The sequence below is a fragment of the Pezoporus wallicus genome, unplaced genomic scaffold (genome assembly GCF_028554395.1).
Source record: "Pezoporus wallicus isolate ANWC-B61680 ecotype Strahan unplaced genomic scaffold, APGP_CSIRO_Pwel_v1 scaffold_11491, whole genome shotgun sequence".
NCBI lineage: Eukaryota > Metazoa > Chordata > Aves > Psittaciformes > Psittacidae > Pezoporus > Pezoporus wallicus.
Genome location: NW_026642649.1, coordinates 8,579,937 through 9,075,491, shown reverse-complemented (window position 1 = coordinate 9,075,491; position 495,555 = coordinate 8,579,937). Strand labels below are relative to the sequence as shown.

At 41.5% G+C, this 495,555-nt stretch overlaps 2 protein-coding genes and 1 long non-coding RNA gene across 10 annotated transcripts; 1 reads left to right on the top strand and 2 right to left on the bottom strand.

The window, feature by feature from the left end:
- The first annotated feature begins 132,295 nt into the window (after positions 1 to 132,295).
- On the top strand, positions 132,296 to 135,640 carry SEC61G (SEC61 translocon subunit gamma). The gene is made up of 4 exons (XM_057431252.1): positions 132,296 to 132,417; positions 133,054 to 133,153; positions 134,319 to 134,421; positions 135,533 to 135,640. The coding sequence occupies exons 2-4, from the start codon at positions 133,060 to 133,062 to the stop codon at positions 135,540 to 135,542; spliced, it is 207 nt and encodes a 68-aa protein (XP_057287235.1). The 5' UTR covers positions 132,296 to 132,417; positions 133,054 to 133,059; the 3' UTR covers positions 135,543 to 135,640.
- Positions 135,641 to 136,880: 1,240 nt separating this feature from the next.
- TPK1 (thiamin pyrophosphokinase 1) lies at positions 136,881 to 421,299 on the bottom strand. 8 transcript variants are annotated; one of them, XR_008975134.1, is made up of 9 exons: positions 420,511 to 420,613; positions 363,680 to 363,754; positions 307,041 to 307,110; positions 281,689 to 281,761; positions 251,486 to 251,581; positions 236,315 to 236,461; positions 196,722 to 196,833; positions 192,817 to 192,952; positions 137,073 to 137,197 (listed from the first exon to the last, which is right to left on the bottom strand). XR_008975134.1 is itself a non-coding variant. In XM_057431245.1 (8 exons), the coding sequence occupies exons 1-8, from the start codon at positions 420,551 to 420,553 to the stop codon at positions 137,067 to 137,069; spliced, it is 747 nt and encodes a 248-aa protein (XP_057287228.1). In that variant the 5' UTR covers positions 420,554 to 420,613; the 3' UTR covers positions 136,889 to 137,066. The 8 variants fall into 8 exon arrangements, 6 of the variants coding, with proteins under 6 accessions (XP_057287233.1, XP_057287230.1, XP_057287229.1 ...); XR_008975133.1 differs by lacking the exon at positions 137,073 to 137,197 and adding an exon at positions 189,011 to 189,147; XM_057431245.1 differs by lacking the exon at positions 192,817 to 192,952 and having other exon boundaries at positions 136,889 to 137,197.
- A 7,336-nt stretch (positions 421,300 to 428,635) lies between these two features.
- Positions 428,636 to 441,392, bottom strand: LOC130611135 (uncharacterized). Its single transcript, XR_008975169.1, has 3 exons — positions 440,758 to 441,392; positions 440,062 to 440,190; positions 428,636 to 429,672 (listed from the first exon to the last, which is right to left on the bottom strand). It is a non-coding gene; the product is annotated as an uncharacterized LOC130611135 (long non-coding RNA).
- Positions 441,393 to 495,555: the final 54,163 nt, after the last annotated feature.

Sequence of the window (495,555 nt, the reverse complement as noted above, 5' to 3'; positions counted from 1 at the left end):
TCTGCAATTCATAACGCTTCCTACACAGACAAGGAAAGAAAATGTAACATGGCTTAGTGGAGACTGCAGCCTTTGTGTCAGAAACCTGGTGTCCTGGTCATACCTCTGCCAATGACTTGCTCTGTATTCTTCAGCAAAGGGCACAACCTCTGACCCTGCACTTCATTTTCCTTTAGATAATGATATCTACCCTCACTTTATAAACTATCTTAAAATACAAATGCAAGATGGGATCATTACGGGGCAAGCACACAAACAAATACATACACACCCAGAGCCATAGCGATACATAAAATGCAGACGCTCCCATGCACAGAAATGTACTGGTAACCTTAGGCTACCAACTGAGTCTGGGTGGTACTGCTGGTATTCACAGAGTACACACTGGAATAGCTGTGCAGGTCTGCATAGGCAGCCAGGGAGCCCTCTTCACACCATGCTGGCTAGCATGGATGTTCCCGGGCATGCTGAGCCATTTGGGATAACTGGCAGCTGCCAGGATGCTGCCGAGTGAGCAATGCTGTGAGCTATTCCCTAGTGTCAGAGGAAAGGGTCTATAGCCACAGCAGGGAAAAAGGGAAAACTGTCCCACTTTCTAGAGAGATGGGATTTTTATTTACTTATTTATCATAGCTGCTATCTCCCCTTTCAAGCCCTTATGCAATTAGCAGGAGCCTTACTAGACTAAATGCGGTGCGGCTGGTGGCCAGGTTCCAGAAGTGTGTCTTGTTCCACACTCTGCAGCGGCGAGTGGCCACATTTCTTCCATGTAGTTTTAAATTGCTGTGTTTGGAAAAGCAGAAATGAAAAGTCCTGGGAGGAGAAAGGAAACAAAAGGAAAACCACTTATGGAGAATATCAATTTCCCTGAGTTTAAGTGCAATTTTAGAAGCAATCTGAAAATAGTTTGTTCCAGATGGGCCCACGCTTCGTAGTTTTTGCCGAGTCCTCCCACAGGATATCAGGTTATTAATATTGTTTTATCAGAAACAAATCTCACAGGCATATTGTATCCTGAGTACATGGCACTGCAGCTAGCTCTGATAGAGCTTTACCCAAGCAATAACCCCTTCACTGTCTGACAGACATCTCACAGCTTCAAGTCTTACAGCAGCTCACATGTGGTACACAACTGAGTCTTGTTTCATGTATTGCTTGCTGTATCGCCTGCACACTGAAGTTAAACTATTCTTCTTGAAAAGAAATAGCTCTAATGATACTCCTGCTCTCTGTGAACTGAGCCCTTCTTCCACACTTCATGCAGGGTTCCTCTCTAGTCTGATGCTGGTTGTTTCAAATCCTCCTTGCCAAGCCAGTTAGCACAGACTGAACAACATTCGTCAAATTACTTTCATCTGCAGTGTTCTGGTTAGAGTCATAAGCTGAATGTTACTGCATCCCAGAAGGAAGAGGTATACGATACTTTGCTCCTCAGTCTGCCTGGTCTTTGCCCAGATCTGAGTTCAGTCCCATGTGAACAGGGCTGTTTGTGAACAGAAGCAGTACCATGCAACTTTGGACCTATCCTACCTCATAAGCAAGCCTCAAGTTCAGAAGTTATTCAGAAGCTGTTTGTAGCAGTTCTGTAAAATCAAAACAACACCAAACGCACCCAAGCAACAATCGAGGCCTGAACTCAAGCACCTCAGCATGCTTTTGGCTGTTCCATAACCAGACAAATCAGTCTAATTTCTCATTGTGTATATTCAAACAGGAAGCTACCCTGCAAGCTACAGGATTGCATCTGACCCTGAATAAAACTGCTGCTTTATCACGTAATGCAATCCTAAGCAGACTTATAGGAGACGTAAAGTTTATTTCATATGCAGGCAAATAACTTTATCACTGTCTAACTTGCTTTATTGCTTTGTCTTTCAACACGTTAGACATCACGGGATCTTCCTAAGGTTCTCCTCCAGCAGCATCTCCTCCCTGCTGCTACTAACCCTTCAGGCACTGCTTCTCATTTGGTGACTCCCAGTTACCAAATATAAAAGGTCCTTCTGACCCGGTTTCTGAGAAGAATCAGTCTTGTTACATACTTGAAACTGCCCACAAAGAGATAGAAATGTTGTGCAGCGAAAAAGATTTCCACTGAACTCCTCCTCTTCAAATACCAAAGGCCAGAATAATTGACTAGATTTAACTCTTACAGGATTCCTACATATTTATTTAATGAAACAGAAATTTATAGGAAATCAGGTTTCATTCGTACATCTATCCTTGGAACTACTCCTTTTCCTAGCCTCAAGATAGTAATGAATTTTACAGATTTTTCAGAATTGCTCAACAAATGTTTGCAATGGTTGAGAAACGTTCCATTTCCAAAAGCTGTTTCAAGCAAAGGCTCCTCTGCATTTCTTGATGCCTCGTACTGTGTATTTGGTCAGTGTGACTCAGCGCGGGAACGTGGCTTCTGGTTCCCTGAATGGATGACTCAATCTGTACATACGAGAACAGTGCATGAAGAGAACACATCACGTCGCATGTAGGCAAAGATAAGGAGGGAAAGACCTCCAAGAGTTAAGTGTGCTTAGGAATATGAAAGATGCTCTGGAAATATTATTGACTTTTTCTCTACAGGAATATAAAGAGTCTGTGATTTTGAGGAAAAAAATAAGGTCGTGATCGAATTCACCAACAGTTTTGATACTTGCACCTTCTTGGCACAAAATAATTTCCTGGTTCGTTTTGGGTTTCTTTAAATGCATTTAATTAATGGATTAGTATTTGTACCTAGATAAATAAAGCTCAAAGATTCCTGTGCACAAATGTGGTAACTAGTTGAGTTGTTTAATGCACTGTAAGAAGAAACCATATGGTGAACATGGTACAAAGAAAACAAGTAGACAATCCACACGCAGCGATTCGTAAGAAGTCCGGTGAGATGGATTTAGCAAACACACTTGCCAAAATCCAAGCAAACATTCCAAACAACATCAGATTGAATACTAAGCCCACAGACTCCAAGAGATGGAATGACTGCAGGAGAGCACAGGCATCTGCAGCGGGCTGGTCCTTTGCATACAGAGGCTTTCCTCACTAAACATCTCAACAGAGAATACATCTCGCTCTTCAAACGGCTCACTTGAGGGTTTCTGCTTTTGTAAAACATGCAAGAAAGCTTTACCATTCCCCAGTCTGTCACTCCAGGAGGAACAGTTACGGAAGCATGGGTTTAAGTCTGTAGGAACACTAGACCAACATCTGCTGTATTTTAATACTTCAGCAGTAAGGTTTTATAGATGCTGGAAAATGAAGACACATACACACACACAAAGGATTAAAGCTAGTATTTTTCAGTCCAATGTGACTATAATTAGGAGTTCTACATCTTAACCTACTCACTGCCTAGGTGGTTGTAACCTCCTAGTTATTACCTAGAGACCAGGGGAAAAGGAATGTGAAGAAGGAATCCAATAAAAGCCGGGCTGCCTCCTCGCAGAGCCCATCTCTTACGCAAACATGGAGTAGCCTGGAGTACACCCTGACCACAGCGATCGTGTGCTCCAGGCAGAAGAGCCCAATGTCTAAAGAATATGGCTAGCAGGCAAAACAGGTGGACAACTAAGCACCAGTCACTCTGCTTGCAGCCACCCCTGCAAGCAAAACATTGTGGGCCACATTTGCTGAAGTGTACGGGTGCCATGGGGTTCTAATAGGCTATATGAAAGTGGCCTGTTGCCTTCCCAGGGCAGAAAGTACCCATCTGTAGAGGCAGTCATTTAAGTCTTACCTCACAAGTGTTTTGTGAAATCTTAAGGATGCTACTTGAGACCCTTACCTGAAAAGTGCTCCCAGGGAATCATTTTAGTTCATTACCAGGCCTGAATTTTTAAATAACACTTGATTAAAAGGTGATTGCATACCAGCACAGACCAATAATTCGCTTCCCACAAGCCAAGCCATATGAATTAAGAATAAAGAGCGCCTATGGCTCTTGTGCAAGACTTGCCAATAGCGCTGCTCACCCCATCAATGAAATACAGTCCTTACCTGGCGTCTTGCTGAACAGGTTGTGGTGAGGCAAACACATCTGTTGAGTGGTCTTGCCCTGAACTGCACAGCTCCAGGATGACAGAGATTGTTTCGTACCATGGCTTCTTCTGAAAGTCCAGGTTGAGGAAGGATAGCAGGCAAATGACGTGCCCAGTTGTACTGGGGCCTAAACCAGAGCTCATGAGACCCAAGAGAGTTTATCTTCTCCCCATCAGGATTTGAACCCTGCAAAAGCACTTGACAGTTGTATGAGTATTCAAAAAACTTCATTCAAATGGTAGAAACGGCTAAAACTTCCATGTTCAATCCAAAATTCTACTGAGATAAGTGACTCTAAGAGGGTACAAGTTATATCTCCATTTAAGATGGTCTGTAGCATATGAAGACAGAATTCCCCTAATCAAGCTTTTGCAGGTTGGCTATGGAGTTTTGACCTCCAGAGCATCAATACTTCCTTAAATTTCTTGTAACCTTGAAGTTTCTCAGAGTTCAGTACTCCAAGGTCCTGAAGCTCTTCCCTGTGGGCATTTTTATGATGCTCTCATTTGAAAGGGAACTACTCGATTCCCTATCAAATCTTGCTGTCCGGCATCATTTTATAAAGCCTGACTTATTCTGATGCATGTTATCAAGGTTGTGCTTTTGCTATTCACTGGACTCTTTATATTTCACTTAGTCCATGTTTATAAATAATAGTTTTGACAACAAAAGGAAGGAAGAGGGAGGGGAAGTAATGCCCTTTTCTCTTGGCATAAAAACCCTAAAAAGCCTGAAAAGGTGACCTGTAGACGCAACACTAAAAGGCAAAGAAGCAGAGCCAATACGCATAAGAAGACACGAATCCTAAAACCAATCACACTACTTCTGTGTAGGCTGCAACACCAGATACAGAATTATCTGTACAGATACAGGAAGAAGGGGGAGGAGGGAAAGAGGCTCACCCCTGGGGATGCTCCTTTTCATCTTCCACACAGAGGCTTCTTCACCTCCTACATAAAGTTCAGTTAAGTTGTAGGAGAACTCCTATGCTATTTCTTTCTCTACTTCCCTGTGAAGGCTGGGTTTGTAGAGGGCTCAGTCCAGGGCACGCCAAGAAAGGTTCCCTGAGGAATAGTGTTGGATCATCGCTCAGTTCCAGGAGTCCCAAGCAGGGAGTCAGGTTGCCATACACAGTTCAAAGCAGCTTTTATACAAGAACAATTGCAATCTGTGGCAGACAGCCTTTGAAACTTTCCTTCCACAGTATAGTCAAACTTATTCTATTAGCAATTAATTGAACTGAATTTACCTTTAAGAAAGGTAGTTCTCTTCTCTGTTAGGCATCTTTCTACTTACTGCATTAGAAAATGCCATGAGAATAACTACTGCTTATAAGCCTATGGAGTTTATGACATAGTTAAGAGCTGGGAAAAATGCTTTACCTATGTCTTACCAACTCTGTGAAAGCATAAACCTGAAGAGAGACGTCAAAACATTAACTGATAGAATGCAAAACAGACTCTTGCACAGTATTTTGCACTTAGCAGAGGCTTTCTCAGTTTTGGAGAGGTAAATATATTTATAGCTGCCTTCAGAAACGTCTACAGTGAACTCAGCAGGACACAAGTACTTAGTACTTCTGATACTTCAAAGAAAGGAAATAGCTCCATAGATGTAATTCAGAATTAAACACTGTCATTCTTGCTTTTATTAATTATTATTTTACTACCTACCGAGTGCTGTACAAGTCATGATGAATTTTAGTAGCTGATTTCTGCTGTCTGCATCTTAACCTCAGTCATTTACAATTTCACCAGATAGGACTGCAGACTTCAGCTGACACCTACCCTAATTCCTAGGGCATCGAAAGCCTATGGAATGCTGGGGAGGAATTCTCTGCAGAGCCAATTCACCCAAAAATAGCCTTGGCATGAGCCAAATCCTGAGCACTGGGAACAGCATCTTGCCCTAATCTGACATCCACGCAACAGCTCTGGAGCACTGGGAAATTCTGTAACCACATCATGACCACTATGACAGTGTATAGGTTAGAGGAGTAGCCGCAGTATCTTGTTCCATGTGAAACAAGGAGCAGAGCCAAACTTAACCTATAATCATCCATAAGGGGATGCTTTGGACAAGTCAACTTGGCCATTGCTAGATGGTTGTGTTTCGGACATTTGAAATTGAATTCTCTCTATTTTGAAAGAAAACATTGTGGATTGACTTGCTGTTCAGTATAGCCAGGACAGTACTTCACTAGGCAGGTTTAAAAACAGACTTCCATCACAAATCTTGAATATGCTGTTCTCTAATTCTGCAAAGAGAAGAAAAACCATTCTACTTGCTTTAAGTACCATCCCTTAAATAATACACACTGGACATACATCTGTGTGTGTATGTCGTATTAAAGCACACCCACGCTTTAAAAATATGGTAGTAACTTGTGTATATTTTCAAGGTGGGTTTCTTTCGTCCCCTTTTGTTCTGCATTAATTTTATCTCTCTATGTATATATATGTTCAGATGTCACTGAACTACCATCAGTTGTCCAAACTTAACTGACTATCCTGCTATGTGATAAAAATTACCATTTTTCATCTAATCCTACTACATCTCATGCTACTTGTAGATTAGTTTCCCAAGGCAATGAGGTTAATGTAATTGTATGCTGTGTGTGTATGTTTATGTGTATGCATAAACTTGAGTCAGTCTCCTTCCAGTAACCTTTGATCCTGCTGGCCAACCAGTCCAATGTATCAAAGACATGGCAGCCTCAGGTATTTGAAGTTCCTCCAGCTAGGCAAATAGGCAAGCAGACAGTGAGGGGAAAAACCCAACATAAACTCTTCCACCGAGAAGGCTACAGCGTGGACACTGTGGCCGAGTCCAGAGAGCGAAGTGCCCCACATTCTCTAGACCTGGGGAAACAACTGGAGTTTGCATCTAATCAGACAGCAAAGAACACCACTGCAAGACAAAACCACAGGAAACCAGACTCCACCACCTCCACAGCTCTTGAGTGAGTTGGGGATCACCTAGATCTGGGTTAAGGCTTAGGCTGCCTCTTATGACATGGTCCTTGCTCAGGGGACACCTAACCCAATTTTTATACCATTGAAGCCTACTGAATGTTCAAGGAAAATTCCTTGCAGAGCAACTCGCCCCAAAATAACCTGTATTAATGAAGTTGTGGAGTTCTTCTGTAGGCCAATGGGCCAACTATGCTTTACAAATTAACCTTTGATGGCACATGTACTTTTCTTTCCTCTCTAAGGTGCTCAGTAATTTGCTGCCTATACAATGACTGACTGCAACATGTTCCAAGCTGTGGCTGTGGATTCAGAGGAGAGGGGAGGAGAGCACAGCTCATTGACCCATGTCTGTTTTAGCTGCTGATGCCTACTATTAGCTTAAGCCTACAGACAGCACACACAGGGTACTCAACTCCTCCTGCAGTCCATGAAATTGGATATATTAGCAAGATTACAGAGGCCCTGTGTGTAAACCCATGTGTTGAAATGCCCTTTTCCCAATTCCCTCATCAGTAGGCAACAGTGTACCTTCTCTTGTGCTACTGGGCTGCCCTGCATGGTCAGAGGCCCTGTTAGGGGTTCAGCAGCGTAGCCAACTCACCTGCAGACAACCAAAGCTAGGAAAAGAGCATGCAAGATGTCCTGCCAACTCATCAGGACTGTGATAAGTGACGCTGAGGAAGCAGCATCACTTCCTCATACCCAACTCTTTCTAAAATGATGACTAGAGTTAGATCAGCAAATGTGGCCTTCCATACACTGTTCATTTTCCTCATGGAAATGCCTTATTCCTATAACACCATTGCCTCCATATAGCCAGTAGGAAGTGTCCTGGGCTTTGCAAAACGTAGAAGCGTAGAATATCTTGAGTTGGAAGAGCTCCAGAAAGATCATTAAGTCCAATTCCCTGCTCCTCACAGGACCACCAAACACTGAACCATATGACTAAGAGCATCATACAGATGCTCCTTGAACTCTTGACAGGCTTGGTGCTGTGACCACTTCCCTGGGAAGCTTGCTCCAGTGACCAACCACCCTCTCACTGAATAACCTTTTCCTAATGTCCAATCTGAACTTCCTGTTTCCTTGTGTCCTGTCTTTAGTCACCAGAAAGAAGGGATCAGCACCTCCCTCTCCACTGTCCCCCTTAAGGAAGTTGTAGACTGCAATGAGGTCACCCCTCAGCCTTCTCTTATCTAAGCTGAACAAGCCAAGTGACCTCATCTGCTCACTTAACTTTGGCAACACACCCAATCTAGGTGGACCATCATCTTCATCATTGTTTGCTTCCAATTTTAAAGCCTCATACCTATTGTACAAGGGAAGAATAGATATTAACTATTGCTTTATAGTAAGCACAACTTGCATATTTTTTAACAAGATACACTAAAATCAGATAACCAAACAACACACAAGATAATTCCTTACTGAAATTTCAAATGAGTATTCCTGCCAAGACGTATGAGATTGTCAGAGAACAGGAAGAGCAGGGTTGCTTCATGAGAGAGGATAAGTCAGAAGTCAAAGGTGACCTAAGTGCAAGCAGTGCCCTCACCACCTAGGGTGCCATTCCACAGGGCACAGGGCATGAACAGGGTAGGGATAACATGCTCCAGCAACAGGACAATAGCTTTCCTACAGGGCAAGCTGATGGATGAGGTCCAGGGCATGTTCCAAGGTCCAGCCTTGAGCAGGAGGTCCACCCAGGAGATGAGGTCAGAGACAAAAACTGAGTGCATGCAAGAACCACAACACAGTTCAGGCAAGAGCTAAACATAAGGGCAGTGTTTAAATAGGGCCCGAGGCCCATTGGCAGAAGAGGAGCCCAGGTGAGGCTGGTCTGGGCTATTAAGGTCTATTAGTGCTTTAAGAGCACTGAAAAGAGCTTGAGGAATGTGCCCCTGGTCAGGTATCAGGACAACATCTGTTGCTGCTCACAGTTACTTCTGTCTGTCTGTCCATTTTGCCCCCTAGAAGTAACTTCCACACAAAACTTTCCATGGTCCAAGACTAAGAATATGTGATGGAGGAACCAGGGTGTGCACCTGCACCAAGGGAAAGCACTACAATACAATGGGTGGAGTCACAGACAGTAACAGCAGTTAGGAAAGAATGATTCAAAGATGATAGATCACCACCCAGCACTAGAAACCAGCTGCAGGATAAAGGCAAAACCATAGCTGATAAACTAAACACTTCTTGGTTTCTGGGTCAGCAAAGCAGATTTGTTGCAAAGAGCACCTAAGAGACCAGCTTTTTAGTTCAAAGACAAGCCAGCCTGCATATCCAGGTTATATTTGCAGTGTGGAGATGGGAGGAAAGGGGGAGTGGGAGGAAGAACACATGGATGCTCGTGTCTTGCTGGGTGTCAGTGTCAGGAACTGTCCAGGGCTCTTGCAGGGAGACAGGCAGTGCTCCCAGGACCCACAGTCCACACAGAGCCAGCTTATTCCTTGACAGATATCTTAGCCAGCGTGCAGCAACCAGCAGGAAATAAACCTAATTTGATTGCCAGTACGGGCCTCCAAACTGTGAATGCCCAACCACAACGTGCCTCGCGCCTCCAATCTCCAAAGTCAACAAGAAAATTCTCATGAAGACAGGTTTATGTATTGCACTTTGATACCATATCAACAGAGAGTGATACCCACCCGCTGAATACCTCTGACATCCTGAAGCATCGCCACAAGAGTCTTCTCAGTGTTTGAACATTAAAGCTATCATAGGGTAAAGCAATACAGTTGTGAGGTTAAAAGGTAGAGCAGGAATTAACGTTTTGGTGATATCATGTTTGCTTGATGATAAAAGGTCTTTGTTATCTCAGACCTGTGTTTGGCAAAACCATACATATAAATAGACATCTTTTTTTCAGAATTACTATCTTTGTTGGAGCTTTGGTACCTTGTACCATAGCTAATGGTACAAAAATATTTGCACAAATGCAAGCACTGGAAGGCAGACAAAAACCTTTGCCATTTAATCTGTTAGGAAATGTCAACAAAGATGCTACATAGAGCAGCTGTAGAAGAAATCTACCTTTTCTTGTTATGGCGTGACACAGTGCTGTGTTGTGCTGGCTTTGCCTGTAACCTTATCAATGGTATCTCATCCTTTAGGAATCTCTGATACAATTTTGGTTAAGCACCTTTCTGGAAAAGAAAAGTCTTGAGAAAGACAAGCAGTTGTACAAGATGACCTAAGAGTTGAATGATCTTTTCCCTTTAGGCAAAGCATGAAAGAACATGAAACCTACCAAACAGGGTGATCAGAAATAACTGGAAATACGTGTCCTGAAGGATGGTACGTGATAGATCACAAGGGTCAGTCACTCAAAACCACCACATCAGTTATTTGCCCTTTCTAAACCTGGTAAACTTTGGAGATTCACACTCCCCCTTATTCTCTTTGACACACACAGATACTCATTTACACACATGTAGTACCAGGATCTCCATAGATATGTACCACTGATGGAAAATAAATGGCAGTATAGGAGCCCCAGAGATCCAAGAACTTTCCTGTTCTTATTTGAAGATATGTCACTGAAGGTAGAATCTCCTTTAAGGTACCTACCATACGTATGTTGCCCAAAGACGCACACATTATACTCCACTTCATTGAACATGCGTTTCTTCAAGTTATCTCTGCTGAGCTAATTCAGCATAATGACAGTGGACTGTAAAGACCATTACTTAGACAGGACAATATTAATATACATTTTGTTTAATGGAGCTTTGCTAGCTAGCTGCCAAGGAATACGTAAGCAAATCATCATTCATTAGGGAAGCTTGAGTAACATTCTAAGCTCTAGGACCCAATTTTGATTGAGAGTCTGAAGTTATCTATGGGCACATATCCAGTGTTTATCAACAGCATAGAAAGAGTAGTTTTTTACTGAAGTTACTTTTGTATTCTTCTGCTCTTTAGATGTATATTTAAATTAAAAAATTCAAATGAACCTAATACCCAAGTTACTTTCTTGCAAAGAAAAATAGTAAGAAACAGGTCAAATGCTGATCCCATTTACAACTTCGAGGGTTTAGAGATCTGCCAAGGACAAAAATTTGGCTCCATATTCCCAGAAAGGGTTATGGTTAGGAAATCTGAAACCATGTAACCTTTGTGCAATCATCAAGTGTGTAAGTAATAGAACTGCTGGTGTACAAACTGCTTTTGGACTGTGCCCATGGGATGGTCTGTCAGCTTTTCCAGAGAACAACGTTGCCTCTTTCCTCCCCTTGACTGGAATGTAGAAAAATACAAAACCCCCAGAACAGACTGCCTAGGATTAGGGTAAGGGGAATCAAACTCAGGCTTTCCTGCAACAGATTAGCAGCATCCTCCCCATACCCTTACAAGTGATCTCTGTAAGATTGGGGATCAGATGGCTTGTGCCAGTTATCAGACACAGTAGGGAGGGAGTCAAGAGTATTCTGCAGAGAAAAACGTATTGCAGGAGGGAAACTGGCTGGCCTTAATGGGAGCAACGGGTAGACAAACTGGAGATGGCTATAGCGGGAGATTTGTGCTGTAGGACCACTGCCCCACACCTGAGTTAGAGGGACTGCAACGAAATCCCCCTGAGAGAGACACGGAAAGAAGACATGCAAAGGTGCACGGAGGTAGTACAAGTCTCCAATGGTTCTGACTCCCTCTCCTCTCAGACGGAAGACACACTTCCTGCGAGTTTGGATTCCTCCCTTATGAAGAGACATCAGAGTTGGCAATTCAGCCCCATGCTTCCTAAAAATAATTTAAAGGAATTATTTCCCAAGTTCCCCTTTTCTACTTTCCTGGTGCCCCACATCAAGTACAAGACCTTTGGATAGCAACAAGTTTACAGGAGATACTGGCAATTTTCCCATTCTGAGAAATGGTTCTCTGAGAGAACCGTTTCTTTCATGACAAAAACAATGGGACCAGGACTAGGTGCATTTCTGTGACAGATATATCAACTCCCAGTCACGTGGCAAGAGCTCTGCAGAAAGATTGCAGTGTATGTGTTCTGAATTGCATTATTATTCACATACACACATAGATACATTGCATTGTTTTTGTGATCATAATCACGCTGTCTATGCAAAGCAGGCTCCAATCTCACATTCAGACACTGGGGGAGAACTTACATTGTAAAAACAGACCAGTCAGGTGTTGCACAGGGCTGCCAGGTTCCCAAAAGGCTGCAGCTGTAACAGCTGGAGTATCAAAAACACCCTCTACATGTGTTTGCTTCCAGGTTTCATGCACTGCTGCCTGTATATATGTTTATGTGCACAGAGCATGTCATGTGCGAGCAAGCACTGTGAAAGGGAACATAGCCATTACTGGAGTACATACATGTAAGTGCAGAGGAAATCTCTCTTCTCATTTATATAGAAAAGTAAGTATCATTAGGGCCACTTGTTGCCTTTGGACTCTAACTAGTAAAGTACGTTTATGAAGTAGCAAAGAGTAGAACAGGAGTCTCTACCCAGTGGGATGGGGAATAACACATTTTAAATCTCATTACTTATACAAAGAACACTGAAGACACCATCCTAAATGCATGAATTTAAACAATGTAAAGAATGTTTTATGGACCACTGATTTCTGTAAAGTTTAAATAAAGATACCTTTTTACCTGTTGAAGTCTTTTCTCCTCATATATAATTTATTGAGATTACCCAAATCTGTGCATAGTTTCCTGTAGTAGAAGCTGACTGATTTGGATATATCTGCTTCAAACCCTGAAGAGCTGAAAAGCCAGAAAAGCCAGTTATTTATTGATATTTATTTAATTATTAGACCTGACTGAATATATTCCATTGAGACTTGTTTTCCTCCCTTTTTCCTTTAGAGGAACACCTAAGAGCATGTAAACACACATGAATGTAACTATATGTTTAACCCTTTGCAAAAGAAGAGCCTTAAAATTCCACCTGTGAAAGCACGAGAATCCCTTATGTTTCATTTTTATATATATGCATATGTACCCACCAGAAACTTTGTCTCATCCTCTTTACAGGCAGTTAGTTATTTGAGCCCTTTGATTAAATGATCTGTGAAAGATCAGTGTTCCAGAGTCCCAGTGCTTTAATAGAGATTTAATTGTATCTTTTGGGTAAGTGCCAAAGTGATGGATGGAGTTATCAGACATGACATTCTCTCCAAGTGAAAATGCCATCTTTTGGTACACTAAGCAACACCAGATTGGCCAGGTAATAGTTAAGTGGTATGAAAATAAAGGAGCTGATACCAGCAAAACCCCCCCAAAAGTACTGAGCTTGCATTTGCCTTTTGGGAGGACAGTGCAGAGTCCAAATGCTCAAGGAATTGAGGTTTAAAATATAATCAGGTCAGAGATATTATATTGGGTATTTATGGTGCAGATCAAAGGGAATTCTAAAGAGCTCAATTAATCCTTCTGTCCCAGCATGATGCCTGCTCCTACATAAGCAAAATCCTGTGGGCTGGCATTCATATGAAGGTGGTATCTTTTCAATGACCAGCTCACAGTCATTGCTGAGGATGTGCAGGAAAGCCCATGAAACATTGATTATTTTGCATGAAATCGTAGTTAAACATTAGATATTCTCTCCAAACTATTCCATACTTTGACCAGTTCTTATTGACATACACACACGCAACTCTCTTTCATATCCATTTTCTCTCTTGGAATTCAATCCTCCACGGAGATGGTGCCCAGTTTGTAGGCAGGTAGGGCTAATGAAGATGATAGCCACTGCAAAGATATTCTTACTGACTTTCTGTTGTATAAAAGAATCTGTTTCTCTGTGTAAACTCCTGAAGATTTCCAAAGATGCCTCCTGTACTTGGGCACTTTCTTCCCTGGGAAGAGGCTGTCAGAGGTGCAGCGTACACATGTGAGCACAAGGCAGGGGAACACAGCAAAGCTGGCATTCAAACACCTGTGATAAGGTGCAATTTCCCTCCCAACCCTTCCCTCCCACACCACCAAGTGAAGCAGATTCCCCAGTTCTCCCTGCCCGCTGGCAGCACACACCAACCTAGTGGTGTGCCCTACACAGCTCCAGGTGCTGCTTTTGGCAGGGCCCCTCACCTCTGCTCTGAGCAAAGATAGCCTCAGGAGACAGCGGAGGAGGCTTGGCACAGCCTTGGGTGAGTTTTCTTTGTGTTTATACCCTGTCTTCCTCTGGAGTAGGCAGAGTGCTGCTCAGCTCAATCCCCCAAAAGGCATCCCACGCGTCGGTCCCTGGGCTCTGCCACACTGAGGACTACATGTTCTTGTTGCAGGAATCAACACATTTGAATACTGGCTAACTTAACACTTAAATAATACATACATACATGCATACATACTTTCCCTTCTTGCACTGTACTACAAATATCAGAACAGAGAAGAAAAGTGCCACTATCCCATAGGAACTATCAGCCAGAGTTTGGCAATTTCCAATACATAAATTACACTATTGCTTCCAAGCCTTAAAACTACATGAACAAACACACCCGGGTTTGCATACATTCATTTCCTGGACCCACAGATTTCAGTCTCTTGCAGAAGGTGTGTACTACCAGAGAGCTTGTCTTCTTGTGTTTGACAATGTGCTGCCACCACAGCTCTCCTTGGGCCTAGGGGAAGGGCTGCCCATTGCCGTATTTCAGGAAGGTTCGTTCTGTCTTAAAAAGATGCAAATTAGTTAATCAGCATTGGAAGTTGGACAGCCAGTTGTAAACTTCTTTACATATTCTCTGGCTGTCTTGCACTATCTGCATGAGGCAGACAGATCTAACTATGATAAAAAAATCTGACCTAAGGCATCAAAGACATCGTTGATTGAACTAGGACTGGAATGTCAGACTGGAACGTCAGAAGAAGTCTGGGGAGGGAGGAAGGCTACAAGAGCTGTGTCCTCAGCTGATGTCATGTCACTGTGCCCAAGAAGAAAGCCTAGTTCACATATAACCCTTTGTACAAAGCCTAGTTCACATACAACCCTTTGTATAAGCACACTCTAGCTGCCAACTTTAAACCCAAAGGATTTATTTTAACTGCCTCTCCGTTATTATAGGCTCTGCAAAAGCACACAGGCTGTAATGGAATCCCTGAAAAAAACTCCAAATGGAGAAAAATTCCAGCATATTTTTGCTTGCATTCGCAGACACAGGCAGAGACCAAGCAGGCCATATGGTCTAACTTTGACACTTCTCATCCATCAAAACAGTTAGGCCCTCTAGTACTTCACATACAAATCAGAAAAACCACAGGCTGGGCAGACATGAAGCTTCCTGCCCAGGAATGTTTGGGCTGCAGGAGCAAATCCTGCCATTGGGCAAGGAAAAGTGAGCACTTGAACAAAGTCTGAGATGTAGGGCTATTTGGAGAGTTTAGTGTTTTTAGGTATGTCTGAAAAGAAAGGGAGGTCAAACATCTTTCAGGTATACCAGTATAACTCCACTGACAGCCCTGGCTTGTGCCAGTGTAACCAAGAACAGCCTTCTAATTATACATGCTAAGTAGCGTAACAAAGGGCTTTGCTCATCCTTACTAGAACTTGGAGAATACCAACTAAAAAGTCTGCCTGTTTCCAAATAAGATGGGCTTTCTGTGTTATTTGTCATCACATGTGGGACGCAATAACAGAACTGCTACTAATTTCTGCAATTATAATATCATTTTACCTGGAATTTCGCAGAGGACCCCAACTCTCACCTTACTTTCCAGTTGGAGGGGGATTACAGTCAGTCCACTCAGGTCTATTTTGGTGCAGTTCAAGACAGAAACTGCTTTTTTTGTTTCAAAAACCTAAGGTTTCTCATAAGTGGGTTCTATTAATTATCAGCAATCACAGGTGGGAATAAGCTCTGATTAATCAGTTTCCATATGCCTTCATTTAACAGTTTGCATGCTATATCCCAACCACAGGACACCTGAGTTTTCCAAGGAATGTGAAGTCAAAGTTAAAGTTAAATAACAAAATGCTACCCAGTCTTTCCTTTTGGTCTAGATGACCTCTAGAGGTGTATTCCAATTTAAATCATTCTTTGCTAATGAATTCTTCCATGAGGTTTGGGTTCTGCTATACACATTCAAAACGCAGATGAAGAACCACTGTTTCAGCCTTACTCATATCCCTTTGCTCCTCACCCAAAAAGCTCTACCAAGGCTGGCAAGATTGTTGATGGAGTGAAATCCTACTCAAGGTGAGTAAGGGTGCCCACCGAATCCAAAATCTGCTGTTAAAATGCAGCTATGCATATTTGCACACCACTCCATGCTCTGTGTTTGGTAGATGGCAAGATGAAAGCGGGTGTGCTACCTTTGAGATACACTCTGTGACTAAACACATTTCCCCAAAGAAGCCAGCCCAGTTTGCCATGAGTTTGTTATGACTGTTAACCATGGCTGCAGCAGAGACACGTCTTTTGGGCTTGATCCAAAGCCTGTGGAAATGGATGGAAAAATTTACCCACTTACAAAGGTGTTTTGAGAGAATTTTCTGCTTTATGTAGTACGAATAATATTTTAAAGTATCACACTTAGGGCAGGTAATCATTAGGACATGCACTGCTTTGTGGGCTGTACAAGAAGAACACAATGCTTTGGCATTTACTTAATAAATCATAGCTAGGATGGGAGAGGTATGAAGGGAAGGATCTAAGTAAATACCTGATGGAAGAAGTGGTCAGAAATGAACTTCTTCAGAATTCCCATTGGAATGTCTTTTTGCGCATGAAGACAAATGGTCACACTGTTTTGGCCCCTGTGCTTCTGCTGAATTCTTTTTAAAGCACCACTTACTTCACAAGGGAGAGATGTTTCACAGGAAAAAGCCAGGACCAGCACAAACAGGAACAAGGTGAGAATGAGCAGGACCAGCTGTTCAGACTTGCAGAGCAAAAAAACCTAAACCAAAACCCAAATAAGACACATGATTAAATATGTGAGAACTGGCTCAGCTCTTTAATAGGTTGTTTGGATTAACATACCCACAAGGAAGAAAAAGACACCATTTGTGTTTGCAACCTTCCTTAGCCCTGCACAGCTTCCTGAGAAAGAAAGGTCTCCACAGCTACTGTTGGTGTGGCAATGAGCTCAATCTGAAGAACACTGAGGGACATTACTGAGATGGAAGGGACTGAAAAAACAAGAATGAGAGAATGACACAGGGGCCCTGGTCTGCTCTCACAGCCGCATGCCCCAAGTTGCCTCTGCCCATCAATAGAGCACTGGAGGTCAGCCTCTGAGTCAATCAGCCACCAAACCAACTCAAAACAGCAAGCAGGAAGTTGCCCATTTCAACAACCACTTTAAAAGGGGGCAGGCCATTAACCCCTTTACTTCAGAGGCATGCTTTCCTCTTGTGTAGCTTTGCCATCATTACAAACACTGCTGTGATCTGTTGCTCACCACAGTCAGAGCAAGGTTAAAGTTTTCATGTCATGCAAAAAGCCCTATCTCTGCTACCTGAGATGGTCCTCAACAGGCAGCAGTTGTGCAGTGCTGTGTTATGTGAAACTTGGCCATTGAGGCTTTACAAAGAGTCAATAGATAAATCAACAGCTGGACATGCCCTTGGATCTTGGATTCTAGTGTGAGGTGTCCCTGCCCCTGGCAGGGGGCTGGAGCTAGATGATCTTAAGGTCCTTTCCAACCCAAACCATTCTATGATTAACTCTGCCCCACAACTCCCATCATCCCTCCAGGGCAGATAAAACTGGCCAGAGGCTGCTAAGCAGCCCCAGAGAGCACTGACCACTCAGGTCCTTGTTGTACAGATCCTAGAACGCAAGTGAAGCTGTGGGTGGTATCTCTTTTTCTGCTTTCAGATCAATTGAAGAGCAGCATAAGCCTCTGGCTGAAAGTTAAGGCTGAGGGAACACAATCATAATTCACTGTCAGATCGGGAATGGTATCACAGACTGAAGCATTATTACCATGAATCTTCTAATTCTGCACTCGGAAATATCTTTTCCAGTACGTATAAGGTGTGCCATTTCTATTTCACAACTGCATGCGCAGGACTCCCACACAGGCTTCGTTCAGACCATGCAAAAATCAGAGATGCCAAAGAAAATGTATGTAAAACTCTGCCAGAATGCATTGCCTCTCTAGCATTTCTTCTCCACAGCTGTCAGCTGTGTTGGTGGGAGCCCAGCTCTACAACACTGGAGCATCCCCAGTTACCAGCTACAAGTGGCACTAAGTCACTTGTTCCTAGATGTCCTCTTCTCCACTTGGACCTTTTTAGTGGCTGAGCACAACCCTTTCTTCTGGCTCTCCTGCAGTAAGAGATAAGGCTCCTGAGCAGCGATCCAGAGAGGTTCTTCACAACAATTTCAACAGCATATTTTTAATCAGAGTGGTTTTTCCCCTGTGGAGCTGTTCATTTACCTCTTCCACTTGGGTTCTGTTTTTCTGGACTGTTGTACCTTTCCTGAGGTCAGAACCCACATGGAAATAATCACTGAGCTGTGCTAGCTCAGCACAAAAGATGACTTAACTCAGATCCAAACCAGTTTTGAGAAGGAAGTTTCTCTGTGTGCATGCTTACAATGCTTTCTGACAGCACCTACAGAGCCACTGTTTATGATCCTCCTTTGTATCAGCAGCCTGCAGAAACAACCTCTTTAGGCAGGGATGGTACTTCTCCCATGTTGCAGACATGAGTGTGATTCAATATGTTCCTGGAGCAGTGTGGTCTGACTTGTTTTCAGAAAAGCAGCCAATGATCTTGGATGTCCCATCTGAGACATCTGACTTCCAGAGGGGAACGTCAGGAATTTCCAAAGAGTCAAACCCCCATACCCAGCATATGTTTTGAACTGGGCACCCAAAACAAATGGTCGCTTGGAAGGAGGCTACTGTCTTCTGAACACTCCCAAATATCTCTGAGTACTCTGACGAGGCAGTGATGTGTCCACCAGAAAACTGCAAGCTATTTAGAGATGCTAGGCACCGGAAAAGAACACTAAGAAAAGCTCCTTTGATATTAAATAAATTAAATAATACGAAAGGAAGAAGAGAGGTGTGGCAAAGCCACGATTAGCTCTTAAAACAGGAAAAACTTCCAACTCACCCCATTCATTGGCATGTCCCTGGCAGACCTGGGGTTAAGAGTAGCCCAGCCAGCAGAACACCACCAGCTCCGAGCAACCAGCCAGTCACCATTTGCTGCCAAAGATCTCCTCTGGGATGACTATGCCTATATATTTGCTATTCTGCCTAGAAGGCCCCCAGTAAAGGACAGGGATAGAGCACTAGAGAAGAGAGGAAGAGGATGTATGGCACTGGCACCCTACAACAGGACATGATACCTGGGCTCCACCAGCTGGTTACGGGCTCTGAGAGTTTGATCTTTCATTTTAACTCTGACTCAGGCCTCATGCTCACAGTTCCACACCGGCTGAAAGCAGGCTCCAGACTGCATGAAAGCTAAAACCAGAGCAAGGGAATTCTTGCCCTTGGCATGAACAGCTACCACAGCAGCTGGCCGAAAATATTATAATACATGGGAATCTGGCAGGTGGCTGCATAGCTTTTGGGGAAATATTCTGTATTGCCCCAGAAAGTAGGAGCCATGGAAAAACACACTTTGCATGTGCTGCAAAGGGATAAATAAAAGATTTAAATAAATAAATAAAAGATGCCATCCGCGTTTAACGTTTAATATAAAGCTCATAAATTACCACAAAATCTTCGCATGTCCCAAGAGCAAAGCAAGATAAGTCTCAGTGAAGGGATACCACGTACATACCACAAGTTCTCCAGATGGCATAACAGTTCAGCAGGAGATCGTGCTGCTGCAAATACTAGAGGCCGCACTTAGTGGTCTGTAGGCTCTGAAGCCCTGCTAGCAAGTGCTATTTCCCATGCAGAAAATGAGCCAGGACCTCCTGCATGGGCAGGGTTACGCCATGACTTTGCAACATGGACAACACTGAAGCCTCATCTGACTTCTCAGGTAATCCTGCTTCTCCAGAACCATTTCGACACTTGCAGATGTTGATCTAATTGTAGATAATACAACAAGTTGCATTAAAATTCCCAAAGCTGAAGACAGGGATTCTGTCCATCATAGAAAGGATTCACCATTTTTTCCCATCCTGCTACATACTTGTTCCAGAGAACTGCAAATGCTTTTGGAAAAGAAGAGGAAAAACAGCGACAGAAGATTCTGAATATCTCTACAAGCCATCAATTTCTCAAGCATTCTCTCCAGAACAAGTTTTCATATGTTTTGGGTTGTTTTTCTGGCAGTGAAGAAGTGATGCTCACAATTTAATACAATGATACTCATGAAATCAGAATTACGCCATAATGTTTTGCACTGGTACCACCCCCAAGAAAAGCCAACTTTCTACAGTCCTCATTCTTCTTCAACAGAACTTTAAAAATACACTGATTTAATTCTGTGAGTTTGTCTTGGCTCAGCAATTGGAATATGTAAGTAGTTAGAAGCCAAATTTATCCTGGAGAAACGGATTTACCCCAAGGATGAAACCTTTAGTTTTTAATTGCATGTTTTCAAAGCTATCTAATTAGATTCAGATTAATACTAAATCAAATTCAGTAGTAGATCTGTGACCAATCAGTGAACACTTCCTATTCGTTGCATTTTTAGACATGTATTTTTGCAGCTAGTCAGTAGCTTCACAGCAGGCAACACCTGCAGAGCTTGGGTCCCAGAACACCATAAATGCTTCTGTATGTACAGTTATTGGTAAGTGAGGGTTAATCTTAAACACCTTTAGTGAGAGTTACAACTTTTTGACTTATTTTACCTCATTTCTTGTTTCTGAAAAAAAAAAGTAAAAAATGAAGTGGCCTTTACCCAAAAGGGAGGAAGAAAGGTCAGTTCCCAATGTAAAGGCCATCCTCCTTGGCCACGCTACCTGCAAGGTGGAGCACACTCAGTCCTGCTACAGGCTTTGTTTTTCAGTGGTATTTAGATGCCTCATGCTTTAGAGAGTGCTTGCCTGTTGTGAATGAGGCCTGAGGGGCTCACACACCATTTAATAGTTCATACAGGTACATAAAGGATACTGCACTGTGTTCCAGGCTCTCTAATTCTTCCTTCATTTTCTCCTCCTCTTTTCTTTTGGTAGAAAAGTTTCTGTAAAACCAATGCCTTTAACATCATCATGTGTTTGGCCACAGAAGTTGCAAACTCAGAACCAAGGAAACACTGCTCATGATTTGACTGTTTGCCAGTTATTTGCCTTAATGTTTTAATCTTATGCGGCTTCATAAAATAATTCTACGCAAGTTTGATTTTTGCAGACATTTGATCAGTCCAGCTTGCTTGCTAAAAATGCTGCTTGACTCACATCCTGGCAACCGTGTTTATTTGATGTGTGCTGGTGAAGCACTCTGAAAAACTGTGCTCAGGCTATTCCAAATTTAGCCTCCTACATCTGTGTGTATTAGCGTTTGGGTGAGTCTTGAATTATCAGTGTGTGTCAAGTGGGTGACACAGGCTGATCAGTGCACCTTTGCTGTGTAAGTTCAGTGCTGAAGAAGTCTTCAGACAGAAAATATCTGTGTTCCTCGTGGGCTTTTTTTAGATCTGTTTATATTGGGTAGCTTTGTGCTGCAAGAAAATCCAAGTTGCTTTAGACCGTGTTTATCCTCAGCCAAACTCCAACTACTTTTGTATTTCTCTCCAAATAAAACTACTTTTCCTAAATCCAAACCTATTAAAAATGTGCAGCTGTGAAGTTGAATCCATTCCTATGCTCAGAAATACTAAACCATGGGGTCAAAGATGTTTAAGGGGAGGCGTACCTGCAGACTAACCAGCGAGGGGAAGAGGCCGGTCACACACTGTTTCACGTCGGAATGCACCAGCAGGATGCAGTGAAGAAGGGAGTTTCTCATTAAAAGTAGCTGTGCTCAGTTGGCTGAATCGCTCTTCCAGCACACGATGGGCAATGTGCAACATGAGCACCTTGCCAAGGAGCATCCTCCAGGATCACGATAGCTTTGGTGGGAGCGGAGGCGTCAGGCCGAGGCTCCAGCCAAGTCCTGGGATGGGATTGCATATTGCTTACTGAAAGTTTCTTGCAGTTTCAGTTCAGTGACGTGTTCCCTGCTCCTGCTCCCAGAGGTGGAGAGATCCGGGGGCTGGTTCATCCTTCAGAAATGGGAATGAAATCCTCTGGTTCCTGTTTACAAGAAGCAAGCAAACACGTAGCTGCCTCAGCGAACAAGTGGCCAACTTTGTTTTACGGGCATTTCCGCAGCGGCTCTACCACTCCACACAGATTTAACTGCACGGTTTGTGGTGCTGCATGCCAGTGCTAATTGGTTTTGTTCATCAGTGGAAGCAGCCATCATGCTGGTGTGGGCAGTGGGAAAGGGCAAGTGTCTTCACCACCACCCTTTCACCATTACCATTGCCAAAGCATTTTCACTGAGCAGAGGCACTCCTGCCCTGTGTGTGCTCTGAGGACAAGGCAGCACCTCATCCCAAGGAGTGATCGCCTTTCTGATGGGCTCTCTCTTACAGTGGGACAATGCAGCTCCTTCAGGAGATGCGACTGTTCCTGCCTGTAACATATACGAAGCTGTGGAGGACGATGGGGCTGCCAAAATTCACTTCTCTAAGTCATTCCTACCTGAGATGATTTACCTTCACGGCCCAACATCAATCTGATTTTGGACCAGATCAGCTTGCACCAAAAAAAAGCAGAGGATGGAGAAACAGCAGGGAAACAGCACGAGGTTTTACACAGGCTACCTGCTGCCAGCCCTGGCTCTGCACACGCTCTCCATCTCACACCACACAAGCAGGGTGACACACAAAAGCCTTACTGCATTCAGAACATTTCTTTTCAGGATGGAAGTGTAAGTATTTCCACCCAGAACAGCAAACTCGGCTTTGCCTGCCAAGATTTGTTGCATTTTTCTTTAATTACAGCAGCAGCCAATAGGTTTAAATTTAAGAACCAATGAACAGACTCCCTGCCTCTCCTCCCTCATCGCTGATGGTTTGAATCTTCAAGAAACAGCTTCGTAGTCTTAGTCTGGGGAGCCTTTAAGCACATGCTTATCTTCGGCTAATGCACTGCAGTCTGGTGCATGTTTGCCAAGTTTGGTGTGCGCTTAAGTGCTGTCTGGGATGGAGGCTGGAATATATTCGGTTCACAACTCCAAAAGAATGTGATTGCCATGAATTAATCTTGCATCAGAGAGCAATTTTTTTTTTGGAAGGTCTCCTGTTTAAACAAGAATCCACTGGTGTTTTTGAGGCTTCTAGATCAAAGCTGTTATATAAAACAACCCCACAAGTATTTCAGTGCTGCACAGATACAACATTATGGGTTGTATATAGTTTGCAAAGTGTGGGAGCCTTTTGCATGAAAGGTACTCTGCGCATACATAGTATCACCATCATCATTACAAATGCATTGAAGGCACAGAAGCCTGAGCTGATTTATTATGGGCACCTGTCCCTGTATAATTTTCTAACACTGTCTGCCTGAGAGAACTGATGAGATCCCCACTAAATTGGGGTAGCCTGTCATTTTACTCAGATTGAAATGGATTTTCTTGCCTTGAATTCCTGGCAGAGAGAAAGCAATCAGAAAAAAATGGCTTGCAGATAATAAAGTTGCATGTCGAGCTAGACACAACAGATAAACGGCTTTCAATGCTTTTCCTGCACACATTTATATCGTTTCATTAGGAGATGAGCAAGGCCAGGATGAGAGACAGAACAGGGGCAGGGTGTTTGCCATTTGGCCCTGCAAAATACACTTGAGACCCTCCTAATAAAGGTGGCTCTCCTCATTCTTTACAACAGCCAGAGAGATGGACTCCCAGGCAGAAGGGCAGGCAAATAGTTTGCCTTCCTTCAGATAAGGAACACTGATTATGTTCCACTGAAATGGTATCTAATAGGGCTTTGTATGTTTTGGCCTCAGCATGGCACCACATCTCCTGCTCTCATCTCTGGAGAGTTCTTAATGGCCAAGTGACGCATTTTGTGGAGATTTCAAGAAAAATACAGGCATCCTAGCCAGCTTTCCCTCTCCCAGGCTACACGGGAAGCTGTAACTCCATACATAATGGCTTGCTTTGGTTGTCAACAGAGTCACACTGGCCCAGGACAAAGCCCTGCTTGAACCCTACAGCTCCATCATGCTGCTGTGGCCAAGGCACACCAGCTCCACAGCCAGCAGCACAGGACAGGGGTGGTGTTATCACAGTGGGCTGACTGCGATTCCTGAGCCTGAATGAGCAGGTATCCAGCGGGATGTGCCTACAGCATCTTGGCTCTCAGGCTCCAGAGACAACTACTTCCGTTGCTCCATCACTCTGTCCCTGTCATCACCTCCTTTCCCTTACCTGATTCAGCCTGATATAAAGCCCCTTAATAAATTCTTCTTGGAGTATGAAAAGATATCCAAGGTCTGCGCGTGATTCCTTCCTTCCTTGCCGCGTTTGAGTATGTACTGCAAAGCTGAAAGCAGTGGAGGTAGCAGCAGCTGCCTGCAGCTCATCTGTTGGCAAGGCTGGAGCTGAACTCACATTCTCCAAGTGCCAGAAAGACAGACCTTCTGGAAGGAAGTATGGGGTGAAAGAGCAGGAAAGCGAGTTTGCTTCCAAACAATAAACATGCAGATCGGAAATAATTGAGGCACTAGAACAAGGGGGAGGGAAAGCAAAACAAACTGTAACAACAGATCCTCAGATGAACTGGTTTTCCCTAGTAATAGGGAAGGGGGAGGAAGGGGAAGAGACAAAAAACAAACTACAACTTTAGGTAGCTCAGAACTGACCGGAAAACGATTTCTCACTTTGTGATAAACCCTGAGGAGTTGCTAACTCTTTATGTTGAGTGTCACGGTGACAAGCTGGCATCCTGGTGGTTCTGGCAAAACAAAGTCTTTCAGGGCCTGCCTGCCTCCTGGCTGACCCACCACTGAGCCAGGCAGCCAGTTGCTTTGCCTGGTTTCCTTTAAAAATCACCAACAAAATTGACCTATTTCAGCAGAGCATTCCAGTTCTACCAACTCACCGTCTTCCAGCAGACTCCTGTCTGATCAGGGGATGTCCGAACAGCTCCGTAAGGCCAGGTGATTCTAGCTATAAATATTTCCATTACAGGAAACCACGATACCTTTCTGTAGAAAGACATAAAGACAAGGAACCATAAAGGCCAACATCCTCTACTACTAGACATCACTTAAGCTGTGTGCGAATGACCTGCAGCCTCCTAAGCAGACAATTTGTGCATCTCTTGAGGTACAAGGGAAAGAGGGACAAAGAATTCTGGAAAGGTGGGAAGCATGCACACACACACACACACACACAAACTGAGGGCAAGTGGGAAAATGGACTTCTGCTTGCTACAGCACAAGAAGAGGTGTTTTCAGAGCACAGAATTCAGGCACCCAGCCTAGCTGGTTAAGTTACCTGGCTTGCCTCCTCAAACTCCCTTAATAGAGCAGCTCTCCTAGAGGCAATTCAGAATAGGAGCCTGACACGGGCTTACTGACTTGCTCCTGGAAGCAAGTCTCTCTCTCCCCTGCTCTGCTTTTCCATTGACTCCAGCAGGAACCTGGAGAGCCTAGCTGGCTAGCTTAAGCTGCCAAGTTGGGTGGCTAAATTTGGGTGGTCTGAACACCTCTGCTTCTTCATGGGCCCTGGATTAGGATCTGAGCTTTGCCTTTAACATCTGCATTTGCTGAAAAATTACATTATCCCTCTTCAGCCTTAATGTTGCTATGCTTTAGATGAAATACGTTAACGTGAGGCATACCTTATTTTTCGTTTGTACATAGCGTGTGGAAGTGTGGTGTGTCCAAGAGCAGAAGGACAAGGGGTAAGTCGATAAATAACCTGGAAGCAACCAAAAATTCACATTCACTTTGTGACACTGCCTCTACCAGAGACTGCATCTTCCTGCTTTCTGAGTCACAGGAGTGAATAATGAATATCAATGAAAGCCCTGAGTGATCGTATGAGCAACGTGGTATTGTTCACTCCTTGTTCACCAGCTTTATAATGAATTCTCTCTTAAGCACGTCTGCTCTCTGTCTGGTTTTCACAGCCTTCCAAATATGAACATGCCTCCCCAGCTTCAGCTTGCATTATTGCATTCCAGCATACTTGCTTTGCGTGACATACCAGTTACCTTCAAACGAACTGTGGGCTAAGTTTGCAAAGTCTAATTCAAAGGCTGTCATTTCAAGAGGCTAAATGTTTCACTGCTAGGTATACTGAACCTAAGCACTCACCAGACATTTAGTTGGATGGTACTTTCAAGCCAATGAAATAATACGCAGCCAGCTGCCTACTGCATTTCCAAAGCTGGCCTTCAACAGTGCAGGCACTGGATTAGGAAGCTGAATCATAAATGATTCCTTAAATAAATAAACCAAGTCACTTGTCTGTGGTCCCAAAAGACCAATCCTTATCACAGCAGGGTGAGCTACCTCTCCTGTGCCACAGTGACAGTCTGAACACAGGGGTACCTCCACACGCCTGGCATGCAAGAGAAAGAGCACTGTACAAACCAGGTCATATCGCCCCAAGCAGGCGCTTGGGAGAATGACATGGTCCTGCATCTGGAGCATCAATCCTTTCCCAGGTGATGCAGAATCACCAAAAGGGTCACATTTTTGTAGCCCAGACCTCTTGCCACTTCCTGGAGAGACAAGCCTGTTAAAGAGAAATACACATTTATCATCAGAGCAATCCAAAAATGAATCCAAAAGGTCAGAGTGTAGATCTGTAAATGAAGACGGAGTTACTGTTTACTAACTCATTTTTCAAAGCAGAATCACAAAGATTCTGTATCCTGCATCTAACCCTCCCATATCATGGGGCAGTGTGATTGTGTGATGGGAAGAGAGACAGAAATGCTTCTTATAGTTTCCCCCAGCTGAAGAGGCAAAAGAATCCACATACACTTGGATTTGTGCAGGCAGGCTGACAAAAATAAGTAATTTTTCTCAAGCTCCTGTTGCCTAATTTTTCACCATACAGAACACAGACCAGCAATATATTCCTCAAATAGGGGTAGGTCTGAAAACAACTGTCCTGATCACATCATGCTTGGCACAGATGAAAATTCATATATAAACTCTCATAACCAAGATCTACCAATACGCCAAAAATGCTGAGATTTTGTTGTGTATACTTTGGAAAAAGTGATTACATTTAGTTATATAATCAGCTATACAACACAGGTTCTCCTCAAAGTAAGTGGTAGCTCCGTGCATGAAGACTTTTGATGTGTGTTCCAAGAATTTATTATAAATCAAGGCATAAACGGGCTTTCCGGCAGTGCAGGTTGGAAATCTTACAGGGATACAAATCTTCCTTGAAAAAAAAGCCATTGCTTTTAAACAAACACTTCGTTTTCACTGAACTTTTACCAAATCGAAGATTCTGGGCCACACATGGGTTCTTGAAGGGTTTCTCTGAGGCCATAGGTCCTCAGACCCTGGAAGCCCTCAAAGCAGCTCACACATGTATCTACTCCCCAGCCCCAGAGCAGGCAGGCCTCAGGGTTACCATCCAGCTGCCAAGAGCTGCTAAAACGTGAGGGATCTTGGCTGCAGGGCTTACCTCCACCTTAGGAAAGGGGGCTCTGGAAGCTGCTTGCAACCACCCCAAGAAATTAATGTTTTGGAATACTGGCAGAGCCAGGAGAGCTTCCAACTTGATTGCAGAAAATTAAATAACAGCTGGGGTCTCATCAGAATCCAAACAAGCTGAATTAAAATAAGACATTATCCTACAAGCCTCTGCCTGGTGTGTGGTACTCTCAGTACCAAATGTCTCCGTTTCCTCCAAAACTGGAAGCGGTTTTGTCAGCACACAAGGCAGGACTATCTGCTGGTGCTTGCTCAAGGCAGAGTGGGCTATGTCTTATCAAATCTGTCAAGGGTATAATAAGAAAGCTCATTTTGGGTACAATTAGTGCAGTGTAGAAGTAACTTTCTCCTGTCACCCTTGAGAAGCTTTGATATATTTACCGTGGTCAGCTCAAGAGCTCGCATTCCATTGCTACAGTGCAAACAGGAGCAACGTAAGAAAAGAGGTTCCAAAGTCTCATGTTTCAATCCAAAATCTCGCATCTTTCCTAAAACAAAACAAAATTTCTAAATAATGAGGGACAAAAACTATTCAAAAGAGAATGTGAAGAAGAAAAAGGGTGGGACCTTGTCTAGAATAAGTAGCTTGAGTATCAACAGAAAGACTGTAAGGGATAACAAGCACGTAGACCCATTTTGTGCTATGTGTCTGTAGGAGCTGGCCTGCAATAGTCCTAATATTTGCTCCTGGAGGCTGACTGACAGTCAATAGCCAGAAGATTCAGGCTGAGGGACTGGTGGGGAGACTGACATCACCTGACATGACCCCTCAAATTCATGCACAAGATTTTAATTCATTTTATTGTGGCTATCCTGAAATCCTCTTTCTTCCACTACTACTGTCCTGAAGTCAGTAATACGCTTGAAAGCATACTTGTATTTTTGATATATCTTTGAACACTTGAGTAGCCCCATTATCTTCAATGAACTTGTGCAAGAACCTTTTTGGGGCCTGTGTACGCACTTCCTTAACAGCATTGGCCAGAAGAGCCTCACTTTCTCCTTTTTTTTGATTAAGTAGAGCATGACAATAAAGATTCTCTAAATCACATCCCTCATTAACCAATAGAAGCATTCATTTTGATGCAATCATTATTTCTACTTCACGGCTCCAAATTGAAGCAACAGCGTTCTTGCAACAAAGGTTTAAAAACACATTCAGTGTTTTACATAGCTCCCCATGGTGACCTAATGTATCCGGAGCTGTAATACAGAGATATATTAAAGGTATTACCTTGTTTTGGTTATTTAGATACATCAATGCACAAGAGCAGGTGGCCTTCTATCAGATCTTCCTTCATAGGCTTGGGTCCGTGGCAGTCTGTCAGGAGTTGGTAGGACTGAAGACTCATTGCATTTATCATATAAGTTTCTCACAGTACCTTCAACATTCCTCTCAGAGGCAATGTTCCATGAGCTCTCTCATGCACTTCGGCCATCTTCAGAGCAATCTATGAAAACCTTATTGTCAGTTTCAAGTTTGGAGCCTTATAAATTAATGCAGTGATGGCAAACAACGTGAAAAGATCTAATTCGGTAAACACATTTATAAACAGGACATTCTTCTTTCTTACTAAAGTAATAACAGATGCATTTTCTTGCTGAATGGCCTCTACAAAATGGGCTACATCTATTTATGCAAAGTTAATTGGGTCATAACATTTATTTTTCCTGTTCACAGATGAACAGCTTCTTATAAATCAAAATTGAAGCCTTGCCTCATTTCTAGCATGTTATTTTTCAAACACTTCTGGTGAATATCAGCCGTACTTCTTTTTATTCCAAAATTTAATGTTTATGACAATATTGTCAATGAGAAAATTAGTCAATTAAATCAGCTCATGGCTCTTCAGGCATCACACTTTCCCGCATGGCAGGTCTCCACTCTTTTTAACGCTGAAACGCAATCCGGATTATTTACCGAACTTACATTAGAGCTTTTCAAAAGACTAAACCCACCAATTAATAAATATGCATCATTCAGGTAATATCATCCTGTTGGTTTTCATTTGAATGTAAATATATTCAGTCATTCAGTGTTGATCTGAAGTCTACAATAAAAAATACTTCATGTGTCAGAGGTGAACTACCTGCTACTGTAAAAGCAGTATAGTATAATCTTATTTATAAAGTTACCTGGCCCTGTTATGAATGTGTTTATTCTAACTATTGGAAGCCTGTGCAAGAAAATACCTTCTCATTTACACACTAAATGCATTCACAGATATTGACATTTCTGTCTATATGCACAATATACACGTAGCACTGAATAACACTTGAAAAGTGCCCGTCAACATGGGGCTGCCCTTAGTCCCAAGAAATTAATTAATGGATAACTGCAATGATTTTCTAAATTACAGTTATAATACTACTATATTATTACAGGCTTGAAAAGGGGCCATGGTAATATTTTTGACACAGTGTGAAGCTATTCTTTTCTCTTTATAGCTATGTAACAAAGTTATTAAACACATGCATAAATCCCCAATAACCTGAACTGAACTGCAAAATGTGCTTCAGGGCTTTGCATAATGGGCCTGGGACTTGGGAGGTCCAAAACAGCACACTTTGACTTCCCAGAAACTCCCGATATTTTGACATTTTTCCAGTTTGAAGCGGGGCAAAAAGATGAAAACTTTTTTCAGACTGAACGCTGCAGAATTAATTCTTCGAGCCAAAGCTCGTCATTTCAAAGAGATTTGTCAGATAAACCATTATAAAATAGTTATATGTAAATTCAAATTCATCCCTGTGAGGTCAACAGAAATGGAAAAATCCAGAACACAAAATAGTGATGCCATCCAAGTAAAAGAATTCCCCATTTACACATTTTCCCTCTCAACAGTATAAGATCAAGATAATCCGCATAACTCTTTCAGTTTCAAAAAAGTACAGATTCCAATCTCATTTTTTATTGAGCTTTTTTTTTAAACCCACCAGCCAGTTCTATTTGTAGGTTTAATCATGCAACACAAATCTTGATATCCACCCTACCTTCAGCATTCCCGTTGAGTTTCCACAATGCTGCAGAAGCTGATCTGTGTGTTTCGCTACACAACAACTAGAGCTCGGAATGCATGTTTCATGGCTCCAGGTTACGAATCAGTGGCTGGGTATATCTTTCACAATGGAGTTCAGGTGAAACCATGCCTAGAAACACTGCACATCGTTTTGGAGTAACTCAATACTTGAAATATATCAACCCTTTGCAAAGGAAAGCAATGAAAAGATGCACTGTTAGAGCCGGGGAATCATACGCACTCAAAATTATGTATTAAGAAAGTATAATTCACCTAACTTCAATAAGAGGCCTAATTTAAAACAGGCTTGCTCACGGCAAGGTGCTTATCCTCCTGTTATTATTTATGCTGCAGTAGTCCCCGGAAGCCCCAGGTCCCCATTGTGCCACATGCTGCACAAATACAGCGATCATACATTTATTTATTTATAGGCCATTAGATTTCCCTGCTCCTGAGTTAACAGGTAAAGCAGTGATTACCGAGGACGCCACATATACCCAGGCAGTCAGCCACAGAAAGTAATCTCAGCCTCAGCCTTTGTTTTAAATAAACACCTGCATTTTCATATGGAGAAAAGCATTTGTTTCACAATGAGCTGTCACAGCATGTTTGTCTGCTAATGAACCGAAAGCTCTTTGAATTCTGTCTCCCATCCTTCCCGCATTGCAATTTTGCCAGCCCTGACTATCCTCTTCATTGATTTTTGTTGGTTTAGTTTCCTTCTTTTCTTTCTTTTTCCCTAAACAAAACATTCTTGCTTAGCCCTGCAGTAATTCCAGTATCATTCACTGCATCAGGAGTCCATGTCTCCATCCACAGGAGAAAGCAGATCACTATCACTGCTGTGTGACACAGGTAGCTCCTATCTGACAGTATTTCAGGGCAAAAATACATTCCGTGGCCAGGACAGGGACTTTGAGACAAGGCTGCTTGTCTCACCCAGGACTGTGGCATAGGATATTACGCACCCAAGAGTCTGCATACAACCCAATCTGGTCCTGCCAGTGGCTGTAAACTCCAGTCTATTAAATCCTCAAAGATCTCCATGGCTGAGGCCCTCCTCTGATGTCAGACTGTCTGGCACATCGCAAAGCACTCCCCACGCAAGCCAACCCTTGCTTTTAGCATCATAAAACATGGAGTCAGCCTTTGCCTTTCTGTATCCTTTTGAGATGTGCTCCAGAGGAGTTTTACACGAGAAAGTCTGTTTTCTTTGGGCTCCTCAATCAAGGCAAGTCCTTTGGCAATTGTGGCATTTAACCTTTCTGCTCCTCACGCTGAAGCACATATTGGAAAAGTGAAGTTATCCAAAGCATATAACCTAGGAAATTTCTCATGGGGCCCATTATATCATATGAGGAAGAACAACTGAGTCATTTTAAAGTATAGGAATTAAAACATAAAAATAGCCAAAAAATCCTTAACTCGAGTGCCTGCCCCAAACTCACCCCTCCTCCCATCCCTTCTGCCTTCCCATCATGCACGGGCTTTCCCCTGCACTCATAAAGATTGTTTTCCTTGCCTGCATTATACTATTGCACGTATCTCATCAAAACCTCACTTCACAGCAACGTGAAAGGGGGCTCTGAGGATGAAGAGGGTCCCTTGTGACCAGAGCTGGGGCTCATCCCAGGGTAGGGATGAGGAGGTGCTGTGGAAGCTCTCTGCTGCCCAGCAGTATGGGGACATGTGGGCACAGGGGTGTTGGTGCCACCATGGAGCATCTTCGCAGGATGTCCTGGTCATCTTCAGCACTTTTTGCAATAGGAAAAGTCTCTTTTAAGCTCCTCTTTTCCTCCCAAGTCCTCCTTCCTTGACCACCAAACTCCACAAACCACACTTCTTTTTGGAGCTACACACCTCAGAGGTACTGAGTGGGTAAGAGCAGGGGACAAGATAGCTCACCAGGCTCCCCCCTTTCCCTCCTCTCTGCAGCAGCCAGCTGGGCAATCATACAGGTCCTCATACATTAGCCCCCAGCAAAACTCCTCTGGAGAGAGGGCAGGATCACAGCCCTGCTCTACCCTGCAGAGCTACACCAGGCAGGCAAAGGGCATGCTGCCTGCTACCAAAATCCTCATGCTGGCACAGTGGTGCTTCCAGAGGCATCACGTCTACCTCTGGCATAGGGCCAGGAGCATATCCCCAAAGGGTCACTCCCCAAGCAGTCCTCCTGGGGCAAGCTCACAAACCCAAATGTGTTTAAGCTAAGACTCTAGTAAGCCTGGGCTTTACTCCTGTGGTAAAGTTCCCCTCTGTTTTGTCACCCACTCCTTGAAACTAAAAGCACCTCATAAAAATATAATACAGAAGAACATCGCAAGCATGAAATTCACATCATGTTCCCTCTGAGGCTAGACTGCTGTTCCACCGTGCTGACTGAGGGATCAGAAAAACCCTATTAATGTTAGGGAAAGGGGAAGGGAGGTGCTTTCAGCTCGGAGGCAGAGGACACAGGGCTGTGACTCAGTCCTCCCGCTGCCCTGCTGCCAGCCCAGCCACTGAGTTACTCCTGCCCCACGCTCCCTGGGGTCTGCTCTCTTCCCTCCCTTCCAAGTCCTTCAGACACACGGGGATGCCAAGCACAGCCGAGGCTTTGGAACTCCGCCTCTGCACAGGTAAGACACAAAAGTAGAGTATTTCCTTTAATCCTCGCAGTGACCAGTTTGCAACAGTGGAGTTCTAACATGGAAGAAAGAAAATTAAACAGAACACATAGGTATCTGACACAAGTTCTCAGCTAGAGGTCTTTTAGACATTTACTGCCATTCTTACTCTACCACACACCTGTTTTACACTTCCAGGGATACCAGGCAGCTAATACTAACAGAAAATAGCATATCATGCCCAGAGCACAGCTTAACCAAGAAATAAAATCAGAATCTGCCTTGCTTTGAATGGTGGCTGAATTTAACCCTTGGATGTTGATGTCAGATTAAGTTTAGAGCAAGAAAAAATCCTTTATTTGGAACTAGATGCTTACCACGATTGAAAGGACTGTAGTGGTTTTCTTGCTATTTGATTAAAGGGAGTGAGCAGGCCAAAACCACATTTTTAAGCAGTCTAGAAAGACAAACTTAAAAGAAATACCCCAATAACCAGAGGGGAAGGTGGTAGGGTGGGATAGGATTTTCTTCTCCTGTTTATTAAAAACACACCTTGGGCACCATTCTAATCTGATTTAGGCATCACGTGAGGTGTATTCATTACATGGGAAAATTGCCTCAGTGCTTTCACTGACACAGTTTGGACCCAGCCTGCAAAAGCTACTCTGCATGCAGAGGACTCTCCAGCATACAGGGATGGAGCACACGGGAGGGAAAAGCAGCCAGAAAGTAAAAAGGGAATAACTCATGGAAAGCTACCTGAAAAACAGCAGAAGGTGGCTTAAGGCTTAGTAAGCAAGGATGTCCTGCTCCCAAAAGCTCCAGGGCAGTGGCAACCTGGAAGCGTGGGCCCACTGGTAGAGGGGAAGGGAGAGGATGAGTTGAAACCAGTGATGTCTGAAAGGTCTTGGAGGCACACCATAAAACTGAGCAAAGTAGTCGGCAAAAGAATATGTGAAACAGCTAGCTCTTCCTGGATGTGCTGAATCCTGCTACTGCACTATTGCAACTCTTATAGCCTGGAGGGACAGAAACCCCAGAACGAGGCATAGGCAGCAAGACTCCCATCTTCCAGCCAGAGCAAGGAGCATCCGTGGGTCCCCAGCACTACGGGCCACTCGCTTCCATCATAAATGCAACTGGAAGACAACTCACAGTAGCAGGCAGATGACTGCAACAGGCAGCAGCTAACTGAAGCACCTTATCGAAGGTGCAGCAAAGCAGAGGTGAGCAGCCTCACGCTAATAGGGTTAACAACCACTTGGCAGGGGCTCCGTCCATGCAGCCAAATCCATGCTACACCTCGATGGAGCTATGGGACTTGACATCAACACACTGCGCATGGGATAGGGGAGGTAGTGCAAGAGAGCAGCCAAGGTTTCATGTAATCAGCAATCTCTGCTCCAAAAGGAGGACTTATTATTCAAAAATAGCCAGTTTTCCGGGCAACAGCCCAGGGTAGAGCTTTGCTAGAGGTCTGTAGAAACTCAATCCAGCCTTTTCCCTTTGATGCCAGCCAAAGGCATTGCAATAGGCTCCCTGTATCACACTTACTCCTCTCTCCAAGTAACATAGATTGTGAAATCATCCTGAATGTCTCCAGGGTTAAATCCCAGCCTCTCAGAGTACATCAGTCAGTTACCAAAAGGCCCCAGTGCAACCTTAGCAGCAAGTCTAGAATTACTGTCTTGAAACTGAAGTATACTCCAGGCCCTTACAAACAGAAACAGTTCCTCTGGAAAACTCTCCCTACAGACCTCTGTGCTGCATAGAAAGGCACGTTTAGCCCAGTCTCACCCTTACTCACAGCTGGAACAGGTCTGCAGTGTCAGGTACTGTCAGGTACACTGTTAATGTGGGATACTACAGCCCCCATGCCAGCTACTGAAGTCCTTGCCAGGGGTGTCCAGCCTGGAAAACAGCTGGCAGGAGCAATGACTTAGACTGCAACGTTGGGATTTTTCTCCAGTTTCAGCTCTTCTGCACAAGACTACAGCCCTGCAACGCAGCTGACAGAGGAGGAACCCCCTGGATAGCCTGAGCTATCGAATAAGGACACACATTCTGCTCCCAGATGTTATAATAAGCGACAGTATTAAGATCAGACTAGGCATGATGATGCCCTGTGCTGGTTTTGGCTGGGACAGAGTTAACTGTCTTCCTAGTAGCTGGTATGGGCTGTGTTTTGGATTTGTGCTGAAAACACTGATGACCCAGGGATGTTTTTGTTATTGCTGAGCAGTGCTTACACTCAGTCAAGGCCTTTTCTACTTCTTGCACTCTCTACCAGTGAGTGGGCTGGGAGTGTATAAGGAGTTGGGAGGTGACACAGCCAAGAAGGTGATTCCAGCTGACCAAAGGGATGTCCCATACCACAGGGCATCATGCTCAGCATGCAGAGCTGGGGAAGAAGGAGGAAGAGGTAAGTGTTTGGTGTGATGCTGTTTTGTCTTCCCAAGTAACTGTTACACACGATAGAGCCCTGCTCTCCTGGAGATGGCCAAGCACCTGCCCGACCACGGGAAGGGGTGAATGGACTTCTTGTTTGCTTTGCTTGTGTGCATGGCTTTTGCTCTTGACCCACAAGTTTTCTTGCTCTTAGGATTCCAATTCTCTCCCATCCCCCTGTGAGGGGAGTGAGTGAGTGAGCAGCTGTGTGGGGCTGAGCTCCTGGCTGGGGTTAAACCACCTTTTCACATGATGTCTATCAGAATTCATTCTAAAACTGGTAAAGTCATTCTGGAACTTAGTTATGAACTATAGACTGTGTGGCATTTATTAGTAGTAAGCTTCCTACACCATTATTATCCATTTCTTGGGATCAAAACTGATAATCTACATTATGGTATGGAGATCCCTCATCCCAGACCATGGAAAGCAATTTCAACAGGTAAAACTATAATGGCAGCAGCATTTTATGTGAGTCATTGGCATAAAAATACCCAACTCCTGCCTACTACCTCCTCAAAGCGATCCTGTGTTTTCCCTAAATGAGGTGTAAAATGTTTAGTCCATGCCACGTTAGAATATGGGATCCTACTTCAGGGATAGAAATCCACAGTCTAGTCTACAGGTGACCAAAGCACCACCTAAACGTTGGCAAGCAGATGCATACGCAGGAGATACTGATGACCATATCCGTTGCCAAATTCTAGTCCTGTAGATACAGTCTGAAGGTGAATTCAGGGCAGTTAGTTACACAAAAACATTGTTCTCACTTCAGAAGTCATATACAGACAGAGGAAATAATGGAGAAGTCAGTTAGGAAAGGGGCTCAAGATATCTGTGTTTCCTTCTATGCTGAGGAAGAATTGCATCCTGGTTGTTGGTTCTGTGACTGAGAGAAATGCATCTTAGTACGAAAGAAACCACATATTGGCTTTCTATGTTACCAGGTCACTTCCTATAAAGCTACATGGCCCAGAAAAGTAGATTGCGGTTGCAGCAGCTGGATTTATTATTAATTAGGTCTTTGGCTGCAGCTTAAAGGGTGCATTGTAACTTACAGGTCAGCCTTTCCTGCTGCCAGTGCCATCAAAGAGTTTGTAATTGAGTCCATAAAACACTTAAACTTTTCTGGCAAAACATTGCATTGAGAACTACCTGACACTCCTTCCTACATAAGTTCCTTACAGTGTACATGGTAATAATAATTTATTTAACCCTTGCATACATGTTAGTTGGGTTTTTTTTAATTTCTTTTTTCTTTTTCTATGCGTAGAACTTCCATTGAAACCCAGACTAGTCTTTTATCCACATAAAACAACTACCCTGTATGTCACGTGGACTTCATTGCGATTGCAAAGACATCCTGGAAGAAAGCAGCCATGCAGAGACACTTGCAACTAAACATTCCTTCTTTCTTGCAATATGAAATTAAGGACATTATGAAACTGGTTCTGGCTCAGCTAATCTGACTGCCAAGGGGAGAACCATGCCTTCCAGTCTGCCCTATCCCATCTCTATTAGATACTCCAAATGGCTCAATTACACAAGGGAAGACCTACGGTTACACAGTTACTGTAGAAAACTCACTCATGTGCTGTCTACTGCTCCCAAGACAGTTTGGTGCTATACATTGTCGTACAAATTCCATGAATTAGTGTCTACATACTTAATGGCAGAACTGCATGAAAAGGAAAAGGAAAGAAATGTAATAAAGACAAGAAATAATAATTAAAAAACCCAAATCCATACATGGTAGTCCAAATGCACATTACTGTTCTTTCCAACGAAAGCTAAATGGATCTTCTTCAGACTCTTTTCCTCACACACAAACAAGTATTTCCCTTCTGATCCGAATCAAGTAACACCATTGCAGGGTTTTACTTTGTTTCAGAGAAGGCTCCACAACACAGAAATAGAAATCATAGTTTCACTATGGAAGCGCTCATTCTCAAGGGTATTGCTGTCTCTCCAAAACATTGTGGGTAAGCGGTCATGCAATGGGAAGCTAAACTCGCAAACACTGTGCCAGATATGCCTTTGATAAAGCACTAATTCATTTTTGCTGACTTTTGGTTTGCTATCTTAGCCTCAGCTGCTATATCAGCTCCTGGAGCGACAATGTAGATCATGAAGAATTGCCAGTCACCATTATCTCTAATATAAGGGATATTTGTGAGAGAGACCTATGAACTCCTCTCACTCTCTGTGGGATAAGTGCTTCATAAGATTGGTTTCCTGAGCTGGAGGATTTAAGAAACCTGTTTTGAGGTGACCCTGCTCCACAATATCTCTGTATTCTGTTTTATAGGGAAGAAATCAAAGCTGGGTAAAAGAAGGTGACTTGCCTGAAATTACACAGTGCTAAAAATAAAACTCAAGTGTCCCAAATCCCGATACAACAGGAACCTCTGCATAGTGACAATCCATCTCACCTCCAGCTCAACAACTCCAGCAGCAAGATACTTGTACCTGGGCTTTCTGAGATACTGGCTCCTTACATAAACTGTAGATGAGTAAAAAAAGCCATAGTCTAGCCCTGAAAAAACTCAACCCTCCTCACTACCGCATACCCTCCTACAAATCTACACCAGCACAAAACACACGAGGTTAACTATTTTCAACTAAACTGATTTGCAGCATCTTAACATACTTTTAGTGGTTGTTTAGCCTTCTGATGAGTGTCAATTCACTTTATTGATAAAGTACCTTGCTTTCACATTTACTTGTCATCAATCCCTTTAGAAGTAACTTATGGGCCAGGAGGGCTCTGCCAAATGAAGACCGAAACCACCTCTCCAAAGAACTGCCTGTCAAGTGATTTTATGCCCCAGTCTCTTACACTACAACATAAACCCCACAATAAATCTAAACCAAACTTTATATACAAGCTGACCAGCTTCCAGAATTTATTACTTCCTATTTTATCGTCTCTTCACTACCTTTGATTTACATAGCACTTCTCATCCATTAGGGCTTTAGACTCTTATTCCAAAGTGTGTCTGAGTTTATTGCAGACCTGCGTGCTTGCCCAGGACAAAAAACAGAGCAACCCTCTCTCCTCAAACCCTGCCACAAAGAGGAAAAGAGTATTGCTCCCTACTGATGACAAAGCATTCTTCAAAATGGGAAATATAATAGACAGACTGTATCTGTTAAAGGCTCATACGAACTACAAAGTAGTAACCAGTAAGCAAGTTTTCTGTGCGGATAACTTGCACGTCTTGAGCAAACGCCTTTTTCTCCCTCTCAGACTGCTGCAGAAGGATGTCTCTGCAGGACTTTCCTCAGAGAGGCAGCAAATCTCCTTTGCTTTCACCCACTGCTGAAAAGCAGCGGCCACATTTGGGAAGGACTAAGCTCCTGGCCACGGTTTGCATGACCGTCATTCTCAGCCCTGCACCAACTCTTTGAGAAACCCCAAGCAAAAAACAACCAAAAAGAAGAAACAACAACAAAAAGACTCTTCTTCAGTCACTGTTGGCATTTCACCTGTAAGATGAAGAAAACAGTAAGTTCTTATCAATGTAAAATGTCTGAGGATCAACAAGGAGACCTGCAGCACTGCAGACGTTCCTGAACAGCCATCGCTGGCTACTGAGTACAAAGCAAAACTTCTCTGGGAGAAAAGCCAAGAATAATTGTAACAACTAGAAGTATACATGTCCATGTAAATATAGAAACACAGAATGGTTTGGGTTGGAAGGGACCTTAAAGCTCATCCAGTTCCAACCCCCTGCCATGGGCAGGGACACCTTTCACTAGAGCAGGTTGCCAGGGATGGGACATATTCTATGTAGGCATGGATTTTTTTTTTTAATTTAAATTTTTAAGGTTTTTACTTATTTCCTTATTTAAATAAAAGAAAATTGAAATTATTTGATGTTTGGATTTTGCTTAAGAAGGAGGAAAACTGCCTTTCATTGCTTTTCCCCTCTCTAAAGACATGCTCATTTTGGAAAATAACAGACAAAAATTACAATCTCCTGAATGCTGAGCAAGTGTCTCATCCCTGTGACATTCCATGTTCTTTTATTGCAGTGCTTCCTCTTGCGATACAATATCACAGTCTCTCTTCAGCATGGAGATCCCTTACATCAGGTCTGGCTGATGCCAGTCAACCAGACAGCCCTGGCATGTGATGACCTCCAGTAAGGGTATGAAACCACCCATAATGGAGCAGCATTTACCTTGGAGTGAGGCTTCTCCTAGGGCAAAGCACTGCTGGGAGGCACATGCTCCTAATGGCATGTCCAGTTGGTGGCCCTTCCACCACAGCAGAGCCTTATGAGCTCCCCCCATGGGAAGACAGTGAGAAAGGTGACTTCTAGGAGGGAGGGAAGGCACTGTCAACACCTGGCATGGAAGAGGTCTAAGAGGAAAGAAGTCTAAAAAACATAAGTCTGAAGTGCAGCTTTGCTTCAGTTAAGAGCCTAGATGTCTCTGCCTATCCAAGCTATCTGAGATCTCTTGGGTTTGTAGCAAATGGGCTGTGAAAACCCAACGCTGGTTTTCCTACCATTAAACATATAAATAAATTCTGCCTCTTCTTTTTTCCCCTCTCTTTCCACCTCCCCCCTGCCTCCCCAGTTTGGTGCCTTATGTTGACATCTGAACTCCTGTGCAGTGAACGTGAATGTGCCCCCACAATCTGGTAGCACTGAATATCCACTTTGCACCAGCATAAATTATTTAGCAGGGTTCCAGACAACAGCAATCAGGCCAACACTATCCACCCTCTCACAAAGATGTTGCTTTTTACTCTTGTCTTATTCGCTTAATCTGAAAGGTCACTGCACCTGGAAGCGTATGATTATTCTCTCATATGGAAAATATAATATTACTTATTTCTTTCTTGAGAAGCCAGAAATGCTGGAACAACCACATCTTCCACAGAATTACTGCAGTTCTGTTTCTTATCCTGTCTGGAACCAAGGATTTCAAAAGGGCATAAAATGATGGAAAAGTTAGGATAAACATTTCTGGAAAGTTAAATAGGAAAACACTGATTTGAGTTGCCTCTAACAGCAAAAATTATTGCACATTTAAAATCAGTTCATCCACTTTGCGAGCCCAAAGGCTGTCATTCAGAGCAATCACTAGGGCTTCACAATCAGCTCTCTTGAAAGGATGCATCTTTTGATCATCTTTGACTTATCACTGCAAAGTGATAAAGAAATAAATCTCTATTAACAGCATACACCGATACAGTCAGTCCGTCCTTTGCTTTTAATTTAAGCTGACAGAGTTTTGTGGCAGAGCTCTAAGCAGTTCTATAAACCCTGTAATTCTCCAGTTCTTCCCTGTGGATCTACCTAGTTCTGTTGCCAGAACTGAAACCAAGCTCAGTTGCTAAGCCAGCAATTGCATAGGTCCACAGAATATCATTTCCTGGTGTGTGGCAAGAAAATACTGTTCAATTCATTAGCGAGGTGAAAAAGCAGAAAAAAACCATCCTTTGTACCATAAATTTGCAGCTCTGCAAACCGTGATTTCAGTTTCTGAAATCTGTTCTGCATAGTTTGAGCTTTAACTTATTTTAGCTCTGAGTCTCCCATGGGGCACTTCTGGAGGATTCCTGATGGGTAGCAGCCTTGGCATTGCCCTGCTTTCTACATTACTCAGTGACCAGGAGCCTCAGTATTGAAAAACTTTTTGCTTCCACAAAAATAGAAGTAGTATTTGATGCATGTGATACATGGAGACCAAAGTTGAAACTCTGCACCCGTGGGTCCTCATGGAGTTTTGCCTTCAGTCTTATCCATGCGATCAACAACACTCCTACTAAGGAGTGATGGGTGACAGGAATGAAAGACATGCGGAAAAGTCTTTATAAAGAATAAAACAAACAGGACAACTTTTGCTTTTGCACATGATTTCTAGCATGCCAGGAAAAAAAAAGCTTCTCCAGACATACTCAGACTAGTGTAATGAACATAAATGAAAATATGTTTTATTCAGCCTTTCATCTTTGGTGTTTTGTGGGTTTTTTTTCCCAATTAATAGCTTAAAAAGCTAAATTCTTCCAGACAAAGAAACTGTTAGACATTAAATCGTGACAGATCTCTTGCAGTTGTACCTTGGGTATGCCTGTTGGATTCTTACAGAACAGATTCCTCTTATACAACATTTTACTCCACAGGCTATGCACTGGAAACAAGCATGAAATGAAGAGCTGGATGTTAGGTGGGTGAATCGCAATGCCAGAACTATAACAAGTAGATCAGGCAACTACATGTGCATTGTAAGCAGGTTTATTTTAACCTATGGCAAGAGCTTTGCAGAGCAAGTACCTGAATTATCTAAAGAGGAGTGCCAATGTACTTAACCAGCAAGGCAGAAACCACTAGACAGATCAGTACAGTACAGTGTAAAGATACTGTCAGTGGTGATTGAGACTTTGTCCTTTCTTTTTTTCTCTTAAGCTATTGAGGCCATAACGGGAGAAAGGGCTTTTTCCTTCACTGGAATTATAAAAATCAATCTATCTTTAGTCATTATTTTTACATTTTTCTTAATAAAGAGGTAATCGACAATTTCTCCTCTTACATTTTTCATCCAGACAAAAAAAATCACTTACAAGCCACAAAGAAATGACCTTCCAGTTCCATAAATCAATATGACAGGTGATTCAATCAGCCACATGCCTTCTCTGATTTAAGCAGCTGCTGACTCCCATGGAGCATGCTGAGTGCAGGTCCCAGCGGCCCCGCAAGTGATGAAGAAAGCAGCAGGTTTGCACTTTTAAAACCACTGAAGCCTGGCGGAGGAAATCACTGACACAAGTGAAATAAAAGGGACTGAATATTTAATCTGCATGAGCTGCTGGCACCGCACACACCTCCGCAGTGCGTGTTCTCACTCTGTGCGCTGTCAGTATCACTGGAGAAGCTGCTACCTCTGTGTGGATTCTGTTCCTACAAAACAATACTGGAGTCCAAGCCTGCGATTTGTGTGCTTCTCGGGCATGCACTCTGAGAACTTCAAAAGAAGGGGGTGATCCTGCCCCTCTACTCTGCTCCTGTGAGACCTCACCTGGAGTATTGTGCGCAGTTCTGGTGTCCTCAACATAAAAAGGACATGGAACTGTTCGAACAAGTCCAGAGGAGGCCACGAGGATGATCAGGGGACTGGAGCACCTCCCATATGAAGACGGGCTGAGGAAGTTGGGGCTGTTCAGCCTGGAGAAGAGAAGGCTGCATGGAGACCTCATAGCAGCCTTCCAGTATCTGAAGGGGGCCTATAGGGATGCTGGAGAGGGACTCTTCATCAGAGACTGTAGTGACAGGACAAGGGGTAACGGGTTAAAACTCAAACAGGGGAAGTTTAGATTGGATATAAGGAAGAAATTCTTTACTGTGAGGGTGGTGAGGCACTGGAATGGGTTGCCCAAGGAAGTTGTGAATGCTCCATTCCTGGCAGTGTTCAAGGCCAGGTTGGACGAGGCCTTGGGTGATATGGTTTAGTGTGAGGTGTCCCTGTCCATGGCAGGGGGTTTGGAACTTGATGATCTTAAGGTCCTTTCCAACCATAACTATTCTATGATTCTAACTACAAGGAGGGTCTGGGAAGTACTGCTGGATTTCAGATGGGAAATGCAGAACTGGACAAGTTGCTGAGTGCTGAAAGGAAACCCCCACCTCGTGGGCCAAATTCTCCCTAAATTCAGAGTGGCTCTTTATGTCAGAATGTCTCTCTGCTGAATTCTTATGGCATTACTTTGGATTTATTCAGATAGATATAATAAAAGGGTTAAACAGAGCATAGCAGGGTCTAAAACAAGATATAGTTTATGCCTGCAACCAAAAAGTTGGTACTTCATCTACTCTAGTCCATTGTTTTCTCCTCGCTTAAACTTTATTTGCCAGCTCAAAATAGCCTACAAATTCAACAGTCCACAATGATTTCCCAGGACCAAACCCCATCCTCAACTTCAATCCTTCAGGCCACCAAAAGGAAGATTCACGAAGCTTTCTTGTGAAAGCTGAAAAGTTGCATCTTTGAAAGCAAGTGGCCAGTGTGCTCCTGACTTGGCAAGATCTATTTTGAAGGAGTATTTAACAAGCCTTGGGGACTGGCAGGTTTTATGCAATGACTTAGAAACAAGTCCCTGAGCCTCAGCACTGTATGTTTTTAATAAAGGACATTGTACAGATTAATTAACTGAGAGGAAACAAAAATATGGAATAAAAAAACCCCCAGCAGATTGTCAGCCTCATCTTCATAAAACTGGTAAAATTCACCTCTTTCTTGGGGGGAAAGCAGTGGAAAGGCTCTGAAATACGTATGGATTAGTTCCTCTCTACCCTGGAACACAAGATCTGGCATACTGCCTCAGCTGAAAGATCCATCTATCTCAGTGTCTTGTTTTAAAGTACAAACAGTGGAAGTTCAGGGTAAAAGACCCATGAAACGTAACAGATGCCACAGAATCACTGAATTGTTTGGGTTGGAAGGGACCTTAAAACTCATCCAGTTCCAAACCCTTGCCATGGGCAGGGACACCTTCCACCATACCAGGTTGCTCCAAGCCCCATCCAACCTGGCCTTGAACACTGCCAGGGATGGGGCAGCCACAGCTTCTCTGGGCACCCTGTGCCAGCGCCTCAGCACCCTCACAGGGAAGAATTTCTTCCTAATGTCTAAACTAAGCATCACCGCTGTCAGGTTAAAGCCATTCCCCTTTTCCTGTCCCTACAGGCCCTTGTCCAAAGCCCCTCTCCAGGTTTCCTGTAGCCCCTTTAGGCACTGGAGCTGCTCTAAGGTCTCCCCTTAAGGAGCCTTCTCTTCTCCAGGCTGAACCAGCCCAGCTCTCTCAGCCTGGCTCCAGAGCAGAGCTGCTCCAGCCCTCGCTGCATCTCCGTGGCTTCCTCCACTCACCCCAGCAGCTCCACATCCCTCTTGTGCTGTTGCCCCAGAGCTGGATCAGGACTGCAGGGGGGGTCTCACCAGAGCAGAGCACAAGGGGAGAATCCCCTCCCTTGACCTGCTGCTTGTGCTCTTTTGATGCAGCCCAGAATCACACGCAACAGCCAAGACTCAGCACAGCATGGCTTTATCTATACGATGACATAATTGTACGTCTCCCTTTTGCTAACACAAAGTACACAGACCTACACATACGCACACACACATACAGAAGGCAGCACCCCAGCCATCCCTTACCTTGCTACCTCCTATCTCACAGCCTCAGCATGTGGCCACCATCCTGACCAAGTGGCAGCTCCCCTGCCAAGGCTCTGCAGTCACACTAAATTCAAGCACCAGGATGTGCCAACCACATGAAGCATGCACAGGGAACAGCTGATATTTCATGGCATGGCTCCTTTTGCCCCCTCCTCCACACATGGCTTTGATCAAGGCTTAATTTGGGGGCTTTTTGTGGCTAATGCTACAAGGAAATCAGACTGATTTACTGCAATGATCCCGTTTTGGCCTTCAGATGGAAAAAAACCTGTGATGCCCAGAAAATCTGAAGGACACATTCTCCCATCCTCAGGAGGGAAAAAGAGAAAAGAAAGGAAATGTCTCTAATCCCTTTATCTTACGAATTGCTTTCCTTCCACTCACCATGTTTTCCATCACCATTGTTATTGTTCCATGGATCTGCTCTCTCTGATACCTTATTGTCATCTTTACCCCACAAGTAAATCCATTAAGCATGTTTAACTTTAAAAGCTAACTGGCAAAGGTACAACAAACCACCCAAACAGACTAATAGTGAGCCATGGTTTCATGCTTTTCAGTGCAGCTAGTGCACTAGAATTAACGTATGTTGTCTAAACTCTATCCCACATAATGATCCAGACTTCAGAGCAACAGCAGCCCAGTCCTGATCATTTCAGGCATGCCTCTAGTCTCCTCCAAAGTCATGGCTTTCTACTGGATCCTGAGCCAGCAGTAGAGAACTTGGGAGTATGAAGAGCAAAACACGGAAATGAAGAGTTGGGATAAAAGATTGTCACTGGTAGTATAGATTTTGGGTGAAAAATCTTCAAAACTAAACTAACCTCAGACAGACTGCGTGACTACATTATTTCATGCTATTTTTACTTGGACAACATTAATATAAAGCACACACCAAAAACACGGAAAGTGTTTAGGAAGAGAACATGGAGCACGCCTCCCAGCTGGAAAGTTAACTTCCTTGTCAACCCTAATCTGTGACGACAAGATGAGTTTAAAGCTCGGGAGGACAGACACTGCCGGCTGGATTCAAGAAAACAACAAAATAAAAGAGGAAAAAAAGAGAGGAAGGATTTATGGTACATTTGCGCTTATGTTCCTCCAAACCTCAGGCAATAAATCATTCTTGATTATTCCATTTTAGTGGTTGGACAAAGGATTAAAGGCTACATTCTTAGTTGGAGCAAATTAGTTTAGTTCTGTGAATGTGGATAGAGGCTTGCGTAAGGCAAGGGCTGGAGCTGTATATTTTCCTAGGTGCGTAGTGGATTTGCTTGTTTTCATTTTCAGCCAGAGAGTGGAATAATCTGGGGGGGGGGAATCATGAATGGATTAAAGGAAAAACATAACATGGTAGCTTGTGCCAATGCTCCAGCTGCTCTGAAACAACAAGCTCTCCAGGCTGAAGCTACAGTGAAACATTTCTGCCTATCGCATCATGTGCTTCAAAGATTCCCAAAGAAATACATTGCTATGTACCAAAAACTCGGTCATTTGTCCCATATTACTTCATTTTTTGGAATATTTTCGAAAATACCCTCTCTTGCATAAAATAAGACTGAGGAAATGAACAGATGAAAAAGAAAAGCTATTTTCAAGGAGTTAAATCACCAAACTATTCTGAGAACCAGAGAGATGACAAAGACTTTCTTTTTTTCCATAAAAATCTGTAAAATGTTAGTCACAAAAAAAATCTAGTAACTTTAATGGCATAATGAACTGTCCAGGCATGGAACTTGCTCTATTTCTTGTTTTAAACTAGCAAGATCCCCAGTAAGGGAGAGGCAGATATACACACAAGGAGACACCTTGTGTCTCCAAGACCCTTTCTATGCATTGCATTCAGACGCCTCTTCCCTTTACAATAATTAGGCATCTCATAACTTATCACAGATCTGCAGTTCATTTGAGATAGGACTGCCTGTTGCAAATGGGAAGCTGAGTTGCGGCTAAAGCCTAGAAAAGGTACTTATGAGCTTAAATCTCTTGAAATGAGTTATTTCATTGCATAATCTTTCTGTTGATCTCTGACTGGCAGTAACAGGAGGTGAATTCAAATGTTAGGAGTCACTAATAACCACTGGCTGCAGCATCTTCTAACAAACCTGGGAAAAATAAACTGATCAGTGCTCAGATTGAGCTAACCTTTCTCACTTGCAAAGGGTATATCGGGCAGCTGTACAAGGGATGCTTCAGGAAACAACAGAAAAGGACAAGAGGAAGAGAAACAGGTAACATGCAATACCAGCTGCTTCTTTTCTGAAGCACAGCAATAAAATGCAAATATCCCTCTCTGAATTTTCTGCTGAGGACAGCTGGCTACTTCTCTCATGCAGGAACACCTCACTCACAGCTGGAGGGTGTTAAGCCGTGGGGCACTGTCATGTCACATCGTGGGATCTCAGCCCCAGCCCACTTGATAAAATTGTTCTACTTTGGGATGTGCTTACATTTTTAACAGAAATGCTCCCAAATACAGCAACACAAATACAAACCAGTAATACAAATCAGACATTTAAATCCTATCCATCGTTTTTATTCATGCCCACTCCTCTTTACAAGATAACTCTGCACTCCTTCCCCATTCCAGGCACTGGAAGACCAAACATTAGACTACTATTTCATCTGCAACATGCCTTTCCCCAAAGTAAAGGCAGCAGGTGGAAGTGCAAGATATAAGCTATGTATACCCTTCCTCTGCAAGTGTAAACAGCTTGTTCTGCTGCCTTGCAAGTCAGGTACATGATCTTTCTGCTAGGCAAAAAAGTAATTATCTCTTTCATTATCTGAAAGGGAAATATCTTTATCTCATTGTCAAAAGCAAATACTTCCAGACACTTGATCGTGAGCCTTATGGGAGGGGGTTGTGTAGAAGGATCTTCTAATCTTAAATTTCTTAGGCAACTTGAGGATTATGTTTTCCACTCTCAGTCTCTGCTCACAAGTACAAGCACAGCTCAATCAGCTGTAGTAAGGATGAAAAAGAGACAACAGTTTTACAAATTAATCCAACTGTGCATTGTTAAGAAACAACCGAGGTTTTAACTTTATTTGTGTTTAATCCTTGTTAGTATCTCTACTTGGTTTGGAGGCACCAAGAAGCAGGAGCATGGGAACAAGGAGAGTGCTGGAGGGATTCTGTTCACTGTTCTCTTTAGAGATGGAAAAGTTCACTTTTGAAGGTGGATATTTTGAGCATCAGTAGGCAGCATAAAACAAAGCATGCTTTTCAGAGTTGGATAAAATGCAGTTCCACTCCTTTGCGTGGCATGCCAAAATCTCTGTATTTCTCTGAAATTTTAAATACATTTTGCTAATGCAGTTTAAGGAGGTTTATATTTCTCTGTTTAAAAGCTAACGCAGGATACTTTTTCTACTTCTCTTTCATTCCTTCAAACAACTTGAGAATGAGGGGTGTCGTGGTTTAAACCCAGTCAGGTAATTCGTTCGCTCACTTCCCCCCCCTTTCTTGCCCTCCCCCTGCTCTCGGAGGGACGGAGAGGAGAATCGAAAAGAATGCAACTCCCACTGGTTGAGATAAGAACAGTTTAGTAACTAAGGTATAACACAAATCCCTACTGCTACCACCAATGATAATAATGATAAAGGAAATAACAAGGGAACAGAATACAACACCTCAGCACCAGCTGACTGATAACTCGCCCCCCAAGCCCGACCAAGCTCCGACCGATACCTCCTCCAACCCTGCAGTCTCCCAGCCCTTCCGGCTAACTCCCAGTTACATCCTGGGCATGACGTGCTGTGGTATGGAATACCTCTTTGGTCAGTTTGGGTCAGGTGTCCTGTCTCTGCTTCCTCCCAGCTTCCCCTCCTCCCTGGCAGAGCATGAGGCTCACAAAGTCCTTGGCCAAACCAAAACATCGCTATCAGCTCTGTTCCCGAGCTGAAAGTCAAAACACTGCACTACACCAGCCACCAAGAAGGAGAAAAATGACTGCTACTGCTGAACCCAGGACAAGGGGGCAAAACCTGACAGTAAATACCACCCATGAAAGCTCAAATGATAGGAAACGTAGAGTTTATCCAGGCTTCTGGAAGTGAACATAAGTCTATTTATTTCAATACAATCACTACTGATCATGCTACACTTCTAAAATTCAGAGTTTTATTTTGGGACTTTTTATGCTCAAGTAAATTTTAAAAGCCTAGTACCAGTTTGGGAAATCTCAGCCTGAAGCAGTGTTAGTTCCAAGCATCAATGAGTGATGGGTGGTCACATGTAAGGTCTTCTGGCTTTAGGGAGGGGAAAGGTAGGGACAAAACATAAACCAACATGCCCATGGATAGGTAGCAGTTCAGAGCACTGGTCCACAGGCCTCATCCATTGGATTTGGTGCCCGCTAATGGAGTTCCCAGCCTTGCTCGATACTGTCACTCTTCCCAGCTCAAGCATGCATATGGGTTGGGACCAGGAGCCACATCAATGAGCCATACTGCTGTTCTAGCTCCTCTATGAGTTGCAAGGGGTTTACACTGAAAAAACAAGTATGTGAATGAGGGGAGGAAGGACAATGTGGGAAGGAGGAGTTCGGATGAGGGATCCTGACAAGGGAACAGTTTAGACCAACATTACTTCCAAATAAAAGGTCTGAGCTGGCTACACCTGGAGGAGAACATGTAACTTCCTGACATTTAATCCCACAGGCTTGGGTGATACAGCTCATTTCTTGATTTCTTGTTTATCCCAATTCCCCACCTGAGCTTCCTACCCAGTTCTTCAGATCACCCTCAAACATTAAAATTTCTCTTCTAGCTTGCCTGACCACAGTTCTCTTTATTTTCACCAATGACATTCAGAGTAAGTGTAAAAAAGGTGCCACAGAGCTCAAGAAAGAACAGCTTCATGGAAGGAAGAGAAGAATTATCCCTTCATGTGGCAATTCATATGTAGGTAATGGCACAGTGTTTGTCCACCACAATTTGAACCAGGTCTCCAGAATCTGTGAACCAACCAAGTATGCTGAGGCCAGGACTTGACTGAATCTGGGCTGAATTTCCAGTGATCTCACTCCTTTTCCATGGGCTTCACAACAAGGTTGATGCATCATTTCAGCATGGTCTGGCTAGATACAGTGAAGTTAGAAGTGGTGTCCGCAGATGGGTTTTAATTGGGTTTGAAATTAGGAAATCATCTTACTGCATGAAAGTTATGAATGCTCCGAGATGCATGCCATCATGTGAGCCTCGAACTCTGTTTTTCACATGAGAAATGCTGCAACAGTAACTACTGTGAAATCTGGATGGTTTGCTTTCCTGTCCTGTAACACACAAAAGGCCTGCCCAAAATTATCAAATAGCTATGAAGTATTGCTTATAAGGTCGAAAAAATATGCATATAACTCAGCTAAATAAGGAGCAAAAGGGTAAGTGGACTATAGGAAGAGTCAGTAAACAAAACATAGGATATGGCTAACAGCAGCAGATAAACTAAAATGTTGCCTAAAAGGAAGAAGGAACATGCCCTCTCAGATCATAAGAGAGACTGGAAGATGACAGTGGATTGTCTTCCATACTAGTGTGGTGCTAATCACACTAAAAGGTCCATGTTTACTAATGGTTATGAGGGTAACCATGAGTCTTTTGTTCCTGAACAAATGCAAGATGATGACATGTAAGATGCACACACCTAGTAACCACCACAGGTAGACTGAACAGACTAGCACTGCTTGGGCAAGAACCTGGCTAGATGATACAGCAGGCAGGAAGGTGTGATAGTGTTTTCATTTTTCTAATAGTTTCAGAAGTAGAAACTGAAATAATCCATGAATTGTATTCCAAGGGAGGACACAGCACAGCCACCTTCAGATGGCACACCCATCTGCTGTAACCACAGTCTAACACAGCCTAGATACTGAGAATTAACACAGGGGGTCATCCCAGGACAGGGCCAACAATTGTTCGTCGGCAGGATATCACTCAGTGTCTTCTCAACTAATCCTATGACTGAATGCAAAGAGAATGGTGACTATTCTCATAATGTTTTGAATCCATCTATTTTTACCCTTAAGCTTAAAAAGCTCCCAAGCCAAGCCCTAATGCACTGCAAGACTGTCATCTGAAAGATGGCATGTCTATGCACTGGGGATTTTGGATGTCTAACACATCAGCAGTCCTACCACAGAACAACTTCACTGCATTCTTCTTTCTGTTTTTCTCCTTTCTCTTTGGTCCAATAAGCATCCAACCTTCTGGCAAGAGCAATTGCGGGATCCGAGAGAAATGAGGGGAGCGTTCAAGAGCAAGCGTAATGCCGTGCCTGGGATGTTTCAGGCTGAGCTATTTGGACACTGCAGAGATGAGGCCACTGACATGAGCAAGACAAACTACAAATCCTACCCATGCAAAAAAAGATTCATGGTGTGCTCTTGATTCTCCGGATAAACAAACGACACTGCTTCCCAGGACTACCAGGCTGCAGTTGCCAAGCCTGCTGTTTCTGCAAGGGCAGCCACGGTTTTGGGGACTCCCTCTGACCCTGTATGCTTTGGCAAATCTCCCAAGTTTTCTTGGAGGCCTTTGTGGGCTCAACAAGTGAGGCGGAGAAGATACTCCAAACCTCAAAACAGCCTTCAAGTAACAGCTGGGAAATTGGAGCAGCAACCCAAATCAAACACATCCAGAGATCTGGGAACGAGAACCACTCCTTCAACAGCTGACAAGGAGGAAGCAGAAAAGACTACAGCACTGAGAGGAAAGCAACCTGTAAGTTTCCCATTCAAAAAGTCCTCCAGAATTCATCTAAGCCCTTTCAATGCACCCCTTTGATGGTCACACACACACTGCTGCACCTCAGTTTTCTACCACATCCCACAAGGTTTTCAAAACTGATTCTATAGAAAGCTATTTATTTAATCCTTTTAATCTCTTCAAGCATATTTTCTGTGTTTGTTATATTCAGTTCTGATCTTTAGATCTATGGGATTACATTAGTATTGTAGAAGAGCCTGGAGTGTTGCTTTTCAATTGTATTTTACTTGGGGGCGAAGGGAGGGAGGGAAAAAACCCCAAGTTCAAATAACTAAAATAAATATCAAATGACCCAAGCAGCAAGTTCATCAAGTTCACACCACTACAAGTTCGAGCAAGCTATGGACTCACAAAGCATGAACCACGAGAACAATTGCAACATAGATCCAGCGAAAACTCCACCGAGTCCCTAAAGAATTGCACAGCTGTTTTAGGCCGTCTGCATCTATCTTCCCTGGGTGCATGCTTTGATCATCTTCCCACAATGACATTTTCATTTCAGATTTTGTGACCTCCTCCCTAATTCTTTGTTGCCTCGCTCCTTGAATGCCTCTGTGCAAAGTAAGTCTGGGGTGGCTGTAAGAAGTCACTGAACTGAAACAACTCCACCGCCCATGGGACATTCACTTTGTATAGGAGTATGCAATTCTCTCTGTTAGTTCCAGGAGGCCAAAAAATAGTGGGTCTTGCTGGGTGGTTTTCTGCTCTCCCCAACCCCACTCTCCTGCCCCTTTTTAAAATCAATTTACAATATGGTTCATGGCCCAGCCTCACAAATAGCTTTACTGCTGCAACCCAGGGAGCAGCATGAGGGAAGCAATGGCCTTAGTGGTTAAAGGACAGAGCAGAGGAAGCAGGGATCTGCTGAGTTACATGAAATTAACCTGTGGGGAATAAAAAGATAACTGTACTGACCTTAGCTTGAGTATATTCTGTAGGTTCAAATTCATAGACAGCATATATTCATTGGCAAGAATCTACCAAAAAAAATCCAAAAAGAAATTCCTCAACAGAAGAGAAGAGCAATTTCTCTTTACAAAAGGTCTTTTTTTGAGGCTACTCTCAAATAAGACTCATTTCAGTATTTATCTGTGAGTTTAGGATAACCATTGAAAGTGTGAGGGGAAAGGTGCTTGGTGAAGTTTATTCTCAGTTGTTCTGTCCTGGCAGTGGGCACTTGGCCTTTGGCAATGCAGAGATTCAAGGTCATACATTTAGTTTTGCAGGTAATCTGTTACCAGCCCAGCTGACAAAAGGTAACTCATTTAGACATGGAAAACACCTCAGCTGCCTCACCCCAGTGCCTGATGTCACCAACCAACACCTGGCTCACACATCTCACACCAAGACCTCACACCTACCACCCTCACGTCCCTCCCTCTTGTGGTTCATCCTGACTAAGCATAGCTAGATGGGAAAGAGGATGTGATCGAGTGGTGATGTTCCTAGTGCCTTTATAAGCAGCAATTCAATTTGGCTGCCATGGGAGAACCAGGTTCAGTTCCTTCTCCATCAGAGGAGTTGCAAGGCTGCACCTCCCCTATAGTAGTGAAATGTTTTAACCCAGACCAGAAAGTTAGGGGTTATGTTCCTCAATCCTCTTTGCTGGAGAAGGCTAGAAACAAACCAGACATATGAAATAAATCTTGCAATTATTAATAAAAATGGCCAAATACTTCTGAAACTACAATTACTGCAGTTCTTAGAAGCAAACACATGACTTTAAGCTTCACAATGACCCAACACAACAGAAGGATACCTGCTGTAATTAGAAGAGGGCTCCAGGACATGCACTGGTCCAGCAACCATGCTACTTTTAGCCAGAAGGGCTTAGCTATTTGCATTGAAGCTCAGCATGGAGCTGAAACGAGCAGTTATCACCAACCACTACATGGTCTTGTAGTCTTTTATCATTTTCTCTAGATCCCTTTTATAAAACATTCCATCCTCTTGTAAGCTGCTGCTGCAGTAAACTGCAGCAAGGCTTTGTGCGCATGTGTGCTGTGCTTTGAATACAGAGTAAGCAGCTCGGTTACTGTGTCCCTGTTTGCCTCATGTAAGCCAGCTCTTGCTGCATCTTCAGAGTTTGCTTCACTTATTTCCAAAAGCCTAATAACGATGCTAACAAGTCTGGGTTTGTTTTGCTTTTTAAAAAGATGCCACAAGCAATCAACAAAGCAGTAAGCAGTGTCCTGAATAGGGACCTCTGAACTACACAAAGTTGAGTTTAACTACAAAATTTAACTTGCTCTCCATCTCAGGCTCTGTGAGGGGCATTATTCATCAGCAGTATTTAACACTAGGACTCTGAATGTGTCTTGAAACTATCCTTGGCAGCTCGATCGGAGGAAGAGGTCTTTAAAAAACTGCACTAAAGACGTAAGATACTCAGTAAACACAGATGTGTGTTTTGACAAGCGCAGAGCTGCATGATTTAACTTCAAACACTGACAGTGCTTCAAGGAGTACCCCCCCCCCCCCTTGTTTTTTCTCAGAAGTACAAGGATGTTGGGCACAGAGCCTCGAGACACAGTAAAGCAGCCCTGTTCTTCCTAAAATAGAGCCATTCCAGACAATGCAGAACAAAACCCATCCTCATTGACAGTAAAGTAAGGTGAAGAACAGGGCAGAAGTAGGGGAGAGCAAGAACATCTTCTGGCTGAATTTAAACCTCACACTTCAAAGCCCGACCAGTGCTAACCGCCTCTCTGAGGACCAAGTGAGGCAGGTAGCAGAACAACAGAACACTTTGAGAATGTCCGAAATGGGCAGCTCCACTGCAGTGGCAAGCTGACTGCTGACAGCCTCTCAGATAGATCCCAGCTCACAGACACCCTGAAAGTCCTGAAACGACGCCTGCAGATACAGGTGGTGAGAAGAACAAGTATATTTGCCTCTGTGGAAGATACAGCCTGTTTCTTGGCCCATCTGCCATTTACAAAGATTCAGGGCAAGAAGGAGCAGGACACAGAGATTAGGAACCATCCTGGGAAATGGTAAAGAGCATATTTAACATCACGACAGCATGTCCTCATTGTGCGCAGCTAAGCTGGGCGATAACGCCTCTGCTGCACTCTGCACACCCCACACCCCCTAACATCTCTTGGCCTCGTAATGGCATACCTTTCAGAGCAGGATCTCCACTGTCTTCTGGCTCCTGTGTCCTCGATGGCACTATTTGCCCAGCTGGTGACAACTACATCTGGGCACATGCAGGGCCACTCCAGCTGGAAGGTTGCCTGCTGCCCTCCCTTAGTGCTGCACAAGCCTCTGAAGTAAAGCCAGTTATCATATTAACAGCAGTTCAAAAGAGATTGGGGAGAGGATGGGAAACCACCGCCTCCAACACTGACACTGCAAGAACATAGGAGGCCATCAGAGAACCTGCCCTTTTATGAAATGCATGGGGCTCCATAAGGAGGACAACAAGCCAAGACTTCTTGATGTGTCTGTCATAACAATCCCCTAAGCAGACTTAAGTGGATGTTCTCAGTCTTTGTGCATAGGGCAGGGAGCTGGAACAGGAATGGTGGAAGAGAAGCAAAACTCACAAGCCTGGAAGAACATGTAAGTGCTGTGAGTGCAGGGTGTTGATTGATCTTCAGATACCACTGACTTGCTCTACGCTACTTATCCTCTCTGGCAACCAGCAATGCTATGGCAAAATGAGATGCAGTAGAAAATGCTATGGTTTTGATTTTTTTTGTTCTGAGGAGGGATTGAAGAAGTTACTGCAGTCCCCAAACAGGTTCTTCAGTCTTTTTTTGGTCAGGATATGACATGGGGATGTTCAGCTGAATTAGGGCTGTGGGGTTTGCCCTTCAATACCATTGAAGAAATCTTATCAAGAACTGAACCTTACCATTTGTGCTGGCCCAGCTTCTCCTGCTTTTCAGAAAGCAGTAATTGCACACAGCTTGTTTTACTTAGCATCAGATCTCCCCCCTGGGAACCAGTACTTCTCATTTCAGTGAATGGAGCTGAAGCTGAGAAAACGAAGCCTATTGTTACTTGAGCTCAAGAGGCAAAAGATGTTTGGAAGCTTTATAAGTTTGGCTTACAAGACGAGAATCTTTCCTACCCTCACCATCCACTGAGACCAGCTGAGCTACAGGCTCATGCTTTGATAACATGGAAAAATACTTCTTTCACAACTTCAGGGGCACCACCCTTCTCCAAACACCTCCATCCATCGAGCAGCTCCTTGGAAGCTCCATTAGTGCAATTACAGTCTATCTCAAGCACTGCATATACCATGTGTCCTGGCTTTCCCCTAGATGTTCAACTCACACCGAGTATAAATGAGCCATAGCTACATCTCAGCGGGGAAATAAGGTTTCTAACCAGTCGAGCAGAGAGGATCTGAAAGAGTCAATGCAACTGGGAGGAGTGAATGCAAAAGGTTTAATTACTTTTGAGATAGAGCTTGATCTAGCATTCCTTAGGATTAGAAGGAATAACTGCCCACATAACCGTGAGGTTGCTGCTCACAACACTTCTAACCTTATGGAATACTAAAAGATTTGCACAAAGCTAGGGACAAAAGTAAGCCACAAGTCTAATTGTGCCGCACAGAGATAACCTGAGCTCACTACGGCTGTATTCCCAGCTCTTTACAACCAGCTTTGCACTTAATGGAGAGCTCAAATACATAAATCTTCTTAATCCAGTGGAAAGATCATGTGCAGCACAGGATTCCACAAGATATATTGCTTAAGGCCATCTTCTGTTTGCCAGGGAGGCGTCAGATAACTTTTGCTGCAGACCTTTATCTTTACATAAGCTAAGCTACCATGAAGCTGCAGGACACCCTCAGGAGCTCACAGAACATACTTAGAGGAAGTAGTGGTGGAGGAACAATGAGTGGGCAGTACTTTATCACCAGGTCTTCCTCCTGTTCCCATGTTATCACTCCTCTTCCCTTTCTCTTAAGAAGGCATCAATCAGCCTTTTCTCTTTGAGCTCCTTACTCCCCACATTTCTGGTTTGCATACAGCTTGTTGAGATCCAGTGAGACTTATGGCAGGCGAAGGGAAGCGTGGGTTAACCATCTTCAGAGACTAGGTCTGGCCACACTGCAGCTAGGTGCAAGTGTGGGGTGGGCTAGAACCTCTTATGCCCAGTCCCTCTATTCCTCAACCCTTCCCTACTTGGGAAACTGCCATAAGGAATTCAGAAATAGCACGATCAGACCAAAGGTGCTTGTCATTAATTTTCTGGATCCTGTTAAGCAATTCTCTAATCAGCAGCTGACAGGATTTGATTCAAAGTATTCTTAGCACTGATACTTACCTTCCTGGCTTGGTCTGAACCTACCATATAAATAAATAGTATTAGCAAAACCTTAAGGTGTCTTCAGTGCATTTGGACATTGAGCCTTAAAACCTGTAACTGTTTCCCACATTACTGTAAGTCAGTCCCTGCTCACAGTAGCTTGCTATAGTGAATAACTAGCACTGGTGATCCATCTCGCTAGCAGTGAATCTAGCGTAGTCTTCTACCAAAGGTTTCAGATGCTGTAGTCTACCTCCTAAATAGTCAGTAATTCTGACACACACATAAGATTATGAAGCCCAATATATGAGGAAAGGCTGAGAGAACTGGATTTGTTCACCCTAGAGATAAGGACCAGGGGACACCTTATCACCCTGTTCCACTACTTAAAGGGTGGCTACAAAGAAGATGGAGAGCAAACTGTTGAAAACAGGCCCTAACACGGCATTTCACCTTCTCCTGCAAAAAGGCACCATTTTGAAAGCTTTTTACAATTGTAAGCAATTAAATTTTTCAAGATGCTGCTTAGGAAACAGATCCTGCCAAGAAAGCCCTAACTTAGGGATTTTGCAAAACATTTCTCTGCACATGGTGAAGTTTGGATTTCTGACAGCTCATACATCAGGCAATTCAAAGCTTAGAGGTCCGCCTTGTAAGAATTGGGTTTGTTCCCTTTTTTGGCTTCATTATCTGGCTTCTTATATGAGATTTGTGATTTTAAACAAGACTTTCTTTCAAAACAAGACATTTTTCCTGCTGGAATTTAAACAACAGTCCCACAGCGCTACATGAATTATCCCCTTAGACAAATGTCAAAATTTATAGCAACTCAAAACAAAATAGTGTCTACTGTCTTCAGTTCAGGCTTACAAATAATGAAAACCATAGAGATTATGCAAAAGAACCTGACCATGTGTTTTATATGGGATAGCAGGAATACTTATGCAGCAGAGTGCTAGTGCACAGCATAAAAGTGTACTTCTGTTGTCTTTTACAGAGATCAGGAAAATCCATGAGAAAAGTCAAACATCAGTATTTGGTGCTTTGCATTGTTATTCCAGGTTTCCCTTAGCTTCAAGAGGGGTATGAGCTATAGGATTAGAATTGTAAGTGTCACTGAGCGAGCATGTTCTCCCAAACCCATTGAGATTTAGGTTGAAACTGAGGAAAATATCTTTCAACCTATAAATCAGAGGTGTGTACGTGAGGAAGCAAAAGCACTAAGTTTGCCCACTGACTTCAGCGAGCGTCTCTGCTTTTTTGAGTCTGGCTTGGTTTATGATTCCCATTTTAAACATCCAGCTTCAAATATCCAGGCTTTAATTTCCATGGCTATATAATGTAAGCTGCTACATCTGAATTTTGCTGTGAAGGTTTTATATAGCTTTATGAATGTGTACAGAAAAGGGTATGTTCAATGTGACCACAGAATACTGTGGAAATGGAACGTACTTGTACCTTTTTCAGACAGTGTAACCTCAGAGCATCATCACTTGAGATAAAACTCTTCACAGTTAAATTTCAGTGAGCTACAAGCACAGTTTAGTGCACTCTTTCTCTCTTAAGGGGTTCAAAAAATGGCCCTATGCTACATCTTCCCCATAACACACTTGTAATTACTTTCTGCCCCTGATTTGGTCCTTTGAAACCAAGCAGATGGTCCTGCCACCCCACTGTCCCCTTCTCCATGAAACCCTTGTGTTGGCAAATGAATCCTTTGTCAGTGGAGCCTAGGACAGGGAATTCACAGTGACAGCTGTGGGACCAGCTAACCCTTGACTAATGGGGCAACTGTGATGGCTCTGGTTTCTGAAGACATTGACAGGCTTGGAACCACACTGACAGCCTGGAGGGAGGTCTGGTATTTCATACACACTGTCCAGTACATCACTTTTACATTTGGGGGTTATGCGTGGCTGCACATGAGCTGGGCTCTCCCCAGCCGTATTTGAAGCTTTCCTCATGCTTGGCAGTGCAGGTGCATTCTCTCTACATGCCTTAAAAAGAAACAAACCCAGAACACCAGGCTTGATAATGGAGGCCAGAAGCAACAAAGCCACGGTGTTGACAAGCAACTGTTCAAATAATGTTCTGGGATACTGTAGTTCTGAGACAACAAAGTTGGTGAGCAGCACGCTTCCTTCTTGCTGCTGGGTGCCTGAACTGCCATCCAAGAGCCAGGTCCTTCTGTCTGGCTACCTGTCATGAGGTGCTGCAGACTGAGTGGTAGCATCAGAAGAACCTGCACTCCAGCACTGCTCTTGCACGGAGCTGGTCAGTTTGGAAGTCAGTGGTTTGCAAGAAAGCTGCTGACTGTGAGCAGCAGGAACAACACACCTCTCATGAGCAGAGGCATCAGACAAGACAGAAAGCAGCTCTGTCAGATTAGAAGATGCTATTTTAAAATAGGCAACACATTTGAGGAGGACCATAAGGTGGTGGAAAGACAACCTGGAGGTAAGTAACCTGTTCCAGCTGTTGCTGGGCCTCATTTGCTGATCTCCGGTATCTAACTTTTGACATCTACTAGATCATTTGTTTTCAGCACTGTACCAGGAATTGAGATAATGGCCTTGCTCTAATGGGGACCATGAACTCAGAATTCTGCCCATTTGAAACATCTTGACCACGTTTGTACAGATGACAAGGTACAGCTGTGCACAGCAGCCAAATAAACCTTCATACGTTTAAAACACTATTCCTATGTAGAGCCACTTTGTAGCCGAGGGCAGGCCTGTCTCATCTCTCTCACCTCCTCAGATGTTAGTCGAGTGAGCTCTCCTAATTCATCAGATGCCAAATCACCAACATAATCACTTCCTTCATGACAACTAAGCTTAAGCTAAACATACTTTGCAAGCTGTTCTTCAATGCTTTGTGTCAGTTGCTTATCAAATACTTCGCTGTTAGTTTTTTCCTCATGGTTTTCTGCTGCCCACCCATAAATCTTGGCACTTCTAAACTCAGCATCTCTTACACTTCTCTACAAAAATGAGTGTTTTCAGAACAAGAGTCCAGTCATTGCTTTTTATCCTTGCACACAGACTAGTATGAAGCCTATCCAACTACTATGTAACATTCAGGGGAATAAGGGTAGAGAACTGAAGGGTTTTACTCAGACTTAGTGGAAAATGAGCCAATTTTTTGGCTTATGTGATGCAATTTTCGTGCAACTAGAATAAAGTTCTAGTTTTGTGATATTCAGGAGTGCTTTTCTAACAGCTCTGAAAATTACAGTTATCCACACTGTTCTGAAACCTTCTTTAAGCTTCTAGGGAGATAGGGATGGGAGGTGTATGCCCAGTAATCTGTTTTTGTGGTATTTGAGCCACATATACATGCAGCTTCTCTCTCCCCAAAAGAGAGAAGAGCTTTCTTTGAGACAGTTAGATTTGAATAGATCTGTCTGAGATCAAACTGCAGTCCTAATGGCTCGACACCTCTTCCCAAGCCTGTCACATGCTCTCTTTTTGGTGAAGGAAAGTTGATGCAAGCAGTTAACTTCAAAGTTTATAACAGAATGTAGAGCAAAGCTCTCTAAACAGGCACCTTCTCAACACAAATCAGATTGATTACCCGATACACACATAAACTGCACTGCTAACATTTATCCTGCCAGTTTTGCGTGTGAGCTGGTACCTCAAAGGGACATGCAGAACCTCTTGTACCTGACCTGCACCCAACCTGTGTCACTCCAGATGTCACTCTTGGCAGGAAGTGGAACAAACAAACAAACAAAGCACAGTGCTTCATTTTACTTCAAAAACCATGATCTAAGCCTGACAAAACCCCCAGAAGTTGCTCAATCCATTAAAAAACAAATAAAGGAGATAAATGGATGTTTGCTCAAAGTGACAGGAGATCAAAGCACAAGAAAGGATTTGGGAGAGCAGATGAGTGAAGAAGAGGACAGAATGGATGAGATTATCAAGTCAGGGATACATATTATGAGAGATGAGGAATTTCCTGAACATTCACATCCTGGGTAGCAAGGCCATTGAGGCCCCCAGATGGACAAGGGCCACGGCTTAGTAGGTCAGAGCACAGCAGGGACCAGATGCCTAGGAAAACGGCTCATTTTGGGCTACCTACAAAAAAGATGAGCCATCACTTGGGCTTGCAGTAGAAGACATCAAGAAAACATCAGCAGCATCTCACCTGTGAATAGCGTAAATGAATGGCCTGGGTCAACAGGAGGGTAACTGGAAGCAGTAGCTGATGGAGGAGGGACACACCTCTCCCATGGTTTTGGTTTCTGTAGCCACATTGAAATAAAATGGCCAAGGCTTCAGGATATAGTGCAGGACTGTGATTCCTCTTGATTGGTGAGTTACAAGTGACACACACTGAATGCTTCACAAGACAACTATAATCCCCATTTGATGTCAAAGGAGAAGCAGGTAAAGCACTGCAATTCCTAACTGCAGTAGTATCCTAGCCACGTACACTCATTTCCCATTTTGCTGTGACCATTTCTCCGTGGCAAGAAGTCTGCTGAGAGCTGCCACCACCACCTCTCCTCTGCAGCAAGGAGGCATGTTGAGGCTCCTTCATAGGCACCCAGGGCTATTTGTTCATACGTGGCCAGGTGAGACAGCAGGGTTCTCCCATCTGGCACAGAAACATGGCCCAGCCACATCTTTTCCTATCATACCTGAACTGTGCTTCCTTATAAGCACAGCTCTCTTCTAACACAACAGCTACAAACTAGTCTAGTGAGTGCAGCCAGAAAGTATCACTGGCTAATGGTGGCTTCGAGGAAAGCGCAGCGGTAGACTGCAAAACACTGGATGTGCGCTACAAGTGTTTTACCTTTGCTTTTCCAGAGATCTCATTCTGGGACATCTAACTCTTCCACCCCTTCAGAGGCAAGATGTTTGCTGAATGGGATGTTTCGGAAGGTAATGAGACACTGGGGGATAATGTTAACTCACTGGTATCAAAGTTTACCGCTAAGGAGCAAACTCTGAGGCTGCAAGCCCAAGTTGCGATGTGCTCCTTGAGTCCCCAGAGGAGACAGTGCCTCTGCCAGCTCTTCCTTGGCTAATACTATTCCAGAAGCCTCACTTTTTTAGCAGCCAGTTTCCAGTGTCAGACTCAGCTGATTACTTTTCTCTACTGCACCCACCGTATCCTCCATGACCCAACAACACAAGTGAAAGTGAGCTTCTACCTTTCATGTCATTTATAGATTGTGTATAAACATGATGCAAAGATAAGCACTGTATATGGGAGTGTTGACTGAACCCCTCCACGGTGTCTTGTTTGCATGCACATGTGACTGCAGGTTGGCTCACGCTGAAGGCTGCCTGCAGTAATTCCTTCCCTGGTGTTGTTTACAGCTCTGCTTCTGCATTTTGCGTAACAGGCTGCGTGAGCAACTGCTGCTTGGGACTCTCAGCATGTGTCTGACTTAAGGAGACAGATACCAATGCAGAAGAAGCCAGAAGCAGCAACAGAGATTGTTGGCACTACTTCTACATATTGAGAGCGAGAACCGCTCTTGCTTCACATATGTAAACTTGAAGCACTAAGCAAAGAACAAGAAGAAGCTGTATTTTCTTCTGCACTGATCAGGAACTATGGGCCAAAATTAAACCTTCTTACTCCCTATTTCTCCCCCACCCCCAGCTATAATAGACCCATTAAAAACATTTTATGAGAACGCATAGAGCTTGGCCATGTTCAAGTGCTATGAAGTCTTACGGCTTAAACCAGCTTACCATTTGCCCATATGGTCTTTATTAGGGAGCTTGCACTGAAATGCTTGTGCTCCCTGGATTCTCATTTCTACTCCACTTCTTAATTACAGAATTCTCCTGGCCTGAAGATTTGAATTTTGCTGCATTTTAAAAGAATGGAAAATAATTATATATCAAGGAATGAAGGATTGCTCTGTAGACTCTTGGCCGCTGAGGAAACACACAGTGTTCATTCTGTCACTGAGCCTAGTGTCTTTTATATTGTTTTGAGCTTGGTATAAGCAGCTGTCTCAGAAATCCCAGTGGGAAGAACTAATAAGGGAGCCAGTCAGCACAAGATGCTGTTGATGAAACCAGTATTATCAGAGGAGTCCCTGAAGCTGAAGAGCAAGACTGTGCTCTGACAGCTTGGTCCTGCTGCCTTCTGGCCAGCTGATCCCAAACCCATAGGAGGTAAAAATGCCTGCAGATGTGTGCTTTTCTACTGCTCAGTGGACTTCTGCTCAGCTCCTGCTATGGACATGCCTCATAGCCATTTTCACCAGGCGTGGCTCCCATCTGCTGTCACTGCAAAGACACACACGTCTCCTGCAAAGATGGGGATTGCAGTTTCTTTCTTACACATCCACACATTTACAGTGACAAAGGCAGCGATGATCAGGAGAGCAAGGTTAATGGTCGTTATAATCACTGATGGTCAGTATAATAACAGACAGAACTAATTGTTTCTACTTTAGACGATGCTTTAGAAAAATCAGGCCCACTGAAGAATGCCTTCTTCCAGAGTGGAAGGCTGAGGAGACTCTTGGGTGACCCTTTTTTCCTCCTCAAACAAAAGTCAGAATTTAACAGCCAAAGCCACTATTTGCTTACATTTACTGTGAAGACCTGGGGAACTGGTTTACAATTCTTTCCTTCATAGAAAGAAATATAACAATTCCCAGGATTATGAAAACAGAAGGAATTTATCGAGTTCTACCGTATCCAAATGATAATAGTTCGAGGGAGTCAGATTTTCCATTTTAGCCCTCCTCCTCTTCACGACACCCCACCCTTTTCTCCAGACTTGCCAAAATCTCATTCCTTCCATCTGAGCTGCTCCAAGACAAAAATGGAAGAAACTATTTTCCTCTGCAAAAGCTGACTTGGGAGAAAACATTATCCTTTTGAACAGAGCACGCAGCACGATATCTTATCAGGAGCTGGATGAAAAACGTCTTGGAGACATTTCCTTTGTTCAGTACAGTCACAGGGAGCTTTAAGACAGTCCAAAAGCATTCACTGACAGGCTGTTTTTCCAGAGGGTATCGCTATTTGCCTTCCATATGATCCCACACTACTTCATACATAACTCTTTCTACAGGTCCATCTAACACACCTAGACACGGAAGGCCCCGTCTCCAGCAACAGCAGTGGTGGTGAGACAAAGAAAGATTAATAATTAATTTTATTACACTGTTGCAACCATGCATGCAATTCAATGCATAAAGCAAGCTTGACTATAAAAAGCACTCTTAAACCTGCCACTAGGTCTAGCACCTTCTTAAGAAATGCATCAGGCTACTAATCCCTAGGTCTCTTCCTTTCACAGAAGATGAGGTGGCCAATACATACTTTTGGAGGAAGCCATTTCCTTGTCAACCTGTATACCCAGATGGGTGAAAACAGATGTTAGATGTGGGGCTTTTTCCTCCCCTTCTCTCTTTTGCAGATCCTCTAGAATCAATACGGGCAGCACCTGGCTGTGAACACTTCAGGAGCCTGAGGCACTCCATTCCCATCTTCTCCAAGATGAAGGTCAAAACGTGGAGCCTGGCTGTGTGCAGTCATCTCACTTTCTCACATACTGCTATAGCAGCCTTTACTGCCTTTCCATGGATGAAGTAGATGGTAGCCAGACAGCTAGGTCACCAGCTACCTTGGGTTTCTAGAACACGTTAAACAAATTAGCTCATGCGTTATCTGCCACTGTAGAAATGGGTGCCTGAATAAATAACCTGCTTCTCAGAAGTACAAAGCAGTGCCCATCTGCTTTCAGCATTGGCTGGAGCCTTGGGGCACAAAGGACTCATAAAACTGGGGCATTTATGGGGACTTAGAGGGCAGCAATCAAATACATAACACTAGCCAAGACTCTAACACTTACCCAGTATGTGGGCAATGTTGAAGCCTGCTCAGCTTCCTATAAACGTTAACACTGCTACAAAACGTGTAGAAGAGCTTTTGGCTCGGTTTGGTTTCAGGAAGAAGGAGAAAGAGAGAAGGAGGAGGAATGAAGAGCATGAATACTCATTGGCACTTATTTTCAAAGCACTCGCATCCAAATTCAGTAAAATTCCTTTTATCTCACAACAAGTGAGGCTGGAGACACTGGCAACCCTTACAGTTTGTCAGGACCCAACTTACAAATGGATGGTGTTTGGCTAAGTGTCTTATTAAAGTGTGCCTTAAAACATGTATTCTGCTATTTGTGAATATTTGTTAACCTAAAAACACATAACATTCTGTAACAGACACTTGTCTATCCAAATTTCCTTGACAGCTAAAGACAGATTAATATTCCTATGCAAGACATTTGTACCCAGATATAGAAACATGTACACCTTGGATTGCCGCTCTGTCCCCTGCTGCAGCGTGCAGTCACAGCACTCACACATGAAATGTTTCCTGAGCCCTTACCCATACAAACACACAAACACTTTATAATGCTACAACTCCAAGACCCATCCTACATAAGAAGAACAGGTAATGGGTTAGTTGTGATATTATATTGGAATTTCCACTTCCATGAACCTCTGTAAAATAGACCTTAACTTTGCCAGGCTGTCTCTATGACCTTTAATCCACTCCTGCCTGCATTCCCTGTCCTCTGCTGCAGCTTGGCTGCCATTTCTGTCTCCTGGACAAAACTAGTAACATAGATTCCTTCTGGGAGTGATGGTCATCTGTTCTCCCAGCTACTGAAATCTCCTCCTGGCTCCAAAGCCACAACAAATCCCGGCTGCCCTACATGGTCTGTGATTTTGTGATTTACATATCATACGGATGCTCTTCACGCATGAATGTCTTTCATTTTCCACTGAGCAAAACTCATAGGCTAAAACTTTTCCCTTTTCTTCCACAAAAAAGGGAAAGCAGATCCAAGTACTCTGCAACTGGAGGGAGTGGGAGAAAGGGGGAAGAGGGAAGAGATGGGGAAACAGGAAAAGCTTTACCCTTCTTAGATCACACTGATGTATCTGTCTGATGTGGGGAAGCAAAAAGCCATGTGAAAAATGAAGAGGGACTGTTAATGAACGTTGGAAACTGTGGGTGCAATTTAATTAATGAGTAAAGCAAGGCCCACTGTGGAAAGCACTCTTAAATCTGCCACTAGGTCTAACATCTTCGTGAGAACTATATCTGGCTACTAAGTCTTGGGTCTTTTCCTGTCAAGGAAGCCGAAGTAATACAAGCAAGAATATATATTTTTGGAAAAAGGCATTTTCTTGGCCATAGCCTGATGACCACGGTTATGTGGTCTTGTCAGTTCACTGGGAACCAGAAGTCCTCAGAATAGGCGTTAAAAACCCCACTTTTTCCTTGTTTTTTAAGAAAGAAGATGACTGTTTTACAGCCATTAGCACAGCCTAAAGGCAGATCAGGATGTTTCACAGCCTGGTACCTCCTCTCAGTCAGTGGGGGTGGAAGCTGGGCATTGCTTTAGGATTTGCCTAGTTGAAGCTGTGCATGCTTAGAGAAGCCCTGCTCTGCCAGCTCGTCCCAACCACCTCCAGCTACCCTGCTCCCAGGCTTTTCCAAGCCTCAAGTGCCAATATAAACACCAAGATGTATGCTTGGTTTACTTCTGCTGGTGTTTAGAAGAGGAACAAAACGTCATGGCATGAACTAGCAACAAGCCAGAATTCATTCAGTTGTTTCAGCTATTTATTTGTTTTTAATCAAAGCTGGTGCTTTGCTTCAGGAAAGCATCTGGAAACATTTGTTTCCAAATAAATAGCTTTTAGACTAAATTTTGGGTGACAAGCTTCTGAATTAAGTGAGTTTTTCTTGCAATTTGTAAGAGAACTGCCAGCAAATGGTAAAATACAGTGCTTAGCTATAATTAGAGTAACATAGATGCATTAAACTTAGAGGCATTTGGGTTATGCCTGGTTTTAGTCTGGAAGGACCCGCCTTGTGTCTGAAAAAAACTGTTTCAGTGTGAGGCTGAGTGAGGGAGTACTGACAAACCCATGCTACCTTCAGAATCTACACAGCTTGGCTAAACAGAAAATGCAAGCCAAAATGGAAGTGTCCTAGGAGCTTGCAGTCACTAGGGACTGTGTTAGTGCTAGTGAGGTTAAGCCAGACAGGCAGATGCTGCATGTAACACCCCAAGGTACAGTTGGACAACAGCCACGAGTCCATCTGACCTGCCTAGCTATTTCTAAAATGCCATCAACTGAGTACTGGGATACCAATACCACTGGGCTGTTGAAGGGCAATCAATTCAGCTTTTGACAGTCAACAGAGAGAGACGTTACGCACAATTCACAGACCAAAGTGACATCTATAATGTATAACAGGAGGTTAGTTATTAACGTCGCTGTGGAGGTTAATATAAGCCTTGTGCATAGTAAGGTCCTGAATCTTTCCAAAGCAAAGCATTACTCATGACTGTTTTCTTTCCAAGTAGTTCATTTGTATGAGCCACCTCTGGTAAGTGTGCTTGGTTGCTCACTCATGCACTCTCTTCCCTCCAGTGACTTTCCCCAGCTGATTTTAAAAGGAGATGCTTTTCAGGGATGCAGAGTGCAGCATTTAGGCCGAGTGCAGAGCCTTGGTACCCCCTGCATGTTTCCTTGGCTGGAGGCAGATGGTGGCAGGGCTCTTGGGCAGCCGGTGAGCAGATGACATGCTCAGGGTGTGCTGTCTGCTCCAGCACACCATGCTGGAGCCAAACTGAGTTCCTTAGAACCAATCCTCCCGTGGCATGTTGAGGTTTGCTCTAAATCTGGGAAGGAGGGAATCAGGCCATAGCTGGCTGTAAAGTGTCTGCTGCCTTAGAAAGCTGATCAATATTTTCTTTGGAAGCAAGACCTTCATGTAATCACCCTCAGCAACCTACTGAGCATCCAACTCTTTTGTAAATGCTCCAGCATCAGATATCAACAGCATCTAATGTTATATTAACAAAATGATTTTATCAAGGTTTTTAATATTCACAGAAGCAATGAAATTCAAAGCTACCATCTGCACATCAAATTGTCACAGGCACCAAGCCACGAACTGTATTTTGTGCTGGTTTATATCCCAGTCAAATCACAAGACCTTTAGATATGCAAGAGCAGGGATGACCCCACTCCGGAGTGGCATGGGAGTTGGTTGCAACAGAGGGATTTTAAATTCAAGTTTCCCAGAAGTTTGAGGATTGTGAAGATTAAATGTTGCTTTGGAATCATCTTTCCCCTGTCTGAGGCATTTAGTCCAGCACCCTGACCAGACACGGCATGCTGCTCATTCCCTGTGGCAGATCTTTCACGCTCGACTAATTTGGAATAAAATCAGAATATATTTGCTGGAACTTTTCACCTACATCACTCCTTGGCCAGATTTAACACAGGACAAACCGTACAATCACAATGATTCTTTCAGGGAAACAAAAGGATCTTAAACCATTGAAAAGGTTTAAGAGGGACTTCTAATAAAACTGTTTAATCCATATCAGCAAGTTGCCTATAGTTGGACTGTAAAAGTGTCAGAGCACATAGTCCAGTGTGAGTATTTTAGTCTCTGAGGCAACAGCATGATTGTTTCACATCACCTTCAGGAATATAATGCATAGTTCAGTGTCCATGGGAAGAGAAGGATCACTCCCTTTCAGTTAAGGGTGTAAAGCATCCTCAGCCTGTCCTCCATAGTGGAAAGGGAGCCAGAGCACACTCAGACATGACTGCCAGTGAAGAATGTAGTCTACGATACCCTGCTGTGAAAGTGGTTTGTTTTGCACAATAGTCTTATGAAAGATGGCATACTATATAGCTGTTGGGATTTCACTCTTGGTCTTCTACAGCCAGTGGTTATTTAACCTTTAGGTCCTCAGCTGCTCCCTGGTGCAGCAAGCTCTGTCCTCAGTAACCTCACCATCCATCACTCTGCTTCCAACAAACATTTGGAAATTCCAGCCCGGTTTCTCAAGACCTCCTAAAAAGTGACTGAAGCAATATCCTCAAGTCAGAGATAATCACAGATGCCTTCCTGCCTGCAGAAAGGAGTTTTAAAACTTAGTCACACAATAGTTCGTGTAACTTGGCTACTGCTGCCAAGGAGCAACAGGAAGGGATAGTCAACCTGTGTCGCGGTTTATCACAGAAAGGAGGAGCAACTGTTGGAGTCTGTCCCAGAACAATTATGCTGCTTGAAAGGGGGCTGATGCACACACAAACACACACTCATTGGTAGGGTCTGGGACGACATGCACTTTACCCTCAGCAGGGAGGTGAAAAGTGCAAGACTGGACCTATCTGCCTGTTGGTCTGTGCAGTGAGACACTCTGCTAGCTGAGGAACGTGCTCAACTTGGCTCCCCTGGCTTCATCGAGCAGAGATGAATCCACACTGTAAATCTTGGTTCATGCCAACCAAGATGATGTAATGCCTTAGAGCTTGCTGATATTTCTGCTTTTTGTCTACCAGAGAGTGTCACCCTTCCAAGTCCCATCCAGAAGCTTCCCAGAACCTCAGCAACATTTCCTCCATCTCCCTGGTAAACTTAAAGAAAAATATCTTTCCAGATGCCTGGTGCAAGGAGAACCAAGTATTAGGTTGCTCATAGCTTCAGCTCTGCTCTTACACAGCTGAACATGTGCTGCCATTCCCGATCCAAACACCACTTCAACACATTCTTCTTCCCAGATTCAAAAGCCATTCATAGTGGGGCTCACGACAAGTCTGTGGAAGCTTGCCAATGCTCAGGTAAAAGTTAAATTAATTCAATAATGTTTATTTTGGGTACTTTGGATGGTTTTGATTAGAACTGCCTATGCTAAAAGGATCTTTCCTTTAACTTTTGGACACTGCTACTTCCTCAGCAGAGATTTAGAACATATTTTCCACACGTATATGTCTATGCTTATGTTGGAGCGCTACATATCTGCTACGTGGCTAAGGGAAGCAGATGTAACTGGCATTGTCTACATTCTCCAAGCTGTTAAATACATCAGGCTCTAGACAAAGATTGGTACTTCGGAACGTATGCATAAAATTAATCAGATGTCATACTCATGAGAAATAAGTCAAAACCACATCCAAGTCTGGATTCATGCTGCCAATTATACTTGAAACTTGATGGTGTTGGGACCCCTATGATGAGTTCATTCCCACTAGGCAGAGGCTGACTGCAAAGGTCATTTGTGCCAGGATTTGACAGAGCTCCCAAATGGCTTTGCTGGCCAGCTTGGAGAAACCAAATTGCACCAAGTGGAAAGTGGGGGAGACACAAAAGGATGGCTTTTGTGGGGGAGCAGTCAGGTAGGAAACCTCAAACCCATCAAATTCAGACAGCCAAAGCGTCAGAATCTGCAAAATGACCAATTTAAGACTGTGAAGGGAGCTGAGTACAGTATCATACCCCTCTTCACTCCTTGGGGGGCTTAATCCTGTGTGTTTCCTAGCCCTGTGCTTCACAACCTTTTGTTTTGGACACTTCCAAATGAAGATTACATTTTGCTGTAAGTAACAAACATGTAGGGCCCACAAACTTACGGGAAACCTTTATCCATGTATCCAGTCTAGGATTCAGCCCTCATTTCAAGATGTAAGAAGAGGCGTTTTCTCACCATCCAGAAATATTTTGCCCAGTCCAGAATTTACGAAATCCCATTATACAATACTTCAGAGATGGATGTCAGCCTGACCTTTAGGAGGCAGATTTAACAGAAGTCACATCAGTCAGAGGCATTTTAAAGCAAAATTAGCAGCATGGGATCCTGTGGAATGACCTGACGGGGCAGCGCATGTTTGTTTTAAAGCCAGACCTTCTGGCACTTAGAAGTTTAAAGAAGTTCAGACATTTTGACTGGCCTTGGTACTCAGCTCCTATTATCTTATGCCACTTCTCTACAAGCTGTGCAAAATAGTCCTACACACAATGGAAGACTGCAGTTTTTCTTCCCTGTGACTTTTTCCCATAATAAAACCCTGCTCTTTATCTAAAAACCAATAGGGAGCAAAAGTTATTTAAAGTGAGGTTCTAGGTTTTTTTTTCTTTGCAGAACAAATTAATCATCAATTAGAAACAAAAGCCTATTAAGTGAGCTTCTCCTGAACTCGTCATTACTGTAATCACGCATGGGATGGTAAAGAATTGCTGAAACTAGAGTGGTAAGTAAATGCACAGTTTTCAGAAGACAGGGCAAAGCTGAGTTGCAGAGGAAGATGATGACAGGGACACAGTACCCAGCTCTCCCAGGAAAAGGTTTAGTGATGAAGGTGATAGGATTAAAGAGGAAAGGAGTCTCTTGAGGCTTATTTTTCACCCTCCCTCTCCCCAGGGCGAAGTTTCTGAAAGTTTGAACACACTCAGATCTAAGAGGACAGGATCGGGAATCTGATCTGGCATCCTGTTCCAGGGACTATCTATGATCTATGGAGCTGACGTGAGTGGTCCCACACATTACATCTTGCAGTAATGTTATTGCAGCTGTGAAGAAATCCCAGTGTCTGTATTTCTATATTATTATAGATGGATACCATGCCCTACATATAACCTTTTGGTATGGTGTGTAGCAAACTGTAAATCTACCATGACACTCAGGAACAGAATTTCAAATCAAGAAGCCTTGGTTTTAACTGCTCAACACTCACTCACAGGAATGTAGCAGTTAAAGCAGAATATAACACAGTGAAAACACACCAGTCCTCAAGTCCTCACTATGTGAAAATCATCCCTCTAGACTGAATTCAGCATTGGTGTGGATGAACATTTGGGGACAAACATTTAACTGCCACTTAATCTGAGTGATGACTGCAGACTAACCCATAGGCTTTCCATTAAAGCATATTCAAAAGATAGCTCGTATCTCTTCCTCTGACATATGGAGCAGCAAAGCTAGACATGGCAGTTACAAAATATGCATTTGTCTCACTAAAATATTCCTAGATACACTTATAACCTAGTTTCCTACACTATGCAATTAGCTGGAATAAAATGGTCTTTACCATTATCTTTGGACCTTCTCTGGACACCCCATTTATCACAAAATCTACTCTGAATGAGGCAGACAGACTCTTAGCATACTTGCGATGAATAGTTAACAGCACACCAAGAACTAGCAATCACAGGTTCCCCCTCCTCCCCCCATTAGCTTTCAGATGGATTTCCTTCTTCTGCTCTGACTTTCTTCCCTTAACAAACATTAACAATTTTGAGCCACTGGGAAAGTTGATTGAAAAAAAACAAATAAATCAGTATCCCCTAATGACTGCTTTGTTAGAACTGATAACCTTCGATCAGGCAAGCTGCAGACATGTAATGAATAACCAGGGAAACTGAGATGATGTCCCGTCCCCCCCCAAGCATTCACACACAGAGTAGAAAGCTCATTGCTTGTCTCTGCTGCCTTTCTCAGAAACTAGTTAAATGTTTCCCTCATTTGTCCTTGAGAAAGATTACCTTCTCAGGCAACAGCAGCAAAGAAAAGCATGGCTGTGCTCTTATCTCTTTTAAATGCCTGTTGTGAAAGCAGCTTAGAAAGTACTATCTAGAAAGGGTTGGGTGGTTTTTTTTTCACTGTACTTCTGGCACTGTCACCCTGGTGCGTCATTTCCACTCGTGTGCTAAAACAGAAACACAATGTGCTAGCGCATCTCGTGTGTCTCAGATTAAAGGGTCCACTGGGCAACCAGGATGCAGGACAGTCATCACGTCTATCCCATGCTCTTCTCCAAGGAGAGGACAAATGGTACAACTGATTTTCTAGACCTGGAGATCTAATTTCACCACTCATAGTCAACAATGCAGACCTGCTTCCTACTGTGCCCAGCATCACTGAATTATAATAATAGTTCCTGATCCCACTGTCCACCCCTTTTCTTTCGTTCTTTTTTTACAGATAAGGAGTCCACCTATCAGCAATTTTAGGGGTCTGATATTATTCAAAGTGAATTTTGGCACATAAGATAGAAGGTTATTTTTCTTCTTGAATTAAACCTGGCTGACATTTGCTTAGCCATGGCTCAGCTTTACAAGTAAAACAAGAGAAGTAGCCTTGTTATTTCAGTCTGTTTTTATCGGTTTTTGAGGCCAGCTTGAATTAAAAAACAAACATGGAGCCCATATGCTGGGCTTTGAAAAATAAAGAAGCCCTTTGAGCAGCTAAAAACAGTAAGGCCAGGTTCAGAGGTTATATGACAAATGGTTCGAGGTTTTCATCAGAAATAGATGCAAGAGTCTGAAGATAAAGTCCCACCTCTTCTTAAATCAAAGACTCCCAATAACTTCAGCCCAAAATCACATAAACCACTCATCACAAAGGAGCAGCCAGCTGAAATTTAAGTCAGAAAGAATCATATTCAACATCCCTGCATGATCCTTCATTGTGAAAGACTGCTTCAGAAGGTGGCAAACAGCCCCAGATAGGGGCCCTATAGGGATGCTGGAGAGGGACTCTTCGTTAGAGACTGTAGTGACAGGACAAGGGGTAACGGGTTAAAACTTAAACAGGGGAAGTTTAGGTTGGATATAAGAAGGAAATTCTTTCCTGTTAGGGTGGTGAGGCACTGGAATGGGTTGCCCAGGGAGGTTGTGAATGCTCCATCCCTGGCAGTGTTCAAGGCCAGGTTCAATGAGGCCTTGGGTGATATGATTTAGCGTAAGGTGTCCCTGCCCACGGCAGGGGGTTGGAACTAGATGATCTTAAGGTCCTTTCCAACCCTAACGATTCTATGATTCTATGATTCTAAGTGAGGGGTTTAGAGAGATCAAAGTTCTATGGGACTTTATAGATAATAGTACTTTTTCTATAAAATCTTAAAGTAATTTCTACAGCACACTGACAATTGCACCCTGTTACAATAACATGCAGATGAAATTAAAAATAATGGAATTAGGGAGTTTCTATTACATGCCATAGCTCTTCCACAGCACTGTTATTGTTAACCATGTCTTTGGATTGGGCCGAGTGACTCATGAACACTGGAAGTGACTCATGCCTTCCACTGAGATCACCATTAGGCCAGGTAAGCCCTGAAGAAAGGTGCTTGTTGGCAGGTATGCAGACAGTGAGTCATGTGTAAAGCCAGACGTTTTCCCAGCTGAATGCTTCGGATCACTTTGGCCACATCAAAACAAGGGAATTGCAGTGATAGCAGTGCAGATACCAGCCAGGCAAGGCTCAAATCTGGTTGAGGAAGGCAGGGGAGAGGAAGGATTCCTCCTTTTTGCTGTTGTACGGTAGCATCCGACATCACTTGCACTGTTTTGTACCTTCACAGAATCCGTGCCCGCTAATGACCTTGCTGTAAGCATTAAAAGTTTTACTAGAGAAAAACGGTTGGGATTATGTCCTAAGGACAGTAGTAGCCACAACAGGGAGGAGACTTTCGACTGCCACGCTGCTAATAGCGAATTCACTAAGGCTATCACACAATGAGAAAGATGTTCTTTCCCCTTCTCCCAGTATTTAGTGCAGAAGAAGGAAAATCATGGCATGGATCATGATGAATCCCAATGTATTAAAGAACGGACTCTATGGAAAGTGGCGCAGTACAAACGATCTATAACTTGAGATGATTTTCATCCTGACAAGAAAAAAAATGTGCCATCCATGCTAGATTGCTAGATGACAAAAAAACAAACATGCAAAACTATGCTGGTTGCTGGAACATGTATCAGAAGTTAGGTACTTTCCTGTGGCATTAAAAAGGGTACTTCCAGCACCTATCTTGGATTCCCAAGTGGTAGCAACTCAAAGGAATTGCACAAGTGGTACACCACACACAGATTTGGCATGGAAAACCATACAGATTTCTTACTCTATCACTAGCTCCTGGGCAGTAAAATACAGCTAAAATATGATAAAAAATCCCCAGTGGAAATATGCTCACACAGCAACTGAGAAAAGGATTCAGGGGCGAAAGAGCAAGGCACATGGAGAACATATTTTCTGCATGAAGTAACTGTTCTTCCTGCTTAAAAAAAAGTCTTAGGGGTTCAATGAGGAATTCTAACAGAAATCCCAAATGTTTGATTTCCCTTGAGCATGTTCATTAAGCATGTACAGGCAGATTTTCAAAAATACTTGTTTCTCAAGAGCTCCCATTAAGAATAATGAGACTTGCTGTATGCTAAACAAATTAAAGATGTAGCAGGAACTGGATAAGGAAGCAAAGCCTTCACAAACACAGCAGTGCCAGGGACCTGCCAGTGAGCTCAGCACTGCTGATTCTCTACCTGTTCTCTACGTTGGTGCTACTGGAAACGTTTGCTAGATGAGGTAGTCACTGGATTCTCATCGCAGTCATGCAGCACCTAACCCTGAGAAACTACAGAAAACCATGTCGTTATTTGGCTTCATCATATTTACATTGATCCCACATATATACAGAGGAATGGGAACCTGGCCCTGAAATTCCACATGCTATGTGGAAGGAAAGTCACTCGTACAGCACCAACAGCATGGTCAGAAAGAGCCAAGAATCACAATATATTAATAATATTTTCTTTGTGGCGTTAAGAAGCTTGGAACTAGATCCAAAACAGCAAAGAAGTGGCTTGGAAAAAATGTCTTGCACTTTCACTGCCATCGTATGTCATCCTGCCAGCATGATTGATCCCACAGAAGATGAGCCAAAATAAACAGTGGGTGATTTCCTTTGCAGTAAAGACAATAAAATATATTTGCTATTAAAAGCAAGCAATACAGGTGGAAAAAATGGTCAAATTAAAAAAAAAAAAAGATAAAATATGTACATTTCTTGTAAAGATTTGAAAATGGAATTAAATAATTAATCTCTGTGATTAAAATTATCTCAGTAAATGCTAGGTAAGGTAATCTGCTTGACAGCAACTGTTGTTCTCAACTGATACAGCTAAATCAGTAGATACCTCATTTAAGCCAAGCTAGTGCCCACCAAAAATTTTGCATCATCATAATTAAGCCTGGTGTAAGAGGTAAAGGGAGGAAAAGAAAACAGACAATCATGGTTTAATTAAATTGACACAGCTATGCTTTTAGAATGGCCCCAAGATCCTGGATTTAATAATCATGCCTCTTGGGTCTGAGTTTAGAGCAACACCTCCCTTATACAAGGCAAAGGTGTTTCTGAAGCCCTGCAACAGGCAATCTCTCTGTTACTCAATGCATACTCCAAAGATTAGTTCAACTGAACCCAAGTTGAAACAGGGTAAGAAACCCTGGAAACTGGAAAAGGAGGAAGAGTGTAAACAATAGGAATATATGATTAAAGGCAACAACCAAGAAGATTTGAGATGAAATACAGATGCAAATAAATAACAGAGCAGCCAACAGTGACAGTGAACGGCAGCAATAAGATCTTCTCTGTGATCATAGTTAGTGTGTCATATCTCCTTATCCCTGGGGAGATGGGTATACAAACATGCCTTCCTATCACTATGTGGTTGTGAAGGTAAGACTATTGCAGACTGCAAGGCATTCAGGTACAAGGATAATGGAGACCAGATTAGCTTGTAGTACAGGTAGGGGTAGGACAAAAACCTCATACAAAGGTCAAAGTGTGGTAACCTAGAAAAAAACCCAAAACAATAAAAGACAACACATCTGTGGTTGCAGATGGTATGGGGTCCCCTCTATAGCTACAACTTCCCCTACAAATTATGAGTCTCCTACTGCCATCAGCTAATGCTTGCAGACATCTGTTCTATCTTTCATGTTATGGATACAGATCATTATGAGACAGCAAGTTACAGTCACATTCCCAGTTACTGTCCATTCTTAGCTAGGCTCTACAGCTAACATGAAACATGTTAGTTTAGGGCTGCTTCAACAGACAGTGATATGTGGAGCAGAAACCATTTTGCCCCCATTGTTACAGGTACTGCTGCCTTCCTGAAGGTTTTAAGTTCCCGGATCCTACTGCAGTGGTAAATTAGGAATGGTTTAATACAAGTGCTGAATTGCATTGACTGAGCTATTGAATGTGCAGCTCAGCACTGTAACTACCTATATCCCAGTGCACGAACTTCCTGTAAGGTTTCCCTTGAATCATGTAGGGTTATAAAGGCCAGTATATATGCCACATATATGTAAATATATATATGTACACATACACAGAAGAATCCATTTACAGGATTTGAACTTAACCTGTAGATCAAATCAACGGGGAGAGGTTCTTTGGTTTTGCCATTTTCCCTTTTTTATTGTTTGTTTGTGAGGGACACCCAGGGTTATATACTGGCTTCAGCCTTCCTCTATTAACTCTTACTTTTTATCCCAGTCCTCCTCCCTGCTGCATATTAAATCAAGGACAAACATGCTAATAGCATCAAGAGATACTGAACGGATATTTAAGATGATTAACAGGCATGCACACCTGGCCCTTCACATCAGCCTATGTCAGCGTGTTCCGTAACGTTCCATTCTACAACGTGCCATAAAATAAAGTTATGAGGCCAGAAACTAAATTACTCAATATTTAGATCAGATATGCAGCTGTAATTCATATCAGGTCAAAATTCAGTACAGTAAGCTGAAGCAGGGGAAGAAAAAAGGAAAGACAATTCAGAAGAGGCACTAATTACCTTTTGCAGTTCAAGCAGGGGAGACGCATAAGAAGGGAATTATCTCGGGTTACATTCAGAGAGAGTTTGGATTACAACCTTTTAATAAAAGGCCATAAGCTACTATGCAGAAAAATCAAGGAAAACAAAGCTCCGTAATGAAGCCTCAGTGATTTTCTGGTTTGACTTGGTGGGGAAGGGGGGAGAAGTTGCTCATGGGAAGTTTTGGCATGTGTCACAAAAATGTATTTAAAACCAAGATGAGTTTCAGCTGCAAAGCATGAACCTGGAGTTCCCCACAGCTCACAGATGTTTGATTGCAAGGTTTGGTTCAAGCTCATCTGTATGCAAAGAGTTGAATTAACCCATTAAGATTCACTCTAGCTGTTACTTTAAACCTGTTTGGGAAAGTACAAGAAAAAAACCTGAATGACCCAATACAAAGAAGAGAATTTGAGCATCTACAGTTTGAGACAACTGGCTGATCTCTAAATCCAACTGAGATGCATCCAGCCAGGTCTGAATATTCAGGAAAAATTCCACCCCTACCTCTTAACAGTAACTTTTAGTCTAACTTGGTAAGCAGTCACTGATTTAATGCTCACATTTAGGTTCTTGCAGTTGCTTTCCCGAGTGACAGTTCCTGTGGCATTTGATTCACACCATAACTCCACATGCTTTTTTCCCCTGTATTCAGTCTTAGTCTATTCAGCCCACTATCTGATTTGTCTTATTTGTACCTGCAAAGCAGGAGCAAAAAGCAAGCTACTGCAAACATGGTTGATGTACTGAACAACAGAAAGTTGCACCTAGAAGTAACTGGAGAGGAATGAGGAGAGGATGCAGCAGTAAATAACCACAGCAGTCTCGTAAGCCCAGGAGGTTGCAGGCAGCTGATGATGGCCAAAGCTGATACCACAGAGAATCTCATGTCCAGCTGCTGCCGAGGTGAGTGAGATTTTTCCTGCTGCCCTCAGCAAAACCATGGTGGTCTCTTTAGAGACAAGAAATCCAGCCTGTCAACGTGAAATACTTCAAATAAAGCAACTGCTGCTTGTTCAGCACTATGGCATTAAAACCCCTCTTCAGGTAACCATATGAACAGTCTAAGGTTTTTCCTTCAAGTAATAGAGCACAGATCCATTTATATTCCAACTGCACTGAGTCACAAAGGCCTAGAGCCAAGGATTTCTCTTTCATTAGCCATATCATAGACGCAGGTCAAAGCCCTGCTCCAAACATGAGGCACAGACATGAGTCAAGACATGCCTTCCACATCCTACCATGGAATGAGCAGAAGCCTTTCCTTTAGCTGTCATCAGCCAATAACCACCTGCAGTTTGCCATTCCTTTCTCATCTTGCCATCTTTTTCTCTCAATTTGACCCAGTTTTGACCTTAGATATTCTCAGGACTGTTATATGTAGCAAAGCGTTTGCCCTGACGGTCCTCCTGCTACCTACACACTGTGAAAGCTGTACGATGGCATTTTACTTCTTCACCTGGTGGCACACGTGTCTGTGAATTTCAGATCACCCCATTGAACACTCACCATCTGCTGGTGGCCGTTGACTCTGCAGATTTCTAAACCCACACAATATCACCTAAACAACCCATTACTTAGGAGTTATTAAGAAAACAGCATGGCCTTCATGGCCACACATGCTCCAGGTCAAGAGAGATCACAGGATCATTGCATAAATGACGTTAGGAGGAGTGTGGCAGCCTATCACTCAGTTTTCAGTGGAACAATCCCATCTCGGCACGAGAACACTCAACATCTCTTACCAGGAACTGGCTAAAAGTATTCAGGTAGCACACAAGTACATATATACCAGCTCCTGAAGACACAGCTTTTTGTTTGCAGTCAGGCTCTGGCAGAACCTCTATTCACAACCACTATTGCTAAGGAAAAAGAACACAAAAGTGCTATGTCTTGACTTGCTGTCACACACACGCAGAAAAACCCAGACACAGGCTGTACATCTAAAAGAAGATCATAGAGAAGAGGCACCACTTGGGCCTGAAAGCATTTGGTGGACTTTTTTGTGATTTACTACATACAAGGTTGATTAAATAGTCTCAAATTCAATTAAATATATCGATTTGCTATCCTACAAGTAGAAGTAGTCGTTATGCAAGGCTGCCGTATCAGCACGGTCTTTCTAACTTTGTCCAGTGTTGCTGTAGATTTCAGGGATGGCGCTTATTTGGTAAGATATCCCTGCCTTACATACCTATGTAAGCACAAATTCTGAAGAAAGTATATTACATCGGAAGTCATTTCATGTCTGTTTTGTAGTGGACTGGTTATTTCTGGGAGAAGAAACTAAAATAGAAAGAGTACAAAGCTGGCAGCATTGCCGACCTGTGAGAAATATGCTTACAATTCTTATACCTTCACATTACACATTATTTTAAGTGCTCCCATTGAAATCCTGTGGTTTGGAAACATCAGGAAAACTTCACATTTTGAGTGAAAACAGAATCCCACTTTTCATTTACTGAATGAGTAATGGAATTACAGGAAAGCAGTTCCTCCATATGTCTCCTCTAGCTTAATAAAGCATTGGCCTGTCACTTGCCAGACTTCCAACTTCTCCTGCTGACATGGATTACACTGGGAAGTATAATTAGGAATATGCTCCTTGGAATCATCCTGGGATACAGCAGCCTACTGAAAAGCACCCGAGTTCCTAAAATATCTGAACAAAATGGCACTTTTGAACACAAACAACATGGTGAAACAGGCTTTTAATAGCATTTCTTAGGCATTTTCCAGCCATGCTTTCCTCCTTCCCAACTGTCCCTGGCAAGACAGCACAGGTCATCCAGGCCTACAGCAAATCTTGAGAGCCTCAGACATCTTCCCAGAGGAACACCACCACAATATGGCTGAGGTACATAAAAGTTTGGGTACTTCTAGGGTCTCTGCATTCCAAGATAAATAAAGCAGCAAACTCTTACACACACCTGCTGCACTCAAGCGCTGGCAAATTATCAGGCCTCTCTTTCTGCAGGGAAACTTGGATAAATAGCAGTCTTCCTTGGTCTTTAGCTCTTCCGCAATGAGAGGGTAAAGACCTCTTCAACTGCCCTACCCAGCTTCCAGCCTAGCAGCTGTGCTCTCCAGCTCCATCCTAGAAGCCTGCACAGATAGGACTTGCTGCCTGGTGGAGGTTCAGTCAACACCTTAGTTAAACTGCTGATAAGTAAATGGGTTTTCTTTATATCAGAGGTATCTCCCTTGCTGTGGGCAGTAACAGTAAACACCTATTGGAAAATATGGGCATACATTTCCTCGGGAGGAAAAAACCCCAGCTTGCTGTTGACACCTCCTTATAATGTTGGTTACTTCATTGTAAATACCACACCCAATAATATTTGCAACAGATTTTGCCAGTTGCTGATCATGAAGTTCTTGTAGGACACAATCTCTATTCAGAGGTAACTCCTCTTAAAGGTATGTAAGTAAATGGAGTCTTCATTTTAATGCCTACTTTCTGTGCCTTGCCCCAAGTTAATAAAGATGAAAGAAATTCTTGCATTAGGATGTGAGTTCGAAGGAAATACTTTGTTTCTTTTCTGGGTAACTCAAATCTCCTTTCTGAAACCGCCAATTTTGAAACAAATGGTTCCACACTTCCATTCTGAAAATACTGAAAACACATTTTGATATTTGAGATTTTAATTTTCTTTTTTCGTAACAAAACCTATTTAATGAACAGTAAGAATCCTGTTTGAAACAGTAAATTTGTTCTGAAACACCATTCACCAGGGAACAGTTGCCTATGTGTAAACTTGCTCGGTGCAAGCTTTTAAGCAACAGCAGCCTCCCAGTGGACCATACTGATTGATTCTTCCTAGGTTGTATAGTTCCTGCAGCAGAGGCTCATCAATGGCTCAGGAGCCTTTGAATCTTTTTGTCCTCAAAGACTGTTTCGTTTCTTTGGTGATCATGTGGTTACTTTTGATGCATTCAGCAGCGTGCTGGCATTCTCTTCCTCTCAATGTTCTACATGTCACCAGACATCACCAAATAACTCACTGCAATACGCGATGTTCTTTCACCCTTCAGACAAGTCTCCTTGATAGAGAAGTTAAACTCCGTTTTCTCCCTTCCAGTAAGTACATTCACCTCTTGTAAACTACAGCTTTTATTTCTTTTCACCCTCATGGGCTTCTACACAATGTCAAAGAGGATCCTACTCTTTAGGGTATCCCACTAAGAGGGGCCTGCCTTCTGACCTGAAGTTAACTCATCGCTGGTAAAACCACACACAACAAAGTGTGCATTGATCATCCTTGAAGGCTAATTACACCAGAAAAAGTCAATTTCTGTAAAGGACAAGAACACTTGTGAAGTACTGTCACCAAGCTAGTATAGATGCTTTACCAGATTCTTTTCTTATGAAGAAATAGATATACCATAAAACCTTCTGCATGTTTCGCTGTCAACTTTCTTGGCAGAATAGGTAACAAACATGAGTTATGAGATTAAATTGAGACTGGCACCATCACCTACTTTCCTTTACAGCACAGCCAAATTAAATTTAGTGCTGTTGACCCTTGCAGCCAAAATAAATGTACAGCTGGGCCAAAGCTGGCTGGTGGCTCCAGTTTACTTAGCTCTGGAGCTGAGGATGCTTAGAGTATTGCAGAGGCGTTGCCTTCCAGTCTCCAGGGCAAATGCCTTTTGCAGGGGCATGCTTTAGTGACACACTACACTTAGCATCAAAGTAAACAATGTGAAATAACTATAAAAGACATATCTGGAAGGAGGAGAAACAGATTTGGACATGAGAAGAAACACCCGTTTCTCCTGTCCCCTTCCAGTTTCTGAAGTGTTCTCTCCCTCCAGTGACCCAAAGTTGAGCATAGTAAAGTTAAAACTACAGCTAGTACATGATAACCTTCTTGGTGAGCTTTTTGCTTTCCTTAGAGAGCACCTTTTACCGTTAAAGAAGCTACCTCACAGAACCTGATGCTCTCCTGATTTCAAATTTGCAACAGAAGTCATCGCCACAGCACTGGGTCTTACTTCCTAGGAATACATGCCCCACCTTGGTCCATGAAGCTTTCATGAATCATACTGCATCACTTTCATGTGCCTCTCCTCTGAAGGCAGATGGGCATGAGCCCCAAACCAAACTCAATTTTCAAGTAAGCCATTTAAATTCACGAGAAGCAGCTTGCTTAATTGTTCAGCCTCATGCATATTCCAACCAATTCTGGAGAGCATAAAAAACCGGAGCCACCTGTGGTTTAGGTAGCCAAATAATAGACTTTTTAGTACTTTCCAGGGTTGAAGTGAGTGCCAAGAAAGAGAATCAGAGAAAGACCAAGCAGTTCTCATGATGTTATGTCCCCCTGTGGTCTAATTTAATTCCTCACTTCCACTCCAGCCCACTAGCTAACCTATCCACACAGGTTATAATGCTCTGCCAGTCTGATACTGCAATCACAGATACAGCATTCTTTCTCCCGGCAATTTCACAATAGCAATTCCCCTTCAGCTGTATGGTGAGTACATGAAAAATACTTGACACTACAGGTTCTTTAGGGTGGATGATTAGAAATACAAGTGCTGCTATTGGGATGCCCTGAGAATCACTGACTTAGCTTGTTTGAAAAGGCAGTGCTTTCTTTAGGTTGCAATTACAAGGTAGTCAAAACACATAATGGGCAAGAGTACTGCATGCAGCTGTAACTCATTCAGAGAGCACTCTTCCTTTCCCTGGAGCTAATGCTGTGGAGAAGCTGTTCCATCACTCTTTTAGATTAGTTTAATGTAATGCCCTTTTCTACTTTGATCAAGTTTATTGCCACAGAGGTGAATTACTGTCTGAGTTATTTCACATGCCTAGTTTATAAAGCACATGTTGAACCGTGTCTTTGTTAGTGCTCCAGCATGCAGAAGCTTAGCTACAGCCCCAAGTGTTACAATAGTTGTACCTATGAGCTCTTTTGATGAAGCAGAGTTTGTGCCTTGTCTTATGCACGTATGCTTATCTTGAAGAACAACACCTTACCCTTATTTATTTAATTGCTCTTACTTCCTCTTTTCTCTACTCTTTTTTGGAGGGCTACATTTTTTCCTTTATGTGGTCCTGGGTAGAGACCAAAATGTGTCAGCATTCCACCATTCCTGATGGTAGAAATTGAACTCCCTAGACCCAACAAGCCCAGCAGAGAAGCAGAACTCTTAAGTATCTGCTTAATAGCACAGGGTACAGTGGGGCAGATTTGCACAGGCCAGTTAGTAACAATGGAATCATGTCCAGTGGCTGCATCCTTTCTCTCTTCCTATGATGCCTAGGAATCCACCTTCCACCTTCCATGCTCTAGCAGCGTGCATGGGAGAGGCAGCACACTCTTCCCTGAGCACCATTACTCTTGGCCTCCCTGCCATCAGTGGCAACAGCACAGCCAGATTTACTCCTAGTGAGCATCCAGCATAGGAGCCAAAGGATTTTTAGCCTTATAAAAGGAGCAATACTGCAAACTTCTTCATAAGGTCCATGTACTGTTAGTGAATATTCACCCCAGGTTTAAGCTGGTTACAGACTAAAGCCGATGTTCATGCATGCAGGTGCAAGAGTTCCTGGAGCCCTTGCAGTGAAGTACATGCATTTCCTTTTTGCAGCTGTAGTCACATTATTGCTATAGCTATTAACTGAGTTATTACAGCCACCGAGTTTAATAGTCACCTGCAAGGAAAGACAAGCTGTTAAGGCAAGGAGCTCAATATTAAATACCTTACAGCAATTCTTTGAAGGTTGTCATTGGACAAGGCAGAGCTTAAGGTCCTGCTGAACTGGTTTCAAGGAACAGGGCAAAAATCCAAGAAAAAAACAAAAACAAAGGACTCTATTGCTTTAATGAGGACATCAGACTTTGACCAAGCACAGAGACTGCATTCACGCTTTGTATTATGCTAACATAAACACAAGCCCTTGCCCCCATTTCTCTTGACTAGAAACACTGCAGCAAGATATCAGTAAGAGGTCCGAAACAAAAGGGGAAGGACATGCTCCAACATAAAATGCAAGAGCAGATGAGGGAGAAGGAGATTGATAAAGGGATTACTCAGCAGGATAAGGTTACAGCGTGGAGGACCTGGACTCAATTTGATGGTCCTCTTTTCAGTCCCTCTGTGACCTTGGACTAGTTGGACATTCCGCCTCCCTTCTGACAAAGGCAGCAGGCAGCGCTTTCCTAATGCTTAGGAGGATTCACTCAGGCACAAGGCCACATGGATGGGCTGCCAGTTTGTGGGGAAGGGGCACGAGTAGGCCAGTGGACCCAAGCATCATACAGCATCACCAAGCTGCAGCTCCAATACTCTCTTCCCTTCCTCAATTCCCCAAGGTACTTGTTAAACCAAAGACACAAACCCCTTCTCTTGTAGGTCAGATATACCTGATGGCTTTAGGAGCTTACAAAGGATTCAGCTAGCAGATCTTTAGAACATACAACTCTCATCTGTCATCCACTAAAAACCAACAAATGAAGTTTTAAGACCCATTTTTTTTTTTAGCTACCTAGAAACCTAAAGTTGTTTGCTCTCTATTTACAATATAGCTTATGGTAAACGAACATCTTTTAACAACCACTGTTCACATTCTCTACAGGAACTTGGTATATTAGGGGGACAATAATCCTGGAAATAGCCAAGAAATAGCCAGATAGAAGGTAATAATGAAAGGCCACCGTGACATACAAGATTTAAGTGAGTACCAGTAGTTGTACCTCACACCTGAATTGCATATGTGCTTTCTGGGTTCAGTAGCAAAAGTGTCACCAAGTGTAACGACAGCAGGTGTGAATCCCCATACAGGTCTGACAGGCACTCGCTGGTTGTTGTAAGCCAGTTCCCCGAGGGCCACAGCTACAAAAAGCCCAGTTTTCTACGGAATCTCTGTTCTTCATCCTGAACATGGAACAACAGGAATGGTGAGAAAACACACAGCCTCATCATGCTGCCGGAGATCACTGGTGGAGACTAACAGCACTGCACTCATCAAGCAATGAAAACAACATGCCAGTATGTTTGTCTAGGCAACACTTTTAATGCAAATTAAAATGGATACACATTACTTAGATCTGAAATTAAAAAGCAACACAGAAATCCAGTCTACTATTATATTGCTTTGCTACTTCTGAGACCATATTCCCATTCATTAAAAAGCCTTCAGCATGCATAATTATCATCTAACACCCTCAAGAGGAAGATCCTGTCCTCAGAAAGTTAAGTACTGAAGCACTTAAGGATGCAGAATGGGAGTAACTGGACAGAAATTCCCTTTCTGCAATTGTCTATGCATTAACCTGCAGTAAAGAAGCAGGCATTGGATATTTGGAGCAATTCATTGTGGTGAGGCAGAAAGAATTAACTCTTGGGGTTACGCATCAGTTACCTTCAGGAGTACATGATGGCCAACCCCCTCAGCAAGGGTTACATACAGTGAGGAGCTACAAATGCTAGGTGTGCAGATCAGCCAAGAGGGCCATTATAGTACCTGAGGAAGTCTTAAAAATAACCTTTTGCTCAGACTTTTTCTTTCCTGAATATTTTTGTTTCAACCACAGTTGGTCACTAGTGGGCCCATTTTGCCTGTATGTTATCTGGGCCCTCAAATTAAACTAATTGTGGTCCTTGGCAACACGACTGGATGGGAAATCAATTCACTAAAGGGAAGTATCTCATCTTTAGTGTCTTAGAAATACCCATATTTCAATGCTGGGGATGTCAGGACTGCAGGACATGGGCAGAGGCAGTGACAGACAGGACTCCATTGAGCACCTTGCTATGGAGCAGCCACGCCAGGTCACGGAGAAGAAACAGCAAGGCAATTTGCAGCCAAGGGTCTGATTTATTGGCGATACAAAAGCTTATGCCCCGTTTCCAAGTACAGCTTTCCGCTGCCCTTCTCCCTCAGCGACTCCTTGCACACATCTGCAGCTTGTGCATCGTCAGCCAGGCAGTGGGACTGCAGAAGGACAGGGACCCAGCTCTGACCTCTCAGCTTCAGCCCAGAGCTGCCAGCACGAGCTCCTAAATGGCTCAAGCTGCTCTCAGACTTTAAATAAAGACTTTAAATGCTTTTATACACAAAGCTCGGCGCTGGAAACTGGTTAGCCAGCTTTAATGATGAATCAGTTTGATGTTGCTGTATTTCCTCCAGACCTTTGGGGCAAGAATGCCATACAGGTGTTCTGGCTTTCAATCCATGCGTTTGATAAGAGATGGTGTATGAAAGCAGGCTTCCCTTGTGATAATAGCACCTTTTCACCCCTTCCCCAGGGCAGCTAAGCTCATGGCGAGAGCTAATGCTCATCCTGCAGGTACATCGGCATGTTGCAACGAAAGAGGAAACGTGAATATAGCTGTCTCATTTCATGAACACAGAAGCTGCCATGTGCACACACAAAAGGAAGACAAGAATAATTTTCTCCCAGCCTACACCACACAGGATTTGTTATCTCCTGACAAACACAGGCCTAAGCAATTGAACTAGCTACTTTCCAGGGCTGCAGGTGCAGCACCAGCCAGGCAGTACACCCAAAACAGAGCAGCAGAAGACTGTAAAATATATACATTTAATGTTGTTAAGCTCTTCCAAATAGCAACATGCTGCTTTAGTAATCTCTGTCTAAGCCCTTGGCTCCTATTTCCCATGAAACCTTAAACAAACCTTTTATTGAAGAAGAAAAAAATCTTTTTGTCTAAATTGCCTCTTCTCCCCAAGATGCTTCAGTTCATTGTGCCTGACCTTCTCTAGCTACTCAACAAATCCTTGTATTTTAACTTTCATAGTCCGACCTTTCTTACTGTCAGCTGCTTGCTTGTTAACGCTGACTGCACCACCCAAAGGCCTCTTGGGAAAAATAAATAGCAAATTAAACTTTGAAGGACTAACAGAGAAGAGATGCTTTGGCTTACATTGCGTGAATCTCTGTTGTACCCTCAAAGGATGCAATGCATTAGTTCCATCACCTCTCCTCTCTTTTTCAGTGCCAAAATCTATATGTAGAAACCACTTCTCACTGGCTACATCTGTCATATTGTTTCCTCATGTCAAAGCAGTTGTTGCATTAAATAAACTTGATGTGTCTTGTCGTTAAATTCTCTGATATTTATCCTGTGCAAGACGGAAGATGGGAAAGGCTGCTATTGATCATCGGGCTTTATAGGGACAGAATGATCTCCTGCCTGGGCCAGAACACTTGAGTTTTATATACTTATTCATCAATCTGTGTATTTATTTATGCAGGTTGCATTCCTATTATAGTAGTGATCCATGACTACACCAAAGTCTTATTTTGATACCATAACACAAAATAAGCAAAGCATTTGAAGAGCAAAAATTGATTGCAAATGGATGCAAGAAGACACAAATCAAGGGACATCCCTTAGATCCTTTCTAACAGTTTGTAGCAAACCTTTTTTCACACCCCTTTGGAGTTCAAGTGATGTCTGTACTATGGAGCTCTATGGCCTGGAGGGTAACTTGGATTTATGCAGTCTGCTAAAACCTTGCAGTGGGTGTCACTACTACATTTAACCTACATAAACACTCAACTGTTCTTAGCTCTTCAGGAAGGGCTGAGTCTGCTGGATTTGTTCACCTAATGCCTGCCCCGTCTGCAGCAAGAAACAAATCCTTGGTGGCTTTAGGGTAGATGCACACAGAGGCTTTGGTCTTTGAGAGCAACAGTTGGGAAAAGACAGTATCTGTTACCCAAGAAAATACAGCTATTTCAATATAATACTTACAGAATACAGTTATTTGCAATGCTGTTGGGACTTTGGAATTCATCACATGACAAGAAGAAAGAAGGTGCTTGCTGGTTAGGAGCAGTATCTGCATCATTTGAATTTCTGACATTCTTGTAGGTACAACTGAATTTTTTAGTGTAACTACACACGAGACTGTACAACTTAACACTGGTAGAATTCCTTCCTAAAATACTGCCTTACCCCACTGAAAAGAGATTGAGAGCAAAGAAATAGGAAATAATTTTCCAGCAAATTAAAGTGTAAGTAATATGAAATATTGATCTGAAATCATAAGCCCATGAGAATCTTACATCAAAAAGCTTCCTGAGCTGGACAGCACATCCTTTCACATAAAGCAGTACAATCTTCTCCATGATACCTGCTCCCATCAGCTCCAGTCTGCTTTATTATTAATTACTTCTTACAGATGCAGCAGTAGCTGGGAAAGCTAAACGGGGTGGTATATCTGGCAGATTTTTTTCCTTCATATTAATCCCTTTTATGTCTGAATTAAAGCCAGAGGCTATGGAAGTTAATTCTATGCTGGCCACACTAGAACTGTAATAACCTGTGAAAACTGCAACCTTGAAAAAGAGAATTAATCACTGCGTGCATGTATGGGCTTGTGAAACCGAGCAAAGGTTTACATCAGTAGGAAATGCATTTTTCTTACGCTGATTGAAGGACGTGAATGTACGTGCTCGCCCATCTTCTTGGCACTGTGAGACAGGGATTAAAAAAATAAACCTTTTTACCATCTTTCCAGACGGAATTGGACTTGCCAAGCCATTTGAAATACAAAGGTGAAAGATTTATTTGTGGAGGATTATATTAAGGGAGGGAATTTTATAAAGCCAGGCTGTTACTGAGCCAGTGCAGAGAAAGCAACGGCTGGCAACAAGGCTGGCAATGTAGTTACCCCCAGCATGCAGCTATGTTCCTGCCCCAATCAGTGCCATTAAATTCAATGCAGAGGCAGTACAGAGTCAGAGAAGACTGCTGGTGGTCCAGGAAGCTTACAGCATGTCCTGGGAATAGGTTACTGAAAAACCTCTGAAGCTAGGACAGGATTGTCATTTCTCTGGCATGCAGGAGCCTGCATACAATCCCTGATCCAAGAGCACAAACCCCATCTATCTGAGCAACGAAACACTCAGCATTACTTGTAAGACCCTTGTGGTTAAAGTACCCAACAGGGGACCCAGATTCAGCTTCTTCTGCTACAGATTCAAACTCTTCTCATGTCTCTCACGCATTCATCCACCTACCTACTGAGCAATCCCCATTTGGGCAGTGGGTTGTGTAGCTGGCAGGAGCCATGGGGGAAAGGAGGCTGAGCAAAAAGGGAGACTGATGCTATCCTGGCAGTGACAGCACTTAGCTGGGGCAAAATCATAGGCAGTCTGATCTGAAATAGCATTCCTCATACTGGTATATGTGTTTGACTTGTTTTATCCTAGACAGTCAAACACTGAAGGAGAACAGTTCCAGGCAGCACGCACTGCACTGCTTGACACCTATGGTCTTTGCTTATTTCCTTCTTCCAGACCCCTGTTTAGATCCCTCCCTGTAGTTGGCCAAAAGCAACCTGGAGGTTAGGGTGCTCTTTCAGGATCTGTGGGATGCAGGACTAAATTCCTTTGCCCTGGAATAGGAAGTGATGTGATAGCTCCATTCTTAGGTAAATGCTCAAACTATTAGACCATTACACAAAACAAAGGAAGCGGAGCTCCCAGCTCACTCTGTTGCCAAGCTTTGTTCTCAATTACTTTCCTCCTGCAAACACATTAATTGTAGTCAGAGACTTCAGCATTAGACCAGAACCTCTCTGTCTCATTTCTGAATTGCTGATGTGCTAGGTAAGGTGCTAAGTAGGCAGACCCTAAGTTCTCCAAAGTGAGGGCTGCTTCTTGCTCTGTATTTGGGCTGCATCCACACAGAGACATTCAAATACCCTTGAGGATCTGGATCTAATTACCTCTTCAATATCACAGAATTCTCCAGTGGAGCAAAGAACCAAGCAGAGGAATTTCCAGTCTTTAGTCAATTATTAATCTGTAAGAACATCAATTCCCAGGTTCCTATCTTTAATAATTTATTTTTGACTAAAAAGCCCTAAATTATTAAGATGAGACCCACTTTGAATTCTCTGTCTAGCTATTGAGAATTGCTTATTTTCATGATGTCTATTAATTATTTCCACTTGTTTTCCCTTGGCAATGCAATAAGTTAAATGGTTTATATAACTTTGACCTTTACCCCTACCATTTCCATTCAAATTCTGCCAAACATTTTCCATACTCAAAAATCAAGCATGTATGTGCTTTGAAAAACAAAACAGGAAAACAAAATCATATACAGTCGCCACAAGAAATTATGTTTCTGTAACAGCACTTCACAGATCTCCTTTATAGCTGCTTACAGGTGATGTAAAAATGATGTTGGTTATGCCTGCAGCCAGAGAGCATTCCTAGCTGTTTAGAAGATACAGACAATGTGACAGCTCAAATCCTCAGTGACAGGCCAGTAAACTGCCACGACCTACACCACGATCCATGAGTTGAGACCCTACTTATTGTAAAGGAACATGCCCTGACAGAGCAACTTTTCAGTGACAAAACTCTTCCAGAGTCTTTCAGGAAACATCTGTCAAGGCTCCCCTGCTGCCTTTGGGTTTTACTACCAGCAGGCTTTCCCTGCCCTGTTGCAGTACATTGGACCTCACATGAATTTGCCCATGACTCACGAGAGCACATGCCCTTCCTCAACACCACGATCCTTACACTCGGGTCTCAGTGCCATTAGCAGCACACAGAGGAGGACTGCAATTCCTCCCAGGTTAAAGTGGCAAACGTCTGTAAGTTCAGACTCAAGTAAAGCAGATCAGATGTCGGCAGCTTCAATTCATGGGCACTTTCATGAGCTTTTGTTTGTTACACCCGTGGCTTCTATAAGTACACATCACACCAGTCACAAGGGAGAAAGTTCAGCAGAGGGGGTTTGCTTATCCTCCCTGTGCTGTCTGCCCTCTCCATGGCCCCACGACAGGTTCATTTCTGGGGAAGAGACTGAGGTGTGAGTCACAGGTGAAGCAATGCCAGCTTGTGAGAGGTCACTAAGTGCTCAGGACGAGTAACGGTGTGGACCAGGAGATTAAAGGAAAGATGGAGAGGGGCTGAAATGAAGGGACCTGCCTCCCAGACTGAACTCAGTAGGCAAATACATGAGGCAACAAAAATTTCCCAAAATCTACACCACACTTTTCGCTAAATTAGCATGGAACTTGCTTTGCAACTCAGAGTAAGTCATAGAAAGTAAAGGAGAGCTGTAAAGCAGGACAGTCTTCTACTGCAGCCTCCTGCCACAAAGGGGCCAATGCCACATCACTCAGAGAAAGACACACCAAAACTTCTTTTCATTTTTGTACGGGAACACCCACATTCAGAAAAGTAAAAACCAAACCAAACCAAAGATCCCCAAACCAAAGCCAGTTTCTTGCTGAGGGTGCACTCAATCCCACTGTCCATGTAACCTACAAAGACATTAAACAGCACTGGTCCACAGCACTGGTCCCAAGACCAGCCCCTGAGGAACACTGCTCATCACTGGTCTCCACTTGGACATCAAGCCACAATGAGAGCTTACACTCTTTCTATAAATAAGGAACAAAACGATGGGTATTCTCATTATCCATAGAAACACCCAATTCTCTTCTAACTCTCACTGCAGTCTTTGCTTTGCTTCAGGCTCACTGTTTAGCTGAGCTCCATGTTGCACTTCACCTGTAGCACGCTCCTGCCCCACCAGGGAGATTTTATATGTGATGGGCATGTTGTGGCTATGTCGAGGCAACACCAAGCCTCTACATATGCTGAGTGATGATACCTGTCACACCTGCCAAAACACAGAGATGATGCTGCATGACCACATCTCCTACTGTAACTACATGTTCAGTTTTGCTGAGTGTTGAAAAGCTTCATTATGCTCTCCATGGCCTGTTTATCTGTAACTTAAGAAGAACCAGTCTCAGAATATGCCTCATAAAAGCAAGACCCTTGATGTGACAAGTCAATCAAATTTAAAAGGTTACCTGAGGGGATACTAAAGGAGGGCTCTTAAGGATCACAAAGCACTTATTAGATGCTCAGAATTTATTTGCAGAGGGTGACTTTCTGGAACTACTCTTTCTTTACCTTTCCCACAATGGAGCTACTGCTTCTCTAATTTAATAATTTATACATCTGGAAGTATTTCCTAATACTTATCCTTTAAAGGCTGATCTGGCAGAAAAGGATGAATCAGTGGTTAGGATACTGCCCCAGACTCAAGACTCATGAGGTACCCACTCGGAGATGGATTTTAAGCAAATCACTGAATCTCTCTATTTTCATTCAATGCATCATGGTGATAACAGGGCTAGCTCACAGGAGTGTTACAAAGATGTATTCTCTGGATCACTGTGGCAGCTGTAGTCACATAAACCTGCAAAATACATGGGGGGTAGAAGAGGGCAGAGAACCAGTAGTCAGTGTTGAAGAGAGACCCTTCAGCCTTTCACATGCTGTTAAGGTGCGCTGCTGGCTGGGTATTCAGAAGCAGCTGTGAGAAAAGTCCTGATCCAGCTGAAATACACAACATGACTGAGAGCCCTGGGATTAGGATTTAATTCTTTGTCTTTAAAGAAAGAACAACATGGGCTGAAGCAGATTTTGGGATCTTGTCCCAGGGACAGGGCTGTCAATCGACAGGTACAGAATAAATCTGTCCAACCCCAAATGATCTTACACCATCACGTAGCATTATAAAACATATTTGCCTTTCCACTCCATAGCATAGAGTTATACAAGAACCCTGCCCCCACTGCTAAGGCATTGCACAGCCCTGCCTGCAGTTATTAACTGGGATTGTCTTTCTGTTACATGTCCAGGCTTTTCCTTTCTGATGTGGACTGGTTTGATTCCCACAAACGAGCCTGCGAGCAAACGATTACGCTCTTTGCATTTTATGCAGAGGGATGGAAACCAGCCTGCTCTGTCCAAATGGCTGGATGCTGCCTGGAGAGAGTGTGGGAACTGCAAAAAGGGGACTTTTCTCGTCCTTTACTAAAGTTTGGTGCTGGGTATGATACGAAACTCCTCGAGGAAACATGCCAGTAGAAACCACGCAGGCCTGAGCTTGATTACAGTCTGATTCTTTAGCATCTCAATCATCTTTTAATTCAGAAAGGATGGGTTCACTTACCTTTTTAATTTTAAATAAACTAAGCTTTATGGCACTTGGGAGAAATCTTGAGCTTGAGTAACAGACACAGAAAATTACCTTTCAAAATGTCAGTATGCAGTGTGGAAGTGCAGTCACAGAATCACAGAATGGTTTGGGTTGGAAGGGACCTTAAAGCTCACCCGGTTCCAACCCCCTGCCACGGGCAGGGACACCTTCCACTAGACCAGGTCTTCCCAAGCCCCATCCAAAAAGGCCTAGAACACTGCCAGGGATGGAACAGCCACAGCTTCTCTGGGCACCCTGTGTCAGCCAAGGACACTCTCTACCCCAGTCTGTTAATCAGCTTTTTATCTAAGGACTACAGTGTCCAGCCTTTTCAGATTTCTGATTCATTTATCCATTTACATATACCTGGATCATCTTTATCCATGCATTACCTGCTTATATGCACTCTCTTTACCCTAAATATCCCACCTGCATAGCCTTATGATAACCCTTCAGATATCTAGGGAAGGCCTTGGAGTTATGAGGTAAGTGAGCTATATCACCATCAAAATGAGGAGCTGAGCACTGCTTAGGTAGGTGTAGCAGCACTAACTGCTTGGCTCTACCCTTGCAGAGCTAATTCATTTCCCAGATCCTGTTAATAGAACATGGAGTGAAAACTGTGGAGTGAGTTGGGTAATTTCCGTCCTACAGAAAGGTCAAAGCTGGGAAAACACTGGCTACAGTAATGGGCAAAGGTTATTGTTACAAATACTGCTTGTTAATTAAACGTGGAGCTTCCCATCACATCTACTGGAACAACTCCACTGATGCTGGGAGGAGTCGGGTTCATGAGACAATCACTGTGCTAATGAGCAAGCAGTCCCAGAAAGAAAATAAACAGTAAAGGGAAGCCTTACTGTACAGAAGATGGAAGTAACATCGAAAGCAGGATGTCTCCAGCCTCGAAGGTGAAAGTGGGTCACCTCTACCTTACCCCAAGGCAGTACTGATAGCTGTGACAGCCTTCTTGAGTTTAGTCTTTTGGATATGAGAATATTGGCATTTTTTGGAGGCTTTAAACATTTTTTCAGGAGTACGTGGAATTCCAATGTTTCTCTTAAAGCCTCAGCTCCAGGGAGCAAGCGAATGTGTGAGAGGTTCAGTCTTCATCTGAAATGAGAGAGTTTCTAGTCTCATAGCTCTGCAGAGGAAAATATGGGACAGGAAAAAAGAATCCCAGAAGAATCCTTAAGGTTCAAAATCAGTAGGGCAAAAAGGTCCAATCCTTGATGCATGAAATGATAGTAATGCCAGCTACAATCAAGAACCGTACAATACTTTTGTCGAGACAAAGGTATTAATGCAGCTGCCCTGGCACATTTTCCAGCTTTCACCCTCCCAGTTCTCAGCATTTAAATGCTTTCCATTAGCAACAGGCTTTGTCTTCCTTCTGCCAACAGAGACTGGAAGCTAACTTGGCAGAGCACAGCACCCACCACGCTCTTCATTTTGGCTATAGGTGAAGAGACCTCTACACACAGAGCCAAATTCTCCCTTCACTTGATTGTCCCGTCTAAGTCACCCTGTATTTTCCCCTGGTGAAAGAGCAAACATTGGCACGGGGCTTCGAAATACTCTGCAGCTCTTCAACATGAAAGATACTGTTAAAGAGGAGGGGTAATTATTAACCCGTGAGCTAGAGGAGACTGTCTAAGAACTTGGAAGCAAACCTAAAACTTGGGAGCAAGATCAAACTAGTCACCTGAGGGAGGGCGGAGGGGGACAATAAAATTGTATTTCACAGGGCAGGAAGGCAACAGCAGTCTTGTTAGTGCATGCTAGTGAACGTACCCATTTCTCTCATTTTCCATCTGAAAATTAAGGTTATTATAAGGCATATATTTCCTTTGTCTTACTTCACGAAAACATCTGGAGCCAGGCTCTGCTAAATGATACTTAGCATCTCACAGCTTGTGCCTCTAGGTATCCTATTAAAACTGGTCCCACGTTTATTGGTTTACGCTCACTGCGGTGTGGATGTCATGTTCGCACATATCTGAATAACAACTGATAAACAACGTGAACAGAGGGAGCCTTTGTGGATGAAGATGATTTGCTATTTATCAGGTACATTTATCTCCTGTGTTTGCTAGAGCTCAGTTGTTCTCCCCCAGGGCTCAGAAACAGTGGTTGGGTGCCCTGAGGCTGGACCCGTCCTTCTCCAAAGCCTCTGTCTTGTACTCTGTCTGCTTCTCACGTTTCAGCAACACCTCAAAGTCCCAAACAGGACCATAGAATGATTTCGGATGGAAAGGACCTTAATATCACCTAATTCCAATCCCCCTGCCAACATCAGCTTGCACTTTACACAAACTAAAAGACATTCTACGGCTTAAATAACCAAGAAGCAAGCAAACACTCTTCTCTTCCTCCGCCATCCTTTACCTGCCTTCCAGCTCTCTGCCCTCTCTGAAGCTCCAGGCAGCAGAGTGGTGGCCTTTCCTATGTCTACCCATCCTGGCTGCATTTGTACACCTCCTTCATCACGTTTCTGCTCCTCTACTGCACAGACCCCTGCTGCTTCTCTGTTGGACCACACTGCTAGAAAACCACAGCCTCTATGTGACTGACAACGGGTCCAGCCTCCTTGCTAATACCCATAGGGCAGGAGGCATGATCCCAGCAGGGCTGTGTGGGACAATGAATAAGGGACTTGTAAGCAACACTTCCTCTCTCTCTCTCTCCACTCCCCTGCCCCCCAAAAACCCAAACCCAACACTTTAATCTCTAGCATCCAAAAGGAATATTTCATTTCCCATCAGACCCATGCTCGCCTGTGCTGGTCATGGTGCCCCACAGGACATGCAGCAGGAATGCCACATCCGTTGATGCAGAGTAATGATTACCAGGACTTTACCTCCTAGGAGAGGCCATGGCCATTCAGGTAAATGGAGATGAACTTTGAGTTCAAGCATTTCAAAAACCAAACGAAAGGAGTGTGTACTTTGAATCAGAATATAAATAAATGTTGGGACAGGAAAACTTCCTGTTATTTAACCTGCTATAGTACCATGTCAGCCTGGTTGCATCATCTGAAGTAGCTGCATGGGTGAGTCAGAAGGGAAAAAGGAAAAAAAAAAAAAAGGAAAAGTAAAATACAAATCACATTGTTCAAATTTTACCTTTATGTTTCCCATAAAGTTATGGGAACCTGACCTGTTTCATCCCCTAGTGTTTATCCCGTGCTTCCTAAGAAATGGAAGCCAGACCTACTTCTTTTGCAACAAGGCTCTGATCTAGGATGAATTATACTTTCAGCTCTGTCACCAGCCCCATCTACTATGCTGGGTGGCAAATTATTCAACCACTCCGTGCTTCAGTTTCATGGTCTGCCCAGCGATGACAGTTTTGCCAACCTCCTTTGAAGCAGCTCCCCATGATATCTTTATGAGAAGGCTCATTTCAACACGAAGCAGAGCCTTCTCTCCTGATCACAAGAGGCATGCTAAGGCTTCCACACGCCAGTTGGGTGGCATCAATACAAAAGGACACTGCAGTTAACCTGGTTTAGACCCGCTGCTATAGGGAAAACAAGCAGTTGAGTGAAGCACAAGGAGCGCGTGTGAAACAAGAACAGGATCTCCCATTCCAGCAGCAGAGATCTGCCCTTTCTTCTGCACCCAGGAGCAGGAATGTCTCCTACAGTCACACTGACACAGACCTAATTAAATAGTAGCCCTCACTGTTCTCCATAATTAATATTCTTTCCTCACACTGCCTCTGCCTCCTTTGATGACTTAAACACCAGCTGTAATGAGCTTAATGTCCTCTAAGCTTAAGTCTCTTTCTTAGCCATAGCTTCAAAAACCCCCAAACCCTTTAGTTTGTTCCATGACTTTCAACCATGTTCTCCCCCTTCCACAGAGTACAAACAAATAAGTTGTCAAACATGATCTGCTCCCTTTTGGGCAGAAATCCCGCATCTTGACACAGTTACAACACACTTGAATGGCTCTTTTTTACTCACTCATTGGGTTCCAGTAACATTTAAACATGTCACGTAGGGGAGCAATCACCAAAGGTGATTCTTTAGCAGTGTTTTCAGTTACCATCCACCACAATGAAAGGATAGTCAACAGTGCACTGACAAGGGGTGGTGGGGAGGAGAGGTTAAACTTTTATCCCCAGCAGAAATGCTTCCTCCAGCAGGATGTTCTGGAATGAAGCCACTGTTGTGTCCCTATCACCGATGCAGCATTATTAAAAACAAATAAAGTACAAATCCCACCCACTGGATGAACTCCCTTAACGGGAACCTCTGTCCATCTGGACTGAGCTGCCTCCCAGCACAAGCGGCTTTTGTTTCATGGAGCCTGCCACGTATTGTAAAGCTGAAATTCCTGTTTGGACTTAGAGGACAAATCCCAGGACAGCAGAGCAAAGGAAAAAGTAGCAGCAAAAAGAAATACTCCAAGGGGAAAGCATCAGCTGCCTCATCATTACAACACAACCACGCATTTATTTTATTGCTGTTTATTAATAAACAAACAAATCACAAGAAATAAATTACTCTTTCAATCGTTTTTCTTCAGGAAAAGGAATTCCATTGCTCAAGGCAAAATCCGTTACGTCTTCTTCTATTTTAAGACACTGTTCACATATCTCTTATTTGTTCCTACACCTTCTGAAAGTTGTTTCATAATATTGTTTCAATCAGCATTCATAATAGCCATTAAGTGAAAGAAGAAACCAAGCAGGAAACATGTGCGTAAAAGGGTGTTTTGATAAATAGCAGTGATTTGCTAAGGAGTAAATGAGGGTGAGTAACAGCAATGTGCTACTCTGGGGCTTAGTCAAAAAGGTTGCAAATAGTTTGGCACAGGGAAAGGTTCACTTCCTAGGAGACATACAGGAAAGGGGGAAAGCATATAAAGAAATCCCAGGCCAAGAAGAAAACAATCTCACTTGCCCTTCCAGAAGCCTTCTGCTTTTTTTAATCCCTGTTTTCACTAATTTTATCTGGTTCCTTACTGTCCAGCACCTATGCTGCTACACTTCCATGCCTGATGAGTCTCCCTGCAAAGGTGTGGATTAACATGGAGTAGCTCCTGGTCAGGTGTCCCAGAACCAAGGAAAATATCATTAACCACCAGTGCAACCAAAAGGATGTGCTTGACACACTGCAGATTTGCAGTGAGCAAGAAAGCTGTTCTGTTTCTATGGACACCTCACCTGGCTTTCCCAGGCAAAGAGCTTTTCCTCATTCATGCCTGAAATATTTCTCTCCCTTCTCCTACAACACGAGTAGGTCCATCACACACAGCTGTCATGAAAAGATGGGTTTCCTCCTACCTCTTCTACAACTAGACATTTTCAGGTGCATTGCATCCACTAGCACCTAATAAAGCAGCAGCACCTCTTTTCTTTGGATTGCTGGTAAAAGCTACATAGCTACATTTTAGAAAGCATTCTAAGGAAGCCAAGTGTGTTTTTCATTAACAAATCAACGGAAAAGAAATTGGAATTGGACTTTTTCTACTTAAAACATGCAAATCCTCTCAGGATTGCATCTCTCATTTAGCAACTACAGGTATCTGTACATGCACTAATATTGGGGCAGGCAGTCTGTACATTTATCACATAAATCCTGACAAAACTACCTGTAATATTCCAAATGTCAAGGCTGCTGTTAAAAATTAACAAACCCCTCAACAGCGTTTAGGAAAAATAAACAGAGCCACAAGGGTCTTGCCTATTTTTCAGAGCTGGAATTTCTTCTCCCTAAACTATGCTTGTACAGCAAGAAAAAGTTTATCCCAGATCAGCACAGAGGTATCTACTACTCAGGGTCTTGCAAACCACACTCAGACCTATATATGCAACTCAAGGGGTGAGATGGCTTTCAAATGCCTACAAAACCAGGCTCTTCCCAAACAGTGATTGAGAACATCTTTCCAATGGTATTTTTTTAACAACAGATGCATTTCTCATAATCAAAATAGAATCATAGAATGGTTAGGGTTGGAAAGGACCTTAAGATCATCTGGTTCCAACCCCCCCTACCATGGGCAGGGACAATAGCTCTCTGGAAGAGTTTAGAGGAGCCTAACCACAGCCTACTTCTACCTCAAGGAAGGTAGGCACCTCCAGCTGTACATCTTCAACTGAGGAGATCTCCAAAGCTGCACTAGAGCAAAAATAGGCGAGGATTTGTCTCCGCTCAGACAGTGTGTTGAGGTGGCTATCCTCAGCTTGTTATATTGATACCAGCGTGGTCCCATAGCACTTACATGGCTGAGAAAGCCATGTCAGATCCTGCTAACATGGTGGCACTCAAGAATTTCAGTGTTACGAGACAATGAAAATGAAGCTTGTGCTGTGCCCGCATCCTTTATGGCGATGACAAAAGGATGTGCTGCCAACCATAGGACTGCTGCCCTGCCAGAGAAATCCACACACTGCAAAGAGCTGGACTTGAGGAAACTGTGCATCTAAATGGACACAAAACTGTGGAAACAGTGAAGAAAAAAGGAAGGGATGTTACCTGGAAACTTAATGCCGTTAGAAGTACAGGACACAATACATGCCAGCTGCCTGGGTAGGATCCGGCCATCAGGTATTTAAAATCACTGTTCTGTACATAAGAGCTATTCCTGGGATTCTGAAGACCTTCGAGTATACATTGCTGCTCACTTGTTCTTCCTTCAGGGTTCAGGTAATAGTCTCATCCTGGCAGCTCTCTGCAGTTCAACAAGACTAACTTAGTTTGTATTTGTTTGGAAAATGACCCTTAATAAAAGGGCTATAAACAAGATGAATGGGTACGGCTCAGGAAACTGCAAATCACATACAATACACTGTCAAACAAATGCACCATGACAGACTTCTCAAAGCAAAGCAAGCCTAGAACAGTCTGTATGTTTTGTGCAGGACCCTTAGCATGGGGTGCAGTGTATTGCACTAAAGAAGTGTGCTAAAGTAGCTTAATTTGTGAACTGCTCACTTGCCCAATGTGAGCATAGTAAAGAGCCATGGTTATCAAAAGGGACAAAGACACACAGGCTGGTTTTTATTAGCATTTCAAAAAGAAATGAAAATGTGCAGACTTTGGACGCTTACTGTCCTGCAGGCTGACATCAGATCTGTAGTCACAGCTCACAGAAATCGTTACAGGACTTGTCTGCCATCGTCTCCAGAGACAGCTCCTCTGCCACCATTACCCGGAAAGATGCAAACATGATACTGAACTCATGGAGAGTCCCTTATCTGGTGTCATGAGTAGTGCTCAAATAAATCCTTTTCATCTGGTCATTAGCAGAGGTTAGACATTCAACGGGGGCACGAATCAAAGTGAACATCCACAGTACAACAGTAAAACAGAGTTAGAAATCCTTTCCAGCCTCTGGGCAGAGTAAGGATTTGCTTTCATAACACCATCCGCAGGCAGCTAACGCGGAGCCGAGATCTGTTAGTGATGGCTGGGCTTGACTCTGCTCAGAGGCTCTCATTCAAGCTGGTATTTTAAACATCACACTTCCCCTTAACCCCCTGATGACTTTTGGGACATGTTTGTTGCAATGGTAGGTGTTCTGCTGCTGGGGTAATTACAGGCACTTGCCATCCTCTCAGAGGCAATCGGCTGAGCACTTAAGACTGCCTGAAGATCACTGCTTCAAGGGTATAAACAGAGGGTGACTGCTGAATCACTTCAAATGATGCTGCCCTGCAGATGGAGGTGACTGTGAACCTTTTTCTTGGCACCTGTGGCCCAACACATGGGAGATGTAGCAGCCAGATCTGCCCCAGTAGCAAAGAAAGTGAGGATTTGGTGTGCCAGCAGGATGGATCTCACAACCTGATGCAGAAAGCCACGTTATGATTTACGTTATCTTCTCAGGCGGAAAGGTATTTGTTGTATTAATCAGGGATTCCTGCATGGCTTTTTCCACTTTGTCAGTAAATATCAGTTAAGCTTCTTTACCAGAACACAGTCTCTTGATGTTTTATGTTGAGAATTAGTATCGCACGCTCTTGATACTGGGATGAAAAGACAGAAACCTAGTTTGACTCAAGGCTTGACCTCTAACATTGTTATAACTGTATCCAGCAGCATGAATCAGCACTGCTCAGTCACACTCTGAAGTGAAGGGAGAAAAAGACCCAACACACACTCACACCTCCCCATCTCCCTCCACCCGTCAAAACATTAACCTTCGATAGAACCCCAATCAAGGCACCAAAACAGCTCTTGGTTGTGGAAGCATTAGCACTGCTATTCTATATATAGAAAATACCTAATATGTACATATTAACATATGAATAATTCATCAAAACCATGAATATATTAATAGAATATATTAAATTATATTAAAGAATTAAATGTATATATAGCATTAGCACTGCAGTACCTTAAGGCCATGTATATAAAATAGAAATCACGTCTCTGTGTGTGTATGAGAAAAATACACACTTTTGCCTGGAATATTTCTCAGCTTGCAATTTGATCTGTAGGTCTTACACTGGACCGAACTTTCCTGAATGCCTGGGGCTATGCAGGGAGCCTGCAGTCATGTGTACAGCCTGGGTATCCACTCCAGTAACACCTAAAGGCAAATGGCTATGTCATCAGGAGCTGATGGATGTAGCCAGTTCCTGCTTCGCCTAAAGTTTGAGGTTGAATGCTGGAAAAGACACCTTTAGAAATGGCCTTTTTATTCACAGAATGGTTTGAGTGGAAGGGACCTTAAAGACCATCTAGTTCCACCCTCTGCCATGGGCAGGGACACTTTTCCCTAGACCAGGCTGCTCCAAGCCCCATCCAACTTGGACCATCCAAAGCTATGTGAAACCAGCAGTCCACATTTCCCAGGTTTGGACAGCACTTCTGGAATGGTTTTGTTAAACTGGTGATCCCAGGGTCCATTTTTTATTTCAGCATGTATTTTGTTGTAGTGTTCCCAGAAAGTTAGCGGCTTTCTTACTGATAGCTGGCTGATAGCAAACTACAGTACGAATGGGGAAAAAAGATATAAAATCATTAGGGAGACCTTTCTGGATCTATTCAAAATGGCTTCAGAAGGCACCAGAGATGTTTCTAGAAGGAAAAATCTAACATAAAATTTCAAAATCTGTTAAATGTTGAAAGGAAAATTAAACCTCCTGAACATTGGTTATTCTTTTCATTACATGCGGCTTTCCATTTGCAAGCTTTATTTTTACAGTCTTCACAAGGTCAATGGAAGGGGAAGGAGTTATGTTAAACCCCCAACTCTTTTGTTGTCATCCTAGGGGTATGACATTTTTATCTGTAAGGATCGGGAGGAAAGGGTTGTGTCCTCATGCTAAAGAGGCTAATGAGGCCCATGGGAACACAGCTCTGCTGACTTCCAGTGCTATTTACATTGGAGCCACTCTTCATTTCCTGGTCTTAGCAAGGTTTGAAAAGAAAAACATTGCTGATCAACAAAATATTATCTGCACTCCAAGATAATACAGGCGCTAGTACACGTTAGAATTTGACACAGGACATAGCAAAACCACACACATTCATCTCTCTCTATAAAGGTACTTTCTTGCAGCATCTGACAAATAACTTGTTTCAGCTACAGGAAACACAGGCTCTTGCTAAATGTCTGTAAATATCCTTAGATATTTGTCATTAACAATGAGATAAAACCAAGTTTAAAGAAAGAAGGAGTTTGCTGAGGGTTTGATTTGTTTCCCTTTTTAGAAGGCAACTGAGCAGGACTTCTGTCTTTTGAAGTACTAGCAGTAGGCTAGGCATGGATAAACTTTCCACTGAGATAAGAGGAGCCTGAAGTCCAATCTTACCAGGGCAGTGAAAGCAACCAGAAAAACTGATAAAACTCAGTAACTAATGACTGATGAAAATAACCCTGTTTGGGTAGGAGCAGCCAGTGGTAGTACTGGAATTGAGACTGGAATTGAGACCCCAAAAGTGACCAAAAGTAAGATATAACCGGCTTGAAGGGAATCCCGACTGCACAGACAGGACCACACGGCAAGGAGTGCTGGCTGGTTTAGAAGCTTTTCTAATAGCACTTCTAGGGAAGAACAATACAGCAATGCAACACTCACTGTAGCCAAGGACAGCCTTGTATTATACATGCACTTCACAACACAGACCCATAGTCTCTGAACCTGCTCTACCTGATCTTTATGACTCTGAACAGCCACCCGTGTTATCATAGCTTTTACTCTGCCAGACACGTATCTTCATTACACCTTTTTGGGGCAATTCATGCTAAGGCTAGGTACTGCAAACATAGGATTTCATGGTTTGGTGTAAAGATCTGCTTGTCTCATCCCGTCACCTGAAGGAAGATATAGAGCAGGTAAGTGTGGAAGAGCAGCAGCCTGAACACAAAGGTTGAGTGGCTTTGGCTTTAGGTGGAAAAGGGGACCAAAAATAAAGGCAAAATACACATCCTAAAAGTATGAGTGGGCATATTCTGGGCTCGAAACCCAAAGACAGATCCACATATCTGAATCTAGGTATGCACTGAGTTTGCAGAGGTTTAGAGTAACACAGGACATTGCTGAAATAGTTTAAAGAGCTCTGCAGTACATAACACAGCTGAGACCAGAGGGACTTGTCTGGATGCTAATATGAGATTCATATGCTCTCAGTACAAGAAGTATCTATCACCTGTGCACAGACCTTAGAAAGAGGTAAAAATTAAACTGAAATATATAATAATGTTTGTCATTTACAAAACAGTCTATTTAGATACTAGCATGAAAATACTATATATGTTATGAATGCTTTACTGTGAGCATACAGTTTGGACTGCAATATAATATCATGCCATGATTTACACTAGGAGACAAACAGCCAGGGAAATGGTTAAGCAAAACAGATCAATGCCTTTTATGAGGCCTGGGAATTTAATAAGCCACAGGATAAATATTGACAAGCTGCAGACAGGTGGAACAGGTTTGTAAAAAGACATAAAATGACTGTTCTAAGGTTCAAGAAACCTTGAAGCTTACCAACGGGTTGTACAAGATAAGTTCTTGGCACGTTCTCCTCTTTCTAAGGTGGGTCAATCAGGCTCAGTCTGTGCAGAACTGCGATGACTTTTAATGTTCTTCTGAAGTAATGCTGCCATCTAGATGTAACCTCCTTACCCATGCTTGCTGCTCACTTAAGAGCTGCTGCCGTCCCGATTAGAGCATAGCAAAACCAAAGCATGCTGAGTGTGTGAAATGGATCTGCAACCGAAGGTCTGAGCCTGCCCTCAGGCAGGTGCTACTTCAGAGGGAAACCAGGTCTACTTAAATGCCTCAGCCTGCTGGGGCAGGTGAAGGATGGGGTCCCAAACTGCAGTGGAGAACAGAAGGAAGCGTCACGGCAATTAGCATTGGTGGTCTGAATCTTGTTTCATCCCAACTATGCATGAGAAAAGACTAAGTACTACTTTAAGGCCACCATTAGTGGTTGCAGACCCCTCACCTTGGCATATATGCAGAGAGACTGTGAGGTCCTTTGAGCATCTGTGTCAGCAACCATTTTTGTGCAGGAGGCAAGTACTTCCATTCCTGCAGTCTAGCTGGGGAACTGAGGGCAAGGTGTTCTATGACCAAAACGCTGAGCCATAGACCACCACCATCTACAACTTCGTGAGAGTTAGACAGCAACACAGTTCTAAAGCTTTGGGGCCTGTTTTACTCACAGGTTTTGTACAACAACAGAGGTTAAAGATATATATATATATGTATACACACACACACACATATATATCCATTTGTGAGCTGAAACACCTGCCAATGGGATGCTTTCATGTTGACATAAGCTGCTGTGTTTCACTGGTGAGCTGCGAGTTTGGTGGATCTCGAGAAACTGCAGATTCGATCCAAGCCAGAGTTCTTAAGATTTCTTAGAGCCCCTCTAGCACCACAGTTTTAACAACATGCTCTTCCAGAAGTAAACTGTTTTCATTCCAGGCACATGCATGCTCCCTAAATAGGCACAGATCTAGATGGGAGGAGGAAAAGGTTATGTTGATTTTTATAGCCCTTACCCTTTATCTAAAGGGCACATGAGATGACTTCTATTATGAAGCTCTGACATTGAGCCTCTTTACGCATGTTTGCATTTCCTCACTTAAAATATGGAAATAGCATTTGATCTTCTAATGCCTACAGAAGCAGCTCTGATTTGCATTGCTAGCAGAGGGAATAGGGTGCTGCCCATCCACAGAGCCCCATGCTGCTTGCGTGCCTAAGACGGACTGGAAATGTGGCACACTTTCCATGTAACACTTCTAATTCATGTACACAAATAAGCAATGTAACTGGCTATTCTGTTTACTCACTGCTGATCCAATACAACTGTAAAATAGCCTGTCAGACTTTAGAAAACTAGCTGTTCAAGCTCCAAATGTATGACTTGCACTGCCATCAGCCAGAACCAAAGTGATCAGCAAGTCCCAGCCTCAGCTTGAGTGGGTAACAGTTAGGGAAACCATCCTGGTACAGGTTTGATGCAGAAATCAATTCAAAAGCATAACCAGGTAGGCAGACTCCCCACAGAAAGCAAGATCATTCTTACAATCTATATAAAGGCGTATCTCTTCGGATACACAGCAGAGTTTCAAGTAGGAAAAAGTCAGGAAACACAAGAGCAGAGTTTCACTAACACTGAAAAGGAAAAACCCCACCAAGAAAGGGACGATGGTCTTTTTGCAGAGTCTGGATCTTCTTCACAGCACTTGCAAAAGCGAATGCAAAAAGATTATAGGCACCACAAGCAAATTGCTCAGGATTAGCAGCATCCTACAGAACCTGCAAATAACACTGGTGCTGCTGGATGAGGCAGAACAAACACACAGACACCAGAAAAATCACAGAAATGGCTATTTTTCAGTGCCTGCAGCACTGTGCAGTTCCATAAATAAAGAATTCCCCCCTTCCTCCCCCCCAAAAAAGGCCAGTTTGCTACAACTCCTTTTGGCATTCAGCTGAAACAGCCCACAAAAGGGCACGATCCCTTCTGAAAGCCAAGGTGTGACGTTTGCCCCCTCTGCTGCAAACGGGGCCCTGCCTCCCTCCTTCTCCAGGTTTACTTTTACAGCAGGAGCAGCCTCGCAGGCAGATTTCCTGCCAGCGTGGTCACACTCGGTGTGGGAACGCCGGACGCAGACAATGAGTGTTTAATAAAAGCTTACAAGGTTGGGCTCTTTCTGTTTGGGTTTTGGTGGGGTTTTTTTGTCTTTCGTTGTTTTGAACTTGGGCTCGTTTCATCGCTAATGCAATAACCGATTGCAGTTGAAGTCAAATGTGGTCAGAATTCAAATAAACCTACAAAAGTCCTTTCTGGGAAGTTACAAGGCATCAGAGCAGCCAAAAATTTAAATACATAATCCCCCATGTTTCTCAAGACAAACAAATGGCTAGCCCAAGGGTTGCTAAAGAATTCAGGGCAAGGCAGAGCAGAGGCGGCTCAGAGCTGTTGTCTACTCCCAAAGAATGCTCAGCTCATTGCCTTTATCTCCCATCTCCTGTGACTACCTCTTGGTAGTCACCATCAAAAGGACCAGTCATCCTGTAAGCTGCCCATTTTCCAGAGAGAGAGAAAATGTGCATCTTCCATATTTCAGAATAAAGAGGTTAGAAAGAGAATCGATGGCAACTCCAGAGGAGCATCCATTATCTCTCAGCATTCACCAAAGCCACACAGAACATCCCAAGCATTCACTAAATCACGCGTTATGAACCTAGCATCACTGGAAACTACAGGGACAAAAGCAGATTTCATGGTTTATGGGGATATTTTCCTCCAACTCTCTGTATGGCTTCAGTGGATTAAGGATTCTTCTCTTTAAGTTTGTGAGTTTCTCTGGTCTGCTTTAAGTGCTTCCAACAAAGCTACTTAATCCTCTAGCTTCCTTCCTGCATGTGGAAATATGAAGTTATGCTGAACACAGCAAACAGGCATTTTTTCACAGGTTTTAAAACTAACCAGTTTTCCATAAAGAGCAAGAAAGTATCTGTAGAAATCTCACAATGCTTTTTCTTGTGGTTATTTGAATGGGTTCAGTTATTTAAAGAATGCGTCTTCAGAGAGGGCTCGCCTCTCAGGTTTTGCTGTCACCACCTCTTGTTTTGGCAGTTTCTACTCTTCAAGCAAGTAAATTGAGCGACCACTGTTAAATGAACTAAGGATTGCAATTCCCTGTGGGCAAACATCCACATCACTCATGCCACTGCTCTGACTGGTACTGACCCATCAGCTGGAAACTCTGTGCATACAACAGAGTAATGCATTACAGAAATAAAAACATAGTCTGTCCAGAAAATGGTTAAAAACCCTGAACAATGTTAGGGCAGTGAAGAGAAGTCTCTATTTTTATTGTCAAGATGCATCTCTTCTTTGGATAAATAGACAAAAACTCTAAGCCCAGCAGTCCCTAGAAAAAACTACTTCGATGGACAAAATTCATAGAATCATAGAATAGATAGGGTTGGAAAGGACCTCAAGATCATCTAGTTCCAACCCCCCTGCCATGAGCAGGGACACCAAAAATATGAGTGTGGAAGAACACTGTATGAAAGGGTATGTGTGTGGCAGGAAGATATTTGTTTCCATCAGATGATTTGCTAGATACGTTCTTCACCTTTACACTGAGGTAACTCCACTCAAGCTGGCAAGTTCCTACTAGTGGCTGATGCAAACCACCCAAGCCCTAGCAAAGGCATGCTTCCGTTGATGGCAAGGGGGTTATTTTCTCAACTGCCTATCTGCACGATGAGAGGTTTTCTTAATTTCCACCTCCCTTTTATTTCCTGCCAGTTCCTGTGGTGGTTAAAACCCTGTGACTTGTGACCGGTTCCCTGGGGGCTGGATTTGCAGACAGCAGTCCCACCAAACCTAACCTGGTGCTGAAGTCAGGGGGGCACACGTTTAATTCATATCCTTTTACCAAAGATTCAAATATTAGATAAAGGTGATCCAGAGAAGAACAAACACCCAAACCCAAAAATTTCTTTGTGTAGAACCAGAACTGAAGCCACTAATTTTATGCTCCTTTGATCATTTTCTCTTTCCAAAGACCATGTAGAAATAGTTTACTGGAATTCACCTACACGCTCTACACCACTGAAACTCCCTACTGCTGCCTCTCCTCAAGCAGGATTGTCCCATCTTCAGAGGATGTTCCTCTGTACCGTCACGTGAACATTTTCCATCAGGATTTTGTCATGGATGTGTGCATTTCCAACAAAATCATACTCGCGGTAGAAAGCTTAGCAAATACTCAGGATTAACCTTAACCTTCATTAATCTCCAACTAAAAGACTATCTCAAGCGCTGCTGTGGTACAACCAGCATTCTCTTTGAGGGGTTTGCAAGGTCATTGCTGGCTTCCTTGGAAGCCATTAGTGCCTCAAGAGCCTTCCCATACCACCAGCTGGTCATGCTGGCACAGGAGGTGCTGGGGTTTCTGCACCCCCAGCCATAGGAGGAAAGGCACCAGTGTAACCACACAGACTCTTGGCCCCAGGAGCAGGGCAGGACTCCTGGGGAACCCCTGCCACTTCCCTGTGGATCTCCCTCCCAGGTGATCCCTCCCTTTAGCTCACCAAGGGATGCTGCATACCAGGGCAACTTGTCTCTCCCCCCTGGAGGGCTGTAAAGGTTTGCTGCCGCAAGGACCACACAAGATGAAGCACGCACACTTTATACAACAGATTGTCCTTGCCCATGACATTTCTGCTACACCTAAACCACCAAATAACAGATGGTAATGACAAAACCTTGTGCAGAACGAAGAAATCAGCTGATGTGGTAAAAGCACTGGTCCATAACAGGGCCCCGGGTAAAGAGACCATGAAGAGAGTGCGCTTAGGTCACTCCATCAGATTATATCATACTCAGTGCATCATTACACCTGACATTTCATCTAACCTGCTTAATACCTCTACTGATAGTATGCTGGCCATGCTGCTCAGGATCAATTTCTCTTGTTATTAGGCATTTTTTCCCTTATTGTTTAATCCCAAGTCTGTCTCACTGTGGTCGCTCAATGATTAAAAACCCCACCTCTGTTGCAGGAGGAACACCAATTCCTTTGTTCTACTGCAGTTATAGCTTCGGGACTATGATGTCTTATCTACCTGACATCCCTTCTTTCAAGGACTGGGTGGCGGTTTGGTCCTAGGTTGTGACAGAGTTGCAGTGCCTTGCTTGATACAGAGATGCTGCCTTCTAAAGCTAAAGAGGGCTATGTAAATAGTTTATCATGAAGAGAAATCTATCATACGTTACAGTTATTGGTGCCTGGGAAATAGCTGACCAAATAAAATCTGAAGCGCATTGCTTTGGTAGCTGGAAAATACATGCCATGATCTGCCTACCTTAACACAGAAAATGCTAAACAATAACATGGTCTGCATTAAAAATAGATTAATTTTTCTGAGCATAAAAATCCTTTATATGTAAGTAAACTTTCCTGGTTTTGTTATCTAGAGGAACCCACAAGTTAGACAAGGGATCTACTCAATTCTCCTTTAATGTGGCACTACAGTCCTTCATCTTCCCTGGTACAAATGGATCGGGAGGGGCTGAAAGCCCAGGAAATGAGGAAGAGGAAAACAAGTTTTCCCATGAGGTGGAACCAAACTGCTGTCCAAGGACCCCACAAAAGAGCATGAAAGGTCTCTCCTTCTACTCAGTCTTTCGTAGATTCCCCACTTAGAACAATTTTCTTAACTTAAGGCACATGGAACAGGGAAGGACAAGCATTTGCCATGCAGAGTTCCTGAGTAAAATCCAACATCCCATGGGATAAAAGCCTATTTGGTGTGCTCTCACTCCCAGCCTCTCACCCTCGTGTAAGTAATTCTGAACGCAGCATGTCTGTGGCTGCACAGACTGTCTCAATAACTAATTCTTACCCAAGTCAATAAGGCAGAAGTATTCCAGATTTGTTCTGAGTAAAATTAAAATTCAGTATCATTTATATTTTAATCTACCCAAGTTTTCATGGCATTCAGTATCATTTATATTTTAATCTACCCAAGTTTTCATGGCCTTGGTACAGAAAGGAGATAGAAGACATCACATCACACAGGTAAGGAAATCAGAAGAAACAATACTACAGAATCCAAAAGCTATTTCTTCCATAGTAAGGAAAGACTATTTACATTCAGTATTTCAACTGCTGAGGGTGTTGACAGAGAGAGTCAATAATTCAGATCTACTTCAACAGTGTGCAGAAGTCTGACTTCTTGGCGATGTCCTACTTATATCGACAGTATTAGTTTGTATTTTCCAGTGGTCAGTTACTATTGGTTTCTGATGCAACTTTCTCGCTCATGATAGGAGCTATTATCCAGCAAGGCAGCCAAAACTGAACTGTTTCCATGATAAATCCCACCCACATCTGAGGTTACACATCGCAGCTGGTACTGTGATTTTACAACTACTAAACAGCAGAGTCAGCCAGAACAGTTTCAAGTTCAGCAGTGCGGTCTCTGTTCTCACAGCAGTATCTGCACCGAGCCCTGGGCTCTGTAGTGCCATGGGAGAGATGCTGGCCAGGCATCCTGCAGACCCTCTGGAGAAGTTGGCCCTGCCAAGGCACACAGCTGGTTTAAGGGAGTCCCTCCACCACCTTAGCGGGATTAGGGGATAATCCTTTCCCTCAGGGTTCACATCATTTTTCCATCACAGACTCATTACTGTCAGTCTAAGATGCTGAATTACTGACTGCCTGCATCATACAGAGCAAGAGACTGGACAAAGCATGGACCAGAAGTGATAACAACTCCCAAAGCAAAGCCATAACCTATAAAGGGTTATATCCAGCCAGATCACCTTCCTGGCAGCTCAGTTTAACAGCCCCCAGGCTTGCAAAACCTCTACTCCATCAGCAGGACTGGCTGCAGCTGTTTCAGTTGACCCTGAAAGGCTGAATAAATGAATCCCTGTTTCCTTCACTGGAAATCCACATGTGTGGAAAGGTGCAGCCCTTATCAGCAAGGGGTCTTCCACAGGATGAGCTGTTCACAACGGAAGGAGATAGAGCTCATTGATGGAAGTGGAAAGTGAGAGACTTTCTTAGTAAGCCTTGACTGCAAGCTGTACAAGAGTATGATCAATATTACCAGGTCTATGACAGCAACAGCAGCCTTTACAGTGTGCTCTGGACAACCTGTTCCTCAAATTAATTGTTCTAAATTACTGTTCTCTATGCAGCAGCTACTACTGCAGTATTACTCCTACAGCTATTTTGCTTTTTCTTTTCCTTCCACACTAGATGTCTTAGTACTGCTCCAGCCCTTTTCATTTCCTCTCCTGAGAGAGGCAGAGTACCAGAACCACCAAAAGCAAAATCAAAAGTGCTATGTTCAGAGGGATGATTTGGCAGGGAATATTACACACTCTTCCCTCTCCTTCTCAGTCAGACCACAAGTTTCATCACAGGATGTCAGTAATCCAAATTTTTACCCAACCCCAGAAAGGACTCGTGAATTTTTCCTCTCTGAAGGTGGGGCTAACCCCATCGGCATGTCCCACACAGCATCCTGACTAACAGTAAGCAACCTCCAGGCACTCACAGTGTGTTTTTAACAACCCTACGATACACTTTTCTCAGAGCCGTCTTGGGCAAGCACAGCAGCAGCACAGGGCTGTGACACCCCGCAGCACCGCTCCAAATGGGCACAACACATGCCCTGACCTGGCTTCTGCTGCCATTCACAGGCACATACATGGCCTTGCCCTGGCCACACACAAACCTGCTTCTGCAGCACTCCTTCATCCCATCAAGCAAGCACCTAATGGCAGGTAAGATGTAAACCCCCGCATAGAAAATAAGCGACAAGGAAGCTACCTGTCCTCCCTGATGCATAGGGGCAAGGAGAATCTGGGCCCGGTGTCCACTTTCTCTAGCCCTTTTTAAGTTATGAGGTCAATGTCAGTCTGCATTGATTACTAAATGCAAGGAAACAAATGGCTTTGCCTTCTAAACTAATTGTAGGCCACAGGCTGCTAGCAATAGCGATGCATTGCCTTGAAAGGATTGTCTAGGAAAGCCAAAACCAGCAGCTACCTCTGGCCCTGAGCACCAAACTTGCTTGTCTTCCTTCCCCCGGGAGTGCACAGGCCCAACTGAATACAGGATTTCCCAGGCTCCCCATCCTCAGCTAAGAGGCCCTTACAAGGTGCTAGCACATGTAATGAGGAATGCAGAGGACAGAGCACATCAGACGTCTTGGAGGTAGAATACGGCAAAGATGTCCTCTTCTGAAAGTAGGTACCAACACTCCTTGCAATTGTCACCAAAATCAAGTACTTCCAAAATGTTGTGAAGGATACCCTTTTGTTGTCTTATTCAAAAGAGTATCTAGAGAGTGGTACCCAAACTTTGGGATACCTTCTGTCACCCCACTCCCTTTCTCCCTCCTCTTTCTCTCACATATACATGCACAGATGAGTACCTAGCCCCTGTGCCAAGACAAACCTGACCTCCAAAGAAAGAAGAAGAGAGGCAAAACCACACTTATATAAATGGCCTAACATTAAGATTTCCCCAGGGACTGTATGCTACAAATCTATTCCCTGAAGGAATGCAGCTCTTCTCCCAGAAGTCCATTCCATGGACAAGCAGTCCAGCCAATGCCTATCCCAATTGCCACAGGTCTCCTGGGCTGACAGGAGCTCCTGCGGACAGAGTGGGCTCCCTGGAACAGGTCCTTCCTCGTTGTGAATAGCCCTGAGCTACTCTGTAAAAAGGGATCAACCCCTGTTTGGAAAAGGTGAGACCACAAAGGCAACAGAAGTTACAGCCAAGCCACATTAGAGTTGTTATTTCTTTTAAACCCCAGCCTTTCATCTAAATTGGCTTTTGCTTCTGCCCAGAAAGTACCAGATCTTCTCCCCACCTCTGAACAAGGCCCAGCCCTAACCTCTGCCACTATAATACACATGCATTGGGCATGGCAGAGGCAGTACCAACAACACTTATTTCCTAATGCTGTTTTCCTCAGTGCTCTTTTTGAGGCACCACTGTAACATTTAACAACTTCCACACTCAAACACAAAAGCAGACCACACTCTGGAATTCATAGGAGCCATCTATCAGGCACAAGGGTGATACAGAAACCAGCTTGCTTAGTATTACTCTTGTATGTCTCCATATATTTAGAAAGCCCTCGACCCCATTTCTGACCAAAACACGAAAAGATAGGAATAACTTCCGGCACCAACCCAAGAACCACACTAAATAAGCTCCTTACCGCCCGTAAATACAGAACAAAACAACTCAGATAAGCTTCCCTCCACCAGTGCCCCTGAATAAAACTGATAGAACTTTACCTGATTAATTCAGCAGCTCCTATCCGCTCCTCCAGCAAAGAATTCCAGAAACTTCAGTCCACCCAAAACACCTCTCAGTCCTCCCTCCACTTGAAAACAGCCTAACAGCCACTCTCTACTAACAAGCATCACCTGAGCGAGCCTCCTGCCACAAAAGCAGCACCTGCAGCAATCACACCAGGGCTTCTGCTCCCCCCCCACCCTGTGTTGATTTGTGGGTCTGAATAGTCCCTTGCTTTTGCTTTGGGCTGCTGCATATAAAAAGTACCCCCAACTACTTCCAGCCAACTTTTACAGTATCTGGAGTTTATCGTATACCTCAAATCACTTGGATAAGGGGATTAAAAAAATAACCCTCAAAATAAATTCAGATGCTCCCAGCACTCACAGTTGCAAAGTTTGAAAATAAGACCCATTTTGAGGAAAAGCTCAGAATTGAAGCAAATAAAGACAGCAGAAAAGTTGAGGACACTTTCATTTTTTAACAACTACCCTATGATTTTGCTTTATTTACCCCAAAGGCTCAAACCCTGGTGTTTATTTCTCTAATGTCTGCAGGCCTCAACGACTGATTACACAAGAGGCTTTTGAAGAAGCTAATCTAGAGTTTGAGTGGCGGGCCCCTGACACAGCACATGGACCCCTGGTGGCTGAAAGCCAGCGCTTGTAAGGACTTGCTGACATCAGGATGTCCCCCCTGCAGAGAGCAGCTTGGACAAGCAGGATTCCTTTCGAGACCTCAAGCAATTCAGATGTGATCCCATCAAGCTACCATATGTCACAAGCAATACACCATTTAATTTTGTCTCTGTGCCACGAATTCACTCTGCCATTTTTAACTCCCTGTTAAATGCCCGCTCTTTCCCTTCAGCAATGATTCCCACCATTTGTTTAACCCCTGAGTCCCTCATTCTCCTGGATAAAGAGACATTAAGAGTGTCAAATACAGATAAAGATAGAAAGAAATAGAACAGAAATATAGAATAGGATAGGATAGACTAGAATAGGATAGAAAGATAGAAAGAAATGGAATCAAACCTTAACAACTGGGATGCTTTGGAAGGTCACAGAATCATAGAATTGAATCACAGAGCACTCTGGGTTGGAAGGGACCTTCAAAGCTCATCTAGTCCAACCTCCCTGCAATGAGCAGGGACATCTTCAGCTAGATCAGGTTGCTCAGAACCAAATCCAACCTGGCCTTGAATGTCTCCACGGGATGGAGCATCAGCTACCTCTTTGGGCAACCTGTGCCAGTGTTTTACCACACTAATTGTATGGAATTCCTTCCTCACATCCAGCCTGAATCTCCCTGTGGGTCAAAACACGGTATGGGAAATGCTTCAAATATTTGCTTTAAAACATGTAATTCCAAAGCAGTGCTAATTCTGTATGTCTGCTTTTGAAATGTTACTTTAAAGGAAAGAGCACTTGAGATGACTCCAGACTGCGCTCGGCTTTCCAGTGTATATTTGTCCCTTGGTTTATCACCGGGTCAGACAACAAATCACACCTCTGAGAACCACTCAGAGTCCCACATGGGCTTTGCGGGTGGCCACAGTGAACTTTCTGGTTGGTCTGCACTTCCCCCAGGGCTTAGGCCTTCCTCCAGAACAGTTTTCAGACTGCCTCTGTCCTTCTGCTTCTTTCTTGCAGTCTCCCACACGTTGTAAAAACGCCGCTTGTTCTTCCTGGTCATTCTGTTTCAGCTCACTCTCAGTTATTTCCATTTCTCCACAGACTATTCTGCAGGCTGGCCCAGACCCTTCAGTGTTCTTCAGGAACTGCACCTCTTCTTCAGGACGCTTTTTTTTGGCTCTTTCCCACTGTACAAGGACTTCTTCCTGAAAGTCCCCTCGCTTTCCAACACACAGCTCCTGAGTGCTCTTCAGGGCTTTCTGAGCCCTCTCCTGTTGGATCCAGCTCGATGACACTGAATAGCATATCAACTGCTTTCTGGTTTTCACCTTTAGGAAATCAAAGGCCTCTCTTGTTTTTTTTTTCAAGTCTGCTTCATCACCTCCTCTGAGAGCCCTAAACTGCGTCCCTTTTGTCAGCGTTTTCCAAATCATGCTCACCCTCATCTTCTAGAAACATTCCTGCTGCTGTACCTAACTCTGCATCTGTTCTGCTTGAAGCAGCTGGTAAGTAATTTTCTGTCCTATGTATGCATTTCCAGACAAAGTGATGATCCTCAGAATTTAGAAAAGATGGGTCTGATTTTGCCAGTATTGTCCTTGAAGACATGATGCTCAGATCCCAGAAGGCTGGTATCACACAGAATTTGTTGTCACTGAAAGCAGAGGAAGAAAGACAAGATGAAAACCAGCTTAACTGGGAGCTCCGACTGTTAAGGTAGTGCCAGGTATACATGACAAGCTTTCCTGTTCTCTTGCTGCTGGGCTTCATTAAGGGGTTAAGGCCAGCTGCAGGGTCCCAGTGACTCCAGAAACTAGAACAGAATTTGTCACTTCATATACTGTGTCATCTTGGAATCCTGAGATGGCTTTTTAAAGTCAGAGCACACAGGAAGGTGTCTCTGTAATCTTTCCTCTTCAGTTTACTGCACGTTTTATGCATCACGGGTATATATGTGTGCCTCTCTGTGTGTGTATGCCCGTTACAAAGAGCAGACACAGCACTGGAGAGTCTGTTTTGTTTTCACATTGAAACAAAAATGTCCTTTATGAGCCTCAACAACATGAAGGCAATAACAGCTGGAGAAGAATTTTGTGTTTAGATACGCTTTGGTCAAGGATTTTCCCTTGCAAATGAAAAACTAAACAGCTTCTCCTGACAATAAGACATGCCTATAGGGAATACGAAGAGCAAAGAAACTGTGCAGCACAGTTGCATGGGGTATCCTTTGTGAGGACATTTTCCAACCTTTTGTCAAACTAACTTTTCCTGTTGTTGATGTATTTGTTTCTCAGGAATACCTTTATAGCTCCACAGGTTGTTAGAGAGACTGTTTAGCTGCATCCAGAAGAGCCAAGAAATCTTCTTGATACACAGAAAAATCTCAGACTTCTCAAAAACCTTCTCAAGCTGAGTCCTTGAACATCCTTCCTTAGCTTTCATGCTAGTTTGGGGCTGATGAGCCTTCTTTTCAGCTGGAGACCCTGGCTGATGTTTGTTCTTATTTCAGATTTGTCCTAGGTTCTAACAGGCTGGGCTGGCCCTGTTTGGTGCTAAAGGTAGGAAACTGCACTGCTCTCATATGGGTCACAAAGGTTTTTAATGCTTCTTTACAGATAAAAAGTTTGTTCTCCCCCCCCCCCCCCCCCCCCCATTGTTCCTAAACCCCAGCTGTTCACTCCTATCAATTTCCACAGCTTTCTATCTTGTCCATGCTATGAACCCCCAGGTCTCAGTCATCCTTTATTTCCTTTCACCCTGTTTCTGATCTTCTTCATGTGCTTCTTGCCTTTTCTGAAACACCAAGTTCTGGAATCCTGTTTCTTGACCCATGTTTTTCTTCACACACCACTGGCTCGTATATTAAGTCCTTACATCTTACAGACTTGAAAACCAAACAGGGACTTGGGGCTATGTTGCTTTTGCTTATATCACACCTTGAAGCACCCGTTCTAATTCTGACAACAAGTCACCTTAGAATTACATTTGCACAATCTCTGCAACATTGCTCTATGCGCGGATAGGAAAACCAAGCAAACCCAGAGCAAAAAAGAACAATCCAGATGTGCTTAAGAATTAACACCAATGCAACAGAAGTTTGTCCAAGCTGCCCCACCTGCAGAATCCGAGCAACACCCAGTTAACCTGCATAAACGAAACCTCTTCTGCGCAGCTCGAGAGGCTGTCACTGTTTTGAGGGCAATACCGCCATCTAGTGAGGAAAAGGGCTCACTGCACCAGATACATTCACAGGTACAACACAGAATATACAGATCCTCTTTTGAAATGGTTGCATGAGAAGTGCACTACAGGAAATAAAATCCCTTCTCAGGAGGCCACTGTGGTTTCTTAAACGCAATTAACAGATTTTTCATCAACACTCCAATATTTATTACTATGGGAAGGTTTTATTCTCTCTTCTGGACTTGCCTATTATAAAATATTCTATATATAGTGCCTATTATAAATATATATATTGCCTATTATACAATATACTATATTAAAACAATGACTGTAAAAATATTTCTTATGGAATATTTTTAAGGAACACTACATTCTTCACTGGTTTGCCTGTAAAAATCTATCTGACAACTGATTACAATGACAAATGCTCAGATAAAAACAAGTTTCAAAGCTGATTTTGTTCCTGTTTTGTTGACTCCAAGGATGGTTGACAGACACTCTGTCTTCCTGTTAAATACATTTTATTAATCCATGTGTTGTGATCATAGAATCATAGAATAGTTAGGGTTGGAAAGGACCTTAAGATCATCCAGTTCCAACCCCCCTGCCATGGGCAGGGAGACCTCACACTACACCATGTCACCCAAAGCTCTGTCCAACCTGGCCTTGAACACCGCCAGGGATGAAGCATTCACAACCTCCCTGGGCAACCCATTCCAGTGCCTCACCACCCTCACAGGAAAGAATTTCCTCCTTATATCCAATCTAAACTTCCCCTGTTTAAGTTTTAACCCGTTACCCCTTGTCCTGTCACTACAGTCTCTAATGAAGAGTCCCTCCCCAGCATCCCTATAGGCCCCTTTCAGATACTGGAAGGCTGCTCTGAGGTCTCCACGCAGCCTTCTCTTCTCCAGGCTGAACAGCTCCAACTTCCTCAGCCTGTCTTCATACAGGAGGTGCTCCAGTCCCCTGATCATCCTCGTAGCCCTTCTCTGGACTTGTTCCAACAGTTCCATGTCCTTTTTGTGTTGAGGACACCTTCAACTAAATCAGGCTCCCCAGAACCACATCCAACCTGGCCTTGAATGTCCCCATGAATGGCGCATTCACCACCTCTCTGTGCCACTGTTTTACCACCCTCATTGTAAATAATTCCTTCCTCACATATGATTATACACTGAGAAATCTAAGCAAATATGAAACACTTATTTACATATGCAGGCAAACATTCCTGGGCTAACACATCCAAAATCTTGGACAAGGCTGAAAGTCCCTAACTTCAACACAGACAAAAATGTCCAGGTAAAAGAAGAGAATACGTCTGCAAGAAGAAGGGGGGTAGAAATACCTTTATTATTCATAAAGACCTCGAATAAGCCAGACGCTTCTCTGGTCACCCCTTTGCACTGCTGCGCCTCATAGCACAAGAAACATCACAGACAGCGTAGCTAGCAAACGGAGGAGAGGAGCCAGCACCTTCCAAACACATAAGGCCAGTGTAATTACAGCACAAATGTGTTCCTTTGCTTTTTATACTGTTGAGACCCAGCCTGCTCCAAATGCTCAGCTAGGTGAGCATATACTTACATTAGGCTAACAATACTCATAATTGCAATAAGTGGCATACTTGCAGAGGAGGGATGCGAACATGAGATGTAAAGGTGTGCTGAGACTCTACATCTGACCCCAGCAGCAGAGAAACAGGGCTTAAGGCTCACCTCTCTCCTCAGCTCTCAGGAGCCTGCAACCATCCCTCCTGGCAACATGGCCTGGATAATAGCAGCGATAAGGCAGGAACGTGAACATAAGCCCAGGGGGGAAATAAAATGCCTGTATGTGGTTCTGGGAGAAAACGGGTACTGCTAAGAGCAAGTTAGCAGCGCCAAAACCTGACTGGGACAATCATCGGGCAGATTAAAGCAACCAGGGCACTTGTGAAAGAAAGACATCAGCTTGAAAAGGAGCATAGAGGAAGTCTTACTCTTTGCAGCTGTGAGAAGTAGGACTGGAGCCATGGATGGGGGGGGGGGGGGGGGGTGATAAAGCCAGACGCTGTTCCTAATGCTATGAACACCCCACCTCCCACAGCAGTGCAGGATGCTCAGAGTACTTCTGTAACCCACACCACCATGGAGGTGTATGTGACCATCAAGATGTGCTTATGCGTATGTGTTTGGGATGAGCTGCAGGAAAGTGCTTAGAATCCATGGGTGTTTATAAACCTCTTTGTCTGGTGTTGGGGTTTACCTGTTGGATTGGTTACACTGATCCTGAAGCTTAGTTCACCAATTGCTGGTTACTTGTTCTTAAGAAACCTATATTCTCCTTTGAGCCTGATTTAAACCATGTGAGCTGACCAGTTTTCTTCCTTAGATAGCAATACCCCATTCACCATGGTAAATCTGTGAAGCTCATTTGGGCACTTGGCTCTTCCCCTGCAGGAGATGATCCATCTTCTCAGATGTACGGGTTGCTCTGGCTGTTAGGACACCTTCAGGTTCATCACTGCAGCATCTATATCCCATGATATTTAGCTCCATGCATGCAGTGGGTACCCAGCAATGCCTGAAATAAACTTCTGGTAAATACATGTATTTGTCACTCAAGAATTGCTCTTTTGCTTGACAAGCTGTAAGAAGAATCCCCTGACAGAATGATGACTTCACAACTCACAGCTGTTACTTCGGCTCTCTAAAATGCCACCAACATCTGCTACCATTGCAAAATGCAGTGCTGCAATGCAATTTTAAGTTCAGATGTAAACAAACATGAATTGTTTTCAAACCGTGGCATAAAAGGCACTAAAGCTGAAATAACCCTGACTATTTTAAACCTAAAAGGGTATCAATTCACTGATTTTTTTATAGAATGAGCTGCATGAGAACAGAAAGCTTCAGTTTTCCAAATGCAGTTCTAATGTGTCTGAATAAATACGAGGTTTTCAAGTGCTGTTTGTGTTTTTCATCTCTTCTTTGCCATTGTGGCATTCTTGGCCCTTGTGTTTCATGTTCACAGAAAGACAGGGGACACTTCACACAGTGCCTCTGGATCTGTCACCCCTGGGCACTTCAGAACTGCCACAGGCACACTGACTGTCACATCCAGAAAGGAATGTCCTGGGACATGGAGCCAGACCTGCAGGCACCTCCTGCACTGGCTCATGTCCATAGCACTCAGGCTAGCAGCAGCCCTGAGATGGCTGGCGAGGGGAATATACACACTTGCCTTGGGGCAGCCAAATGACTAACTGGTTATTTCCAGCAGCTGGAAATGGCTTTATTCAGTGAAAAAGCATCAGTTCTTGCAATGCAAACAACTGAAACTTAGAAACACCTTGTGAAACACTATGAGAAAATGCCACCACTGCACCAGGGATGCTAACTTAAATGTGCATTTCTAAATACACACAGTATCATTCTTATAGTCTGCAATGGATGTCCACTCCTCACCTTTTGTTTCCTTTGGTACAAAGAAGTACCTCTTCTAACATGGCTCACCTAAAGCAAAAGAACCTGTCCTGGTCTCCTAAATTCCAGTAAGATCTTCATTTCCTGGGCCTTTCTGAAAGAAGTCCCTGGAAAAAATGATCAGCAAGGGACACAGGCCAAAGGCTGGACAGGCAAATCTTGGGCCACTCCGTCCATTTGTTGGCACTGACAGCCAGTCTCCTAGAAGTAAGCTTCACTGTGACAGGCAATGATGAGAACTTGTTCCAAATGTGCAGCTCTATCCATATACCCCAAAGGCATGGGCTGGTGCCAGAGAAGCCAGAGCCCAGCAGCTGTCAGAACAGCCCTGCTCTCCCTGGAGTCGTGTGAACACTAAGTTATAGTGATGGAGCTGGTGCCAAATGTCACTGAGAACCTGCTAGTGCTAAACAAGATTGATGAGAAGGCTTTTTCCACCTCTGGCATATGGAAAAACTCCCATGCAGAGGGTAGCCAGGCAGCCTTTCACAGAGTGTGAGCGCCAGTTAACTTTCTACTCTGAAACAGATGCTCCTCCGCCAATACGTGGACATGCCAAAGACTGAAATACAGATCTTCCCCAGCACCAGTTTTAGTTTGGCACAGGCCAAAACTATCAGCAGAATCATGGAAACCAGCACTGCTAGGTGACCTTTAAAAAGGAATGTCTCATGAACTCTACATTTTCAGAGAAAGATACCGAAAGAGAGCTACAGATGGCTTGCTACCTTGAGGACCCATTTGGTAAAGCACAACTTGAAAGTGCCCAGGCACTTAATAAATTAACCTCTAGATAGCCCATGTGTTCACAGACCTTGGAGCTGTCAGACACTCTGAGGTTGTCTGTCCTCTTCCAAGGCTCTAGCTCCAAAGGCTGGCTGGGACAATACTACCAAACAGCTCTTCCTGGAGACAGCCAGAAGTTAGATGCTGTCAAACAGCACCAGCTGTGGCTAGCAGGGGAGCATTTCTGTGTCATGTTAGGGATTATGGAATAGGATAAAACATCCTCTGTTTCATGGACTGTTTCAAGGACTTGAGGTAGGTATTTAATGAGGGTGCCAGCATTTCAAGCAGCTCCAAGAAAGTTCAGGAGTCTAAGGATGGACATGTAAAGATCACCCTCCTGAACAACCTGCAGGGGTAATAAAAGAGCTAGGGAAGACTGAAGAACCTCTGCCTTCAATGCCACATTCAAGGGATGGATGGCAGAGCTTGAAACGGATGCAGACAGTACTATAAGTGCTTTAACAAAAGATATCTAATAGGGAAAATCTACAGACACATGTCTGAGGACTTGAGGACTACTAGTAAGGCAGGACAAAGCTTGTGACTAATGAACTGCAGACAAGAGACTGAGCCAAGACCTAATGGCTAGGAATAATACGGAGTCCTGGGAGTTCTAGGAAAGCAGAAATGTTCCAAGAAACTAAGAGGAACTGACAGAGTAGTGCAATACCACCCCTCTCCGTTTCAGCTGCATGGGGGGTGGGTGCCCATGCCAGACCTAAAGGTCTGACCTCATTATTACAGCCCACAAAGACTATCTGGCTTCAGTGCCTGTACATTGGTATCCCTACAGTGCAACTGTACAGGTAGACAAAGCACTCAGAGCAGAACTGTGAGTCTCCTGACATATGCTGACATAAAGGAGACTCACTTCACAGAAAAGATGTCAGTTATGTACAAAACCATTAATTTTATACTGCTACAGTCTAAAAAGAAGCCCAGCCCAACTCATACGACAATTTACCAGCAACTGCTTCCTAACAGTTGTCAAACTGGAACAAACTGGGGTCTAACATTTATTTCCAGCCTACGCTTCCAGTCACATGAAATCTTCAAGTGACTCCAACTGCAGTTCCACATCCCCTCCCATAAGAGAGGACACAGAGCCTAAGACGGCTATCAAGGAGCCCGTATTAGTCAAGTCTTCTCATGCCTCCGGGAACTGTTTGAGTCTTGTCTATTGAACAGCTTCACAGAGATGATTTATTTGATAATTCAGATCCTTTGCCCTACTCTGAGGCTGCAACCCCTGAAAAGTGAGGCATTCACTGCTCTAGGGTAAAACAACAGAAAAAGGCATCTTGGATATTTCTGTGTACTGTATTTTGTAATTACTTTAAAATCAGAAGTCTATTAGCATCACTTCTCTCAATTCTCATCACTTCTCTGACTGCCAGGAAGTCAGTAGCTTATCATGGATTGAGAGTCAGTTTTAGAATGAAAAAGCTGCTGATGCAATAAAAGACTGTTATTTATGTAACTGAAGCTGTATATTTTAAAGGCCAAGGGTCTCAATAATGCTGAACTGATGATAACAAAGATTTGTCAGCCCTTAAAAACCTTAAATCTATACAGTAGGCAGAAGACATAGATTTCCCAGCATTTAATATCATTTTAGTAGTTTAATGATTAACTCACAATTAATTACATCATGTTCAGTGGCCAGTATGTTTGTCAGGTTCATGTCTATAAATGATTTGAAGGTGTCTAAATGATAATCTATCTACACTTCAGTTCCAGAGGGATAACAAGAACAGACCAGTACCATAGATACCAAAGTCACAGCTGGGACACTAAGCACTAGGCATCGTTATACTGCACTCGAGGTAGAATAAACTCCTGAAGATCCACTGCTGCCTTCAGGTGAGCTATCTAAATAACATAGGGAGAGAGCTTGATGCAGACAAATTACACTGCTGTACCCCGAGTCAAAGGATGTTTTGCTTTGCAATTTAATTGCCAAATGGGCTTAACACAGAAGTAAAGCAAGAAGAAGAAAATGAAACAAAAGGTTTGTACTTCGAGTATGTAACCAGTCCTTCACTGCTCTGCCTTGCATTTTCTCTGGTTCCTGAGCTTTTAACTTCCTTCAGCTCAGACCTCCTACACCACCATGCTACACGAAATGTGTTGTTTCTACTCACCATACCTGAATGTTCCTTAGCTTCATCGCTGTAAGGCAACAGAGACTCACACCTCCTTATCTCACTCCTACAGGTAGAATGTACTAAACAAGGGGTTTTCCTAAGCACCCAAAGCTAACTAACCTAACCTGAACCTAACCTTGGAAGACAATTAAGGGTAGCTAAGGGCAGGTCATTCTTTTACAGTGAAAATCAGCCCTGGGGGTGAGTGGGGACTGAGGAGGCTAAAGGAATGGTTGCAGAAAGGATGCTTGTAAGTGAGCTGCATTAAACAATTACAAGCACAGTGGTTTAGTGCCTCAGGTAGGTAAAAAAGTGAAGAGACTTCATACAGCCTCCTTAGGCAAGGAAAATTTCTCAGGCAATGTTTATCAGTGGCACTGTTTTCTTACATAAGGATTATTATTTTAGGTTCTTACATGTATATTTTAATGCAAGAAGAGTGAAACAAATTCAACAAACAAGGACAGTAACCCCCTGTAACGTCAATTTCATGTCTGATTCAGTATTAAGTTATAACCAGGATTACATCTCTTACAAGCCCAGAGCAGGTATCTTTACTCCAGCCACATACACCCAGAATAACAAAAATGAATGATTTATACTTATGAAAATACATATGAGATCAAGTTCTCTGATGCAGGTAATAAGGAAAAGTACGTTGACTACACTTGAAAACTGTAATGTGATAAATGCCAGTACCAAAGAGCTGCCAGGCACTTTTAAGATGGATTTTATACATATACACCAGATTTCATTCAGATTATGCACTACGAATTAGCTAGAAGCAAGATACACAAACGAGTTAATAGCATTATCAGGCCAGCAGTGTGTCCACAATTTAAAACAGATGCAAGATTCAAAGTGCAATCTGCAGATAATCATTTGGGGAAGATTATTTCATACTTGACTAATTTAGCTAACAATATCAAAAAGGTGCTAATTAAAAACTGCCGGAGGCTGTCACTTGCTGCCAAAATTGCAGAGATGCTGCCATTGAAATGTTTCCATCTAATTATTAAAGAAAGCATTTGGACTGGTTCAGGAGTTGGAGAACAGACACAAACTTACTGTTGTGTTAGCAAAACTCACTTCTGAAACTTCCTAAATCTGATTACTCGAACATTCTGGACAGTTTTACAACACTAACTCCGTGATTCACAGGAAGCAATTTCTGGGTAATAAAGGCATCAGGAAGTGCTAGATCCTCAGGTACTTATTTTTTAAACCAACACCATCTTTCAGACTTCTGTTCTCCACTGATGCAAGTAATTGATTTTTATCTTACTGGGAAAGGAAGTGAGAGAAATGAGATGCACAAATATGTCATTGCCTGCTCCAGTTGCAACTATTAGACAGGTATAGAAACTACCAGCAATTTTGTGTTGAAAAACTGCTGGATACATTTGTACCAGTTCAACAGAAGATTCCCCAAATACTTTTCACCAATAAAGACTTGGAGCATTACTGGTGAGATAAATAAGCAGAATAATCCACCAAAACTTATTATTCCCTGTGCAGGACCATATAAATCTCACCAAGACTGGCACAGACTTGGGACAACAGCAAGAAAGGTCTACAGCTGATTCATGCTGTGAAATGCAGCTTCACCCTCAGCATTCTCACTTGCATGTGAGGAGGACCATACACTCAATTATGACAAGCAAAACTACTTCTCTAATGACCAACATTTTCAGGTCGTTCTCAAGACATCTTTATTTAGAGGACCTACAGTTCAGAGGCACTACTTCTGCTCACTGAACAGAAGGTCCCATCAAGGTTCCTTACACTGAGCACCTAGAAACTGAAATAGTCAAAAACGACAGATCCGTTCCAATTTCTTTTTAGGTAAGACACAGAGAGAAGATTTGTGAAAGCAGAAAGGAGCTAGAAGGGGATTTAAAAATACCTTCAAAAGAGTAAGAATAAGGTACATTAAATAAAGAAAATTTGCAATTCTGATTTTTTGAAGTTCAAGAACAATCGCCATCCCTGTGAAACCTTCCAAAGCTGATTATCAGCTCTGACATACCCAGACTCCTCTGGATTCTTCTATGCCCAAGTTATTACATATTTAGAGCATGTTTCCAAGGCAGCATTTGTGAAAGCACATGCTGTTAGCATGCCTGAACCACACAGCTCCTGCGCAAATCAGTGACATGTCTGCTTTGGCACAGGCACTTGGCAGAATTCAGGAGAGCTCAACAGTATTATAAAAGCTTAATCTGAGCCAAAGGCAAATGTCCTACTTAATCTGAAAGCAGGAACAAAGACAGGCAGCCAAACAACTTTATATAGATCTGCAGGAAAAAAGCCCTTAGGGGAAAGTAAGTTATTGCTCTTCTCAGTGGTAAGAGGCTTTTTCTGCCTGTCCACCTCTATCTATCCTTTCAGCTGCTCACTCTGCCCTACCCCATCAGATGGTTCCCACCCTCATAGACTGATAGCTCCCAACTTATTTAATTTTTAGTTTTACAACAGGCAAAAGTGGAAGAAACAGCTCTTACCTGCACAGAAAAGAGAGGGCATTCTGGTGCACTCTCCTAGCCAAGTAGGATTTTGGGCCTCACCAGAGATGCTATGTAATGAAACAGTTTTACACCAAAACATTTATCATGATAGCAGGACTGGGGTGCAACTCGGCTGCCCCTGTCACCAGTATGCAACAGACATCCTGAGCAGTTACTCCAGAGCCACAAGCTGAGTAGATGGTCTATTGAATGACATGACAGAAAGACAAAATAGTTTTAGTTTACTACATGTATAAAAACCCCTAAAGGGGCACAGGGCTTTACAAACTGAAACAAACATAGGTTTTCCAAGGCAAAGTATAATGAGATCGCACCACGAAAGTGGGACTTGACATTAGTGTTTTGACACTACAGCCATGCAACAATGAACTGCTTGCTTATGGTTACTGAACACATTGGTTGCTCTGTCGAATTGAAGCAGATGGGGACTATGTTCAATATGCTTTAAAAGATGCTTAATGCTCACAGTTTTTGCTGCTATATCTGTATCCACTGTATGATTGTTATGAATGTTACATGCAATCACTGCACATTTTTGAAAGCTATTTTTAAATGTCTGAACACACACAAAACACCTGAAAACAGCTTCTGCTGACATAAAATACTCTTCTGCTACAAAAAGAAAACTATCACTTTAATTTTAATCAAACTTTGTTTTCAGGAGGAAAAAAGCCTCATCTTAACCTTAAGAGTACTTCTTAAGGTTAAGAGTATTTCTTAAGGTTATTTCCAAGTTTTATTTGGCTTTTTCTCTATCTGAAGTGGTAATTAGTACTTCCACAACTACTATCAAGTTGTTCTTATGAAGGATTGAGTAACTTGTTCCTTATCACACATAAAAATCTTCAGGTGGAAATTGCAAAGGCAGGAACAAGGCCAGTATCATCAGCTGCTATTTTACCAGAGAAAGGTTGGGAGGAAGCATTTTCTGGCCCATTGTTTATCAAAGTTACTTTTCTTTTTACCTTTATTTCTGTTGGATGAGCCCATAAATGATGGGAGAATGAGATTAAATGGCACAGAGAAAAAAAAACAGTGACCTGAAGAAGTGGTGCACCTCAAAGAATTGAGAAGTGGCTAAAAGCAAGAGAACTCAGAGCCATCAGTGGCAGCTCTGCTAAAGCAAAACAAACCATTACAAGCATTGTATCAAAAAGACTAGCAAGTGTGTGATTTTTCTTTACCCTCAGACCTGAACAGCTGATGGAGGCACACCTATTCCTCTGTTAACATCCCTGTATTCCTTTTGCCAACTAGAAACCTTATCTTCACACCTATATAGTCTGAAGTATCATCTAGTGATACTGTTCTAGTTTACTGCCCTTGTTTCTCTTATACTGTATCTATCATTATACCAACACAAATCTTCCAAGTGCTCTCACTCATAAGGTCTTTCAAATGAGATTGAACATAGACTTTGTTTAAAAGGTCATCTTTAAAATGATACACAATAAATCTAACCCTGTTAAAAATCTAATTTAACAGCACTCTTTGCTCATCCCCACATTTCATCTCCATTGAATATTAAGCAGCACAAATCAAAGGATGGGGCTTGCTGACTGCTTCAGACTAGCAACATTCCCTTTCACAACCATGGCATTAAAGCCTGATCTAGTGGCATTTCTATAATTAATGAGGCTAACCCAAAGACATGCTCCACGAGCACTTCATCATTTCCTTCTGAACCCCAAATCTGAGCTATCATTTCCTTCCTAACATTAATTCCTCATTTATGTTCTTCCCCTGCATTTGTACAGCTACTGAGGAGGGAAATAATCTTTCTTCCCATCGTAAATCATGCAGACGTGCTTATCAAGTCCAAACAGAGACTCAGGATCATTTAGGAGGATGAAAAGCTAAAAATAATGTTTAAATGTCAGAAGCCCATAGATATTGCAAAGGTTTCTCAATTTAAATTAATCACATATATTTACGATAATGTAAAATTTAGAAATAAAAGGTCCCATATATCTTAGCAATTTCTAAAGACTGAATTTTATAGTCATTTGGCCATCCAACACCACCAAATGTCAACCAATTGATCATTAGCATGACTCCAGTCAATGGGGCTACTGCCTTGGAAAATCTGAGGAGGCATCTGCCCGCAGTGCTGTTCAACCGGCTGCTCCGTCCAAGTCCCTTAACACCTTTCCCACACCACCACCTTGCTTTCTCCTCTCTCTCTTCCTCCTCTGCATCCTTTCCGCCTTTAGGCTGTAAACTTCATGCTGCTGTGTGGTTTTTGTTCTCTGCTAATGTCTGTTTTCTATCGCAAAGAATACTTGGATGCCCACTGTCCCCAGTGGCCTGTCTTCCTTGCACATCCAAGTCCACAAGCTGCCACCTTCCCAGTTTTCTTAGTCTCTCCCTTTGCCTCCTCTCAGGATAACCGTTTTCTCCTCAGATTCATGAAGGCAAGTCAGATACTGTCCCCAAAGGCTACCCTGCTCAACAGTCCATCCCTCCCTAAAACTCCCCTGGAAAAGCAAAGAGTCTTTTGCCTTGTCCCCCTCCAATTCAAATGCTGCCTCGTGCCCCGTCACAAGGATGGCATCTGGGGACCCTGGGCACAGCGTTGTCTGTTCCTGCTGCCCGCTCGATCACCCCTACCAGGGAGCAGCTTGATTCCTGTTGTCCACCCTGGGATGGGTTGGGATGGGAAGGACACAGCTGAGCAAGACCCCGTATCCCAAAGGTATCACATTTTGTGCAGTCACAGACCTGCCAGGATTACTGTCTCCAAGTAATTTCTTCTAGGACACTGGCAGTACTCCTTGAAACAAGGAAACCAGACTGCCAGGTTGCTCCCCTCTTGGCATGCAGCGAGAAGAGCATTTCCCCTACTATGGAGCTGCTGCTGAGCCCAGGCAGCTCCAGAATCACTGAAGCCTGAGCAGGAGCAGGCACCTAGCTCTTCTCATTTGCCTGGGGCTGGAAAACGGGCCAAGGCAGGGAAAATGGGGTTACCTCCCACAGGAACAAGGAAGCTTGGAGGCCCGTCCCTGCGCCACTCAGTGATTGCACATCTGCCATCCCAGCACACAGAAGTGAACTCCTCTCATGCTGAAGATTGTGTCTTTTCTCATCTCCAGCTGATGTGACAACCACATTTGCTGCAAGTACTGGCTCCTGTCACCCCACCATGCTTCGAAGGCTGCAGCAGGATCTGTGCTGGGGCAAGCAGCATGGAATGAGAGAGGCTGAAGCAGAGATTTACCTCACTCCCCCTTCTAAGCATGGGATCCAGGGGGATGGGTATCATACAGAAGTATAACGTGCTAATAGTTAGAAGCAGATGCTTATTTTTCACATCCTCCAAAGGACAAGAAACAAACTACAAAATGAAATGTGTAAATAAGCAAATAGCAAACTAAAAGATGTGGCTCCAGTTTATGCAAAACAAATATCCAGAAACAGCTCAGTACTAGCACACTACAGTATAGGACAACAGTCCTTTCTCTGTTGAGAGAATGGCTATTTACTGCTTAGATATTGTCATAGATGCAGACTTGTAAAACTGCCATGAAAATTTACATGCACAAGCACACCACATTCTTTCCCAACTTTGTAAGAACCATAAAGAAGTAGAAATCTAGTCTAACTTTCAATGAAAAAAAAACCCTACACATCCCTGGGAGATGTAAACTTTTTCTTATCTTCTGTAAATGCAGATAACTTTGTAAATACAGGGAAGAAGTAAATAACTTCGTAAAATAACACAGCTGCCCCAAAGGCCAAGTCTAAGGAACAATGTATTAGTTCAAGGACACTAAAACCGAAACAAAACCCACTGGAAAATACTTTTAGAAAGAACAGACAGCAAATGCTTTCTGTGCGCAAAACAGACCTCTCCCTCCCCCCCTAAACTGCTGAAGTCCACTCATAGCCTAGCAGGGAAGGAAGAGAACTCATCATAGGAAAGTAAGGGACTGCCAAGACTGAGGACTGATGACACCTTCTGCCCCATCCCAGAGAACCCATGACAAAACCATGCTGTTAATGCAGGCAGAATGCTCTGTGATTCTCCATACTGTTCCCCCAAGGAAAAACAACTTAATATAGAAAATTTGGCAGGGAACAAAGCTTTATTTTTTAAAAAATAAAAACTTAATCCAACCAGAAGTCATTGTCATGAATTTCCATACATGTGTGCCTTCTTGTTTCAGGTTATTTAGTTTTTTTTCCCTAATAATTGCCATTTTGTTTCAGGAACCTAGTGCTGTGGAAATCGCAGTGATGGTTCACAGCAAGGCTCGCTGTGCAGCACAGCTGGGAATGTGAGTTTCCTCTGTTGGTAAAGTCTTCAGCATTTATCTGTGACACTGAAGGGGTAAAATCAAATAAAACAGCATCATAGTCAACCTCCGCATACCGACTTCTCATGCAGACGATCAGCAAGCTGCTTTGCCTTACCCCATGCTGTGCACTATGGCTATCAGGACCTCAGCTGCTTTCCTCAAGGATCTTCTTCTCTCTGAGTGCTGAGACTGCCCATCCTTGCAAACTGCAGACCAGCCTCCAAAACAAGACACAAACGATACATGAATCTGTCATGGGAGGCTTAACTGACGCCAATGGAAAAGGTCCAGCAGAAACTGGCCACCAGTATTATGGTCCCATCTGAGGCAGACTGCTACATGAGGTCTGATTCAAAGCAAAACTCAATTCAAAGCCAGGCCTTTGCAGAAAACTTCTGGAGGAGCCTACACTAATAACCCTTCAAAGCCAGAGAGAAAGCTCTCAGTTGAAGGAGATCAATAATACTACAGGACCTGCCCTGTGGGCAAAGACAAGGAAAGCAGCTGCTAAAAACATCTGTGGAATACCCAACAACCCCCTGCTGTCATGCACTGGTACTTTATTTGTCATGCAGGCTGTCAGCAAAAAAGCTCAGAAAGTATTTTGTGCACACTTAAATCCAACAGTGAGCTGAGCTCAGCAAAGTATTTGCTTCATCTGGCAGCAGAAGCCTCACAGCCTGACTGAATAATTAGTAAGCTTTGGCTACTCAGTAGGCACTCAAAAGGCATCAGCCAACTAGGAACAGAATTCTACGCTGAAACGAATAATGTCAAAAGCAACTTAAACATCAATAAATGTCACCTTTTTTGTCCTTTACCTGTTAACATGATGTGATTTTCCTTTCAAAAACAGCAAGGAAAGAACCACTTCAGGCAGCAAGAGCCTCTTTTACCCCCTCACGCAAGGAAATGTTCTACATTACCCCTGTGCCGCTGGAGTGTTAAAAGCTTTCCCATTTGAAAGTGCTGCTCCGCACGCCGCTCTATACAGAACAGCCACAGGAGCCGATGCTTTCAAAGGCGATGAACTCCTGTAGTTCACACCGGCTTCAGCATTCCTATCGATCAACAGATGTCTGACTCGCGGGCAACCGCAGCCTGAACAAGCTTTTAATGGTGCTTTTCCCCCTTTAGAATCAACCAGGTAGGAAAAGACCTCTAAGCTCATCAAGTCCAACCCTTCCCCAGCACTGCCAAGGCCACCACTAACCCATGTCACTGAGGACCTCATCTACACGGTGCATAAACACTTTCCGGGACTGGGTAGCCTGCTCCTTTATCAACCAACACTTGTTACAGCTATACCGGTACCACCTCCTCTTTATTCCCCGCTACAAGGCTCCCGGACCGTACGGCTACAAGCGCTCTGAAAAGCGCATCCACCGCCAAACGTCCCCAGCCGCGCCGCCCAGACACGGGACAGCCGGCTCCAACAGCACAGCCCCACCGCACCCCCGCATGGCCTTAACCCCTCGGAGCCGGTGATGCGACCAAGGGCAGGAAAGCAATCCCGGGAACCGGAAAGAACAAAAAACCCCACAAACAAGCACCGCTTGATCAGAAATCCGCCTTTTTCTCCTCAAAACAGCCCCGACCCGCCTCCAGCAGCGCGGGCCGCCGGGAAGGGGCGCGCCTACGCGCACGTCGGGCGTCGTGGCGTCACGGCGCTCCGCCGTTCGTGCGACGTGGCCTTGGCCTGGCAGCGGTAAGGGCGGTGGGGATGGCACCGGGACGGGTTGTGAGGCCCCTGCTTCCATCCAGCCCTGTCCCGGGGGGCTGAGACTGTCACGGAGCGGGGGGACTGGTGTAGATGGCCCGGCCGCGGTGCTGAGGAGGGGAGACGTGAGAGGGCCCGATCGAAGGGACGCGGGGGCAGCCGGTCTGTCTGGTGTCCTGCTCGGGGTGGGCAAGGCCGGCAGATGCTCGCTTTAAGGATGGGGTTGGACCGCGGTACTGCCCTCGGTGCTCACCAGCCCGCCGGCAGCAGGTTTTGGCCTGGGGGAGTTCTTGAGGCGGGTGGCCGTTTTCCATTTAGACGCCTGCCGTATGTTCTCAGAGGCGCAGTGCAGGGCATAAGCTGAAAGCAAACTGGGATGGAGCTGTTGTTTGCCTCTTCGGTGCCGAAAAGCATCATTTTTCGTGATTTTTAAAGGCAATAGTAGGCCCTCGTGTTGATACAGTGTATTTTCGCAAAATGGAAGTACCTTTTAATGCCTGGTTAGGTTGCAGTATCACATTTTAAATTACCTTACAGATTTAATTGGTAACTGCTTTTTCTATTCCTGTAACTAAAAAATCCTCCTTTCATGGCTTCACCAATTAAATCCATTCATCTTGGCAGGTAATCATGGATCAGGTAATGCAATTCGTGGAACCCAGCCGTCAGTTTGTAAAAGACTCCATACGACTTGTTAAAAGATGCACCAAGCCTGACAGGAAAGGTAAAGCACACAATAAACCGGAACGCAATCCTTATTTCTCTTTAAATCTTATTATGTATCTTTCCAAATGTCACTTCTGTTGATTCATTTGTTGTGAATGTTTCTCAGGATGAGATTTAAACTTGAGCAGTTGTCCAAAAGTTAACAAGTTTGTGGTTCTGGATAGAATAAGCTTGATTGTGTTCTTTTCTGGTATGTACGAAGGTGCGTGAGCAGTACTAAATCTCATTGCATGAAATAGGCCAAGTAGCTGAAATAAGCCATTTTGAGACAGGCAAGTGGTAATTCTTATGTATTAGGTAAACTGATCTGGGAAGAAGGTGGTGTGCACTTAAACAAGTTTGACTGCATTCAACTTGGGGGAAATTGTGGAGAAAACTGCTTGTTAAATGAGCAAACACTTCATTTTAGGAGCCTGGAAAGGAACTAGGGTTACTTTCTGCAGTTGTCCATTCAGCCCTTCACAGTTGTCAGTGACTGCCTGACTGGGACAGGAAGAACTTTGTTGCTGGAAGTACAGCAGAGAAAGTTTTGGGACTTTCTCAAAGGCTTCAGAAGCTGTAACTAGAATTAGCTGTAGCAGGTTGTCCCTAGTGGTAGTAGTTAAGGTGCTTTATTCACATGACATCTTTTGAGATCAGTGAGGAACTTTGTTCACTGTCAGACTGGCAGGGTGGGTTGTGAGGGGCTGTTGACCTTAGTCCACTTCATGGCTGCTGCCTTAAAGTAACTGAGAATATCACTTAAGTACTCAGTTTTTGTGAGGACATAAGATGCATTCTTCCTGTGGCAGGCATAAATCAGCTTTTCCATGTTTGATACTGTATTGAGGATTATTTGCAGAGATACAAAGGGAAGATAATGGAATAAATGTGCCATGAATTGTTACAGACTGTGGGTATTCCTGATTTTGCATATTACTGAATGAATGCTGAGATTGGCCATGCTTTGTGGAAAGCAGCACCTTCCCCCTTAAAACTCCTCTATCTAATGAAAAAGTGGATTTGTTTCTCAGTGTCAGTACAGTTTGACCTGCTTCCTCTGTCACATTACTGTTTGATAAAGAGATCTCTCTCCTTTGGTCACTGTAGTGCACATCTCCTCCAGTGTGCCATACACAAGGTGTCCTATACTAAAGTTTTGGTTGTTTTTTTTTTTTTTGCAGAGTTCCAGAAGATTGCCATGGCAACAGCAATAGGCTTTGCGATAATGGGATTTATTGGTTTCTTTGTCAAACTGATCCACATCCCCATCAATAATATCATTGTGTAAGTAAATATGGTCGTACTTGCATATTTCAGTTTCACTACATTTTGCATTCATTTTTACCTGTTCAATTTTAAACAGAGGATGTTCGTGAGCCCTGCAGTATCCATGTTACTGTAGTATATGTGCATTTTACATGTTAGTGTAATATGATGGCTATTACTTGATTCCAAGGACTGGATCAGGAAGTCGGTTCTTAATGTAGGATGCTGCAAAATATTAATAGAATCATAGAATCCCAGGTTGGAGGGACCTGAAGGATCATCTGATCCAACCTTTCTTGTCAAAGCATGACCTAGACTAGATGTCCTGGCACCCTGTCCAGCCCAGTCTTAAGAGTGTCCAGCGTTGGGGAATCTACCAGTTCCCTGGAGAGATTATTCCAATGGCTGTTATCATAGTGAAAAATTTTCCTTTTGTATCCAGCCGAAATGTCTCCAGGAGTAACTTGTGCCCACCATTCCTCCTCTTTTCCACATGATTCCTTGTAAAAAGGGAGTCTCCATCTTCTTTTTAGCCACCTTTGAAATACTGGAACACGGTGGTAAGGTCTCCCCTGAGCCTTCTTTACTCAAGGCTGAACAAACCCAGTTCCCTCAGCCTTCCTCAGCTTCTGAGTCTTCTCATCACTGAGTGCTACATATGTTTAAAGCCTGGTTTTACATGTAACTGCATTTTGTGAAATACCTTTTGGAATGAACGTTGCAGCATGAAAAACTTAACCCTCAAGTTGACCAGAAGCTGTGGTACTGACATATTAACCCTGCCAATTATCATAGAATGGTTTGGGTTGGAAAGAACCTTAAGATCATCTAGTTCCACCCCGTGCCATGGGCAGGAATGCCTCACACTAAAATCTTCATTCTCCAGAGCTGATGTCATCCCATTTCTAGCACTGGAACAGGTTAAGTACTATTCTGTGACTTGTGGCTTGCTTTATACCTTTAAGAGTGGTCCTCTAGGCGAGAGGAAGTGTCTGAAAATAAGAGATAAGCTGTAACTGTAGTAATGTTTGTCCTAAACAGGGCAGTGGTGGGAGGATGAATCAGACTTCAGGTGGATTACTGGATCACACTTGATTAGTTGAAATTGATTACTTTGTTCTCTCAACAGAGGCGGCTGAATATTTACCATGAAGAACAAGATGTTGTGACACTTGCTGCAAAGATTTCACAGCTTTAACTTGTTTTCTATTAAACCAGTTCAGTTTGGGTTTTCAAACATTCTTGTCATGCCTCTTTTTGAAGTCTGTGGGATCATAACTGTATACATCACATGCTTTTTTTTGCAGTACTACTGTTTGTGTTTCTTTGGTTTGATGGTTTTACTTTTTTAAACTGTACTAGAATCACAGGGGTAGGAAGGAATCTTGGGACATCTCTAGTCCAACCGCCCCCTCAAATCTGGGTCAGCGTTGCATTGTGACAAGGTTGCTTAAGGTTTTGTCCAGTCAAGTACTGAAAACCTCCAAGGGTGACAAACTTTTATCAGAAGCTGTTCCAATGCTTAATTTACTGCTTACTAAACGGCATTGTTACAGCAAAAGTAGACAGGAAGAAAACAGTGTTACTGTAACCTCTCAAGTGGTGATTTATAAGTCTGTTAACTGGAATTCTAGTTTCTGGAATCACCATGATAACCCATAATAACTTTCTGCATTTGGAAGTCCTGTTAGGTTATGTTATATACTTGACACGGGGAAAATATTCCATCAAATAAAGAACTTGTGTAATTCAGACAGCTAAACTTAGGTGGTTACTAAGATGTACAGTTTGAGGTTAGGTTAGTTGCCAGAGATACTAAACAGTCCTTAAGCAAATGAACTTGCTTACAGTATTGGGTAGGCTGTACACGCCTTTTTGGATAATGGTTCTGTAAGACAACTGCACATAGAATTATAAAGAGATCTGCATTTGTTGACCTGGAAGTTTCTGTTATAAAATGATTGAATATTTTGATTTTGAAAACTTAAGTGTGCAAAACCTTTGGTAGATGCAATGCTCTTCCTCCTGAGATTGAAGAAAGCTTACTGTAAGCATTTGGTATTTGCAAAAGTTACAATGCTAGTTCTATTACAGACTTTAAACGCACTTAATACTTGGAAATCTGTTACTGGTATTACAGTAAAAGTGATTTCTTCAGTACACAAAGTTGCTTTGTCAGTAGAAAGTTCAGTTATTGATCTTAAAAAATCATCACCAGCACCTACGTATGTTACAAATCAGGACAGAGAAATGAGATTAACTAACTTTAGTGCTATCACCTTTTAATATAGTTATACTGTGTGCACTGTGTACTGTATTTCCTTTTGGCAGAAGGGGAAAAAGCCAGCAATGTAATAAAATACTTTGTAAAAGAGTCTGAACTAACCTGATAAGCAGCAGCAGTGCCTTTACATCCACTTCTGTTTGTGACTGTTTTTGAGTAGCAACTTGTGCCTTCTGATTAAGTAGTGTTAGGTACCAGAATGAAGTATTCAGTTGTTGCTACTAATGTTGATTGGATCTCAAATGACTTTTATTTTCAGATCTCTTTTTCATTCAGTACATAAAAATCAGTGCCTGCTTTTATCTTTTGGCACAGCTTTACTGTCTTAATTCTGTGAAATTCTGTAGTAATTTGAGCTGAATCAGATCAGAAAATGTAGCTATAGCTGATCCTGTATTTTGATAGACATTGTCCACAGCAAAGGCTTGTCCGTCTCAATGGTTACAGTCCCGGAGTTGTCATAGGTGTTGGAAGTACTGACGAGCGTTCCAAACTGCAGCATCTGGTTAGCTATGCAAAATAAGGGAGAGAGTGAGTGGTACTCTTGAAACAAATGCATTGATAGAGATTTATTGTTGTAAAGGCTGCTGCTCCTGCAAAGAAGGAAAAAGCAGCTGAGTAAATCTAACCCAGATAAACAACATCTAAAATAGCTATGTTAAATATTAATTAGCTTGTATGAGACTATCCAATGACCTGTAGAGGGAATAAATTAATACTTAATCCTCAAATTAGCATTTTGAGTTCACAGCAGATTATTTATTACAGGAGCAGATTGTTGAATGTCCCCCAAAATTTCACATCTGGAAATCTGTATTCCATTAGCATCAGCTGAAGTAACAGTGCTAGGTAAGGTATTTACAGTAAAACAAAACAGAAGATCTTACTGTAGTTCCAAACATGGAATTAATTTTAGCCCAGCAGCAAGCCTATAATCTCTTAAAATGAAAACAGTTTTAGAGCAGAGGCCAGTAGTTAATCATATAATCATGCAATGCTTTGGGCTGGAAGGGACCTTAAAGCTCATCCAGTTCTAATATCCCTGCCACGGGCAGGGACACCTTCCACTAGAGCAGGTTGCTCCAAGCCCCGTCCAACCTGGCCTTGAACACTGCCAGGGATGGGGCAGCTACAGCTTCTCTGGGCACCCTGTGTCTCACCACCCTCATAATGAAAAACTTCTTCCTAATGCCTACTGTGAATCTCCCCTCTGTCAGTTTAAACCCATTGCCCCTTGTTCTGTCACTACACGCCCTATGAAGAAGTCTCTCTGCAGCACTCTTGTAGGCCGTTTTTAGTTGGTAATTACTTAACAAGTAGTACTATTCAACAGCTTTTGCTTCAAAGTAAATGAGTTGCATCTTCTGCATACCTAGTGAGGTGGGTGTCCCTGTGCATTAGTTAGACCCAAACTTGGTCCTGGGTTTGCTCTGACAAATAGCTGATGTCAATTTTAGGAGAGTTTAACCCATGTAACAGTGCAGTTACAATGATAGTTTTGAAATGTCTGTGAAGTTCTAAACAACAATTCTGTCTCAGTTTAGCTGACATGTTTTAAGGGTTACACAGACTTCCTACAAGCTGAGACCAAAGATACAAGCTGCCCCCAAACTTAAAAACATATCAACTTCCCTAAAGGCACTTTTAAGACTAGTCAGTTCTGTATCAGTCCTTGCTCATACAGGGGTTCAGAGAAGGAGCCCAGAAACTATTCTTTGTTTTAGTTTGTAAAGCCAAATGATAGGTCTTACTCACTGGTGCCAGAGCTACATTTCCATGGAGGATACAGAGAGAGCTGTAACTGGGGAGAACTGTTCAGGCCCATCAGCAAGTCTGTGTGGTCTGTCAGAATTGCCAAATCATGCATTAATACTGAAGGAGGAATCTTCTGGCTTTGCTATCATGTTGCCCACTGCAAGTGAAGATCTCCCTGTGATCAAGAGGTGTGCAAAGCATCATACTAAGCTCTATTTTGTAATATGCAAAGGAGACAAAGAGGTGCTTATGAACATGGGCTATAGTAAACTTGTCTGCAAGTTTACAACAGCAGCTGTCTACCCATTGCTGGAAGCTGCACAGGAGGAATTGAACTTGCTAGGTTCTGTGGCTTGAAAATGAGAGCCTGACAAAAGGCAGGACACACAATGTGGTTCAGTGTCTCTTCTGCCACATCTCTGCCTGCTGCTGCTTCTTCCTGTCTCACTCTTGTTTTTAGCCTGAAAAGAACTGAAGACTGCAAGCTGTGTTTGGTTAGAATGAAAGATTAACACCTGAGTTCTACTGCTTTAAAATGAAGAGTCCTACCATTTGAATCTCTCGGGAGTTTGGAGCATTAACTGCAATGCAGGGCAGAGGTTCAGCAAAAAGGAGAGACACCCCCCCTCCCCGCCCAAAAAGCTAACAACAACAAAGTACTGCACTAACTAGATCGATGAAATAGACCTAAAATAAAGGTGCTAGCTTCTATCAGGATGATTCTGTACACGCAGGAATGCTGGGCAGGCCCTTAGACAAATGCTAGGGAGAAGTAAGTTATGTTTGCCTTTGTAAGAGACTGTAGAGGCCAGTGGGGTGATGCCTGGCCAGAAGCTGATGCATTGGACTGAGTTTCCAGAGAACCCAGATCTCACCCTTTGCCAGTAACTTAATAAAGGTGAGGTAACACATGGGCAGAGTTTCTAGTGTAAAAATAGTACCAAAATCCTGTGTTACAGCCAAGTTACGAATGTCTTACAAACTACTTAAAGTCAGTTTTAAGTTGGAAAGAAGCTTAAATAGTTTACAGTATTTGTTGACACACAAATTACCCATTTTTGGTTACTATATATTGAAATTTGAAAGTGGGAGCGGGGAGGAAGAGCTTTGTGGATACTCTTCTGTGTAAACCCACTCATTTAGTATCATTTATTGCTTCTTGCTCAAGACTGTCAGAATAATTCTTAATGTTTCATCTTTGCCTATGAAATAATGGCTCTGCAGAAGGCAAGAATTAAGAACAACATGGCAGCTTAATGAAACAAAACTCTAAAGCAGTATTTCTTCATGCATAAAATTAAGTGAAAATGAGAGGCCTGTTTGTTTTTTGCTTTAGATAAAAAGTCCTTGCCCACTAGATGGAGCCTTTTATCTTTTTCTGTCAGATTCTCTGTGCAAGAATCACCGTTTGAAATGCTGAAGTGAAAAAATGCAGGACCCATAAAACTACTGCTGATTCACGTGTCTCAAATGGAATAACTCCAAGCACTTGGTTTCACAACCAGCCAACACTTCATAGAATCATGGCATGGTTTGGGTTGGAAAGGACCTTAAGATCATCCAGTTCTAACCCCCCTGCCATGGGGAGGGAAGCCTCACACTAGACCATGTCAGCCTTTCAACTTTTAGTATCACTAAAAATGCAAACTTTCTATTTAATCCATGAACAGAAATTAATGTGAAAAAACAGGTTTAAGCCATTAAAGGAACTAAGAAAATGTACATATCTACTGCTTCTAGGAAAACTTGTATCATGCATTATCACATAAAGTTTACACGGTCAAAGCCTGGAAGTTTTATCAGTTCATAATTGATCCAGTCAAAGTGTATTTACTGATAATGGACTGTTGATGAAATACACAGCATCTTCCAGTGTAGCTATACTCACTCTTTACTCTCCATCCATAAAGTCAGCATGTCTTGGTGGCACTGAGGCCAGGAGGCCCTGCCCTCAAGGAAAGCCATGGGGGTCAAGAGTGGTTACAGGAGAAGGTAACTAAGTTGTAGTTCTATAGCGTGGTTTTGACGTCTGACAACTCTGAACTTGGGAACTAAAATCAAATGCTGTTCCTGCCTTCTGGAAAATAAAACACAACAACCAAACAACCACCACCATACAAACCAAATCAACCAACCAGAACTATTGTAAGACAGCTTTTTACGGCATGCCCTATGTTCTTATTAGTAATGAGTCTCATTTCTGTCTCATGGATTGCAACATACCACTCATTCAGAGGTGAACATGGTCTTGGGCAGGGCTTATTTTGATGTGGTACTGGAGCAGTGTTTTTCTAGCAGGTTTTGTTTTGTTTAGCAGGTGGTTGCATCTGTCAGGGTTTGAGATGCTGGAAATAACTTAGAGAGTTATCTGAGGGGAGGCTCCTAGGTGAGCTTCCCAAAGGAGCATAATCACAAACATTATTTCCTAGACATCCCTTTTGCTGACAATTTATATGACAAAGGATGTTTCATTAACCCTAAAACTGCCTATTTCCAGTATTTTATTGCTTGTCTTCTGATAGTTTTTTTAATACACAATTCTAAGGAAGCCTTGGGGAAAAATGTTAATCTTGGATATGAGATTCTGAAATTGATCAAGCTTATGGTTGCCAGAACATTTGGAAATGTTACCAAAGTGCACCCCATGAGTAATCGAGCTCTATAAGAAAAATCAAATCAAAAAGCCCAAACCTAAAAATGTTTTTTAGAAACTCTTACCATATTTATACCTCTACCACTGTTGGGAGTTTTTGTTTTCAGTTGACAGTACTAAAAAGGAGACCCAAGCCTTTCATGCAATGTGTTCACCACTGTGCTGCAGGCTTTCAGCCTGGAAACTAAGTGTGGACTAATTAGAACTAGATTGGGTCTCATCATGTTAGGTGCTGCAAAAACACCGTCTCTCAATATCAAGTTATTCCTCTTAATAACTGTATTCATGATGTAGTAGACTTATAAACACTATGACTTCATTGTACTATTTAGGATACTTGAAGTCCAGCAGAAGAGAGCTTATACCAAGACCTCATGTACATTTTATGCGCTGCACTTAAGCAGGACTTGAGGGAGGCACATGCAGAGGAAAATCTTCTTAAACATATCATATATGGCAAAAGCAAATGATGTCATTAATTTGAAAGGCTTAACTGAACAGGAGGCTCTCTGGTTATTTCTACATCTATACCAAACCACAGTAAAATTTGGACAGCTGAGAGGGAGGCTCTTAACTGCAGTATTTAATACTTGTGGTAGGTGCAAGTCCCTCCTTACCAAGGAGTATTGAAGGAAAGGATTTTGGTGTGAGAATGGCTGAACGGTCACACCTCATGTCTGTTATATGAAGACATGTAGGCAAACGGAAGCCTTTTGGAAAACCCTTGACTGTAAAGCATAGAAGTATCCCCACTTCATGGGATTTCACCAACAAGTCAGGGTCTTGCTACTGTTACCACAAATGACTGAGAACAAAACACTGTCACAATAAGCATGTTCCATACAGATACCGCCACAGCTGTCCGATGCTTCCTTTTCTCAACTGCCTTTCTTGATTGCTTTCTGAAATATGTAAATTCACACCTTGCTGAATCCCACCACTGAAAATAGAAATAGGTACAGGAATACAAGCAGACTGCCACTGGGGGCATGGATGTTTGCAATATTAATTAATTATTAATTAAGAGCCATATTATAGCAAATGTAATCCTCTCTCCCCCACCCCCCAAGGCAAATGCTGCATCAAAATGATAGAAAATTAAGATGAATAAGATGAAACACAAGTGCAAGTGAAATACTGAACTATCAGTCGGTACTCTGATACAGCTGATCTGGCGAGAATTTCCCTGATGCTCTATGTTGGGAGCAAAAATCTGCATTTCAATGGAGATGCATTAGTAATGTATGAGCTAGTACTCTGCAGGTCACCCTGTGTCTGCAGAACAGCAGCATTAATTCTGCTGTTTAAAAATAAAACCCAAACAGTTTATAGACTGATTTTCCTTTCCTTCCTCCTAGTTTTACACCTGCGGTTAGACTGACTTCACTGGAGTTAATCTTAATGTACGCTGAAGGATACAAAGGAAAAATTGGGTCCTTGATGTCTGTGTAGTGGGAGCTGCAAAACCTGAAGTTGCAAATAACAGTAATGTACAATAAAACACAAACTGTTTTCAATACTGATACAACAGAGAAGTACCATGAGGGCTTGCAGGGTCAGCTGGGAGGGGACAGATCCCCTCAGGGCCAGGGGGAGTTTTGGAGAAGCAGAGACTGCATTAGGCGATATTTATAACTACAGTAAGTTTTGGTACCTGGTGTTTTGTAGCACAGAACAACGTTGTGTAATCCCAATGGATTTGTATGAGTGGGCTCCTGAAAGCATCAAGAGCATCTGGGGTGAAGGGGGCCCAGCAGGCAGGCCCAGGGTGTTATTCCGCTGGTTCAGATAGTGGCAAAGATGCTGGGCAGGGGTTCTGCAGCACAGGGAATTCAGGAGGTGACAACAAAAGCACCGGCTGCCAATGCTTAACGATTTAATTTAGAAAGAGAGAAAAATATGTTAACAGAACTGTGTGTTCTCCCCTGGAGAGAAACCACCCATGTGGGTGAGCCTTCAGCAATGCAAATGGATGTCAGGAATCTGCACATTTATTTCCAGCACACATTTTTTTTCCCCAGCTTTATAATCACGGTGGTACTGTAAGAACAGCTCAAACTCCTCCTGCCACATCACCTGCTTGGCAGTAATATAAAAGGATAAGCTGATAAAAATGATGCTAAGAAATGGAGTGCTTCCTACGCAAATGTCTCTGCAGCTACTACTGCCTCACCAGAATCAACAACAGTCATTAACTGCAGGAAGTTTCCATGGCTATTAGCTGCATTTGAGCACTATTAGGAAGATGTGCTCCAGTGTTTGTTCAAAATCACTTTAGCCTCTCAACTTCAAGTGACCTAGAAAGTCTATCACAGAAACTATATGCATACTATTATATACTACATATTTTATATATATAACAATGTATAATATATGGTATAGATATAATAATCTGTTTTCAGTAGTGCCTTTCCAGCCTAGATATGATAAAGCTGTACCAATACTACAACAGTAAAGTGATTTACCAAAAATGTAAGTATAAAGTAAGTCAGGGAACTAGCTGGCCTAGGGCGATTGTTGTGCTAAGCTAAAGGCAAAGCCAGGCTATGTTAGTTTAGCCAGTAAGAAGCAGTGTTTGCTTAATTTTTGATGCTTTCCAATAAGTTTCTGTAATGTTCATCTAACTACCTACAACTCTAAGGGGCTGTATAAGTGACAGGTACTATGAATAACAGCGTTACAGCACTGAAGAAACAGCTCCTGAAATAACATATAGCTTCAGTTTGACAGTTACTACTGCAGAGATCTTGCATATTAGCCAGGCAAAATAACTCACTGCTATTTTGGTCTGCCTCCCCTTTGTGCAAGATGAAGAATGCTGTTCTCATGAGGAAACAGGGGCAAGAATAATGCTAAGATGCATCAGTTAATGAACTGTCTTAGTTCCAGGCTTATCCATCAGACACCTCATAGTGCACATCATCCTGTTACGCTGCCTTGTGTTAGAGACACTGCTTAGTCACACAAAGCTGAGAACGACACTCTGGTAGAACACTGGGACCCAAGAATAGCTGAAAAAAAAATGATGGCCTATCCTGGCATTTCATTTGTAAGCTCTGGTTTGACATGATGGCAAAGAACCTAAAAATATTTGCTATTTTGAAAACTTCCTCACTGCCAAGTTGACATGATATATCTAATGGTGAAATCTACCAAATTCCAAGTGATCCTAGCAAATGACCACACACAGTGCTGCAGAAAGGAGTGAAATTCCCCCTACATTCTTCATTGATTAACCTGTTGGAGATAGGGAAGACAAATGGGGGAAGAGGAAGGAGAGGTAATCTTTTCCTGACCCAAATCTGAGGGCTAGTAGACTACATCCATGTACTCAAGCTTCCAACAGCTTGGCACCAGAAAGCTTTCCAACACAACCAGATCCTGGATGGAACTTGATCAACATCTTGCCTCTAGCTACAGTCATTTCCCAGCACTTCGTGTAAAGACGAAAAAAGCACCCTCTCACAGAAACCTATCTGTCCTTCAGTGGGTTTTTAAGTGTGACATTAGTTAACCAGAACACATAGCTAATTATTTTTCTCTTCTATTCTTTGGCATCCTCATATATCCTGTCACATTATATTCATAAATTCACATGAGGAGGCAGGGAGATTTTTAAAACACATGCATAATACAAGTCTCCCAGCTTCAGTGTGGTGCCGTTCTTTCCCATCCTTTGCAAGAATGTGCAGATACAACAATTATTCCTGTAACATCCAAACCAGGCCCTTGCTGAAATATGCGTGTATGGATATTTTCTCAGGAAACATATGGATATTTTCTCAGTAAGTACGTACACAGCTTGGGTTAAATCACCCAGGGGATCTCGTTCATCCATAGCATGGAGAACAGCAGCACTACCATAAACACTGCACAATGGTTTCAGACAACCTCTTCTACTGCCTATCAGTGCATATGAAGAGTCCCCAGTGTCAAGTCTGCCATCAAATTCATCACTGCTCTGCTTCCTTTCTCTATGGTGAGGATATGATTATCCTAAGGGAGTTCATCTAAAGCCAGTCCCTAGCCAGCCCTGAAAACCAAATTTAAGCAGGCTTGTTTCTCCTCCTTATCACTGCTGCCAGCACTAGCTCAGCTCCATATCCAGAGGCCTGTTCTGCTGCACAAGTTGCTCTGTCACTGGGCTCCAATGCCAAAATTAAATTAAATATAATTTGACAAAGCTCTGTAAAGGCTCAGTCCTTAAGTCCAGCTCCTGCTGTGTTCTGTAGGGGCAGAAAGCAGAGCAGCTGAATGGTAGTGGGCTGGAATCAGTATCTGTGGCTGAAGAAAGATGGCTGTATGCAACATTCAAAGTTAGAATAGTGAAGGTCAAAGTAGATCTGGGAGGAGTTCAGCATCTTGTAGATCTAAACCCTTCCTCCCCAAGTGCAGCCCCAACCAAAGCTGACCCAGGCCATGGCTGCTCCATTCAGGCTGCCGGATGGCCCCAGGAGCCATGTACATGCCATGAATGCTCTGGATCACCAGTTGCAGGGTGTATTGCTCCCAGACCTCATGTGAATCAAGTTGCCAGACCAGAGAGATTATTAAACTGCCAGAATAGTGCACCTGGTGCTCAGTGAGTTCCTCTGAGCATAAGGAAGTGAACAGTTGCCTTCACCTCTCAGCACCGGTCAGGGTACCTTCTGTGTGCTGTGCCACACTGAACCCCAGGATAGCTGGCTGCACAGTGGCTTGCAGAGGGCAAAGGCATCGCCAGTCCTGAATGTAAGCAGCAGCCCCTCTTAGCTACTCGCACTTTATTACAACTAACCTACTTAGATCAAATTAAATCCCTAACAAATAATTCTCTTCTGAAAGCTTTAATAGTGAACGGCACCATTTCCTGAAAGAGTTTTATGGAAATATGATACTACATTTACACGGAAAAATGAAAAGAACAAACTCCAATATTCCTCTTTGTGCACAAAAGGCACCATCAATAAAGCAGCTGTGCTTTTGTCTAAAACATTTCTCTGGAAGCAGGTAATTATTATTTAAATACCCCACACTGATCCGCTCCTGACAGCTCACAAGGCACATGTTCATCTGCTTGCTCTCCCTGACAGCTGATCTATTCTCAGCACAGGTGACTAACTAATAAAGTCTATTATATTTCTAATATAAAAGTAGTTCCATTTCTCTTTACCCCTTCCCAGCAGCACTGCTTCCTTTCACTGTGCTGGGGTGGGATGCTGCGAGAGGTTTCTCAGCTGTGGTTATTTTCGCCTCTACAATTGCTGTGCATGACTTCGAATTTTAGACTACTCTGCTTTCTTTCAGGAAAAACAATTAGACACAGATAATATCACCCTGAGGATGAAGCAAAAGCAATTATTTCTGTTGCAAAACGTCCCCCTAGATCTTCATGTGAACAACTAAGCTTTTTGATTTTTAATTTTATTACTTTGTCTTTCTGTTAACAAATAATTAATATGATTACTAACACCCTGTGTACCTCTAATGTGTATACTATTTCAATTATAAAGCCATTACTGATGCTTATTAATTCTATTCCATTTATCTTCAAACTTGCACGTTTAACTTAAAACATTTGTTGACATTCATGCAGCTGTAGCTCCTCCAAACTCACTCGCAGGAATCCAGCCAAGTTTATCTACTGCAACCTGAGACAGAACATGTCTGAAGGGGGCCTACAAGGATGCTGGAGAGGGACTCTTCATCAGGGACCGTAGCACCCCTTGTAGGACAAGGGGTGATGGGTTTTAACAGGGGAAGTTCAGTTTAGATATAAGGAAGAAGTTCTTTACTGTGAGGGTGGTAAGGCACTGGCACAGTTTGCCCAGGGAAGTGGTAAATGTTCCACCATGGCAGTGTTCAAGGACAAAGACTTGAGCAACCTGGTCTAGTGGAAGGTGTACCTGGCTGTGGCAGGGGGTTGGAACTAGATGATCTTATTGGTCCTTCCCAACCCAAAACATTCTATGATTCTATGAAATGCAACAGGAGACTGCAAACCACACTGGCTTTAGTTCCGAGTCACTCAACTGGATTAGATGGCTTTCCATGACCTCTGAAAAAGAAAGGATTTTTTTCAAACAGTCCACTGTTTCCAACAAAAATGACACTCAGGACACAGCAAAGTCTACTTGAACTAGGAATACCCGCTTCTTCCACTTCACTCACCATGAGAGCACTTTCCTCAGGAAGAACACGGGAATGATGTCTGCCACGTACAGGAAAATCAGTGCATATGGCTCATTCAAAGTTCTTGTCTGTTTGCTTTTACAGTCTTTTTTTGGATACCAAACTCAGCACTGTCACTGCTGCTGAATACAAACAGCTTCCAAACATAATGTTTGTCCCCAAAATTAAAAAAAGGAAACTCATCATTAAAGAGAAGCCCTAAGTCTCACTGACTGTCAAAGACGTTACTGGAGTGGAAAACCAGCTACTGAGGATCCTTGTGCTACTTGTGCACTCTGTAGAAGTCCAATTGATTTTGGGTAATGATTTCCAATAGGAGCAATGCTCTGTGTTGGTGTGCTTCCTCCTCCTGACCTTTGAAGAGCCTTCTCACAGCCCCCTGCTCCCCTTTAGCTAACTGGCTAGTGATTCATCCTCTACATTCAGAAACATGTCATGCACTTCCAGGCCCTGTGATTGTTAAGGATTCAATGGTTTGGGAGATGTTTCCTCCTGCTTCTTCTCTGGGCAACACTGCTTTAGCAGGGCTATACCATGCTTTCTGGGCTGAGTGAAATTAAAGGCTTCTGCATTAATGATGGATGCAGTGCAACGTCAGGCACTGCCCAGGCCAGGTGATGTAAGCTCCTGACCCTCAAACACAGAGGCCGAAAACACTGCTAAATTAATGTAGTGCTACATGGCGCAGTCAGAGACATTAAAGTTTTAAGAGTGCAATTGATTATCTGTAGTTCAACTTTCAAACACATTGGTCAAGATGGATTGCAACAGTCATGCTGTGGCACAGTGATGCATGTCAGCAGGCTCTCAGTTTTACTGTGTGCAGGACTTGACATTGGCTTTTAACCTACCAATAAACCACCCCAACATGCTGCGAGAAGTGGGAAGGAAAAGGAATTACAAATCCAGTGGCCCCATGTAAAATCAAAGATTAAGCCAACTACATTGCAGCTTGTCTACTTCTGCCAACACCAGTGAATTTCTAGTACTTGGGGTTGAAAGGTCATGATGGCTGTAATTGCCAAGGAAGGAAATACATCCTCAAACAGCCTCTTTTTTTTATGCTATGGGGAGCTTTCATAAAGTAAATCTGATTTACAGCCTGGGATGTTCCTTATCTCACCTGAAATACATCTTCAGGTGAGATACATCTTCAAACATCTGTCATTCCTCACTAATTACCAGTGTCTGAGGGGTACTGCAGGAGAAATACTCCTATCAACAGCTGAGGAAGCTACCTTTCTGAAGTCTATGTTGAACTCAAAATCAGACTTATTAAATATGAATGGCTCTTATTTGACATTGCTTTTCCCATCCTGGCCATTTGGTGTACTGAACATTTTCCAATCTTGTTTTGTAGTCACTTCACAACATAGAACCATAGAATCAACTAGGTTAGGAACGACCTCTAAGATCATCGAGTCCAACCGTTACCCCAGGACTGCCAAGCCCACTATTAAACCATGTCACTAAGGGCAAACTGATCTCACTTCATGATCTCAACTCACAGTCTCCTACCCCACATAATGGCCTAGTCTGTACAGCCGCCCCTCAGTATCTCCCCTCAGTATCTCCCATCATGGCCACCCATCACAGCACATGGCCGCTCCTGCTCTCCTCTCATGATCCCCCTTCATGATTTCCCCTCACCCCTCATGGCCACCCTTTGTCTCCCCTCAACATCTTCCCTCAATCCTCTCTCCTCTCCCCTCATGAACTCCCCTCTCAACTGCTCCTCTTGACCTCCCCTCACAACTGCCCTTCTCCCATACCAAGCCATATCTCTTACCTGACTGCATCAGCAATTGTCTCCCAGTCCACATTGCACAGGAGAACCCCTCAGTTTGCCAAATGCCCTGCACACATTACAAGGAGTTCTAAGAAAACATAAAATGCTTGTGATCAGCACTTACAAAGGCCAAACCCTTTGCTCTTCTCCAAGACCTGCTTGCAGTGATCTACAAGCAGATGGATGTCATGCACGATACCTAGCAGAATTTCACAGACACTGTCTGACCCATGGTTTAAAATCACCAGATGTGAAATACTTTATTTCACAAATAGGAAAAATTGCACTGAAAGCAAAATTATCCCAGAGGAAAAGCAAACTTTACTAAATATTACTATTAAAACATGACTGGAGGGTTGGAATGGAGGAACACAGACTCTTTAGGAAGGACAGGAAGAGCAGATGAGAAGGGGGTATCACCCTCTATGTCAATGACCAGCTGGAGTGCTCAGATCTCTGCTTGGGGATGGATGTGAAGCTGACCAAGAGCTCATGGGTCAGGATTAAAGGTAGGGCAGGGACTGGGGACATTACACTGAAGGTTTGCTAGTTCTGGAAACAATGACAGCAGCTGAAGTGTCTCTTAAGTTCACATCTTTCTTCAAAGTGTAAAGATGAAAAAAATTTGCCCTGTAAAAGCTTTCTGCCATCTACAGCAGACCAGCAACTGTTACAACTATAAGCCTTTCATTTGAATTATTTGACGCTCTACTATCCTAAATGGTCTATAACACCCAAATAAAAGTCTCTGATGTCTGTGTGCTCACAAAGAAAGCAGAACTACCCAAGAATGTATCGAGACACCTGAAGATTAATCCTGGGATGTTCCAACAGAAGTAGACACTTTCCATAATTAACCAGACGCATAAGTCTCAAAGCAAGCAAGACCTACAACTCTATTTCACCTCTTGGAAGATGTGGATATAGACACATTTTCCTTCTAGTATCATAACTTTCAGGGTACATTGTTACATATCACTACAAAGACATCCAGTGATATGGAAGAGGCCAGTGCATCTCAGAGGTAATCCTTAAATCTAGAGACGTCTTATGCACGTTTTGGACCCAATATCAGGCATGGTGATCACTGTGATATCACCATGGTGATACCTGTTTCGTAACTTAAGGCATGGTCACCTATCAAAAAATGTATCTGTTATGGAAGAGACAGCACTGCTTTCTAGAAACAGGCAGGCTCGTTTTAAGCCCATCAAAACAGTACCATATGCATGTCCACTACAAGTTAGATATCGTAAGACCAAGGGAAGCACTTTGTACTGATCCTCAAAATCAGCCAGGAAGGAAGGAAGTCTGATAAGAGCTTAAACCTTACTTCAGGGTGGGTTTAGAACAGACCAAGTAAAACAACATTCCCAGGAAGAGCTGGACAGCCTTGCACTGATGACTGGTGTGGATGAGCCCTGCAGCAATGAGGTCAGTACATGGCAAGAGGTTCGTCATGTCATGTGCAAGAGTGAAAACTGGATGATAAAGATTTTGAAGTACAGAGCTCATTTACAGGTACGTTAAGCAGAAAAGAGAGCAATAAAGTGTCAAGCCTAAAAGCTGTGAGCAAAATGTAGTTATATGACTTATAATATCACTGGCAGCCAGGCAGATAAATCTCTGCACGCTGCTTTGAAAGGGTACCAGTAAATAGTCATAGGATTCTCTCCAGCAAAGCACAGGACCTTTAAGAAAGGCCAGAATACTGCAAGAAGCTCTTACTCAAATATACCTGAAGTCAGTCAGCCATAAAGGATGTCTTACAGATGTCACACAAACTATACTAGAAATGGATTGAGGGGCTTGAAAATAATGTTGCAGAACAGAAAAAGTCCCTTGAATCTATCATTGTGGGCAAGGGAAGGAAGACTAACAAAGATTTAACTGTAGAAAAAAACCATCCTTTGGAAAGCTTTACTTGCTGTAGCACTCTCAACTCACTAAATGCAGTTTGCTGGCTACCCTCTGTTGCCCCCAGGTAAACACTTCTGTTAGAAAGTTTTGTTCCCTCTCTTGGATCACGGACTTCAAAAAGTCACAGAATGCCGAATGCAACACCGAGACAACTCCCGTAATTTGTAGGAGACAGAATGGACAATATCATTGATGTAGCGTAATGAGCCGTTTCCCTCCTCCCTACTGTGATTAATGGTTTGGAGAGGAGGTCTGCTTGCTGAGCTGATAGAAACATTGCTAGCCCTGGAGGCATGCCCTATATATAGCGCTGTGTGAGTACATGCATGAGAGATTGGCAGGCAGAAGCAGCTCGGGGAGCCTTTGTTATTGTCCAGTTTGCTCTTTCCTGAGCTCCTCCAGCCTGCACAGTCTGTGTAGCCTCTGGGAAGGCAGCTTTGGAATTGGTTTACTTCTTGGAAAAAGCTGCTGCTCTTGATGCATGGGATACAAAGTAATGTGACAGTGGTTGACAGCTGGGGGGAAGAGGAGAGGAAAAATCAGTTAAGTCGGGGTTTCACAAAGGAGCAGAAGGGAGATGGGGAAAATTGGAAAATTTCCCATTACCACAGCACGTGTGTGGTGGCAGATAGGAGTTACTGGTTTTAATACTACTACTACTAATCATTACTAAAACCAACTAAGTGGACCGTGGCCCTGGCTCTCATGGGGAACTTCAACCACCCTGATACCTGCTGGAAAGACAACACAGCACACACAATCCAGGAGGTTCCCACAGAGTGCTGGTGATAACTTAACTAATGGTAACTGCTTGGAGGAGCCAATGAGGAGAGGTGTGCTGCTGGACCTTGTGCTGACAAAGAAAGAAGGACTGGTTGTGGATGTGAAGGTTTGGGGCAGCCTTGGCTGCAGTGACCATGAGATGTGGTGGAGTTCAGGATCTGGCATGGAGGAAACAGGGCAATAAGTAGGAGTACAACCCTGGACTTCAGGAGAGCTAACTTTGGTCTGCTCCAGGACCTACTTGGAGGAATCCAATGGGTTAGGGCTCTAGAAGGTACTGGGGTCCGAGACAGCTGGTTAATATTCAAGCACCACTTTTTCCAAACTCATTATCAATGCATCCCTATGAATAAGAAATCAAGTAAAGTGGTCAGGACACCTGCATGGGGAAATTATAGCAACTTGAAGAAACTCTGTAGCAAAACCAGAGACAGTAAAATATATATTAAGAAGGAAAGAGCTTATTTAAACAAATCTGATCTGGCTCTTATTCTTAGTGCTGAGTAAAATACCCATTTCCAGAGCTCCAGGAGACATGCTGGAAACCACTGCTCACTGCTGCTGTTTGGGAAGTTTTATAAGCATCTCGTAAGAACATGCCATGCTTGCATTCAGCCTAAAGGAACAACCATCATTAGTAAACAGGTTATGCTGCAGTTTTCCTTCTGTTTCTGTGCATGCAGCTCTGTATAACCAAGCTGTAGGAGACAAGGTTAGGAAATGACATGCACAGCAGTTGTCTGTCAACACAAAAACCCCTTCCTTAAAGAACAGGAGCCACATTTTTATTAAACTCTGATCTTCTACAAGTACTGCTATCAGACCACACAGCACAGCACACTCGGTTTGATGTAGCATTAACAGCAGTATTTTAACAAGGAATCATGATGGTCTAAAACACTAAACTGTCCCTCAAAACCCTTTTATTACTAATGAGATTAATTTTAGTGTATGCCCCTCTGAAAATCATGGAGCTCAAACCCTTCACACTTTATAGAAGGCTCTAATCCAGGGTCATCTCTGCAACAGCTCTGCAAATCAAGATGGGTCATGATGGGTCAAACTCTTGAGTATCTTTCCTGCTTTGAAAACACATGGGAGATCTGTTTTTCATTCCTTAGGGAGACTGGGTTCAAACAGTATCAATCTTCAAGCTGAGTATACTCACTTCAGGGACAACTGCAATTCCAAGACGTATGCACACTCATCTTTAGAGTAAATTCAGACCTGATTTGGACCTTACCTAGTTGCTCTAGTTTGCTGTTCTCTTCTGCAGGCTACAGTTTAGAGAGGTACTAAATCGCACGCTTAAACTATGTCCACACAATGTATCAATGATACCGTAGAAACCTCAGTACCCAACCTGTGTTATGCTGAAGTCCAAAGGATTCCTTTTAAAACCTCTGACCATGTAATACGATGGAAGCAGGACAAAGGAATTTGTAAGCTCTTACAATGACATCTAGACCCACCAGTGCCTTTAATTCTTGATTTAAAAAGCAAGCAAAACAAGACAAAACTTAGCTTAGCAAAGTCCTTCTCCTTTTAAAATAATCTTTCTTTATAACCTTAGAGATAGTAAGACATGTCAATGATAACATGGCATGAAAACTCCTCTCTTTTCTTCCCAAAGCAGTTTTTCTTACAATGATTATGGTAATTTTTCTTGTTTCTTGATTAAATGAAGGCAGCTTTTATATGCCTTGCCTGAGCCAAGCTGGCTTTACATTTTGGCATGCACACGGAACTCCAGAACCAAACCACCATTGCCAAGAAAGATCTAGCATTCAAAACCTACTCAGTCTTGACACTGTCTAATCTCCTCCATTTTCACTGCAGCTTGGTCATAGAATCATAAAATGGTTTGGGTTGGAAAGGACCTTAAGATCATCCAGTTCCAACCCCCCTGCCATGGGCAGGGACACCTCACACTGGACAATGTCGCCCAAGGCTCTGTCCAGCCTGGCCTTGAACACTGCCAGGGATGGAGCATTTACCACTTCCCTGGGCAACCTGCTCCAGTGCTTCACCACCCTCACAGTAAACAACTTCTTCCTTATATCTCACCTGAACTTCCTCTAAGTTCTTTAATTATTACACTAAATCAAAATTGGGTTGATCTGACCCCAGTGACAACGAGCCTATTACAGGAACATGCAAAAGTCCTGTGCTACTTTTCAAGAAGTGGTACATGCAGGAGTTACCTTTCCGCCTGTCTCTCAAACAAATACCCCTTTCCCACTAACTGGAGATGTATGTTTAGAAATTCACCCTATGGAGCAAACTAGACATTCTGACGGCCACAATTTATCTACATAAATTACTGCACTTCACAGCAAAGCCTCTGTCATAAGAAAACACAGTGTGCCCTAAATTACCTGCTGCCCTCTTCAATAATCAGCCTAGTTTTTAAGATCTAGAGACCTGCTGATAAAGGACACCTCGGTGCACAGAGCAACAAAAAAACCTGAGGTTCATACACATCACTGGAAACATCCACATGCTGCTCTATTACTCTTCAGACTGACGTAATTTTTCTCTTGAGATCTGATAATAGATTATTTCGAGAGAACATGGGGGAAGAGCATCCAGACAGGGGCCAGCTGCATACTAAGCAAGCTTGCCTCCTTCCTCCTTGATTTAATCCTAAGGAGTAATGTCCAAAGCTGCTGTTAACTCTGTACTGACCAACACCAATGCAAAAGGAGCATACACTGTGTTAGTAACATCAACCTGTCCCTACCTCCCCTTGAGCATCCTGTGCTGCAAGACCCACACTGGTGTTGCTGCTCTTCTATCCTCCATCACATTTCCCTGGTTCCAACATACTGAGTTTTTTGGGACAACACAGACTGGACCTGACTGAGAAAAAAGTTATTTATATGAGGAATAAACTGATGTATTACCAGTTAGTCCCATACATAACAGGACAGTATAATACTAACCAAAGAAGTGGTAAACACCCCATCCCTCGCAGTGTTCAAGGTCAGGTTGGACAGAGCCTTGAGTTACATGGTCTAGCGTAAGGTGTTTCTGCCCATGGCAGGGGGTTGGAATTGGATGATCTTAAGGTCCTTTCCAAACCAAATCAGTCCCCAATTCTATGATTTCTCATTTATTTCAGTCTTGAATCCCTAAATATCACTTGTCCTGTGGGAGACTTACAGACCCTCATTGATATTAACGACATCTGCTTCACAGAGCCAGCAATCCCTCAACAGCATCAGACATTTAGAGCTTTAGAAGGGAAGACTCTTCCATTATACCTTATCTTAGCCTATGTGAAATTCTGCCACTCCACACTCTGGGAACATCACCCCAGTTTCACAGCAGGGATGATTTGCTGCTTATGCTGTTTCTTGCCATTTAGATGCTACACACTTTATTTTACCGAACCCTCCCTCTCCCTTGCATGGCTTGTTCAAGTCTCACAACTTCATGGAGGAGAAAGAACTTCCTCTGGGAAAAGCTGCACAAATGAATGATAAAAGTCCATACTAAAGACACAGAGAAAGAGCTGCCACATATTGGTCCTACCTGGATGCTAAACCATAGACAAAACAGTTTTTGTCTGCCAGCAGTGGTGTTGAGTATCTGCACACAACATGTTGATCACCAAAGCTTTGGGATTTAACACTAAGTAGGTCATAATTTTTGTTAACAAGTCACTAAGCAGAGAAAGAGAAACAAAAAACTACTGGGGCACCCAGTGACATAATGTGGGATAGGGTGGGGATAACAGTGCTTTCTTCTTCAGTAAAACAAAGCATCTGCCGCCTTGTTAATACTCCAGCACGCTCTGCTCTCAGAGAACTGTGAAGGCACAAATGATTAAAACCAGTTCTGACCGGGGAAAGTGCATGTTACACTAACCTCAAGAGTGTAATTCAAAATGTACATGGCTACACCCACCAGACAAATGGTCCACACTCTAATCCAAGGAACCATCTGTGTAGAAGTAGGTACAGCACATGCAGTCTCCAGAGAAGCACCCTGAACTTCTCATCAGCGCAACAGGGAACAAACGATGCTCTACTGTCAATCCCTCCTGCCCACAAAAATGATTTAGAGTGAAGCTTATGGCTTAGAAGGTGAAAAGTTACTGAATCTAATCCTTAGAGAGGCCCCTGCAATGACCCCATCAGCTGTAATAGCTCAAAGAAGGTACCACAGGCTGCGCAGGGCAGTTTTCCTGTAAATAGACAGCTGTGAACATAGAAGGCTACAGTGGCTTCCTGCCAAAAATGTGCATTTTAATAACTGTAATTGCATAGTTTTGCAATCTGTTGACTCTGACTTATTTTAAGAACATCCAAGGAGTAAAACAGTATCACCACCAGATTTTCTGGTCCTTTAAATTTCACAATGAAGTCTGCAACAACTCAGTAATTACTGTGAATAATTCATAATATGGGTTATAATGATGTGACACGTTTTAGTGAGCCCCTGAAATTTAGGATGTTTAAGTGATAAAAAAACTCAAACAACCCCCAAATCAAAATTAAATTCAGTAGTAAATATTAGAAGAAAAATAATTAAAATTCATAATTAACACAACAGATCGCAAATGCAGTCTGGGAGGTGGTGTTTCTAGCAAGCTTTTATAATTATTAGAAGTGATTTGCTTTAAAGATGAAGCATGGAGAAGAGAAGGCCCAGGGGAGACCTTGTAATAGCCTCTTCCTTCTTCCACCCTAAAGGGGGCCTATAAGCAACCTGGAGAGGGACTTTTTGCAAGGGCCTGTAGCGACAGGACAAGGGGGAATGGCTTTAACCTGACAGAGAGGAGACTGAGATTAGACACTAAGCAGAAGTTCTTCCCTGTGAGAGTGGTGAGGCGCTGGCACAGGGTGCCCAGAGAAGCTGTGGCTGCCCCATCCCTGGCAGTGTTCAAGGCCAGGTTTGACAGGGCTTGGAGCAACCTGGTCTGGTGGAAGGTGTCCCTGCCTGTGGCAGGGGGTTGGAACTGGATGAGCTTTAAGGTCCCTTCCAACCCAAACCAGGCTGGGATTCTATAATTTTAGCAAAACTGGCTATGACCCTGCAAATACCAGCAGCTGTAGGCAAAGCCATGCATATGAGTGGTCCCACTGCCCAGAGGGACAGCTTGTTTGAAACTGTTTGCAAGACTGTAGCCCCAGTCACAACTTGCACAATGAATACTTGAAAAATAATTCATCATAATAAAATAATATGGAATTAAATCCACTTTTACTTGGTTTCATGTTTCAGATTAGTGATATGAATATATTGCGTAAGGGATACAGAACAAGTGATCCAAGTCCCTTTGCTTAAAGAAACGGAGTCAAGCATGCCTTGCTTTTCACCCTTTGCATCATCTGATATTCTTAAACTATGTTTCCTAAAGCCAGCTTCCAGGGACAGCCACAAGACACCTAACTGCAGTATTTCTTCCATGTACTTATATGGTTTGGGATATCCTGAAAATCTTGTTTGACTTGAAATCGAAAAAATAGGCTTTTTACACCTTCACTCTATACAGAGCACTGACTGACCATTCAAAGTCAACCCCTTGACCTCTAGTGCTTAAACAGAATAAGAACCTAAGTTCAGTTTTGTATTTACAATGACTATTTCCCAATTTAAAGTCATTTTTTTTACAATGGAAACGCTTGTTTTCCATTCATGAATGGAAAAACGAAAGCCCAGTTTTCTTTTTTTCAAGCAGCAGGCTGAAATTCCAGTCTCTAGCTTCCAAGACTGCCATCTAAGGAGCCTTCTTATAATAGAGCAGCCTACAACATACATCTCTAAAGGTTCATCAGGCTGAATGGGCAGTGACTGATTGCTGTTCTTTCTCTTTCCTGAAAAGCAGTGATACAAGGACTTCTGTGGGCAGGTGAGCTCACCAGCCCCAGTATACACTGGGAGGGACAGGGAAAGACTGCCAGAGGTACGCTTTAAGGTAGAGCTGAGCCAGCGTTCAGCCCAAGAGGAGGATGGCATTTTTGTTGCTACCCCCCACCCCGAGTTGTCACTCCTTGTCATTAAAGTTTATTTCCTCAGTAAGGTGGATGTGGTTTGCTAGGAAGAGAAGTGCTGTGTGACAGATCCTGGTGACAGATTTGCCACATATAATGATATATGGATGTGATTTTTGTCACGCTTTGCAAAGGAAACTGTTTTCACCTAATTCTGAAGAATTCTTGACAGCTTTTCCAGTTGTTTTTCTGTTATGTCATTAATCTCTTAATTATTCTCTTCCATAGCCACTACACATACCTTAGCCCTCCAGTTTGAAACAGTATCACTGAGCCCCAACAAAGCCTCGCGTGTACAAATTTTTACCAACAATGAATGAAATATTAAGAGAAAATAAACTAGAGTTGCACTTACTTAATACTGGTCACTGAATACAAGAGAAGAAATATAAGATCCTAAAAGAGTGGCAGCCATGATAGGTAAGACAGATTTGTGATGTACGTCGAACACAAACTCCCTCCACCTTCCTAATGTGACAGCTTTTCTAGTGGCAAGGAGTCTTTTCACCTCCCAGTCAGCTCCAAGAAGCAAACTGAAGAGCTTCATTCACTAACAAATGTAAAGTAGTATGACAGTGAAAGACCATTCATGAAAGGTTCTCCATCACTCACCCAGTAAGAAACCTTCATTGCTACAGCAGCAACACCAACACTTTCTACCAGCGGCTTCTGGTGGCTGCTTCAAAGCTCAGTGATGCCATAGGAGGAAAGTAACATTAAGTTTTACTTCTTTATTGGTGGGTGGGAGGGAGGGGGATTTAACAAATGACCCCTGACATAAAGCATTTAATGGAGAATTGACCATTTGGGATTAACGGCCCTTGGCTGCATTTGGACTATAAAAGTTTTCAGCCAGCCATTAATTTTGAGGAAATGCTCTGTGCCTCAGTCATTATTACTTAAATAAAAACATATATTGTATATATGGTTAAATCAAATTATGGCCAGAATTTTGTCAAGCACAGATAAGGCTGTAAATTTACTCTATTATTAAGGCTCTTCCTTTTATGTTCAGATCACTGTAGTTTGGTAGTAGGAATGGCTGTTATATACACCCAACACCCTTGCTTTCATCCTTGTGTACAGTGATCACAGGATTAGAAGCTAGGATAACTATTTAAAGACAAAAATCATCATCAATTACCTTATTTTTTCTGTTATGATCATGAAGTAGTGTACATATACATACAGATGTTCACTGTCATTACATCCATCAACATGTATCCTTATCACACAAACATATATACAGTATATTAAACACATAAGGAGAGGTATGACAGTTCTGCAGTGAATTTGGGCTGACTGCATTAATGATGTGTGCCAAAGCTCGAAGTGCAGCTCATCCTAAAGCAAGGCTAATAAAACTTCCCCATCACACTCCTGTTCCTTGCTTTTTGCAGAAGCACCAATTCATAAAAGGTGTTTAACAAAATTTTATGGAAGCTCTGGCTTGCAAGCCTGAGTCTGTAAAGCCAGGTACTTCAGCTGCCATCAGTGAGTCCATGCAGTGATTTGAGGAGGAGAAAGACTATAATCAATAAAATTATAGAAGTCTCTATAAATGACTTAAAATACATTTTCTATACAAGTGCCTTGACTGGAAAATCTAGCAGTAAGGTCTGGACCCATGACAGGTATATAGTCCAGTACACATAGTATAAGCTTTTTACCATTAGGGAAAGGGAATTTATAAGCTTAGCAGAGATTACAAAGCATCTATGCAGAACCAAGGCTGATCCAAAATATCTGACTTTAAAATCTTGAACGCTTTCTATGTACACAGAAGTGATGTTGGTTCATGTCTACCTTTATGAGATGCACTGGTTTTCTTCCACCCAGCCCAGGGCAGCACACTTGCTGAGGCAGGCTGTGTCCTCAGTTGCTGAGGTCCTCCACTGAGGATGCTGCCGAGCAAGGACCAACTTTGAGGTGACAAAGGTAAGAAAGAAGGTGATGCTTCACCTCACCCCTGCAGTAGCCTGGTCCCCAGCAGCTAGTGGGGAATAATGCCATTCCCTGAAGCCCTGAAGAGGGCAGGGCTGAACATCAAGCTCCATGTTGTCCCTCACCACCTGGTACTGACAGGACACCTGCAGTACATGCCAGGTCACCCCAGAACCCCTGAAGAGCAACTGGGCTTTACACTCTTCTTACAACACTGCTAGTAGAAAATGAAGCACATTCTAAATCTATGTCGACAACACCCACTTATTGAAGGGCAAATATCAATGTTATTTATGCTCAAATGCATACTACTTCATTTCAGCAGACACATCTGAAACAAAGGAAAATTAAGACAGCACATTCTGATCCACTACTGCCTTCTCCAGCCTTGTACTTAAGGTAGTCACTGATACGCAAACCAATTTTGTCAAGTCTCAAGAGGTTATTTCGGCTGGCACTAGTGAACGCACCAAAAATATCATGTTTGATCAGACTCTGATGCTGAATAGCTGCATATTCAGCTCTAAAGCAAACATTTCTGCCATAAAAGCAATGAGCAAATGTAGCAAGTATTCTATATTGTAATTTCTATAATCAGTCCGGTAGAAGTTGGTGAAAAATACACATCCACTTTAAAAAGCAGTGAAACCCTGTAATGAAGGCCAATAGTAATTATTACATTTAATTCACCAAACAGATGTAACATAAGGGATCATACAGTGTGAAAGGTACAATTCAAACAGTCTGGAAAAATAAGAAAACAATAGAGAAAAAAGATATATTTATATGCCCTGGATTGAAATTCTTTTTGTGCATAGAGAAAAGGCAGGAAGACACCATTAGGTGGTATTGCCATGTACGTGCACAAACATACCTGAGAAACAATGAGGTAAGAAGAGTCATGCTTTAGGTACAGAGATGCAGCTGACGGTGAAAAACAGCAATCACAAACCAGTCTTACCAGCACTTCAAAGCAATGCATCAGCTGGCAGACAGAAAAAGCAGAAGTACTGTTAAAAAATCAAATTAAAGGTTCTTATTAAAAAAAATGTTTTAAAATTTATTTTTTCCTTTTTTTGAAAGGAAAATTCTTTCCCTAACAGCATGGTTATAGGGAGATTAACAGCACTAGCTGTGACCACCGGTTAATGCCAATCCACTCGCCCCTATTGCTACACCCTCCTTGCTTTATTTCCTTCTGTTCATCAAAGTATTCCATTCTTTTTTTAAGTCTTTTTGCAAGATTGAGAGCTTTTTGAGGCAGGGATTGTACATAATCTGTACGTTCACATATCACTTCTTCAAGCCTTGGTTATAGCTTCTAGACATCACAGCAATCCCTGAAAAACTGAATTTCTTCAGCTTTAAAATACAACATGAGACATAACATGAACAGATATCTAGGTGTATAGTTTAATTTTGTAAGTATGAATGCAAATACTTGCAAGAATGTTAGCGGTAATCTGTGCTACCCCTAACAAAACTAAGGATGGATTAACAGGGTGAAAGAAGTCATCTTTATTTCCAAGACTTTTGGAGATTTTTACCTGTAATGGTTATTAAACATGGTTATTAGAGGGAATTTGTTTAGTATCTCTGAAAGTTCAGGCCACTTTATACAGGGCTTAATTTTGGAATGTGAATAGAAAACACATCGTTGGGATAAAATACGTAAAACCTTCTGCAATTTAAAACTGTATTGTACTATTATTTTCCACGTCGGCCCAACTCCTTCAACTTCCTTCCACAAATGTCTTATTCTACATGTATCTTCCCATAGGTTATAAAATAATTAAAGATGGTAAAGAATTTGCTGATGATGCTTTGAATGATGCCATGATATTGTCTAAGATGAGGAGCTACTCATTAATATAATGTGAAATTTTTTCCTACATGGCAGTCCTCATATACATGGATTTAGCAAACACACATATAATATATTCATGCATTTCACAAAATAAACCAAAAGCACTGTTAACAAGCACCACTTAGTCACTATCAAATGATGTTGACAATGAACACGAGAATTATTTGCCTCCTTTGTACTTATCCATTAAGATATGATTTTAAAGACTTGCTCAGCAGCTATTTTTTCTCCTGTTTCTTGCCTCTTTGATACTGAAGTGTTTTCAATCAGACCTTTGAATTACAATTCTGTGAGTGCTCTTTTTGCCTGTAGAATAGTCTGAACCTGACAGTACTGTGTTTATTCCAGCAGTGCTGAAAGGTTTCTGTCCAATGCACAGCTCAAGTTGTGGCGATGCTGAATTCAGCCCTGATGTCTGAAAAGCTTTGAAATCTCACAAGGTGAGAAACAGCATGAGCTTCCTTGATCTTGGTATTTAGGCCTTTTGTTCACTCCTGACTGAACAGGCACTGTGGGTGAGGACTTTGACTGGGAAAGAGAAATTTGAGGCCAAAACCCTACAGTGAGATGCAGTCTCCAGAAAGGTTAACATGTTCTTCAGAACAGCAAAGATAGATTGCTGCTCACAAGTGTGAGGCACACCAAAAAAATCTTGCTCCTTCTGCTTTCTCATGCCTTTCATCACTCTTTCTGTAGGGAAGTAAATAGTTGATGCTAGCCCTGCACCTGGCCAGACAATGCCCTCTTCATAAATCAGAATAAAGCAAACATCAGTTTCTCCACGATGTAATCAGGACACAAGTTCCCAGTTGATGGTGTTTTCAGCTGTCAGGTTTCCCTATTTACCTTGTCTTTTGAAAATCAATCCTATACAATGTGAACGTGGGGAGGTGGAAATGAAGAGGAGATAAATTTGCACAGTATCACTCCTCAAGTTTACTTATCTTTGTAAAGCCATAAAGTACCTCTCCACACTTGTGAAATGAGCATGTTATGAATAAAAAGAGAAAGAAATCATCTCTGCAAAGTAAAATCAACAACAATCTAACCCTTTTACCCAACTAAATGCTAGAAAATGTGTGGAAAAGAGATGCCCCCTCTTAAATAATTTAAGGCAATATATTTATGCTAGTGTAACACATTGGATGTGCTTCCAGTATCAAAGGGGGAAAAAAAGATTTCCTTCAGACTCAGGCTGTGTTGGAAAAGAAACAACAAAAAAGGCCATTTATAGTGGAACAAAAGCTTTCTCACATGGAATCAGACCTATATAGATAGAGTGTGTTTACAGACCTGTATAAATAAAGCCATTATATTGGGTCAGTAGTAACTCATTTGGAATTTCTGCTGTAATCAACATAAAATTGATAGAAGGAGAAGGATTTATTTTCAAAGATGGTTTGCATTGGTCATGACAGGCTATTTACTTCCAAACACTAGGACTTATGGTTCAGTTTCCTTTTAAGTGGCCCAAGGAAGATTTGGTGATGAACCAAGCGAGAGCCTCAGGACTTCAACCACTGTCAACAGACAAAGATGAATATGTATTTGTCAGGACTTTGATAAAATCTTCAATAGTGCTTTACCTTTGTCTTATTTGCATTACACACTGTCACCCCACAAACAGGCACACTGCAAACATTCAAATCATGAAACTTCCTCTAACAGTCCCAAGAGGAAGTATTCATAAAAGTTCCTTTAGACATCTAATTCAATGTCTAAACAAACCTCCAGAATTGTACAGAATAACCCCACCACTGCCTTCTACCACAGAGGAACTGAGTTGCCTGACTTCGAGCCTCTGAATCATAGAATCACAGAATGCTTTGGCTTGGAAGGAACCTTAAAGTTCATCCAGCTCCAACCCCCTGCCATGGGCAGGGACAACTTGCACTAGACCAGGTTGCTCCAAGCCCTGTCCAACCTGGCGTTGAACACTGCCAGCAATGGATCTGTCACAGCTTCTCTGGGCAGCCTGTGCCAGCTCCTAATCATACCTAAACTAGAAGCATAAAGCGATTACAACAGGGGGTGGAGATGCCCCTGAAAGAGGTTTCTATAGGACACTTCTAAGCCACTTCTGATACACTGCTCAGCACCTTCTTGTAGACTGTGGATCATGAGCCTATGGAAATGGAAGGCTGCGATGCAGAAAGGTCCTAAATAATTCTACAGTCTACCTTAAAAATGAAGTAATTATCTTCATATCCTGGGTGCACTGAATACTAGGCGGCCTTTTAAACAGCTGCAACCTGTCATCCCCAGAAGAAGCTAAGAGTGAAGATGGGGATATTTTCTTCTGTATTGCAGCTCACTCTTCTCAGACTGAAGAGAATTCAGTCTGGTGTCATCTACAGGCAAATTTCTAGGGAAGGCAGACCACTGCATAGCTTTCAGTAAGAAATGCCAGCTGATATTCATTCTTGCCACCTCACCTTCAGATGCCGTGGAGCGGGAAAATCAAAAGACAGCCAAAACACAAGTGAAGTTTAAATGAGACTGGTGTGCATCATGACTGTAATAACCAGCTCACCTGGGGCATGTCTCCTGTGTATAGACAGGAGCTCAATCAAAGCAGTCTGGTATAAAGGGTGTCATTTTATAGCAAATGAATTAAGCTAACTCAACCTAGTATGCGATTTTATGTTGATCAAAACCTGAAAAAAAAATCAATACAAAATGAAAATTCAACTGGTCAGACATTTATCTCAGGGGGAAACAAAAGGAAGACCTGGGGAACTACAGCCTATTCAGTCTCCCCTCTGCCTGACAAGATCATGGAGCACATCCTCCTGGAAACTATGCTACGGTACGTAGAAAAACAATGAGGTGGTTGGTGACAGCCAGCATGGCTTCACTAAGGGCAAGTCCCACCTGACCAATTTGGTGGCCTTCTATGATGGGGCTATAGCATTGGTGGATAAGGAAAGAGCAACTGACATCATCTACCTGGACTTGTGCAAAGCATTTGACTGTCCTGCATGAAATCCTTGTCTCTAAACTGGAGAGGCATGGATTTGATAGGTGGACCACTCAGCAGATAAGGAACTGGCTGGATGATCACACAGTGCTGCTGTCAACAGCTCGATGTCCAAGTGGAGATCAGTGACAAATGGTGTTCCTCAGGAGTCAGTATTGGGACTGATGCTGTTTGACATCCTTGTCACTGACGTGGACAGTGGGATTGAGCGCATCCTCAGCAAGTTTGTGGATGACACCAAGCTGTGTAGGGCAGTCAACATGCTGCAGGGAAGGGATGGGATCCAGAGGGACCTTGACAGGTTGGAAAGGTGGGTTAGTGTAGGAACCTCATGGAGCCGTAAGGCCAAGTGCAAACTCCTGCACCTGAGTCAGGGCAATCCCAAGCACAACTACAAGCTGGGCAGAGACTGGATTGAGAGCAGTATGTATGGTACGATAGTACTAAAGTACTATCTCTACTACAGTACAGATAATTTTAGGCAATAAAGCTCAAAAGACAGAAAAAGTCCTTCTTGGCAAAATGACTACAATATTCCCTACAGTAAAAGGGCCTTTCAAGGCTCTTCAGGTTCACATCGCACTATCCTAGCCACTCTTTCTGTCTGCTTTTCTCTCCTCCTCTCACCTACAAGCTCGCTGAGCACAGGCTCCATTTTCAGTCATCTTCTCACCTGCTGCACAGAACAGAGGTACATCTTTGTGAGAACTATACAAATGAGGTGACCAAAAACTAAACAGCTTTTGTTTGCTTGTAGAAGCTTACATAGGATACTACAACAGATATTATATTAAAACTATAAATAAAAACATATAAGCTGTTCCTAGCATAGCAAATGTAACACTACTCTCTGAGTATCCAAATTATCTGAAAGACAATGGAAAAACCCCAAACCTAAAAAAGGTAATGGAACAAAACGGACACTATGTCACAGTAAAAATGAAGCTCCTTTTACCTGCACTAAGACCCTAAAGCAACATTTGTGTCCTTTCGCATGGGTGATCAACAGGGAGTAATTATTTGTTCATTAGCTGCTCAGATCACCGTAAGTTGGTGACGGGTTCAGAAAGGGCTGGGGAGTAGACAAAGAAATATTTCTCCCAAGAAATCAATTCTGCTGCTTCAGGAGAACATGATTAATGTTTTCTTGGGATGCTGCCTGCACTGGAAAGGCAGCTGTGTCTTTAGACATTATTGAGTGTACTCCTGCAATAAACTTTACTCCTCTCAAGTAAAGCCACCTATGACAGAATTACTAACCTGTTAAACCTCATCAATTTACTTTCTCATACCAGCCCATCCAAACCATGTGTGTGTTTATCAAAGCTGCTGTTTTTCACTACTCCTGCCTTGCAGGGCCCCATTAGTAGGCATGGGGAGGTGGACAGGGCTTTTCTTCCTTCTGCATACATGCATAAACACATGTGGAAACTTGGAGAACCACCAATTACATGTAAACACACTCTTTATTAAACACATGAGCATCTCCCCCAGCCTGAAGCTGTTTCAGTTTTCCTCTTCAAGGTGAGAAATACAGATCACTGCTGCTTTTCATGCAAATTTACTGCCTTGGAAACAGGTTGTTGAATAATGTTCTCAGGTTTTTTCTTTGACATTACTACAGGTCTTATCTCATTGAAAGTCCACCTCATGGCATGGCGACCATGTATGTTTATACTTTCTTTGCCACCAAGATATAGATGTACACTATACTTACAGATGTTTATACCTGAATGTGCATTTGCAGCTATGTAAATCCGCTTATAGAATGTAAATGGTCCTAGAACATAGCATTGTGCAAGTGCTTTCTGTTGTTAAAACTTCCCCCCTGCCCCAAATAGAGACCTCATAGCTTTTAACTTCTTCCCCATGAGAAAAGATGTTGCAGATACATACGGAAAAGTTTCTTATTACTACAAAATAAGACAATTTATTCTCAAGATGTCAACTGAGCAATAAAACACAACTAACCATAAAGTATTTGGCAACTTTGCTGCAGTTTGCTGTATTTCGTTATCCAAGATATTTTTGTGTGTGTGCAAATGAGAACATATATTATCCACCTTATCATTAGCTTATATAAAATTTGACATGGAGTGTAAATTGTTAATGATGTGCTAATAACACTGCAAGCACTAAGAACTGTCAAAAGTATATAGTAGGACCAAAAGTCAGCACAAAAGGGAAACTTTCAGTGGCATCCTCTTTCCTGCTCTTACAAAAACACAGTTCACTTAAACACCAGTTAACCAGTCTTTACACAGCACTTAACAGGTAAAAGGGTAGAAAAATCCTTCTTTCACAACAGTACTGACAGGAAAAATAACTACAATTCCTTGAATGAATCCTGGAATAGTCAGTCCTAGTCCCTCTTTCATGACAAGAAAACTTCAGATTCTCCTATCTTTGTGCAGTTAACTGCATAAGAAAGGGTCTAATTCATAAGCACTGTTAAATATTTAGACACCAAAATATGCAGAACAGCTGTTAAAGGTCTAGAGTTTAGAGGTGTAATCCCTGTCAATGATGTAGTAAGCATAATGTACTCTGTAATGCAAATAGATATCCCAGGGAAGAAGGAGGGAGGGTGGGAAGTGCCAGTTTCTTTCTTGTAATCTGTTCAGATGCCACAGCTCCTGAGATAAACAGAAAGATGTTGGTTTCCACTTTACATAAAGATGTATAAGCAGGAGCATTCTTTCCAACTAAAGAAGGGAAGGGTCATCAAACATCTCCCCACATCAGACACACAAGTCAGCATGACTGCTCTTGAGATGTTGCAATTTAAACACTACTTCGTGCTCAAAAGTGCATAAAATCAAGTTCATCCTGGCTTCTAGTAGCTGCACAATAAATTGTAAGGTACTCTACTGAGGCTAATTGAGTCAGTTATGATTTATACCAGTTTAGAGCAAAGCAAAACAGAGTAACCTGCACAGCCCACAGCTTACGTACTCCTTGTAAGGATGTGCGACTATGAAAGTTTATCCAACCTTTGTCCGAGGATGTATTTACTTTGCAAACCACACGTTTCAAAGTCACATTCCACATCCAACACATGTTTACATGGAAGTACATGCTATTGGCAACTCTTGGCACACCAGTCTCCTTCTACATGCAGCATCGATTCTCCACCTAGCAAAGCTGCCCTACTTCCATGAGACTTTCAGGCTTTGCATCAGTTTTGTAGCTCAGTGCTCTCTGACTGAGGTTTAACATGTTCTAGAAGCTCATGCAGAACATCAGCTACTTTTCAACTGAGACAGACATCTATATTTCACATTAACAGTCTTTATTCAGTTTGCAGGAACACTGGTTTGTAAAGTGCACTGACAATTCAGTGTGGTCTCCTAAATCAAAGGGCCGTTATTATTACTACTGAACAAGCCACTTATTGACACTTCTTGGAGAAAACAAAACAAAACCAAATCCCTCAAATTCTTTTACTTCTATGTGGTTTCAGAGTGCTCCCATGCTCAACAGAGAAACACAGAAGTGAGAACACAAAACCAGGGGTGAACTGCCCAACTAGATGGCCTCAGACCATAAAAAGAATATGTGGAAAATGAAAATAGCAACAGAAACAGAGACTTCCAAGTGCCAATGTTTGACATTCGGAAGGTTAAATTAATTCATACCCCAGTTTCTGCATCAATGGAAAACAAGTCAACAAGACATCTGTCAAAAATGCTGTATTTCAGGTGAGATATAAGGAAGAAGTTCTTTACTGTGAGGGTGGTGAGGCACTGGCACAGGCTGCCCAAAGAAGTGGTGAATGCTCCATCCCTGGTTAGTGTTCAAGGCGAGGTTGGGCAGAGCCTTGGGCGACATGGTCTCGCATGAGGTGGGAACTAGATGGTCTTAAGGTCCTTTCCAACCCAAACAATTCTATGATATATATAATTTTTTTCAACATCTATCACAGATTTCAGGGTGTACAAATCTTCTGAATTCAGAACTGGATTTCACAAAGATTGACAGCTTTAGTAACTATTCAAAACCACAAACCACAGCACTGATTTTGGAACAGAGAGGAAGAAGTCCAAGCAGCGCTGCTATTAAGCTGGGACAATTAAAAAAAAATCAGAGGAATAAAGCCCACATTATCTTGTGGGATATGTTTTTGTTTCTGCAGAAGTGACCTTTACAATTTATTATAGAGGCCCTTGATTAACTGTTCTGATTTACAGCCAGTAACAAACAGAAAAGCAAGTGCAAGTGCTGTATCTTTGCTAGCATGAAAATGCCACAACTACCCTCATTTTTCAGTTCCGAGTTGCACCAATTATTAATAAAACACTTTGGGAAAAAGGGCTATTGCACTAAGAAAACATTAGGGAAGTATTTGTCAGCACACTAATGGTCATCTTAAGAGAGCACCAGAGGAATTGCATGGCAACCATTCCACATACCGCCAACTTCATATTCCGCAGAAGAGGCAAGGATGAAGCATTTTGATCTTGTATGTATGGACTTACACATGCTCACATTTGCACCCACAATGACAATCCTCTGAAATTACACAGAAATAAGAATGATGGTAATTCATGAAGTACTTTTCCTTTTAAAAAGTACTGCACTCAGGAGAGGAAATGGGGGTGAGATTCATCTGAGTAAATACAAACACCTACCCTGCCCAAAGGCTGTAGCCGTACAGGGGCGTGACTCATGGAAGGTAACCATCTGAAGTAAATCAAATAAATTATACTCTCAAACTTCCCACTCATCTGCTGAGCATAAAAGGAGCAACTGTGAATAGCTAGCTGCAGACCTCTAACATTTGGCAAGATGAATCACAGCACAGGCATCTACGGTTTCCTAACTGCACTACCATGGACAGGCAATTTAGCCCTTATTCCCTTGTCCTTTCTGCCCTTGTAAATGTTTTATTTCCTACGTATTTTCCTAGTTGTAATTTGAGAGAAACACAATAATTGTTATAAGCCTGAAGTTCCTACATCAAAACTGCCTGTAATGGATTATGTGTGCATGGATCCCTAGATCCTTTTCTGCCAAGGCAAGGACGCAATGGTATTCCATCTGACTACACACACATCATGAAAATGTCTAAAATGTTGTAAAAAGCAGCCTGCAATACTTTGAGTAGCATAAATTACAGCTGCTGATTTCACAGAATGGTTTAGGTTGGAAGGGACCAGATGCCCCCTGCCAAGGCAGGGCCACCCAGAGCAGGTCACACAGGAACACATCCAGGTGAGTTCTGAATGCCTCCCCAATGCCCATGTGCAGCTTGTCTTAGCTGCCACCCTCAATGTGAAGAAGTTCTTCCTCATGCTGAGGTGAGACTTCTTGTGTTTAGTTTATGGCTGTTGCTCCTTGTCCTCTCAGTGGGCACCACTGCAAAGAATCTGGTACCAATCCTCCTGACACCCACCTTTGAGATTGATCTCTGTTAATGAGAACTCCCTCTCAGTTACCTCTAGACTGAACAGGCCCAGCTTCTGCAATCCCTCCTTGTAAGAGAGGTGCTCCAGACCCCTCATCATCCTTGTGGCCTCTGCTGGACCCTCTCCTTGTCTTTCTTGTACTGAGGAGCACAGAACTAGTCACAATACTCCAGATGTGGCTTCACCAGGTTCGAGAAGAGGGGGAGGATCACCTCCCTTGACTGCTGGCCACACAAAATCCTTTTCCCAAAAGCTACTTGTGGTTTATGAGTTCTGTATTGATGGGCTCTTTATTAACAACCACCTCAGTTCCCAGAGCACCCTTTGGTTTCTCCTGCATTGGAAATTGTAGGCATCTCCAGTGGAACCTTCATTTCTGTTTGTTCACTCCATTGCCCACCTACATCAAGTCTACAAGAAGTGAAGTGGCGTGAGTCCTAGGCAAAGGAAGATGTAAATCAATCCCCCAACTCTGGTGTTGCACTGGGAGCTCATTTAAAGTACAACAGTAGGAGGAGTTAAAAGTCAGATTAACAACATACAAATGAAAGCAGTGTTATTGCACTAAATGTGACATTTGAGAAACTGTACTGCAAACAAATACAGAAGGAAACAGAAGGCAGCCCAAGCTGTTTTGCTGACTCTCACGTGCACATATATTAAACTCTCAACAAAACATTTTAATCATAATTCTGCAGGAAAGCTGGTAAGCAATGCTCAGCCAGGCTCCCTCTCAACCTTCTCTGGTCACACAAGCACTTCTGCAGCTGGCCAGCTGTTCACTGCTTCGTGTTGTCATGGGCAAAGAAATATAATGACATGCACAGATCACTAAAAGACAGTGTCAATGTTGCTGGACATGTTGGAAAAGGGCAAGTTCCCCTGCTTCCAACATAGAAGAATTTTACAGAGAATTAACCAACTGTCCCAGCGGGCAACAGCAATTACTTGGGAACATAATAGTATGGGTAGGAAAAGGACAGTGCAATGAGCATTGACTTGTCAAACTGCTGGCTGGCATTTCCCACAGTGATTTGGAGTCCCACACCTCTCAGTAAGCTGTGGCATTAGCTTCACAGAACACCACAGTACTACACAGGACAGTATGTACTTCTGTGGTCAAAACCCAGCTCAAGAACCTCTGGCAGAACAGATTATTAATACTAACTTTTCTATCATTTCACTAAGAAAATAAGAGTCTTTACTGTTTTGTCAGGGCTTCTTTAAGTACAAAATACCTTATTTCATAAGAAGCGTTGGAACAGTCTTGAGAAGTGTTCAATAGGAGGAAAACCAGTGCTGTGGTGTTTGTATCAGCAGCTGTAAATGGAGATCCACCTGTGACCTGAGGCAGCGAAGAGAATAAACAACTCCAAAAGTCAGGTTTCTTAACCTTGCAACCTTCATAGCTCTGTTAAAGCCCTTTATGTTTCTTTTTTAATGCCAGCTTTCCTATGTATTTTTTGACTTTCAAATGCAACAACACTCCCACCATGTTCAGAGTTGTCATTGAAAGATTGTGCTATAGCTGTTGCATCTCACTGAACTCAAAACAGTCTTGGTAGAAGCAGCGAGAAAGAAGTTCTTTTTTTAACGCTCTGATACAACCCACTGATTGTGCCATCTGTCCAACACATGAAGAGTCTCTAAACAGAGAATAGCTGTGGGGGACCTAGTACAGTATTTGTAGATCTATGCTTGGTAAGAGATAAGAGCCTGTATTAAAAAAGAGAATTTGGTTTCTTTGAGCACAGTATATGAGATATGCAGTATGTTTCTGGCATGAAGTGAGGGAAAAACCCAGCAGATCTGTCCAGAGGGAGGGGGGAAGTACCACCAAAGGCAGGAGAAGGAAAAAGGTTCTTGCTCCTGTGTGAAGGCCACGTCAAAGCAATCTGCCGATCATGAGCATAAAGGAAGACACTGGGAGTGTTAAGGATGTCTTTCTGCAATGCAGGAAGTCACACAAAGGATAAAAAATACACAGCTCAAATTACCATGGAAAGTGTGTGCAAAACTGTGCTAATAAAAGTGACAGAGCTAAGTGCTTCAGCTAAGTATTTAATAGGGTTGTAACAGCTCCCTCCATAAATCTGTCCATACCAAGTATCAATTACATAGGGATCTACCTACCTGCAATAATTTCTCTAAATTGGCTCCTCACTGGTGCCTCTCCAATTATTTTAGTAGGAAGGATAGTATGTCTTCATCCTTTTGACTGGCATGGGACAACATATCTTCAATGAGTCTGATATATTTATAGGTCATTTAACTTCAGGAAAACCTGTGGGTATTGCAGAAATCTTAAAAGGTGCAGGGCAAAGCAGCACTGAGGGATCAGGGACATGCAAATCTTCTACCTTTTCAGCATCTGTGCTTGGATCCCTCTGAAGTATCTCAGGTTGTCCTCAGCACTGACTGCTGTTGCAGTGACATGGCTGGGGCAATGCCCGGACACGGTGACTCTTTGGGTATGCAAGGACAGGGGAGGATGCCCTATAGGCACAGAGCTGAACAAAGGCCAGAGGAATAGCTTTATAAATTGTGGAGACTCATGGTCTGTTTTACTGCCTGCACATCTCATGGGCTTAATCTTCTCCCTTCCGAGGATGCATTGCTGAAATTCCAATTCTTAGGGCTGGCAAGAGCCTTTGAGCAGCACTACTGTTAAATCCGATGAGAACAGAGGTATTTTAAAGTCCTTATATGTTTAAGTACTTGCTTAAACAAAGTGAACAGAAACACTCTTCCCTGTACATCTAAAGCCAAACCCACAACCTAAAATATTCAATGCCATTTTTGTTTTCTCCCACAGAATTGAAATTATGCAGAATTGGAAGTATAGCCCATGCAAACACTGTAGTTTATATAAAGAACAAGTTAGCTGTGTCTGGCTTGATTACAAGATCTTAAAAGAGTTTCACTTGAAAAGGTAAAGGAGCTTGTAAATTTAGCAAGACAAACACATAGACAGATCATAGAATCACAGAACGGTTAGGGTTGGAAAGGACTTCAAGATCATGCATTCCCCCCCCCCCTTCAGAGCAGCTTTGTGAAACCAATGGAACCAACGTACTTCAAAAATTAACCAACAGCTACTGCTTTTTCTCTCAAAGCATCCCAACTTGCCTAAAAATCAACAGTTTGCATTTTACTCTGACTTCATTGTGCTGGGCACTGCACAGACAAAACCACGCGATTGCTCCAATCCTGAAAAAAACATCAAAGGAACCGTGACAGTGAGAGGACAGGAAGAAAAGCAAACCAACAGTGAGTCTTCCACCACAGTTACACACAGTGCATCCAGTGACCCAGTCAGAAGTAACACTGGTACCATTAGCTGCTCTACAGGGATTTCCATCAGTAGGTCTCACAGCAAATAAAGAATGACAGTGGCACTACTCCTGGTTTTGAAGTGGAGAAAATGAAGCACTCAGAAGATCTCTCAATCCCCAGATCTCTGTTCCTACTGAAAACTGAGGCTCTGCAGTGGTCTGTCTGCTTCTTATTCTGGAAAAACTTCCTGTTTTAAAAACAACATGCTGGTAGATTCATTTGCTGCTATAAGGAAATATAAACTACTGAGACCCACTACACATCTTTTAACAAGTCTTCCCCTAGTTAAGAAGTTGCCCTGAATACCACTACACTGCATAGTTGGGGTTATGTTAACGCTGTCACTGAGATTGGCTGTAACTTATTTAAGCACTTCTGATTTACGCCCCATGATTCTGAAGGCAATTAAACTGAAGAAAAAAAGGTATACGAAAGAAGTGCTATTTACCTCACATTAAAAGTTGCTTTAAATACATATTTTGGGTTTTAGGCAAACACCAGCCTTAAAGTGCTGATTCTAGCAGGAGGAAAATCCTAGGAAAACAATGAGAACCTAACTTTATGTGAATGTAAAATTATGATGGAACACTAAAATGCATTCTGGATCCCTGGAAGTACCAGGTTTTTCTCAAAATTGCTCATAAAACAACAGCAACAATACAACGTACTTGGAGTTTATTCTCATCTTAGGATTTCAGTGAGCTTTTATAAATGCTAAATAATTAAACTTCAAAAGGCTCCTGTGAGATATAGTAGGTAAGTATTATTATACCTATTAGATACATATAAACCAGAGTTACAACGTTTAATTATATTCAGAGCTGTTTCTTTTTAAATTGATTTTCCTCCATAAAAGAAGATGCTGATTGTCTATTACCTTTAGAACAGGTTTTTATGAATTCAGTTTTTAATAGGCAACATTTCACTGCACCCATGTTTGCACAGGCATTTAGTCATTTAGGGCTTAAAAATACAGAGCCAATCTGTGTGACATTCTACACAAAAGCCAGTAACATTCTATACAAACGGTCTGTGAGACAAGCCTTGAATCAGAACTGTGAGTAACTATGGGAAAGGGCACACTGGTGTGAAGAAGTCTCCTTTTTTCTGTTTTATAATTTCTGGTAACCTCCCAACCACACTCAAAGGTAAGAACAAACACCCCTAATCCAGGCAGTTCTGACACAGCTAGAATATTTCACCTAAAAGCTAAAGAATGACTATACATACATGGAAACACAAATGATGTTCCAAGAAGCATTTGTGTCTTTTCTCTTTTAATTATGCACAGTTCCATTAATCAAATAAATTATCCACTCTCTCAGATCTTCTACCATCCTCACATCAGGAGCATTTGTGACGGCTTGCATCTGTTGTGGATGTTGTGTGTCATTATGTTATATGAAGACAAGGACAAGGCAATCAGGCAGGATTACATGCTGCTGCCAGCACTCACTTTGAAGGAACACGGTGTACTCAGTCACAGACAACCAGCGTGTGAGTCTTGTGGTTTAAGCCCAGCCGGCAACACAGAACCACGCAGCTGCTCGCTCACTCCCCGTCCCCCTTCCTCCCCCCGCTCCCAGAGGGATGGGGAGGAGAATCAAAAGACTGTAACACCCACGGGTTGAGATAAGAGCAGTCCAGTAACTAAGGTATAACACAAATCACTGCTGCTGCCACCAATAATAATGATAAGGGAAATAACAAGGGAAGAGAATACAACCGCTCACCACCTGCCGACCGATACCCAGCCCAGCTGAGCAGTGATCTAACCCTTCTGGGTAACTGCCCCAGTTTATATACTGGGCATGATGTGCTGTGGTATGGAATACCTCTTTAGCTAGTTTGGGTCAGGTGTCCTGTCTCTGCTTCCTCCTGGCTTCCCCTCCTCCATGGCAGAGCATGAGACTCAGAAAGTCCTTGGTCAGAGTAAACATTACTGAGCAACAAAAACATTGGTGTTATCAGCGCTGTTCTCAGGCTGAAAGTCAAAAACACAGCACTGCATCAGCTACTAAGGAGAAAAATGACTGCTACTGCTGAGCCCATGACAGTGAGCCTGACACCATCTCAGCCCAATGTGGTTCAAAGTGAAATTGTGCAATGCAGAAAGCAGTACTTTCTCATCAGTTTTTGATTTAACACAGTTCAGTTTTGCTGAGTATTCCCCGTTGGCTCCCAAGTCTGTATTTCATCCAAGTTCCAGAAGAACAGGATGTGTTTAGTAACTATCTAACTGAAATAAGCAATTTCTAAATCTTTCAAGAGCAGACAGAACAATGAATAGGTATGTGTTCCAAAACTAAAAGATGTAAGGCAATACAATTCTACTAATAATTAGTTTTGCTTTGACACAAAATGTTATCCGATAACACCAACCAACCTGCATGAGCTGGACACAGGAGGATTTGATTTGTTGCTTTTGGCTATTTAAGAAGCAAATTCTCTACACAGAAGAATCTGTTGTGCTTTGCCTTTGAGACTCTGGGGTTCCCATATAATTATCACTGTGACTGTTATTCCCAGCCAGATTAGTGATAGTGGAGACTAAAGTGTCATCTATAGGCTATGTCAGAAACTATATATTTGAATCAGCCTCCACTAGCTTAAGCAAACCTTTGATCTGACAAGACAGAAGGTCTAAAATACTAAGTACTGTAATTTAATGCATTTTTCTTTCGAAGACAAAACACTGCACTTTCAAGCAATGGGATGATTTTTCTTCTGAAGCAATACAATCAGCACCTTGGAAATTTCCTACTAGCACCATACATTACCTGAACCACTGATGAGGAGGGAGGAGCTTCTGCATCATCTCTTTCCATCAATTTCTTTTCAATTTATCACATGGCAAAAATCACTTTTCACATCACTCATCACTTATCACTCTTTCAACAGGGCAACTTAATTCCTGAAACCCAAGACTTTTAACTACCCTGCTGAGCACAGCATTGCCACTGCTTGCCACAAAGGTCTTGCTGTTTCCCTGCCTCTCCTGTAAGGTCCAGGATGCGACACTGATAGCCACTCATGTTTGTAACTTTCAAGTCATGGGCTATTTCTCTTCTAATATATGATTATACCTAAGTGGTGGAGAGACAGAGGAATTTACGCTACAGAAGCACAAAGAATAGGCAAATATGGGATGTGGATGGTGCAACTCATGCAACATGAACTAACACTGCAGAAAGGCAAAGTTACATCTGAAGCACCACTTTTGGGCTAGAGATTATACCCGCTTGGGGTCAATCTCCACCCTTCTGGTCACCTGGGATGGTCAGGTATTCACCTTCAGGGGCTTAGTTTTGATGAGTAAGGCTTCTGTCAGAGTCAGGTGGAGAGAACAAATAAAAGGTATGAGCTACTTCAAAACCAAATATAACATTAATCCCTTGAAGGTGTGCTCTTCTGAATATTATCTAATGAAATGCCTCTGATAATCTGAATCCACTACCCTGTATATAACCCCCAATGCCCATAGTACTTCTCTTCTGCATATGGAAAAAACTCACAAGCCTTTGTTGGATATTACTTCAATTGCTTTCTACATTAGCTCTTCAGTCAAAACATCTGATTGAAAAATCAGATTGAAAAGAGAAAGGTTTCCTTTTGCATGGTGATGGCGGCACATATGAAGGATATCATCCACCTGATATTCCTTGGAAGCAAGGTGCTAAAATACCAGGATCTTTTAGAAAGAGGTGAAAAATAACACATTTTGCTTCCTAGAGCATAATTCAATTACCTCTCCAAAGTGGAAGTTGAATCATTTTACAGATATAGATGTAAACTCACAGCAAGGTAGTCCAAGAGAAACATGTTCTTGAAACCTGTGAAACTGGTTATTACACACCAGGCCAACAATCACAGGAACAACAAACTGAATGGCAAATTATGACATCAGATGAAACCCCAAGAGTGTCATTTCTTCCAGAATAAAATATAACACGTCCATATTGGATTTTGTTACTATAACATGCATATACATTTCACTCACCTTCCTTTCCCTTCACCCTGTATATAAATGTTATGTAGTAGCATAAAAGCCACAGAGTTGTAACGGCTGCGGTAAGAATTCTGCAACCTTATGCTCCTGCCAGCTGCTACTATATCTGCAGCAAAATAAAGAGGCATTACAGCCTTCAGAAAGCACCATCAAGTGGCTATTATGCTGTAGTTTTACCTTTCAAGTCAGTGATGCAACATGCCAAGAAGGTACCCATGGAACATCTAATTTGCAGTTTCAGTCCTAAAACTGATTTACATAAAAACTACAACTCTAAAAGCAACATGGGCTAGACAGAAGCCTTGTTCATGGCTATATCTGCCCAAAAGCATTCCCTCAGCCAGCACAGTTATAAACACCAGAGAAGATACAAACAGGATGAATCTGAAGAGAAATCAAGGTCAATTTAATTATTCCTTAAAGAGGGCTTATGGAAAGTAGTAAAGAGCTTCCACTTTTTAGGTGAGGCACTATGAATACACTTGTGGTCAGCAACCACAGCTTAACAAAAGTGTTTTATGAAAAATCCACTTCCTAAAGGATAATATGGCGATTGCTTTAAGTTACATATACCTCTACTCTGACAGCTCACGACTCCAGATGCATTTTCATGTAGCTGGATACCATGTTACACCCTGTGTATTTACTTCACAGCCCCTGGAAGGGAAGCTACAATCACACCATTAAAAAAACATCCTACCAACCAAACCCGAACAGTTTTCTCTGCTAGAAGTCCTGAAAGCTCAGGAGAGAGGAAGAAGAGAAGTCAGCTTGTTTTCTGCTTGACACTCCATGATTTGGGCCCAGAAACCCATTTCCATTGATGCCTGCAAAACTACAATGGCACCTTTGGAAGACCCAGCTAGAAAGCAGTTTTTCAAGTAAAGGAGCAAAAAGTCCTCTGAAACCTCTACAGCCAAAGCCCATAAATGCTGAGGTAGACTCGCTCAATTGCTAACAGACTTTGACAAGTTAGCAAGTAATTGAAGGCTGTATTTTGCAGCAGCCCAATACTGCACTAGCAGAAAGAGCATGGAGATGTAAAAAACAGATGTGGAAGCTTAGATGTTTTCAACAGAGAGCACCACATTATCACCACAGTACAGGCAATACACCATGCAGGGGAATACTTTCTGAGGCAGGGTGTGTAGTTCTAGTCTTCTATCAAAGAAAGGACAACTTAAATTTGAAAAGATGAGCTCCTAATCTCGGCAGAGGACAAAGCAGCTTGGAACAGACGTCCAAAAGGAAGATTTTAACACTCTTAGGAGGAAAAATTCCCACAGAGTCTAAGGGTCAAAAGAGCACAATAGCAGCCACTGCTATGGTTCCATGCATTATCTCAGTAGCACGCTGACTCAAGAGCCTCAGGCAATACTCCATAATGAAGATTTAGGAAAGAACTTTAAAGACAGGGCAATCTGGAGTGCTGTTTCCCCCAATACACCCTTCCTCAAATGACCCGTACCTTAGGGAATTCATGATGTGGAGACTGTATTACTGTGTTAACTGGATCATTCTTCCTTAATTTGTCAGTTTTTTTCCTGAATCGATTTATATCTGTGGTCCACACAGCTATTCTATGGCAATGAGCTCCACAGCCCAGTTCTGTCTTGCACAATGGAGTCTGGCTGGGCATTGCATGGTATATTTGCTTAGGGAGCAAAGACTAGATTCAAATGAGTCATATCCCTAAAATCCCCTGTAGAACCACAAATAATTTCAGTTCTTGGGCAATGAGTTATCTCAAAGGTTACATGCATAGATACAGGTGCTGTCACACTGACAGCTAGCGGTGAAAGGGGTGTGAAAGTGGAGATAAAATATTACTCTTGAGCTTTTAGGAAGCACAATTTCAACTCAATTTTCACACCTATACAGCCTCTTTATGTTGACGCACACACACAAAATGGATGGACACACACAAAACGACCAACAGTTGACCATATGTCCTAACAAAATGGCGGTATTTCTAAATATCATCTTACTAGATACACTTTGGTAATAGTAACAATGCATGATAATATTAAATACATCTTAAAAAATGCTAAATATCAAACAATGATTTTGTTTGTTCTGATTTACTTTATCAGGATAAAAAACAATCCCAAACCCCAGGATACTAGGATTCCTACCTTTTATTAGCTTCACTTACAATCTCAGACCAGATGTGACTCAGTTTCCTCAGTGAAAGGTTGGGTATTAAGCACTTTCTCACCACAAGAATGTTTTCCAGACAACGCGATGCACTTATTTTGGTAAAGCACCTATATCAATTGCTGATGGCAGATGCTATGTAAGTGCAATGAATTATTTCCTTATGTTTCTCCACTTCCTCCTTTGAGAAGGAGGGAACTTGTCATCTTTCCTTTTATTAGCAAATGCAGCTGGGAGCTAAATACACTGGTGACTCCGACTGACTGATTTGATAGTGTTTATGCAAGTAAGCAGCAAGAAACACTAAATCAGAGCATAAACAAATCTTAGGCTAAATGCGCAGATAAAAACCTCACACTAAAAACTGTCTGTTCCTGAAATTAGTATTCAGCTGGTAAAGGTCCAAATCTTATTTTCCGGTTTAATTTTCAAATAATTTCAGTCCTAAAGCAGAACTGCAAAGTGCACAGGAAAAAAAATACCACAAAGGTTATTTTCCCCAAATTTTGAAACCATCTGTTTTGAAGTTCTGTTTGGCTAAGCTAATTACAGGACTCGCAGACCAGCTAACCAGTTAAAACGCATACAGAAAAGCTTTTTTTCAGCGCAGGAGGAAATGTCTTTAGCTGAGCTGTTTTGCATGGCACCTCCAATTTATCCCTTCTCCACAGTCTCTGGCATCTGTGTTGCTGGTGAGGGTAACAATCACATCAGGGTGCTCCACAAAGGTTAACACAGACAATAGCCTGGCAGCATTTGATGTGTAAGGAAGCAGGACTACCATTTCCCTTGCATCTTAAAGGTCAACAAAACATAACCTAATTCACTTCTTTTATACAAGCCCAAGGGCAGGCACATGACAGAAAAGCCAGCAAGTTCATTGTCAGTTCTACAACACCATAGGAAAAATAACAGACAGATCTCAGCACTGCAGGTGAAGTGCACAGGGCAGAGAGCAGAAGCTATTAATGATATGGGCTTTTCTTTGATAATATCCTGCTTATTTTTTTTTCCTCAGTGTATAGACCAATTTATGCAGAATGAAGACTTAGTCTGTAATTTAATTACCACAGGTTACTTTTTGCATTGTATGATACACAAAGAGCTGATATTAAACTCAAGCTATTGCATTAAAAAGCCCTTTAAATTAATCTAACTACCAAATGTTGTTACTGTGATTAATAATTAGCAAATGGCACGTGACAAATCAAATAGAATTACAGCATGATTCATGCTACAGAAACTTCTTATCCTACCCTGCTCTTCTAGAGACATCCTTGGTTTTCACATTGTTTCCATCAACTTCCAATTACCCAAACCCACTTACTTGTTCTGTCCCAAATGGCTTTTACAATGAGGGTGTACTTCTGTGACTGTCAACTACTGCATTGCAAGTATCTCATAGACCGTAACAATCCACAGAGCAGAAGAAAGTCACAAATGTTGACTTTAACTTAAGGAGACAGTACACCAGAGAGCTGAGAAGAAATGCAGGAGTTGGGAAAAGTAATAGAAGATTGAAGAGAAACAGTGCCTCCTCTTCTTCATTTGAGCAAGTGGATCAGTGGGTCTTCCACATGCAAAGCCATTGTTCAGCAGTGCTGAGCTTCCCCATCTGTACTTTCAAGCTCTCTCCTATTTATCCACCTTCCCTGCTGCACTTGTATTCAGGCCTTGAACATCAGCTGGAACAAGCTTGGTGCTCAGTCCACTGGTATCAATGGCAAGGTTCACCAGTTACTCAGGTAACAGCTCTGTGGTTATCCCAGCCTACAACATTGGCCCTGTGTGTTCTTTCAAATATTACAGTTTGAATTCATATTCAGCATATCATCATTTTGCCTACAGGCTCTATCCTTGCTGAGGAAGAAAGTGTTTACAACAGTGTATAATGATAAACATGTAAAGCCATCATCAATCATTCATCAGTTACAATTACCATTTGCATCCATTTATCTAATCACAGTCTGCAGTAACCGCTGCACTTAAGCGGTTCAAAACCACTTTAAAGATGGAAATGTTGAGCATAACTACTACATAATTAACTCCACATTTTGTAGCACTCTGCTAACTCATATTTCTGTCCCTTTTCAGGTTTAACGTATATTAAATGAAAAGGGAATTACTATTTACATATACCCCCACACACCTATACATTCACATGTACTGACTGTGACAGTACAGGTGAGAAAAGGCAGACTATCCTCATAAACTCTATTTAACATGCAACTTCAACTGTCTCAGACACTCAGTCCCCCAGTCTATCTCTGCTGCTACTTTAGATACACTGAATTTCACATCTAGCTATAAAAATACCACAGATTCCTCTCTTTTTTTTTAATCTCCTCCTCCTCCTCTGCAAGATCACCTGCCACAAAAAGTACTTCTTATCTGCCCTGGATATCAGAATCTGGTTTTAGCCTTCCCTTCCTGTTCATCTTTTTCAACCCTGCTAATCTGAAGATGGCAAACAGTGGGTCCTGAGCTTGTAACAGCTTAAAGGTCAGATAACTTCCAACATTCAGAAGCTAGACAAAAAAGGACAGACATCAGTTTGTTCTGCAGCAACTACAATAACTTAATTTGCTATATTACATATTTAATGGGTTCCAGAGAGTGGAAAGAGTGGTATTTGCGTGTTCTTTCACCTTTTCTGGCTTAAAAAAAAACAAACTATATTCGTAGAATCATAGAATAGTTATGGTTGGAAAGGACCTTAAGATCATCAAGTTCCAACCCCCCTGCCATGGGCAGGGACACCTCACACTAAACCATCTCACCCAAGGCTCTGTCCAACCTGGCCTTGAACACCATCAGGGATGGAGCATTCACAACTTCCCTGGGCAACCCATTCCAGTGCCTCACCACCCTAACAGGAAAGAGTTTCCTCCTTATATCCAACCTAAACTTCCCCTGTTTAAGTTTTAACCCATTACCCCTTGTCCTGTCACTACAGTCCCTAATGAAGAGTCCCTCCCCAGCATCCCTATATAATATTTGAATACTATATATTCACACCACAATTAACATCTGTCTGAAGAGCACCCTGAAGATTTTGGGGATTAAATCCAACTCTCCCTGATATGCCAACTGTCATTTCAACTAGTGAACCATGCAACCACACAAGCACTCCTGAACAGACATCGCAGATGACAGCTCAAGTGGGTGAGCACATAAACAACCTCCCATGTGGGTATCCAGGGTGACAGAATCAACTTCCAAAGCAGCAACAGCTGAGAGAGCAGGAATTATACCCCAGCACTTCAGCAAGGGTTCAGCCAGGCCCCATTGCTCTTGAACTCCCATCCTCACCCTTCAAGTCTGCAGGCACCACCTAAAAACTTCTGAAACACTCTCTAGCCATGAATGTCAGCTGCACTGTGACAAAAGCCTTGGACAAAGCCTTGGGTGGCATGATTTAGTGTGAGGTGTCCCTGCCCGTGGCAGGGGTGTTGGAACTAGATGATCTTAAGGTCCTTTCCAACCCTAACTATTCTATGATTCTAAAAAATAAACCAACCAACAAAAAACCCCAACCAAAAAGCCCGTGTAATGTATGAGGTACAGGCTGCACAGCCTATTCTGTAGATGGCACTGTATGTTAAACAATGATTTTCTTCTCTTTCCACAGTACAATTTCTGAAGATAACAATCCAGATGCAGCCTCTAACACACATAAAGTAGGTATTTATTTTAAACCAAGAATCATTCCATGGTATTAACTTTCAACTGTAACCCCAAAAGTCACCTCCCAATTGCAATTAATTATGTTTATCCCTGTAGCGACTACCAGGCAGCACAGGATGCACTGTACAGACCCAGCATAGTACACAGTCCCTCTCCCAAAGAGTTAACCAGACAAACAGCAGGAGAAGAGAGGCAGTGTACTAATGAGAGCTAATGATGTATTGCAGCCTTGCTGCTGGATCCCCAGCCTGGCGTGCTACCTACCGAGTCAGCAAGCAGTGCTGCACCATGATGACGATTAGGCTTTTTTTTTGTTTGTGTGTTTGGTTTTGGGGTTTGTTTCTTTTAAAGACTGTGTTCTTTGTCAGTAACATCTGAAGGATGTGTTGGGAATGGCATCACAGGAGCTGGACCATAAAATTGCAAGGAAATATAGGTGCAAACCCACAAACAAAACGGGAATGGCTGAAGGGACTGGGGGGGTTTAGTCTGGAGAAAAGAAGGTTCAGGGGGACCTTATCACTCTCTACAGCTGCCTGACAGGAAGATGGAGCAAGGAGTAATAGGACCACAGGAAATGGCCTCAAACTGCACCAAGAGAAGTTTACACTGGATATTAGGAACAATTCCTTCCCCAAAGGGTGGTCAGGCATTGGAACAGGCTGTTCAGGGCAGTGGTGGAGTCACAGTCCCTGCAGGTGTTCACAAAGTGTGTAGATGAGGCCCTCAGTGACACAGGTTAGTGGTGGCCTTGTCAGTCCTGGGGTAAAGGTTAGACTTGATGCTCTTAAAGGTTTTTTCCCACCTGGTTGATTCTATGATTACCTCAGGAAGGTAGAGAATGACACAAACTGGAAAAAGTGAATTTCACAACAATGAGTAAAGTTCTTCGGAGGTGATTTCAGCTGAGACACTAAAGTAACTGTGGAGGCATTGAAAGGAACACAAGTTAATCTAAAGATTCACTGATGACAATGTTTGCTTGAGATATTTGGGATGTAAAATTAACTAACATCTGAGGAGCTCCCAGAAACCCATGACAACTATTAAATGGTCCAGGTCTGTTTCAGAACTACACCAGCACCAACACACAGGGTAAGAAAAGGCAGCAGCAAAGAGCAAATGGCATGCTGAAGCTCTGAAGAGCCAACCAACCTCGCTCCCAGATATTGCAAATGAGTAATGTATGTCTCTACATAAGCTCACAGCAGAAAACTGCCCTTCAGAGTATTGCCAGTATTGTTGATTTGCACTTGCCCAACAACAGTTTGCAGGTTGTTGGAATGTTAGAAGGTAAACACAGTAGCCCTTCATACTTTAAAATAAGGAAGGAGCAATACTTCATCATTCTAGCACAACTAAGATTTATGTCGATGTTAGCATTTTATACATTCCAGCCCATAACATGATACAGAGAATTTTCCCTGTTCCCTAGTGAGTGCCTTGCACTGGCTGCATATACAGTTTTAATGTGGATTGAAAACATTGCTTTATGTATGGCAGACAAAGCCACAAAAGTGTGGCAAATGTTTAGCATCATAAAAAAACAATGTAAAATAATTCAAATTCACTGTGGTCGATTCACCCTATCCAGAGTGGTTTTTCTCTTACAACTATGCAGACATGTACCATATTCTAAGGTTTTTGGCTATTTTAATGAAAACTTTATGATTGTTTTAGAATTCTGGTAGGGATCCAGAACCCTTTTTTCCAGAATTCTCATATGAGAAATCTACTTGATGCATGAACCTGACAGCTGAATTAGTAGGAAACTACATCTGTTGAACTGCAGGTAAAGCAGCCAGATGCAAGAAATACTTGAGAGTCATTTGTCTTACCATGTCTTCATACCTTACCTAGACATTCCATAGTAAAATTAGGAGGAATTCATGTAAATTACTACAGCCAGCCAGCAATACATAAAAAATGTTAAGAGCTGGAAAGGGAGCATTGGGGAGTGCAAAGAGATATTTGAATAGGAACCAGCACTGACAGCTAACCCCAGAGACTGAGATTAAAGTCACTGCCACCTCATTTTACATACAGAAAAGCCATTTTGGGCATTTTTTAAGGTTATATCTCCCAGTGCAGCATTTGATTGTAGTAACTATTTCTGCACATGTTTAACTTTACTTACTGAATAATCCCTTTATATGCCACAGAACTAGTCATATGTATGAAAATACTTGGATGCCTAAATCTTCTCATGAATCAGGGGCTTAAGTTACCCCTAGTTCAGTGAAGAAAGGGACAGAGGCACCTCCACATTAACATACTGATACCAAAGTCAACGTTCAATTCTCCTGTTAATTCCACAAGCTTGGTATTAAGCTCTAATGTTTTCTATAGGGCATGAATTCCTCAACATACATTGGATATACACACTACAAGATGGCAAGGTGCGTTTACAAGGGGTCTACAGTGCTTACTTGGAGCTAAATTTGGAAGAGGCACTTTATTTGTGTATACCAAAGCTATTGAAAAATTGTGCAGGTCAAGTTGTTAAAACCTCTTAAATCATATAATGAATTGTTTCCATGCTGGCCACACTTGACCCAGTTTACATGCGGTTTAGATAACATTTTTCTAAATTAAAGCTATTCTGTCTATTACAGAACAATAAAAAATGAAATAGGTAGAAGAAGGCAAGGAAAAATTAATTATTCTTTGAGCAGAGAGAGGGTTGGCTGATTTTAGTTGGATGAAAACTATAATCTGACATGTGAAATAAACGGAAAACTGACTGTGCTTCAGCTTCAACTTACTAGACCCAACAGACTATCTACAATGGCAAATCATAGCATTACTGTTAAATGATGATTGGAAATATAACACCTGTTAAACCCCAGAATGTTACTGTTTCAGCCATCATCATCCAGCTTCAAAATACACGAAGAAAACAGCCTGAGAAATACTGACTCATTCACACCACAGCGTTAAACTCTACACTGAGCATTTAAGTGCATAATCCAGATTCGTGATATCAAAGCTCTCTACAATTTTGTTTTGCCTTTGTTTTTACTGTATCAATGCTTCATAAAAGGGAAAAAAAACCTGGTATTTCTCTGTGGTGCTTTCTTCCCCAGTTTGTTTTTATAAGCAAAACAAACTATCTTTCTCTCCAACTCCTTTGCTTTGAATCAAGAAACAAGCTCCTGATGAGTGTTCATGCAGCTGATTAGAAAATTGTCTTATAAACAGCACCATTAAGTGGCATGCCAATCAGGGGTGATACAGTGGTACTGCTGGTGCCTGTGTAGATTAGAGTTATGCCCCACGCTTGGGAAACCTAAATGTACAATTCTGAAATTTCTTATTGGCAATTAGTTTATAAACACTGTGTTCTAATGCTTAACAGCAGGAAAATGTATTTATCACGTGCTGTATCTGCAGAATACAGAAGGGGAAAAAACTGGAGCAGACTTTCTGAAGCAGCTGTTATGAAGAAGACCCCAGTGATGAAAGCTTATAAAAGAGGGAATTTTTTTTAGGTTTTTCAGAAGTGATGCCATAGGAAGCCACATGGGTTGTAAGATCCCTTGACATCCATTCCACCCCCATTTATTTGCATTTACTATTTGGTTTCTGACATGCATCACCACCCACTTAATATATACTAAAAACAGCTGGACTTGTTTGAAAAGTTTAATTGGTTTTATCAGTAGTTTCTTATTAAAGACAAGGAAAAGCTTCAAAACATAGCTAACACAGGAAACTTGGCTATCACATTGTCCTGGGTTCAGCAGTAGCAGTCATTTTTCTCCTCCTTGGTAGCTGGTGCAGTGCTGTGTTTTTGACTTTCGGCCTGATGTTTTGGTTTGGCCAAGGGCTTTGGGAGCCTCATGCTCTGCCAGGGAGGAGGGGAAGCCAGGAGGAAGCAGAGACAGGACACCTGACCCAAACTGACCAAAGAGGTATTCCATACCACAGCACGTCATGGCCAGGATGTAACTGAGAGTTACCTGGAAGGGTGAGGACGGCAGGGTTGGAGGAGGTATTGGTTGGTGCTTGGTCGGGCTGGGGGGGGGCGAGTTATCTATTGGCTAGTGCTGAGGTGTTGTACTCTCTTCCCTTGTTATTTCCTTTATCATTATTATCATTGGTGGTAGCAGTAGTGATCTGTGTTATACCTTAGTTACTAAACTGTTCTTATCTCAACCCGTGGGAGTTGCATTCTTTTTGATTCTCCTTCCCATCCCTCCAGGAGCAGGGGGAGGAGAAAAAAGGGGGGGGAGTGAGAGAACGACTGCTTGATTTGTGGCTTTGTTTAAACCACGACACAAATACTGACCCAGACTTGCATGACTACAATGTGACATGCTAAATACAGCTACCTGTTAACAGCACTTGGGTCCACATTCACTTGGATGGATGGAGGATGACTCTTCACTATGGCTTCAAAGTCATGGACTCGAGAGCAATGTGATGCCAGAATTAAAGTTTGCCTCTGCAATTTTAATTCAGGTTCTTTAGCTTCCATCCTTTAATTATACAGTCACATGAACCAAACAGTATTTATTATTTATTTCAGTAAATAGTATTCTCTTAACTAATATACTCTGAGCCCCAATTCATCACAGTGCTTTATGCCTTATTTACTGCACAGATTAAAACCGTATTGAAAGCATGCATATTAAATTCCTCACAGGCTTCTCTATGTTACTCATTACAAGAGAATCGATAATGCCATTGCACCTGTTTAACTGTTCCAGACCAAAGGTACAGACACATTATCAAAAGCGGGTATCTTAAAGACAATACCACAGATTTCATTTTGGAGTGTCCTTGTGCTTTACAGCACCAAGGCAGACCTCTCAGAAATGCCAGGGTGCTGAGAATTCACCTCGAGAGCCAAGAGAAATGAATGGCTAACTAGCAAGTAGCTGAAGTACCTGCATAAAGTAAAAACTCCAGAGAGCCAACTGCCTGAACCACAAGAAAATCCCATTTTCCAGCAGTACTTTACCTTATTCCTCCCATGTAGCTCAGTTTCTGCAGTGGGAGGCTGACGTTGTACACATCTGCAACTTCAACCACAGCTCCAGAACATGTTTCTAACCCCAAAGAGGATCTACTCACATCCCAGTTTTGCTACAGTATCTCTCTTTTGTTTATCCCCCTTCCTGCTGTTGCCCTGACTCCCCCATGCCCCATGTTTTTGGGCATCTTTACTGCCCAAAAGAAGCTGCAGCTGCTTCTATAGCAAGACATGTATTCATCTATTTAGGTACCTTGTACTTTCCAACGCACGTGAAAACAACAGGTTTGCTTAGAGGTCTAACTGGTACGTACATCTAAAATGAGTAACTGAAGAGAACACCCACAACAGCCACCTGTTAACAGCTTATTAATTACACATCAGGATGCCATAAACATAACTTTTCAGAAGCATGTAACAGAAGTCAGTGACCACATCCACCAGACTTTTGTCCTCTCAGGAACTTCATATAACAGCAAGGAAACCCACCTTTTATATACAAACAAAAACCGGGAGAGAGCAGATACACCTGCAAAGTGTTTATACAAAGGGAGAGCAAATGAAGAATTGAGACAATGTACAGGTAATAGCCACCACTGTTTACCATTAAGGTACAGGAATCGATTGCTGCAGAGGAAATCATTTCCCTCAGTGCCATGTTTTTGGGGAGAAGAGATCAATTGCATATACTCCAGTATGTACTAAAAGATAAAGAGAACTAAAAGGTCCGTAAACAAATTGGGAAGGCGCAGTTAATTCTTAACAGTAGCACCCACCTACTTGAATAGCCTCCCCCCCACATCTAAACAGCACACCCGTTCATTAACTCAGTCACCACAACCATGTCATTCATTAACTCTGGAAGATTTGAGCCAGACTGGATTTGTCCTCCCACTGGTCTATGCCCTTTTGTGGTCCTGCAGACACTGGAGCTGGCAATAACTCACCACATGCTTCAGAGAGGTTTCTTGTTTTGGGAAATCTCTCAGCAGGGTGACATTTACATTTATTATGGCTGATTCTAGGCATTTAAATACTAAAACAAAGCATATTTAAAGTATATAAAGATATGACAAACTAGCACATGTACTATGGTCAGTTTTTCACTGACTTTCATTCAAGCACACCATTATGTTTCAGCTTTGCCTCTGCCACTGTCTATATTAGATGATTTCCCAGTATCCATATGGGCAGGCTGACTGGTGAGAATGCCTTTAGGGTTAAACGTCTTCAGTATAAACTCAAAGGTCTCTTTCTTGGTCAAGTTCTGCCCCCACATTCATCAGTGAGAATTCAGAGACAGCACTGAAATCCACAGAGTAACTTTGGACCCTGCCAATCCAAATGGATACCTCGCTGGCTCTCTCCAGACCTCTCTCTTCCCCAGCAAGGTGCTTCATCTATACAACTCATATCCTTCAGTAGTAGCAGGGTGCTTCTGATTTTTGAGTAACTTTGGTATTCTTACCAACCTACTGCCAGAGAGATGAGGATTATCTGCACCAAAGCTGGCTGAGGCAGAGCAACCTATTTCCTCATGCCTTCAGGTTACATTTCCATTAGGAAAAGCAGGGTCTGAAGAAATGTAAGGGATGCAGGGAAGAACAGCATTTTGCTCTCTTGACAATCCTCTCAGCTCCATAGTAAGAAATAAATCAGTTTCCATGGTTAGAATCATAGAATCGTTAGGGTTGGAAAGGACCTTAAGATCATCTAGTTCCAACCTCCCTGCTGTGGGCAGGGACACCTTACACTAAATCTTATCACCCAAGGCCTCGTCCAACCTGGTCTTGAACACTGCCAGGGATGGAGCATTCACAACCTTCCTGGGCAACCCATTCCAGTGCCTCACCACTCTCACAGGAAAGAATTTCCTCCTTATATCCAACCTAAACTTCCCCTGTTTAAGTTTTAAACCATTACCCCTTGTCTTATCACTACAGTCCCTAATGAAGAGTCCCTCTCCAGCATCCCTATAGGCCCCCTTCAGATACTGGAAGGCTGCTATGAGGTCTCCACGCAGCCTTCTCTTCTCCAGGCTGAACAGCCCCAACTTTCTCAGCCTGTCTTCATACGGGAGGTGCTCCAGTCCCCTGATCATCCTCGTGGCCCTTCTCTGGACTTGTTCAACAGTTCCATGTCCTTTTTATGTTGAGGACACCAGAACTGCACACAATACTCCAAGTGAGGTCTCACAAGAGCAGAGTAGAGGGGCAGGATCACCTCCTTCGACCTGCTGGTCACACTCCTTTTGATGCAGCCCAGGATACGGTTGGCTTTCTGGGCTGCAAGCGCACACTGAAGCCAGCTCATGTTCATTTTCTCATCGACCAGCACCCCGAAGTCCTTCTCTGCAGGGCTGCTCTGAATCTCTTCTCTGCCCAACCTGTAGCTGTGCCTGGGATTGCTCTGACCCAGGTGTAGGACCTTGCACTTGGCATGGTTAAAACTCATGAGGCTGGCATCAGCCCACCTCACAAGTGTGTCAAGGTCCCTCTGGATGGCATTCCTTCCCTCCAGGGTATCAACCGAACCACAAAGCTCGGTGTCATCGGCAAACTTGCTGAGGGCGCACTCAATCCCACTGTCCATGTCAGCGACGAAGATGTTAAACAAGACCGGTCCCAACACCGATCCCTGACAGATGCCACTTGTTACTGGTCTCCAGCCGGACATGGAGCCATTGACCACAACTCTTTGCATGCGGCCATCCAGCCAGTTCTTTATCCACCGAGTGGTCCATCCATCAAATTGATGTCGCTCCAATTTAGAGACAAGGATGTCGTGTGGGGCAGTGTCGAACGCTTTACACAAGTCCAGGTAGATGACATCAACTGCTCTACCCCTGTCCCTCAGTTCTGTAGCCCCATCATAGAAGGCCACCAAGTTGGTCAGGCAGGATTTCCCCTTAGTGAAGCCATGCTGGCTGTCACCAAGCACCTTGTTGATTTTCATGTGCCTTAGCATGCCTTCCAGGAGAATCTGCTCCAAGATTTTGCCAGGCACAGAGGTGAGACTGACTGGTCTGTAATTCCCCGGGTCATCCATTTTCCCCTTCTTGAAAATGGGGGTTATATTTCCCTTTTTCCAGTCATCGGGAACTTCACCTGACTGCCATGATTTCTCAAATATGATGGCCAGAGGCTTTGCAGCTTCATTTGCCAGCTCCTTCAGGACCCGCGGGTGGATCTCATCAGGACCCATGGACTTGTGCAACGTAGTTGCAATGTTCCATGGCAATGTAGCTAGACACAAGGAAGTGTCTCCAGTTTACTTCAGGATGGTATCACTTAGGTTCTGGAGAGCCACCTGCTCTGTGCACAGCTGTGCTGGGGAAGTCTCTGTGATGCTTTTATTCTACCCCTTCTTGGTAATTACTGCCTATTATTGCTGTATGAAAGGATCATATATACACTCCCCATGTCCCATTAAAGACAGCCATCCAGCTGGGCTAAACTTACCCCTGGAAGTGGTTTGAGCTAGCTCAGAACTAAGGTACTCACATGAATCTTTCTGTAAGTAGAGTCCTACAGCAGTAATGCTGCCCCAACAGTGCTACCTGGAAGAGCATTTCTGTTTATCACCTTAAAGCAGCCTTTCCAAACTGAATGCCAGGACCCTGCTACCTTGCTTTAGAGAGCAGGAAGCAAGTATCTTACAAATTCCAAACATCCACTGAAATACATGGAAATTGACTGAACATGTGACCTCAAATCCCCATTTCAAATCTCTGCATGAGATTTGAGAATCGGCTGACTGAGTTTTGAAGCTGCTGTTCAGGAAGAAATACAAATACAGGTTTAGGGGCCGAGCACAACTGAGCTCTGTGTTCAACAGTCCTTTAATGTATGCCAAATGGTCTTTCTGGTTCAAAATCATTTAATGCAATGCTAAGCAATGCCCTCACTGTTGCTTTTGCTGATTCGCAGTAAACCAGTGGGATGCCAGGCTGCCACCATCAGAACATATGCTTTATTGGAAAAGTATTTCAGCAGGCCTCACCTTGTAATACATTATGTGACCCTGGAAGGCAGGCAGCAAACACTCCTACGGGCAAATAGATCACTAAAAGTTAAAGCGACCTATCACTTTGGGAGCAGCAGCATCATTTCTGTCATCCTGCTCTACCCAGGGTCATAAAGCTGTAATGGATAAGGAAAAAAATACATCACTGAAGCTCTGAAGACTGATCCCAGCTGATGGACTGGGCGTCTTGTACCAGTGAAGAACAAGAGAAGGGAGGGAAGGAGAGGAAAGCAGAGGAAAGAGGAATCCAGCTGTGAAGCCCCGAAAACAGAACTACTCCTGGAAGTGCTGCTCAGTTTGCTTTGGTCAGAATAAACTTGGGCAGCAAAATGGGCCATGTAAGTTATTTCAGTTATGAAACAGGTTAGAGTGCTTATCTAAACAGCTTCACTAGCACATAGACAGCTGCCCATCTCCATTTACAGCCTTTCCCAGAACAGTCCCTTACCTCTGACTTTTACTTTAAAGAATTACTCTTTTCATCTTTTAGACTCTGAATTCTCCTAAGACATAAAACCCTACTGGTTTTGTAATCTTTTTTGTTCCATTCATAACATGTCAACAAAACCCCAATGAAGCAAAGCAGTGAAAAAAGCACAGCGCAAACATTTCAATTCTAACAATGTAAACAGCATCGAAAGGATTCTGAATCCTGTTTATCTACCTGTGAAGCTAGTAGTCAGTGGATGATCTGTTGCTAGAGAAAGGTCTTGCTCCCATTGTTATTGCTATTGCCTTTTGAAGGGATGACAGTGGCACTCTTTTGAATGGTAGCATTTTTCAGCAATTTAACTCCCTGCCTAAAGAAGCAAATTTGCATGAAAATTACCTGGAAAGCACAATCACATACCCACACAGTTTATACAAACACAATGGTATTTTCAGCACAGGTATGACAAACAGCATCTCAAAGGACCATAGGGATGAAGAGTAAATTAGTTGGCAAGAATATTTTCTCCAGTAATTTCTTAGAAAAGGAATAATTTCTTGGGGAAAACCTACAATTATCTTCCAACCTCTTTCTCCATGAGCACTGCAACTGATTTCTACCTTCATTCTTATTTACTTTCCATGAAAGCACCACTTAGGCCCTAATGAAGAATGCCGGGTAATTCTGGTGTTATTGGATTTTTCATTACTTATTTATTAGACATGAGGACTGTTACCAGTAAGCAGCCAGGTGAGTCAAATCAGATAAAGCATTATCTGATTTCTGTGCTGTAAATCAGATTTTAATAGAGAAAAGATCTGTATCCCTTTGGGAGTGCAAAGAATATGTTTATAATGTGCTCTGAATGTGTGCTACACAGTAGCAAGTATGGGTTAAAAAAAATTTCCTCTATTCAATTTTCCACCACCTCCTCCCAGGGTCTTCCATCCAGAAGATGAGAATGAATATAAATGTGCCAAGTGCTAGGAAATAACTAAGATAGGATAAGCATGCACACATGCTGCATTCTCACACAGACACACAAAAATACTGAATTCTGCAATATTAAAAATATAATCAAGACCTCACTGTTTCTCTGCTGCCAGGAGAATTCACAGATTTCAGGTTCACTTAATTCACCCATTGAAATAAGACCTTTGGTAGCCTACTCTCAACCCCAATACAGCTTCTGTCTCAGGTATTTTTCCTTGTCTCTATTCAGAAGCTATGAAATGTCACCACAGGAGCCGTGAATTAGACACAGATAACATTTGACTACCCCTTGAAGGTTTTACACATTTTCATCAGCAGAGTAATCTAGATACGTTCAGACAGATATCAGTATTAAACATTAAAAACCTCAATGCAAAGCCAGCTCTTTCCTGTACTGCAGTGTTATTTGAATTCTGACTTGTTGGAAATGACTGCAAAAATCGGAGCTCCCTTCTCACCTAAAAACACATCATGTTTGACTGTTCAGACAGAACTAAAGTTGTGGAATTAGTTTAGCGCCCCGATACTTAACACAAATATTCTGGGGACTCAAAACCTAACTTTTTAAAACCAAACTTGTTAGGTCATATTCAATTAATTCCATAACAACCTGGAGTGAAAGGCCTTTCAAGTCAAGTTTGGCTTAAGAATTCATTTTCTTTCATGATTTACACATGAAAATGAATTTATAAACCAAACCATTTTATTCATCGAGGTTTGTGAAGGCGTGTGGTCAGAGTGCCACTAACGAATGAACAGAGGAAGCTCTGCTACTGTCAGCCATCAGCACCAATGCTGACATCTATGCAGCACTTCAATATCTTCATTTTCCCACTTCTTCCCAGGTGAGCCTTTGCTTCTCCATCACAATTTACAGGAGGACTGACATTTTAGAAGCAACTGCAAAACTACAGGCAGCACAGAAGCCATCAACACAATCAAAAGTAATATTAAACTTAGATTACCTGAATGTAAGGCTTATTTATTCCAGTTAAAAATCCAAGCAAGTCACAACTAACCATATGCTGTATTTGAGATACTGGCTTCCTTTTTCAAGGATGCAGTTACACTTTAATTTGTTTTATCAATATCTGAAATATAACATGGTACCACAATTTGTATTTGGATGAGTAAAGGTTAGCTTTAGTCACTTGGGCAGGAGAGCAGTTTCAGGTTGTAATGACCTTAGTTTCTCATAAACATCTTCAAGGAAGACCAGAGCATTTTTGTTTTCATGTATCTTAAATGATAACACAGAGAAATAAATAAAGGAACTAGGACATGTGAGAAACATGAATACTGAAAGTGTAGCCTGAAATGGGGTGCAGCACATCACGAAGGCAAGCACTGTCAAGATCTGAGGTTTCCTCTTGGAAACAGACAGCAACAGGGACTGCGAGAAGCAGAGATGGTGTCATGTTCACATGAAACAAGTAGGAAACAGACACTTAAATACATCTTTTCCCCCAGAAAAAGCAAAAGAAATAAAATACCAAATTAAGTGTAATAAAAGTCCCTGTAGCTCCATATCCAACTACGCCTCTAAGTGACCTGACCAAGTTTTATTACAGCACAACTAGAACCACAAGCACGCAAGCAACTGATATATCAACCCAAACCGAGATCCAAACCATTGCACCCCCCACTGCTTTCCCCTATAGCTGGCACAACTAGGTAATAACCCTGTTCTTTCCTTTGCTTCAGCAGATTAGGCAGTCATAAACTAGTAGGAACAAAGCCATGTCATTTGTGGGAGTAGACCACCTTTAAAGCTACCATCTTTCTAATAAGTACCTTGTAAATTTGATGAGATTTATGTCATTAAACTCAAAAAAACCCTATGTCTGAAAAATAACTTAAACTAATAATCAAAACCACCAGAAAGGACTGCAACCTCACTGCATCTATCACATTTTGACCCATGCAGTAGCCTTCTGCAAAGCAACACAGGCTTCAGAGATACTCCCTTAGTTAACATGAGGCTACTCTGAGCTTCTTTGACCTCACTCTGGAGGGGAGAACATTTACTGAGAAATGAGAAGTCCCTCAGTGGAACAGGCCACAGGAGATAAACAGATGAAGATTTGGTACTTGTCAACTGTACCCATCAGTGCAAATGAAAATATTTAACTCATTATCAAATTAAGAGAACATCCCTTATACAATAGATTCAGCTCTTATAATCCAGATAGCAGTTACCTGGCAAGTCTCTCAAGTCCTGAGTTAATGCCATGTTTGTATCTTCTATCATCAGTGAGCCATTACTGCCTACAATCTCAATTGCACATGGTCAAACCCTCAGTGGAAGAAGACACTCCCTGGACTATCACACGTCCTACTGGCCAGCACAGTGGGTCAATATCCAATTACGTATTAACTAACCAAGGCACTGCACTACAAACTGTGAGAGCCATGTGCCCTTTCTTGCATGGGATGGCTCTGAAGTCTGGCCATGTAAATCACATTCCAAGACCAGAGCCTCCCAATTACTGCTTTGCTTCCCTTGTTAATCTGTATCTAAAATATCCCATTATTCTTCTTAGTAAATACATTCTGAATGACTCAGTGGGGGAGGAGGAGGCAGGAGGATGAAGATGGTTTTCATTTTGGTGGGGGTCAAGAAACCTCCTTTTTCTACAGATAAATGTCCCTGTTCCAGATCAGATGCACCTTTTCCCACTTGAAAAATAAGAGAGATATCTATTCATTCAGAGTTGACAAACAGACAATGTAAGTGAAGCAGTTCAGGGGAAGGGAGGTAGCTTTAATAATCTGTATCACATTATTATTTGTTGGTTATAACTTTATAGCTTATAACCAGGAGTTTAGACACTCGCAGCTTCCCCTCCCTGGAGGGCAATGTATCAAGGTGGTAATGTATCATGACCTCAACAAATGTTCTATTTAAACAGCACAACGACTCCCAAATGGAAAACATGTTTCTGCCTGTGACATCTCAGGTAAAAATGTATTTCTTTTCTATTTTTTCCAAACCCCCCTTCATTTCTAGATAAAAATTGGCCTGGCAGGGATACAATGCCATGTTCCACCTTCAAACACATCAGGCCCTTCAGCACTGGTGAGGCTCATGTAAACATGCCTTTAGGTTAACATCAAACCCCCCATCCCTGAGGTGTCTGACTTACTGAGGTTCCACTTGAGGCCTGTCGTGGTCACACTCTCGCAGGGGTTCCCAATGGGGATGAGGCCACACCAGTCGCCTTCCAGTCCCGTGTCCACATGCAGCTTGTGCTTGCCCTGAAAGACAGAAGGGCCTCTGGAGTCAGTGCTCATTAGGGACCCAAACTGCATTTGCCAACAGACCTTGCAAGCGAACTAGAAAACACTTGGATGGAGACAGGTCCAGAATATCCCACAAAGGTTCGGAAATACTTGGCTGCAGGAATACAGGTCACTGATGTTTACTGAGGGAGGAGACACGTGTGCTTAGGCTGCAGACCTCAGGGCTTTCAAAAAGTTTGTCTAGGCTTTTCTAATCAGAATCTGGCTTTGCTCATTCTTCCCTGGCTTTTTTGAAAGAGGCGCTTCTGTCAAAGCTAGGCTCTTTGTCCCTGTGAAATGAAGGCATCCTAACCCAGTCATTCATTTTTTCCCCTCATCTAAACAGCTGCTTCACTTCCTAAATAATGCTAGTCGAAGCACCACTGAAACTCCTTCATTGTTTTGACAGCATCTGTAAAAATTCATGTGTTTCTCCAGGCATATACTCTTCCCAGAAGGAAGAATACATGCAGAAACTTAACCAGGTGCTAGAAAAATTGACCTAAATATTTAAAGGAACATGATTACACTACGCAAGAACAATAAAGTAAAATTACAACACATTTTTTTGTACATGCAAGCTAAATTTATCTTCTAACTATCGAGTTCATGAGGTGGAGGAGAAGCTGCAGCTCTTCATGATGACGGATTTGTGACCAAGCTCTTAATCAGTACTTACAGACCCTGTGTGAACATCTTGCCAGGTACCAGCATAGGAACAATTGCAAGGAAGAACAGAGTGAAAATCTTTTACAGAATAAAAAGGGGGAAAAGAAGCTGAATGATATAGATCTGGCACAATTTGTGTTCTAAGAAAGTGTTTTATGAAAAGTAGCTACAGGAAAACAGCAAAGGCAAAACAGTGACAAGATCGGTGAAGAAATCATCCTCTGGTCTTTTCTACATGGGTAATTTCTTTCCAACAAACATGGGCTTCACCTGGAGGAATGTTTCTTTGAACGGAAGTTTTGTTGGGGTTTCATTTTATTCTCTTCTGAATTCACAGGCAAGTCAAACCCTTAAGCATGTCTTTTACACACAAATTCTGCACCACTATAAATAAAATCAGATGTACCCAGTTAATCATCTACCAAAATAAAAGACGTCTCTGAAACATAATGACTATTTCGTGAGTAGTTTGTTAAGCAGGATGCCTGGGTTTCATAGCAAAAGAATGAAGAACAGTTAAACTATATAACTCAGGTAAATGTCCCAAGCAGCAAAAATACTGCTTCACAGTTTTAGTCTGGAAAATGTATTTAAGCTTTTTTTATTCACCCTGTTCTCTCATACGTTCATTCCAAATGCCCTTGCAAATATGAAGTCACTAGTTAGAAAGTCAAAACTGGAGGCAAAATATTTTATTGCTGAGCTGTTGCTGTCTGAGGATTCGACAGCTTCTCCTGTTAATGCCAAATGCATTATGAAGAAACAACTTCAATACATGTCATGCTCTCAGTTAACAAATGAACCTTGGAAAAGCTGTAAATTAGGGAGTATCAGACTGCATAGCTTAAGCCTGTCTGTCTGCAGAGCAACAAGAAAACCAATCCAATATCAAGTACCTTCTCAGGATGTCCAGGTTCATGTGGAGATGAGCCATGTATTTCTAAAGTGGTTGTGAACACTTGCCTGCCAGATCCAGAGGTGTAACAAATTCAGGCTTGATAACCTTTCAGCTGTGCAATAAGGCATGCTACTTCTCTCTCGCAGTACAGAGGGAGGATGAAAGGAGAGGTAGAGGTGCAAGGTCTCTTGTTATGTGATTGCAGATATGGTCTATAATGAAGATGATGATGAAGAGAATGAAGGGGTGGGACTGCCTGTTCCCAATGGATATACACACTGCTGCTCAGAGCTGCTGGAGGAGAGAAACAAACTCACTACTTTTATCAATTAGTAAAGGAATCTGAAAAAGAAGTAACTGGCCAGAAAGAGAACCTGATTAAGACCTATATACACAAAACCTGTCCATTTTTGGACATATAAATTCAAAACCTACCACTGGGTTTGCATTTCCCATCTTATGACATTCCAGCCCAGTTTACAGATTGGAATTTAATTCAGCAGAAATTTATGCAGAAAGCTGTCTTTCTGTGCTCATGAAATAAACCTCTAAACCAAAAGATGCCATTACCAGATGCCTGCTAATATGGAGGATTTTATCACAACTTTTTCAATGTCTAATGCTTCCCTGTTCACACATGCCAGTAATTATGTGAGAATCCTGACCTTCTTCCCTAAAAAGATGTTTTCTAGCCCTCAGTTAAGAAATTTCAAACCAGAAGCCCAAAGGGCTAAACCCAAGGCAGTAAGTAAACAGGAATTTAAATATTAAAATGCCAATTATTTGTTAAAACCCACTCTCAACTGTTAAGCCAAGCTTGTGGTTTAGAGACTGGGTCACTGATAGTACACAAGGCACTTAAAGACTTTTCCTTAAATAAATCAATAACGGATCTTAATGTTATTAAGGATGGTGGGGGCAGAAAAGGGGAATGAACACTGGCAAAAAACCGCAACCAACCAACCAAAAACCCCAACTAACCCATTCTGGTTTTGCCAAAAAAGAGTAATCAGCCAACGCATTTGCTAAGTAAGGCTTTACTTTCAAAGCACTGTGAGTCTGCCATGGGGGAAATGAGGAGCCCAAGCTGATCTTCAAACTTTTGAGTACAGATCTTTCAACTGAGCAAGACGGAACTGCTATTTGCAGGAGGAAGGGAGGATCAGAGCTTGTAATTTGCAAATACAAGTAATAATTTGTTCCATTTAAGCCTCTGTGATTAAAGGAACAATTATATACTGGCACTTAAAATCTGAAACTGTTTTCAGTTTCTGCAGAACTCCAAGTTCCAAAATTAGGATTAAAACAAAAACCAAAGTTTAACTAAATAAATCCCTCCTTCTTAAGGTTTTTTCTGCCTCTGTAGGTGGTAACTGAAATATTTTCACATTTAACTTAGGAATCAAATATTATCATGTTTGAATGATACCAGTCCTAAAAAAATGGCAAATCATACAGATGCATTGATTTTTATCTTATTAAGTCTGTTTTGAAGAACATTGATTTCTTTCTCTTCATTTTGTCTCTGATGCTGGAAAATAAGATCAATTTCTAAGTTCAGCAATAAGAAGAAAATGTCAGAAGGTATTTTTAAGAACGCTTCATCCATATAGGTTAAACTTTTCCTTTTGATTCTAATACCTTGTGTTAGAAGAAAGTATTTAAGAAATAGTGGTTAAATATACACCCACTCCAACATTCCTTTTGCTGAGGAAGCACCTAAAGACATAGTTGTTCTGTGTCACACCTCCTAACTGAAAGGAAGTCTGATTCGAGGAATTAATACATTTAACCCTGTTCAAGGCTATAAGACACTAGAATCCTCAGTCAATTCTGCAAGCTGAAAAGCATATGAGCAGTATCAAGATAAAACCCGATAGCTTTTTGCATGCACAGATACCCCAGTACAGAGAAAATGACTTCTCCAAGTACTTTCCAGGCCCACTTGAATAAATGTATTACAATAAATGTATACTCAAAAATAGATACAAAGCTACCACATGTTATGAAAGACAGAGAGAATGATGACTGATCTTCAGAACTGCATTCTGAAGGGATGTGAAGGAGGGAAACCTGGAACCTGGCAGGCTGGAATTGACACAAAAGAGAAGCACAAAGCCAGTGGACAAGATGCTAGGAAAGAATAAGGAATTAAAATTAAGCCTTAAAAAACAAATGAAGAAAGATATAATAAGCATCTTGGAAACTGCTGAAGGACTGTAACTGAGGAGGAAAAGGAACGAGTTACAGGATTAAAAGACAAAGCAACCTTATTCTAATTTTCAGGCTGTCCTTGCAGTTTTTTTCCAGCATATACAGAATTACTGAAAACTTAACTCCCAGAAGCTGATTTTCACCTGTGCTTGCTGTGAGATCTGGGACTACAGAGGAACAGGGTTTTCTGCTCTATGAAACCTCCTCCGCTAGCTAGATCTTGTTTTCTGTAGTCTTTTGATAAAAAGCAATTTCAGATCAGCTTTATTTCAATGATTACTCCATAGATGGCAGCACACACTTAAAAACAAACAGCAGCAGCAAAAAACTAAATGCAGATGTCATAGTGTTACCCAAGGAAATGGTAAAACCCCACAATCTGTTTTAGCACATAAACATCTGGGTGCAGAAAATGGTATATTTATGAACAATTCAGGGAATAGGTGGAAACCAACACACTCACCAAAGACTGCAGCGGAGAGGATGAAAGGAACAAGGATGCAACTAAGCTGAGAACATTCATGTTTCAAATCAAGTATCATCACTGACAATAAGGTAAAAGCAAAGTTGCAGAAGTATTCCTACTAATCATTAGTTGTGTAAGAACTTAACAATAATAAAAGCTTTCAGGCTGAGGTTGTGAGCACAATACAGCCATTTTTCTAAAAGGATGTATTTAAGAAGAGCTATTTTGTTACAACCCTAAAATATCATCAACTGTCAAACAAATATGCATAAGCTGCTATTGCATGAATGCTATTCAAAGAATGTCATCTGAGCCAACCAGGCTTTTTGTTGCTCTTGAAAATAACATTATCCACAGTTCTAGTGAAAACTCAGAAGTCTAAAAGCTCTTGTATATCATACCAATGACTGCTCAAACTCCTATGGAATAAACAGCAAATTTACTTTACTTCAGTACTGAAAACTGTTGGACCCAATTCAGCTGATCCTTACTATCAGATGTTAGTGGTCCCGAACTGGAACTGACAGACTTCAGAATATCAGTTATTTGTAAGGCAGAGTACCATCAAGCCTACCCTTCAAGGGGAGCACTCCATAAAACAATGACTTTAGAGTGAATAAACTCAAAGGCAGTAGAGACACAATAAATTACAATCATTATTAGACCCAATTAATAAACACATCTGCTTCAAACCAATTTATGACAAGGGTATAGAAAGAAATTCCTGTGGAGGTAAGTGCCACTAAACTGAAAAGATTTACTGTACCCTGAGGTTATGCATTGAAGTTGTTGCTACTGTTCATCTGGCGCACAAATTATCCACAAAGAGGAAATGATCCCAGAGTTTCACACATCCACATGTGAACTTTTTCTACTGAAACCCTCCGGAGAGTACACTTCTGATGTAACATCCACAGCACGTTTTACTAATCACAGCAGGTGCATCCCTTGTTTGCCCATGACCTACTGCAGCATGAGCAAGTAAAAGTATTTTCTGCAGTCAGTTTTTCTAAAAGGATGTATTTTAGAAGAGCTATTTTGTTAAAACCCTACAATATCGCTGTCTTTTCAAACAATTATGCATTTGTTGAACTCAACATTTGACTGACGAGAAAAGAGCAGTCGTAGGTTCAAAAAATGCACAAGTGTTTCTCTTTGGAGGCTGCAAGCAGTTAAACCTGCCAGCAGTGTAGACATTGCTAAAGTGCACAAATGCAGTGATGAAAACACTCATTCCCACTTGCAAATGGAATTCCACAACATTTTCTTCAGTCTACCACAAATCAGTGCAAAACACCCCACAAACACAGTGTGAAACAATGACAATGAAGAACTCGCTGGTCCTTCTCTAAAGTCAAGCAAGCCGTCACCAGCCCAGTGTGACATTTTATCCTTGAGCTTGTGCATTTGATGCCCTATCCTCAGCAGCCCCATCATCCTAGGCTTAATTAGCATTTTTAGTGATGCCTTTAAAAAAAAGCATCAGAACCATTTTCTTTACACCCATTTATGAGACTACAGAGTGTAATAGATTACAGATAAGAGTGAAAAGTAGACAAGCTGCTGAAGATTTCATATTGCCTGTATAATTATTATGCAACATTGCAGTCAAATTGTCAATGTAGAGGGGCCTTCACTAAGGACACTAATATTCTGTAATTCCTAAGTGATAAAAATTACAGCATAATCTTTCTCATCATACACCAGTTCGTAATACATTTTGTGTAACTGCTCATTCTTTTCATGCACTTTTACAGGGGAAGAGTCCAGAGGATCTCTTCTACCTAGCCTACATTCTCTTCTTTTCCTTGGTATTAGAGAAGTGTGGGAGTTAATTTAAAAGACAGGATATTGTCCACCTAACTTGTGGCAAGAAAATGTCTTCACAGCACTGAATTACAAAGTGTTGCTGGAAGGCACCTTAATGCTATGTAAGAATACACACTTTTTTGTGTGAGTATATAGTGCTAGGGGGTTTGTGGTTTGTACTTTGAAAGTGCTTAGGCTCTGTTAAGAAAAAAAGTATGGTTACCAAGCCTAAAGCACATCAGTGTTTACTAATGTATGCTATACAACAATATTTGATGTATTTTTTGCTTGTCTGGGTTGCTGTCTACGCAACTTGCTTTTTCTTCCCTATTACAGCTAATCTGTCTTTCCTTTCACGTAGTTCTTCACAGTCCATCCTGTGATGGAGCCTGTCACATCCTATTTAGTGGGAAGAGATTAATATTTTCTTTCATCAACTACTGATCACCTGACTCTTCTTTGGCTGTTGTAGCAGGTGCCTTTGCAACTTCCCTAAGAATCAAATCTGTTTATCTGTTCTCAGAAGTCTTCCCAGACATACTGGCAAATCTCCTTGGGCTCTCCTCCTCCAAAATCTGACCTGGAAATCTTCTCTGCTGCATAACAAAGAATGAGCAGCAGGCTGCTGGTCAACATCATCTTACTGATTCTTGTACTCTTCATTCTACATCCATGTGATGCCATTGCTTTTTTATGTGTTATATGATGCAGCAAATCATGACCCCAAAACTCCTCTTATGTGCCACCATCCTTTTAGTAGAAGTGGCTTCAAATTCAGGGGCTTCATTTTATGATTAGGGGCTTCATAGAAGCCTGACCCCTATAACTTCTTTGGTACAATCAAACTGATGGACCGAGTTCTTCGCACTGAGTAGTGGAGTGTCATATATACTCTTCTCTCCCCTTCATTTCTGACTGTTACTTTCACATACCTCTAAGTAAGAAACAGGGAGGTTTGAAGTAATGAATAATGAACTCTGGGAATAATTTTCAGCACCCCTTCTTGATTTCTCTTACAGGAAAGAATAATTTGCTGCTATTACAAAGACATTCTTTGACCTGGGATAAGAAACTGTATCTATTTTCAGTAGACAAGGAAACAGATTCTGCATTATAACAGCAGGCTTTGAAGAAGTGTTACGCCCCAGCAATGACTGACTGCTTCTCTCTACACCCATGAAATTCAAAGACATGTTGATCAGGTCAGGAAGAACAAATATAATTAGAGAAACTTCAAACATATGTATTTTTCTCCTCTTTTTACCACCTGCCACCATTTTCTTGTATAGCTAAGCAGTCAGTTAGAGATTGTAGTCCATGCAGAACCCCATTCTTTTCTTGGAGCATGTGGTGGGGGAACAGAATACTGTAATACCCTCAGAAACAATTTGCCTCCTTCAGGAATCGCACTTGGATAAGGTTATGAAGTTTATTTGCAACAGCCTTTTTATAATGGTCACAGCGTCAGTTCCCTTGCACTTCAGTGGGAACTGCACCCACGTCATCACTGTCATCAAGTGACAGATTAGGTCCTCAGAATATAGATGAACATTCACAAGCACACTAAAAGCATTCAAAGTAGGCCAACCCAAGTCCTAAATATTTGACAGTGGTTTCTTATCATAAACAGTCAGCCTGGCATCTTTTCTCACAAGACTTTAAAGCCCTGAAAGCATTTTTGTAGCCCCCCATTTGACATCACAGTTATAATTCTGAGGGAGCATCCCAGAAGAATTATACTGGTATATTCAAAATACCACAAAGAATGGAAGAAATTACACTGTGTAGCAGACTATAAAAGAATAAAACCCCCACGTGGATTTTGTCTTCCTTAGACCTGTCCTGGGGTAAAGGTAGGACTTGATAATCTTAAGGGTCTTTTCCAAACTAGGCGATTCTATGTCATACGCTTGGAAAGAAGTCCTAAATGGTTTTGTGTTCTTTACCATATTTTCCCTTGCACTTCACTATCTATCGTCCTCCTTTGGCCTTTACCCTCAATATCTTTCTTGAAAGTGATGGAACTGATAGCAACCCTCTCAGTCTTGCTCCTTCTCATCATCATCATCAGCTGTAGGGCCTCCATGTCCTTAATCAACTGCTCAGTCTTTGTTTGCCTTGATCCCAGATGGAATTTGTCTTTCTTGAACCTGAGGAATGAGAAATGTCCCTAGTGGTACAGGTGAGTTCTCATCAGGGCTTTGCACAAAGGCTTTTCTTCGCTATGGAAATGCCTAACCCAAAATGCATTTGCCTGTACCATACCTATGCCTCACAGCCACACCCTGTGATCTATTCATGGCTCCAGAGTACACATATTCAGTTAAATAATCTCAACATTTTGATGCAAGCTCAGTGTGAAGAGACAGGCGTTTGATTGTGTCTTTAATTTGCTTTAACTTTTGGTCAGCTCTGAAGTGGTCAGGCAGCTGGAACAGGTGATTGTTGTAGTCCATCTGATCAATGCTATGCCATCTATATGCTATGCAATCCTTTCCATTTACTGTTTGGCAATAAAATAGCATTTGAACCATGAAGCAGGGGACCACTGTAGAATAAGTAATGCTGTATCAAATACAGAGTACTATAATACAAAAACACCAACATAAAAACATAAAATAAGGGTCAGAGTGACAGGTTGCTGTAAAAACAACACAGAGCTCACCCTGCTGAATGCAGAAAGACTGGAACAAGTAACACTGCTTATTTAGGCCCTTTGACATATATATTCCACTTTCTGTACATAAATATTTTCTGTCTGCTTCACACAATAGCAAGTCAGAACCCACGCTCTGGAAAAGGTGCTGAACCCTCCTATGAAACAGAAACTTGCTCTGTCAAATCTATTTGTAGCCTGTAGTCATGAGATAGTAAATCACCACAAAAGTATCAAAGAAGAAACATAAAGACAAGCTAGAAAGAAAACATATGGCCAAATCCTTAGAAAATCTAAGAGCTAAACAATTAATTACAAGCTAAAGTAGTAATAAACTTCAGGAGTCTGATGTCTCTCATTAAACAATACATAATCAAGGATTGCTTATGGAATTAGATGCATTACTCTTGGATACAATATTTTCTGCCATTCTAATGTTCTCTAGCTACATCTCCCTCTTGGAAAGCATTCATGTGATTTCATGGCTGCTTCTGCTCCATGAAGTGAGATGCCTTTGGGCTACAACTAGATTGAACTGCGTTCAAGCCATTTAAGCCTTCAGAATGAAAACCCTACTGCTTGCTGCAAAACACTACCAGCAACAAGGCTGTGGAAGTTTGCAGACCAGGAGAACTTTTCTGCTATCAGAAAATACATTCTCTTTCAACAAATCCCTAAGGCCTACACATGGTACCAAGAGGAATCTGAAGGTTCAATTCCGTCCAGCTTTAAAAAAACTAGTAGTGTTCCAGGAACTGGGTTGCGGGACACCGCAGACACTTAGAATCTTCTGAAAATTAGGTGTCTTTATTTCCTAATGTTATTTTTGGATCCTCAAATACTGTACATTCACCTCCTCAATTTCAATTATAAATTATGATGAATTAAATGCAATACATACAGGTAAATTCATTTTCTCAGCCTTACTGTATGCTTATGAACATTTCAGCCCAATTTCATAAGAGCATATACTGATTGAGAATTATTTATCTGAACAAAGTTGTCTTCATTATATAAAAACTACATGTGGCTGTTTGTGAATATATCTGTCAATTTCTCCATATCTCCATCTACTTTAAGGATCTTCTTATATCTAATGACAATTTTCCTCTTCCTAACATACGTGTACGTGCATACCTTTCCCAACCTTCACGAGTGAGCAGTGGAGTTCATTTATTTCCATGCCTTCTTGGCAAGCTGAGCTGGTCCAGCTATCTAATACCAAAGCCTTGTCTTTGTAGCTGCAGGTATTGCAGACATCCCTCCTGTAGCTGCTTGTTGGGCTGTGCCTCTGTTTCCCTTTGCTCATCACCTCTGAGTACTTTGTCTGTCCCCTACAGTCAGCAGCAGGCTTCTTCCCCATGATCCTCTCTCCTGCCAGTTTCCCAGTGGGAGTGGCAGTGAGCATAAACACCACAGAACATACTCCAGGTCAGATTCTGAAACACAGGAGAGGACTTCTTCAGCAGTGAAATAGGCTGCTACATGCTTTCATGGGAAACTTTTACCTCCACATATCACAGAATCAATGGTTTGTGTTGGAAGAGACCTTAAAGCTCATCCAGTTCCAACCCCCTGCCACAGGCAGGGACACCTTCTGCTAGACCAGGCTGCTTCAAGCCCTGTCCAGCCTGGCCTTGATGAAATATGTTACTATTAATTTCTGTCTGGACAATAAAATAGTATGTGCTTGTCTTAGCTGTCAGAGAGAATGAGGTTTGGAAAAGAATCATTTTTGACTATGTTCAAATGTGAACAACTCATAATAACGTAATGAGAATTCTTGGCCTCCATCTCCACTTTAGACCACAGGATTGCAACTTGTCTTTTGGTGATACAAGGAAGAAGAAAGAAATCGGGTCTGACTTCTGAATTTGTACATCCTGTTTCTCTTGATTTCTCCTCTCTTTTGCTTTTCATAGGATAGTTTCAGGGCAGCATCGTATCAGCCTCAAGGACCAATAAATTCTTGAGATTAGTGTTTTCTGTTAGCTTCAAAAAAACATTACTGCTGATGAAAGTGAGTCATCACCATTAGTTCTTGATGAGGAAACCATTCTATCTCATCGCCTGCTCTCAGCCACCAGCCTAGGATTCCCCACAGGTCCTGAGAATGCCAAGAGGGTGTCAAAAGCCACCAGGTTTTCATTTCCTGTCATTCAAATCCTTCCTTGTCTGCTGGTAAAGACACTGTAAGAGGCCATCAAAAGAAATGTTTAACTGCACCAAGATTTCTGTTGTCACACCTGGGCCTTAAATGTCATGCTAAAACTTAACCAAAATGTGCGAATCTTCCATTTTAGATAAATTATCTTTCAGTGGTCAAACTGTAGATGCAGTTGTTTCCCCCTTTGCTTCATGTCCATCCACCTGGGAGCTTGCACTTAAATTTCAAGCAGAAAAAAAATAATGAATTCAGATCTCTAAGATGCTTCCCATTGCAAGACATAACAAGACAGCAGAAATGTTACATCTGACTGTGTGAAGCAAGACTAGAGAATCAAACCCAAGGTTTTAAAGGGACATCAGAAGTTCTGGGGTAGCAGAACTTTTATCAAACTGGAGTGAAACTGTTGGCAAACAACACTGATAAAGCTTCTGAGAATTTAAATGAGAAGGAAATCTGGCAGGTGGTAAGGAGCACACAGGTCAGACAAAGACATCTGCCAGGGATATCAGCAATGTAAAGGTAACTTTGAATCCAGCAGTGGAGGACAAGATAAAAAATTGCAGCGTTGAAATGAAGGAGGTCCGAGCTGAAATCACAGAAGTAATTTCCATAAAGGGAAAAAAAATCCATCCAGGTGTGATAATGGATTTAAATACGCCTATGGATAAAATGAGGGAAAACTCAAGGCCAGGTTGCATGGGGAGCAACCTGGTCTACTGGAATGTGTCCCTGCCTGCGGCAGGAGGGTTGAAACTGGATGAGCTTTAAGGTGCCTTCCAACCCAAACCATTCCATGATTCTATACTAGGAGGCTTTTATAATTCATAGTGTGTTTATGGGGAAAATTTACTTCAGATCAGGAGGTTTGGATTGATTTTTTTAAAAGTACTGTGGACTGTGTCCACATCCTGTGCTTTGATTCACAGGGAGCCAGAGCACAGCGAATTCCTTCTGGACAAAGCTAAACTGAAAGATGCTCTTCAGAAGAGCACCTAAAGCACTCCACCCAGTAACAGGCATACACAGAATCACAGACCCAGATTAGGACCAGTGTGAAATAAAACACACTGAAACACATACAGTGGGGACATCAGTCACCATGAAGTGCTTCAGCCCTAAGAACCTCCTTCCCTGGTCTGTACTGCTGGCTGACACAGACACAGAGTCCGGAGATGAAGGAGATCTAAGACAGTTGTGATAATAGTTGGAGGACAACATCATCTGCCTCCACTGAAAGTGGCTAGCCATTACAGTCAGCGAGGTATTTGAGAAGCTAGGTCTGCCATCACCAGAGCAGATTAAGGCTAACCACTTGACAGAATCTGAAGCAGCAAACAACCTGCACAACAACTTCCTTAAGTGTTCTGGGTTTAATGTTGAAACACACGGGTTGATTCAAGGGGAGTGAGAGTCCGATCAGTATACTGACTGCTGCTCACAGGCTCCTGAAAGGAGGAATCACAGGAGCACACTGGCAGTGGATATGCTGATTCTACAGCACACAGGACAAGAAACTACTTCTGACTTATTTCCTGGATGCCTACACGTGGTTTAAGCAGTTACAACAACAAAGCTGCTACCAAACCCCCCAAATTCCCAAACTGAAATTTAACCTTCTCAACAATAAATTTGAATAAATTGCAACATTTTGTGACCTGCTTACAAGTTAATGACCACAATTCTCACACTGCATCCTAGCTCCATTTAATCTTTTCTTCATTCTGTCTAGATAAACCTCTTTCTTGCTATAAAGTAGGTAATAATATATTGACACAGGGAAAAACCTATGCGGCACACTGTTAGACCTGCAATCTCTCCACTGCACAAGTTAGTTCCTCTCAAAATTATTCCTGAAGCTGGGCATGACTACTAGGATATGTTGTAAGAAATAACCATTTTAGTCATACATACAACCGTGTATACAGATTTAAATATTAAAACTACTACTGTTTTACGCTCACCATACTTTGACATTAAGGAACTAAAAAATAATGAGATCAAAGAATAAATCAATACCTCCTTGTTTACTAAGTTTCTCCCCCTCCCTGCTGAATTATAACCACACATGTTCCTTCATTTCAAGCACGGTATACATGGTACTGACTTGCACTGGTTGAGAAAGAAACACATTTTTCTCTTAGGAAATGGTTACATCCATGAGCAAGGGGAGATAAATTCAGATACAGAACAATCAGAAAGTTCAGATCCAACCTTAAATCCAAGCTTGCCCCAGGCTTTCAATGCTAAGATATGACATTTTGGTTTGCTGCTGCTGCATTGTATTGCAAAATGTGACTCATCCCAGAAACCTGCTCTCAGACCAGCACAGGAGAAACACCTATGGAAGACAGGTACATCTATTATAGCTCTAGAATAAATGAATGTAACAGAAACAAAGCGGGGAAATGTCAGTGTTCCTGATCCTTGTGCACAAAAATAAAACAACTCTGTCTTACTGATTCTATGCAGCCTCTTTGCCTATCTGCTGGATGGAGGAATACTCCTTTCAGTTTTTAAACAGCTGCAGCTGCTGAAAATGAAACAACTATTACATAGACTGCTCTGCAATTTCCTGAGGTGCTGGACTGTCTTCAGTCTAGATGTCATTCATATCAGACAGCTCTGTCTCTGAGGGGCCCATTGGCATCTGGGAATTCCAGCTATAAACTCTGTGGTGGTTCTGTTTTGCAAAGGGGTTAATTTTCCATGTGTCTTGTCTTAATGTCAGAATTACTAGCTGCTTCGTTGCTTATGACCTTTTTCTTTTCCACCTGCTGTCTTTGCAGCTATCGACTGTATAATCCTTAAATTTGCTTCACAAGGTATAATCCGTAGGCAGTTTTCTTCAGAGCAGCTAATGATTTTCTCAAAAGAATTTAAAGAAAATCTGAACATTTTTCACATTTTAGCCTAGAAAATAAAGAAAGAGCAAGACCTAACAAAACTTAAACTTGAGTTATTACCCTTAACCTAGAGTTACCGCAGCTACATCCAAAAGAAATGTGTCAGTAGTTTAAGTTTCATGCTCAAAGTAGCAAGCTCACTTCCAGGATATTGCATCTTAAACCACTAACAGGTACAGCTAAAACCACCATAGTGTTTCCTGACATCTGCACCTGAGGTAGCCTTAAATCCACTCTAAGCTTGGAGGTTTTAAGAACCAAGCACTTTGGGGCACAGCTGTGATGTCTACTCTTCACCTTTTTTGAACTTGTGTACTCTTGTGTCAGCAGACATAATGTGTACAGGTAAGATTTTAAGTATTTTCAGACTTCATATGTCTCATTGGCTTGCTCAATTAAATGTCTAAGCAGTCAAAACTTATGATTGTCTTTAAAATCAGAAGAATCACAAAGAGCTCCAAGAAAACATTTGCCTATCATATATTCTTATGAGCTATTCCAACTATCACTAAAAGTAATGTGAGTTTATACATCAAACCTCTGGACAACTAGCAATGCGTTTTCTACTGAACAGGTTGTGTACACAAGCAGCCATGCACTGCACATATCTTTTGCCTCTGCTCAAAAGCAGAATGGTTTTGTGAATAATTACCCTCTTTCCCCATATTCCAAGATCAGAGGTAAATATGTCTAGAACAATGTACTACCTGCAATTACACTGCTTTTTTGCTGAATCACTTCTCTCTCCAGAGTGCATGCAGGTATGAACATACAGAACTGTTACCACACATGATGTTCATCTGCATTAATATTTATAACCTGCTGAGTAAGTTTTGGTTTTTTTTAATGAGATTCTAGAGTTTTCATCATTCAACAGCACATTCTAAAAATTGGGTGTAGTTAATCCTGAGAAGGACAATCTCTCTAAAACCAAAGGTGAACTTTTCTAGTGCAACTTTTCCACACCTCCAAGTCAGAGACTGCATTTTCACCTATTTTCAGAAAAGGACACAAGTAATAAATGGTACACTACACACACATATATATACATATAATACACATACACATACATATAATAAATGATACCTACACATACATTTTTAATTGAAAATACTGTTAACCTGGCATTTCAAACATTTAGTGATATCTAGAATATGATTTTAGATTCTTATGGACTATAAAGCCCTTAAGCCTCTGACTGTATGACAGTTCACTGCACATTTACACCATGCATATTTTTAAACACTATTTCCACGATGAAAAGGAAAAAATCCTGGCTTAGAAAGACAAATTCTAATGTGTTCCAAGTTAAAGATAAGCTGCTATGCTGTGTAAGAAAAGGAAATGCTGTTTACATCTTAAACTGGCTCACTGTATATCGAAGCTTATCCTGAACACAGATGTGGGCTGTACAGTAAACAGGATATATACTAGGGATATGACATTTGAAGGACTGAAGGATAATATTAGCCCTAAATCAGGCCACTAACTGATCACATACACACAGCTGAGATTAAAAACTATTTGATGTAGGCACCTATTCATTCAGCAAGAGAAAAATAAGGGTCCATTTCTTTTGCTGCCATAAGAAAGGCTTCTAACTTTTGTTAAAAAAGATTAGATGACTGTCACACTGAAAGGCTGAACAGCAGCCAAAGGTAGAGCTCACCACAGGGATTTATCAAAGATAAGCATGTCCAAAATTGTAAAGTACTTTCTGCTTCACAGTTAAACAGAATCCTCATGTTGCATCTCAAGAATTCCTTCTTCACTGCTGCCTTCATATCATCATACAGAAATATTTTAAGACATTTCCAAAAATGCATCGTTCAGGCCATCTGCAGAGCCTGAACAAAATTAACAAATCTGGTCTGACTTTGTGAATGAAAGAACCTATGTTTCAGTGACTAGACTGTATGCAGCAAATGCCCATTAACCAGCCAGCTGATCATGTTTCATTTCCACCATCTTCCCCAAAACCTCATTAATGCCTTCTGCAGATTACTGACACACAGTCAATCTTGGTTTGCGTTAACAGTACTGCATGTAATTACGTGGCACAACTAAAACCCAGCAGGCTACAGGCCAAATCTTAGTTTCAGCGCAAGGCAACGTTTTACCATAGATTTCAATGACTGGAAGATGGGATTTCTTCTTTCCTTCCACAGATTCATCTAATAATTATGAATTTGAATCACTACTGAAATACACTGCAGAGACTTCAGCAGACTTAAGACCTGAAAGGTGAATGATGAAATCAATGTATCCTAGCTCCTTAAAAAGCATTTACGTATCTACTTCCAGCAGTCCCTGCCTAGCCCAAAGGGCAGTTTGTTATTGTTTTTAATTTAAAACACAAATTTGCCCTTCCTGGAAAATTCTCACAGGGATCCCTGTGTAAATAAGAAAGTCAGCTGGCAAATGCAACAGGTACATGGGTAAGCTTTTGAATCTATTCCTGCTTTCAGATTAGCTATTATTAACCAGAGGCAGAGAAAGGCACCACAGGATGCCTTTTCTGTAGCTGTCTAAAGATCAGCTCCACAATACCTGCCTGATGGGGAAAGCTCCCTCACTTCCTGGAAAACAAGAAAGCAAAAACCCCAAACCTACCCTGAGCAACATGAAAGACTGTTCATTTTCATATTCAAACAAGATTATTGGTAATTGCCTCTGCATGCCATGAATACGCTGCTGCTGCTGCTAAACCTTATGCTTCCACACAGTGCACGGTCTGCACCATTTTTCTCCTTCGTGTAAATAACTCTTTTGACCTAGGGCTCACATTCCTGAGGAAATCTCTTTTCATTGTCTAAAAACCAGCAGGTTTCATAAAACTATAAGCACGGGAAGCAAGTAAAATGTTGATCAACAGACTTAAAATGTACTTGTTGCCAAGGCAATGCAACATCTCTCACCAGCAGCCATATAGCTTTTGTATATTATGCCCACCTCTTGTGCAACACTTCACTTGTCCTCCAGTGCCCAGAAGACTGAGTAAAGGAGCCTGCCACAATTTCACCAGTATACAACTAGAAAAAACAGACCACAGTGTGGGGGTCCTCATGGAAAAGCTGTGTATGCAGAGGGGAGGGCCTGACTCCTGCAGTAATGAGAACACCTGAACTCCCTCTCAGCTGAACTCACTGATAAACACATCACTGATTTTGAACACCAAATCCCCTTCCCAACACCCTCCTGGGGTCCTAGCACCCTACAAGCCCTCACTGTTCCTGCCCAGCCCCCTGGTGTTCCCTCACCCTGCCTGCTGCCGAGGACCCCATATCCTGCTGTTAGCCCCTGACCTCCTGGGTCCATGTCCTGTCCCATCTCCATCCCCAAGTTGGTGCCCAAGGCTCAGGGCTGGGGCTGTCACCTAGCTTGGGTGGTGGGATGGGCTGGGCTGGGCTGCCAGGTCTCCTTCACCCCCAGTCTCCCAGTGCCAGGGAAGCCCCAGTCCTCATCACCCCCCAGATGTCTCTGCTTTTATGTTACTCCAAAGTAAAAACAATGAAGGCTCATAAAATTGGGATGGAGGAGGGGGAAAGAAGGAAATTTGCAGTTGGAACTCTTACACCTTCCAGAGCAAGATCTGATATTTCTAAAGCAGAAGATAGAAATAACTATAAAAAAGAATCAGATTGTCTTTTAAGTTGAGCAGAAATAAAAGGTCACAAAGAATTACTTGCTTTTCTCACCAAAAATGAGACCAGCTATCAATGACTAATGGATCATCAAACAGAAAGTTGTTATTTTATTGAAAAAGGACATCTTCCAAACCATCTTTTATTCATTCTTTTGCAGAAGTTGTTTCATTTTGACTGATTTTGCAATATTAAAATGAAGGTCAAAAAGCACCATCTCTTGTCAGTTACAAAGTTATTCAACTGAGCCCACTGCATTAATTACAGGCTGTATACTGCTGTACCAATTACGCTTGAAATAAGAATGAATGAGAAAAGCCAAATTAATGTGTGCAATACTTATCTGAAACTAAGATTTCTGCACTCCTTTCTACGAAAATCAATTTCCAAAATCCAATTGTTTTTTCTTACAGTGACAAGTAACCAGCCAGCAGTATATTGGTATTTTATTGATGGGCACTGTAAAAGAACACATAAAAATATATTCTGTAGATTAATTTACAGGTTTTTTTCCATGTTTCTTCATGTGACATTTCTTCAGGTGATGGCTGTTCCACTTATACATGCTAAAAATAGTGTCGGGCTTGAAAGATCTGCCTTGATTGAGACATCTCCTTCCTCTACAGTGCACAAGTTGGGAAACCACTTCACCATGTCATGGGTGTTTTTTTGCTCCCAAGCACTAGAACCAAGTAAATTAAAAGACATGCTTTCCCCAAGCTCAGGTCCTTGGAAGTACATCTGCAGGTTCCTCAGTTTTATTAACTATTGCAGATGCACTGAAAAGTAGAAATTAGCTTTCAAGTCAACATATACATACTTTCTTCTTCATGCACCATGTTTCAAACATCTGATAACAGTTTTATTTCAGGATGGTTAATCAGCCATCAGTATTTACTTATAAAAGCCTGTTTTCAAGAGAACCTAACTAAATTGGAAAAATCTGCTTTAGGCAGAGCAAGCACAAAACAGAAGTTAATGCTTTTAGCTTGTTTCCAGAAGAGTAAAAATCCATTTAAGCACTCCTAAGTCACTGACACCAGCAGGTCCAGTAAAAAAGCCTTTAAGTTGTTTTTACTAACCAGAGTGTAAAGATGCTCAATGCTTCTGGTATTTTAGTCCAAGATGCTTCAGAGAACAGGCAATGTCTGACAGTACTTTTCTTGAGTAGGGATGCTCCCTTTCCCGTATCTCACAGAGGTGTCACTGGAAAGAGCCTGTTGTAGGTCATGCTCCTGTAGCATTTCTTCTGCACATCAGTGAAATTTCAGAGATGTTTTCAAGTGCACTCTGCACTCATCTGCCTCTCCTCTCACTAGTATCACCATCCCTGGCAGTGTTCAAGGCCAGGCTGGATAGGGCTTGGAGCAACCTGGTCTAGTGGAAGGTGTCCCTGCCCATGGCAGGGGGTTGGAACTGGATGAGTTTCAAGGTCCCTTCCTACCCAAACCACTCTATGATTCTATGATCAAGTTCCCCAGGGCCCAGTGGGAGCTCAGGTAAGTCAGACATGTCTTGTTAACAATGACAACTGCATGTGCAACATTGCTTAAAAACAGAAGCACTCATTTTTCTAATGCCACCATCCCTGCCTTTCCCCCATGTTTTTTTCTTTACTTCAGATATATTGCCTAGCTGCCTAAACCATTTGTTTCCGATTTGGTCCTATACAATTACTTGTAGTCAGCTTTAAGAACAGTAATCTTTAAAATAAAATAGATTTTTTTTTTTTTTGTATTGGAATATAATACATACAGGATATTTTCATACAGATATGATATACTATCCTGAGTGTAAACCCCTTTCCCTATCCATTTCTACCTGTCCTGGGTTCAGCTGTAAGTTATTTTTCTCCCTCTTAGTAGCTGGTGCACTGCTGTGTTTTCAACTTCAGTCTGAGAACAACGCTGATAACACACCAATGGTTTTAGTTGTCACTACGTAATGCTTGCCCTGACCAGGAACTTTTCAGTCTCATGCTCTGCCAATGAAGAGGGGCACAAGAAGATGGGAGGGAGCCAAACAGGACACCTGACCCAGACTAGCCAAAGGGATATTCCATACCACAGCACGCGATGCCCAGTACAGAAACTGGGGGGAGTTACCTGGAAATCCCAGACCACTGCTCGGGTAGGGCTGGTTACTGGTCAGCGGGTGGTGAGCAACTGCATTGTGCATCACTTGTGTTTACTGGTTTCTTTTCCTTTTCCCCTTTTATTTTTATATTCTCTCCACTTGTTATTTTCCCTTATCATTATTATCATTGGTGGCAGCAGCAGAGATTTGTGTTATAGCTTAGTTACTGGACTGTTCTTATCTCAACCCGTGGGATTTACATTTTTTCAAATCTCCTCCCTACCCCTCTTGGAGTGGGGAAAAAGAGAGGGGGTGTCCTGAGTTACAAGCTGGGCTTATAGCATGGCACTACCCCACACTCAAGGCTATCAAAATTCCTTTAGGAGTTCTTTTATGCTTTTTAGAAACAAAGAAACTGCCGCAATTGAACTGTTCATTTGCTAGACACAGGTGCATACAATGTACCACATGAGAAAGCATCCCAAGATCCTAAGCACTGCTGGCAACTCCTACTAGGCATATACTTTATACACAGAACAGTTTCCCACACCTTTATTCTCTCTTTCCTGTCTTCATTTCTTCTTCCTTTTTTTTTTGTTTTCCTGTTCACTCCATATTCTATTTTTACTTTATCTCTGAGTATTTTTCTATTTGTCCCAGAGAGCAACATGAGTTAAACTATGCCTGAATTTAGCTATTCAAACTGCAGTAAGCATATGTATTCAAGGCTACACAAAGCTCTCTTATTCATAAATAAAAGAACAGCAGAGACGGGCTTGGACTAAGCCTCCAATCTGACCTCCTCAGAACTTGTAGAAAGATCAGATCTAACTTGATCTAATCAGGCACATATATGTGTAAAACCCAACACATTTTAGACAACAGTTACATAAGAAAGGTATAAAATCCGAAAAGTACATCAAGACTGAAGTAAAACAAGCGCATATTGAGGACAAACATCCAAGTGACTTGAAAAATGTAGGTTTGTTGCTTGACTACTCAAGAGTCCCAGCAATGCCAGTAAGACTTGCTAAGCTAAGGCACATCAAGGCAATGTTTCTCAGCTTGGCATAACATTTTGACAAGTCTTTTAAGGCCTTAAACTTTAATGAATATGGAAGCAATAATAAGAATGCATGACATAGTGTGTGTTTGCTGCCTAATAGGATGTATTTCTCCCAGTATATGTTCTGCCTGTAACCTCCCCAAAAGTAGCTGGGTAATGTAATTAACTCACAAATGCTCTTAAACTTAATTCGTTATTATAAAAGTTCATGTGGTTTTATTACTTGTGTACACAAATATGCTCATATTTCCTACCCATTATAAATATCAATAAGGAAATAAGGAGTCAACCTTCATCCATTCTCAAGAAATGCAGTAATCTCATTTTCACCATTCACAACTCACACGTACAGAAATACAGGTATTTTTTTGCAGCATTCCTAATACAGTAAATTTAACTAAGGAATGGTCAGGAACCATGTGTGGCAGGAAGGTTGAGGTACCCTTTGTAAAAGTTAACTCCTACAAATTTGAGTCCTGTCCTCTGGAGAGAACTGCGTTGTTCTCAGCAGCACAGTTACACCAGTGTCTTAGGGAAGTGTAAGAACACATGAACACAAGAGTTCAGATAGTGCTAAATATTCACCTTCCTCTTTCCAAATAGCTTGTTCATAAACACATGTACCTTCATGCTGATGCATAAAACATGTCTGTTAGTCCGAGCGACGTCTTAAATGCACAACTAAATCTTTTTTATACTGAAGTAAATGGCTGCACACACAGCCCTGAAATTGTGTATGTATTTCTAGGACAGATGTCTTTGGGATATTCCCATTGTAAAGACAAAGTTATATTCATTTTTCCTTTTAAAAAACACATACAGGTAGACATTTGGAGAAGACTCTCAGAGTGTTTTAGCTCTGTTACCTTACAGATTACAAGAACAGACTCCTCTTTGCACTTCTGTCTAGAAGAAAGCTGCATTTTCAAACACTCAGTTTTTGTCTAATTTGTCTTAATATCATATAATGAAAACACCCTTTTTAATCAGCAGAAACATCAATCAGTTCAAATGCAGTAGCCTTCAAGTAATTTGCAACAGATATCATTATATTGCTTTTTCTCCCCTGTAACAATAAAAGACTGGCACAAAACACTGTCCCAAATGACTTACAAGCATATTCTTTCCATGCATCCATCATATTCCTGGGAGAATAAGTTATAACACCATGGTTAATAACTTCCTCTTAAAAAATCATGTTCCATTTTTGAGAACATATTATGAGTCTATAATGAAACTGAGCAAAATGATCTTTATTGGCTCAGACTTTCTAGAACTATGCAATTGTCTCCAGGTAGCTGAGAACACACCCACACAGCACAAACAAATCCGAAGAGTTTTGGAAGGAGAAAGGTCCTACAGTCAGAGAATGTTATTTTTTTATACATGATTCATTTTATCATTGTGATGTATTTATAGCTCCACACACTGACCTACAATCTTTAAAACAAACTATCCTCATTATGTATTACATGATATATCATGTTTAAGTGATACTTCTTCACAGAAATCACACCAGCGACTCAGAGATGAAATTACTTCAGAGAAGCTGTACCTTTTAGTCTGGCTTTGTACAACCCTCGCTTATTCTGACCAAGGCCATTCAATTGTAAGGAACAGACTGGAAGGAATCCTGTTCCTTCGAATATTTCTTAGGATGGAGAAAAGAAGTCAGACTTTTTGAGTGCCACTCAAAATGCTGTAATGAATATTAAGGCTCTGGCTGGTGCCAATTACAGCCCCTTTTGAACAGACTGGTGTAGCTTATATGACCTCTCTGTTCTTGAAAATGGAAGACTCTGCGTTTGATTTGGGAAACTCATTGGTTTGTTCTGCAGAAACAGGGCTGAGGTAGGAAAAATGCTCATCCTACCAGCATACCTCCCTCTGCTTCTGCTTCCCTTCCAAGTCTTTCTGTGGCTGTCTCCTCAGCTGGTTCTGTCTTCACCTACCACACCAGCTGTGTACTTCCCACAGTGCCTGGTCTCCAGAGAAACCTTTGTGCTAAGCTTATGTATGAGAAAGTCCTTCTCCTCTTATCCATAGTCTGCAATATGAAACACAGATTACTCTGTGTGACTCAAATGTATTTCCACTGATCTCACTGGGACTAGGGAGATGAACAGAGAAAAGCATGCATACAAGTGAAAGACTACACAATCAAACTTCAAGTACTTTATTTGACACATATTTCTGAAGTATCTTAATTTCAGGGGAAAAAGAAAAGAATTAACTGTATGCTGGTTCTATACAACCATGGTGAATAAGCATTCAAATTCTGTATTTTAAAACTAATTTCAAGAAATTTGGCCTCTCTAAAAATATAGGACAGCAGCATTTCTGAGGAAGGAAAGAAACAATTATTTGCTTAAGGATTTATACAACATCTAACGTTAGAGATTAGTTTGGAAAAGGAAGGGGGAAAACGTGATTGTCCATCCAACCACAAAGGTTTATCTGACTACATACTAAAGCAGCAGCAACACACTGCTATGCCTGAGTAGGCTGTGCTCATGAGAGCTCACTGGACTGGGATATGATACATGAATTTCCAAGGAACCCCACAGAATGAGAACAAATTTTGCTGTTAAGCCCTAGTATGTGATATCTTAGGATTTTCTTTTGCTCAGTTGTCTATGAAAGACTGTGATAGTTACCGTGTTTTTTTCCTTCTGCATTTCTAACCTAAACATCTCTCACACATTAAAAAAGGCAGGAGGGAACAAACACCCATCCGCTAACATCTCCTGTGAACTGCTTTTTGTTATGACTACCAAAATAGAACTTGTAATATTCTGATGAGATGAAAAGTGTTTTATTGGATGGCACCACTCACTGCTCATGCACAGGGGCAGGAAGCTAAAAGATGCAACAATGTAGAAATTATTAGTTCTAATAATTGTCTGCCACACTCTTCTTTTTGTTCCTACATATATTCATTAGAAATAATCAGCTGTCATGTAGATGTATATTTGGCCAATCTAACCTATGACATTCTCAGGCTTAAACCATGACAAGATGTGAGATTTTTTGTCTCATGCTTCTTAAGAACTGAGACTAATTAATTTCTACATATGCCATCTTCACAATTTTTCCTAAGGAAGTTAGGGTGATTTTTTTGACCACTATAGAAAAGTGAGCTTTTGTCATTTTTCTGAGAGGATTAAGAGATTTCAGTGAAAACCTCCAGCATCTCTAAAGGTCACTCCTAATCAAGTCACAAGCACCAAGAAGCGGGACAAAAGGTCCCACCTGACAGGTCCCTGGAGACAGAAAGCTAGAAAACTGGATTCAATTTCCAACAATGTATTGACTCCCTGGGTACCTGGACAAATAATTTCACTTCCTCATCCCTTTGTCTCTCTCACTGTCCTGGGTTTAGCAGTAGCGGTCAATTTTTCTCCTTCCTGGTAGCTGGTGCAGTGCTGTGTTTTGACTTTCAGCCTGGGAACAGTGCTGATAACACCGATGTTTTCAGTTGTTGCTAAGTGATGTTTACCCTGACCAAGGACTTTGAGAGTCTCATGCTCTGCCAGGGAGGAGGGGAAGCCGGGAGGAAGCAGAGACAGGACACCTGACCCAAACCAGCCAAAGAGGTATTCCATACCACAGCACGTCATGCCTGGGGGGGTAACTGGGAGTTACCCAGAAGGACACGGGGGCTTCTGGGTTGGACTCATTTTCAGCGGGTAGTATCATATTCTCTTCCCTTGCGGTTTTCTCTTATCGTTATTACCACTGGTGGTAGCAGTAGTGATTTGTGTTATACCTTAGTTACTGGACTGTTCTTATCTCAACCCGTGGGAGTTACATTTTTTCAATTCTCCTCCCCATCCCTCTGGAAGTGGGGAAGGGGTGTGGGGGAAGGAAAGAAAGAGGGAGAAAAAGCGGGGGAGTGAGTGAACGAGCTGTCTGGCTGGGTTTAAACCACGACACTCACTGTAAGAATAATATACCTTGAAATCTAGCTAAAGACTGTGACATAAGATGTAGCCTGAGATTCACTAAGACCAGAGTCTATATGAGAAGCTACGTTATGAAAAGCTAAGTTACTATTTCTTGTCCTATGGATTCTTCTAAAAATAACTATTTCTATCAAAGACTTTGTATGTCAGGCGTCCCTCATGATAAAAAATACTGAGAATACACACGGCCCTAACAATCTGATTTTAGGTATATAACTTGAAGGAAAGAAATCATGGCACCACAGCACCATATCCTAGTATAAAACTGCACAGACCAGTATCAAGCACGTCTAAATACTAGGCTTATTTTCAGATTTACTTCACCAACATTCCCCCTTCTTCAAGGTGACTAAGAAGCAGGAATTACCAAAACAATCAGTGAAGAGAAAGCACCATGAGGTAATCTCTAGCTGACTCGCCATTGGATTTTTATCCCTCAGATGGGGAAAAATAATCCAATTATAAAACAGTGGCCTTAAAATCACCCTGCATTTCCTGAGTCCCATAGAGAAACACTGACAGATTTCAAGGATAAAGTCTCATTCGCACTCTCCCAGCTGAAGGTGAAGTTTGCATAGGAGCAATGAGATGCAGGCTCTTGGCAGGAGATGCCTATGGGCTTCCAGGAAGAGATCCCAGCAGGGTGTAGGTTTCACTGAACCAACGGAGCTGTCTCAGCCTGTCTCACAAACGTGAGCTCTTACCATCTTTCAAGATGAGATCTGAACACAGTCATGCACGGCTTTCCAAGCGCGGCAGGAATGAGCAATACATTCACTTCATTATCTGAAGACCATGGCTTGGGCTGATGCTTGTGAATGTTGCTCTCCTTGCCACCAAAGAGCATAAATTAGGAGAACACCTCAGCTGCACATCTGAATTGCATAACCAATGTTAGGCAGCTCACCATAGTGCTAGCAGTTACTTTTGACCATTTAGCACCTTTTAACAGACCACACTAAATTGGTAAAATTGATTCATTTTCCCAGGTGACTTGGAATAATATGAAAAGAATGTTTAAGTACTTCACCTCCTTAAGAGTTTTCTAGGAGTATGTTTGACAGTACAATGTGCTTCCATACTGGAAGCACTTAAAAACTTCCTACACTATTGCTGGAAAAGGCACAGAATGCATTTAGTACAGTAAGATGGGACTAGGTTTAAGTACAGAAGAGAAACCAAAAAGACAGGTGCTACCAATCGTGCAACAGAGATTACACGTTGTCCTGTACTTCTGCAGTACCACTGATTGCTTGTGAAGAGGTAAGAAAGGAGATCTGTAAGTCAGGCACATGAAAGACCAAGAACTGACACAGGCTGAATGGCATTATTAATTCTGTTGGTATCATTGACCTTACAGAAGAGTGATAAAATATGTGTGATCAGAAAGATGAGCTACTTCCTTTAACTGCATAGGTCCTGCAGTGCACCTTCATTTGTGGCATACGTCATCTGACACAATGGAGTAGCTGGATTTATGATAACTCAGGCTGCTGCTCAAGAGATCTGGCCTGGGGCCACCAATTTCACACAACAGGAATATACCAGACTCTCCGCATTTCTCGTGGGATTTCAAGAACTAGTGAGCATGGTTGGGTTTAAAATGCATTCAGGAGCTTGCACACCGGCAACACATGGAAATAACTCCTAGTCCATCCTGAATGGACAAGAGTGTCTGGGACTGCACATGAGACATACTGGCCCCTCAGAGGCATACAGAATCCTCCTCCCTTAGTGCTCATTTAACTCCTTTAAAGTTTCAGCTGATCCCCAGGGTACAATGAATACCTTATCAATTTTATTCCCAGTACCCAGGTTCCCCTAACATAAATGAAACAGGCAGCTACTCCTTGAAGAAATTCACCAAGCTCACAGCTAATGAGACTCTCTGCCTGTGGCATCATTGCCACAGAAGACTAATTTCAGATATTCAGCTGCTCTCACTTCACTCTGGAGTACCTCCCCTAGTTGAGGAAAAACTGCTGCTGGTTACAAAGAGGAGAAAAATGTACCTTTTCTACCAGAGAGGCTTCCTCTTTTCCCTGTCCCAAAAAGAATGTGATAGCTGAGAAAGGACTGAACAAGGTGACCTCATTATTAAGAGCCTGAGGAGCTGCAATGCAGCTTTTAGATGCATATATCTAAAAACCTTTAAGTTGCTGTGAGGTAGGAAGACCTCAGACTCATAATGCAAGGGCACATTTCATTGCCAACACTGTGGTTACCAGCAGAGAATTCTGCCAGCTAATTATTATTCAGTCTGATAAATTATTCTTTCATCAGAATAAAAGGATTCCCCTCTGGGTGTAGCTTCTTCCTCTCCCTCAGGTACCTTACAATGCTGAAATTGAAGGCCATAATTCAATTAACAATGGATGGGAACTTTTTAATGAAAATTAACCATACAGAAACAGATGTTGGTGCCACAGAAACGCAGATACTCCCTATGAAGCATCACTGGCTGTCATGTGAATGGGAAAATGCAGACATCTTAACTTGGAGTTATACACCAGATGAGATACTATACTTACATCTGCAGACCCACAACTCAATGACGTGCTTAAGCACATGCTTGGATTTCATTAATCTGCTTTGCCATATGCTTGAATTTATTCTGTACTGGTAACATTACTAGCCAAAAGGGACACACTTCCACACTAGTAAAACTTCCCTGACTGCTAAACCACCTTTGGATAGCTGTGATTTCTTCTGGCATATACAAAAGTGATGCCCAGATTTCCAGATACAGTAAATAAAATGTGAAAGGGAACTGTATTTGTGAAACAGACTCCATGGCTGGGGCTGGAACTAACACCAACTGTTTGCAAACCATGGTTCAAAATGACTCATGCAACTGCCAGGCTTCAAGTTTAAAAAGCTGGAAATGAAGAAGAGCTGGAAACACAATGTCTACATAAGGTTGTACGTTGGCAATTTTTAAGAGTTTTATGTTTGCTTTTTTTTAGGAATACAGTTAGGAATATAAAATCAACATAGTAAGCTCTGTTTTAACTGTCTCCCTCCTCCCCATTATTCCTTTTCGAAAAGCCATTGCAGCATCTCATCAGACCAAGGATTAGAGACTTTTTTTTTCTGATTTCCAATAGAAATTTATCCATCTCTGGTTTAAAGCAATTTACTTGTGTTATAACATTGGCCTTGCACTTAACCAGCCTATTTATCTCCCTGGCATTTACTCAGTGCATTTAGAGACAGAAATCATTTCTCCTTTCAGCATGTCATCTGAGGTCACACAAGAGAATAAAACAAATGTCCCCTTGTAAGGTAACACAAACTGGAACAGACATCAGAGTGGACAGAACTATTTCTGAACATGGCCACATAGTCTCCTGTATCAGGAGATTCCAGACTCTTCTCAACAGATACTTGTACAATGTCTTTAACATACCTGTGTCTGCACAACTGTGCCAGAATCACTTAGGTAGGAAGGTGTCTCGGGAGGTCATTACTTGCAGCCTTCCAGTCGGGTTCTGAGCACTTCCATGGTTGGATATTCACTGGGCAACCTATTCTTGTACATAATTATCCTCATTGTAGAAATCTTCCTTTACATTTACTCAAAATCTCCCGTTTCAGTTTAGGACCACTCTCTCATTCTTCTGTTGTGCACCTCACAAATAAGTCTGACTTCATCTTCTTGATAACCTCCTCATAGATTCTGGAAGACTGCTATTAGGACTCTCCAAAACCTTCTGTTCTCCAGGCTGAAGAAGCCCAGTATGCTCAGCCTCTTTCACTGGGCATGTGCTCCAGTCCCCAGCCATCTTGATGTGCCTCTGCTGAACCTGCTGCCTTGACATTCAGAGCTGCCTCCCACAGGATCCCTTCCTCTGTGAACTGGTCATTTCCAGAAAGGGCCACCAACTCTCCTCTTCTTCCTTGTCTATGTTTCCCGAAGAGCTGTTATGTCCCTATCAGATCTCCAGCCATCTGAGCTACCCCACCACTTCCCAACTATTCCAATGATTTCACAGTTCTGTGTCCATACATGGAGACCTAGCTCCTCCTGTTTCTTTCCTAGGCTGCATGCATTTTGCATACAGGCACATGAGACAGGTTCTCTTTTGACTAGTTTTATCTTTCCTGAGTGCTCTCTCACTCCATACTTCTGTCCCTTGAACCTATCACCCCCCTAAGAACCACTCCCTGACTTAACTATAAGCTGTCATCACCATCCTCCAATCTCACCTAGTTTAAAACCCTTCTTGAAAGGCTGGCCAGACTGTCGGGAAAGATGTTTTGTCAAACAGATCATGTCTCTCACTAGCAATTCTCATTCCTCAGAGGAACCCACAGTGCTAAGAGCCAAAGCATTTCTTGTGACAACAGCTACGCAGCCCGCCATTAACTCACAGGTTGTGTCTGCATCTACCTTAGCACTTCCCTCTCATCTGCAGGATTGAGGAAAACACTACCTATGCTTGCACGTAGGCTCACCTTTGCCTAAAGAGCTCTGCAGACTGTCTCGATTTACTTCAGATTTCCCTTGGCAGCGTCACTGCTGTCCATCTAGATGAGCAGCAAGAGGTAACAGTCCAAGTGCCAGACAAGCCTCAGCAGCCTCTCCACACCATCCTGGATCCAGGTCTTGCCAAGCCATACAACTTGTGTGAAAGCATGTCTGGTCAGCAGATGAGCACCTTTATCTCCTGAAGTAGAACATCTCCAGTCACTGTTACCTGCTGCGTCCACCTGCTGCTAACGCTCAGATAGTTCTTCCAGAAGGAGCTTGTTCCCTGTCATTGGCTACTAGGGCATTGTACCAATCCTGTAAATTTAGATCTGAGTATGGAGAAGGAGCCTTTCTTCTGCTGCGAAGTCACAAACTTCCAGACTTTTCTTGCTTTTAACAGGAACGCATTCATCCCAAGTATCTTGATTATAGGACTAGGAGCAGGAAGCCTGCTCCCATGAGGGTCACTGGGCCCAACTGGCAAGTACTTTTAACTGCAGCTGACATAAGAGACACATTATAGTCTTTAAAGATGCTGCAAAACTCAATCCCTCATCACTGTCTCCTCTTGGGATGTTCTCCCACAGCAGACAAAGTGCTGAAGGCACATAACCAGCTTTTGCTAACATGAAGAAATTTCAGATTGCGAAGTAAATCACTTCCAATGGCAAAGCTGAATAGTTCTAGCTAAATTTTGTTTATCAGGGTAGTACAGCATTTTCCCTAGAACCTCAGATACTACTAAATATTATCATTCTTCTGCACTGATCCTTTTCTAACAGTAAGTGTATATGTAGAAAATCCATACGGTTGACACCACTGCCCTGGCAGACACAGAATTAACAGTGATCCTGTAAGGGATTGGAAAAGCCTGAGGGATTTCATAAAGGGATGGAGTTTAAGAGGCAACATTTTTTAAATATAACTGAGGCCAGGATATGGATGCTTACCTTCTGCAACTTTAACTAACGCCAGTACTCAGATCTGAGCAGAAAGCACCATTTTTAAGTTTTCCTCTAAAGGAATCTATAAACCCTTCAGGCTTGGTCAACCATTAAGTATTCAGCATTCTGATTTTGGGGTGGTTTGTATTAGATAAGAATTTCTCACCTCCTATCACTTCTATTTTTTGCTGTCACTTACATTCAGTCTAGGAAAGATAATATTAATTTTCCCTGCTACATTTTTAATTGTATGAAGTAACATACTTCGCATTAGTTTTCTTTCCAGAGGAGGCTCTGTCACATATTACAGACTTCTGATACCTGTTAGCTTCCCTACAGAACCTTCTGTAATACCAGGGAGGGAGTGAAAAAATCCTGTACCCCCAAACTATCACTGAAATCCATTTAACACTCAAAGAGAAAGTACTTACTACAAACCTTCGGTGAAATGCATTTCAAGCATGACTTCAGTGAGACAGTATCCCTTAGTGGGTAGCACAGAACCCTAGGACTTGTGGGCTAACATAATAAAGCTGAAGAAAGAACTCTAAGTCCGCACTAATTTAAGGGTGATGTATAGGCATGCTGCAGTAGACATCATCCCCATAGTTTCTAGCACTAATCAAATGAGACCACTTCATTTGTTGGTACTACGAAATCAAGAGGAAATACTGCAAGATCCAAGAAGAACTGATGAAGCCAGAATGACAAAAGAGCATTGATGAATTAGTGCTTCATAGCATAGAACTGTACCTGCTGGGAGGAGTGGAATCCTGGGGAAAATCTTCAGGGCAACAGTGGCTGCTGAAATTAAAACATGAGTGTTTTTTACAAAACTCAAATAAAAAAATAAGATATCATAATGTACTGAGAAAAGACAATTGATGGGATCCAAGAAAAATCCAGAGGGAAAAAGAAAAAAGGGAAGAGGAAACAAGATTAGAAAGAGAAGACAAGATCTTGCTGTATGGTGATTAAACTAGTAAGAGGAATGAGTTCTGATCAGGCAATTCACAGGAAGTGTTCATATATTATCCCTCTAAGCGTCTTTAGTCCTTTATGACGGTGGTGAGGCACTGGCACAGGTTGCCCAAAGAAGTGGTGAATGGTCCATCCCTGGCAGTGCTCAAGGCCAGGCTGGACAGGGTCTTAGGCAACATAGTCTACTGTGAGGTGTCCCTGCCCATGGCAGGGTGTTGGAGCTAGATGAACTTCAAGGTCCTTTCCAACCATAACTATTCTGTGATTCTATGTCTAATGGCTAACCTTGAAACTTCAAAACATTGTATTACTCTCTCTAGGTACCAGGTAGTACACAAATTATTTTAAACCACAGCAATATTCATAAAAATACTACAAAACCAGTCCGTAAAGTACCAGTCTATGAGATCTTCATAAAGACAAGCATATGAATAATTTTTAAAGTAGAAAAATATGGCACCTTACAGCAAGCTTATTAAATTATGCACCAAGTATTTCATCCTGACCAGATTTGGAACCCATATTAGCAGTCTTTTCAAATGCCTTTGTTTTAAAGCCATTCACAAAACAGTTGGGAATTCCTCTGCTTGCTACAAAGTCCCCATATAGGATCCAAGTCCTACCTGGAAAAACCCCCAAAACTAGAATGAACACACCCAGGCACACACACTCCAGTTTTGCCCTGTTTAGTTGCAGAAGAAAGAGCTAATAAATGCACACTATATTCAGTGTTGTGGTCTTCCTCAGCTCACCACTACCACCAAGGCAGAAGTTTTACCAGCTTCCTACTGTTCTCAGTTTAAACATCAGCTCATACCGATAAGCAAATGTCAAGGACAAATGTTACATGTTTTGCTGATCATTTAATGTGAAACAGGCAACTTGTGCAGCAGAAGAGTTGTTTTACAGTACAGAAAATTATTAATAACATATTGCACATACAACCATCAAGTATCAGAAAGAAGCTGCAGAAAGAAGCTTGTTAAGGGTGGGGATGAAAAGAAGGATTAAAGCTTCAAAGGAAACACAAATAATTGATAGGTTTGGGGGAAAAAACAGCTCTAAGAAGATTATCTTTGTAACAGAAAACTACTTGTGGTTTCCAAGAAGCAGAAAAATAGATATTACCATATTAACAAGATAATATTACAACAGCTAAGGGCAACAACAGAGAGTAGGAACCTCATTGGAAGAGCTTTATTTAGGGTCAAGATTCCCCTAGATGATATGCCATCAGCTGCTGTAGTAACTAAGTAAAAATCTGGACAAAGCCTGAAAAATTCTGAGAGCAGAACCATTGAAACTTACCAAACAACAGCTACTGGTTCAGAATCACACTGGATGACTCCAGAATACACAAATACATGAGTAATCCAATTAGACGCCCTACATTATCTTCTCTTGCAGACAATCATTAACATGTGCATTGAAAAACAGCTGTGTGATTAACATATCCTGCTATAGACTATTACTTGTTTCTTAAGAATTATGAGCAGACGAAAATCTCATTTAGTAAAGACTATTCTTTTTCACTTGGCAATGACGGTTTGGTGTTTTCTTTTCCTCTGAAAGGTAAGTTGTTTTGATTTTTTTTTAAAGCGGTTTACCTGCAAGCTAACTAATTGACTTCTGAATTTATTGTACCCTGTTTGTCTTAGCAAAGCTGTAGGATGAGACCTATAAAAAGGTATTTTGCTTTATCTTCATTATAAAAAAGTAATCCGTAACTATCAGATGTGATCCTCTGCAAAGGAGTTCATGAACAATCCACATAATTCCAAATATTTTATAAAGATGATGCAGGCTGCACTTTTAACTGATACTAAATGAACTGCTCAAAAGGATATAAGTGTCTCAAAAGCTAAATATTATTTCTAATATACCATATAATCTTTGGGTATTTCATACTTCACATTTGCTAATGCTGGAATAGAAGCAATGTATAAAGAACTTACTTGTTAAGAGAAAAAAAACATTAACATTTTCCTTTTGTAATAGTGAGAAGCAAGATAACCAGTAAATCTTCCCCAGACCAAGATATGATTAACAAAAATTCATTAAATTTGGATTACTGATATCCAGTAAAAAAAATCTTGTGGTAAACATGAAGCAACATTACTTTATAGCCACAGACCACTGGGAAACAAACCTGAGTCACTTGGACCTGAAGCTTCTTGAAGGTGACATTTAGAGTCCAGCACAACAACACATGATGAAAATGATCATTAGCCCAGCTGGATTTTCCCAGGAAAGAAGAAAAACACAGGCTGTAATTCTTAACAGTCTGATTTTATGAACAGAAGCTGAGCTGTAACCAAATCCTCAAGGTTTCTTACCAAAGAAGGAAACTAAAGCAGCTGAACTACCAACATAGCAACTTACTTTCTGAGAAGCTATTTAAATGTACTACTGAAGCCCCTTTTTGTAAGGGTTCTTATGAAGTAGTCAGGCTCCCAGAGAGGGGTGTGAATAAGTTCTTTCCACCACTCATATTTTTGACATGAGCAGTGTTCTGTCCAGCTGAAAAAGTCACCAAAAGATATATTTATCAAAGAATGAGAAGTTGTATATTTGTAAATTCCATAGACAATCATTCAAGTGACCTACAAAGAGGTCAAGGCACAGAGAGACTCACTTACTCTGACAACTAGATTAAGTTACAACAGCGCTCTTTGAGAGCAGATACCAAACAGGAACGACAGCCTTTTAGGACAATCAATATTTTAAGTACTAACTGTATGTTCATATATTTTGTTGAAATATTAAATACATGGTTAAACACCTTCCTTAGCAACTTGGACCTTTCTGCACATGAATCTACCCACAAAATATATTAATAATATAGGAAAAGGAGACATTAAAGATTATCCTCAAATTTCCAAATTGCAGAGTTATCTCATACAAGAGGCACACTCACTAAGGATTTTCTCCACTGAGTACCAGTGCAAGCCATATCTGCTTCTTACACATACGAGGTGGTATAGAACTGATTCGATAACTCATTCTCAAAGCCTCTGCAAAATTCAAGGAACTGGCTGCCAGAAGAAAACTCTGAAATTGCAGGGTTGGATTTGATCTTAAAAGTCTTTTTCAACCTAACTGATTCTATGGAACTCCCTATGATAGTATGAAATACTCATTAAATTTTACAGCCATGTACACAAAGCAAACCAAGTAAAATTGGCATAAGAGAACCGCAGCAACAGTAGAGCTTCCAGTCTTGTCCTTCCCTTTTTTATACCTGTTGCAGTGCCCCCACCTAGGAGCAGATCTCCATGCCTAGTCACTTTGCCTACATCTGTAATACAGTTCAGGTCATACTCTCTGGACCTCAAGCCAACCAGCACAGCAGTGCTCACATACATATGGATGTTCTCTCTTGCCCCCTGGACAAACCCTTCAAACTTCAGTAAGGGTTTGAAGTAAGGAGACCCTTCAAATTCCTGGCAAGCACTTACTGGCCTGTGCCCAGGCACTGTCTGTGAGAATGATAGCTGGCTCCCACTAAAACTGTTCTTTCGACCACACAAACTAATGAGCTGCACAGCCTACTGCATGGCAATATTTATGTTAATTAAGGGCCTTATTAATACTGTTACTATTACCTATGCGAGCCTGTGTTTCACCTCAGTGCAGAGCTAAGGATGTAATGGTGTTTTGTACAAAACTAAACGAGCCTCCCAGTACCCATTCAGAAAAGGACCTGAGTTTTATCCAATATACAAACCAGGAGACTGAGATCAAAAGACAATACAATTTACTTCAATGAAATGGTAGTAAAGAGCCAAGAATAAGGGACAGGACTCATTTAGCTGCTGGACTATCTATGATGTTAAATTATTTATTGCTTCTCACAGGGAAGGCAGACATGCACTCACAAGAAAAGCTGTGCGCAGGGAAGAGAGTTATGAAAGTATTCACACACTCTCTCAAAAGAGTTAGCTAACTGCCAAAATATGCTGCTGTAACATATTTTCATGTTTAGGTAGCAATTCTTTTCTACATCCCAGGGCTGGAATCCTGTGTGGGGAAAACTGAACTGCTCAGTACATGTAAAAGACAGGCCTCATTAAGTCTTGGACATCTTCTCATTTCTTGGTCATAAATCCTATTACCTTGTATTACAAACTGCCATAAAACTCACAGATAAAAGATAATTTATGCTCAGTGTACAGAAGCTAATGTTTCTGTACTCCTGAGAAGCACACAACCAGAAAATGAGAAAGTATGTATGTGAAACCTTAAGCCATTCATATTGAACATGACTAGAATGATAAACATGACTCTAAGGGCCTAATGCTCTTCAGCCAGGGTATATTCTAATGGTAATTGATATTACCAAAATTCCAAGCATAAAATGTACAGACTGTTGCATAAAATATCTTGCATATAAGGACTGATTACTCTTTATTTAGAATTCACGCTTTCTTCCCTCCCCCACTACAGAAAGAAGTATGATGGCTATTCAGAACAGAGAGACTTTTTTTTTTTTTCTTCTTTTTTTCCTTTTTTTCTTTTAATTCCAATCATCACATTAGAAAATGCTTCAGGCCAAGCATCACCTCCTGGAATTCTTACACAGTCTCCCTATTTCTGACTCTTGCTTTCGGACTTGGCACTGATTTTAACTGGGGTGGTGATCTGCTAAAGGAAATATTTTGCTGTAATGAAGACTGAGCAAAAGATGCATTTCATTTAGGTTGGTTGTCGTTAGTTTCCTTTCCCATCCAGATGACAGAAAATCTTTCACTGTCAACTTAAAACTTCCGTAGTTACAAACTATGCTCTCATTGCTTACACCCTTTGTAATGGATGGAAACCTAGCTGAGAGTTGATTACCTCTCATGACTGAGAGGCATAACAAAGTATGGTTTTTGTCACAGTGTATTCAGCATAGTATACATATTTATATTCATCGTGACTGTATGTCGGAAACAGACAGGAAAACAGAGGTGTGCAGTTGTTCTGTGACACTTGGCTTCACTGGGGCCCTGGACAATGCTCTCAGGGTGGACAATGGTGAGATCATGAGAAACTGCACAGCCCCATGAGTAAACAATCAGAGATCTGGCATAAAGCTGGTTGTGTTTCTAAGGGTATAAAAGCAGGACCCTCTTGCGGCCATGAGAAAAGCCTTACCTACAGGTGGATGCACCACATAGGGACTTTCCCAGTTACCTAAGACTCCTGGCACTGGATGCAACGGGGCTTCCCAGCTGCAAGTGTGGGCCTGGATGATGCTTCAGTGGTAATCAGTGATGTATTTCTTCTTAATCTCTGTTCTCTCTACACAGTAATGATTTAACGCATTCGTAACTTTCTTTGGTACTTCACTTACATACCTCTATCTCTGATTTGCTTTATTGTACTTATTCACTATATATAGGAGATGTTTACTTCATGCACATTAGTGTGCTTGCTTTAGTGTGCTTATTGGCTTTAGTGTGCTCATATAATAAACTGCGCATGTTACACAGCTAGTGTGTGGTCACTTTGTGGTGCACCCCGCCTGTCAGCAAAACACCCTTCCACAGGAGCAACCTGTTTCACACCTACTTTCTTTTTTTTAATACTTGTTAAGTAATTTGACCAATATTGGAATTCATTTATCTAAATTTAGATACCTACAATGTATTTCTATCGCAATCCCAGCCAAACACCCAGTCTCTCCACAGACACAAGTATTTAAGGGGTGTAATAATTCCCACCTTTTTTCTCTTCATCTCTCAGCATAGTTCATCCTTATAGGTCAGAAATGAATATAGAAATTTACTTCCTTCTAGTTTTCTTCACTTTCCATGCCAAAACATATTTCCCAATATCTTTCAAAAACTTGCACTGTCTGTGTCTATTTTCCAAGAAATGCCTTAGTACTCAACATGCCTTTCATTCAGTACTTGGATAACTGTAGTGACTGATGAAAAAAGGACTTGCTTTACCTGGTCCTCCTTGGTTGGTAGGCTGCAATGGATCCGAAATCAGGCACTGTCCTTACTGTCTTCCTCTATCATCCCAAATACTTTCAGCAAGTCTACAAGCCTGTTTCCTACAACAGTGTGGACCCTTTACAAGTGTGTTAAAACCGGATCTATTTCTTCTGCTGCATCCCTCTATATCAACATTGTAGTAATGTAAAATAGCTCTCTTTCAAAGCAACTGCTTATTAGATTTTCTGGTGTACTTAGAAACCCACTCAAACTGTCCCCATCTTAGTTTCTGCATTAGTACCAAAAACTTTAGCAGCTTGAGTTGCTATTCTCCTTTGTATCCTTCCTAGGGCTTTCATGGGATTAGCAGTTTATCTGCTCTGTGCAAATATTTTAGCCTCTGCCTAGGCACACATCATAGAGAACCAATAATACTCTTTCACTATAGAAAATGGAGGGCTAATGTTATTTTGAAGCAAAACTATGGTTATATTTTGCTCATATATTTTATGCAAAGAATAAAAAAATGATCGAATTCTTCTTTCCCCAAGTGAGAAAAGTTTCAGATCTACATTTTAGAGTAAAAGAAACATGCTCTTAACTTCATCATTTGTATTAGCATTTGAATCTCAAAACCTTGCTTCATTGGTTGCACAGTTTCCAGACTTGCATTTCAAAAAGTCAGTGGGTCTCTCACCGTGTTCAGCTCCCTCCTACCTTGATTTTAGATTACAAAGGGGAGAGAGGAAAAAGAGAGAATATTTTGTTTGTAGCTGTTTGTAAGAGAAAAACACCACACTGATGTCCACATAAAGAGTACTTTCAAGCTTAGGATCCTCAATTCTTTCTGTGTATGAAATACTCACTTGATTTTTACCTAAACTATGCAGGAACAATGTTATTATCTGGAGGTATCATGACAGTTGACTGAAGATGCTGACAGTGACAAGTTTAAACCAACAACAAAAAGCAATTTTGTGTCAAAGTTGGCATTAAGATTGTTGAAACAGTCTGCCCCCTTTATCTTCCCCTTATTTCCGTACACTAGAAAGAGCCTGAGGCTACAGAAGTTGGTTACTGGCAATGCAGAACACCAGCCAGGAACAGCAGGGAAAATTAATACTCTGGGGAACATTCCCCATCAACAATAAAGTATTAAATGCTTCTCATACAGCATTATTAAAACCAGAACATAAAGAAGTTTCCAGCAAGCCCAAACAATTAGCAACCTCCCATTCCTATTTCAATGCACAAATCATATCTTTTTTTTTTCCAAGTCACAAAGGATTGAATTATTCATTCAAGACTCTTCTGAAAGCAACTTTAGGCATGGCATTATAAAGCCTCTTATGGAAAAGATGAATGAAAAGAGTTAAGTCTTTCCAATTCAAGTGAATTGTAAGCTAAATTGGCGGATCACCATCTTGTTTTATTTTTTCAGTATCTTCTTAAAAACATTCTAAAATTATTTTACAGTCATCAGTGGAGTTCTGCACCCACAAATCAATCACAAGGGAGTTACTCTTCACTTTCAGATTTTAACCACAGTTATCCTTAAGTCTTCTTTCTCCCTCACTCTGCTGCCTCTATCCATTTTGTGCAAGTAATGATCAGAGCCACTCCTCGTCTTGCTGCTAAATGAGCTCCTGTATCTACCATCTTTCCTGCAGACGCAGTGCTTCAAAGCTGTTAATACACCATCTGCCCCCTTGGATTAATATCTATAATCTCACAGAACCTTATTAATGCTTTTCTCAAATTACAATGAGGTGTGGTGCAGGGTCTTGTCAAATTTATCAGTGAATATTATTTGTTTTAATGAAATAACCTTTCCAAGATAAAATGAGAAAGTTAGTTAAGCTTCCAGAAACCCTGACATCAGGAAAAGATGCTTACAAATAAGCAAATGAATCACTGTTAGAAAAGACTCTTTGATGCTTAGATTTGCCTCTAAATTAAATCTTAAAAGGAGAAGCCCAGCAAGATCTTTTGCGTGTGTTGTTTTATGAATCAATAAATGGAATAACAGACCTGAAAACCCACAAAAATAACACATCTTAAATGAATTCCCTTGTTGATGCTAGCTGGATTACCATCATAATGAACTGCACCACTCGGACCACATAAGATCTCTGCCTAAGTTTGTCAGGAATTCCCTCGTATCTTCCTCTTATATCTTTCTTTTGTTACTCTTACTTCAGACATCCCTACTGCTACTCAACATTGCTACTCAACATACAAAAGTACTGTGTGCTAAATTTAAACTTACTGGAATCTAATTTAAAAGTTTTGGGTTTTGTTTTTCATTTATAATCAAAATCCTGTATTTACCCAAACTGAGGTTTCATACTTTCTGGATTTCTTGTTCCTCCCGTTTTAAACAAATCTCTCTTGAACAAATTAAACACAATGCTTTTCAAGGCAAGAATGCAGAGCCCATCATTTGCTGTCCACTTCCCTGCAATATTTTCTGTATTTATGCTCTGACCCTAGAGAATACAATTAAGTAAATGAGCATTTAATGGCGTAAGACCTACAGGGTTAGCATAGGTGGAGGGTCAGTTTTATTATGAAGTAGCTTTTCATAACACTTACCGGTTGAAGCAGGTAAATCAGTGAGCACTCCTGGATAACTATCACTGGCAAAGGCGTGATTTTTGTTGCATGAAAAAGCGTTTCCACTGATGCCATTATTTGGTCAAAGCGTCCTCCAAGTCCACCCAAAGTCACAATCACATCGATCTAAAAGATAAAACAAGAACATTCACTGACAAAACTTTCAGGAGTGATCTCTAAACCCTGAAAATCAACAATAAAATCACTTTGGGGAAAAGAGTAAGAAAAAAATAACTACTGGCTTTACAAAAGCAGATGTCAAATACAGTTATTTACTCCCATTACTGATAAATACCATTATGTGAGTTCTGAGGCTGAGTATTAAAGCTCGGTAAATTCATGGCCAACATGTGGTGCTTTTATAAAGTACATAACTGTTCTCTCTAAAATAGAAGCCAGTCTTTGCATGCACTTAACTGTCTGCCCTGATTATGTAGAGCCTATGATACATTACTCCACACCTAAGCTCTCAAATACCTGTGGTGTATCTGAGCCTTAGTATCCCCAGATCTTAACATCACTTCTGTATTGTCACTGCTTACAAAGCGAACAAAGGAAATTTCAGATCAGGGCCATTATATGCCGTTCTCCTCACAGCATTTTAATGTGCAAGCACTTCCACTCACAGGCTGGCTCTACTCAAGACTAAAAGTACTACTGAAGTAGGAGGTTCCACTCCAAACAACTGGAACATCATCTCTACCTGACTACTTGCACTAGGCCAAGGGGTAGGACTGCTGCTGCTTCATTTCCCTTATCAAGACTCTGCACACTTTATTTCCTATAAGCAGAAAGGGAGTATTTAAAAGCCTTGATTAAGAGTTTTTGGGTCCTCAGATAAAAGGTCACTGAGGGCAAAGTATTATTATTATTACTACTTCCATAATGTGAATCAGTTATGTTCAGTAATTGTGTTTTAAAAAGCTACCACTGACTAAGCCATATCTAGAGCCCTAACACATTGCAGCTCTAAAGTCTTTAGAAGCTGCCTTGACAATGGCCATCTGGTGAAGTTTCCAACTTTATGGGGCTTAAGTCTATGGCTACTGTGATTACATGAAGTTTTACTCAACCCAGGAGCCACATAATGGTGCTCTGTGTATCTGCAATGATAAATTAATAGCATCAGCTTCTATTTTTATTACCAGGGCTAGAGCTTTATGATTCTGTTGAATATTGGTTTGCATGAAAATTAACCTCTCTTCCTTTTTGTGAAGAATTACACCATCTTTCTCAGTACCACCAGGAAAATACTTGAGAAGCCAGAACGGATCAACATAACACATTGTATTAGCAGCAAACACTAAAACAAAAAAAACCCTGTTCTTGTACTGCAAACAGCATGTATTTTCTGTGCAGCTTACAGATGACACAGACCTAACATGCAACCAACAGAATACAAATGGTAGGAATACATATCCTTAAACAGAAGACAAAACAGCAAAAGCAAAAAAGCATGTGTTCCCAGTTAAACCATAATACATTATCTGTTTTATTGATTCCAATGTAGAAACAAACTGCTTTTGTTTGACTGGTGATGATGGTGATTTAAAAGGATGAATAAATTCTTGAAAATACTATTAAAAAGTCCCACCAACACCAGTTCCCTACCAGACAATCAGCAGTAAAAATGCCCCCAACCCCAACAGAGGCCATGGGGAAAATCTGCTACGTTAATGTGGAACCACAGTGAAGTTTAAAGTAGCTTTGCAAAGGCTCAGAATCCACATGTATGTTGTTTTTCTTGTGAGCAATGAGACTTAAAGCTTAAATATTAACCTAGCCCAGTCTTCAAAAAGCTGAGCAACTACTGTATAATTTCCTAGTATGCATGTCTCACCACACATGAACTTGTTTGTTTTGGCTTTGACATTTTCTACAGTTTAAAAGGTAAGGATGAAGGAAACACAGAACTCTGCCTGATCTGTAATTAAAATGGTGCAATAACATTCTGAGTGTGTCTTATTTTCCTTATAAAACTGCCAGTATGTCAGAAAAATCCTGTTCTGTTATTCACACGGGTACTTATTGAGAAGTACAGGACCTATCTCAAACAATGAAGTGTTCAGTGACTGCAGTTTTTTCTGATAGATTGCCACAGAACTGCGTGTTGAAGAAAAGTCCTACTCCTTATTCAACAGCAACAGGGAAGTGAGTTGTTTTCCAAAAGTAAGAAAATAAAATCAACCTAGCACAGAGTAGATCTATTGAAAAGGTATTCATAGAGCAGAGGTTTGGGGTTGTGGTGTGTTGGAAGAAAACTAACAAAAGTATCTGAGGAGGGAATGTAGTATTATTTAGGGTTTGCATGGATTGTGAAAATGGAAAACATGACATGTCAGGTTCACAAACAAACCCAGCTGGAGTACAAGAGAAGCAGGCAGAGAGGAAAGCTAAAATTCGGCACGTCAGGTTGACAGTCCTGCCCTTCACTCAATAGTCTTGGCAGCAGTGACAGGAATCCCGACATTGTAAGATTTTCAGACCCCCTATTTGAAGGTCTAGGTATATACACGTTGTTTATTTAACAAAAAAAAAAACATAGAGAGGCTAAGGCTAACAAAAACCTTGACAACCTTTTCATCTGAAAGCTATCAGCTCCGTTAAAAAACAAACACAACACAAAACCGACAAACTAACAGAAAATCAGTTCCTTCCCTGCAATCACTGCTCCCCTCACTCTGCTATGCGCTTAAGAAAACAGAAGTGCCCTGAAAGCACATACACATCTTTTGGTCATTCCAGAACCTAAGACAGAGCAAATACCAAAGCAAAGGACATGTATATATTCCCACACTACAAAGCGCAAAACCCATTTGTTTTTCTACTATGATTTCCTGTATAACACAAACTACAGAACTATAGTGCTACAGCTAATCAGCCCAGCAGGTAGCATTTGACTAACACACTGTACTTCAATTGAAATGTCTATGCTAACTTAAATGTCCTGTCATCAGTGCCTTTACACAATTTGTTTTCATGCAGTGTCACTCATATCCTGAAAAAAAAGGTTATAAAATCCTAAATAACTACAAAGAATAGCTTGGATCATTGCAAGCACATGTAAAGGGCAACATATTCTCTTAGACTATCTATATATAACTTGACTTAAACATATTGCACAGCATCTTTAATAGCTATCAAGCTTTAATTTAGAAAGAGCTGAAGATTTAAGAGTGGAATTCAATCATCTTTAAATGATACACTTATGCATTACAATCTCCTGAAAGAGTTTTAGGAGTCACTACCGAACAGCAGGGCTGTTTGGAAGGAGAAGGGAAGCATAAAAAAAGACACTGTGATGGCAATTCAGTGATGTATTTTTTCCTTCTCCTCTAATCTATAATTTAGAGAGTGCAGTAACCAAGGGGAGCTGATGAGCATCACATCAGAATGAAGTTGTTTAGGTTCCTGCTTCTACTCTCACAGAGACTACTGAAATAGACAACTTGCTGTAAAATGTTCGCAGGCTTGCTAAATGCTATCCTTCTCCCAAAACTGGTCCATGTGGCACTCCTTCTTCTGGCATGCATGGCTTAAATACAAAGAAGATTTCCAGTATAGGAATGAGGAAGGTTTATTTAAGGAGAATGGTGAAAGGACACAGGAAGCTGGTAACTGCCTGGGATGAGTGAAAACACTGCAGGATCTAGCATTGTAATGTCAGCAACACGATGACATCTAAGAGCAAAGTCCAAGGCTGGAACTGACAGCAAAGTATGTCCATTCTTTTCAAACCTGGTAAGAAATCCTTTCCCCAGGGTGTGGGTAAGGCTCTGGACAGACAAGTTGAAGGACTTTCTTCCACATCAGCATGGTTTCAGCCAGAAAACTTGCAAACAAATATGCCTAAGTGGGTAGGTTAAAGGGAACGCATGTACTGACAACAACTAGCATTACTGGATGAATTGTGAAAAAGACCTTCCCTAAAGCAAAAAGGGAAGGCAACAGTAATCAAGGTGCTGTAAAAGCTCTGGAGCCATGAACAAACCTGCCCTCCCTGTCAGACCATCCGCTGCTAATACCTAAGATAATGCCAATTACAGATCAGATGTTGTATCTGCTTTGACCATAGCTTCCTTTCATCACTTTCTCACTTCACTGGTATCTTTTCACCTTTCACCGCCTTTCTGAATTTCCTACCATTCACAGGCCTATTCCTTTAATTTAAAGTTTTAGGGAAATACGATATAGAAAATACAATTACTGTAGTAACATGCACTGAAGTGTATTAGATGCTGAGACACATATATATTGAAGTATATGCTGAAAAACAATTAAGCAGTAGTGTGAATGCTATAATTATTACTGCTTTATCACTTTGACACTTCATAAATTTTGACTAGTTTACAAGAAAAGCATTTTTTCCTTCAGAAGGCAATTTCATCCACTCAAGATGTGGTTTGAAAATCTGGACATATCCTTTCTGGTCTCTGCCTTAGCTTCACTACTGAACACTTTAAAATACAGCAAGCACTTTCCTTGATAACAAATGAGCCAGATCAGATTTCAGCTCACTCTCTCATAGTTGTATTATGAGCTCTTGTGCTGGTCAGGTCACAGTCATTTTTTTGTATCATCCACAAAATAGCAGTGTAAATTTAATGAACTATTAAAATCCCACAACCCAACAATAAATATATAGCACGATATTGTCCATTTTAGTTGATTATACTGGTCTGCTAGCTCAGGGTTTTATGTAAAAGGTATGGCATTCACTTCCTACAGAAAGGATATGCCCAGCCACACAGCAGCATCTGAACTTTGCTCAGGTAGAACCCTCTTTAGCCAGAATTCACTCATGGCTTCAGTTTTCTATCTCTTCACAGGAACAAGAGCTCTCAGCTAAAGGCTGCCATTCTGTCCATGCACCTGAGCTGATAACCTTCAATCAGCTTCCTTGTCACTTCACTGATTCCACTAATCTTTACATTGTACCAGCTCTACAAAATCCACGTGAACTGCTCAACCCCAAGCAATCTGGATTTGACTGCCTGGTCTTGTGCTGAATATTCCTAGATGGCCTTGATCAAACAGGACTCCGTGGGCTTCAGAGTAGGGACAGCAATAACTCCCACTCTACTACAGCCAATCAGCTGGAGCACAGCTCTACAACTGATGCTGCATCTGAGATCAGGGTAATTAGAATTCCCTATTGACTCAAATTTTCTGGGTAAAGGGCTTGTCCCTACTCCAGACTGCTACCATGCTGTTGTGAGTAGGCAGAAGTGCACTAAAACAAGTCTCAAGAGCAATCCGTCCACTGAGGCTTTGGAGAAAAATACGTGCTGGTTTTGACCCAAACACATATATTTTGCACATGAACAAGGATTCCAGAGCAATCAATTGTGTCTTCTGAAAAATCATAAAATTTTTATGTCTTTTAAAACAATTTGAAAAGACACTGACAAGCATCAGGCTAACCTCTGTTCCCACAGCTGAACCACTGTAATCCACAGTATGTACTGCAGTATCACGCCTATGGAAATGTAAAACCGATTACTGTAAACTATCATACCCCTAAGAAAGCAAGCCCAGTATTTCTGTTAGCAGTAATGCAAGAGGCCCTCAAAAGATTATGCTAAAATGGTCTAGAGAATCTCTTTCATGGTCTCATATCCACTCACATCTAGTGCCAAAAGCTGTGTTTGGCTCATGCTGTGTTTTTAATTTCTTCACATACTGCCGCCAGCAGTTAAAAAAGGGGGAAAAACTAACTATAAAATCCTATCAATGAACAACTCGAAGGAGGGAAAAAAATGATCCTACATTCTTCAAGAGAATGTGTTCGTTGTGAGCTTTCCATTTCACATTTCACTGAACTCTGTCAGTCTTTACTGGAGTAGCTTCCTTCCCCTCCCTCCATCAGATTTCCATGTTGTCACAAAGTCAGCGGGACAACACAACTACAACCCTACCACATCCCTTCCAGCAGGACCCCAGTCATCCCACACTCCTCAACCACAGCTAACCTGCAGCCTGTGCTAAAGGTTAAATCAGTTCCGCAGGCGCAGCAGGTGGTAAGGGCACTGCACAGAGAAGCTTTTGGCTGTGAAGACTCTCCCTAAAAGTCTCTGTTATTCCCCCAAAGGGATACAGATCACGATCCAGATGAGGCAGCCTTACCCGGACCACAGCTCCTGCTGCAGCATGTCAGCAGAGGCGTTCTTGTACAAGAAACTCTCCATACCTGATGGATCAGTTTTGCCTGCTAGCCTGCAGTGAGGATACATATCCCACGACATGTATCAATGAGACCCTGCATGTCTGCATGGCTCCATGAGCCCTGACAACTCCTCTTTGGTTTCCTATACAGTCCTGTGGTGGGTTCACCTCAGCTGGCAGCCAGGCACCCACCCCAGCTCTTCCTTCCCTTTCCTCAACAGGACAGTGGAAGAAGAAAGATGAAAAAGCTCATGGGTCACAACAAGGCCAGGAAGATTGTCAATTACCAGGTACCATCAAAAGTAAAACAGGTTGAACTTGACAAAATTAATTTATCACCAATTAAAAATCAAGTTCGAGAGGGAAAAATAGAAGACAAAACTAAAGCCATCTTTCAACCACTCCTTTTTTTCCAGGCCCAACTTCATTCCTAGCTCCCGTATCTCGTCCCTCCATAAGCAGCATAAAGGAATGGGGGGCTGTGACCAGTTCGCACCCGCTCCTCTCTGCCTCTCCTTCCTTATCATGTTCTTCCCCTGCTACAGTGTGATGTGCTTCCCGCGGGGTACAATCCTTCAGGAGCAAACTGTTCCAACGTGGGTCTCCCACAGGCTGTAGCTCCTGCCACAAGCGTGGTCCTGCGGGGCCTCCTCTCCACAGGCTGCAGCTTCCTTCGAGGCACATCGACCTTTGGCTGCGTACCTGCTCCATCTCTGGCTCCGCGCAGGCCGCAGCTCCCTCAGGAGCTCTCCACTCGCGACCTCCGGAGGGGAGTCTCCGTGGAACCGCTGCGGGGGGCGGCGGGAGCCCCTTCTGCCGCTCTGCCCTCGGGGCTGGCCGGGCCGCTCCTCGCCCTTCTCCCCTCAGCGCTCCCCGCCGGGCAGCGCCCGCCCCTCCTCAGCCGAGGCCGCGGTGCACGAGGCGCCCGCCCGCGGCCCAGGGGCTGCGCTGTTTCCCGCCGTGGGGCCGCTGGAACCGGCTGGAACCGGACTGGACTCACCTCACCTCACCTCACCTCAGGGAGACCTCGCCCGCCCCCGGCAGCGTTCAGGCACAAAACCCGGTACAAGTCCGTGCTTCAGCCGAACTGAAGGCCCTCACCGCTTAACTCACGAGTATTTCCGCTTCTCCAGAGCCTGAGGAGAACGTGAGATGTGCCTATGAACTCACAGCTCCGTTTCCTACCGCACCTGTGTGAGGTTTTGTTCCAGCTCCTGCCCAGAGGCTGGTCTGGGAGCCCTGGAAGGCCTGCAGAGGAGGCCAAACGACCCTGTGGTGTTTCAAGGCAGTGGGGTACATTTTCCATAAATAAGGGTCACCGTATAAAACAGTCACCAGCCCACAAGTGTTTACACCCAGGTGAACACAGAAAGTCAGTTTCAGCCCTGTGAGAGGTGAGATCTTTTCCTGTGGCTTTCTAAACCAGATGTGTCTTTTCTTTGAAATTAACCTTCATCCTATTTTTATTACAATTTTGTCAATTCAGCTATCAGATTTTAAGGAAGGAATCACAGGGAAAACATTCTGCACAAAATGGTGTAGTGTGAGGCATCCCTGCCCATGGCAGGGGCTTGGAACTAGATGATCTTAAAGCCCTTTCCAGTGCAAACCATTCTGTGATTCTATGATAATACAGAAAATGGAAAAATCTCCATTTGCATTAAAGGGTGATGCTGGTTGTTTATTTACTTCATCTGGTAAGAATTAATGGCTCAGGCGCTTCCCCTGCATATCTTAACATTTAGCAATGAAGTCTGTATAACAGATGCCACAATTAACAGGGAGCTGCGGGGCATCCTCCTGCTCTGGCAGCAGCACTGCAGAGGACATAATGACAGGAGGCAGTTGTGCCTAACCAGGGCGAGATGTTAGCTCTGCTATTTAAAAAGTTTAAACTTGAGTTCACACAGGTCTGAAGATCTCCCAATAGGTCCCAACAGAACAGTAATATTTTCAGCTGGTCTGAACATTAATCTTCATGACGAACAAGGGGATAATAGCCTGTCCTATTATACTCAAGGGACAGATACAAGATCTGAAACTAAAGACAGAAAATATTTCCAGTGTCTCTCAGGCCCTATTCTGCACATAGCTCCTCTTACGAGTGATTTCACTGAATACCTGGGCAGTACAGAATGAATTTCGGTTTTATTTTTCCATGCAGATTTGCAGAAAGAAGTTTTGAATTTGTTTCTAAGAGGCTGGAGATATTCTCATGTTGAAGGAAGTGGGTTAGGATCTTAGAAGTCCATATTCCTTTTCAGAGTAGGTTCAGTATTTATAGCAGGTAAGCTAAACATAGCCTGAATAATGTCAGACTACACCCATTACAATATCTCTTTTATTTTTCTGCACTGCCCGCTAGACCCTATAAATTTAGCCATGCGCTTAAAAAGAAATGAAGCATGATTTCTTAAACTGGAGGCGCTTGTGAAGCTGTAAACATTTTATGCACACATTTAATCTGCACAAAATACTGAGCTTTAATTGTTCAGTGCTTAGTTATGTAGTTGTTTAAAAGGGAAGCTCAATGGGTTCTTTAGGCAAGCTGAAGAGACCATCCCCCTTGAGTCTCCTCCTTAGCAGTGTCAAAAAGTAGCTGATTAAAAAGAGTGTGAGCATCCGAACTGGCGAAGTCTAGCTGACAGTGCAGCTCTGCTATGAAGACCTTTCAGTCCCCACCTCTGCTGAGCTTGTGCTACTGCCTTTTCAACAGTGGGAATACTCTGAAAAGGAAAATTGACATCCAAGATCCCAACCAACTTCCAACAAACAGAAATCAATGCACTGTCCAGAAATCCCACTCTACTTCTGCTTTTTTCTTTAAATTATCTTCATAGACCCAATACAGGCCCCTGTAGGGCACAGAAGGATTACACAGGAAAATTACTCAGTATGTGACGTGCTGTGTTCTTGTAGACATCCCTTTTGCATGAAATTATTCTAACACAAAGATACTCAGTGTGTCTTGATGCCCACAACTCTACTGGAGCAGGTAGACAGCCTGCTTCCCTTTCATGAAATTAGGTTGTTTCTCTTTGGGAACTGACTAGTTCTGAAATCCTATATTAGAAGAAATGTACTTTGCCATACCTGTACAATGGGAAGCCTCAAAATAATTCAACAGTAGGATAGATGGGTTAGATACTACACTCCTGGAAGGTGCATTTGGACCTTAGAGTTGAAATAGTCATCACTCAAGGATACACCTGTACACCCTATAGGAGGGATTTATTCCTGTTGAAAGTTCTTATGAAATTCTACATTTTTTAAGTGAGAATTTTCAGGAAACGTTTTAGATCCATTTGTTTCTGACAAAGGTTTATGAAGAGGATTACTGTTAATAACTCATAAAAACCTTTTGATACAGCACTTGACAGTTTAGAAACCTTTTCATTACACATATTTAACTTCCCCTAAAATAAATCTCATTTGCATTTTCTATTCTCTTCCTGTGAGGCATTAAGAAGAAAAACTCAACAGTGCTACCAAAACAAAATAGGTTCATTCTTAGACCTGTGTCCTATATGGAATTTGGAGGTAGAGCCACAAACTTGAAGGTCCCTGTAAAAGCTGCACGCTCCAGTTCCATACCAGCTTTGGTATCTTCCAGACTGCCACTTCCCCTGTTTATGGTATTTAGTTACTTCCCTGTTCTGAAATCCTTGAAACAGCCTGTCCTCATTCCTAGGCTTTCTTTTAAAAGCCACTACTGCTACTGTTCCGGGTATCCAAAAGTTTTCAGAAATGAAAACAAGTAGTGATCTGGCATGAAATTTCCTGAGTTTCATTTTAGAGTTTTTTCTGTTTTCCTTCAGGGTCTTTTTCTTAGTGTAAAGACAACCTGGGGTGCTTAACCTGTCTGAACACTGCATAGCTGAAGGTGGTACATGAACATCACTGTCTTCCCTTCAGCACTTTAGAAACACAGGACTTCACTAGCATTATGCTTAGTTTAGCCTCCCTCAACTGAAAAGAAAGCAGACTGATTTGACTCTTTCTTTAAAAGAGCAAAGAGAAGAATGCTTGCATTCACTTAAAAGACTATCTTAGACTGCTAACAGATTGAACCTTTAAAGTGTAATTTTAAAATGGAAATGTTAGTATAGTATCCCTTTACTGCAAAGGGTTTCTAGGAAGAGTTGGTTTGGATTTCTTCACTTTTCATCTTGACATTGATGCTTTTATCAATTTAAACACACTAACATTAAACCACTAGGAGGCATGTAGGTTTCAATAAAATTCATTTTTTATATCTTCAGCCCATATAACCAAATGAGCTGCTTTAACTTTTTTTTTAAGCAGAAAAGATAATAAAGTTAAATGAAAAGTCCCAGAGTTTAGTTTTAAGACTAAATGGTATTTTAGATGAAATAGTTAAAAAAAGCTGAGTTTGTAACTGTGAGATAAAGATAATGGCTTAAATCTATCTTTACATTATGAGGATTCTCTTAGAACTCCATAATTGATATACACACTTCCACTTCTCGCTGCCGTGAGCTGCAATGAGCTGCCTGTGAGTCAAACCAGGGACACTGTTCTGAAAAAAGCACTTGATGAAGGCTGGGAGTAGGAGTATCCTCCCCAGCTGTGCCACTAGCATGCTGGGAGACTGTGGACAAGTTGTTTCTGTATTTCTGCTCTCCAGCCTGCAAATTGAAGACAGTAATGTTCACTTTTAATGCAAGACATGTTGATTTCTAAGTAAGAGATACTGTAAGTATGCCTACCACTTTGCCAGTTCAAATGTTTTCTTGAAATAGCTTGTGTTACATGAGAGAAAATTAAGAACAGAAAGTAGAACCAGACAGAAATTACTGTAAATAAGTTTACTTGAAGGTCTTGTAATGAAGAAAGGGAAGTACCCACATAACCGCAGAAGGGATAAAATAGTGATTAAAGCAGTAAAGCAAAATGTTGCACACCTAAGTGCTCAATAGACCATAAACACCAGAAAAGAAACATACAGCAGAAATAAAGACAGAGTGATGAAGACATTAAAAAAGCATCATATAAGGCCAGGAAGGTATAATGCAAGAAAATGTGTGCATTTATATACATGCATGTGCGTGCATGCATACTCACAGTCATGCAGAAAGAGAAAGAGAAGTATGTAACAGCCTCTAGGTTGGAAAGAAACTTCAGGAGTCACATTCTGTTGGTGGTATTTCACTGCTTCACCTATCCAATACAATGCGATTCACAAATGAATTAGGGCTTTGGAGAGGGAAAATTAAGACTGATTCTGGCTTCCACATATAAAGGGTACTGCTTGTTCTAACATTCACTGCAGTATGTAATTACTGCTTGTTCTAATATTCACAGCAATATGTAATTATAAATACATATAATTAGGTGACTTAGATTATCACAAAATGACTCCAGTGCTGCTCTCTGCATGACTTGGCTATTCAATGTAAACCAGAAGTGAGTGACCCTGAGGATTCAGAAACTATTGTAAGAAGTTATATTTGAGACAAGGAAAAAACAGTTATGAATTTGGCTAATTATTCTAGAAGACAGATATTCAAATAACAAGGTGGTTTTCTTCCAGATTTGTGTCTCAGTTGACTGTCAACTCCAGCTGCATGTTTTCTAGTGGTAAAGGCATCTCTAAGGCCTTTTCTCAAACTGAATTTTCCAACAACTAGCAAAATCTAAACTAAGTTTGCAGCCTTCTCTCCAGTGGTGGCACTGAGTGTCTATCTCGCCTTCGCTCTCACTCAGGTGACCTCTGAGAAAGCTGTTGAACATGATTATCTTTCACTACTTTATTCCAACATCAAATGCTATTTGGGTGAACAGGAAGGGAGAAGACGAGGAGGACAGAGGTGTAGAGCCATGGAAAGTAAATTACACAAACTTAAATTCCTTTGGAACAAAGTACTGCCTCCATGCATTCATGTGAGCTCAAAAAACTCCATGACATAGAGCTTCTGTAGAGGTGACCGATAGATCAGAGCAGAAATTTTATCCATTCAGTGTATCAGGTAAGTGATGACTTACTCTCTAGCCAACAGGGAAACATCTGTTTCATATACCTCACTCCTTACAGCTGAATTTAATCCAGATAAACTATGTCACAGGATTGTATATACATTGCATGTAATTCATTTCCTAGCTTAACATATTGCTACCCAGAAAGAGCAGCAAACACAGCATGATTGTAGTATCAATATATTTTTTTTTAAAGATACTAAAGAGAGATTTTCCTTGTTTAGTAACTTCAACTATAAATCATAGGAAAACAGATTTGTACTGTCTCTCATACTCCTCTTTGACAAGTGCTGTGGATAAACCAGACAAAGTGGGTAAAAATCAAAGCTGGAGACATAAATATTTTCCCTGGAACTAGGAAGACATATTCCAGCTAGTGAATACTCTCAGTTAAAAGGAAAGCTTTTATGATACTTCTTTCCAGAAGGGAAAACACCGTCATAGTGACATGCAAATTTGTACTTTTGGACAAAAATCCCAATGCAGATGAAAAACCCCTTCTCTAGTCACTTCTAGATTTCAGACCCTGGACCTTCCTTTCTTCTCAATTGTATGTACTTCCTGGGTGACCACAGAATTCAATGGTAGCTTTCTGCTCTGAAGAAATTTGCATTCTCCTCAAACATTTTAGATCTATGGCTTGAACAGTCTGTTTTCTCACCACTTGACATTTTGTATGCCAGCACATTACCTGTGCAATTGCAGGTATTTAAAGAGGCTGGAGTTTCAGAGGGGCCAAAAGGCTGCATCTATAAAATAAGGCCAGTATATGTTGTAAGCACTCAGAATCTGTGGTACCTGGAGACCAGCCATCAAGCTAAGTATTGCATTATAAAGACATCCAGAACAATTACCAAGCCTTCCACTAATGAATGATACCTAATACTTTGAAAATAGGGCAAACTGGAACCCAAACTAGTTATTTATACAATTGTGATACAGTTTTCAGCTCCATTTGCTTAAGTTTCTCATACTTGTCTATGTTGAATGAACAACTTCTTGGGAATTCCTTATGTCAGAAGACAAAGGATACCAAAGCCAGAAGTGCGTGCTTTGCCAGTGTGTGTGAATCAGCTCATAGCTTCTCACTAAGGTTTTATGAAAGAGACACTGCAAGTAAGAAGCAGCTGGGGCTGAACAAACACAGTACTTAACTTTAGAAAACATATCTGTACTATGTCTTGCACCTCTGAAAAACTCCTGATTGTATTTAAAGCACATCTTACATCTAACTGAACTGAAATCTTATGTTTAGTGCATTGGCATGAACTATGCAATTACTGCAATTACACTCTGGCTTGTACTTGACAAAATATCAAGGATTATAATGCAGTATCCTTTAGCCAACTTAACAGGGCTTTACCTAGGAGAGTGATCAAGGAATTCAAAATTTTACAAACAGGCTACTTATAGTTGAAACACATCTGTAGCTGTCATGTTCCCACTGCTCTTATTTTAATCACACATTGATTATTCATTATAAAACCTCTTGTGATACCTTAAAAAAAGAATCCCTCTGTAGCAATTGCTGGGATTTGATAATGAACCAAATCCAGGAAACACTCAGGTTCCCCTTCATTCTAAGGGTAATTCTGTTAAGAGGGAAGCACCTTACTCGCCAAAGTCAAAACAAATCCTAAGCATAGGTCACCTGTTCTAATGGCAACCATTATCCTTTGTGTCCCAGTTGGGAAGCTACCCCTCTGTGCTCATGAAATGATAAATTATAGGGGGCAAAAAACTACCATATAAAGGGGTTCCTGACTCACAGCCAGACAGATAAGAGAAGTATATAGAGAAACCCCTCTCTGTCTATACTGACTGGGGAAAAAAACCCTGATGAACAACAGCCTATATTGAGGGTGGCAAGAGGAGACACAGTTGCAGATGGGCATTGTGCAACAGCACTCTGAAATGTCCCATATTTGCTTCAGAAGATAATGATATTTCAAAATAGCTGAAGCAAAACCAGGTTAATTTTTTATGAGCCTGAAGTGAGGAGAGTAAAGAAAGAGGGAGTGGTATTTGCATTTCCATCTCTTGCTGCTTTGTTGGAGTACAGTGAGCTCAGGAAGTCAGGCAACTTTCCTATCCTGATACCATGAAAATGGAAAAGGAGGAGGTTTACACATCTCCTTCCATCATATGCTGCTGCTTTCATTTTCTTACATGTCTATTGCCCTCACTATTGGTAAGAGTATGTAGCAGCTGTTTCCTCTTAGTTCCTTTCACCTATAGGTACAGAGTGGAAGAGAGAACTCGGCCCTTATGAACGACTGCTTGATGGGGAGGAAAGGACATCAATCCCAAGAGCACATCTGCCACGAACTCATTCTGTTGGAAGTACCCAAGGAATTTTAACTTCATGTCTCAAAGAGACAAAAAAATAGTGGGCTTCCAAAACCAAATTATGGAATGGGAGGGGGAACATTGCCTCCATTGCCTTTCGAATGAAATGAGCAGCTGGCAACTCCATATGGCTCCTTTTAAGTTTAGTACATAGCTTGCTCTGCAAAGGTTCCTTTTGATTCCAGGGGAACTTTCTGCAGAAGGAGGTATGGCTTACCATATGTAATGTTGGCAGGATGATTGCCTCCCCCCTCAACTCACCTTTGGGAAGGGAGAGGAAGGAGATGAACATCAAGGCTCAGTGTGCCAAAACTTGAAATTATATTTCCATGCCAAAGTGGGACTCTTGCTTTGAACACCAGCCACAACAGCTCTTCTGCACTTTGGGTAGTTCATTAACAAAAATCAATACAAGCTGCCTTTTGAGAGAGCCAGCCCTTGTTCATTGACACACTGTGTAATTCCTCTTAGCAGAAGCATCAATGCTTACAAGGTGTGCAGTAAATTATGGCAAAACCACAGAATGGCAAGGCTACAGGAAAGAGTTTCATTTCAGTACAGACTTAAAAAATAAACCAAAATACGTGGAGAGGAAGAGTAATTACTAAGAACTAGAGACAAAAGATGTTTTGCCTTTACCTGGAGACCCTTGTTCTCTATCTTTTTTTGGAGTATCTGAAGGCACTTGGTGAAATCTGTGAGGTCCTGATCCATCGTCTCAATTAATTCACATCCCTGTGAAGAAGCAGAAAAATGGAGAGGAAAACCCCCAGTGTCAGTCATCTTTCAATTACAAGAACTAATATTGTCTTTGGTGACATTAACTGCTGTCAACGTGTCTTAAAGTCTCTGCATTGAGATAAAGAATTAAGTAAAAGAATATTACCCTTAGAGAGCCCAAAGACCTAAGTCCCAACTGAACACATTATTATGAAACAATGGTTTAATAGGCACAGAGGTAGATATTCAAAACCCATCGAGTATGTTTGTGAGTTTGGATGACCATGTTGTACAATGCTCTGCTGGATGGACATGTTTTGTTATAGTGAGCCCCAGGTGATCAGTAACTTCCAAGATCAGGAAAATAACTGTCCTCTGGTGCTGCAGTTACTACATTTCTGCTACATATATTCAAATGTATATAAACATAAGCATACCAAAGTGTTCAGGCATCCCAGAACCAGTGCAGTTCCACTAGTTAATCTGCAGTGATACAATTTCCTTACAGTGGGGTAACATGGATGAAAGCATGCTAAAGTGGAGAAAAGCAGGAGTTCAGTTTTCTTAATTGAGAGCTAAAGTAATTCCTAAGTCTCTGATAAAAAGCTGAATAAGGAAAAGTGGAGTATATCTGCCAGATAAAGTCACTATCCAAAGAGATTTCAAGGATATAAAATCCCCAATACAGCATCGTAAATTAAGAACCATACATGCTAGATTTAGAGGTTCCCCCTCCTACAACTTCAGGGTCCCCTTAAAAGCCTCCTAGCTTTGCCTTTATCTGACAGATTTTATGTTTCTGCTACACACAGTAACAACTGATAAGAGACAAGCATTCATACTACAGAATCTTTGTATGTGTGTATAAAGTACATTCTTCTGTTAGATCAGAAAAACATCCCAACATATTAAAGTTGCCTCTACCTTAGTGGTAAAAGTAAAGTACAGAAGACTGATTTCCCCAGCCAGTGCATGGATGGAGTTTAGTGGATTGCATACAACAAAATAATGAGCCTCCAATAGGAAGACACTATAATTGAAATGCTTCCCTGCACAGCCAGAATGAACATAAAACCAAGCAACACAGTAGGGGATTTGGATGAAGTGGAAGAGATAAGGGAGGAGATAACAAAAAGCTTTTTATTATACTACTTCTCCTCCCTCCTCAGAACCTTCAGAAAGGGAAACTGGTCAAAAGCAGTAGCCTTTCTGATACCTGATACTGCTCTAAATACCTTTTCAAGCAGTAATAACAGGCTGGCCAAGGTGAAGCATCATATAGCAGTAACAGCTTATATGATCAAAGACCTCCCTTGATGAAGTGAAGCTGCTGCCACCATGAAAAAGCTAGGGAAGATGCAGCTAGAGCCTAGACTCAGTGGTAAGCATCGAACAATTTGAAAAGCTGCCATGTCTCCTTTCACCAGGAAAGGCCAAAGCATAACACAGGTAGGGGGAGAAGGAACACAAGCCATCTGGAGTCAGTAATGAACAGTGAGTTGAACACCAGCCAGACACCAAAGGAGCCCAGGAAAGATATAGGGATGTTCGGGCCCACCCAGAAAGTTCACAGTTGGTTCTGAGAACTAGAGAAGGGAATTTGTTAATTAAAGCCACTCTAAATGAAAAGATGTCTCATTCGCTAAGAACAGGGTGCTCACACAGTCTTGTTATTGGCATTGACAGCGGTAAGAGAGACCAAGCTATGAGAAACTGTGGACAGACAGAACCTCCCCAGTCTTTCACAATCAGCCTTTGAACAGCATGAGAACGTGACAGACAAAGACTAAATCAATGGCAGGGACAGCTACTGCTGACCTTGGGAGAAAAGGCAGAACCTGCGCTCTTAAATTAGCAGGAGAGAAGGAAGATCTTTTATCTTTTGCCAGGGTCATAGCTTGGCTTCACAGCACTGGTAGAAGTGGTTTATAGATACCGATTTATAAATGAAAGATTTAACCCTCACTCTCCCCCAGCACTTTGAAATACTTCCTGCAGTCATTAACAAACTGGAACTCCTCCTTGGACAGTCAGGGTTTGGTAGCTACAGGTAGGCTGCAGTTCTTCCTTCCACCCAGGGAAGACCAAATTGGCTTTTTATATATGTATTTTTAAAGTGCTGACCTAGAACAACTTCAATTATTATTTATTATTTTATGCTTTCTACTGTTAAAAGCATTTCACTGGAAGTTAGTTCTTGACTAGCTTCTCAGGACATTCTTTTATAAGAAAAATGCTTCAGAGCAACTGCAAGGCAAGGTAATGTCAGCATGGTGGCTGCAGAGCACTGATTGTGACTAACTCCAGCTCCAGAAGAACTCCATGATGCAGCACACATGGACATCCTACTTTCAGACCTGGTACTGTATCCCGAAACTGTTCACTCACTGCACCTCTGATACTTTATACAAGTACTGCTGTAGATCACACTGAAAAACGTTGACCAAGTGTCACCACTTCCTTCAAATTAAACTAATTTCTTATTCTCGTTCCACATCAAGCAGATAACCAGCTCTGGAATTAGCAGAGACTCCTTTTGCCACAGTGGCAAAGAGACTAGCATGGTCAGGCTGTGCTGGGGAAGAAGACAGGCAGCAGCACTTGCATCTTCCTGCATCCTTTTTACAGCAAGCTGCAGTTAATGTCTGTGCACTTCATGTTCACTGATGGTAAGAGAGTTTATGATAAATCTGATGCTCCTGGCGTATCAAACATAATACTTTATACCACAGAACTGGACAACAGTTCAAATGCAGTTCTTGTCAACCTTCACCATATTACTCCTGAATGACAAAAACCTACAAGGCAGAGCTTTCCGATGCAGCTAGGGTTTAACAAAAGGACAGTACAACTACTGCAAGGTAGGCAGTAAGGCTTGTAGTTTTTACAGCTACCTGCTCAACTTAATAACATTAACCTTTGGTAAGAAAGTTAAAAAGCCAAACAAATTTAACTTTAAGAAAGGTTAGAAAACTCAATACCACACAGCAGGAAAGAAAACAATACAGTGCTTCTGATGACAGTATAACTTTTGCTGAGTGACAGGATGAGACACACAGATTTAGGCTTTGGCTGTTCTGTCTTATTATAGCAGTTATGGAAGGCACATCGCTAAAGGAGGAGTGTGCCAGACACACATAATAGGATTATTGAACCCTATATTTCAGACAGACACACAAATCAGACAGGCACTGAAATGTCAATCTGAACATCTCAGCATTTCTCCCATTTTTAGAAATATTAAGCATCACAGCATGTTGTGTATTTGAAGAAAGCAGTGTGTAGGTGTCCATTCCCCCATGTCCTTATTAATCTTTTTTTAAAAGAAAGTCATGTTTGTTCTTTCTCTATTCTTTCTGAGCATAAGAGTATAATTAGGACAGAATACATAAAATACTCTAATTTGTACCCTATCTCCAAAACTCTCTTAATGGCAAGCCATTCAAATCTATCTTTGGAAGCCTGTGTCTGGCTGTGCTCACTAAGTTGCACCAGTGATGTCCCGATCAGGCTTTTAACAATTCCTGTTGCACTGAGGCTCAATTTTGAGGTATCAGTCTCAACACATGCTCTTATGTATAGTGTTAATGACAGACACACGATAACCATATATCCTCAAGTTAGAAGAAGGGATACAGCTTAAAGAGCCTTTCAAAACACAGCATAAGTAGAATTTAAGGAACCTATATAAATTAAATGGTATTTCTACACATTCTCCTTCCCCTAGACCACACCTGCTCTCTCACCTGCCCAAACCTAGTCAGTCCAATACCCCACAGAGCAACTGAGTAAGAGCCATAGATTCACAGAACTATTTCAGTTGGAGGGGACTTTTCAAAGTCACCTGTTCCAACCCCTCATTCAAGAGCAGGTTAGATGTACATAGGTTGCTCAAGGCCCTTTTCAGTCTAGGTTGAGCATCTCCCAGAATGGAGATTCCACAACTTCTCTGGGCAACCACTTTCAGTGCCTCACCCCTCTGGTATCCTCTTTCACTTTTACCCACTCAGACAATGACAAACTTAAACACTCTTCATATACTAGCTGCATTCACCTGAATGTTTTGAACCCCCAAACCATTTTCATACCCAAATATGCAGGCAAATACATTCTGAGCTGGACTCGATGCAACTGATAATGAAAACCAGCTGTAGGAAAAAGCATACATGGATCCAAGCAAAGTGCTGCTCTAGACCAGGCACCAATGAGCAGAAAGGGACTACAGGGTCTGACTGCAGGTTTTGGACCAAGACTAGCGAAGAAGATGAACATGTGGATGCGCAATCAAGTTTAACAGAAGACAGACATCATGTTCTATTACTTCATCTATAATAGAAGAGTGATGTTATAAGACCAGACATTCAAGCAGTGTCAGAAACTAAAAAACCCAACTAGTTTGGGAAACATTTTCTGCAGAGATGGCAGTCACCCAGACAGTGGTTGTCTGTATTGCTGACCCAGTGTTTCACAGCTGACCTGAAACATTTCCCAGAATAGAAACCAGGACTAGCATGGGATAAAGATGAAGCAGGCAAGAATGTCACATGAAGTTTTTGAAAACATTTAACAGAGACAGGACTGGAGAAAGAATAAGAACATACAGCTTGAGCTATAGCTTGGGAGTGGGATGCAAGTATGGAAGGCAAAGCAGTTCACCGATTTCTTTTGGGAATTTCAGATACTGCTGAACAACAAGTATTGAACAGCTTCTCTTCTGATCAGCTTAATTGTATGAATTGCCTTTTGATTTCTGCAGTAGAGAACAAAACAAATATGTGTAATTGGTGAAAATGATTTTGGATATTTAAATAGCCAAAAATACATAATTAAGTGAAATGCATTTTCTTTCAGTATTTGGATTCAATTTTGGCTTGGCATCAGCACAAAGCTCATACTGTACAGATTGCTTGGCCTTCAGTTCTGGGTGGATGATGTTTTCACTTGTCCAATCGCACATTAAGTGGCACTGCCACTTAGATTAACTAAAATAATTTATTAGTATAGTTGAAGCATATGCACTGGAAGCCAAATGACTGAAATCCACTCTCAACTGAAAGCCCCATTACTGCAAAACAAACCAAGAATGCTTCAGTTTGACCATCACTTCTAACTTTATATAATACCACTTATTAAATAAGAACTATGTGGTGGCATGAAAATAAAACAGTAAATGTATGTAAACATATGCGCACCCCCACAAACCAACAGCTCCATGAACTTGTCAAATTTGACAAGTGTTAAAAAAAGATTAAAAAATAAGAGCTCTATAGTTGAAACTTCAGACTGCAGCAGCTGCAGCCTCTCCTCCCTTCCCCTATTTCTATTTTGATATGGTCTTTTTCAAAGTAAATAAAATGTTTCCTGTTTTTGTTTTTGATGAGGCAGCATGTGGCTTCTGGTGGAGTATAGCTTTGTTATACCATACATTTGATGTTGAGATAGCAGCCATGAGAGTTCCTCTGCATTAATGAGGTTGCTCCCTTTCAAAAGGAAAAGTCTATTATTCATTAAATCATGACAATTACTTAAAATGAACAAAATATGAGTCTGTTTAGTTGGTATTCGACCAATACCAAAGAAAGCCAACATGCCGCCTTTGCCAAAGAAACCAAACCCAAGCATAAAACAAAAGAAAAAACAACAAAAAACTGAACAGCACAGTTAATATTCCATCTGCTGGATAAATTCCCAGAGTTTATACACAAACACATATATGCACACTGGATGGAATAAATCTTCTGATTTATTGAGTTTGGCGAATGAAAGCAGACAGCTTAAATACTCACCAACAGGTCAGAAAGTGCACTAAAATATAAATCATTGCAACACCTTTATCAGAAGACCACTGACATCTTTTAAAACTTTTAAATAAAGCAGAAAAGTAAGCGTGTTGCATGAGAAAGCAGGTAGAAAGGTCTGTCAGGAGCTGCAGTCTCATCTGTACAATCCATATCTCTCCATACCCATTTCTGGCACTTAAAGACTGTAGACCTACATTTGTACATCCCTGTGCAACCCATACATGTTATTTCTCCAATCTCATGATTAAAACTGAGCACAATGCAGAAGTGACAGCCACCTGCTATTTTTGGATCTTCTCTGAAATATCCCTTATGTGCCCTTCCTTCTCTGAAAAGAGAAAGAGTTTTAATTGATGGTCAGGCTCCCTCTGTAATTAGCACTGGGAAAAGCTTTTGTCTACCAAGCTGACTGGGCCCTTTGGCTCCTAACCTAGTGATAGGATCGATTATGGTACCTTGCTTTTCTTGGAAAATAACTTGGAAATAGGAACTGCTCTCTACCTGTGTGCATTTATGTATGAAGAGATGAGGTAGCTTGTGTAAGGGGAATCAGAGTCCTGGAATAGCACCAGTCTCTGACAGAAGGGAAGCACACGCCACCCAGACATGTCAGTGAGAGTCTGTCTTGTTGACCTGGATGCACTTTGAACCAAGACTAAGAACTGCATCTGTCCTGGGTTGAGCAGTAGCCGTCATTTTTTCTCCTTCTTAGTAGCTGATGCAGTGCTGTGTTTTTGACTTTTGGCTTGGGAACAGCGCTGGTAACACCGATGTTTTTTGTTACTACATTACAGAGTAATGTTTACTCTGACCAAGGACTTTGTGAGCCTCATGCTCTGCCAGGGAGGAGGGGAAGCTGGGAGGAAGCAGAGACAGGACCTGACCCAAACTAACCAAAGAGGTATTCCATACCACAGCACGTCATGCCCAGGATGTAACTGAGAGTTAGTCAGAAGGGCTGGTTCACTGCGGGGTTGAAATAGGTATCAGCCAGTGCTCAGTTGGGCTGGGTATTATCGGTCAGCTGGTGCTGAGGTGTTGTATTCTCTTCCCTTGTTATTTCCTTTATTATTATCATTATTGGTGGTAGCAGCAGTGATTTGTGTTATACCTTAGTTACTAAATCTCAACCCATGAGAATTATATTCTTTTTGATTCTCCTCCCCATCCCTCCGGGAGCAGGGAGAGGGCAAGAAGGGGGCTGGGGAGTGAAGAGAGAAACTGCGTGGCTGCCTTGCCAACAGGGCTTAAAGCACGACAGCATCATATCTAAAATGCTGTAACTACACTTAAGGACATATTAAAACTAATACTGCCTTTGGCACTTGCACCAATGACAATGCAAGTAAGAGTCAAGCGCTCTCCTGAAATAAAACGGGAAATAGAAAAGCCGCACCAATCACAAATCCTATGCTTCACAAAGCTGAACAAATAGGGCATGCAGTACTCCTTGCAATTCAACCATCTGAGGTAGCTTTTATGAGGTGGTAGGAAGCAAGAGAGGTTATCTGCATTTCAAATCCCACACCACTTTATGCACAGTAAGGAAACTGGGGTTTGTTTGGGGTTTGGGGGTGGGGTGGGTGGTGTTTGGTTGGTTTCTTGTTCTGTTTTATTTTAAATTGAAAGGGCTTCAGGTTAACAGCTTTTGCTTTTTATCACCTAGGATGACAGACACTTTAAAGAACTAAAGTTAATAAGCAGACACTGTATTTGAATCGACTTCAGTTTCCAGACTGATTGCCAATTCTCAAGATCATCTCAAGGTAAGAAAAACAAGGAGAAAACAGCAAGGCTCATACTGTGATGTCTTCAAGGATTTGGGCTGGCAAATTTCAGCCATATCAACTACTATCTTAATATGATACTTTGCCAGCAACCTAAGGACCACAGAACACTGTGACTGAAAAATGCATCAAAAATAGCAAAAAGAGATGTTAACCTTGATGGCAGAATATTCCCTGCAGGGTGTTTCTAATCATTAAGCTTATTTACATATATACAGCCAGTACAGCTAGTCTCTCTCTCTTGCATTCAGACAGGCTTTATGTGACAGAATCCTTGTTCCAGTATTGTCCTAGTTGTAGAGATGTGTAATTGTTCTCAACAGAATTTGGATGGTGAGAGTGGAGCTACATCTCAGATATCAATCACTGGACAGAATTAATTGAGACCAGGCCTCAAATATGTGCTGTGCTTGCAAAAAAAAAAAACAGTACTTTCTTACACAACTGCCTACGTGTACAAAATGAGTACAAAGGGATTCAAAAATTTTGATTACCTGAAGACAGCAAATTGAAGATAAATCCTCCTATTGTGTATAAAACTCAAAAATTTGTGCTAACAATACAATTCGGTAGCTCATTTTTCTTGTTGGTAATGGGGTATTAATGAAAAAAGCAAGATCAGTCCCAGGACTGATCCTTCAGGTAAGTCACTGATAATTTCCCACTGCTTGTTAGTTTTCTTATGAACAGCTGGCTGCCTTTAATTTGTGCATTAAGTTCTAAAACTTGGCTGGGTATGTGACTAGATAATACTCTTTTTTTCCCCCTTGCTATTGTTCTGTCTGGCAGTTTCTAAAACTTCTCAGCCTCAGCACAAGAGCTGTATGTCACAAGGAACAGAAGAAACTTTCTGTAGAGGGAGTTTATTTATTGTCTAGAATACCCCATCATTTCAGGAGCATTTCATGTAGATCAAAAGAATAACGCTAGACTATACATATCCTTAGCACATTTCAGGTCAGCTGTGTTCAACATTTTAAACAATATGCCTTGCCCTTCTTCCTCTTTCAGTTTTGCAACCTTCTTTCCAGTCGTATGTCTCCTGCTCTATGAAGGGAATGGCTGACTTAAACTGATGGATGTCTCCTTTACTTTTCTAAGCAAATCACGCAACATTTCCAGCGGTTCAGGCACTGGAAATGCCAGCCTGGTCCAGTTTCAGGCACTCAGGCTGGTGCCTGAGAAAAGCAGCAGGTTTACATTGCCAAAACTTGGCATCTTCCAGCATTGCTACACCAGATCTACATCCTACTTGGATATTTATAAGATAGCAGAACAGTAATGCAGAGTTAAGTTAGCATTTGTTGTTAACCATACATACTCCACATTAACTACAGGCAGAAAATTAACACATAAAACAGCTGCTGCTTTTGGGAAGTAATTGGAGGAAAATTTTTATCTACTGCTCTAAGAGATTCTCATGTCAGAAGTACCAATGCTGTAAAGGGTGCCACAGTTGAAGGGCACATTGCTACTTATTTAGCTATAGTCTTGTGTACTGAGCTGAATTTTATGGGTCCAGGAATTATAAAGACTGAGTAGATTTTGCAAATGCCTAATATTCATGCAGACCAGTGGAAACAGGTTTTCCAAATTCAAAAGTAAATTGCTCTGTATTTCCACAAGTGGTATTGCAAAGCTAGCAGCAATGAAACAAATAATAACAACAACAACAACAGCAGCAACAACCACCACCTAGCTTTACAATCCTTTTCCATCAAAGATCACCAGACCATCTGGGAGCAATGAACACAAGTAATTGACATGCTGACATTTTGAAAGACATAAGGGAAGGCTCAGGAAAATAAAGCCACTGCCCAACAGAACAGTTCTGACTTCATCCCTAGCAAGTGTTCCACCAACTACAAATACATTTCTAAATGAAATTCAGGATATTGGCTACATTTCCATGTAACTGAGTAGACTCTTGAATAATAAAAGGTCACATATCATATTCACATAGTTGCTGTGGTTTTGATCTGTGGAAGGCTTCAGCTACTCTGAACTGAAATGTGATGTTGCTGAACAAACATTCAGTAGTCTTTAGGTCTGAGAGAGCTTGATTACTTGGAAAGCTGGAAACCAGTTTTATCTTCCAAGGCCTGGTTTTTCAATAAGCAGAGATTGCAGGTTTAGAAACAGAACACCTTGCAATTGGGCTGTAACCCTTCTCCCCATCTCTCTTTTCCACAAGATATATGAACAGCTCAGGGGGCTGTTCAATTAGGTATCAGACTATCCAGTTTACTGCACTGAAAATACTTCCATTGCACATGTGAAATGCTTCAAGCTTTTCACAGGTGACAGACATTCCATCAAACAGAATAATGTGTAGCCAACTAACAGCAATGACTTTGCAAGTAATATAGTGCTTTGCAATAAGAGATTTGGCAGTGGCATACCCTAGGACTCTCCTAGTAGGATATTCCTTTGTTTTGTATCATGACAGTGATTTTGAAAGTCTACCAGTGTTATTTCTAGCTCTCCTTTACAGACATCTGTGGTCCCTGGCAAAGGCAAGCTAGTACAGCATAACAGATATAACAAACGGCACTATACATTCATCATCTTTTTCTAGCAGGACTGTTTAGAACACACCTCATTAACTGTCCTGCAAGCTGTGATCAGTCATAATCCACTGAATAGGTTGTATTTTAAGGGATATACGTCCATCTCCAGAAAGCAGGGGCCCAGTCTACACTACTAATGCTGTAGTGTATGCCTTAAATGAATTACCCTGAACTGACATCTATGTGAAAGATCAGATCCCATGATCTTCCCCAACATGACTGAGAGCAGAATTTAGCCTCGTGCATCTGTTGTTAACAAAGGACACATTCATAATTCAAAATGCAAGCCACAGCCATTTGCACAAAGAGCCGTAAATGTTTTGCAGGAACTGAATGCACAAAAAAGCAGTTACATATTGCACTAAAATAAGAATGCAGGTGTCAAAAGGAGCCGGGTGGACGCATGAGGGCAGACTAACCTCATAGGCTATTTGGAACATGCAAGGATGCGAGACAAGACATTTCCTTGACTGCAGCCTAGACAAAGCATGAGGCTAAGGAACATTCTGCTGTGCTTTGAGTCTCCCGTCAGTTATACAGGCTAACATGATTGCCTGACCTAACATTCATGGATAGCAATACTGAGGACAGTGAGGCACAGTATGAAATTTTATACCCCTATTCTAACACAATCACATCTGGGAGCTTCTCCTTTTCTGCCTTCTTTCATTCTACTCATCCTCTATTTTGAACTACTGCTGTTAGAAAGAAAAGAAAGAAAAGGTATCGAGACCCACTTGTGCATTTTGATTAGGGATCTAAAAAAAGCTTACAGCTTCAAAAAGCTGTGAGAAGAGATATCAGAAGCTCAGCAGGGCTATATGTGCACATTTTGAAGGGACAATTCGATATTTTTTTGGTTCATGGAAGTCTTCCACACATGCTATTTTGACTGAATCTTGCCTGAGCTGTAAGTCTGAAGCAGGTCCACATGAAGATAGCAACATATGCAGATACATACTTCCCATGTTCTGAAGTTTTCAGAATATTCGGCTCTTTTCCAGTCAGTGCTGTGATTGCAAACTGAATGGATCTAACTGGGCTTTAGTTGGCAACAAAGCTCAGTCTAGGCTCTGCCTAAAAGCCTCTGTCTTCCTTGGGTACACAGGGAATAACAGTAGGTTGCGACAGTCTGAACAAACACTTTTAAATACTGCCACTGCTTCTGGGAGGCAAACTAGCTGGTTCAGAGCTAGGTAGGTTTTCCCAATGATGTAGTTCACAGCTAGGCAGGTTGTATGTCTGCACTGAGCAGGCACAGAACAGCCCTATGAGCAGGTCAATGGCAGACCTTCCTCTACCACTCAAATGCTTCTCCCTGCAAAGCAGTTTCAAGCAATGATAGTGACTGCCTTTTAACCCATCCTGTTAAATATTTGTCAGACATTTACATTTCTGAAGGTATAAGGACAGTTGCAAAGAAAACACTTTCTAAATGTTTTCCAGGGCTGGATTTGCTGTGAGAAGGCAATTAATACACTAATCAGATGATAAAACATGGAGATTAAACTAACCTTTTCGGTTATCCTGTCCGTCTTGCTAAGGAGAAAGTTACTCTCTGGTACTCTCTAACGTTGTGTTCAGTTTAATTAAAGGATTTCTTATGCCTCAGAGGTTTTGCTTCTCTCCATCAGAACTCTGCACCATGACACCACAACTGATCCCTGTAGGTGTTCCTCCTGATATTTACCGAAGTCTTTTATTTGGCCATATCCCTCACTGCATATAGGCATTACATATCTCCCCAGTCCAGGTGATGCCCAGTTATGCTCACTCTCTTCAAACTCAAGTTTCAAAATCCCTCGCATCCAAACAGAGAAAACGTAAAGGTAAAGCCAATACACAAGCAATACCTGTGGCGTATACAAAGCAGCCTTTCTCTACTGACAGAATGCATTAGAGCTGCTCTCCTTTCTGCCTGAATTCGTTGTGCTTTTCCTTACATATTGAGGTATCAGCCCTGTCCCTGAACCTGACCTCAGAAATTATTTGTTGAGAGGCTTTGCTTTTCAAACTGCAGATCATATTCTGAACATCAACAGATGCCAGTACAGTCAGACACTTACGAGTTTTCCCTTAAGCAAAAAAAAACTCCTGCAAGACCTTTCATTCAATGTCTTCCTAATCACTAGTTGTCCACCCATGGCATCTGGAGACAGTGCCCTAACTTTTCCTATTCACTGCAGCCTCCAGTTTCATAATCCACATCCAAGAGATTCAGAAGGAAATTGTGTTGCTCAGGGCACTGAGACAACATTAATCAGCAAAGGGTCCAGCCACTGATGCTGCCATGGGAATCTTGCATGATCTGGGCAAGCTGTCAGTGCACAGCACCACAGTCATACATGGGCACTAAATGGTTCCTAGCTTCTGTGGGTTTGATTCTGGCCACTCTCCATCTCAGTCCTGCAAGTTTTGGTCTCTCTCCTTCTCAGTTCTGCACATGTGCAATAAATTAATACTTCTAGCATGCACTGTGAAAACAAGTGAATACACATTCAAAAGGTAGTCCATACAGCAAGAACCACCATCATGAGACAGACATGTAAAGTAGCCATAATCCTAATCAGATAAACAACTGTTTAAGACAAACACCCGCATCTCCTCCACAGTTCTTGAAGACATAGCTATTATGCATGAACATCTGTGCTTTTCCTATAGTAAAATGTTTAAACACTCCATTTCTTCACCTTGACTTTTACAGGGAGAAAAAAAGCATAAAAAGGTAGCAACTGTCATCTGTTCTGCATCCCCATTTTAGCCATCACAGAAGCTTTTGCTTCCTTTGAAAATTCAAAACCTAAGCACTCTAGAATCACATGCTGCATCAAGTGAAAATAAAAATACCACAACAGAGGAAGGATGCAACTCGCTATTTTTTCATTTGAATGAATCACATTGGAGACCCACAGTGGAAAAGGTTTTGCAGCAGATTTAAAGCAAAAGCTGTTCTTCTGATCAAATTTTATTATACTAAGTGAAAGAAGACAGTTTTTCAGTACTGTCTTCATGTAAATTTGAAGAACCACTGTTACACTTCTAGGTATCTTATGTGAAGTCAGTACTTTTGTTCCCGACATACTTCAACTCTTTTCAGTTTTTGTTGTGCACGTAATGCAAACGAAACTCAAAACGGCAGCTTTCAATCAGGTAGTTTTTTAAATGTGACAGTCCAACACTAAAACTGGTATCAGGATGAAACAGAGTGGAGTGTAAAATACATTGTTTCTAATGGTTTCATTAGTGAAAAAAAAAAAACAAACCAACTAACCAAACCTAAAACCACCACTGTGATCGATTCATTCTAATTATGATTAAGCAAGTAAAGGATTTGGCTGGATTGTTGAATAGAAGAGAACTACTACAGACTTAGATAAGAACATATCATTAAGGAAAAACTTTGCATTCAGGATGTTTGGCAAAAGACCATAATAATAATGCCTCTCTTCTGACAGTAAGAGCATTTTCCTTCATCCCTAGCAAGCTCAGCCAAAATGTAGCTAATATTAAACTTCAGACAGTGCTATAGCACCAGACATTTTAATTAACTACTTGTTGTTCCATATAATTTGGCTGAGAGTGAACAGAGCTCATTTTAAAAGGAGCCAAGATTATCATGTGCAAGAAGAAATAAAGTCCCTCATTCAAGAAGAATTAGGAGGTCACTGTAAGTAACATCTGCACATTTATTGTAAATCATTTTGGTGACAGAAGGTACTGCCATGCAGTCTGATCAACATTACCAGTGAAGCACAGCCAATTATTTTGATATGTTTGTATGACAGATTGCTGTTATTAGTCAACATCAGGATGGCTGATGTAGTTGCACAGGGCTGCCATCCCCCAAACTTCCTGGTTTGTACTATCAAAAAATCTAAATTGAGGTGAGGAACAGGGATGAGGGGTTTCTTTCATTTGCATCATATAAAGTCCACTTCCATCTGCATCTTCTCTTAACTTCTAGCAATCTGTAACTCATCTTGAATTCTGTATAAGTTATCTTCAGTTATACCTTCAACACTTCCATCATCACCAGTGTTTGTGCTTGGAGGATGTCTCCAACCTCTGGACCAGCATAATCAGGAGAAACAACAGGATGGAGTAGACTGAGCCAGATGCCTATTAGTACAGTATTAAACCTGTACAGCACAGTACAAGGAGGGGGAACAGGAAGAACACAGACACCTATACCCTATCTAACCCCTGAGGATCTCCTTTACTCAGTTTTTCCTAGTGACTGAAAGGAGATAAATGCATTAATTGACTCTCAGATACTGAATCACAAAATCATAGAATAGGTAGGGCTGGAATGACGCAAGCCCAGAATACAAGCAATTCAGGGAAGGCAAAAGTCCTTGACCAGCCTTTGAAAACTTCCGACAAGGCATCTTGTGTTGGAAGGAAAACAGAGACTTCACCTAAATGGGAAGCACAGCCCCCTTCTGGAATTGCTCTTTTCAAAAGAGAGTGGGGGGCAGACGGAGAGGCAGGGAAGAAGATGACCTGAGCATACAGGGCTCACAGGTACTGTGACACCACAAAGAAAAACAAAAACATCATACATTTGACTTCCAGATTAAGCGCACGGATGTGCAATGAAATCAATAAAGCAAAAGGGATAAGGAAAACAAAGTATTCAGAAATACATGGGCATGGATCAACGAGTTAATAAATTGGCCCAGCAATGTTGGACAAAGGTTCCTTGCAAGGTATGCCCGCTAAACTCAAATTGCCAGTCATATTCTGTATTATCCCATGTATTATCCCATTACCCCATCCCTAAACTAATATCATCCCTTCCTCTATTACTGATTTATCTTGGGCCTTCCTTCTTCTGTTACAGAGATGCAAAATGACACTGACCGGATTAAATCAAGCACTTGGTTTTAAGTAAGTTGTTAGTAAAACTCCAGGGAGGCAGGGTGCAGGGAGAATAAACACTGTCTACTTGATGGAACCACAGCAGTAGCCTTTCTGGTCAGTAGTAAGCTTACACAGATGGCTTTCTTAGATGAAAAATGAGTCACAGCAGACTTTATTACTTCCTGTACAACAGAATGATAAAGACAACAGTAGTATGCTATGATTAAACATAGTAACCAATTATCAAGGGCATAGCAAAGCTCTGGAAGTATTCTGAATTCTAAACATCCTGTGTATTTCCCCAGGCAGTCGGTTAAGGACTTTCCTGTACTAATGATTCGCAGCCCATGACCCATAAGCAGAGGACAAGTAAATGCCAAGTGCACAAGCATCATGCCAGCTCTAAGGAGAGCTGCTGCAGACACCTTTGTGTCATGTTCTCAGGGTCTGGAGCACTGCAGACACAGCTCAGGTCAATCAGGATAAAGACATCCCAGGGGACACCTAATCAAGTTGGCCTCAAAAGTTGGAAACAAAGCCCATGCTGGCAGAGGTGGCTGGGAGGAGCAGGGGAAAGAAGAAAAGACAAGGAATCTTACTAGTGATTTTGAGGGAATTTAGCCAGAAGCACTAAGCCTGCAGTACAACCAAATCAGATAGACTGTTGGTTCTGAAACCAGCATGGCAAGGACACATACTTGATTGGGCAGGAAAAAAATAAATAATAATCATAAACATCAAGATTTCTTTCATTGTCTCTTTTATCCTCCCTATGGCACTATATCCATGTCCTGCCTTAGTCAAGGAAAATGCATTCTCTGTTTGCACTATAATTCTACAGTACCTGGCAAAAGGGTAACATAAATAATAAAAAGCAATAAAATGTCAATCACAACTACAGGCTTGTAACCCACTCCTTAACCACAAACTGGACATTTGATGTGGAACCTGCTTGATACAGAAGGGCATGACAGCAAATAAAAATCTGCATCTATCTACAGCAAAGATGCACCTCCACTTTATTTCGAGTACAGTCCTTCCAGGATACTCAGACAGTATCTGTACACTGTTCCGTATGATAGACTGTCTGAATTTCTTACCTAAAATTTGCATGAAATATGGTGGCTGGTTTGTCTGGAGGTCAAACAGGGGATGTGACCTGAGAATCTTGCTTGCATTTCTTGATCAAAGACACAAATCTTTGAAGCTCTACTGAAAAACACGTTCACTGTAGTAGTCACTCATCTGGATTAGTAAATTTGGTTAAGTGAAAAGGGAACTTCAGCTCTGTAAGTAGAAGGACTCTTATTTTCCATGAAAAATTCGGTGTTGCACCTTAAAATGCACATACCAGCAGTTAGCAAAATGCAGGTCGACTGCTTAAAATAATATGCATACACTTTAACACTTAGTTTATTTAATATTTAAATAAACAACACTTAAAAACTGAATCTATGAATCAGGTATATGTTGATGTCAAAAATTAGGACATATGCTTTGCTCTAATTCTAGCTTTTGCTGTATTCCTTAGAAATCACCAAGAAGTCTATCAGAAGTCCTGGAACAGTATTTGTGGCAATAATCAACTTAATTTTCCAATACAAAAAAGGGAATGTTGGTATCAACATTCAAATAAAGGCCATTCTTATCCTACATTATTTAACAAGATTTAATCTATCAATTGTCAAATTAACCAATATAGTCATTAAAATGAAATACACCTTCTCTCCACGACAGATGCAAATCACATCAGGTCACATTAAAGTGGCTATTAAAAACATGCAGAAGAAAAATAACCCAATGATTGTAAAATCCGGTTTTGCTTCAAGGGTATTTATTATTGCAGATTAAAAAGGTCTAACAAACAAACAAACCCATCACCTGCACTGTTTAATGATTAGAATTACAACTTGTAAACCATATGCCTGGCTTCTTTAGAGTCGAGCTGGTTTCACCAAGGTCACAGAAGCATCTAAACTGATGAGACAGTAAAGAAAACAAAAAGTTACCTCCCAAAAGAAAGGGTCTTTCTCAGTTGATCATCACCATCAACTCAACCCTGTTTGTCTGGTTTACTCTTAGAAGGAATTCCACACCCTCTGTCTAAACATGCTTTAAATCAGATTATTAATTTTATATATCTTTTTATTTGTCTAGGAAACGGTGACTGCTGCTTCTCATTCACCACAGGAACAGTTTTGTGTGTTTTTCCTCTTTAAATCAAGCAGCTTTCAGATGGAAATTGGAATTAAATTAAAATGCACATAACCGCCATTTCACATTTTGCAAAGCAATGAAAGACTTTCATTACAATCTAGGATAGGTAGGATTATCCTGTCTCATCAAATTCAATCCAGTGCTGCTACAGGAAACATGTCATGAAATACTTCTCATACACTTTCTAGCATCCATTTTAAAATCACTCAGGCTTCTTCTTCCCCAGCTACAATATCCTGGAAGGCTCATTCCTCCAATTGATAGCATCACAGTTCTAATTTGCAGCTTGATTTTATTTGAATGGATCTTAAATCAAGATTGAAGATCAAGTTATTTCACATTAAACTTTATTTTTATTCCAACTATTCATGATCACTGTATGCCTTACAATATTTCTGTTCAATCCTTGCCTGCAGCTTTGCCATGTTTCTGGTAAAGCTATAAAAATTTATTTGAATACCGGTAACAGTTGGCTTAGTTCTTCTGTTTTGCTGCCAAGATTCTTGTACATTAGAAAACAAAGCATTTCAGTTACTCCTTGCTGACCTTATCCAATATTCTAGCTGGGTTACATATGTTGACCAACTATTGCTCCAGTCCACATTAAATCATACTTCCCTCTGTTCCATACCCCAAACCCCCAGTTGTGTCTTTATTCTCTACTCAATAAAACAATCTTATATGCTACAGAGACATAAATAAGCTTATCTAACCTCATCTTGCATTTAAAAGTGAACTGATTTACTGGACATACGTGGTTGAATTCAGTAGCTGGGGATAATATTGATCGTTTCTCATCACCAAGCCCTTCCACACTTTATGAGTAGCACTTCTCATTATCTCATACCTCATTTTTATTCATACACTGAAACAGAAAATAAACCATTCTACTTTTTTTAAACCGAAGCATTGAACTGAAGTCAAATGACTACAATAAAATAATAATGATTAACAAAAAATACATCTCTGACTTTCCAGTAGACCCCTATAAAAAGCTTCTTTAGCTTACTTCAGCTACAAATGCTTAGCCGGTAATGTGGCCAGTTTTGCCTATCCCCCTTAAGCTTTCAGCAGCTCAGTTTAAAAAAACTATTTACTTTGAATGATTTTAAACTAAACTGAGGAATTTATAAACAAAGTGCCACATTTTTCATTTTAATCAGGTCTACTTTTCAAGAGAAACATACGAATTCAGTGAAATACAAATCCTGTGCTTTTATCTTTCCAATCAGTTTTCTATGTTTCATTTAAATTTGTGACAGTGATACACAGAATACTTAAATGCTGCTAAGTACTTATTAACTGCTGAAAGGTATGTAGAGGACACTGTATGTTTCTAAAGTGGTTACCAGGGAAGTCCCTGACAAGCAGACTTCAGAAACTGCATTATCTGCCAACACAACAACTGGAGACCTCCTCTCTCATCACAGTTGCTGCCGGCAGCCCTAGGTAACTACATCCTAAACACCCTTCCACTGAATCACCAAAGACTAAAGACAGGCTCTCTGTACTCAGGCACCTAATTTGGGGGTGAAATGTCTGTGATTGCATAGTCTCATCATTATCAATTCCAAGAAGAGCTGGTCATTTGGAAAGTGTGTCTGTGTACTGTACAAATCCTTACTACACAAATACATTCAATTAATGCACTTCTGAAGATGCAATTTCGAGGCCATGGTCTCCTGCCACGGTTTAGTTTAGGATTTTGAGTCCAACTGTAATGCTTTTGCTTCAGTCATAACTCAGACAAAACTCCCAGCAAGAAAAGCTTAGGTGCAATCATTTTAAACTAGTGAATCACTGGAAGTAGGGAGGAGAAAAAAAGAAAGGAAAGTGGAATGGCTTTTGATGGGAAGAAATAAATGATCTGTTGACAGGCAACAGGAGAGGAAGGCATTCTCCCTTGTATTACCTTCTGTGCACCTTCTTTGAAAGCTAATTCAACTAAAGGAGAGAGTGTAAACACTGTAGGGACAGTCCATCTTTACAAAATTTTCTGGTATTTATCAAACCATATCAGATTTATCCTAACCATTCAAAGCTTCCTGAGTTTGCCACAAACAGTACATCATAGAAGTGGTAACAGTACTCTCTAAGGACCCTTAAATTTGCGATAGTTTCCTTCACAAATCTAACCACTCACTGTACACTGGTACCTCTCTTCTGCTCCACTATACTTTCCTTCTGCCACAGGGAATTCTGAGCTATTCCACAGCATCTATAAGCTGTCAACCCATACCTGTATCTTTCACACTGTATAAAGCCAAGTTCAAGAAGAACTTGTCAAAAAACATCAAAGGCAATTATTGTCTTTCCCGTATCATTTTATTTCTCTGCCTACGCATCTGCTTGCACTTCAGGTCTGCAAGGAGCTGAGACATAGCCATAGCATTGACACAAAAAACATTACACGGGGCTGTCCTGTACTTGGTACAAAAGACTTTCCAGTGAAGCAAGAAGTTTGTTTTACATTTAAGGTACAGATTTGATTTGTACTTCATTTAAAGCACTGAAACACTGAAGGTTCACAGCTAGTAAGAGGCTTTTCTATGGAAGGAGAGGAAAGCAGAGAGAAGCTGAGACTGGCCACGGCGCACTTCCAGTCTGGGATGAGCTCAAGATATTGAGAACACAACCTTATAGAAGAAAAGATTTTTTAATCACTCTGAAGAGCTCCTGTGTAAGCGATGTGTTGATGCCACATCAGAAATGCACCCCTGTAGGTATGTTAGGTACTGACTAGTACATTTAGTTGCTCCAAAACCCCGCAATAAATATAAGATACAGAGCATGTTCTGGTGCCTGAATATGCTCCACTACTGTCCCTGTTATAATTTCCACTAGGAAATGTATCTTAAAGTCTGGAGAAATACACCCACGTTTGACTTGAAGACAGAAAGATACAGTCCCCCCCCACTGTGAGCTCTATTATCCCATCAGATTGTCTAGGCAAAGACTGACATTTTACCTCGCAGAAGTATTTTTGAAGCAGGATCCAAATACATCAACAGGGATGCAGGGAAAGGGAACAGGAACACAGAGACCATTACATGTCATTATTCCTTCCCTCTGTCCACAGCAAATTGCTTAGTACAAACCTAGTACTAGAAGTACAGAGTCTCAGCCAGGGCAGTAACACCCAGCACAGTTATTAGCCTGTTGCAAACTCCGAGATGCCTCTACAGGCAGGTCTCCAATTTTGACTTCTTCCTCCAAATACCCTTACCAAGGTGATCAAAATACAAAGAATCTAAACCACCAAAGTACAGCAGCTACATTTCACTGTATGCAGAAACAGCAGATGCTGAACAAAACAAATGAAGATTTTACCTGCATACTGATATGTGAAAAGAGTCTGGCTTTAAAAAGTCAGGAAAAAAAGGAGCTGGGTCACAATAAGCAGTTATAGCCCACGATTAATCCCTACTCTGTTCTCTAATGGTGTTCTCCTGCTGCTGAGCTTAAAAGGAGGAAAGTCTTTTCAGCCCTCAAAAGAAGGCTTTCTCTTGAAGGCTGCATTTTTATCAGATGGAAATCTGGCAACATCAACTCACTCATGGTATATTGCCAGTTCTTTACTCGATTATTATTATCAAACAAATGCAAAGTAAATTCTTAGTTGTTTCAGTTGGATTAACAGTTGCTTCAACACAATATACATTATCACAGCAGCTGCTGCAGAATTTGTACAAAACAGTCTCAACACCTGTAAATTTGCAGGCTGAAGGAGGTGATCCTGCCCCTCTGCTCTCTTGAGACCTCACCTGGAGTATTGTGTGCAGTTCTGGTGTCCTCAGCATACGAAGGACATGGAACTGTTGGAACAAGTCCAGAGGAGGCCATGAGGACGATCAGGGGACTGGAGCACCTCCCGTATGAAGACAGGCTGAGGAAGTTGGGGCTGTTCAGCCTGGAGAAGAGAAGGCTGCGTGGAGACCTCAGAGCAGCCTTCCAGGATCTGAAGGGGGCCTATAGGGATGCTGGGAGGGGACTCTTCATTAGGGACTGTAGTGATAGGACAAGGGGTAACGGGTTCAAACAAACAGGGGAAGCCTGATGTAAGGAAGAAGTTCACACACCCTGTGAGGATGGCGAGGCACTGGCGCAGGCTGCCCAAAGAAGTGGTAAATGCTCCATCCTTGGCAGTGTTCAAGGCCAGGTTGGATGGAGCTTGGAGCAACCTGCTCTAGTGGAAGATGTCCCTGCCCATGGCAGGGGTTTGGAACTGGATGAGCTTTAAGGTCCTTTCCAACCTAAACCATTCTATGAGTACTATAAATACATTCCAGCTTCCACTGTAGTTCTATATTTTAAGCTCCTTGTATGATTTTCTGTTCTTCACCTGATGAAACTCCCATCAAAGCTTGGTCAAGGATGGAATAAACACAGGTTTTCCTATTTTAACTTTGAACAAAATGATTTGGAAACAGTAAAAAAATCCAGCCAAACAAAACAACAAAATTAACACCCAGGCACTCATTCCTAGTAACTGAAAGTCTCACTTTTGGATTAGTAAAATACAGTTTCCATGTGTGTGTGTTCATCTTATCACACTCACTTCTTCACAGCTGCAAAAAATGACAGCAGAACTAATTTGCTGATGTGTCAAGGAGATTTTTCTGTTTCTGTCCCATTCTCTTTCCTACCCTCTGCTGATGTTACCTTTATTTTCCTCTCTTAAAATGCTTACCCTTATCTAACTTTGTAAAAAGCTTCTGCCTTTTTCTCAGTTTCCATTCCTCCTTTTCCTCTCCCCTGACATTCCATTTTTCTCGCTTAACTCATTTTACCACATAGGGCACCTCCACATCTATCTGACTTAAGAAGCTTTTATTATTTTTTAATCAAAGACTGTCACAGCTTCTTCAAATGAAGGAATCGCAATAGCACATCAGAACACAAACTAACCCACACTGGTCCTGAGACTCACTAGATTTCAGCTGAGCTTCCTGCACAGTCAGCTCATCAAACCTTCCTCCAACCCCTCTTTGCTGGGCTCTACCGAGCACTCAAAGCAAACAGCAGAATTGAAACAGAAAAAGAGCTTCAAATGCATACTGGTGACAGTGAAAACAGCAAGAGCCCAAAAGAATATTACAGTCAGGAATTACAGGACAGAAGAATAAAAGGAGAAGGCATCATGTATGAGAAATACTTCAATTTGCAGAGCTTTCCCTGGCCAGCTGTGGTTAAAGCTGCCGGAACTTGAGTCCCTTCATTCCTCCCCAACCCCATAATGATATTTCTCTGCCTCTAATGGTCTTCTTTGGAAAAAATACATCTTAAGTTCAATTTCCTCCTAGTAGTAGTGAATGCAACCTTTATTATCTTGTATTATTTCTGGGTGCAGCTATAAAACCAAATCTTGCATTTCACATGGTTTTGACCAAATGGTAATTCAGTAAGGTAAAATAACCATCTGTGCTCCAGACGCTGCACTTGAATTTTCCTCTTGGACTCCACATGTGTCTTGGTTTATATCAAAACTCCAAATAACACAACACTTCCATGATTAAGTTAATGAATACAGGCAAGTTCAGATTTGGCAACTAGCTTATTCTTCAGTTCACTGACAAGCTGCAAAAGCTTTTAACTTTTCTACCTGAACAATGGAAATCATTTTCTCTTTCTTTTCTATTTAGAGGCTTGCAGAGCATTCACCTATCTGCATGAACACAAACAGACTAAATCTAATCTTCGTGCATCCTTGAGGTTTTATAATAAAAAAGGTTTTGTAAGTACTCTTTGTAGTGCTGTAAGAGAAGCAAGCGGAAACACCATGAGGGTAATATGGTAAGTAAAGATACGGTAACCCTGGATCATGTAACCCAATTTCTTGTGCCTTTTTAAGGCCACAGTTGTGTCAAAGAAGTAAAGCTTACGGTTGCCTTGGCGAATCAGCCTCTGCAATTTGGAGATTAAGGAGAATGATCCTGAGCAATCCACATCCTCCTTGTAAAGCAAAAGAACGCACTCGCCAAACTGCTTGCTCCAGGTCTATGAAAGCATGTCAGAAGCATTCCTCCTCTCCAGCCCATCAGCAAACCTTCCTGCTTTGAAATGAGCAACAGACTGCATCTTTTCATTTTGCTTCTGAAATGAGAGCTGCCTGCCTGCTCTTTGACAAGATGCATAATAAAACCACTTGCAGAGGCTGCCAAGCTGCTTCTTTAAATACTTACAAATTGTAGCATCAGGATTTTGGGAACCTTTTCCTTGGTTAATGGCCAAGGGTTGTGTTCCTGTTGTTGGCCCAAGTCATGTTTTGGCTAGCTAATGGGCTTCCCCACAACACAATCATGCTTACACATTCCACAGGGCATTTGGGCTGAACTTGAATTTGAGCAGCATGAGCTGTGAGGATGTGGGTTCTGCAGCTTCATTGGAAACCATTCTGATGAGCAGTCCACAGGCACTGGGCCTTGTGTTCCAGGAACAATGTTATCTTAAAGTCTCCAAAAAGAAGAGATGGATGTATAAATTCTGCTTACACTTTAAAAGACCTATCATCTGAGTCTTCAACCACCAGTACCGTATGAAAGCTGCCTCTTCTGTGTGAAGAGGCTTAATCACAAAATAACTCAATAACACAATTTCCTCCTCCAGATAAAGCTGTTGCTTAAAACACCTTTTTTTTGTGTGGTGTTCCTTGCACTGGAAATGAAGTTAATTTGGTACATTTCCATTTTCCCAACTTTTCCCTTATCTCCTCCATCACGGGCTGACAGAGCAGAGCAATGACTTCTGTCAGAGATTAACACCACATTGCATTTTCTAAAACTCTGGAAGTAACTCAAATACTATTGCCATATAGATTCTACCCTTTACCCTCCTCGGGCCATAACCAGTGAAAGGGAGAAGTAGATCTTGTCCAGCAACATAACATTAAACTGAAATTGGATGCAAGACTAAAATACCACCAGCATCATTTTTGTTATATGGTGCGCTGTTTTTTTGCATATTCTACTGTCAGGCAGTTGAGCTTCAGCAAGTGGGAAAACAGCTCGTAACCTGCAAACTGTCATTTCGATCCAAAGCAAAAGAAAGACAAACCACCTCTAATAAAAGTTTGATCACTTAATTTCTATACACTAGCTCCCAAAGCTACATAACAAGTAGCAAAATACTGCAAAGGAAAATAGAGTAGCGCTTCTTTTAGGGAATGAGAACTTGGTCGAATTGCATTTTCTATGCTACCAGATAAATTAGGGCCTGACTCGGGTCCTAATAAACATACACAGTGACTCTCAATGACCGCAAAACTTGCTGAATCGCAGTGATATTATATTGATCTTACAGCACAAGTAGGATTTAGCTGTTTCTTCAGGTTAGAAAGGAGCAATGTGCAACTCCAGGAGGTAACACAAAGAGCACACATTACTTGAAAAGAAGCAGGACTGTATAACTGAATTTGTTACTTTGGGTTTTGGTTGGTTTTGTTTGGTTGTCGTGTCCATTTCCCCCCCCCCGCCAAACCTCATCTGCATTTCAACAGATATGCTGTTTTCTGGAAACTGCTTCCTCGGTGAAAACAGAAAGAATCATATCAAGAACTGCACAGAGATTTGTCTTGGTTTTGTTTGAAACCAGCACATAAGAACAGCACCACACAAGCCCAGAGTCCTGAAACCCTTGGCTTTACAGAAGACTCTCTTCAATGGGACTTCCTAGCCATTATACAGACACTAACTCAGCAGAACATGAACATTTGTACAGGCTGAACATACTTTTAGGCCATAAATTTAATCGCATATGCAATATTCCATTGGTTTACAAGTCCAAACGCCCCCTTCTTGTGTACATACAGAAATGGTAGGCACAATCATACTAATACTACCACAACAGGAGTGAAAAGGTGGTTAAAGTACGTTTTTCCACTCTTTATCACAAGATAAAAACCCAGGAGAATCCAACATGACTATCAAAAGTCAAGCTCAAAACCAAAATAACATCCAAAAGAGATCTGCTTTACTGTAATCACTTGAACTGGGGAACATATTGCCATTTCTTTCGTGGACACTTGCAGTCTCATCTGTGTAGTGCATAAACTAACTTGGGGAAAATCAAATCAATCCATGAAGTGATTAAACACAGAGATACCACCTGTGAGATAGGAAATCTTTAAGCCATATTATCTGTGGGAGATAAACAAGTATATCAAAGAAACATCACTGTGCATACTTATGCTTTCAAAGGTATTCTGTACCAGCCTAGCTGAGACGAGACTGGCTGAATGAGCCTCTGGTCTGACCTAGTGTGATTGTCTGTCATGTTTGTCCATAGAAAAGTGCCACTGAGCTCAGCATCTCTTACAAATCTATGACATTTCTGGAACATTATGATATTACTTTCATTTGGCATGAGTAAGAAATCCACATAACCCAAACCACCTACACAACTCACCTGGAAGCATAATCTTGACAAGCCCTCTGACATACTGTTCAAGAATGGAACCGTTTCATGAAAGCTCCCACTGAATAATTACATGACTAAGGCATACACGAAGCTTCCAGTCCAAAATCCTAAACTGCAATGCAATTTAGTCTGAGCTGTTAATAACAGGACCATCCCAGCCCTACATATCATTTTAACCTGATGAACTTCTATTTTATTAAGACAACGAGGCTCTTTCAATGAATTTACATCGGTAGAAAACGAAGAAAAATAAAAGGTATAACTTGGTCCAGGCAGCCCTGGGCACCCTCAACACATCAGAAGTTGGACTGAGGTAAGCACAGCATATTTTATAGTTGTCAGAGATGTCTTCAGCAGGACACATAAAACAAGGCATTGCTTGAAAGCTTAAGTGGGGTGGCCAAGTAGGAGTAGCCTGTTCAATGCCAAGACTGAAATGTTTCAGATCTACCTGCCAAACTTTTATAGATCCTTCTGAAACCTTAAAACCTCTCCAAAAGAAATGAGGCCCTAAAATGAGCCATGCTTTTCTTGGAAAACTGTTCAGTCTAACAAGAATGCTTTAAATGAGTCAAACTTCATATTTAAAGTCCCATCTGGTATTAAAAAAATATTTCTTTAAGAAATATTAATATTTAGGGGTAAAAAGTAAAGTAGTCATAGAAAAACTCAATGTGTTTGTATGTATTTAAATGATAATAACTGAGGGGAATCAATATTGTCATTTCCCAAAATGATTAAAAATGTTGGCCTCAGAAAACAAGCATGAACATGACACTGAAGGATGCACTTTAGCAAGAAAGTGTACAAGTTAGAGATGTACAAGCACTACTGCATTGCTACAAATACATTTTGTAAACCTAATTATAGGTGCATCATCGTGGAACAAAAAGGCAATAGCCACACCACACCTATTAAAGATTTCTACAGCCTGATAGCCATTAAAGCCCGGAAATGTACTAGGAAAAGGAAAGGAAAACTGCTACAGCTGCAGAAGTGCCTGCAAAAATAAGCAGCTCTATGGGGCTTAAAAAGAAAAGATAATAGGAAAAACACTGGACTTGTAAATAAGTTCACAGCATTTAGTGTGAAGTGTCCCTGCCCATGGCAGGGGGGTTGGAACTTGATGATCTTACGGTCCTTTCCAACCCTAACGATTCTATGATTCTATGATTTAATTACAGATCTGAAGCAGTCTAAGTCTACAGAAGCCTCTTAAAGCACATGAAGGTTGCTTAGCAGAAAAGCCAAAATAGGATTTTAATAAACAGCATAATCTGGATTTCAAAGGGCGCTGGATTTAACCTTCTGCTTCTAGGCACAAGCACAGATTTGGTATAATTTTAGATAATGGCTTTGGTCTCAAAGCTTCAGAAAATGAGCCTTGTTTGAGGCATAACAAGACAAATGGCTGCTTTAACTTCCAAGTAATGTTTAAAAGGTTTCAATAATGGAAGCATTTAGCTAAAGCAAGAAACAGATGAAACTGCAATGACAAAAATATCACCTCCCTTTGTGCCGTGTCATTTCCAATGCACTTCAGACTCTACAGAGAGAGATTGCCAGCACATCTATTACACCATCATATGAACATGCATATTTATCATGAAAGTACAAAACCTCAATATCTGTTTTAACAATGACAGAAAATATACAGAATAAAAAATAATATTGAATTGTTATTCTTTATTCTTCAGTTATAGTGCAATCTGATTTTAAAAGGAAAATTTACACATGATATTCCATTTCCAGTTGTGGTGAGATTTTATCCAGTTTTAATAATTTAATTCTAAGAAATGGGAGAAATCATCAGTAATTTCTTAATCTAAAAGACTAAAAGACTACAAGTACCTAACTGATGAGCCAATAAGGCAAAACCAACATTGCAGAAAGTAAGTAAAGCTGAATAATCTATGATGTATTCTTACTTATTCTCTCCCAAAAGCACCTCTTAGCCCATCACTTGCACATCCCACTCTTAAGTCTATTACCCAATTACTTTCCAACACAAGTGAAGAAATGGTACTTTTGCCTTTACATCTACTAACTATGGCAAGCCACACCTAAGAGATAAAATGGATTTATTTGCTTCATATATATGAGATTTATTTAAATAAGGTTCTCCAACACAATAACAATAATCCTTCTTAAGCAAAGACGGAAACACTTGTCATGTAATCCTTGCTCAACTGAAAACACCAGAGGAATTGGCTTGAAGATATCCCTTCCAGTAAAGCCCTCTGGCTTCAGAAATCTGTATGTCATGTTTCCTGCAGTGGCATATCTCCGCTATTGCTTTCACCACATGAATGAGACAGAAAACCTCCTGAGTCTAGCAGCAACTCCTGGCATGAATCTGGTGTGATGAAAGAGTCAGGCCTGTCCTCCTTTTGTGATGATGATTCACAACTTATAGACAGCGCTTTACAGAACCATAATTAGTTTCACACACAGAGTTTAATGCTCCCCCTTCTTACTCAGTGCTACCCTAGGCTGTCTTTGACACAAACACTTGTAAATGAGTATGTTTTATAACTCAATAACCAGTGTTCACAAGCTTTACTGTGCAAAAGCAACACCTCTTAACCAGTGGTGTGCTGTCTTCAGATAGAGTCATGTATTCATTTCTGTCAATATGGGTAGCATTTATTTGAAACAAAAAGGTCACTCTGGCACTCTGCTGTAATCATCATACTTAACAGAACTATAAAGCATGTTTATAAAACCCAGAGAAACTTACTTCAGCTTCACAAACACAAAGGAAAAAATAATAACTTTAATTCCTGGTATAGATTAAATCATGGCAATCAAAATATCAAAGGAACCTCCAGCTCCTTCCACACCACCTGCCATCCATCTGGCAGATGAATCTACAGCAGTCAAGTCAAACTTAAGTGATAGAAAAGTTGGTCTCACTTTCCTCTGTGCATCATATGTGAAGGCAGACAGGGGTGCAGAGGCTGAACACTTAGCACTTGTTGCTTGCTTCACTTTCCTTCATATTAACTCCAAGTATCTGATAGCTCCACGCTTCTGTTGGCCATAATAAATCTTCTCTTCCTTTTTAAATGAATGGCCCTGCTCTGGACTTGCTCCAATAGGTCCATGTCCTTCTTGTATTAGCTTAGTTTATCCCCTTCTATATCCTACTCCATTTTTCCCCCTCCTCCCTTTTCCATCTCCCCTGTCTCTTGGATAATCCTTAAACCACATTCTTTCTTAGGACTCACCTACCCACCAACATGCAGTTTATAGAAGTGTTAATACCAACATCCATGGCAAACCGAGCAGTGTGTTTTGTGATTTCACCATTTACTTACAGGTCATAAATTTCCAGTCTGTAATGAACAGCATTAATCCAAAGCTTTTTAGTTTATTTCCACTTCCCAAGCTGTAACCAAAGATCCTTGAGCTGTCCTTCCAAGTTGGACAGCCATCACACACTTTTCCTTCTAATTCAATGAGGCAGAACATGGGGAAAAATTACCTATGGAACGCTCAGAGAGGGACTCAAACCCAGTCCTACACACTCCCCCAGCCCTCCCCTCACTGTTGGAAATCTTTTGTTTTACGTGATTGATCCTGAGTCCATCATTGGGGATTTTAGGCAAATCTCAGCCTCACACGTTGAATTAGCAGCAGACATACCGCAGACCTTTAAAGTCCACTAGCTAATGAGGATCAAACACTTCCTGCTCCTGCAAGCACAGCTTGCTGCAAAGGTAAGCTGGCACACTGAGGCAAACTTTGATTTTGCAGAAACCTGTGGTCCAAGACGTGAGGTAAAGAACCGAGCTCAGCACATAAGCCCACAGAGGCAGGCAGCTGAAGTGTTAAATACCACACAAGTCATAATTAAGGCAGCATTTTGAGCCCTAACACCAAAGAAATGCAAGTGTATCTTTATGTTGCTCACTGGAAACACGGTGGCTACACTGGGAATAAGTTAATGCATGCAGCATTTGTCTGAAAACCTGTTAAGGAGGGCACTCCACTAGTGAAGCAAAAGTAGCTGGGGTGTAATTCAGTGCTTCAGTGGGTGAGGAACAGACTGATGTCTCCATCTGCAGCTAAGAAGGTCAAGTCATACAAGGAAAAAAGTCAGAGGGACTCTCTGTAGAAAGTCTGTGGGTGACAGTTGTATGGGAATCATGGGAGGTTAATCCTTATTGCTCTGTATCTCATGCAGTAAAAGAGGGCACAGAGTTTTCAGGAATTTTTACCCTAGTTTCCAGTTGCTCATAATCTCCAGCAAGGTTTGGGCAGGACTCAGGCAGAACCATACCTCCCACCTTTACTTTAAGCATCAGTACAGTGCCGAGCACAGCACGTCTGAGTTTGTAAGGTGCTTCACAACTGAAGCCTCAAAGAAACCAGCGGAATCAGAATCACTTAATGACCACCGAGGGCACTAATGGGTTGGATCCTACAATGCTCTAACACACAAACTCATCAGAGATTTGATTTACCTTGACCTTGTAGTACTCCTTGACTTCAGGCTGAATGGAATCAAAATCACCACTGATGTAGTCAGGCAAGAAGCTGAAAGGAAAGCAATGAGCAGTGAAATGAAAAAGTAATCCATCTTTCTACATTTACTATTTATCTTTTCAAGAGCATTAATCTCTGAAGGGAATAGGAGTTAGTTAAAAGTGTGTTAAAACAACAGCTGATAAGAGGTGATACAAAATAAGGTAACAGATGAACTGTAAAACTGGTAAACCCCTTCTTTGCTGACGGATCAACACATTGCCTCGATGCCTATACATCTCCTGGGTAAGGCAAGACTTGTATGTGCATGGTTCTGGAAAGACAACTCTCAAGTATCTTTCAAATGTATCATTTAGTCAGCAAAGTATCTCAAAAAAGCCTATCTGAGTGCTGTACATTAAGCCTTGGAGGATATCTTCTAATAGATGATGATGATGATGCTTCTTGGACAGCTGGTATGCCACAGATGTTCCAAAGACTTGTATTTTAGTTGTTACTGATGTCATCTCCTGTCTGCTCTTCTCCTTGGTTATTAACAATACTCACCCCAGAATATGAGAGCCAAATGCTCAGTGATTTTTAAATCGTATCTTGGATGTTCAAAACGTGTACGAACCCAATTTGAAATCCTAACCATCATTTGCGTGGTCACATTAAGGCAAAGCACATCGAAATAATGCTGGCATATTTATCTCAACTTGCTGTTATCACTTTTTAATTGCAGAATGCTTCAAAATATTTACCATATAAATCCTTACCAAATTCATACTGAAACTTCAACTGTGCTGCAGGAAGAACAGCTTAAAAATACAGGTTGGGAAAAAAAGAAAACTACACCAAAACCAACCGACCAACCCCACAGGAATACAGCTTTCCGTCTTGCATAATTCCTGGAGCCAGGACAACAGGTGAAAGTATTGCCACTGTTTCAATACATCAGACTGAACGGAGTTTTGAAATCAAGGCTGTGATTTCAGTGTTTTCTAACCATTTAAATACGTAGTTCCTCACCTCCGAGGTTACTATATGAGGTGTACGGGAGTTCCGCAGCAAACTCGTTTACAGCTCAAGCGGATTTACAAGGAATTGGGCAAAGCATTTTGGGGCATATTTTTCTTCCACATGATTTTAGAAGGACGTGGCAGGGTCTACAACACCCCCCACGTAAAAACTGGTACAAACCTCGTGTTTGGCTCTGCTCTGAGATTTCAAGAGACACGCAGTCACTGGCCACCATTTCCTTTGAAAACGGAGAGCTGCTTCAGCAGAAGCTGGTAAGTTCAACTGTTGTGAGTTAGCTCGTGCAGCTCTGGCATTTCTAATTCACTGCTCTCTGCTAGAACTAAGGCTTTATAAAAGGATATGTACTAAGTATAATCCCTCCAAAGGTGATGCTCCCACACTCACAGCAGGGACAAGGGCAGTCCCTTCTGCGTGAGGATTTATCGAGGACACACAGACCAGCTAGGAGAAATGCAAATGCTTCAGGGCTCTGTTTCATGTGCTTAAGTCTGTTTCACGCGCCCAAGTAGATCTGCTTCTTCAACGTGCAGCTGACCTTTTCAGCATACAAAAAACACCATGTTTTCAAAATCTAAATTTTAAATTGCTGCCTTTTTACCTTTCCACTATTTTCCCAATGAAATACTCACTGAATACAACAAGCCTAAAGAACTACAGGTATTCTCTTTCCATTTGTTATTTTCCTTTCACTTCTTCCTGATTGGAGCAAAGCCATTAATAGTAAATTCAGTCCAGGCCTTACAGGGGTGGCCCCAAATGTGAGCCCTGGAGGCATCCCAGCAGGTTGCCAGGAAGAACAACAGACAGTTGTCATGGAGAGCCAAGTTGGTATGACACACACATCCACTCTGGTGAAAAAGCAGATGTCTTTAGGTTCTTTATCTCACTGAAATGTGGTTCATAAATCCAAAAGTGTCTCTGCCATGTTTTTTTCTCTACAGTAACTACAGACTGCTGTGCTTTTAGATGATCAACCATTTCTCCTGAGTGCTTCAAGGGGCATAACTGGGAGCAGAATTAGCCAAATAAGTATCTTCTCAGCATCAAAAGCTCCTTCACAGCTTTAGCTCTCATCCAAAGTAAAGCCATTTTCATGACAAATGGTAGCTGAAGTTCTCTGCATTTTTTACAAGCAGAAATCTCCACTGCACGTCCCATGTGCTCTGCCATGGCTCCTGGCCATGCTGCCTGAACACATATCCTATGCCAGGAATTGCAACATCCATTTTCAAAACATCCTAAACAGCTCACTTGCAGCCACCACAAAGCCAGAAGCGACTGATAGAGGATAAGGAACTGTGGCTGGGAACTTCAGAATTTCTTTCTTCTCTTCTCCTTCCTTTTTAGAAATGCCAGAAACAAGGAAAATTCGGAAAGTCACTGCTGATGAATCCTGAGGAAATCTCAACTTGCACTGTCTGCCTCACAAACATCATAAAGTGTTTCAGCTTTGTTGTCAGATGGCAGCTCTTTGTAACTCATTGGCTATACAACCCAACAAAAGCAAGCCAGCCTTCACTCAGGAGTGAAAAGGTGTATTTGGCTTGGTCCTTTTGAGCTCTGTGGAACAAACTACCTGAGTCAGGTGAGCAGAATCAAATCAAAGCTTTTCTCTAATTAACATCAGTGAAGAACAGTCATTCTATCTTAGTCTAAAGTTGTCCCAGGCTGACTAACCTCAGTGAAGATTAGCACAACTGATAAAGGGGAAATAGTTCAGAGAGATATATATGGAAAAAAACCTCATAATGAAGTAGCTTAAGAATATAAATGTAATGATTGGTGTTCAGTTCTTTGCTATGCTATAGTTCTGTATTTACTCCAGAGTACAGCCTAGTCCAGGAGAACAGGCTCTGGAGAATCATGTATCAAAGCTTACTACTATGTGAGTGGAAGAAATATTGTCACAAAAAAAGCAACAAGAAAGGCCCCTCCTTTGAACTTAAATCAGCCACTCTGATTTAAAGTGTGGATTAAAATCAGGTGTTCTGTTAATCTAACCTATGTTTTTCTACCCTCTGACCTCAAATTTATGAATAATTCTTACTGGGTGCCATAACTATTGAAGAAGACATGTATTTCAGTGACATATATGGCACACATCATCCTTTTCTCTTTTTGCCCATGGTGGCAAAAGAGAGTTTTCATTCCATTTCCTAAGGGCAATTTACAATTGCAATTTCTAAGTGGTCCACATGATGCAGTCTCCCGCACTTCAGAACCACGTTTCACCAGTCTCATTAGCTGTTAATTATCGCTCTGCATATAAGGTCATGACCAGCTCAGCTGGCTTGGTTCTCTGCTGCTTTTACACTGACATTTATCAGGAGTGAGCCAACTCCATAATCCTCAAGGTGTAAGTATGGAATTCACGTGAGATCAGCTTCTTCTACCAAGCCTTTTCTAGAGCTGTCAAGCACCAAGCAATGAAAAAATCCTTAGAGACTTTGGGCCAACCGGAGTCTTTCTTCCTCTTCTAATTCTGTTTCCCTTTTTGGAGGTTAAGGGTTTTTGTTTGGCTTTAGGTAGTTCCTTTGCTGTTGCTGTTGTTTTGGGGTTTGTTCTCTTCAGGGTATTTTAGAGCCATACGGCATCCATCTAAACCGAGTTTGGAGTCAAGAGACCAGGACTGCTTTCAGATAAGGACCTGCAGGCACTTCCAGAGCAGGCAGTGTTTCCTGTATATAAATAGTGGGGTTTTAAACCCAGAGTTTAATATGAAACCTTTAAAAGTTTAACTAGTTTACCAAGAAAGCAACCAGCACTAATTTCTCACAAATTTTGAGATGGATCCCACCTAGGGGATTTATCCCAATTGGATAAAGGGTAAATGTTGTCTGAACAGTATTATAAGCTCCCAGGACGCCAGGCTGGACAGCAAGAGGAAAAGAATAAGATTCCAGTAGGTTTGCCATAGTTTTAAGATACACTAATGAAATCTCAGTCACCAGTACCATAAAACAGTCATTGACTCTTGCCATAGACACAGATTACAAAATAAATAGGAGCTATTCAGATTCTGAGGTTCTCATGCTAAGCAAACACAACTGTGCCTTTTGCCTTCAAGTAACCCATCTAATGGACACAGTTTAATTCATGAAGCTGTTTTACTTTTAAATATTCCCCCCTAATGAACAGCATTTATAATACCAGAATACTTGCTCCTTTATTCACTCACTTTCAGAATTCAGTAGGGGGTGGCAAATATGCCTTTTTATCAGGTTATAAAAAAGAAAACAGAAAACCCAAGAGATCACACTTTAGCGGTTATAGTAAAAAACTGTGCTGCCTCCTTAAATAAATTGCTCTGGCATAACTGTTCAGTTCTATCATTAATTCAAAGTTACAGTTTCCTAGTACTATTGACTTTTTGTGTGATGTAGCTCCTTTAGCACATAATTGCCTGCAATTAACCTTCTTTAAACAAATGTTAACATCAGAGACATGAGCATATAAAGGCAGTATCTGCGGTACCCTTTGCTGCCTTCAGTTAGAGCACAGCAAACGTTCCCACGCAGCCAAGTGGTATGCGTCCCAGCTGTACCATTCGGGAGCATGGAAAGGGTTCCCTACACTGTTTCTTCCACTGATAAAAAAAAGCCTCAAAACCAGTGCCTTTTACCCTGGACCAACAGAACGAGCTGCTTCTCAGTAGAAAGAAAGGCAGATAACAAGGTGCAGACTTAAGATGAAGCAGTCAGCTTTGACTTTCAGAAGCACCTCCTAATTGGGAGTACAGAAGGTAAAGCACTCTGGCATTACTTTGTGATAAATGTTAAAATCACAGTTGAACAAAAAAGCCCAGCAAACAAAAAATAATGCCCCCAAACCTACATTTGCTGACCATTAAAGTGCACTTTCACCTTGCCCTCCTCACTGTCAGTCTTGACTAGAAGGGTGAGTGAGGGCTGTTCTCATCAGAAAGCTGTTAAGTTGTTTAAGTCTGTCACAAGTATACTATTAACTGCTGTGAAGATGAAAGTGCCTTTTTAACTCCTGGAGACAAGTACAGCACAAGTAGATGCATTTCTGTTTTGTCTCAAAGCAGCATACTCAGGTGCCCCATCTAGCTGTACAGAGACGAGTTTCTCACGAAAGGAGGAATGTCAGACTGCAAGGTCTATTCAGAGTTGCTGGCTATTAAATCTATAAATACCTTCCCAGTATTACCTGCAAGGTGACCACAAGTACAGATCACACCTGAAGCTCAGAAGCCAAACACCAAATACCAACACAATTAATGAACCTCAAACTGACCATAAAAAAGCATTTTGGTTTGGTTCATCTCAAATCACATGAAGGATTCCACTACTTATTATCATCAGGCTTTTAAAAAACAGCTAAAGCACAGTCCTTTCCCTTCTCCACCCTCTACTTCCCAATCAAGACTCTCCTGAAGTCAGCTAGCTCACTTGTTCTGACTCCATGGTTCAACATCACTTATGTCAACCCACAAAGCCTCCTTTATCACTACAGAGTGTTTCTATGAGGGTGGCACTAACAACAATGTTGTGCTAGCTGCCGTATGAATTCAGAAAGAAATAACAAAAGAAACCCCAATTGCCTGTGCCTTCCTCTAAGACCTTAATAAACGCTACTGTTGGTTATGCAATTGCTTACACAGAACATCATTCCCAAACAACATTCTGTATATTGCAATAAGATTACAGTAAATCCAGAAGAGTTTTAACAAGATTAAAAACAAAACGGGGGGTGGTGGGGAGACAACAACAGTTGCAGATCCAATTTAACACAGGAAGCGAGTGTATGCGCACATCGGGCCATACACAGAGAGCAGACTGGTGTGACCCTGCCAGAATTCTCGGCACAGGCTGTTACTATGTCTGTGGATTGCAGACAGGTAGCTCCGTGGTTAAAAGTACTTGGTAATATTTGGCAACCTTGGAGAACAGCGTCTTTTCTCCTTACTTTTAAAGAGCTTAGTGCTAAAAGAGCATAAAAGTATTATTTCATTTGCAAACGCTATGATTTAAAGAAAAAGATAAAAGTGTGTGAAGATATGAGGGCAATAATGCAGTCATTTATGCTTGCCTAGTATGCAGTGTCACCTTGCAAATAGTAAAAAAATAGCTGAAAAAAATTGGAGAACATATTACCTTCAGCTCAAGCTGCTATGCAAAGCACACATCAGGGGGACATCTTCTGCAAGGGACAGCCCGCTCGCTCCCATTATCGTTAACAAAAATCAAGCAGCTAACACCCTGCCTCCAAACCTTATCCCTCAGTGTCAAAGAAAAGTGTTAATGATTGCTACAACTATTGCATTTTTCTTTTAAATTACCAATATTTGAAACTGTTCTCCAGCTACAATCAATACAGTGCAAAATAAAGGGATGCTCCAGGATTGAAGAACTGCTCACTTGTTTTCCACGGTGCTGAACAGCCTCCTATGCTCCGGTAAGTACAAGTACTTCAGGAAAAACCCAGTGTGCACAGGACAAGCAGCTCCCAGAGGCTGCTCCTAAGTACCCATGGCTTCTTTTTTATTGCTTACAGACTGATATGTTGCTTAAAATAAAGGCCTACATGACTGCAATGTCGCCATCACCTTAGAGCCAATTAAAGCTGAAACTATTCAGCAGCACCTCTCAGAAGACACTCAGCACCTCCCAGGCTGAAGCACCACACCTTGCTGTTGGCCCCTTGGCAAGAGCAGTGAATAAAATGGGGCTGAGCTGTGAGTTTCCATCCTTGCACAGGGCAGCACGGCTCAGGGCAGAGCAGTAATTCAGTGGCAGAATAAGCACCAGTGCCTCAGTGTGAGTTGCACAAAAACATGTGGTTTTGAAAGCTGGGGAAGCGTAAGTGCTTATCCAGAAGTGCCAGGCTCTAGTCTTCTAGGACACAAGGCCAGAGGAAAGGTGAGAGAAGATGAGCAACATAACCAGGACTCCCTCCAACAGCTGACTAACTGAGAAGATAGAGGCTGACAAGACACCCAAAATTGTTTTACCTCTTGTCATGTCAAAGCAACAGATGGCAGAAATTGCCCTAAAAATTGAGGAAAACCAGCCATTGCCTCAGAGAAGGCTAAACTGTTCATTATTAACAGTTTATACTGTACGTGAGGAATCAAAGAGATGGGATTTAAAACCTGGCAAACTTAGATCGAGGCTGTCACAAAGCACACTGAGATTTCAATACTAGTCTCAAAAAGGCAGCAGTGGAAGGAAGCCAAAGTCTCCTCAGGCTTCTTCATAGAGTGCCACCAAAGGTGGATTCTGCTGCTCTAAGAGGAGAACAAACTCATTTTCCCTTCTAATCAGATAGTTCCTAACAACACCTACAGTGTGGCTTGAAAGCTCATTATACAATTTCAAAAGTCAGCTTTGATGACAGGTATTTTAACCCTACATGTCCGTTCTGTGAACCCTCACACCAGTAAGAACACTTACAAGTCAAGCACAATCAAACAATAAGCAGCTACATGTGAAAGACCTTCACTGCGATTTCCTTGCTTTGATGATTTACTTATCTTGCCTGAGTACCTTAAGTACCTGCCTTGAGTTTAGCATCTCTTTACTTGTAGGGATGACCACTTATACAGGAGAGGTTGAGTTTGAAGAAGCCCCTTCGTGACTTGAAATTGCAGTCAGTAGCTTGCAGCAGAAATTCTTTAGAGCCCCTTCTACACAACTCACGAGAGCAATGAGAAGATTTGTTCCCTTCCTGAGCAACCTGTTCCAAACAGGCAAGGAGAAATCTGATGGTTTTTAAAAGTCCTACTTGTGCTTCTCCTGTTTGAGCCTGCATTTTCTCTTCCAATTTCCATGTATACATGATTTTATAGATTAACTTTTGTGGCTACAAAGAGACGTCTTGACACTTTTACCTATAAAGAGGAAGACCAGCCATAGAAGGTGAACTCCCCCACAAAAACGTATTAAAACACACCTACTGAGAAGACACGAAGTGTTCAGGAGGAATCCAGAACATCTGACAACACCACAGCTGCTGAAAGGCAAAGCTGACTTCTCTATGGTTAATGAAATGGCCTTCTCTCCTGGGCTCTAACTGCCTGTAGAGCAGCCACTGAGCAAACTTCTAACCCTTTTTGGTGCAGATGTGCGTAATGACCTCAGATACAACAATAAAACCTCTTCAGGTTTCGAGCCCTTTCACCAATAAAGTACATAACATTGTGCAGAGAAACAGTGCACTGAGGATCCCGAAAACCTTTGTGCTACACAGGAACAAAGCACGTTTGTTACTTAACCTTTTTAGGGGCTGTGAGCCCAGATGGCAAGGAATGGAGGAAGGACGTGTAACAACAAACAGCCCTTTGAAGTCTGTTGTCTCTATATGGCTGAAATTTGGTAACTCACTGGGAGGCAGAAGTTTTATGAAACCTTTCACTGCTGACCTCTGCGGCAGCATCTCCAGAACTGACAGAGAACCAGGATACTCCACTGGATCATTAGCATTTCAAAAGGTACCTGCATCTCTGCCCAGCACAGCACAGAAGCATTAATTAGAGAGACAGCAGAAGATAAGTGTGCATACAGAATGAGAGCTGGGCTCTATCTGATGCTGAGTAACCTTTACCAAACAGTATCCTCACTTCCATCAGAATAACTCAAGGGACTATTCTCCCATTTCTACACAATTCAGCTGTACAATGTATGACCCCATTTCATTTTCTGGAACTTGTCATTCAGAAAACAACATCATATTGCAAAGTTTGATAGAAATTCTTTAAGGTAAGTCCTAATCACAAAGGTGAAAGACCTTACAAACTCTGAAGGAAGTGTTTAATACACCAGTGTACCTGTATTTAGTGGGATGGAGCACCACAGCTAGGTATGGCTTCACAGCTGGCAGAGACATCCTACTCACTTTAATCCTTTCTTACCCTGCTCATAGTGTCACCACCTCTACAGAGTACCAGTATGGATGTTTTAGTTAGGCAACTCAGCAGGTTTAGAGTTATGAATACATAAAAGCAGTTCTCTCTCAAGTAAGACTGGAAGTATTTTAAGTAACAGTTTTTGTGAGCACAGCTGCAATTAAAGTGCCTCTGATAAAGCTCTAATTAAATAATAAAAACCTCTTTTATAGTTACCTGACATACGGATGAAATTAAGAATGCTGGGCTGCATCAAAAATAGCACAAGCAGCAGGTCAAGGGAGGCCATTCTCCTCCTCTGCTGTGCTCTCATGAGACCGCCCTTCAGTCCTGTGTCCAGCTCTGGGGCAACAGCACAAGAGGGACATGGTGCTGTTGCAGTGAGTCCAAAGGAGGCCATGGAGATGCTGCAACGGCTGAAGCAGCTCTGCTCTGGAGCCAGGCTGAGAGAGCTGGGCTGGTGTAGCCTGGAGAAGAGAAGGCTCCTTAAGGGGAGACCTCAGAGCAGCTCCAGTGCCTAAAGGGGCTACAAGAAACCTGGAGAGGAGCTTTGGACAATGTCCTATAGTGACAGGATGAGGGGAAATGGCTTTAAACTGATGGAGGGGAGACTGAGATTAGACATTAGGAAAAAATTCTTCACTACGAGGGTGCTGAGGCGCTGGCACAGGGTGCCCAGAGAAGCTGTGGCTGCTCCATCCCTGGCAGTGTTCAAGGCCAGGTCGAACGGGGCTTGGAGCAACCTGGTATGGTGGAAGGTGTCCCTGCCCGTGGCAGGAGGGTGGAGCTGGATGAGCTTTAAGGTCCCTTCTAACCCAAACCATTCATGATTCTATGAAACCTCCTTTGATCTGCTGCTCACGCTCCTTTTGATGCACCCCAGGATACAGTTCGTTTCTGGACTCAAGCACACACTGAAGCTGGCTCATGTAGAGATTCTCATCAACCAACCCCCCCAAGTTCTTCTCCTAAGGGCTGTTCTCAATCCAGTCTCTGCCTAGCCAGGCTAAAGTGCTATAGTGTGTTTTCAGCAAAGCAAGTAAGTATGTGCAACTACTGCCATTAAGCCTTTAATACCCAGACTGTTGCTGGGCTGTATCCACCAAACTCCTACTGTCTGAGGCTTCAGCTGGCTGTTGTCATTAATGTTTCATCACAAGCATTGAGTTTACTGTCACTTCCCAATATAATACTTAGAGCACAAATGACAGCATTTAGATAACTACCTACCTGACATATCAAATCCAAACAGGTCAGTGTATAGATTTAGTGCTTGCTCATAAATGGCAATCACAGAATAAATTGCACACGACTGAGGCATTATAAACATTACATACACACATGATATTAGAGATCTGTCTCTTCTCAATCTCTTCTCTCCAATCCTCCTCCTTTCCCTTTTTATGTCTATTTGGGCTAAAAATGCTCAGACAGAAAATACCTCATTCTCAATAAGTAGCACCAATAGCCCAAAGAGCCCCTGTCTTGGGCTCTGTACAAGTAATTTTACATCAAGTAGAGTAGTTGAAAAAAAACCCCAACTTTTAATATAAACTCTGCTGCTGTTGGTGCCCTGCATATTATAAGAAGGTTTTAACGATACTCCCTGTATCAACTTCACAATTAATTATGATTAAAAATATATTTATAAAACCCTTAACTGCTCTCCTACTAAGATCTATTACTGCACTACCACTTTCATTTAATCTTTTCAACATCCTAATTAACTTTTCTTATAGAATCAGAAAGAGATGTTAAGGACACAGGTCTACCTATAAGTAATACAAATGCCATAATGAGCTCTTATTAACAGCTATTCCCTTCATAAATAGTGATAGTAGTTGCTCCTCAGGGAAGACATTCGAGGTCTGATATCCCTGCTGCTGCCTGCAACCATTTATGCTACAAGAAAGGAAAGGAGAACTGACTGGATGCAGCACTGGAAGTGCTTTGGAAAAGCCAGGACACAGATGAGTTGAGTATCAGACACTTGGAATTAGTGTGCATTGAGATGCTCTAGGAGCAGCCCAAAGACCACCACAGGTGACATGATGTAATGTAACCATCATTAGAGATGTCATTTCATAGAAGAGTGAGGTTCTGGATGCCCATGTGGCCAAGTCCTTCTAATTCACTGCAAGATATTTTTTTCCATATGCTTTAATGCCAGCAGGTCATTAATTCACAGGTTAATGAAAGGCATGTAAAGTTGGGAGGAACAGACCCATCCGCCTGATAATGAAGTAAGAGACCCACATTTTATTGGAATGACAGAAAAACTTTCATTGAAGTTACTTTCATAACTGTCTTCAGAGAGAAACGGGAAGTCTGAAATCCTTCAGATTAACAGGGAGCTCCACTTCATTGTAAGCAAAACCATCCCCGAAATCCTAGGCTGTTAAATACCTGGTTAAGCTCAGATGCCAAACAAGCCTGGACCAGCCAGTTACAGCCAGCCAGCTAGTAACAAACAGGAACTGGGACTTACAGGGTGATAAAAAGGCATGGAGATTTGTGACCTTTCCCACCTTCAAACTGAGCTCAGTGCACTCAGCAGCACACCTACTCTAGGTAACAATGGCTGGTGCGAGCCACACTGCAGCAGTCTGGGAGGACCCCATCACCAGTGTCTCTGGCAATGTGGCATCCCAGTTTCTAAAGCAGCACCTCCCTTACCTAAGCCCATAGTAGAGAGGGAGGTGGTGGACACAAAATCCCCTTCTCCTAGCAGTGGAGGTTCCAAGGCCCAAGAAGGGCAGGCTGTGAGCCATCAATGAGCCCACGCAGCTTCCCCAAAGGCCAGGCTGTGGAATCAAAGAGTGATTTCAGTGAGAAGGATTCCTTCTCTTTTAGATGGAGTTTCAGCTTTTACAGGATTTTACAAAATGCAGGCTCCTAGGTGCTATGATGCCTGTGCTTTGTCTGGCCCAAGAACGAACACGTACAAGCAGTTTTCCTCATCCCTTTCTTCCACAAGGTGGGGAAAACAGTTTCTAAATGCAGCTTTTGGATGAAACAAAAATAATTACAATTACTTTAAAAACACAGAAGTAAGGAATCAAAGCTACAAACTACTGGCAACCCATGTGTTTGTCCTATATGTTCAGAGATCAAAATAATTCACTCTTCAGGCAAGAGTGGAGCAAGGCAGTGTATGAGCATTTGACTCAGCTCATTTACAACGATGGTTGTGGGGGGGATGAAGCAAAATCTACATGTGGATTGAAAACTTGCCTGTGGCCCTGTGCCAGGATCCTGCCTAATACACTTGAACATGCTGAAATATTAAACCCCAGAAGCACAAGAACGAAAAGGGAAATTTTGATGAGCTCTTAAACAGGGTCATGAACATGATTGTATTTCTGCTGGCACTACTGAAAGAAGTCAAAACTTGCCACGGCTGTTCCAGTGTGAGCATGGCAAAGAAAACACTTTCCAGTCTGATGAGAAATGAGATCCTGCAGAACGGGGAAGGCATCACTCTCCTGATGAAAGCCCTCTTCAGTGTGTCGGGAATGCTATTAACGTTCCCGAAGCCACTCCCGAGGCGTATTACCATCACATATATGCATGACAGCGCTGACCACTTAATCCCTCTTCTGTCACAGGCAAGTTAGAAACTAAAAATTACACTGACACCCAAGGGTATTTTATAATAGAATACGAAATAAAATGATAAATTTGCAGATGATTTTGGCTTTGCCTCATGGTACTCCATTATAGACCAAATATTCCCGGCCTCTCATTCATTACTATTTAATTACAACAGAATACCTTTCTTTCAGCCTTCATTAACCTCTGAAAGTAGTTTGTGACCTTGGGACCCTTCTTGCAACATGATGTTAGAATACTGCTTTGCCAGGAAACACTTCCTGAAATGCTGAATTTAATCAACTGCATAGGTTTCTATGGGAAACACACAAACCATGAGAACCCTGCATGTGGTCACTTAATGAGCAAGAGTTAGAGCGTATCAGACTCATAAATCGATACTAGATTAACGTTAAAAGGCGCCACAAGCGTTTCCCCAGGGGACAGGCGCATTACAGTAAACATGATCACGGATGCTCTTCCCTACTACTTTCACTGTGGGGCAGAGAAGATGGAGTAAGGAAACAAGAAGGGATTTGCCCATGTAACTCCTGTTTGTTTAAGCCAGCAGAAACATCAGTATCTCACCAAGCCCAGTGACAGCGCAGCACAGTTCCAGCTCCTGTCTTTGTCACAAACTGCTGTTCAATCTGAAACGCTTTGAGTCTAGAAGGAAATCTGAGAGCACAACCTCTTCACAAGAGGAGAGGCAGAACCACGGCCCGTGCAGTCGCTTTCATTGCTTTGCTGCAAAGCTTCGAATGATGGATCAGTGCTGGCCCCTCGGTGCCAATCAGAGTGGATGCTTGCAGACTGGGCGCGGGTTCAGCAACTTGCTTGCTAGCAATGTTAACGCCTCAAAACAGAGTCTTCATCATCCTGAGAATTCCCTCTGAGGGCTAACACCCAATCAATCCACGCACGCTCCTCACACGATTCCCTCCTGTACAAAACCGCCCCAACATCCCTTATGCACAGTTTTCTCCTAAAATTAAAAGCATCAGCCAGAAGAGATATTGACACCCACATCTGTCACTTCCTTAATTAAAAGTATTCGTTGTCAAAACTTGCAGATGAGGCTTTAACACAAAAAATGGCACTGAATCGTGTACTGCCTCTTTTTCAGTTGTATTTTTGGGACAGTCTGTCTTTCCCTCCCCACTCAAACTACCTTAATGCACACAAATCCAATCTGATCTGTCACTGGCATTTAACACGCCTGCCGCAGCTTGTAAAATCAGAAAACATCAATCCTCCCACAGATACTGCTGGAACTTGCCGAGGCAAATCACAGCTTTTGCCCTTACTACTACAGAGCCTTCCCTCCTTTTCTTTCATGTGACAGAACAGCAGTTGTTCTACTGGAGTTATTAGCTAGGTTTATTCCAGAGACTTTTTCTCCTTTTCAGCTTTAGCATCACAAATATTTTCACTCCCTCCCCACCCTTTTCCTTGTACTGTGTTTCTCCCTCCCGTCCAATTTTGCTTTCTTTAGATGATGCCTGTGCCAACTGTCACCTAACGTGTTCAACTCTCCTAAACACCGAGGAAAAAGCCCTGCTGACAAAGAAACAGAGATTTTCAGAGTGCTGTTGCTTCAGTGAATATATGTTTTCAATCTCTTGCAAAATGACTTCCCTTCTGCACAGAGGGGATGACAACCACAGGCCCCTCTCTCAATGCTCTGGTCCACAGCTGGATGTCCAGTGCTCTGAACGATGTCATTGGACTTGTTTTCCCTGCAATCAGTGTGTGTTACAACACCACCAAAAAAAAAGCCACCCTCAAAATCTCACTACCCTCACTAAATATTTTACCAAGTATTTTAAGCTACACCTGAATACCCATCTCCCTTTTATGCTAGAGAAAAAGACAGCCAGCTCCAAAGGCACAGCCTTTTATCCTCTGCCATCGGTACCCACTGTGTCATTGTGTCATGTATCAAGCACCCTAAAAATATACCTTTTCTAACCTGCTGATCTTTATCCATCTTCTTCACTGGCATCCTATTAGCTCCCTCCACACTAATAAGTTAATCCAGCCTCAAGCCGCAAATCCTTAACGCTGCCTTCAGTTAGTCACTCTTTATCCATAGCGCTTATAATGAATGAATTAAGGGGAACAGCTATATCATTATTTACTGCTTCTCTTTTTTTTTATATGCCAGGCAACTTTTATACAGAAATCAAAATACTTAATTAAAGCCACACTGAAAGAAACACGGAGCAAACTGCACACACACGTGTACTCTGTCTGATCCAAAGCATCTTATATACACATCAGCCACGTGATGTAGGTACCTGGAACAGGCTGCTCAGCTTCATTTTAACAGAAAGAAGAAACATATTTCAGCTGGAGTTTCTTAACAACCAGGGAGAGCCAGGCAGCTTGAGAATCAAGCAGCTTGTGTGGGTGGGATATCCCTCTAGAGTTACGAGTCCAAGAACAATGTATTCCTGTAGGATGAATTTCATTCCTGGTCTTACCACTTCCAAAATCTATTCTAAATATTTTTATCACTGTGTGGGCACCACAAAGTACTTCCAAATACAATAAGCAGTAACTATTTCCAACTATGGCCAATGCTGCCTCCAAATCTGAAATCAGAGCAATAGATGCTCAAACAATATTTACACAGCTAAAAATGGTTTGGTTATATTTCTTTTAAAGCACAAGGGATAAAAATGGATTGTGTCCCAGTCTCTGGAAGACACAGTAACTGACATAGCAGCAGTGAGAGTCTCATTCTTGCTCCATCCATTTCATAGGCTGTTGGAACAGTATCCGGCTGCTGTGGCAGTCTCCCTGCTTGCAATCACCATAGAGAAGGGATGCATCACATCAAGCATTAATTGCATTGCAAGAATCCAGGACAGTGTATGGAGAGGGTGTAATTGCTTAGACATTTATAGCTTAATCGCTTCTCTATTAAGTCAACAGAAGATCCTGAATCTGTACAAAAGGTAATCTAAGTCCCTGTTTGGCAAACACAGGCCATATCTATTCCTATGCTGTGACATTTAATGAGAAAAACTCAGTAACATTAAAAAAGATAGAAAACAAAAACCAAACCAAACCCAACACACAAAACCCTGTGTTAACAGCTCTGCTGAGCTTGCATCGAATCTTAGTTTCCCCTCATTCACCAAGTGCATTTAAAACCCCCAAACAAACCCCAAACCTGATTTCTAGCACGTATTTTGCAAAACTAAAGCCCCGACTGGTTCTTAATAAGGCAGGCAGCTTGTGGCTTGCAGAGGCACATGCATAGCCAGGAGTGTGACTTTTACATGAACTGTGAGTTGAAGGAGAAGACTGGAGTTTCCTGAACATAAACGTATCTAAGAGCAGCTCTGGAGGTACCACTGTAAACATTATCCACATGCTTGGGCAAGTTATTTCTGGTAGCAGAACACAACTGGCTCAATGATGTCCCAGGGCTCTAACTTTGTAGCAAAGGTTAACCCTCATGTCTTCAATTGGGGAATTTCAGAGATGCCCGACTACTTTACTTAGTCCAAATCAATGTTCAGCCCGTCACATGGATGGCTTTGCAACTGGTGCTGCAGTTTTGCTCCTTGCCTTGTCCTCGTCAGAAGAGGCCCGTAATGCTCATCGCTTGGCCCTAAACTATTCTTATTTATCAGTTGTAATAAGTAGGCTTGATCAGAGTTTGAGAACACGGCTCCTTGCTCTTGATAGCGTTTTCTGTGAAAACTGGGGCACAAAACATTTTAAAATGAAAAGCTGAAAGAGTCCATTTGTAAAACAGAGACATGCTTGGAATACAATTAGATTTAAACCCAAATCTTAGCAGAAGACCTAGGAAAAATAGTTTAAAGAAAAATGGATTTATATTTTTAAGTTTTACTTCTCATTATATTCTCTAATGCGTAAAGTCCCCCACTTGCAAGCTACTGGCTTCACTAACACTCAGTTTAAACAGATTTGAAGTATACAATCATGTATCCTCAAAATAAAGGTGTCCATTTGAATGCAAAGTGTTCAAAGTCAGGACTTCTGCCTTTTCCATGTTTATAAAAAGAGAACAGAGAGTCTACTGAAGAAAGAGACTAGGAAAGAAAACCAAGAAATAAACACCCAGGATATGTTTACGCTCCAACAATCACTAATAAGCTTACTGAAAGAGCATTTTAGACAGCAAAAAGCTAATCTGAGTAAGTTATCTATGGTTGTTATTTGTGCTCAGCCCCATTATGTAGCAGTCTGTAATATCAAGTCACCTGGAAGGGACTATACCTGCACTTTCCAGGAGTTCTCTAGACTACGAAGGAAAGGAACAGCTGAGAAAGTGAAGAGGTGCTATAGCACTAGTTAAGGGTAACACTGCAACTTCAAGGACATTTATTAACATACATTCATTTTAAGGCACTGCTGGCACATGTATTCCTATGCTCCCAGACTGAGTGCTGATCTTTGCAGTCTTAACAAGCTTCTTTCAAAGCTAAGATTGCTCTTGCCATGTTTGTTATAAAGTTTGTATTTCACATCTTAAATGACAAGCTCTATTGCAGCAAAACCCCAGCCTGGTTTGAGGAACTTCCTAGCTTCGCTTTGTTTCAAACACAGGAAAACTCCCACTCCCCAGCCTGCCCCAAACACTTGTATAAAAAGTATTGCTCCATAAAAGCAAGCACTGCCTGCCTAATCCCTAATTTCTAGTGATATTCAGAGATCCAAAAGAAGCAAAGGCATACATTTCATCCTAACACTACACACAGAGCCAGCTTTTCCTGGATCCTAGAATTACTCCTTAGGCACAACAAACCAAACCGCTATAAAGTGCGGAGTGCTCTTAGGCCAGCTCAGGACTCTCTTCCAAGCTGATGTGACTCAAAGCACGGGTATTTTATCACTACAAACTCCTAACTTCTAGCACTGGGGTGGCCATAAATGATTTTTACCATGTCATAAAGCCAGAAATCACCCAGATGGAGTGATTTCTCTACCCACAGTACACTTGGGGCACAGATACAGCTATGTGAAGAAGAAGCTGAAGCAATACAAGCCCTCTGATTGAGAGATCTGGGATTAACTGTAAGTGTCCCTATATTCTCCTTTCCTCAGCCACTTTTTTTCCTTCCCCACCCTGAATTACTGCTCTGGACAAATTGTGACCTCTTATGTCCCCGATTGGGAATTATAACTTGGCTTCTGGTGCTCTTCCTGGGACAGCACAGTATTATGGGCAGAGGCACCTCACTGGCAGCCAGGAGACCTGGTTTCTGTCTGAACAAGCTGTCCATCTCTTTTGTATTTGCCCATCACTCCATCTAGCCAGACTTTTGTCCTCATCCTTCCCATCTCCTTGAAGTGCTCATCAAGTCTGCCTCCACCTAGGACCTACTATTCCTTATTAAATACTGATTTTAGGAGAAATGATACCCAGCGCTTTTACAGGTTCATCTTTTTACAAGGAATTACCAGAAACTCTGATGAGACCAGATGAAAAAGGGCAGCATTTTACCCCTTCTTAAGGGTATTTACCCACATGTGGAAGGTGACTGAGAATCTGAGATGATTTGCTCAGTGAGCAAACTGGGAACAAAACAAAGGTTTTGATTCCCAGTTCTCCATTTTAACCAGTGGATAATACTCTCACTCGAGATGAAACCTGGTACCTCTACCTCTGCCACTTGTAAATCATTATCCAGAAGTTCTACCTAAGAGTGCTTTTCTTTCTTAACTCTTCTCTTGTGAAGAAAACATGGTCCTGTACTAAGGGAGTAACTTACTTGCAGCGTCTCCCAAAATAAAAGAAGCGAGGCATGTGTGCTTCCACATACACACAGTGGCTACCAAAAGCAACAAGAATTCAACATAAGTAATTCAAGAGTAATTTAATCTCAACTAAATTCAGCTGATATTTATAAGCCCATGTGTTTTAATTAGATGATAATCTGCTACTTGATTTTCAGATTGAGGAAACGATGGGAAAGCCCTTTCCCATTTCCTGTTACGGTTTATGGAATATAGTAGTAACTACAATTAGAAGCACCTCCAAGTAAACCGAGCTGAAACAACATTTACAGCTGGTTGCTGATGTCCCCCTCAAAATGTATGTCCACTTTGTGTGACCTGCAAAACCCAGTGCTTCTGCCCCTCCTAAAAGTCTGACTTAAATCCAAACCACGGCTATGTAACTCCGAGATGTTTCTTTTATAGCATCTGATGAGTAATTGAATAGATATAAAGCACTACAGTGATGTAGTCAACTCCAGGAAAAAACCATACTCCTGAATCTGGCTTTATGTGCTGTCTAATATCAAGAGGAACCCAGCAGTGTAAAAAAAGCCCCAATTTCACCTCTCATCAGTTCTGTGAGCATTTGATTCAGAGACCAAATAAGCCTGATATGCCTCGTGATGTTATTGCCCTTTCAGGAAACACCTCCCAGTACAGGAAGCTAATCTTGGGTTAAACTGAGGATTGAATCTATGAGTATCTCTTGGTATCTCAACACTTGATTGTTTCTGAAACAAGCTCTGAATTGTATTTACAGTGCACGGCCACTGGAATACAAATGTATTTGAAAACATAATCAAGTGAAAATCATTATATTGAAGACAGAAATGAAAAAAGCCAAAACCTAGATGATCAGAATGTATCTTGAGAGTTTCTCATCTGCACTACCTGAAATAAACACAGTAGGTAACTTCAAATGGATTCATCTTTCCAAACACTGAGAAATAGGTTGCTTTGGTTTTCTGAAATGTGTTGGTGCCTGGCTGCTTTCTCAAGTCAGCTAGGATTGAAAAACGGATCCCAAGTCAGGTATTCCCTAAAGGACCTGACTGTGGTTAGGGATGAGCTTCCTGAACACTCCTGCAGATTTGATTAGGATAAACTCAAGATCCCGATTTTGATCTTTGAACACTGCTACAGTTCTTAGGTCAAGCAAAAATGTCTGATGTAAAAGACCTCCTTAAGCCCTTTGACAAATGAAGCATGGTCTTAGCTTTCAACTTTCTTGGCTTTCAGAATGCAAACCCTCAATTCACAGAACTCCTCACCACCAGCAGCAATGGGAAAGCCATTTCAAATAGCTTTGACCTCACATTTGAGGCCAATATCATTTTTTGTAACGTTACTGAAACACATCCTTACATCAACATTTGTAAAGCAAAAACTTCACATGTATAGGGCTCTCGCATCCTCCCCCAAACATACAATGGATAGATTTCAAAGAGAAGGAAAACCCATTGCAGTCTTCCAGTACAACATTATACTCTGAAAAGCTCATTCAATAATTTCTGCATCAGTGCGCTAAATTTTGCCTGAACACAAAATAGCTCAAAAACAATATCCAGTTTAATCCGGAGAGTTCAAGCAAAGAATTCCTCTCAATCCTACATTAAGCTACATCAATGGCTAATTACTTTCATAAGTACCCTATTTCTAATCCAATATAGAACACAGTGAAGTATATATGAATTTCTCACTCTATAATCCTATTAGGGACCTACTTTTCCAGGAGGAGAAGGTTATTCAGGAGAGAATAACAAGACAAAAGATCTCATTTTACGTATGGGTATTGCTAGCTGTTGCCCAGCTGTTTCTTTTTGGATTATATTGACAATAGAGACAGTGATTGCTAAGATTAGGCAAGTTCAGTGTAAGTCACAATAGACAACTGAACTAGCCAACCAAAGGAAGAAAAGATGGCTGGTGAATTGGCACTACAAATCCTCAGTAATTGCCAAAATGCATGCATGAAGCCATAAAATAGACAGACAATTTCACTATGAGACATCTTTCCACCTTTCACACCAGCAAATATGCAACTTCTCCTCATGGAAGTTACACTAGCTCAGTCTTCCTATTCAGAGGTTAAGCCTATTGCTTCCTTTTCAAACTTCTAAGGCAAAATAAAGCCCTGGAGAACGCATTCAGCATGGCAGAAAATAACGATGAGTCAGAGATCTGTGTGCAGTTGCAGAGCTACAGTCTTGTTGGGATCAAGGAAACACGGATGGAGTGTTACCATGAGGGGATGCAGACTTTTTAGGAAGGACAGGATGAGAAGATGATGATGAGGAGTTGCCCTTCACAGGAGAGAGCAGCTACAGCGCACAGAGCTTTGCCTGGGTATGGATGAAGTTAGGCCAGGGATGCCAAAGACAACATGAAGGGCTTCTGTTAGTATATAGGTGATGAAAAGAAGACTAGTTAAAACGTGGGCCCATTGCTTAATATGACAGGGGACCTGGTTACACGGAACATGGAAAAGGCTGAGGTACTGAATGCCACCTTTGCCTCAGTCTTTATTAGGAAGACAAGCCTGCAGGAATCGAGGGCACCAGAGACAGGGGGAAAGACTAGAGAAAGGAAGATGTACTCTTGGTGCAAAAAGGATCAGGTCGGGGAATGCTTAAGTAAAATAGCACACATACGTCCATATGTGCAGATGGGATGCACATGAGTGTGGAAGGAGCTGGCAGATGCCACTGCAAGGCCATACTTGACAATCCTTTAGCAATCATGGCAACTGGCAGAAACACACGAAGACTGAAGGAGAGCAAACATCATTCCTGTCTCCAAGAGGGCAAGAAGGAGAACTCTGAGAACTACAGGCTGCTCAGCCCTATCTCAGTTCCAGGGAAGGTAATGGAGTAGCTAATCCTGAAAACCATTTCCAGGCATGCGGACAAGAAGAAACTCCTCAAGAGTAGTCACCATTGAAACATTTGTCATATGCCTACATTTATTCACTGATACAAAACTCAGTAAGTGTAAGCTGTGAAAGCTGTACAATTAAGACCTCTGTTTTCCACTTCAGCTTCTCAACACAAAGCTTAGGACACAGAATAGTCTGTTAAATCCAAGTTAAAGAAGTAGCATCACCTTGTATAACCAACACCCTTGATTAGTTTTGACTAAATACCTATGAGTTATTTAGAAGCTTGGGGGTGGAGGGGCATCATCAAAAGACAAACTTCATGCAGCAATCTGTACTCCTGAATGGAAGTTGCTTCCCAAATGATCTTTTTCAGGTCCATGTTAGAACTTTAGCAGCTGCATGAACTGGAAGCGTTTATGGAATTTGTTCCTAATTTCCAAACACACATGTAGAGCTTCTTGGAGCTGCCTCCCTGCATGCCCAGTATAGAGAATTATATAGTAATTGCATTTGCAATTGTAAATGCAGTATACTGCATTTTCATGCATCACTTAAGTTCACCTCATGTATGTTTTACATGCAGAAAACGCAATATCAAAATATACCACCACTTTTCAGTTTCACTGCTACTCTTTGCCTTTATACTGTTCACAGAAAGAAACTGGAAGGATAGCAAAAGTGATGTTCTCAGTGATTGTAAGCAATCCACCTCATGTAGCAAGTCTACCGCAGCGAAATACTAAAGAGAACCCCAGAAAGCCAGTATCTATGATAGAATTATCCTCCCTCTTATAGGGCTCACTGCACCCCTCTAACCTGAAGCTCTGCGTTGCAAAACCTAAGTACATGATGTATTTGATATCTCTCTAGAAAACAGCAGCTAAGACACAAGTTCTAATGATTGCTTTTACAGGTGCCAATACAATGATAGTTTTCAATGCATCTTCACCTTCATATACCCCAAAGCAAGTGACACACAGGTTAATCAATGCCTTAAGATTTAATCAGAAAGTGTTGAGAAAGAAGTCGCCCGTAGTGTGATACAGATAAGCAACAACCTAGCTGAAGTGGATAACTGCTTCACAGGGATTCAAGGAAATACACAATGGGGTAGGCAAGGCAGGCAGAATAAGGCAGAGCAAAACAAATCCTATAAAGATCAGTAACTCCCCCTTAGGTCTCATTAGCTGCAAATGTTTAGCAAACAAGAATGGTTTAGCAACAATCCTTATTTTTGAGTGGGAACTGACATTAATAAAGAAAAGACATAGTCTAAATAACCTTTCTGGGCTATAAAGCCAGCAAGAGAAATGCAGCAGAGCACAGGAGTCCATTCCTTCTTCCCTGCTGCCTTTCCTCTGTCCTCAACACTGACAGCTCCCAAGGATGGGCTTCTCTAAGGAAAATTATCCTGCCCTTTTGGTTACTCATCCTACTGCTCCTGCCCTAGAAGGCATTTGCTTTAACACATCATTGAAAAAAAACAGCACAATTTCTCCTCATCAGGAGTTACAAAACCAAAGGTTTTCTCGGGTTTGTTTGTTTGCTTTTAAGGAAGAATAATTGCAATTCAGGTTCGGTTTTAAGCTAGTTTTTACAGAGACTAATAGGAAAACCAACCAAACACATCACAAAAATGACACCACAAGAATAGAGGAAGATACATAACTACTACATAGATTAATGTAATGACTGGAAGTCATGCTGCTAAGCCAGCCTGCACAGTTCTAGAGAGGAAAGTGAGAGCTTCCTTTGCTTGATGGCAATAGATGAACCACTCCAGCACAGAAACAAGTCAAGATACGATGGAGAAAACAGGAAAATTACGGAGGCAGGAAATGAGGGGCCTTCAAATCTACTCTTGCTGCTCTTCATTCAACAGCACAGATGGTCGTAACATGAGAAGCAAGCTAAAGAATTGTTCAGTCCTGGGCAAGTCTTCTGTAGAGCATCTTGCCTAGCTTCAGCCATAGCGCTTTAAGATACAGTTCTGAAGTAACTGAAGAGAGGCCAATAAAAGCAAAGAGATGACCAATAAAGAAAGACCAAACAAGCTGGGCATATTTTAGCCTAAAGCAGAGAAAAGGGAGATGTGGGGGGGGGCTCCCACTTGAAGAATTTTAAGACCCAACTAACTAGGTATGCATCAGGAATATGTCTTCACCTTGAAGCAGAGGGAAAGAATGGACCTCTTGAGGTCATTTCCAGCCCTACATTTTTCTAGGATTTGGAAATGGATCAACTGTTCAAACCAGCAACAAATACTTATCTCCAGAGGAAGACACCCCTCTAACAGTGCCGTATTTCCAGCTGACCTTTCCCCAGAATGTTGTCATTTACTCCCATTCCAAAAGATTCTTCCCACACTTTGGTGTCGCTGAGCATCAAGTCCAAAATATCAATCAAGTTCTTTATACATCTCTCTCAGATATAGTAATCTCTCCAGAATTAAAGGACTATAGGTTTTAGGTTTTGATACAACACAATTAGACATCAGGGCTTCAAATGACAAATAGTTTTAAACAGAAGGTTAAGGAAGCATTAAAAAATTACCAGCATGTGAGTAGAGCCTGAGCAGAAAGCTCTTTAATGACAGGGAATTTAAGGGAAAATACTTGAGAGAAGTAAATGAATATTCTTTCCAACAGAATGATTTCTTTGAAGACAAAAATCAAAATTATGCAGGTCTTTTTTTTTGCTTCAAAAAAATCACTTTGAAGTAAAATATACCTACCCAAAGCAATTAGGATGAGAAGAAGAAAGACAGAGAAAAAGAATACTCCAAGGGACAAGTATGCAAAACTGAAAGAGCTAGTCAGTCAAGGTATAATCATCCATTTCCCCTGAATTATATTTATTTAATATGAACATAAAGGTGTGCAGAAGAGATGAATGAGTTACAGGAGGAGGTAAAATGAAAGCTCTAAAATGCCGCTCTTCGGAAAGCATCACCATTATCAGATATTAGAGAGAACTACTTGCTGTAAGTCAATCACATTTCTGTTTGAACTCAAGATTAAGCTGTGCATGGCTCCGTTAGCAAATACTAGGAGAAGAGAAATAGAAGATTACTGAAGGAATACTACTACAACAGTTAGTAGTGCCTGACAGACTCCAGTCTCGGTTTTAGCAGGAGGAGAACTCAGCCATCAAACTTCCCACAGGTGACAAAAGAAATGTTAACTTTTACTTTGAGACTACAGTCTTCCTCTCCAACTCTGCTCTTCACTCCGAAGAACAGGAAGAAACTGAGCTTTCCCTGGCCTCTGTCGTACACTTGCCATGAGATGAAACACAAAATACGTGTTAGAGTCTGCTGCATGAACAGAACTGCTCATACATTTGTAAGTTCTACCAGATACCTGTCTTGTGCCTTTGCCCTGAAAGTCAGCTTTACACATTATTTTCTTTTATTAAGCAATTTATTTATGAAGTCCTGCTCAAAACAACTGAAAATCCTAAAGACATGCAAAAAAGATCCTTAGTAACCTCAGATCACACTGCGTTCCATGGCTCCGCTACAAAAATGAGGAAGGACTTCAATGCCGTATTTAGCATCACAAGCCCAGCTCAACAGTTCTGGGGCAGAAACCTAGGATAATTTATAATTTAAAGGGCATTACAGAAAACAAGAACATATTCTCCTTTCAGTCATGCTTCCTCACCCAGCATATACATTTATAGATAACATCTGCACTTGCCTTTAGTCACGTACTATGCCCTGTGCTTATTTAGAAACAATTCAAAAAGAAAAGCAGACTTCCTAGTTTATTACCCATCTCACTTGACAAAGCAGAATTCCTCTAAGGCTTCACAAGAAGAATGAAGAGGATATACTTTGTTTCAGCTCTAGGTAAGAGGCATCACATGTTCCTCTAGTCAACCCTTGCTAAAGGCACAGCAAGTTTTTTCCGAGGCTGCATCAAAGGCCTAGCTCTGATGGATGTATAAAATAAGACATCCCTAGAGCAGAGGTCTCAAGCAGAAAAAAGACCAGTGGGCTTAGAGAAAAAAGGTATTTGAGGCTATCTGTGTGCTTTTAAAAAGTGTGGCTGGGAATAAAAGTTAATGTGGAGAAAATACTACACTGCCTGCCACAGTTTGTTAAAGTACCATGCACAGAGCAGGCAGCTGCTTCAGTAACTGCTCCTCCAGATGTTACTTTCATTGAGATGACTTCAACAGCTTCACGTTTACTATTAACGTACCTGTCCTGACTTCCTTCTGTGATGTGATAGAGACGATTGGCACCTCCATCAGCACAAGCTCTCAATGCAGCTGCAAGTGAAGAAATAGAGCATCAATGCATTGGCATTACAAACAAACACAACCAGTTACTCCATTACTGACATTTCTGTGTAATCTCAATTGTTCACTGCAGCATAGGGAAAAAAGTTGAAATCTCACATGGCTTTTATCTTCCTATACTTGACTGCTTCCCTTGTTTCTCTAAATAGACATTTGAAATGATTTTATCAGACTAGTCTAATCTTCATCTGTCTATGCCACTGTACTTCACAAATAGCTTATTTCTATCTACCCTAACCTACTGCCCATCAGCTTAACTGCATGGGGGCAAGCATTCAAAACCTGGATGGGTATGTACTTCTCTGAACAGGTAGGGATTTAAACCTGGCAATCTGCTCACCGATGACCTGCATAAAAACTGGGGCAAAAAAAAATTAATTAGGCATGACAATACCTGTTTTCTCTTTTTTCTTCCCCTCCTATGACACACAAATGAACACTCTACTGCATTCAAGGCCAGGATGGATGTGGTTCCGGACAACCTGATCTAGTTGAAGATGGACCTGCTCATTGCAGTCCAAAGTCATCTTGGACTAGATGACCTTTGCAGGCCCCTTCCAACGCAAACTATTCTACGATTCTATGACAACAGCTCCTATACTGTTCCACAGACTGTTTGAATCATCTGATAAAAAGCAGGTGGGTTAGGTCTTGGCTTTAAATCTTGACCTATGCTGGTACAAAAGGAACAAAACCACAATAATTTTCCATGCTTCCACATAACCTGCAGACCACAAAGGGTACCGTGCCAGTTGATTTTAAACAAGCACAAACATGCAGTTCTTCTGTGATCCCTTTGTTTACATAGACTTAAGTCAGAGAAAAGAGAGAAGCTGAAGAATATTACAAAATCAGGCATAACTTGGTATATTTTATTCATAAGCATCCTTATAAATCACCAGATAACTAAACACACAGTTCTTTCATGAGACTTTATTAAAGATGATAAGCTGTTAAAGATTGAAAATGACCATCTTGTCTTAGCAGTCTTTATCAGTTTTGCTCTGAGATGCACAAGTTAGGTAAGTGCAGCACACATGCTAAAAGAAGCTGTAGCATCTATACTACAGCAGTGTTCCTTCCAGGTCTGCAGGCAAAGAGAGACCAACTGGTAGACCCAAGAGGGCTGGAAATCAGAGGATCGGAGGGAAGGAGGGGAAAAGGAAAAAGAGGAGAGACAAAGAATGAAACAGCCTGCCCAAGTATTGGGAAAGAAATGTATAAAACCTCAGATCAGGCACTTCCTGCTGCTGAGAATCCAATTTTCAGCTAAAGCTGCTTTGCTTTGGTGTTAATTTCTCAGTTACAACGACCTCTCAGCAGTGATACAAACCTACAGTTTTCCTTTTGGCACTCATTAGGAGGACAATCACCTATGCCCCTAGCTTAGCCAGCCTATGCAAACTGGGAGAACAAAGTTCGTCTCTACACCTGCTCCCATCTTTAAGCTGTTCTTTCTTATTTGGCTGCTGAACTCCCACAACAGGGGAAGTTCTGTGTGCATATATCCACCATGCAGTACCATGCGACCTCGGATGAGGCTTTTGGGGCAAAAAGAAGCAAGTAGGACAGCACAAAAGATACCAGCTCATCACAGGTAGCTTTGGGCACAGCAGCTTTTTTCCTGCAGGCACCAAGCATGTGCAGGGCAGGAGAACAAGCACTGTGCTCCTCAGTATCTCTTCTAGCATTGCTCCTGTGACGCCTGCTCTCTTCATAGTATCACAACTACACACTATGGCAATCAGACTCCTGGGCAGACCATGTTCTCTGTCTCCTTGTCTTACTTCACCCAGTCTTTCAGCCACCATCCAAACCCATATTAACAACCCAAGGTCAAGCAGATTTGGTCCTGACAAATTCCACTAAGTGGGACCATTTCTAAATTATGGTAGCTGGCCAGCCACTTACAATGGGTAATCACTGCGTTAGGCTCTTGCCACGTTCCTCATCCATCCTGATGAATGTAAACATCACAAGACAAGAACAACAACCCTTTTTACCCACTCTGTCTGATTGGAAGCGTTTAACTTCTCCTCTCACTTGAGGTTACAGCTGAAACTGGATTAATATAATTTCTTTCACCTTAAACTGGATTAATGTAATTCCTTTCACCTTGGCGTATTTGTTAAGTTCTCTCAGGGAGTTCAGGTCACACAGACTTTAGTAATGGCTTACTGCAAGAAGAGTATGTAGTACCTGTCCTTAAATTAGTTGCCATGTCCATCAGTTTATTTAGCAGATATAAGGCATCTAAGTGAGGCCTAGGACCTAAGCAATTACAGAATCTCTTCTCTCTCCTTGAGCTACAAAAGCAGGTAACCAATGGAGGCACTCCTTATAGTCAAAACTAAGAAGGCCACAGAAAAACTATTTGCTAACACTGGGTACAGAACCTTCCTAAAGGATGCTTCCTAGGCAAAGACAGCCCTGTTTTTTTCCTTCCTGGAACAGTGCTTTTTTACATCTGTTCTCCCACATTTTAAGCAAGTGGCTTATAACTTCTGAGAAAACAAAAAGAAGGGACGAGATACAGAGAAAGAGAGACGAAAGAGGCTATTACCTGTCTTACTTTAAGACAGCCAGAGTTTTAACTACTGTATATTATCTCAATGGACTTACCACAAGCGAAGCCTGGCCTAAGATCTCTTCACCTGATCTTGTTTTAAAACAACATCACCAAAGCTCCCCAAGTATTATAGAAGAAGTCAGTCTTCCATTAGTCTGGTTCATGTAAAACTACTGAGATTCTCCCAAAGACCTGAAGGTGCCTAAGTAACAGGCCTGACACACTTGTATGCTGTACGCATGGATATGGGGCTGCTGTTTGGGATCTCAAATCACAATAGTTGCCTTAGATGACTTCAATTTAAAGCTGTCCCGCACACATTTATTATTATAGATAAGAATAAATAATAATAATAGAATAATTAAACTTCAGCAGCACTGGAAAGTTATTTAGAGAAAATATTTATGAGGTACTGATCCTTTACCAGCAAGTTAATAACTTACACCGGAATGAACCAAAGCCCCTGGTGCTTTAAGTAACTAGCAGGTAATTAACTGATTGGCTGGAGGCCAGTAAATCATATTATTTCTACAGCTATGAAGCAAGCCTTGCTTGATAAGAAGTAATGATATGTATTAGGTGGAAGAACATGTATCCTTATTACCTGGATGTGTTTAAGGAGACAGTCAGCAATTCCACCTGTACAATTCAGATAGAAAACTCTCTATGAAAAGATAATAGGAACTGATTTTATACAGTGCCTTTTATATTAGAGACAAAATTGCTTTACAAACAACAATTTGGCCAAGATGCACCATAGCAACTGTGTAGGCAAACCTGGAAGTCTCTAGGCACTTTGCAATGGCCCCCACAAAACCTCATTAATGATTTCAGCAGAAACTGAAGTCCTGAACAAGATGAGGGCTTTGTTTTGCTTGGCATTGTGAAAACAGAGACACTTTCTTCCAAGAAGTTTACAATTTAAACATATGTGAAAAAGAAAAACCGAATGAAAAGGTGGAAAGTGACACAGGAACAAAGTGCTTATGGTCACGCATGGGTCTAAGACAAGTTATCTTCCAAAGACAAGTTACCTGACCAAAATGGATGGTAGGGCTTGTAGAGGGAAGAATAAATAAGTGGTCAGCCAGAACACATTAGATCTTGCACACACCTTCTCTTCTGACCCAAAGCTTATCATCCCATTACTGGACACCCCTTGATTTTCCCACATGTGCTGCACATGGAAGTAATCTCTAGTTTAAGTATGTTAGGAACAGCTAAGTCAGTAAAGACATTCTCTAAAGGCCTTTAGTTAATCCTGCCTCTGTGAACTGAGCCAGACTAGGAAATGGTCACTCAGGTAGATTGCTGAGCTCTGATGGGTCAAGGAGGACCAACACCTCCAGCAAAGATGCTGTGATACGCAATAGGGAGCAGTAGCTTTTCCAGCCAGCACAACTGGAAGCAGAGGAGACTCGTGTTCGTGGCCATCCTGCTCAGCTGGAGAGCCCCAAGGTACCATGCCATGCTTTTGTTATTAGAAGACATGGCACTAAGAGCACTGGAGTGCAAGAGCACTGCAGCACCAGCTCAGTGTGTGAATCTGCTCTCTTTGGCATTACAAGAAATCAAAACCTTTCCAACCTGACTATTCTGCGTTAAACTCCACTCCTCAGAAATAGCCCGCTCTGTCAAATTACCGCCTTTTCTATCCGTCAGATTCCTTTCTGATACAACTCAATGTCATTCAGTGAACTAGAGAATGGAGATGTATCCAGAAAATCCACTGTTTCATTGTTATGCTTGCTGGAAGAGTACAGAAGGGGAACTCAATGCCACTGCCAATTGCTACCCAAGTTACAGGGAGCAGCGTATGTTCAGTCCAGTAGTGTCTGAGATTACAGCAAGAGTAAATACCCTTAAGCTCTAGCTATGCTGAGGAAGAGTTACATTGAGAGCATATTATCAGTCCATGATATCTCTGAAAAGAGTTTCTTACAGGCGATGTGAATGAAGCAACCAAAATCCTTCTGAGTAATGATGTCCTTCATTTTAAATGGTGTCTCTTCTGTTAGGAACCAGTGAACTATTTCCCCTTAGTGACTTGAGAGAGCAATTTTAGGCCTCATCATTAGTGATTATGGTTTTACAAAAATTATTCTAACAAAACAAAAATTATGGAAACAATTTGTATTATATTTGTACTTTCTTGTTTGGTAAACATAAATACTTCCTGTCACTGTGAGACAGCGCATAAAAGACGTATCAAACACAAAAAGGAAGGTCGTTGCTCTGAGATAACAAGACCTGAAGCTTTTTGCAGAAGAGAAGCACATATTTTGTCACACCATGAATAGTCCTGCAAACTCAGGTGGGGCAAAAGACTCTCAGAACAGATGCAATTCTTGCAGACTAAGATGAGAGCATACAAAGGAAATGCATTTATAGACAGTACCAATACCTGGGGATCAAAAGCACAACTTCATTATTCCTGTTCTATTATTTCTTGCAATTAGCATTTAATTTTTTTTCAAATGGATCTTGAAATGAATCCATGGTTTTGCCTAAATTCAAATTTATCACATCTACTCCTAAACTTCCTTACTATATCCCCTCTGTTCCTTTTCTAATTTTACACAAGTTCTTCTAGGTCTGCAATCTCTTTCTCTCACTCCTTTATTGATTCAGTAACCTGGTAACCATAATTAACCTGCCAGCATAATGTACACATAAGAGAACCCTACCTAATTAATGACTTGGAGAGCTGGTAGTAATGTATATGTGATAATATATGGCAGATCCGCAGAGAATTGCTTGGTTTGCTTGATACATCTGGCTAACATTTTTGTCTCAGCATTACTAAAACATACCAGTTGTCAGCATCAAAATGCAGAATCTGTATTTCACAGAATCACAGAAAATTTATGTGCTCTTTTCCTCCTTTGTCCTGCAAAAACTGCAGAAGCACATGTAACAAATCCATGGCTTTGTATGGCTGCAGGTTGCTAGCCAGGGGATCTCTTTGCTTCCCAGACTATTCCCTCCCACCCATGTGTTTGTACCTGTGTCATCAGGACTGTATGCAACTGCTCTTGTATACCACATACAGCACACTGCAGACATCTCTCTTCTGGTCATCTGCAGCTCTGTTTAGCAATTCACCTGTCAGTCCATCATAGTTTTCTGCTTTGGGGTTGGACACTGGTCTTGCTAAGGGGCTTCTGACCTATTTAAAATAGGCCTATCCTTAATTAACTATCAGTCTAAAACTGAAAGGCTTAGCTCCTGTCACTGGCATTTTAAATTTGCAGCAGTGCACAGGGCTTTTAAATCAGCACAGTGAAGAATGTCACCCGCTCTTAGGATATTCTGTGCTTCCAAGTGGAATGAGAGATCTGCAGGTACTTTCTATGCTGCTGCTACAGTTGCACATTCATGCTGCTATGAACATTAGCAAGAGCAGTCAGCCTTCTGTAGCAGTTCTCAGCGCTTTCTAGGATTGAGCCTATTCTTAGGAATTTCACCCAAAATTCCTCCTTTCTGGCTCTTTATTTCTGTCATTGGTGATTCACAATTTTTCATGCATACTTCCAGCCAAGGAACGAGTTTTAATTTTACAAATGCTGTGAAGAAAACAATAGTTGCTATTCTTCAATTGTCTGTGCACCCAAGAAAGGCTCATAAGCTACAATACCTCATACCTGAATTCTATGCTATCTGTATCACACAAAGGACATAGAAGCCTAGTAGTCCTCAAGTAAATGGTTCACCAATGCTGGAGCTGGCAACCTGCTTCAATACAGACTGCATTATGGATCTCAGATTAAAAATCAGTTTATATCTAGTAAGGTAATTATATGTTTCCTACAAAACCGCTGCGATTCTTTCATCACCCTGCTTTGAGCTGTAAGTATCACAGAGATCTCAGCTAAGCAGAGCAGGACTCATTAAGCAATTAAATACGAGAATACAACGAAGGACCCAATGTGCTGATGAATTAGGAAACGCTATTCTTTTCTCAGCGCATCGATTCAGTATTGAGCAAAAAGCCACACAGATAACAGAGTTCACACTGAAATGAAACACAGGGAAAATGAAACCATTTCTCCACAGACAGAAACCTCCCCTGAATTTTAGCCAAAAGCTAAGTTACAAAATCACCAAAACTCACTGAGCATTGGAACAGGCTGCCCAGAGAGACTGTGGGGTCTCCTTCCCTGATGATATTCAAGAGCTGTCTGGACACAATCCTGAGTAATGTGCTTTAGGTGACCCTCCTTAAACAGGGAGGTTGGACCAGATGATCTCTGGTAGTCTCTTCCAACCTCAACCATTCTGTGTTTCTGTGAAAACGAAAGCTCACTTTAAAAACCCAAACATTTTAAATCTCAATGTCCTTGGGGGGGGAGAGGAATAAAAGAAGAGATCAACCCTTTTAGAAACAAACTCTTAAGTTCCAAAAACCACGACCACAAGCAAAAAAACACCCCAGAGTATCAGTAAATACAGTAGGAGTAAAGTGCTATTAGAGAGTCAGAGACAGAGGTAGGAGGGCAACTGTGTTCTCACTAGACTGAGCTTCTAGACTGTCTTGAGGTACAGTTCCACGCAGAGCTCATTACAGTGATTCATATTCAAGGCTGCTTCGTTTGGAGTTATCTCTTGTCAGGTGTTAGATTTACTACTCCTACAACCCTCACTTAGGATATGGTTGTCTCTTCTCTTTCCTGTCATTCTTCTCCCATTCTGTCAAACCCAGGAGCTCTGGTACTCACTGTGATGCCTTATGACCAGGCTCCGCAAGCGGGAGCAGCACCATGCTGAGTGAAAACCTGGAGGAAAGAGCCCAAACATCAAAGAAAAAGTACTTGCTGCCATCATTTCGACTAAAATCTAGGTGACCTTTTCCTGACAAGGCTACGTGGCTTCACACCACCAGGGGAAGAATCAGGAAGAAGTTCATTCTTCTCATTTCCTGCTCTGTTTGGTTTTGTGCTCTCTGTTTGGGAAATGACAGCTAAAGCAATAATGTAACACTTAACCAGCTTTTCTTTTTGCTCTGGGAACACATTTACTACTACCAGGTAAGAGTAAAAACGTGGGATTAGGAGGCTCCTCCCACAAAAAGAAGAAAAAAAAGTGGGAAAAAGCACTGAAGTGCATAATGTTAATGCTGAATTTTTCCTGATAAACTGCTTGTTTTGAATGTCTTTAAAGAAGAATTGGTCAAAGATCCTCACAAATCAATTAAGCTGCTGAAACATAGGCAGCTACCTGTCTTAGCTGCCTGTGCCTTAAGTCTTGTCTTTTCCACAGTGAGAAGGAACCCAAGCTCTCTACACTCATATATTTGCACTGTATTGGCATCTGGTCTCTGACAACAGGAATTTCCTGGAGATCCACAAGCCCTTCCCATGGTGCTATGAGCCAGCCCTAGAGCCGGGTTGGATCCTGGTTTCCAGACTGCCAAACCCTGGAGCTTGCTCTGGACTGTGGCTCTTCCCCAGAGGATGCAATTAGTTACTAAAATCTCTCACTCAAACACTGCCTATGGAAACCCCAATTGTTGATGCTGAGCTGAGTCTCAAAGATCAAACCCCTACAGACACCATGCCAGGCTATTCTTCATCATATGTTGCATCAAGTTGCCTTTCAAATACCATCTTCTTTCATTGCTTTCTAAGTACAGTGTCTGCACCACTAACCAAACTTCACTACACCTTGTCTACCAGTGTCCTATACTTCAAACAAACACATACATCAAAATATAATTGAAGGTAAAGTAACTGAACGAGTGCAGCCAGCTTTTCTCTGCATCCATTACCTGATTATGTGAAATGGAGAGGCTTCACCATCAATTTTATTTCTGAAGTTTTAAAATTACATTGCTTAATAATTCAGTGTAACGTGCACTGAATTCAAGCTTTGAATGTAACTTCTCAGTTCTTCATTTCATACTTCCTATTGCTGCAACACTGAATTCTGACACAAGCAAGATAAAAAGGTACAAACATGATGGAATACCCCAACTGCCTGCGATTTCAATTGCCACTCAGCGTTGTCACTGGACAAACTTTAGTAGCACGCTGACTCTATTCCTACACAGAAAAAAAATGACAAAACCCACCCCAACACCCTTATTAGCATCAGAACACACACATTTGCACAAAGGCTCAGACTGTAAAGATTAAATAAAGCTCTTATTTTGACCTGGCATTGCTGATTCAATGCCAGCAGCAGCCTGCATGCCATCACCGCTCCCTACCCTACAGGGAGCAAGATGGGGGTCAGGCAAGGAAGCAACATTCAGAAAAGGGTGGTCTGCTGTGCCAAAATAGCAAATAAGGAGAAAGAGTCTCCTGCTGCTACTGGCCACGAGCAAGACTATACTCCCAATATTATACAGCCCAAGTCAGTGCTTTTGCCTCTTCTGCTTCCACTTAACAATATGCATTAATAATTCAAGCCGACCTGCAAGAGTAAAGCAATAAGCATGGTAAGTTCATATACATGTCTATGATTAAATATTTTCCGCTAACACATTTATGTTTCAGATTTTGTTTGCCTAAATTGGATTTGCAGTAGCCTTGCAACTCATCAAAAAATTAATCACACCCTTACTTTAAATAGCATCAAATAGATTAACTCCCATGCTACTAAAATACACACCGCTCCTTAGCTGCCTGGAATAGATTTCCACACAAGCATTTTATATCATAGTCTAACAAAAACTTTTATGCATCCAGGAAATTCCAGATCTCATAAAAGTCAGAAGCTCCAATTCCACTGAAAGACAACTAGAATAGCACAATGCACAAACTCCTGAACCAACCAAACTTGCACCACCACCTTCTTGAGAAATTATGTGAACTATTCAAGAGAATAATGTTGGTCTAAAAGTTGTTTGGGAATACCTACCAAAAAAAGGGACAAACAAGAACCCAGAGAAGAAAAGACTGAGCTGGTAAATACAATTTAATCATAGAATAGTTAGGGTTGGAAAGGACCTTAAGATCATCATGTTGCAACCCCCCTGCCATGGGCAGGGACACCTCCCACTAACCCATGTCACCCAATTTCCTAATGCATGTGGAACTGCTCTTTAATGTCCTGATAACATACAGATGCTCCAAAATTCATGCTACGAACTCTGTGTATATATCATTGCCTCTGCTGCGAACAGATAAACTATTCAATAGATTTTCAAGCAAACAATATTAATAGTAAACTGTTAAACACAGCATCAGGGGAAATGGTCCAAAGAAAGTATTTCGTATTTCATCTGAACATAAGAAAAAGGCTTGATGGGGCATTCTTTAAAGGCACCGTAAGGCAATTTGAGAAATGGGTGCATCTTCTGAAACTAGCCCAAGTTAAGTGAATACTTTAAAACACTGAAATTACACCAGTATCTTGGAATTGCTTGTCTAAAGCACTGGGAGCAGGGAAAATCCACACTTCATTAATGACCCTTTGTATCTGACTGACCACCATTATCTTTCCCACTCTTTTTACTCTCAGATTTGGGCAGTGGTGACTTACAGCGGGAGTTTCCTCAAGAAACTGGAAATGCAAAATTAGCTAGAAGCAGATGTGGCCTTACCTGCTTCATTTCATATTGCTAAGAATGAACCTGAAGGCAGTTTTGATAGCGCAAGTGTACTGCTCCTTTCGGAGAAGAGTTTTAGCTACTAATCTTGATCCCCAAAATCTTCCTACACAAAGTAAATCTGAAATTGAAATAATATTCTTGCTAGGCACCTTCCTTTTGCTGAATCTTCCAATGGTCAAGAAGGAAGGTCAGCTAGTATAAGCCATCATACAGACATAAAAGATCAGACATATGGTATAATTTTGTGAAACATGTTTCCTTTGTTATTCATATTGGAAAAAAGAGTAGGTAAAAAACCATGAGGAAGGACAAAAGACATTATTTGCATTCTTTAAATAACATACAAGGTATGAATTAGCGTTTTCAAAAGAATCACCAGAAACAATAGTTTTGGAAAGCTTTTACCCATCTTGATGAAATGGTACGTTAAACCATCCCAAGACACAGAGAAAGCTGATATGGCTGGCCAGCATCAGCACCAAACCAGACCAGAAATGTAATTCTGCACGCAAAATGGGATTTCTCATCGGAATTCTCTTACATAATACAAATGCAAAGCCAATACTATTCTCCCTGAAAAAAACATGTAAATCAGCATCAGTATGCAGAGAGTCTGGTTACGAATGAAGATGGCATAGCAGTAGTTTCCCAGTGCATAAAAGAGATGAAGAAACAAGTGCAGTGATTTCAAAACCTCTCTTTAATGAGGCTGTAAGAGAAACTCAAGATGAAATCTCCAAGTAAAAATATTTGTGGGAGGCAATCCAGAGTTTACTGAACAAAACCCTGTGTATGCTCTCAAGGGGAATGAACTTCAGTGTGACAACCCTCCTCACAGCAAGGCTGCACACTGAATCAGAGGCTTAGCTTAAAATACACAGCCTGTGTATCATCCATGACGTGCCCATGGGAAAGAAAACGCCAGGCTGTATCAGTGTTCAAGGTGTCCTCTATTCCTCTCTCTGAGATAAGAAAAAACCCACCACCATCTGCCTCTTACTGCAAATTTGCTCTGAAAATTTTATATTCTTAGGTTTTCCTGAGGATATACACTTATGCCACGGCTTTCCAGATGACAGTGCAGCTGAGGAATATAATGCCATTAGTTCACTGAAGTCCCGAGATGATCCCTATCTAAATCATCCCTATAATAGGAAAAGTAGATGCAAAAACCACAAGGTTTGTGTGCATGCTATGTGAGGACCCGATTCAAACCCTACATGAGTTGGCAGTTTTATGCGAAGCTAATGAGGACCTGAAAACCCAATGGATAGCAGCAAAACACAAGACTGAAACTGTAAAATGTCAGTTTACTGCAGGTAAATCTAAGCTTCCAGAAGATTTCTAATATAAGGAAGCCCATAATTTAATGCTATGCTTTGGGGAATATGAAGTTGGAGTATTAAATTATATAGAGACACCCAATTCCATGTAATATCAGCAGAACATCAGATCTCTCTCACCTGTTTGCTCTCCCCATGGAAGACATTTATGTACTAAACCCTTAGTTTTGATGTTCTTCCAAAAGAAGGTTTGATGGGAAAGGGAACTGAGAGAACGCCATTCACCTGCTGGCCACAGCTAACCCATCTGAAGGTAGTTCATTTACAGATCTTCACATTAAGCAGAAACAGTTCTTGTCCTCTGCCTCTGAAATAGCATCATGACAGTTCCCTAAGGTCTCCTAATAGGAGAATGGCTTAAAGTGAACAGGAAAGTAGAGTCTCAGTAGCAGGGACTTCAGCCCCCAGATTTGGGACTGCTTAGTGTTTTAGGAAAACCTGAAAGCTTCTGGGCTATTCAAAACTCCTTTTACTAGCACATTTTCCATATCTAATTTTCAGTTACAAAGATGACCATTTTTATCAAAATGTGACAAAATTACTGCTTTAGGCCTTAAATTTCAATGTGTTACAAAGATAAATAGCCCTGAAATGGCAAAATGAAAGAACTTTTTCCTCTCATTTTGGTACATATTTTTCATTTTGAAGAAGAGAAACAGGATTTGAAGTTTGCAGTTCAGAAGTGAAATCACAGAAATCAAGTAGGAATTGTTTTGTTTTAATTACCTCTTATCTAACTGTATTATTACCCCCTTCGTAGTAATGTTAATAAGGAAGCATTTTGCCATCCCCTGATCATAAGCCAAACCATTTAATCTGTATTGAATAAAAGTAATGACCTCTTCTTTGGGACCATTTTCTCTTGTTAAAACCTACGCACTGAACAAAGAGAACCTTAGATTTAGCACTCCTGAGCTTATTCTCAAAGTCTGCTTTAAGAAAACATTCTGTCCTGGGTTCAAACAAGAGACAAACCAGCAAAACCCCAAGACACAGTGTTGTTCATATGGTAATACATTACACATCCTAAAGACAGTGTTGTTCATATGGTAATACATTACACATCCTATCTGTTGCTCTTTGTTCTCAAAATGGTTCAATGGAAAAAACAAGCCCAAAGAACTATACCGCAGCTGTGAGTCTCACTATAGCAAGTGATCCTTTTCAATGCTGCTGCTTAATTGGAAATTATCACCCTTTGAAATTCTTCATAGAAACATGCCTTATGAGGGTGGGAGAAAAAAATTATCCTAAGTATTTCTAATGTATCTTTATCTAAATGAGCCAAGCGTTGGCCAAAAACACTATCAATATTCTATTTCATTTACAGGCTCTGTCCATAATAAACACTTCATTATCAGCAACAGAAAATATGAGAAGACAGGATGTTCAAATGTGGTCTGAGTCACTGTACCAATCCCATGCTACCCAATCTACCTGATGTACTGAAGATTCCAGATTAGTACACAACATTTTCATTTAAGGTAGTGTGTTCCTGCACCTGGCCTAGCTTAAATGAGTATTCACAGAACCATAGAATGCTTTGTGTTGGAAGGGACCTTAAAGCTCATTCAGTTCCAGTCCCCTGTCACAGGCAGGGACACTTTCCCCTAGAGCAGGTTGCTCCAAGCCCCTTCCAACCTGGTCTTGAACACTGCCAGGGATGGGGCAGCCACAGCTTCTCTGGGCACCCTGTGCCAGCACCTCAGCACCTTCATAGAGAAGAATTTCTTACTAATGTGTAATCTAAATCTACACTCTTTGTGCTTAAAGCCGTACCCCTTTTTCCGTCACTACCTGCCTTGTACCTGCTCTCTAAAACACGGTGAAATGTGAAAAAAAACCAACTCTTTTACTTCTTTAATCTGGATTCCACCTTCCTTGGAGCCTACATGGTATCACCTAGTAGGCTTTGAAGCACAAGAATTACACAGAAGTCAGCCTTTTCACTTGGCTCTTATCTTCCTGCTTTAAAAGGAGAGAAAACTCCTGTCTTTCTCAGATCCTCAGCTCTCTCTCCTTCTGTTCTGTTCATTTCTTCTTGACCAGGTCCTCTGCTACCTCCCCTTGTTCTGTGCAGCGGAATTCCCAGACCAGAGCCTTGCATGTTGAACATTAAAGAGAGTTAAAAAAAGAAAGAAAAAAAGAAAGAAAAACAATGTCCAAAAAAATCAAGCAACCTCACACACATACACAAGTACATATTAGTGCGTGTAAGGAAGGATTTTCCCCAGTTCACCTGAAATATGTATTTCTTCACTACTTTTTACTAGTTTATTTCCAAATGTCTGCGCTGGTCATGCACTGGCTGAGTTCACTGAGGTCCACTTCAACCAGACCCCTCCAGCAAGATGTATTTAAAGCAGGATCCTCCCTCTTAAGAGGTTTTAATAAAGGAAAACTAATTTCTCTTACTCTTGATTTGGTAACAGATGACTAAGCCTCTAAGGCAAGTAGCTGTCTTTCTGCAGTGTGAAACACCCAACACTGGAGGGCTGTTCTCCCTAGTAAAGAACAGGGATAGCAACGCCCTGATTTCACATATGACACCCACTGTCATGCCAACCTGGAAAGATCCCTGAATCTTTGCTTCGCAAGATGCTGCATAGTGCACCTGTACCGTAAAGGCAACAAGCAGAGTTTTGCCAACAAAGCCGTGCTGTTGCTGTGCTTGACCCACACGAGGCTTCACCATCTGCCTGAAGCAGTCGCAGAGCTTCTAATAGATTTTGCAATTTAGAGGGTGGTTTTTGCTTAAAGATGCAGTGATTTCTCTGTGAAGGATGGGCAGATGATCAAACTGCCATCTGTATAAATTCAACTAAGCTTAAACAAAACCAAGAAAGAACTAGAGACCCTGGCGCCTTCATTTATCTTGTCCACAGGTAAAACTGAGCATTATCAAGTCACAGTTCAACCTATCAATAGTCCCCCGGCAGAGAAAAAGGGTTTCAGAAATTTGGTTCAACAACTGGCTTTCCCATCTCAGAAACATTTGAAGTGGTTGCTCTTTTAGCAAACCAAAATCAATAGCTGTGAACAACACAAGCAGGTTAAAACTTTCCTTTATGTGATTAATTCTTCCCCACTCCTGCAGCTTTAAAAATCTTACCTGGAGGAGCATAAAATGGTATTTGCTTTAAGCTTTTATATCTTGAGAGGTTCCTGCATGCAGCTGGTTCTCACCCCTGAGCAGGTCTCCAGCTTCAGTGAAGCCACCTCTGCTGAGCAGAGCTTTACTCCTTGAGTATCAGGATTCAAACCATAGTTAACACTCTCTAAATACAAGGTGTCTCAAACAGTTTGAGCCCTAATGCTATTTATCTTTGCTCTCTCTTCACTGTCTGTCTTGATCCCTAATAGCTCGCTCTTTGCTATTTCATCTATTCCAGCGTCCATCTATTCCAGATGCACACATCACCTCATCAGCTCATGGCAACAGAGGTGCCTTCTGTCAGCCTTGCTCTTCCTCACACATGCACCAAAAAAAATCATCTCCTCTTCTTCACCTACTGTCTCTGTTCTCCCCCACTACTGCTCCCCAGCCCCGCTGGCTCCTATTTCAAGGTCTCTTTCATGAACTGCTCAATTACTTTACTTTGACTTCAGCAATTGTGAGAGCAAAGTAGAACATGTAACCAGAAGAGCATGGGCTTTCTGGGGTTTTGTACAAATGCATTTGGAAAACAAAGAGAAGAGGCCAGGTTCTCATAAAATAAGCAAGAATAAAAGGGGAGCAGTCATGCAACTTCTATTGATATGCAACAACCCCACTCTACCAAGGATGAGACTGCCGAGCCAAGCCGTTCCCATGGAGCAGTTCCCCAAAGCCCATGTACCATACTCCACGCAGGTTCAGGATGGAGGGAGCGTGGTCTCTGCCCAGGGAGCTGCAGAGACAGCACTACTATTGCCCTCTTAGTCTGAAGGGCTCTCAAGCTCCTGGAGAGCAAGTAATCACACACTGCCTTATGCCTGGTGAGGAGATGCTGCCTTCTTCCAGCAGCAGACAAGTGAGAAGTGACCCCCTGCCATCACAAACCAAAAGGAAAGCCTTTGCAGGAGGAGACACCCACCTGCCCCCAAAGAGGAATCCATCTGCCTTTGGGAGTAAAGGATGGGAAAAGGCAGGAAATTGAATTGTCTCTCTTTTCTTTCCAGGCATGAGTGGTGCATTCCCTTGCACACAGTGAAAACAACAAGCAGCGTTTAAAGGAACATTTACTTCCTGACACAGCTTAATTCACTGGGGTATTCCCAGTCCCTCTTCCTCTAAAGAGGAATGATACCACCCATTCAATAATAAAATGATGCAGTATGCATCTGGAAAAAATAAAACTAAAAAACCAAAACCAAACCAACCAAACCCCTACTCTGTTAAAAATAAGACTAAGAAAGACATTCTTGTGTAAGAAGAGATAATGCAAAGTGACTGTACGGAAACATAAACGAAATACAAATCATGAAAGCTAACCTTTAAATTATCATTGTAAGAGACCTTCTGCAAACTCAAATAATTCCAAAAGCTTACAGGGAGGGAGAAATAGGGAATCAGAGCTACGGTTATATTCAAACACATCTGCACTTCGCTGATATCATTTTCCAAAGCACTCAGCCTCATCCTAATTTTTGTTTTTCAGTTTAAGCAGTGGGATCACTGGTTTCCATTAGCCTTTGACACTGGTGAGTTACCCTGAACCTCCATCTGGCCCTAAGCCACCAATTTCTTGTCAGGCATGGGAAAAACAAGCTCTAACAGGGACTTAAAAGGGGAAGAGAGAGGAGTCACTTGATTCAATAAAATCTGCCTCTGGTACAAGCTGCAAACAGTTCCAGATTTGAATTAGGGATGTTATCAGAAACAGGCCCAGAATTCAGTCCCCAGTGATCCTCAATGGATCAAGCCCCCCACTAATGGATCAAGGCCATGGTGAGCAAACGTTGGTACTTGAGCAAGTCCAGGTTTTAACCACATAATTACCTCAACACAAAGCAAATCACACATTTCCAAACATGCATCCTAATTTGCCATTGCTGAACGATGTGTAATTTGCAGTGCATTTTGTATCAGTTCTGAAACTGAGCAATGCATTTCCTCACCCTGAAGCCAGATGTCACACTGCACCTGCACAGTAAAGGAGCTTTGATAAAAAGAGATTAAATTATCATATAGATGGTACAAAAAGTCTATCAAGTTTGGTACTGGCTCATTTACACCATGTGGGTTCCAGCTGCTGGCCTGAGGGGCATTTCTTTTTTGTCTTTAGCAATATATCCAGGTTCAGGAAGAAAATGGAGAAACTGGATATATTCTACGAAAGCTACTAACAGTCAAATGGAGTGAAGAAAATCATAGAATGGTTTGGGTTGGAAGACACCTTAAAGCTCATCCAGTTCCAACCCCCTGCCACGGGCAGGACCACCTTCCACTAGAACAGGTTGCTCATGGCAGTGGGTGTTGTTGTAAGTCAGAGGTACTGCAATCAGTAGATTACTGGGACACAGACAAGAACAGAAGCAAGCAAAGATGTTTTGTGGCATGTGGTAAGAACATGGAAATTCTTGACAGCTGGTAGCTACGCGCACTTTTTGTGCTAAGTGTTTTGGTTGCAAGCAGGATCAAACAGCAGATTGCCAGTACACACCTGCTTAAAAAAAACATGGAAACTCTTACTATTGAGGTAACAGCTTGCATAACAGCATTCATTATGTGTAGCTTTCCATTGACTTACTGAGGGCTCAGTCCTCTTCCGCACATTAAAGAGTTTACTGCTATTCAGTGCAAACAGAACTCCATGCAGCATCTAGTTAAGCACCGCTGGAGCAGGGCTCATTATTGGTTTACCTGAGAACAGCTGGGAATTACCCAAATGGTGCCTTTAAGTACTTGCAGTGAGTCTTTTAGGTCTAAATTCACACGCAAATTTCTATTACTCTAGTGCCCAGTCATCCTAGGTTATGGATATTGGATCTTCTAAGGAGCAATGTCAGCTGGGTTACACCCACCACAAAACAAGGGCCAGAAAGCCTCCTTGTGCTCTTCATTTTGCCATTGCAGCCACAGGCTGGTGGTACAGATCACAATAGTTTACCTTTCCTGGGTCCTTTAGGATTCTGTAATGTTTCCTTCCACAATGACTCGAAATTACAGAGGGTGATGTCTCCCTGAGAGGAGAAGGCTTTTTATCTGGAGGGTTTTCAGCCTGCTGTCCAAGAGTCTCTCCCTTCTATTCCTTCAAGCCTGAAACATTAAGTCTCCAGTTACCACTGACACAACAAAGCGCGCCATTTCCTGCCACAGCATTTAGCCATTTTACAAAGGGACTGCCAGAGAAATTAAGAATTAGTCTTCTACTGCAAAGGCTGACAAGCCAAGGGGAATAGTTTAAATAATGACAAGGCTAGAAAAATGGTAACTCACAGCCCAGACTGCTCAAACAACAGTGCCATGATCTACCTGGAAGGAAAACAGGGATGTTTCTGCTTTATAACAGATGCTATGAGGTCCTGACTTGCTCTGATGACCATATGCCAGGGATAGAGAATTCAGTGCTCTTACCACCACTACCAAAAACTACTACTAGAGGTGCTCGCTAAAAAAAAAGGAACACTTGGAAAGCAGATTTTACATCATGATACTAAGAAAAGGCTGTGCAGAAAAGGGCTCTGAGGCAGACCCTGAATGTGCTGAGTACCTGCAGTGCCTGCAGCCAAACATAAGATGCAGATCAGCAGAACTGCTGAGCAAACTCTGGACAAAGAGGGTTTCCCCTGGATCGTGTCCAGTCATTGCCTGGAAGGAACAAGGTAAAACAGCTTCTTATCAAGAACTCCTCTTAAAGCTGCAGGTAGAACATACCTGGGGTTTTTTGTTTCTTTAACCAACAGAAAGCATTTCTACAGCAAAGGTTTTATGCTGGCCTTTCTGAAGCATAATCCCGTGGGGAGAAGTATAAGCACCTGGAACATGAACACACAGAGTCCTTCCTTCTCCAGTGAGGTACTGAGCCCTTGTTTCCCAGTGCCACTGGAGCTGATATCACCATACCACGGTGGTAGTTAATGACAGTCAACTAAGTGTAGTCAGGTTTCCCTGCTCCTTCTCATTCTGCAAACATCTGAGCTGAACCTGCTTTCTTCCTCCAGTCTCAAAACTTCAAGCTCTCCTCACTGTGCTTGTAGCAGCCCATTTGTCCTTGCACAGGGATTCCCAGAAGCCACTTCCCTGAACAAACAGGGCAGTTAAACAAGCGCATGATGGCACTGAGGTGCATCAGGCAAATAAAGTACTTCATTACATCCTTTCCTCATCACCTCTCAGCCTGACTTCTTAAATCTAATTTTTGTTTTTGTTTAATATGAACAAGACTAGGCCTAAGAGTTTTTGTGCTTACAGTGACTGGCACATGGTAGGCTCTCTCCAGGCACTACCGTAATAAAACCAAGACAGACAAAGCAGAGAGAAAATGAGTAACATAATATCTACAAAATGCACAATACCCACTGGAAGCAACCTGTAGGTTGCTAATGCCAGTCCCTAATGCAACAGCTCTCTCTCACTTATGTCTGTACACTATCTAATAAAGTAGAACCTCTGGGGAAGAAACTCATCATCTGCTTCTGTTCCTCTGTGCACGCAAGACCTCTTCGTGTTTACCAGCTCAGCAAAGATCCCAGTTTGTGATCTGCTGAGACCAGAAACAAAGGTGCCAAGATCATGTACTCTGCTGTGGACTGCGACTGATGAGGTAGGCAGGAGGTGACAAGCTCGGCAGTCTACTCCTGAGGTAGTTTTCCCTGGGAGTACTTGGTCCATGAGCAGAGCCACGCAGGGATGGGCTCAGGCAAAGCAGGCACAGGCACAGCCCTGCAGCCAGCACTCAGGCTTGGGAAGCTTCACCACTCCATCCATCTTAGGAGGCAGAAGTCAAGCCCAAACTCTGGAAACACTGCCTGAACCAGGGGAGACACAACAGCAACTTATATACCTGCAGTGTGAAGCAGCTTCAGAGGAGGAAAGAAAATCCTGTAGACCACAGGCAGGGAACAGTAAGGTTGTAAAAGGTTTTACTTCACATAAACCATAACATCAAGTTAGTGATTATAGTCGAAACAGACACCAATTTAATGTAAAAACTGGATTTTCACTGTCTTCATAGTTTGTGGAAAAGATGATAGAATTGCATGGTCTGTTAAATTTGATTTCCCTTGGATTTAAGTAATAGGCTTTTGTATACATAACAGGAAGGTATTGCTTGCAATATCCTTTTGATGGACAAGTTTTGGGGAAATCTGTTTTGAAAACATATTTAATAGTACAATCAGAAACCACTTGGAAACTGAATGCTTCTGTTTTAAAAGGCATGACTTTCCTTATGAAAGAATGCTTGTGGTAATGCAGGGAAATGCAATCGTAATGTAAGAAAAAAAAGGAGAGTATAATGTGTGCAATGAGAGAGAAAGGATCACCGCTCAAAATGTTCAATATATTCAGTATACTTGAAATATCTCTGTTGCCTGGAGTATTAAAGCATGCTAAATTTCCACCTGGGGTTTTTGCCTGTATTTACTACTGTGTGGCAACATTAAACTGGTCTTTTTAGGAGGTTTGTCCTTTTTAAATATTTTTAATCTCCCCTTTTATCTACTTGCATGGACTGCTTTAAGAACCGTTCAAGTTCTAAGCCATCAAACAGCAAAGCAGCTCTAAAAGCAAAACTACATTTTGTTACTGCACTTGCCATACTATCAGAAGTGTGCCTTGTGGGTGACCGATGGACCTTTAACATTCCTGTGGCATGATTCATAGTGGCTTGACCCATGTCCTGACCTGCCTGGAGCTCCATAGGAAGGCGAGCAGTGCTGTGTTAAATGTAATGCCCCTATACATTAGTTGTGTTGCGTTTCCAAGGGATCCTACCATTAGAACAGAAAAGTTTCAGCTTCATCTGATATGAATTCATACAGCTACAGCTATTTAAAATCCCACAGCCAAGAGACAACACATCCACTGTTCACACTGTACATCATCAGCCCTCAATTTTGAGCCAGCTGTTATCGCACTGAAATCCAAGGACTTTTATCCAATATAGGAGGCTCAAACTATCAGTGAAAAGACAGTTGAAAAGTCCATAAGCACATACCTCCAAGGTACCTGCCAAGCCTGAAAAGCCATGGTAATAAAATTCAGAAGGGCAAGCAAGGTACAAAAGGCCACTGAACCATAATTTCTCTGTTTTCATTGAATCATCTTAAAATATATATTAAAAGAAAAAAAAAAAAACAAACTTCTAATCTCAATTCTGTTTGTGAGAGTACATCATCTGTGTTGAAAAGCTGTTATATCCTTGATGATATGAAGAATGGTCTTCAGTATCATCCATGATAACTTCCTTACTGAGGTTTTTCTTTTATTTCTATTCAGTTGGGATCAATTATTCCAGCTGCACCTTCTGCACACATTCACTCTTCTTCCCAGCAAGCATGTCCTCCGTTTACTCAATAGTAACTCAAATGCTTTTCTCACAGAACTGTCGAATTTGGTGTCACAACTGGACTACATAAATGGCCACGGAGTGTGAAGCTGAGAAGCACCAGAAATCACTGCTTCAGAACACGCATTTCTGATGTATTACAGGTCGAGCCATTTCTTTTTAGCCTTTAACCCACATTATAATGATACTGCACCTCAAGTTCAGAAGGGCTGGGGAAAGGAGCATAGTTTTAAAACAAGCAGGTTATTATAACATTGAAAGTGATTAGAAACTAAAAATACCTGTTTTTCTTCCAGAAACTTTGCCCTGAAAAACAGACTAAAGGATATGCTTAGTGTCTTTTCAGTGCAAAGCTAAACAGTAGTATCTGGGCAACAGCCAGAACTTTGAACAAAATTTCCAATCCCTTTGATAAGCTAAGCTAAGCTATAGAAGTTATTTGAAGCAAGGCACAGGACATGATTGGAAAAGGATAAATTGGATAAAGGAGGAACCAAATTCATCTATTCCCACCTTATCCCCATTCAAACACAAATATGCTGCAAGCCTAAAATTACCTATGTATATACTCTACTATACTCCTAGCTTTCACAGGGATGTCTCCAAATCTCCCTTTCTAGTCTCTAATATTCAGCTCACCTTGGATCTCTCTTGCCAAGCTACTGTTAAAGGCAAATATATTTCAACCCCTCTTCTAACTAATCAAATCTCAATAAATAAAAAGGCATCATTTAATCATTAGTTTGAGCCAAGAATGAAAGTAACACAGACAAAGGGAAGCCTGGGACCTGCACTGCAGAGAGCTGCTCTCCTGGGTGGACCCCTTAGACCTAGGGCATCACTTACCATAACCTATTCCATTTCTATTCTGCTCTAGCCTAGTGTGATCCATTGTGTTCCATTCCACTCTACTCCATGCTGCTCCATTCCATTCCATGCTACTCCATTTCATTCCACTCTTGCCCCAGATGGAGTGAGACTGATATTTCCCTGCAAGGCCAGGGGTTTTCAGCTCCAAAACCACTTTCAAGGGCACAAATCACAAAGCTTACAAATGGAAACAGGATTTCATAGCTGCTTTTTGCAAATTGATCAGATGGTCAAACCACCTTGAGACAATCCACAGCTCTTACCCACACTGGAAGGTACACACCTCTTTCCCACAGGATGACAGAGCCAGCGCCTCAGCTAGGACACGGTTAGGGGTATTCCATGCCTTCTGCTAATGCAAGGCTAGGAAGAAATGTCATCAGAGATTTCCCCACCATGTACTGCTAGGGAAAGGAGGAAGTATGAAGAAGAAAATGTTAGACGAGTTTGAAGGGACTTACAGGGATCATCTAGTGCAACTGCCTGACCAAAAGTTAAAGCATGGTATTAAGAGCATCATCCAAATAAATGCCTCTTAAAACACTGACAGCATGGGGCATCAAGCACCTCCCCAGGAAGCTGGTTCCAGGGTTTGACCACCCCCTCAGTAAAGGAATGTTTCCTCATGTCAAGTCCCTCATATCATCAATACATGTCATACATTGGGAAATACCCCACGATACTACACACCTTCTGCTCTGGGGCCTCTGGAGATTTAGATTAGACAGTAGGAAGAAGTGCTTTACTGTGAGGGTGCTGAGGTGCTGGCACAGGGTGCCCAGAGAAGCTGTGGCTGGCCCATCCCTGGCAGTGTTCAAGGCCAGGTTGGATGGGACTTGGAGCAAGCTGCTCTAGTGGAAGGTGTCCCTGCCCGTGGCAGGGAGTTGGATCTGGGTAAGCTTTAGGGTCCCTTGTAACCCAAACCATTCCGTGATTCTATGATTCTAAGTCTAAGTAAACAATTTATTTTTTCCTTGGGTTTTTTCCCCTCTAACTTAAGAGTGACCATTAAACTCCACTTTCCTCTGCCATTTGAAAGCTATGTGGTAATCCCAAACATGTGAAAATAAATAGTTCATTACTCCTCCTCCATCCTTTCTGTATTAATGGTGGTGACTTTGCTACCCAAAGAGTGATGGAGAATGCAGCTCGAAAGCAGCAAAGTCAGCATTAACTAATAAAAGGAAATCTCATCACAGAAGGGGAAAGTTATCAGCAAACTAAAACCTGTCAGAAATTAACACACAAATCCACTTCCCAGCAGCCCTGCAGCGCATTCAAAGCAAATTCCCTCAAGGAGTGCTTAACTTAGAAAAGGTGATGAGGGAAGAAGTATGGAGAAGTAAGAAAAGTGGGAGAATATCTGTGCTCATTTATATACATACATTTTTCTTATTAGCATAGTCACTGGGCAAGCCTATTTCCTATGGATTTAAATATATAGCTTTAACATGTGATTTGATGTGGTTTTTAAATGTACAATTTCTACCACAGCTTCCAAATCATTAAACTTGAAGACAAGTATCTGAGGGATGAAAAGAAAAACATGCATACATTAAGTAATTTTTGCCATAACTATATGAAGCAGAACCTTACTTAAGACGCTATCCAAAAGTAACAGGATAATCCAGACAAGTTTAGCAGTCACAAATTACTTCCACAGTGGAAGAAAATGGAAATTCTTCTTTCACAACTCACGTAGATCTATCAGCATATCCTATGCCGGGATCCTCAATTTTAATTCCAACATGGAATCTTAGAATAGTTCAGATTGGAAAGGACCTTACAATCATGTAGTTCCAACCCCGTGCCGTGGGCAGGTACGTCTCGCTCTAGACCATGTCGCTCAAGCCCCATCTAACCTGGCCTTGAACACAGGGATGGAGCATTCATAACTTCTCTGGGCAGCCTGTTCCAGGGCATCACCACCTTCACAGTAAAGAACTTCTTCCTTATTCTCCTCTGTTTAAATTTAATCCCATCACCACTTCTTTGGCAGAATAAGCCTTTTGAATCTACTACAATCTCTAGGGACTGCCTTAAAACAAATAAACCTACAATAAATCAAACAAAAACCCCACCAAAACAAGTTCTGCACTTTTAAACCCAGATTGGATTCTATTGTATATTAACGCTGTATATACACTAACAAGTTAAAGCAAAAGATTTTTAGCATTTTTTAATAACAAGAGAAAATAATTTTAATTCATGTAAACTACCATTGGAAGCAAAAAACCAGCATTTACTGTCAGTACAGTGTCTTTCCAGCAGCAAATGCTGTTTCAGAAATATTTTGGTTAATATTTTAGCTATTTGGAACTTCATAGTATCTGTGGTAAAAATCAAGGTACTAGGTTATCCTAAACTATTTGAATTGCAGCACTGCGATACTTATTTATGAGGCAATAAAGAGGAAAAACCTTTCAAATTAAAGTTCTGCTCTTTCAACAATTCTGACAAATACTTTTGAATCACATTTATTGAGTAGGGTGGTTAAACTCCTCGAGTTTCTTTTAATGCTCTTAAAAAGTACTTTAATGCATCGGTCCGAAGAGCATCCCACACAGAGCAGCCACAACCAGGGTGCTGTGGTTGCACTGAAACAAGACATTTCTCCACCATGCAAGGTAGCAGCACTGGGTTAAAGGTGCACAGCCCCAAAGGGGAGTGAAATGTAGGAAAGCATTAGCCATATGCTAGCACGGCGAAGTCAAATTCAGGTCAGATCTTGAAAATCATTCACACCAGTAATGCCTGCACATATGTAGAGCCTCATGGAAACCTGCTTGGCAGGACAAAGTACAGACCTGCTCTGTGGTCCACACACTGCCCAGAGGATGCAAGCACAGAGACCCAGTACAAGATACAGGTTCCTCTGCACAAAATACTCCAGTACCTAAGCAAACACAGCTAATATCATACTTCACCATACACAAACAACTGCCATCTGAAATTAACATCATGCCAAAGAAGCAACATAATGTAATTTTCATGCTCTCCAGCAAGCGCAGGTGAACTACGCTCCTCCCACCTGTGATTTGGAAATGGGGAAGTTTCCTGTTTAGGAAAACGGGGCTTTGTTTTTGTTGTTAACAAAACCCAGTAAACTGAAACCTCTGCCACTTATCACAACAGGCTAGGGACAAGGGAAGCAGGGAAAAGTCCTAAGCGTTTCACCCACCCTTTCCCAGTGCTGCTGCTGTAATTACAGTTGACATTTTGCTGCTGACACTCTGTGATGGAGAAGAGAAGCTGTGTGGAAACCTCAGAGCAGCCTTTCAATATCTAAAGGGGGCCTACAAGAATGCTGGAGAGGGACTCTTCATTAGGAACTATAGCAACAGGACAAGGGGTGATGGGTTTAAACTTAAACAGGGAAGTTCAGGTTAGATATAAGGAATACGTTCTTCCCTGTGAGAGTGGAACAGGGCTTGAACGGGCTGCCCAAAGAAGTGGTAAATGCTGCAACCACGGCAGTGTTCAAGGCCAGGTTGGACAGAGCCTTGGGTGACATGGTCTAGTGTGAGGCATCCCTGCCCGTGGTAGCGGGGATGAAACTGGATGATCTTAAGGTCCTTTCCAACTCTAACTATTCTATGATTATATGATGTACTTGCACATCCTCCCCATTCTTTGCCTTGCTTTCCCTCTTCCCCCTCCCGCTCATTCAATTTTGTGTCATGTGCCTTTTGTTTGTTTCTATGAGCACAAAGCAAGTGAACTGAGCCCACGTCATCAATTAAACCAAAGTCAATTTGGAGAGAAGTACAGAAGGTTAATTAACTGCTAATGATTTTGGCATTTGTTTAGGTTAGTCCCTTAACTTAATTTATTGATGTGACAGTATATCAATGTGCCATGATTTAGAAAAGACACTTGAAAAGCAAAAAGGTTGGTCATGCAACGTTCAGACTTGCACACCAAAATATACGTTCAGGGGTAATAAAAACAGGTTTAAAGGAATACTCTCGGATTATAAACATTAATTTCACACCTGAAACAACATATCAGAGGGGAACTGCTCTAAGAGCCAGCCAAGCCTAAAAGAGCCACAGAGTATTCTCTGCTGCTAGCAAAGTCCAAGTACTTACGTTCTTAAATACGGGGTTTGAAATTTAATGCCAGGCTGCCACCTCCAAAGCCCTCTCTGAGGTCATTTCATGCCATGCCCTGATGTACTGCTTTTTTGATAGCTGCAGAAAACACTGAAAATCAGGGACATGCAACACTGATGCAAATTTGAATGAAGGCTGCTCTTACGCCAAGTACAACATAAGCTATGGCACAGACATAGTTTATGTACACTGCACAACGCAGTGAATTTACTTCAAGCCAACTTTTGTACAAGAAATTAAAGCCAATAGCATGAGATGATAAACAAACACATGGTTCTCAACCACTTTAAGCCACAGTTCAATCTTTCAAGCTGAAGCACTCAAGCACAGTCAGGTCAGGCTCCTCAGAAGCGCAAGTACAAATCACAGCTTGGGTCAAGGAAGCCACTTCTTCCTGCTGAGGTGGGAAAGCAAAGCAGCATGACTGGGATAAAAACGTGGAAGATGGCCTTGCACAGCATTTAGGATTTTGAACACAAGCAAAAATTGTTTTTTTTTCCACAAAGGAACAGAGTTACTTTCTTGCCAGCTTTAGACTTCTGTCCACAGAGGTCAACACCATGGGGTGAGAAGAAATCACGCTGCCATTCATCTATGCACTGAAATCTTAATTAGGCTTCTAAACAAGAGTCTTCTGGGATCCCAAGACAAAATGACAGTACATGTGGAAGACTGCTATGCTAAGGGTTGTGCACAAGGAGTACAGGAGGTAGGGAACCTCAGCTAGAAACATCCATCTGACCACAGCCCTTTTCTTGCTCTACTGCTGACACTGCTACTCCACGTTGTAACTTCCAAAGGACTGACAGACGATCATGAATCCTGTACTCAAGATATTTAGAACAAACCAAAAAAACCTCGGCACATTTTAGCAGAAAATCTGCATGCAAATGCAGAACTGAGGGTAAGAAAGAGACTGAGATAGCAATCAGCATTTATTGCAGTAATCCAGTGGACCTGAATAAAAGATAATTAAGTTAACAGTGAACCTTCCCCCAGATCAGCTCTCTTCATCGTTAACAGGCTGTAACCAAGACAAAGATAAATGGAAGATGATGACAGGAAATCATTCAGGAAAGCTTTTCAAAAATAGCCCTGTTGGTACAGAACGTCATGTGGCTATGCTGCCATTATACACAGTACGTAAATTCCAAAGCAAATACATAAAGAAGTGTGGATGCTCAACTAATGCCCTGAACCAAGAGGTACAATAAATAAATGATTAATGACATTTGTTGTTGGAAGAGGACCCTCGGAGAAGATGGAGTTTTACCTTGTGGAAAATAATGAAGTGAGAACACAGACATTAACTTTCACTAGCTCCAGTGAACTTCTGTAGAATAAAAGCATTTGCAGACCTTGCTGGTCACGATAAATATAAGAGCAGCACCTAAGAAATAAGACTAATAAAAAAGTCAAGATGTAAATCTGTGACAGATGCACTTAACCCTTTAACCAAACAAGCAGTAGTTTGGTACAGACTCCAAAGGAGGTAAAGGCCTTAGCCATAGCCAGGCCAAGAGCTCCTCTAGAAAACAGACAAAGGGGCAGAGTGACGCAGTGAGCATCAATGCACATGAGCTTGGAACACATGCGATTGATGCCTGAATAGCGGGTGGCTTTTTCAAGACCCATTTATCAAGGACCATAGAAAGTTGTGGGTACAAGGAGTCTCCTGTGTACCTTTCCCACTATGTGCAATCTGACGACAAGCCAACCACTTTATTCCATAAATACAACAGCCTAAGTGAGCCTTCTTTGAGCTTTCTCTGCTAGGCAGCGTGGCTGCATAGTGCTGATCTCCTGTTGAGCTGGGATGCCTCATAAGGTTGATCCTCAGTGTTGGAGATTTCCTAGCAACACCAGATCTTTGGATGAGCCCAGTCTGAGCTCTCCCTGAATTGCACCTGGATTGCAAACCAGGTGACTCTCCCCTCGAGCAAAGACACCTCTCACAGGTTGAGATTCCTCACCTGGGACTATTAGATCCCTCCTTGCCCAAGGCAGAAACCCTTACAACAGGTCCTCAGTAAGTTTCCTATAGCACACCGAATCAATAGGAATGAAAAATTACCAATCCATGCAGTTACTCAGTTATTACACACTTTGCATTTATAATCCTTTAGACATAAACCCTTGACTGAGTCTGGATGCAACTGCATGTAGGTTCCTCTCTGAGAGGGAGTTTAGAAAGCAAAGGGGTCCTTTCTGAACCTCGTAACTCAGTGGGAGGGTCTTCCTTACTCTTTTGCGTCTCCACTTTCTATGCAGATCATTCTAACTCAATTTTCCTTTGCATGTTTCTTCCATGCAATAATAGAGGCAACTCTGCACTTCAACTTCATTAGGTCACATTTCTACAACATCATATTAAAACCACTTTTGCCAATACCCCTGACAGTGATTCTTTAAGCAACCCAAATCACTCATTCACTCCTAACTGACATAGTCAACAGGCTACTCAATCAGGCTTAACAACAAAACCAAAGCCACTATTTTCATTCTCACCGTTTCACCAAGGTCAGAATCAAAGGAAACCTAATGCATTACAGACAAGACAGGCTGTGTGCACAACTCATAAGAGGGAACATACAGAGTTCTCTCAAAGCACTACTACAGACCATACTTGTTAAGAAGTCAAAGCATGATGGCTTGCTTTTGCCACCTAAGAATGAAACCAAGAGTACTGAGGTAAAATTCTCTGTTCTTCTACAGCTGTGGGGCCTGCGTGACTCCAAAAGAGTCCTTTCACACCTTGACCTTTTCTTCTTCTCCCAATACTTAAGCTGTTACCCTAAACTGTAATAGCAAATGATTGTTATTTTCTATGCATCGTATATAGTAATATTATCCCGGGAATTATATGTACGCAAAGGACTTTAGTATATACCATGACATAAGTCCTTATTGGCCAGACACTCATAAAGGATTTAGCACTGCACCAAACACAGCACAGCAAAGGACTGAACAGATGCCAGTTCTCCTTTCATTCTGTTGTGTCCAAATGCAGCTGTCAGGAAGAGGACAAGATTCGGCTGCTTCTTTCACACTTCAGGTTTCTAGTTGTCAGCCACAGCAGCTTCAGTGTTGCTCCTGTGTTAGACTGGTATCATGCTACACATATGTTGACCGTGCTGCCATAGTCATACACTCCCCTCAGCTGCAAAAGCGAGCCATGGTGGCTGCTCAAAACAAATTGCTAGGTCACCATGAAAGCAAGCTGCCACCAGCTCAGTCCTCTCTTCAAAGTGAGGGGTAGAACCACTGAGGAACCACTACCATACTCAGTCTCATCATCCCGTAGCTCCCTCAGGTAAGCAAGATACACAGAATCATAGAATGGTTCGGGTTGGAAGGAGATCATCCAGCTTCAACCCCCTGAAATGGCCAGGGACACCTTCCAGTGGAGCTCCATCTGACCTGGCCTTGAACACTGCCAGGGATGGGGCAGCCACACTTTCTCTGGGCACCCTGTGCCAGCGCCTCAGCACTCTCACAGTGGAATTTCTCCCCAGTGTTTAACCTCAGTCTCCCCTCTGTCAGGTTAAACCCATTCCCCCTTGTCCTGTCACTACCTGCGCCCTTGTAATTAGTCCCCTTTCAGGCTTCTTGTAGGGGCCCTAATTTAGGATTCGGTACTGGAAGACTTGTAAGGTCTCCCAGAAGCCTTCTCCAGGCTGAACCAGCCCAGCTCTCACAGCCTGTCTCCACAGCAGAGCTGCTCCAGCCCTCTGATCATCTTCATGGCAGCCTCTGGACTTGCTTCAATAGCTCCACGTCCCTCTTGTGTTGGCTTGTATTTCCCCTTTTTCAGACATCCTTTTCTAGATGTTAATCCTAGACGATTTCACATTGGGCTTTTTCACGTAGTTATAACATGGTCTAACTTAGCCCCTCAACACACCCCTGTGTGCTCCCAAGTTTCATCACGTGCTGCAGCAGTAGACAATAACATGTCTGAAAAGAAAGCATGCTATACAAAACATGAAAGTGCTTCTCTTCAGACACTATTGGGTATGCCTTATTGATCTTTTTGCCATTTTGAAAATCCTTCAATTCAAAACTCTATCCTCCTATTTGCTACAAGCTTATTTTGAAACCCAACTCATTTTTCACTTGCTGCTTCTGCTGCTTTTGCCTCTCTCCCCCTTCTGATCATCACACAGCAATAGCACTTCAGATCCACTGCTCTCAAAGGAGCAAAGGTGGTGTTTCTTTTTGCTTAGACCTACAGAACAGAAAAGCTGCTTTCTAGCTTCACTTTAGAAACAAACCCCCAAACAATACCCCACAAATACTGGGGAGATAAAGTAAAAGCAGTCTGATTTATCTTCCTCAGTGAAATGCATACTACTTTGCCTACCATTAAAACTACCTCCTTGCAAAGTGATCAAAAGTATGGAAAGAATGCTGTGGGAGAAACGTGCAACCTCCTTTTCAAGTTTAGTAAATTGAGGAGAATGCGGCAGCCAAGCTTCAGAAGTAACCGATACGGCTTTTCTCCTCACACTCACCTTGCCTCCATGCATACTCACTTTTACCTGACAAACTTAAGTCTCAAATGTTCAAGAAATAAAAGCTCCACAAATTCCTCTTCAGCTACAAATGAAAGCAAAAGTGAGAACAAAACCTGAGGAAGTTCACAAAAGTGAAAGACATAGCCAGCTAGCTCCAAGCAGTATGAAGCTCTGCTAGAGGACAAAAACCAGACACTTAAGACTGCCTCAGCAATTAGTATCTTTACTTCACACAGTGATGAGAAGGAAAACACATCAGCCCTGAGCCATCTTCCTTGACAACATAAAGTGGACATATACCACTTACTACAAGTAAGTCATATTATATCGCTTCTGTGCTACCATGCCCTCAGGACTTCTGTTCCTGTGCCTTCACCAGATCCACAGAGATCCTGAGCAGATGGGAGTCATCAGACTCCCATCAGTGCTGCAGAACAGGCATAAAGAAGGAAAAGGAGAAACCTGCAAAGAGGTCTGTGAGACTGCAGCCCAAGAAGCTTTATTAATAGCCAAAGCTACGCTTGCTTTTCCTGCCACATCAAAAGATTTAATCAAATCAGCATTCAGCTCTGTCACTTGATATAAAAAAATAGTATTACCATACAGATAGCACCACAAATACCTTCTGATCTATTAGCAACATCTATGGATTGGGATTTATTAGGATTTCTGTGGGTCCTTGAGTAGTTTAAAACAGGGAAGAAAGTTTTAAAAGCATATATTCCTTTCTGATACCATGATAATAGCAATAACAGCATGCACAGAAAGTTTCAGGAAGGACTCGAGTTGATAAGGGAGCAGAAGTTAAGAAATCAAACATAGCTGGATTATAGAAGAGACTGAGGCACTGCTGTTAAACTAAGTTCTTCCCAAAACTGGCTGCTTATTACAATTTTTATTTCTAATGAAACCTTCCCTTTGCCCTATAGTATTTTTTTTAATGCCACTCAACCTAAAGCACACTCTTAATTCCTTGATAAGTACTAATTTTCCCTAATCAACGTTAGCAGAAACCTACAGTTTCTTAAGTGAAAGCCAATACATGGTGCTTAAAGCTGGGGCTCTTCTGTCCCAGTTGTCAAAGCACTATGAGTCCACTGATATTCTTCGAGATAGTAACCACCTAAATTACTGATCAAGACACTGGCATTTATTTTACTCTCTGCTCTTCATATCTGAAGTGAAGGTAGCCCATAGGTATGTTGCAGATTTTGTTTTCTTACTTGCAGTGAAATACAGGGTGGTCTTTTGTTTGAATGAGGTATTAGTCCAAGTTGCTGAATGACAAGGATTTTGAGCCAGGCTAAAGGGAGAGGGTAAGAGGTGGAAGAAAGACCTGAATCTGAAGTTGAATAAGCTCTTGCACAGAAAAAAGGTAGCCAGTTTCCTTATTGCTCAAAATTGAAGAACACAATATTGCACTATCAATTTTTATACTATATCCAGCTAGAAATATTGGTTTACATGGTAAGAGATGTCTAAAAACCATGAAGAAAACATTCTCTGCTGGACTTGCACCTTCAGCACATGCTTTACTGCTTTTGTTCTTTCTGCTGCAGAAATCCAGCAACAGCTACGCAGGCGAGTAGCTGTGGAAAAGTTACCACTCAAACCTCCATAGCAGGTACTGCCATTCAAGAATTCTTACTAGCAGTGGGGGAAAAGGAAAAGAAACAATTTAAGGAGAAAAAGCTTCTATCCAAAGGCAGTGGTCATGCTTGAAGTGTCTCCTGGCCCACCATGAGAAGTCAGCATGTTTGCACCCCAGACAGATTTTTCTTTTCAACAGGACTACATGACAGCCAGTAAGACAACTAATGCAGAGGTGGGTAGTTCAGGAACAATAAACATGTGAGGGGATAAAACATGACAAGATGTCAACTAATGATTCAGCTGTTCCAATGAACCAGTGGTGCAGCTACTGGTTATTACATACAGATTTAACTTCATGCTAACACTACAGCTCTTCAAGCTCTCAAGGTACCTCATGGTGGAAGGTCTGTGGGTGCTTAACAAGACAAATGCAGCTTTGCAGCCTTTTTGCTCCAGCTGCCTTTTAAACACAGTGAATTCCTCCAGGGTCCCATTTTAATCTCAGACCAGTTTCTTTTCTGCAGACAGCCTTTTCTCTGTATCCAAGCACCAGCAGCCTTCAAGATGCAAGCTTTCTCAGAAGAGTGTTCCTTCCATGCTCAGCCCTATTTTTGTCCTTGAGGACAGAAAGCACTGATGAGACCTGGGGAAGCTGTGTGTACTAGCAAGAATACACAAGTTCTGATTTTGTCCTTCGTACTGCAAGAAAAACATCCAAATCGTTAAAGACAGGCATTTTTGTGCACATGGAGCTACCTTAGAGACAGATGCTGCTTCAGTAAGTTTCTGTAACCTTCCTGCTGTCACTGCTGATGTTTTCTACCCTTTACTCCACTCCTTCTCTGGTAATTTGATATACCAATTTGATAGTCCCTTAAAAGACATTTAAAAAGAAACCAAGTTCTAGGTTCCCTCAGTATCATACGTCTGCTCGGATCCTAGAAATAGCCAGAGATGCTATGCATCCAATGCCAACATGTGTAACAACAGAGTCCTGCTTCTTGCCACCCAGCCTTTACATCCTGGCGACATCCATACCCATACTTGTCAAAGTCAACTCCAAGAACTGGCTCTCCCTTCCCATGTTCCTGACATTAGGCAGAAGGGCAGTTACTCCAATAATCTCCCACATTTCAACTCCATGTACAGTTTTGAGCAAGAAATTACCAGTTGTCTTCAGTGTGACAGAATAGTGGGTTTCTTTGGAATTAACTCTTCATTGAGAGCACCGGACAAGTTGGTTACTGTGCGTGTAGAACAGTGTTCCTAGATTGAACACTCTTTAGGAATACAGCTCGGCTAAAGCAAGGCCCCCCAAATGCTGTTCTCTGTATGCTCTGAAACATCTTCCTAGCACTACCAAATTAGGATCCTCCTTACACCAGGAATTCCTAGAACACTGCTATTTGGGGACAAGGAGAAATATGATGTTTGTTGCTTATTCTCCATATGTTTCCAATACTACAGAGTGCTTCTGATGAAACCTGTGTTTAAAATGTCATCATGCAATGACAAAAGACCCTAGAAGATTCCACTGTGAGAACTACAGAAAATATGAACAAATGGAAGATGGTTTACAATTAAAGCATTCAAAGCAATCTAGAATCTAGATCTAATCCTGGAAATAGACATTAAAAAAGAAATGCACTGTCCTAGACTGAGTGTAAATGTTTGCTTTAATTTTGCCATGCTATCTATTTACACTATGAATATTCATATGTTGTTATAATTACAATTTAGCACTTGGCACAAATTAGAAGGTTTGAATTGATTTGATTATTCCTTATATCACTGCAGTTATTATTTCATTACATAGCTGGGTACAATTTACTTCTTCAGTATCTAGCTGAAAACCTTAGGCACTAGCTCTAAAAGAGAAAGGCTCTCCTCTTTGCTGTTATAGGCTACATTGCATAGTTTCCCCATGGATGCTCGTATTTCCTTATGTTACTATTTTTATGCCATTCACAAACTGAGATCATATGGATGGTACCAGCGAAAAATGAGGTAACCAATTAGTCTGCCCATATACTTAAGTTGGAAATGAGATGAAGAGGTCTCTATTCTCTTTTTACTTCTATTACAACGAGAATCTGCATACTTGCCTTTTACCACAAAACATTAAAAACCATTCTCATTTCCTCTCTTCTATGTTACATTTGCTGCAGAAGGGATCATTTGAATGAATACCACATCTGGGAGCCAGAAATATTTTATCCCAGATCCATTAAATTTGCTTCCTACACAAATCGGATTGGCTGAGTCACTCATTAAATTCCTATTAAACCTACATACTCACTTACTAATCATTGGCTTTTCATATAGCTAGTTATGATTTAGTCCTTTTGTACCGCCATTAAGATGTTCCCATGAAGAGTAAAACATAAGCAGAGACAATAGGCTATTAGCACACTCTACAACTGGCTCCATCAATTTATGTCCCAAAGATGAGTTTGGAAACTCCCATGAACTTTAATAGGCACTACATGTACACAAATATGCACTGTTCTGCCAAGATATTAAACCACAAAGGCATAAATCACCTCCTTAAACCACGAAAACAACAGAGAACTCAGTACTACTGCAATTAGTGGAATGTGTATTTCCTACTCAACTTTGTGTAGATGGTCCACAGAAAGTGATAGTAGATAAAACCAGCTAGAAATGATGAGCTTTGCTGAGCAGACAAGTTATAATCCAGCTTTGGCACAAAATATGATTAATTTATGTATGTATGCAAATTTTCACATTCTGCTTATTAAACATCCATTTCTGAGGTCTGGTTTCTCTTCTTTTTTCAGGAACACTAAGAGCTCCCAACACTCAATAACAGCAGTGAAGAATTACTAGGATGTTCTGCACTACTACAGAAATTGTGTGGCAATGATGTGTGGCAGCTACCAAAAAACCAAATGAAACAACATCAGCAGCACAGAGATGATGTTCTGCTAACCACTTCAGTTGATAGAATAAGCAGGAAAAATTAGCATTAGTCATTTTGCACGACTACTCTTGGGCCTTTTTAGTAGACATACAGCTTCCCTCCCCATTTCTCTCCTTCAACACATGAATTTATTCCAAAAGACTTCATTCATTGCAGATTTATGTCTTGTCATTCTTGTGGGTCTCAGCCTATTCACTGATAAATCTTAACATACATTCACTATTCACTTATGTACATAAAATGCAGTTGCATTTACACAAACACCCTCCTCACTGCTCTGGCTAAGGTCTTTTCTACATTGCCAAAGGAAGGGGGCATTGACTGATTTATACCCCACTTTCAGATCCTCTTTTACTTTAGGCAAAATGCTGTCATTAAGTTTTAATGCAAAAAAAAAAAAACAATAGTTCTTAATGGAAAACTTACAGCGTTGCAGCAACTCCATTTATTCTCTATGGAGAAAGGTTAAGATCCAAACCAGTTTTCCCTAAACAAGTTCTCCTATGGTCTTGAATCTGGAAGCTGTGATAAAATACTGATAACCTTGATAAAATTACTATATTTCAAAGCTGCAACTTTGCAGACATTAAGTCAGTCAATCTAAAAAGACTTCCATGAATCCTACATCTACTACCATCTTTCTGTGCAGTTTCTGTATCACCATATATACAGCCACTATAAGCAGATAATTTATCCACTGCCTGCTTATCTACTATAAGCAGACCAGCAACTGTAGCAAAAGGACAAGGGGTGATGGGTTTAAACTTAAACAGGGGAAGTTAAGGTTGGATATAAGGAAGAAATCCTTCCCTGGGAGGGTGTTGCACTGGCACAGGGTGCCCAGAGAAGTTGCGGCTGCCCCATCCCTGGCAGTGTTCAAGGCCAGGTTGGACGGGGCTTGGAGCAACCTGCTCTAGTGGAAGGTGTCCCTGCCCATGGCCGGGGTTGGAACTGGATGAGCTTTAAGGTCCCTTCCAACCCAAACCAGTCTGGGATTCTGTGTTTTCCTCTAATGATTCAGTATCATGTCTAGTATTAGGTAGCACACTCCACCTTTTTGAGAACTCATAGGCTAGTATGATGCTCTTTCAGTCAAGGCATCAGCTACCTACTGATTAATTCTGGCCTCACTGCTGCCTAGCTTGCAGCACTCTGTCCGGAAAAGGGGAACCCATTAAAGGGATTATTCTCTTCTCAGTCTTCTTAAAGAAGAAAAACTCCCTTAGGAGCTACAGCCATATTACAGCACACATTGTGGTCTATGGCACCTGTTAGCAATGCACAGATTTGCCAACCCCATAGGAATCAAGACTTCTTCAGAGGTTGAATTACCAGCTGTAGCTGCCTTCAATTGATTCAATACCCCATCCTCAACAAGGAAGTGAGATCTATTGTAATTTTAAGTGGGGAAGACTCACAGTGGAGAGGAAACATAAGAGCTTTTTCTAGATGTGAGTAAAGAGAGGCAGACAGCATTAGCAATGCAAGACAACTCCAGAAGTCACTTCCCTCACTGATCTGCACTTGACAATCTTCAGAAATCATCCCAGGACGCATCTAGTCATTCAGCGCCTTGCCCGAGATCTACAGATTGAGGGGATGGCTTTTCATAAGCAGAAAGGAATGAATTAGTGAAGAGTGATCTTCTGCTGCCTCTTGGTTTTGTTATCTGAGGTTTTATATGAGAACTCACAAAACGTTTTTCATTCAGAGCAGGAACATCAGGAAACCCAGGCAGGGCCCCTTTTTTCTCTTGCTCAATAGCTCTGAGGGGTCCAAGCGAGCACAACCACTTGCTTTTGTGAGTGCAACATACTGTCTGATGGCACACACAGACACAGGTCCTGCCCAATTCAGCCACTGACAGGGAGTGCTAGAACACATTCAAAATAATAGAGGAAAGGAAAAGTGAGCCAAGACATGTTATAAAAAAATATCTCCTCTGTAACACTTCACTCGCAATAGCAAATTTTAAGGCCCTGCCCATCAGATGACCACCAAAGGAGCAATCTCCATTAGGCAGAGGGTCATATTTGGCAGGCTTGAATTTTATATAGACAGGTATTCAATAAATCTTTGAACACACTTTTTCCAGATATCACACAAGTGTTCTGTTCTTCCATGGCCAACCCCTTAATGATCCCTGGAATCTCAACTTTGCCCTCTAAATCAACACCAGTGCAAAACACGGGCAAAGAATAAGCACTTTCCATACTTTCTGCAAACTCACCTCCTAGGAAGGCATATTCAGTTTTAGTTAAACTACAGATGCACAACACAGCACATCATACCAGGTTATTTCCTATTCTAGGACTGGGTCCAGCCCTCCATTCTTTGTGCCCTAACTTTAATTTCTACCTTTGTTCATAAAATTAGAATGAAAAAGAGTAAGTCATCAAAGATATCATCACTTTCCCCTTTTTTTGCACTACATGGCTCAGCTTTTTTAAGGAAGCAGAGAAGAACAAGTCAGATAATGTACAATAATATGCAGCAATACCCAAAAGCCTACATTATTGTGGTCAATTATATTATTTTGTCCTACCTTCCATTATGATATTCTTTTATGCATTTTAATTATTTCCAACAACCACTAATGAGGTCAGAGACCATAAAAAGGAAAAAAATCAGTGTATACAAGGCTCACTAAAAGATAGGTCAGTCTTTTAGACTAGAATGGGTTTAAAAGGGAGCTTTCCACTCCATCTCTGGAACAGAAGCCTCTTCCTTTTTCTTCTAAAGAGCACATTCACATAATTGTTAGGGCTTTTTCTCACCATTACTCTGGCTACATGAAACTTCATTATGAAAAGAAAGATATTACGTTCTACCTTTGCAGTGAGAGCAATGCTTCTCGGAAGCTTAAAAACACCCAATTCCTTTCTTCTGCCATTCTCTCTGTCCACTTGCACTTCGCACACACTGCTTTTTATCCCACCTTTTTAAAGGAGTGTCAGCCATCACAGCTCTGTTCTGTTTACTTTTATCAATGCTGGTGTGAACATGTATCACATTTGAGGAAAAAACAGGAGAAAGAGGGGGACCTGGTAGTTAAGTGTTACAGAGGAGAGTGGGGAGGGAAAAAGGCAACCATGCAACTCTGAACTGAAGCAGCAAAACTTCCAAAATCTCTTTTCTGCGGCTGGCAAGCTTAGTATTTTGCACAAAGTTGGTTTCCTGGTATCTAGCAGGAAGCTTATGCTATAATTTCAGTGAGAAGCAAGGTCAGGAACTAGCGGGAACATCTGTCTCTTACAACTAGCTACCTATATTCACAAAGCTTACTGCACCTTATGATGTTTGGTACTTCTATCCCTCTCTGATTCTTACAAAGCAGTTGCCCAAGCTAAAGTTATTTTGGAAGAAAAAGAGACAGCACAATCACATATCCCTTACATGATATACCTTTATATGGATATGGAAGCAACAGACTGGCTATTCTATTAATTTCCACCAGGTAACACAAGCTAGCACGAAGAATTGCAAGACCCTTCCACATAGAGGTACACTACAGCTTCGCCTGGGTGAGTATACAACACCCTGACTAACCTCAGTGCACCAAGGTGTAGTTTATGCAAAAGCATGAACTGCGGGGTAATCAAGAGGAGGTTGTAATTAATACTTTACACCATGCTGCAATCAGAACAATCCAGCATCTTCCTGTTCACCATAACAGCAATGTTTCTGGACAGCCAGCTTTGTAAGGGTATCTTATTTTCTTTAACAGGCATATCATAGAGTGTTACCCACTAGCAAAAATATACCCACACTGCCAGGCTTAATTCTAATTTTGCACTGGCATCCACTGATAGTATGATCAACTAAGGAAAAGCCCTGTACCTATAAATAAGTCACCTATGTTCTTTAACAGCCTTCTCCTTTCTTGGTTTCAGTTATCTTTAGCCTGTCCCCAACTGCAACTTTTATTTGATGTTAAGGATCTTTTAATGTATGGCCTAGTGACTTTCAGTACTTCATTTCTGGCGTTAAGCAACCATGACTCAAAATACAACAAGTATCTAAGTTATTAGTATTTCCAGGTCAGAGTAGCTTAGCATCATTAAAAGGGGAGCATCTTGTAATTCTTGTAATATGAGTGAATTTTACCTGGTTTATTATTTGTTGATGGCTTAAATATATATATATATGTAGAAATATCCCATGGCTATAGGCTGATTAGTAATTGAAATTACTTGGACCCACGGCAGAAGCACTTTAGAAAGCTGCTCAACAAAAGAATATCCCATGCGTGTGGATATGATGAGGACTGCTAGTATAGAGTCTCACACTACCCTGCCACAGTGAGAGAAAACATAGATGGAAACTGTACATTTCTATCCACTGAAAGAGAATCATAGAATCGACAAGGTTGGAAAAGACCCTTAAGATTATCATATAGTTTCTTACTACTCAGAGCACCACTGACTTCGTAAGCAAACATGTATTTTGAGTTTGGAATTTTCTAGGGAATTACTCCACTCCTTATTCCGATATTAGGAAAAGCATCTGGGCTGCCCAGTGTATGCCCTTCACTGAGACATGTTACAATGCAATATGAGGTGCTATGCTAAATACCTGCACAGGCTTCAAACTGCCTGTGTTCCTGTCCAAGAGCTCCCACTCAGAAACTGCTGAAGCCACCCAAACAGCTGCCAAAAAAAAAGCTGCAACTGTTCTTTAATTGCAATACTGGTGCAACAGGGCACCGAAGTGTAAACTTGATCTGTTACCTCACAGGATCAGCCCTTAAACAGCCTTTTCTAATCGCCAGCACTGCCGTCCTGTGTAAAATGGACAGGCTCATTTAATGTTTTACTGAGTTAATTCAGGTGCTGAAATAACCTCCTACACACACTTCCTTCATCATGGAGGTAAGGTAAGGCAGACTCAAATCCATGAATAATTATTGTTGCCTAAATCATGGTTGCATATACTGCAACGAGATAACTATACAAGCCCAATTAGTCCACTCATGATTTTGCTGTGGGAAACCTGTTTATTTTTGAAAGCAAGGCTCTGCTTCCCAGAGTACATAAGCATTATCTTAAAGATAGAACTAAACCAAACACCCACTGCAATAAATACCTGTCATTGACATAGTGATTTAGAAGCTACTAGCTAATTGAAAAGCTGACTACATTCCTGATAAGTCCACTTGCATACGAATCACATCTTGTCCTCTAATTATCAACTAAGCTATGAAGTTCTGACCTCAGAAGTCACAGCCACCTCTGGTGTAAGCATCCCTGATTGCTCAAGCATGATGCCAATTTGTGAGTAAATTCTTGGTGAGAGAACACAAGGTTCTCAGGGGGGAGCCCGAAATATCTAGATATTAACTATTTATAAGCAGGATGTGAAGTAAAAAGGTGGCCCTGTGTGAGGAAGAGCTGCGTCTTCAGAAACCAAGCTGAGGGTAAGTAGGTGATGTCAGAAAATGGATGCTCAGGCAAACCTCTGCACCACGTGGAAGGCAAGCAGAAAAAAGCCTGGGATTGGAAGTATCAAGGGGTCTAAAGGTTCAAAGAGGCCTGCAGACCCTGCCTAACTGATCTTAAGGATCTCTGCCTAGCAATCAGAGGGACAAGATAGGAGATTACTGCACAGGTGAGTTGGGTCAGGACTCTAAAATAGGCACTCCCAGTCATTTGGAGATGCCTGTCCCATCACTGTGAAGGGCCCTCGTTAAGCTAATGCAGGTGCCTCAAATCAAATGGTCTCGAAGAGTGGTATTTTCAAGAACAGCTAGATCAGTGCTTCCATAGCAGTAATGTGTTTTGTGATCAGCACAAATGATCCTAGTGCAGCATAGAAGGGACAGCTCAGTAACCCCACATTATGGTAATTACAAGAGTAAATTGGAAAAGACAACGGGAATCACACTTGTGTTTAGTGTAGCCATGCTGTGAGAAGGCTGGAGCAGCAAGGAAAAAGGAGTTCATTTTAAAAAATGGAATTAGGTTTTTTTCACCCTTTTTTTTCATGCATAGCAGACCCATTTTATCCTGCGTGGTCTATGGCCCTGCTCTCCAGGGTTGTTTTCTTTTCCATACCACGTGCCCTTTCACCTCATACCATAAAGTCTGTTACACATGAAAACACTAAACTAGGTACTTAATGTACTACTTCCCCCACAATCCTACCTCAGAAGGAATGGGAAGAATAAGTGTAACATTACAGCCAGCACAAAAGATGATATAAAGCGTAACAGCATCCCTGTAAATCAGTCAGTTCAACTTACCCACCAATGAATCAAAAAGCTCCCACTTAAAAGACATTACGCTGTCAAACAGGGAAGGTTTTTCTTCCTCACGCAACAGGTGATACTGACATTGGATTATTTCTTCCCTCTATGGACATCTTGCTCCCTTGCTGTCAAGATTTCATCTTCCTGCAAAGGGCAACTTCTAGCATTTTCAGCACATTTTCTGCTAAACTGCATTTACTAAACCAGCTGCCTCAAGGATAAAGAAACCTCCCAGAGTCTCCTCCCTTTTCCCAGAAGGTGTGCCATCAGTTCCCACCACAGAACTAACCTGTTACCTGAGGAAATCAGCTAGCCCTAACCCTCTTAAAGAGGTAATTTACCTTACCACAGCCCCAATTCCCATTGACATTCCATGTCACAGACTTGTGCTGGTGGCAGAACAGGGTATCCGAGAGGCCCCATAAGCACACAGTATCCATTTGGTAGGACAGAGCAGATTTGAAAAGGTTTAAGCCAGACTGCCCAGGCTTATTTGTCTCAATAAAACTGCAGAGAGAAGCTCTAGCATCACCTCAGTCCTTTGTTCAAAGGAACTGATTTTTCCCTACTAGTTAAAAGTCTTAATCCAGCTGTCCTTTCATTACTACTTCTGGACTGTGTTCTGTAAATTCTATTAGGTGCTTGTTTATTCAAAACACCCACCATCTCTCTAAGCCTCCCTTTGTAACAAGCTGCCAGCTTGTCTCTCTGTTCAGCCGATTCCCATTATCTGGGCTCCCCGTCATCTGAATACATTTAGTCTCACCCAAGTAGTTTTGATTATCAAGGTTCTACTACAGTCTAATTAGTGACATTTTTGTTACTAATTTGTCACTCAGACGCTTTGAGTCACATTAAAAATCCCTGCCAGCTTCCCTGGAATTGCTGAGTGCTGGCAGCCTCCTGCTTTTCACACAAGATCAACTAAGCATTTTTAGTTTGCTGGATCCTTGGGAGACTTTTAAAGAAACATTAGGAAAATAGGCTCAAGTAGAAAGAACCAAAGAAGTCCTAAATGCTCCATCCCCGCCAGTGCTCAAGGCCAACTTGGACAGAGTCTTGGGCAACATGGTCTAATGTGAAGTGTCCCTATCTATGGCAGGAGCATGGAATTACATGATCTTTAGGCCCTTTCCAACCTTAACTATTCTCTGATTCTACAATCCAGCCTAAGTCACTGGTAAGTATAATTTCACCTCTTAGACATCGTTTGAATACCACTGAAAAAGACAAAAAAAACCCACCAACATTTAGAACCTTTATATCCTTTCTGGTTTGTCTCTAAAAGGTATGGAAGTAGTTAAATCAGGACACTCACACCTGTCAGTGAGCGGCGACTCTGTGGTGGATCCCCATAGTACTATATTTGCAGTTGGCTGTGCTGTACAAGTCTCTGAGGAGCTGTGAGAGTGCATCCAAAGAAGCAGGAGGGATGAGGCTGGACTTGGTGGAAGTCTGCCAGGCTCCACCTGAAACTCAGCCCCAGGCATTTGGAGTCAACACAGACATGGGAATAAAACACCCCTTGTTTGTATCCCTCTCAACCTTTTCATAGTACGTCCTTTCAACTGAATGGAAGATGAGGTTTACAGCCATATGTTACAGAAGGGAACACGTTGCTCCCACTGGCCAAACTCAGGCTGTATCACTGCACCTGCCTTCACCAACCTCTGAATTTAAGAGATAATCTCATACAACCATAGTATAGTTTGGGTTGGAAGGGACCTTCAAGGCTCATCTAGTCCAACCCCCCAGCAATGAGCCATGACATATTCAACTACATGAGGTTGCTCAGAACCGCATCCAGCCTGGCCTTGTGTGTCTCCATGGATGGTGCATCCACCATCTCTCTGGGCAACCTTTGCCAGCATTTTACCACCCTCATGATAAAACCTATGAGATTTAAAGTCAAGGTGTAAGCCTTCCAGGATACCACACACTGGTAAAGGGAGATGATTTCTGGAAACATGGTACAACTAAAAAATGGTATTTGAAGTTGCTAACTCAATATTACACTTGGTTCAAACACAGTCTCTCCTGGACTTTACAATGCAGCCATACATCTCTTACAAAGGGTTAAGAAACAATATGCATCTTATAGGCTCAAGCAATATGTTTTGTAACTGTTAATTACATAGATAGCTGATATTATAAATAGTTCTGAAGCAATCCATTAAGCAGATGGCTTTTAGCAAATCAGAATTTATTACTCTTTTATGAGCTACTTATGAAATTGTAGCTTTCAGATGAAGAATGTGAAACAGCTGAAGCAGTTGTCCGTATCTGTTTTCCATTACAGCATCTTTGAGGATAGGGAGAGAGAAGGAATAAACTGTCATATTAACTTTACAGGTAGCTCATCCTCCTGGGGAAGGGCAACTCTCACTTAGACTTCCACTGCAATGGAGTGCAATCAGGTCTGTTAGCAAGGACAATGAAGGCAGCAGAGGATGACACTTCTTTCTGAAACTGATGAAGTCAAGGAAACAATTGTTGTTGACATGAGTAGGATGAGGACATCTGTCTTAAGTGCCTATGGCTGCACATACAACACAATGACAAATATCATCTAAGTGTCTTGGTATTACACGAGTTTATTACTTCCTTGCTGATCTACTGAAAAGCATCAAGATTCAGAACATGACAAATGTAATTTATTTGTAGCCCAAGACATCAATACTTGTTCACACTGCTAAAGGTTCTACATTAGAGATTTTGACAAGATAAGCATGGCAGCCTGCACTTTCAGCACAGGAGCACAGGAGAGGGTTAACTTTCAAACGCATCAATAAAATCCATTTTGATAAGTCTTACAGCCTAAGTAATACCAGTGGGCAATGAACTGGAATTCATACTCATTTGGAACTTAGCTTAAACTCCAATAGAAAGTTGCCAGATTAAAAATCCCTCTGAGACTCAAAATGGCTCCTAATGTTTAGGATTCATTTTACTGCATTCTCCAAAGAATACTTACCCAAAGAAAGCATTACTTGGGAAGGTGTTGTTGTTTGGGCTTTGCCTGTGTGAGTTTGGTTAAAAACTAAGACTCTACCCCCTGGTAGGTTTGTGATTTATTCTCCTATACAAACTGACACCCAGAACGGCATGCCTGCTCATCACCCACACACAGTCCATCCTAATTTAAAGGAGATAGGACTAGATTTAATGAAGTCAAAGAAAAGCTAACCAATGGTTTCAACACTTCACAGTGTTTTGCCAACAAGTGTCCAAAGAAGATTTATCCACCTTTACTCTCTAAACATTCATAAATCATACCAAAAAAGAAAATGACAGCATTCAGTGTGCACTGCCAAGTAGCCATACACAACCTTCGCAGCTAGCGAAGGCTTTTGGCCTCTTGCCTTACCATACACAAAAGTCTCCATGTAAGTCTTAGAAGCATAAACTCTGATAACCGTTACTGCTTGAATAGTTTTCAAGAACCACTGTGCACAGAAAGACCGCTTGCCTGGTATGGATACACAACAGGATATTTTCCCAACTTCCATTTCTAAATGAGGAAAAGAAAGTCTGGGAATCTCAGCTAGATGAACATGTATTTTCACGTGATTTGGGTATGATTTTCCACAGGACTGAAGGTGATGAAACTTGCCAATTGTAAATGGCACAACTTTTACAAGCTACTTTGAAAAAGCATTAATTACACTTACTTATGTTTGGATATATTACTACCACAATGTTTCTCTCAGAATGCCCAAATATGCCATATATTCCCCCCCAAAATACAGTACGTCAGTCTTCTCACTCAGATTCTCTCTCAGCTGCTTCTAGCATGAATGCAGAATGCCTTTTCTAAACCAAATAAACCTGTGCTACAGCACTCCCAATAGACTGAAACAACATTCTGAAAACACAGTTGGTTTAATACAAGTAAATGAACGGCTGCTTCTCAGTTCCTGGTGGACCCAGGGAAAATTTGTTCATTTCAAATACTGAGTGAACTGGAAGATATCCCAGAAACAGTTTAACATTCATGTCATCACAGTACTGCTTGCTCAGAACACACATGTTTGGAACTTGGCTGTGGTGCTAGATGCTTCTTTCTACTGTTTCCCTCAGCATCTGGAAACATTTAGCACTTCAGAGAGATCACAGACAAGATATATACTTGCAGTATGATTTCAAACACAATTGTGATTCTGGCAGTGGTTTCCAAAGGGAAAATGATGTATGATGCAAGAACCAAAAACACCTCTAGACCTAGAAAAAGCTGTCTGTGGCTAGACAATCACTTAACCATGTTTGGAGAGAGGAAAAGCTCTTCCACAGAGATGTAAAGGAAGTACTCAATACCCTGATGCAAATCTATGCCCCACTTTCATATCCTACTTTTTCTAGATTCCCTGGGGAAAGGTCAACTGCTCCTAAGTGATTGTAGAAAAAGAAATCACTGCAGCTCCCAAAAGAGCAAAGACTGAACTTACATCTGACCTCTCCACACAGAAGAAAAGTGAAAATGGGAAATGCACTTGGCTTCCCCAACCAGAGCTCAAAAATCTTCAGCCTGTATCAGAGTGGGTTTGTCTCTAAACAGAGCATTGTTTCTTCGCTCTCTGTAATGCTGAAGACCTTGCCATGAAATCACCAAATCCACTGAAATCCACTATCTACTATTGTGTAACACACACTTCTACCTCCCACCTGAACATCTACGGCGGTCTTGCAGTCACAGTAAGAAAAGGAACATAAACACAGGTTCCTCTTTTTCAGGTCAGCAACTGTGTCTATGAATGAAGAAAAACACATCATTAAGCCTGAGCTGATCCAAACCATCACACTAATTCACAGGAAACAGTGATATCATCAATGCTAGCTAAAGTATCACAAATAAATTAGGAATAAGCCCAACAGGCTTAGAAACACCCCCAAACCATCCCAAACAAAACCTTTAGTAGTTTTTTTTTTAGAAATGCATTCAGTTGGCAGGCAATGACTGTGCCATTCTTCTGGAGCTGGGAATGAGATGCATACTTCTTTACTAAAGTCAAACACAACACAACATAAATCAAACTTGTTTCCCCAAAGAGTCTTCAAGATCCTTTTCGCCCAACCTTTTACAGCTAGTGAGAGGAGTTACAAACTACAGCCTCCTGCACCACCTTGATAAAGAAGTGGCCTAGACAATGTGATGCAGGAGCAGGAACAAAGGTTCAACATGCAGTTATTTATGTTATTTTAAGTAGTCCCAGGAGGGATAAGACAGCACTATACTATATAAAGACTATATAATAAAAAGAATATATAATAAAAAAAGAAATAATTGAAGTTTGCTGCTGTGACTTGCAGCAAACTTCAAGAAATTTTGCACACACCTTAACTTAGTATCTAAATGAGAACAGCAGTGCCATGAACTTGCAATATATGAGAAACCTCACTTAGTAAAGATTTATTATGCTAATAACATTAGAGCCTACCTATTGTCCTGCACACTTTGAAGGAGGACACTGCATATGTATATTTAAATTGCCAGAGATGAACAGTGGGTCACAAACACAACTTTAAACGTTGAACTGCATCAGCCAAATTGATAGTGCATTTATTATGTCTACCCTTTCTTATACATTTTTGCATAGTCAGTTCTGCTGCCAAAGCATTTCTAGAAGGTGAATGCAATGGATATGAAGCAGTATAATCACTGAAGGAAATACGACTGATGCATTAATGCTCACCTAAATCTATAGATCTAAGGAAAAAGCAAAGGAATTCAATGCATGATTTAGAAGTAAGCTTAAATACTAAACTGATCCTAAATTCAGTGAGGAAAGCAAACTTCACAAATCACTGCCACCAGCATTAGCAATCTCCCTCCCAGACAAAAGGTCAACTTCAGATGCCTTGTTAATATGTATCTGGGTTTTACAAAGTTCTTATGAGTGTTGCTCTATGACAAAGGTGCATAGGCCTACAAAAAACAGAGGTGCTCAAGGAAAATGACAACTAAGACAAGTTCAGAATTAGATGATAGCTTCACAGTTTCCAGCGCTTTATCCTCATTGTCCTTTCCCTGTTGCTAAATAAAAAAGCAAGATTTGAGATGGCTAATGGAAAAGACTTAAAGGAGACAGATCACACTAAATAAAGCAGATTGACTATAAGATGCCACAAAATTCACTTGCCTCTTGGGGTTTCTTTTCAGTAAACTGGCCAAGGAGAGACAAGAGAAAATGACCTCGCATCTGAGCTGCTATTTAGGAGGGTCACTGCCTCCTTACTGCCAGACCTCATCAATTTAGGCATCCAAACCCAAAAGATAAAGTCTTCCTTTATCTGGGCCATATATTGCACTTACAGCACTTTGATTTGTACCTCAAAAGACTTTGAAGCAGTTTTATCCACCTTAACCCTATATTAAACATGAGTTGTGTTGTTTTGTTGAACCATATCTTCTCAAAGGCTAAATATCTTACTCAGAACTCTAAAACTTTAAACTTCTAAGATTATCTTGAGTAGAGAATTGTCATAGTCCCAAGTTAATTTTAAGTCATTGTGACAGCCTGTTACAAGTTCATGCTTTTCTTAGGCCACTCATGTTGCCCAATACCACAATCTAAATGCCACTTGAGCTTCTACAATTCTTTTACTTCAAAACATTTGGGGGCCTCTGCAAAGACTTGCAAAGTCAAACTGGTCCCTCTCTGTCTGTTCCTCCTTGAATGAAACACATTTCAATAGTGATGTTCTAGACCTTACCATGCAGTCTAACCTGATTACCAATTCTTCATAGCTTATTACGCATTACGAACACCAAGATAACACTATGGACTACTGGAAGCTGGGAGCTAATGCCAAGTGTTTGATGCAGCCAACACTAGGAAGGTTGCAAGACAAGTGCATGTTTAGAAATAAGCAAAAACTTGTTACTTGCTGAACAACTCATAACTGCCAGAAAGAAGTGTCAAGGAACAAGACCCTGGGCTGGGTCTGAAGTTTGAAGGAGCTGAGAGTTTTCAAAAGAAATTCCAACAGATAATATCCACAGCCTACAGCACGGAATTAATTCGGTACTAACGCAGCTTACATTGAACCAGCATTCATTCTTGTGGTCACACCTTAGCCAGGACATCTGAGTTAAACTTCTTTGCTGCTATATCTGAGGTCAATGAAATTTTCCAGAATGAGAAACCTATGCCAACCTTTTCCTTTCTGCTCCAACGTGATTCACTGCCAATGAACAGGCTGCTGTATGTCACCCTTGGCTCCTCAGTGTTTTAGATAAAGAATTGTTAACTTGTGAGAAAAAGAAAACAAACCACAGTACTCATTCTGGGTTTATGCACTAAGTTTTTGGCTGGTGTAAATAGAGGCAACTGAATCAAAATCAACAGAGCTTCGCTCATTTACACAAGCAAGCCTTTAGTGCAGTCAGAAATCAACCAAAACCCCAACCAATACTCCAAAGTTCTAATACGGAGCTGTTCAGCGAATACGGGTGTTAAACAGCTGAACATTCAAGCTCGGTCCCATCTAATAACTGGTTTATGGCAGAGGAAACAAACAAAAATAAATTCAGAAAATCTTTGTCATTCTTGCATTTGTCATGCTCAGATAACAGAATCAATACCACACACAGCTCTTTTGGCTCATCCCAACCAGATACAGTTCACACAAAATCCAACAAACCACACCAAATTCCTGACCCCTTGCTTTTGGTATGTAAAGTGCAAGACTGACCCCAGTGAAGTCATCAGGCTTAACTGTTTATTTGGTATCTATAAGAACTACTTTCTTCTTACTCACTCTGTTAGTGGCTCCCACTAGGTACATAAAATAAGGAGCCCAGACCTTCATTAACTCCTGAAATACCTTGGTCTTTGCCTGGGAATAAACAACAGTCATGATCCTAAAGTCAAACAAAACACATCTGCATGTGTTTCTCATAGACAACATTTTGAATAACAAAGCCAAAATACATTAAAGCAGCTCAGAAGTACTGTTGCTATAGAAGGTAGTTATCAAAACCAGAAAGGATCCCAGAGAAGGCTGTCCTTGACACAAGTCCATCAGCCAATTTAGAACTTACGTGATGTTGTGTGGCAAGCTATCTAACTAATTACACATAAAAATCCCCATAATGTCACTATGCTGTTTTCAGAATGTAAATGCACATACTGTTTTAATAACACAAGTATGTCATACTAAAATCTAACAAATCAAACAACCTACCTTTACAAAGGGCAGAGAGAATGAGGAGAAAAAAAGTAAAACTATTTGGTGTCTCACAGGAATTTAAACTTCAATTTTTATACTGGATAATACGGTGAGCACAAGACAGTATGTAAACTGTTTAGATGAGAAAGCCAGCAATCCAACATCCATATTCTCAAACTACTGCTGTTCCTTCAGACGTTGCATAGAGCAAAGGATGCACACTTCATCAGTCACATAAGCAACAAATACAAGCATAGTCTCAACTTGTTACGGAGAGTTAAACTGTTCACTGGCTGGGTTACTCATTACTGCAATCATGGTAATAAAGTAATCAAAACTTCAAATCCAAAGGCTGGAAACATTACTACCTTCAGTAAAATCAAAAAGAAGAGATCCACTTTTAAAAAACAGTCACCACTTGAAATAACCACTGGACCAAGATTAATGGCAAGGTGTTTGTACCAGTACGGGCTTTCTTGTCTCCCCTGAGTAAGGGAAAAAGAAAGAGTGGCTATCACAGCCAGTGAGAAGACCCTGATGTCAGGAACCCTAGATAACATCCATCTTTTCATGACCTTACATCTTCATCATAGCAGTGGATTCGTGCTAAGCTTTAGCTATGAAAATAATACTTTGTTTGCCCTGTAGGAACTCCCAGAGAAACAATCTTTTTAAACACTTGCTTGAGGCAGTGAGAATCCAAGTGTTCCTTTTATAGGATTAAGAGCCTGATGTCACAGGTTTTACTTACACTAACCTCATGCATTCACCCCTGCTCCCTGGGTTCATTCCCCGGGCCATTTCTCTTGTTGGTTCACTAACAAAATGAGCCATTAATCACCTTTTTTTTTTTGTTCCTATTGCCTTACAGTTCCCTTTTTGCTTGGGATGCTCTAAAGTACCCTCCTGACAAGATTTTCCAAAGCTCCTTCTTTCAACTGTCCTCTGGGAAACATCACGGTAATCAGATATACAGTACGATGCTATCAAAGGCTTCTACATAGCAAATCTTGCGACAATAGAACTCCCCTAATGGGATCTGCATCCCGACTCAATGGAAAAAAAGCACTGAAATAACCTCTTTTTTTTCCTTGCGTTGTAATCACCTGTTAGGCTTTTCACTGTACTTCAAAGTAATCTTCTATTGTTCTGTTCCTCTGAACTTCAGCTAAGCAGGGTTCATCTTTTCAAAGCACCACAGAGGGGGATCTTAATTACTCATTTTCTCAATTTCTCAAACAAAAATCTCAAATGCACTAAACAACCAGAATTCCTTTTAGATCTCCGAGTTTCCTGTTGCTGGATTTGTAGAGAGTTAAAATCAACAACAACAAAATAAAATGCAGCCTACTATGCCTCAAACTCTGTCTGGAGACCCCATTCTATCAACAGCTTCTACTATGCTGAGGGAACCTGAACTGTGCAAAAGGCCTAAAAGATCAGCTCTGTTCTCAGCTTCGCCAATAACTGTCTAAAAGTCTGCAAAAATCAATGAGAGCTACTTTTCAGAAGGTCTACACACCTAGGTTGCTTCTCAAGAGCCCTGATTCTGAACCAAAAAGGCACTAACATGTCACACATGGGAGAAATTTACCGTCTCTCTGCCGTTTTAAGCTTAGGTTTATAAAGATGAGTGTAAACCTGCAATTCATCACTGAAAAGCTGGTAGAGGTCAAAATTATTCACCAAGTCATGGGCAAAGCTTGGTCTCGAAAACTCTCTCCCCAGAATCACTGCTAGTGCAAACTACTGTGCATCCTGAGATCCAGACACTACATTTCCAAGCTTAAAGCATGGTCTAGCCAGCATTAATCAGGGCCAAATTTTCTTGTTCCTAACATATATTATAGATTCCTTACCCTCAAGAACACTTGAAATAACTTCTCTCAGACTCCTGCAATTGAAGGATGTTAACTCACTGCATGCAGTCAAACAACAGGCACACCACCATAAGCAAATGTTTAAATCTAAACTGAGTGGCACAGAACAGCAAATTTCAGTTCCTAGATACAAGCTAGAAATTACATTCCTATTTTGATTCAAATGTGGAAAAATGAACTTCACTGTTGACTTATCAGGAGTCTAACATTACTTAGGGAAGAACAGAGAAGTTTAGCTGAGGCCAGCAGTAAGAGTTACTGCTAGTCTGGATGCCTACTGGGAAGTGCGATAAAGCATGCAAGTCCATGCGACATCCCAATCACCATTTTTATGAACATTTTCCTATTTATTAATAGTAGCTGCTCTAAATCCACTCAGGTTTTATGCCAGCTGCCAATTCTGGGTCTAGTACAAATTTGAGATATATTACAAGCAAGTTCAGCTAGAAATGAAAATAAAAGGTGAGAAAAAAAGCACATCATATGCCAACAAGGCAAGCTCATTGCTGATAGGTAAGAGTTGATAGGTAAGTGAATGACTGTACAAACAAATAACTCCAGAAGCATAGGTGAAGACAATGGAAGACAAGGTATCAATCACGGAATGGGAAAAAAAGCAACAGGGAAAGTGAGGTTATTCCCCTCCTGTTATTAAGCTACAATACCCTCTTCTCTGCTGAGACATTCAAACATTCAGTATATATACCTGAGCTTCACACCACCACTTCTATTTATAACTTATTTACCTTTACAAACAGCTCTTGGACCTCAGCAGAAGACATTCAACATATCAATTACCAGTTTTATTGCAGACAAAAGCATATGGAACATAAAATGCATGGGAGCACGTGGCATTCAAAGACAGGTAACTCTGAAATTCATGATACAAGTTAGCACCTTTGCTCACTTGATTACTCAGGAGGCACTTTGTAACTGGCAGTCACCTCCAAGTGCGAACAATCCATTCACTAGAGGCATTTTCACCAAAAATGTAGGCTGATCTTGAAAGTAAAGTTGCCTCCCATTTAAGATACTATTTAAAACCCAATAGGCACTTTGACTGCTGTAAAATGAGTATTGATAGAGATGGAAACTTGAAAGTATTCAATTTATGGATATGCAATCGCAGGAGATGCAGTGTAAGAAAATCCTGTTTACATGAAGACAATCTACCACAGTTTGGATTTGAGTTATTACACTGCTGTGGTAAAAGTATGCTTCCTGCTGTCTCAGTACACAGAACCCCCTAAAATACAGGCTGAAATCTCCAGGGTGAACAACTTCTTTCTTTCTGGAGGTCCCCCATGTTCATGATCTACAAAGCACCATAAAATACCTACATACTATGCGTGTCCAGAGAAGTGGCTGGTAGGGCAGCATAATGAGACATCTCTAGACCCCAAATTCCTTCATCGAAAAGAATGGTCCATGAAAGAAACCAGTTAGGGAGGTACTCCTGAAGGACAGACATTTTTGCAGCCTGGTCTCATAGACGATTCCTTCCCATCTGCTTGTCCAACATTAAAAACACATCCCACAAGTCAGATCCATTCCAAAAGAATACTGGTAGTTTATTTTGGTTCATAGCCAAGGACATTTGGTAGCACTAATGGCTAATATTTAAAGAAGTGTAATAGTTTTCTTCTAGTTTTCCAAGAAGAATTGCATTAACCAGTACATTAATTCTGCAACTGCATTAACCAGTAAACCCACAGATATAAGAAGACCCAGACAGATGTTTGGTGGAACCTAAAGGGGAAAAAAAAAGAACTATTGTAATGCCTTTCTCAACAAGCAACTTCAAAGACACTATTTAACAACAAACCTGCCATTCCAGAAACGCAGCATTGATGGGAACCCCATGACTGCTGTAGCATGTTGCTATTTTATTCTGATTCTTGAAATAGTCTTATTTTTCAGAGCATAACTTCTTGCTCTTCACAGCTGTCACTGTCAACATTTAAGAATGGAGAGTACTCTTCAATGCAGAGTTATTTAGCATGCTACAATCAAGCGAGGCCATGAAGACAATTCTGGATCACCTGAGTAATATAGCTTGTAGGTGCAATGTTTTCAGAAGCAAGACACAACATCAGATCCTGAACTTGAGACAATTTCACAGAGCAATTTCTTAGCACTGCAATAATTCTGCCCCTTTCCTGGTACTTCACTAGGGAGACATCAAATAAACAGAAGCACTTGTGATCGCTAGACACTGCTGAAATTCTTGGCATAAATAAGTAATTGAATTTCTGATTAAGGAGATTTTAACGAGCTGAATCAAAATCTCTGGAACTTGCATTTATTCTCCAGACAACCCCTTCTGTTTTCAGCCACTAAAACCTGGGCCTCTGTACTTTCCAAATGGAATGTCTGAGACAGCTTCAGACTTTCAACCCACAGTCCTTTCCGTTTAAAACACATTTACATTTGAAACCACTTGCGAAGTAGTCCTAAAGACTAATGTAAACTGGATTTTTTTCCCTACCCATTTTTCTGTTAAACAGGATTCAAAACAGTAGCTAGAAACAAGCAGGAGTTTAGGATGTGACACAGGGTTATTAAGGCAAGGCTCCCTTTGATCCAGTCTTCCTTACAGGAACCTCCTGGACACAGAAACATGCAGCTCTGAGAAAGGCTGAGTCCTGTCTCTTCAAAATATTTTCCACTGTTAAGATAAGCTGAAAGGGAAGCTGTACAGCTTTCACTGGTAAAAACAGCTGTATTAACAGCTACAGTCAAGCACTTTCGATGGATTTGACCACTGTTCCCAGCCTTGTGTTTATGCACAGTGTATTCCCAACCTTCTGTATCCACCTTACCTTCCCACATTCAGTCTCCTTATATCAGCTCCACTTACTGAGACCTTTTCCCCTTACCTGTTCTCTTTAATTTCTCGTCATTTGGTTTGTCCCCTCTTCACTATACCAAATAAATCCCTCAGTGATCTACCAGTGATTTCTGCCATAATATTCTTCATCCTGCTTCTGCAAACTATCCCTTCTTCAGCATTTCATCTATCCAGCCTTTAGGACAGCACTAATACTATATGAATCTACCTTACACAAAGGTAACATGTTCTAGATTGGTTCACTGCAGTAATGAATATAATAGACTAGAATCATGATAACGTTTAGCTTATACTAATTCACTATTGTCACTTATCCACCTTGTACGCCAGGAGTGGTAAAAGCTGTCCCTGGAAGAGAAGAAATCAGATTTCACTGTTCTTCACAAGGCACAGGAAGGAAGTTCATACAAACTTGTACAGACTGAAACAGTTGCTCTAAAAGTATGTCAGTAAAAATAGATTTCATATAAGTGTGTAATAAGACAAAGGCTAATTAACTGCAATTGCTTCTTCCTGAGGTCAAGAGCAGTTACACCTGGGATGATTTTAGCCTAGGATATCCACACTTATCAATATGATGGGGTTTTTTAAACTCGGGACATCACGTATCACACCTTCAGTTTTACTTGACACTAAATTGACAGGGCTAATGAAACAAGTTATTTTGACAGGACAAAACCTACTTGAAAAATAACACTTATGTCTCAGCATTCTGCACTCAGTAACGTCCAACACTGCTGTAACTTAGAGAAGTCAGTCAGTATTTTATCTTTCTTTTTTCCTCTGCATTTTCACTCCATTTTCCCCCCAGTTTGTGTAGCTGGCAATATTTTGTGATGATCAACAGCTCCACTGTTTTCTTCTCACACTCCTTTGTGAGATTTCAAGCATACACAGCTGGTCACCAAGTACTCTTTCTAAGTATGTTTCATTCTTTCAGAACTTCCTTCAGTTCACATACCGAAACTCCCAAGTTCTCTTAGTCCTGCAAGTCTCTGCTGCAACTCCTTCAGAAGTAGGAGCCAGGGGAAACAAGACTGCTGACACCTACAGTAGTCCACTAGCATTGTCTGTCAGGCATTGCCAAAACCATGTCCTAGATTTACACTCCATGCCCCAAAGGTCACCCTGCCCAGGTTTAATGCAAAAGGAAGACTTAAAATTCCACTGAATAGACAAAAAGGTATGATTAACATAACACAGCAAGTAACACACGCAGAGTAACACAAGACACTAAATACTGCCATTCAGTTAACTGTGCACATCTGATTTGCTGCCTCTTTTTTAACCTCAACCTTAGAAACACAGGAAAGGTGGGACAAAGAAATAAGACCAAAATAACTACCCTTCTCCTCTTCATTATTTAATACAAAAAGATACACTGAAAGACATACTGTAAATAAAAACAATATATAGAAGCATGTTTAGAAACTTGACAGCCCTTCCACTGAGCAGTTCTTGATGATATTGAAAGAGAGCCTATCTGGGGTACAGTACTTGTTCAGATGCATTGCTTCATCCCGCACAAGTGTCTCCTTTTCTCCTTGTCTGCCTATGTAGGCATGTAATTTAGGTTTACTGGAATTAGGTGCTATAACACATCCTGCCCACTTCATCCCTTGCTCCAATTGCTTTTCCCCATACAGATACCTCCTGCCAGCCCTTATGCTTATGGTGAAATCAAATAGCTCTATCTGCCCCAGTCAGTTAAGAGGAATCTCTCTTCTCCGCAAGGTTCCCTGCCTGATAACAAGTTAGTGATGGTTCCTGTGGTTTGTCAGAAAGCTTCTGAAGGACTACATTTCTGCACTGGAGGAATTAATAGCTCCAAGCTTATGAAGATTTACATATCTCTACAAAACATCAGTTAATGTACAGCTATCGTAGCAGAGACGATGATTAGCACTGTGCTTATTAAACAAAGGAGTAGTGAAATCTGATTTGCATATTTCTGACTCGCACACAAATTCCCACTGCTTTTACAACATAGTATCTACACGGTTCATTTTATTTTGATGAAAATGAACACATTTCACTGATGACCTTTAAAGGAACTTTTGCTTCCAGACTCTTTAAAGGCATCACTGATCTACTACACTTTGTCAGCAAAACAATGATCATTCCTAAGATGCCTCTGAAAAGCTACAGTCTTACCCAGCTCAGTTCATAAAGATCCTCCTGACGTAAGCAATGCAGAGATGCAGAATTTGCATAATCAGCTCATTTGCTGCATCCTGCAGCAAGGGACATATTCTGCCGATTCACACCTGCACCAGAAGGCTGCTCTAGTTTAGAGGAAATTGCCACATTGCAATTCAAGAGACATGAAGTACATTAGCTGGGTAGCAGCTAAGTAAATAAGCAAATGAAGATGTATGCAAGTTATTATTACCTCTGCTCCACAGACAATGAAAATGACCTTTGTTGAAAGGCTGGTTCAGAATCAGAAGGCAAAACTTCAGGTTTCCTGTAAAATAAATGTTGGTTCTTATTAGCAAGAATATTGATTTTTTTCCCCTTCATTTTGCTTTTGCCATATTAATTTTTAGTCCAACCACCTCAGAGCAACCCCACTAATTTCCTTGCTTCTTTTTCAGAGAGAAAACCTGCCAAACTTCATTAGAAACCTTTTACTTGGTAGAGTTTTGCTAAACTTTTAATTTCTAAGTGACTTTTACTCACAGAAGGCCATCCTCAACAGGACACCACATCCATCCAGCTCTCACATTTAATCTCCTGCTTGCTGCTGCCGCCTGGATGCAGCATTTACTGATACGAGCTTCCCCCAGCCTCTATTAACTGGAAAGGCTGTAGCTGACTCCGTATGAAGCTGTCTCTAATCTAAGTCCAATATTCCACTCTCCTGATTGATGCAGAACTCTTTCTGCCACCAGCAGCTTTCGTGCCTATGTTTTCGTATCATGTAGAAGCTCTGTGGTAGATACACTCTCATAGATACTTTCCACATACAGAATGAAAAGCCATGCCCAAGGAGCTTAAAATCAAAGCTAGTTAAAGCAAACTTAAGCCTGTGACACTGAGGACTAAAAACCTCAGTGGGTTTACCAGCCCAACTTAATTGGGCTCCTAAAGCCTCCTGCTCTAGCAATATGTTCATTGTGATGGTCAACAATAAACTTAAAAATATAAAAGCCCAAATACAAAAGGATTTATGACACAACCACTTTGGTTTCAGAATAAAAACTTAAATCTCAAGGCAGTTGCCTGGGGTGAGATTTGCATTATTCCACTTCCTAATTATCTTGCCAATGACAGAGGAATACAAGTTCCCCCTGGAGCTTTATATCCTTAGGCCATCAGGTTAATGAAGTATTATTTGGTCATGTGAAGCCACTGTAACTGAAAAAAAGAAAACCTCTATCACAAGAAAGTCTTTTGGACTTTAGAGCAGATCCAGTGCAGCAGAAGGTTAGAGGTAAAGCTGTGGTTTAAGCCATACAACATTACAGGAGGAACCAGGTGGCAGAAGTCCAGGAGGTGCAGGAACATCTTAGGGTGGGAGTAAGGAGGGTACAATATTTAAAATAACAAATGAAATTCAGAGTCAGCAGGCACTGTTCAGCATCCTGCCTTTTGAGTGATTTAAGGTTTCACCACTGACCCTGTTCCATGCCTCAGTTGTCTAAAGCAGAAATAAAGTCTTGTCCTTTTTAAGTATCAAGAGAAACACTACTGAAGACAGGTAATTTTTACTCCAGTAAAAAGCCTACATGCTCATCACAGCATGTATTCTGTGTGGCGCTTTCAAATACCTTTCCCCTCATGTCTTCCACCTGCATTTTTGCTGACACGGTCCACACTTCTATTTAATTTGTGTCTATACAGGGGAATAATTTTACTTAGGGAATAAATTTATTTAGAAAAGAACTAAGAGGTCAAAGGACCAAGAAAAGAAAGTGAGCAAAGCCTTACTCTTTGCATAGTCTGAACTGTTTTGCCTTGTCCTTGAACTTTAAGAGAAAGGTAGAAAACAATACATTCAAACTAAGTGCCAATTTCCAGCTGCCTCACAAAATGGGACCTCAGCAGCAGATCTCCTAATGATGGTTAAGCGAGAAAGGCTGCCAGCTCCTTACATTAAATATAATCATCCAGTGGTGCCCTCCACTGAAGAGAGCCAGGAAACATGTTTCTTTTACTGATACGATAATACAGACACAGGTGTTGAAAACCTATTCCTGCTGGTGAATCACAAATGGCATTTCAGTGTGTTTGAAACCCTTAAGCCATATCAGCATATGAAAACACAGTAGATTTTTAGGGGTCTTTTGCACACCAGGAGGATTAAGATACGTTTTTGAAGCCAAGGCCTGGCTGTATGTGTCCACACAGAGCCTTTAGAGACTGATTTTCAAAGACGACACTTCCAGCAGTTTCCAGTAAGGCCTGTAAGAGCTGCTGGTTCTTGTTTAGCTGTTGCAGAGAAGTAGAGGCAGATGCCCCCAGTACACACAATTAGGAGGGGGGGGGGGGGGGGGGGGGGGGTATGTTATGGGTTGGGTTTGGGATGGTTTTTTTAAGCACAGCTCCGGGTTGAAAAAGTAGAGAAATGGAAATTAGTCACTTCAAACCACTGCAATTAATGCATGATAACATGCTCTGGTTAATGCTACCAAAATGAGCCTAAATGTCAATATATTAATGATGTTCGCTGAGTTTATATAAAGCTGCACAAAGGGCTCAGTCCTCGGTAGATGTGAAACAGTAATAAAATTGGGCTGCAATAATTTACAACCACTGCCCTAAAAACTCTCAATAAATTGGGACTTCTGATGGCAAAGACCACGTCAATGGACGGAATATGCAACATCCATCACTCTGAGAAAAACTGATGAGAGCTCACTGTGCCACAGCTCCGAGCACTCTACTGGCTATTCGTTTGAAAACAAATCTACTTCAAGGCCATTTATCTTTAAAAGCCCTTAACAAATTAGGAAGCATCTATCTCCTGGACTGTCTGCCCATCCATTTTTCACACAGATAATTAGCACCCTGACCCAACCATTAACAAAATTGTGCTCTGGTTGGACTAATGGGAAAGAGAATTGTGAAAGCAAGAAATCAGGAGCAAAAATAACCTGTCCCCAGTTATGGGTATCTCCACTGAAGCAGCTTTTTTTGCTGTTATTAAAGGAGGAACAAGATGGTCTCTTGCATAGTTTCTTCCACTTTCAGTATAATTCTCTCTTTCCTTATGTACTTTTCTCACAGCTTTTGCAGACTGAGCAAATTCAGCCATCTGCAGCACAAGCAGAAAAGAATTAATTCCTCCAAATAAAACCTCCGGCTTATTCTTGATGTTTAAATCAACACAGAGAATGAAGGGAGCCAAATCCCTCAATACAAGTCCTCTCGCACAGGAATAAGTCGTGTGGTAAGGCCCAGTTTCTATAGGACAGGAGGACACAACAACTATAGGAAGTGTTTACTTGCATTTAGGGAACCAAATTTGTTCCCCAGCTTGTTTTGCTTATAAACCTTGCAGTCTTAGAGGCGTGACTTACAGACATTAGTATTTACATTTGCACAACTACAGCAACAGCCAGTTAGATGCAAAAATATAGTTAAACAAATAGAAAATTCCTAGTCTTTGAATAAAGCTGGATCCTTTTAATCCTGCTGGAAGCACAAAGAACAAATCCCTTACTTTCCTAGTTGTTAATCAATCCATCAACAATCCCTACAAGTCCCTACTGGGACCATCAGGGAACAACCTAACCCTTTCCGAAATCTTTTGCCCTTCTCTGCTTCCCAGCTTTTCTTTAGCTGCACTTCTTTGACAAAGTTTTTCCTGTGGTTGTTTAGAGAGGACTTGAATCAAAGGTGTTGTGAATGTCTCTGACAGCCTATGCAATGCCTTTTTACCCATTTTAACTCACTCAGAAGAATTCCAATATATTTTGGAGCACACATTTGCTATTCTAAAAGCCTCCTTGGCTTCTCCCTATCACATTATACTCAGCCAGCTATTCTATAAATATTTATAATATCATCATACATTTTTTATTGATTTCCCCTTGTCACATGCCAGTCTTTGAGCCGCATGGCTGCTGGAAAGCATGTGCAAAAGGCAGATATATTTTTAAAGACAACCTTTTCTCTGGTAGCCTATAAAATAATACAAGCCCCTTCTTTGTCTCCTTCCAGTGTTAGAATAATATAGCTAAAAAGTTATTTTCATGATGCAAGGTACATCATGTAAATAAATAAATAAATTCATACTGGATTTCCTGGGGAGAAAAAGCTTTCATTGCTTCAAACAAGAAGGCCTTGGGGAAAGATCACCCCTACTCCCAGTCTTTGTGAAATGATACAAGTGGCAACACACAATAGCGGATACAGTGTGTTAAGATACCAACATGCCTTAAGGTGCTAACCAAGAATGACTCCGAAGTCAGAGCTTCAACCTCAGCAACTCGTAGTTCAGTTCATTGTTTCGAATTTGTGCTTTCCTCCTTTTCTTTTCTCCTTTCCTTTCTTTTCCTGCAATCTAACCAAGAACATTCCACAAAGAAGCAGATTTAGTACAGAGGAGGAAGCAGGAAAGACACAGTTAGTACAGGGGACAGAGGGATTTTACCATTAAATTAATCTAGAAAGTTGAATGATCATAGATGTTCAGAAAATTTCTGTACTGGTAGAAATAAATCTAGATAGCCAAGATACTAACCAAGATCCCTTCAAAAGATGCTGCAAAAATTTGCACTACGCATATTCCTAATCATATCACAGATGAGAGTCCAAATACACAATGACATCAAATCTACTTTCTCGGATATAAAATAAAAAAGAAGTGATTTGGTTTCCAGTAGCATCATTCAGGAAATCCCTGCCTCACAGGTTTGTGTTTTAAATGAACAGACACTGCCTACCAAATGTTAGAGTAGCTGGGAAGGGACAAGGCATTACTTCACAATTCCAAAATAGTGACACTGATAAAAGACAGAGAGCAACAGGCTGAGACAGCTCTTCATACAGCAGCTGAAGTTTCTTCTGCTGCAAAAGAATTAGCATTGAAATTGTGATTCTAAGAATTCCACATCAATTACATTTAGTTGGAGTCTATCATAAACCCTAAAGACAGCAGATGATAAAACCAGCAAACATAAGATAATGCTCATGCAGAACTACACTGAAGATAAGGTTACAGCTCATAAAAGGAAAATTACTGAGGCAACTTGCTATGATGTTGTTGGTTTGGGGTGTGGTTTTGTATGTGTTTGTTTTTTAATTAATACATTAAACTCTCCTATTAAATTAAAATAGGATCTACCAAAAATGCACAAAATGTCACTTTTACATCAAAATCCTTCTTAACATGCTCTGTGTATCGAAAAACTTAGCTTCTGTGTAGTGATAGACATTACAACCTCAAAAAGCTTCATGGTGAAACTCTGTAAATTTTGCTGATTAGTTGTAGCAACACAGTTAGCTTTTTCTTTGACATTCAGCAGCATTTTAGTGCAGTCCTAATGGGCTATTTGTTCCATCCATCACTGGAAAAGAAAAATCCGGAACACTCGGAGTTTCCAGTAAAACAATGGCAATTTATTGCCTTTTTTTGTAACCCTGTCTTTATGAAAAAGCAAAGAGATGCTCAGCACATACTCAGATGTTATCTAAATGCAGAGAACGTGGGATTTTAAAACTAAAATAAAGGAGTTTGGGGGATCAGTACCAAATCTGCACAATTTTCTTCCAGGTAAGCATCCATTCCAAAGTGTTAAGTCCAAAACTGATGCTCTGGAAGGAACCACTTGCCAGCTTATTGAAATGCATCATTTCATTCAGGGCTTGTTTTAAGAGCATCCACTTCCCAAGCACACTCAACTGGAACAGCCTCCACATCAGAAACAGATTAAATGTTTAATTAGACAAAAACTAAAAAGAATGAGTCCATCACAGAAGGGAGCATCCCCCAGTCACCTTACACAAAACCACTTCTCACTCTGCTGTTCTCTTTCTTGAACAAAGTTTTCCCCTTCCCTTCACCAGGAAATCCAGTGTTCTGCTGCAAGACTGGGGCATCTAAAAAACATCATTTCAAATCAACACTGAATTGTAAATGCTTCACGTGTAAAAAGTTTCACAACCCCTGCAGAACTGCCACTTTGAAAACGGGAAAACTTCTTTCAAGGCAGTAAAATCCACTCCCTGCATCTGTGCTCTCGCTAATAAGGTAGTTGTCCGCTTTAATTCAGAGAAACAGTTCAGCTTGGGCTACTGTATTAATTATAGCCACTGTTTAGAAAACATTGCGTAGCTGCATTTTACCCACAGTGAATCCCAAGCCTCCAAACAAGCAATTTAATTTTCCTCGTAAGAGTGACAAGTCCAATAATAAACCGGCACAAATTATGCAGAAGGATCACAGACCTCACGAACACGTTCTCAAACTTATTGAAGGAATAAATCAAATATGCGTGCCCAGCCGCTTTCCGTGCAAGTCTCTGCTACCCCTACCCATGCATTTTAGTGTTAATTTTTTCATGTAAATTCTATTGATTTTTAAATATTTCACAGCTTTTAATTCTCCAGGCAAATTCCAGCAAGAGGAGTAGGAAAAAAACCCAACAGTGGATTTGTACAAACAGTCCTATTGACAAGCTGCAGTGTGGTACTCTCTGGAGAGCCCTCTACAAGAGTTTATGTGGCTGAATTCAAAGCAACTAATTTTTCCACAATAAGTCACAAACGGCAACATACACATGGGATAACCCACCTACATTATTGGCCACTACTACTGATAGAACAGTGCTATGCCTTGCAATGAAAACCTGTCAATTGATTCTGGTGCTCCTCTGGAGACTGTGAGGGCTGTTTTTCATTTCAGTATGTGATGGGACGCTTCTTTTAATAAAAACTCCTATAGTCCATAGCTGCATTTCTGAGTGCTTGGGACTTCTGCTCTTTATGTGTCAAACACCTCAGTCGGGTCAAGCAGAATAAGATCACACGTTTCCCAGTAGTCAATCTTCATTTTTAGATAACTTGTCCAGCATTGCAAAGAAACCTCATGGCAGGATTCAACTCTCCAGGGCAACACTCAACTGAACTGAATTGTAAGAACTGTCTATTTAAATACAGATCATAACGATAACACTTCTTACTATTACGTATATGGAAATGATGCTTGTGCCCCATTACTAACTCTCATTTGAAAATAAACCCATCCCAGTAACCAATCACTCTAGGGAGGTAGCAAGGTACATGAACCCTGACACACTCCTGGAGAGACACACTGATATGTGGCCCATTTGCTACTGCAAGGTCTTTGGCCTGGTTTATCTCCTACCCTTGCTGCTTGTTTCAGAGATGTTGCTGGACCAACCACCCATCCATCATTCTGTGCTTTGTGCAAACAGGACTTCAGTTTCAACCTGGGCACAACCGGAAGCAGCAGGTTTGGGGGTTTTTAAACCCAAGATGTTACCACCTAATCAGTTACACCCTTTCAGTGTTCAAGACTACTGGTTTGACTCAAATTGCCTGGTGATCCAAAAAAGATAGAGACAAGTAAGGGTATGGAACATCAGTCAGATATAGCCCATCCTGTGCCATGGAAAAAATAGCCAGCTGAGGAAGAGATGAACAGGGAGTAAAATAGCAGCAGGAGGGACAATTTTCTGCAGAATGGGAAGTCTAGTCCCCAAGGTCACAGATTCTGACACAACCCTTCTAAAACACAATATAGCAAGTGCTTTGCTATTCATGGGTAGGTCCTCTTCTGAGACAGCACCCACTTTACACCTTTTAAGTCTGATATCAGTTAGACGCTCTTAAAAGACAAGAATTAGACATACAGGCTTGCTATTAAAATAATGATAGTTTTATGTCATATTTGACTTTGCTGTTTAAAATCTCTAGGCACAGAGCATTAGGATTGGAGCTTAAATCTATGACATTTCCATTTATCTGAAAAATAAACACAAATTACTGTAAAACATTGGTTTCTAGTTTTGACCTTTTTTCCTCAAAAAGCTAATAAAATATCTTCACTTTAAAGAAACTTTAGGAGTTTCTTTACATCCTTTGCATCAAAAGGAGTGTGACCAGCAGGTTGAAGGAGGTGATCCTGCCCCTCTACTCTGCTCTCGTGAGACCTCACCTGGAGTATTGTGTGCAGTTCTGGTGTCCTCAGCATAAAAAGGACATGGAACTGTTGGAACAAGTCCAGAGAAGGGCCACGAGGATGATCAGGGGACTGGAGCACCTCCTGTATGAAGACAGGCTGAGGAAGTTGGGGCTGTTCAGCCTGGAGAAGAGAAGGCTGCGTGGAGACCTCAGAGCAGCCTTCTAGTATCTGAAGGGGGCCTACAAGGATGATGGAAAGGGACTCTTCATCAGGGATTGTAGAGATAGGACAAGGGGTAATGGGTTAAAACTTAAACAGGGGAAGTTTAGATTGGATATAAGGAGGAAGTTCTTTACTGTAAAGGTGGTGAGGCACTGGAATGGGTTGCCCAGGGAAGTTGTGAATGCTCCATCCCTGGTGGTGTTCAAGGCCAGGTTGGACAGAACCTCGGGTGACATGGTTTAGTGTGAGGTGTCCCTGCCCATGGCAGGGGGGTTGGAACTTGATGATCTTAAGGTGCTTTCCAACCCTAAGTATTCTATGATTCTAACCACTGACTTTCCTCTTTAGTGCTCCCCCAAACTGCTACTGCTATTCAAGTAAGTTCCAACCTTAAATGAAAGCCCAAGACAGTAGCTCACTTCCTAGCTGCTTGACAGCCACATCTAACATAATGTCATCCTGGCATTCTAAAAACACAGGATCTCATTCTCTGACTACACCATGCTAACAATACTTGTTATCTGGGATGCCTTTATTTCCAGGGATACAACTAGATGTACAAACTCCCTGCCTCACTTGAGAACTTCAGCCGTTACTGTCAGCTTAATCTTCACGCTAGGAGAGTAAGGTGACTTCAAGGAATCACAAGGCAGAGAAGGCAGATGTCAGTAGTCTCTTTGGGCAAACTGATACAAAGCACAATACCCTCAGCAAACACTCAGCTCTGCAAACAGTATAATGCCATCTTATTTCACCTATGATCAACAGATGTGTTTAGGTATTTTTTATAGGATTCACAAAATTTAATGGATACCTAATGATTTACATATCAGAGCAGTGACCAAAGATCCACATGAAAGTGTAAGTGCCTGACTTCTCAGCACTCAAAACCCCTGGCTCTGCTTGCCACCAAGCACTCCACTGACACATCAGTTATTGGCATTAATACCTCCCATGCACATAAAGGTCTCATTTCCATCCGTACTGAGACGCACCTGAAGTTTAAGAGGCTGACGTAACCTAATGCCTCCTTTGATCTCAAATCACCGCTGTCCACCACCTAGACTTTTTTTCTACTGATCTCATTTGAAGGACATGTTTGAAGTAGCTGTTCTCAGAACATACCTAATAGATCTGGTTTCCTTTCTAAGAAGTGGGAAGGAGCTTTCATGAGCGCAGATGAATAGCTGGAGCACTCCCTCTGGAGGCTGATGCCCCACACTCAGGTTCCTTTTCTGTCAGAGGGAATTGACATCCAAATCCCACTTCAGTCTCCTCCCCAGACACGATGTTATTCTAAGGGAAGCAGATTCTTCCCTCCCTGCTCCACAAGTTAAATAAATGGAATCCTTTTCAGAAAACAATAAACAGGATGGAAGTCCGGCTGCAGTGCATTAACCCAGATAGAGTTTTGAGCTCCAACACTGACTTGTCCAAACCTGTTTCACACGTTGAACAAATCCTCCAATTACTTCACCATTGCATTACAAGAACCTTATAGCCACAGTTGCCTCCTTTCTCATGTGTGATGTGCTTTCAGAGAAGAGCACAACCTCTGGTTTTGTGGGGTATTTTTGAGATGAGTGGTTCTCTCACTATCTTCAGAAGATTCGGCACTTGGGAGTCACAAGAGGAGGAAATAACTTTCTGCAGCACAGCATAAGATATCTAAATCCAACAGAGCATGATTTTAGAAGCTTTCATTCTTCTTGCTGCTCGTGGTATTCCCACTGACAAGCTCAGCCTGATTTCTTCTTGGTACACTTACTCTGATGGATTGTACTCTTTCTATATCCAAATTCTCCATCTGCCCTGTATACACAGCCTAACTACCACACTCAAGACGAGCACACTGCAGCTCAAAGTCATACGTGCATTTCTGAACAGCCCAGGGGCTAAACTCCAGTATAGCGTTGTGAGCGTAGACAGTAACGTCCCATTTTCAGAAATGGGAAAATAGGCACTATGCGACTGCAGGAGGATCACCCTCCTGTTCAGCAGATGAGCAAATACCAACAATCAGAATTCCTTTCTGCTTCTCAGCCTGATTATGAAGCACAGATGGCTTCTAGCCAAATTCTGTTTTGGGCAGTTTTACTAACCTCTGTTTTCCTGTTACCCTTCCACCATTCCAATGCAATACAGGGTATCTTACTGTCCTGAACTCTAGTGTACTCATTAAGCACTTAGTTAACTGGGCATAGTGTTCAACCTGGCTACTACCATGGACCTTGGAGTTGGTTGTTTTTCTATTGAAAAGGTTCACTGCGTTTGAAAGAGTTGTGTAAACTGTAAGTGATCTCTGCAACCATCAATTACTTACTCCTCAGCTGTAATGGGTGAGACTGATGAGAAAACTCTCAGTGATTCCCAGGATCTCACCCCATATGCTTTGATGAAAATCCATGCTGAGACAGTAGGTTCTGCAACACCTTATGCCTCTTTGGACTGGATACCAGAGAAGACCTTCATGCCCATACCACCTTTTCAGTCTCGCTGTTTTCCCAAAGCACATTCTTCTGTACTTTGAAGGGAGTGGATCTTATGCAGGGTCACAAGTGCTATCCAGAAGGTCCAATACAACAACAGGAGCTTTCAGAGTGGTCAAAACAGCCCACATTAGCAGAGGTGGCAGTGGGAGGGTGTTTAGGACCCCAGATCAAGATTCTGTAAAGAGTGATAAGGAGGAGGAGAACATCTTCCACTATTATAATGAGATTCCTTTTAACAGATGTAGGAAAGAAAGGCAAGGACTGTAATTTGCCAATAACCTTCACAAATGTTTCACTTCTAAAATAATGTCTTTTGTTTTCATGAGCTTCATTTTATTATTTCTAGAGTTAATTTTACCTACTGGAGGCAGCTCAGTTCTGCTGCCTGTCTAAAGACATTCGATAACTTTACATTCACATCTTTTACCAAAACATTTTTAAGACCTAATTCTACCTATTTTACAAATAGATAAATCTGCGTCTGAAGAAAACAAGTTAAAATAAACAAAAAGCTAAAAAACCCAAAGCCATTGAAAACTGCATTACATGATCAACCACATAAGGAATTTTTATGTTCCTGGGACAAAGTTCCTCTTCAGATACTATTCTGCAGTATGTCATTGTGTTGCATCTGGCAGAAAAATAAGACCCAAAATCATAGTTCTGTGGACTGAATAGCTCCAGTAAGCTATATGGTGGGCTTACTAAGATCAGGAACTGGCCAAAATTTGCATTTTGGAATAAAACTACTGCATTATAGAGAAACAAAAGAACACTGCTGAAATATTGATGCTTCTTCTAGAGGTATAAAAAAGTTAATTGCTGTTGAAAGTTTCAGAATGAGAGCTATACTTCCTTCATTTAACTTTTAAACAGGATTGAAAAAGCACTTTGAAAGTAAATGGTCTGATAGAATTAGAGGGATCACTCTGTAACCTGGTAGAACAGGATACCACATCCAGCAAATACAAGCTCACAAGAAAGCAGGCCCTCACAAGATAAGAGTCATAGAATCATAGAATAGATAGGGTAGGAAAGGACCTTAAGAGCATCTGTTTCCAACCCCTCTGCCATGGGCAGGGACACCTCCCACTAAACCATGCCACCCAAGGCTCTGTCCAACCTGGCCTTGAACACCGCCAAGGATGGAGCATTCACAACATGCCTGTAAGTAGGCTGCTTACACAAGTAGTCCCACCAAATCATGATGTCAATCCATTCCCGTAAGATACTTGTCACACAAATAAGGTTTGGTGGGTTTAGTCACTACACGAAGTTTATGATAACTCCTTTTATTACAAGCCACTTGTGCTTGTTTATAGTCCCTTCCTTTGACATGCTGCAGATCACATAAAATTAAATATAACTGTTACTTCCTTCCTTCCTCCACAATACAGTAAAGCCTGTAAACAAAGACAAGCTCTGGGACCATTAAGAGAGGCCCTTGTTTGCAAACTGTCTTTCCAACTGGCTCCTTCAATTTCAATACTAAACCTGTCAAGCTTAATTAAGAGTTATGGGGCATAACCATTTCAAAACCATAAATCCATACAGCAGAGAAGTAACATGACTGCCATAGCGAACATCTTTTTTTAAATAAGCAATATCTCTTTCTGAGACCTAATACAGGTTCCTTATACACAACTTTGTACTGTAAATATCTTTATTGCTTCTCCTGCAGTGAATATAAAGACCATCATAAAATAATTTCATCCTGATGCCTTCTGCTTTATTTGACTATTTAAAGTGGACCTCAATGCATATCCCACTGCTTACACTGCTATTTCACCCAAATTCACCATAGCTTTTTGTGAGCCTTCAAAAACTCCGCAGAGAACGGCATTTCTCTCCAGCTTTAACATTTTCTTTCTAAAGGCTCCTCCTTTTGAGTGTGCACAGCCGTCCACACCTCATCACAGCCTCAAGCAGAATGGTACTGAGAAAGAAGTACCTAGAACTCAGTGATCAAAACGCCTTTAACATTCAGCACACCCAGTCTGAGACACCAGTGACCAAATCAAAAAATCCACAATACACTTGTACTGTAGGCTTAGAGTTAAACTTAAAGCCACCTTACTCATTCCAGGGACACTACACACTTGCTTCCACGTTAACAGTGCTTGGATCTGCCACTAGAAGCTCTGCTGAATCAGTATTCTAGTGAGCATGAGACCCATCACAAAAGCCAGTGCAACCTGAATCATATTGGTACTTTCAACAAGAAACTGAAATTTAACAGACAACTGCTGACAGTGCTTCAAAGGCTTGAGCTTCACACTATTTGACAGATATGGAAAACATGGATTTTTGCCATTTTCAGTGTTAACAGTGTCCCATGTACAGTCTTAATATTAACTTTCATTTATTTGAAGTGATTCTGGGGCCTTTACAGTAAAGAATCTACACTTGAACATCCAACTCCTAAAGGATTAAAAGCAGAAAGGTGACTAAGACAGTATCACGTTTATTACTATTTCTTAATCTAATGATTTTTTCAATACGATTACATGAGGAAACCTTTGGCTACCCTCATCTGCTTCATGAGCTAACAGAGTAGTTGAATTTATAGAACCTACTGATCATCTAACAGTCTACAGCCACCCCCTAAAATAAAAGTTCCCTTAAAACCTTAAATGGTTAACATCTTGATGAGCATTTTTACGTGTTAAGCAACATTTGGGTCAACTTATAGGAGAAATTATAGCCAAGCATCTAAATGCACAATTTATGCAAACTAAACATAGCTGTATAAGATTTTATCAGCTGTTTATCAGATCCAGAGAGGCACAGAAAATACACCCTGACCAGTGAGTTCATACTTTTTGGGAAAAGATTCTAAGAAAAGGATCTAAGCCTCTCTTCTTCATTACCCCACCTGGAAAATGTACTTAATAACGCTTTGAACTTCAATTTCTATTTGGAGATCTAAAAATCACTTTACAAAGGTACATAAGCATGATTATTCTCATTTCACAGTTGGCCTCACTAAGTACAGAGATTTGCAGCAATTTGTATGAGAAGCAGTGTTCTCCGGTGAATAAGTTAGGAGTCTGAAATTATCTCCCCAGGGTATTCATCCCAACTCAGCTATAAACTTCAGTCTACACTGATACCCACCAGGGCAAAACCAGACACAGTCCAACTGAAACTGGTGGGTTTCTGCATGGGAAATAAGAGTCCAGCACAGAAAATCATGACAATGAAAAACTGTTGCCTAACAGTGATGTAGTCAGTTAAACCCCACTTTTCTGGACAACGGGGAGGATGGTCATCACATGGGTCATGACAGCATTCAGGCACAAAAATATTCACAAAGAAATTAAATGGCACCTTTTCAGAAGAATAAGGGAACAATAAGATACATAGCAGTGGACAGCCTGGTGTTTGATCAGAACTCCTTAATTACCATCATCATAATTTTTTCTCCTCTTCTGTTGACAAGAAAGCCTTTCACCCCCATTGCCTGTAATACAGGGTTTTTTTCCACTATATAATTCCTCTTCTGGACAACAGCTCCTGCACATTGCAGCAACCTCGCCTGTGGGCTTCAGATTTTGTCATGGAAAAAACTTCTGTTTAGTAAATCCAAGGATTCGGGAAAATATGAAGAGCACCTCTTCCCTGATAACTGGAATCATTGTAGAATGTTTTACCCTCAAATATTGCTTGGTCACTTAGGTTAAGCTTTAACCAACATTCCCAATCTCACACCACATTAAAAGCTAAAAATGAGTAAGTAGGACAGTATTTTTCTCTTTTAGAATTATGGGAACTATACAAATTGTGCTTATAGGGCTAACAGAGAGAAGATTTTTGAGGTTGCAACTTCTAATCTATTATCTGTTCTTCAAAAAGCTGCTTACTTGCAAGGTCCAGCCTAAACTACAATAGCCCAGAAAGTCAAAAGAACCTCTCACTCAGCAGCTTCTTAAGTACTCCACTTTTTTCCCCTTCATATCGGCTGGCCAAGAAAGAACATCAACGCAGTCACAGTTGCATTAAACAAAAAACATGCTTGCAGACTGTTAACTTGAAATAAACAGAGACCTTAAGTATTTGCAATAGTTGTCACTAAAATCAATCTGCTCATTTGTACTTCTCTCAGCTGTAGTAGCCTGTACATGTAACGCTTTTACAGACAACCAATTTTGTTCATAAAGGAGAAAAGCATAAACAAAAGTGATCTGTCAAAACAACACAACAAAAAAAAATCTTCAATGCTTTTAATTCAATCATTGTTCACTGAATTTAATATAGAATATGAGTATGAAATAGATCAAACTACTTTGCCAAGCCCAATCCATCAGACAAAGAACAGAAGATGCCAAACTGGAGTTCTAATAAATCAAGATTTTTGCTACAGAGGTTGACACCCCTGCAAAGTTTTGTAATTCATAATTCATAAGCAAAAGGTCAAGAGGACTGTTAAATAATTCAACTGGCGTAACAGAAGAGTTTTCTTTCATTTCTCTTACACTTCTCACAAGCACAGAAAAGCCTGTTCAAATTAGTCAGAAATAAAATCAAGAGCTGGACCCTCCCCCCATGGTTTCTGTAGTTTAACTCAGGATAGCATCAGCTCTCTTTGTGTTACAGTTTTGTGTTGAGGCACGAATCCGTAATGGATTCATGGCCAGTGCAGTAACTGCGATGCTGGGTCTTTGGAGATTTTAACAATGCTTCTTTACACAGTTGTTTCTCTAACACTCCTCGACAACAACTACAGTTAGTCAAGCTTTAACACACAAATGTGTGCTCCTGATGGTGACAGGCAAGAACAAAAACTCTGGGTCATAAGTGTAAACCTAATGTGTTTAGTTTGACCACCAGCATGAAGATCTCTTGATCAGTTCTGCAACACACCATGGCGAGTAAGTTCGTAAAGAGGGAGATTTCAGTGACAGCTCCTTTCTCTCCCCAGCAAGGGCATTTCAGGGTCCCCCATCTGAAGTGCCTCCCATCCACCTAACTTACAAGCTTAGGGAGGATGGCATGGGGGAGCCCTGCACTCTGCCTAAAAATCCACCAGAAAAGAGAAGCTGCAGAAATGGCTGCTGTTTTAGTGTACTTCCATGGTTAAGAACTTCTGCTTCTGCTACATTCTAACTGCACTACAATCAAAGCAAAGTTTCCTGTCAGCAAGAACTACTGTAAATACATGTTACTTTCATCTTAACAGCTTTCAGGCTTCTTATGCCACCTCCCACTTCTTCCCTAAAGCCACAACTGAGATCTTTATTGACTAATATGACAACACCTAACAAGAGTACAACTGATATATTGTAGGTTTGATCTTATCTACAATGCTCATATGCCTCTAACAGATGGTTCATCTGCCTGATTTTGGAACAGGAGGTAGCACTGTGCCTAAATGTAGATGAACAGAAAAAAAAACCATATCAAATACAAGTTACATTTTAGAAAGGATATTCAAAGAGCATCTCTAATTATGGGCAAAGTGACAGGAAAGAAGGATGAACATCAGTCCCTTCAGGACTGCTTTCATTTGCTGGTTCTGCATGTGCATATGAATAAATCTTTAATAAATATTCATAGTTTTTGCACCAGGACAAATTTAGAGGAAGCAAAGGAAGTCAAAAGAGAAAATAAAGAATAATGGAAGCATAAAGATATCTGTGCACATACACACATGTGCACACACAGCAAGGTATGCTTTGCCATATGGGATTACAGCTCCGTATTTAGCTGATGGATTAAACACCAATAGATTAAAACTAAAAGAAAAGCTGAATATTACTTTTTTAATAAAAAGAAGTCAGGGATTTAAAATAGAAAAGCCTTTTTAATGAAAAACAAATGGCATTTAAAACTTAATAGCCTTCAGGTCTAATAAAGTCAAATCTATTTAAAGGTAAGAAACTTCAAGAATCACACTGCTGTGCATAAAGGGAACTACTTACAATGCAGTGGGTACAACACATAGTCTGATTATGGCAAACGGTAGTAGTACTAATGGAAGAAAATACATATGCCTAGAAGCAAAATGATAAACAGTTCAAATCAGATTAAACTGAGGGGCCATTAACTTTTTCTTTTAAAAACACTTAAGAGAACATTAACAAATGAAAAGACTCTTCAGTGATGAATAAATAGCCAAACAGAAAGAGACCTGTAGGGACCCTTATGAAGTAATAAAAAGGGTTACAAAATTTGGGGCAACTTCTCAAGATTGAGCATGCACTGGTATTTGGTAGTACCCATGCTAGCTTTGCTGCCTGGGCTGTCAGCAGTGTGACTTGTGGAGACACAGGAAGCACTGGGACACATACAAGCTGGCAGTCAAGACTGCTGAAACAGTCTCATAACCAGACAAGTATTTCACTGGCACTGCCATGTATTGTCAAACCTAAATTTACCCAGGCCCATCCTAGGGGCTGTCACAGTGTCAAAATGATTTGCTAAGTCTGAGCCCCCTGCAGAGATCCTGCACCCGCAGGCAGGAGTTCTGTGTTGGTTTTCTAAAGGGCCAACATTTCACTGTGAAAGTCTGTATAAGTAATTTCCCTTCATCCTCACACCATTTTCCCTGACACACAGTAAAAGAATAGGCTGTTTTAATTATGAGGAGAATATTTAGAGAAAGGAATTCTACATATAAAGTGTTTCGCCTTCAACTTGGCAAAAACAAAAGCTAAAGCTACAGCAAAGCAGCTCTTACGTTGCAGTCCCTCTTCCAGCTTTTCACACCCAGTATGTTGACTTTCAGGCTTATCCTACCCCAAAACTCCTCCTGAATGCAGTCTTCTTATCTCTGAAATCGCTGGAATAATCAATACCAGTAGGTGTGCTCACATACTACACTTACCTTCAGTAGCTGCATTTGATGGGTTCGTAAGAATCACCTAATACCAAATAATGCAAAGGTCTTTTTTCTCAGTCTCCTTAAATACTACTTTTTAAAAAGATGCATTCTTATAGCCTAAATATTTTAAGAGCATGCCTTCCCTTATTTCCTTTTTTTGCTATAATGATACGCAGATAAAACAGGTCAGCAACACTTCAGATAGTTTCTTTTTTCAAGGGAAGATAGTGGCTTAGATGGATTCACCCTATATATACTGTAGTATGCAATTTAATGAGGAATGTTTCACACCTGTAGTTTTTGAATCAATGAAGTTTCAATAATGAAAAAACAAACCAGCAGAGTGCAAATGCAGTTTTACTTCTAACTCTGTATTCCTTAGCAAAAAAGCTAAAATCACCACCACACACAATACAATAAAACTACATAAGGTGCTTGACTTGCCCTGCAAAATACATCCTGCTGAGGCCTTTTCTTTGCTTTAATAAATGTAAACCTGTACTTCTCAAAGCATTTTGAAATTCAAATGACAATTCAGTTGACTGCTAAGTATATCTCTGTAGACAGACAAATGAATCTTTTCTTCTAATTACCTTACTTCTCTGATGTGGAATGCTAAAAAAAAAAAACCAAACCCAAACCCAGGTAATTTCAGCATTAAAAAAAAGTGATTAAAATGCCCCATTTGGCACCAAATGCTACCATCATAAAAACAAATGAAGGAACCCAAAATGCGTTTCCACTTTCTGAATGTACATTTCAAACCTAAAAGCCACGGATTTCAAATCTATGCAGACCTGAACTGAGTAACGATCCAAACATTCTTGAGTGACAAAACAGAAATTACTTATAATGTGGTGTGACCTCCAAAAATTGGAGAACACTAAACACAGAGTTCCTGGAAAGCATATTTTTCTAAAGCTCTAATGAGCTTTCTTCTTGCACCTGAAAAACAGGGATACACACATGGACTGGAAATCTGATATTAAGCAGCTATCTGGAAAAGGAAGCACTTAGGAAGCCACTAGTGAACCAAGCGGTGAGCCTGCTGCAACACTTGCACAATGAATTAGGCTAGAAAAGTTTAATGAATACAATATGAAAGGTGGTGATTTTCCAAACAAGTAGAGCTTAGGGAATTTCTTAATGTGGCAGCACATCCCTTCAACTGCTCTGCGCAGATCTTCAAACCAAACAACACCAAACAAGATAGATAGATAGATAGATAGATAGATAGATAGATAGATAGATAGATAGATAGATAGATAGATAGAGAGTCAGTCTCCTATTGGCTGAGATGGCTGTTTTTACACATAGAAGTTTTCAGCAGAGACAATGGAGAGGTTGTATGCTGCTTTCAGGTACCTTTTCTAGGTCCCAAATGAGCAACAGCCAAGCCACCTAACTTCATATCTCAGCGCACAGTAGGATCCCTAAAGCTTCAGGTTAATGCTGCTATGCAAACATATCTAGGCACACATCCTGGCGGTACAGTGCTGATGTGGTACAGTGATGATGACCATGGACAAGAACAGAAGTCAAACTGTCCCTTCTCCCCTTTATGCATGGAAATAGCTGAAGCATTCACACGGCTTCAGCAGCACTTGCTCCATGTGGTTTAGCCTCTCTCTTCCAAATGCCAATGGCAGTGCCTTCAGGTCCATGTCCGGCCCTACCCATTATGTGATACATCCTCCAGGCCTGTGCCGCATAGGAGTGTCCACTGCCCCTTCTCCAGCTAACTGTTCTCCACCCCTGGCCTCACTTCATCTGCTGTCTAGAGCTCTCCACTGTGTACAACCCTTCCACTTAACACCTCACCCTGCCCCACGAGCCTGCCAAATCAACAGATTTGGCTTTTGAAGAGACGGCGCTGACATGGAGGCTGGAACTGAAAGGGGAAGCAGGCAGGAACCTGGCATACAGAAGAAAGGAGAGATGAAAAGTAACGCCATGCGGGTCCTGACGGTAAAGATGGCAAGATGGGCAACGTATCATGCAAAGAATTAGGTCTCTAAGGTCAAACGGCCTAACTTAATTCTCAGGAATAATATTTGATATTATCATCCTAATAAAAGCAGAGTATCCACAAAGTCAACATTAGAATACATGTAGGTGAGTGATTTTCAGTACGGTTTGGAAGAGTCTATGAGACATTAACAGGAAATTCTGGTAATCAGCAGCTTACCAACAGTAATTGTGGCTAGAAAGGTGATGAATTTGGCAGGTCTCCAGTTTGAAAAATGGTTCAATCTAGCAATAATTTTGTTGAACTTCATATTCCAAAATTGCCTAAACAAAGACCTGTTCATTCTTCTGCAAAGCTCACAAGTTTACTGCAGCTCAGCATACCAAACTTTTACTAAGCAGATGTCAAGAAGAGAAAATATCATAGCATGTTTGAGAGAGGAATTGCAAAACCTGACCCAAAATGCACCTCCACATCCTCTTCCTCAACCATCTTCCTAGTACATATACCTGCAGCTCTTTGTGGAGTTTGGTTTAGATAACACAGCAACTCTTGGTGAGGGTTCTGACCAGAAATTTGGTTTTCAGATAACCCACGTCACTGCCTGGGCCAAACGCAATCTCCAGCTATGGAAAGGAATAAGAGAGACAACTGTCAACTAAACAGAGTGAAAAAAAATGCAAACCCTTCAAAAGTTGTAGTTGTAATTCCCTGTTTCTCTATTAGAGGCCCTCGTATCCTGCCTGTCAATATAGTGTGGACATACTGTGCATGTTTTAAAACATAAAAGCAGCCAAGTTGGAGAGACAATAAAAAACAATATCTACTTACTTGCCTCTGGTTTTCTATGTATAAAACAGACTGATAAAAAATAAAAGAAAATAATGATAATAAAAAAAATACAGACACATCTTGAATAATGTTCATACAATTTGGTGGAAGTACTGTGGGCTCATACAGAGCCAGAATGTGAGAGATTGAGATAAATGTGAGTTGTTGTGTTTTCCAGTGAATGTAGAAGCAGCAGACTCTCTTAACCCAAACTCTCCATCACACATGCATTTAATATGCCTGATATTCCAGTGGAAATGTAATTTGATGTCTTCTGAAAACAACACTTCAATATGACTTTAAATTATTCCCCAAGGGGGACCATTTTACTCCAACATGCTTTGTTTACTAGCTCTGCTGCTTCCAGCAAGCTGTTTGATAGATGCCAAAGATGAAGACATGCTCTGTAATGCACATTTTTGGATGACTGAAGACAAAATCCTCTGCTTCTTGGCACAGTTTCCCAAATGATCATGATTCTTAAAGCATTCATTACCGTGTAGTAAGGCAATCTATATTTCTGTCAAATCGTGTTATTTACAATTTATGGAGAATAAAGATTATAAAGGATACTTCAATGAGCAACACAACACACACAAGGAACGGTTTCTGCTCTAATTTCTGTTGTCCCTCGTGACCTTATTATCCTTGCCCTTAAGCAACAGAGAGATCATTAACAAGTCACCCTCTTTGAAGCAAGAAATGGTAATTGTACAATAAAGTACTTGGATATCAAAAATAAAGCATTTTAAGATTATAGGAAAGGTGAGACCTCACTTGGAGCACTGTGTACAGTTCTGGTGTCCTTAACATAAGAAAGACATGTAGCTGTTGGACCAAGTGCAGAGGAGGGCCCCGAGGATGATAAGGGACTGGAGCACCTCCCATATGAAGACAGGCTTTCAAAGCCTGAATAAGAGAAGATGTGTGGAGATCTCATAGCAGCCTTCCAGTATCTGAAGGGGGCCTACAAGGATGTTGGAGAGGGACTCTTTATCAGGGACTGTAGTGACAGGACAAGGGGTTAAAACTTCAGCCTTACACAGGGAAAGTTCAGGTTAGATAAAGGAAGTTCTTTACTGTGAGGGTGGTGAGGCCCTGGCACAGGGTGCCCAAACAAGTTGTGAATGCTCCATCCTTGGCAGAGTTCAAGGCCAGGTTGGACAGAGCCTTGAGTGACATGGTCTAGTGTGAGGAATCCCTGCACATGGCAGGGGGCTTGGAACTGGGTGATTTCAATGTCCTTTCCAACCCTACCTAGCTATTCTACGATTCTATGACAGCCTTTCAACAGCAAGAAAACCAGTGTATTTATATTCTTTCTTTGCACATTCATACCGTATTATTATTGTTTCTAAAGCAACAGCCATTGGCTCCAGTGAGAAGCGAAGTTTCACCATAATGGTACTGCCAAAGAACGTAAGAAGAGGTGCTCTGGATTTGAAGAGCTGATTTCTAACTATCTAATTGCCGAAAGCAGAAATGCAGATCAAGTCACTGAAACCAAGTGTCACTTGATGCATACTTTGAATAATGCTAGCAGCATATACAAATATGAAACAGAAAGTAATTGCCTGACCATTAAAAGAAGTCCAACCTTGAAACTCTGCCACGACAAACTCATGTCATAGATCACAAGCAGCTGGACAGGCACACAGGAAATTTATAAGAACAAGAAACAAAGTCACAGCAAAGATTTGAGCAGTGCATGTTGATCCCACTGTTTCTAAAAGCATCAAAACATTATCCATCAGCTATATCCTTAACTACTGTCAACGGTCACCATTCTTACGGTGGATTCTTCTTTTTGAAACACAACCTTTTGTTTGTGCTCTCTTTAGCTCAGCAAGGGAAGCTCAGTAAGTTTTGTGAGGGAACCAAAAATCCATTTATCAGAATAAACCATTTTTAAAAATAATGTAACAGACTTATCCAACATACAGCTATCTTTACAAAAAGGAACAGTTTCCTGCCACTTGTTTTTCTGCTGAGAGTCCTAACAGGTAAGCTTTTACAATTCCTTTAATAAACTCCTGCAGTTTTTCTTACTGTTTTAAGAGGTGTTACAGATCACAGCCATCCTCTCTCAGTGCAGACAAGCCAATTTCACCAGATGAAACTTTGGCAGTTAGCATTAGTCTGTAAACAGAACACACAATTATTGTGTGCCATTTCAGTTCTGTGACACTTTTCAGATGTGCAGCATGTCAATGACAAAGGCACAGACCACAAAGTCACTCTGCAGAGAGCTGTGCTAAGAAACAATATTCATCTTACCTCCTTGACCTGTTCTTTTGTCAGAGTTCATGGCCAACACACAAATACTGACAAGAAGGTTTATACAATGGCTCCCCTATCTTTTTTTAAGGGGAAAATCAGCTGGGGAACTTCATCCTACCACCAATAAAGCTGTAGAGGAATAATCTCAAAGCAGTTGTGTGATAGCAACCAGATTTCTAAAGAAAACCAAACCTGTGATCTAGTTATTCCTAGGTTCACCTCCATTTCCACTTAGGATTATGTTACTGTATTTTTTACTATAATTTATATATTTTACTATAAGTAAAAAGATAGTGCAGCAGGCACCATATTTTTCTCACAATGAAGATCAACACAGCTACACATACATACATTTATAGGCAAAGGTTGAGTCCAACAACCCTTCCTCAGCCACGCATTTTAAATACAGAACTACTATGACAAAGATAATTTGATCTCACACACCACTTCAGACAGCCAATTCTGTCACCTGTAATTTACTAGCCATTCCCAAACCACTGTGGTCCTTCTCATTCCCTACAGTCCTCCAGCATCTCTCTCCTATAAATCTTGGAAACTATTATACATCCGGCATCAGCTTGCTCTCTCTCTCTCCAGCACCAGTCTCTTTCAAGAGTCAAGGATGACTTGAAACCTTTCTCAGTCATTTCCTGGCATAAAATCTGTGCTAAAATGAGATGCAACCATTACTGTCGAGTAATATTCAAAATCAAGATTTGTCTCAAATTCTGTGCCATGAGTGATTTTGCAAGAAAATGTCTCCTGACTTTAAACTGCTCGTATCTCATCATTAAAAGATTATGGAAATATTTTTATACATTTATGTTCCATATGTTCTTATGCATTATTAACTAATGAGTAAATACAGCCTCACTGCTTATTTTCAAGAGAAAGGTTTCTCCTGGTTTTTCCATTAATCATTCCCCCTTTTCTCAGATTCCTCACTTTGCATGAGTTTTTCCTGCAGCAAAGCAGAACCCGGTACAGAAATGCTCCATGCCCCCACAGTTATATGCCATCTAACCCTACTGGAACACATCACCCAGGAAAGTTTTAAAAACAAGGAAAAGAAAATGCCTATTGCGTTGGAAGGGAATAAAATGAAAGAAGGAAAACAAATCATGAGTAGGGAAGCCATCTCTGGAACTGAACGGTTCAATCTCATGTGTGAGATTCTATCGTCTCAAGCAGCAGCCTTAAGGAACAGCAGCATGCTTGAATTTTGGTGTTGGTTTTTCTTTTTTTTAATCCTAAACATACAACCCGTACAGACTTTCAGGAAGCCTAGGCCAGCCAAGATACTGAAGTGCTTTCAGAATTCCCACCCAAGTACCGCATGCTGTAGGCAGCACATGTGCATGATCTTTGCTTAATACAGTCACCTGCACTAAGCCCCAGGACTGTGTGATGCTTCCCAGCACCTCTGCTGGGGTACACAAGGAACACCTTTGGCTGAGTTAAAAGCTATGCACAACGTGCATCTCAAAAAATAGCAATGCAATGGGATACACAGTGAACTAAAAAAATCAATACTCAGTGCAATATTAACCAGAAATACAAATGGGCTCAAGCCAGTGTAACCTTAAGCAAGCACAAGTAAACAGAAGAATGGATGCTTTTCTCCCCTGAAGAAGTTGTATTGCTTTACTCCACATCACCTGACAACTGATAAAGTTGTGGGTCCCTATGCAGAAATCTGCTTTTGAAAGGAAAGAATGGGTGGAGGGTGAGCTTGGGCAAGGAAGGATATTCTAAGCATGAAAAACAATTAGACAGATGCAAAAATGTTCAGTGATGTGGGCGAGTCCTTAGGAAACCAATGGAACATGAGTCAGGAAAGGTCACAGAAGCACTGAAAAGAAACTCAAGCTTGGTGCAGGGTGAAGGCAAGGAGAAGTTTCAAGACTGAATACGATACCAGTTGGGAGGGAACAAATCTATTTAACACCCACACACTGGCCTTAATATCCTTCACACAAACCCTGTATCTTGGTATGTATCTGTCCATTAGACTGAAATGCTCTCTATAAGCATATTCCTCTTATCATGCAGTCGTCTTACAAACTTCTCTTGCAAAGCTAAATAAATACAGCTCTTAAGTTTTCCTTCATAAGTATGTTTCTTACTTCTCATACCACACCTTATTTCTCAGTGCTCTTCTCAATTAGTATACACCAGAGCTGGACATGGTATTCAGTACAAGTTCTACTGGAAGGCAAAACCAGGGGTAGCATGAAGTCCCCTTGCACAGAAATAGGCTCTGCCACAGCACTTAACTGTGAATTCATAATCACTTTCTTACAGAGCCATTGTTTCTCACTTCAAAATTTGCCTTCTTTGAACTCAAACATTTAGCTTCTGACTTTTACTATGGACTATATTTAATTTCAGCCACTTAACCCTGTCTGTCTATAAGGACTTTATCCAGAAATCCAGATGCCCTTGCATACCATACTCTTCCTCTTCATTACTTATTTCCCACACCATCAGTCTTCATGTCCAAAAACACTCCCAGTAATGATTCGGCACTTTGCTCCATTGCAGACAAAATATGGCCAAGTATAAAACCCTGTGAGACTTCCACAGACCACTCCTATACTGCTGTACTTTGGGACCTGTCACACAGTCACTCTATTACCTATACAGACACATCATGCTAATTTTCATAGAATCATAGAATAGTTAGGGTTGGAAAGGACCTTAAGATCATCCAGTTACAACCCCCCTGCCATGGGCAGGGACACCTCACACTACACCATGTCACCCAAGGCTCTGTCCAACCCAGCCTTGAACACTGCCAGCGATGGAGCATTCACAACTTCCCTGGGCAACCCATTCCAGTGCCTCACCACCCTAACAATAAAGAATTTCCTCCTTATATCAAATCTAAACCTTCCCTGTTTAAGTTTAAAACCGTTGCCCTCTGTCCTATCACTACAGTCCCTAATGAAGAGTCCCTCCCCAGCATCCTTATAAGCCCCCCTTCAGACACCAGAAGGCTGCTATGAGGTCTCCATGCAGCTTCTCTTCTCCAGGCTGAACAGCCTGATTTTTCAAACATAATGGCCAGCGGCTTCGCAACTTCATTCGCCAGCTCCTTCAGGACCCGCGGATGGATCTCATCAGGACCCATGGACTTGTGCACGTTCAGATTTTTCAGATGTTCTCGATCCAGTTCCTCTCCTACAGTGGGCGCAAGGTCTTCATTCTCACAGTCCCTGCATCTGCCTTCCAAGACTTGGGTGGTGTGGTCAGAGCATTTGCCAGTGAAGCCTGAGGTAAAGAAGTCATTCAGCACCTCAGCCTTCTCCAAATCCAGGGTAGCTAGTTCTCACAATATCTTCCAGAGAAGGCCCATGTTGTCCCTAGTCTGTCTTTTATTTGCTATGTACCTAGAGAATCCCTTCCTGTTACCTTTCACATCCCTAGCCAAGTTTAATTCTAACTGGGCCTTAGCTTTCCTAACCTGCTCCTTAGCTTCCGGACAACATCCCTGTACTCTTCCCAGGCCGCCTGTCCTTGCTTCCACCTTTTATAAGCCTTTTTTTTCCCCTCTAAGTTTCCTCAGCACCTCCTTATCCATCCATGGAAGTCCCCTGGCCCTCCGGCTGCCCTTCCTTCTAGTCAGGATGCAACACTCCTGAGCTTGTAGCAGGTGAACCTTGAATATCAACCAACAGTCTTGGGTCACTGCAGTTTCTAAATCTAAAGCACTTTGTCACATGTCTTACAGAACCCCAAGAACATCACACTGCTCCTGTAAACATTCTATCCAAGCTCTTGTTCACTTAACAGTACCCTTGTCCAGAACCCCTAGCAACTAGCATTTCCTCAATACCATTTGGTTTACCTGTAAATTTAAGGCTGCAGCTATTACCAAGAAATGGCTTGGGCTTTATATATATACACATATATATATACAAACGGCATTACTCTGTTTCTATTTGCTTTCTAGGACATACTTATATACATATATACTTTTAGAACCAAGTTATTTTAGTAAGACTCTAAATGTGACCCCAAAGTATGTACAGAAAGGTAGAAGTTCCTTCACTACAATTATACCTGAAGTATGAAGTTCCAGAGAATTGTTACCTGCTTTCTCTACTATAAAAGAGAACTTAATTTTACAGAGAAAAACAGTTGAAATCAGGGACATTATGAAAAGGACTGGAGGCTGCTTTTTACATTTTGGTTGCAAAAATTATACCAATTTTAAAGGGTTTTTTTTTAGGTCAAGCACCAAAAGGCTCCACTGTGATCAGCACTACTAAAGACACACAAGCACAGAAGCAATTTTTCTGCTCATCAGAGGAGTAATAAGCAAGGTTTGCTAAATCATCTAAACAGCATGGAGGCCTTGAAAAAATGCTACTTTTTTATTCTCTCTGCAGTAACAGCATTTGCCAGGACTATATACAGAGTTTTCTGGTGACCACGGACAGGACCAGAGGCAATGGGCACACACTGAAACACAAGGGATATCCTCTGAATATCAAGAAACACTTTTTCACTGTGAGGGTGACCAAGCACTGGCACAGGTTGCCCAGGGAGGCTGTGGAGTCTCCTTGGTGATACCCTAAAGCCATCTGGATGTTAACCTGAGCAACTGGCTGTAGGTGGCCCTGCTTCAGCAGGAAGTTTGGACGAGAGGACCTCTAGCCATCTTTTTAAGGCCCAGCCCTTCTGTGCTTCTGCGATCTAAATGCCTTATTTATGCTAAAAAAGGGAAGTATTATTAATGAAAAATATTAAAAGTAACTTCTGTAGACAGAAACCTGATATTTGCAACAACAGCTGATGGGGTTTTATAAGAGATTAACAGCATAAATTGGATCTGCGATTAAAAAAACTGGTGTTGTTACACTGTTTTATCCTGGTTGAACATCGGTTCTGTTGGTGGTTCATATTATTTTGTTCAATTCCCAACCAGGATGTAGAGGAAATAAGAGTTTAAAAGACTGTTCTGAAAAACAGTATGAACAGAGCCATGGTCAGTATGTAGGGAAATAGTAGAATCATAGAATAAAACAGTAATCCCAATGGGCTACCAGCAAAGCAGAGCTTTTACCTCAAGGTTTCACAGTCATTTCCTATAGCAAAGAATCTTTTAGCTTAGTGTTATATGCCAGCAGTTCGGCAATGTTTTGGAATCAGTCACAAAAGAATGTAAGTTTATAGAGTCTGCACTGCTAAGTAGAGAATGTCATAAAACTTCCAAAGAGATGATGAGTACAGAATTATATAAACTCAAAAATTACTGGAAGTATATTGCAAAGGGAACTCATGGGATTCTTACAGGGTATTTTAAAAGGTTGGCAAACTTTCTTTAGTTCTGAGTTTTAAGCAAACACGACCAGGCTGAACAGGTCAAAGAAGGTTGAATAAAGTAATTGAGTACAGTTTAAGAACATGAGCAGTTTGTTCTTGCTGATAAATTAGACAGCTGCTCTGAATTACATTTCATGCTGTTTTCACACAACAGCTAATTTCCTCCTGCTAGTTCTAAAGCTACTTGGAACTGTACGCAATTAACTCCACCACCTTTCCTTTATCCTTCAAAAAGCATCAATTTTGTTTGCTTACAGTTAGTTCTCCACATATTTTTCTTTTCTTCCTCTGTCTTATACTTTGAAACAAAAATACACATTTGTCTTGGAAGAAATGTATTATCAGCACAATGCAAGTTCTAAACTAAGTTATGTGACATTTTTAATGATCAAAGAAGTGCAGAATGCTCAAGTCATTGCAAGCGCCAATGAATTTTTTCCTTATTTTCCAAATATTTTACACCCCACAGCACCCTTCCCCCCCTTATTTGGAAAAAATAGTACTAAATGTCAACTTTTTTGTTTTCTGAATACAATTTACATTTTGTCATCAACCTACTTTCAATTATTACGCAAACTGCTTTATAAGTGTATGCAACATGAAGCTACAGTCTTTTTGACTGGAAAAAGTAGGAAAAAAGAACAGGAAAGTAATTGGGATAAAGAACATTTATAAATAATAGGGTCGTACAACTGTAGTATAATACAAAGATACAAACAAAATACACTTTTAGAAAGAAGTATGTCTTTTAAATGATACGATTAGTACATACCACAGTAGATCTATGGGATAAGAGTAAAATACTTTCTTTAGTGAATGACTTAAGATCCTTGAAAAGCAAAAGCAGTTTTTGTGGGGAACAGCAGTTAAGGCACATGCTTGATTTTAAATGCAGGCTTCATTTCTTCCTCCTTCCCCAAGCCCCAGTGGGACAGGTTTGTGCTGTACAGTTACACTGAAAAGAATGGGACATCTTTCAAAAGAGACCTCTAAGAACTTTATGTCTAATTCACGTAAGTTAGCTGTAATCCTTCCACTGACTTCAACAGACTGTGGTTAGTTGTCAGGTATTAGAATAATTGCATTAAATAAGTTCATTTAAATTGTAAATACCTTTATGCAATATAAAGCCTTACACTCACATGTACTTCCTACCTAGAGGACTCAAACCCAGCATCATCAGCAAGCTCATTTAACATGCTGTGTGAAGTCATTAATTCTCTTTGATGTTTTTAATTATGATTAAAATATGTATAATTTTGGTTTATACGAGATGTTTCATGGCAATAAAATTCTAATGGTAAATAAAAGAAAGAAAGCATTTCTGTTCTTCTTGTAGTTAAGATGAAGCTAAGACAATGTATCACCTTGCAATTTAGATTTCATTTCGACATTCCTCTAGCTAATTGTGCAGGTGAATGTTAAATCAGTTCCAAGCACGCTAGATTCTGAAGGTTCAGAACAGATATTCCTATAACAATTTTCAATTGCTCCTTTTCCTGCTCTCTTTCCTCTTCTACTGAAGTTTTTTTTTTATTTTGCTTCAATACATTTTTGATACTGAAAAATAAAAACAGAGAAGAAAAAAAAAAAGGATCGTAGATTGTGCTAAGTCATAAAAACCTGGAACACTGAAGTAGAAAACGTTCACACCAATTCATTAACTACATCTTCACATATTTCAACCAGCTTCTCCAGGACTAAGCAGCACCTGAACACCATCTGTTTACAGCAGTACTGATCTACACTGGTATGTAGACATCATTTGACTTACTTACGTGCTCAAAATGCAAAAAAAAAAATATGTTTTCCAAGTTATTTATTCAGTTAGGGAAAAAAAATTCAGTCCCAAAGACACAGGCAAGTATCCAGGAGAAGTTACTGGGACCTGTGTTCCCTTAACTCAGGCTGAATTTTGACCTAAAGTATAACTATTTTCTCCCAGTGAAAGTACTTAGCAACTTCATTTTATGGTAGGATGAGTTTCACAGTTTGTTTTGCTTTCTTCCCCAAGACATCTAGTTTCTTACAACAGCTCTCAGGCCAAACACAACTGATAAACAAGTAATTTTTGTTAGAGCCATCTGAGGTCTTTGGCACAAAATCCAGGCAGAGTGGAGTTCTACAGTGTTAGTCAGAAAAAACAAAACACAAAACTTCCCTTCTATTCTGCTGAACTGACTGCATAGATACTCTCGACTCATTATAAAATAGGATTAAATTACTCATCTTAAGTTTTATATGTATTTATTTATATCCAATTGACTTTCAGCTTTAAACTGCTATCCCTCTTACCCCTAGCACATATTTTTCCTGTTGACTTCAAAAGCAGTTACATAAACATTTCACCCCAACCGTTGCAGAAACACTTTAAGGAAATAGAAGACTTCTGAAAATCATGCACATATACTAACATAATGACTGATTATGTATTATTCAGTAGGTATTAGATTGAAATATCAGGCCCCAAATTACTGCAATGTTGACATATGGATCTCTTCTCATATCTCTTCCTATTTTGGACTGGCTGCTGTTTCTTACTACAGGTGGCAACCACTTCCCCAAGAAGAGCTAGTGTTTTATGATTTACATCAGGAAAGCACAAGTAATTCACATGTTCTGGTGCTGTTCCTTTCAAGGAAGCAGCAGTTTCAGCTGGGCACTGCAGTCATGCACGTGTTAAGAGCTTAACTGACATTGGCAGTTCTGCATATAAGAATAAAGATCTGCCAGCACTTAGTTACTTGAAATGGGGCAGGTGGAGAGAGGATGCAAAAGAAAAGAAGACAATTAAAGGAAGCATCTGAAACAATGACATATCCAGTTGTGTTTAGGGCCTTTCAGCACCTGCTTGGAAGACTTCTAAAACACCCTCACAAAAGCAGTCTTATCACCATGCAATAGTTTTACAGGATAATGCAATCAGAATATGGCTGCTTGTTGTCAGAAGACAGTTACAGCTAAGGAGAATAAAATACTACCGATCGACAACAACACACATTAAAACAAATTCAAACAGTCAGTGAATCAAACAAAAACACAGTGGCCAATTTCAGAGGCTTTAATCCAAAGCACTGAGTAATAGCCTGGATGAAGTCACCATTAGACAGCTATGCAACTAAGACAGCAAAAGACTCCTTTCGTAATCTCTGAAATCTGTGATTTATTGATCCCTCACAGAATCTGATGGAGGAGGAGAAGCTTTTAATTAAAAGAAGTGATAAAGTGTAAATCCTTTCCAAGACTTTCATTAAAATCTTGCTTTAGAGAGTGATTTCACTGAAGAGTCGTAGCAAGGCTGAGTCGGTATGCTTAGAAAGAAATGGTGTTTTCATAACATGATTAGTTGCATTGAGTTAAGATATTATTAAAGATAAAGGCAGCTCCTAGTTCTCTATAGGAAAGAGATGAGAAAAGTACCACTGAAAACCACCTTTTTTCCCCTCTTACAAAATTAGCAGAACTTCTATTAGTATGCCTTTCAGAGAATTGCAGTGGATTCAAAGTTACTGTAACACTTCCTTTGTTTTTTTCATTCTAACGACAAAGAACTGAATCTTATTTAAGTGAAGCTATCTTTCCACAGCTCTAGCAGAGAAAGTGTGATAGAAACAGATGACAAGTACTGCAGCTTCCTAAATGAGGCACCTTGGAACTAGTGAGAGGCCTTCTGTTAAAGGAGGGTTAGCACAGTCAGTTAGATCATCACTGATGCACAGCCCCCTTAATTACAAGGAATAAGCTGGAAATGTCGTTTTAAAGTCCCATTTTCTCATAAGTGAACCAACAAGGAAATAATGTAGTTTCATAATTTCTCATTCCTCTTAAAACAGCTATAATATATCGATACCTATGGTTTTCTAAATGAATTTTTCTCACGTGTCCTTTTTCTTCAATAGGCTTTTCTTGACATTTTACTTTAAATGTATTTGTATAAACCTGTACACACTTTTTCCTCTTTCAATTTTATTGCTATTTATATAGCATTGGTATAAAACATTAAAGCCAAAAATATAATCCCAGACACAAATTTCTTAACGTAAAAGCTCAAGTATGAAGAGGAAAACAAAAAAAACAGCCAGAAAAGGAAGGTAGAAGGGATCTTAAGTATTTAATAAATCTGCTTAATCAATCAAAGACAGAAACAAATACACCTACAGTGAAAAGACTGAGGATAGAAAGTAGAAGCGATGCCATAAGTAGCAGGCTGACTGAAACAAAAGCAACATTAAGAAGTCATACGAAGGAAAGAATCTTACTGTCTATACTGAGATGAGGAAGGAGAGAGGCTTTCGTGTGTATATCTGCAGCTACATGGAAAAGCACATGAAACTGGAAAGACTGAAATACAACTCGGTAAGTGATTTGGAGACGAAAAACTGAATAAAAGTCAAATTCAAAAGGAAACGACTGGAAATCCATGGGTTTCATGCCACTCAATATACAAAATACCCATTTGTAAATGACGAGCTGGCTTCCCCAGTGCTTCCCAGAAAACTGCTATTAGATCAGAACATGAAGATATGAAATAAAGGTTGAAGAACTGAAGTTCAGGAGAAACAGAAGTTTAGTAACACAGAAAGAAACACCATGATAAAAGATCACATGGAATAAATGGTTTCCTTCGATATGTCTAAGACACCATGTGGCTATTAGTACCCACACTAGGTAAAGCTAAACTGGTGTTGTGTTTAATACTTCCCATGTGCTCAGCTGCCTCCGAGGCAGCAAGCAGGCTCATGCTAGGACCATGCCTAGGGCATATGTTAAGATGTGTTTCAGCAAACATACTAGCCACAACCTTGTGCAATGCTGTGCATGGGTCTCTTGGATCAGTTCTTTGGGGTAAAAACTATGAAAAAGCCCCTGAAGCAATATGGTAATGAGTGGATTACTCATCTACATGTTATTCAGGAGTCTCACTTCACTTGTTCCAATATGAATTCTGACCTTTAACCTATGAATACTCTCCCAGCAAACATGTTTTACATTTCTAACACTCCTATGACATTGTTTTCACCAAAAACCTCTCCGCTACGTCTAGTTAATACTCACTCTGTTGGGTATAAAGAAATTTAACACATTTCTGTTGATAAAAATCCCAGTATTCTAGTAAGAACTCCAGAGAAGTACAGTTCATTATTACTGTCATGGTTTAAGCCCAGCCGGCAAACCAGAAACTACGCAGTCACTCGCACACTCACGCCCCATCCTCCCCCCATTATCAGAAGGAATGGGAAGGAGAATCAAAAGACTGTAATTCCCACGGGTTGAGGTAAGAGCAGTCCAGTAACTAAGGTATAACACAAATCACTGCTGCTGCCACCAATAATAACAATGATAAGGGAAATAACAAGGGAAGAGAATAAAACCGCTCCCCACCTGCCAACCGATACCCAGCCTGACTGAGCAGTGATCTAACCCTTCCAGGTAACTGCCCCCAGTTTATATACTGGGCATGACGTGCTGTGGTATGGAATACCTCTTTGGCTAGTTTGGGTCAGGTCCTGTCTCTGCTTCCTCCCGGCTTCCCCTCCTCCCTGGCAGAGCATGAGACTCAGAAAGTCCTTGGTCAGAGTAAACATTACTGAGCAACAACTAAAAACATCGGTGTTATCAGCGCTGTTCCCAGGCTGAAAGTCAAACACACAGCACTGCAGTAGCTACTAAGAAGGAGAAAAAATAACTGCTACTGCTGAACCCAGGACATTAATGACAACTGCATTTTATAGCAATTCTGCAATACTGAATTACTCAAATTTTGCCTGAGCAAGACTATGCTGAACTTGAAAATCTTTTCTGCTTGCAGAGAATTTAGAGCAACTTCATGGATTTCTATTGAGTCAGTCCTAATTTACATATTAAGAAAAATATTACATTTGTCTGGCTGGAAATGCTGCAGCCAGGACTTGTTCAGCTGCACAGCTAATAGCACATTACCAGAAAGAAGACTTAAAAGCATCTACCTATGATGTCTGCAGCTACACAGCATTACGATGTAAGGAACTCAAGTATATTTTAGTGAACATGAGTTGACTGAAGGAAAATCCTTTCAAAGTAAATGTTATGGGCTGGTTTGTTTTTTTTTGTTTGTTTGTTTCTTTACTGATTTTCATAAGAAGGGATATGCCATAAATCTGGAACTGCAAAGGAATAATGTCATGAAGCTGCACAGGATCTTATCACTTATCACTGATCAGTAGAAGAGGGCTAAATAGGAAAGAAAATGGCTAATGGGCAAATTATACTAATTTGTTTCAAAACGAAATATATCCAATTGAAGAAAAGGTTCCTAGCATGTATCCTCAGGGATCAGTGCTAGGACTAACCTTAACACTTTAACCACTGTGACACAAGACAAAGTGAGAAGGCATCATCAACACAAAGAAAGAGATGGATACCTCATGGAATTTAATGCATGGCTTCGAAGCATGCAGCAACAAAAATAGGATGAAATTCAGTATTACCAAAAGCATGAGAAATGCGTTTGGGGTCTAATGAACAAAACGATGCTCTAAGCTGGGAGCTCCTGAACTGCCAAATCATAACAACTTCATAAGTATGCCAACTACTCACAAGAGTACCACAAGTAGGACAAAGACAACAAAGCTGTATAAACAAAAAAGCAATCCAACGTTGTGCTCAGTACACAGAAAACAAGAGTGTTTTGTGTAAAAGATACAGAACCTCCTATGGAAGATTCCATGCAGAAGAACAGGATTGAAAGGAATATGTTCACACATGAATCAGTAAGTCCAAGCTGCCCGTAAAAAGGGATATTAGAAAACAGTTCCTAGATATTAGAACAATGGTGTTTTGTAGTAACAACCAAACAGGAGAGAGTAAATGACAAAAAAACCAATCCAGTGTTACATAAAAACCAGAGCCAGTTAAATGTAAGAGAAGAATTACATTGTGTGAGATAAAAGTGGTCACCAATTAGATGACCCAGACAACCTTCTTCATTCTTGTTACCTTTACAATGACTTGATAAATTGTAAGGTAGGAGTTGCATTCACTACATATCCTGATAAACATGTTATTTAAAACATTTCGTTGCTAGTATTTTTGTTTCCAGAAAAGACTGCATTCACAAAGTACAAAACTGTTCGACCCTCATCTACTTATAAAAGTATATAATCTAATACCAGGTAATATAAAACAGCTTATCAACTCCTTTTCCTCCCATTTGGGAATATACACACTATACTGACACCTACCAGGAGGAAATCTGAATCAAAAGCAAACAGTTCAGCAACAATTGGTGTCCCAGTGCTGCAGCCTAGGCTCTGTGAGGTGTGAGACTTCAATAATCCATCTGCTTTTTCAAGACAAGGTCAAGAGACGTTCTAAACGTCAGAACAAAAGAACTGCTATATAGTGGCAGCACTTCTACAGGGACACAAAACAAAAGTCAGCTTGCTTTCTTCCTTAAGGCCCAGCGCTGCATTCCACTCTTCAAGTGACCTCTTCTTCAGCTGTCATTTCAGTAAGTTCTGAAAAATAATTAAACCAAAAAGGACACATTGGTCTGTCACTAAACCTCTTGAGATCTGCACCAAAAGGCCTTTTTCCATAGTCAGAGCATAGTGTTGACATATAGATATAACTATATTTACTTGGGTTTTTACTGGGAGAGTGGTTACAAAACAAGTTTTTATTGCTCTTCTGATGGGAAATTTGTATTACAAACTGTCATGCGCTCTGGCTCAAAATAAGCTTATTATTTTTTACCATGTCTATAACTAATTACAGGGGTTTTTAATAAGACTAGAATACTGTGTGTTGCACCTAGCTTTTTTGATATATTTTTTTTCTGAGGTAATCTGGAAATATACTGAAATCCTGAAAGTTAAAATGTCCACACTAAGAGCCACATTTGCTTTATTTTTACACAACTTTAATGTCTCAAGTGATTAAAAAAACAGAACTATTCAGACACTGGGTTCTGTTTGGGTTTTTTTTTTTACGGGAGAGAAGGATCGAATCACTTTCCTGCATCATTTTCTTCAGTGCTTTGCCATAATCATCATCGATATAATTGTAATGCATTTACAGTTTTCCATACAAGGAGCTCAATCACTTCACAAAACATCCAAGACAAAAAAGCTCTTCTACACTTCAGCTTGCTATAAGATGTGCTTTAGTTCCATAAGGAAATGTTAACATGTGAAATGAGGTCCATATGAAAACAATGTACTTGGCAAATGCCCTTTAAGATGCCACATACTCTTTATTTACTGATGATTCAGTTCTGGTAAGAGAGGAAAATACTGCGATTCATTGCGCTGAAAATTATTGTCATTGGATTTTACTGATATCAGAAGAATCACACCCCTAACGTGCTCTTTGAGAATGACAGCCAAACCCACCAAAAAACCATACATGGAATACTTTATTATGTTACCTCATACTTAATTATGAGTACCCTGACTAGGAACCCTTATGCAGGACGACGTAGCAGAAGATTTAACTCTGGATAAGACTATTTTCCGCAATTATGCTCTCACAATGTAAAGAGTTTTTCTGCATATAGATTTGTACCCACTTAACTAAATCAATGCTGTAAAAGCTGCTGTCCTTTACCTTGGTGAGTTTTGACAGTGATTTCCAAAGGTACAGAATTGAACATCTAAGTTTGAAAAAACCATGAACATGTAATGTGGATGCATTTGTCTTTATCATAGCACTTTTCCCCCTCATTTAAGTTGAATGAGTTGACTATCATATCGCTCAGACAACCACTGCTAAACCAGTGTGATAAAACATTGGTGTCTGTGGGGCACTCTGAACTAACCTGCCCCTTGCTCACCAAAACAGGAGTGCCCACTTTGCCACCCCACTACCCCGGGCAGAGTGACCTCCAGCAGAGACAAACTCTCAGATGGTGACTGGGAGGGCAGAGTTAAGTCTTAATCCAGAACAGTGATTTCTCCAGTTAACAGCAGCTTCTACCTTTAGTTCTTTAGAAATTAAATACTAGGTACTGAAAATGAGCAAATATATAAAGTTCTGTCTACTCCATTGTTCTGACACAATAAGAAGTATTACAGGCTTTGAGAAGAGTACAGAAATTGGGCATGCATGAAACACACTTCCCCTATTGTGTCACTCAGCTCCCAGTGTTTAGTAACTGAACCAGAAGCTGCATCCAGGTTTTAATAATAGCTGCTATTTATTTCTCCATCAGTTTCTCTAATCCCTCTTGAAACTCTTAATACTTTTCATTTCCCTCATATCTGTGGCTGTAAGCTGGTACAGTTTAATTGGAGTCTGCACAAAAATTAATTCTTTTGCTCCAAACCTTCTGTGCAACAGTTTCATTTCACAGCCTCAGCTCTGGCAATGGGAAAGACAAAAAAACATCCAACCCACAACATAAAAATAAATTGTTCCTAGTTGCCTTTTCTTTGGGGGTAATTATGATTTTGCAGGTTTCTACTGTATTTTCTCTCAGTCATCTCTTTTCCAAGCTGAAGTTCTGGTCTATTTAGTCTCTTTGCATGGAAACGCTCCATACTACTCACTGTCCTTATTACCCGTTTCTATACTTTTGTTGTATAAAATTGACTGTATGCTTCCCCTCTACAGTAAATTTCATTGGATTCAGCTTTCATCTAACCCAGTAGCAAACAAAACTCTGAGATCAACAACCTAAAGTCAAACTCTTAATTACATTAATATGAAAAATCTTAAGAACTGATGAAATGACTTAAAAGAAGACAGGAAAAGACACACTTAGTGCTAACATAAATGGGGACAATAATATCATAGAATCACAGAAAGGTTTGGGTTGGAAGGCACCTTAAACTCGCCCAGTTCCACCCCCCCGCCAAGGGCAAGGACACCTTACACTAAACCATGTCACCCAAGGCTCTGTCCAACCTGGCTTTGATGAGGAAATACCAAGGTGTATCAGGTGAGAATCTGTCACTAGAGGCAGGATGGTTCAGTCTTAATTAGGCTGAGTTTGAAGGAATTACTTCCACCTTACAACTCACCATGTTTTTACAATGCACAATAGGCTTCTGTATGCCAGGATGGTTCAGCAGGCATAGGAACATTAAAAGAAAAAGTATACCTAAATCACCTTACATTGTCTTTTTGGAAGTCTGGGTATAAACTACTGCTGTCTTGCACTTTGAATAAGGGTTGTATTATTTTAGGACTGCTTTTTCCTTGACTGTCAGGTTTTTTGTTTTCTTCCAAAGAAATACAAGCAGACATTAAATTTAAAGCACACTGGAATGAAAATATCTCTCTAAGAAGTAAGCATATTTTACCATGTAGCACCAGGCTCTGCATTTACAGAAGAAAAAAGATGCAGCAGATAGAGAAAACTAGAACATTTTTGAGCAAACATCTTTTTGTCTCAAGATAAAGACTCATTAATAAAACAAATTTGTCACAGGAAAGATGAGGTTTGGTAAACATGTTTGTTTCCAAACTCTCTGAAGCTGTTAAACTATCCTAGGTCATCATTCTGCAAGGGAATATGTCACTGGGAGAGAATTTTCACTATTAAAGCATGAACTTCAACAGTCACATCTGAAATAAAACAGTTTAAGATAATTTAAATGAAAATGCTTTGGTTGATCCTAGTTAAGATTTAGGGACTTCTCTGAGAATTCTTCTTGTGCTAATTTAGGACAAAGATGTCTTTTGGAAAGCTGCATAATTTTTCAGGACAGAATCTTCTCTCAACCCCAGACCTGCAGTAAACGCACAAAGTGTCAGTGAATACAGGTGCTCATCTCATTTACTCTTCTGAAAGCTACAGACAGTGAGTACAGCAGCCCTTTTATAGGAGTGGGGGAAGAGGTGAGCTAGAACTCCACAGATGCAGACAATCTGCTGCTCTGGATCTACCAGGTGATAGGGCCTCCAGTCTTCCAATATCACAGGTGACCTTGGTGGCATACTGCCAAAATAAATGACTGGAAGCTGAAAACCAAGTCAGTCACAATCTAAGATACAACCTGCACACACACTAAGAACAGAACAACATACCCATTAAAGATATAAAGACAGACAAGGGTGATGTCATAGTCTACCATGATTACTTCATTATATCATGATTACAATGAAAGGGAAGAGTATTCCAAGAGCTAAAACATACCTGCTTGCAGCATCTGTTTGCTGTCTACAAGGCCCAATTCTTTCTGATGAATGTAACCAACAGAAAATAGCAATAAAACACTATGGGAAACAAGCACTACATGCACCACTTTCAGTAAAACCACCGACATCTGTTGTTCACACATGAAAAGTTATTGACAATTTTAATTTGGATTTAGAATAGAGCACTCAATTATTGCAGGGTAGTTGGTTCCTTAGGTTTGCTTTGTGGGGTTTGGGGTTTGTTTTCTTTTTAGAAAGACCTGTATCACCTCTAAACTCCTAAGCTGTTGTACAATGCGGAATACACAGATTTTTAGTGGTGTCTGAAAAGATCACCAACTAATAATACTAATTTTTATCAACTGTCTTCACAGCTTAATTCTTACTGAAAAAATCCAATACAACAATAAAAATGCTAATTGAGAAAGTTTGGGGAAGATGCTGCAGACAACACAGCACAGGAAATTAGCTCTGTAGATGATGTGGAAAAGATGGCTTATAAAGTCAACAAGATATTACTTAAGGCAAGAGAAACAATTAGAGTATTAACACTGAAGAGAAAGCAAACATTTTGCCATCAAATATAATGAAGCTAATTAAAAGTGAAATGACAATTAAGATACGAATATGAAAACAAAAATCAAACAAGACAGAAGGCCAGAGTTCACAGACTCAAAATCCAAACCAATGTGTTCAAACACACAGCACCTATAGAGAACCTGAATGGACTGCAGTTTATCATTTGGGGGGGGTGGTTTGTATATGCTAAAACAAAAAGATCCATACTCCTTCAGGCATGGATTGGTCTGCTTTTTTTAAGAAAAAAAGGAGATTTTATGGGTACCAGATACAAAACTAAAAGGCAAGAATACACTTACAGTGAGTGAGTGCTTGAAAAACAGTAGGCTGTACAACAGTACAAGCTATGAGCGTGTACTGCTGTAGAAAATATTTTTCTGATACTTTAGAAGCATGACAGGTGCCAGATCCAATTCTGCTTACACCACTAATCTAATTCACATAACCTGATGAATCAACAGGGGATTTATACTCACCAAGGCATTTTACACTATAACCAGACTTTTCTACTCAATGCCATCACCAGTTGGACTGCACACAAACACTTCAGGCCCCTTGGTTCAGCAGGGCTTTTGCAAGAGAACCAGGGTATTGAACAGTCTCAAGACTGGTCAACAATGCCAACGTGTTCCAAGTTACTTCTTTCTCATTTCTCCTCTTACAAAACTCTGAAGATCCTCTGGTTACCCCCTCGTCCTACTGTTTCTGGACAATCCCATTCATAACTAGACTATTAGATGATGCTGACCTTACCCTCTGCTGCTGGCTCCCCTCTGTCAATATTGACTTCTTGGCAATGTTTTCTTCACAGATGTCCTGCAGCAGTTTCAACCTAAAGGCTCTGCGTGAGCTATTTGAATTTTCAATACTTTGTTAAACCACCCCACATTTGTGAAAACCTCAAACTCACTATATATTATCCTTTAAAATCTCCTCAAATTTACCTGGTGCCACAATACCTAAAACACACATTGGCAGTTAAGCAGTTTGCATGCTATTATTTACTACTCACAGTGCTTATGGCAGTCATCTCACCTTTACATGGCGACTTCTTTCTCTCTTTTCTCAGTTTATATTACAAATATCCTAGCTGCTGTCTTAACCTAGTATGTGAATCATTTTGAGTAAGAACCAGTCTACACATTAATTTCAACTAGCTTGAAGGCTTCATCTTTCAGGACATATTTCAATGCAAACAGAGGTTTAAATTTTGTTTTTAATAAGCCATTCCTATACGGGTGAGTATTCATTGTGCTCAGAAAAATATAATGAGACAATGTGGAGTCAGGAAAATTCCCAGAAATGAGGAGAAAACAAAGAAAATAAAAAAGAAAAAAAAAGGAAGAACAGAACATCCCATAAACAAAGTTCCCTAATTACAGAACATGCAATGCGAGGAAATAACGATCCCCTCTCCCACTATTTAGGAGCATCCCTTGCCAATTTAGCCTTTGAACAAGTTGGGGCACTGTCTGCGTAACATCTGCATACGTCAACCTGTAATGTCGTATAAAATATAATTGCTTAATAATGAATTGCTGAACAGAGTGCTCAAGAGAAAAGGAACATGGATTTTCAGCATGCAGCTTTTGAATTCTGATTAGCCAGGCTATACACTTATTCCGTATGTTACAATGACCAGGTCTGCATAGGATTTTGGAAGTCAGAAGGCTTCAGAAGTGTGACAATGACCTTGCTGATCAAAATTCCATACAAATTGTCACAATTCCATTACCACTGACAGGATGCTAACCAGTAGGTGCAGAATTCTGAGCCAGCTGGAAATGCCTACACAATACGGAGCAGGGATACACAAAGACACAATAAGAGGTCGTCAAAAGAGTATTGCTGTATCAGCACACCACTCTGTACCAGGAGCACTGCCATGAAGTAACAGTCCTCTCTTTCTGCTCATTCTGGAGCTGTCTGCAGCACAGCACTGTAGGCACCATTTCCAAAGAAAGAATTTATTGCTAATAACCAAACAATTGTAAAGATAATAATGTTATAACACATAATGGTTTTAAGCATATATCCCATGACACTTAATTGGAGTTATACATTAATTCAAAACACAACAAACATAATAATCAATGAACAGCTTGAGTACCTCTAGCAAATACTCTGGGTGAAGCACTTGCAAAGAAATCCCTTTAAGGATCACATCTGCTTTACTACAATGTAACAGGGGAATCTACACTCTTTTGCTTCTATAAGAATTAAAATACTGCAGAAGTTGTTAAATTTCAAAGAGTCTTTTTGATTAACTCGCTGTGAATGTAAAGAAAAAAACCAACCCCAATCACTTTGCAAGAAAATGAGGCTAAAATTGACCCATCTTATACTAAACTCCAAAAGCAGATGCACGATTTATGGACAAAGCTCCAGGACCATCTGGCGCTACATGCACTGACCACATTTTTGTTGAGACACATGCACTTTTCTAAGCACTGCAAGGCACAAAACGTATTTCAGGGGATCTCTTGATCTCCTTAAAGACAGACACTGTTTCAAGAAGTCAGTTTCTCAAATCGTAAGTCTGCTAGTCTCAAGCCATAAATGTGAGTTTCCAAAATTTCACTCCACTATTCAAACCAGGGCCAAAAGGAGACCGGATATGATTTTTCCACTGATTTCAATGTTATGAATGCTAGCAGTGGGAGCTGCAAGTCTTGCCTTTCACCCCTCCACTCCCAGTAGGAGACACTGTCTCCAAGAAAATGCTGTATAGATATCTGCAAGGTATGATTTTCAACCAACTTAATTATATTTGACAAAAAACTGCATGGACACTCTTGTTTCAACTCCCACTAGGGTTACTTTAGTTTATTTAAGTTCTTTTTCTTAGGAACACATTTAAGTTAAACTGAGTAAGCTGCTTTCACATCACAAAACAGAGTCCATAAAGGGATTTGTAAAAGTTTACTTACACAGCACAGCTCGTGCTTTAAATAAACTTTCTCATGTGAACAGTATTAAACTGCCACTTGTCTCCAAATTCCCCAAACAAATTTAAAAGCAAGGTACATTCTTTCCTCTCCAGCACAATCTCAGCCTCTACTGACTCAGTGATGCTACTTACAGACAATACCCTTTTACTCCTAGCATGCTCTTAAGGGATCCCTGGGTAAACTTACCCTTTTCTAACACATTACAAGAGCACATAGCTGGAATTTTACAAACATTTCTAAAGCAGCCACCCACAGAGGAAATATTTGAAAGACAGAGTTCATGATGGCCCTGAAAAGCCAGCAGTACATCACTTACCAAGAAAGAAGATATGAGTACTCACAATAGGCATACCCTAATGTAACTAAGCAGGAAAGATCCGTTCACATATAATCACTGTTGAAAACAGATGTACATTTCATACTTCCAATAGGATTTGATAAAGTCATAGCTATAGAACAAAAAGCAGGTTAGACAAAGCATTGAAGGAGTTATCAAGTTTCCAATGAATAGAGCTTCATGATCTAACTGATTAAACCCAATGAAATACAGGAAGGTAAAATAACCACCATTTTCATTAAATGTTCTGAATTAGTTAAGTTACGTCTGCTCTTTTGGACATACAAGCTCAAGCTAAGGAAGCACTAGAATGGCAACACCTAGTTTCCATCTGTCTGACTTTTGTTTTCAAGAAAAATCAAATGCCATACATCACAGGGGACAGAACTAAAAGACATAAGCTAGAAAGGTGACATTAAGCAGGCTGTGTGCTCACTGGACCCCATTCACAATCTCAGAAGTAGCTGGATGCATTTGGTAAAAAGCGATTGACATTTATGTTTTCCTCAGTAGACCTAATTAGGTCTGACATACATCCATTCACACTCAAATAGGCACAGAAACCTTCAAGGCTGTTTTCCAATTATTTCCACCTAGACTGCCTCATTCTAAAAGGACTGGGTATCTCAACCTTCAAAAGATGCTACAGGTGCTGCTCACACATCTTCTCGCAGCACACAAACCTCTAACAAGAAAAATACTTATTATTTAAAACTCATGGCTTTCAATACAGGAAAATTGTTTTTCCTACTCTCAGCCTCTTGAATCCCATTTTTATCTGTGATTGACAGAATTTTATTGACACAAATGGTACAAGTACCGTTCTAGTAAAGTTTTAAAGGCCCCGAAAGCCAGTCCTGTTCATAACAGTATTATTAATGTAATAACATTAATAGCCATCTGAAAAGAGTAAAAGGTGCTAAAGGATGGAAAAGTAAATTTTTACACATGGAAGACATTCAGATAATACAACTTCCCCAAAGAGGCTAAGAAAGATTAAAGTTAAGATAAAGGTCACTTGAAAAGACACATTGTATTTAGCACTGTATCACAGGGAGGCAGTAGAATCCCCAACTCAAAAGAGCCTCCTCTCTTTGCTTTTCTCAGGAAAACAGCTTTTTAGCTGCTGGCTCTTTTGGCTGCCAGTCTTGTAAGCTATACATCTGCACAAGCTCTGGTTACCTCAACGTTGAGTGGGACCCCAGGAAAGTGCTCCATTCAGCCATGGGGGTTTCTCTGTACAAGGTGAGACCTCAGAGTGTTCCAGGCTTGAACAGCATTTTGTCATCTACCTCCTCTACCACAGACGTCCTGCGAGGACTTCAGGATGCTAAAACAATACAGGAATAACACATGCCGAGTTCAGCCTTCTACTTAAACCTAAACTTCAGAAGTATAAAGCTGCATATAAATGCATTCCTAATTTAGACTCTTCTGTGTCATACTTAGAGACGCTTACTCTGCCTCTGAGAAGTACCATGGTATTCTCACACTGTTCTGCACCGCCTTATTCTGCAACTCCAACATCATTTTAGGGTTTGGTGCCAATGCTAGCAAATTTCAACCCTTAAACTCATTCAGTTCATGTTTCCTCTCTCACAGGAGACTGGCTATTTACTTCTGTTCTCTAAGGAAGCTCATAGCATGAATGACAAAATGTCAGGAATAATTAGGAAAACTAGTTTTATGCCTCTAAAGAACAAAATGTTGTCTTTGTCCTCTGAGGCAGGGCGTTGTCTTCTCTAAACAAAAAGAATGGCTTTTGGCATCCATTAAGTAAATTCAAGCCAGCATATCATTTAGAAACAACCTGTATTTATTCCTGCATCTTGCTACAATTCTTTCCTCTGTTTTAGGACATCACCTTCTGCACCCTCTACAGTCACGGTCTACTGTGAGTGGCAGCAGAATAACTCCTAGATTCAAACCCCTTATTCCCTTCCCTAGGGAAATCACCCACATTTTTTGCTGCTCCAGACTATTCAGCAATTTATGATATAGCAGTCCAGAAAATACTCTTCCCCAGCCTCCTCCTCTGCTTCCTTACCATTGCAATGTATTTTATTTCTATGAAATAGTTATTAACTACCAAGCACTGGAATTGGACATGCGTATTCAGGACCATCAAAATAATACAAGCACAGCTGCTTCTTGATGCAATATATCAGGGAAAACATCTCAGTGCCGTACCCTTTTCCTAAGTGCTACAGTCTTCTAGGTTAGTAGCTCAAGCTTCAAGTATAAAGCAACGAACACCTTCCCCCCCCTCCCCCCCCATTAAAAACTACCCACAGGTATATCACAAGAATTCCATTTGTTTCCAAGCCCCAGCTTGTGTGCCAAGATGTGTTGCGGAGCCACTGGTCTGCTGCACGCCACCCTTGAAGTGCTGACATGTTTTGACAATGCTGCAACCGATTCTGATTTGTAAAGCTGAAGAGAGAGTGGATACTGACCTCAGCCATCTGCCAGTGCAGCAGTTGCACACAGATTTCGTAACTGATGTACCTCAAATCACCAGGTATCATGTAATTTGATGCATACTTTCTCACTGGAAATAATAATGACTGTATAAATTACACTGGCAACAGGCTTTGTTGCTATAGTGACATGCACGACAATTAAAGGAATTAATTCTGTCAGTATAATATAGGGTAAACAATAGAGAAACTTTGTAGATGCATTCTCTTCCTGATTTTTACTCTCAGAAACACATACTCTGAGTTGGGGGGACAGGGGGAGAGAGATAGGAGCTATTTTCTGAAAAGAAGCTTCCTGAAAATCTAAATTTGCTTTTGGACATCAGGAAAAAGCAGATTCTAGAAACTCCTGTAACAGACTCTGGGAGACACTTATTAATACAAAAGATCACCTGTAAAAACTAATGGAATGAGAGGACTTGTAAGTGTAACCGCTTTGAAACCTCTAGAAACTAAAATGACAATTAGCAGCAGTATGGAAACTGCTGAAACCAGATCACATTCCTCTGTCTGGCAAATTCACAGCAATTGCTACGCACAGTTTTCACTCCTTATTTCAGAGTTTATGGACCTTCATTCCTCACACCCCTTTTCCCATACTTGTGTACTTCCAATGTCAGCTGTGATTTTGCTAAAAATCATGTATGGATAGGTATCATTACTGCAAAAGAAAGCATCAGTAAGTTACAGAATGTAAACTTCAAACCACAAGACTAAGTCCTGCTTGTCTGAACCCCCCAATTGAATCTAGCATAATTACCTGAGTAAGTCTGCAGAAATGGCCTGTCCTTCATTGCCTCTACATATATGATATATATATGTGCAAATATATATACGTGCACATTGCAGTCTCCTATGCTTTCGTACATCTAGTCCTTTCCTCTGCCCCTAAGTAGAATCAGGTCTCTACATAATTCCTCTTCATCTACCCTTGACAAAGGAAAGGGTAGATGAAGTGACAGGGACTACATCATCTTCTCAAAAAATGTATTCCAGTGCTTTCTCCTGCTATCTATACTTTTTTCCCCTTAATATCTAACTTGAGGCACCTTTGCTGCAGTTGAAATTCATTTCTTAACCAGCTGCAACAGAACCAGTGCCTATTTCCAAGATCTGTTACATATGCTCTTGGGGAAGCTATGAATGGGACAATTCTTTTGTACAGATAGACTATCAGCTGCAAAGGGTCTTCCACTGAACAGAACAGCAGGCTTTCCTTCCTAAATGCTCCTCTTTTGATAGGCTCCTCCACTTGAGGAAAGTAACAAAATTCTTTTTACCTACTGATTCTGTCACAAGATGTGTACTTTCCATATGTATTTCCCATTGGGAGAAGAGAAGAAAAGAGAAGAGTAAACAACAAAGGATCAGACTACAAAATTTATAAACTCTCACAAAACCACTAGCTCTTCCTCCGCATTCCTAAATTTAGATTTCCTCTCTGCTATTCTAATTTACATTATTTGGGCTGTACAACTGCATTATTTCAGACTTCAGTCCCTTTGTTAGTACTCTGATGCCTTACATTTATTCAGTTCCAACTCTGTTCTCAAAGGAAACTGGCTATTTATTTCAGCAAATGTATTCAGCAAATATAAATCTGGGTGAGAAACAGAATAGTTGGGTATAATGTTGTGTAAGCTCAGCGTAACTATTCACTCTGCTGCCTGAATTTAAGCCTTTTCTTCCTTGTGGGATTCACAATTATAATATTTATTGATAAATAAGGATAGAATCCATGGAAATAATTTTAAAGCTTTTGATAGCACACAGTACCCAGCACTAAATTCAGCACACTGTGTAGTATATTCTTACTGTAGTAAGTTCTTGCTGCCTAGGAGCCACAACCAAGCACTACAGGGTTTGTTAGGTTTGTTTTGCTTTATTTTATTTTAAAACCATACAACAAAACATAAGGAGGAAGTAGAGTCCTCTGAACTTCTGAACCACATTGCAAGAGGTCTGAAATCGGCTTCCCATTCTCAAAGCCCTTCTTTGCAACATAAGACGATCCACTTGACACTCTGTACTGCAGTACCCTTTCTTTTCCCACAATCTGTCCTGTCTACTTAAATAGTAAGGAAAAGTAGTGTCTCGTGTGATAGGCTCAATGTTGTAGATTTACGGATTCAGAGGCCAGAACAGATCACAGTGACAATCTAATTTAGCCTCTTGTATAAAGGATAGCCTGAAATTCATTCTTGTTTCAAGTTAAGTATGACTTGCAACTGCTTTACACTGATGAAGAACCCACCTTTCTCTAGGTACAGGGTTCAAATGGCTGGTTATTCTTCCACATGTTAAAAAAACCTGTACCTAATTCCAGTACGAATTTGTCTGGCTCCTATATCCAACCTCTGGGTCTTGTTATGCCTTTGTCTGCTTGATAAAACATAGCTACTGCAATACCAATAATAAACTACACTATGTGTTATCTAAACAGCATTCCTCCTTAACTGCACCCCTAGGACAGCTCTGACACTACCTTACTGGAGCTAGCTGACACTTAAAGCTTTTGGCAACAAGTATGCAATAAAACATCTGTTGTGACACCCCTTCTAAGCACCCTCTCTCCCACACCATATGGCCATCTCCACTGAGTGGTACTGCAAGGCCACAACCCAGCTCTCATCACTCCCCGTCCTCCCCAGGGAAGGCAGACACTGACTGATAATTGCACACAAACTTCACACTCCATCAGCACGAAAAACAGCCTGCTGCAGTGAAAGGAGATGCGCAGAGCATGTCCACGTTACAACACACGCTACCCATGTCATCGCTGCCAGAAAACCCTCCTTGTGGAAGTGCAGCATACTCTCAGATAAGGGATCTATCTCCAGAACTGCTGTTGCTGCTCCTCCTCAATGCTCTGCTTGTCACAGTCAAATCAGCTGTTAAATATAAAAGCAAATAAATCCCACACATACATACAAGATTTCATTGACATACTAGTGCCCTTCTGCTACAGAAGCAGAAGACTACTCGCCTTTCATATACTCCTTCATTGCTTCCGTAATTGTGAATTATATTTGTGGGCAGAAAACAAAGAAAAAAAAAAATATACAGGCAGCATTCTGCCTCTCCTGACAGCCTCTGCTGTGCCTCCAAACAGGTCCACAGACACCCTTTACTGACACTGTCAGAGAAGTCAAAGCCTTTCCACATGATGAAATCTTGAGACCCCAGTACTTTGTAGCATCAATGTATTTTCCTTTTGCTGCAGAACTAACTTCTTGGTGTCAGACACACAGACAACTTTTAGCACTAGAGCCACTCAACAATTTGGTCAAAACTGTATGTATAAATATCATGGAATGCCACTCTTATTGCTGTGCTGTCCAGGAACAGTGTTGACTGGATAATTATGAGGAAAGCATAGATGGAAAAAGAGGGGCTAAAGTAAAAGAAAAAAAAAATAAAACCAAGCAGAATCCATACCAGCAATCACAAGTACAAAATAAATTGTGAGGGGACAGGTTCTGCTCCTACTGAATTCACTGGCTGGCTTCCCATTTATTTCAATTGGACTGATAAACACTTGCATCCCTCCAGCCTCTGTCCTGCCAGAAAGAAAGGCTGGCAGACCATCCATCAATGTGAGCTACAAAGAATCAGCACCAGCGCTGACAAAATTCAACTGCCATTCAAAATAAAATTCAAAGCTAGGAAATGACAGGAAAAGCCTTCCAGCAGCTTCAGCTGCAATTGGATGTACAGCAAGGGCTTTAATTTAAAAGCAATCCAAGAGCTACAGTGTGTAGTCTGTGTGTAAAATTTAACTGAATGTTCCTGTAGCACCTTCAAATTCTCAATTCTCTTTTTAATTATGCAAAGGCAGTACCACACAAACACTTAATCATATTCCTCGTGTTTAAGGTCAGAGTCGGATGGAAAGGAAAACCTGTTTCCATAAATTACTTTTATGTAACCTAGCACAGCTATAAATTACAGACAGATGCAAGCCAAAAAAGCTTACAAACCAGTTATCCTTTGCTGTGATCAGGTACAGTCACTTGGGTGGAAAAGACAACTGGCAGTCCTTTTCAATTCCGAAATTATTTGGCAATAGATTAGATTAGTTAATCTTACTGGACACACTGCAAATTTCCCTCTCTCTGAAAGGATGGGAAATGCTCTTTTAACATACCAAAAACCAAGTGTATACATCAGAGGCCTCTCCCATTGATTTACTGTATTTTGCACTGGTAAGCTCTGCTACTGGCTTGTTGCACTGGTTGGTTGGTTGTGGGTTGTTTTCTGGTTTGGGGTGTGTTCCCCCTCCCCTCCTTTTATCCATATTTTTCAACACCAGGGCATTGAGACCGGCATAGATTATTGTCATTATGTCACATCGAAATAAACCTTTTAAATTTCTAGCTAGTAATTTCCCTGGACAAAGCACTAATTAACAGGAATCTTCTTTAAGGTCCTAATACTTTAGGTTACATCCAAACCTAAAACTCACCAGAGGCAAAAGCTGCCATGAACTGATTTATGAAGGGAAATCTGCAAGCCCTTTTACTTGTTTCCAGGTGGTTTGTTTGCTTGGAGTTATTTTTAGTTTATTTGGGGTTTGTTTTTCCTTTTTGAGACTTTGATTTTAGGTTTTACTCTTGATACTACTATTTTCCACATAGATTAAGCTTTGATTAATGTCTCAGAATGTTCAAATCTAAAGCAAATCCACAAGTATGCCTGGGATCTGTTACTCTGGATTCTGAAAAATCTTAAAGTTCTTTGTGTTACGTTTTCTCCTGTGTAAATGAAGTGCTTCGTTTCTTTACCTCTTATTCAATTTCTGCATAAATCAGAGTTGGACGAGCTTTACAAAGTGGAAAAAAAAAGTAAGGCTCTTCAGTTTGCCACTTCCAGAAAGTGAGACTAGTTTTCATATATATGTATACACAGAGATTTGAGATATAACATCATGTTAAAGCTGTTGCGAAACTGTTAAAATATCTTAAGAGCTTACCACAGTAAGTAAACAGCAAACAAAACTAACACCTGAAAGTCCAGTATTTTCCTTCACTTCTTATACCTTCTAAGATTAATATTGTGCTCTTTAGCAAGTTTAAACAGTTTCTAGCTGTCCTGCACACATTTAAGTGGATCCAAGCAACATGAACATTTTGATATCTGGAATAAGTGTGTTTCCCACTTCCTTAACTGATGTTAAATCACAGGAGGAAAACACAAGCCAAAGAAACAGAGGCTACAGGGGACCAGGTAATGTATCTCCTAGCTTCAAGGCTCAACCTGCTCCACCTAACTGACTCCTCATACAACTCTGTGTACTCCGTGTAAGCAAGCTGCTCCTAAGGCCTCAACTGAGAGAAAATAACAAGACGCTCGAACAGGAATTTATAAGAGCACTGTCCTATCTGTGCAAGCAATAATGACTGGAAGTTCTTGTCTCAGAAGCTCCAGTGACATCATTATTGCTCTTATACTCTTGGGGGGGGGGGGAGGGGGGGGGGAGATTGTTTTTTCTCTTTGGGTTTGGGAGTGTTTGATCATTTTTTAAGATCGCTTCAGTCCCCTCCACCACTATATTCCCATCCAGAGAGTCAGTTATGTCTTACTAGTGACTGCAAGATAAGCAACCATTGTTGCACTGACAGGGCACAAGACAAGAATCCACCATTCACACAAACAGCAACTGGCTTTGATGTCAACTTATTTCAAAAGGGAGTTCTGTGCGGGCATACAAAAATAAGTAAATGTATTTTCATGTCCTATTAGCTCAAACTGCTGCACTATTTCAAATAATACATCTCCATAAAGTAGTAAAAACCACCTCACAACATCAAGAACTCCAAAAGCTTTCAGTGTGTAAACGCAAGGATCTAACAGAAATGGGTGAGGTTAATAATGGTTATGTTTGCTAACTGCCCCCTGTAATACTTGATTCATAAGTGCACCTGTAAGTAATCTATGCAATAATGCTCACAGAACGATTATTGACCTAGCACAGAGATTAGCAAGCAGCAGGGTCCAAGACTGAATATTTACAGCTACTTCAAAAACAAGCTAAGGCATCCCAGGTAACATAACTAAATGACTGGTGTTACTACTTATTTGAAATGAAGAGCAGGAGCAGGTCAGCCACATTCACGTAAAAAAAAGGCACTGTAAATGCATTTCAATTTCAAAGACAATAACGGCATAATAGCCATATGGAAGTGCTTGCTCACTTCATTGAGGAACTCCTGAAGTAGTCTTAAGAACTGATACCCCTGCTAACATTTTTCAAATTAAAGGACATGGAACTGTTGGAACAAGTCCAGAGGAGGCCACAAGGATGATCAGGGGACTGGAGCACCTCCTGTATGAAGACAGGCTGAGAAAGTTGGGGCTGTTCAGCCTGGAGAAGAGAAGGCTGCATGGAGACCTCAGAGCAGCCTTCCAGGATCTGAAGGGGGCCTATAGGGATGCTGGGAAGGGACTCTTCATTACAGACTCTAGTGACAGGACAAGGGGTAACGGGTTAAAACTTAAACAGGGGAAGTTTAGGTTGGATATAAGAAGGAAATTCTTTCCTGTTAGGGTGGTGAGGCACTGGAATGGGCTGCCCAGGGAGGTTGTGAATGCTCCATCCCTGGCAGTGTTCAAGACCAGGTTGGACGAGGCCTTGGGTGATATGATTTAGTGTAAGGTGTCCCTGCCCATGGCAGGGGGGTTGGAACTAGGTGAGCTTAAGGTCCTTTCCAACCCTAACGATTCTATGATTCTAACTTTGGTGAACTCAATCACAGCTTTTGAGCGACCTAATTCACCCAAAAACTTGACTGGTCTGACACAACAGCAACAGCACAAAACCTGTAAAATTACAGAGCTATCCAATGGTCTGGGACTGCACCCACTTCCATTTGCCTTTAATGCTTAACAGCTACAAAGGCCACGAGGTTTGTTTCCTAACCCTATGACTGTCCGGATCTTACCACAGAATTCTGGGTATTAGACAACAAGATAATGCATCACAGAGACCACGCAGAGCTCTAGTGAAGGGGGATTTAGGTGGTTTTTGGCATTTCTACCAGGCTGGAGGTCATTCAGTGAGTAGCAAACATGTCACCATTTTACAAATAATTTTCAATCCTTAGTGTCAGAAGAAAGAGAACATTAAGGAAGAACTTCAAGCCCCAAGCATTTAAAAAGGAATATGGCGATATAATCCTCTCCGAGATAACCTGCTTACAGTCAGTAACACTGCCAGCAAAAGACATACAGTAAAGCAAGAGACAATCAAGCCTGCAGAATGATGGAAGATCATTCACAACATATTGTTACTTCCTCTTGTTCTCTTCGCTTTAAATTCAATGCAGAATTTTATAGTCCCCTTGCACAAAGGAACAGCTATATATTTCCATATAATTCTGAAGTCCTTTGTCCTATTTGTTGTGGCATTGTCTCACATGACATATAGATGACCTTGCTTCAGGGGGATGAAGCTACACACCCTCTTCTCAGCAGACTGAGTCTTAAATCACTAGCTCTTGATGCAGCACAGTTCAGGAGTGCATTTGGTCACAGGACTCAGGAAGAGAAGAAGTGACTGGCAGAACCAACTCTCACTGGTAGCACAGGCTCCCTGTCAGTCATAGGAAGCTCAGCTCCAACAAACCCTCTGCAAGGCACAGAAGAGACCAGAAGGACCAGATTTGCTGGTTCTTTGTAGTCCCTCAACAAGACAAGACATAACACTCATACTGAGAGCTGTTGGATTATAAACTGAGGAAGACATCCTCCTTCTGCATCACTCCACTTGATAAAACCAATCATGAGCTGCACTTTAAGGACTGTGCAAGGCAAAGAATTATTAAACACATCTGGAGATACATGAGAATCCAGGCCATGTTATGGCACACAATGTAAAACGTTGCTGTGAGAAAACACAGCTTAGTAAACCAGCACTCTGCCCTTCTGAAAGTCTCAAGTGGTATTCCAGGGCAACTTTATTAGAGGATGCTACAGAACTTACACTGTTAATCAGACACAAGCATCACAAGCATAGCATACTCAGCTCCTAAAGTTCACAGTATTAAAATAATAAATTAGAAACACTTGTATCTCTGCAGAAATGCCTGCTGCACAGTCTGAGACAATCAGCAGGAGGCAATGAGAGTGCAAAAAAAGGGTATAAACAGCAGGAGGTTAATGTCTAGCCTATAGCAGGATACCCCAAAAGAAACAAAGCTACTCTTGTCATGATTCACAGGCCCATAGTGTGGTATCATTATGAGCCTTCTGAAACAGCTGTTTCAGAGCTTCACCCTATGAAGCTTCTGCCTGACCCTTTCACAGCAGCATACAGGACTTCAGGGTGAACCCCTGTGAGACTTTTTAACAGTTTCATTTCATGAGAAAATAAGAATATATGTTTCAGTATGCAATACTCAGAGCTTAACCCCACTTCAACTTCTATCTTCTTACCCATTCTAAACTACATTAGGCAAATCAACACAGTTCTGAAGCCCACAGCACAGTGTTCCGACTGTTGCGCAGTGATTTTCAACTATGCTCCAGCTGGCTGACTGAATAACATTCAATGTCCCTGAGTACATTAGTTAGCACAGCAGTTCTCAAATATCTACTGCCTGGACTTCAATCAGGTGCAATATAGGGAAACGTGCAATCTAAATAAGAAGTAGCCCTAACTACACTGACTAAAAATACCAAAATGCATGTGGACCTGAAATTATAATTCAGGTACCTAATATTAGGTTCCAAACCTATGTTTTATTCTTTTCCACATAAATATCAGCACCACTTCTGAACACCTTCAAAAAGAAATATAAAATAACTAATAACCTCCAAACATAGCTGACAAATCTTTCCCATTCTCCTCACCATAAGGTGCCACTGTGTTTGCACATATGGTGGGGATGCTTTAGAAAGCATCCAGAAACATAATATACATTGCTAATGTACATTTGTGCTATTGAAGGCAAGGAAACAAGGCCTGTAGTACTCCAATGTCCTCACAAGAGTTTATTTTGAAACCTCACATCAAGCCTCTAAGGAGCATCATGTTCTACACAAATTAGCTTTGTATTATTTGGACGTTTACATACATATCCCACTGAAGCAAACAAATGAAAGAACTACTGATAATTCCTCGCAAAGAATTTGGGAGCCTCATTTCACCCACTCAACTCTGAAAACTGTATTTCTGAGTTCCCCAAGTAGGATACCAGATTTTAAACTATGAAATTGCCAAATCTGCTCAGCCTTGCAGACTTTGAGTAGGCTAAACCAATCGGAAGTGCTGGTAATGAATGTCTGTAACGACAACAAGGATCCTGATGCAGTACCACTTGGCATTTCACAGTCACGCTATCCTGTGTAACCAAGTCAACTCATGTACTTGTAGCAGCCATTTTTTCAGATGAAGCAGGCTTCCTGACACTCAGCTGAAGCCTCTGGTCTGAGAAGCCTGCGAGTCATTTGACAACTGTGAAAAAACACCCAAATCTTCACCTCCAATCAGACATAACCAAAGGGGGGGAGGGGGGGCAACCCAAACAACAACTGGTGGAAACTGGGGATGTGCAGTAACCCTAACATCATACAAATGCCTATCAAAAGCAAATGGCTTAGAATATAAATAGTGATGCCGGCTCTTACCCAGGGATAAACTCTTAAGGTACATTTTTTGTCTTGCCTTACTATATACTTAATAAGTAATTAGTCCTCATTACTACAAGAGCACATTATGCTGCAATAAATCAAACCTCACCTATGATTATCTCACCCCCGTGCTTATCACTTCTTTCTACCCAAAGCAGTGATGCATCTCAAAATACACACAGTCAAATATACATTTCTGGCTCTGAACACATCCTGAAAAAAAACTTAAAAAATCAGAGCAAAATGCAATTAAAAAAAATATATATACAGGAAAGAGTTTGAACATGTTCTTAGACTGCTAGCTGTAAAAAAATATTGAACTGCTAAAAGCATGTTATAACTCTTCCCTTCCGCCTGATCTTGCTAGTGAATAAAGAACACAGACCTCACCACGGCAGCTTAAGTTGCAGTGACAGAACAGAGCAGAAAAGAGCAGCGCAAGTCAGATTTCAGCCACTATGCCAAAATGTTTTCTTACACAGCTTTAAAGTCACATTATAAAAAGATAGAAATATTTACTGTTTATAATGGTATAACTGAATAGCAAATCAGGTCATACTGAAGTAGATACTGCAATGACATAGGGAATAAGAGGTACCTATTCCAAACAGTGTACAAGCTACTAAAATCATAGAATGGTTTGGGTTGGAAAGGACTTTAAAGCTCATCCAGTTCCAACCCCCTGCCACAGGCAGGGAAACGTTTCACTAAGAGCAGGTTGCTCCAAGCCCCATTCAACCTGGCCTTGAACACTGCCAGGGATGGGGCAGCCACAGCTTCCCCTGTGCCAGGACCTCATCACAGATTAACAACTTTTTTCCTAATACCTAATCTCAATCTCCCCTGTGTCAATTTAAAGCCATTCCCCCTTGCCATGTCAATATATGCCCCTGTAAAAAGGTCCCTCTCCAGATTTCTTGTCAGCCCCCTAATTTAGGCACTGGAGCAGCTCTAAGGTCTCCCCTTAAGGAGCCTTCTCTTCTCCAGGCTGAACCAGCCCAGCTCTCTCAGCCTGGCTCCAGAGCAGAGCTGCTCCGGCCCTCACAGCATTTCCGTGGCCTCCTCTGGACTAGCTCCAGCAGCTCCACGTCCCTCTTGTGTTGTTGCCCCAAAGCTGCAGTATGGGTCTCATGAGAGCAGAGGGTGAAAATCCCCTCCCTCGACCTCCTGGTCATGCTCCTTTTGATGCAGCCCAGCACACGGGTAGGGGGTGGATGTTCTGGGCTTAAGCGTACAGTGAAGCTGGCTCATGTTGAGCCTCTCCTCAGCCAACACCCCCAAGTCCTCCTCCCCAGGGCTGCTCTCATTCAGTCCAGTCTGCACCCAGCCTGTAGTTGTGCTTTAGACTGCCCCGACCCAGGAGCAGGACTTTGCAACAGATGAGTCTGGGCTTACTACAGGTGCTCTGTTCTCAAGAGATAACAAGGCTAATGCTATATATTAGTAATGCTTGCCTCTCAGGCCTCCAAAATAACACACAAAACCAGACCACTCAAAAACAGCTTAGTAAAACCTCAAGAAAAACCCCAAACCAAGCTCTAACGCTTAGCGTTGCAGAACTGAAGAGGCAAGCAGGGAGGAGCGCTCAGGCAGGAGCTTCTGCCGGCAGGGCAAAACCTCGCACGCCAAAAGCACACCAAGCACCGAGGGCTCCTTGCCAAGGGATACGCTTCACTGACAGCACAAGAAACCTACGGCGAGCTCACTAAAAGTACCGATTAAACCCAAAGGGGGTGAAATTTCAAACACCAGTTTGAAGCAAGAGGGGGTTAAATGATCACAAATCGGTGGATGAAACACAGACCGACTGAGGCGCGGCAGACTCGGGCCCGGCCCGGAGGGCGGCCCCTTACGGAGAGCCAGCGGCTGCGCAAGCACAACGCTACACCTCCTGAACCGGAGCGTTCCAAACCTAGCACGCACAGGCGACAGGGGAGGGCGTCTTTGCATCTCGGCAGCGTCACCGGCTGCCCCCAGCGCAGCGCTGGAGCCGCCCCGCCTCACTCCGCCCTCCCCTTCCTTGCCCCCCCTCCCCCCCCCGTCCCCTCACGGCGGGCGGGTGGCGGTGCGCGGTACCGTACCGGCGGGCAGGAGGCAGTCCAGCGGCGCGAGTGCGCGCTCCATGTCCGCCCAGCCGGCGGCGGGGGAGAGCCCTGAGCCAGCGCGGCGGGAACGGGGGAGATGAGGGACACACAGAGCCAGGCGGGAGGGACTAGCGGTGCTGCCGGCCCTTCTTCCCTAAGGAACTGCTCCTCCCATCGGGCACCTGCAGCCGCGCGCCCGGGGCGGTGCGTCTGACCCGGCGGGAAGAGGGGGTGTGGAGGTGAAAGGCAAGAAGAGAGAATCGATCGCCGTCGCCATCCGTTGCTCGGCGATGGATTCAGCGGCGGGAAGGCGGGGCAGGGGGAGCGGCTGAGCGGCGGCTGCCCCCGGGGCCTGTGCTGAGGGGGAGCGGGCGGCTCAGGGGCAGTGCGGGCACCGAGGGGCGGGAGAGGTGCGGCCGTGCACTCCCGTCCCAGTGCGGGCCTTCACCTCTGCGTCCTGGGGCTGCGGTTCCCGCCGCCCTTCCGTGACGCTTCCGGCACCGGAGCAATGCCGGCTCGCTACGGCGGCGTTTAGGAGGACGATGGCGTGCTCGCTTTTTCGCCTTCTGAAAGCGCGGCCGCGTTGAGTTCCTTTTCATTGAACATTTAGAGCGCGGAGGGGTCACTTATGGCGGAGCGATGGGCACCATCAGTAAAAATACCTGCATGTCACTGTCGGGACTGGAAGTGTTCTGCTTTGAGAGCCGGTGACGGACGGCTCGCTCAGTACCAAAGTGGTTGATAGCTCTCGGTCCGCTGAAACTGAAACCAAAACAAGCGTACCCAGCGTGCTTCCCCAGCCCGCAGTGCGCGGAGCTCGCCCCTCACCGCCACCGCAGGCTGCTCCCCGGCCCGGCCCCACAGCAGAGGGCAGCAGAGCCCGCGGCTCCGGTCCCCCCGCGGCGCGGCGCCGAGCGGGTGCTTCGCAGAGGCACCCTGGGGTGGGACAAGGCGGGAGGGTGAGGTCTCGGTTTGGAGGTGTTTGGAGGATGACGTTGTGATATGAAAAGGACCCGCGGGTGCTGACTGTCAGAGCTGAGCATGAGCAGCTTGTGTCCAGGCTGCCAAGAAGCCAACAGCACCCTGGTCTGTATCAGCAGTCGTGTGGTCTGCAGGGCCAGGGCAGTGATTGTCCTGTGCTGGGCACCGGTGAGGCCGCACCTTGAATCCTGTGCTCAGTTCTGGGTCCCTCACTACAAGAGAGACATTGAGGTGCTGGAGCGTGGTCAGAGGAGGGCAAAGGAGCTGCTGCAGGGCCTGGAGCACAAGTGTGATGGGGAACGGCTGAGGGACCTGGAGGGTTTAGTCTGGAGAAGAGAAGGCTCAGGGGGGACCTTACCATTCTCTACAGCTGCCTGACAGAAGGATGCAGCCAGGAGGAGGCTGGTCTCTGCTCCCAAGTGATGAGTGACAGGACAAAAGGAAACGGCCTCAACCTGCAGTAGGGAAAGTTTAGACTAGGATATTAGGAGAAATATCTTCCCCAAAGGGTGCTCAGGCATTGGAACAGCCTGCCCAGGGAAGTGGTGGAGTCACTGTCCCTGGAAGTGTTCAAAAAAGATGTAGATGAGGCTTTTAGTGATCTGGTTTAGTGCTGGATTTGGCAGTGCTGGGGGACCAGCTGAACTCAATCTCCAAGGTCTTTTCCAACCCAGTTGACTCTATAGTTCTGTGGTAGTTGATATTTCCAGTCAGCTGGGAGAGAAGAGGAGCCAACAAGTCAGCCTGCTACTCTGTCCACACTCAGGGATTCATACTCAGATCAACAGAATTTAAGTGACTCCAGTGTGGGGTTAGGATGGGCCATGTTTGTCCTGCATGATACCAAAAGTCTATAGTGGCTGCAGGTGCGTCTTGGGTCTGAATGGTGCAAGCACTAGGCCTCTGCTTTGGCCCTCTTGGATAAGGTGTCTTGCTACATATAAGAGATTATACTCTAAAAGCAGCTTGGGTCTACAAAGACTGACAAATTCAGAAGCATTGGAAGTGTTCATGTCTTGACAATGAGAGAAATTAGAGGAAAATATATTAAGGACATCAAGAGGTAACTGTCATTTAACACTACAGAAATCGAAAGTGGTTTGTTTCACTTTTGTCTCATTTGAAAGTTTTCTTCCCTCTCCACTGAGAACTTGAATTTCAAACACTATTAGGGACTTTGATACCATCCCAGCATCATTCTTTAAGCAGGTTAACCGGCATCAGGAAGCAGCAGCTTGCCCTCCCTCCCAAGAAGAGGCCATAGGGGGACTGCCATGCAGCTGGTTTGTGCTCTCCTCCTCTTAGCTGTCTCCTCTTCCATACTGTCTCTTTTTTTTTTTTCAGTTTTGCCAGGCACTTTCCTAGCACTGTGTAAAGCTATTAAACCTTCTCCAGGATAGCTTATTTTTCTTCAGTATCTGTCAGTGTCTCTGATTTCCTGGTTTTATTTGTTCTTGGGGAGTACCATCTGGTATAGGTAGTTGCTGATAAGGAGGAGTGGCTTCTTAGGCATGAGAACAGCCATACCCACTCAGAGGGAAGATCCATCCAAGCCAGGGCCCCATTACTGGATAGTGTTCATTTACAAGCCTTCCTCCTCTTTTTTGCTTCTCTTAACATACTGCTTTTTTTTTTTTCTGTAAATGCAAGAATATCCATATCTCTGCTCTCTTCATATCTGACAAGATGCTTTTTCCATCTCTGCCCGGCCTGGAGTTCCAGGCAGTCCTTTACCAGCCACAGCTGCAAAAAATTGCACCTTTTTCTGCTAATCACAGCAATGTGTGATTCATCACAACAACAGCATTACAGACAGAAGTCAGTCTTGAGAGAGCAGGCTGGCACTGGTATCCTTTAAATCCTTTCAAGATGCTCAAGGGTCTGCAAGGTACGGCAAACTGCCAGCCCACCCCACAGCTAGGCAAAGGGCAAACAAGTCAGATGTGCTTTCTCTCCCTTATCTCTGGCTTTCTTTCACTGCCCTGTCTCTCAGGTACAAACCTCTCATCCACAGTATAAAGCCCTTTTTAAGAGTCATCTCTACAGGAATAGTTTATGTTGATGCTGAAATGCGCTGATCTCTAAGGCAGGGCCTGAAACTATTTAATACTGTTTAGCAGAGCCTAACAAAGGTATCTAGTGGAAGAAGTTTCATAAAGGCAAAATGAGTAACTACCCAGCCTGGCATACTCTCCAACAATGAGCAGTACGGACACTGATGTACTTCTTTGAAGAAGTACTTTCACCTGCTTTTTACACTTCTGTGATAGGACATCGGTTGAATTTCCCTGTGAGGAGCTACCATCTAACAAACTAGCGACAGCTTTTTTCCTGTCAAAACGGAGGAAATTCCTCACTAAATATTAGGCCTGTTTTTCCAGGTAGCATATAAGATTCAGAAATATTTCTTTTCCTCTAGCTGGACCTCAAACCAAACCCCTGTTCTTTTCCTCGGCATGTATATGTCTACATCACTTTGCAAGGTCTGCAGAAGAACATACAGGGAGGCTATTCAAGAAAGACATCCCAAGAGCACTGATCTTGTGCTTTGATTACTGCTGTCTCCTCTGATTAGCTAAAAGGAGGGCAGGTGACCTCAACCCTAAGTAAGAAAATAAACAGGCAAGCAGATGTAGCTCCTGAGTGACAGATGAGGCTGTCTGACAGAGCAGGTTCCTGAATGATTTGCAGGAAAGGCTGAGGGAGTGTTCAGACTTTTTAACCTCCTCTGGTAACCAGCCAGCCAGTCATGCCTCTCACCTGATAATATTCACCATTAATTTTGCACAGACTTGATGACTGGTCTGTGTATGCAGAAACTGCCATTTACATATTTTATATATATTTATATATGTAAAAATTATTCTTATCAGATTCCAGTTAGCTTCCTCTTCTTTTAGGAAAACTATTCAGAGAAGCAGTCATTCATACAGAAGCAGCTTCTGTAGAGCATAGTTATGACTTGACTAGCACTGCACTTCAGCATGACTAAAACTGATCAGATGGGAAGAGCTGAAGGGTTATTAGCAGGGCAGCAGCTTTTATTTACTCAGAACATCTTCTGAGACTTGGCAAGGAAAGAAGAGGGAAGTCAGCATGAATTGCAAGGGGATTTAAATGGGATTTATACAACAGGGCTAAAGCCTGCAGGGTCTGCTGTGTTTCCCTAGGATGATCAATAGTCAGGTAAACAGCTGAGGCTAATTTATAGTAGCATTAGTTGCTTTTAGAACTTTTTTCCTTCTTTGAAATCACCCAATCTAGTTGGGACTGCAAGGTCTAGAGGTATTTAAGGATGTTGTCCAACAAAATGATAGGACCTGTCTCTAGAATTCACAGCATAATGTCCCTTCCCTAGACCAAAGACAAATTGGTCTGGTAATGCCAGACATCATCATCTAATGGTTTATTTTTTGTCCATTCCCTTTTGCCATCCTTCACCCAGAACAGGAGTCCTGTCTCTCTGCTTGACTGAAAAGTACTTTTGGTACTGTTCAAAAACTATGGCAGATCTCAGTAACTGGGAACGTGTATCTGAAGCCTTTTGACTGGAAAGTAGGTAGACTCAAAATTACCCAAGTACCTTCAGAGGTCCCTCTTGGTGACTTCTGAAACAAGCTGCTTGTAAAGTATGGGTATTTGTTCCTCCTGCTATTCCAATTTTATTGCTAAACTAGAACAGTCTGTACAAGACTGGCAGTCAGGTTTTGTGCAGTGTATAGATGTGAAGAATATTTTCTCCTTCTCTCCACAGGCTAACTTTATATTAAAATGAACCAGTGTTAAAAGTAACGAGTTGGGATGGTTCATTCTGGTACCTATTCCAGTATTTGTGCAGAATAATAAGGTTAGGAATGTTTAGCTAGCTCAGCTATCTGCCTGAATATCCCTAAGTACTTTATAATTGAAAAAAATGCAGGCATCAGTGGATAAATGGGATGCTTTATTATAGACATTATATCCTTGCAATTCCCCTGTGCCAACAATTCAAGTCCCCATAACCTCCTTAAAACCCAACCACCAATTTGAAAGGTACAATCATTCAGGGAAGAAAAAAAGACAAACAAACAAAAACCTACACACAGTCAGCACTACATGCAGGCAGACAGAATCTAACACACACACTCTTCGAGTCCAGGTCCTGGAACAGTTAATAGAGCCAACTTCACATTTGTTTCAACAAGTCCTGAGGAGATGATAATACATTAAAAGAAAAAAAGAAAAAGAAAAAAAAAGTAGTATTAAGTGCAACCTATTTCTGTAGTGGTGTAGAGCAGACTGGAGATAAACCTTATGGATTGTATCGAGACACACAGTAAAGCAGAAGAAAATGATGGTAGAATAATCCTGTGGCTCACTAGGCAAGACACTGCATTCAGAAGAGCCGAGTTTTAATCCATGCTGTACTACTGACATGGGTAGACAGAATCAAACCACACAGATCTATATCGTCAAGTATGGATCAATTTAGGAACTAACTTATCTTGGAGAGATCTGGTTTGTAGCATTCTACGCCTTTGTTTCCTCATCTGTACAACAGCATCAATGAAGTATACCCATACTTTTAAATCAACCTGAGATCAACAGCCAAATACAAATAAATCTGTATTACTAATGAATGGACAGATGGCATTTGTTTATCAAGCTATTCTATACAAATTGAGAAGATTTATTTTGCTAATGAACAATATTCTGTCATGAAGATGAATGCAGGATAAACTTTGGAAAGAGATTGTGTATTGAAGTGATAACTTTTAGAAATAAAGAATTTTTACTTAAGCAGCTGCTATCAACTCACTATGGACAAATTCAAACAGAGATTGTGCAGTCTAATAGCTATGACTGTATTCTTTGTGGAGTGAGGAGACTATGCAGATGGCAGAGATGCTAGGCAAGCTGTTTGACCAACCTGGTTAGGAGTTTCTGAGAGGCCTTCACTGTGGTGTCCTGGCAGCACAAGAAGAGTTAAGAAGTAGGAACAATCCCATGAGATGCTGCATTCTGTTCTGCCTGGAAAGATTGTCTTTTTTGGTCTGGAACTCTCATTGTCTTCGCAGTGTGGGACAGCCAGTATGGAGAATCACTCCACATTTTCCTCTCAGGACCATGTCTTCAGCACAGTCTAATATAAGTGCATTCCACAGCACCAAATAAATACATGGATTTTTAGTTCTTGATGTCTCTATCCTGAGCCTTGCTAACTGCACTATTCCTCAAGCATAGCCCTCTCAGTAGGTGGCACGAGGAGGCAGCATTTGGGAAGTGAATATCGTTTAACTGGATGTGAGAGCAGATGGGATGGCATGGGCTGCTGAGGTGTGAGGAATGCTTTCCTGCATCTCTCGCCATGTCCATATGCCACTGTGTTCTGAGTGAGAGAAAGTAAGTTGCAGTAGCTTTTTACATGGTGGTCTATCAGGTTCTCACCCCTGCCCCAGGGGAATGAAGTGGTCTTGTACAACTGCAGAGGGCAGCCTTTACCTGCAGTCATTTGAGCAAGCAGGGCAGTCAACATGAACCTAAGGTAGTGGAGATCAGAAGGTGAATAGTGTCTCAGGGTAAGAACAGGTCTAGGTCCTGCTCACAAATCACTGGTGTCTTGACTGAGCTAAGTTTGGCCAAGGCCCATATAACATTCGCTGTGGTGATGACCCCAAGGGTGATGGAAAGTGGGGCTATTGACAGCTGACAGTTACAGCTGTAATGACCTCTGCAAGCCACTGCTCTAACTCATCAAAGTAAAGATAGAAATGTTGAGGCCTGCAAGGACCTAAATCAGTCAGGGGTAGTATCACTGTGATGGGAGCCACTTTGAGGAATCTCTGGGATGGAAACGATGGAGGCATGGAGGGCCTGCTTCAGTGTCTTTGTTAGGTTCTGTTGAAGTGGCAGCAGCACTGCCTGATGAGCCCTCTAAAAAGCAGCAATAGAGAAAAGATAATGGCTGCTATTCTGTCCCATTAATATGAACAAAGCTGCCTGAGCCTGCCCTCAACTCAAATGCTAACTCTGTTACTGCTTGCTAATTCTGTCTTTGGGTCCCAGGTGAAGAGAAAAGAACGTCCTGCTGGGAGAGAGGGCAGCCCTCATGTTATCTGCTTGAATTGCTACTTGAGGAAAACAAGCTTCTCTCTCGCCCACAACCTTTCCAACTAGTGCATGCAAAGACACTCAGCTAGCTGGAGATGCCTGCCAGTAATGCTTCTTTAACTGAAAGAAAAATTCCGGACAGACCCTATGGAATAACAAAACACCTACAGTGAAGAGCATCATGCAGGGCACAGTACATCATCTCTTCATGTGCATTAGATGCTACTACTTGTGGACATACATACAAATATGCTCATAGATAAATGTATTGCGTCTTCTTTTACTTTAGTTGCTTAAGTTAGCTGCAGGCTGACATATGATAGAGTTCACGTTTAAATCTTCAGAGTAAAACACTTTGAAAGCAAACCTATTAAGGTTAATAGAATGAACTTACAATGCCCATGGTTAAGACGGAGGAGGGAGTGAGACACTTGGTAAATTGTTCACCAAATAGCCTGTCACCTCTCGGTCTGCAGCTGCAGGCCTGCCAATGGATCATTCGATTATCCTTAATGAGCTTAATTTTAAAGTGGTATGCACATCAAATGTAAAATATCGATGTCAGTTTTGTTATCTGTGATCCTGCATCTACCTTAAATACGTTAATAAAGACTATATGCAGTCTAAGAAAGTGCAAAGGCGTTATACATACAGCGTTTGCTTTAAAATGTCTGAAATTTAAACCAAAAAGTGGTTCTGTTCATTAAGCTCTCTATGCACAAGACCCAGTACACAATGTACAAATGTGCACAGAAATTTCTAGAAAATGTATTTACAATTGAACAAACCTACCAAGTTGTGGTTTGTTTTTTTTGGAGGGATGGAGGGGAGTATCTACTCCATGAGAAAGCAGATAGCCAGTTACTTAAGGCTCACGGTCAGGTTTTTGAAGTGCCTAAAATGCAGATTAGCACCTATGAGATTTTTGCTGTAGTTGGTTGCATTCTTCTTTTGGTACTTTGTCACCTTAGAAAATCTGTCTCCTATGTCTTCAGACAGACTGCCACATCCAGCTGGGCTGCTCATGCATTTGATGAAACATGCAGCAAACCTCTACCTCTGCAGATCCTCTGCTTTTCCTTGCCTGCCCTTTACAAAACTATGTTGACTATGCCACAATACCTGTCACATTTGCCTGACACCATTTCAGATGTTTGAATTCCCTCGGCCATGGCTGAAGTTACTCCCTCCCCAACAGTGCCAAGTCATGCCCAGGCTTCCACTGCAGGAATATTCTATCAGGGACATTACTAATAGGTTTCTCACCATGATATCCAAATACCAATGAGGAAGATGTTTCAAATTGAGATTCAATATGTATCAGCCCAGTCATGGGGGTATAATCACTAAAGATCACTAAAGCACCGTTATTATTCACATTCCAAGGTTCTGCCTATGAACCGTAAAGGACAGACAGGAGATTGACAGCACAGCTGGAAAAAAGGAAGAGATGGGTAAAGCTGCTAGCACAGAGCTCAAGAGAGGTTTCTCTGTATAGCAAAAGTGGCAGTGGAACAGAAGCAGGAAGGGAAAACCAAGATTAATAGCAAGCTTTGGCAGCCTCGCAATAGCAGAAGTACCAAACAATAGTGTAATTCCCGTGAACTTAGTTGTAGGTTGCCGTTAGCACATGTTCATTTGTAAACCAAAGCACTCCTTGTGGAAGCATGACATGTACTTTTGCCTGGCTTGTTAATTTCACCTGTGAAATCTGTTCTGTAGACTGGGATAAATTCACAAACGTAACCAAGGTCTTAAATCAGTATATTTTAGAACACCAATTTGTACTGGCTTAATTAGCACTGGGACATGCTACCTGACAGTTTTTATTTCAACTAGTGCAATTTGGTATTTAGGCAATTCCTCTAGCCCAATGCTCCAAAGTATTTAAGCTTTAAAAGGCTTAAAATTAATACTTTACCTGAACATCACTACTGATCAGGATCTCTATACTTTGTGTGTTTCCTTTATTTTTTCTCTTGTTTTCATATTTGTTTCCTCATTCCTTTCTTTTCCTCCTTGTTGCTCCCCTAAGTTTTTATTCCCTTCTGTTGAGTTCTGACCTTGTCTTCCCATGGGTCTTTCTACCTGAAATAATGGAGCAAAATGACTTTAGCAAAGCTGATTAATATTATTTCCTGCCTTGGCAAGAAGAGGAGAAGGGAATACTCTTGCAAATATCACCTACTTAAGATGCTAAGCCAAATAAATCTGTGTTACACTTGAGGCTATACACTGCAAGTGGTGTATCCCAAGAAAAGCTTAACTTCTTTGCAGGGAGGAAGAAATTGCTGACTCTTGCTGAAACTCTTTCCTAAAGATCTTTAATCCGGGATATGACTCCTGGCCCAGCTCAATATCATTTTAATGCAGGCCACAATTACAAAAGGTGCACCCTTTCTGTCCCCTTGCACCCCATTTCCCTCATGTAGTTATACTCAGGCTTTTACTCCATATCTGTTATTTTAGGGTGTATCTGTCACTGGAGCAATGACCTTAAAGCTGCGCTAAAGAATAAGTTGAGGGGCTGTTAAAGCATTCTCAAATTTGTTGCTAGCTATGAATAATGTTTTTGTTTTTGCCAGCTGCATCATTAGAGAAACTGATTTCATCATGTAGTAGATTTGTATGCCCCAAGTAGAGGAATTGGTTACACAAGAATATTTTATCAGGCTTGTAGGCCAGTTTTAATTAGAGGTAAACTTTACTTCAGCAGTGATGCTCTGAGATTTAAGACCAAAACAAAACTGAAACCCCCTCAGTTCTATGGAATTAGAGAGTAAAGATACAGTATTGGGTTGTTTACTTCATTCTCACTATGGAATATGTTTTACCACTCCTACTGTAACGTAAAATATTTACTCTGACCATTAAGGCAATGAAAGCATGGAAAATGTGAGGAAGAAGTAAATATCATGAGTATAGTAAATAACACACACACAACCAAAAGGCAGACAACAAACCATAATAAGTCATTACATTCTTTAGTGCCTATGGTAATTTAAAAGCATCCTGTATTCTGGAATACAAGCTTGCCATCACAGCATAATATGTTGACTCAATAGCAAATCAAATCAAGAGAGAAAACACTTCAGAAAGTCTCCGTCGTTACTCAGACACTGTATTTGTAGAGTATGTGAACAAGAAACAAGCCCAGTGCTATTTCTTCATAGGTTAAAATGATGTTTTAGTCTGGTTTGCAAAGGAAAAGATGCTTTTCAAGATTCTGTGAAGTAAATCAGGAGGATCTGTACACATGAAATCATGTGGAAAGGTGAGAAAATAAGAGAATTTGGGCCCCTGGTAATCGCTGAATTTGCAGCTCAGTTTCCATCAATGTTGACAGAGAAATGGGTAAGTTTCTTCAAGTTTCATGATAAAAGCCATGACGAGGGAAGGAAAATTCAGATTGATATGTTGTAAGCCACTGGGGAATCTGCCTGGGAGAGCTCACTTTCTAAATTTCACAGTATGGGAGGCAAGATTTATTAAGAATTTACAATGTCTCATCACCCATTGCCTGTACATGAGGATTTTAGCACCCCATTCAAGTAAGGGAGAATCAAGTTTGGGTTTGAAAGGCAGGGGCCTAGTAAATTAAAGCTTTGATGAGGAATATCAAGGAATAGGGAAAGACAAGTTTACCCTTGATATGGATAATATCTGGCTTTTGCTAATTGGAGAGCAAGGCACTAAGCTTTGTGGTGCAGCTTGTTAGAACCAGAGCATGTTTTAACTAACTAGAAGGAATTAGAACTGCTTCAGCACTTAGTCAAGATATGTTGCAAGACTGGTCTCTTTACCGTATTTGGTATGTACCATAAAACAAAATAACTCACAGTTTTGGTACCATAAGTACAAATGCAGCTATGTTAATTCAGCACCAAATTTACTGTTGGGTTATTTTGTTAGCATCAATATCTTGTTATGGGCAAAAGAAAGCACACTATCCATTGAGATAAGAATTCATTGTTACTCTTTTAGCTGTCCAATGGTCCCTAATTATCTCAGTAACAGAGAAAAACCTCATTGACGGTGCAGCTACATTTTTTAGACAAAACAGCCAATACCAATCCTGTTCTCTGGTGTTATGTTCACTGTTTAGGTGCAGCATTAGGGTCCTAAGGTTGACCATTTCAGTCTCCCTCATCTCATGCTGGTGGCGGTAGAGTTACAACACACCACTGTCATTCTGAAGTCCTTGCTGGGAGGACCTTAATGGTGGGATTTTCCTCCTTCTTCAGTCTTGGGTCTACGTGGGACTAATTGTTAATTTTCTCATCCCAATCTCATTCCTCTTCATCACATCCCAGCCAAACTTTGAAAGCTGCACACAGCCTCACTTAATCAAAGCACTGCTGTTGAGTACACAAGGATAGTGGGGTCTGTCTGTGCTTTTCTGACCATGAGACTCACTGAGCTAAAGCCTATCCATCTTAGGCACCAGTCAGGTAACTGCTGGAAGGTGTTAACCAAGCTACAAGCTCAGGCCAAGACAAACCCCGTCAATCCCGAGACTCTATATTGTCAGGTTGACATAAAGCTGTAGCCTCTTATTAGTGCTGGCAAAATATCATGTTCCCTGTCCTGAAATGGCTCATATCATTTTTACCAGGCTACAGTTTATGCCATATATAATTAATTAATGTATAAATCAGCCAGTAGGATGATAAGACGGCTGTTAAAGAATGGCTGTTTGGAGCTGTTCCCCAAGGTGATATCACAATGGCTGTCATTCACATTATCTCTGCAATGCAGCGGGTAGGATGCTCAGGAAGTCTGCTGCTTGTTACAACTGACTTTGATTTTAAAAACAAAGCTCAGAAAGTCATAATTTGCCTCTTTTTTTCTTTTTTTCCCCATTTCTTTTCTATTGCAAACACAGCTCCCTTCAGTGACCTCATCTGCAACTCTATGGAGGGATGAACGTAACAAATCTAACAAACTAGCAAAAAATGAATGACAGGAATGAAAACTTCAATAAACTGTCAGTTTAATGAAGTAGAAGATCTGGTTTCATTAGTTCCAAGGTTCACAAGACTGTTTAATGTGTAGCGCCTCAGGCTGGATAAAATTTGCTCAGAGCCTCTCCTATAGTGGTTACACAAATTAAGATCCTTAAAAGAGTGCTGATGATGGAAGGCAGCTCATAGAGGGCTGCAATGTGCAAAATACAGTAAGTAAAGAGCTCCATCATAATATGGCACTGACAACTCTTGTACTGGATTACTATATAATAAATCTGATGCTGTTTTGCCCACCTCTTTCAGTAGTTAAAAAGAAACCAAACCTCCAAATGAGTCCACCTCAACACAAAGGGGTGCCGTAGCTGTCAATCCAGTGGGACTGCAGCCTTTCCCAAAGAACTTAGATCTCAGTCTTTTCAGTCCTGATCTTCCAACTGAGAGCACAGTATTGCTTTTCTTTTTGGGTGTCTGATGATGAGAAGAAAAATCAGAATGTATGTAGAGCAAGTATTAACAGTACCATGCAGCAGGAACTCTACCAGCGCTGCAGGAGCAGAAAACATTTCTTTGCCTATCCAGCAGGAGCTCTAAGACACCTTCTAAGCACCAATCCCATTATCTAAAGTGAACAGGTAAGTTAGAAAGAGAGAAAGACAACTAACCAGAAAAAAAGTGGGTTGAAGCATTTCATATTCTCACACAAACTTTTATGCTTTAACTACTACTTTAGAAATCAAATGAGCAGGACATGATTGGTGGATAGACCTCCCACTTAGTCGAGGACTGGGGGTGTTTGATTCATGTGGAGAAAAGGGTGAAAAGCACTGTGTAAGCCTCCTGAGTACAGAAGAAATGCATACAGGAAACAGAATACTGGGGGTTTTTTTTGTGTTTTAAAGGTACTTGCACTAGGAAGTCTGATCTCACAGCTATTCATCTTCTCAAATGACAGTATTAGAACATCTTTTCCCCCTCCACCCTCCTTCCCATCCATTCACTTTACATTTTTCCACAGTCAGAAGCTATACAACTGTCCAAATCCGTACAACACCATGTGTTGCTCTTTCCTTTGCTTTGGCTTATAGCCAACACCCTGATTATTTTGGATAGAGCCATTCATACCACCATTGCTCCTGAGAATAAATGATAATCACTGCTCATTTGTCTCCCACTACTGAAGCTGTGTAACTTGGACCATGGCACCATTCAAGTGAAGACAAATTTTGGCAGCTCCTCCTTATTATTCATTTCCACAGTGACTTCTCATCAGCAAGTGGTGTCCACACAGTGATGAAAAGTGGGCTTAAATTTGGAATTTTATTAGTGTTTACTTACAAATGCTAATGCCATTGCCAAAGACTATTGGGAAGGTATTAATCCTCCTAATATCTTTCAAAACCTGTTTAGTCTATAGTGAACAGATCATGAACCAGATTCTAAGCTCAGTCATTATTTAAAACAAGCTCAGTTTAGTCAACTTTCAATTTCCAGCAGTAACCAAACTGAATTCAAACCCTTCATGAAGCCTGTACTCAAAGTTTGATTCAGAAGATGGCCTGGCTGGTGCAGTAACACTGAAAGCTCCTACTTGGGTGCTCAGCTGGAGACTGTGCTCTAATGAGTTAATGAATTGTTAAGAGCTTTAGATAAAATACTAACAGCTTAAAGAAAGAAACAAATGTATGTGTTAAAGGATTTTCAACAACCTATTTAATATAAATAACTTCCCTCAGTCCTCTCTTTACCCCTGTTAATCATTTGTGTCTGGCTTTATTGCACTACCTCTTCTCTCAGCAACCACCATAGCTCCCTTCTCACCAAGAGAAAGACAAATAGTTTCAAAAAGAGCTTTGTGTATGAATTTCCAAAATCCAATGCCCTTTTTTTTTTTCCTTTGTTCATAAGGAATTTGAAGTTACTTATCCAGTGTTTTCAAAGCCAGGCTTCCTGGGCTTCCAAACCTAGGGAGCTGCTGATGCAGGAAGAGATGGTGCAAGCGGCATTTCTGAAAGTGATTACTTCTGAGAGAAACTAAGGCCAGTTCTTCAAGAAGGAAGTCAAAAAAGTGAATAAACAGAGAAAGGAAAAAAGAGAAAAATGAAAAAGGAGTAGATCTAGTCCTTCCTTTCACACTTAAAATAATTGGCAGGCCCTCAAATCAGCATCATGAATCAGAGTTCTCTGTTACCATGAGAGTAGCGGGAGCAAGAAAGCATACAGCAATTTGGAATTTGTTAAAACTGGTAAACCTTCTCATTCAAATCCATGCAAACAGTTCCACCAAGTCCCCAGTCAACTACCTCTCTTCAAAACGCATCTCCCTTGTCGCAGAAGAACAGCAAACACTGAGAGCTTTGCCAAGCACCAGCTGAACTTTAGCGAGTAATGATCTCTCATGCTGAATGGTCTACATGCAAAATATTCCAATACCATGAAAAGGACTGGTAACTTGCCTACATGTTATTTTATTTACCATTAAAAGAAAGCCACATCCAGAAGATACGCTGAGTTACTTTGCTACTTGATATTAGATGTAAAGAAACAAAAGCAACAAACCAAAGTATTAGATAAAAAATTGGCAAAAATTAGATTAACTGCATGCAGAATAAAGTTATTAGATCTGAAGTCCCTGGCCATAAGGAATAATAATGTTGCATTTTTCAAAAGTGACAGTAGAAGTGCCTAACAGCCGTAATCCCTCTTCTCTATCTTATCAAAGAGCTGGTGCTTACAACAATATATATTCTCTACTGTATTCTGTACTTCTCATCCCTGACTCAGAATGAGGAGAAAGCCCTTATAGTCCTGAACCGCTATCGTCACCTAAATCTGAAGTACTCTTCGAGGCAGAGTGTTAATTCTTCTGCAGAGCATAGAGATAGATGCAAATAACAAATTATGGATTGCTAAATAAGCAATGCCTAAATGGTCTCTAAAATGAAAACTCTCCCATACTTTAAGAAATAATCTATTTTTACCACTTCTACTGCTACAGTTAACTAGAAATCAAATTAATGCAATGCTACTACTTCAGAAAAAGGAAATGCACTCTGATGGATTTAGCTGGATATTAACAATCGCAACACCAGAGTTCTTTCATGTAAAGTTCCCACCTAAAGCCACACAACAGTTCTGGTCAGAGCTTCTTGCCTCTACAAAAAATCAAAACCAAACCACAAACAAACAGTATCTCCCCCTTCCCAACAAACAAACAAAACCACAAAAGGACATTCCGAGAGGCCTTGGAAACTTCATTAACACTTCGAAGAATCAAGGTGGAAGGTGTTGCAGTCTGTAAGGATTTGCTACATTCTGAATAGTCTGTGGAGAAATAAGACCTCTAATTATATAAGCCACAATGTACAGTGCTGCATATACGTGATCATAATTACCTTTAACCTACTTGAGATTTTAAATCCAAGATGCTGGCCTAGCAGACCTTTGTTATTAGGCGCTAGCAGAAGATTTATGCTTTAATACACTTGCAGGCATTTTTCTTCTAAACTGTTCTCAATGAAATTTTTGCAATATATTTTCTGAGAGAAGTGACTTTATTCCAAGGTGGGAGCAGGCACAGCAGAGAGCCATCTAACATCACAAGCAGCAGCCTTCAGTGCAGCCAGCAAGCTGAAACAACATGCCCTGAAGTTACACGGGGTTTGTATAGCAAAGGCTGTGAAGTTGCCTTGTGAGAGCGCTCCACAGCCTTTTTTATCCAAATAAAGGTGGCTGTGTAGAAAAGCATATGCTAGAAAAAGTCAGGTTTGCCTATTTTTGCAATGTCATGCATCGGTAAAGAGATATCTAACCATAAACCCAGAGCATGTTATGAGTGAGTAGCAGCTATACTTGTTACTGTTCCTGCCTTTGAAATTTGTTCTTCAGAGTAAAGACAAAGTTCATTAAATCTTTGCCAAGCTACAAAAGCTTGCCAATTAAAGTCCACATGGAAATATTATGAGAGGAACAGTTATCATAATGACAGATGGACTGTACATAACAGATAGCAATTTAGTTCTTCAAGGATAATTACAAAAGTTGTTGGAAAATAATCAGGCCAGCCAGGAAGATAGAAGGCAGCGGTACAAATACTAGAGTTCATTAGGAAGTGCAGCCAAAAACGAAAGCTGAGGTTGAACTGGGCATACTGGAAGAAGTTGTGTAAGATGCATCATTGCTTTCTGATGGAACCACTCAAAAGTGGGCATGCAAGTGTTTGGAAAAGGATCGTCTGAGCACAATTATAATGGCTGGCTATTGATGTACCTCTGTTAAGGGATATTACAGCGGTTTGTCCCAGGTCCCAGTCACTGTTTGCAGGGGTGCCAAGAATGACAAAACAGAGAACGTGGTTATTACATTTTCTGGTGAGCTCAAGGTGGATGTAGCTGCAAGCACAGTAGAGATTGGGACAGAATTAGGAAAAAAAACCCTATGGCACTTATATGACAAGAGGTACAAGGTACAGTACTTCTGTACAGTATCTTCAACTGTATCTGTAACAGTTGAACAGTTTCACCCATAAGACAGGAAGTTATATGCTTAACCGTGGAAAAAAATATCAGGGTATTAGAGTAGACTTTAAAGAGGTGGATTGATAACGGTCTCCCATTACAAATAAGGTAGGCATCACCCTGGGACATGCAAATGGGAATGCTGCCTGTTCAGCATATGGGCATATTTTCACATCATTTAGAAACTGAGATAGATGGTCTTGACTAGACTTTTCTGGGCAGTTTTGAGTACGTTTGTTAATAAATATGGGAAACAGCTGGGTGTAACAACAGCCTAGGACATATATCTGAGTAAGTGAGGGGTGCAAAGGCTAGAGCAAAGAATGCTTAGAGTTGGCACGATAACTATTCAAATATGTAGTAGACTGTTGCAAACAGGAGAAGCATGTCCTGCTACTCCTTCTCCACAACGAATAGGACAAGAAACAATGGATTTAAACAGCAGCAAGTAAGATTTGTAGTAGCTATTAGGAAAACAAATAATGATGGCTGAACAGTGTAATACACTGCCAGGCAAGAATGGGGATCCTTCATCAATGGGAGTTTTTAAGAGCAAGTTGTCTTGCTAAAAAGAAGTTAATGCACAACTAATACAGCCTTGGGAGGTGACAGAGTTTGCTTTCCTTGATTTTATCCTTTTTTTGTGCATACTCATATCATGCACCCTATGCATTGTATCCTACTTATGTGCACACACATAACATGCATCCTATGCATATTAATGTTTCAAAAACAAATTTGGTGAAATCTCAGCAAATTAATTTAATCACATCAAGATCCTCTTCTGCTCTTTTGACTCTTCCTCTACTGCTTACTCACTTTCCATATCTCTTGGAACTCAATAGTATTTCTGGCTTCATCTTTTTCATTCCCAATTTCCCTTTTCCTTCCTTACAAACCAGCAATTTTCCCTCTGAAAATGTCAGCTGCCAGGACCATGCACAGAAATTAGAGACTAATAATTCGTGACCTGGAAGAACGAAGGGTAGGAACACAGGATGCGTTTTGCCCTGTTTATTCTATCCTTCAAGTCACAATTTTTAATGTTCAGTAATGTTTCTAAAAAGTCATTTCCAGCTGTGAATTCCTCTGCTTTCCTGTCCTTCAACACTCAGAAGTTCCTGTCACTTTATGACAAGTCTGATCAGAAGCTGCTGCCCCTCTGCTGCCCCCGTCTTGCAGTTCTCCTGCCAAACTAAACCCTTTTGGGCTGCTCCACTTCTTTGCTCCTCTGTGGTAACTTTGATCACCTTGGGCTCTTACTACAGTGGGGAGATACACAGAGGCATTTCCAGAGGACAAGTAAGCCTAACTGTGGCTCAGATCTGCCCTCTGGAAATCCTTCCTTGACTACAGAGCAAGCCTAGGGCTTAGACTGTGAACTTGCGTCTGGGAAGTACCGTACCCTGAAGGAAAATACATTGAACTGCCCTCAGAAACCTTCTTTTCAAAACAGAAAGTTCTCCCCTGAGGTAGGGACACCCTCATACTGTCACTTAGCTGGCATGTGCTAGGTGCTACAGGGAGAAAGGGGACATTCAGATGTTAGAGAATGTCTACCCTTATGGACAGCTCCTACAAATAACTTAGATACTGAAAAAAGTACAGCCTCTAATCACAGAATGGTTTGGGTTGGAAAGGACCTTAAGCTCATCCAGTTCCAATACCCTGCCATGGGCAGGGGCACCTCACCCTAGACCTAATGAAGGCCTTCTAATCAGAACTTTGTCCTCACAGGTGACAAGGCCCTGATGAGGGAACTGAGGAGCAGCTGACAGATGGTGTTGCCTGAAGGACAGCAGAAACTAAATGGGACTACCAAGCTGTGGAGCTTGGAGCCCTGGAAAAAGCCTACAGTGATGCAAAATGTTAAGTACCTTCTCAGTAGAGAGCAAGCATTTAATAATATGGGAACATCTGATAGCCCAATAAACAGATAAATAAGACAAGCAGTTATAGACTACATGGATTTCTGGTGACATGATTAATCATGAGAGCACAGCTTATCTGGATAAGGACATGACTAGCATCTTCATTTTATTTGTTTGTAATTTATAGTGTCTGCATTATAAAACACAACTCTCAACAACACATCCTAACAGGATTTTTCTGTTCAATTTTTAGGGCAGAGCTGTATCAAACAAAAAAATGCAACTGCCAATTATTTTTTCCCTGCAAGAAGATGCTTTAATCGCTCAGATTCTGTCTCCTTGGTGGCTCAGTTGAATAGTTTACCTTTTTGAAGGAAAAACCATACATAAAGTAGAGCCCCTCATTGTGATGCTGTGTTTCCGAATGACACTTTCAGAGACAAACAATAAATAATTCTTGGGGCTTTTCTTACCCTTTATTAAAAGAAGAACTGAAAGCACATTCAGCAGGAGATTTCCATTTCTCATTAAGCAGTTCAAGCTACACTTGGATGAGAACTTTCTGAAGATTTCCCATCTGCTGTTGCACTACCAGTTGTGACAACTCCAAAAATAAGCACGGTGGTGGGTTTTTACGACTGCATCACCTCTCCTACTGTTCAGTGACTGTGGCAATATACCGGTAACAAATCACAGTAGCCAGAATTATCTGTTTGCGTTGAAAGTGGTTGCAGTGTCTACATCACCGTATGAATATAAACGCTAGTTACAGTTGAGGCAGGAATTATTCACTTTAACAGGAGCTTTGAAGTTTTATTTTTAAAATTCCCTTTAAAATCACCTATAAAAATGAAAAGTAATTTTTGAGTCATAAAATTTTCATGTCATCAATGAAAATTAGGTTGGCACAAAAAGACTTACAGATTAAACCATCAATAATTGTGACAGCTAGAAAAATGTAATCAAATCTTTCTTCAAAAGACTAAACCACTCTAATCTCCCCACCTTGTTTCGACTGTTTTCTCAGCTGGTCATCAGTTTTCTGTTGAAGATATTTGCCTGAATTTTTCATTTTTCCATGACAAAAATAACATAAATAAATCAGAGCTAAGCCCAAGTTCCTACCTCTGGCAAGAATTGTGTTTCATGTTGAGAAAAGAAAGCTCTCTTGCCACCAAGCGTGACAGATGACACACTGGTCTCACAGCAGAAGAGACTCTGCCCTGCTTCCCATCAAAACACACCCCAACATCCCTAATTTTGAAACACGGAAATAAAAATAGTTAAAAAAGAACCCAACAGAAGCAAAGTCTCTTGCTACTGACATTGCTATCTCCCAAAGCTATCAAGAACCTTATATACCTCAGAGTCAGATTTACAAAGTGATAATGATGCACTTTCCCCACTCTCCTAGTTACTGGTCACTACATCCGCTGGTGAAATTCTATCAAGGACCCAAAACTATTTTGAGTCCTTGGAAGGTTTCGCAGTGGACTACGTATCACATGGCATTTTGATATACATTGATTTGGAAATGGAATCTATTGAGGAGATAGATAGAAGAGTATTTTATGCACCCAACAAATATATATACACATGCACACACATATGTACTACAGTACTAAAATCAAAGAAAAGTGAGCTGCTGATATCTTTGAATAGAGTTGCTTTTGTGTATAGGAAGATATATCTGCAGACTTAAGAGTTACAAATTCAGTGTTTAGACAGTTTTCAACACTCAGGTTCATGGGTAATTTTTTTCTTGCTTTATGACTTGCATTCATTCATGTATTTGGCAGCAGTTTTAAGGTCAGGAATTACCTGGATCTTTGAATTTTGTAGCTTACTCTTCCAAGGTGCTGAAAAGACATGGAAGCCATTATTTACCCATCTCTTGCATTCCCAGTAGATCCTCTTCAGCCGTAGCATTCTCCAAATGTGCAAATACTGAATTCATGAATCGTGTATTGATATAAATTATTGAAATCACAAATGACTACATTTGTACCTTCCTCTGCTGCAATATTTATAAATGGGATTTGTGTGCTATAGCACGTGTGCAAGGGTGTGCATTTCTCTGGTGAGCTCTCTGCTACCTCTGAATTTTAGGCAAGGCCAGTAACCCACTCTTCCTTTTCCTACCCATGTTTTTGTTTGTACTCTTTTGAAATCCTGATTAAAGTGCAACATACCCGACACACAACAGCTCTAAAGGAGATTCACGGTTTGAAAACATCCACTTCAGGTCACTGCTGTTTCAAAAACCACCTAGGTTGTTTTTTTCTGTCTTTCAGATACTCTTTGTGGTCACCACGGAGCATCTGCTGATCGCATTAAAAAGCACACAAACATGTACTTCATCACCCTTTTGTGAATCTCAGGAGAGGGGTGAATGCCTGAATGGAACTGGCTGATGATTATTTCTCCAAAGCCTCATCTCCAGGGGACAGCAATAGTAGGCCAGCAGGAGAAAGCTGCTGTTGTAAGGGTTTGTAGGTCATTCATTACCCATACTTGAAAATCTGGCCAAGTTCTTGTAGAGTTAATGCCTTTAGATGTTATCCTGTCTGGAGCATAAGGTAATATTTGTTTTGTGCTATTCACAAAGCTAATGGGAACTTTAAACGGCATACATGCCATTAGGCTATGGTGCTGTACATAAAGGATGAGAGGGAATACATACTACAAACATTTTAGCTTGTAGTATTTGTTTCATGGCTTGGACTAAAGTAACTAGAGAAAACATAAAAGCAAATGGGACAAAAGTGTATAATAAAAAAAATTACAAAAGTAGAAAATGGATTTTCTGCTACCATGTGTAGATTGTGTATTGGCACCCCTTCAAGGTAACTAAGACATGTCTGAATTGGGGTTTTAGTTCAGAGTTCATGAAACACCTCATCACTGGCTGAAGCTCTGGAGTCCTTACCAGACAGTAATACTCTTCCCTCTGTCAGAGGTACAAGCCACAATACAGCAAGCTTGACCCTTTATTACAGTCACCTTTCTTCCTTTCCTTATCCTGTGAAAGATCTGTGTGTGTCACTCACAATTTTTCCAGCTCTGGGTACTTTCTGATTTCTGCTCAATGGAAATACAAAATATAGCTAAACCAGGAGTAACATCTCATCCTATGGCATGCTGCAGCCAGCTGACCATTGGGATGTAAGGTGGTCATGTACCAGGCTCTGATGTTCTTAAGGGCAGGCAGAGGAGTTCACTGAATTAGGGAGGGGGGGTGAAGGAAAAATTAGAGAGAAGCATTCTGAAGGAAATTAACTTCAATTTAACAAAGTTGATTAAAATATTCAAGCAAATCTACTCAGCTGTACAAAGGGCATTCAGGAAGCTTAAAATAAATGTCTGTCCCTTTAAAGTGTCTTTGGGTAGGACTACATTAGCAATTTGATTTGGATTCAGAAAGCACTTCTGATGCGCATCTTCCAGTCATCACTGTACTAGCCCGCGATGCACCCTGAGGATTCCTTTAGGACAAAACTGCATCCGAACATACAATCAGAGCACCAAATGCAACCAGCCACTCAAGTGGTCCAGTCCACAGGACCAGACTAAAGCTAGTCCAAAGAACAACAGCCCTCCTTGCCCCAACAGCCTCACCCCCTGAAACCAGCATAGTGGATGTGAGATGCTCAACACCCATTCTTTCATCCCACCTATCTACTCGCTTTATACTGCATTACCTGTTGATGGAGATGTAACTTTTGTTGGACTGCCATTTTCGTGGAAACACCATTCTGTGGCTTTGTGCTCAATGCAAACAAAGTTAGTTTCCTCTCCAGACAGCAATTTGTATATAAATACCTGTCCACAACATGGCACGTGTTTCTCCCCTACTTCCTGCCCCAGGTAGCTGCTCAAGATCAATTCTGCACTCTTGGTATAGCTTAACGATTATTATCTTTGTAGTCCATTACCAGTTGCTTAATAGAGATTCAACCTTTGGATCCTATGTCTTTTAAATCCACTGGGTCTAAGCATCCAGGCCCTTCAAATCTGGACTGTGAAATGCACTCCCTTGTGTGCAGCTCTCGAGAAGAAACATCGCATGATCCAGTTACTCAGGGCCTTTAAAATCAGGTCAGAACTCCTGAGGAAGCTGGGGAAAAAAAAGAAGGAAGTATTCCCACCATCTATCTTTAAGCTCAAACGTAGATGCCCTTTACAGTCAATGGAGAGAAGTAGAGATTCTCCAGAGACCAATTCTGCACAACTAAATTAGGCTCCTTTTCTGAATTGCCCTCCAGAGAGGTATTTGCTTTCCACTGACAACCAAAGGAGTCCAGGGAAAGCAACTGGCAATGTAAAATAGCCACAGTCACGTTGCGTGAATATCCCTCTGTGTCAGGGTTAAAGCCAGAACCCTGCTAACACACATGGCCACTGAAAAATGACACATACAGAGATGCCATTCTCTCCTTGTATATTTGATGGGTGAGGGAGAATCACTGCAAGTCACTGTCTGACTACTTAGAATCATAGAATCATAGAATAGTTAGGGTTGGAAAGGACCTTAAGATCATCTAGTTCCAACCCCCCTGCCATGGGCAGGGACACCTTATGCTAAATCATATCACCGAAGGCCTCGTCCAACCTGGTCTTGAACACTGCCAGGGATGGAGCATTCACAACCTCCCTGGGCAACCTATTCCAGTGCCTCACCACCCTAATAGGAAAGAATTTCCTCCTTATACCCAATCTAAACTTCCCCTGTTTAAGTTTTAACCCATCACTCCTTATCCTGTCACTACAGTCCTTGATGAAGAGTCCTTCTTCGGTATCCCTATAGGCCCCTTCATATCCTGGAAGGCTGCTGTAAGGTCTCCACGCAGCCTTCTCTTCTCCAGGCTGAACAGCCCCAACTTTCTCAGCCTGTCTTCATACGGGAGGTGCTCCAGTCCCCTGATCATCCTCATGGCCCTTCTCTGGACTTTTTCCAACAGTTCCATGTCCTTTTTATGTTGAGGACACCAGAGCTGCACACAATACTCCAGGTGAGGTCTCACAAGAGCAGAGTAGAGGGGCAGGATCACCTCCTTCGAGTCATCGCTCCTTTTGAGAGCAGAGATAGAGGGGCATGATCACCTCCTTCGACCTGCTGGTCACGCTCCTTTTGATGCAGCCCAGGATATGGTTGGCTTTCTGGGCTGCAAGCACACACTGAAGCCGGCTCATGTTCATTTTCTCATTGACCAATACCCCCAAGTCGAACGCTTTGCACAAGTCCAGGTAGATGACATCAACTGCTCTACCCCTGTCCATCAGTTCTGTAGCCCCATCATGGAAAGCCACCAAATTGGTCAGGCAGGATTTCCCCTTAGTGAAGCCCTGCTGGCTGTCACCAAGCACCTTGTTGATTTTCATGTGCCTTAGCATGCCTTCCAGGAGAATCTGCTCCAAGATTTTGCCAGGCACAGAGGTGAGACTGACTGGTCTGTAATTCCCCGGGTCATCCATTTTTCCCTTCTTGAAAATGGGGGTTACATTTCCCTTTTTCCAGTCATCGGGAACTTCACCTGACTGCCATGATTACTTACCTCACCCCACTCAAAATTGCTCAGCATGAAACTCTTAGGCACTGGCTCTTTTACTAAAAAATAACACAGCACAACGGTAACACTTCCAGTTAGAAAAACAGATTTCAAGCCCAATGTTTTTTTTCTCTGAGAAATGCCTACTGTGAACTGAATCTACCAGGAAATTTGTGGTGAATTTGCTCAGGTGTTTTCACTGAAAAATCACGGGGAAAAGAAAAACCTTTGAACTTTTCAACAACGATGGCACAAAACCCATTTTTTCTACCAAAGTGAACCTTTGATAATTTTCTGTGTGAGTACCTTTTTTCTCTTAGCTGGAAGCCCACAAGAGCTTGCCTTCACAGCCAGCCTGAAACAATTCCCACTGATGTGTTTCACAGGTCTAGCAAGCCACCAGTAAAAGACATTAATCAAGGTTCCATTCAAAACTGAGGCAGATACATAATAGGGCCTTCCAAAAAATCAGATTTGTAATACAGGCAAATAAAAGCAAAATACCAAAAGCACCCACCTGTATGAATAACAATCAGAGAGGAAAAAGACTTGTGCCTTGATTTTATTAGAACAGCAATCTGTTAGATTGTAGCCTCAATAGAAAAACACAACTCTGCAGAGCAGTCAAAACTCTGGTTTAATTCCAGTATTTCATGAAAAAAATGAAACCAGGAATCATTCTGAAATTATTTCACTTGTTTTTATACTTTGCCATTAGTAGAAAGGGCTGTCAAATATTACAGCAAAGACAGAGGTGACACAGGTCCCATGTGTTTAAAGACAAAATACTTCAGGAGTTGAACGCTGTGCTTTAACTTTCAACCATTCTGGTAAACCAACAAGGCTGGTTGAGCTTTATGCTTTCACCTCTCAAAACTAATAAACAGCACGCTTAAAATGACCTATGGCAAAGTTCATTTAATTGTAAATGCACCAGTTCAGCCCCAATTGAAAGGTACTGCACAATCTAAGGTACTGTTGGCCCTTTCACCCAGTAGCCATGTGTCCACGCTTACATGTGGCTCATGCAGGAACATGCCATATTGTTACATCGGTACAAAAACCTGAGGACTAAGCACAGAAGTCTTACAGAAATCACACCCAAGAAATGCTACTGTCCTTTTGAGTTCCTCTGGTTCTAGGTTATTACACAACTAATTCAAACCTGTTTCTAACAGGAACTGATTAATACAGATTCTGAGCAGTAAGATTTAGGTACAATCTCCATATTCTGTTTCCCTTGTGAAGTTTTATAAAGTTAGTTCGGTATCAGATCAGGTAAAACTTCAGGTGATGTTCAATAAATGCCTCTAATTTTATCCTCCCTTCCACAAAGTGGAATTTAGGACTAAATTCATTCTACATTTCTGCAGGGTTATAGCAGAGATAAATTTGGCCAATATGTATTCATTGCTCTGCTAAAAACATTACAGTAGCTTTCTTGTGATACTGCATGGAAGAGCCAAAAATAACTTGTTTTTCCAGTGTCCTCATCTACTTTTATAACAAATATAGGTGGTGAATGTAAATTAATGGTTATTACAGCATCTGCTCTGCATTTCACTTATTTTTATAGCGAAAGGCTGACTAGAGTTTTTATTTTGATATTGCAATAGTAACACACCTGCTGGAGCCTGCTATATTACCACTCCAGGGAAAGATGGTTAATTGCATTTTCTGCCTATTAGAAATAGAGGGATTTAGATTTAGGGTCGTCTTCCATGAGATTCTTTAAACATCTTATCAAAGCTTTCCAAACCCATAAAAACTCTGTCCTCCTTGCTGCGTGCCCACACAGAAAAGCTCTACCAAAATGAACTTTGCTGGGAGTGAACCCAGTCTCAACAACATCTTTTACATCTAGAATAACAAACATTCCAGCAACTACAGTAATAACATTAGTAAAGACTTCCTTACACATACTAAAATGATTCTTGGAAAGAGAACTAATGCAGTGTGAGCTGCAAGACTTAAACTTAGCTCACAAACTAGACTGCAGCTTTACAGAGATGAGAATCCAGGCTGGAATTATTGGCAAAATCAGAAGGGTAAATTTCATTTCAGCAAAGAAGGAAAAAAGATAATGAAGGACCAAAAGGTTAAACTTACATTCAGTTTAGGAGCACAAAACTCGCATGTACTTAAGAAAGAAGCAGGTACTAAGAATGCTGTTAACTTGCTAATGGGTTAGCAAGGGAAAACATTAGTAGTAACAGCTAATCTGAAAAAAAAGGGCCAGGAATTCTGCACTCCTGTGATGGAAGGGCAGAAAAAAAGAGAAAAAAATAAGAAAAGAGAGAAGCAAAAAAGGAAGATAACAGAGTCTGAGCTTTAGTCTTTTTTTGTTTGCCTTGGCAATAGGCAGTTTTGTTCCGTAGTTGACATGAAAGGATGTGGTTCATGTGCCTTTTAGTCACCACTCAAAAGAATAAGAAGCAGGTGTTGATGACACGAGAGTCCTGGAGGGACTATGGCAAATGAGAAGCAGCAGTGATCAGGAGCCCACACTAGGAACAGCTGCTTGATGAGGACCATAAAAGAAGGAAAAAGAAAGAAACAAACCCCCCAAAAAAAACAAAAACCAACCCCAACTCGGAGAAGGGGAAAGAACAATAAAAGAACAAGAGCAAAATAAAGTCAATATCTGGGAATTAGGAGGCAAAGCCAAAGCCAGCTTTTATTAGCCACTGTTACAATTATCAGTGGAGCCATTAACAAAGCCTGCAGTAGTAACCATAAAAGCCTTGCACCATTTTCCTAGGTTCTTGAGACTTCCTCCTCCTGCAGAGACAGAAGCTGCAGCAGTGGGTCCCTGTTCCAGCATGCTTCCTACCACCCAGTGTGAATTAGGTGCCTCATTTAACTGCCTCCACCTAGACGATAGGGAGGATGTTTATGCTCTGTGTGTAGGAGACTGGTTTTGAAATCCAAATTCAATTGTATAAAATTGACTTCCATATCATTTCAGGCAAGTGTTTTCCTCTACTAAAGTAATTGCATCGCCTGATCTATCTTAGAGTAACAGACCTACCAAACATCTTGGGTGCTTTGGACTAAATTGAGGGGAATAAAAAAAACCACCCAACATAACCAAACGCCTTACAATGTTTTTCAGCATCTGAAGCATACAATTTGCATTCTAGTGTATCTTCTAATGGCCATATCCTGTAGTGTTTACCTGTATAATGTGTTGTTTGCACTTAGTTCTCTTACTGTTAATGCTAGCGTGGGACATAATTCATTTTCTCAAAGTATATGGAATTACATGGCTATAAAGAGAAAGTAAATAAAAGAGGTGTAAGGATTGAGTGTGAAAGTTTGTTTTCACAGTGAAACCAATATAAAACTAGCCTTGCTCTGCTGTCTTCAATTCATATTCAGGCACAATTCCCTCTTTAAATAAACCCACCCCAGCAGCAAGCCTTTATCTCAAACTGTGAGTACTTCAGGTTGGGACTGTGACATTTGTACAGTGCCAGAATAACATAACTGCTGTTTTCACACACTAGCACAGTAGGGATGTATCCTATGAGTAAAAATAGCTAAATAGAAAGAAGAATAAACTGCATATGGATGAGAGGGAAAAATAGAAGAGGTAATGAGCATAGGAATCAGGCAACTAACAAGAAGCTTGAAGGCTCTTCAGGGATAGGAATGGTAAATGGCACCTTACTATTTGTCTGTAATATCTGTATGTAATATGAAGGCCAGCACAATATCTCTTAAGGGACCTGAGGGTGTTACAGTAATGTGAATAAGAATGACTTCTAGTTAGAGGCTCTAACTATTAATGATGATTCTTTCTCTGGGTAAATAAACCTGTAACAATGGCTGTGATGTTAAAACAGCTGTGCTGCAAGATTACAAAACCAAAAATGAAATAGTTTTATCAGCAGCAGGAAAGGCTTTTTCAGATGCATACAGTGGAGCTGGATTGTAAAATGCAGGTTGATTCTTCTTGAAAGGCAGCATATTGCATTATAAAATATCTGAGCCATGGCCAAAGTAAGACACAATAAATGCCATAAGGCACTTTGGATAATAGAACAGTTAGTTGCCACTAGAAATAGTATTTCTCATAGGCTTCTTCTTCACCAGTCCAGAGCAGACAAGTCATTTTATCAGTGTGGTGATGCCAAACACTGAACTCTTATGGAGCATAAGTAAGGCATTCTGTCCTGCATTGTCACCAGGAGGCTCCTGCAGTCACTGTCTGAGGGAAAAGGAGCAGTTTCAGAGAGACAGTTGGCAAGGACAAAGAGGTTAATCTGGCATTTGCTTGTCAGGTGATGAAGGTGCATTAAAACAACCGCTCAAATGCTGCAGATTAAAGAAAGTTGATCTAACGAGGACTAATTGTAAATACTGCAGTAGGAAGAGAATATGCTACGTTATGAAAGAGACTAAGATGCAGCAGTCGGAAATGAATCCAGTCTTCTGGCTCTCCAGGGGACTACCAGCTACTGCTTTGCATTGTTTCTGTTCAGGCATCTGTTAAATGGGTATAATTATTTTTACATACTTTACAGTAATGCTTAATTACTTACTGAAAAGGTGAGCACAGATTGTGAGGTACATTGTGCTAGAAGAGCACATCCTATAACGGAAAACTTAGTCTATGGCTCTCCGGGGCTCTGTGCTATCCAGAGCTTGCATTTCATCTACAGAAAACTGTATTGTTATGAGCAGTACCTGGAAGATGGAAAGCATATGGGTGTTTCAATAAAATGAAGATTTCTGCTTATACATGAGAGTTGTAGCTCTAGTGTGCTCTTTCAGCTGCAGGCTAGTTCTTCTGCCTGGGCTATTTCGCAGTGAAGCACTGTGGTGAATCACCAAGAGGTGACACACAGTGGCCCTTTGTAGGAGTTCCAGTTTGGATGAGGAACTTGTCTCAAAGAGAAGGCAGACCTTGGGAAACATCCACTTGCATTTCCAGACAAAACATCTGGAGTAGTGGAAAACTGCTTTTGTTCCTTCAAAGAAAAAAGCAAAATTTCCCACCCGGACCACACACAGACCATAAAATGAATGAGTCTTTGTGTGTGCATGCTACACATTCAATTTATATATATAAATCAAATCACAGAGAATAGTTTGGGTTAGAAGGGACCTCAAATATCACCCAGTTCCAACCCCCTGCCATGGGCAGGGACACCTTCCACTAGAGCAGGTTGCTCCAAGCCCTGTCCAACCTGGTCTTGAACACTGCTAGTGATGGAATAGTCCCAGCTTCTCTTGGCCAGTGGCTCACCACCTTCATAGTAAAATCTTTCTTGTATTCAGTCTAAATCTCCCCTCTGTCAGTTTAAAGCCATTCCCCTTTGTCTTGTCACTGCAGGCCCTTGTCAGAAATCCCTCTCCAGGTTTCCTGTAGCTCCTTTAGGTGCTGGAAGCTGCTCTAATGTCTCCCCTTAAGGAGCCTTCTCTTCTCCACACGGAACCAGCCTGGCTCCAGAGCAGAGCTGCTCCAGCCCTCGCAGCATCTCTGTGGCCTCCTCTGGACTCACTCCAGCAGCTCCACATCCCTCTTGTGCTGTTGCCCCAGAGCTGGACACAGGACTGCAGGGGGGGTCTCACCAGAGCAGAGGGGGAGAATCCTCTCCCTCAACCTGCTGGACATGCTCCTTTTGATGCAGCCCAGCACACAGCGGGGTTCTGGGCTCAATCACACATTGAACCTGGCTCATGTTGAGTTTCTCATCAACCAACACCCCAACGTCCTTCTCCTCAGGGCTGCTCTCAATCAATCAGGTCTCTACTCAGCTTGTAGTTGTGCTTTAGACTACACTGGCCCGGGTACAGGACCTTGCAAATGTATGTATGTATATACCTATGTAAATATGGACAGTTTTGACAAAGGAAGCAGTTCAGTCATCACATTAGACACAGCAATGAGTAATGCAACATATAAGGAGTAACTATGGCAGACAGCAGATTTCTGCTGCTGAACTCCAGTCTGGCAGACTTGCACCTTAGAGTGATGTCTCTGAATTATCTCCTTCTTCAAGCTCCAGCAGGAGCCATCCTTCTGGAAACAATCCTTAGCTCAGGAAATAAGAGGTCAGTTATCAGTCGTGTAGGAAAAGTCTGATCAGTCCAACTTGGAAAGTAATTAAGGCTTTTTCCTCCTCTGGTACTCCAGGAGCACAATAAAAACTGAAATTTGGGTTCAGCACAGATCAGTTCATGGTAGCTATGCTGTGGTAACTACTGGTAACACCTGGTTTACCTTGACTGAGGCAATGAAGCAGTCCAAGAGGTATAATTTCCACAGATGGAGTAGGCTAAATGTATCCCCCCAGACTTAGCTCAGCTGATGGATAACAACCAATCAGTTGACTTACAATGTCTCTGTTACAAGAGTTTTATAGTGATGTGGTTTAACATATGGCAAACCCATTCCTGTGTGTTTACCATGTTTTCAGCTGTATTAAGGTTCTATTTTCTCACTGTCCCAGCTTGAGACACACAACTAAGGAGCTTACTTTTTCCTGAATTCCACTTGTTGACAATACTACCATTTAAGTTTTATATGTCGCCAAAATGATGTGATGTTCACACTTCTCAAGTGCCTATGAATCCTACTGATTTTAAACAAACTGAAGGAAGACAAAATTCAAGTGAGTCAGTCTACTTGGCTAGTGCTTGGTTAGTCCTTTAAATGTCTAACTGCAGACAACCAGATTGGGCTGTTTGGCCTAAGTAGCTAGACACCCTAAGAAGAGCAATTAAAACCCCAAAGTAGATAGCTAAACTGCAGCAAGCACTAGAACAAACCAACTATATGCACAAGGCACTTCACTAGGGAAAGAGAGAGGCTCTGTTGTGCAGGCTGGGGACTTGATCCAACATAGCACACCTGAAGTGTTTCAGCATACCAAAGCTTAATCAAGGGATCCCAATACAGCCTGAGCCTGTTAGTTCCAGGCAAGCATGAAGTGTGAAGCTACTGCTGCAGAAAGAAGTGATTGCTGTTTTGCAATGCATAAACAGTAGCATTACTGAGTGAGGAATCGAGGGAGTAATAACAGCACTATTTTATATCAACTCTGCGAGGCCAGGTCTGCAGCTGTACGCACCACTCTGGTGCTGCTGTTACCTTCGTTTCTGCTATGCCAAGATTTATTTTGTAAGTCAAGTTGGCACTGGTGGAAAAGCGCTGGCTTCAATCCAAAACATGAAATAAATCAGAGAGAATCCAAAGGGGGCAACTAAAGCGATAAAAGACTGAAGAAATAGGTACAGTGCAGGCTGCCAGGAGAACTAAGTGTGTGCTGCATAGAGACAACAAGCCAATTTGATAACATGTACCTGGAAAAGATTAACTGTGAGCACAGATTATTCTTAGCAGTGAACATCGGCATGAGAACAGAAAAACTTGAGTTTCTGAACATCTGAAACAGCAAATGCTTGTTTTATATGGATTCATGGATAGCTTCTATGTGGACTCACAGTCAGTGCAAAACCACACACTTAACTAATTTCTCCTACCTGATCTCCTAATCTCCCACAAAGATCGCAAGGACAAAGATTTGCAGCTGAAATTGCAAATAGTTTCTACAGTATTAGGGGTGAAGTGGAAGGTGACAGGAAACCTGCCGCCTAAACACCAGGTTAACAATGAAAATACCTAACTAAACATCACAAAGCTCTTTTCAGAAATAAAACCAGTCCTATATAAACTACCTAAAATATGTCAGGACAGGAAATGGATAATGGATTCTGGCATCTCCTTAGTCCATCCTTGTATTATTATAAGAGGATCACCCATGAAACAAAGTTAAGTGTTCTTGTCAACTCTGTTTACTTCTAACTCTGTATCCCTGACACTTGACAGTTTTTGAGGAGGGCAAATTTTAAGGGCTGACAGATTGAAGTCGCAAGACCTGAACTGTTCGCAGCATCTAACATTGAAGTCATACTGCCTGAAGTTTGAAAAACACATTGGTGACTTAAAGCATGGGGTCTTAATGTGAGCATCAAAGCAGGTTTTCTGCCAGCCCCAATGAGGCATCATGGCAGAAATGCTGCAGTTTCTCTATGATCAAGAACAGGGATTTGTAAAGCTTTGCAAGAAAGAACTATTATCCCACAGCATTTCATGTAGGCTCTTCTGCACTTTCCTTATCAAGCTTTTCATTAAAGATGCAAAGAAGCCAATGCAAATGATAGACCACTATTTAATAACCACCGGCTGTATTGCTTGTGATGAAATAATTTCACTTGGTTACATTCAGCTCTCATTTGGGAATATGGAGGCATGGAAAAAGCAGCAGAGAGATTCATAACTAACATAAATCATCAACAAAACATTTTTGTTTGAATACAAAGTATACAAAACATTAAACACTGGATGGTAAAGAGTAATTAGGGATTCTTTGATAAACTGAGAAGATTTTTCTTTTTAAATTGAAAGCAGCTGGGAAAGTAATTGCAAAACCATAACAAGGTTCTGATTTAGCTACGTGCAGTTGGGGCCTTCTTATTTTATCTGGCCATGAGCCACTTTGTTAAATTCAAAGAAAGTCTTTGGAGACTGCAGGAATATCAGAGAGAAAAACATATGGCCAACAGTGAATTAGATGAAGCCAAAAGAGTGATGGTTTTATCCTGAAGAATGGGAAATGATGCAAATCTAGGGTCCTGCAAGGACATCTTTATTTTTTTCAAATCAGTCTTCAGTTACTGTCTTCTTTTGACAGTACTGCAGTAGCTGTGATATGCTAATATATGATGAAGCCAAGGCTAGATAGAGGATATTAGAGATTTGGACAAAATCTGAGAAGACAGAGACACACTTTCAGGCACAAAGCACCTTTCTCCAGGTCTGAAATAGAAGCAGCAAACTTCACCATCAAATTCAAACTGAAAACATCTCCGCTGAGTTTTACTCAGATTAGATCTTTCAGATTAGGACACTGTGGAGCAGAGAAAGGCAGCAAAAAGATTGTCTCTGTGGGACAGAAGCAGAAAGGTATTTTTTTGTGGAATACAGATGAGGCCTCAGAAGTAGGGAAAACGATAAAATGCCATAAACCCAGTATCACTAATGAATCCACGTTTTTAATGCCTAATAGAGTAAGGAGTTTTGATTTGTGCTTATCTTTAGGAGGTATTTTGCATTACATGTTTTCAAACAATTATTGTAGCAAATGAAAAAAAGATGGGCAATAAAGGAGATATATTCTGAATCTGACAACAGTTCATTTCTCTCATGTTCACCTCCCATGTTCACCTCTGTAATGTTGTTTCCACTTAAGCGCTTATAGAGGCAAACGAAGGACATGCTACAGGTATCTAGACAGTTGCATTACCTGTAAAAAACAGTCAGGTTGCAGCCAGCCATCCATTACCACATTTAAGAAGTGGCTCCAACTCCTGCTAAAGGTGTTGAAGCAACTACTTTTCCCACACTGCTGTGCAGCTAAACCACAGGGAGCCAAGAAGAGAACTCAGGAATCAGTTTCAGACCATGCATCTGAATTATTAACTAATGTTGCCTTCTTTTGTGCTGTAAGAGGTTAGTTTCACCCAATCTGTATATTTTGAAGGAAGATTCTAATGGGATTTATTATAAATAGTCTTAATAAATAGGGATTAGAGTTCACTAATCCAGTTTTTAAAGAACTTTACAGGAAGGCATTTAGGGTAGTAATTCTTAACATTAAGGTAATTAATTTACCCCCTCCATCCTGCTGAAATTATAGCTGTCTGTGACCATAAATTAAAAGAGGGGAAAGAGTTAGAGTTAGTTAAATTAAGTGGATAACTTCCTTCTCATAATGATAAATGCAAATTATTATTTAATTGACAGTCACCTGAGGACAATATACTTACAACAGGTGTCATGGAAAAAACTTAGGATAAACTCAAGGCATTTGATTTAGCATCCAAGAGAAGATGATTGAATAGCTGCAAAGCTAACACTGAAAGCTATAGATTTATCTGAGAGATTTGGTATTTTTTGATCAAATGAAGATTCAAAGCCCCCAAACTCTGCTGTATTTATGGAATTACTACACAAAAGGATTTACTGCTTTGGAAGCGGAGATCAATAACAGCTTGTGAAAAGCCCAAGTTAGAAGCATCTTGAACTGAGACAAGCATTCAATATAGAGTTCAACATTAGAGACTTTAAATTGTCCAGTATAAAAAGAGGGACTGACGTTTGACCTTCCCCAGTTCCTGGTGAGAAGGGGGAGAAAAAAGTGTATTTACAGCAAAAAAAAAAGGATGAAAAAAGGCCCTAGAACTGAACTGGGAGATGAGGCACACAAGTTAGAGGTGATTGATGGGCATTTCCAAGCAGGCCTTGGCAAGGCAACCCAAGACCCAATGCTCCATTATAAATAAGTTTGACTGCATTTGTCTCATTTCAGTGAGGCCAGTATTTCACCCACAGCCTTTGGTGTAACTTTTGCAAGTTCAACTGGGTATCACCAAGCTGCTCCCTCAGCCTTAAGAGTTGTTCTTTGTTAGTTCTTTGAAGTTAGTTCTCCAAAGAGCCTCCACATCTGAAAGAAATTAAAAAGCTAAAACTCAAAGAAAATCTCTGGGTCATGACAATTCAGCTGTATCGGGGTGGATGGGCAAGGAGCTTGGTACAGGAATGGGGCTCAAGGACAGTGTGATTTACACCCAATACCCATCCAGTGGGAAGTCATGCTCAGGGAACCTTTGGGAACGGTCCCTCTGCATTCTCCAAATCCCATTTCTCTCCATCAAGAGCACAGAACAATATTCTGGAGTCACAGTGCACCAGCATTTCCTCCTTCCTTGTCTTTTTGTGGGAGGAAAAGAACTACTCTCAGAAAAGCACAGGATGTTACTGCACAGCCCCAATGAGGGACAAATAAAAATGGCAAAGCTCTCAGTTTTGCAGAGGTTACAGAGCTTCTCAGCCTTGCTGTGGACACTGTAATGTCACCGTGTTTCTTCATATGGGGAATAAAGTGACTGCAGAGAGGAGCTGGACTAGCTTGTGATTACGGCAGCAGGGGCTCTGGCAACAGGTACTGAGTCTGGCATCTCTTGCCCATTTCAAGTGTGGGCATGGACAAACTACTCAATCTTTGAGTTAACAAAGGGAGAAGGGCAGGAAGAGATCAAGTTAGCTTTTAATGATGCACTTAGACATGCGTGAAAGCTTTTCCTTTAGTATATTTTTGACGTTTCTCCTCCATGAAATAAGGCTCACATTGACTATTTTACTATCTTCTCTAATTTTAATCTATTAGCTACTGGAAGTAGGGCTGTAATTACTAACGAGAATAAACTAGAGGGGAGTTTTCAGAACACCTGAATGATTCAGGAATCTGAGGCTTACTGGACTTTAATGAGATTTAAGAGATTCAAAAAAGCACTTTGGGAAAAATTTGTGTACAGTGCTTGATCCACTGAATTCTCATTCTTATAAAGAAGTCAAAGTACAATATGACTAAAGAAATACAATATCAAAACTAAGTATTGAGTTATCTAAGGCAAAATCTGAACACGCTATAATATTTGCCTGCCTAAAGTTAAAACTGTTGTGTGTTTTCTCATTTACACATTTTCTTCACTACAGCACAGAGACAAATCTCTAGCACAGTCTAAAATTGTCCTGCCATGCAGAATACTGAGTCTCAGGAAGTAAACTCTTCCTTTCTTAGATCTGTATTTTAGAGTTGTGTTGATACTCCTTTAAAGCAGCCATAAAGCAGTTACATGAATACGAAGTTACCTTTCTCCTTTTACCTACAGTAAAGTTGCCTCTAAATTCACCATTAAATCACGGGAGATGTTGGAAAACTGACACACAAAGTGAAGGAAAAGAATATTAAAACCCCAGTCATGAGAGAACAAAATCTCCCTGAATAAAATCTCAGTTTGGGGTGGTTTGTTGGTGAGACCACTGTTGGATGCCCCTCCACCACTGAGAAGATCACTGCTTTTCTCAGAGAGCAGGCCTGGAGGGCAAAGAGAAAGCAGGAAAAGGAGAATGAAGTAAAGGTATGAGCAGTGAAGATAAAGTTAAACCAGTGCTAAGTTCTGGCACAGAAGTGTTTTAATAACACCAAAGTATATTGCTTCCTTTACTAACACTTCTACTAACTTTTTTTTTCTTCTTCTTGAAAAAAACCACAAATGACTTATTTCCTAGTAGTCAAAATTACAAAGGTTAATGAAGCATCTCATTAATCTTTCATAACTGTAGCATGCCCCTGTGACCTTCGGATCCATAGTATAACAACAGTATTCATGGTATAATTCAAAGAAGCCCAAAATAAGATCACAATCCTGGAAATAAAACCCCAGCATGCCTCAGAATACTACTTGTAGAGCACCATGCAATTATTGGCTGGAAAGGTAGTTGGCTTTTAGGAAAATGCTATACCAGCTGGTAGGCTGTATGGCTCAGTGCTGAGAAGGCAAGTGCTGTATCTCTTCCCCTCCTGCTTTATTCAACATTGTGGTTTTGATTCAGTATCAGCTACCACTTGGTTGTCAGCACTATGAAGCAGAGAGGAGAAGGACAAGGTGCAGAATAGCCAGGGCAGGCTGTCACACAAGTTTCTGAACCAGCATCAGGTTGCCTCCCTTAAACAACTTGGGAGTAAGTGCAGACCACTACAAAGAGACAGAGGGAACCAGGTGCCTTCTGGAGCGGGGAAGCTCCCGCCCAGCAAGCTGGAGGCAGAACTCACTGAGAAGGCAGCGCAGCCTTTCTTCCATCCTGCAGAGGTTCCTTGGGAACTGGCCTAGCAGGACCACTGGCTCCTGCTCCGTCTTGTGACAGCTAACAGGAAGACTTACAGGCCAGCCAGGTGCTCTGGGGAAGCAGAACTATAGCCAGTGGGGTTTGACTTGTTGATGGGCACCGTTATGCTGTCTAAGTGATATTCTGTCTGGTTTTTTTGCCTTTAATCTATCTTGCTACTGGAACAAGACGGTTCATCCAGATCGCTTCAGTTGTCTGATAGGTGATACAGATCATGCTATCCCTCTTGAAAGATTAATCCAATCTATAATCTTATCATTCTACCTGCAGGCTTACCTATGCTTTCACTCTGAAGGGTGTAAAATTGGCTTGCCATCTCTGGCTGATAGAGCAGTACAAGCAAATAATAGCAAATCACTCCTTGTGTTTATTTGTATCACACTGTTGGCTGGAGATTATGACATCCATTGTTAGGTGCCATCCAAACGTAGCGTGAGGAATAGCAGCTCTCCCTGCAGTTAGTCAAAAAATGTGTGATCAGGGAAGGAGGATTTCACAGAGAAAGGCTGAAGCATTGAGAACCTCAGGGGGTGTTTAAAAATACAGTGCAGCACTGGGGAGAGACACTCAAGCCTGGAAGGTATCCTGCTTCTCAGTCAGGGGTTAAGTAGCCTAAATAGAGTGCTGTGTGAATAACAGCACTCTTCTGGGTGCCTAACTAGGTTGGGAACTTTTCCACAGCATTGCTGGTAGGCATAGCTAAAGCTGGTTTCAAAAGGTCACAAAGGAATTTTGTAGCATGCCCAGCACTTGAGCCTAAGTCTCAGGCCTCTCCACTTTGCACAGACATCTTCTCTAGCTCTTTCCTCCCTCCTTCCCTCCCCAAACTCGCATGTAGAAAGCAGTGAAGAATAGCAATTCCTATCTAGCAGATCCCAGACCCTCCCTCAGAGACACCTCTGGAAAGAGATAGTTCTGGGTCTGTGCCTAGATGAAGACAAAGCAGCCAAGGCTGACTAACAGAATATAAACTATAACTCCTAATATCATGCAAGAGACTCAGACAATGTAATGTGAATATTAAGACCTGATTCACATACAAATCAGAAACAAAAAACATCAGAAAGCAAAGCTTGATCTTAGGCTAAAAATAAAACTGCATGAATTAATATTTAAAATTTATAGGACTTCAGATAATAAGGTGACAGCCCTTATTATTAACTGCAGCTCCAGCTGCAGAAGAGAAGAAAATAAGACCTCCTGACCAGATATGAAATTACTTGCCTGTACATATACCTGTAACATTTCATTTATGTTGATAGTAGATACTCTTTGATATGAAGAGTGCTGGCATTTACCCAGAGGTGTAAATGGGGCTTGCAAGCTACTAGCTCAGGATGCTGTAATGATACCAACAGAACTTCCAACAGCAACTGCCCCTCAACCCACCCAACCAAAAGCCAACACCTCCACACCAAAATGCAAACAAGCCCCCCAAACCTAATCCATCCCGATGTTTCTCTAACAACATGTAAATCAGATGTCACCACTGATCCACTTCCAAGTCCAGTCTAATGACCTTGGATTCCTGGTATTAGCTTACCTGCTTGCTAAAATAGAATAGAACTCACCTGTACCACTATGGACATTTCTCATTCCTCATGTTCAAGAAAGACAAATTTTATCTGGGATGCGAGCAAACAAAGACTGAGCAGTTGATTAGGGGCATGGAGGGCCTACAGAAGAAGACAATGACTAGAAGGAGCAAGACAAAGGCTGAGAGGGCTGCCATCCCTTTGAAGAAAGATATTAAGGATGAAGGCCAAAGGAGTAAAACAGATACTGAAGTGTAAAGAAAAAAGATGATCAAGAACACAAAACCATTCTTTCCAAGAAGATGACCTCACCATGAACAGTGTAGTAGCAAATGTCACTTGGTGCTCATTGGTAAGAAATGGTGAGGAAATCCTGCATGCTCTCTATCTCTCTGCAAAGTTCATGCAGAGGGAACCGAAAGCACTTCTTTAACCTCTGGCACCACCACAACCAAGTGAATGTATATGGTATAGATGCCCTTATTTGTATAGTATGAATGTACAGATGAATTTTGGCACCAACATGCAAAATGACTAAAGTAGTACCCTCCTTACTCTTTCAGGATTCAAAGTACTAAATCCTAAGGGAAAAGAGACTTTCCAGGGATTTAGACAAGACCTGAACACCTTCCCACAAAGTTGGGTAGGCAAATAACTCTGAGAAAGGTTGAAGTCCCAAACGAGCCGTGCGGCAGGTGGGGCTGGGCATGGGGGGCCCCGTCACCCCTATGTCACTGTGCCACCACCTGGCAACGCAACAGTCACCATTTCATTCTGTTCCTCTCCATTCTATTCCATTCCATCTAATACTTCTCCATTCCATTTCTATTCCATGCCATTCTCTATGCTCACCCTGAGCTGTATAACAATGAGACTTATTTCCCTGCAACGCCAGGAGTTTTCAGCTCCAAAAACGCTTTCAAGGACACAAATCACAAAGCCTACAAGTGGAAACAATTTTTTTATTTTATGATTCCATTTGGTTTTGGTTTGGTTACTTTTATTTTTATCTTATTTTATTTCATTTCATGTTATGTTACTTTATGTTAGTTTATGTTACTTCGTTTTATGTTAAGTTACGGGATTTTGTTTGCTTTGGGATGGTTGCTTATTTTACTCTTTTTCAGAGCTGATGCTCACAAGCGTCATCACAACACACATGTGCAGCCAGGATCAGGCTGATGCATTCATTCTTCAGGTTAGCCTGAAAAAACCACCCCTTGCAGTCTGGGAAAGGAAAGCCACAGAGCCACAGACAGCAGCAGCAGGAAGACAAGCCAAGCAGTCCCTGCCTCCCAAAGAGTGAGAACATGAAGCGTGAGGATTGGGACTGACCACACACAAATGTGCAAGAATCACAGAATCATCATAGAATAGTTAGGGTTGTAAAGGCCCAAAGGGGAGCCCTGAGAAGGGGCTGTGCTCAGTGCTACAGATGACAAGCAGCAATCCCTAGCGGCTACCCTGGGAGTCGTGAAAGCTTCCTCCCCCTAGATGGGGGCACAAGGGGTCCCCTGCATGGAGCAGCAGCCTTTGGGACACAATAGCCCAATGGAATACATAGCCCTCGGGGATACCAGGCAGTAATCTCTTTTATCAGGAAAAGCAGAAAGTGACACCACATACAGAAACAAAGCCCTTAATTTACAGTTACATCATTATACACATCCTCAAAAGAGAAAAAAGCAGTAGAAAAAGACAGCAGTAAAATATAAATTGTATTCTGTGACTTTAACTCATACATTTTGTAGATTCATTACGAAACGTTCGAGTCATACATATCTAAGAGATAATAGCTCCTGGATTTTTTAGAAAGCTCTTATTATTCCTGGTCTATAGGAAAATTCTTTCAATTCAGTCACTTTGCGACTAATGGAGCTAATTTGAATGTCCTAAAATCTTCCGCTACTTTAATTCAGTAAATTTATCATTCTGTTACATACAAAAGTATCTGAAAGTCTTTGTAAGTAAATGGCTTTCACAGATGTACAACCTAAGCTGCACAGCCTACAGCTGATGAGAAGCTCAACACGAACTGGCTTCAGTGTGCGCTCGCAGCCCAGAAACCAACCCTGTGCTGGGCTGCATCAAAAGCAGTGTGAGCAGCAGGTCAAAAGAGGGAATTTTCCCCTTCTGCTGTGCTCTGGAGAGATCCCCTGCAGACCCCAGCTTTGGGGCAACAGCATAAGAGGGACATGGAGCTGTTGGAGTGAGTCCAGAGGAGGCCACGGAGATGCTGCAAGGGCTGAAGCCAGGCTGAGAGAGCTGGGCTGGTTCAGTCTGGAGAAGAGAAGGCTCCTTAAGTGGAGGCCTCAGAGCAGCTCCAGTGCCTAAAGGGGCTACAAGAAACCCGGAGAGGGGCTTTGGATGAGGGCCTTTAGTGGCACGACAAGGGGAATGGCTTTAGCCATTTAGATTAGACATTAGGAAAAAATTCTTCCCTGTGAGAGCACTGAGGCGCTGGCACAGGGTGCCCAGAGAAGCTGTGGCTGCCCCATGCCAAGGCTAGGTTGGAAGGGGCTTGGAGCAGCCTGGACTGTGGCAGGGGTGTTGGAACTGGATGACTTTTAAGGTCCCTTCCAACCCAAATCATTCTATGATTCTAGGTATTTAGGATAACTAAACACTACAAAAATGTAGTCAAATTTTTCCTCATGCATATTGTTATGTAGATACTTTAAAACTTGTCTAGGCTTATAACTGGTTCCAAAAGCTCGAAGTGCTGGGTTTGGGTTGCTTTTTACACCAGCTTTGTAATTTTTCTGGATTTGAGAAAATATACACATGTACTTTGTTTTGTTCATATAACATAATTAATACACTGTAGTTCTGCAAGTTGAATAACGCACCTGAGCTGAATAAATTATTCTAGCATAAATCAAGAACATGTCTTGTGTCCCTTTTATCAGGAAGCTTTTGAAGTAAGCTGTCATCCTATCATGTAATGAATGAACAAATTTCTTGACATTTAACATCATCCTGATCATAGCGCTTGCACAATGGAGGGCTAGGTGAGACAACAAGGATTTATATGGCTCATCGCCTAAATAGGTTGATTAGAAGCCTCCGAGAACTTACTACCCTATTTGTCATTATGGTTTCATTTATTATTGTATGACAACCTGTTCACACATACAGCTCAGTGCAGGCACAGTGCCCTTGCCTTCCTTTTTCTTAGGTTGCATTTTATATGTCAATTGGAGCGCTCTGCAATTTCAGCCAATTACGAAAAAGCCTTTCCTGATCTTGTGCATATTTACTTGGGCACTGGTGATCTTCTTCTGAGACTCTCGGGGTTTGCTTGCTTCTTTGTAGACGAAAGGATCAGCTGCTTCCGATTTCACATTTACACTGGCAGGCATCATATCTTAACTCATGGCCTGACAGATGAAATGCATCTAATATTTTCCCCAAACAGGAATAGTGAGGTAGCAGCAGAGACCTTGCAAGGGCTAGATCAGACAATAACTTGACACAGACATGACATGGTATTTTTTCCTTGATAAGACAAGACCCGGGGTGAGGTAATTTCATCTATTTTAAGCAACTTCTTTGAGATGCCAGATGAAAACGTGGTCATGAGAGATACTGATCCTAATAATGCCGTTTCAGAAATCAGGAATGCCACTGAAGTGACTGACACTGTTCCTTCACGCTTTATGTTAAAACTCTTGGTTTATTCTGTCCAGCCACCATTTCTGCATGGCAGAAGAGCATCGCTTTATCTTAATATTGCTTTTAAAATAAGAACTGGGAACTTCATGCTGCTTCTGAATATAGAAAGTGTCAATATAAATTAATTTTATGATTCTGTCTGGGTTTCTGTGGAGAGTCTCAGTGTTTGCAGCTCTAATTTTAGCCTGGGAAATAGGACGCATGTGTGGATGTGGCATTTGCCTACCTGTTCAGCTTTCCTCCCTCATTCCCCCAAGGGACTTCTGCTCTTGGTCAGTTTCTGGCTGATGTGACAGCAAGGCAGGTCCTCCCCTACCGATACCACATCCTCACCAGCTTTGGGAAAAAATCAAAATCTGGGTAGCAGAGAGAGCCTGAGATGAGAGCTTAGCTGCTGGGCAGAACACATCACAGACATGATGTTACCTCTGCCAGCTGGCACACTTCAGCCATATTCCCTGCAACAGTACAGGCTGTGGGTACTGGTTGGAACCTTCTAGCATCCTTTCCCAGCCGGGCTGTCCTATGATGTAGTCAGTCAGCACTGGTTGAGAAAACTGATGATACCTCATGCCAGTTAGGAGAATGGACAGACTGGTAAAGAAGCTTATAATGTAAATCTAACTTTGTGATTATGGTTGTGCAGGTACACAGATGCAGGGGGTTTCCAGAGGAAACCATAATTCATTAGTTTTGATGTCCTCCCCAAACTGCCTTTATTTTATATTCCCATGGGCAAAATTGCCTTAATCTCTTTCAGAATTGTAAATATTGTACAGTAAAGCTTGTAGCTTAGGAAGAAAATGAGCCAATTCCCTATTTCTACTTTTATGCAGACTGAAATAAAACCAGCAATAACCTGACATTTTATTTGATAAACTTCTCTTAAATATTTCAAAGAAACTTGACTTGCAATGGTACACAAGCTGAAATCAGTTCCTTGACAGTCCCTCATGGTATCAGTTTCACTCAGGAAAAACTAATTAAATGTGAGTTCTCTATGATGCAGGAAATAAAGGTATTATAATTGCTCAGCCTACAGGCAGCCCAAGTGCTTGACTATGTACAGCATATGCGTAGCATGACCAGAATCCATTGGTTCTGCCATGGGTGAGCAGTAGCAAGCAGACCTACCACCAAACAGAAATCAAATGAGAACTGGTGATCAAGAACTCTTGGGTGCATATGCCACTTCTAATGAGGTTTAGGCACTGATTATTCCCTAGAATATTTAGATGGGGCAAAGTTAAGAATATGGTCACCAGAGGCAGTTTCTGTACTTAATATACATGGACTTTGTGGCACTTTCTCCTCTAAGCAGAGGAAGTAACTTGACTAACACTGTAATTCCTAACAGAAAACTTCAGTTGGGTTCCTTAGATTGGCTGATACGAACATGGGCCATAGTTCCCTGGCAAAATCAATAGGGCTGCTTTCTTCTACGCTTCACCTTTATGTACACCACATAGCATACAATTCAGTTTATCTGCTTCAGAAGGGCAAAGGGCTGAGTCAACTCCACTGGACTTCTTCCTTGCTGCTCTGCTTGGGATACTGTCTGATAAGATGATGTTTGCTTACTGTGATTCAGCTTCAGGCAAATCCTGAAATTACCTCCTGTGATAAAATATATGCATCTGCCATTGAACGTAACCGATCTATGAAACCAATTTGAAAATCTCAGAGTCACTTCAGGTGCAAACATAAATAGCAAATAATGATTTTTTTTTCACCCAAGATTTTTTCTTTATTTGTAAATTGTTGATACGGCTTTTGGTAATGATGCATCTACCCTTTTTACTACCCACTTGATGTGTGAGTAAACACAGCACTGACTGAAGCAATAAATAACTCCTAATCTCCTGTTAAGAAACCAGCTAGGCCAATACAAAATGGGTCCAACTACTTCTTCATTCACTCCACAACAGTCAGATTCTGTGTCCATTTCCAGCCTGCCTGCCAGAGCACTACGTAGGGGATTATGGCACAGGTTTTTTGGGCAATCTGTGACATGCAAATGCCTGAGCAAATTCCTTTCACAAAAGCACAGAAACAACAACTGCAAAGTAAGTACCTCAGCTCATTATCACAGACAAGGGAGAAATGCAGCATGTTTAGGTTCCAGGATTTCATCCTGTTAATAACCAGCTCAGAGTTCCTGGAAGAAATTAAGAACTGCTGTCAGTAGCTTTCAAATCCTCTGTCTTGCGGAGACAGTGATTAAGAAAAACCCCACCCTATTCCATTTAAAACCACAGAGAGGAGACAAGGGCAAAGAGTACATTCCTTTCCCTTCAGGAGAAAGTCAGGGGGGTAGAAGCAAGCCCAGACTTTTTGGAAGCTACAGTAAATTCCAGCCAGCAAAGCAAAGGGCCATGTTTTGTTCATCACCTTCACTGCTTCAGTTGCTGTCCTGCCTGTCACCTCAGCCTGCCTTCTCATCACTTCTTTCTTCCCCAGTGTATTACTGGCACTCATTGGATTGCTGCTTGCATTTCCTTTCACCCCTCTCTTCCACCTTGCTGTGCCAGTCCAGCCCACTACCCATCACAGCCTATCCCATTCGCAGCCCCGGCACTGCCGCCCTTGAGGCTGACACCTCATTTTCTGCCATCTCTTACCAAGTCTCCTGTTTCAGTTCTGCCTGCCCTTGCTGGGCTCATCCCCACCTCATCTCATTTTACTGCTTCGTTTGCTGTATTCTTGTCCCATTGTCACCTTTCTCTGTGGTCCCACAGCTTTGTCTTTCTCTTTGTCACCCACCCTCAATACCTCTCTGGTTATCTTTGCTTTCCCATCTCTTACATGCTCTCTTGCCCACCATGATGAAAAGTCAACCAAGATGAAAGTTGTTACTTTCATTCACTGCCTATTCTGGTCAGCCCCACTTGCTGCCTGCCTCCCCCTTCTTCTCTTCCAGCAGCTGTGTATGCTCTCCAGCCACAATATCTTAGTTTACTGCTCCACTTGCTGCTGCTCTCCAAACACAGAAGGACCTTTTTCAGATCTCCTTGACATGCCACAGTCTACCATTACTTATTACCACCACCTCCCTTAGCTACCTGCTCTCAAACACCTCTCCTCCAGCCTGTTCTTGCCACTGCGTGCTTTATATGCTTGTAAAGATGTCCTTCCTAAGACTTCTCAAGGCTGTGTTTCTGGATTGTGCCCTCAACCTTTCCTTGCTGCCTATCACCATTTGTCTGCATCGCCCCCTCCTGCCCTCATCACCTCATTTCAATACCTGACTTGTGACCACTCTTAACTTTCATGCTGGACCACACCAGTCATCTCTCTTTAGGAGCCTGTTTGCTTCCTCCTGCTGCTGCCACCACTTCACACCTCCTTTGCACCCTTCTGCTCAGTGTGTCTTCTCAAGCATCTGTCTGCTGCTTAACTTCATCCTCATCTTATTGCTCCATGTGCCTCCTGCTTTCTCTGCATTGCCCAGAAACTGCTTTGGCTGTTTGCTCTTCTTCCCTTCTTTCCCACTTGTTGTCCTGCTTATCCCTTTCCTCTTGCCAGCCTGTGAAATGTGCCCTCTCCCATTGCCACATAGCCTGCAGCCTGCTCTTGCCACATCACCAGCACTTTCTACTTATCATTGCTACTGTGTTTGCTGGCAAGCCTCCTCATCCTCCTTACTGGCTGTTCTCAAGACTTGCCTTGCCTGCAGGCTTACAGCTTTAACACAGCTACCCTTCTCCACTTCCAGTAGCTGTCTCCCCTCTCCACCTCCTTAGCTACCTGCCTTCACTGCCTTTCCAGGCAGCAGTATTCAACTCCATGGTGGGTTGACCCCAACCAGCAGCAAAACTCCCACACAGCTGCTTGCTTATTTCTTCTCCCAGGGGGACAGAGGAAAACAGGAAGAGCAAAAGCTAGAAACCTTGTGATAAGGACAGTTTAATGCAGGTGAATGAGTGAAGTTAATACATGATGACAGTTTAATAAGCAAGGGATGGAGGGGGAACCAATGCAAAGTCAATGACTCACCACCTCCCACAGGCAGACTAATGCTCTGCCAATCACTGAGCAATGGCTACCTTGGAAAATACTCCTCCCTCCTTCCCCCCAAGTTTTATTGCTGAGCATAAGGTTCTAAGGTATGGAGTATCTCTTTATCCAGTTTGGGTCAACTGTCCTGGCTGTGTCTCCTTCTAATCTTTTTCCTACCCCACCATCAGGGAGGGAAGAAGCAGGGTAAGAAACAGATAAAACCTTGAAGCTGTGCAAGCACTGCTCAGCAACAGCCAAAACACCAGTGTGTTATTAACACTGGTTTAGTCACAAAACCAAAAGATAGTGCCATACAGCTATGGAGAAAGTTAATCTATCCCAGCCAGACACAGCACAATTTCCTGCCAAAACAGCTGTCCTTTAGTGCCCCATACTTGTCCTCACTCCTTCCTTTAATCACCATGCGCTCCTCTCACTCCCTTTCAGCACAGCTGTATCTGTTTGCCTTTTTATGCCACTTGCCCTTATACTTCCCCACCTACATAGCTGGTCATCTCCTTCTGTCACAACTCTGTTTTATTGATCCACTTGCATAATGCTTCCATTACTTGATCATACCTCATTTTCTGCCTTATGTTCTACCATGCATACATAGCAGTGGTGGTGGTTGCTGCTGCCCACTCCACCTTGCTCACCATTAGCTCTGTCACCAATCATTTCCACTTCTCTGCATGTATTTTCTCTCTCCTGCTGCCTGCTCCCAGTCCAAAAGGACTTTCTGTTGCATCTTGTGGAAACCCATCCTTTCACTCTCCTTCACACTGTGTGTTCATTATCCTCCCCACCTCTCATGTCTGAGCCAACGTTGCTGTCCTGTTAGCCAGCTGTTCCTTAAGGCCCCTTTGCCACCTTTATTGCACCCTCCTGCATCACATCATTGTCTTTCCAACTTCTCTCTGACTTGCTTCACAGCTTTGTCTTTACCAGATAGTCCTGCCTCGGTCATCACTCTAGCCTGCACTTAATTACCTCTTCCCACAGCTATGTTTATAGCCTGCTCTCTTGCCTTATTGATTGTTAAATATGCCACCAGTCAGAGGCATTTCTCCACACTATTATGCTTGTTTTAAGCTATTCCAGATGCCAAAATAACCATTTGTACCCTGTTGGTATTTTTACTCTTTTGTCCCAATCTTTCCATTCCCTTCTTTCACTTACTCTCAAAGATTAGTTCCCTCTCCCTCCCCTTGCTGTCCCTTGTCCCTCACTCAGCTGCAGACTCCCATTGATCTCTGCTGATGTGCCATCACATCTGATTCACAACCCCAGCCTCTTTTCACAGCTCTGCTTCCTCTGAGTGCTCATTTACTGCCCCATCACCCAAACACTGCCAAGCCTCTCCGTGTCACCGTTTGCTGTACTATGGCTGCCACTCTTTCCTCCCCTCTCAGACCTGCTAGCCAGCCACCCCAATGCTGCTGTTCTCTTTTGCATGTAGTTGCCTGTCTTGAGCTCCCTGCCATCATACTCCTCCTGTTTACCAACTCCTTTCCAGTTCACAGCTGGTTTCCACTATTGCTTTTTTATTATTAGTACTTCTGCCAGCCATAGCTGCGTCTCCTCCGCAGCCCACTGCTACTCCATTCATGACCTGCTTTTGCTGTCCCCCTTCCTTTAGTGATCTCTCTGCTGTACTCACCAATGCCCCTCAAACCTCCCACCCCACTGACAAGCTGCTGTCACTCCTCTCCTTATAGCTGGGTTTATTTCCTGCCTGTCCCATTTCTCCTCAACAACCCTTTGGTATTCCTGCACCACAGCCATTACTTGACTCCCTCCTTATCTGCCGCTTTGCCTCCTGCTCTGGCAGTCCAGCTCTTCAAGTCTCCATCACTGCCTGCTTCATTTGCTTCTCCCACCCCTATCCTGCCTCGCCTACTCTTGCCACCTTCTCTCACAGGCTCTTTTCTTTCTTTTAGCTTTACAGCCTCACCAGCACTCCTCAGAGCCCAGCTTACCTCCTGTCTGTATCACCTCCCAGGCTGTGGGGGCTCTTACAGTCCCTTACCATTAGCATTTTGTTTTTATAAGCTCCCCAGCCATGTAACCTTCATGCCTGCTCAGAACATCACCCAACTTCTTTTCATCCTTCCTTGCCGCATCTGCAGTGTCTCCCCTCTCACCCCACTTATCTCCTTCCACCACCTGCCTATGATGATTGATGATTTTCTCAGCTGTTGCATTTACCACTTTTCCATGACATCCCTCCTTTCCTCACTGTCCTCTTTGCTGACAACAACACCTCCTATATATTCCATGTCTGCTCCTTCCCACACAGCTGCTCCTTACCATCCACCTCTCAACTACAGCTCTCCACTGCTGTCCCATTTACTACTAGTGGTTCTCTCATATTCCTCATTTACTGCTTCTTCTCACTGAGGGGAAGTGATCTTTTCGGTACATATTAATCTCCCAAGCTTTGATTTTTCCTTTGCTCTTCTTTATCACCTTGTTTCCCACTTTTTCTCATTGCTTTTCTTTTTGACACCATGCTATGCTTGTTCCCATCACTCTCTTCCCCTTTCTGTTGCTCTATTTATTATCTGGCATCACACCTATTTGTGTCTACACATACCTGTTCATAACCTTGGCCTTTTGCAAGGTTGTTCAGCCATTAGCCTTGCTGCCACTTCATGCTTCACCTTCTCACCCCACTTGCTAATCCTTCCCCAAGATACTCATCATCTTGTGCACCTCCTCTTCCTCCTGCTCTTCAATCTTGTCCCTTCACTACACTTATTCTGCACCTCCAAAGGAAAATCGCAGCCAAGCCACAATCTGCTCACAGACAGTTGTATCACCATCCCCTCCCTCACTGCCCATATTCATTGTGACCTGGTACTGCTGCCTTCCTAGCATTGCTGTCTCTGTCTGTGGCAGCATCCCTACCCTGCCGCCTATTGAAGTCCTACGTGCATAAAGCACAATTCTGAAAGCACCCATATAATTTATTATCTCAAATTCCTTATTTGTAACAAGGCTCTTTGGCTCTCAGTGGCTCAGGTTTCACTGCCAGGCAATGAAAAACCAACTACAAAATACCCTGTGGCTGGATTTTCAAAGTTATTCAAGCATGCATGAAATGGCCTCAGGGGCCCAGCTCAATTTTCAATCACCTGTGGGCCACCTAAGTAGGCTTTTTGTAATTTCTCTAGGCTGGTCTTGTTAAAGGCCTAAATACATGTGAAAATTTGGCCACAGATTACATTTGAGACTGAAGGAAAAGAGGAGAATATTCTGGGTTTCTAAACAACATGAATGCTTTTGAAAAATGCACCGCTGGCTTCTTAACCCTAAAATAACTAATTATTGGACTAATATGTTGATTATAGCAGAGGAGAAACAGGACATTTAAGAGCTAAGCGTTATTAGCGAAGGTGTGAGTTTTCCTAAAGCATTCGGGTCATTGCTCTCTCCCACACACACTGCTGAAATGGGCTAAGCTCAAAAGTTATGTTGCACAAAAGATAACCAGGGGGTAGATTACAGCGTTACATTAAAAACCTATGGTACCTGGAAGGATCTATTATTTATTTATGTGTCTACAGGAAAAGGAAAACTAAATATGAGAGGCCAAGCCAAAGTGAACAAGAATTATTTGAATGAGCTACACAGCTACAATATAACACTGGAAGATTTTTCATCCACAAAAGAACAGTCTTTGTATTAAGTATGCCTACTTGTAGCGTTTTTCCTGTAAAAGCTTAATATCCATTTTTCCATGTGATGTTTTCCTCCAGGGGACAAAAAGAGGGGCCAAGCAAATTGTAAACATCCAAGCAGTTGGATAAGAAATACATTATTTTGGCTGTAGGAATAAATGGAGGGAGGTTGAGGACAGGCCAGGGCATTATCAATTAAACATATACCACCTTCCTGGTACCAATCTTAGGACTGAGTAAGGCTTTTCTTGAGAAATAATCCAGGTTTACAACATGCCCTTCAGATTGAAAGGCTCAGAGAAATATTAATGAGACAAAGTCTGCAGAGCTACAAGAAGTTCTTGTTCAATAGTACTGAACTATAGCTGCTTTATTAATGCTCTCTGTGGTGGGTTGACCTTAGTTGGATGCCAGGTGCCCACCAAGCTGGCATATCACTCCTTTCCTCAGCAGGATAGGGGCCAGGGCAAGGGGGGAGAGATGCAGAGAAAATGAGATGGAAAACAAACCTTGTGTCAAGATAAAGAAGTAAAGATAGTTTAATAAGGCAAAACCAAAGACTGTAAGGAAGCAAGGTGTCGTGGTTTAAACCCAGTCAGGCAACTCGTTCACTCACTCTCCCCCCTTCTTTCCCTCCCCCCTGCTCCCAGAGGGACAGAGAGGAGAATCGAAAAGAATGCAACTCCCATGGATTGAGATAAGAACAGTTTAGTAACTAAGGTATAACACAGATCACTGCTGCTACCACCAATGATAATAATGATAAAGGAAATAACAAGGGAAGAGAATACAACACCTCAGTACCAGCGGACTGATAACTCACCCCTCCAGCCCAACCAAGCACTGACCGATACCTCCTCCAACCCTGCAGTCTCCCAGCCCTTCCGGCTAACTCCCAGTTACACCCTGGGCATGATGTACTGTGGTATGGAATACTTCTTTGGTCAGTTTGGGTCAGGTGTCCTGCCTCTGCTTCCTCCTGGCTTCCCCTCCTCCCTGGCAGAGCATGAGGCTCACAAAGTCCTTGGCCAGACCAAAACATCAGGCCGAAAGTCAAAAACACAGCACTGCACCAGCTACCAAGGAGGAGAAAAATGACTGCTACTGCTGAACCCAGGACACAGGGAAAACAAAAGATTTATTGTCTACTTTCTATCAGCAAGCAACATGGAATACAGTATGGAATATTGGTCAGTTTGGGTCAGCTGTTCTGCCCCTGTCCCCTCCCAAGATCTTGCCCACCCCCAGCCTATAGGGGAACATTGGAGAGAGAGCCTTGACACTGTGCAAGCACTGTTCAGCAGTACCCAAAACAGTGGTGTGTTATTAACACCTTTCTGTCGACCAATGCAAAGTAGAGCACATGAGGGCTACTATGGGGAAAATGCACTCCATCTCAGCCAGACCCAATACATCCTCTTGCTGGGACCACACTATAAAAGAACACTGATATTTAAAAAAGAAAAAGCTCTAGTCTCTTTCTCAGACATATGGTACATAACAACAGTGATGTGATCTTACACAGATATGAATAGACCCAAATAATTCTCATCCGCCTGTATTTATTAAAGTCCATCTGGCAGGCTTAGCTTGGATTCCTCTATAGCAAATAGTATAATTCAAGGATGAATGGTTTGGGACTCTACTTAATAGACAGAGCTGGATTGCCCTTTGGATGTTCTGCCGTTCTCCAAAAGACAGTACTTGTACTTCTGCTTCTCACCTTTATTGGCAATATTCACATAAGGAAGACTTAATAATAGAAGGCAAAAGAATCTGAGAGGGCAAACTCTTATAGTAAGCAGTGATCCAAAAGCAATTGCAGCTCTTCTTCCAGCTAATTCTACTTAGGGACTGCCATTTCTTCAGTCTCTCCTGGCTGCTAAGCTATTACAGAAATATAATGATGTGCAAATGAGGAGGAAAAGTGTGAAAAAGGAGAATAAAAAAAGAGGACACACACCTGCATTAGCAGAATCTTGCTTTGACTATTAACACATCACTCGTAGCTCTGTCAAATTCCAATGCAGGGGTCTCCTCTCTTCATGGTACCTGAAACAGCCCCAGATTAATTAATCGTCTCTCTCCCCCTGCATGAGTGAAACAATTAAGCATACTTTTTTAACAAGCTCAATTTTACTGGGTTATGCAGCTTTTTTTTTTCCTAGTACTATCTTCAGCAGAAAGTCTGCATCTAAATAAACCTCCACAGTTTGAACCTAAAATGGAAAATGCTGCTCTTTGTATTGATAGTTTCTCCCAATTTAAATATGCTATAATTGACATAAATAGGAATAATTTACAGAGATAGCTGTAAATGAGTTGTCACTTTGCAGACACTATTGGTGCACAGCCTTTGAACACAGCCTAATAATAAGCAGAGCTCCAGAAGTACGCACAAAACTGAAAACAGATCAACCATACCATAAACATGATAGGTCATTGCCCCAGGTGGCTGATCCTTGGAAGGCTCGTGAAGGTGCAACAAGTGATCGGAATTACTGAGCCACTGAATTATTGTGCAGCTTCAAAAACACAACGTACATTAGTGCAGTTTATGTGGTGTTTTAAAGGCTTTTGATACCGATAGAGCGCAATGGGCATATCTCCTCAGCAAGAAGCTGGCAGTTCTGAAAACCAAAATGCTCTCAGGCTAATTAAGAAAGATGATCTATTTTCCTGAGCTTTTCCACTCCATAGAAGCTCTGTGCTGAGTTTATTTTCTGTGCAATATTAGCACTATTTGATTTTTCCCATTCAATCTTTACCAGCAGAAATAATTTTAAGAAATACCAGAAATCCTGTATTAAAAAAAAAAACCTCCAATCGCTGTTTCTCCCTTCTGGGATTAAGTTTTTAGGACTTGCAGTTATTATTTTATTTTATGAAGTAAGAATAAAACCAACCTGATGCTTATCCAGCCATCTGGCATAAAAAAATAAACTGTAGTTATAAAGGTCATAGAGACTCTGGGGCTTGCGCACAGAACATTCAGAATATCAAATATGTAAAAATCCAGAAGAACTTATGCAGCGCAAAATTCTTTCAAGCTGTGCACCAAGATGTAAGATTTTATCAACTACAAATGGGTTAAGCTACTCCCCTACACCACCATTATACTGCTGGATTTAATCTGGCTATCGTAGTTTAAAGTATTTTGCTCAAAGTAACAGTACAGACAGAATTTAAGACTAAAACTTGAAGCACTTCTCTTAGATCTGTAAATGTAAGGAAACTTTTTGTCCACCCTCATATATGTATTAACATATTATTAATGATCATATTTACTGTTATGGCCAACAGATTACCTCAGCCATTGAGGCATTGTGCAAAATACATCAGTATCTTTCGAAGGCAGGAAGTACTCCAACATCTAACATCAATATAGGAAATGCTGAAACAAGTGATTTCAGACAGTGGTGAACCAGACCTGAAACATTCCTAAATACAATTTAGTGATATCACATATATATTGAATAGGCATAACATTTTGTGTGGATGCATTTCTGTGAAATACAATCTGAACTCCGCTTGCCTTTAGAATCACCTGCCCTCTAATGTATGAAAAGCATTTTCAGGTTCTTTAATGTCCTTTAGGAAAAGATAAATCCCCAATTCTGCTTTTACTCCACGCCATGCACTACAAAGTGGGCACTTATTATTGGTCAAATTCAACCATATGAAAGAGATCCAAGTCCTACACCCCATTTAACATCAGTTTCGAGTGGTCTTGAACAGGACCACTTGTGCTGATCCTCTCCTGTGCAGACCTCTCTTTATGGGGTTGGAAAAAAGCCAATTGTCAGTTGATGAAAGTCAGTAATTCTGAGGCAATTATGGTATTCCCCCATAATTCATAACTCTCAGTAATGTAGCATTATGCCAGCACCTGTAATGAATGCTCAGAGGAACGCAGAGCTACTTCAGCCACTTCAGCCAATGAGTTAGGCTTTGTTCAGAGCTCTGCTCAGATGCCTCTATACTAACACCGGTAGTATGGGGAATAGGGAAGAGGAACTGGAAATATGTGCACATCCACTGCGATATATCATTGGCATCACAGAAACATGGTGGGATGGCTCTTGTGACTGGAGTGTTGGAATGGAAGGTTATAAGCTTTTTAGGAAAGACAGTCTGGGCAGACGGGGAGGGGTGTAGCTATTTATGTCAATGATAGGCTGTAGAGTATGGAACTCTGTCTGGGGACAGCTGATGGGCCAACAGAGAGCTTATGGCTCTAGGTTAAGGGAAGAACTGTGATGTGGGACATTACTGTGGGGATCTGTTACAGGCCACCCAATCAGGACTCGGTGGATGAAGCTCTCTATAGGCAGATATGAGCAGCCTCACACTCGCAGGCCCTTGTCCTCATAGGGGACTTCAGCCACCCCAATATCTGTTGGAGGACTGTACAGCCTGGCACAAGCAACCCAGGAGACTCCTTGGTTGTGTGGAAGACAACTTCTTCTTGCAAGTAAGAGAGGAACTGACAAGGGGAGGTGCCATGCTTGACCTCGTGCTCACCAACAGGGAAGGGCTGCAAGCTCTGGGGGAGAAGCTCCTTTACAGGAGCTGCATCAGTGACCTCTGCACAGGACCAGCATGAGGGTTGACATTTATGCTGCCCTTTATACACAAATGGAAATATTAGAGTTTTGAAGACATCTGAAAAAAAGACACAGGTTTGTGCTTCATTCTCTATTACTGATACAGGCTGCGGTCAGGAAAATTGGAGGTTATACACAAAGTAAGAAGACCTGTATGGAATATGATGTCATGTCACCTACCAACAGTTCCTTTGCTTTCAGCTAAGACTGCTAACATCAACTAAGTTTTGAAGTGAAGGACACCACTAGGATAATCTAATCTGATCTGTTGAGTCACAGACTGTAGACACTTGTCCAGTAATTCTTACACCAAGCCCACAACATTTCCTTGTACTAAGGTATACTTGCTTAATATTTCAAATACTGCCTCTAAAGCTACAGAAAATGACCCAGAAGAACAGGAAGCTAAACAACATTTACTTTGCCATTTTTCTGCCTTTTATCATTATTATATCTCACCTTTTTTGAAATGGGAAATAGAGTTAGAAGGTAGATTAAGTGATTTTTCTGAAGGTCACAGTATTTATGAATAAACCACAAAATGAGACGATGTTTTCCACAATCTGTCTTGACACACAATGCTATTTCTTGGAATAAATACAAGGCAGATTGTCTTCTGTGTTTTAAGATCAAGCAGCATTCCTATCATTCAAAATAGCTCAAAACAGTAACAATAGCCACTCAACATAGTCAAAGTCCTTTATGAGTCACAAACGACAAAACAAGTACCTTTGTGAGCAGCATGGGCAGACTCCATTCATCATAGATAACAGGTTATCTGAATATTCCACCCTTACTATACAGGCTGGCTCATTTTTAGTAGCAGACCATACATTAATCTTCATTCCTTCAGGCAGTGTATATTTTAATAACTCTTAAAGGGAAATCTGACAATAGGAGTCCCTGCTATGCACACATCTACATCCACATACAACAACTGATTAGACATTAGAAACTTCATTCTGATAATTGAATGAACTTCTTCAGTTTTCAGCTGAAGCTTTTTGCATGATTTCTGATTGACAACCCTTTCATGAACCTCAAACTCTGTTGTGAGATAGGGATTTCAATATACATATTACAATTACATATTAATATATATATCTGTACAATAGCTAAATAATGCTTCATTTTTGCAGTGCTGTAACACTACAAGATTACAGTAATAGAATAAGAATGTCATAAAAATTACAATAATGCAAGTAAATAAGATTTAGTGTGGAATCAGGGCTTTCAACATTCACCCACTCCAAATATGCATTTTTCTTTCAACAAAACAGTGTGTTGAGGTGGCAAACAGCACCAGTGATGGTTTTCATCCATCTTGAAAGCTGTATCTATACATTTGAAAATAAACCAACTGATCAGGCACTCTGTCACTTGCACAGGCTTTTCAAAGGCCTTCCTGCTTCTAGAATTTTAGCAAACTTCCTAAAAGTTTTATTAAGCCTTAAACATTTCCAGCCTCCATTTGAGACTCCCTCCTCAGATACAATTGCATCTTTTGATATAAATGGCAGTTTCACATTTGAAAATATGATCGTATTCACTCTGTATTGTGAGGTGACATGACACAATGGGTACTGAAATCCCAAAAGACGGATTTCATAGATCTAGGATCTCTTATCACATCCCTTTTCAGTTCTTATTTGACAAATGGCTTGCAGATGAGCTCTCCTGAGGAGATAAACCAGAATCTTTTTATCAGTTCCACTGCCCTTTATAAAGGTTCTTTTGGCTAATTTTCTTTATTATGTGCCTTTTTTCCTCTCAACAGTTTATTAAGCTTTAGCTTTACATTAAAAAGCATTCAGTAATACTTTGTATTTCAGGTAGTCTGAAGAGCTTCCATTCCCCCCATCCCCCCTCAGTTTTTTAAGAGAAGTAATTATTTCAAAATATTTTGCATATAACTTCCTAGGTACATCAAGCAACGTCTTCCAAATTATCTCATTGGCTACATTTTTAGTGACGATTTTCATCTTTCTAATGAGGGAAATGCATCACATGCTTTCTCACAGTCTCCAAGACACCTCAGGGAAGGCCATGAACTGCTGCTGTTAGTGTTAACCTCAAACACCTTTCAGGGTTTTATTTTTCATTGAATGGTTTGGGGTGGAAGGGACCCTAAAGCTCACCCAGATTGAACCCCGTGCCAAGGGCAGGGACACCTTCCACTAGAGCAGGTGGCTCCAAGCCCCATCCAACCTGGCCTTGAACACTGCCAGGGATGGGGCAGCCACAGCTTCTCTGGGCACCCTGTGCCAGCGCCTCAGCACCCTCACAGGGAAGAGCTTCTGCCTAATGTTTAATCTAAATCTCCCCTCTGTCAGGTTAAAGCCATTCCCCCCTTGTCCTGTCTCTACAGGCCCTTGTCCAAAGCCCCACTGCTGGTTTCCTGTAGCCCTTGTAGACTCTGGGGCTGCTCTAAGGTCTTCCCAGAACCTTCTCTTCTCCAGGCTGAACCAGCCCAGCTCACTCAGCCTGGCTCCAGAGCTGAGCTGCTCCAGCCCTCGCAGCATCTTTTGACACATTTTCTGCTTCTACATAATGCACCATTTCTCACACATCTGCTTATCATATTGGGTGTGGGAATCTGTATTAGCGCTTCTGCTCTATATGTTAAGTGAGTACAGGCTGCCAGGTGCTGAAGGGGGGGCTGCAGGGGTCTCTGTGAGGGAGACAGGGACCACCCCATGGCCAGTTCCTGCCTGCTCCAACAGCCTCACAGCTGAGGCCAGAAGATGGGACGGGGGAGGAAAGGTGTTGTTTTAATGCTTGTCTATTTCTCAATTTCAATTTCAAATGGCAATAAAATGAAGTTTGCCCAAGTCAAGTCTCTTTTGCACATCACAGTAACTGAGGTCCTGCCCTTTATCTCAATCCATGAGCCATTTTTCTCCCCTACCCCACTGAGGAGAGTGAACAATTGGGTGGGCATTTGCTACTCCCCCACAACATGCTATTGAATATTTCTCTCCACAGAGTGTGACTTTCTTTGTCAGAGGTTGCAGCAGCAGACCTAGGGGAGATGCTTAAAGGTGGCTCTAATGCACAGCATGTGTTTGAGAAATTGATTTTCATGTGGTACAAAGTTTATTCCCAACATGGGAGCTGACAGAGCCCCAGGGCCATGAGCATGTTGTTCTGCTGTAGTGAAACCCCATGGGATACCTATTTTTCTAGAGAAGCTGGTTTTAACCACCACAAAACAATCCCTTTGCCCTCCCCTTTCTCAGCCCTCAACAGGATGCAGGCTTGGCAGCTCTATATTTAGCATGCGGTTCTGGGGAGATACCTAAAACCCTGCTTCACCACCAACACCACCAACCCCCCAGACATACTTGCTACAGGCAGTAGAAGATCACTAATAAAACACTGCCCATTCCCCTTTGAAGACAGCAATTCTTTTACCCTGCAGTAGAGAGACAAATATATCGCTCTGCTTTAAGAGAAAAAAAAGTCTCACACATACTCATTTTGACTGGTATGTAGAGACAGACAGATAACAAGGCTGGTCATTTCTGTTTCTTCTTAAGAAAGGCAGTTGCCTCCAGTTCTTAGCTCAGTTAAAGAAAGCCAGACATCTTGTGCTTAGCAGTAAAGTTTGGAAGCAGTTTTGTAAGCTGAATAATTAAACAGAGTTGGTGAGGCTGAAGGAAGTTAGGTTGGCGTAGTCTGAGAAAACGTGAGCAGCATCCTTTCAAAAGCCTACATAAATATTACAAAATTGGAGACAAAACTCTGTTTATCCCTAAAGGGAAACAGAGAAAATTCATACCTCCATCCAAACGGAGTTCTTCACTCTTTCCACAGAATTTTATTCCGTTACTGTTGACTGTATATGCAAAACATGGGGGGGCAGGGGGAAGACAAGACAGGAACTAATTAAAATAAATAGAACTATTTGAGCAAGAACCAAAAAACAAACACCCAAAGGGGTACCTGAACTGCCTATTAGAGAACAGCTATTCATAATGTCACTGTCTTCACAGGTTCTACCATATGGCCTTTATAAAACATTCAAAGAAACCAAATCAGAAGAAAATATTTTCTTTACCACATATCCAAGGAATTCCCAGGTTTTTTTCCCCACTTCCCAATAAATGGACATGTAATGACTTTTAATATTACTCTTAGAATATGCAACTTACATGATTTTAGCTAGGATAGGGAAATTATTCCCACTGCCCTCTTACAGTATCAAATTATGGGCACTGCATAATTCTACATTTAAATGTAATTTTCTTGATTACCTTCCTTCATCATTCAGTGCCTATCTATAATTTAAAGAAATAAAAAAAGGGGGGCGGGGAATATGAAAAGTCTTAAGCTTTTAGGTGTTCTTTTTCTGACTCTGGCTGCTCTACATAAGAACAATCTGTTGGACAGATACAGTAGTTGTTTTCCACCATGGAGATTATCTATGCAGTCCAAAAATTACATTGCTTGATGAGAGCTTCAGTTTGTGGTTTCTTCTTCTTTTTGTTTTTGTAAATGAAAGTCTTACAGGACTCCAAAGAACATGCAGATTTTGTTCATTCCAACTTAATCTGGAGAACATGAAACATTCTTTTCTAAGGGGCACCAGAAAACTTCAGGATCATAACTGTGGCTCCAGTTAAAGAGAGCTCATTGAGTCACGGCTTAGAGACCAGATAACGGGTGAGTGTAAATGTCTGAACTTTACAGATTTAGTCTGCTCAGTGTGGAAAATCCAGCTTCTGAACCCCTTGCACTTTTTCTCCTGTTGGGGTTTTGGTTTAACCCCAGCTGGCAGCTCAGCCCCACACAGCCATTCACTCATTCCCCTCACAGTGGGATGGGAGAGAATGAGAAGAGCAAAAGTGAGAAAACTCATGGGTCAAGATAAAGACAGCTTAAAGATAAAGCAAAAGCCATGCACACAAGCAAAGCAAAACAAGGAATTCATTCACTGCTTCCCATGGTCAGACAGGTGGTCAGCCATCTCTAAGAGAGTAGGGCTCCATCATACGTAACAGTTACTTGGGAAGACAAAACACCATCACTTGAACATCCCCCATTCCTTCTTCCCCAGCTCTATATGCTGAGCATGATGCCCCATGGTCTGGGATATCCCCTGGGTTCAGCTGTGTCCCCTCCCAACTCCTTGTGCACCCACAGCCCACTCATCTGTTGGGTGGTGTGAGAAGCAGAAAAGACCTTGACTGTGTGCAAGCACTGCTCAGCAATAGCAAAAACATCCCTGGGTCATCAGCATTGTTTCCAGCACAAACCCAAACCACAACCCATACCGGCTACTAGGATGAAAATTAACTATACCCCAGTCAAAACAAGGACATCACCCCAGAATAAAGTAGATTCATTATTAATCTGAAAGAGCTCCTGGGCAGTTTCTTTACCAGTTTTGGTATCTTGATCAAGAATTTAGATAAAATATACCATGGGACCTCATTACCAAACCAGTAGTTTCAGGGCTTTTTATATACTATCAAAGATTTATAATTTAAAAATGTATTTCAGCAAAGAAAGCTGCTCTATTCAAGACAGGCTCTTAAACTGCTAGTTCCACTGAGCTTAAATTACATTTGTTCAAATGGTCTCTCATAACAGACTTACGATTGGTGATCTCAACTCCAGGCCAATTACCCCTGCGAGCAACCTTGCACCACTCTGAGTAGCTGGGTCAAAATCTGGCTTTGCTTTTGTGAGCACTCCTGGATTATGAATGTCAAGTACACGTAAGGAGTAAAAACTAATCCAGGAAAAGCATTCAGGTGCATGAACACGCTGTTCAGCTGCATCTTCTTTGCCAAATTAAGGTCATACTTTCTGGTCTTGATGAGCACTGAATATCCTTTTGCAGGTCCTGATCATTAAGTATTAGACTTTCCTAAAGAGATGTCTGAAATGCCAACTGCACTGGGAGACAATTACATTGTCATACCTAGCAGTGGGCAGTGCAAGGCAATGTGGTGGAAATAAGGGAAGAGCTAGCCTTGTTTTGCACATGCTTTAACCTCACAGGTAGTTAATCAGGTAGTTATCCAGGTACTACATCCCCCTGCCTTTGAATAAAAACTATGATAAGTATTATTTCCCTTAGTAGTAATGCACAGACAGAACTTACTTAGTGCAAAAAGCTTCTTTCAGGAGAGCCTCAAGCTAGCACTCCATTCAGTAACACTACAAATGTGAGATATGAAGCAAAGTAAACTCCATGCATAAACTGTCTTATCAGCAGGTCACATTAATGGTAGAAAGAATTTTATACTGTATGAAAATAAAGAACAATCATTGAATCTACCCATAAATATTCCAGTTACAGTCCTCATTTATGCTCATCCTCTTCTATTCCAGCAGAGAAAAGTCATCTTACAGCAAGCAGTTCCTGATCACTAGCTTGCTTTCTGGCAAGTAGTTTGTAGTTACCAAAAAATCTCATAAGACCACTCACACAGTATAGAAGCTGTGGGTCAGCAATAAGTTCCAGAAGTTAATCTGGCCTCAGTAACCATCTTTGCATGACACAGGAGAAAAAAGCCCAAATCAGTAGGGAGAATTTGCAGAAGAGCTTGGCAAGTACAATTCCATTTAACAAAAAACAATGAAGAAACCCAGTATTCCATGAGCCTTCACATATATCCAAACAGCATTTGTAATTAGCCTACAGTCACACCTCCTCTGACATCCGGACTCATTAGGACTTCATCAGGACATGCTTCTGCCTTAGCCAGATTTCAGCAGAATATAACACATACATACATTGTCCCTGCAACACAGAACTCAAGTCCTGGGTTACATGTGACGTACATATGTGTGAAACATAGGCAGTGTTTATTAAAGAAACAGCCTAAGAAGCTTTATGGATATGCAAAAAATACAGGCAAGGATTAATATAATTCAATTCTCCAATATTTGGACGAAGAAATCAATTGCTGGATCCTCAAAGCCATCCTGGATTTTTACTTAGAGTCAAACTGTTGCTGTTAGCAAAGGTCAAAACAGAAAGCTGATGTAGCTGCAAAAATGTGTTCACTCTGTGCCCTGAATTGTTCACTCTCTGCTGCAACTTTCAGATTCTTACCTCCCTATTTTTCCCCATAACAGGAAGTTCATTTAGTTGTTTCTAAGCAAACCCAGGTTCTCAGCAAGCTGGTATTTTAACAACGATATTCCATGTCACGACACTCACAGTTTATATGCAAGAGTTGGCAACTCTGCAAACTGAGGAACTGAATGGAGCTGTGCTTATGCATGTACATATTAACAGTTGGGCTGTGGTTTTCTCCTGTTGCCACAGTTTTCAAGCATTGTGCTGTAGAGGAAAGGTTATCGTTCTCTGCATTCACACTTGCATTAGAATTCAGAGAGGCTGTAGGTTGCACTTGATTTGCTTGAAAAACACCAGAAATATCACATTTCTGGTCGTCTTGTCAAGAATTCTGTGCTCATGCCAAAAGCAGATCTTTCTAAGGTTACTGTTTAGAGCTGTAACATCAACAGATGTCAGAGGAATGTTCAGTATCCTTACATTCATCTTATTTTCCTAAGAAAAAAAATGGGTTCTGACTGACTTCTCAGCACAATAATTTTACTTCACAATAGTTTACTGTTGTCTATGTGTAAAATTGTATGAGTTTATATCCAACAATAAAATACATGTAACCATTTCAAGATCAAGAGGTTAAGCCGTCCCTTACTGTGGATTTATCATCGCTGGTTTTATGTCTTGTCACAGATTGCTGAACTGACAGTTGTCAGAAGCCTTTAAACTCTTTGAATTCCTATACTGACACCATATTCCCCAAGTGAAAATCTTATATCCAATCATGGCACAAACTCCAAGGAGGAAAAACATTTATTATTTACAGTAAACGTGATTATTATGAGTCACGATGTAGAACGCATTAATCCTACTGCCTCCCGGATGGCATGGCTATCCCACATAATACTGCATCTGTCATCGTTTTCTGTAAAAGAGATGGGTTTTTATAAGGCAGCTTAAGGCCTTTCTGAACCTTCACTGCCAAGTTTAACTTAAAAAAAATAAACTATTTCTCACCCATCTCCTCAAGGAGTTTATGCTTCTCCTGGACTTCCAATGATTGTGTCATTTAAAATGAAAAATGAGCTGAGGCCCAGCACAGCTTTTTTGCCAAGAAAAATAACCAAACAGGCTCCAGCCTTCCAGTTTGTGACAAGAACAGCATAAGGATATCAAGGAGTAAATTTTTAAAGGGCTAGATCTTGAAACAAATCAACAGGACTTCTCATCTGAGCTAGATGAGAATGTGCCACCTCAGTCCTTGAATACAACTCCATCCAATTAATATGGGGACCATGAAATTTAATCCTATTCAATATGTTCTCAAACCCACGTTTTACAGGTAATTAGGTTTCTTATGAGTCGCTGCTCCTGCTTTGTAAGAAGGAACCTAACTAGGGAAATAGAACAAGATAGGGCAATGACAATGTCATGTGGCTAGAGGAAGCTGGCTGACACATGGCAGACTGTATTGTTATGAAGGACACAAGTAAAAGAGGAGAATGATAGAGCAGTCATATACCATTCCCCTGAACTACTTACTGCTGCCGAAGACCTGCAGGCTTCCTTTTCTGGGTGGTTGCTCAGCATCCTAGGAACATGTATGTCTAATTTCCCAAGGCAAAACATGTTACCCAGAGAGGTTACAGATGTCCCATCCCTGGAAACAGACGAGGTCAGGTTGGATGGGGCTCTGCCCAACATTGTAGAGTTGAAGATGTCCCTACTTGTTGCAGGGAGGTTGGACTAGGTGACCTTTAAAGGTTCCTTCCAGCCCAAACCATTCTATGATTCTATGAAGTGAAAGCAATTGAACATATGTTTGATTTGAAGAACTTTTACATTTTCCACAAACACAGAAGAAAACAATATTTAGGTTACATCAATGCCAGGCAGCAACATTCACAATATTAAGGATGTAATCTCAAGTGGAAGAATATAAAGGCTTTTCACAAGAGTGCTGCAGCACTGTTAACAACTATAGGTATATTTGTCAAACAACAACAGAATTTTATCTAAGTACATGCTAGAGCTTTTCATGGCTCTCCTTACTAGACTGGTAAAGAAAACTGTAATACAGTGGAGCGGAGAACAGCTTTCATCTAAATAACAACTGAAAATCTTAAAAAAAGATTAAAAATCCTTTTAGCACAATTTCCCTGAAAAATGGGCCTTTCCACTTCGGCCATTTCTACACAAGCATCTCTAAATAAGACTTATCTGAAGAGAAATTGCTTTAGCAAGGACAAAATTGGGATGGCAAATTTTTAGTTCAATACGTAAGCATCAAAACAGTTTGCTTTCCAGAACTGTTCCCCTATTTCATCTGGAGACAAAAAAGAATGCAGCCTTATTTTATAAAGCTGTAAACTTTATAGTGGTGATAATTTTTCCTAGGACAACTCCAAATAATGATCTAGATTAGCTAAGCTAAAATTTTATGATTGCCTCCTGAAATAAACCTGACTATCAAGCTGTAGTAGCTTGAATTTATAAGTGTTCTTTGTTCCATTTACTTTACAGTATCAATTGACTGAGAAGAGATCTTGGATTTCTAGTCCCAGCTATTGCAAGCCACTCCACCTGCTTCACAAATATCACACAGTTTTTAAAGATCCATGTGCCTCCTCATCATGTGAGGCTTTTAACAAAGACATTTCTCTGAAATTATACTGCCAGTGTTTAAGACTAATTATGACATTGAGCGTTGCCATTAGAGACTATCGGGAGTCTATGTCCTTAATATACAAGACTGAAAATGGGCACATATTGTACAGAACTAGCCAAAAGCAGCAATCAAACTTGGAGAAAGGATACTTTGCATAAGCCAGTGTACATGCACTAGGAATCCTAGGTGACAAAGAAGTATAAATAATAAAGATAAGACTGGTTAAAATGCTTGAGTTGAATAGAGAGGTGCATAAGCAAGCTCAGACTGCAGCTGAATAGACACTCAAAAATGCTGTATGCAACTATTAAGAGCTAAATCACTAGAAGAAAACACAGAATTATTCATTTCCTTATACAAGAGCTGAGGAACAACCATATGTGAGGTGAAAAAGGAACCCCAGCTACTTAGAGTAGCCCTAATGAGCCATTAAAGAAAGTGACAGAAGAATAAAATAGGCAAATAAATAATGCTGACAATCCCCAACATGGCAGGTATGTGCATATGAATTTGGATTCAATTGAAAGAAAAAGCTTACAAAAGTAGCAGAAAGGCACAGGGAGAACAATAGTAAAGGGCAGTAGTCTGTACAGAACAAAGAAGATGGGAGCCTTCTGCAGTCTAATAAAAAAATAAATGTACAACCATTTCAGCCAAGAAGGAAACAGCACATTTAGCATGAAATTAGACAATTCCTTGCAGTTGATTCAATGAAAGATTTCTAGCTGATCCCACATTATGAAGGAAGCTAAACTATCCCAGACATACCACATTCAGAACACTTTCTTCCTACTGTCTTGGATAGAGCAGTGGAGCACGAAATATGCTACCGGTGATGTAATGCTGGCTCAGCTTCTCCTCCAAGGAATGAGGCTTTTAGGTGACAAGAGGAAAGTTTTGTTCTGTTGCTGCAAAAAGCAAAAGACTAGAGATGTTTTCAACAGGCTGAAATCACTCCCTATATTTACTGGGATGCGAGATGAGTAAGAAGACGTTAATGTGTGAATAAAGTGCTCAGGATAACATATCAGCTTTATCTTTGCCCTATGCACTGGGCTTCCAATTCATGCCATCTTGTCTCTGTAACAACCCCTCTCTTTATCTCCAGTTCCCAGTATCTTCACTCTCAACAGCTCTCTACTTAGTTTCCTTATCTGACCTTAATCACACCTGCCTCCATCACCTTCTTATATGCTGAGCTTATGCCTCCTCTGTATCGCACTTTAATCTGTTCCTCCTTAGGGCTAAGGGGCAGAAAGCATGGGAGAGGTGACACCTTGGCCCACAGTTCCCAAAGCTGCTTCCACCTCAATGCAGGCACAGTTCTGGGAGAAAATCCCTTTCAGTCACCAGGGCTCACACCTGGACCACACGTAATCACACAGGAGCCCATAGTTTGGGGCAGCATGATAAGGGCAAACACTGTCAAGGGGGCCAGGGTATAATGAGGGCAGAACATCTCTGGAGAAATACGGTGCCCCGCTGAAAAAGACTGTTGATCGTACTCAAAGCCTTTTTTTAGAGGCTTTTAACACAGCAAAAAGCAAGTTCATGGGAACAAAGAGAACATTTGTGGGTAACGATTCACCACCTCAAGTGCTGGCACTAAAACGTGGGGTTTGGTGGGTCGAGAGAAGGAGAAAACACTGTTGGCAGTTCTTAAAAATATTTTCAGATTCATTCTTTTGAGGTAAATATGATATTTCCTTCCCTCTAATCATCCTCTTACAAATAGCTGTGCAAGTTGGTCTGAAGCTTTTACAAAGTAAAAAGCAGTCGCAGGCACATAGCACAGCGAAGAAAACTCTAACCTGAGGAGTTTACAGTTGATAAAATCCTCAAACATTAAAAGCAAGCTTACGGGAGACAAATCAGGCTGCTCTGTTAACTAAGGCTAGGCTGTGCCACCCACAGCCACACAGATTATGCAGGACACCCACAACATGCTCTCTCTCAGCATCCGACTGATGCTTTCCTGTTCTGTTATACTCTGAAAGAGAATTAAAACCCAGTCAGGCTGAAAGGAACCTTTTACTCTGTGTAAAAGGAGAAATAACAATAACTGCACAATTCATAAAAACCTTCTAGTGTGTATATACCCATGCATGCCCTCACTGATAAATCCAAAGAGCAGGGAAACATAGAAGAGTCATTAAGTTGTCTTTTCCAGGAGAGAGAAGAAATCTGTGTGACAAGTTTATTGACGCATTTTGCAGGAATCCAGGATACCATTCAATGTACACACTAAGTTCTTATTAAAGGCTGCATTTCACCATAAACAGCAATTTTGGATGACAATGTTGTGCATTCGTCATCGAATGTTATTGTTGTTTGCAAACAACAAGAGGGATCCATCTGCCATTATTTTTTACAATGATATAAATAAGAATATTTAAGTAGATACATATTTTAGATATTAAAATGTATCAGTTTGAAGAACATAAGGCAGAGAATCAACATGAGGTAAAATCAAAATCTAAGCCTGAAAATACAGCATTTTTAAGTGACATTTAAGGCAAACAGTAAATATTTGTGTGAATAAAGTCAATTTGGATAACAAATTTAACATACTTGTCACTTCCTAATAAAGACACAGAAAATGTTCTGTGGAAATCACTTTGAAGCAAAATATGAAAGCACCTGCTCTGCAAAGATGACTTTGCCAAGAAAAAGGGCACCCAAACCCACAGCGATTTGATGTGAATAGGTGCCATTGAGCTACAAAAGAGTTTTAGCTCAACTAGTACAGCACCCAATCTGTCCTATGGAACAGGACTAAGAAGAGGAAAGGGGATGATGTATCATGGGGTATCATATCATATCATACCATATCATATCATCATACTTGAGCAAGCTGTCTTCCAATGAAAAAGGGTACAGATCTCTAGGTACAAATCCCCTTGTGTGACCCCAAACCACTCATTTCATGATATTCCTGAAGAGCATCCTTCTGGTGTTTCAAGATCAGCATTATTTTCTTTCTTTGCTGAAGTTGGTGTTTTCTACAAGAAAACATCTTCTGAATTTCCCACTCTGACACTCTGAGGAAAAAAAAAGCCATTCTCTGGCTATGTAGCTCGTGCTCTAATCATAAAGCTTGACAGTAAAAGCAGCTGAGCATTTCACAAGTCATGATGAGACCTCTTCCTTGCAATCAGTGGAAATAAAGTATTGTTCATGGATCACTTTCTTGCAAAGATCAGTCAACAGATCATTAGCATAGACTTGTAATAAAACTTGCAGCTGACATGTATAAAGCAGTTATTCTGTTAGTCTGTCACTGAGGAGTATTGGGTACCTAATTGGCTTCACAAAATAGCTACTTAACTGTTGCCTGAGTGATGATTCAGCATTTCAAGTGATGCCCTGAAAGCAAGGTGGAGTCAGTAGATCCTTTCGTAGCTTCTATTTTCCAAGAAAGCTACTGCACAGACTCCTCAAGCTTTACCCCATAATCTCTCCCACAAACAGGATACAAAATTCTAAATAAGACAAAGCACAGTCTACATGTACAAAACAGATTCTCCTACTCCTGAAAGCACAGCTACACCAAGGTGAAAGTAGTACAAAAAAGGATGCTTTCAAGTCAGCGAGGATGTACTCTGTGATTAAGTGCTTTGGGGCCTGCTTTAGAGAAGCAGTTCAAACTCCAAGCATGAGAGGGATTACAAATTTGCTTGCTACTGCAGCATGTGTTTGCCAATTAACTGCATCTAGCTGTTCCATAAGAAACGTACTGCCAAAATAGTCAAAAGATCTCTTGATTTAGCTTAAGGCCATGTTTCTTACTTCAGAGAAGACTGCAAAAACTTTAGCTTTCAATACAATTAATAAAATATCAACTTCCATACATACACACAAAAAAAAAGAAATGACTCCTGGCTGTATACATTTTTCTATTAGGTTCTAAGCCATGTCCCATTATCCAGCCTGCATATTACATCTGCAAGTGACAGTGGTTTTTTAACACCTACGCAAGTTCTTACCTTACTGGAAAGTATCCCATCAACTAAGTAAAACAGTATATTATAGTGAAGCAGTGAAGCTTGCCCTCTGCTACTTTATCTTTGCATTGTCAGAAAAGTCAGAGTACAGCTCCCCCCAGAGAAAGAGTTACAGTCACAACTGTTTGCTATAAAGGACTCTGCTATTCCCCCACTGATAGTACAGAGCAAGAAATACTACAGAATTAAGGGCCTGAGACAAGTTACTCCCATAATAGCAGAAGAACTGCTCTTACCTTCAAGTCTAGATGTGCTTCTGTCTTCACATCAAAATAATTATTTCCTATCTTATCTTCAGAAGCATCAGCTGGCACATTCTACCTTTTGTTTCTGATTGTACATGAGAACTGGAAGGAAGAAGACTTGAGCAAGTCAACTTCTCCACAGGTCTTAAAAAAAGGGAATATTACAGATAGAGATGACTTACTGCTAACCTAAGTAAATTTTGTTCATTCCTTTGCCACAGTAACGTCGTTCTTCAAAATATATCCTGAAGTACTTGGCTCAATCTGATTTTAAAAGGCTTAAAGCAGTACTATAAGCTTTACTTGGGTGTTGTTCCCAAAGCCAGTAAGACTTTTAACTGGAACTTTTCCCCAAGGTTTCATTTCTATATCGTCAAGGCAGGGATCTCATCCTTAATAGGTGACAGATGCTGCCTTCAAAATACCATTTTTTCTTGCACAAAAATTTGCAATACCCAGCTTGGGACAGTAGATTCTGAGCCACAGTCAACCTCCTGTTAGCTAAGGGCAGGTAAAAATCACTTCCTAAACTTATTTTCAGTTCTCACTTGGCAACACAGGATGTGAATTGTTTTAAAAAGTCCTTGGATCCAATTTCTAGTTGCACATGGAAGAATTAGAAGTGTTTTAATTCTGACACCTTTTCAAAATCTGATATTCAGAATGATATTTCAAGATAATTTCATTTTACCTAGAACAGACCAATAGGTAACATACAACACCCTTGTTACGTCAGTCAGGTTGTTTTCCCATATAGATGCACCTCTATACCACCAACATCTTTCAGAGATGTCAAATGTTCCCAGTTCATTTAATCCAGTCAAAACCTTTGACTGAAATTATAATTTATTCTTTTTTTTTGTTGTTTCAAAGGATGCTGCCATAGTTCATAGTAAGCATGTCCTCTGCTTACAAGAACAGCCACCATAATGCTGTGGACAGAGCAGTGATAAACAGAGGGAAGTAAAACAAAAAACCACCCTTTGTCTAAAGGCAGAGTATGCATACAGCTACATTTCCATGCAAACCTTCTGCTTAAAGGGTTCTGAAGTTGCCTAACATAAGGAGGGAAAAGAAGCATTCTCTCTCATCTCCTCTTGCCACACTACCTGTTTGTTTTTTGTACTCAGCTGTATTACACAGTCCCTCAAAATGAGCTGTTCAGTGCTTTCTCGTTGCTTCCTACGAAGTGCTCCTGCTATATCTTTTGCCCAAATTATTCAGCATCCTAAATCACACAACCTTTTACTTCCAAGTCTGTTTTCAGCAGAGATCTTTTTTCTGACATGGAAGCTATTGTCAATGGCACATCTCAGAGATCAAAAGAGATTGAGAATTGCGCATTAAACCTGTACTGTTCTTGACCATAGAAATTGACCATGGGAGGCCATATACTGCATTTGTTCTCTCACATGTTAGCTTGCAATGTTTCTGGCCATCAGCAATGCTCATGATGTTTTTAATGTGGTTCCCAGAATTTAGCATGAAGACTGCAAACCAGTAAAGGCTGAAATCTTTAAAATACTTTTCTACTTTTTCCCCAATAATCTCAATGGAAAAGCATTTGCAAGCCAAGAGCTGAGCCTCCAGATCTTCCTTTCACTTCCTGAAAGCTGGAAGCTTTGGCTCTGTGCTCCAGAATTAATGAATTTATTAGAACTTTTTACCACTGAAAATATCCATGTGTATTCTCTTATCCTTGAAAATCTCCCTGCTGAGGTATTGAGTATGTTTGTCAACATTTGTTCCTTCACTCTTTTTCACAAATTGTAAACATAGTGGGTATTTTTGTGTGTTTGGTTTTGGTTTTTTTTTAATACAAAAGTTGTTCCGGTGCAATTCTTAAGCAAGGCAAAAGCGGCTTCATTCATAAAAGCACTCACCTAGCTTCATTAACAATACTGTCTTTTCTGAGAAAAGAATTTGGGGCAGCTTTCATTGCTGCAGCTATTTCATCCTGCACTAGCTACAGACAGTCCCTGTATGTTTTTACTTAACAACCACCATAGTATGATTGAAATTGCAGCTTAGGTGTACCCTACATGCAGCCCCTTCCCTGTGCCCCCACCTGTAAACTGCTGCTTGATTCCTTTGACCTTTTAGCTCATTATACACTTGTACACTCCTCCTTTACTTTATTTAAGAGGATGACACAAATACTGTGCAGCACAGCCCTGCCACAAACCAAGGCCAACTGCTCAAACTGTACCAGATCATACAGAAACACTTCCCCCCTCCCCAGCTTGAAGTCTGCCATAGTGAAACCTGAACAAAACATTCAAGCTCCATACTGAGGCACTTCAAATGGAGCAAGAGATACTTCTAAAATGTCTGAAAGGATGTTTTCCTTTTCATTGTAGAGAGCCTGAAGAAGAGTGGAAAGACAGCAGGGAATAGGAACAGGGAAATCATAATTAGAGTAGGCATAAAAAAGTGAGCAGAAGCTAGACAGGAGAGACTTTGTTGTACCTTTGTGGGGATGGGACTGTCTTCTTTTATAACATGTTTGTACAGCACTTGCCATGGAGGTGATCAAGCTGATGATCTGCAGGCACTATTAAGTATGCAGTATACATCCCTCACTGCCAGTTCATAGGTGATGCGGTCTTGCTTCAGTGCCCCTCCACAGCTTTGGCTATTCAGATTGAGATGTTCTTTTTCTTCAGCATTGACAGAGTTCAAACAGAAAAAGACAAGGAAAACACAGAGAAAGGGAAAAGACACAAAAATCTTCAATGGTCCAAATAACACCAGCTGTGGTTTATTGTGGCCATTTGACTGAGGGGAAGGGACTAATCTGTCCTCTAGGGCTTTTAATAAGGTATTAATTTATATGCCATGACTTTGATGAACACAGTTATACAAGTGAAGGTAATCTTCAGATTACAATGACTATGCCAATCAGTGCAATGGTATCTGACTGAAGTCAGTCACTCCTAATGATGTGGGCTTATCGCCACCCATCTGAACTAGTATTAAACAGTAATCTCCTTATCAAAAAAGTACAGAACAAAGATTCCTGACAAAGAGGGGCCCAAAAGACTTCAGGATATGTTAAGTTTGGTTTCTTCTGTACATTTACTGCCTGAATGATTTCTAGCCTGTGGAGGGATGTCAGAGGAAACCCCCTGAACTCCAGAGAGGAACCATTTTTGACTTCTAAGTTGTGCAAGCTGCTGCCCTTGTAATACATTGGCTAGCTTCCCTGTAAGGTATGTATCTGTTGTTCACTTAAGTATCAGAAAGTTATTCTTCTACTTTGAGTTTAATGGATTTATTTTCTTCATGGTTTATTTAATCAATCTAATCTCCAGATCCAAGGCAGGCCAAATGCTTTTCAGACATCATACTACGAAGATCTGCATAATAGAAGGCATTTTCTTTTCCTTCCCCCTCTCTCCCCCGCCCCCCCCCCCCCCCCCCAAGCTATCCCTGACCTACATAGGACTATACCTTTCTTTTCCCCCATATTTCACATTTGCCTTTCACCTCTCAAGGTTTTCTAGTTCTGTAGATAAACTGCCTTTCAAATATAAGCCCCTGTTTGAATGTTTTTAATCTAACAAGTCTTATCTCCCTTTCCTTATGTTCTGACTAAATCACAAAGCAATGAAATAACCTAATTCACGAGTCACAGCTAAATTGCAGTTTTTAAGTTTAGGAGTGTCAAAGCAGAAGGCATGGTGAAGAACAAGCTAACAGGCAAATCAAAGCTACCACAAATGCACCAAAAAAGCATGGAAATTATTTTAACCATAGTCCTTGTTAACTACTTGAACAGTACCTTCCTAAACACATGCCTCCCAGCTAACAACCTCTTACCTTCAAAATATCAGGCATCAGTATCACCAACATTTTGTGTTTTTCTACACATCACCTACAGAGCTATCACCTACAGAGCTAAAAAAGCAAGCTGTATCACGAAGGGAGCCTTCAATCCAAGGCATTGAAATCCAAGCCCACAAATAGAGGGCGATCAGAGATCCTTGAAGGTCAACCACTACACATTCAATATTGCTTAGGTGGGGTTTAAAGCAGACACTGAGGGGGTTTAGAGCAGGCCCAGCAACTTAGGCTTTCCAAGGCCTCCAGTGGGTTGCATAAATGATGGATTTATATCCGTGTCATCCATTAGAAAAAAAAACAACTCAGGGGCATCAAGAGATGTAGGATTAAGAGAGGTGTTTCAATACAGGGTTTATATGCAAAATGGTGAGAAAGACATAGTGCAATAAGTAAATTGGTAACAAAAACTACCAAAACAACAAAACCGCAATCTTAAAAAAGGTATACTTCATGACAGGGAGAAAGTACGAGACGAGGGGAAAAAGTATAAGGAAGACTAATGCCCTTAGACACTCAATATAGAAAAGGTATTGTACTCATATACATTCTTATTTATCTTCCCCCTCCTGCAGTCTGTGTATTACCTCCTCACACAGAGCAGCTCCTCTCCATCCTGGAGGCAATTCATTCCTGTCCTGTCAGGCTCACTTTTTCTTTCATAGTGCCTCAAGACACTACTTGCTGTCAAAGCTGTAACAAAAATAACCCAAGAGATTTTCTTCTGACAGCTCCTGAAGTGTCGAATCATCACATCAGATGTATATATTTGGGGTCAGAAAGCCCAGCTTCTGTTATATGACCTCATCCAGCCAGAGCTTTCTCTAAACCCTTGTCAAAAACAAGTTTATGACCCCCAGCCAGCCAGGAGGAGCACCATTTGTTCTCTCAAGCCCAGCTAACTTGATTTTGATTATCTCCTTATTAAAGGAAAGGATAATGCTCCATAAAGCAGTCCTGGATGTTGCAGAATTACTGCTTGAAACAGAGCAATAAGAAGAACACATTTCTATTTCAATATTGGTATCCCATGCCTTATGAGTCATTATAATGATTCCCTGTTGCTTTCTGTTTTGGGCTTAAATAGGCTTGGCATTTCCAAAGCTGGACTAAATTCATCGGAATTAAACACACTTCTGCAGAAAACCACACCACACAGCTAAGGAAGACCCTTATCTGACCTATACCAATTTGTTGTATGCTAAATGCTCTTCTCCTTCCCTGTCCTGTAAACATCCTTCCCAAATCAAGTTGTTTCCAGTACTTCTTAAGTTCTCCTTCTAAGACAAGGGGGGGGGAAATACACCCACAGCAACAAACAACTCAACAACTATGAAGTACTTGAACAGCATTTCTGACCAAACAATCTTGCATCATTAAATTTGTTCACCTGTCCCTTTCCTTTTTAAAACAGATTTACACCTTTGTTACTGAGGCATACCAATCTGAGGCTATGACCCTGCTAACAGTTGTCTGTTGTATCGCCACAACAAAACAGAAACCCCCGAAGTACAAAACTTGCCTTTGTTTTCACCTACCCTCTCTCAATTCCATGTTGTTTCATCCTAATTGCTTTTCCCTTGCACAGACACTGAAATCTCCCTACATGGGGAAAGTAGCTTTGGATACAAGAGGTATTCCCTCCCCCTCCCCCCGTCAAATACAAAAGCTTGTTTTCTTGTTTGAGTTTTTTGAAGCAAATTAAGTCAAAAAGGAAGAGGCTACACATTCCTCTGATGCCTGGATATTCATAAGTGAGTATCTGCAGTGAACTCTGCGTTTGAAAACAGAACACCAGGGACCAACCCAAACCAGCATAATTGGAACGAGACTGATTTTTGGTTACCTGTTACCCAAACTATACACATGCACTTTGTAGTTTGCAAATAAAATTCTCTCCAGTTGTAAAATAAATCAATCTGAAAATACATACATACATAATGCTGGTTTAATATTACCACTGAGAAATCTAAACATCTCAAGAGACTTCAAAAACTCTTAGTCAAGGCCAATTCCAGCAGTTTGAGTATTTGAAATATACTGAATTTCATTCAACAAGTTCTTTCTAATAGCATTTGGCAGTGTGTGCCTCTCTCACTGTACATATGAATGCAGGTGTATGGAAAAATATATACAGACTAACAGTTTTGGATATTTAACTTGCAAGACAAGCATGATTTGTGTAAGACTGCAACACAGTGAAAAATAAATACTCCACGGACAATGAACTGCCTCACTACAACCAGTTAACAACATTTTGAGATAAAAATGGACATATGCTTATTTAGTTTGCTGTGTATTGCTCAGAATAGCAGCAAACATGTGCCTTTTTCTGGGAGCTCAGGACTCCATGTGGTCCAAAAGCCTGGCATCTGTTTTTTCCCCGTTAGCATTTTTCAGGCCATACTGCCTGGCACATCCCTCATTTCAAGTTGCCAAGAGACTGGAGGAAGAATGAGACACCTTCGCACCATGAATTTTCTAAAGCAATACAAAAGAATGGCCTTGGGGATTTACAAGTTGCTATTCCATCACACAATAGCTTTTTTGTCACATTTTACATGTTAACCAGCTTACCTCCTTCAAATCTGCTTTATGATGTTCTGGCAGTCACAAAATTCAAAATGGAATAATAAATAGTGTATGCAGTTGTTTTATTGTGTCAGTATTAATGAATGATTTCTGCAATATATGTCAGAAAGTAAAACTTTTTGCCCAGCAAGCTGTTTATACACACAAAGAACACTTCATTTTGAAGAGGACTCCGTTAAGGAATAGTGCTTTTATGTGAGAATTCCTCTATTCCCGATGCGTGTCAAATGGACATTAATTGCAAACAGGTTTTTTGGCACTGTGAGCCAGCTGCAATGCTGCACAGGGGGAACCCTGCAGCTACCAAAGGTATTAGAGTACCACAGCAGTTTGGCAGCCCACAACAATGCTGCTTACAGGGAGAGGCCAGAGGACTCACTGCAAATGCACTACAGGCAAGGTGTGACAAGAGTGAAGGAGGGTACA

What these genes read in the sequence shown, in the direction of transcription:
- SEC61G (XM_057431252.1), top strand. Translation starts at nt 133,060, where the DNA reads ATGGATCAGGTAATGCAATTCGTGGAACCCAGCCGTCAGTTTGTAAAA. An exon ending in CACCAAGCCTGACAGGAAAG is followed by an intron (nt 133,154 to 134,318) that starts GTAAAGCACACA and finishes TTTTTTTTGCAG; the next exon opens with AGTTCCAGAAGATTGCCATG.
- TPK1 (XM_057431245.1), bottom strand. Translation starts at nt 420,553, where the DNA reads ATGGAGCGCGCACTCGCGCCGCTGGACTGCCTCCTGCCCGCCG. An exon ending in GGACTGCCTCCTGCCCGCCG is followed by an intron (nt 363,755 to 420,510) that starts GTACGGTACCGC and finishes TTTATTTTACAG; the next exon opens with GAAACCTGAAGTTTTGCCTT. An exon ending in ACAGAAGGAAGTCAGGACAG is followed by an intron (nt 281,762 to 307,040) that starts GTACGTTAATAG and finishes CTTTCCTTTCAG; the next exon opens with CTTCTTGCCTGACTACATCA.